Source organism: Malaya genurostris, chromosome 2, assembly GCF_030247185.1.
Source record: "Malaya genurostris strain Urasoe2022 chromosome 2, Malgen_1.1, whole genome shotgun sequence".
Lineage (NCBI taxonomy): Eukaryota > Metazoa > Arthropoda > Insecta > Diptera > Culicidae > Malaya > Malaya genurostris.
In genome coordinates this window covers 252,601,452-253,149,508 of record NC_080571.1, presented here as the reverse complement: position 1 = coordinate 253,149,508, position 548,057 = coordinate 252,601,452, and the positions used below count along the sequence as shown (strand labels likewise).

The following is a 548,057-nucleotide window of genomic DNA, read 5'->3' as shown; positions in this document are numbered from 1 at the left end:
ATCAGTTTAAGAAAAAAATTGCGCTCTCTTTTAGAGCAAGCGTTGAGTTTTCAAACATTGGAGTAAACATAACACTTCAACCGCATTGCGCTGTTCGGTGCAGGGTTACCAGATATACGGATTTTTCAGTATTTTATTGATATTCAAGTACATTGGTAGAATTTACTAAATTTTATACGAATTTCGCTAAAAACACTGGTATTATACAGATTTTCAAGCAAGTTTGGTTTTTCCACAAATATAAGTAATATTACCAAAAGTTTATCTTACTTTATCATACGGTGATTGATACGGGGTTGAACTTTCAGAGAGCATAAAAAGTTTGTAGAACATATACAAACTTTGTGTATTCTTCTCATTCAATACACTCACCCGCCTTATTTATCATCAGTTTGCTCTCTTGTCTCCATAGATTCTTGTCGATTCTATATATCAATTATGTAATTAACACCGAAACTGTATCAAACTTTTTCTACGAACAATGAGAAAAAAAAATTAACAACAAAATTTATGATAATTTTCTATATTTTCTTTGAACATTAATAATAATAAAATTTCCTTTTCCGTCCTGATTGATTTCTCCTGGATGTATTTAGGCACTTCAATGAGTACAATAAAGAAGCTAGAGATAATTTACTCTGGATTAAACTACATTTTTTCGTATGAAGTTAGAAACTTTCGTTTGTACACCAAAAATCACCATACATCAATTACGCAATAATTGATGTATTGTGCTTGCAGAAAAAAATCAGAAGCGACGTTCCTCTTGCCTGGTTATGTTCCTCCAGCGAAGTTCACAGTGCACCATTGTTATGTAGAGTGTCATACGATATATAAATCACTCTAAATTATACGAAATTTCACTACCTTGTACCATTTAGTCTCAAACCCATTGACTCCCAGACATACATTATCAACTTGAAACGTATGCAGAATAAGATATTAATTTGCTATGAACTCCGATAGTGAAAGCAAGAAAATTTATTCATTACTGTAAGTGCACGTGGCTCATGATCAAAACAACTAAATATGTCTGATGTAACATGTGTCTATCAATTGATGAATAGGAAATGACTATTCATCTGACGTCGCTCGGAATTATCGCTGCACTGGACTGTCCAGCGAACTGCAGGTTAGTGCTACAGCGACAATAATCAATCATAAATAAACTCCTACACGGATTTATACTGATTTTTTCTCTATCACCACCCCGATACTACATGGAATACGGAAATTCAGTGCGAACGATCTGGCATCGCTGGTTCGGTGCGATTTCTTTTTTTTTTTTTTAATTTAAGATCTGCAGCATATAGTATTTCGTTTTTCATTGCCGTTTCTAGATTCGTTGATGATTTTGAAAGAAACTTTGTCACTACTATATGTGTCAAGTGAGGAATCCAACACAAATGTATTCAAAATTCGAAGTTCAATTTTGACCCTAGACTGTTTAACGATTTTAATCACTTTCTTACACTTCTCACTCGGGAGAAAACGAACTCAAACTAGGTATTTCATGTATTAAAAACAAGTGAAAATGAGATTGCAAATTTTGATTGCAAAAATCCTAAATTTAAGTAAAATTGACTTAACTGGAGAAAAAATGTTACTTCCAAATTACTTAAATGTTGACTGCTTCGTTCCTTAACTTAAAAATTACTAGATGGATAGAAACCTTTATTTTGACTGTGAAAATTTTTTATTGAAATTGAGTGACCTGTCATTTTTGAGTTACGTCCAGTTATGATAGTGTAGAACATTATTTGACATCGGGTAGCTGTACGGCTTTGTTTTTTCAGACAAACGTCCGAAATACCATTATTTTTAGGCCGCAGTTTTCACAGATTCAAGTCGATATTGTAGAATCTAATCATTTGATAAATTGTGTTTTCATCATTAGGGAGGTTAATTTCCTGTAAAATTAAAAATTTATTGCTGAGTATTGAGTGTTATTAAAGTAAATGGAATTCAATATGAGCTTTTACCTATTCAGACTAATACAAGAATATTACATATGTAAATTTTCTTCAAATTTCAAATTGGGGTCAGCGATATAAAAAGGTTGGGAACCATTGCTTTATATGAGAAAAATGCTTGCACAAAACAATAGATCCCAATTGGCAAGCTAACTCCGACGAGCATAAAACAGTTTGACTTTGACAGATTTACTTTTGAATTACTTTTTATCCTAATTTTCACAGTGAATCAACAATATTGAAATCATCCCAGTGTGTATACATTTTGTTATTGCACACAAGACCAGCAAGGTGTCCATTTAACACAACGAAGGAGCACAGATACACGTGCGGCAAATGCAACATTAAACGATGAACATAGAAAACATTTATACAAACCATAAACGCGACATGTACGATGAAAAGTTGAGCAGTTTGTCAATGATTATGTCGCATTAAATTCGATAAAAAGGTGAATTCAATTTTTTGTATTTTTCACCGTTATTTGCGATTCATTTTATAAAATGTTAACACGTGCTGTTGATTCCATATTCTCATAGAATAAGTAATTTTCTCTCTGCCTTATCTAAAAATTTCACTTTTCCACATTCTTCCTTGACATTACCTAATAAATGGTAGATCGTTTCCTCTGGGTTTCTTGTTGAGTATTGATTTATTCTTGGTGGGATCACATTTTATACATTCTTAATTTTTGTTTTGTTTTTTGTTTTTGTTTTGTTTTGTAAGAATTTGATTCGTGTTTCGATCGCTAGAACAAACAGATACATAGAAATCGCAACGTGGGCTGCCTGTTCTTCGCTCTTATCACCTACCTATAGTTCGTATGCTATTTGCTGCTAAATTCACTGCATTTTTGGCGGTTCGACATAGAGTTAAGTTTAGTCTCGGTCTCGGAAGGAAGGGATGAGGGAGCACCAAGCCTGAACCGAACTAAGCTCGGTAAACTACATGCATTAGTTCAGTAGGTGTTTGTTGTTTGCGTTTTTTTTTTCGCTTGTACCCTTATGGAAAGATTTTAAAATGTTTTTGTTTTGCTTTTCGTTAATAGACGTTGATAAATCTGAATACAACTGTTCGGAACAACATCAAATTATTACTGAATATTTTCGTGAAGGACAAGTAATTAGTGTTCTGTTCTTATTAAATGTTTGTTTTCTATCTGCATGTAAATAGTCGATTTTGTTAAATTTTATGTTTCATGTCAATGGATAAGTCATACTCAATCTAATATTTTATTTACTATATAGATCTACTCAAAGACTAATCCAAGTATCGTTTGAATATGCTGAAGCATTGTGTTTTATTATGGATAATTCTTCTTTTCATCATGATTGTTGTTGATGTTGTTTTTTCTCTTTTGTTCTGTTTCTTTTACGTCGCGAAAAGTGTGATAATTGCTATGGTAAGAACTACTATGGCTTTCTTCTTCGACTTTCGCGTCTATTTCCGGTATTTCTGCTACAGCACATGGATCACTACGGTAGTTCATAAACTAGCACAACCTCTATGTTTATTGGTATATATGTATGTGTAGCTTGTGATTTAGGTATCGATTTGTTATTGTTTCCGTCGTTGGCGTCTACTACTTGCTCGGATTACGTACGACACTGGCAAAGGTATCGATCCTCAGGAATGGTAAGAAAAATCATACAAACTTAGCTGCAGTCTAATAAACTAACTTGATAAATTTCAACATGTGCTATGTATCGAATATTGTACAATGTGATAAATGTAAGCTTTTTCATTGATTATTGTTAAAATAAGTTCTAAGTTGTTCATATTTTATAAGCTGATAGAGCTATACGAATATCATTGAGCCTCCTAGAGCTACATCTGTCAGCTTATGTTTGAATGACATGAAAAAAATTTTGTTAACAGAAAGGTTGGTAGTATGTAAATTCACTATTAGGATGTGGTCCCGATGAATTACATTATAGGACGTATTTGACAGTCGACCTTCATTCCATACAGAAGTAATTTTGGTTTATTGAATAAACTGACAAAAAATATAATTAATAAAAAAAACTTCAATAACCCCGATCTAACACTTTGAATTCTAGCTAAGTTGTGTACAATATTGAAACCAAAAGTTTCTATGAGAATATAATAAAATAGATAGCGAAGCAATAAAATCACACAAAAAACGAAACGCATTCATAAAATAACGACTACGGGCTTGTTCGAACTGTTGACGGAGAGATACAAAACTACTATCAAAACAACTGTTCATTTTAGCTTTGAATACGGAGGCAGCCACATCTTTGTGTTCCACGTATACTTATTGAAAAATTATTCATTGAATTTTGAATGGAATCTAAAAAGGACCGTTAAATCCTTTAGTGATGCCGATGAGAGGTGCTGATCAAGCATGACAAAAGTCGTCCACCCTTATCCTCAAATGCAAAAGGATCAGCAGTATTCCGATAGAAATAATTGCGTCTCATGCTAGGTGAACGGGACAAACAATAAATCTACATATGGTTCCCTTGTTGACGTGTACGGAAGCCTTCTCCACGGCGTTAACGAACAACATAGAGTGCAAATCGGTTCAACATGAATTCTTGTTGTGTAAAGGGACTCTGTTTACATAATAACATCAATGCTATGCGAAATGCAAAGTGAGCTTAATTATACAGAATTTTCGTCTCTGTTAGGGAAAGTCATGGTAATGGTTTGAAAAACAGAGTAAATTAGACAACCACTCTAATTTGAAATATATGATATAATCTATCAGGTGTACAACTTTGTTTCCGCCGCTTTCCGATAGGTGCCTGTACCTGCTGAGGCTGGTCAAAATACATAGATGATAATGCCTTTAAAGTGAGTGTGTACAGTGCCTAATGAATTGTCATCGCCGTTTCAGTGACAGTTGTTCTTGTTTTCGTGCTATTCACGCTCGAAAATGTCTGTTTATGTGCCCAATTCTCGCCATTTGCGGGAAGTTTTACTTTTCTGTTACAATTCGAAAAAAATGCAGCTGAAGCGCATCGAATGCCCTCAGAAACTTACGGTGATGCTGCTCTAAAAAAAAGAACGTTTCGGGAATGGTTTCAACGTTTCAAGAATGGTGATTTGGATGTCGGTGGTGGAAGAGGAAAAAACCTTCAAAGATGAACAACTAGAAGCACATCTTGATGAAGATTCGTGCCAAACCCAAGAAGAGCTTGCCAAATCGTTGGGAATGAGTCAGCAAGTCATTTCAAAACGTCTCAAGGCCCTGGGCATGATTCAGAAATAAGGAAACTGGGTGCCGTACGAGTTGAAACCGAGGGACATCGAGCGCCGTCTATCCATCCACAATATCAAGAGCGACATAACAAAGTCATCCTCCAGCACGACAATGTTCGGCCTCACGTCGCAAAAGTGGTCAAAAAGTACCTGGAAACGCTGAAATGGGAAGTGTTGCCCCACCCGCCGTATTCCCCAGATGTCGCCCCTTTTGATTTCCACCTATTCCGTTCGATGGCACACGGCCTGGCAGATCCACATTTTCAATCCTTCGAAGAGTTGGAAAAATGGATTGCTTCAAGGATAGCGTCAAAAGAGGACTCCTTTTTTCGAGCCGGGATCCGAAAATTGCCGGAAAGATGTGAAAAAATTGTCGCTAGCGACAGACAATACTTTGAATAATACATCTGTAAGCACTTTTTTGTAATACTTTTGGAAAAAAATGACGGAAGCAAAGTTGATACTTTGAGTGATGCGTAGTAATATTCCCGAGTGGCAGGTGTAATGATATCGAAAATCTGTCTAAAACAGCTTCGGAGAACGACCCAAAGAGATAAACCCGTGGCCAGATAAGCGACAACTAACTGTTTAAAGTTTGACGATCGGCTGAAGATATTCAAATCCTGATCACTGTTAATTACCTGAAAGGTTTTATTTTTCGGCAGCCGGATTGTACGAATATATTACGTTCGGCAACCGACCGCTTTATTGTATATACAATATCTACACACTCAAATTTGATTTCTAAATCCTAAATTTGGAGACTGTCAATTATTGCCGAGCCTGGTAGCAATAATTTCTCTATCATGAATCATGAGCTACCGAATCATGAGTTAGCGTGAAAGGAATGTTCCTTTATTAATGTAATAAAAGGATATCACAAAAGTTAAGGTTGTCGAAAAGGGAGTATTTTAATGAATACTAACTTTAATAAAAAAAAAACTCGTCCTAATCCACCTAGTGCTGTGATGATGCCTTTCTCTTGTCGTTCAAACAATCTCATCAAAACACACTTTTTCAATGATTTGTTTTAGTCTTGTTACAATGTAGAGCCGTTTTGAGCTAGTTTTAAATTTGATCAGTATTTAACAGGAAAACAAATTGGAAAAATGACATGTGAATACAACTATGGAATGAAAACCACGAAAATGTTACCGCAGAGACGGGACTTAAACCCATAGCTAGTTTCTAACCGGGGAATCATTGAAAGTCAATCGAAGGTTTGATTTATCTTCAATATATCGTATTCGAGATCATAATCGTCACTACTGCTACCATATATCAGCTGAGATTATCATTTCTGTCGGATGTGTTCCCATAGAGATAGGACTGTAATTGAATGCTGTGGCGACTAAGACCTTGTCTTTCGTTAGGATAATTTATTACACGAATTGGGCTGATTTTCAACACAACTTCATTCAGATTGTTTTGATTAGTTCATAGAAGCATGACTCAACGCATACGTCACATATTCGATAACATTCTCGAAACCAAAAGTATCAGCAATAATTCCTTTGAACTTGATCATTGGTAACTTTCTGAAATAAGAGCGGAAAGAGAGTCCTTTTGTCGGTTACGTCACTTATACCATTATATCTCCGGAACCGGAAGTGACTGTCAATTGATCTTCGAAGTTGATTCACAACGCAATAGTAGCAGTCAAGCGAGCCTAAATTTACAGAAATCGGTTAGGCTATTTTCGAGAAAATTCAACGAAGAAAGAAAATTAGTTTTATCGGATACTTCACTTAAACCATTATATCTCCAGAATCAGAAGTGACAGCCAATTGATCTTCGAGCTTGATTCACAACTCAGTAGTAGCTTTCAAAAGCTTGGTAAAATCAGATAAGCCGTACCCAAGAAAATCAAGCGGAGAAAAAATGCGTTTTGTCGTTTACGTCACTGATACCAATGTATCTCCGAAACCGGAAGTGACAGTCACAGGATCTTCGAATTTGATTCGCTTCCCAATAGTAGCTTTGAAACGCGGCTGAGCTTATTAAGGTCGATAAGTCACATGTAAGAAAATTGAAATGTGTTTTGTCGGTTACGCCTTTTATGTCTTTATATCTCGGGAACCCGAAGTGACAGCCACTTGATCCTTCGAACTTGATTCACAACCCAATAGTAGTTTTCAAACCAGCCTAAACTTGTTGAAATCAATTCAGCCATCTCCGATAAAATTCAGCGTATGTATAAAAAGTGCGGTTTGTCAATTACGTCACTTCTGCGGTAATATCTCCAGAAATTAAAGTGGCAGCGTGTTGATCTTTGAAGTTGATTCACAACTCAATAGTAGCTTTCAAACTAGCCTAAGCTTGTTGAAATCGGTTAAGCCATTTTCGAGAAGAGTTAGCGTATAGAAATGACGACGTGGTGCTATGCAAAATCGGATTACAAGTATCTTGCCGAATTTCAGTAAAAGCTAACACTTTGTTCAAAATATCGGCAGATGAATCTGCTGGTTTCAGTATACTTGCGTTTTACTACCAAGTTATGCAATAATATTATGCTAAACTTTGGCAAAAAAGTGCGCTTTAGCAAGTTATCTACTTCAACCTAAACTTTACTTTCACGAATGTCTCAAAAGAGCACAGAGATGCCAGGTGAAAATTTCAAATATCTGCAGACAGGGTTTAAAAAGTCTGTAAATAATGTGAAAAAAATCTGCAGTTAGCAAGCATGCCTTGCTGGCAGCAATTTCTCTATTAAGTATGACACGCAAAACTGATTTGGCGTGCAAAAAAAAGGTCGCGGCAATTTCAAAAGTCTGTAAATTTGGACGAAAGTCTGCGAAAAACTCTATTTTCAAAAGTCTGCAAACAAAAAATGTCTGCAGCACTATGTCCCACATCTGCAGATCTGGCTTCTCTGAAAGAGCATATGGAACCACGTTGGTAAATGGGCAGGTGGCGAGATTTTTCTATGTGAGAATGCGATTGTTATTTTTTTGTTGGAAAACAAGAAGATATGGGGAAGAAAAGTATAAGCATCGAGCGATTCAGGATCATCCGTCGAATCACGTCCAGTTGCTACAACCAAAAACAAAGTTTACACCATATGTATCACGGGAATACTTGAAAACACCACATATTAGCTCGGAAATAGAATTTTGACCCATGTTTTGTTCCGATGTTTACTTGCGTGGATCCTGATGCCATACCTATTTTCATGAAAAAATTACGAACACAGCCAAATCCGCCCTATCTCGCCACCAGTGTAATTCTACATCGTGATAGGGAACAATCAACAAAATTACGTGTTGCCAATCTAATTTGACATTTTATTAAGGAGTGTATCGATAAGTAGTTAGCAACATTCAAACAGTTATTACTCTGAAATGGCTTAATTTTTTGCAGCGTGTTTTGCGGTGACATGTTTGTTTACATGTCAATAAAAGCTGCACAATCGATTGGTTTCGGTACGGTTTATCGTTTCAATGATGAGTCGAATTGATCCGGAAACACGAAAGAAAATTATGCACACTTGGACACGATCCGGTAGGAAAACGGGTCCCAGCCAGTCCGGCCGGAACTTAAAAGTGGTTGAGTACATCAGGAAAAACCCATCGGCGTCGACGCGGGATTTGGCCAAGTAGTTCAACACCAATATCGGGATGATTCAACGGATCAAAGTTAGGAACTCCCTGAAAACGTACAAGAAACAGAAGGTGCCGAAAAAGTCCCTGGTACAGCATGTTCAGGCCAAAACAAGAGCGCGAAAACTGTATAACCGGATTCTACAGAATAAAGACGGATGCATCCTGATCGACGACGAAACCTACGCCAAGGAAGACTCTGGAGCGCTGCCCGGGCCGCAATATTATACGAAATCGGTGTACCAGGACCTGGACGACGCTGACATTACGGTGACGATGGAAAAGTTTGGACAGAAGGTGTTGGTCTGGCAAGCAATTTGTACCTGTGGTTTGCGGTCGTCGATTTTCTTCATGAATGGCGGCACTTTCGGAAGGAAGGTACAGTGTCCCGAAACATGCAGGAGTTAAAAAAAACTGGACAGCTGCCACCAGGAAAGTCACAAAAGTAACTGTGCAGAATGATGAATGTCAAGTCCCAAGTTTCACAGAAACTAGGATTTTCTTCAATATAATCAATGAAATGCATAAAAATGTAACTTTTCTACAATATATCGAAAACTTATGTCAAAATATGTTTTTTCGCTTTTTTATTCAATAATCAATGTTGCTAACTACTTTTCGATACATTCCTTAGGCCGAACTCGAGAATCGGTTTTAAGTGTGTACGCTTTATTCGAAACGTTAACGACTGTTTCATTACTGAAATAGAATAAATAATTTATCCTTATTAGTAAGATCACACGACTGACTATTCGGTTGGTTCACGATCATACAACGACTTAGAACTTGGCATAGTGCGATTTGAGTTTAATGAGAAATGATTTCGTTACAAATCAAAAAATAGAAATATCCGCCACATGATCCATTTTTGATAAGCTCATATATACCACTCGAAAACACTTTCAAAAAATGACGCATTCGTCGCTTTCACTATAAAAAATGAAAAATTAAGTATAGGAATTCCTGTTTCTTGCATACAATCAATTCATGGTTCAATTATTCTTCCAACAAGCTCTATTTCCATTGCCGTGAAAAGCGGGCAGACCAATCCAAGAACGGCATTCGATCGCATAGACTGCCGAATTCTATTCCGTAAACTGTCGCGACTTGGTACATCACGTAAACATGGTTGAATGGTTGAGTTTCTACTTGTGAGGTAGAGTCTTAAGAGTACAGTTAGGCTACATAGAATCTACTCCGGTTACGACAAATTATGAGTTTTATAAGGTAGCAATATGAGTCCCCCTTTGCTAGCACTGTTGCTCAACTATGTCACCTTCGTGCTTGGGTATGGATGCAAACTAGTTAACTCCGCCTATTTGAAACTGTATTCGTTAGCTCAGAATTATGAGGATTGCATTCATCTTCAAAAACGAAACCATCTCGTGATCGGCTTTGTCAAATGTCAAGTAAAGTGAAGTACTCCATACCCTTCGAGTACAAAATTGTTAGGCAAACGCTTACAACAGTTTATCTTGTTAGCTACGTTTGTGTTTTATTGGATTTTTTTGGATGTAAAACTTACCTTCAATCTTCATTGTTCTAGTTCAATGTCTAGAGCAACGCGAAAACTCGGATTAGTAGCCGAATCGGAAAGGATTTCTGCATAGTGATAGTGCTCTTGCTCGTTCGAAGGAGTTTTGATGGCATAAAATGTTTCAGAAGGGGTGTTAAAGCATAGAATACAAGGCGCGATGCGGGATTTCAGTTGACTGACTGACTGACTCTCGAGGCAACTGTAAATCACAGTACTCGAAAAAAGACGGAAACGAAAACAGGGTGCGCTCAAATCGTTTGTAACTGGATCCTTCATCACGACAACATCAGCGTGTCCCAGTATTCGGTATCTAAAGGGATCACCGTATCGCAACAACCACCTCGCCATCGCCCAATATGTCCTCCTGTGACTTTTTTCGTTCCCTGGTACAAAATCGGTGGACTAAGAAACTTATTTTGAGTCGATAATCGTCGTCGATAGGGTACTCGCTGACATCTCAGTCAAAGCGTTTCAGAAATGTTACGAAGCATGGACAAACGCGCTGGAATCGTTGCATAACTGCTCAAAGAGACTACTTCGAGGGGTATGGTAGAGATGTGAAACAATTTTAAAATGTGCGGTTTTTATGAAATCAGTCTCATTACTTAATTGTCACACCTCCTAATTTGTGGACCCGTTGACGTGGTTCGATTTCATATGGTTTCAAAATGTGGAAAACTTCAAATTTTTAATAACATTAAACTCTCCATTAGAGTTCTGTGAGATGAAAACTCATGATGCATAACTACTAGAACTAAGCACCTTACGTTTCCTTCTAATAGATTATCGTCCACATTTTTTTAAAATATGAAACCTTTGAGCGCATTCAAAAAATATTTTTATACTACTAAAAAAAATCTTAATTGATATTAAAATCGGAAGTTGGAAAAAAATTGGTTTCAAATCTTTTGAGTATTTTTTACTGCAAGAAATACATCTCCAAAACATATTGAAAAACTACAAGGATCAGCCCCATGGGGTTGTTCGAGCCATTGATGTGGAACAAAGCAATCATTATTTCTAATGATCTACAATCAAAAAGTTCAACCAATCCGAACCAACACCGAACATCATTTGTTTTGATTTGCATTTGTTTTATAGCCGACGAAATTACACCAATATCCCAAATGTATGAAATTATATCTTTGTACATACTTGCGATTTCGATAGTTAAGCTTCTCTTCGTCAAGCTTGTGTTCAAGTTTTTTATGCAAGCAGTTTTTCAAGCGTTAAGTTTCTCTACCATTCTGCGATTTCGGTTGAAGCGATAAACTATTTCTCATTATCAATCGAGTTCATCTAATATAAATTAGAAATTAATCTTAAGCACTCAAAATTTATCCAGAGGTAGTTGTCAATTTTTCATGGGGAAACGACATAACAAAAAATTTCATCCGAGCTTGCATGACACAAGATCAGATCATACCAATTAAAGCTTCAAATCGTTTTATGGCACGTTTTTGTCGTGCTGTCTAGCAACAACCTACCTCTAGCATGCTACGAGTAGGACTGAAACGTTAGCTATAATTCCGCTTCTATTTATAGATTCGCGTGCTTCCAACAGCTTCGCTTTTGCATCGATTGACCAATCAGAGCGATGCTCTCTCTCTTTGATACATCGCTTACTCCTTCAAAACCGACGTCTATGGCAGGAAAATCCGGTATGCCAAAGATTTGTAAGTGTTTAAAACCTGACCTCATTTCTACGTGTAGTTTTTCTTGAGTTTCTGATTTGCACTCCTATATAGAAAATAAAGATGTGTTCCACATCAAAATAATGTAGACCTTTTTAACAAGCACCAGTATTTAGCATCGATCTTTTGCCGAAATGTGTACTAATAAGAAATTTATGCAATATTCTCGAGTAAGTTTGCATGCGTTTCTCTGAAATCAAACTTCAGATAGCCTTCCACGCAACCCACCTGGGTTCGATTCCCGAACCCTACACATAGGGTAGGAAAGTGTTTCTGGCCCGAAGAGGCGAATGACCTTAAGGTTAAAACCTCTTTAAAAAAAACTTCATATACAGCATAGTAATCGCTCATTTATCTCTAAAGTATTGAGTCGCATCATATATCAAGTAAACCTAGATTTCGCACTATGACAGCTGACTGACAGCTTTTCTAGTGAGAAACGGGTGTACTTTTTTCCATTAGCTACTGTGGTTGTGTTAAATGCGCTGGTAAATTCATACATACATTTTAGGAGCATTTACGAACCCATTTTTCACCAGACGGCGCTTTTGGTGTCACGGGCTGCTCAACTGCATAACTATTGCACTGGATAATCTACATGTATTTTATTTATGGTAAAATACAAATAATGTCACTATTTTTTACCTGGAGCTGTTAGTGGAATGTATTCAACAGTTTCACTTTTTCTGTACCATTTAATTCCACTATTTCACTGTCACGTTATTACACTTTCACAAAGACACTATACTTTAATGAAGCATAACAAACGTTACAATACAGATACGCGTATTTCGGAATGTTACTTACATCCTTCTTCAGTGTAAACCGATACACTGAAGAAGGATGTAAGTAACATTCCGAAATACGCGTATCTGTATTGTAACGTTTGTTATGCTTCATTAAAGTATAGTGACTTTGTGAAAGTGTAATAACGTGACAGTGAAATAGTGGAATTAAATGGTACAGAAAAAGTGAAACTGTTGACAAATAATGTTTGTTTCGTTTGAGAAAACTTAAACCGACCCAGGGCAGTTTCATCAAACAAATACTTACGGAACCATAAAATTAATGTTTTGAATCTAAACGTGTAACAAATGATTAAGCATTCCATGAGATGACGAAATAAACTCAACTTTATAGTTTTTGGTCATTATTCAATTCAGAAACCAGCATAACCCAAAACGGTTGACATGACCATGAATTAACATGATAAATAAATTGGAATAGTTTTGAGCCTAAATTTGAAGATTTTTTAAGATTTTTGGTATCGTCATCTTCTATGACGGTTTGACTTTTAACCCTGCTATTACAGAATCGGAAGCCGGAATCGGATAAAACTTATCCATTTTGTATGGGACTTTGAAGTCTTTAATTTGAATTTTTGTTTATAAAATTCGTTTTTGTCTTCTTTGGGGAAACGATTGAGTTCCTCTATTCTCGATACTTTCGAAACCGGAATTTGGAAATCGATGTGGCCGTAGTAAGTTAAATTCATTTAAGGGATTGTAAACCATTTCATTTGATTCGAATATTTTTGAAAATCGGTGTAGCCTTCTTTCAGAAATCGTAGTTCATTCCAAATCAAATTTTTTGGCACCTTCCGGAATCGAAAATCGAATACCGCTAAAACTGAAATAAGTCTATCGACTATCGAAATCTGCAAACCCGATAAACCATTTCTACGCTAATCACCTTGTATCTCCTGAACCGGAGGTCGGATCTGATTGAAAACCAAAAAGTTATTATAGGGTTTTAAAATCTTTCATTTGAATCTTAGATGGGGAAATCAATTAGGCCATTAGGAAACCGTGAAAAAGTATTCCAAATCGTTTTTGAAAACCGTAAATCAGAACAGAGTTAAATAGCTGACAGATTAAAGCTATGTGTATACTGGTTTCCGTAAACATTTGTCTACGAAGAAGCTGTTGTCAAAGTGAGTGCCGCATTTGTTCACGATGGATCAAAAACGACAAGCATGGCTAGACTGCGTGAATTGAACTTTGAATTGCTACCACTCCCACCACATTCACCGAATATGGCCCCCAAATACTATTACCTGTGTGTAGGTATACTCCATCGACGACTGAATAAAATGCTTATTTCGATATAAAAGATAAATCTTTCTACGAGAAAGATAATGAAGTATTAGAGAAGCCCTGGACTGCTTGTGTTGCTTTTGCAATAGACTATGGTGATGAATAAATATGTTTTTTTTGTTGTTTCGAGTTAGTTTCGGGACTTATTGATCCACGTATTATCTTGTAATCGAGTGGTTTGCCTAGCTCACCGTCATTGACATGATTGTGTCCCAAATAAGCAAACATGCTGATATCGGAAGACCGATTAAACACAGCAGATTACAGAGAGCTAGATGTGCAACACGAATGCCGAAAGCCCGTTTTATTACCCTCTAGACTTTTTCCATAATTGCGAATACACTCGGGCGACGTGCGAATTAAAATTCATAGCTGAGAGATCTGCAGGACGCCCCAAAACCAGTTGTTAGTTGTGTGTAGTCGTTTCTTCGTCAGTTAAAACTCTATCAGATGTCGAAGCAATACTGTACGAATTGGAAGTAGACGGCAACTTTTATGTCCATTCAGCAGAATTGCGTGTCCGACATCTCGCTTACTCCTTCGACACTGTCGGCTCAGATAGGCAAAAGCAGTATGACAGGTATAATAGTACGTTTCACTCGCGATGAATGTGAAGTAAGGTACAAGTTTTTCTCAAATAAAAAATATAAAACCTAGTAATAATAATAATAATTATAGTTTTGCATAGTGTATTTTACTCCTTGTCATTATCATTCCAACATAAAGTGCACGAAATCAAAGCAGTTGACCAGCCAAAGGTTTAACTTAATCGAATGAATAAGTCGTTGTAGTGTGTTTCGAACATGTAAAAAGATATTGAACGTACATAAATAAATTAACACAAACTATAAACTACAACTCAAACACTACACATCTCAGCGACAGTTTATAATAAAATACATACGAATTCGATAAATAATATTAAACATATTAAATATACTAATTATAATAGTGTAATAGGTTCGTAATCGAAAAGACTAGAATAAACTCTGGTTCGGCGACGGCTGTCCCGATTATGTGGTGACTTAGATTGAATCAGGTGTAGTTTGCCGCTCGAAACTTGAACGGTGTGTTTTCTTGTTATTTTATTACGTTCAACATAAACAAATACAAATATAACTCATATGTGGTTAGCAGACGAACGCATCAAGTACAAAGAAAGTAGATAATGGTAACCAGTGAGACATTTTAAAATAACCTTTCAGATAATCAAACGAAACAATCTAACTCGAAATCAATCCAGAAGAACCTTCCATAACTGAAAAGCCATTACTAATCTAACCAAAAAATCCAACAAATAATTAAGAACTAACGCAAAAAAACAGTACTATCCGGCAAGTTGTTCACTTTTCTTTCACTTCCACCGATTGCTCCTTTCCGTCATCACGTTTCTTCGCTACACTGTGTGTATAAAAAATTGCCCTAAATAGCTAAATCCATGCATACCGGTTTGTTCCGATAAATTGATCTAAAAATCTACTAGATGAAAACGTTGTCCTAATGGATTTGGAAAAAATGGAGCCTCTGAATGGAGCAAAAATGCCCCACCTGCTTTATAATCGCCCCCACATGGACGGAAGATGTCACATGCGAGAGGCCCTACCGTGTAACTTGTTCGATTAAAAAATCTTGGAATTATTTCTGTGTTTCGATTGCAGCCTTGCTGCAATCATCATCGCGTATTCGTTGGCCAGTTTTTTTTGTTTGTTTTGTCACAATCACTACTTCCTTTTTTCTCTCGTGTATTCGCAATCTCCCTTTTCTTTGTCCTACGGTATTTTTATAATGAATGTTCTAGGGAAAATGGTATCGAGCCCTTCTTCCACGTTTCGAGATCGAATACTGACATGTTCGTTCGTCTAACTTGTGTGTTGTTTGTTGTTTCAGTAAATTTCCCATATTTCGGATAACTTAAAATAACGAACGCAAATAAATCTGCTTTCCTTCGCTCGGATCATTTTTTGAATGGGATCTCCCGCTGTCCTTCGTCTCACTTTTTTTACGCGTTCTTAGATTTGTTGGTTTTAAAGCTAACCTGCAGAACACGATTTCCGAGGGTATAACCGTTCAACGATTGAATGGCGACAACGGCCTCATCGTAGTTTGTCATGGTGACAAAGCCAAAACCTTTGCATTTGTTGGTTTGCAGGTCTTTGATAACCTGAAAACATACGTCAAACATTTGGTAAGTCTTTCATAGTCACCAATTTTACGTATCTCACCTTGACGGACTGAACCGCTCCAAATGGTCCGAACAACTGCCACAGAACATTTTCCTCCGTCTCCGGAGCCAGGTTGTACACGAAGATACACCAACCGGACCCGTTGGCGATAGCATTCGTTGGGATCATGGTGTTGGCCAGCAGGTCCCCGGCCAGTGGCGAGTATCTGTAATTCGGAATAGCACTACCCCATATGAAAAGCGTTAGAACGTTCACTACGGTTTTTTTACGATCACGTTAAACTATATCTATATAGTAACCAAAAAGAAAAACGTTTTCACAAAACTCAAGATCACCTGAATCGCCCCGTCGCGTGATGAATCGGTCCGGGAAAACGTCGAGCCGCCTGAGGACCCAGGTAAGCTGCTAGTGCAGGGACGGTTTTCGTATTGCTTGGATTGTTGGCAAATTTTACGGTTATCGGTTCGGTGGATCCCTTCGGTACTGTACCGTTCAGCTCCTTGATGGCCTTCTCAGCTTCCATGCGTTGATCAAAGCGGATAAAGCCCACACCTTTGGAAAGACCTGAAAGTAGAAAATTGCTCGCTTATACAGATTTGACATTTTTTGCGCATTTTCGATGTTCATGAAGTTCTATTTTCAACATCTTACTAATAAGTGCAGTTTCGATTGGTTTATCAGTATATTTTATCGTGTGAACAGACTCTTGAAACTATTGATTAAAGCAACAAAAAAATTTAATTTTGTACTTATTTTATAGATACCCCTTTTAAAATTATTCCAGGAATTATAGAGGTTGCGTAAATAGTCACTTAAATACCCGTTTCAAACAATTGCGCTTACTCAAAGAGTTTTAAACCATCCTTTCTACTCCGCGTAATCGATAGTTTAAAAGAGTTTTAATAAACATGATTGCATTTAATTATGTCAAATTGAAGAACTTGCTAATAGAAATCGTAGCTACTATTCCTGAAAGCCTGTCAATGAAGTTTCACCATCCCTCCAGTGGATAATTAAATATGCATACACAAAAACCGAAAGTGTAAAACAAAGGTTTGCGTTAAAGGTGCCAAACCGCAAACCGGAACCTAACACCAATGTCGGGATTCCTATTATTATCAAATTTCGCGTGAATCTGTTTCCGTTTCGATCCTTTTTGTATATACATATAAATGACTGAATCAAAATTCGGACAGGTGCAAATTAATTTGGAAAATCCGTTTAAGTATTTTGGAATAGAAAATCCGGATAAGAACTTTGAGTGCAAAAACCGGACACGGATGCAAAACAAAAATGGTTGGTATTTTTTTGCAAAAAGATGAAAAACAAAAGTTTTTATATTAAATTATTTTTATTTATCTTGCATTCTTCTCTGCACCAATAACAAACAAGCAAAACATACTGCGTCCGCAGTGGCTGCCGGAGAAAAAACAAACTTTAAATGCAAGAACCAGATAAAAAGACGGGTGGGTAATGTCACAGATAAAACTGGAGGGCGTGAATACGAATAAAACTGGCATGCTTCTTTCACACTTCGGAATATAGATAATCGTTCGCATCAGGTGGTTTTGCCATTTTACTGATTTGCTTCCAGAATTGTAATGGTGCATTTGTACTAAGGTACGACTTATTGACGACATACACAATCTACCTTACAACTAAATAACACGGAACAAATATAGTTTGGTTTTACTTTACTATGGGGTACCTTTTCAAAATTTACCCTGTATAAGAATAAGTAGATCTTGATCAAGAAAATCTTTTGTTGTATTTAACGGTCAGCTATATGTGATAAAATTTTCAGTAGTCTGAGATAACCACAACTAACTCAAAATTGAAATTTTCTCAAATTTTTGGTATGACCGAGGTGAAGGTGAAATTCAGTGCCAAAATAAGGCGCGTAAGTTTTCAACATGATTTGAACAAATCATCAATCAAAAAAGCATGTAAAAAGCATGTCAGTTTTATTCGCATTTACATCATCCCGTTACGACTCTAACGTTACCTCCCCCACATTTTTTCTGTAGATTTAGACACTCAGTAGAGGTAAACTTCGCATACTTCTTTGGGAATGTTTAAATTTTTTTACATAAATATCTGTTTATTAATCTTATTTTTGTGTATTACATCAACGTTTTACAGTACAAGTGTTTTGACCCTTTGGCCTTTTATCTTTGTTGTCCATACGATTCGTTATTAATAATAGGTGTTTTAGTTACTCTTGTTTTACATACTAAAGTTAAATTTTAATATTTATTTTAATTTTTAATAAAATATCTACCTACTTATAACTACCCCTAACCTAATACGTACAAATTTTGAATTATTTGTAATCTTTAAATTTCGTTCAGTATTGTTCGAATTTTTGTTCTAGTAAATCCAAAGAGTACTTCACTAGTCCTTATCCAAGGGCGTAGATTTAGAATCATCTGAATGCGATGAAGCCTAAGTTTGTGCGTTCGTGCACAACCCCGCCAAACAGGGACTGCGTATTCAATTGCGGGGTAGATGATTTGTTTATAGACAGCCATGTGATTCTTCAGGCACAGTTTAGATGTTCTACAAATCAGCGAATACAGAGACCTAATGAGTATGCTGCATTTTTGAACGATTTTGTCAACATGTGATCTGAATATCAGATGTCTGTCAAAGTTGAGTCCTAGATAGATAACTTCGTCGGACCATTGGATGACCTCATCACCGAATCGTATTCGGCATTCGTCTGATGGAACAAGTTTTGGAGATCTTGAATGTGGAAACAAGATGACCTGAGTTTTTGCTGCATTGATCACAATTTTCCAGCTTGTAAAATCCGTTAAAGCGTCCAGACATGTCCGTAGTTTATTCTTCGGAGCATTATTAACACAACCTTTGTAAAGAATGGCAGTATCATCAGCAAATTGTGACAGAACACCACCAGCCGGAAGAGGTGGGATATCTGATGTAAAAATGTTGTATAGGATGGGACCTAAGATACTTCCTTAGCGTACACCTGCAGGAATAGTAAATCTTTCTGAAAGTGCATTATTCAGAGAAACTTGGAATGCTCAATTTGCAAGATATTTTTGATAATTTTAATAAGATACATCGAAAATTCTACCGATGTAGTTTAAACACCAGGCCATCGTACCACACATTGTCGGAGAATGTTTTAATGGTTCTAAAATGCAGTAGACTTACGAAATATTTTGTTCGTTAGTAAAACAGACACTAACTATGCATGCTTATAAACCATGAGTATTTTTAATTGAGAATATATGGATATAATATTGTGGGCAGAACCACGGTACGCGAAAGCGGACAAATAGACCGAAAAAGGAACCGAGAAACAAGTCAAACACATTCGATATAACAAAAGGTTTAATCCACGTGTTTACCGTACAAAGTACTTCAGGATAATAAAAAAGGAAAAACGTGGCATGTCTATGCGCTCTTGTTTTGTGTCGTTGAGGTTGCAATCGTCTGCTGTTGGTAACGGTCGAGATGATTAAACGTGAAGGTGCCGGGTTGTTATCTCCTACAAATATAAGAGACGCGTACGTTTTAACAGCTCAATTACTTCCAGTGACAATTCTTTTCCAGCTTCGACAGGTTTGTTAACAAAAAAGTCAGACGTTACTAGGAGTCTACAAAGAACATTCGTCATCGTTTTTGCGTGGCTGTTTTTTCTTGAAAAATCACGTCGAAATTTTTTTACAGATTCGTTACAGGACTTTGGCGCCTCCTCGGACATTTATCCGATGGGCAGGAGAGAATATTTCAATTATTTTTCCACCATGAACCAAACTGTTGCGATTTACTTTTTGTCGTGAATACGACTTACTTTACTATGGGGCGCCTTTTCAAAATTTACCCTCTGAGAGAGTGATAAGTTTTTGATCGTGAATATCTCATGTTATAACTAATGAATCAACATAATTCTTGCTACACGCCATCGGAAATATGATCACAATTTTATAATAAAATTTTCAGTTCTGTGACATATTCTCAAATAGTTCAAAATTAAACTTTTCTGAAATGTTTGGTATAAACGAGTATCAAAGAAGATAATTCATAAGGCGCGTTTGCCTTTCTCGTATTTTGAAAGCTCATAGCTCAGTGATCTGTAGAAGGATTTATATAATCTAACTACCAATAGAATCGAACATTTTTTTAATTTGAACGTGTATTGCAACAACATTGAAGTTTTTCAATAGTACACTATTGAAAAACCTATTTGATTTAACCCATGAAAGCACCAGCCAATCAGAACGCGAGATGTCTGAATCTATACAAGAGCATTCATATAAAAGTTGAGTGGTTCATTTTTCCTACCATTTTCAGAGCAACTATTCCCGAAACAAGACACACGAGAGCAACATCGAGGACCTGTCGTCTCACTGTTTCCCGATCTGAATGCACGAGACACCGTCAGAACAATGACAACGAAAATCGGTAGAAAGGCAGCCAAAAAGTCCAGCAAGGCCCATTGCTGAAACAAGACACACACGAGAACCATATCAGATCTCAATATTTACTACCAAAAGATTCATCAAGTTGGAAGCTAAATTAATTTGCACCGTCACTAACACATTCAATTACGAACGGCAATGCGAAAGCGAAAGTGATGATTTTGAACACATCTTTATACTAGTATACAAATATGCCGTACGAAACAGAGTTGAACAAATTGAACAAATGAAAGAGATGAACAAATGTTTCCACTTGATTTGCGCATTCTACTTTCCAGGCGTATCAGAACTGGCTAAACTTAAAGCAATCCTAAATATTTCTTTATCACAGTGATGTTGTCGTCCTGAAAACGACGGGGTTTTCAACTCCTCATCGTTACGGATGGCAAGCTGCAGATGGCGAGGGATGATTTTCGTTATCTTGTTGTCACGGGCAGCATTACCGGCCAATTCCAACACTTCGGCAGCCAAGTACTCCATCACTGCCGCCAGATAGACCGATGCACCGGTACCGACACGCTCTGCGTAGTTTCCCTTCCGGAGCAGACGATGGATTTTGTCAACTGGGAACTGCAAACCAGCACGGTTCGAGCGGGACTTTGCCTTGCCTTTAACTCTTCCTCCTGTGTGCGTGTTTCTGCGTAAAAATTCCACAAGATGCTGTTAACAGCTCGACAACCAATTCAGTATTACTGGCTGCTGCTATACTAACTCTCTCTTTCATATCGTCTCACTGTTTCCCGTTCTGCGAAGGGGAGGTCCGTACACCGCTACCAGTAGCAGGTATAAAATGAAATGTGATGTGAGAAATAGCGTCATTTAAGTTAAAGCAGCTACTCTGAACGTACGAGACACCGTCAGCACGATGGCACCGAAAACCGGTAGAAAGGCAGATTTGTACCGTCACTAACACATTCAATTACGAACGGCAATGCGAAAGCGAATGTTGAACACATCTTCATACTAGTATGGGGTCGTGTGAAAATATGCCATGCGAAACAGGGTTGCCATATATACAGGTTAATCTGTATTATTATTATTATTATTATTATTATTATTATTATTATTATTATTATTATTATTATTATTATTATTATTATTATTATTATTATTATTATTATTATTATTATTATTATTATTATTATTATTACTAATTATAATTATATAATTATTAGAATGACTCTTGCATACCGAAGATCGTCGATACATTTCAGACCAGGCCATTGCAATTGTCTCGTACTGAAATTTTGAGAAGAATCAGATATCTTCGAAGTTCATAGCTTCGATAAAAATAAACTACAAAATTGTTGTACCTAGCCTCCTATATTAGCAAATTAAAAAGGAATTGTTTCAAGTTTGGAATATATAGTTGTAGAATAGTAGCTGTTTAATGTAACTAATCTGTACTTTAATGTAGGTGCATCGCTTCAAACTCTATTAGTGAAAAAGAGGAAAGCTTTTTTCGTATTCACGGCATCTAGTTATGTCTCTGACATTACCCACCCACCTTTTTTTTACTTTTGACAATGACCAATACTAAAAAAAAAATCTAAGTGGAACTCAATGGAACTTTTTTTAGGCCTCAGTTAGTTTTAACTATTGAAAATCTGGAAAATTATCAAAAATTCAACACATATTTTAAAAACAGCAAAATTTCAATAACCAATATATGATAAAATATTCTAAAAGTACATACCTTTACGAAAAGATTCCATGTTTAAACGTGTAAATCAATTGAGTTTCTCAACCATGCATTGTTTCACCATGGCCATAATGAAAACGAATGCCACGAATAGTACTCAAGATATTATCATTGGAAAATTAAGTTTTTGTCACTTTCCGCCAGATTTTTGAGGTGATTTTGTGAGGACACTTCATTCTATACTGGTTATTGAAATTTTTCCGTTTTTTTTATGTGTGTTGAGCTTTTGATAATTTTCCGGATTTTCAATAATTAAAACTAACTTTAAAAAGGCATAAAAAAGTTCCATCGAGTACCACTTAGATGTTTTTCTAGTATTAGGAATATCTTTTCCTATAAGTATTGTTAAAGTCAGCTGCATTAAGTTACATACTTCACTCGAAACAAGTTTTGATAAAAAAAGTGGTTTTAAAGGGGTTGCCTTAATTCAACTCATTGTGTAAAAATTACAACAAAAATTGTTTCATCATTTTTCTATACAATTTTTAATAACAATTAATTTTTTTTTTGTGTTCTGGACTTTTTTAAACGAGAAAATACATCAAAATGCAGTAGAACATCGTAAACTTTAATGAGCGTTTAAAAATGCAAGTATGAGTGAGTTTCTCATTCATTTGGCTTATCAAATATATGTTTCCACTCAGTCATTGAAAGTTGCATTGTTTCTGATAAAAATTATCCATTAAGGAAAGCCATCATCAAAAGATCGAGAATGAGATTACTGGATACAAAATTATACATACCGGGCGAAGTATCTCCAGAAGCCGAAGCGTACTGTCGTGCTACAAAAATATAGGGAAAAAAACATAATAACAAAATACTGTAATAAAAACTAAACAACAAATAATTATAATATTTTGTATGGTTGCAAAATAAACAATTCAATAATACTTGCGCTTTACGAAAACGATATCGTTGAATATAAACAGAATTACCAAAACCAAAATTATGTAATGAATTATACAAAATCGAAATTGTAATGAGCTACGAGTACAGCGGAAATTTCACAATTAATTTGTATCAAGTTTCATCATGTTTCCTGATGAACATGAACTTAGCGAAGAACCTATCTCCAATAATAACGCGAATAGGTGAGTAATTTGTTACTAATTATTTATGGTGGTTTGTTGCTTAATTTTTATTTATTTATACGAGTGCTTCCCTAGATTTAATAAAGTTAACGAAGCACTCCTTCTAAATAAGCCCGAAACCATATTGAAACCCAGTGCACAATTTGTTTCTAATCGGTGGCTAATTGGTTGCGATGGCTTTGAATTTGTTGCTTATTTTTTATGAGTGCTTTACTGAGTTCATACGAAGTTAATGAAGCATCCCTCCTAAATAGACTTGAAAACAAATTAAAACCCAGTGAATAGTTTGTTTTTAATAAGTTGCCAATTAGTCACGGTAGTTTCGAATTTGTTGCGAAGCCCCCCTCTCAAATAAGCTTTTGCGACTGCTTCGCTAAATTCATATGAAGTTAATGAAAAAAAAATTGGACAACAAATCCAAAACCACCAAAATAAATTAGTAACAAATTATTCACATTTTCGCGTTGCAACAGGGGATAGGTGCTTCGCCAAGCTCATGTTCATTGTTTCCTTCTCAACAGATAATGAGAGGAGAATGGCATTTTGAGATTTTCCATTAAAATCTCAAAACTGAACAGCTTGACAGTCACTATTACTGGGTGTCATTTGGTGCAAAGAAAAAGGTTAATACTTCACCTACTTTGCAGAAAGACAACACCTCGTCAGATCCTTTTATATGCAACGAAATTTCACATTGATGTCAAGTACTTATTCGTCCAAGTCGAAGGGGTTATTTGAAAAAGAACATGATAGTTTTAGTTATTGTGCATTAAACTCGTGGAAACTGGCTGCCGAGAGTGACATCACATCACATCACGATCACATTGCATGTTTTCAGCAAAATGTACAATTGATTTGTTCATTACATACGTTTCCACGAATACGAAAATTACAAGAATGATAATCTCCAAAAGCCCCTCCTCTACTTATTAAAATCACACGGAAGCTGGTTTGGCGTATTCTACTAAGCGCTATTGCTTGCAGCTTGTGTTAAACTGTTACAAAAAAATAATGATGTTTTTGCTGCTGAATATCTAACTATCAGAACATGCTGGATTTTCATCCAATCGAGTAATATTGAGCTGAGCGATTCGAGAAATTATCAGCAGAAAAAGTGGCAAAATAAATATCAATTTGCTTCTATTTAGATGAAACTTTGTACACATATCCGGTATCGCAAACAATTAATTTTACACGGATAAAAAAGATTGATTCGATACAAGACTGTTTTTTTATTAAAAGGGCGAATGTTTGTTTTGCTTGTACTATCTTCGAATCGTTGTCCAAGAAACAGTTGTTAAAAATCAGATAGACACTCTAATCGAATTACGCACTGAAAAAAAACAGTTGAATATCTGTTCAAGAATTAGAAACTTAATCGAAAAAATAAACTAAAATAACACGCTTCTCTATTGTTCTTCTGGTAATATTTCAAACTTGTTATAATAACAAACATTCGGTTCATTGTTTGTTTTTCTTTTCGGTTTAAAAAAGTGCTCTGCAAACAGCATAAACTTTTGGCTTTGTTTGAACACTGCTTGCTATGTTCCCTTAATATTTGGCATGTTCTGACGCTGCCTGAATCGAGCTAGAAGAATGTTCTGGAATCAATACCACTGGTCACTGTTAGTTATCAATCAATATCAATTAGTTAGCAATCGTTAAATAAGTGTTTTGTAAAGCTTCCTAACTGTCCGAGTAGAAATAAATTCCATAATTTGCCACAGAAACCTTTAAGGGAATCTATAGATATATGCAAAATGATTTCTAAAGCTTCAGTCTCACATGAAACATGTCAAATGCAGGTTTATGCTAGACAGCAAACATTACACAAAATACTATCAAACGATTTAAAGCTCTAGCTGGTTTGCTTTGATCAATTGTAATTAACTCTCAATTTCGTAACTTAGCTTAAGAGTCATGAAAGTTTGGATGGAACGCTACGGTATGTCGTTTTCGCCAGAGAAACCTGAAACCAGGGTGAATCTTGAGCGCTTAAGATTAATTTCTAATTTGAATAAGATAAACTCGGCTGATTCGTGTAGTTTTTTTAAAATAGAAAACAGGAATGAGCATTTATAACAAATTACAAACATGATCAGGGTTGCCATGTTTATTATTTTTATTGCAGTAATCTGTGAAATCAATTATGACTTCTCTCAGTTGGCTTTGAAATAATAATTGTTTTAGTCGTTTCCTTGCACTAGATACTTGATTCAGTTTCAGTCCAATAATCTTTATATTCTTTTATTTGCTTTGTAGGGGTAGGGGGTGCAGAGCGGGGACATTTTAGTTTAATGACTATTTTTACTAATGTTTGGGGTTTATTTGTACTATTTAAATGAAATCTTTATTGCTTATAAAAATTTACATTGTCTTTAGTAACTAATTACATGAATAAAAACTATTTTTATCTTAAATATTCGTTACTTTAATTGTTGATAACGATCCAAAAAAATTTTTCTTGCCGTTCGATTTTATATAATGTCTCCTTCAATATCATTTTAGTAAAATTATGTTTTTGGATTACATTGCTTCGAAGGAAATGCATTTAAAAAAAATACGCCCCTTTTAAAAATCAATTTCAAGTCGAATATCTATCTCCATCCGTGAAAAATAAACACTCAATACTGAACCTGCGTGCAAAGTTTCATCCAAATTGCAGTACGTGAAATAGGATAATGTAGTATCCATTTCTGAAATTGCTCAACTCTTATTATTATAAAAGGGTGCCCAACCTCTCAATGTTTTGGTAAATAAGTTGAATTTAAAGATAATTTGGTTGAAAACACCAAAAAAATAATAGGTTTTAGTCTTGTTAAGACTTAGAGCCGCCTTGAGCTAGTTATAAATTTGAACAGTTCCCTAACATGGAAAACAAATTGGAAAAATGACATGCAAATACAACTATGCAATGAAAACCACGCAAAAGCTACCACAGAGAAGGGACGCGAACCCGTAGTAAGCGCCTATCCGGGGAAATTTCATTTCTAATTAAACTATCCTGCATGTGAAAACTCACAGCAGGGTAGTTTAATTGGCAAAACAATTTCCCCGGATAGAGGCTAGCTACGGGTTCGCGTCCTATTTCAACGGTAGCTTTTTCGGGTTTTTATTACATAGTTGTATTCGCATGTCACTTTTTAATCCGTTTATCCGTTTTCCTCGTTAGATACTGATCAAATTTAAAACCAAACAAATGCTGACTTATTCTTGAAAAGTTTGAATACGACCAGTTTTGAGTCACATTTTTTCCTAATGAAGTTTTAATCACATTTCAAGGCTAATGTTTGCCCCGAAATTTCCTTTTGTTATAGTTATTACGAGAGTACATTGCTTAAGTTTAACCCATTTCACAATCTACTCCCAAACACTCACCAGTTATATTGTCACACAGTATGCGAGAGGTGATGATGCGTCCGTATGGGCTGAACAGCGCTTCCAGATCCGCTTGAAGCATATTCTTCGGCAGCCCGGATACATACAGATTAGCTCCCTTGATTGCTTCGGAACTTGGCCGTGCAAATGATACCTACACGGAAAGGGTGAAACCCAGAGAAATTTTTACGAAGCACGAATGAATAACAAAATTTACCGAAACTTACCTTAATCTGCTTGTTCTGCAGTCTTAGGCCGTTCAATGTGCTGATTGCTTTGCTGGCATCCTCCGCTCGTTGATAGTTCACGAAACCGTAGCCTAAACTTTGACCTATTGGTAAAACGACGGAAGAACGGAAAAAGAAAGTAATTGAATCCATCTGTTATTGAACGAAACTTTTCCTCGTTCGGCCTTTCCCGAGTCCCTGACTTACCCGTAACTTTATCTCTAATCAGTTTGCAGCTTTCTACTTCACCGATGCTGGAGAAAAGTGACCGGATCTCCTCCTGGGTCATTTGCTGTGGCAGATAATTGACAATGAGATTGGTTTTGGAGTCCTCCTGGCCTCCGCCACCATTCTGTTGGTTATCCGCAATTCCGTTCGTCATCATGTCAACCTTTTGGTGGGCGGAGATGGTATGCTTCGAAACTACTTCCTCAATCGTTACAAGTGAAAAGCTCCGAGTGGGATGAGAACGAGGATGACGGGGATCAGGATGCCGTGTATATGTAAAAGTTCTAATGCAGTCGTCGGTTATACGCTCCGAAATAGTTCTCTGGGTTCGATAAAAACGTATACGCTGAAGCTTCCCCGTACAGTCAGTTAAAATTTTTTGGATTTCTCTGTCAGTTTTGCCGCTTATTTTCGTTAAGACTTATATTATGTAGTAATACTGATGATAATCGTTCTGTTTGTTCTTCTTGACTTGACTAGCGAAAAGCGTCATACAGTTTGCGTGATAAATTCAGTGCTTGTCGTTTCTACAGTCGCTTCGGTTTCCTCGTATTGTTTCATCAATGTTTGAAAACAGTTCTCCTCTGGGAAAAAAAGTGAAGAAAAAACAACATAAATTACAATAATGGTTAGAGACGTTGTTCAAAATGATTCAACAAATGAAGGGAGACTATGCAATGATTTCAACCCAGATAGCATACCTCTATTAAATTCAGTTTACATACATTGGATCAATTATATAAAGCTATTTTTGGGGTTTGTGCTATAAAGAATTCTTGAACTCAATTTTATAGATTGATAACGAGTAACAAACGGAGATAGATGATGAAAATGCATGAAACAGTAAAAAATGAAAATTTGGGAAAAAGTATCCCTCAGACTCGAACCTTCACCATTCTCCTCACCGTAGGAACGCTCTACCAACTACGCTACTTTGGAATGGAATGTATAGATCTCGCACACTCGGCTTGTGTGCAGTCACGCACAAGTTCATCACTATTTCATCTGTTGCGATCTGAAGCGGTGAGGAGAAGGGTGAAAGTTCGAATCCTTCCTCTGGGTGATACATTTTCGCAAAATTTTCATTGTTCACTGTTCCATTCATTTTCATCTTTTTCTCCGTTTGTTGCTTGCTAGTATAGATATATTGAAAACTGTTTGATAAAAGTCTCTACACTTTCAGTTCACACAGTCCATACGAGCTTGTACAGTCGTATCTTGGGCCGTTTTAGCAATTTTAATCCACTTTCTAAGCATTTTATTTACCTCCTATTCATAAGATTTTCTAAGTCATCATCATGGCCAAAAATGCACCGAAAAAGCCTCATACCATTCTGGAAAGGTCTTTAGAATGGTGCCATGAAACCATATTCTACTCGTATCTTTGTGAAACGTCTCGTGTTATAATGATTGTATTTCGAATCGAATTACCGATCCTTGAACCTCCTTGGTACTCTACGTGTGACGGTTGAATTGGAAATTTGCAGTATTGTTCCCAAAACCTGATGAGACTGCAATCCAATGCAACGCCATTTCAGTCGATCCAATGAAGAAGTCAAATTTATTTCCGAAATCCATGGATGCATTCGAGGAAAATTCCATCCACGTTGTGAAACATCAGAATGATTCAATTATTCGGTTCTTTTTAGAACTAGCGAATTTATCCCAAAGCATAATGCGCCAATGATTTTACCATTGGAATGAGCAAATCCAAATTTTTGTTCTCAAAAATTTCGTCTTTTCGATTGAATTCACACCGAAGCTGTGTGCCATCCGGCGGTATTAATTCAACCAAAAATTGATCCACTGGTTTCCTGTTCCATGTCGTAAAACTCCACTAAAACGGGAGCTCGCAAGTCAAGGTGTATTTCCGTGCCGATGAGTGAATGACTGCAGGAGCCTAAAAAAAGGCAGTCGAAAACGGAACATTTGTGGGCTTTGCCCTTGCGAAGCTCTAAATTCCGTGTCACAGTTAGACTGACTAATTGGAGGTATAAACAGAAAAATAGGTCTATTTTTGGCATATTTGCCGTATAACCAGTCTTCGCCGAGCGATGACTGCATATTATTCTTATTATATGAATTCCATTGGAGCTAAAGCCATCAATAGTAAATTCATTTCTATTTATTTGCTCGCAGACAATACTTAGTTGTTTATAGTGTTAGTTCATCAAGCTGCCAAGAGAAGTGTGATATCCTACATAATCTTTCTTATCTCTTTAGAACACTGACGATTGTGGGTGGTTTGTTGGTTCTTTAAAGCAAAAGGCTTTTGGTAAGGCTTATTGAGATGGTTACGTAATTCACTAAAGTATTTGAGTTTCAAATGCGGGATGATGTAACTATCGCATATTCATCCTAAGAGACAAGACCTCATAAGAAGCGCCGCTGAAAATTCGGATACTTGAAATCTTCGGACGAGTTGGTTAGAGCTGATAAAGACTGTCCCAGAAAGTATAGACGCAACCAAAAACCGCTGCCATTTCGCAATGGTTCAGAATCTGTCAATTTTTTTGAGTGCGTCCTGTTGTTCTCTTCTCTAACCACTTGTGCAGTTGTTTATTCGTTTTCATTAGTTTGTTTCGAAATGCGTGGACTTTCAGCAGAACAACGTCGAAAAATTGTGTACAAATGGTGCACAGAACGCGGACTGTCACTGAGAAAGATAACAAAAATGGAAGGAGTAAGTGAAAAAGCCGTGTGAAATGCAATCAGGAAGTTCGGCGAAGATAACACCTTTGAGGATAAACCGAAAACGGATCGAAAAAAGGTCCTGCTAACCCTCAGTTGGATAAACGTATACTGAAGGCATTCGAGCAAAAGGTTTCAGTTCGAGATGTGGTCAAAAAAGTGGGCACTTCAAAATCAAATGTTCTTCGTGCTAAAGAACGTTTGAATCTTCGAACCTATAAGAAGTAGAAACAACCAAGCAGGCCGAGGGTTCGAAAGCTGTACAATACGATTATTTCTGGAAATTTGAACTGCATAATCATGGACGACGAAACCTACGTGAAACTCGATTACAAATTCTTGCCGGGACCACAATATTATACGGTGCGAGAAGGGCAAGTGTTAGAAAGTGATCTTGCTTCTTGCTACTACTCGAAATCAACAGTAGAATGGTATACTACCAAAAATTTCACTTTTGTCCCAAAAAACATGAATCCATCAAATTGCCCACAACTTCGACCAATTGAGGAATTTTGGGCATTAACGAAGGCACATCTTAGGAAACATGTCTCGGTAGCCGAACAACCTTTCAACAGTTCGAAAAAGAATAACAAAAAGTGTCAAAACTTGTCGCCAAGAAGTCTGTACGGAATTTACTGAGGAACGTTCGCAAGAATGTGTGCCAGCTACAATGGCTAAGTAGCATATGTTGAGAATAATATTCTGTTGTTGTAGTCTAATATTATCAGTATTTCGAATGAAATTTGAATATCTAACACTTGTGAATTATTTACAGCGAAATCAAAGTGCGTCCATACTTTCTGGAACAGTCTTTATTGCGAATGAAAGATCCAGCTGTCAACTAGTAGAATCAAGCACAGGATTCGTTCTTGGGCCTGCATCCAAACATGCCAGCTACTGGCAAAATATTTTTAGCAAATTCTAATCTGAATATGTCAAAATGTCTATTGCATTTTTCAAAGCATCATTGCCGGATTCTCGTCAGAGCTCTGACTGGTCATTGCAAAACCAACCGTCACATGGCTACTATTCAACGAGCTGAGTATTATTTTTCGTGAGTTGCGTAAGTGCAATTGTCACATGTCCCTTCCATGTTCCTTTTATCCTTTTCTTCACATTAGGAAAATTATGAGAAGTTACGACAAGGCATAAATCTCCAAATAACTAGGGAAACGTGCCACTTGAACAAAGTAGTTCTGATTCCTGATTTCTGAAATCAGTTCTGCTGCCAAACAGTTTAGTTTCTCTCGTCCAGGGTTGCGAACGGTACTGGAGAATGACACGAAACAGCAAACATTCAAACCGCGCAAATGACAGCAGTCGCCGATTGTACTTCGCCACGACTGCAGGAGATGAAAAATATCATAGGTCTCATGACATTTTTTATCGTGAATGTTGCCGTTTGCTCTCATCGATAGCTGTTCTAATCTTTTCAATCTGAGAATGGCTAGCCACAATAAACAGTAGCTCCTTCCAATTTCAACAACTTTCGAGAGACAGTCGCCAACAAGGCTTAACTTTGAAATTCGTTTTATGTCGATTCTCATGAGGTGTAGGGGGACATGCACAAGAAAGTCTTGCTTCCCAATGCAGACGGTTTTTCCTTACGTGTTTTGTTGCTCTACACTCCCGTTGGAAGGAAGAGGTTCAGTGAGAAAAGCAAAATAAATGCTTTGACTTCCAGAATTTGGATGCACTTTTTCGATCAAACAATTAAACCCCGTTTAGCAAGAACCAGAATTGTAGAAGTAATAGGAGCGCAAAACTTATTGTCTCTGCTGTAAGATTTCTTGCCTTTGCGTCATATTAGAAAGGCAAAAGCTGCGCTCCTGATACTTCGTGTATTAAATTTATGTAAATAATTGTAATATTTTTGAAACATCTGCATGAACAAGCATTGTGATTGATTTTTTTCAAAACTGAAATTGAACCGGTAATAAAAACACCGCCGTTCGCATTAAATTTATAGCCACAGATCAATCACAGCGGATATAACAGTCCCGTTATGAAAATGTCATGACATTTTGAGCTCGTGACATTCTCGAAAGCCGTGACCAAAAATAAACAAAGCAGCTACTTATCCAGTATGTACCTACACTACCACAAAGCGAACGCTGTGGCTTTGACTGCTGTGAGAGAGTGCGACAAAATTAACTGCTCTCAATATTGCTGTCGTGTGTCGTGGCTCTCATGATTGCGCCAAGCTCTCGTGTCATTGCGAGTTGGCTACTGTTGAACGTAGCAGCTGCGCATATTGTTGGCAGTAACTGTCTTATACTTGGCAACAGTATAAAAAAATGTCAAATTTTCGCACCCCTGCTCTCGTCAGGCGCGGCAACTATGGGGAGGCAAATTTGCAAGAAATATCTTATTATATAACCCTTTTTTCTGTTATCTCCGTAGTTCGTCTTCGTAATCTTTCATATTTCTTAACTAAGTTACTAAAATTTTTGAACTAATTTTCTACAATGTGAAATGTGCTATACTTTCCCGCTTTCGAATATTGGTTATTACTGGAATGATAGGGAAAATATTTGTGATTTTTACATTGTTGCTTTGTTCTAACCTCTCCTTTCCTTTATAAAAATGCTTTATATATAGCAAAGTTCAATGATCTGTAGTAATAATTTTTTGTGCCCCCCCAATATTTCATGGAACTTGCCGCCCCTGGCTCTCGTTATCTCCACCATATTGACTGTAACCTTGTAATGACGCAATATTTATAGAGAACCTATTATTTTAGTTAGTGTAAATGTTTAATTCGCACCATGTGCAATTCAGCAATCATGCAATTCCATGGATGCATAGAAAAAAATCCACACAGTTAAATAAAATGATAAAGTCAATATTTATTAAATCGGCACCGTATGCTGATCTGATGCCGGGAAATATATTTACTCTATTTCTTCCTGCCTTATTTAATTGCATGTTAAAAAAAGATTGTCGTGAATCAGACGTACTATAGAATAGGTACATTGTTACAGTTCTGGAAGCTGAGAAGAGAAAACTTGCGCAATTCTGTGTGAATCTAATCTAAGAACCGCCATCCACACCTGCAATTTTTTATTTGCTTCAACAATATCATTAAAATGACAGCTTTTCAGTTTTTGATCACTATTTCCGATACTATCGGACCCAAGAGCCAGAAATCGATGTACCAAAGATCGGTTCGTTTGGTAACCAGCCTAAACAAACTACCTTTTGAAACAGTTTCGTCAATATACGGGTTTGAAGTTTTAAACACACTTCATACTGTAAGTTAAATGTTGAGACAAAAAAAAACAAAATGTAGCGATTAGTTTCTATTCTAAGATTTGAAAACAAAACTAGCTGAAAAGAAATTTGCATCTAATCATGAGATCATAGCTAAGAATAAAACTCTTTTTAAGTCTAGGGAGAAATCGTGATAGAAAAGTGATTTAGAAAGGTTGGAACGCCGTTGGAGCAATTGTATTGCTTTTCAAGAAAAATACATTGATGAATAAAATAGAAGTTCGACAAAACACACAATGTTCTCTTCGTTAGACCGAGAACATTTTGGCCGACGTGTTAAATTCTAGATAAAATTTTTCATTTGGCAAGCTATTTGCCACAGTGAAAAATAAAACTTAAGTTTTCATTACAAATGAGTCTCGAGTAGAAGCTAGAATACCCGATAAAATACGTTTTATTATTCATCAAAGCATACGAGAGCACGATTTATTAATTTTAGTTGTTTGACGTAAAGCTGCCATAACTAAGTTCAGTTTTTGCAATGACTGAGCGGAAACATATATTGGAGAAGCCAAATGAAAGAAAAACTAACAGAAAAGATGAATTTTTGAATCAGAGACAGGACTCGAACCTGCGTTCTTATGCATTCCGTGCATACGCGCTACCATTTCGCCACTCTGAATCTTGTTTTAGTCACTGAGCGTATCTTGTTTTAGTCACTGAGCGTATCTTTTTCCAAAAATTCAACTTTTCTGTTAGTGTTTCTTTCATTTGGCTTCTCCAATATATGTTTCCGCTCAGTCATTGCAAAAACTGATACGAAAGCAGTCTAGTAAACCTTTTTGAGATTTCGGTGAAAAATAAGTTGAGGTGGCATTATAAGTCCACCATAATTTGCTAATGCACGGATGAGCCGAAGGCGAACCGTTAAACACTTAGTCCTGTAAATTTTTGGCTGGATTTGGCAAACTACACTCGAAAGACACGTCAATCAAACGGCGACAATAGAGTGTGTTTCATCAAAACTGATCTCTACTCACCTAAATGTCCTCAATTTTGCATGATAAAGATACTGAAAACGCCAGAAAAAGTAGCTTAGGATGTATCTATGATAAATAGTGCAGAAAATGACCATCAAAAGAACAGCCTAGGTATTACGTTGCTTTATGTGGTCAGATCCCCATAAATCCCGCTATTCAACTGGACGAGTATAAGAGGAAAACCTTCGTAGAACTTCAATCATTTCTTGTGCGTTAGATAGAAAAGAACTAGAGGTTTTACTCAATTCGTCACTTGCAATAAAAATTTGCATTGTTATTCACATTGGACTGCTGACCTTCGTGATCAAGGCGTATCTAAAAGTCGCCATTCACGACAAGTGACTGAAAACTGTATCCAGCAGTATTAAATAATTTCGTATCAACGGAAAACGCATTCGAATCTGTTCAATAGCAACTGTGACTTTTCTACTTTGAATATCGCTCGAACCGAAAAAGTGGAAAATATTTTCGACATTATTTAGTGACTGAAGCTTTGCATTCAAGGAAAATACTCTTCGAATTTGTTTATTATGGAAACAATACCACAATTCGGTTCTTCTAAGATCCAAAAATCGATACCAAAAAAGTATTTGATTGCTTTGATTCCATAGAAATTCTAGTGCCGGTATTAACGAAAGTCGCACTTGAGTAAATGTACACCGTTACAATTATGAAAGCAAAGAAGTAAAGCTTGCACAAACCAATATTCGATATTAAGAAATGTGAAGTGAGCGAGACAGTTTTCTTCGTTTTCACGTCATCCAGTTATGTCTCCGACATTACCCACCCGGCTTTTTCGGAAAGTGATTTTAAACACCTTCATTTTTGTATTATTTCTTTAAAATAATTCCGAGATACAGTAATTATCTCATTACAGATATTCAGTGTAACAATCTTTACAAGCTCATAGATTTTCAATTGAACAATCTTCTTTATCAGTAGTCTAAAGTCTGGAGACGTAGTTTTTCACATAAGAATTGAAATAATAATAACATGTTATCAAAAAATATTTTATGTATCCTGCAAATGCTGCATATTAGCCAATTTTTTAGAAACTATGTCGGAGAAATCAAATCAACGACTGAAATCAACAAGAACACAATCGAAAATTGCATATTCCTAAACAAAACAGAATGGAATTAGTTCAAGTCTGTATCTGCAACTATTCGGAAAACCACGTACAACTCAACATAATGATAACCTCATATCTTTCAACAACTCAAATCCACGATGATAACAGCCTACCCACTATCCGTGGGGTGGATCCAACAGAGCTATGTGCGGGCTTGACGACACTAACGACGATCAGACGACAGACAACAGGTACGCAGTTTTCCTCTTTGTCGGCTTTGAAAAATATCGATTTACGTACGTAGAATACTGTGGAAAAAAGAGAATCGACACATAATGTATGGCGTTACTAATATTATTAACGCGAGCAACTGCCGGCAATTGTTTAAAAACGTGCAGCTGGCCGGGGTGGAAGACAATTACAATAATCGTTATATCCACATGATTGACTTGTTAGGTTGGTTGTGTTGTGTGGCTGTGCCAGGTTATTACCGGTAGTCATTGGGCTTCCTTCCGGTTTGGATATTCCTTGTTGTTGAATTTGTAATTTCCGGAACAACAACTACAACGAATTGCAAAGCATATTTCGGAATTTAAATGATGTGGAACCTTTGATCGATTACCTTGCCGCTGTCAGACCAAATCGCTGAAACATATCTTTAAGCTGGGTCTTTCCGATTCTTTTGGGTGACAGGCAGTTGTTTTTCAGGGATGAGAGTTGGGACTATTGCTTCGCTAATCTCGGCTTCATTCATTGATTCGTTGTAGCTGTTACTACTTTCAATGTTGTAGGAAGTATTATTATGATTTGTAGGATTTTCGTCTTTACGTCTTATTTTATTAGTTCCTTTGGCATATTATTAAGGGGGTAGGGTCTAACAAAGGTGAATGTCCATAACTTGCAGCTTCCTGCACCTTTTGATGATAGACAAGTTGAAATTTTGTAAAAAAAAACATGAAAAATTTCTATTTCATTAAACTGAAATTATAGCAGCATAGTATGTTTGAGAAAGTTGTGTAGTTTTTAATGATGAAATATATGAAAATATATATACAAAAACTGGTTTTAGGACACCCTTTTCAGAAAATACATTATATCATGAATTACACTCAAGTTATGGGAATAGTAGCTTCAGCAAATTTTGTTTGAAATAACATTCTGAACAACTTTGTCGAAGTAACTTAGCCCCTATGTTGACCATGAACTGAAATAATATTTTCATCTCACTTTTAGGGGGATTAATCAGATAAATAAAAATTGCCAAAAGATGGCGTCTATCATTTCGAGCAACTTTACTAAAGACACTGTACCTCAAAAACCACGTTCCTATCAGTTATCAATTAAGATCGTGAATTTGCGCTTTTGAACCACTGTGCACTGTTTTGAACGTTTATCAACGTATTTTGAAACCAAAAAAGTCACCGTTCTTGACTGGCCGGGAGATTCTCCAAACATGTCCCATAGAGTCATTGCTCTGTACAACATTGAGGAGTAATATTGCGACGAAACTTTTGCTAACTTTTCTTCGTGACTGGACAAGTACTGTGCGCATATGGTATTATCTAACTAGTTCAGCTGCAACTCTTGTACCTTTTCTATGTCGAATCGAAGAAAGATTTCAATCCAACAAGATTTCAATTTCGCTTCTGAGCAATTCCACCACAAATGGCAGATTTTCTTTGAAATTTTTCTTTGTATTTTTTATTTGACTCAAATTCGTAATTTCCGAATCATCAGCCATGTTAACTTTAGCCTCACTTTCTAGAAGGGGCTGAGAAAACATTCCTTGAAAATATTGAACAATCTATTCCAGAAACGGTGGGTCCGATCAATTTGATATTTATGTGCAATGTTTTAGGTAATTATAAGCACTATGTACAAAAAATTAAGCGCTGTTTGAATTTTTTTTTTTTTTGTTATTTTTCAAAAATCTTTTTTATTTTGAAAATAACACTTGATACTCAAATATCTCAAAACACGTATTTTTATATTTTTTGATATGTTGTAGCTGAAGTCCAAAATAAGATATTGTACAATTTTTAGCATGGAGAAATAATATTTGAAAAAGTTACATTTTTTTAAACAATAATTTTTTTTGAAAATCATGAAAATTTATTTTTTATTTTTCAATCAAATTTTATGAAAGAATGTTAGATTTCCAATAAAGAAGATGTTAATCAAAATGTTCCTATAAGCTACCGTTCTCGAGATACAGCGGTTTAAAAAAAATCGGGAAATTTTTATTATTATAACTATTTTGAATGATCTTTGAGTCTTGTTTACATAGAAATAAATTTTCTTGGAACAGTAGATCAATTGTAAGGCAAAAGCTAGTATTCATTCTATGACACGGTATTTTTCTAATAGTAGAATGTAAATTATATACTACCTTGATCAAAAAGTTTCCGGAATTTGTTCAGATAATTAAAAATACTAGATTATCCATCAACATCGATATTGTCCCCTTTAAAGTGGACAGTGGCCATCAGAGCCATCTGCGATTTTTCTATAATCTTATCTCGGATGTTGAAACGCGTTCCACGGAGTGGTTTCTTGAGTCGACCGAATAGGAAATAAGTCGCAGGAAGCCAAATCAGGTGAATTCGGTGGTTGCTGAATGGTATTCGTTTCGTTTTTAGCCAAACGAATATCGATGGTATTGTGTGACGGTGCGTTATCGTGGTGCAAGATCCACGAGCTGTTTGCCACAAATCTGGTCATTTTTGGCGAATTCCTTCACGCAAACGTCTCATAATGCCCTAATAATACTCTTTGTTGGCGATCTGGCCTTGTGGAAGGAATTCATGATACACAACACCCTTGTAATCAATGAAAACTGTTGTTATGTATAGTGACATGAATATAGTAGAAATAAATGGTGTTAAAAAATTCTTCTAGTGAAACATTTCTACTCAACGTTCAAGTGACATATTGGTGAAAGAAGAAAGTTTTGATGAAGGAAGAACAAACGAGCTGTATGCAGAAATTAAACAGCTGGCAAGCAATTTGTAGCTGCGGTAAGATTTCGAAACCCTTTATCACCACTGCTTCAATGAACAGCGAAATATACATCAAGGAATGTTTACAAAAACGACTTCTACCCATGATTCGAAGCCACAAGGATCCTGTTGTCTTCTGGCCAGATCTTGCTTCTTGCCACTACTCGAAATCAACGGTAGAATGGTATACTACCAAAAATGTCACTTTCGTCCAAAAAGACATGAATCCACCAAATTGCTCACAACTTCGACCAATTGAGGAATTTTGGGCATCAACGAAGGCACATCTTAGGAAACATGTCTCGGCTGCCGAAACCATTCAACAGTTCGAAAATGATTGGAAAAAAGTGTCAAAACTTGTCGCCAAGAAGTCTGTACGAAATTTAATGAGAAACGTTCGCAAGAAGGTGCGCCAGCTAGTCTACAATGGCTAAGTAACAAATGTTGAGAATAATAATCTGTTGTTGTAGTCTAATAATATCAATAAATCGAATAAAATTAGAATATCTAACATTTGTGAATTATTTACAGCGAAATCAAAGTGCGTCCATACTTTCTGGGACAGTCTTTATGACGATATATACGGTAACGGAAGCAAAAAGATTACTGAATGAGAGCGGTGTGGATTCTACTTTTCGATTGAGGGCAGTCAGTAGACTAGATAATAATATAAAGGACACTGTTTTGCAATTTTACGAGGATGATGCAGGCATTTGATCAATTCTTAGGAATGGATGGATGGATGGAAAACAAAGCTGTTCTAAAAAAGCTAATGAGCACTGCATTGCGAGAAGCCTACAATCGATTTATGGAATTGAACACTGATATACAATTTGGATTTTCATCCTTTGTTCAACTCCGGCCTAAGAATTACAAACTATTAACAGACTCAGGATTCACAACGTGTGTGTATTTACCATTCACAAAAATGTGAATCTCCTCATCCATAGTTTAAAAAAATATGGCTTATCCAATTAATTGAAAGCGTTTACAAATAGTTTGACATGTCAAAACGTTACAGTAGAATGTTTTTTACGTTAACGCGAAAATTTTATAGATTCAGCCTGATTGGAAAAAAGAAATTATTTGAAGAAATGGATGAAAAATGTATTGATGAAATTATTGTTGAACATTGGGTCATAACTAACAGATGTAATCTAGAAACATGCATAAAACAGAAGAAAGAGCTTTTTTTCCTATTTTGTTCAAAAGTTAGAGAAAATGATACCACTACTTTTTTGAAAAATACCAAAAATAACTTGCAGGAAGGAGGATTTTTAGCTACATGGGATTATCCAGAAAACTACACTTTTTTACTGCAAGATGAAATTCAAATTCACCACTGGAATGCGCAACAAATCACTATTCATCCGTTTGCGATTTATTTTAAGCGAAACGACATGCTCAATCATTTAAGTGCTGTAGTAAATTCCGAAGATTTGCGTCACGATCCTATATCCGTTAACTTTTTTTCTCAAAATTGATTGATTTTATACATTTTATACGACAAGAAAAAATTACACGTGAATAAAAGGAAGAAAATATTTAACTTTTTTAAATATCATTCATCCATTCTAGAAATTAGACAGTGTTTTACTCTGGACTTCAGCTACAACATATCAAAAAATCAAAAATACATATTTTTAGATATTAGAGTTTTAAGTGTACAATACTAAATTATTTGCAGAATTGAAGAAGATACCAAATCGATCGGACCCACCGTTTCTGAAATATATATTATTGAAAAATTTCAAGGAATGTTTGCTTAGTCCATTCTCAAAAGCAAGGCTAGAGTAAAAAAGGCATTACTCTATTATGCGAATTGTATATTTTGGCCATTAAGAATGCATATGCAAAATTTGAGAGAAATAAAAAAATATAACAAAAAATCGACCTCCAATTTCGTATGTTCGTTTTAAAGTCAAAATGGCTAATCGTCTTTATTCACTAGACTGTATTGTATCTTTATGCCTTTCTCATATAGAAAGACTATGCAATCGCTGTGAAAACCTACTTAACAACCGAGCCGAGTTTCATATACCATTCGACTCAGTTCGTCGAGATCATAAAACGTCTATCTGTGTGTATGTGTGTGTATGTGTGGGTATATGTGTGTATGTATGTATGTATGTATGTATGTATGTATGTGTGTATGTTACAAATAATGCCACTCAATTTTCTCAGAGATGACTGAACCGTTTTTTACAAACTAAGATTCAAATGAAAGGTCTTAAGTTCCCATATAAAGTTTCTGAGTTTCATTTGGACCCGACTTCTGGTTCCGGAATTACAGGATAAAGACTGTCCCAGAAAGTATAGACGCAACCAAAAACCGCTGCCATTTCGCAATGGTTCAGAATCTGTCAATTTTTATGGCTGCGTCCTGTTGTTTACACTCTTCTCTAACCACTTGTGCAGTTGTTTATTCGTTTTCATTAGTTTGTTTCTAAATGCGTGGACTTTCAGCACAACAACGTCAAAAAATTGTGTACAAAAGGTGCACAGAACGCGGACTGTCACTGAGAAAGATAGCAAAAATGGAAGGAGTAAGTGAAAAAGCCGTGTGAAATGCAACCAGGAAGATCGGTGAGGATAACCTTTGAGGATAAACCGAAAACGGGTCGAAAAATAGGTCCTGATAACCCTCAGTTGGATAAACGAATACTGAAGGCGTTCGAGCAAAAGAAGAAGGTTTCAGTTCGGGATGTGGCCAAAAAAGTGGGTACTTCGAAGTCAAATGTTTTTCGTGCTGAAGAACTGAAGAATCTTCGAACCTATAAGAAGCAGAAACAACCATAACGTAGTCCGAAACAAGAAGCATCGATCAGGCCGAGGGTTCGAAAGCTGTACAATACGATTCTTGCTGGAAATTTGAACTGCATAATCATGGACGACGAAACCTACGTGAAACTCGATTACAAATCCTTGCCGGGACCACAATATTATACGGTGCGAGAAAGGCAAGTGTTGAACCAGTCCGAGACATCGATTGAAGTCGAAAAATTTAGTGAGAAAGCTATGGTCTGGCAAGCAATTTGTAGCTGCGGTAAGATTTCGAAACCCTTCAACACCACTACTTCAATGAACAGCGTAATAAACATCAAGGAATGTTTACAAAAACGACTTCTACCCATGATTCGAAGCCACCGAAAACATGAACTATGCTTTCCAGAAACAAAGCAACTATTTCGTGAAAAATTATAATTACTTTCGTTTTTTTTCGGTTTATGTTGTTGGTTGAGACGTCAGTTCGCCTTGAGCCTAGATTAACTTTCATAAGCACCCAACGGTAAAAGAGATTGGAAAAGCAATGACGTAACAATTACCAGAAATGAAAATTTACGAAAAGCAGAAAGTCATTCTGTGTATTAAATAACCCTGCATGTGGAACACCAATTGAATAAAACATTTTCTTCGCGATTTGTCTTCGACGAAAAGGTATATTTTTCGTCTGCTTCGCGATTCAGGTTACATTCATAAGTGGCATGCAGAGATGAATTTGAACTGCTATTTCACTGATGGATGGAAGACGAAATAAAAAGAAAAGGATTTACTAGGGGTGGGAAGGGTGATGCTTACTTTGAGCGATAAATCCGGCTCGTTAGAAATCTGAACCTAGATTGTTTTAGCTATTTTTACATTTTTTTATTATGTTGAACGAATATGACGGATCTCGCTCCAACTGTTGAGTTTGGTGATCAGAGATGAGAATGCTTACCATATATGTAAAGATGATTAGTATAAAAAAAAAGAAAACACCAATATTCGATAAGCTATGAAAAAATTTTAAGTCAATTTGTTTGAAACAAAACCGAAATATTTACTGAAAAAAATTAAATTAAATATTAAATATACCTGTAATGTCTGGTCGTTCGTTAATCCCACTACTCAGTTTCACTCGACACACCATCAAACCATAATCGAACGGCGTAAAAATTAACCGCAATAAACAACAATTCCGTTGCCTATCGCGCGTCATTCGAAACTGAATTTGTATACACATAACTGAGCGCTCCGAAAATAGACGCATTCATATTTTCGGCAGTCTGCGCTCGAGTAGTCTATTTTTAAGAACACTTATTTTCTCATGTTTTACGTTCTGTCGTGTCAGGCCCTCGGGATCAGATGTTCGAAGGGATTTTTTGTTTGTTCTACTCGAAGCCCCTAATATTGAGAGTGCAGTTTTGATGCTGCTACTGAAGAAGATGTTCGGAGAAATCGAAACTATGCTAACATTCACAATGAATTGTGTAATCAGACGCTAAAAATTTTTGCCTCATTAGCAATCATGAAACTGTGAATAAGGTTTGGTTTTTCGTTTTGTTTGAGAGGCCCGATTTTGAACAAAAAAAAACACAAGGCACAAGGTTTGGCATCACCAGTAGATGAAATACATGTTAATATGCTAACGCGAGTGTTTCAAACCGACATTAATCCAACGGGAGCGAACTAATAATGCTTTGCGGTAGACTCATCAGCACGTACCCGGAAACAAATTGAGCATGAACGAAATGAAACTATCTTTATAACACAATCTCAGCTCAGCACCACGTTCCTGAGATGTTAATTTAACGAATAGAGGCTTCACTGGTATTGGAAAACGTAGTTGATGGAAAGAAATCATTTAAGATTCAAGATTCACGAACCGTGCAGGTGACCGTGCCCTTGATCATCTAAGATTCACTATTCATGTCATATATAAAAAACATTTGGGTGAAGTGAGATCTGCCCTCTCTGTCCAATGTTGTTACATTCGCTACGAATTTTCGTGTCGCTTCAACAGATATTTTGCCCTTGAACAGTAAGTGAACAGTTTGCTGGAGATATTACTTCTTAGAGTAATCAGAAAAATAAATTGGTTACTCGACTAATCAGATGATTATTGGTACAACCACTCTTATTTGAATAATCCAATAGAGGTGCGTGTAAAGCATGATGGGAAAGTCGATAACTTCACACAACCAACCTTGGTTGAATTCCCATCCCCACAGTGCAAGTTTCTCTGACTCGAGAGGCAAATAACGTTAAAAGCTCTGCAATCGAAATAGAATAAAAATAAATCGAAAAACCACCCTCGTTTAATTTATATTTTCGACTTCAACTTGTCAGTACTCAATATCTGCTCACCGGTTCAAGTGGAACTACGAAATAGCACTAGCAGTTCAATTTGAAAGAGAGAAACCGACATAAAGTAAATTAATTCTGTGCTAACCGCTAAACAACATCCTGGGTTCGATTACTCAATAGGATAAAACAACTTCTCTGGAAAGGGGAAAACTAATCGATTTTTTCTTATCAGAGAAAAACATCCCAATCCATATATATTCGATACTATAAGCGCTCGTCGCTCCCATCACCCAGGTGTGACTTATCTAATCAGGACAAGTTGAACAAACAACATATGGTTTCATCTAGGATACGATATATTATAGCTCATATCCGAGGTACAATTTTGCAGGTTTGAACATCGATAGCCGTTATCTTTCTTAGAGAGCAGAGCATTGGTTTGATCACTTCACCGAAAATCGTTGAGAACACCGTGTTATGTTATCTGTGGAAATAATAATTCTTCACGGATTTGATAAATCTGTCTTAGCACTCGTATTTCATCGATTGCAGAATGGTTCCATTTTATTCTGAACTAACTGTTATCATATATTTCAGAATGTACGTACTAGTCAAGGACCAAATTTACATGAATTTATCGACTATCATGAGTTCAATTCTAATCAAAAAGCCATTATATACTTAACAGATCGGCTGAAAAGTTCGTATCGTTTCTATGAGAGGGCGCCACTAGAATTAAAACCATACCATTTTCAGTTAGTACCAACCTTCAAAAGATACATGTATAAATTTGACAGCTGTCTGATTATTAGTTTGTGAGATATTGCATTTTGAGTGAAGCTACTTTTGTTATTGTGAAAAAAATGGAAAAAAAGGAATTTCGTGTGTTGATGAAACACTACTTTTTGATGAAAAAAAGTGCCGGCGATACCAAAAAATGGCTTGATGAGTGTTATCCAGACTATGCACCGGGCGATGCAACAATTCGTAAGTGGTTTGCAAAATTTCGTACTGGTCATATGAGCACCGAAGACGATGAACGCAGTGGACGTCCAAAAGAGGCTGTTACCGATGAAAACGTGAAAAAAATCCACAAAATGATTTTCAATGACCGTAAAGTGAAGTTGATCGAGATAGCTGACACCCTAAAGATATCAAAGGAGCGTGTTGGACATATTATTCACGAATATTTGGATATGAGAAAGCTTTGTGCAAAATGGGTGCCGCGTGAGCTCACAATCGATCAGTTTTGTTTCATCAAGACAATGCACCGTGTCACACCGTGGAAGATCGCTATAATCGCTGTATCGCCTCTGATGGCAATTATATTGAATAATAAAAACGAATTTTGGCAAAAAAATGTGTCACCCTTCATCCAACACCCTCGAACATCGCTTACGATCGAGACGACAGAAACAAAGACAATACCGTATAGTGAACAATAGAGTATACGAAATGGGCAAATACGATTTACAAAAACCTGAAACATGGCCCTCAAGACCACATTCAATTTGTATTGATTCCAAGCGCTGCAAAGTTGGACCAGCAGCAAACGAAATTGAAATCTTGCTAAAAGAGCGGATGAATTTAGACGTACAAGATGTTCATGAAATAAAGGGTGATTTTTTAAGAGCTTGAGAACTTTTTTAAACAATAAAACGCATAAAATTTGCAAAATCTCATCGGTTCTTTATTTTAAACGTTAGATTGGTACATGACATTTACTTTTTGAAGATAATTTCATTTAAATGTTGACCGCGGCTGCGTCTTAGGTGGTCCATTCGGAAAGTCCAATTTTGGGCAACTTTTTCGAGCATTTCGGCCGGAATAGCCCGAATTTCTTCGGAAATGTTGTCTTCCAAAGCTGGAATAGTTACTGGCTTATTTCTGTAGACTTTAGACTTGACGTAGCCCCACAAAAAATAGTCTAAAGGCGTCAAATCGCATGATCTTGGTGGCCAACTTACCGGTCCATTTCTTGAGATGAATTGTTCTCCGAAGTTTTCCCTCAAAATGGCCATAGAATCGCGAGCTGTGTGGCATGTAGCGCCATCTTGTTGAAACCACATGTCAACCAAGTTCAGTTCTTCCATTTTTGGCAACAAAAAGTTTGTTAGCATCGAACGATAGCGATCGCCATTCACTGTAACGTTGCGTCCAACAGCATCTTTGAAAAAATACGGTCCAATGATTCCACCAGCGTACAAACCACACCAAACAGTGCATTTTTCGGGATGCATGGGCAGTTCTTGAACGGCTTCTGGTTGCTCTTCACTCCAAATGCGGCAATTTTGCTTATTTACGTAGCCATTCAACCAGAAATGAGCCTCATCGCTGAACAAAATTTGTCGATAAAAAAGCGGATTTTCCGAATGGACCACCTAAGACGCAGCCGCGGTCAACATTTAAATGAAATTATCTTCAAAAAGTAAATGTCATGTACCAATCTAACGTTTAAAATAAAGAACCGATGAGATTTTGCAAATTTTATGCGTTTTATTGTTTAAAAAAGTTCTCAAGCTCTTAAAAAATCACCCTTTACAATTCAACAACATGACCTTCCCCCGCAGAACAATGAACATTACGTTAGAGAAAACATGTCGCTGTACGGAGGAATTGTTTCCAACGGAAGGGAAGTGTGACGGATTTTTTCCCCGGTATCCGGCATGGCGTGCAAGTATGACGCAACTACATAAGGCGATTCCATTTTACAACATTTTGGACAGGGCGGGAGACATCCTTGTAAATCGCTAGTGACCAACCAGAACTACGTGGTAACATGTCATTTTTGTGAATAGCCTACTCTCAACAGTAAACCTTGTACGGAAACTGCGAAAAAGACAAGTTCAACCGAAGACGAGGAAACTCGTTCAGCAACGGTAACTGGTGAACCCAGTACTCTTGTTTCAGAAATACTTTCATCATCAAACCAACTAACACATGGATCAATAAGTCCCGAGACTAAAGCAGAGATGACGCTCGTAGTAAACCAGTAACCACGTCTTTCTAGAGTACTAACCTTTGCTTGAAACGGGTCAAAATTTTAAGTCGATCCGACCAGAAACAGCTGAGTTATCGAGTTTGGAGTAAAGTCGTTTAGTAGTTTGTTTAAAAAATGGAGTAAACCGAGTTTCGTGTTTTGATAAAACATTGTTTTTTAATGGGTAAAAAAACCGTGCAAGCGAAACAAATGAAAGTTCTTTTGATTTCATATGGAACTTTGGAATTTCATTGTTTATGTGTGAAATGATTTTACGTTTCGTCTTTGACTCAACAGAGCGTAGCAGTTTATGTTGAACTACTAGCGCGACCTGACGGCTTAACATAAACCACTAGGCAGACGTAAAGTTAATCCTATTTGCAAAACTCTTTTGATACCCCTATTTAGCTAGAATTTTTCATATACAAAAGTAGCAAAAATCCTCGATTTCACTTAGTTCGTTTGTTTTCGAATAATTGGTCTAATAGAAATAGGGCATGAGAGGTAAACCAAACAATTGGAATTACAGCAAAAACTTTGTCTCTATAATCAATATCCAGAATGGAATAATTTTCAAGTTTATTCTTATATCAGGTGTACAACTTTGCTGCCGCCGTTTTCCGATAGGTGGCTGTACCGGCTGAGGCTGGTTAAAATACATAGATGATAATGCCTTTAAAGTGAGTGTGTACAGTGCCTAACGAATTGTCATCGCCGTTTCAGTGACAGTTGTTCTTGTTATCGTATTATTCACGCTCGAAAACGTCTGTTTATGTGCCCAATTCTCGCCATTTGCGGGAAGTTTTACTTTTCTGTTCCAATTCGAAAAAAATGCAACTGAAGCGTATCGAATGCTTTCAGAAATTTACGGTGATGCTGCTCTGAGTAAAAGAACGTGTTGGGAGTGGTTTCAATGTTTTAAAAATGGTGATTTCGATGTCGAAAACAAACATGATGGTGGAAGAGAAAAAAAACTTCAAAAATGAATAACAATTTACTACGAGCTCTTAAAACCGGGTGAAACCATCACAGGAGATCGCTACCGAACGCAACTGATGCGCCTTAGTCGTGCGCTAAAAGAAAAGCGGCCACAGTATCAAGAGCGACATGGCAAAGTCATCCTCCAACACGACAATGCTCGGCCTCACGTCGCAAAAGTGGTCAAAAAGTACCTGGAAACGCTGAAATGGGAAGTCTTGCCCCACCCGCCGTATTGCCCAGATGTCTCCCATTCTGACTTCCACCTATTCCGTTCGATGGCACACGGCCTGGCAGTTCAACATTTTCAATCCTTCGAAGAGTTGGAAAAATGGATTGCTTCATGGATAGCGTCAAAAAAGCCGGGATCCGAAAATTTCCGGAAGGATGGGAGAAAGTTGTCGCTAGACAATACTTTGAATAATACATCTGTAAGCACTTTTTCGCAATAAAGCTTTAAATTTTGGAAAAAAGGGCGAAGGCAAAGTTGTACACCTAATAGTATTCAGGTCTTATAAGCTCATAACTACACAAACTGTCTATGATTGAACCGATCGAATATCGATTTGAATAAATATTTTGTTATCCCTGTTGTTAAAAATGTCTAACCTTCATGTAGTTGACGACACAAAAACGTACGAAATTTTCAAAACAGATTATGAAACTATTCGAGCTTGAAGGCCTGGTTATTCAACGGCCCTAAAAAATTACTGCAAGTGCGACAGTCTCCGGATTCCAGTTTCGGAAACAGTTATTCAAAATGTCCAATATAAAACTTGCATCGATTTCTCGTGAAATGTTAATATGAAAGGCCCATTACACAACTGGGTGGTTTAAAACAGGTTTTTTATTCTTTTATCCCCACTGTGTATTAACTGTAATTCTAAATATTATAATTAAAATATACTATAAACCGAAATCGAAGCAATGTGCTAGGATTCACTCTCTCTCTCTCTCTCTCTCTCTCTTTCTATATATATATATATATATATAGATTTAATGAAGTTCACAAATACAGGTTTGAATAGACTAGCATAGAAAACACAGTAACAAGCCCTTTACTTGCGACTCTTTATGAAGCTGACATTTCGAAGAATGCATTTGCCAGACGCGTCCCCGAACACAAGAACGGCTTCCAACGAAAAAAATATCACCTGTTCATTTTGATTCGGCAATAAGTCGTAAAGAAAACCAAATCGCGGCATGTGCGTGTTTTTTTTGCGTTTTGAAAACTGCTACTATAAGCGTAGAAACGAATGTCTGACCCAAATAAAGGTCATTAACGCGAACGCCATCATCGCACATTAGAATGAGATTTAAATAACTTCTTTACATTATATCGTGAACATCTCCCCTTTTTATTCAGCGATCTTTAATTTTTACGTAAGCTACAAACAGCTTCGAGCAGTTTTGCCAGCTGCTGATATTTATAATACTCAAGTTGTACGTTTTTTCACTAAACTCTAAACTATTATTAACGACATTGCGCTGCAATTTAGAATGGATCTAAGATGTCAATTCAATGCGTTGGACGCAATTTCACATCGATGAACCCTGCTCCATAGCGGTATTGTTATAATTCACGGGCAGAATTTTGATGCTGTAAATGAGCAAAATGTCATGATTTCAGAAAAAGGAGTGTATTTTCATGTTACGATTATATGTCATGATCAAAAGTTATCGGATCGTGAACGTCTTTTTTGACTGAATCTGAACGTAACGCATATTACATTGGTGGATATAACCTCAGGGGTATAAATGTTACCACGGTCTTCCTTGCAGTATAAACTTAGACGTCATGTCTAAAAATAAATCATCAAATAAACGACTGAATGCCAAAACCGCATGAGTGAATCTAAGTTTGGAAAACCCCGTTAATTATTTTTGAATGCAAAACAGGTATAAAAATATTGAGTGCAATATCTGAATACGGATTTAGCAATTCCAAAATTATTTGAAAACATATTTTTTGCAGGAAACGGACAAAAACATTGACTGTAAACACCGTTTTTTTACTTTTGCTTCGATTTCTGACCTTATGTGCGGGGTTGGAAATCGCACACATGTAGGCAGCGTGAAAGGCATCGAGTTAGCCATCACGTTTTATACCCGTCCCCAAAACCTAATAAAAATTAAGGCGGTTTTTTCAAAATCAAATGTTTTTATCCGGTTTTTGTTTTGCGATACCAGTTTGTGCATTAGAAAACACTTAAACGGGATTTCCAAACTAACACATGGATCAATAAGTCCCGAGACTAAAGCAGAGATGAAGCTCGTAGTAAACCAGTAACCACGTCTTTCTAGAGTACTAACCTTTGCTTGAAACGGGTCAAAATTTTAAGTCGATCCGACCAGAAACAGCTGAGTTATCGAGGTTGGAGAAAAGTCGTTTTGTAGTTTGTTTAAAAAATGAAAAAAAAACGAGTTCCGTGTTTTGATAAAACATTGTTTTTTAATGGGTAAAAACACCGTGCAAGCGAAACAATGGATTGAAAATTGTTATCCGGACTCTTGTCCATCAAAAGCAACGATTTGTCGGTGGTTCGCCGAGTTCAAACGTGGTCGTACCGACACAAATGACGCGGAACGTTCGGGTAGACCTGTGGAAGCCGTTACACCGGAAAATGTGAGTGAAGTGACAAAAATTATAATGAAAGATCGTAAAGTGAAGCTCCGTGAGATTGCTGAGATGACACAGATATCATAAGGAAGTGTATTTACTATCCTTCATGAAAAATTGAGCATGAAAAAGGTTTTTTCCAAGTGGGTGCCGGATTGCTTTCGATGGAACAAAAACAGCCTGCCACAAGTCGATGAAAACAACGGCGAAATTGAACGAATTGGGCTTTGGTCTGCTTCCCCACCCCCATACTCGCCAGATTTAGCCCCCAGTGACTACTGGCTCTTTGCTGATCTTAAAAAAATGCTCCAGGGAAAAAGATTTGGCTCAAATGAGGAGGTCATCGCTGAAACTGAAACTTATTTTGAAGCGAAAGATAAATTTTTTTTATAAACATGGTATTGAAAAATTGGAAAAACGTTGGAACCATTGTATCACTCTAAAAGGTGATTATGTTGATGAATAAAAAAAAAATTTGCAAAAAATGTTGTTTCCATTGTTAGTCTCGGGACTTATTGATCCATGTATTATGTTGTACTTATCCGTTTTTGCCATTCTCATATAGAAAGGTTATGCAATCACTGTGAAAACCGACTTTTGAACCGAGGCCCGGAAAGCCGAGTGTCATATACTATTCGGCTCAGTTCATCGAGTACGCAAAATATTTGTTTGTGTATGTGTGTATGTAGCGTTCTTTTGCACAAACTTTTCTCGGAGATGGCTGAACCAATTTTCACAAACTTAGATTCAAATGAAAGGGCTTGTGGCCTGTTCCAGAGTTATGGGGTAAAATGCGGCCTGTTCCAGAGTTATGGGGTAAAATGTGCAAAAAAATGAAAAAATGTTCTAACTTTTCTCATAGATGGCGCGACCGATTTTCACAAACTTAGATTCAAATGAAAGGTCCTGTTGTCCCATACGTCCCTGAATTTCATCTGGATCCGACTTCCCGATTCGGAAATATAGGGTAAAGTGTGTTTAAAATTTTATACCATCACTGAAAAGGGCGAAAAAGCATAAAAAATTCTAAATCGATCTCTGAAATTGGTATTTTTTATCAGTTGACGGTCAAACAAACCGATTTCGGTTATTCTTTTAAGAATTGAATAGAATTATTTTGAAGAATACCACAGTATTATATACCTATCATAGTATGATTGATATGAGAAAGGCATCATTACACAACTAGGTGGATTAAAACAGGTTTTTTTTCATTCAGCCGTTCAAATATGAAATGATATCGTATTTTGAACGCATTTGCTACGTATGATTTCAACATTTTTCCCGAAATCTTGGTCTTAAGGTGCAATGTAGCGTCATAAAATGCGCGCAAAATTTTATCAAGAAAAAAAAATGCGCGCAAAATTTTATCAAGAAACAAGAACTTTTTTCAATGGGTAAGCGCAGTGGGCTTACCTCTCGTTATATTGGCTTGTAAAATAGACTAGAAGTAATTGATTTTTGATTCCTTTACACTTTGAATATATGCTAATTTAATCGTTATTGTTAGTGATTACTCTTACACTAGAGCTATAAATCATGAGTAATTATGAATGACTAACATGATGTTATATGTATATGTATTGACCAACTTGTTAACCATGTATATGTCTGTTGTTTTTCAATGTTTATCACATTGTTTTTGTATCACGAGAATACTTGGTTTGTATTTAATTCAGTAGCTTGTCAATGATGAAGTTATAGTTTTGCTATAAAAATTGCTACAATCTAAAATAATACCTGTTATACGATATCACACAGCCAGGCTTTATTGCTTCAGCTACATCAATGCATTGAACTCAACAGAATTGGACATTGTTAGCATTATAAATGACAGTAACTTAGAAAATAAAGAATTTCTTACAATACCCATTTTATTGTATTCAACTCGTTTTTATTTCAACACAAAACCCAATGCTGCATAAATTCGCGTCATAATTTTATATGTAGTTTTTGCTCACGATATAATGCCACCGTGCCCACCGTGCATTTCTCACACCACCTCAATACGAAACAGCAGCGCGCAAGCAATATAAAAAATGCGGAAAAGTTTATGTAAACTTTTTCAAATTTCGGTTGTTTTAGCTAATATTTTATAATTTTGAGTTGCATTTTCAGATTCTTTGTGAAATTCTGCTACAACCACTACTTTTCAGTTCTAAAATCATCCCCGTAGAACGGAACAGTTACCGTTTATACATTTCAAAAATCAATTAGGGCTCGGCAAAGCAAAATTTCAAAATTCTAAGAATACTTAGTTATGATAGATTTAATTTCGAAAAGTGTTTTTGGTTTTTCGAAAATCGGTCTAGTTTTTGAATAATTGATCAAAAACGCGATTTTCGCATTCCGCTACATTTAACCTTAACTAATGTTTTAAATACTATGCTTTCAAATAGCCAAGTAGCGATTTTATTTTCATTTTCATTTGAGTTCATATATTTTGAATCATTTTCAGTATTAAAATATTGTGGACAACGACGTAAAAACACGGTGTTCTATAAACAGTTTTGTAAATTTGTTTATTACTTCGGGTATACTTTTATACTTTTTTGCAGTTATTAGAGAATCCAGTCAAAAGATTGAACATATTTCATATTGAATTATGCAAATATTTCTGTTGGATACTGCGGTATAGATTTTTTTCCGCAAAATTGTTTGGAACTAAATAAACTAATTAATATAGTTATAAGCATTTCTATGAACATTAAACCAAGTAGTTAGTCGAGAACATAATGTCTTTTATTATATGCTGTTCTAGATTCATAAATCAAATATATTCTACGGTTTTTGATAGTAATCGAAATGTTGTTTTAACAGTAACAAACATATCAAAAATACAAAAAAATCAGTTTCAATAATTCAAAACATTACTTTAGTGTGTGCCAACCGTACTTAGTCAATTCTTGTTATTATATGATGTCAATTGTCTATAAGTCAGTTTATTTCTCAGAATCAAGTACACAACTTTAGTTGTGCTTTTACTCCCATGTCTACATTTTACCCACCAATCTATCACATTGTCACTTTATTCGGAAGGTTCAATGTGAAACCCGGTTTCAAAAGTGAAGTTACGATTTTCGAATAAAATGCATTCCACATGTAACGCAAATAACGACTAAGATGAATTTTCATGAGAGGAAAGGATGATTGATTTTTTAATCATGACAACGATTACGGATTTCTTTCCGTGTTTTGTCTAAGAACCATAATGGCAAAATATTTAATTAAAGTCATTCAATCGATTATTCGTAAAGCATCATTGATTCCTTTGTGAATAGCGTTCCGTAAAAGTTGTTCCGAGTCCTGATTCCTAAGAGCGTTCAACAAGCATGCAATAACCGGTGGGTTTGCGTTCACGAATGTCCACATTCTCTCAACCATTCAGGTCCTGGTTCCATTCTATTCGTTCGCCACAGGGACACTGCTCATGAATGGATTATGCATCGACTATCAATTATGTGTGTTATCGCTCCGATAGACACGGCCGATATCCGCACCACGTAATTCATGGAAAGTATTTCCGGTGCAAGTTGAAACGTTCGCTGCAGCATGCTTTAAAAATCGATCGAGGAAAATTCATCATCGCCATCATCACCACCGTATGCCTCACGGTCTTCCAAACATCGTCAAAAATTATAAATAAAAACTTCGAACTCGCAAAGCAGCGCTTTCGAATGGATTTCGCCGAACATCTCAAAGCGAGAGCATACTGATGAAAATAAAACTCACCTACAATAATAAACAAGTTTTCAAACAAAAGTCATAAATAATCCTATTTTTAGTCGACAGCAATATTCTGCTCTTCTAAATTACATTTGCACTATCCTTCGCGCCTCGATTGCACGTAGCTTCTGCGTTTTATCACTTTACGTAACACAGTACTTCATACCACCGGTTGGAAAGATTTATAAAAAAAAATACTTTCCCCGACGTTTCTTCGTTTGATTGTACAGCAAAACTCAAGCGTAAATCAATCACACTTCGGAAATTATTCCCTGCTGTTGAGGCCTACCACTAACTCGTTCATCGACACGGCGACATAAACGAAATCACAATCAATCGCACTAAATAAAGGGGTCTCTTCTCAATAAAGGTCCAAGAGTGCTCCAATCAATGTCACGGACTTAAGCCACGCATCCCGTGGTTTAGGCTTTCACGTGCCGAAGATTTTTTTTTTATTTTTTCGAGTTTTAAAGAAACGAATTTTGCCAAAAACCAAAAAACTTAAACAGAACGTAAAAAACGGAAAAACAAAAACGAAACGGAAAGGAAAATAAATCGAACGACCGAGAAAACGCGACTTGTTCACTTGGCGGAGGGCGAAACAAAATTGAGCCAAAATGTAAATTTTTCTCCCCATAGAACCAGCCAGTAGTCGGTGGATTGGTGCAGTAGGCAGCCGGTGCCAATGTGCGTAGGGAAAACTGAAGGAAATGAGTCGCTGGGTAGACATGTGTGAGTGTGTTTAATAGAGCATTCCTGCTTTACCTTCTCTATGACGGATGTCTGGGTGGAAAGCAGTCGAATCAAGCAGGCTGCGGCTGGACTGCACTCGACTCAACTTGAAATGAGCACTAGGGTAGGACAAAATGTTGATTTCAACTTCACCAAACTTTCCGTGTTCGGTTTAGATCCCAGAAGAACTACGCTAAATTTTAGCTCGATCGGTGTAACGTTTGTATGGGATTTAGTATTGGGAAACAGACTTTTGACAAAAAAATTCGGTTGGATATTACCCTATAGGCTCTAAAAATCACTGCACGTGTTATTTTCATAGAAAATTTAACGAAATAAAAATCCTTCCAGGATCGCAAAACAACCCGACATTTGTAGAAAAAGTATAATATAGTTTCACCGATCGAGCTTAAAATTTGTATAGTTCTTATGGGACCCAGAAGGAACACGAAAAGTTTGGTGGAGCGAGAAGATAAACACTTTCATCCTTCTGTAAGATGAAACGAGAAATAGCAATGCAGAGAGTTTTCCCGGTACCAAAATTCGTCACTTATTTTTCGAAAAAAAATATAAAATTGAATTCTAAAGAAAAGCCTTTGGTATTACATTCCTGTAGCGGAATTTGACCTTCTGTTTCAACAGACTTCGCAACCGATTCAGAGTGTACAGAACCATTGCATGGCTGGTGCTACGATTCTACTGACACTACGAATCCTTCCAGGTCGGGGCTCGAACATACGACAACTGGTTTGTAAGACCAGCGCCCTATGCATTGAACCGCCAGCCCGAGACGCAATGAATTCTAAAATCATCTTGGAATCACTTATCAGTGAGATCTCTATAAACAAATCATTTCAACTACAATTGAGATACTTGCATCAATTTAGTAGCTTACACATGAGCAATGCCATAAATTCATAGTAGGAAAAGATTATTACTGCAGATCATTAAATTTTGCAAAATATAAAACATTTTTATAATGGGAACGGAGAGGTTAGAGCAAATAAAAAATAACCAAGTTTAGTTTCTTTTCCGAATGTTGTGACATTATCACAAACATTTTCCTTACTATTATAGTAATAACAAATATTCGAAAGTGATAAAGTGTAGCACATTTCATATTGTAGTAAATTAGTATAAAAAATTTAGTACCTTAGTCAATGAATATGAACGAGTACGGAGACGAATTACGGGGATAACAGAAAAAAGTGTTATACACTGAGGTCTCTTTTTACGCGGGGGATACGTACCGCGTACAAAAAACCGCACTAAAAAAACCGCGTAACTTCGGAAATCCGCGTAACTTCGGAAATTCGCGTAAAAAAACCGCGTTACTTCGGAAAACCGCGTAAAAGAAACCTACAAACTAAAAACAAAATTTTTAATGCCAAATATCTTAGAAATGCATGAGACGTCCAGATCTGGTGTAATCTAAAAAAGCCCCTCCTAGTTGTCGATATAATTGAGCATAATATAATATAATATAATATAATATAATATAATACAATGTAATACAATATAATATGATATAATACCATACAACATAATATAACATAACAAAACATAATATAAGACGATAATATATGAAGTAATATACTATGATACAATATATAACAGTTGATGGCGCAGTGTAAGTTATGCTCTTCTTTCGTCGCAGTACTGCAGAAAATATAATATTTCTTTTTTAATAATTATAATAATTATAATAACAATACTAATAATAATAATAATAATAATAATAATAATAATAATAATAATAATAATAATAATAATAATAATAATAATTATAATAATAATAATAATAATAATAATAATAATTATAATAATAATTATAATAATAATAATAATAATAATAATAATAATAATAATGATAATAATAATAATAATAAAAATAATAATGATAATAATAATAATAATAATAATAATAGAAATAATACTTACAACAATATAAAATACAATGTAATATAATTCAATTCAATATATAACAAATAATGCAACAAACAACAGAACCACATGTTGTAATATACTGTGATAAATATTGCACTTTAGGATGGGCTTCAACCTACAAGCCATTTCGCACCCTCTCATTCTGCTACTAACGCAGAAGGTGATAGCACCCAGTCGACGCCGTTCTATTGACCAAATGTCGGGGAGGCATGAGATAGGAACTTGTGAGGACTTTGTTATCTCACCATTTGACGACCTGTTCAGTTTAATTAACGAAGTGCATATAAAAGAAATTTTAGATCGATTCAATGCGTTCTTCATGAATCATATTATATGGATTTCATATTAGGCTGCATTATTCCAAAATGGGTCTGACATATGTACTATATAAGGAGTGTATCGATAAGTAGTTAGCAACATTCAAACAGTTATTACTCTGAAATGGCTTAATTTTTTGCAGCGTGTTTTGCGGTGACATGTTTGTTTACATGTTAATAACAGCTGCGCAATCGATTGGTTTCGGTACGGTTTATCGTTTCAATGATGAGTCGAATTGATCCGGAAACGCGAAAGAAAATTCTGCACACTTGGTGCTCAGAAAGTGGTGTCACGTACAACGGAATTGCAAAACGGGTGAAAGTTCACCACACCAGTGTCAAAAATATTATCGAGATGTTCGGTAAGACCCTTTCCATGAAGGATTTGCCCAGCCGGGACTTAAAAGTGGTTGAGTACATCAGAAAAAACCCATCGGGGTCGACGTGGGATTTGGCCAAACAGTTCAACACCAACATCGGGATGATTCAACGGATCAAAGTTCGGAACTCCCTGAAAACATACAAGGTGCCGAAAAAGTCCCTGGTACAGCAAGTTCAGGCCAAAACAAGAGCGCGAAAACTGTATAACCGAATTCTACAGAATAAATACGGATGCATCCTGATCGACGACGAAACCTACGCCAAGGAAGAATCTCGAGCGCTGCCCGGACCCCAATATTATACGAAATCGGTGTACCAGGACCTGGACGATGCTGACACCACGGTGGCGATGGAAAAGTTTGGGCAGAAGGTGTGGGTCTGGCAAGCAATTTGTACCTGTGGTTTGCGGTCGTCGATTTTCTTCACAATTAACGCCAAGGTGTACGAGGAGAATGTTTAAAGAAGAGAATGTTGCCACTGTACAGAAAGCATAAGGCTCCTCCTCATTTCTGGCTGGATTTGGCTTCAGCCCACTACGCCAACTCCGTTCTACAGTGGTTGTCAAAAAATAATGTACAATTCGTGGAAAAGGACATCAACCCACCGAACTGCCCGGATCTTCGGCGATTGAAAGGTATTGGGCAATTGTCAAGCTGCACTTTCGGAAGGAAGGTACAGTGTCCCAAAACATACAGGAGTTAAAAAAACTGGACAGCTGCCACCAGGAAAGTCAGAAACTGTGTAACTGTGCAGAATTCAATGAAGAATGTCAAGTCCAAAGTGCGAGCGTTTCACAGAAACTAGGATTTTCTTCAATATAATCAGTGAAATGCATAAAAATGTAATTTTTCTACAATATATCGAAAACTGATGTCAAAATATGTTTTTTTTTCGCTTTTTTATTCAATAATCAATGTTGCTAGCTGCTTTTCGATACACTCCTTAGCAATTTGAATTTATATGGGTCTTGAAAGTTATGACGGAATCGTTTAATAGAACCCAGCTTACTATTTGCTATATTAATTATAGTATTGAAATATTCGACAAATGTGAGTTTGTAGTCTAAAATTACGCCTAAATCTAGTAGAATTTAACGTTTTTCTACCTTTTGATTTCTTAAATATACGTCCACAGATTGAGTTTCATTTTTCCTACTGAAAGTTATTGAGTTACATTTTTTTACATTGAGCTTGAGTAGATTTTTGCTGCCCTAAATATGGGACAGATTGACTTCGTTCTGAAATATTGCCGCGTCGGTGATATTTCTAGTTTTTCTAGTATTTTTACACACTTGAGTAAAGAAAACGTCGTTTAAATGTAAAATGAAAAGAAGAGGCCCTAGGTGAGAGCCCTGAGGTACGCTAGATGTTACATTAATTGGTTCAGAGCTTGTATTTTGGAAGCGAACTACTTGTACACGATTCGTTAAGTATGTTTTGAGCCATTTCAGAAGCCTATGCCATACTTTTGAAGTTTGTTATATGTCAAAACGGCCGAAAGCTTTGCTAAAATCAGTATAAAGAGTTTCTACGTGGTCGCCAGCGTCCATAGCATTCAGAGTGAATGTCACAAATTCTAGGAGATCGTTGTAGTTGAGCGTTTTTTGCGCCAGATTTAAATATTGGTACAATAAAAGAAGATTTCTATGTTTTAGGAAAATTATTTTTATTAGGTGACAAGCTAAAGGGTATTTTTTATAAGCTTGCTGATTTGAAATTTAAATAAAACACATGCCAAATTATGAAATGGTAATTTTTTTTCATTTGGTAGATAATTTCAAAGCATTTCACGTTTAAATACGATTTCAGACATACGGTCGCCACGACTATTTTTCACAAAACACATTCTGGAGGTACAATTTTCGTTGTTGGTTTATCCACATAAAAATCCCGTATCCCCACAAAAAAATCACGTATCCCCACAAAAAAATTGAGTGGCGTCAAATCACACGAACGTTAAGGCCAATTCACCGGTCCATTTCTCGAAATAATGTTGTCGTTAAAATGTTCTTTCAATAAGTCAATAGTTTCGGCCGCCGTATGACAAGTGGCATCATCCCGTTGAAAACACATTTCGTTCACATTAATATTTTGAAGATTTGGCAACAAAAATTCATTGATTATGGTTCTGTATCAATTTCCAATCACGGTAACGAGTCGTTCTTCCTCGTTTTTGAATAAATTAGAACCGTTGATTCCACCAGCCCATAGACCGCACCAAACAGCGCATTTATCGGGATGCATCGGTAATTCTTAAACGGCGTCGTGTTGATGGGCCTCATAACTGAAGAGAATTTTGCACTATAAACAGTTTTAAATTAACACTGATTTAAAAAATAAATTTCCATTATTTGAAAGCGTTATTCTGGAGTGATTTACCGAACAATACTGAGTAGAGATGTCACTTTACACTGTCAAAACAATTTTCAGACAATAGAGTAATACCTATTGAAAAAACAAACTCTCTACAAAAACACAGTAGAGGTAGTATAAATTCTTCACCATTTTCTTTTTTGTAAATATTGGTTCGCCCACTCATTTTGAGATTCTGGATTTCGAGGTTGGTGAACTCCACGCCAAATTGTGCCCGTATAAATTTCCCCGTTTGCGTTTTGTAGCTGATAGCTACAAGATGATGGTTATAGTTTTCGGAAAGTATATAACATTCTGTGTGAAAATATTGTTTTCTCTACTATTTTCGCGTATAACCAGAAGTGGCCATTTTCACCTCAGATTGCTCTAATGCAGAAATTGTGGAATTCTCATGAAATATATTCTGTTATTCACAGTATTCCCAAGCTAACAGTTTTTCATGCAAAATAGCTAAAAATCCCCTACAAGTTCAGAGGGTGTTGTAACACTATTTCTGATAAGTGATTTATATCGTATTCCACTTCATGATAACGTCCCAACTCTGAAGGAAATTCATTTTACACTGTTCCAGCTGCACCGTTGATTACACATTTTCACGGGCAAGTACCATATCGGCTGTAGCAATTGGTGTCTTTCGAAGGAAACACGTTGCAGGAACGCGTGTTCCTGCTTGCATTTGACAGTATGGCAATATATAATAGATACATGTGTATATGCCTGGCTGCATTGACGGTTGTTCATTTAACGCTACCAATAGTTTTTATATGGCTTCAACCGTTCGATCGCGGTGGGTGTCAATTTCGGCTCTAGTCGGTGCTAGACTCATGTACACTTAGAAAAAATCGTGTAAATTTACGTCATTTAAGACCGACATATCCGAGCATCAGAAATAACTCATTTTCATTTTTGACAGTTTATCTAATAATACATATTACTTGCATATTTTAAAGTGTAAAATCTTTTAAGTTTACACGCTTGCTTGAAAGGTTGGGTAAGTTTGACCAATATTTAAATCATCTAATTTGCGTCGCTAGTAAATCAAATAATTTCTTGCTGTGTATGTGTAGACACCGCTGCCATACCCCTGAAAAGGCAATCATTCGGAGACATAGCTGATGACTGATGCATGTGTAGTTAGAATGATTCAGCAGTGAGTTTTAGATTTAGATACTAACTTAAAACTGACGAAACTTCATCATAATGAAGAAATGAAGATGGGATCAAGTGGGCTTCTTTATACAAAACGGTCAAGTTTCTACTTTGGCGGGGCACGGCTCTCCATCCAATGGTTGGAAAAATTAGAAATGTCTTCGAACTGACTGGATGGTCTCATATACTTTTATAAGGCCATAAACTGGATTGTATTTGAGTGCTCTGTAGGCCGGGTTGACGGTTCACTGCGTAGGGTGCTGATTTTACAAGCCAGCTGTCATATGCTCTAGCCTCGACCTGTGTGATTGGTACCGATAGACTCGCTTGTGTTTTCAAACCCGAGCATCGGTGTCCGTTTTCTTTTTCTATACCGCGTGTACGAACTCGAACACCGCATGCTTCATTCGTAGAGGCGGTGTTGTGTTTTCTTCTTCCGTACCATGCACGTATCGGAGCCTTCATATGAAGGTTTGAAATTGTTGACACTCAAAACCCTGTAATTTCGGAACCGATAGTCGTATCGGCGGCTTTTTATGCGGATTTCCGAAGTTACGCCGTATTTTTTATACGCGGACTTCCCAGTTACGCGGTTATTTTAAGCGAATTTTAAGCCATCCGGTTTTCTTGTTTTATCTTAGAAATGCATGAAACGTCGAGATGTGGTATTATACCTAGTTTTGCCTTTCTCATATAGAAAGGCTATGCAATCACTGTGAAAGCTGACTTTTTAACTTTTTAACTTGTTTCATATACCATTCAGCTCGACGAACTGAGCAAATGTAAGTGTGTGTGTGTGTGTCCGTTCGTGTGCGTGTATGTGTATGTGTGTATGTATGTAACAACAATATGCACTCACTTTTCTAGCAGATGGCTGAACCGATTTTCACAAATTAAGATTCAAATGAAAGGTCTTATAGTTTTCTAAAAAATTCTAGAACATTTTATCCAGATCCGACTTCCGGTTCCGGAACTAAAGCGTGATAAGTGGAAAATTACCAATTTCATTAGTATTTTTTCAAAAACGAATCTCAAAAACAGGTACAAATCCCATAAAACTGTCTGATAATATTTTTCTAGTTTGCAAAGCTTGTCAGTTTGTGAGCATAAAACCTTAATCCGGCACTACTGGTCCCCCCCTTTTCCTGTTCCAGAAGCACCGAAAGTTGTGCAGAAAAACTTCGATTTCTCTGCGATGCTTGAACTGATTTTCACATATCTTGATTTGAATTGAATATCATTTTATCTTTAAAGCTACTGTGAAATTTCATCCGGATCCGACTTCCGGTTCCGCAGTTACTGGGCGACGAGTGTCAAAGTTTTCAGATCGCCATATAGAATGACAATATGTACCACACCGAAAGAAGAAGAAAACACAAAACAAACAATGCGTGCTTTGTTCTATTTCGTACACGCTATGAAAATATCGAAACGGTTACGGATGTCTGCTACTAGATGCTGTTAGATTTCGTTTAATTGATTTAATCGGAATAGAGCATGAGATAGTAAGTTCAGGTTCAAAACTGTTCCAATTTTAGGTCATATTTGTTGCTGGCAAACAAACCAACTTCGGCTATATCGGTCATCTGAATCCGGTTTCGGTAGAATTGGAAATGGTGATTTAAAACTACAAAAGGGTCTCACTCACTTTCCACTTTCATAAAATTATAGGTTCAAAAGAAAAGACTTACAGTTTCATATGGAATTCCTAAATTTGTTGTGGATATGTGGATTTGTAGAGTTGGTCAGATTAAGTCTGAACAAACTTTTCTTATTTCTGTTCAAAGAACAGTTGTTTTTGCTAATTCCACAGTAATATATTTGATGTTATGAGTAATATGAGAAAGGCAGCATTACACGACTAGGTGGATAAAAACAGGTTTTTTTTCAAGTCAACTCTCTGACACAATTTCCGGTTTTATTAAAAAAAAATTAATTGCGCCAGATCTCCATGTTTCATGCAAATTCTAAGACGCATTTTTCCAAAAAAAAATTTGAGATTACACCATATCTCAACGTTTCTTGCATTTCTGAGACATTTAGCATCGAACAAATTTTTTCGATTCGGAAATGTAATAAATTTTCTAAATCCGATTTGTTTAAATTTTTTTTTTTCAGATTACACCTGATCTGGACGTTTCATACATTTCTAAAACTAAAAAAAATTTCGACTCGGAAATCTCAAAATCCCAAAGTCGATTTTTTTTTTCAAAAGAAATTTTCAGATTATACCAGATCTGAACATTTCATGCATTTTAAAGACATTTGGCATAAAAAAAGTTCTTAACTTTTGCTTTTTTTTTTCTCCGCAGATTTTCGAATTTTTTATTTGTTTTTACTCGAATTTCCGAAGTTACGCAGTTATTTTTTACGCGGATTTCCCAAGTTACGCGGCTTCTTGCGCGGCTTTTTTAAGCGGTACGTATCCCCTACGTAAAAAGATACCTCAGAGTAATAGGTCAAGCCATCGCGAAGAAATGTGAGTTCGATTTTAGAGTTTGTGAATAATATTCTCGGTGCTCCCGGAAGCGGAAGTTTGTGAATAATATTTCCGGTGCTCTCGGAATATTTTCTCGGCGCTCCCGGAAGGCCAGTTTTAAAATACATTTTTGTGCTTTGCATCGCCGCTCTGTATAACTGTTTGACATTTTCAGCACTCTTCATCTTGTAATTCTGGAACCAACAGTCGGATTCGAATAAAATTCCTTTCATTTGAATCTAAGTTTGGTAAAACCAGAACAGATATCCCCGAGAAAAGTGACGAAATAACAAAATAATGACAAATTTTACCATCATATCTTGTCTTAATGTTTCTGTGCTGTCAGAGCGATACTTGATATTTAATCAAAGGATAAATCAAATAGTACACCATCTGTTAAGCATCAAAATTTATCTTATTTATAAGTTTTTTTTTTAATTTTTTTATTCAGGCCAATTTGCGTACAAGCTTTACGTGGCCGAATGAGCCATGTTTTTATTAGATAAAATAATTTATTTACCGTTGGATCTCGTTGTCACCCTTTTTCTAGGGGGAGGGGAGCTTCCATTTTTATCTTGCGATGAGTGAGGGGCACTTTGTTCGTGGCTCGTCTCGTCCTCCATTGCCGCATCGGTGGTATCGTTGTTGGTTTCCGTTTTTTCTTCGTTTTCCTTGTAATTCGCATTCTTGGGTTGGTTGTTAGTTGCTGTAGACGCGCCTTGTTGTGCATTAATTGCAGTTGCTGGTGGGTTTGATGGTACAACAGGAGTACTGCGCTCACTAGTTTCCGTTGTTGGGCGGTTGTCCTTATTTTTGTTTGAAGATGTCCTTTTTGCAGTTTCAGTGCAAGGTTTGCCGTAGTGTGCAGGTTGTTCACAAAACTGACATGTAACCAGTTGATTTTCATACGTAATCAGCGTTTTACACGGATGTATCCCGTCTTGATCACAAATGATGTAAGATGGGATTGCTTTACGTAGTTCCATACGTACCACTCGCACGCCATTCCGGATACCAGGGAAAAAATTCCGCCATACTTCCCTTTCGATGGAAAGAACTTCACCGTACTGCGACATACTCTTCCGAACATACTCATCACTGGTCTGCGGGGGAAAGTCATGCACGCGTACTTCTATGGCATTGTCCACCATGTACACAGGGATTTTATATTCAACATTGTCATGATCAATACTGTGCATCCCGTTATTAACCGAAGCAAATGCAATTGCATCTTTTTCACGTTTGAACATAATGTACACACAGTTAGACGCCTTGTTGAATTGAATCTCACTTACATCATTAGCGTTTAGATGCATTCGTTCCTTAAGCAAGGTTTCAATTTCGGTTGCTGCTGGTCTAACTTTGCAGCGCTTGAAATCAATACAAATTGAATTTGGCCTTGTAGGCCAACTTTCAGGCTTTGTTAAATCGTATTTGCCCATTTCGTATACTCTATTGTTCACTACACTGTATTGTCTTTGTTTTTATCGTCTCGACCGTAAGCAATTGTCGACTGCGTCTTATGGGATGCGAGCACGAACTGATTTATAAGTTTATCTTATTAGTAATTAATAAGATATTTCAACTTAATAAAGTACAATTTATCCCGTAGTTCTATATTAATATAAAATACAATTTAATAAACTAGATTAGAAACAGATAAGAGAAATGATTATGACATTATTCTTTTCGGACTGCTAGAATATCCAATAACTGAAAAATAAGTCTTATATAAATATTTTGTTTTTGATATTACAATGACATAATTTGATATTCTACTGTTATTTTCTCATACAGACTTTGTTATAATTTTTGATATTTTAACTCATATATAATAACACCCTGTGATTCCGGAACCCGAAATCGGATTCGAATAAAATTCAGGAACTTCGTATGGGACTACAAGACCTTCCAAATTGGATCAGCCATGTCTGAGAAAATTGAGTGCTTAGAAATATTACATACTTACATACACACACATTCAGACACGCGTACTCGAAGAACTGAGTCGAATGGTATACGACACTCAGCCCTCTGGACCTTGGTCCAGAGATCAGTTTTCACAGTGATTGCATAACCTTTCTATATGAGAAAGACAAAAAAGATTGAACTTTCTTTTATCAGAAAATTTTCCAGATAGAAACACTACATTTTTGTCGTGAATACGACTAACTTTACTATGGGGCGCCTTTTCAAAATTTGCTCAGTACAAGAATGAGTAGAACTTTAACGCAAATATCTCTTGATGTACTTTACCCAACAACATAACATAACAACATAATTTTTTCTACAAGCTATCGGAAGTATGATCAGGAATTTGTGATTAAATTTTCAACAGCGTGAGATAACCATAAATAACTGAAAAACAATTTTTTTAAAACTTTTGGAAATAATGAGGGAAATTCATCACGCTTGCTTGCCTTTTTCGCACCCGGACGATGGTTTTGAGGTAGTAGGGCACATATAAGCTCCGATTATCTACTAGACAAGTATAAAAGGTAAACTTTGATTGAACATCGTTTTTCTAGTGGATGTCGAGGTGAGTCTTCCACCAACATCAGTAAGAACAAACCAAGTATAAAGCGTGAAACGCTCAAGTCGTGCTCTCATTTAGACTTCAGTGCTCAAGAGGAGCAGTCGTCGGCAATGAATTCAGATCTTTTGCGTGGCACAAAACCTCAAACGCTCAGATCGAAGAGCCAGTTATCCTTCAAAGAAGATCGATTGAAGCATCTTGCTGCTGGTCTTTAGCATTTAAGAAAAATACAATGGAAAATAGAAAACATTGGGGAATATTATGCAAAATCAGCCCTTCTAATGGCTCCAAATGTTATATAAAGAACTATAAAAATTGCTCCTTTGTAAATCGAAAATTAAAACCACCAGTGTAGTGCAAATCTAAGATAATTTGACTAGCTTTGTGCAATTTTTGCAGAGCAAAATTAGCAACAGTGTTTAATATCGTAGAGAGTTACACAATTTGGTCCTTCTGAATGCCAAAAATTAATCCCATACAGCATTTTGATAGTTTCTTTCACTGAAATATTCAAATCCAAAATGAAATAATCGACATAAAAATTTTGTATGTTGCTATTGTTTGTTCTGTCATTTGTTCCGCGTTATTTAATTGTGTGTTTGTCACCAATAAATCAATCTAGTCTAAATGCACCGTTATAATTCTGGAAGCAAAGCAGTAAAAGTTGAAATTCACACAATCATCTAATACGAACGATTATCATTTTCATTCGTATTCACGTCGGCCAGTTATGTCTGTGACATTACTCACCAGCTTTTTTATCAAAGTGTATCCTGTGATTAGTTACCTAGTTACCTAAAACATTGCCGTAAGGTAATGGCAATTGGTAATCTTACCAATCTTACAAACCGTTTATGTGATAAGGGTTTTTGCAAATTTACAATTTTCGTTTGTTTTGCTTAGGCCCTTCTCAAATGTAACGCTAGAGTTAAAACGGCAAACTGATGAAGCAAATTGTTTTCTTTTTGGTCATGAAGAATACTTATGTAAAGTTTGAACCAAATCAAGAAATACAAAACTTAAACGACCTTCGATTTTATATAGAGTTGACTTTCGGTGAAATTGACTATCTAATGCCATTTTTCATTACCATTTCTGCTCGAAAATGCAAAACCAGAGCAATCCACGCCCCAGTGTTTTACAATGAAAAAACGTCGTAAAAATCTACAACGAATGTCAGAAGTGATTATTAAAATGATTGAAAATTATGCCAATGAAAACTTGATTTCCGTAGAAAACTTCGAACTTCATCATATTTCTCGGAATCCGTATATCTAAGAAGTTTTCCGTATATCTGATATCGCTGTTGAACGACAGGCACGACAGGAATCATGTTATTGCATTAGTTTTCTAAAAGTTCGCTTGACACATTACTACTTAACTAACATGACTGAACATCTGTCGATTATGTAGAAACGGATTGAACAAACTGATATAATATTATTAAATTTTTAATTTTCGAAACATGTCCAGTGGGAGCGTCCGGCTCGATACCATCGACTGAAATAAAGGGTGATTTTTTAAGAGCTTGAGAACTTTTTTAAACAATAAAACGCATAAAATTTGCAAAATCTCATCGGTTCTTTATTTTAAACGTTAGATTGGTACATGACATTTACATGACATGACATGGTCCATTCGGAAAGTCCAATTTTGGGCAACTTTTTCGAGCATTTCGGCCGGAATAGCCCGAATTTCTTCGGAAATGTTGTCTTCCAAAGCTGGAATAGTTACTGGCTTATTTCTGTAGACTTTAGACTTGACGTAGCCCCACAAAAAATAGTCTAAAGGCGTCAAATCACATGATCTTGGTGGCCAACTTACCGGTCCATTTCTTGAGATGAATTGTTCTCCGAAGTTTTCCCTCAAAATGGCCATAGAATCGCGAGCTGTGTGGCATGTAGCGCCATCTTGTTGAAACCACATGTCAACCAAGTTCAGTTCTTCCATTTTTGGCAACAAAAAGTTTGTTAGCATCGAACAATAGCGATCGCCATTCACTGTAACGTTGCGTCCAACAGCATCTTTGAAAAAATACGGTCCAATGATTCCACCAGCGTACAAACCACACCAAACAGTGCATTTTTCGGGATGCATGGGCAGTTCTTGAACGGCTTCTGGTTGCTCTTCACTCCAAATGCGGCAATTTTGCTTATTTACGTAGCCATTCAACCAGAAATGAGCCTCATCGCTGAACAAAATTTGTCGATAAAAAAGCGGATTTTCCGAATGGACCACCTAAGACGCAGCCGCGGTCAACATTTAAATGAAATTATCTTCAAAAAGTAAATGTCATGTACCAATCTAACGTTTAAAATAAAGAACCGATGAGATTTTGCAAATTTTATGCGTTTTATTATTTAAAAAAGTTCTCAAGCTCTTAAAAAATCACCCTTTACAACACTAAACGGCACAGCACGGAGAGCCCAAATCCTTCTCTAACGAGTAACTTTGGCTTGCTTACGGCTATGAAACGACAAACTTCAAATGCGGAACAATGTGGTGTTTCTATTTCGACACATAAAACTTCTAACCTATGATCTTTATGGTAGAAAGGATTTGACGGGAAAGCAACGTTTCAGTACTACAAAGAAACTTATTCCCAACTCTATTAACTACATGTATAGCCGGAGGTCACTCGGTTCGGCTGAACAGCACTACAGTCTGTGCTACAAATAAATTCCCCACCGGCAGTCGGTGATGTTACCACGAAAGCCTGAAAATTGGACCCAGCCCAAAATTGAAATGACAGCACGAATGCACTGCTGACGGCAGACCCGAGAGACTATGTGCCTTCACATGCCTGGCAGTCCTACTATTATTGAACAATGGATCGCAATTTCGAATCTGTCATAAGTCGATCACAAAATAAAAACGAAACGAACGTCTGTATTTATGTAATGAATTTCTATTGTTTTATCGGATTTCAAATTTTTAACTTGTATCCACTTCGAAACCAAGAACCAAAAGCGTTATAAGTGTAGAATTAAAAAAAAACTAGAACATGTTCTTGATAGTATCTTAAATTTTTCTGCTCATCACAATCACACCGTCCAACTTCGGTGACAGTAACATATCTCTGTGTAATATCATCACATTCCTCCACCGGTACAATACCGAAACCTCGGGCGGAACGAGAATATCAACCGAATCAACTCCCTTCAAACACCTTCCGCAGCCCAGAAGCCCCAGCTGGAAGCAACTGTGGCAAAACTGATCTAGTAAATAGCTGCAAGGGATCAGCATAAGAATACCTATCGGGAAGGACGGCTCTCAATTGTCGCTGGAAATATAGGAAAATGTAAGTAACATAGATTGGAGGCATCATTGCATTCTACATCACGTGTAAAATTGTGCCAGAGGATGAACACAATGGAATGACTACAACGGAAATGGTACATTTTACTGTTGGCTTATTTTCGTATCGTTGTTACCTACATGTGAAAGAGAGCAAAAAAAGAAGAAGAAAAAACATATTCCACATACGGGGAAATTCCAACAGTTTGAAAACTACAATGCAATGAGGAATTTATGGAATAGATAGGAATGACCATAACCACAATCATTTAAATTAATTCAATCAAACAAATTCTTTCGTAACATTGAAATTAGAAGGTAAGGGAGAGTTGGGCAAAATGGTAAATTGTCTTTATAAATTGTAATTTGCATTATCCATCGATCTAACACAATTACCGACGCAAAATTTGTATTCTAGGTGGCTTTTGGTACCAAGAACAGTTGACGAAAGTTATGAACGATTCCCTTGAAAATTGAGTGGTACATAACCGAAAGTGTATTTTGACTGTTGTGTCGCACATATTTTCGCTGCCGATTGTTTCACTTGTAGACTACATTTTGCAAACGGATTTCACAAATATAATGGAATTATCAATGCATTTGTAGGCATATTGTATGTATTTGCCAGAGTTGAGAAATTCCAGGAATGAGTAGACGAAAAAGTGACAAAATCAGAATCGACCTTCTCCGATTCGGATGAAACTTTGCACATGGCTTCAGTATGGCAAACCATAAGTTTTGAACCGAAGGAGAGATCAATCCGACTCACGACTGATTTTTAAAAAGGGCGTATGTATTTTTGCATTAAACAAAAATTGTCTTTTTCAAATCGTTGTAACTCGGAAACCATTAATTGTACAAAAATGGTGTTCAGGAAGAAGTTACTGGGAATCGATTGGGTACTCTAAAAAAATATAAACTGAAACAAATTTTTGATTTTTTTCTCAATAATTACCAATTAATCCGAAAAAGTTAAATAAAAAAATCAGGGTTTTAATTTTTTTTGATAATTTTTATTTTAAAGATGTTATTAAAACCTACAGATTGATGGCTATACCATCCGTGCCTTTTCAAAAATGAAGAAGTTACAGCTAAAACAATTTACAGATATAATCGAAATTTCAAATTCTCGTTGAAAGATAATCATTTAAACAGTATAACTAACGTAACTACGTCAAAACGAATAAACACATGTAGAATCAAAGAGGTGTGCCAGTTTTTATTTACCTTTTTCGGATTATTTTGTAATTATTGAGAAAAAAAAATCAGAAATTTTTTTCAGTGTATATTTTTTAGAGTGCCCAATCGATTCCCTACAACTTCTTCCTGAACACCATTTTTGTACAATTTACGGTTTCCGAGTTACAACGATTTGAAAAAGGCAATTTTTGTTAAATTCGAAAATACATATGCCCTTTTTAAAAATCAGTCGTGAGTCGGATTGACCTCTTCATCGGTTCAAAACTTATGGTTTGCCATACTGAAGCCATGTGCAATGTTTCATCCAAATCGGAGAAGGTCGAGTCTGATGATCTGCTAAGCATTTCTGGAATTGCTCAGTTGTAAAAAAGTGACATGGAGCAGATTGGTTGAAAATTGGTGGGGCAAATTGGTACACTAGCATTTATTTTTACATGTCATGATTTTTTTCGAAAATTTCATCGATTTAATCAGAGAGATAATAAGAGTATTAGGAAACGAAGAAATTAGAAATTTTAGTTATTCAACTTATAGAAAAATCCTGAATGTGTCTAAAATAATATTTTATCAAATCTTTCATAAAAATAATCCGCAAAAATATATGCAAAAAAGATTTCATCATCTAGGATCCTTTTTTATTTGTACTGAAAAAATTGCTTTGGAGAGCTGCTTGATTTTCCATTGTAAATACTTATACCTCGGAAAAAAGCTCACACCCCAGTTAGAGATGGTCAGAGAAGTATTTTTTCAAACTCGTACCCGATCGAAAAAAAAACTTTTACCCGTACCCGACAAATACAATAAAAATCTGTACCCGTACTCAACCCGAACTTGGAAAAAGTCCCGAGACCCAAAAAAAAAACCTGAAACCCGACCATACTTTTTCGCCCGAACCCGACCCGTAGACGTTGAAAATGAAAAAATCGACACACGAAACCGACAAACATATTCTTTTCTGTACCCGAACCCGACCAACACCCATGGGTTTCGGGTTCAGATCGGGCTTCGGGTGCAAATACATGAAACCCGATTACCTCTAACCCCGATTGTCACTAAGTACTAATAATAGCAGTAAAATAGCCCTTTACGAACACCAAAAATTCTTACAGCCTTATAGTCTGCAATCTGAAAGCTCATCTGTTGTAAATCAATCAGAATTCAGCATTCTAAATGCTCACCTGACATAAATAAACATTATCTAAGAATAGCCGTATATTTTGTCAAAGTCGGCCCTAATTCACCTACAAGAAGCGATTTGAGTGCCAATTAGCGATTATTTGCTGTCATAATGCGGCATTTGTATTTGCTTATCGGTTATCTGGCAAACATAATTGATTCGATATGTAATCACAAAATATTGTTAACAATCACAGAGAAGATATTATGCTTAAAAATGAATTAAATTTTATGTATGTGTATTTCTGTTTCAACTTTTGATATAAAAATGTATGAAAATGGCTGTATTTCCGGAATTCTGATGCACAATGCACCTTAAATTTTTTAATTGTTTTTCGTCAAATTTTCTATTGGGCTATGATTTAAATTTACATTGTAGACAGGCCCGTACCCACGAATTCGTTTCGGGAAGGGACAGATAAAAAAATAAACATTTAACTAACAGTCTTATGGTAGAGCCGTGTCTACCACAGCTCATGGTGGCTAAAATCGTAACGCGTATGAACGGATTGCAAAAGAACGCAGGTTCGAGTCCTGTCTCTGAGCGTTTCTTTTTCCAAAAAATCATCTTCTCTGTGAGTTTGGCTTCTCCGATATATATTTTTTCATTTGGCTTCTCCAATATATGTTTTCATTCAGTCATTGCAAAAACTATCAAACAGTCTTCATCAGTTCGCACGTACATCTCATCCAAGTCAGTCGATATAACAAAACCGCTTACATTCGGGACAGAAGAAACAAAGCACAGTATTGTGTAGTGAACAATAGAACGACCTCGACATGAGTGAGCCAAACGAACAAAAGCTACCGCCGACACGAAAGAATACAATTGTTGTTGACTTCAGGCAGTGCAAAATTTGACCTTCGATACGAGAACTTGAAGGTTTGTTTAAGGAGCAAATGCATCTTGACATTAAACGTGTGCATTTACTTCAATGCGATAAGACGAATAATGTTGTTTACATCCAGTTTTATAAAGAGTTGTGATTTTCGGTCAAGAAACAGGAATTCCGTGCAAATCACTTGTTACCTATGACAATCAGATGGCCACATGTCAATATTGCCAAAAAGCTGTTCACTACGGTAAGCCATGTGATAAAATGGACAGGGAGACAACTACACCAAAGAACAACGGTGCTTCCTTCACACCAACCCCAAGCAACCCCAGTACATCTGTGACAGCCACCAACAATGAAGCATCCCCTTCAACGACACCATCAGTATCCGCTATAGAACAAAGTACACCGGCTGCAGTTAACAACTTACCCTCCAACCAACCAGCAATTGCAACCAATATACAATAAGGTGCATCTACAGCAACTAACAACGAAAAGAAGACGGAAATCGACAACAATACCATCGATGCGGCAATGGATGACGAGACGAACCACGAACGAAGTGCCTCTCAATCCTCGCAGAAGGGAAATGGAAGCTCCTCTCCCCCTAGAAAAGGGTGACAACGAGATCCAATGGCAAAAAAAATTAAGTAACAAAAATGTAAGCCGATCGGCCACGTAAAGCTTTTACGCAAAAAGGCCAGATTAAAAATTTTATTATATAAAAAAAACAGTCTTCATAGGGTATGTCGCTGACGACAACCAGGCAGCGACTGGCACAGTAGAGAAGGTAACAAGTGATTGTAAATATACCCTCCTACCCAGTTTTTGAGCGAAAGAATAGGTATAGAGCGAGAAGACTAGTGTTTGTTGTCTGATGAACAGAGAAAATGTTAGGATATATGATACCGGTCGTGAGGCGGCTAGGATTTAGACCATGTTCGATGTACGATTATGCTTATGCTTATGACAGACATGTGATATCGGAATCACTGTACACCGTGAAATCACATATCTGTCACCCTAAATCACGGTGGTATCACGCGAACATCATGATACAACGGTGATCTCCGCACTACGGTCATTTATCGTTGTACTGTGTTTTCAAATTTGTACACTACTGAGTCATTGTTTCCTATTCAATGACAAGTAAATTTATTGTTGAAATGGATGTAGAACACATAATGATTCATATTTTGAATGCACATGTGGTAATAATTAACAATATAAATCCAATACATCAATAAACCAATTGTGTAGTCACAACTTTAAACTCCTCAAAATCCTAATAAAACCATTATATTCCAGCCTAGTAGACCGTTTTCCATAAACGTTGTGAAGTAAAACAAAGCATCAAACCTATGTCAAATCTATTTCGGAATGATTTCAAATTCAAGAAGGTTTTAGAATCAGCTCTATGATAAACATAATCCTTTTTATGAAAATTTCGCAATGAATAAACTGTTTCGTTGAAAGCATTTTTTTTAAATAAGTGTGTGCCATTCCGTTTTTATTGGTTACATAATAAGAATACCTTAGAATTATTTACTATTTTGAGGCTTAATGTTAAAAGTTTATGCGCTCTTATTTTTATTGTGAATATGCGGGTAAAAAAGGAATTATTACTAAACAACTTGAAATTTTTGCGGATTTTGCAAAAGTCGGCATGATTTACAAACAAAATTTGGTGATTAATCACCTTTTTGGTACAAATCAGCTTCGTTGCATAAAAAATAGTGCTAGTGTTCCAAAAATTAGTTCTAAAAGCCTTTCATACTTCCTCCATTTTCTATTTTTATTTGATTTTACGGTAGAACATCAAAATTGTGGACATCAAATTTTCCCTAAGGCTCGACATTTAAATAATGAAGGTAAAAATCATGTATCCCAGAACAAACGTGTCATAAATGTACCTTAAAACATTAAAATTTGATATGAGTGAAATTTTCATCCGAAGAACACTCACACACAAAATTAGTTTTAATTCAGAGAGGCATTGATTATATCTATCATAAATTAGTTACTTGGAATACACTTCAAACAGCAAAAATTTTTGGTTTCTATATTATCGATCATCGAAGCTGGGAAATTAAGCAAAGTTTTGAGTTTTTTCGTTTCACTGTATATTCTATCTGTGCGCAAATCATTGTACGGAAATCACATGTCTGTCAGTGGTATTGGGGGCAGCAAAATGGTCTTGCATAAGAACGCAGGTTCGCATCCTGTCTCTGAGTGAATCTTTTCCAAAAAATCATCTTATATGTGAGTTTCTTATTCATTTGCCTTCTCCAATATATGTTTCCACTCAGTCATTGCAAAAACTGATAATTGTGTATGTGTCTAGTTCTAGATGCGCCTTAAGTACCTTTTGTTTTTGAAAGCACGAGTGTAGATTCAAAAGTACAAATAAATTAAAAAGAATTTCCGGATTCGCATGGAAAGTAATTAGCAATTTAGGTGAAGAGTCGCACGTTTTGGAAGGGATTATTAAAGATTGAATAAAAAAAATCTACGCGTTAAAGGGAAGAGATCGATATTCACATTTCTCAAATTATTTAGCCCCATAGTCCGAATTCGATCTCCGATTCCGAAATAACAGAGTGATGAGAATTCGCGTCAAATCGTATTCGCATCTACTTAGATTGCCATGAAACTTACTGAACATGTAAACTGAAGAATGGGTAGAGCTTAAACGTGAACAATTTTTTACTCTATTTTGCCTGCCTTATTAATTTGTGTGTTAGAATAAGCGTGTCGTGAATTCATCGTACTTCAGTGTAGGTACACCGTTACAATAAAGAAAGTAACGAAGTGAAACCTTGCGCAATTCATACAATTTATCAACTCATGAGAACTATTTTAGATATTCAGTATGAAGTTTTATTCGTATTCACGTCATCCAGTTATGTCTCTGACATTACTAACCCTCTTTTTTTCGCCAATTTTTTAAAGTGGTTATTTTCGAAAAATGAAAAATCCTATAAAAATGTGTTGTACAAGCGATTTTCTTAAAATCAGTCGAATTATTGAATCGAATACTAAACTGAAAAAAATCAGCTTTAAAAATTTAAAGTCGATTTATAGAAAAAAATAACTAGAAGTTAGAAAACCGTTTTTCCATTACAATTCTCATCTTGCAACATACGAATGATTGGTGGGAAACATAATTACCTATCTTGAGACAAAATTCCATCAAAATCAAAAATGAAGTTTTTTAGTAAATTTGTCTTAGGATTTTTATGTCATTGGTAGTAAATTCATGATTGTCGGAAAAAGTCTGCTACTTTTTCAATGGCAGCATTTAACCGTATGATTCATAAAATACTAATCTTTCCCCACAGAGAAGATAGAGATGCAATTAAAGAGAAAATGTGTATCTTCAAAATTGGATATCCGGAACGCTCAATACGAACAATCCTCGATAAAAAATTAAGATTGTTGAAAAAACAATAACTTACAACTGGTGGACTTCAATGCAAACATGGTACATCCACTTGAATTAAAATTGAAACTTTTTGGTTTAAGTGTAGTATTTAGTAGTACGAGTAACCAATGGAAACCTTTACTAAGATCTACAAAAGATCCCACTGATTAATGGATATAATCTGGGATATACAACATTTCGTGTTCACATTGCGATAAAATATACATTGGACAAAGAAAGAGAACTCTAGTTATTCGGTTCAGGCAGCACATCACAGAAATAGGGAAAGCATCGAATGAATTGGAAAAGGCATTACCGCACCATTTCAAGTCAAAAGTAGCAAAGCATGCATTTTCCGAAAAGCATAAATTATCTATAAATGACATAAAAATCTTTGGACAAATGTCCATCCCATGGAAATTAGATACAGTTAAGAAATTTTCAAAAATACAATTCTAGTAAATTTATTCTACTAAAGCTTGCTTCAGATAGAATTGGGACAAAGACAATTGCCTATCTATCAGTTATCTATTATTGAATTCAAAATTTTTTTGTATACAAATGTAGCGTTTTCTTCATACTATTAAGGAAAAATACGGATAAAATAATTCGTCACGGTTTTGAAGGAATTCTCGAATTTTTCCTGTAACACGGCTCATTAGGCGGCGCACACCTTCTTCGTCCATCGTTTTAGCTATCTTATTCCACCAGGGCGTCATCTGACTGATGTCTTTGACAACCTTTCCCTTTGCCTTGAGTCTCCTCTTCATGATTGCCCAGTATTTCTCAATAGGGCGGAACTGGGGGCAGTTGGGAACAAACTGGACCCCTTTCTCTGCATACCATTGTTGAACGATTGTGCTGTAATGACAGCTTGCCAAATCTGGCCAAAACTTTACTATGGTCGTGGGATCGAATGAACGGAAAAATTCGGTTTTGGAGACACTCTTCTTGGTATAGTTCCGATTTCATTGCCTTATTTGTAACGAAAACTTTCGTATTTTTTGCCACAGATGCAAATGCCCTGCCAAATCATAAATTTTCTTGCAAATTTGTCGGCAAAAACAAATTTAAATTTGGCTGGAACATCCCCCCGAGCCGTTGCCAAGTAAAACTTTTAACCTGGGATTTGCCCGAAATCAGCCTTGACATAGGTCGAACTTGATCAGCACCTGGTCATATAGTTTCCGAGCACGAATTTTGACCACACAATTCTGTTTTATGGTCCGATTTGGCTGTTTGCTAGCTCGATACGACTTGATTCCTTCCCGGAGTCAAGTTCTCCTCACGGTACTATGGACAGCACCGAATTTTCTGACCAAATCACGGTCCGACAGATTAGGATTCCTCTTAATCGTCTTCAAAATCTTACCACGCAGTTTGCGGTCGACAGTTCCACCCCGACAATTGGCTTGAGGCTTCCGAATCGTCGTCAATGTTTTCTTATACCGTTTGATAACGCGCCATACGGTATTTCTGGGCAATTTCAGCTGTTTAGCTAGCCTAGATGCATACCACAATGGATTTTCCAAATAACAGTGCACAATTTTTTCCCTTTTTTCGGCTTCCATGTTGATTGTTTACAAAGTACAGTCGATTTGCGGAATGTCAAAAATCATACGTGAAGCTGACAAAATTCCCGACACGTGGGTGCCAAGAACTTCCAAATCCGTCCACCAGTAGCGCCACAATATGAGCAAAAGTTTGTTCCAATTCTAAATGAAGCAAGCTTTAAACGCTCAATTCACAAATTCCTGAAAATTAGTTTTCAATTCGAATCTATTTATTTTATCAAACCAATATTATTGCATCCCAAACATACCCGGAAATGTGGGAATTGAGAACTACGTGATTTCACATAAAAAAAAATGATATATACTTTTAGCGCACTATCAACCCGTTCGATAAAAGCTTGCAAAGAGCAAACAAGATTGACGTGTTCTCCCTACCTTCCATTCACAAGCACGTGACATTGAAGAGGGAGAAAAAGAAATTGAATTCAGAAGCTCAAGCTCACAGGAAAACTGAAAAGCAATATCTTTCAAACCCGTTTGCTCGATTTTCCACGGTGGAATGAAATCCAAGATTTAGGAGCATCAATTTGTCTTTTGGTGATGGTATTATCGACACTTCCTAAATTCCATTTGAATCATAGTCAAGAGTGCATGTGCATCTGAACGTTTGTGAGTAATTGAACAAGTCAACAGTTGAGATGTTATTTTTTATCAGGCCGACAATTTCTACAGCAACTCCATTACCTTTTTATAGACAAAGGCTAAAGCATTTGATCTATAAATCAAAACGGTTTGATATTTGAAATACAAATCCTCCTGTAATTGCGGTTCCAAAATTATGAAACAACACGGCAGAAAATCGTGAAATTAGGTGGTGACACAAATCTACGTATGAATAAATTCATACGAAGTAATTAGTAAATGGGCTGAATTTCTATGCATGATTTAAATATCTGTCGAACATACCCTGTCTTTCAAGCTGTTGTGTAAACATACATGTTTCAACACGCAAAAATGTGTCCGATTATTAAATATGTGTTAGATCATCTGTAAAAATTAGTCATTTTTAACTCTTGTATATGTCAGTTTCAAATGACAATAAGAGCTTTGATTCCAACCTCATTTTGTGAAAATCGGTCCTGACCAAAAAAATAGCATAACCCACAAATTTGAGTAATTCGAGCCCGATTTTTTTAATTCTCGCTGTATGCGATTTTAAACATTTATTCTTCTTTATTTCCGGAACTGGAAGCCGTATTCGGATAAAATTTCCGAAAGTCCGTATAGAACTGTGAGAAATCAACAGAAAATTTAAGCAAATCGCTTCCGCCATTTCTGGGAAATGTGAGTAAGTTCTATTTTCAAGTTTTTGACAACTATTTCCGGTACTTCCGGAACCACAATCCAGAGACCTGTATTGACACATTGATGTTGAAATGAAATGCACCGACGCTGCTCGTGTAGAGATGATATTTCCATCAAGAGCTGTTAAATCAGCAGGAAAATTTTAAATTAGTTCATGTTTTTTACTATTTTTGATAAAAAACAGGAGAATTCATTTAAAAATTCATTGTAAAAGTTGAAGAAACACCTTTTGCTCTGAGGTGGTAATATCGATCTTAAACCATTGTGCGAAAACTAAAATTTATTTAGAAAGAAATTTAAATATCATATAAACCATCAATTATTTCGATTTCGTAAACTTTGTAAATGCACTTCCATGGGACGTCGTGGCAGCCATCGGTTAGTTGGATGATACTGAGTCTGTTCAATTTGGCGTCAATCGTGATCATGCCAAAACGTGCACCTTTTTTACTGAAATTTTTGTCTTGAAATTTCTGACTGTAACGACGGTTTGGTTATTGATTATTGAATGTTTTCGATTATGTGGAAAATAAAATTATTATTTCATCTTGAAAATATATTGGCAAATTCAAACATCAGTCAATTCAACCCAATTTATTGAAAGTACTTCAGTGTTGGGAAGAAATTTAAATTACGAAAATTTATCACAAGTGATATTCAGACAAAAAAATCATCGATCAGAAAATTCACTGAAGAAAAGTTCACTACTGATTTTGACGTGAATACGTCTTACTATACTGTGGGCGCCTTGTCAAAATTTATCTTCTGAAAGAGTGATAAGTTTTTAATCCTGAATATCTCTTTTTTTTTTATAAAAAAATTTTTGGTCAGGCCTATTCGCGTACAAGCTTTACATGGCCGAATGGTCCATGTTTTTATTAGATAAAATATTTTTTTTTTACCGTTGGATCTCGTTGTCACCCTTTTTCTAAGGGAAGAAGAGCTTCCATTTTTATCTTGCGATGATTGAAGTGCACTTTTTCGTCTCGTCCTCCATTGCCGCATCGGTGGTATCGTTGTTGGTTTCCGTTTTTTCTTCGTTTTTCTTGTAATTCACAGTCTTGGGTTCGTTGTTAGTTGCTGTAGACGCGCCTTGTTGTGCATTAATTGCTGTTGCTGGTTGGTTTGATGGTGCAACGGGAGTACTGCGTTCACTAGTTTCCGTTGTTGGACGGTTGTCCTTGTTTTTGTTTAAAGATGTCCTCTTCGTAGTTACAGTGCAAGGTTTGCCGTAGTGTGCAGGTTGTTAACAAAACTGACATGTAACCAGTTGATTTTTATACGTAATCAGCGTTTTACACGGATGTATCCCGTCTTGATCACAAATGATGTAAGATGGGATTGCTTTACGTAGTTCCATACGTACCACTCGCACGCCATTCCGGATACCCGGGAAAAAATTCCGCCATGCTTCCCTTTCGATGGAAAGAACTTCACCGTACTGCGACATACTTTCCCGAACAAACTGATCGCTGGTCTGTGGGGGAAGGTCATGCACGAGTACTTCTATGGCATTGTCCACAGGGATTTTATATTTAACATTATCATGATCAACACTGTGCACCCCGTTATTAACCGAAGCAAATTCAATTGCCTCTCTGTCACGTTTGAACATAATGTACACACAGTTAGACGCCTTGTTGAATTGATTAGATGCATTCGTTCCTTAAGCAAGATTTCGATTTCGGTTGCTGCTGGTCTAACTTTGCAGCGCTTGAAATCCATACAAATTGAATTTGATCTTGTAGGCCAAGTTTCAGGCTTTGTTAAATCGTATTTGCCCATTTCGTACACTCTATTGTTCACTGCACTGTATTGTCTTTGTTTCTATCGTCTCGACCGTAAGCAATTTTCGACTGTATCGGATGAGATGCGAGCACGAACTGTGAATATTTTTTATTGTATCTAACGTATCAACATACTTTTAGCTATATGCCATCGGAAATATGATCAGCATTCTATGATAAGCTTTCCAGTTGTAAAGCTTGCTTCAGATAGAATTGGAACAAAGACAATTGCCTGTATTTCAGTTATTTATTATTGTATTCAAGATCTTTTTTTATACAAATGTAGCGTTTTCTTCATACTTTTAAGAAAAAATACGGATAAAATTATTCGTCACGGTTTTGAAGGAATTCTCGAATTTTTCCTGTAACACGGCTCAGTAGGCGGCGCACACCTTCTTCGTCCATCGTTTTAGCTATCTTATTCCACCAGGTCGTCATCTGATTGATGTCTTTGACAACCTTTCCCTTTGCCTTGAGTCTCCTCTTCATGATTGCCCAGTATTTCTCAATAGAGCGGAACTGGGGGCAGTTGAGTGGTTTAAGGTTTTTCGGAACAAACTGGACCACTTTCTCTGCATACCATTCTTAAACGGCTTTGCTGTAATGACAGCTTGCCAAATCTGGCCAAAACATTACAGGATGGTCGTGGGATCGAATGAACGGAAAAATTCGGTTTTGGAGACACTCTTCTTGGTATAGTTCCGATTTCATTGCCTTATTTGTAACGAAAACTTTCGTATTTTTTGCCACAGATGCAAATGCCCTGCCAAATCATAAATTTTCTTGCAAATTTGTCGGCAAAAACAAATTTAAATTTGGCTGGAACATCCCCCCGAGCCGTTGCCAAGTAAACTTTTGACCTGGGATTTGCCCGAAGTCAGCCTTGACATAGGTTTCATCGTCCATCAGAAGACACCCGTCGAACTTGGTCAGCACCTGGTCATATAGTTTCCGAGCACGAATTTTGACCACACTATTCTGTTTTATGGTCCGATTTGGCTGTTTGCTAGCTCGATACGACTTGATTCCTTCCCGAATTTTCTGGCCAAATCACGGTCCAACAGATTAGGATTCCTCTTAATCGTCTTCAAAATCTTACCACGCAGATTCCGGTCGACAGTTCCACTCCGACGATTGGCTTGAGGCTTCCGAATCGTCGTCAATGTTTCCGTATACCGTTTGATAACGCGCCATACGGTATTTCTGGGCAATTTCAGCTGTTTAGCTAGCCTAGATGCAGACCACAATGGATTTTCCAAATAACTGTGCACAATTTTTTTCCTTCTTTCGGCTTCCATGTTGATTGTTTACAAAGTACAGTCGATTTTCGGAATGTCAAAAATCATACGTGAAGCTGACAAAATTCCCGACACGTGGGCGCCAAGAGCTTCCAAATCCGTCCACCAGGAGCGCCACAATATGAGCAAAAGTTTGTTCCAATTCTAAATGAAGCAAGCTTTATGACATAACCACAAATATTTCAAAAATAAAGTTTTCTAAAATGTATGGTATCATCGAGTATCAAAGAGAGCACATCATGACGCATGTATACCTTTTTCGTACCTGGGACGACGGTTTTGAGGTAGTAAGCGACATTTCATTTCTGCCTTATCACGTGCCGGAAGAATTCAATTCAGTCACGTAAATAAAATAAACCATTGTGGTTGATTCAGGTCCAGAGCTCAGTTCCAGTATCAAAAATTTAGTTTCTGAGTATAGTTTCAGGTTCAGATACAGAATCAAGCATTCAGCTCTGTTGCAAGACGAATTGGTTTTGTTCGCCGCCTGCAGTGTGAGTTTCGCTTCAAACAAGAGCAATTACATCAGTATTCAGCTACTGGTTGTTTGCATTGGAGCAAAACATACCGAGAAGTGTACAACGACCGTGAAAATTTTACAAATCAGCCCTTTCAAGGGCTATGAATGTTTACAAAAGTACTATCAGAATTACTTATCTGTTGAAATATGCAATTTTATTGAATCAGCTTAGTTACAGTCCGATAGATTCCAATTTGAAAATATTCGCATGATTTTGTTGGTTTTTTTAATTAGATGTTTTGTGTATTAGTCTGAATGCGTATTGGTGACTTCAGGATATGCAAATGGTATCAAATACATTATTATTTATTACATCTGCTTTAAATTGAAGGAAATTATTCGCATTCACGTCATTCCGGTTATGTCTCTGACATTACCCACCCGCTTGTTTTACAAACACGATTCTCGCTGAAACTGATCTCTCATGGCATAAAATCAGTTGTGAAAAGTTCACTTGCGAACATTCTCCTCGATGAAAATTAAGAACCAAGTTCGCATATTTAATATATCTGATATGATTCTCGAACCGATGATTTTTTGGAAATAAATTTTTATAACCCTTATATCGCAATCCTTCGCAGAATACATGATAAATAAATTCGTAGATAATCAAAAACTGAACCTTTATGAAAATGTCCATTGCGCGTAGGGAGGGTTGAAATGAAAAACAATGATAAATTTTTAGCTCTTGTAATTTTATGCTCTGTTGATAAATGGATCAATAGTTGGGATGTATTCGGCAATACTGTCGTAGTGGAGAAATATCATCAATAAAAGCAGCCAGTGCTGTGATGAATAATAGTTTCAATGATAGTAAAAACTTTAATAAAAAACCAAATACAAAGCATGTTATGCAGCTGATTGAAAAATATTATCAAACGCAGCAGTAAAAAAAGCACAGGTTATCGCTACACCAATTCAAACGCTGCGCCTGCTGTGTGTTCGAGACATGTAAGATGCTGCGCTCCTGTTACTTCTTCAAATCAAAATCTTAATGAATAGTGTTTTATTGGGATTGATCTAAATAGTGCAGTGTAATAAACAGCCATTCATCGCTAAAATTACTATTTGGAGTGTGGAAAAATATATTGTTGGTCATATTGACCACCCTACGTGCATCGAAAATATCCCTGTCATTATTTCTTAGTTGCAAATTTATTTAATAGAAATTTTTTTAGTGGTGAAAATATAATAATTAAATCTTGCACGAATCACTTCGGTGTCGAACTGAAGCGTAGTGGGAATTCAGCATCGGAATATCGTCGGAGACTTTTCTCTGTTTTCGATTATATCGCGATATTTCTGCGGGTGAAAATTCGTCATGAAGTTTTGCTAACACAATTACTTATGAACTACGAAGTTTAGAGTTTTGTGAATGCTTGTTTCATGAATGAAAATCTCGGAAGTCACTGAGTTTTTTATAAAGAAAATCACTTGAACTGACTTTTTCACGAGTGATAATGAAATGAACTTTTTGCTGATCATGATTATATATTATTATATCGTTTTATTATTATTATTATTATTATTATTATTATTATATCGTTTGATCATGATTCTCACAACACTGGTACTTATCACAAACAACAAATACTTTTGCCATGCTCGTTTGAGTTAAATATTTTCGAGCCTACTGGTTGTTAAACAATGTGAATATATTTCAAATTACCTTACTAGAAACGTTAAAAATTGCGGTAATTCTTCTACTCTGTTATTTTGTTTTCGCTTGATACCAAACCTTATCCGATTTCCGGGAACGGGTAATTTCGCCATAAGTCGTTTCGCCGAAAGAGTCATTTCGCCGAAAGTGTCATTTCGCCGAAAGGGTCATGCCTCCTGTATGTTGTCTCCTGTATAATTGATGTGGCGCAGCCACGTAACCGAAACCAAGATGGCTCGGCGGTACAAAGCCGCCGAACCGACGCCAGCTGAGTCGGCCACCAACCCGCCATCGGAAGCGGTGGTCTCTTGCCTTGTTTGCCCGGTCTACTCAAAACTAGGTTTCTTCGTTTTAGTTAGGTACAGTACATGAATCAAAACGATGTGGGGTAGCCGCATTAGATATTTTTTCATTTTCACTTAATAAACGGAAAATACCACATACATTTACCTTAATAAACGGAAAATACCACATACACCTATGCAATTGTTTTGATGCTTAGTAGCTAATAGTCAACAAGTTCTCCGTTCTGAGGTTCATGAATCAATCTTTATTCAAGAAGTACAATTGTAGGTCAACAAAACGGGCGTTAACACTATCATCTGACGATTTCAGGATTCGGCGAAGTGAATTTCGGCGAAAAGACCCTGATCCCAATCTTCACCCTAATCGCTGGCAAACTGTTTGTTTGAAGCTTTGAGACTAGTTTTAACGTCATTGAAATGAAAATCGAGCCAGTTTCGATCCTGATTCTTGTATCGGGTCTGCTCACACCTCCGTTGCTAAGTGCGAACCCAGCACAGTTTCGTAAAAGTGTTTGTTTGATGAAACTACCCTGAGTCAGTTCAGTTTTCTCAAGCAAAAAAGACATTAGCACAGCTTTATCTGCAATGCTCATCGGTAAACCAAAATAATAACAAACTGCAGTGCAATGGACCGAACACCGCGTACAGCAAACAAGATCAGCGCCGCACTACACACCGACCAGTTGACTACTAGTCGCGCGTATTTCAACCATCCGCTCCGAACGAAGGCAGCCACCGACTAAACTGGAAAATGTGACAGAGCATAGATTTATAGATTCCGTTTTGTGCGAAAGTTCGGATGACATCATTATGGCATGCTGTGATTGACCCGTGGAAACATAAGTCAATTAAAAAAAAGATTTTTTTATGACATACTATTGAAATATCAAAACGACGTTTAAGTTAAGTGTATCCAAACCGATTGGTTGTTAAACTATATTAATCTATCAACAAATGACTTAAGTTGAGTTATAAGCGTTTAAAATTATGACAGAAAAAGGCTACGCGGCTAGTTTTGAAATTTTTATTTGACACCCCCCGCTCCATATAGTGAAGAACAAGACATTTTTATGGTAAAAATTCCTGTGTAGATACAGTGCTTTTCTTTTGAGCCTAAGTTTATGAAAATTGAATCAACCATCTCGGAGAAAAGTGAGCATACACACAATAACCCTCGCTTTGTCAAGTTCTACAAAAGCATAAATTTACCATCCAGAAATGTCGGCCCCATAAATGTTCCACCGGATGATGTTACCATTGAATATCTATGCTGGAGCACGGCCAAAGAGTGTCAACGGTAGAGGTGACAACAGCCATAATGAAAAAATAAATAATGAACTAGAAGTCGATATGCAAGAGCGGCTCCCGAAACCGAACCTGGCCCGTTGATGATTAAATTCGGTGTCTGACTCATGCTTTTGCTTCTGGGTCAATGGGGGATGGCTTTATTTATCAGGTTTCTATTAGGGCTGATTGATCCCGGCGGTTTTATTAGGTGTTGTCTAGAAAATCGACACTGCACTTACGACAGCACTCAGAGGAGGACTTTTGAAGCTGAATTATAAACTAACTGAACAAACGAGAATGCAACGCGGTACCAGCCGGATCCATTAGAACATTAGATTTCGAAATTAGGTTGAGTGCCGAGGTCGGACACAAGTTGCTTCGAAGAACGATGATTGTTGCATCCGTGTTCGGAGATAGAATATTTAAACTAGATTTGCTGAAAGTTAAATTTAGTGAAGGTTCTTTTCGTTTTATTATAATTTCATCAAGATTGAAGCGAGTCCTGTTCTAGTCCTGTGATTTTCTGATTTAATATTTTATGGCTAACAAGCCATAGAACTGAGTTTGAGCTTCAGCAACAACTTCTGGAAAATTCAACTAAGGTAACAGTGTAGTATGCACACTGTTGCTTCCTTAGTACAGAACAGAAGCAACACAGATACAGTTCTGAAAGTAATAATATGCGTATTAGCAAACAGAAAAAACACTATGTACAAAATTCCAGAGCAAGTAAAAGACCACGTATACATGGCTTTATTCTGCACATTTAAGAAGGTTAGGTTCGTAGAGCCATACGACAAGCTACTTTCCGTCGTGGAAGATTTTTCCAGAGATGCATATTCTTTCTTACGTGGTCTTCGTGTTCTTACGATTGATGATACCGATGGAAATCGTTTGGGACCTACGAAAATCAGTTAGTTTTATGTGAATACTGTCAGCAATCAGCTCGCTACAGTATTTCGGTAAGGAAAAAAACAAACAACATCTGAATAGTTTCATGTGAATACGAGGATCGATTTTGAATTCTACGTATTTTATAGGTTAAGCTATTTTTTAATTATTTTTCAACAATTTAAAAAAAATCCACCTTTTAAATACTGTGCAACCTTTATTAAAACTGTGGCATTTCTTTAATTCTCATTTATTAATTTAATTCTCATTATATCATGAAATAAAAAAATAATAAAAATACCCTTTTGAATCGAATCGGATCAACATTTTTTGTGATATATGTTTTAGAAAATGTCCAAAGAATTTTCGCTTAGGCCATTCTAAAAACTAAAGCTTGTAAAAATTTTGTACTTATCTATGGCGTAAATTTTATGACGATTAGACATTTTGGTATAAGCTCAGCGAAAAAACTATTTCATTCAAATGTTGATTATCGAAACAAAGACTTAGTTTGAATTAAAGCTGATTGATTCACCTCTCATGCAATCTTTCGATTGAGTCAACTAAACGAAAATGAGACCAAACCAAAACCTGTGCTCATGTTACTGCTGTATAAGAAATTCAAGTTTAATAGATACTAATCCTTTTCAAGCAGCATAATGAAACATGCTTTGTGGTTGGATTTTTATGTTTGTTATTATTGTCAATATAATCATTTGAAAGCACGGCGTTGTAAGTGTTCGTTCTCTTTTTGTTCTCACGTACACGCTATACGAGAATCGAGGCGATGGCATTTTTTTCTTCCTTACCAGCACGAACCGATGCGTACTGGTTTTGCATCGTCATTTTGTATGACGTTTTGAAATTTTTGACACTCACACTAATGGTGTTTTTCATTGAAAAAAAAACTGGTGGTGTGGATTGCTCTGGTTTTGCCCTTTCGAGCAGAAATGGCAATGAAACACCGTCAGAATATTGCACACTTTGAGACACTGAGAGCTTCAATTTGATTCAAAATTTGTGAAAATTGGTAACCGTTGCTGATAAGTGAAAGAAAAACTAACAGAAAAGATGAATTTTGGAAAAAGATACGCTCAGAGACAGGACTTGAACCTGCGTTCTTATGCATTCCGTGCATACGCGCTACCATTTCGCCACTCTGATCTTGTTTTAGTCACTCTAAAACGCGAAACAGACATAGTAGCAACGTACATCGAACATGGTCTACATCCTGGCCGTCACCCGACCGATACCTTACATCCAAACATCTTCTCTGTCCATCAAACACCTTGTAATTCCCAAACCGGAAGTAGGATAAAAATAAAATTCAATAGCAATCTATGAGACAATAAGAAGTTTGAAGTTTGTGAAAATCGGTTCAGCTATCTCGGAGAAAATTGAGTGACATTATTTTTACATACACACATTCATACATACACAGACATTTCGTGATGCATGTATATATGTATGTATGTAAATATGTGTGAAGCCACCATCAGTTCAAGGCATTATCAATGTATGCGGGTAGACTTGCAGTAGATCCGAATTTGATTATTAGATATCTTTCATATAACTGCTGTTAAGAAAGCCAAAATGGGTTTTGAGGATCCGGCGCCTTCCAGCAAGAACATCCGGCTATATAATAAAGAATTTCGCTGTACCAGCTTAAACCCGCCTGATGGTTTGTTTGTTAGAAGGGTGCGTCTTACTCATTTCAAACCTTCAGGGAGAAACACAAAACTACCCCCGCGTGACTCAGGTTGGCAATCCACTCCATCATCCAGTCATTCACTTGTAAGATACCCTGATGCACGCCCTGCCCCTCCTCGTTGTCGATATACTTTAGCATAAAACAATAAAATATAATGTAATATAATATAATACAATATAATATAATATAATATAATATAATATAATATAATATAATATAATATAATATAATATAATATAATATAATATAATATAATATAATATAATATAATATAATATAATATAATATAATATAATATAATATAATATAATATAATATAATATAAATAAATATACAATACTACATATATCACATCCTAATGCAATACAAACTACATAATATAACTACAGAGAACAGACATCCAAACTAGTACAAACTTTTTTAAAAAGCTGTATAAAGCACACAAGTGAGATCCATTAAAAATCACCGTTGCATACGACTTTGCACGTATGAATGTCTGTTGGATATCTGTTCTCTGTGATGTAACATAATATAAAATAACATAATATAATATAACATGATATAATATAATATAATATAATATAATATAATATAATATAATATAATATAATATAATATAATATAATATAATATAATATAATATAATATAATATAATATAATATAATATAATATAATATAATATAATATAATATATGAAATAATATGCTATGATACAATGTATAACAGTTGATGTCGCAGTGTAAGTTATGCTCTTCTTTCGTCGCAGTACTGCAGGAAATGTAATATTTCTTTTTTTAATAATAATTATAATAATAATAGTAATAATAATATTAATAATAATAACAATAATAATAATAATAATAATAATAATAATAATAATAATAATAATAATAATAATAATAATAATAATAATATTAATAACAATAACAACAATATATATAATTTTATTCAATATATAACAAATAATGCAACAAACAACAGAACCACATGTTGCAAAATACTATGATAAATACTGCACTTTAGGATGGGCTTCAAACTACAAGCCATTTCGCACCCTCTCATTCTCCTACGTACGCAGAAGGTGATAGCACCCACTCGACGCCGTTCTATTGACCAAATGTCATCATAGACGCTCGGGGAGGCATGAGATAGGAACTTGTGTGGACTCAGTTATCTCACCATTTGACGACCTACATACACAGACATTTCGTGATCTCGACGAACTCGAATGGTATATGACACTCGGCCCTCCGGGCTTTCTTGTAAGGTGGGTTTTCATAGTGTTTGCATAGCCTTTCTAACACATGGATCAAAAAGTCCCGAGACTAAAGCAGACATGGCGCTCGTAGTAAACCAGTAACCACGTCTTTCTAGAGTACTAACCTTTGCTTGAAACGGGTCAAAATTTTAAGTCGATCCAACGAGAAACAGCTGAGTTATCGAGGTTGGAGTAAAGTCGTTTTGTAGTTTGTTTAAAAAAATGGAAAAAACCGAGTTTCGTGTTTTGATAAAACATTGTTTTTTAATGGGTAAAAACACCGTGCAAGCGAAACAATGGATTGAAAAATGTTATCCGGACTCTTGTCCATCAAAAGCAACGATTTGTCGATGATTCGCCGAGTTTAAACGTGGTCGTACCGACACAAATTACGCGGAACGCTCGGGTAGACCTGTGGAAGCCGTTACACCGGAAAATGTGAGTGAAAGATCGTAAAGTGAAGCTCCGTGAGATTGCTGAGATGACACAGATATCATATGGAAGTGTATTTACTATCCTTAATGAAAAATTGAGCATGAAAAAGGTTTTTTCCAAGTGGGTGCCGCGATTGCTTTCGATGGAACAAAAACAGCAACGAGTCGATGAAAAAAAAATTGGAAAAACGTTGGAACCATTGTATCACCCTAAAAGGTGATTATGTTGATGAATAAAAAAAATTTTTGCAAAACAAAATGTTTCCATTGTTAGTCTCGGTACTTATTGATCCATGTGTTATATGAGAAAGGCATACGACTGAGATCCTTAACGCACACTGCTGATTCAGTAGTTGCACCTAATTTTAATCTCTTTTGGGACAGTGAACGTGATGATCGACCATTTGTCAATATTCAAATTAATTCGATACATCTGACAAAATTTTGCAAAAATTTTGAAGTTTAAGCATCCTAAATATTTTAATATATCATGAGCATCACACGGATAATCTCATGTCACGTATTTGCATTTCTCCTACCCTGAAAATGATTTTTAATTAGCGATTAATCAGTCCCTTTTACAACTGAAAAAAAGACGGATAGGTAACGACAGAGACATACCTGGATGACGTGAAAATTTTTCTTAGTTAGAGCGAATTTAATACCCATTTTAAAAAGGTAAACAAGAATAATAGAAAATCAAGTCGATTCTTATCAAAAATTCGAAATAATTGCACTTTTCATGATACTGTAAGATGATAGCGAAAAACGACGTATAACATGTAGAAAAATCAAATCGAATTTAAACTACCAGTAAATTTCATAAATTTTCTTCTGTAGTTTCGCCACTTCCAATTAAATTTGTAGATAAAATAGAGACCTTCATGATATTCTATTCATGACTTCGGTATAACGGCCTTTTCTATGCACTGATGAGAAAACTAATTTACCAAAGTTAATCCGGAATGGTTCGGATTTTTCCATAATGGAATATTTTGAAGCTAAGCATAGAATTCAAGATAGCACGCAAAGCTATTCCATCATTAAAAGAATATTGAAGCTATGGCGTTACACGTGATTGGATTGAACAGATTGATATCATCAGATCTCTTTCTACTTCAATATCAATAGGCCTAGTCGTTAAAGGTGCAATAACACGAAATTAAATTTGCTCAAATCCAAATTCAATCGATGAAAAAAAGTATTCTGATCTACCCTTAAAACATGCAGGTAAACCAGAATTGACTCCAGTTTTCCGTAACAGTTTTTAAAGAATCCCTGCTCCACTTGACATAAAAATTGCTTCTATTGAAGGAGCTCATTAGTAGCACAATTTCGTTCCACATACCAAAAAAAACAGGTGAAAATATAGGTAGTCTTACTCTATGTAGAACATTCAAGCCCCTTCGGAACACTCCACTTCTTCCTTCCGCCGTTAATCTTTCAATCTTTCGAAACGCTAAACTAAACCTCACTGGTCGACAGTAGATCCGGTTGAGGATTTCTTTTCCTTAGTCGGTCGTCCTAATTTCCCACTCACCAGGACCGGTGTTACAAGCGTCAGTTTAATTTATTCTGCTATCTTTCAGCCTTATTCTTTGACTGTCTTTTTTATTCTTGTACCACCCGAGACTTGTTAATACTGCATAGATTTAAATTAATCCTTGTGGCGTTTCGGTATGTGCTGCTTTTTCTTATACTTAAAAGTGTGAGCGAAAATAAGGAAAAAAGAACTATGGATCCAGGCTATGAATTTTTACTAAACGAACGTCTATAAAATGTACATGGCCCTGCGGCATTGCAAATCCCGACACAATAGTTGCTGGCGCTGTTGTTAGCTGGACATCGGAGAAAATAGTTTGCCTTGGACGTTGGAAAACTATTTTGCAAAATATTGTTATTTATTCGACAAGCAAAATTTTCTATAGTATCTTCAACAACCTGTGCCCTGGAAAAACTCTTTTAAAAGCATTTCTTTGTAAATGTGGTTCAAAAAATTCCTTTACAAAAACAGCTTAGGCGTTTTTAAACGAATTTAATTTTTAATTCTATATTCCTTATCATACTGTTCTCTACAACTCAATGTGACATTGTCCTCTCCACTTGGTTGATCCACCCAGAGTTTGGATATTTTAGATTCATGGGTAACAGCTGGGCGCAGCTTCAAGCATTCTCCCCAACGTAAACATAAGCTGTTATTCTATCATTGTATTGTTACAAATGGATTTGAAAACATTCAACATTCACAAATTGCTTGCCAAACCATTGCTTTTTCACTGTTTTTTCGCTGTTAAGTCTTGGTGAGTCGGAAATATCTTTCGCATAGCCCCGTGGTAGAAAAGTTTATCTGGTTTTTGGTCCAGGGTTTGGTTCACAGAGTCCACTTTTCGTTTCGATTTTTGTTATACCGGGATGGAACCCAACTCACCAAGCTTTCGAAGCTCACACCATTTATTTTCGACAACTGACTCAGTGAAACATTGGAAATAGTGAAAGATGCACGCGCAACCGAACGAGAACGTGTTGATGATTCTGAGCAGTGTTTGACCATGTTTAAACGAAACAAATCGAAATTTTTGCGTCGATATGTGACAATGGATGAAACGTGGATTCATCACTTCACTCCGAAATCAAAACGATCGTCATCTGAGTGGATAGTAACTGGCAATTCTCGTCAAAAGCGCTCGAAACCACAACAATCGGCGTGAAAAATTATGGCCTCGGTATTTTTGGATGTGCGAGGTGTAATATTTATCGACTATCTTGAAACATGGAAATTCGTACATTGTGAGAATGGAAATACTATTAACAGTAAATAATTTATAGTGTTATTTGAGCGTTTGAAGGCTAAAATGGCAAAGAAACGACCGCATATAGCAAAATTGTTTCATCTAGACCACGCACCGTGTCACAGACCAATCAAATCAATGGTAAAACTACATGAATTGAACTTCGAATTGCTCCCACATCCACCGTATTCGCCAGATTTGGCTCCCAGCGAGTAATGGCTGTTCGCAGACCTGAAAAATGCTCACCGGTAAGAAATTTTGCACGAATGAATAGGTTATCGCTGAAACTGAAGTCTATTTTGAGACAAAAACATGAACCGTTCTAATAAAAGTGGTATTGAAATATTAGAGCGGCACTGGAATGATTGCGTTGCTCTTGATGGAGATTGTGTGGATGAATAAAGTTAATTTTGAACAAAAAAAATCGTGCTCTCTTTGTTAGTCATGTGTTATATTAGAAAAAAAATCACTGAGAAGTGCAGGGCAGTCTATTTTGTTATTCAATATTGCGGCGATCAACTTAGCATGGGACAAATCACTAAGGAATGCCAATAGTGTTGAGTCCAATCAATAATCTACGGCTTTCATTAGTGTGGTCACTAGGCCGCTCGTAAGTATTATTCCAAGATAGCCGTCGAAGAACAAATTGAACAAATCTGCGCAGTACTGATTCTATTCGGTGGGTGCCGTTTAGACAATATGGGTTCCATATCGTAGAGCAGTACTGTATCATCATTACGAGAGATTAAGCAATATAGAGTCTTTAAACTGGAAATATCTGCCAACTGTTTTACTATTCTCATTTCAAACCCTAAACAACGTGATGGCTTTACTACAATAAAGCTGATATACTGCTTGGAAGACAATTGATCGTCTGAAATTACACCGAGATACTTAACACATGTGGTTCTGTTGATTACTGCTTCCCCAAGGCAGTATCTTTTTGGAACTTATTGTCATTTGTTAATATTCAAAGGCATTCGATTTACCTAACACCAAATTGAAAAGAAATTAAGTTGGTGTTGGAGAAAAACGGCATCTTCGTTGCTTCGAACTATTTGATATAGTTTGAGATCATCAGCGAAAGATAAGCGTGGACATTCCAAAGAAAGATTCACTTCGATGTAGTAACGGGTGTTTTTTTAGGAGGGATTACTCTATTATCTGAAACTTGTTTTGATAATGTAAAATGACGTTTCTACTCGATATTGTTTGGCAAATCATCATGAATAGGTTAACTCCAGAATAACGATTCCAAATCATGGAAATTGATTTTCAAAATCGGTGTTCATTTAAAACTGTTTATAGTGCAAAATTTTCTTTAGTGATGAGGCGCATTTTTGGTTGAATGGATACGTCAACAAGCAAAATTGTCGTATTTGGAGCAAAGAAATCCACACGCCGCACAGTGGTCCAAAACTGGAAAAAGACGGTCAAAAGTCTGTACTGACTTTCAATGATTTTTAAAAGCTAACGTGTCTTCGCAGAAGTTTTACAAGATTATATTATGCTTCTTTTGAAAGTGGCACCTTAATTTTTGTTGTTGTTTTTTTCACAAAAAAAAATCATTCTATCTCATTTTGAAGAAAAAAACATTTGAAGTATTTTTGCTGAAGATATAAATAGTGTAAAAAAAATTTTTTTGAGACATATTCACTTTATTTTAAAAACAATTTTTTTGGATTTATCTACGTAGAATCTACCTCTATTACCTAAAACTCTACTACAAAGTGCACGTAAACACGCATAAACATGCTTATGCTTGCACGCGCAACTTAAGCAAATTGTTGGGATTTTTATATTGATTACGTTTAGACAATTAATAATATTATAAAAAATCTAAGTGGAACTCGATGCAATTTTATGCCTTTTCAAAGTTAGTTTTAAATATTATAAATCCGAAAAATTGTCGAAAGTTAAACACATATTAAAAAAATGGAAAAAATGTTTTCCAAAAAATATATGAAAAAGTATTGTAGAAGTACAAACCTTTATGAAGAGATTTCATTTTAAACGTGTAAATAAATTGAGTTATCGCGAAGCAACACGTTTCTTAAGACGATATGTTGATCGTGCGACACCCACTTAGAGATGTGCGAAACAGCTCATACCGGTGAACAGCTCCGAATCGATCAGCTCACTAAAGAAAATCGATTCAATGTATCAGCTCATCAGCTCATTTAAAATGAACTGAAGGTTTGTTTTGAGCGCCGTTTTTTGGGGGCCGTTTTTCTTTCATATGCATGATCGAAATCATTGATGCACATAGAACAATGCTATGCGAGCTAACTTGTTCGCGAATTATTATTATGTCATATTTTAGAATATCTGCAAAAGTGGCATCCCTGAAAGTTCCTTAGCCTACTGAGTGAGAGGTAAGATTTCTTATTGACAACGGCTCATTCAATCTGTTAAAGAAGGATAAATACACATTTGGAAAAACGAACAAAAGTTCATGAACACATTTCTTCTCATTTATAACTCGCTCTTCAAGAGCCGAAAATCCATTCAGCTTGTAGCTTGTTTCCACCTTACCAGCATGCGAGGTCATTTTTTCAAAAATCTGTGATCAAGCCAACAACCTGTCTGTGCAAAATCTGTGCACGTTTCCCCGTTTCCATAATAACTAATCGGAATCATTTTGGTAAGCAAAAATAAAGGTCTCACTATTTCCTAACGCTCTGTAATTTTTGGTGCTGTGATCAATTTCAAAAATGTACTGTTTGATGCGGTCTGTGGGCTGGTGGAATCATCGGTCCTTATTTCTTTAAAGATGAAGAAGGACGACGCGTTACCGTGAATGGAAATCGATACAGAATCATGATCAATGAATTTTAGTTGTCAAATCTTCAAAAAATGGGTATGGACGAAATGTGGTTTCAACAGGACGGTACCACTTGTCATACTGCGGCCGAAACAATCGACTCATTGAAAGAACATTTCAACGACAACATTATTTCGAGAAATGGACCGGTGAATTGGCTTCCGCGATCGTGTGATTTGACGCCACTCGATTTTTTTTGTAAGGATACGTGAAATCATTGGTTTATGCAAATAAACCAGCAACGATTGATGCTTTGGAAACCAATATTAAACGTGTCATTATTTCAGCCCTCAAATACTGAAAAAGTAATCGAAAATTGGACCTCCGGTCATTCTGGAGGTTTGTGGAAAATAGTCGTGGAGGCCATATGCAAAAAATCATATTTAAATTATCTACCAAATAAAAAAATTTGCATGTGCTTTATTTGAATTTCAAATTAGCAAAATCTCAAAAAACACCCTTTACCAGTATGTCTCCGCAACCAGAAATCACAACCAGAAATGTTGACAGGTGCGCACACCAGTGTTGCTAAGCTCGCCCATATTCTGCACATAATTCTCACTCGTGTGCCATCATCACATCTAAAACTTCCGTGTGAGTGCGCTCCCCGTGGTTATTTCCATCCTTTATTTTGTTATCGCAGTGCTCTTCTGTGAGTGACGGTGAAACACCGAGCACTCCTATCGTGCAATTTCCGCCGCTCATTCTTTTGTTGGCCAATTCGTCGGCGTGCACACTGCCGCTGTTCCATATAAATATTCGCACTCTTGCTCCCACTCGTACTGTTATACCGTTTTTGGTTTAGGTCCCATGCGCGGAGCATTAATATGCAATCTGATCAAGCTCGATCATGCTGTGATGAAAAACAATTATAATGACAAAAAACAATAACAAAGCATATTTCATGCAGCAGTTTCAAAAATATCAACACTATTTACTTGAATTTCATACAAAGAAGTAACAGGAGCGCAGTACTTGGCTAGAGAAAACACAAACAAGCTTTCAAGCCAGCCCGGTGGCAAGAATAGAGCGTCCTACCAAGTGCTATAGTAGCCAACATCTCGGACGTTCGGCGAGCGATCAGACATAATCTGAAATAGAGCGAGCTGACTCGCATCCGTAAGCTAATTAAGCGCAATTAAGCTGAAACTGAAATAATTTTTCTCGAGCAGTTTTAAGGAAAACGGAAGAATTTTAGACTAAGATTTTCGCTTTTCTTGAAATGCAATTTAAGGCAGAATGAACTGATTGGTTTATTTTTCAACTATATGGAAGATTTATTGATTAAAATCAGGAAAAGAAGCGCCGTAATTTTTTTTTCACGCACACATTGTTGACATTACTCATACGCTTGCAAGGAGTCTTGCTCCTTAAAATGTACCTTTTTGTGAGTGACTCATAAGCGTGCGCGGAGAAGTGCGAGTAAGATATAATACACCTCGCACTCACTCGAGAATGTGCTGCATTCACTGGGTCTCGCTCTATTAGCAACACTGGTGCACACATACATACACACACACATTTTCCTCATCGAGCTGATTCGAATGATATATAATCACTATGGGTCTCCGAGGCTTAGTTCGAAAGTTGGTTTTTCCAGCAATCCTAATACAAAATGCATCTTGGATTGAACTGAAGCATAACATAAGTATTGTCAAAAGGCCAACAAAAAAGTAATCGAAGCAAGTAATCAAGAAGTGTCTCCACCAATTCGCTTTTGGATGGAGACGCAGGGTATTTATCACTTAACGTTTGCATTTAAAACAAATGGACAAAAATTTTCGATTTTTTATGGGTTTACTTTCACCCGCACTGACGAAACTACCCATGCAGCATCAATCTCTATCAGTCGAACTCAAAAACAAAAAAAAAGCAAAAACAGTGAAAGCAAAAACAGTGAAGCAACTCCTTGCAGAAGCGTGTGCGTTCTAAAAAGCAGCATCCCGCCGCATCGAAAACGAGCATCATGCGGCACTTTGTGAACGCCCGATATGCTCGCTCGCCGGCATTTACAACATCTTGGTACTATTAGACAACAATCAGAGCATCGAAAGAAAGTCCGGTTCCGGACCACCGATGACCCTGAGTGACAAGAAGCTCAAAAGGAAGCTGAAGATGCAGAGCAAGGGAAAAGTAGCTACATCGATGCGGGCGCTTGGCCGGGAGGTCGGTGCAACCGGCCAAATAGTGAAAAAGTACCTGGTGAACCTGAACATACAGAGGGGCCTCGAATGACGCGGTTCACCCGGGGCGTGGAAAGCGAATCTACGATAAACGAGACGCAGAGCATATGGGATTTAGATTGATAGATAGAGCTATACAATCTTCGGCAAACTTGTTGTAGATACTTAGACCAACAATTTAATATAGTTTGACAGAAAATTAGTTGCAAACTGCTCCGTCAGGGGCGCTTAGAAGAGAGCATGAAATAATTCATATGTTTACAGTAGGAAAAAAAACAGAACATGAAATATCGCGAATATTTTAGCATCTGGAATCTTCAAACAACTTTTCGAGAGACTTTGAGTTTATCGACAAGTTAAAAGTATATTTTGTAATCATTCCATCAGATGGAATTAGTGTGCTTGCTATGGTACAACTTTCAATATCAAAATTAGGCTCTAGCGCGAAAACTAAAAGATTTGGAGCGACTTTGCCTTCTACAAAAGTACTCGGAATGTAGCGGTCTACATTATGAAAATCATATTAGTTAGAAACTCACCCTCACGTTCCGGAGCTCTAAACAGATCAAATAGTGTAAATGTGTATCTGAAAATTCTCCAATTGGTGGCGCTAGTGTGCAATTCAGGGTTGAAAATTCATGTTGACTCATTCAGATGGTTTCTTAGAGAAGGTGTTCTATGGTTTCAATACATATTAAATGATCGACTAAACATCTACATTGTATCTACAAGGTGGTCTTCTGTAACTAAAACTGTAACTGAGTCTACCACTTAAGAACTAAGAAGGCAGATTAAAAATAATTGGGAACAATGAATAAATAGACGATACATTTAAAAAAAGTCGTAATCAGTTAATGCTGATTGAATTCTCAGGAATGGATAAGATCGCAAAAAACGAGAGTGTCTAAATTCAGTGTTTGTCAACAAGTCAGGATAATCAGCTCGAGATTGTAACCAAATCTGCTATGCAAACGGCCTAAGATACATTTAGTCGAATTGGTTAAGAAGTGCAAATCGATAAATTTATAACGCTTCTGATGGCTGGGAAAATTGTAAGGATCCCTCCAAAGAAGACTACAAAGAATGAACCGGAGAAATTTATTCTGAATGACTTCGACGCGTTGGATATCGAGTTAACAATATGAAGCTTAAACTAAAGCACCTTTTTCAAGAATTGCGCGAATCACCTTACAATCTATAGCTCCTCCTCCTCCACATTTAAGATACGTAGTAATCTACGTTCTATTGAACACTAGCGCATATGATATGCGGAGAGGACAAATTTTATGCTAAAACACCATCCATTATGCAGTTAAAGGTCTTCCGAACAACTTTTATGTAAACGAAACGAGTATTCTGATAGATACTGTAAACATTACGGTACACGAGCTCCACCTGGTAGAGTAATTACTTTTAAATACATTGCGAAAAAGTTCTTACAGATGTAGATGAAAAAGTTCTTACAGATGTATTATTCAATGTATTGTCCATCGCTAGCGACAACTTTCTCCCATCTTTCCGGCAATTTTTGGATCCCGGCTCGAAAAAAGGAGTCCTCTTTTGACGCTATCCGTGAAGCAATCCATTTTTCCAAATCTTCGAAGGATTGAAAATGTTGATCTGCCAGGCCGTGTGCCATCGAACGGAACATGTGGAAGTCAGAAGGGGCGACATCTGGGGAATACGGCGGGTGGGGCAACACTTCCCATTTCAGCGTTTCCAGGTACTTTTTGACCACTTTTGCGACGTGAGGCAGAGCATTGTCGTGTTGGAGGATGACTTTGTCTTGTCGCTCTTGATATTGTGGCCGCTTTTCTTTTAGCGCACGACTAAGGCGCATCAGTTGCGTTCGATAGCGATCTCTTGTGATGGTTTCACCCGGTTTTAAGAGCTCGTAGTAAATCACACCGAGCTGATCCCACCAAATACTAATCATAACCTTGGCGCCGTGAATATTCGAAGTAGCATGCCCGGGCTTTCCCCATGATTTTCTACGTTTAGGATTATCGTATCGAACCCACTTTTCATCACCGGGGTCGATTCGATCTAAAAACCCCTTACGATTTTGTCTTTGAAGCAGTTGCTCTAATACAAAAAGACGGCCCCCGATGTCCTTCGGTTTCAACTCGTACGGCACCCAGTTTCCTTCTTTCTGAATCATGCCCAGGCCCTTGAGACGTTTTGAAATGGCTTGCTGACTCACTCCCAACGATACGGCAAGCTCTTCTTGGGTTTGGCACGAATCTTCATCAAGCTATGCTTCTAGTTGTTCATCTTTGAAAGTTTTTTCTCTTCCACCATCATGTTTGTCTTCGACATCGAAATCACCATTTTTAAAATGTTGAAACCACTCCCGACACGTTCTTTTACTCAGAGCAGCATTACCGCAAATTTCTGAGAGCATTCGAGGCGCTTCAGCTGCATTTTTTTTTAATTGTAACAGAAACGTAAAACTTTCCGCAAATGGCGAGAATTGGGCACATAAACAGACATTTTCGAGCGTGAATAATACGCAAACAAGAACAACTGTCACTGAAACGGCGATGACAATTCGTTAGGCACTGTACACCCTCACTTCAAATGCATTATCATCTATGTATTTTGACCAGCCTCAGCCGGTACAGCCACCTATCGGAAAACGGCGGGAGCAAAGTTGTACACCTGATAATATAATATAATTTTAAAGGAAACAGTGTCCGCTCTTGTATTGACATTTGTCAGTAGGTGAACTACACAAATAGCACACGCTCATGAGTCTGGTTTGAAAAGCACAGCACACGAGTTTAATAGTCAGACACTGCAGGTATAGAGCAGCTCGTGTGTTGTGAGCTCGGACATCACTGGTTCAGAATGCTCAAAATTAATCCAAGTAGAGTGATTTCTTATTATTTTAAATTCATATATCATGATAATTATAATATCACAATCGATGGTTAATCCCTATATTGTTTTCTTCGAGTTTATAATAGTGCATGGACAAAAATGCCTTCCATTATTTTCACCAAAAAGTAGTTTTGAGAAAAGTAATATCCTGGTTTTATTTATGTTTTATACACTTCTTGCGACTCCATGGTGTGATCGCCATATTCAAGCCAACAAAAGTTTTTTAGGTTGCATTTCCGTTATCATTACGTTGGGAAAACCTACCAATAGCTATCTGAATCAATGCAGATTTTGTATGTTAAAATCTTATAATATCTAAGTTATCGCTACATCAATTCACCGTAACGATTTACATATACGCTTACGTATTTATAATGGTTTCACACCTTTTTTTCAACTAGTAGCTTAAATCATAGCTGTAATTAAAGTTATTTTAGAATCAAGTAACGATAACTTACAAAAGATAGCTAGTTCAATGTTTATGTTATAAAGAAACACTGCCGTCACCTTGTTTTAACCAGCATAACATAAAAAACATGTTCGTGCTCTCGTTGCAACATAGTTGAGCTAAGTGGTATCAAAACTAGTTGCGGATTGCTACTTGGAACGGATGCTATTTACACGGATCTTTTCGTAGCTTTTGATAAAATCAATCACGATCGCCAAACTGGATGGGCTGGGTTTCGGTTCCAGTATTCTTCGATGGACAGCTGGCGGTTAAAATCAATGACAGTCAATCGCAGGAGCTCTTAGCTTTTTCCAGAATACCTCAAGGAAGCCATCTCGGTCCACTGATTTTTCTCCTATATTTCAACGATGTAAATTATTCACTGGAAGGCTCACGACTATCTTTTGCTGATGACTTGAAGTTATACCGAATAATCAAGAGTGCAGAGGATGCTGCATCCATTCAGCGTCAACTGACAAATTTTTCAAGGTGGTTAATAGAATCACGTTCACTCGTAAGAAAGACCCTGTGCGGTTTGATTATTGTCTCCATGATGCAGCGATTGAAAGAGTCACTTGTGTCAAGGATCTTGGAGTTTATCTAGACGAACAAATGAATTACAAGCAGCATATTGGTTACACAGTTACGAAGGCTTCTCGTTGTTTGGGATTTGTTACGAGAACTGCCAAGCGCTTCACAGATATATCCTGTTTGAAGTCGCTCTACTTATCACCTGTTCGCTCAACACTCGAATACTACTCGGTGATATGGAACCCTCACTATGTCAATGTGTTTTCAGAATCGAGTCAATCCAACGACGTTTCGTTCGTTTCGCTTTTCGCCGAATGCCCTAGAACAACCCTCACTATCTGCCGAGCTACGAAAACCGTGGAATACTTATCGGTCTCGACACTTTGCCGTGATCTGTTCCGTGCAATATCGATTGCCCAGCACTTCTTAGTCGAATCAACATCAATGTTCGTTCCAGAGCTCTTCGCAACAACAACCTCCTCAGATTGCCTCTACGTCGTACTAACTACGGAATCAACGGTGCCGTTTTTGGATTTCAACGAACCTTCAATGGTGTTTCTACGGAATTCGATTTCCATTTTTCCCGTAGCCGAATAAGAGATTTTTTTTTAATATTCTTAGAAACAATCATTAGGACTTAAGTTTGTCTGTTGTTAAATAAATAAATAAAATAAAATAAATTATACTTCCCCAAGAAGATGCTGCTGTGGCTGACAATCAACGAAGAGGGGATGTCTTTCGCTCCGGACTGGCAGTGCACGGGGGAGTTTATAGTACGAAATGCCAGCCGGAAGTTGCATCGTTGATCAACAAATACCATAAAGACGAATACACCTAGTTCTGGCCGGATCTGGCGTCGGCCTACTACTCGAAGCGATCGTTGGAGGAGATGGATCGACTGAATATCGAAGTCGGTGAGGCCGTCCCCCAGCTGCGTCCTCTAGAGAATTTCTGGGCTAACCTCAAACGTAAGATCTACTCCAACAATTTTGTCGCGAAAACTAAAGTGGAATTGATAAACAAACCGAATAAAGAACTCAAAAAACATACCTACACGCATGTTTTCGTTCGCCATACCGAATGTTCCGGTTAACTGCCAACGCAAGGGCGTAGAATTGTTCGCAAGTAAGCTTAAACAATTATCTTCCTTGTGAAGTTGATCGAAAGCAATTATCTGTCCTAGCTTTTTTTATCACCATCCGAAAGAAACCTGTTTTTCAATGCAAACGTTATATAGTCATATATTCAGTTCGAGTTCACAGACTGAAGCTTCCAATATTATAATTAACTTACTATTGAAGGATGGGGAATAACTCTGAAACGCAATCACAATGTGCAGTAAACTCATTTTCAATATGCTCGAATTAGTTCAAAGCAGAAGCAGAACAACAGAAATAACTGCATAATAAACTGCCGATGCATCCCGATCCATGGCGGTGTGACCTCGTGTTACACAATCGAACATCGACCACAGAGCAAAATGTAGGCAAGCCTAGCGTAGGCAACTGGTTTGCCCTGTGTAAGCCATTAACCGACCAACCGAGGAAAATATCTAATTTGCAGCTGTTATCTTCATGCTCCTACGCCGCCTTTGACACACATATTCGATCGTACGAATGCAGCAGCCCAAGCTTTCGAAACATCACGCGGAAGGAACAAGTTGAACGAACAGCACAAAGCATACCGATCTCCACAGTTATGAGAGAACAGGACCAACCATAGACAAACACACACACAAACATACACGCTCGTTTCAGCACAGATGTATACTAAATGGGCGTTTTCCTCCTTCCACCCAAATGTTGAAGAAGATATAAAAAAACCTAGTTAAACCACACAAAGGCCGGCAATCGAGAGCCCCAGTAATGATGTGATTGGAAGATAAAATTACTTTCGAAGGTGTGTGTATTGTGATAACGTTGCAGAATTCTTTCGTTTCGATGTCGGTTGTTGAAAGACGAAATAGAGCATTGAGAAAATGATTACGAATTATATAAGGCTCTACTTAGGTCATTTTATTACTTACACTTTGTTCACAATTATTCCAACTGAAGTAGCTACAGCATACCAGAGAATAACAATATAACCAGGGATACGAGATATACTCTATTATTCCTCCAGCATTCGCAAAAAAAAACTGAACGTTATTGCAACATCGTAATAATGGGTGGGTTAACTACTATCAAAAGCGTCTGTGGCGAGGCCCAGACAAAAAAAAACCACTTGCAGTCCCCGTTTTCACACCTCACAACTTAAATGGGACACTTTTCGCTTCGTCGATAATAACACTCATTTGCAGAGCACCCTTTCCCGTCACTTTTGAACCTCCAGCTGACACCGAAAAGCGACAAAAACAAACAAAACCACCCAGGTTGTGTCGATTGCTTCCTATTATTACTGGCTCCGTGGAAAAAAATGATACAGAGAACACACTTGGAGACTTTTAGACCGAGATTAAAAATACACACAACTTTATTCCGTGGAGTGCGGCAACTAAATGACGACCGGATCACGAGAACCTACCAGGAGAACGAGCGATTCTGTTCGGCGAATCGTGACCGAGAAAGCCCACGAACTCGCTCTGGTCCAGCGACGATACGGACCTGTCACCCTGAAAGGACCCCAGCCACGCCAAGCCCACACACACACGAGATCTCTAGATAACATCTCGCCGTTGTCTCCGTCGCATGCCCAGACCCCATGCAATCGGGCACAAACGGCATGGTGAGTTCTCACCACACACACAGAGGAGGAAACACCGGAAGAGAGAATTGTTTGTTCCTCTGCTGAGGGGAAGATGAGTGAAACACTCGCGTAAGGACCAACATCCTTGCCAGAATAGAGTGATGCCAGTATTGCTGTGAGTGGTTCAACCCCGGAAGGAACAGGAACTACCCATGTTGAAAATAATCTAGAATTCAATTTTAATCTTACGTCAGTTTCTAGTTGGAACATTTTTTTTTATTTCGATTATAGAGGTTTTAACTTTAAGGTCATTCGCCTCTTCGGGCCAGAAAAACTTTCTGACCCTATGTGCGGGGTTGGGAATCGAACCCAGGTGGGCTGCGTGAAAGGCATCGACTTACCCATTACGCTACACCCATCCCCAGTTGGAACATTTGAACATTCTTTTTTACCTTTTAAGTTCATTTTCGTGTCTCCTTCGCTACAGCCATTAACCATTCAGGACCACAGAAACAAAGAATATGGTAGTGTTGAGTGCAATCAAATGATTGGTGTGATGATGCCTTCCTAACATTCCTAATATTTCCTCTTTTGCATCATCGCTCTAAATGACGGATTGAAGTTTAAAACACACTTCACCCTGCAATTTCGAAACTGGTAGTCGGATCCGGAGAAATCTCAATAGCAGCTATCTTTTTATTTGGTCCTAAGGTCGTGAAAATCGGTTGCGTCATCCCTTTTGAAGTTCTTGACCTATCTTTCTGGATTCTGGAGATCGGTATAGGTAACAGTTTTGAGCCCAATTTAGAAGAATTTTTCTCTCTTTCGCATCGTCGCTTCAAGCGATGGCCTTAAACTTCTAACACTCATTACTCCGTTATTCCGGAACCGGAGGTCTCATAAATTCGGGAATCTTGTAGAAGACATTTCATTTGAATCTAAGTATGAGAAAATTGAATTGGCCGTCTCGTAGAAATGCCATCTCGTTCCATTTTGGAGTTTTTTTTATCACTATTTCTGATACTTCCGGAACCCAGTACATCCGATGAGAACGTGTGTAGCCATCAAATTACAAAACCTGTTAACTAAAGAAGATTCTTTACTACTCTTGAGAAATTAATTAATTTTTACCTTTCTTCTATAAAAGTAAACTATAGAATTCGCAGCATTTTCTCACTCATCATCTTGTAATACCGGAACCGGAGGTCAGATCCATATGAAATCCAAAATATTTTCATTGGGCATTACTACGTTTCATTTGAGCCTAAAGTTCTGTCCAGTTAGAACCCGGAATTACTAATTGTGTTGCGGAAAAGACCGCTGTCAGAATTCTTTTACAGCGGTTTGTTTCCCTAGGCTTCCTCTTTCTGTGATCTGAGTTTCACGGTGTTTCGTTCAGTGAGTCAAAAATTATTCCATATGGAGATAAAAATATAGACGAGATAAAAAATTCTGTACCTCTATATTTTTTTTTTTTTGATAAATATTTATTGAAATATGAGTTAAACTTGAATTTTTAAGATTTAAATTGGGTGTCAGCCACAAGTGGTGACTTTTCAGCCCTATTATACACATGATTTGGTTATTACCATTAAGACATCATTTGCTTCCGCAATTCTGAGAGACTATATACCAACTTACTAACTAATACAGGGAGGACGCTTCAAAATCATTTTCAGAATTTTATTCTGCATCCTTTGAAGCGTTTTCTTTCTGGTGAAACAACAACTGCCTAAAGCATGGCTGGTCGGAAAATTTGTTTATAAATTAATAATTTGTTCTTTAGACAGAGCTTAGAATTTCCTTTTGTAAGAGGATAAAAACATTTAATATATTTATTACACGTTGCCTGGATTCCTTCAATGTGATCCTTGAAAGTGAGTTTTTGTCATACGTTAAACGTAAGTATTTTGCATTCAATTTCATACTGCACACCTACTTTGATAATCCAACGAGGCCCGCAAACGTTTCAGGGAACGAAAGAGCATGAACCGAGTGCCTCAAAGTAAGCGTCGTACTGGGACATATGACCGCAAGCTGAACCAGAAAGTGTTGAGAACCGTCAGAGCAAACCATGGACTAGCAGATAATGAAAACGTACGAAAATACGCTGCTGATCGCAGTATCGTTCGAAGAATTCTTTTGCGAGCAGGATATCAATCTTATCGAGCCAGCAAGCAACCAAACAGAATGCTTCGTCACCAAAACTCATGCTCGGAAATTGTACCAGCAGGTTTTGACGAAGTACCAAAGATGCCTTCTTATCGACGATGAAACCTACGTCAAAATGGATTTCGGACAGCTTCCTGGCCAAAAAAATCTGCATGGCGACGGAACGAGATGTTCCTGCGAAGTTGAAGTTTGCTTTTATGGACAAATTTCATCAAAAAAAAACCTGTTTTAATCCACCTAGTTGTGTAATGATGCCTTTCTCATATCAATCATACTAACATATATGTGGTATTCTTCAAAATCATTTTCTTCGATTCTTAAAAGAATAACCGAAATCGGTTTGTTTGACCGTCTACTGATAAAAACTATCAATTGGAAAACATTTGAGGTCGATTTAGAAATTTTTTTAAGGTTTTTCCTAATTTTCAGTGATGGTATACAATTTTCAATCCACTTTACCCTATATTTCCGGATACGGAAGTCGGATCCGCATGAAATTCAGGAATTACGTATGGGACCACATGACCTTTCATTTGAACCTAAGTTTGTGAAAATCGATCGCGCCATCTATGAGAAAAGTTAGAACACATATTTTCTTTTTTTTTTTTTGCACATTTTACCCCAGAACTCCCGAACCGGAAGTCGGATCCAAATAATATTCAGGAATTTTTTATGGGACCTCAAGGCCTTTCATTTGAACCTAAGTTTGTAAAAATCGGTTCAGCCATCTCTGAGAAAAGTTAGTGCACTTATTTTCACAATTGTTTGCACATTTTACCCCATAATTCCGGAACCGGAAGTCGGATCCAAATGATATTCAGGAATTTTGTATGGGACTACAACACCTTTCATTTGAATCTAAGTTTGTAAAAATCGGTTCAGCCATCTCCGAGAAAAGTTAGTGCAAAAAAACGTTACATACACACATACGCACATACACACACACATACACACAGACATTTTGCGTACTCGACTAACTGAGTCGAATGGTATATGACACTCGGCCCTCCGGGCCTCGGTTCAAAAGTCGGTTTTCACATTGATTGCATAACCTTCCTATATGAGAAAGGCAAAAATGATGATTTGTCAAGGGATATGTAGCTGCGGAACAAATACCAAAGTGTTCGTGACGAATAAGACGATGGACTTGAAGCTGTACAAGAAAGAATGTCTCATAAACCGCGTACTACTTTTCATTAAAGCCCATAACGGTCTCGTGAAGTTTTTATCAGATTTGGCGAGTTGCCACTACAGCCGGGAAGTCGTCCCGTGGTATCGCGATAATAACGTAGATTCCACCGATAAAAATATAAATCCAACCAACTGCCCGCAGTTCCGGCCCATCGAGATTTTGGGAAATGTTGAAGCGAAAGCCTAAAAAAAGTGGAAAAAGGCTGTATTGATATTTTTCTAGAGCACAGTGAATTACCTTTGTTTTGATGTATTTACTTCATTTGTGCGTCAATTCGTTACCGAAATACAGCTGATTTTATTATTCCGGATTCTAAATGGACATAGCTTTAGGTTTTCGAAAATCGATCACAGCTAAAATTGGACGACTACGATGGGCTGGACATGTCATTAGAATACCGGATGACAGTCCAGTGAAAATAGTTCTTGAATTTGAACCGAAAGGATAAGAAAAAGAGGAGCGCAGCGAGAAAGATGGATCGATCAAGTGGAGTGCGACTTACAAACGATCCTTTATCAGTAGGCAACTAAACAAACCGATTCAGGCTATCCTGGCTTTCGATAAACGACGGAAGATAATAATCATATGTTCAAAACTGGATCTTACTCGCTTTTCTCAGAGATTGCAGAACCGACATTGTCAATGTTAGGGTCAAATGAAAGGTCTTATGGTCCTACCAAAAATTACTGCATATTTTCAGATTTACCAGAAATTTGAACCGTCGTTTAGAGTACAATGACAAAATCGTATAAAATTTTCAAAATTTGAATAAAAACTAGTAGAGTTTGTACGTCATGTTAGTTGGTGGCCGTACGAACCGACCTCGTTGATACGAGTTCTTGGATCCCGGTGCTGGAAGTACATATAATAGTGAATACACTTCGTTTTCTTTACCTAAGCGATCAAAACACTTTTTTTATTCTGTAGGTCATACTAGTTAATGCACAAACAATCCCTTGGTTTCTTTAAAAAATCGAAGAGAAACATTTTGAAAAGAATACCACTGTACTATATATGAGAAAGGCAAAAGACAAATCAAAAATAATTACTCCCATTTTGTTGGCCTACAATCGTACTTCTAAAATAATCCAGAGACTTGAATAATTTTTGTTGGTTGTGATCTTCAGAACGGAATTCCCAAAACAAACTTGTTGACTTTATTGTACCTGTAAGGCAATTGTTTGCGGTATTTTCCGATAACTAAGTGCAGATGAACAAATATCTAATTCGGGTTCGCCACATCGTTTTGTTCGTATGCTATCCGACCTCGCTACCGCTCGTTCGGACCTAATTGAAACAAAGAAACCTCGGTTTTGTGTCACCGAGCCATCTTGGCTTCGGTTATGTGGCTGCGCCACATCAATTCAATTAAATTAAATTATTATGTTATGTGTTCAAAATTACCCTTCCGTAAAAAATGATTCTTTCGACGAAATGGCCCTTTCGGCGAAATAACCCTTTCGGCGAAATAACCCTTTCGGCGGAATGACCCACTCCCTTTTCAAATGGTTATAGTCGAAAAACTTAAAATCCTATAACAATGTGTTGTACTACTATTTTCCCAAGATGAATCAAACTTTCGAATGAAAATACTGAAAAAAAAGTCCAAATTGTATACTACTGATTTATTTCTCAATGTCTTGTTATAGAACACTAAACTAAACTGATAAGTCCAAGTTTGTGGATATTGAGTCTATGTTAGATTAATGAAGTCTATTAATATGAAAGTGATCATCATTCAGGGTCGTTTCGCCGAATGACATTTCGCCGAATAGGCCGCTTCGCCGAGTGTCATTTCGCCGAAAGCCATTTCGCCGAAATCACCTATTCGGTGAAATGGCATTCGGCGAAATGACTTTCAGCGAAATGACTATCGGTGAAATATAAAAAACTAAAAATTAGTCCTGAGCACTTTCCACAAAAACCACAAAATATCAAAAACCTCTAAATGACATTCTACGTGTTTTATTCTTCCCTCTTAATAATAGTTTCAAATCCAGTTTAGTAGAAATAAAATTCAAAGTAGAGCAAACGATCTTATTTCATAATGTTCGAATGAAACACTCCTGTGTACGTCATTCGATCCTCTAACGGATAATTTTTTTGTTTCTCATATACCAGAAGCATGCTAGTTGAATTCGGAGTCGAAGCTTTTGTCTCCGGTTGCAAACTGAGTTCCGCCATGTAGAAGCGCAACGGACGGTTTACCACGTGGTCAGAGCATCTATCGGACCGATGAATGGGTGAACGTGAGAGCGAAATTGAGAATCTTCAGTGAGATCGTAATGCAAAGCAGCTGAGAAATCGAATATGATAATAGGAAAATTTGTAAAAAGTGCACTATACACTCACCCAAAAGCAGATGCAGTGAGTTCCACTCCTGGCTCCTGCTAGGGGGGTGCATGCGTATTAGCGAACTAATCCGTACAGCATCCGTTAGACGTCATTCGTCTGGATATAGGATATTGCAATGGCATTTCAATTTCTCTTTTCCCGTACTTCTTCTGTGTTAATGGATCTGCTATGCTATGATGTGCTCCATGGAACACATGGTGTCCATATAGTGTAAAATATATATTGTTCAATTGCCCCTGAAAACATGTTGGAACTTTATTGCCAACTTTCCGATAAGTAGTTTGTTTTGTTTTCAGTTCACGATGGCTAGTGAGTTTTGTTCACGATAAAGAATCGGTTACTCAATCTAGTTATTTCATAATCGGTATAACCCTATGCGATGAAAACAACGAACGTTAAATGATTTTACTATACACAGGGTGTGTATGGTATTAGATGACAAAATATTAAAATTTATTGTTTCCCATAAACGGCAATAACAGACTGAATCCGAGATAAAAAAACAGACTGAATCCGAGATAAAGGCAACAAATGTTTTTGAGATGCATTGGTCATTGCTGCTGTAATTAGGTTTTGCACGAACATGCCATAACCTCACAAAATGAACAGAATGAACTTTTTTTGACAGTCGACGTGTACTTGTTTACATTTTAAAAGTTCATCAGCAGTTCATCGTTCGAATGTAAAAATTGCAAGTCGCCTCACACTAAACAGATTTATACAAATATCGCTCCTTGATGCTGGAAACGCATACGAGGCAAACTTTTTAGTTCTTTTCACTGTGGAACACGTTTTAAACAGGCACTTTTTCGGCATTTCTCAATTTTTAAGTTGCAGTCGCAAAACAAACACACGGTAGCTGTCAAAGATGAACTTGAGTCATCGACAGTTCATTTGTGTCGTCATCGTGCAAAACCTAATTAGGTTTTGCACGAACATGACATAACCTCACAAAAATGAACAGAATGAACTTTTTTTGACAGTCGACGTGTACTTGTTTACAGTTTAAAAGTTCATCAGAAGTTCATCGTTCGAATGTAAAAATTGCTCACACTCAACAGATGCATACATATATCGCTCCTTGATGCTGGAAACACATGCAGGGCAATCTTTTTAGTTATTTTCACTGTGAAATACGTTTTTAACAGGCACTTTTTCGTCATTTTTTTCAATTTTAACTTGCAGTTGCAAAACAAAACAAGTACACGGCAACTGTCAAAGATGAACTTCATTCATTCATCAGTTCATTTGTGTCGTCATCGTGCAAAACCTAATATCTCCCGTTCATTGCGATAGTGTGAAAATGTGAAAGGAGATCGTTTCTGGCAACGCTTTACGCTAGTTGCCAGGGCCGGTGAAAGAAGTGGGTACGGTGGGTAGTACTACCCACCTGAGAATTCCAAAGGTAGGTAATTAACCACCTGAAATTTCTAACGAAAAACAAGGGTAATATAAATATTATTCATGAATATCGAAGGTTTAAGAATAAGTGTTATTTATAACAATAAGAATGTTTTTAATGTAACTCGGAATAATACATGAAATCAAAGCATCTGCATCTGATCAATGAATCACTCGTGTATTGGAAAGTACCGATAAAAAAATAAAATTATTCAAAATCTTTTGACGTAGGGCTTCGTCCTTGTTTGCTATACCGAGGTGCAAGTTCAAAATACAGGAAATAAATTTCTAAATTTCCAAGAAAAAACTTGCGAAACTAAAAATTGTTCAAGTGACGTATACTGTGAATTTATCTCCCAAAATTAAACTATGTCAACCGATCGTAGCGCCACCTGCATCTCATTGTCGGTGTTATCAGATTTATATGGAATGTGTGAAAATTCAAATGTCAATCAAATGTGTCCAGCTGCAAATCCAAAACTGGGCTGCAGCAAACCCATCCGCGATTGTTTATTTTATTTCATTTTTTCAGCAGTTATGTGTCATCTCGGATTGTTTACAGTAATGCGAATAAGAGAAGCAGGATACTGGTGGAATCGTTCCCTAGAGATATTTAACATTTTTCCTATTTACAATGTCTTATTGCATTATTCTCCTGACTAAAAATCGGGCTAAACTAAACTCCGTCGATTATTCGGGGAACGTTTGATCAATGGATCTATTTCTCTACGGGTTAAATGCTAAGTTTAGGACGCGCGCGTTACGTTTATAACCGTGCAGATAATTTTTGATGATCGAGTGATATCTTGTCAGTATTACGGCTGTCTATTGAAAAAAAAACAGATCGCAATTATAGAGGTTGTAACCTTGAGGTCATTCGCCTTTTCGGACCAGAAAAACTTTCTGACTCTATGTGCGGAGTTGGGAATCGAACCCGGGTGGGCTGCATGAACGGCACCGACTTACCCATCACGCTATTCCCGTTCCCAACAGTGCTAAACTTTGTTTTACATAATTGTCCTTATAATTTTCTAAAACATTGCAGAAGAAACCAAATCGATCGAACCCACCGTTTGTGAAATATTGTCTCTTTTGATCATAGTGAAACATGCACGTTTTGAGTTAAACAAAAAAAAATTCTAGAAAAAATCGACCTTCGATTTCGGATGGACCTTTCTTGACCGAAAATTTGGCTATATGCAGCTTCTAATTTCGGGGAAATCGGCAGACTTTGGTGCTTCTTGGTTCATTTATAAAAAAAAATAGGGAAGTTTCTATTCTTTACGTGATAGTATTGCAAATTTTTCTTCAGTTTCCTCGAATAGGAGCTGTGAATAAAGACTTCCCGGTACTTCAATATAGGATATTGTTGAAACGTTCACTCGGGAAGTCAGTGATTTTAGTGGTGCATCCGAGCATCTTGAAACCGGAACATACTGAGTCGCGCGCGAATAATACCAATACTGAAATTTTTACTAACAAATATCCTTCTCCTGTGACACTCATGGAGTGCGCAGTAGTATATACGGCCTCTAGTAACAACAAGTGTTGGACTAACACCCCTTCCCATTCCTTAGACGATCACGTTTCAAGCCTGGCCGGCGCCGGTACTGATCAATGAATTCTGAGATTACCAGAAGATGTACATTGAAGGATGATTTACCAGTCCCAGATCGGATCATCTAGAAACTCCCTGTACAATTTCAGCTAATCCCGATCAGTAACGCAGTAGCAACCAGGGGTGGTCGCTCAAGCTCAAGCTCAAGCTCATTCATCGCGATTATCAAAACGTGCTTGACTTCTTCTGACGATTGCATCATTTGGTCCCGTTTGGAATCATAATACACACAAATCATTATTTTCAATGGATCCGAGTGCGGGTAACACCTCTCAAACCGTTGCTTTATCAGCGTACAGTGCTTCCTGCGGAAAACAAACAACAACATGAAGATGCCCACGATTGTGAATTTCCGAATGTAAAAATTTGTATTCTCTAATTCGATCGAGTGATGCTTTTGTATGGATAACTCGAATCGATCGAGCTATAGAATGCCAAATTTCGAATTCGATCGAAACAATCCGATTCGAACGAAATACAGAATCGGGGTGATTATTTAAATTAGCCATACATGCGACCTAGGAAATCTCGTTAATTGTTTGTATTGTAAAAGACACAGTGGAAGCGATTGAGTTGTCCTACAATAAATTTATTTAAAGTGAATCGAGGATCTGAAGAACGAACGACTTATAATTGTTCGCGGTTCTTAGATATTGTTTTGCTTTACTTTGATTACAAATTTGTTGGATTCAGTATCTGCAAACAATAATGTTTTTATTATAAAATAATAAAAAATCTTATAATTAACAATTCCAATTTACATACTACTATTTTGAACAAAACCATACACTTATAGTTATTTCCTACAGTATTTAGAGCTTTTTTGAAAGTTATACTTTGTTTTCTTTGAAATTTGTATATGGATATATTTTATTAAATCGCTTACCACAAAAGCCCTATTCACTTCGATTGCATCTTCCTCTAGAAACTATACTTATCGACTGTATCGAATCTGTTTTGAAGCTAATTATAAATAATTAAATAATTAAACAGTCAAACACACAAACATATATATATATATATATATATATATATATATATATATATATATATATATATATATATATATATATATATATATTATATATATATATATATATATATATATATATATATATATATATATATATATATATATATATATATATATATATATATATATATATATATATATATATATATATATATATATATATATATATATATATATATGTTTGTGTGTTTGACTGTTTAATTATTTAATTATTTATAATTAGCTTCAAAACAGATTCGATACAGTCGATAAGTATAGTTTCTAGAGGAAGATGCAATCGAAGTGAATAGGGCTTTTGTGGTAAGCGATTTAATAAAATATATCCATATACAAATTTCAAAGAAAACAAAGTATAACTTTCAAAAAAGCTCTAAATACTGTAGGAAATAACTATAAGTGTATGGTTTTGTTCAAAATAGTAGTATGTAAATTGGAATTGTTAATTATAAGATTTTTTATTATTTTATAATAAAAACATTATTGTTTGCAGATACTGAATCCAACAAATTTGTAATCAAAGTAAAGCAAAACAATATCTAAGAACCGCGAACAATTATAAGTCGTTCGTTCTTCAGATCCTCGATTCACTTTAAATAAATTTATTGTAGGACAACTCAATCGCTTCCACTGTGTCTTTTACAATACAAACAATTAACGAGATTTCCTAGGTCGCATGTATGGCTAATTTAAATAATCACCCCGATTCTGTATTTCGTTCGAATCGGATTGTTTCGATCGAATTCGAAATTTGGCATTCTATAGCTCGATCGATTCGAGTTATCCATACAAAAGCATCACTCGATCGAATTAGAGAATACAAATTTTTACATTCGTTCGACAAAATCCGATTCGAAAGAACTTATCCTTGTTTTATGAGTTGCTGTAAGCATTAGAATGATCAAATTTGATAGTTTTATAACACTCTTTTCTTTATTTTTCAAACCTAGAAGATTAACAATAACCTAACACATTCCATACATTTTCGCGTTGTACGAAAATGTCATCGTAAACGTAATCTCTACAATACTTTGAAACGCAACGCAATTCACATTGAGGGCAATTTAAATTTTCGTGGTACCGAAGCACCACGCCTCTCCTGACGTGCCGAACGAAAACGTTGTTTTCGGCCTATTCTGGCCGATGCAGTTATGGTCATTTAGGGGTTAGTCTATGTTTGTGCTTAGGGCACATAATCGTTTTCACTGTTTTTTTTACGTTTCGTCTTAGACTTGTCAGTGCAGAATAGGCCGAAAACAACGTTTTCGTTCGGCACGTCAAGAAAGACGTGGTTCTTCGGTACCAAATTCGGTTTTGAAAATAGCATTAACTTTACGTCTGCTTAGCGGTTCAAGTTGAACTGTTTAAGTTTGCAATAAGCAGTTCAATTTGAACTGCTCTGCACTGACGAGTCTAAGACGAAACGTAAGGAACAGTAAAAACGGTTATGTGCCCTAATCACAAACATAGGCTAACCCCTAAATAAAATCTCATAATTATTAGATTCAATGTGCGAACGTTTTTCGAGAGGAATGTTCGCTACTACAGTTTTTGAGACATGTGAGAGCAGTTTCAGTGAGAATCGCGTTTGCAAAAATTCAGTAGTAAACTTTTCTTTAGTGAGTTCACAATTCGCTGATTGAAAGTCAAGTTATTCCACACACTAATTAGATTACTACTGTTACAATAACACTATTCATATGTAATAAAACTGATTGAACTGATTGAACATTCTTCTCGTAGCAAGGAGAAATGGATAATTCAAGTGTTTTTGCACTATCTAAGCCCTAAAATTATTTCTTAATATTCGTTCCCTTCTTCTATATTTACTAATTGAAAATACAAACAAACAGCAGGAACTTTATTGGAATGACTCTGATGATTTCAGAGATAATAATAACATAACACTTTTTTTCTACGATATAAGTGCAACTAAAAACTTTCGTTACAACCTACACAAGACAATAACATAATATAACCGAACGGTTGCCGAGAAAAATAACTCTTCAACTTTTGATTCCTCTGCTCCGGATTGAAAATTTTGAGATTTTCAGTATAGGTCCGAATTTCTATAACTATATTCTGTGCGCATCAAAATGGTATGAACGTAGCTTAACCTATTGTTGACAACAACGCCACCAAAGCAAAATACGGAGATGGTTTGCTCACAACTCCTAGAATTATGACAGATGCAAAAGAACTTCGTGTTACGCTTGTTTGTTACGTTACTAATGGCTTTCAAACGAGCCTAAGATTGTAGAAATTTATAGTCATTTTGGAGGAAATTGAAAGCGCAGAAAATGCACTTTGTCGTTTGCGTTACTTACACTTTATGTCTACGGCACTAGATATGTCCAACTTGATCCTAGTAGCTTCAAAACGTGTTTAAGATTGTCCAAATCGGTAGCCTCCGAGAAAATCTTGCGGAAAGTAAAAAACTACAAGGATCAGCCCCATGGGGTTGTTCGAGCCGTTGATGTTTAACCACCGTTCACTTTGATAACGCGTGAAAATGAAGACACTTTTAATAAGTGCTCTTTTTAGAGAATCGCATCAGTACTTAATTCAATCCCGTTGTGTGCGGAACTGCTGCTGACCAATTCGACATTAAGCTGCACTTTACCAAAATGAACCGAACAGTGGGAAACTTTGGAGAAATTCAACAAATCGGCCTTTCTTAGGGCTAGAAATATATCCCGAAAAAGCTTTACGTTATACGAACTTCAACTGCAACTGACCTAAGGTACTTTCATCAAACAAACACTTTTCACGAAACTGTGTTGGTTTTTCACTTAGCAACCAGGTTTGAGCACACCTCATATAAAAACCAGGTTCGAAACTGACTCGACTTTCATTTCAACAACGTTGAAACTAGGTTCGAAACTAGCTTCAAACAATAGATTTGACAGCAGTTAGGATGGAAACTGGGTTAGGTTAGACATCAAGCGAAAACGACATTAGATGCAAACTGACAGGACTTATGATCGCATAACCTGCTATTGAATTTCATCTTCATCCGACTTCAGGTTCCGGAATTACAAGCTAATACACCCAAACCTTCGTTTACGTAAACTTTTTTTACGTTACCTCTTTTTACGTAACTCTTTTTACGACAAAAATCCCAAATAACGTAATCTTTTTTTACGTTGAAAATACTTCGTAAAAAGAGGTTTTTGCATACAAGGAAAATCGTTTCCGGCTCATTTATATTCCATGGAAATTAGTACAATATGGGTATTTACGGAACGGGTTAGATGAGTAGATGTCGGAAAATGATGTTTAAGGTGGTCCTGAATTCCAAGATGGCGACTTCCAGTTTATTGGTATTCCTTGAAAACCCTAACAATATGGGTATGTTCGGAACGGGTTTGATGAGTAGATGTCGGAAAATGATATTTGAGGTGGTTCTGGATACCAAGATGGCTACTTCCGGTTTATTGATATTCCTTGAAAACCCTTACAATATGGGTATTTTCGGAACGGGATTGATAAGTAGATGTCGGAAAACAATGTTTGAGGTGGTTCTGAATTTCAAGATGGCGACTTCTGGTTTATTGATATTCCTTGAAACCCCTTACAATATGGGTATTTTCGGAACGGGTTTGATGAGTAGATGTCGAAAAATGATGTTTGAAGGGGTTCTGGATATCAAGATGGCTACTTCCGGTTTATTGATATTCCTTGAAAACTCTTACAATATGGATATTTTCGGAACGGGTTTGATGACTAGATGTCGGAAAACGATGTTTGAGGTGGTTCTGAATTCCAAGATGGCGACTTCCGGTTTATTGATATTCCTTGAAAGCCCTTACAATATGGGTATTTTCGAAACGGGTTTGATGAGTAGATGTCGAAAAATGCTGTTTGAAGGGGTTCTGAATATCAAGATGGCTACTTCCGGTTTATTGATATTCCTTGAAAACTCTTACAATATGGATATTTTCGGAACGGGTTTGATGACTAGATGTCGGAAAACGATGTTTGAGGTGGTTCTGAATTCCAAGATGGCGACTTCCGGTTTATTGATATTCCTTGAAAGCCCTTACAATATGGGTATTTTCGGAACGAAATTGATGAGTAGATGTCGGAAAACGATGTTTGAGGTGGTTGTGGATACCAAGATGGCGACTTCCGGTTTATTGATATTCCTTGAAAACTCTTACAATATGGATATTTTCGGAACGGGTTTGATGACTAGATGTCGGAAAACGATGTTTGAGGTGGTTCTGAATTCCAAGATGGCGACTTCCGGTTTATTGATATTCCTTGAAAGCCCTTACAATATGGGTATTTTCGAAACGGGTTTGATGAGTAGATGTCGAAAAATGCTGTCTGAAGGGGTTCTGAATATCAAGATGGCTACTTCCGGTTTATTGATATTCCTTGAAAACTCTTACAATATGGATATTTTCGGAACGGGTTTGATGACTAGATGTCGGAAAACGATGTTTGAGGTGGTTCTGAATTCCAAGATGGCGACTTCCGGTTTATTGATATTCCTTGAAAGCCCTTACAATATGGGTATTTTCGGAACGAAATTGATGAGTAGATGTCGGAAAACGATGTTTGAGGTGGTTGTGGATACCAAGATGGCGACTTCCGGTTTATTGATATTCTTTGAATATGGATATTTTCGGAGCTGGTTTAGTGTATATTGCGTTGAAAATAATGTTTGAATATTAGTGGATTGCTGATCGTATCCTATATTGAATTAATATATTCGCCAGTGTCATATGCCATTCGACTGAGTTCGTCGAGTAAGCAAAATGTCTGTGTGTGTATGTGCGCATGTGTATGTAACGTTTTATTACACTAAATTTTATAGGAGATGGCTGCACTGATTTTCACACTCTTAGATTCAAATGAAAGGTCTTGAGGTCTCATACAAAATGTGAAAATAAGTACACCAACTTTTTCCGGAGTTGAATAAACCGATTTTAACACACTTATATCAGTTAAGAAAGCTCTTCAGGTCTTATACAAATTCTTGAATTTTGTTTGGATCTGACTACTGGTTCCAAAGTTATGAGTTGAATGTGCAAAAAAAAAAGTTTTTGTACTAACTTTTCTCAGAGATGGCGCGACCGATTTCCACAAACTGATTCAAATTTTCTAATAGTCCATTACAAACTTTCTCAATTTCATCTGGATCCTACTTCCAAAATAATTGGGTAAAGTGTGTCTAAAAAATGTGCACACTATTTTTATTTCAAATGTTACACGTATGAAAGTGCGTCGCCATATGCCATTTGCGAGTGTCATTATATTTGAATCTTAAGCGTGGCCATGCTGATATGGACCGATTTGTGCATGAGAATGAATAACAGTTCAGGTATTGAAATCAGTCAACGAAAACGAAAACAACAGTTTTAACAGTAGTTCAAAACTTGAATCTATTCAAATAAATCATATTTACTATAATACTGAAAAATAAATATTAACATTTCTTCCACCAAAAAATGAACCTTAAAATATTTACATCGAAGCATTTTCATCAATTTATGTATTTGTTTGACAATTCGATTGTAAGTGTCAAGCTAATATTATGTTGAATTTGGAGTAAAGTTCCTGAAGTTTATTTGAAACAACTTTCTTCCTAATATTGACTCGTAAAATCCATTCCAAAAGTAACAATATTATAAAATATTCGACAGTAAGTCATAATTACTCAAACAACGTTGACTTAGAACTGCTCTTTAAACTCGTTCCGAAAACATTCGTTTTGCTACAGGTTTCGAGAAACACCATCTTGGATTTTGAAATGACTTTAAACATCATTTTCCGACATCTACTCATCAAACTCGTACCGAAAATACCCATATTGTAAGGGTTTCCAAGGAATATCAATAAACCGAAAGATGCCATCTTGGAATTCAGAACAACCTCAAACATCGTTTTCCGACATCTACTCATCAATTCCATTCCGAAAATACCCATATTGTAAGGATTTTCAGGGAATATCAATAAACCGGAAGTCGCCATCTTGGAATTCAGAACCACCTCAAATATCATTTTACGACATCTATTCATCAAACCCGTTCCCAAAATACCCATATTGTAACAATTTTCAAGGAATATCAATAAACCGGAAGTCGCCATCTTGGAAATTGATGTTGCTTATAACATCCTTTTCCTGTAAATACTCATAATTTTCGTTCCATAACTATCCAATATATTATACATATCTAATAAGGAAAACTTTTTTTACGTCGAAAATTCCAAATAAAGTAAACTTTTTTTACGTCATAATTCGATTTACGTAGTCCCGATTACACCCAAACCTCCGTTTACGTAAACTTTTTTTACGTTACCTCTTTTTACGTAACTCTTTTTACGACATAAATTCCAAATAACGTAATCTTTTTTTTACGTTGAAAATACTTCGTAAAAAGAGGTTTTTGCATACAATGAAAATCGTTTCCGGCTCATTTATATTCCATGGAAATTAGTACAATATAGGTATTTTCGGAACGGGTTTGATGAGTAGTTGTCGGAAACGATGTTTGAGGTGGTTCTGGATATCAAGATGGCGACTTCCGGTTCATTGATATTCCCTGAAAACCCTTACAATATGGGTATTTTCGGAACGGGTTTGATAAGTAGATGTCGGAAAACGATGTTTGAGGTGGTTCTGAATTCCAAGATGGCGACTTCCGGTTTATTGATATTCCTTGAAAACCCTTACAATATGGGTATTTTCGGAACGGGTTTGATGAGTAGATGTCGGAAAACGATGTTTGAGGTGATTTGGATTCCAAGATGGCGACTTCCGGTTTATTGATATTCCTTGATATATGGGTATCGGTTTATTGATATTCCTTACAATATGGGTATTTTCGGAACGGGTTTGATGAGTAGATGGCGGAAAACGATGTTTGAGGTGGTTCTGAATTCCAAGATGGCGACTTCCGGTTTATTGATATTCCTTGAAAACCCTTACAATATGGGTATTTTCGGAACGAGTTTGATGAGTAGATGACGGAAAACGATGTTTGAGGTGGTTCTGAATTCCAAGATGGCGACTCCCTGTTTATTTATATTTCTTGAAAACCCTTACAATATGGGTATTTTCGGAACGGGTTTGATAAGTAGATGTCGGAAAACGATGTTTGAGGTGGTTCTGAATTCCAAGATGGCGACTTCCGGTTTATTGATATTTCTTGAAACCCCTTACAATATGGGTATTTTTGGAGCTGGTTTAGTGCATATTACGTAGAAAATAATGTTTGAATATTAGTGGATTGCAGATCGTATCCTATATTGTTATAATACTTTCGAAATGGGAAGAGTCGCTTAAAACAAACTATGTTGTGCCTCTAAAAATCACGTGATATACTGTGAGTCCAAGTGTTTCACTCTGTACTCCAGTACTTTCACACTTGATGAATAAAAAATTTATTGTAATCCGTCCAATGTAATGTAAAATTATATTGGCTATATTTTGCAAATATTATTTAATTTAATTCTCAATTTATTGAATAGCTAAGGTTTTTCATTGCTTAAGTCATAGTCCTCCATTGATACCTTCCACTATCTATATATGTAAGACATGGTGACTGGTAATAGGTGTTACACCCGAAAAGAGGTCATAGTAAACCTTTTATATAGCCAAAATTTGTACAGAAAGGTAGGTCCGAAAATCATCCTCAATGAGTTTTTGCCAAAATCAATTTGATTATTGTGTTTACTCTCTAATACGGTCGTCGACGTTTCAAATATATACCGAACGCTTTTGGATGGAAAACTGTGGTTATTTAAAAATAGAACTAAAATGTCTTAGTTCTTCATTCATCGAGCTGAGTTGATAACGATAAGTGTCTCCGAGCTTTAAACAAATTTTTATTTTCATTCAAATCTTTATTCTTTCTATAGAGAAATGCAAAAATAATGGAATGTACACGACTCAACAGTGATCAAAATTGAAATAGATGTTGAATATGGTTGACAGTGCCAAACCATATGATGTACGTTTTCTTTAATCGGTCAGTCTAAACCGGAGCTTTATTGTTTAAGTGTAGTAAATGTACTTGTGAGATTTCCGACGTCTACTCATCAAACCCGTACCGAAAACACCCATATTGTAAGGGTTTTCAAGGAATATCAATAAACCAGAAGTCGCCATCTTGGAATTTAGAACCACCTCAAACATCATTTTCCGACACCTATTCATCAAATCCGTTCCGAAAATACTCATATTGTAAGGGTTTTCAAGGAATATCAATAAACCGGAAGTCGCCATCTTGGAATTCAGAACCACCTCAATCATCATTTCCGACACCTATTCATCAAATCCGTTCCGAAAATACTCATATTGTAAAGGTTTTCAAGGAATATCAATAAACCGGAAGTCGCCATCTTGGAATTCAGAACCACCTCAATCATCATTTTCTGACAACTACTCATCAAACCCGCACCGAAAATACCCATATTGTAAGGGTTTTCAAGGAATATCAATAAACCGGAAGTCGCCATCTTGGAATTCAGAACCACCTCAATCATCATTTCCGACATCTACTCATTAAACCCGTACCGAAAATACCCATATTGTAAGGGTTTTCAAGGAATATCAATAAACCAGAAGTCGCCATCTTGGAATTTAGAACCACCTCAAACATCATTTTTCGACACCTATTCATCAAATCCGTTCCGAAAATACTCATATTGTAAAGGTTTTCAAGGAATATCAATAAACCGGAAGTCGCCATCTTGGAATTCAGAACCACCTCAATCATCATTTCCGACATCTACTCATCAAACCCGTACCGAAAATACCCATATTGTAAGGGTTTTCAAGGAATATCAATAAACCAGAAGTCGCCATCTTGGAATTCAGAACCACCTTAAACATCATTTTTCGACAACTACTCATCAAACCCGCACCGAAAACTCCCATATTGTAAGGGTTTTCAAGAAATATCAATAAACCGAAAGTCGCCATCTTGGAATTCAGAACCACCTTAAACATCATTTTTCGACATCTACTCATCAAACCCGTACCGAAAATACCCATATTGTAAGGGTTTTCAAGGAATATCAATAAACCGGAAGTAGCCATCTTGGAAATTTATGCTGCTTAGAACATCCTTTTCCTGTAAATACTCGTAATTTTTGTTCCATAACTATCCAATATATTATCTAATAATACATATACATAAGGAAAACTGTTTTTACGTTGAAAATTCCAAATAACGTAAACTTTTTTTACGCCATAATTCGATTTACGTAGTCCCAATTATTACGTAAATGGAGGTTCGGGTGTATTACGTAAATGGAGGTTCGGGTGTATTACGTAAATGGAGGTTCGGGTGTACGTGCAAAATTATGAGGAAACCGGCACTCAGTTTTCTCGGATATTTCTCAACCGATTTCCACAAACTGAGACGCAGACGGTCTTCAAACTCTATAAAAAAAAGCCCTGAAAAGTCGATCCGGATCCGACTTTCGGTATTACAGTTTCATGAGTATTTTTCCACAAGTGATGACGGAACGAGATGCAAGTTTGTATAAAACTTACTGGCAAATTGACTTAGTTGGTGGATATATAAAACGTACTTTAGGACTAGTAGTCCCCGGCTTCCGGTTCCGAGAGCACCGATAATAGTGAAGAAAAAATCAAATGGTCGAAAGAGTAAGTGACATTTTCTCTTTGTTCACTTTCTCTATCGATTATTGTGACTAGATTATATAGTATTTCGAGGATTTTACAATCCTGTTTCGAGTATCATTTCATACAAAGAGTTAAGTGATAAACGTTAAAACCGCTTGGTATTTAATCGAAGAGAAAGTAAATAAAGAGAAACTTTTACTTGCTCTTACGGCCTTTTGAAAAATCAACCGAGAATTTACAATCTCCGGAAACAGCCATAGTTGCTAAACGTAGAAGCAGTTTTCTTCGCTATCGTTGAGTGGTAATATCAGTTTTATTGATATATTTTCCAAAATAAACATATATTTTCTTGAAAATTCAGTATCGGAGAAAACTGCCTTTGCGTCTTTTAACTATGGTTCTTTTCCTGGGATTGTAAGTAGGACCTTAAGAAACTTGACGGAAGAGGGTTTACAATTACATTATAGGGTAACGGTACCCTAATTCATTTCATATACGATGCTAAAACGAAAATTTTGCACATTTGCCAACTATTTTTCTGTTTTATTGCTTCTTAGATCTGAACGAAAGATTTTGTATACGATGTTATCACAATCCATTGATTGGAAGTCGAGTAATTCGGAAAATAAACCTTAAAAGGGCAGAGTGGTGAATTAAGCATACATATCGACAGTCCCACGACAAAAGGGCCTAACTGCAAATGAGAGCCTCTCTCTGTTTACTTTCTCTTCTGATCATTACGGAGCCATTACTGCAAATTCTTGAAAGTTTCCAATATAAATCGAAAGCTTGTAGTTTTAACTTGAAAGTTTTGCGAAAAGTAAATCGTCAAATATAAAATCAATGAAAAAAATTGTTCGAAGATTGTACATTACTGCTGTTATTGTGACGCTAAAACTCGAAGTGAATGCACCTATTTTCATCTCACTCTTAAAGTTAATCTATTGATCAGAGAAAATAGATCTCACTCTGACTAATACTGTTTGTATATGAGATGACTCAGATGGAGCTGAGATGAATTAGGATACCGTCACCCTAGAATAGTTTAAATTTAAATATCAGAACACACTTTATTCTAAAGATAGATTTAAAAATGTGGTCATTCGCTTTTTCTGCTGCTCTTACACTAAGCGCTGTGTTGGGAGTTGATCCAAGATAGGCAGCGTGGAAGACGATTGCCTTGCCCATCGCGCTATAGGCAAGGCAATCGCCTTTCATAGCCCAGCTACACTTTTTTCCAGAGTCAAATAACCTCCCTATCTCACTACAGTAAAAAAAAATCAATTTCAACGATCGTTTATTTGATACCAATAAAAAGTTCAAATAAACATTCACTTAGTACATTTAATCCAAAACTTCCAATTTTCATGCATACTGCTAATTTTGGAAATCTATCGAACAAACAGAACAAACTCCGTACGCATAAGCATTTCGCCCAAAATCAATAGGATATTCGGCTCGAGCTTCCAGATATTGTAGCATAACATACCTGTCCGTAGATTTTAATTAATATAAATCAGTCAACAAAATTTAATACTGATATCCTTTATCATGTAACAACACTCAACGTCACGCACTTGAATTTACTCGCTCACATTTCACGAATTTCTCTATCTAAATATCCACAATCGAACCACAGAATTACCATTCACTTTAAAAACGAAGCGTTATTTTCACCTCAGAATATACTTTCAAATAAAATAAAACAACTTTAAAATTTGCGTACAAAACAAAACAAACGTCCTAAAACAATGCAAATCGTGCATCGAAATCCCGTTACTTCCGAACACCATAAGCACTTACCGTTATGTCACAGCAACAACACTATGAATGCAACAAGACACATCCAGATCGGGTCACTGCATTGGTTAGAAAAGGCAAGGAACTAGGATTTCGCGTACTGTTGTCCGATATGTTGCCGACATGGAACTGTTGTGTGGTTCCGCGCGACAAAATTTGCTGTGTGCGACATGTTAGACCAGGGTATCGACAACAATTTGTCGTATCGATCGGTATCGGAAATCGATATTGGAACAGCAAAAGCAGTTTTTTTTTTCGTTCTCATGATTTATCGGCATTTTCAAGACTGCACACTTCACACAGTATCTTTGATAAAATGCCAATAAACCGTGTATCGACGAATAAACAATCCGTCGAAGTGAATTTGCAGGCAAACGTTGACCAATTGAGTATTGAATTTGATATTAAAACCTGTTTTAATTCACCTAGTGATGTAATGATGCCTTTCTCATATCAATCATACTATCATATATAATACTATGGTATTCTTCAAAATAATTTTCTTCGATTCTTAAAAGAATAACCGAAATCGGTTTGTTTGACCGTCTACTGGTAAAAACTATCAAAAGGAGAAGATTTGAGGTCGATTTAGAAAACTTTTTACGGTTTTTCGCCCTTTTCAGTGATGGACCACCACAGGACCTTTCATTTGAAGTTTGTGAAAATCGGTCGCGCCATCTATGAGAAAAGTTAGTCCAAAAAAACGTTACATACACACATACACACATACACACACACACACACGCGCGCGCGCGCGCACACGTACACACAAACATTTTGCGTACTCGACGAACTGAGTCGAAGAACTAAGGATACATTTGAACTGCTTTAAGTGGTAATTCCGAAGATTTAGGGAAACAGCCGTCGTCTCAAAACACAAAGCAAAGCAGAACCTTAAGTTTTATCTAAGAGTTATTACTTAAACTCTTAAATAACCACAATTTACCACAATAAACCATGCTCCGATGAGATAAGGACAAATCTTAAGAATCGATTCCGGGTAGAGAGACCAATTAGACTCTAATTTTCGATAAGAGCGAATGTTTTTTTTTTTTTGTATACACTTTCCTTAAAGAATTGCAACAGACGAAAACAGTTAATTGCACAAAGAGGTGGAATGGAAAAGTTTCAGCTAAAATAGTTTGAAGGCATTCTCGAAAATTCAATTGAACACTGAAAGGCAATTTTACAAATTAAGGGGACACTATATGAAATGGTGAATAAAATGGTCCCTTTTCTTTTTTTACAGTACAGAAACAGAAAACGATAGAAAAATTCAGACAATTTTTATAAATAAAAATATCAAAATGGCGGATATATTGAAAGCCTGAAAGTGGATTCATAAAAAGTCGTCATCTCGTACAGACGATATCGTCCGAAGTTGAACTTCCAAACAATATATTAAATTGCTCAGAAGCCTTGTGTCAAGTGTGTGAACCTTTGATACTGTGAGAATATCAAATATTTAGCGACATATAAACATATAAATATATACACGAGAAAGTCGCCAAAGAAAAATGTAAAAATTGCTTTCAATAAAATGAACTTATTCCTTGATGTATTCTCATTTTTTAACACATTTTGAAAGTGTATCCAAACTGATTGAACACGTTGGATTCTTCAGCAAATAGAAATAAATATAATGTGAAAAAAAGTTTTATTATAATTCTGTCTATTGTTGGTAAAGTATGCACATTTTAGGAGTACATTATTTTAGTGCGCAATTGATCTCCCACGACTTCTTTCCAGGCATTATTTTTATAGGGGAAAGTAGGACATATCAAGCCATACTATGATTGGTTCATTTCTGGCTGACAACTTACTTAAAAATCGCAGATGGAGAGGTCAATCCGACTCACGACTGATTTTTAAAAAGGGCGTATGTATTTTTGCATATCACGAAAATTGCCTTTTTTCAAATCGTTGTAACTCGGAAACCGTTAATTGTACAAAAATGGCGTTCAGGTTGCCTTTAACCTTTAATATTCTACTGTTTAAATGATTATCTTTCAACAAGAACTTGAAATTTCGAATGTATTTGTTTTAGCTGTAACTTCTTCATTTTTCAAAAGGCACGAATGGGATAGCCATCAATCTGTAGGTTTTAATAAGAGCTTTAAAATAAAAATTATTAAAAAAAATCGAAACCGTGATTTTTTTTTTATTTAATTTTTTTGGTTCATTTTGACATTATCGAGAAAAAAAATCAATTTTTTTTCAGTGTATATTTTTTTAGAGTGCCCAATCGATTCCCTACAACTTCTTCCTAAGCGCCATTTTTGTACAATTAACGGTTTCCGAGTTACAACGATTTGAAAAAGGCAATTTTTGTGAAATTCAAAAATACATGCGCCCTTTTAAAAAATCGGTCGACAGTCGGATTGACCTCTCAATCGGTTCCAAACTTATGGTTTGCCATACTGAAGCCATGTGCAAAGTTTCATCCAAATCGTAGAAGGTCGACTCTGATTTTGTCTACTCATTCCTGAAATTGCTCAGTCCGGACTTGAATCTAACACCAAACGAGATCTCAATAACCGACGGAAACTATTTTCTCTAAAAATTTTAACGGAAGCGAAAACTTTTCACTTGATATCATTTTTCGTTTTACAACGTAACGCCAATGTGCAATTAATAGTCAAACATTTTTTTAATGGTTTGAACAGTCAACTAACAAATTTTTTGACAATAAGTTATCATTATTTTGCATGAAAAAGGCGGGTGGGTAATGTCAGAGTCCGAATATTAATTAGTTGATCAATTGTATGAATTATGCAAGCATTCCCCTTTTTCACATTTTTTCGCAAAAACAAAGAAGGCTTCACTTGATCTCGATTACTGTGAATTTCACACAGCGAAAAGTGCACAAATCTAACCAAACTGTTCTTGATTTGCACTAAACTGAGTATAATTACCTTCGATTTGCGAACAACAAACCCAAATAGTTCTTTAGAAAACTTTTAGAGTCATTAGAACGGCTGATGTTGTGTAATGCTCTCAACCGTTGTTTTTTCACCAATGCTAATGACTGGAAGCTGTGACGTAATCGCTCTTGTCGAAAGCGAAACTAGCTGTGCAAACGACACAAAACACATCTGCTCGCAGTGGCGATAGAATCCAAACTGATTCAATTTTTGTTAAGGGGTTGCTTTTTATGTGATTTCGCTTGTAGCTTTTTCACTAATGGGCGGTCCTAACGGCTATAAAAATAGCCGCATACAGAATTTTAATGTCGATTATTTCATTTCGGATTTGCATTTCATTGAAAGAAACTATCAGGGTGCTGTACGGGATTCATTTCTGTCTTTCAGAAGGACCAAATTGTGGAACTCACTACGATACTAAACACTGTTCGGAACATTTTCCTCGAACAATTTGTTGTACAGTAGCAGATATTTTGTTCTCTTCCTCAGAACGCGTTCTAATTGGCTGGTGTTGACATGGGTCAAATGAGACAGTTTTTTCAATAGTGTACTATTGAAATACTTCAATGCTTTTGCTATACACGTTTAAGTTGAAAAATTTCGATTCTATTGGTAGTTAGATCACTGAACCATGAGCTTTAAAAATACGAGAAAGGCAAACGCGCCTTATGAGTTATCCTCTTCGATACTCGTTTATACCAAACATTTCAGAAAAGTTTAATTTTGAATTATTTGAGATTATATCACAAAACTGAAAATTTTATCATAAAATTATGATCATATTTCCGATGGCATGTAGCAAAAATTATGTTGATTCGTTAGATACAACAATAGATATTCACGATCAAAAACTTATCACTCTCTTAGAAGGTAAATTTTGAAAAGGCACCCCATAGTAAAGTAAGTCGTATTCACGACAAAATAATTCAGGGGTAATGCCATTGCATTAGAGAGTATAAATCTACATAATGATTCGAGATTGCTCTCATACTATGTTATACAAAATAGCTGCCTATGAGACAAAGAATCAAATTTCATGTACAATCTTTTTTGTGTGATTTTAGATATATTTATCTGCTGATTTCACGTTCACGGCTTTAACCTGGTTACGGTCGTTGACCGGAATTTTTTTAAAAATTACTTTCCTTTTTTTAACAATCTTGAGTGGAATCAGCAACACGAGATTCCCTTTTTCAGGAAGCCCGCTAAATTCGAAGATTCATAATAATATAATATTGAGAGTGAAAGCACAATTTGCATACGAACTTTCTTGTTAAGTCAATGTATTAAAAAAAACTCTTAAGTCGACGATATTCGCATTCCCACAAATTTTTAAGAATTTCCCTAAAATCCATAATATTGCCAGCGGGCCCGAACTTCCTCTCGATGGCCCTGTTTGTCATGCTGAAGACACACGTGTAAAGTTTTTTCGGAGCGAAGAATGTGAAGCATGGGATTGCTTTCTTTCAAGTTACGGTAGGAAACGTAAGTAATTATACTGATTTTTCAATCTTTTTATTCTAAAATTTCTACATTATTGTAATAATATAATAGCAATAATAATAATAATAATATTAATAATAATAATAATAATAATAGTAGTATATAATGTTGTATATATAACTATGTACAAATTATTCTGATTTCTTTTTTTTCCTTCTGCTCAAATTGCATTTTTTCGCATAGTTTTATTAGTCATTCGCTGAAACATGTTTTGTTTAGTAGCATGTTCAGCCGTAGTGCCTCACGACCAGCACTACTAGTAGGATCAATTCAACACGCTTCCTTCCAATTGCATTTTGTTTACTGTCTGCCACCGCAGTTCAATAAATTTTCTTTTTATTTCGTGTTTGTCTTAATGCGATCAATGTTCTTAGTAACTCAGAAATGATCAATTTCGTCGAACGATATTGCTGTAGTTCTGCTGCAGAGTTTGATTCGTTTCATGATCAACACAGTTTTGCATGCATCGACCAAAAACCGATTCCGCTTTCGTTACTATACCTGTGTTTTTCTTATCAAGAGAGTACCCTATCGTCACTAAAATCGACGGTGTATATATATATTCAATATTATATAGTATTCATTCTGTTTACAGTTTCCTGCTCTGCTCTACTCTGTCGTTAGGATTATAAGTTGTTGTTGTTGCTGCTTTGTTTTGCTATATAGTTTAGAACTTTTTACTTCAATTATTACTGTTTGTTCTAGTTCCAGTGGGCTGTGACGCGACACGACGATTTTAGTTTCCCTTACTTTAGACTTCGTGTTCCGATTCGATGTGATGAAAAAAATCACATACGATAGGTATAATAATATTGACTTGTCTTAACTGTTCTAGTAAACCTAAAATAGTACATTGGTTGCAAGTTTGCTTTTCTTTTTCATTGTTTACATTTTCTTCATTTGTTATTCCATTTACTTGGTATTGTATTGTTGCTGTAGTTGTTAAACTTTGAATCCCTTTCCGATTTGTTAAATCGCCGTAAAAAGTTTGATTGATTTATAGTCCCGTTTGGTCACTAACTGTTTTAGCGTTTACTTGATTCTATGTCTTTCCTAGAAAATTACCACATCACACGCTTGTTTTCGGTCAGAGTCGATTGCGGAAGATTGCTCTTAAAGAGTATTATGTACTATGTTTGGTTGCTATACTTCATTGTAACTATAGGGAATCGAATGCATATCTTTTTTTCGTAATCATGACTGCCGCAAAACGAGTTTTAATTGATGTTGTTTTTCAATGTACCCACGTTGTAGAATTGCACTTTTTGTTACTCAATGGTACCTGGAAATGTGTACAAACTAAGTCCGAAGCAGTGGAATATTTTATGCAAAAAGCGATCAATCAAAAACTTGACTCTATGCTCCTGATATCTTTTTACTGTCAGGATCTCGTGAATAAATTTTTAAAAATGCTAGAGCAAACTAAAGTTTAGCAATCATGAACACACATCAAAATTGTAGGACATATTCGAAAAAAAGATTCCCACGCTACTTAAGAGTTTTTTTCTGACGAAACAATCGACCAAACAAAGCGGAGATCAAATAAAGAATTGCGCCGTTCATGGACTGCCTTGCATTATTAATAAGAACCTTTTGTATTCGTTTTAAGACAGCGAAACACCACATAGAGGAAACATGAAACAGAACCTTTCAACTAAACTAAAATTAATAATAAAAGAGCAACGAATATAAATAAAATGAATGTCAAACGGAATCTACACAAAAATAACAATTAAATCTACACTACTAGCGAAAACAGAAACGAACAGACTACGCTTGTCTTTTCAGTTTAAGGTATATTTTAATAAAAAGCAAATTTCGCTACCCATTCGCTAAATCACGACCAGACAAAGCGATATTTCAACGGTTCGCAATCATCTTGTTTCATCATTGCTTACAATTTACTTGGAATACGTTGGTAAGCGCGCTCTTTCGTCGTATCAGTATTCTGGTCTGTTGCATTCTAACTAGCACACACGGTTCACTGCTCGCCATCTAATACAAAGCATTTAAATTAGCTACATCTAGAACAAATTAAAATAAAAAAAGCATTTAAATAGAGGAATTTCGTATAACAAATAGGCTGTCCAGTTGGCTGCCATTGGCTGACGGCACACTTGTCGCTAGTTGAGTAACTAAGATTTAACTAATCTTTGATGTGAGTTTCATGTTAGATGATTTTTGTTTTCAAATAATTTAATTGTAATCCTCACTAAGTAACTTGATTATACTATGCTGCAGCACGGAGTTTTACATGGTGATTGATGTTTAGTACTACCGCCATCAGCAAACATGCGGTGCTTCTAATGAGGCTGTGTTGGGATCCGTCGATTTCTGATTGATTGAAGTATGGTGAACATGTTTTTTTTTTGTTCTAATCAGGATCACTGATCACGTTCGAATCTCTGACGCCAAAAGTATCAGTTGATTGTGTTCGTTGTTGAATTGATATTTTAACAAGAAATACTAACCAATGCGTTTCAACATATTCCCAAATGTCACACACAAATTCATCAATATTAGAATAGAAAATTTATTCTCGGTCATTTCCTTCATTTTCGCTCTTTTTCAGAAAACTAGCGGTGGAGTTCGCTTGCTTTCTAACTGCACTAAAGAATTGAAATCATTTCCGGCATTTCTTAACTCGTTTGAAACCTTTAATCACAACTTACTGACAACCAGAAAATTTTCATTTGTTTTGTTGTTAACCGATCAGCAAAAATGTTTTTCATCTTTTTACATTCATATTGTACTAAGACGATCGAGTTCATTTAAACAAATCATTTACTTACTATTCCGTAGAAAGTCATTCCAGAGAATTAATTTCCCAAATATAGCATTCTCCAGATCTTTTATCAGAAAAACCTCTGCCAGACCGAGACCGGACGAACTAAAGCATGAAGTATTTCCCTAGAACGGCTAGGTATTAGTCAGGAAGAAAATTACCAGAATGCTCATTAACTGTACTTCTTGAGTTAACTCGTCAGTCAATAAGTCCCTGGACTATCAGATAGGTGGTGTCACTAACTGAAAATTCCGCTAGCGCTCAATAGAGACATTTTGGAGATTACATCTGTCAAAATTTCTTGACACTCGGTTCATAAAATGTATTAGATGTTGTACTAGCAGTGGTTCTTCTTTTGAAAAATTAGTAACAATTGAGATCGCAAGATTGCATGTGTTGATAAAACACTGTTGAATGAGCACTTGGTTCACAAAATGGGTTCCACGTTTTCTCACGGCTGTCTGAAGTCCATGTATTGAAATTCGAATTGCACCATTGTGGTGCATCCACCACATTCGTCGAATTTAGCCCCCAGCGATAATTTGCAGATCTCAGATTAAAAAAGACGCTTGCTTGAGAAAGATTGAAGCGATTTCCAGACCAAGGAGAAATCGTGGTATAAAAGTGGTGTAGAAACGTTGGAACGCTATTAAAACAATTGCTCTTCAAGGAGCAATACAATTTTTTTTGGAATAAAAAACGTGTTGTTTTATATGTCTGACCGGGATCTTTTGTATCGACATTCAACAAGATAATGATTACCAAATCATTTAGCTATAATTGTTCATACTCAGTTGTAGCTTCCTAGAGTTAGTTCGGTCTATTGTGCTTGGCCAAACAAAAGTTTGTTAGGATACGTTGTTTCAGTTACAATATAGCATAAATTTAAATCTTCTTGTTAAAATAATTCGAATGATGTAGCCAAAAAAAGGGCTTAGTTTTGTGGAATATACTTCCGTTCTACGCCCGATTATCCCATATTCCAAAATAGACAACTGAGAGAAATGCGAGTAAAGAGTCAAACTAAGATTTCTATTTGGAGAAAAACGGTGCAATGAAAAAAAAACCTCTTCTGTCAGAAACTATACTTAGAACCAACTTATTTTTACCTGCCGATGTTTTCGTTTGTAAATTGAATTATAGCTATTTTTCATGATGCGACAGTTATGCCTAGAAATGTACCAAAATAGGCGAAATTCTACGCAAATCAGACCCATTGTGATTTCACTACGCTACAGAAATCTACAGAAATGCCAGATCTGCAGATTTCTTATAAAGTGCTGCAGACGTTGTTGTTGCAGATTTTTTGCAAAATTTTGAAAATCGAATTTTTCGCAGACTTTTTTCAAAATTTACAGACTTTTCAGTTGGCTGCGCTGTTTTTATTCTTCTCTCTGAATCAATTTTGTGTATCATACTTTACAGAGAAATGAAAGCCCGCAGACAGACAGAAGAGAGTAGATGGGCTCAAGATGCTGTCCTACGATTTCTTTCAAACGAAGCTGACGGTTAGCCAATACAACTTTAATCAAATTAATCCACGTTCGAGAAGGGACGATTCAAGATCGGCTATACGGATTCCGTTGATGGCAGAAATTTAAATTATTGCTTTTACTGATAAAAAAAATTGAATTAATGCTCCGGCTCATACTTTGAAAACCGATCCTGAAGTAGATATAGAAATTCGGATGGGGAGTGCTATCGCATGCGGCTTACTCACCAAATGTAGCCCCTTCTGATTATTAGTTTTTTACTTCGATGTAGATTTCTTTTTATGTAGCTGGGAATGCCCAACACTTTGAATAAATATATTTTTTTTTATTTTCCTTCTCGAATAATCTTTATATAGCGGTGTTTGAAACTTAAATACCGGTATTTCGATAGATTATTATATAAAATGTATATTTTTTTCTTTACGTGCTACTCTGGCCGAGGGTGGATAGATTATCATACTAAATTCGCGATTTTAAAAAACTAACATTTGTTCTCATATTCTGCAAATTTAAAAACATTTGATTGTGGTTTTTCTGGAATTTTTCAATTTTTCTGGAATTGGCCTTTGCATGTTGGATCAAGAGGAAAGAGATTTTACATCTGTTTTAAGGAGAGGAAAACCTTCATCTCAGCCATAGACGGCAAAGATTGCCTCACGTTTGATATAACGTCAGATGGCATAGCGATCGTTTGAAAAAATCAGAAAGTCGTATACTACGCCGACATGAACCGACTACCAGGAGACTGCGTCACCTAGACGGTTTTGACATATATTTCGCACACATAAAATTAGATATACATATGTTGGCACCTTTAGGTCGAATCTTCCTTCCTAAACGATAATACCAGGTGTATTTCTAATAATTTCTGTTTTTTCGGTAACTAAAAAACACTAATTGCAAGGGAATCGTTACAATTATTTCATTCGAAATATTTTCCATCGCTTTTTACACCTTTCTGCCTTTGGTCTTAAAAAACAGTCGTATGTTCGAATCCCGACCTGGAATGATTCGTACTGTCAGTAGAATCGTAGCACCAGCCATGCAATGGTTCTGTACACTCTGAATCGGCTGCGAAGTCTGTTGAAACAGAAGGTCAAATTCCACTACAGGAATGTAATACCAAGGCTTTTTTGCCTTTGGTATTGAACCGCTGGGAGAATTTTTATCGCCAATTTTCATAAGAATCCGTAAGCCGTAAGCAGCATGGTCAAGCACTTCCCAGTGAGTCGCAAACTTCTATCGTTCTTTGGATTTTGGTCGATTTTTCGCAATGGTTCAGTTCAAATCGTTCATTTGTAGTTGATAACGAACGCCGTGGATAGTTTCAGCAATTCGACCGTCTCCGATTTACATACAATTTTCGCTTATATAATTCCCAACTTAACTTGCGAGTAGTTCGGAATTTCGCAAAACGCGTGCTAAATTTTGACGCATTGCTTCACTTGCTTCGATGCCATATTCAAAACTGAAGAGCGAATTTCCCTAATCGAACAGTAGAGATGACGCTACACACACACGTTTTTAAAATGAAGGGTGAGCAGGTTTCATTTATTAGAATTTTAGAAACCGCGTGTTATTGTGATAGTGTTAGAACACGATCGTCATAAACTTCCACAAGCGCTCGGATACTTTTTTCCTTGATAGAACATGAGAAGCAATACAAAGCGATGAAAACTGATTCCAAGAACTTTTTCAACGCAAAACACTTAACGTAACGTAAAATTTCATCTATCGGAAGAAAACGGATATTAATTTGGGGTACACCTGGTACACTGATAAACTACTGTTACTTCTCCGATGTCATCTACTGAATGACACCTCCCGCGAGTCGAACATCAATTTTGTAACACTTTCTTATGATGATATTCAAGGTACAGGTAAGATTGTCCGGCCATGAAAGAATTACGGGCGTGGCAGTATCATTCGATTGATCATACGCAAGATAGTCAACCCGAATACAGTTGAGTACGTTTGGAATTCCACAGAGGAATTATCTCATCCCTTCGGTTTTCTTACTGTACTCATCGGTACTAATTTTTCACTGGATGGACCGTGGATATATTCGATTTTTTTTTCTGAAATGTTGTTCAGTAGTTTAGGAATGTCCAACTGATTTGCTGTTTGCAGTTCAGTCAATCAATTGACACTGAACGATTCTCGGTTGCGCGTCCAGCTGCTAACGGGGCAAATCTAGAGCATTTATAAAACCACATATAACAAAGTAGCAAACATTATTTTGGATTTATTAACATAACTGTGCAAAAAGAAAAGAAATTTCAAACCTCGAATAAAAAATTGTCAAATAGAAATAACTACATCAGCAAAGTACGTTGCAATACGTTTAACAAAAGTAGTGAATAAGCTATTATTTCTGTAAATAATATAAATCGATGTAATGAGGACTCGTCACCATACTTAAGCCGTGTGTGACGATCGTTGAACGAAACCGAATGCGTCTATTTCATGAAATCTCTCCGGAAAAAACAACAACCTGGGTTCAAATTATGCTAGATATCACCACCAACTCTTCAGTTGCACCAATGCACAGCCGAGAAGCACCGACAACAGAAGCACAAGAAAAGAAAAAATAGATTCCCAGTAACTGAAGAAAAATAAAATACCGCCAAATGATGAGCGCGGTTTTTCCTCCAATGATCAACTAGCGTCGTACGGAATCTGATCACCTACTACTACCTATACTCAATCACTAAACACATACAAAATCACAGCTGTTCCCCTTCTTGTCGCCCTATGGGCTGTTGGCTCATCTTCCGTTCCTTCTACGTTCGATCGTCTACCACTGATAACGTGATCCAGCTAGTCTCGGGTTGTAATTTGTTGGGTGGATTATTGTCAGTCATTGTCGGCACGTGTCGCGAAATCTTAATTACCATCATTCACGAACTTTCTGTTCGCTGGCACCCAAATTTCCACACGTCTTTCATAGTTTGTCGGTACCATTTTCCTCAGGCTGGTTCTGTAATAGGCTAGCTTATGGTCGATCGGTTTGTGGTGTTAAAAATCTATTCAGACTGTCTGTAAATGTGTTTGCTGCTAGTTGGCTAGGGTGTACACACGATTTCCTTGTAGGATTGGACCCGCATAATTCACTGATTAATTGCTATATGCTTACATCCTCCGCAACTTTTGGATGCCAGCCTGTACGTACTTGACCACATTATATAGCGAGCTGTGTAACGTCATCGGTCCGTTCTCGTGGTCCAGCTCGATGAAAAAATCTAAAATAATTTGTCAGATTAAATATGATGTGGAAACAACCTACGGAAGCGTTTACCTGTATGATAACCCCGAATCACCAGATTGTCCGCTTGTTCCCATAAGTCCTGACAGTTGAGCAGATGGTTGAAAAGTGTCGCTTGCTTTTGAAATGCCATATGCACCTTTGAAAATAAAAATAGGATAATGACCGGTTAGGATGTATTTCTGTGTGTATTGAAAATTTTATCATTACTTGAACAGGCATCAGCAAGCACGGTGACGGGGATGAACTGATCGACGAGCACTGGATTGGATTGGTTTGGCCGGTTTGCCCGGAGCAGTAGCCGGAACTCTGAAACAAGAAAAAAAACAATACTTTAGCTAGCGAACTACTATTTCGACTGTTGTTTAGGACGGATGCGTTCATAAACCACGTAAGACCGATATTTGACACTTTTGAACCTCCCCGTCATTACTCGTTTTGTTAAATATCTCCTCCGTAGACTTTCTACGTAGACTTTTAAATTGTACTAAAAATAGGAAAAAACATTATTTTTATACCAAAAAACCAAAGTCCCTCTTCAAAAATCGCCGTAGACTTTCAGTTGTAATAAAAAAATGGATTTAAAACGAAGAATTTTTAGCTTATCAGGTGTACAACTTTGCTTCCGCCGTTTTTTTTCAAAGTTAAAAACTTCATTGCGAAAAAGTGCTTACAGATGTATTATTCAAAGTATTGTCCGTCGCTAGCGACAACTTTCTCCCATCTTTCCGGAAATTTTCGGATCCCGGCTCAAAAAAAGAAGTCCTTTTTTGACGCTATCCATGAAGCAATCCATTTTTCCAACTCTTCGAAGGATTGAAAATGTTGATCTGCCAGGCCGTGTGCCATCGAACGGAATAGGTGGAAGTCAGAAGGGCCGACATCTGGGGAATACGGCGGGTGGGGCAAGACTTCCCATTTCAGCGTTTCCAGGTACTTTTTGACCACTTTTGCGACGTAAGGCCGAGCATTGTCGTGTTGAAGGATAACTTTGCCATGTCGCTCTTGATATTGTGGCCGCTTTTCTTTTAGCGCGCGACTAAGGCGCATCAGTTGCGTTCGGTAGCGATCTCCTGTGATGGTTTCAACCGGTTTTAAGAGCTCGTAGTAAATCACACCGAGCTGATCCCACCAAAATACAAATTAACACCTTAGCGCCGTGAATATTCGGGTTTGCCTTCTACGAAGTAGCATGCCCGGGCTTTCCCCATGATTTTCTGCGTTTAGGATTATTGTATCGAACCACCGGTTACGATTCGATGTAAAAACCCTTACGATTTTGTCTTTGAAGCAGTTGCTCACATACAAATAGACGGCGCTCGATGTCCCTCGGTTTCAACTCGTACGGCACCCAGTTTCCTTCTTTCTGAATCATACCCAGGGCCTTGAGACGTTTTGAAATGGCTTGCTGACTCACTCCCAACGATTCGGCAAGCTCTTTCTGGGTTTGGCACGAATCTTTATCAAGTAATGCTTCTAGTTGTTCATCTTTGAAGGTTTTTTCTCTTCCACCACCATGTTTGTATTCGACATCGAAATCACCATTTTTAAACCCTTGAAACCACTCCCGACACGTTCTTTTACTCAGAGCAGCATCACCGAAAGCTTCTGAGAGCATTCGATGCGCTTCAGCTGCATTTTTTTCGAATTGTAACAGAAAAGTAAAACTTCCCGCACATGACGAGAATTGGGCACATAAACAGACATTTTCGAGCGTGAATAATACGAAAACAAGAACAACTATCACTGAAACGGCGATGACAATTCGTTAGGCACTGTACACACTCACTTTAAAGGCATTATCATCTATGTATTTTGACCAGCCTCAGCCGGTACAGCCACCTATCGGAAAACGGTGGAAGCAAAGTTGTACATCTGATAATAAAACAAACCCTATGTCAAGAAATGCGACAACAGCTAGTTATTGAGTTTTAAACATTTGCTCAACTTCAGAAAGATTTAAAATCTTGCCATCCGGTGATGATCTCGCTGAAATGTTAGTATGAGCCAAGATATGAGCTCTCTTTTATTGAACTACCAAATGCAACATTCAAGCTAGATCGGTAAAATGTATGGGAAAACTGATTTTGTACAGAAAAATCGTATGAAGGTCACTGTATAGACTCTAACATTGGTAATTTGTATTTGGATTATATCGAAATAAATGAGATGGTAAAATTTCTAGCTCCACTAAACTATTCGTGTTCCATCTTAATACTGTGCGATGGCGAAGACTGATTTTGCTCTAACATGGTAGGGTCTGCTTGGCGGTTTATGTTAAAACGTTAAGTGGCGTTAACAGTTCAACAAAACCTGTTATTGCAATGACGAGTCGAAGACGAAACGTAAACAAATATTCTAGTGTTTAAATGAAAGTATTCATCAGAAACTTGCAAATGCTTTTAAATTATTTCAGTTTCAACTTCAAATATTCAAATGTCAAATGGTAGTTGTATTTACAAGTTTATAATAAAAACATATAACTTTTTGTTCAATTTCTATTTTTGAATAAATTCTCTAATTTTTGAAAAAAGCATCAAAGTTTTTTTTACCTTTCTCTATAATAAGGTAATAAAATTGCCAGAAAACCCGACTTTCGATAGGAGCCTCGAAGACCACTAGTGTTGCATACCTTTCGACTCAACTCGACGAGATCGGAAAATGGCTGTTTTTGTGTTAGGGTATGTGCACAGTTCGTAGATTTAATCTTTACGCTCGGGTATGGTTGAACCGATTTCAATAAGCTTAGGCTCGTCAAAAAGCTACTATTATGTTGTGGATCAAGTTCGAAGATCAAATGGTTGACACTTCCGGCTCCGGAGATATAATGGCATAAGTGACGTAACTGACAAAACGCATATTTTTTCTCTGCTCAATTTTCTCGGATATGGCTTAACCGATTTTAACAAGCTTAAGTTTGGAAGCTACTGTTGGATTGTGAGTTCGAAGATCAATTGGCTGTCAATTCCGGTTCCTGAGATATGAGTGGTATAAGTGTCGTAACCGACAAAATGCATTTTTATCTCTCCGATTTTTTTTCTCAGAAACTAGCTAATGATCAAGTTCAAATGTATTATTTCTGATACTTTTGATTCCGAGTATGTAGTCGAATCTGCGACGTAAGCGTTTTTCCTAGATGGCCGAATCGATTACTACATGTTTGAGCTTGTTTGAACGCTACTATTGTGATGTGAATTTAGTTCAAAAATCGATTGGTTGTGACTTCTGGTTACAGAGATATATTGGTATAAGTGTCGTAATCGACAAAACGCGTTTTTTCCATCCGATTTTTTCTCAGAAACTAGCTAATGATCAAGTTCAAATGTATTATTTCTGATCTTTTTGATTCCGAGTATGTAGTCGAATCTGCGACGTGAGCGTTAAGTCATGCTTTTCTGAACTAACCGAAACAAACTTATACCGTTCTCGTTTATTGATCAGCCCGAGAGCTGACCCAGAGTCGCCCAAACAACATTTTAGATGTTTGTTTTAGCAACCTGAGGTCGCTCTAGATCGGACTCCAATCGCGTAGTTTCGCTCTGAAAATTTTCTCGGGTCGCACACGACATCCATGCGAGTTTATTTTTTCTTTTTATGAGTTGTTGTTTAGGGCGCGTACCACGTGTTCGTTTTACTCGGAGTCAGAGTCGCCCGCGTGTAGGTTCAAAAACGAAAACGGTATTAATGAATGTGTTTTAAAAATCAGCCCAAATTAGGGTCAAAAATTATTCTAACGATGTTTTAATGAGACTATTTTAATTACAAGAGACAGTCATTATCAGGCCACTAGACGGATCAAGAAAAGATTTTTCATCCAAGAAGTGCATTCGCCATTTTTAGAAATTAGCCGATTCGGTGATTTCCGTAAAACAAATTATAGTTTGCCACACGAAAAACGTATGCTAAGTTTCATCCAAATCGGAACAAGTCACCATTTCTGGTGTTAATTTCTAGATTCGTGAACTTTCACTCCCCGATGAATCTACGTGTTTTATGAATGTGTGCTTGGTAGAACTCGAAAACCACACTAACCTGCGATCCCACGGAGGTGGGTGACAGCGGCGACGGTGTATTGCCATTCACCATATCGGCTGATACGGTTGTGTTTGGTTTCTGGTTGTACTCTGCGATAATCCTCTGCACTTCCTTTATGTCATGACGTCGCATTTTGTACAGCTTCAGATAGATTAGCGACTGACACCGTAAACTGGATTGAAACAGATTGGTTAGGATTACACTGAATCAAGGCTTGCTACAGAATAATTACCTTAATATCGCCACTTTGCTATGGATGCTACCCTGTACCGTGAGATGCTGCTGTTGACTACGAAATTTCGATGAAATGTACCTACGAACAAAGATAAACGTTAGACGGCAACCATGGTAAAAACGATCCAAATGGCACTCACTTGATCAAACTGAGCGTATCTTTATACATGGTGAAAGCGGCCTTCTCGGTGATCGGATCCCTCTCCATGGTGTCACCGGTAAGAAGAAAGAATAGCACCGCTTCCAGGTAGAGCATGGCTTGCGCCAGATGATCACCCTCTCGGTCAGCGGCATGCTTCAGTCGTTTCGCTTCTGACAGATACCGGTTTTGGTCCCGAATTTCCAGTTCGTCGTCGTTGGAACGCTCGAAATACGATACGTATATCATTTTGACCGGAGCCGTACTAACTCCGGTCCCAATTGAGCTGCCCAGTGCTGGTTCTACGGCCGTCGAAGCCGGAGCTACCTGTTGTTTTGTGTTGGAGATTGCGGTATTTGGGGCACATGTGACAGGAGCAGGTGGTACAGGAAGCTGTTGTTGTTGGTCCGCTTCTAACCGATCGTGATTGGTTGGAGGCATTTGGTCAAGTGCTTCGGTCTGAAATGGTTTACAGTGTAAGATACTTGTAGGACTAGAACGAATAATTACACTTTCGTAAGTGGCTATCGCTAACTCGCACCATGTTTAAATGATTGGAAAATGGTAAAGCTCACAACTCAGATGAATGATCGATCGCACCGCCGGTTGCGGTTGATTGTGGTAGAGAAGGCCCTCGTGAGTATGGTTGTTGGATGAGCGTTTTGCGCAAAAGTGTATCAAATTGAAAATACCTATAGTAGATCAGAGCAGCAAGTTTGCGGACAGCGATAACAAGAATCAAAACAAAACTTCATCATTGGACTAACTAGTTGAGATCATCGGTTTCAATAATAGTGTAGCATAGTTGGCGTTCAGTAACGTCGCTCATAGGAAGCGTGCCCGTTCCAGGAACTTGATTCCCGCTTATCAAGCAAATTTTTGAAATACTCTGCTTTCTGCTTGTAAACGCGCAGAAGTTCTCTTGCCTGCTGGAGCTCTCTTCGAAGCTGCCGAACTTCGTCCCATGTTTCCGTTTGGACTGATACGTCTTCCGTCGTTGCCACCGGCCGCACCACCGAACGGTGCCTGTGCCGGCGATGATAATGATGGTGATGATGATGACCCATGGTAACCGTGCTCACTTGCTGCTGCTGCTGCTCACAGCGAGATAGAACGATCTAGAATACAGAAATAAATGCGAGTGCAATTCCGATGTGCTGGAAAATTCAGTACCGATACCCGCTCGTAGTTTTCGAATGCGTATGTGATGCGATGTTTTGTTAGTTACGATGTATCCTGAACTTCGCAAACGGCGAATTGTTGGTTGCACATGAGAGGAATTCACTTAAGACTAGTTTTACGACCAAGCACATAATATTCCGGTATTATCAGACCCTTGTTTTTAGTTAGCAAATGAATTATTCCGCAGTTAATGTTAATTGAACGATACATTATTATCTAACCGAACAGTGTGATTATGTACAGTCGAATGATAGAAAGATTCCTAAAATGAAACGGAATCGTTTTATAGCTTTATCGTTTTATAGCTTTATTTATTTTATAGTTTTATCAATTATTAAATTTCAATTTCTTTCACGATTGTAGTAGTCTAATTTTAACTGTCATTCCCACTTAGCAGTTTAATTTAAACAGGCTGTTTTTGTTTTTTTTCGGACGAAAACGAGTTTAGACTTCTATGTGGGAATGGCAGTTTAATTCGAGGAATGAAATCAATTGTGTGCATTTCGCACAAACCAGTTACATGCGTAACTAAAAGCCCTAAATATTATTCAAAATGTTCGTTGCCCCAGAAAAGCCACATAGGATTTTCGTATATAATTTCAAATATGTTAAGGTTAAACTGATGGTATGACGAACGTCGATCGCTTGCTACAGAATAAACAGTAAAGAGAATATACGTTTAAAGTGACATAGTAGAGATTGTTTATCTAGTCAAACAGAACACAAAATCGCGATCGAATTGATTGTTACATCCTAAACATCATTATCTATGATTAAAAAACCGTTTTCGGAAATTTTTTTGGTAATTGAAAATTGCTACACGAGACTTTTTCAACCGATTTCCAATTTTTTCGGAGTGGTCAAATAGTTTTGTACTGTAGCTTTCGTAAAAAAAATGAAACATTGATTGTCTCGAACGAGAAATACAAAAAAATACGAAAAAAAACCGGAAAAATTTGTTTTTTTTTTCGTGTTTTTCAACTTTGACGCCAATTTTGCCTTTCTCATATAGAAACTCTGTGCAATCACTGTGAAAACCGACTTTTGAACCGAGGCCCGGATGGCCAAGTGAGGTATATGACTCTTCGACTTAGTTCGTCGAGTATGAAAAATGTCTGTGTGTTTCGATTTTCTCAGAGACCACTTAACCGATTTTCTTCAACTAAGATTCAAATGAAAGGCCCTTTAGGCTGATTTAAAACAGATTTTTTTTAAAACACTTAAACAATGCCTTGATGCCGAACCCTTATCGATCAATTTTGACTAAAACTAGATAAATTTTCACTAAAAATAATGAAAATTATACGGCATTTTCCTCAAAAAAGAAATTCATTTACTGGTTTTACGTTTCGCCTCAGTCTCGTCAGTGCGCAGCAGTTTCATTTGAACTGCTATCGCGACCTGATGGTTCAACATAAACTGCTAGGCGGACGTAATTTGAATACTAGGTTAAAGGCGGATATAAATAAATGATATATAAAAAAAAATAATGCTTTTTGTGAAACACTTTTTGTTACGCACTGGTGAATCTAACACGAAACGTAAAAAAAGTACAAATAATTTCGTGCGCCTAGCATAAATTTGGAGGTTTAAAAAATAAACCATTTTTCCCCTCCAAGTTACCATAGAAATTCAATATTGGGGACACTCCGGATAACGGTATATAAAGGAAAGGCATATGCGCAATGGAAGGGCAATTCAGAGATGAAATGCCAATGACAGTTCTCAATTATAGATATAATTTAGAAATGTTTGCTTGATCTTCTGCGTTTATAAAATAGTTTCATCGGTTTCACGTTTTGGTGACCAGCCGCAGTTAGGTTTCTTGTAAATTGTTTTTCTACAGTTGATATTTCTTGATGAAATGCTAAAAATGAATGTCTATAGATATGTTGCCTCCCATTTCTCCATAAGCTTCCAAAACTTCATGGACCACAATGACATAATTTGAGTTTCTTTCGTTCCCAAGAAAGTTTTGGCACAAATAAATCAGCTGTTTTACAAAAAAGGGTGAATCTTACAAACGTACACAAATCAAATTTCTCTCACCTACTAATAAATGCATCGAAATCCTACAGTTTTACCTTAAAATTCGAATTCTACAAAAATCTCCATCTTAGAAATACAAAGAACTAAAGGGTGATTTTTTAAGAGCTTGAGAACTTTTTTAAACAATAAAACGCATAAAATTTGCAAAATCTCATCGGTTCTTTATTTTAAACGTTAGATTGGTACATGACATTTACTTTTTGAAGATAATTTCATTTAAATGTTGACCGCGGCTGCGTCTTAGGTGGTCCATTCGGAAAGTCCAATTTTGGGCAACTTTTTCGAGCATTTCGGCCGGAATAGCCCGAATTTCTTCGGAAATGTTGTCTTCCAAAGCTGGAATAGTTACTGGCTTATTTCTGTAGACTTTAGACTTGACGTAGCCCCACAAAAAATAGTCTAAAGGCGTCAAATCGCATGATCTTGGTGGCCAACTTACCGGTCCATTTCTTGAGATGAATTGTTCTCCGAAGTTTTCCCTCAAAATGGCCATAGAATCGCGAGCTGTGTGGCATGTAGCGCCATCTTGTTGAAACCACATGTCAACCAAGTTCAGTTCTTCCATTTTTGGCAACAAAAAGTTTGTTAGCATCGAACGATAGCGATCGCCATTCACTGTAACGTTGCGTCCAACAGCATCTTTGAAAAAATACGGTCCAATGATTCCACCAGCGTACAAACCACACCAAACAGTGCATTTTTCGGGATGCATGGGCAGTTCTTGAACGGCTTCTGGTTGCTCTTCACTCCAAATGCGGCAATTTTGCTTATTTACGTAGCCATTCAACCAGAAATGAGCCTCATCGCTGAACAAAATTTGTCGATAAAAAAGCGGATTTTCCGAATGGACCACCTAAGACGCAGCCGCGGTCAACATTTAAATTAAAATATCTTCAAAAAGTAAATGTCATGTACCAATCTAACGTTTAAAATAAAGAACCGATGAGATTTTGCAAATTTTATGCGTTTTATTGTTTAAAAAAGTTCTCAAGCTCTTAAAAAATCACCCTTTATAAAGGGCGAAATTATTCCATCTGTTGATGTAAGGTTCGCCCACCGTGTTCCATGCCAACAAACAGGGCGATACTGTAATTGCTAGTAAGGAAGGGCGAAACTATTTATTTTCTTTATTTTAGATGGTTTCCGGACCGTTTACTACTGAAAATAGTGAATAAGACGATAAAATTGCCCGCAGATTTGTCTTAGTCGCGAAAACGAACTAATTTTATGAAAAATGCGCAAGAGCATAACTTCATAACTTACACAGGAAGTATAAAAGTAAACAAATCGAGTGAAACTCTTTTTATGTTGATTTATTCAGTTGATATACAAGGATAGTGGTAAAATTTGCACGCCTTTTGAAGGCAAACCGACAGTTCATCGACTAATCAAAAATTGAGCTGTGAATATACGATAATTTCTAAATAGGATTTGAAAGTCGAAACATTCATCGACGTTTTCCTCCATTTGCTGTCAATGTTAGATTTCCTTTTTTGAAAAACAGCTGATACTAAACCAAGCTGAAATGATACTAAACCAAGCTCTTTTCTCTAAATGGTTCAATTTTTCCATTATCCGGGAGCAGCGGGAGCACGAATGAAAAATGCCTACTTTGATGCATGTGCATTTCAAATTTCGTTGCACCTATTCACTGCTGCAAACCGTTTGTGTAAAGCTAGTTTCAACGTTGTTGAACTGAAAATCGAATCAGTCTCGAACCTGTTTTTATATCAGGTTTGCTCAAATCCCCGTTGTTAAGTGCGAAACCAACACAGTTTCGTGACAAGTATTTGTTTGATGAAACTACCCTGGGTCAGTTTCAGTTTTCTCAAGCGAAAACGACATTAGTAAGTCAAATATAAATGTCTAATAAACACAGATGATCAAGTAAACATTTTTAACTGATATATATGTTGAATATAGCCATTTTATCAATTTTTTTCACTGATATCCGAATAGTCACTGTCTTTCTGCTTTGAGTGTGAATTTTTACAGATCAAATTGAAAAAAAAATACGAGAAACAGTGTGTAAAGAACTATATCAGCAATAAAAATATAATCTTTAATGTAAATTTTTCGTTCCGTTTCTGAATTGCCCTTCAATTAAGCATATCCCTTTATTATACATTGCTATTCCACAGCGTCCTCAACGGTGAATTTCGTCTTTTGGTCCTAGCTATGACAGTTTTCAATATTTTTAGAAAACATTAAAGAAAACGTTTGCAAATTTTGTCTGGTTTCATTCAGAATTAATTGAACAACAACGGTATGGGTCCTACATCAAGAAATTTTTAGTAAGTTGTGCCAAAGAATGGTGTATAAGTTAAAAAAAACTCAGATATATAAGTTAAAAAGTTTTGTTCCTCGCTTCAAAAAATCCATTTTGCTGAGACACCACAGTACGGAATTTTTCAAAAAGAAAATTTTGAAATTGATTGAAAAATTCCCGTATAGAATTGTTTAATCTAAAAAAATAGTTCCGAAAAACGTTGTTTAACAATAATGATTTTTAAAGTTTGCCAACTTTTCAAGCAAATATTTTACGTGATGTTCGACCAGATAAACAATATCTGCTATATAATTTCAAAAGTATATAATCACAGTTGCACTGTGTAATTCGAACTATTAGGTGATCTGAAATCTTCGTTGAACTGATCTGCTGCAAATAACTGATCACATTTTTCTTCGCATGTCGTGCTAAAAACATTCTTCTCGAACACTACGAACCAATTTTTACGGGTGTACGTTATTTGGCCGAATTTTGTTTGGCATAACTTTGTTTGGCATAAATTTGTTTGGCATAACTTTTGTTTGGCATAAATCTTTTTGGCATAATGTCGTTTGGCATAAAATAAAAAATATATACTGTTTCATTTGGCATAATTGTTGTTTGGCATAATTTTCCGATGAGATTTTGCAAATTTTATGCGTTTTATTGTTTAAAAAAGTTCTCAAGCTCTTAAAAAATCACCCTTTATAAAGGGCGAAATTATTCCATCTGTTGATGTAAGGTTCGCCCACCGTGTTCCATGCCAACAAACAGGGCGATACTGTAATTGCTAGTAAGGAAGGGCGAAACTATTTATTTTCTTTATTTTAGATGGTTTCCGGACCGTTTACTACTGAAAATAGTGAATAAGACGATAAAATTGCCCGCAGATTTGTCTTAGTCGCGAAAACGAACTAATTTTATGAAAAATGCGCAAGAGCATAACTTCATAACTTACACAGGAAGTATAAAAGTAAACAAATCGAGTGAAACTCTTTTTATGTTGATTTATCCAGTTGATATACAAGGATAGTGGTAAAATTTGCACGCCTTTTGAAGGCAAACCGACAGTTCATCGACTAATCAAAAATTGAGCTGTGAATATACGATAATTTCTAAACAGGATTTGAAAGTCGAAACATTCATCGACGTTTTCCTCCATTTGCTGTCAATGTTAGATTTCCTTTTTTGAAAAACAGCTGATACTAAACCAAGCTGAAATGATACTAAACCAAGCTCTTTTCTCTAAATGGTTCAATTTTTCCATTATCCGGGAGCAGCGGGAGCACGAATGAAAAATGCCTACTTTGATGCATGTGCATTTCAAATTTCGTTGCACCTATTCACTGCTGCAAACCGTTTGTGTAAAGCTAGTTTCAACGTTGTTGAACTGAAAATCGAATCAGTCTCGAACCTGTTTTTATATCAGGTTTGCTCAAATCCCCGTTGTTAAGTGCGAAACCAACACAGTTTCGTGACAAGTATTTGTTTGATGAAACTACCCTGGGTCAGTTTCAGTTTTCTCAAGCGAAAACGACATTAGTAAGTCAAATATAAATGTCTAATAAACACAGATGATCAAGTAAACATTTTTAACTGATATATATGTTGAATATAGCCATTTTATCAATTTTTTTCACTGATATCCGAATAGTCACTGTCTTTCTGCTTTGAGTGTGAATTTTTACAGATCAAATTGAAAAAAAAATACGAGAAACAGTGTGTAAAGAACTATATCAGCAATAAAAATATAATCTTTAATGTAAATTTTTCGTTCCGTTTCTGAATTGCCCTTCAATTAAGCATATCCCTTTATTATACATTGCTATTCCACAGCGTTCTCAACGGTGAATTTCGTCTTTTGGTCCTAGCTATGACAGTTTTCAATATTTTTAGAAAACATTAAAGAAAACGTTTGCAAATTTTGTCTGGTTTCATTCAGAATTAATTGAACAACAACGGTATGGGTCCTACATCAAGAAATTTTTAGTAAGTTGTGCCAAAGAATGGTGTATAAGTTAAAAAAAACTCAGATATATAAGTTAAAAAGTTTTGTTCCTCGCTTCAAAAAATCCATTTTGCTGAGACACCACAGTACGGAATTTTTCAAAAAGAAAATTTTGAAATTGATTGAAAAATTCCCGTATAGAATTGTTTAATCTAAAAAAATAGTTCCGAAAAACGTTGTTTAACAATAATGATTTTTAAAGTTTGCCAACTTTTCAAGCAAATATTTTACGTGATGTTCGACCAGATAAACAATATCTGCTATATAATTTCAAAAGTATATAATCACAGTTGCACTGTGTAATTCGAACTATTAGGTGATCTGAAATCTTCGTTGAACTGATCTGCTGCAAATAACTGATCACATTTTTCTTCGCATGCCGTGCTAAAAACATTCTTCTCGAACACTACGAACCAATTTTTACGGGTGTACGTTATTTGGCCGAATTTTGTTTGGCATAACTTTGTTTGGCATAAATTTGTTTGGCATAACTTTTGTTTGGCATAAATCTTTTTGGCATAATGTCGTTTGGCATAAAATAAAAAATATATACTGTTTCATTTGGCATAATTGTTGTTTGGCATAATTTTCATTTGGAATGATGAAATCATGCATATTTTCTTTTGATTCGTTTTATTCTGGGAGTAATTTAAAAGGTTGGAATACATAACGGCCTGAAACACTTGGATTATAGGTTTTCCGATTAGCGATTGGACGACTCGGACTGCGTTACCTCGGCGGCTTGGCGCCGCCGAGGTTGCCTTGTCCTCGTTATGGTCTAAAACTAGAAAATAAATTCTAAAGCTAGGATAGCTCCTAGCTTTGAATAGACCGGGCAAACGAGTGGATTACAGGTTTGTGTGCGGGGGCCGCCGCTTCCGACGGCGGGTCGGCGGCCGACTCAGCCGGCATCGCCTCGGTGGCTGAGTGCCACCGAGTCTCCTTGGCTTCGTTTATGTGGCTTCGCCACATTGATAGACACATAACAAAAATATTCACTTAAAAATCGAGAGTAATAATCGAGCACTAATCGGAAATACTCCCAGAATAAATAGTATATCTAAAGAAAATATGCACAATTGAAATTATGCCAGATGAAAATTATGCCAAACAACAGTTATGCCAAATGAAACAGAATGTCTTTTTATTTTATGTCAAAAGACATTATGCCAAACAATTTTATGCCAATCAAAAGTTATGCCAGTCAAATTTATGCCAAACAAATTTATGCTAAACAAAATTCGGCCAAATAACGTACACCCAATTTTTACCTAGGTGGTAAAATATTATACCTAAATAACTGATACATCTGAAAGTCGAAAGATTTCTAGCTTGCTGGTTTCCGACCATAAAAGAACCTTATGCATACAAACAAGTTGGGTCAAAAATCTTGAATTGGACACCATGCGCTCCCTAATGTAACCTAATCCGTTCTCTGGATATTTTGGGAACGGTTTCCTCTCTAACAACCTTACACAATGAAGCAACCGAGATGTTCAATACCTCATGAGAATGAGTGAACCGTTGATAAAAAAATATCGAAGCACCCAAGCGAAAGCCACCCACAATAAATAATAAAAAAAAACAAGCAAAATCACCACCGAAACGTACCTGTGCAATGGTACTAGATTTGTCCCTTTTTCGTCGTTTTTCCTTGTAGGAATTGCTGCTTGAACTAGAAGTGCGTTTTCGCCGACTGACGCCCTCTGGCGGAGGCTGCTGCGGTTGTTGCTGTTGCTGCGCGGGAGGTTGCACTACATGCTGTGCGGCCACTGCCAGTTTCGATAGAGCTACGGTGGACATTTTGCTATCCTCAGCTTCCGGATATTCCTGCTTGATAAGATTTTCGTGCTTGATATTGAATGGTTTGGTGTTTGCACCGCCGGGGCCACTGAAAACTAGCGCTGACTTATCCTCCTTAATCGGATAGTTAGTGCTGGTGGCACCACCGCTGCTGTTATGACCGTACAGCAGTTTTTCGCTTTTGGTTGGTAACTTCTCGTCGTAGGTCAGCTGCTGTTTGGCGGTGGACGCTGATTTTTGTGCCGAACCAGATCCTGATGAAACTGACGAAGCTGAGGTATTATTGTGATTGTTGTTGTGGTGATGGTGTTGGGGTGGAAACAGTGGAGAGGCGTTTTCTTCGCGATACTCACGCGAACGCTCTCGCGATTGGTGTTCGCTAGCATTGCTATTGCTCCGGTGGCGTCCATTCTCCAGTAGCACCGGATCGTTTGCCACCAGCTTAGGATCGATCCCATCGGTCAGTCTGTAGTTATTGGATGAAGATTTGTCGTCATTCATCCGTTGCGGGGCACTCGTTTCGAAATAATTGCCGGCTATCGAGTTTCGCCGCTTCTTCATTTCGTATGGGCTTTTGCTCTTGTGTCGAGCGGAGGCACTGCGCTGGGCACTGTAGCTTTCATTCGTTTTCGCCAACTGTTGTTTGGCTGGCGGTGGCGGTGGTATCTTGAGCAGACGATTCAAATCGATGCGGCAGATAAGGGAGATGTTGTTGAGTAAGGCAGTTCTGGCGGGTGATAAAAGCACTTTTTCTACGATCGACGACGACGATGCTGATGCAGAGGTACCACGACTTTCCGCGCCGACCGAGACAGGAGGTGGTGTAGTAATACGGGACAAGTCCGTTTGAGGCACACTAAGTAGGTGCATTTTGGAGTTGGGAGTTGTATTGATGGTAGTCTGAATGGACGAAGCCTTCGTGTGATGTACCTCTTCTATCACGACCTGACCTTTACCTTTACCTCCTTTACCTCCCTTAGCTCCACCTTCTTTGTTGATGGAAAATAGTTTCCGTAAAGTGTCCTTTTTGTTTTTGTCACTCTTGATTTTGTTGATTTTCTAGAACATAACAAAAACATTATGTTTACTGAATAACAATTAATTCAATGGCTTACCTTATCCCGTTTAACTCCTCCATCGCTGGCACTACCAGAATCACTGAGAGACCGGCCCAAATTGTCCTCATCATCGTCATCATCATCGTCGTCATCAATAGAAGCTGACGTGGAAGTCGATGGTTTTCTCGGTACTACTTTGGAAACCGATGAAGGCTGACCAACCGTTGTCATTGGTGGGAAAGGAGGTGAGATGATTGAAGTTCTTCGAGGTGATGACATGCTGGAAAAAAATATTAATACAAGTTACATTTTGAGACACAAAAACAGCATCAAACCATGCACTTACTCATCATTACTATCCGATGTAAACTGATCAACTCCTAGAGGCTTCGGTGGCAACATGTTCACACTCTTGATGGGGCTCGATTTGGTACTCTTGGATTTTTCAGGCAGCCTCTTCTTTTCGTCCATTTCGCTGTTGCCCACGTTACTGTCTCTGGCCGGTTCCGAATCTGAATCGTCAGTTGTGGTGAGAACTTCTCGGCTGGTTATTTTTTGATTCGCTCTGGAGGAACGTCTTCGGGCTGCAGTCTTTTTGGCGGGTGTGTTTGAAGTATCCTTTTTAGTAGGTGTTGAAGATATCGTTTTAGTGGAAGAAATCGATAATCGTCGTTTGCTGTTAGTACTGGCCACTGAATCCGCATCCGACTGTCTGGTACTAGAAGAACCAACAATGGAAGATGCACTCGTTGTAGCTGGGTTCTTCTTTGGTCTGCCTCGACCTTTTTTCTCCTTCTCGAAGGATTGCGATCGACTTCGCCGAGAACTCGAGAACCCGTCGTCGTCACTACTACTGGACCCATCTCGTTCCCGTTCTTGAAATGTTTTCGTTGGCTTTCGCTTTCGTTTTACCTTCTGCCCTGCCCTTGGTACAGCATTGCTTATCGCCGTGTTGCCCAACGCAGTCGCACCCGTTTCCATATTATTGTCCTCAATATCGGATATTCCCGATAATGGTTGAATGTTTTGGAGTTCTTTGACCGTCCTTAAAGCACTACTTACTTCATCCGATTCTATGCTATCCACCTGATCGTTCGAATCTTTCTCGGGACTTTTGGCAGGGCTCGACAGGTCCATATCGTCTTTTATCTCAGTCAACTTATTGAAATCTTGCAAGCCAGCACCACCTAAGCCCCCATTCAGACCGGGCAGGGCCGAGCTGGATGTTGCGGTCGGAACTCCACCCGCACTCGGTGATGATGTACTGTTCTCACTTGGAAAAGGTTCCTGTTTTACAAAAACACCCTCGGGATTACTACTTCCGTTCGAAAGATGATCATCTTCTATCGGTGGCGGCTCGTTTTTAATGATTGTAAGCGGGGATCCGGGCAATCGCGGCGAATTAGAGTTTTCGTTCATGTTCAAATTTTGAATGGATCCCATCGAGCCTGAGTTGCTCGACCCAATCATCTGCGAATTATTGCTGGCTTCGTTTGGCACCTGCGGCGGAAGAAAGTTTTTCAGTGACCATCGATCGCTGGTCGAGATCGATCGCTGAGGACTGCTGGCACTACCGCCATGTGCGTTGGTCCCACCAGAAGAGGTGCTCCCCGGCAAGCCACCAGAACCGATACTGCCCGGCATACTTCCTGCACCACCTCCATTGTTGGCTTTGTTTCCAATATTAGAGTCCTCACTGGATGATTCATCTCCGCTTTCGTTCGATGACGTATCACTGGAGTTACGCTTTTTCTTGTAGGCACCGTCGTCACTGTCCGAACCGTTCGCGTCATCATCACGAGCACTACAAGCAGAAAGATTGCATTAGCTAGGAAAGTGACAGTAAATTCACTCACAATATTTCTTACCCTATCGGTTTCAGCATAGCTGGTAGTGCATCCACTTTTCGCGCAAATGTCCATTCCAATATGGTAGAGGCGTGAAGATAAACGAATTACAATTTATTAGCTTAAAATGTCTAATGCATGATTTATTCAAATAAATGACAACCCATGTGTTGGCTCACGACTAGTTCAATGGCGCTTTCTCATACTATTGGCGGTCATGCTTCTCCCATTAGTAGTTCAATCTTCTTTATTTAAACATAAACTTTTAATAATCAGTCGTGAATTATGTCTGAAGGCATTCCAACAAAAACAGAAAAAGAACGAATGGAAAAATTGATTTTATTCAGTTCAATTATTGAGCTTTCTGCGTATTACAGAAAACAGTGTCACTAAGAAGATTTTGCATAGGAATGTCAGATACAAGATAGGGCAATCATAGTAATTCGATTTGATTTCGAATATCGATTTTTTTTTATAAATTTTTCATTGAAACAATTTGCATTTTTATGACCAAGAAAGACTATCCGAATCATACAGTCACAATTTCAACTCCAACTTTTCAAAAAGACCTGATGAGAGATTCCATGGAAATTTTCAATAACTTATAACTCAAAAACAGTTGGTCCGATCGATTTGAATCGATTCGGAGAAGTTGAAGCTAATTACAAGGGCTACATAAGGAGAAAGTAGACACGAAAAATCGGCTTTTTTGACGTAAGACTACGTCTTTATTTTCTATATAGGGTTGCAAATTCAAAATATGGAAAATAAAACAATACAAATAGTGATCAGGTTTTGAACACCTACTGATCTGCTAAATTTGAACAGATTTTTGATTCATATATACTGCTTGGAAATATTTCTACTCATCGATACAAGCAGATATATCTTATATATTAGAAGATAAGTGACCAGGAATTCCATCATTAACAAACAGTGTCTAATTTCCCCTGATTTCCAAGCCACATTCATGGACTTCATGAATGTGACTTGGACGACAATTCCGTAGTTATAAGATTTACAATTGCATGCCACAGGCGGTAATATTTAAGCAAAGCCCATAAAAGATTAGTATTGAACCGAATTGCACAATTCGTTACTTCTAAGAGTCAGAAACAGATACCAAAAAGCGTTTTGATATTTTCTTCTACTGAAATATTTTGCGTAGAGATAATTTTTACATCGACTTTCAGTTTCTGATCATTTGCATTTGTGGGAAATGCACTGATATAATAAAAGGCTATTTATTACTCAGATCTCTCAAGTCTCAAATGATCCTTTTCAGGAATCGCAAAATCTCAGCTGCAAGGACTTGAGTAATATTTAGATACAGAATTTGTATTTAGCACGACTAAACTACCCGTACTTTCATATTAGTCCTATATGGAAAATCGACAAATTGAGAAGAAGACAATTTAAATTGAATTTCAGATTTTTTTTTGATTTTATGTGTTTTAAAACGCCAAGTCTTGGTAATTTTGCATGAAATATTAGTAATACAACATTAATATTCCAATATTTCAATGCACTAAATTTATGAAATTCACACTAAATGGGACTGATATTCAGGGAATTCCCTATGGGACTCAAAAGAGTAGATATTATTATATTGAACAAACCCATAATTCAGTTCGCTTCCACATCTCATCCAAGTCATTCGATAAAACAACACCGCTTACGTTCGGGACAGAAGAAACAAAGCACAGTATTGTGTAGTGAACAATAGAACGACCTCGAAATGAGTGAACCAAACGAACAAAAGCTACCGCCGACACGAAAGAATACAATTGTTGTTGACTTCAGGCAGTGTGAAATTCGACCTCCGATACGAGAACTTGAAGGTTTGCTTAAGGAGCAAATGCATCTTCACATTAAACGTGTGCATTTACTTCAATGCAATAAGACAAATAATGTTATTTACATCCAGTTTTATAAAGAGTTGGATGCAATTCAATTCGCAAAAGACAATAACAATGTGCACTATGTGGAGCACGAAAACATTAAGTACAACATTCCAGTATATATGGAAGATAGTGCTATAGAAGTGCGTGTACATGATCTTCCCTCAAGCGTCACCGATTCTTATATTCGCAAAACTATGTCCCAATACGAAGAGATTTTCTCTATCGAAAAAGAAAAGTGGAAGAATTTTTTCCCCGGTATTCTAAATGGCGTACGTTTATTACGCATACACTTGAAGGGGCCTATACCTTCTTATGTGATTTTCGGTCAAGATACAAGAATTCCGTGCAAATCACTTGTTACCTATGACAATCAGATGACCACATGTCAATATTGCCAAAAAGCTGTTCACTACGGTAAGCCATATGATAAACTGGACAAAGAGACAACTACACCAAAGGACAACGGTGCTTCCTTCACACCAACCCCAAGCAACCTCAGTACACCTGTGACAGTCACCAACAACAGTGAAGTATCCCCTTCAACGAAACCATCCAACGTATCCCCTAAAGAACAAAGTACACCAGCTGCAGTTAACAGCTTACCATCCAACCAACCAGCAACTGCAAACAATGTACAACAAGGTGCATCTACAGCAACTAGCAATGAAAATAAGACGGAAATCGACAACAATACCATCGATGCGGCAATGGATGACGAGACGAACCACGAACGAAGTGCCCCTCAATCCTCGCAGGAGGGAAATGGAAGCTCCTCTCCCCCTAGAAAAAGGGTGACAACGAGATCCAACTCATAAAAAAAATTATTTAAAAAATCGGCTCAATCGGCCACGTAAAGTTTGTACGCAATTAGGCCTGAATAAAAAAAATATCTTTTAAATAAAAAAAAATTTATTGCAATTTCCGAAAGTATATTAAGGATAAACTTCATCCATCAAGCTAACTCAAAAATGACGTAAATCTATACGGGACTGATATGCAAGTATGAACAGTGCATTAATACGTCAGTCTAGCGGTTATGTCCCTGACATTAAGAATGTGTTATTTCATAAAAAGAAATTCATATAATTCATATATGATTTTTTTTGCTGATAATTGAAGAATTTGGTCTAGATGGAGAGACATTAAACAAAACAAAGTTACAGTCTTTTGAACTTAAGTGAATTTTCGAAAATCGTTCAAATATTATTTATTAATAATTTGCAATTCAGTTTAATGAACATTCAAAATTTTAAATTTAAAACGTGCTTATTAAGTTTTGACTACAATTCCCGCGATACTGCGATACATTGCCATTCTACGCATAAATGTCCCATATACATTGGAAATCCTATAGAATATACTGCCCATACTCGCATATCAGTCCCAAATGGATTTTCGCCAATTTTGAATTAGCTTGAGGAATGAAATCTATCTTCAATATACTCTCAGAAATTGCAATAAAAATTAAGGGTTTGTTCAGTAAAATGTGAAAAAATATAAACTCATGTCTGTCCCATATGCAAAGTACCCGCATGTCAGTCCCATTCAGTGCAAATTTCAATAAATTCATTTGGAATAGCAAAATTGTATTACCGATATTTCATGTAATAATACCATGATTTAGCATTAGGTAGCACAATAAATCAAAAAATTTGGAAACAAAAGTTTGATCGTTTTTTCTTGACATGCCAATTTTTCCATACGGGACTGATATGAAAGTATGGGCAGTAAAGGACCATTATGCATAGAGACAATTATGGGACAATGACGTATGCATAATGTAAAAATGAGAAATCTGTACCAAATGTGAAAATCTCCAAAATCGTATAAAAACTTAAAATAAAGTAAACATTGTATAACAACTTGAAATAAAGAAGTAAAAAAGCGTCTTATTTGAATAAACTCAATAAATAAGACATCCGAATAAACTCAATAAATAAGACATCCGAAGTTAGCATTTAGCACAAATTCGATTGGAAATTGCAATCGATTTAAAATTTTTCAAACTTTCATAAAATTTAAATTTTAAAATAAAATATTTTCCAAAGGCTGCGACTATTTTGGTCATTTTTCGACCATCTAGACCTAAACTAAACATCTTAAATTATCAACCATAACATATGAAAAATGAGGCCTCTTCTTCTTCGCCTCTTCGGACCAGAAAAACCTGCTGACCCTTTTTGCGGGGTTGGGAATCGAACCCAGGCGGGCTGTATGAAAATTGCCAAATCCTACAAGAATGTGCGGTACTAGTGATTTTTCCGAAATCAGTCACATTTTCGGAAAATAACAATAACGGCGAAGAAAAACTAATGCCTTATGAAATACACATATTTATGAAAAAAATTAAAGAAAAAAAATCGTGATTTCCGGTTCCGATAATTTGTCCAAAACATTGCATCATTATGTTCGTGCATTTCTAGCGGTGCTGTATATTTCTTCTAATGAATTCAAAGTAAATTTCGAACCAAGGAAGCATCATTTTGGGTGAAACGATTCTTAAATATCAAGAAAAGTGTAGCTGAGAGCTTTTTTGGAATCGATGCAGTCACGTACAGAGAGGGAAAATCAAAAACATATAATTATTTAGAATGTCTCAGACATGTGTTACAGAAATAACAAGTCAGTAAACGTAATGAAATGTAATACAATATCAGTTCCAGTGGAAAAGTTTAAAGTGTATATTAAAAACAGCCGTAAAAGGCACACCGAGAATTAAATACATAAGCAATCTTCAGTAACATTATTTTTTAATCTTTGGGCTCCTCCCGAAATGAAATCCTGGGTACGGGCCTGAATCGATGTGTCATGCAAAATTTAAACGGTTCAGAAGTTGATATTTTGACATTGAAAACAATTCCAAAGAGGAAATTTTACTGCATAAGAATCCGTGCCAAACGTGTGGCGTGACACAAAATTCAAACTTTACCTCCGAGCAAAAACTTTGAATTTTATTCAAAAGATTGGATGTTTCGTGCCAATTCTCAGGAGTGAAATTCGTGAATAGAGAATTCATCTAAACCGTTTGAATCGAGCATAGAAGGAAAATCGGACAGCGTATAAGACCAGTTACGCATCCGTAATTGATCATCACGACAACGTTCGGTCACATATTGTGACTATAGTCAAAAACTGTTCACATAATAGTAGAGGGAAATTGCCGTCATTTGAAATATTTCGAAAATGGTGAAAGTATTTATTTCTGTTATTCTTTGTACTTACTAGTGTAGTTGTCGGGTTTTCATCATCTTAGCTGGTAGGATTGATTTCTACAAGATAGTATCTAAATTAAAGGTTATCCGACTTCTGATTCCGGAGTTACAGAGCGGTAAAAATTATAATTTCATAAAACTTTTTCGAAAGAGACGTTGTAAAAGTAAATTCTTTCAAACTTATAAGTAAATTTCTCTACTTTGCCGATCTTGTTAGCTGGTGGCAACACGAACTTAATTCAATACATCCGGTCCCCTGTTTCCAGTTCAGAATGCACCGGAATTTGATTATTTAGCGCCGGCTGAACCGATTTTCAGAAAATCGGATGCAAATGAAAAGTCTTATAAGCTGTTTAGTAATTTTAGTTAGATTCGACTTTTCGAAAGTAAGTCCTAAAACAGATCCAATTTAGAGGTCTGGTTGGTACCCGGTTTCGGAAATATCGGAACAACAGGTTGAATAATCCTACATGGAACTCATACTGATATCTCAAAGGTGGCCGGACCGACTTTTACGAACCTAGATTCAATTGAAGGGTTTTACGTTTTCAAAGGTTCTGATGAAATTTATTCGGATCTGACATCCGATTTCGGAAGTATAGGATAGCACGTGTGAATAAAATTAAAATAATGTCAGACATTTTTCAAGCTTAATCAATTCAAACAAAAATAAATGCGAATGAAAACTTAGTATGACACCAACAATAATCCTCGAGTTCCATTCGGATTCAACTTCCGATTCCAGAATTACAGAAATGCATGTGGTAAAAATTTTAGTATAAAGAGTACGAAAAAAACAGCAGCAAATGCTCTAAAACTGGCCAAACAAACTCACTGTTGCTATGCCGATGTCTGGTACACGATTCTAGAAGCATCAGAAGTAGGGTTCAAAAGACTTTGAAATGGAACTCTTACATATGGCTAAACAGATTTACGCAAATTTAGATTCTAGTGAAAGGTCCTATAGAGGACTGCAATAGAATTTCATTCAGGATCATTAGTAAAAAGACCGGAATGAAGCTCACAATTAGCACCTGGAGGGCAAATTTAGTGGATATGGTGGATGCGGTAACATTTCAATATTCAATTTTGTTATCTTAACGGTAAGTTGTTTTTGATCAGCTGTGAGAAAATGCGGCACTTTGCAAACAATTTTTCCATATTCTAGAGCTCATGCAGAATTGTGAATACTCTTTCTTTTGATTTCTCTACGATGTTAGCTAACTCCTGTGAATTCGTGTCTGAATTTTCCATAAAGATGGAAGACTATTTCTTGAGTAACAGCCTCATTTAGACGATCAGGGCGTGGTTCATCATCGGTATTTGCACGACCACGTTTAAATTCAACTTACCAGTCAATATTGGGTGATTTTCTTGAACCAGAACCCAAATAATTCTTATCAAGCCAGCATTTCTGTTTTCATTAAAAACAGTGTTTTATCAACTCATGATGCCTTTTTTCTATTGCTTTTAATTTTCTTAAAGTGGCGTTACAGAGAGCATGTCAACATGAAATATTGACAGACGACATTTGACGAATGTCTCTATTGAACGCTAGAGGGATTTTTAATTAGTGATGCCATCTATCTGTCAGCAAGGAACTTATTGACCGACTAAATGCACAGGCAGTATCATATTGGCACATATCATATCACTAGTCGAGAGCACAACAAAGAGCAAGGATAGAAAAAAAACATAAAACCCAACCAACGATACTCACGTGGCGTCTTGAACGAAGGAGGCTTCATTAGCACCGGTTTCGGTGCGTACTTATGTTTTGGCATGTTTGGATTGTTAAAGCTAAACTTGCTGTCCAGTTCCTTCCGGGGTGTAGCACCGATCTCCGTCAGCGGTGTCCCTACGTTAAAGGTTTTGATTTCGCTCAGGATTTTCTCCACGTTGCCGCCGGGCGTTTTGAGCGGTGTCGAGAAATCACTCTGCAAATTGAATAACAGTAAAAAATAAGGATCGAAAAAACAATTCCGCATCGGTACGGTGTGACTAGAAAACATGGCATTCCAAATCATCAAACGCTAGAGTTTCTTCGAAACATGCTTTCCGAATGCACTCAGTATTGAACGGATCATAGGAAAAAACGAACGAAATAAACACATAAATCCTGGAGGTTGCCATGCAGAATCGGGATGCAGCGTCGGGATGCGTTTGTGACAAAATAAACAAAAAAATACTGAATAAAATAAAAACAAACAAGAACTAACTACTCTAGGAGGCATCTTTGCGTTCGAAACCTGAGGAAGTAGACGTCCGTTCGGCATTTGCGAGGGTAACTTATCACCAATGGATCCGGGACCGGGTGCCGTGCGGCCGTTCATCAGCAACGTGGGCACCGTGGATGGTCCTTTCGAATGCACCTGAAATAGAATGTAGCGAAGAGAAAAAAAAATGAGAACGTTGAATACAATTTGCAGTTTTATTTTACGGTTGTTTAACTCTACAGACATGTTCAGACTACGCACACCATACCACAACGTTTTGAACTCTTTCAAAAATTCAAAGATAAGCTTGAAAAAAAGTTCTCAAATTAATAGTTTTAAAAGTATATTTTGCCACATCAAATTCGCTCTCCAGTTTCCGTTGTACGGTAGATCAATCAAAAACAAAATTGCGACGAAGTGTAATTTAATTTTCTTTTTACTACTGTTGGTATTTCGGTATAGTCTAAAAAACAAACCTACCAAACTGATGCACACATTCAGGAGCGTAGCCAAGGGGAAGTGTGACAATTTAAAAATAATCAGTAGAACACTCAAAGTTACAACTTAGACTGTGAACCAGTATCCAACAATTGTACTCTCGCTAAACGTTAGATTATCTGTCTCGAAAAAGAAAGATTTCACACTCACACCGGAGAAATTATTTTGCCATTTCACCCGTCTGTGATTGCTTTTGTCTTGCTACTGACGCGGTCGAAATCGACATGCTGTCAACGACCTTGACATGAACAGTGCTTCCAAATTCAATTATAGCCTTTTGAAATCTATCGCCATTCGCCAAGCTAGAAGAGTTGAACACAGCTTTCGATCGACACAATCCAATTCCGAGTGGGTGCCATCAATGCCACAAGGATCTTCCATTAAACTTCTTAATTTATCGATAAGAAAAGAGAACTTGGGACGCTAACACAGGGCTGAAATTTATATTTGGGTCGCATTTGTGGTTGATGTGATCCGTGCTGGAGGGTGGAAGATGGTGTGTGTCATCTCTGTGAGCCGAGAGCCAAGATTCGCTTGGGTTGGAGGACCTCGCGGTGTCCAATTTACACCGCTTTCTCATCCGATGTTGAATGAATACAGGCCAAAGCTGCGTACGTGAGAAAAATTCTTAGTAGAGCTTAGAGTCAATGGAAAAGTATATAAAAACAGTGATGTCTTAGAAAGACTTGCGATTGATGGAACGTTTTGAAGTTTGATGATTATGTCCTTTGTCTTTCCGTTTTGTTATTCAGAAATCATCGTGGCTTTATTTTACACTTGACAAATTACAGCTCAAATGTCATGGAATAGTTTCTAATTCTATCACCAACAAAGAACCATATGAAGAGGAACCTACAATGTCGACCATTGGAAGAATCATCATTTCTCGATGATCATTACAAATAGTCCTATTTGCAGGTGAGCAATTCCAGCAAATTAACAGCAGAAAAGGTGGCAAATTCAGAATCAACCTACTCCGAGGCCAATTTAACTCAAAACTGATTTTCGGAAAAAGGCGAATGAATTTTTGCACGTGTTTTTCGTTCTAACTTAGAAATTATTATTCGTACAAAAATAGTGTCTAGAAAGAAGTTGTAGGAAACCGATTGATATGCATATGATTTTCAATTTTGCCCGGAGAACCAAGTATCATAATACTTATGGAAACAGATCGTCGCTGAGTTCACTGATCTTATTTTCATGTATGGTTGAACAGATTTGCAAGAAGTTAGATTCAAATTAAGGGCATTGCGATCCTATACGGAATTCATGAAATTTGTCCTGATCCGACTATCGGTTCCGGAATTAGGAGGGGGTTAGGAATGTTCAATATAATGTACTGCTATACAAGGTAAAGTAACAAAACCTGTTTTAATACACTTATGGATGCAATGATGCTAATGATAATATAACTCATGTTTTCAAAAATGTCACTGAGAGATTGTTCAAAAAACTTTTATTTGTATCTTGGACAAAAACAAAAAAAAGTTTGTTAGAGCATACACTAGTACACTAAGGTCTTTTTTTTTATGCGGTTTTTTATGCGACTTTTTTTATGCGAATTTTCAGAGTTATGCGTTTTTTTTTATGCGAAGTTTCAGAGTTATGCCGTTTTTTTATGCAAATTTTCAGAGTTATGTGGTTTCCTTTCTGCGATTTTTTTATGCAAAGTTTCAGAGTTATGCGAAGTTTCAGAGTAATGCGGTACGTAAACTCGTATAAAAAAAAGACTTCAGTGTATAACCTTCCCAATTTATAAAAAGTTTTGAGTCAAGCTTATAAATATTCTTCGTTTTTATTTGCTCTACATGACGGTATAAATTTTAAACACACTTCACCCTGTTGTTCCAGAACCGGAAATCACATACGAACAAAAGTCAATAACAGTCTATGAATCCATAAAACCTTTCATTTGAGTTTAAATTTGTGAAAATTGACTCAGTCGTCTCGGAGAAAATGAAGAGAGTTTCGCTATTGAGTTTTTGACCATTATTTCCGAGAATCTCGGTCGTCAAATGGTGAGATAACTAAGTCCTCACAAGTTCTTATCTCATGCCTCCCCGTGTGTCTATGGTGACATTTGGTCAATAGAACGGCGTCGACTGGGTGCTATCGCTTTCTGCGTTAGTAGCAGAATGAGAGGGTGCGAAATGGCTCATAAGTTAAAGCTCATCCTAAAGTGCAATATTTATCATAGTATTTTGCAACATATTGTTGTTTATTCCATTATTTAATATATATTGAATTGAGGTATATTACATTTTATTGTATATTATTATTATTATTATTATTATTATTGTTATTATTATTATTATTATTATAATTATTATTATTATTATTATTATTATTATTATTAAATGCTATCAAATGGTTTTGAGATCGGATGTTTACTTTTTGAGTTATACAATGTTTTATGTCAAAATTTTTTTTACAGTATCTGTCACATTTGACCTTGAAAACAGAATATGTTTTCAGACTTAGATTCCGCACGGTAATAGCTATCCAACAAGCCATAGATTGTTAAAATCCGTCCATTATTAACGGAGATATCGAAATTTTTGTGTAAGCCACCTTTTTCCCTATTCCAGCAGTATAAGTTTGCTTGGGAGCAACATAAAACACGATTTTTATACTGTTACATACATTTGTTTCTAAGTACGAAAAAGACTGTGTACAGCATCCTCTTTCATGACATTTTGTCTCGACTGATTTTAGCACGGTTCGTTTTTGGCAACATAATCGTTCGAATATGACATATGTAAACCAGATGATGGCAGAATTTTCGAGTTGAAAGCAATTCCATAATTATATTGTTTTAAACTATTTAGAGCAATAAATGCTGGAAGAACATAACACCCAGATACCACTCGAATCAGTTCATCGAGATCAGCTAATGCGTGTGTGATAATAATTTCAAATAAAAATTTTATTTGATTATTTTCGGAGATGACTAAACCGTTTTCTACAAACTCAGATCCATATGAAAAGTCGTATGCTTCCAAACAAGGTTCCTGAATTATGTTTGGTTCCAACCTCTGGTTCCGGAGCTACATGATGATATTTGAAACGAAATTAAAATTGTGTAACTCATTTTTCTCGTAGATGGCTGAACCGATCTAAGATTCAAATGAAACCTAACCGATAACCAAATAAACTTATTTCAGTTTTAGTGATATTCAGTTTTCGATCCGAAAGGCACCTAAATCAAAGATGTTTACACTGATTTTCAAACATTTTGAAACAAATGTTAACTATACAACTACTCATGTGAATTTATCTGACTTCGGCTACACCGATTTTCAAATTCCGGTTTCAGTATCGAATCGTTTCTCAAAGTTCAATCGTTTTCTCAAAAAAGCCAAATCGAATTTCAGAAACAAAAATTAAATATTAAATAAACTTATAGTCCCATACAACATTAATTAATTTTATCCAATTCTGACTTCCGATTACAGGATGATGAATTTTTAAAATTCAAACCAATATAGAAGGTGACAATCTCGAAAAGTTTTACAGTTGGACTCAAAACTATTGCAATTTATTCGTCATATGACCATACGAATCGGTTTGAGTGATGCTGGTTTCTTAATACCGGCTCTGAAAGTACCTTAAATTACCGTTAACTCTGAAGTGGATTTTACTTCGACATATCATGGAATGTTTAATGGATTGTCACACCTTTAGATTCAAATTCGATCCGATTTGCAGTTTCCGCATTACAGAGTAATAAGTGATTAGAATCTCGAATTGCCGATTAAAACGACATCAAATTGTACCAATTGAAACTATTTAATTCTCATACATTTTTTAATTGGAAAACAATGAATGTACAGTTTGTGAATTTACATCAATTTTCATGCACATATTTAGAGCAGACAATTGAATGGAAAGTTACTTTGCAGTTCTTTACCTATACATAAGTCGTTGGTCGTTTACAACGATCAGCTAACCATGTGTGTGTGTGTGTGTGTGTGTGTGTGTGTGTGTGTGTGTGTGTGTGTGTGTGTGTGTGTGTGTGTGTGTGTGTGTGTGTGTGTGTGTGTGTGTGTGTGTGTGTGTGTGTGTGTGTGTGTGTGTGTGTGTGTGTGTGTGTGTGTGTGTGTGTGTGTGTGTGTGTGTGTGTGTGTGTGTGTGTGTGTGTGTGTGTGTGTGTGTGTGTGTGTGTGTGTGTGTGTGTGTGTGTGTGTGTGTGTGTGTGTGTGTGTGTGTGTGTGTGTGTGTGTGTGTGTGTGTGTGTGTGTGTGTGTGTGTGTGTGTGTGTGTCTGTGTGTGTGTGTGTGTCTGTGTGTGTGTGTCTGTGTGTGTATGAGTGTGTCTGTGTGTATGTGTGTCTGTGTGTATGTGTGTCTGTGTGTGTATGTGTGTGTGTATGTGTGTGTATGTGTGTGTGTGTGTATGTGTGTGTGTGTGTCTGTGTGTGTATGTGTGTGTGTGTCTGTGTGTGTATGTGTGTATGTGTGTCTGTGTATGTGTGTGTGTCCTAAATGCTATCTATTGTGCATTTTTCTTGTCTATTGTTTTTTTTTGTATATATCGTGTATTTAACCCCGGCTTTAACCTTGTCTATCGTTATATGTTTTCAACAGATAAGCTTTCGATCTCTGATTTACATCTAGAAGCATCTACCATATCAATGCAAAACGATACTGTAGCAAATTGTGTAGTCTTTTTTGTGTTCAGATGCCGACATTATTGCATCCATTCATAAGTTATTGGTATATATGTATAATATAATAATATAAAGAATAAATAGGTATATAAGTATAATATGTATAATATAAGGAATAAATAAGCCCCATTAACCCAAGATCAACTCGCATACCTCATGCTTGGAAAACGCCCCTGCTCCGGTCCCGGACGACGTTTGGCTGTAGTGCCGGCCGCTAGCCGAGGAGGAACGTCCGTTGTAGACCGGTCGGTTGTCCGTGGGCTTGACGAAGCTTCCGCTGCCACTGCCACCGGTGCTGGAATTGTTACTGCTACTATTACTACTGCTACTGTTATTGGTGCTACTATTGCTACTGGTTTTTGGCGGAAGCGTTCGTTGGTACTGCGAGGACGTCGACGTGCCCGAGGCCGACGACTGTGACATGAATATCGCACTGCCGGCCAGCGGACTAATGGTGTTGGTGAGGCTGTTTGGCATTTGTGACGAGGGTGCATTGGAACGCGGCGTACACGAGGCCGGACTGGTGGCGATCCCGATCACGTGATGTGCCGTCGAATCCAACAGGATATGTCGGCGGGCCATTTCAAAGTTGCCCAGCTTCGACTGGATCTGGATGTCCATGTCCGATGGGCTAAGCTGAAATGGAGAAAGGGAGATTGGAAAAACTATTAGTTGATTATGGTAGACTTAGTAAGATATATATTTGAATGAGATGATGACTGAATAGAAACTAAACATTATTTCGTATGTAAGAGTAATTATAAGCACTCTTTCAGTTTTTTAAGTTTTAGGTTCCATTTTTTCACAGAATTCGATGTTGTGTATTTTATTTGCAGCTTCTATACATTCGAAAAAAAAATTCCTTTCCATTTTTTTACACAATCATTCTTGTTACTATAGCTTACTAAATAGTTATTATGATAATTTTTATTTTGTAAATTTGCCAGTGTATTCGACTAATAGCATGATTAAACATCAAATAAAACATTCGTTACAGAAAAACTCATTAAGCAACCTTTAGGTAGTCGCATGAATTTTTATGTATGCAAGGTCTCATACAAATTAGAACAACTCCAACCAGATTTCGCCACCATTTCTGCTTTAAATATCTGGAATTTCCCAGCTGAAGATGCTTTTGCATATCCGAATTTTACTACATCGAACTTTACTTCTCAACTGGTGGAAGCAATTATTATCGCGGACGTTGTTTATTGTACGCACAGATAGGCAAATCTCTAATGAATCAGAACAACTCTTCAAATAGTTGCACGGGAAGTGCATGAATAGATAGGCCCAAGTTTAAATATGTTACAGCTAGTCAATTTCAATATATAAGCAAACAGGCCTCGTAAATACTCAAATTTTTATTTCAACTATCGAAACTATCGAAATCGAAACAGTATGTAGTTAAAATCGCTGTTTTAATCCACCTATTTGTGTAATGATAGTACTCATCACATCACAAAAACTGTGGAATTCGCTGAAACAACTGTTCATTGAATAGAAATAGGAAAGTTTGCTCGGACCTAATCTAACAAACTCTACAAATCCTGTTTACCCTGTAGTTCCGGAACCGGAAGTAGTATCCACAACAAATTTAGGAATGCCGTATGAAACTGTAAGACTTTTCCTTTGAACCTATAAGTATGTGAATATCGTTTTGGCCGACTAGAAGGAAAGCGTATGGGATCCTTTTTGCAGTTTTTAATCACCATTTCCAATTCTTCCGAAACCGGATTCAGATGACCGGAATAGCCGAAGTTGGTTTGTTTGCCAGCAATAAATATGACCTACGAATTGGAACAGTTTTTAAACTAGTTAAACCTAGACTTACTATCTCATGCTCTATTTCGATTAAATCAATTGAACGCAATCTAACAAACGAAGCGAACCTACGTTTCTGTTACTTCTGCATATGAAAAGTTGAACAGCATGAATTAGCAACATAATTAGGATTATTATTATTATTATTATTATTATTATTATTATTATTATTATTATAATAATTATTATATTACTATTATTGTTATTATTATTGACATCACTACACAACTGGAACGGTATTACTGCACTACCGGCTGTGAAAATTGCATATTTTTTCAAATAAAATTTAATTCAATAACATTCGTTTATTACTTCGATCTCTCTTATCATAGAATAGCTAAAATTTTTATGAACCACAGTACCGTCTTTCAACAATATCACACACCAGTAGAAAACATCCGTAACCGTTTCGATTTCTTTATACACCCAAATCTCCATTTACGTACCTTATATATGTATATACGTACACATGCGTGCAAATATTTGTATTTCTTAATACATATAAATATTGGTGAAATAAAAGCGATCATTTATATGTTTATATATTTATACGTATATATTGTCAATCTACATGGTGATTTGAAAACGTTGACACTCATCGCCCTGTAGCTGCAGAACCGAAAGCCGGATCCGGTTGAAATTTCACAGTAGCTTTAAAGATAATATGAGCTTCGATTCAAATCAAGATTTGTGAAAATCGGTTCAAGCATCGCAGAGAAATCGAAGTCAGTTCTATTTTTGGAGTTTTTCTTCACCACTTTCGAAGCTTCCGGAACAGGAAAAGGGGGAACCAGTAGGGCCGAATTAAGTTTTTATGTCCACAAACTAACAAGCTCTGCAAACTAGAAGAATTTATCAAACAGTTTTACGGGATTTGTTCCTGTTTTTGATCATCGTTCGTGAAAAAATACTAATGATATTGGTAATTATCCACGCTTTAGTTCCGGAACCGGAAGTCAGATCCGGATAAAATGTTCTAAAATTTTTTAGGAAACTATAAGACCTTTCATTTTAATCTTAGTTTGTGAAAATCGGTTAAGCCGTTTCCGAGAAAATTAAGTGCACATTTTTTCTCTAATTTTTATATATTACTCTGTAACTCCGGAACCGGAAGTCGGATTCAAATGAAATTCAATAGCAGACTATGGCACCATTAGATCTTTCATTTGAATCTAAGTTTGTGAAAATCGGTTCAACCATCTCTGGAAAAAGTGAGTGCATATTTTTTCCATTTTTTGGTGCATATCATCCTTCATCTCCGGAACCGGAATGAAATTTAATGGCAGGCTATGGGACCATGAGACCTTTCATTTGAATCTTAGTTAGTGAAAATCGATTCAGCCATCTCAGAGAAAAGAGAGAGAGAGATTTGCTCAGTTCGTCGAGCTGAGACGAATGGTATATGACATTCGGCCCTCCGGGCCTCGGTTAAAATATCGGTTTTCACAGTGATTGCATAGCCTTTCTATATGAGAAAGGTAAAACCGGTTTTAATCCACCATGAATAGAATATAAGGCTGAAGTCGGTACCGTGGAGTGGAGTTTCTGACCACTATTTCCGATACTTTCGGAACCGAGAACTAGAAACCGATATAGTCGAAATCGATTCGTTTGGCCAGCAAGTGAATAAAATACATTTTGTAGCCTGTTTTGAGACAAATTAAGAAGAATTTATCCGTTTTGCTTTTTCCTATGAAAAGGTAATAGAATCGCTGGACAAACCGACTTTTGATCGGAACTTCGGAGACGCCTTATATACCATTCGACTCAACTCGACGAATTCGGAAAATGATTAGATTTTCTCTCCGCACATTTTTTTCGGAGGTGGCTGAACCGTTTTTAACAAACTTAGGCTCGTTGGAAAGCTAATAATGGGTTGTGAATCAAGTTCGAAGATCAAATAGCTGTCACTTCTGATTCCGTAGATATACTAGTATAAGCACCGTAACCGACAAAACGCATTCGTTTTTTCCGCTTAATTTTTTCCGAGATGGCTTAGCCGATTACAACAAGCTTAGACGAGCTTGAAAGTTATTAATGGGTTGTAAATCAAGTTCGAAGATCAGTTGGCTTTTACTTTCGGTTCCGGAGATATATTGGTATAAATGACGTAAACGACAAAACGCGTTTTTTTTCTATCCGCACTTTTTTCCACAAACTAACTATTGATCAAGTTGAAAAGTTTTCTTGCTGATACTTTTGGTTACGAAAATGTTGTCGAATATGCGACGTAAGCGTTGCGTCCCGCTTTTCTGAACTAACTGAAACAATCTGAGTTGTGAATTTGTGTTTGAAATCTGCACTAATTCATGTTAGAAACCATACTAAAAATTATGTTTTTATAAGACTATTCGAATTTGAAGCGAAAGGAACTAGCATCCACCAGGTGAATTGAGAAGAAGTTTTTTTTTGCATTGTCGCTCTAAATGATGGCTTCTAATTTTAAACACACATCACACTGTAATTCCAGAAGCAGAAGTCGGATCCGGATACCTATTTAAATAGCAGTTTATTGGAAGGTAAGACCTTATTTACCCAATTTTGTGAAAATAGATTTAGGCGTTTTTGAGCAAATGAAGTCAGCTCCGACAGTTTTAAACAAAATTTAGAAGACTTTTTTTCGTATTTTGCATCGTCGATACGAATGACGATTTGAAATTAGAAACACACTTCACACTGTAATTTCGGAATCGGAAGACGGATCCGGATGAAATTGAACAGGAATTTATGATACCGTAAGGTCATTAATTTAAGCTTAAGTTTGAGAAAATCGGTTGAGGAATCACTGAGAAAATGAAGAAAGTTCAGTTTTAGAGTTTTTGATCGCTATTTCCGGTACTTCAAAAATCGAGAACTGCGAACCGAGATATCGAAAATCAAAACACTATAAGAACTATATGCCTAGTTCAAAGGACTTTATTCGTTTTTACGTCGCATGTATGTAAAAATACCCGTGAAATTGGAACTTTTTGCTTATCAACCCATCATTCCGAAATCGAAATCACGATAAAATTCGTATCAATTCGATAAAATTCAATAGCGTTCTATGGGATTCTAAGACCTTCTATTTGAATCTAAATTTATTAAAATCGATTCAGCCATATCCGAGAAAATAGAGCGAATATATTTTTTTTGCTTGAATATTTCACTCTGTAATTCAGGAACTGAAATTCGGATCCGGTTAAAATTCAATAGCGTTCTATGGAATTGTAAGACCTTCCCTTTGAATCTAATATCGTTTTCGTTTATTGATCAGAGTAGCCCGAGAGCTGACCCGGAGTCACCCAAACAACATTTAAGATGTTTGTTTTAGCAACCTGGGGTCGCTCTAGATCGGACTTCAATCGCGTAGTTTCGCTCTGAAATTTTTTTCGGGTCGCACACGACATCCATGCGAGTTTGTTTATTTTTTCTTTTTTTTATGAGTTGTTGTTTAGGGCGCGTACCATGTGTTCGTTTTACCCGTAGTCAGAGTTGCCCGCGTGTATCTTCAAAAACGAAAACGGTATAAGTATGTTAAAATCGGTTCAGCCATCTCCGAGAAAATCAAGTGCAAATTTTTTGCACGCACACACAGACATTTTGCGATCTTGACGAACTGATTCAAATGCTGCATGGCACTCGATTCCTCGGGCCTCGGTTCAAAAGTCGGTATTCACCAGAGATGCTCTCTGAGGTCGATCTTCTTTTTTGCAAACCTGTCTGAAAATATTTGAAATTTTTACATGTTATCTCTGCACGGAACGACCGAAATTAGCTATGCGCCTAATTCGAATTACTGTTTTCGAATTAGTTGATTTAAACAACAAAATTTCCAAAATAACTATAAAACTAGTTAAAATTGAGAATTTACTTTGCTGAAAAAAACTTTTATTTTTAGATATGTTTAGTTGGCGAATATTCTGGACACAAACCAGCAATATTTCAATCCAACACGAAATTCTCATTGACAACTAATTTCTCTATTAGAATCAGAAAATTTGTTTCTATTTATCTATCACCGTCATTACTGAAGGATAGCACAAAGAAAACAAAAATTAAATTGGTTTTATTAACAAGTTTATTAGCCAAAAACTCATGAGAAGTGTCAAAGCAAAACAATCCATTAAAAAGCTAAAAAGGACAGTCTTGTTGAAACTGCTTGCAAATTGTTTAGATGTTTTTCGCATGTGTTACGATATATCCATATATAAATTTCTAAACCGATATGTAAAAATGGCGTGTATTTATTCAGAATTTGTGCGCATTTGAAGCGAAATAATGTTTTTACGCGGAACAGTAAAGTGAGTTTCGAATGTTGCACTCTAATTGTATATGTCAAATGATGTTTTTTGTATCTTCTAACATTCCGGGCTACGCCGCCCGGTGTACTACATGTATTCGGTTTTTGTTTTCCGAGTGCTCAAAGTATTCAGTGAGAGAGTCGATTTCACGAAGTCGAATGAAGAAAACAGCGATTTAGAAGTAAAATTTCCAAAAAGAAGTTTATCTTTTGCTTATGTCTTTTTCTCCAATATAACATCGTATTTATACCTGCCAATATAGAAAACATAACCGCGACTGACATTTTTTTCGGTAGTAGTGTGCCATCTAGTGGCTAGTAGTCATTACGGTATTAACGTTTTCTCGGTGACAGAGCGCCATATAGCTGCAAATTGCAGAAACCAATTCAACCATTTATGTTGGTTGAAAACAACGTTTTATTTCTCTAATTCAACTAAAAAATTAGTTGAATGGATATGAAGCGTGCCTTAGCTAAGAAATGACAGCACATTTAATTGGTGAATTTAACTAAAAAAAATAGCCATTTCAACAAATATTTTATTATTATTAACGGAACTAGAATTAAAAAATCAAAATTAGCAAAAGTAAGATTTTTTTAGTTGTCTCGAAAAATAACTAACTAAAATCAGAAAATCAAATAATTTTTTCGCCAAAATGCTGATTCCGGTCTTTCCGTGTGGGATTCACAGTGATTGCTCATCCTTTCTATATGAGAAAGGCAAAACGTAATTTTTGAATAATTATTGACTGTACCAAAATGAGAAAGTTCCTATGAATCCCAACCGGGAATCGAATTCGGGCTAAATCCGTGCATCTAATTTGGTGACGTAATATGGCATTGGGCTTTTATGCGCTAAATAGCAAATAGTTCGATAGAGTAATCCTAATCGGACAATGAAATGCGATGACAACCACCGATCCATCGCCTCCAGGCACTGTCGGTTGTGTGCTATGTTAAACAAAAACGGTAAATTAGACAAATCACGGTTTCATCCTTGTTTAGTCACTGCCTCGGACCGTCATTTTTTCCCCTCTTGGAAGATTTATAACATTTATAACAGAAGATCAGCAGTCCGCGATTCACTTTACAATTCGTGCTCCACTGGTTCTTCGGTATCTTCTCACTCGCCGATGAGCGGATGAAAAACCATTGCAATGGCGTTTCGTTTCTTCTTCCTCTATAGTACCGATAGCTCTCTGCGCGAAAAAAAGCCCCACAAACAACCTCGGGATAATAAAATTAATCAAAATGTTTCACAGACAATAAATTTCATTCATTGCGCAAAGGGTGGAAAAGCCACTGCCAGTGGATGTTATGGAAACCACAGAAAAACGAGAAGTGAATGTCAGCAAAAAAAACGTCTGAGGGCAATTGTAGAAGAAGTTGCGCGGTTTGTAGTTAGGTTCTAATCTACTAGATTTTCCTTTTCAACAGTTCATTGCATGAAAGAGATATGAGGAAGATTCACGATGGAACCTTCTTAATAACTCCAACCTACCTACCTACCGATCCGGCAGTTAACTTTAAAGGGTAACCTAAGCGTATTTCATCTTCCAAGGTTAATAGCAGTAAATTAAACCGGAAAATACGATACTGCATGACACCCGGTACGACTACCGTTACAAGCGAATCGAGTATATTCGGTACTAGGAAAAACACTTGGTAAAGTGAGCATTTCGCTCACTGGAGCCATCTCCTATGCAATCTCACCACTCGAGGATGTCGGCGTGTGTATGTTTTCGTTGGCTTCCCCTGATAGTAAGACTGTAGATAACTCTACGGTCGATGCCATCCAACCCACACAAAATAGAAAGACATTTCCTTCCCGTTCCCGTTTGCTGTTAGGTTTAAAATAAGAATCCATCCAACACCGTCTTTCTTTCTTTCTTTCTCGCCCACAGTCTCCCTATGTTTGTCTGTTTCTCTACTGTTAGCAGGACTATCCCTGGGGGGAATGGAAAACTCTCGTTACACTTCCTTCTCGACAGGACGTCTTAGGTTGCCTGTTGTGCTCGAATGCACATCACTGCAGTGCAAAGTGCAGCATCCTCCAACAGCCTTACGTCGCACAACCCCCTCGATAACCACGCTGGAACCATATTGTCGTTTTCATTAGGTATGATGGAAATCGAATTTCAATTAATTAGAGAACTAATTAGGTCCAAACTGTGACACAAATGTCGTCTGCCAGCGGGAAATTACGGTACTGGCGGGAAAATCTCCGGTGCAACTTCACTCGATGAACCTAACGGTTTAGTGGTTAGCACGCACACAACCCACCCCTAAACTTTGTGCTATGGCAAACTAAATCAATTCTTGAAATCGTTTAATTTACTTCGCAAGATTCAATTCCGTGCTTTATCCCGTTCGAAACAGTCAAGCAAGAACATGGCAAAGTTCATATCTGTTGCTTTCCTCCTTTCAATGAACGATGCCTATTCGGCAATCTCCTAAGAGAGCCATGGATATAGGATCCCATCGAGTGAATGCCAAGAAAGTCTATTGCAGAAGAAAAGGGATTCAATTTTGAGCATTTATTGCCTTCCGGGTACTGTTCGCTCGTCGGTATCCACAAAAGTCCTCATTGTGCTATTGCCATCCAGGCGTAACAGTTCCAATTTAGTCACCACATGTCAAAGCCCTTCTGATATATGGACGACGGATGGTGGCTGGAAGGCGTTTCCCGAAAAAGCCTTTTCTTACTGTGTTTGCCGCCTCCCATTGGGTTCGCCTTTTACAAACTTCCCAAAACTCGTACTACACACACACAGGAGCACTAGAGCAATCCAGTAGCAATCGAACGAATACGAACTCGAGTCCTGTCTAGTCGCCACCCTTCACACAGGTCCTTGTCAATAAAGCAACCGGCTAGGATTGCCACTGAAGGAGCAGCACTTCACCGTATAATGACTGTGTGATGCATGTATGCGAAAGGTACTACACATTTCCGCAGAATTGTCCGCCCAACAAGACACAAAAAGATGCCCGTAAGGAGCTGTCGACAAAAGAGTGAACAAAAATTGCCGACGTCGTCTTCGTGACCTATAAGCTTCTCTCTTCCCGATGAGGTGGTCGGTACGAGTCAACAATCTAACCGGTTGATATCTATCGGTGTGGAAAGACGACTGCCCACCGGAACTTTTCCTCGTTTTTGGGTAGGTACTCAGAACCGTCCGGATACTGCGGGGTGATGGACTTCTTCCGTAAAATTTCTGAACTGAAAGCATCAGGTTGAAAACTATGATATAAACTCGAACCTAGTCGAATCGAGCTTGAAGAAAGAAGGTTTTTTTTCCAAGAGAAGAGGAACTGGTTCTAAAGCCGAGAAAGGTCAAATTTCATGTGGGAAACAGAGCGCAAAAAGTGATTGATAGATATCTACTGTTTTGAACCTTTTCAAAGAATAAACGGTGTAGCCATTTATCAAGCTTTATTTGGAAACATCTTCAGAGAAGCGCAGAGTTGCAATCAAGTTTGAATGTCTTTACTGAGCAAACGATAGAGAAAAAACAGACCGATGATTTGTTAAGACTTGTGAATACTTGCTTGCGATATGATAAGATCCACATCTTCAGTTGGGTTTCTATTCAATCTGTTTTAATCGCCTTTCCAGGAATGCTCGATTGGTAAAGCAGTTTCGCGAACTAACGGAATTTTATAAGATCGAATCTTACATTTAGAATTTATTTATTTTTCAATATTTGTCGCATTTGCAATAATCTAACCTTCCCCAATCTGTCTTTTGTTATATTTAAAATCGTATTCTGACAGTACATGGAGACACTGATCTCATAAACTAATCGCTTTGGCTTCGATAATTTTTTTTAACATGGCGATAAAGAATCTATCTCCGTTTTGGACTCAGAACAGAGGGGCTCAAATAGCACGTACTCTGGGGTCTTTTTTTTACGCGTTTTATTATTGCGGTTTCTTTTTACGCGGATTTTCGAGGTTACGCGGATTTTCCAAGCTACGCGGTTTTCATATTTTGTCTTAGAAACGTCGAGATCTGGTGTAATTTTCTAAGACATTTGGTTTCAAATTTTTTTTTATTTTGCGATTTTTTTTTAGATTTCACTAGATCTGGACGTTTCATGCATTTCTGAGAAACTCGGCATCAAAATTTTTTTTTTCTCTAGTTTTGCGGTTTTCTTTAGTTTTGCGGTTTTTTTGCGCGGATTTCCGAAATTACGCGGTTTTTGTTTACGCGGTACGTATCCCCCGTGTAAAAAGAGACCTTAGTGTACTCCATTTTTGAGGGGATTTGTGCCTGTTGTTGAGATCTGTTCAATCTACTTTTTTATTTTAATCTCAGAGGAATCTCACTAAAAAAATATGTTCACCAGTTATTGTTTAACAAATTTATAAGCAACATTGAATGAATCACAAAGAGAACCACAACTTTTACGCGCATGTATCGCATGTATCGAAAATAGGCTATCCACAAATTTTTCTTTCGAAATATGATAAAAAACGATATTTTATTCAAACTTAAAATTGATCCCTAATTGTACAAGGTTAAACTTGAGCATAAAGAAAACCGGATGAAATTTAAGTTATTCCTTCACGAGTTTTCGAACTTTTGATCGAACGCTCTTCATCAAGTTCCGGACAAGTGTTGCATCGCATTTTTTGGACGCTTAAGCCCAAATTTTTTTGAACTCCTGCATGTTCCCAGCTGCCTAACCAGTCTTCTTGAAGACCCTCTTCACGATTGCCCAGTAACGTTCGATGGGTCGAAGCTGAGGCCAATTTGGTGGATTCAGATTTTTCTCAACGAAATGTATATATACCCTTTTCCGCAAGCCAATTGAGAGTGGTTTTGGCATAGTGAGCCGACGCTAAATCCAGCCAAAACAGTGGAGGTGTACTATGCTTTTTATATAAAGACAGCAATCACTTCTGGAGACACTCAGATCGATAGATTTCTGCATATATAGTTCCGGTAGTGTACAAAATGGTTAACTTTAAACCACAGGAACATATTGCTTGCCATACCAGTATCTTTAGATAGAGTTTCTCCACTTGAATCGACTTGTCCGCATCGCTCACATCCTCCCCAACGACGACAGTAAAGTATTATGGACCTGGAAGGGTTTTTGAGTCCTCTTTGACATAAGTTTCATCATCCATCAAAACGCATGCATCCGGACCCTGCAAAAGACGCGAATACAATTTCCGGACCATTGTTGCTGCTGCTTCTTCTGTTTTACACTTTGTTCCGAGATTTTCTGCTTCTTGTAGGTCTTTAGGTAATTTCGCCTCTTGATACGCTGAACCATTCCGACACTCGTTCCTGCTTTTTTGGCCAAATCACGAATTGACATTGATTTGTTCTTCATGATTAGAGATACAACTTTCTGGTCCAGTTTCGGGTTGGAAAAACCGGGTTTTCTGCCTCTTCCTGGTAGCTCATCCTAAGAATAATGTTCCCCAAATTTATTAATTATGTTTTTAACACTGGCATGATGAATTCCTAACCGCTTCGCCAATTTTCGCATAGTAATACCCTTCTCACTTAGCCATGTGTCCAGAACTTTAATTTCCACTTCCTTTTCAATACGCGACATTTTGAAAACGCAGAATCTCAACCGCACAAACAAGTGAAGAATCGGAAGCTGACAGCCAAACGCACAGCATGCTATATGTGGATAGCTTATTTTCGATACACTCCTTATTACAGAGCTGTACATTTGATAGATCATTCAAGAGCTTTATAATGTCATTCTGCGAGGTATATTCAAAAAGAACAATCCATTCACTCATATTTCAAAATCGAAAAGTCATCGCACGATTAAGCTTGTGCATATCGGTGCATGCACGACTCGTTCATTCGATCTGAATTACTGAATCGTTTGCCTATCTATGTCTACAGTAAACAATATCCGCGATCATCGATGCTCTCGTCAGATGAGAATTTTGAGATTTTTTTTTGAGCAAAAGGATCATCAGTCGCTCTCATTCAGCGGAAGTTTTGCCTAGTCTATGGACCTACAGTAATGAGCCAAGAAGCAACTATATTGCAACAATAGCATGTTTTATATGTTACACTAGTTAAAACAAGGTGACAGCAATGTTTCTTCATTAGAATAATCAGTTACCAAATAGTTGATTTGGTCTCCAAGCACATCTTTTTGTCATGTTAAACTAATTATAATTCATAAATTATCGTTACTTATTTCAAACATATGTTTAATCACAGCCATGCATTCAGTTACTAGTTGAAAATAAGTTTCTATATTCAGAATAGTTCTTTTTCTTCTCATGTTTATGATAGATAAACACGTATGGATTTAGCATCGATCGCGACCATTTAAAAATTTTATTATAGAAGATTTGAAATAAAAAATAATAATAATTTAGTGTATATGGATCACTTTTGAGCGTTAGGAATATCATAGTTTGTTTGTTTTTTCATATCTTTATAAATAGATTTTCGTTAGACGCGCATAATAGATTTTCATTCGGCAGTTTAAAAATCGTTGCAAAATTTGTTTATTTGTTCGTAGTTTCAAATACTATACTGTTTACTTATTTTTTAGATAAAAACATTCTGGATTCACGTAATGTTTACAATGTCGTTGATGAGTAAGTTTTAACTAGTCTACTTTTGAACAAGTTATTTTCATTTTATGAAAAATTAAGTTTTCAACGTGACATTGCAACGTAACAACTTATTTTAACTGATCTCCAATATGTCACTAGTCAAAACTGCGCTTTTTGAGTCACCGAAGTGGTTAGAAAAACTATTACTTGGGTAGGTTAATCAATGGTGTTGTATTTGTTTAAATCAATTTTCACATGTTTATGGCGAAAAGCGAAGTGGTAGACCCAATATGCAAACCGATAAAATTGTTTATCTACAGGACTGTGATCTGATTGTTGTTTGACGACAATAAAGACTGTCCCAGAAAGTATGGACGAAACCAAAAACCGCTGCCATTTCGCAATGGTCTGTCAATTTTTATGGCTGCATCCTGTTGTTTACACTCTTCTCTAACCACCTGTACAGATGTTTATTCGTTTCCATTGGTTTGTCTCGAAATGCGTGGACTTTCAGCAGAACAACGTCGAAAAATTGTGTATAAATGGTGCACATAAGGCGGACTGTCACTGATAAATATAGCAAAAATGGAAGGAGTAAGTGAAAAAGCCGTGCGAAATGCAATCAGGAAGTTCGGTGTGGATAACACCGTTGAGAATAAACCGAAAACGGGTCGAAAAAAAAGGTCCTGCTAACCCTCAGTTGGATAAACGTATACTGAAGGCGTTCGAGCAAAAGAAGGAGGTTTCAGTTCGGGAAGTGGCCAAAAAAGTGGGTACTTCGAAGTCAAATGTTCTTCGTGCTAAAGAACGTTTGAATCTTCGAACCTATAAGAAGCAGAAACAACCAAAACGTAGTCCGAAACAAGAAGCATCGATCAGGCCGAAGGTTCGAAAGCTGTACAATACGATTTTTGCTGGAAATTTGAACTGAATAATCATGGACGACGAAACCTACGTGAAACTCGATTACAAATCCTTGCCGGGACCACAATATTATACGGTGCGAGAAGGGCAAGTGTTAAACCAGCCCGAGACATCGATTGAAGTCGAAAAATTTTGTAAGAAAGCTATGGTCTGGCAAGCAATTTCTAGCTGCGGTAAGATTTCGAAACCCTTCATCACCATTGATTCAATGAACAGCGAAATATTCATCAAGGAATGTTTACAAAAACGACTTCTACTCATGATTCGAAGCCACAAGGATCCTGTTGTCTTCTGGCCAGATCTTGCTTCTTGCTACTACTCAAAATCAACGGTAGAATGGTATACTACCAAAAATGTCACTTTCATCCCAAGAGACATGAATCCACCAAATTGCCCACAACTTCGACCAATTGAGGAATTTTGGGCATTAACGAAGGCACATCTTAGGAAACATGTCTCGGCAGCCGAAACCATTCAACAGTTCGAAAAAGATTGGAAAAAAGTGTCAAAACTTGTCGCCAAGAAATCTGTACGGAATTTAATGAGGAACGTTCGCAAGAAGGTGCGCCAGCTAGTCTACAATGGCTAAGTAGCAAATTTTGAGAATAATATTCTGTTGCTGTTGTCTAATATTATCAGTTTATCGAATAAAATTTGAATATCTAACACTTGTGAATTATTCACAGCGAAATCAAAGTTCGCTAGTGAGGAAATAAAATGCATCAATTTTTAAATTTCACTTTCCATTGTATGTCTCCGATTACAATAGTAAAGGGTGATTTTTTAAGAGCTTGAGAACTTTTTTAAACAATAAAACGCATAAAATTTGCAAAATCTCATCGGTTCTTTATTTTAAACGTTAGATTGGTACATGACATTTACTTTTTGAAGATAATTTCATTTAAATGTTGACCGCGGCTGCGTCTTAGGTGGTCCATTCGGAAAGTCCAATTTTGGGCAACTTTTTCGAGCATTTCGGCCGGAATAGCCCGAATTTCTTCGGAAATGTTGTCTTCCAAAGCTGGAATAGTTACTGGCTTATTTCTGTAGACTTTAGACTTGACGTAGCCCCACAAAAAATAGTCTAAAGGCGTCAAATCGCATGATCTTGGTGGCCAACTTACCGGTCCATTTCTTGAGATGAATTGTTCTCCGAAGTTTTCCCTCAAAATGGCCATAGAATCGCGAGCTGTGTGGCATGTAGCGCCATCTTGTTGAAACCACATGTCTACCAAGTTCAGTTCTTCCATTTTTGGCAACAAAAAGTTTGTTAGCATCGAACGATAGCGATCGCCATTCACTGTAACGTTGCGTCCAACAGCATCTTTGAAAAAATACGGTCCAATGATTCCACCAGCGTACAAACCACACCAAACAGTGCATTTTTCGGGATGCATGGGCAGTTCTTGAACGGCTTCTGGTTGCTCTTCACTCCAAATGCGGCGATTTTGCTTATTTACGTAGCCATTCAACCAGAAATGAGCCTCATCGCTGAACAAAATTTGTCGATAAAAAAGCGGATTTTCCGAATGGACCACCTAAGACGCAGCCGCGGTCAACATTTAAATGAAATTATCTTCAAAAAGTAAATGTCATGTACCAATCTAACGTTTAAAATAAAGAACCGATGAGATTTTGCAAATTTTATGCGTTTTATTGTTCAAAAAAGTTCTCAAGCTCTTAAAAAATCACCCTTTATTAACAAAACGAAAGTCAAAGCAAAGTCAAAGTCCTGGCATTACATTCCTCAGGATAAGATTTGACGTATTCAAACAAAAAAAAAATTGAATTTGATGCAAGAAATGTTTCTATTCAGAAATTCAAGCAAGATTGGTTTTTTTCGGTTGCATATTCATTTCATGTTTCCAGAACAAAGAATATCAGTGTTGAATGGATTTCAAGAAATGTCTGGTCACTTTTATTACATTCTTTATATTCTAAAATTTCATATATTTTTGTGGTAGGTTTTGACAACCATTTCTGAATTGGAATGATGTTTTGACAACGTTTTCTGAATTGGAATGATGTACTCGTTAATTACAATACCATTCGAACTGCTGCTGTATTTCTCTATGCCATTGATCAATTTGTACCGAAAGTTATAAAGTCTCACACACTTCAGCCTAAATGGTCATGCGAGAGACTCAAACAATTGAAAACTGCAAAAAGATCCGCTTTAAGGAAATATTCGAAAAATAGAACTGATTACCTTCATTCACGATATGTGTCGATAAAAAGCACATACAAACGTCTGAATAAACAGTTAGTTGAAGCTTACCAACAGAAAACACAGGATATTTTAAAAAACAACCCGAAAGCTTTTTGGAAATATGTAAACGAACAGAGAAATAAAGTGGGCTGCCGAAAACTATGGTAAACGACGATATTGAAGCAAAATCGACTGATAGTATTTGTAGTCTTTTCCGTGATCACTTCAGCAGCGTTTTCTGCGACGAGAAACTCGACATCGATTCCATTGCTGAAGCCGCTAATAATGTACCTTGCTTTCCATCTGTCGGCTCTAAACACTATATCGATTGATGATGTGATCGAAGCGTGCAAGCGTCTTAAATGCGTCAATTGTGCTAAAAAAATCTGCCGCCAGTATCGCAACTCCATTGGCCAAAGTTTTCAATAGCTCGCTGTCATCAGGCATATTTCCAGACATCTGGAAAACTTCGCTATTATTCCCCGTTCACAAGAAAGGCGATAAACATATAATCTCCAACTTTCGTGGTATTGCGTCATTAAGTGCACCTTCTAAGTTGTTTGAGCTGATTGTCATGGATTTCTTGCACCGTTGTAGCTCACAGTACATATCTACCGACCAACATGGTTTCGTTCCTAAGCGTTCTACAAACACAAATCTCATTTGTTACACATCGCACATCATTTCTGAGATGGAGAAGGGTCATCAAACTGACTCTATCTATACCGATTTATCAGCTGCTTTCGACAAGATCAATCATGATATAGCGAAACTCAACCGCATTGGATTCCATGGTAGATTTTTAGACTGGATAAAGTCCTATCTCGTTGACCGCAAAATGTCGGTAAAAATTGGTGACACTATTTCTAATTCGTTTTCCATTACCTCGAGTGTGCCACAAGGTAGTCACCTTGGACCTCTCCTGTTCCTGCCTTACATCAACGACGTTAATCTCTCCTTGAAGTGCTTGAAGCTCTCGTACGCAGACGACTTCAAACTGTTTTTAAAAATTGATAGCCAAAGCAACGCTAAATTTCTTCAACAACAACTTGATATTTTCGGAAATTGGTGTCAGGTCAACAGGATGGTACTAAATGCTTCGAAGTGTTGTATAATAACGTTCAGTCGCAAAAGAAAACCAATAATTTTCAACTATTCGCTTCTTGGGACCGAATTAAATAGAGTAAGCTGCATTAAAGATCTAGGAGTCCTACTTGATAGCAAATTAACTTTTTGCGATCATGTATTATATATCGTTTCTAAGGCATCCAAACAACTCGGATTCATCTTCCGAATGACGAAATCATTCAGTAATATACACTGCTTGAAAGCATTATATATTGCTCTGGTTCGCTCTGTTCTTGAGTTTTCTGCAGTTGTGTGGTCACCTTATTACCATAACGGGGTACAATTACCATAACGGGGCATTGAAGCTGTGCAGCATAAATTCGTCCGTTTTGCCCTACGTCGGCTACCTTGGAGAGACCCCCATAACCTTCCCGGATACGAACTTAGATGTAATTTACTTGGACTTGAATTGCTTAGTGATCGACGCAATGTTTCGAAAGCAATGTTTGTTTCCGATTTAATTCTGGGAAAATCGACTGCTCCAGCCTTCTCGGGCAACTCGATATAAATATTAGACGCAGAACTCTTCGGAATAACCTATTTCTTGTTTAATGTTTCATTAAATTCAGCACAGTTACTTTTGTGACTTTCCTGGTGGCAGCTGTCCAGTTTTTTTAACTCCTGCATGTTTTGGGACACTGTACCTTTCTTCCGAAAGTGCCGCTTGACAATTGCCAAATACCTTTCAATTGGCCGAAGATCCGGGCAGTTCGGTGGGTTGATGTCCTTTCCCACGAATTGTACATTATTTTTTGACAACCACTGTAGAACGGAGTTGGCGTAGTGGGCTGAAGCCAAATCCGGCCAGAAGAGAGGAGAAGCCTTATGTTTTCTGTACAGTGGCAGCATTCTCTTCTTCAGACATTCTTCCTCGTACACCTTGGCGTTAATTGTGCCCTGATTGTGAAGAAAATCGACGACCAACCACAGGTACAAATTGCTTGCCAGACCAACACCCTATGCCCAAACTTTTCCATTGCCACCGTGGTGTCAGCGTCATCCAGGTCCTGGTACATCGATTTCGTATAATATTGCGGTCCGGGCAGCGCTCGAGAGTCTTCCTTGCAGGCCCGTACCCAGAGTTTCCTTTCGGGAGGGGCCCAGATCAAAAATAAATTCCCAATTTCAGGTTCCGGAAGAAGCGGTCGAACATTCCAAAATGAAACTCACATCGATTTCTTGATAGTTTGAAACAAATAAGCGCAAGGAAATCGTGATAGTTCGAGGAAGCCAAATTGGGTGAATAATGTGAATGGGGAGGCCATTGGAACCCTAAATCGTTGATGATGACGTTGCTCTTATGTACAGGCACTCTGTTTGTTTTTTCGTTATTCAATCGCTCCCATAATGCATGCATATTGATTCACTGTCGATGGTTTATTTTTCCTTTTTCAAGGCAGTTCATGAAAAGTATGCCATGTCATTCCCAGATAACCGACGTAATAACCCATTGAGCCTCTCTAGACTGCCTCGGAATATTCATTCCGGTTTTAGTTCATTGTCGGATAATCATTACATTTCTTGGCGGGTAACAATGAATCCAGGTTTCGTGATGGATCCAGGTTGAACTGTTAGGCGGAGATGGCGGTTCAATTTGGATCCAGGTTGAACTGTTAGGCGGAGATGGCGGTTCAATTTGAACTGCTTTAAGCACTGATGAGCCGAAGGCGAAACGCGAAGAAATCGAATGGATCCAGGTTTCGTGAACAGTTACCTAAAAGTCCAACCTAATTTGCTGCAGCATAGTGTAACACGTTTCGGAAGTGCACTCGCGTTCGTTTTTTTTCAGTTTTGAGTATGTATCAGCGGCATCCAGTGGATATCTTTCTCATCTGCAAAATCTTACTCAAACTATGGTAAGAGCGCTATGTACTAATCCTTGTTGCATCTGTGGGCTCGCGCACCTTCTATTTCCAGTCATCCAGCACCATCTCGTGTAGTTTTGACATTGTCCTTTATAAGCGCATCGAAGTACCTGCCGCTACGGGCTTCATCGGTAGTGGAGTCTCGATCACCGCGAAATTCTCGAAAATACAATTTCACAGTGCAATCTAAAGGAGCACTAGACTCATGATATTATATCATAAATTTTGTTCGGCTTCCTCCGCCGTTTTGCCTCCCAAAGATTATTTTTTAAACCAAAATCTTTAACCAAAAAGTTTTCTAAATGGGTGATTAGTATGTAAAAAGCAATCTATAATTTCCGATTTCGGGAGGGGCCAGGGCCCCTTGGGCCCCCCCTCTGGGTACGTGCCTGCTTCCTTGGCGTAGGTTTCGTCGTCGATCAGGATGCATCCGTATTTATTCTGTAGAATCCGGTTATACAGTTTTCGCGCTCTTGTTTTGGCCTGAACTTGCTGTACCAGGGACTTTTTCGGCACCTTCTGTTTCTTGTACGTTTTCAGGGAGTTCCGAACTTTGATCCGTTTAATCATCCCGATGCTGGTGTTGAACTGCTTGGCCAAATCCCGCCTCGACGCCGATGGGTTTTTCCTGATGTACTCAACCACTTTTAAGTCCCGGCCGGGCTGGCTGGGACCCGTTTTCCTACCGGATCGGGGCCTTCATGGAAAGGGTCTTACCGAACTTCTCGATAATATTTTTGACACTGGTGTGGTGCACTTTCACCCGTTTTGCAATTTCGTTGTACGTGACACCACTTTCTAAGCGCCAAGTGTGCAGAATTTTCTTTCGCGTTTCCGGATCAATTCGACTCATCATTGAAACGATAAACCGTACCGAAACCAATCGATTGCGCAGCTGCTATTGACATGTAAACAAACATGTAAACGGCAAAACACGCTGCAAAAAATTAAGCCATTTCAGAGTAATAACTGTTTGAATGTTGCTAACTACTTATCGATACACTCCTTACTACCATATCCTACTTGAGGAAAAAGATCGATACCGGCTGTCAACAACTAAATGTCTATCCGCACTAGGCCGATCGGAGCTCTCCGGCATCAACTATCTTTTCTGCTTCGGCTATGACTGAGTTACACATGCCAAAGCCGAAGCTGAAAAAAAATCGGTGCCGGAGAACTTGGATCGGTCGGATCGGCCTAGTGCGGATAGACCTTAAGTTGTATCGCGAGCACTCTGTATAAAGAATCAATAGCGATTTTTTACAGGTAAATCTCTACATTTAGAGTAAATACCCGTAGTAATACAGCTATTGCAGAAAGCAAAGTAGGCAACTTGTACTGCCCGCTTGTTGGTTTATCGCCGTACTACCACAAAATAGAGTCTTTTTGTTGCGGAACAAATTCTTTCCGTCCATTCGTTCGTTCTCTCACTGGTCCTTGTGCTTGTGCTGGAGTAGTTAAGCATCCGGAAAGTTTACACGAAACGACCAGCAAACCCTCCATCAATTATTCCCGCTCGTTGTGCGGATGTGAATATCCCCTAGATTCCCGTACGACTTTCGAGTGCACACCAGCGATGTCAGATCTACGGAAATCTCCGTAGATCTACGGATTCGACCATTTTCTACGGATCTACGGATCCGTAGACAAAATCTACGGAAATGGGATTTTTTCTACGGAAATCTACGGAAATCTAAATTTATCAACGGAGAACTACGGGAACTAGTTTGGTCTGAAGAGCAAACAAAAAAAAAAAGGTTTTCACCGCGAGAGTTTCCGAGAAAAATGCCAATCTACGGAAATGACACTACTACTATCTGGCATCGCTGGTGCACACATAAACAGGCATCGGAACGGAGACACGGCATAACACATGAAGTATGGCGGGTAAAAGGATGACTTTTGTGCTAAATGGTTGCAGGAATGTAAAATTTACTACCGTCCCATTGTGTGGCGTGAATGCTCAAACATTCTTTTCTTTTCTCATTTTTTTGTTGTTGTTGCCCCGGTTGGTTCCCTTGAACGGTGACGACGGTGTGCGGAGAAACGGGGAGAAAGAGAGAGAGAGAGAGAGAGTCATCAGGATAGGAGAAAAAGCACGTCGTTTCGTTACGACACACAGAGAACGGTTGTCGTCCTGAGAGCAACAGCAGCAACCAGTTGGAAGGTAATTCACTATGTGACTAACGGGAAGGACATTGACCACTGTTGCACTAGGGAGGTAACAATGGGCTGAAGGTAGACCACAGCACCGCGTAGTCCATGGTGACAGCGGAAGGATACTTGTCAATTGTGATGGTGCTTTAAGCTCCCCTGTGTTGATGAATAGTAATTCTTGAATGTGAAATTCTAATTACTCCGGCCAGTATAAGGCATCTAGAGCTATTGTACTGAATTTATATTGTAGTGCAGTATATTTTTCCAAAGGATATGATGATTCACTGTTGGTTTCGAGACTTTGTAAGGATCATTAACGCCGGATACATGAAACGAGTCAAATAATGTCACAAATACATCGAAGGAAACATTTTTTTTCTTACAAAATGTTACACTTCGCTTCAATTATAATTCATTTATCGACATCATTACTAATCGCTACGTTCTACTGAAAACACAGCATTAGTATTTATGGAAAAAATAATTCAATAACAAATCGATCCACGGATGTCTATTATCGCGGCCACTCAAATTGCTTACCCAATCAAACAAGCAGACCGATAATCCACCACACCAAAGCCGGAAACGTGAATCGTGTTTATAATTCAATCGCTTCTACTAACGAACGAACACAATTCCAAGCTGTACACACACACACACAACTCTGAACACACCGATACCTGTGCGTACAACCACCTCGCGCCATCAGCCGAAAACCGTACAGCCTCTGTCGACATGGTGATACTAATTTTGCAAAACAAAAAAAAAATACGGTCATAAAAAACGTGAAGTGTAATGTTGCATATCGGCGACGACCTCGCGATTCAAACCGCTAAACCGTAGAACATAAACTCACTCAACAGTCACCGAAACACGGGGAAAGAAGTGTTAGTGCCGGACGACGGGGGCACTGGCTAGTACCTGAATGGTACACTCCGCCACAACATTGTAAAATATTGTGCTCGAACAGCTGTTCCACGTTCTACGAACCGTACAACCGCCGCTGTGCGAATGTGGATGTAAAGTACGCGCTTATACGCTTCACGGTTAGATTGACCATCGAGCTGCCTCGTTTACAGTGGTGGTCGATAGTTTGTAAGCACCACCAATCAAAGTGAACGAGAAAACGGCGATAATATTGTTGTTAGATATTGCCGCTAGGGTGAATGACCTCCGAATGGCGAGGACAGTGATTTAACTGATCAGCCGATTATGAGTCAGCGTTACTTCTTTGATGTAAATCACGAACGACCATCATCATTCGTATAGTTGACTTTTACAATCAATCCGTCCGATGACACTTATTTAGTAGGAAAAATTAAACCAAACTGAGCAACGCCATCTCTGTAAGTGACAGCGAGTTTTAAAATCTACTGTATTACACTGTTATATCATCTGTTACACCACCACCCATCACTGTAGTTTGTAACACCGACTGGATGCGTGCTTTAGTATGCGGAACTAGATTGAACCAATACCAGGAAAACCAAAAAAAAAAATAACACATAGTAGCTACTAGCGAGCCGTGCGTGGAGTATCGGTGGCAGTGATGATAATGATGCAAATAAACGCCAGCTAACTGACATTGAGTGAGGTGTTTGCTGTTGATACTGTGACGGCCTTTGTTTAACCGTGTAATTGATTTATTTGTTTCACGCTCATACGGACCGGGTGTGGAAGGGTTTCGATTTGAGTGGCCGCCGCGATCTAGCAGCTCTTGTGCAATTACCCACATAGGGCAAAGTGTTACGGTTCTGGTATGTGAGATGGAATATAATATTGCACATTGAACGGCAGGGAATTGACATACTAATATTGTTACACCAGTTGAATTTTCCTATTGTTTGAATTATTATTGTTATTTAATTTTTCAGTCATTTAGGTTTGTGCTAGGGCACATAACCGTTTTTAATATTTTTACGATTCGTCTTTGACTCATCAGTGCAGAGCAGTTCAAATTGACGTTCTGCTACTTACAGAACACATTTTGTTTTGCAACGGAGTGCAATATCTTTTCTGACGTGCCGAACGAAAACGTGTTTTCGACTATTTCTGGCCGATGCAAGTTTGGTCATTTAGGGGTTTTGCCAAATTTCGTGCGTTTTGTGTTGAATCAGAAAGGCCAAATTCCACAATAGGAATGTAATGCCAAGACTTTGCTTTGCTAATAGTGAAAAAGATTGAAAAAAAACTGCGAAATGAAAATGGTCGCAAAAGAGCAATTCTAGAAATGAGTAGATGAAAAAGTGACAAAATCAGAATCGACCTTCTCCGATTTAAATGAAACTTTGCACATGGCTTCAGTATGGCAAACCATAAGTTTTGAACCGATGGAGAGGTCAATGCGACTCACGACTGATATTTTAAAAGGGTGTATGTATTTGTAACTCTAAAAAAAATATACACAAAAAATGATTTTTTTCTCAATAATTTCAAAATGAACCAAAAAAATTAAATTAAAAAAAAATCAGTGTTTCGATTTTTTTTGATAATTTTTAATTGAGCAAAGCAAAGTCCTGGAATTACATTCCTTTTGTGGAATTTGACCTTTCTGTTTCAACAGACTTCGCAGCCGATTCTTAGTGTACAGAATCATTGCATGGCTAGTACTATGGATCCTACTGACACCAAGAATCCTTCCAGATCGGGGCTCGAACATACGACAACTGGCTTGTAAGACCAGCGCCCTATGCATTGAATCACCAACCCGGGCGATTTTTGATTGAGGCTGTTATTAGAACCTACATATTGATGGCTATCCCATCTGTGCCTTTTGAAAAATAAAGAAGTTATAGCTAAAACAATTTACAGATATATTAGAAACTTCAAGTTCTCGTTGAAAGATAATCATTAAAACAAAAGAATATTATTCTACAGGTTAAAGGCAATAAATTTGTTCATGATATCCTTTCTTCTAAAAGTAGCTGTTCTTGAGATACTTGGATATTTAATTATAACACCATTTTTTATATTTCCATGAATTGTTTATTTGTTTGCTATATCTACAATTATTACATGAACATGAATAATTTTTAATTATATTTAAGGTTTCAAGTTTTTGTAAATTGTATGAGTACTACGTGCATCATCATTCGAATACAGTCTTGTGACGATTGTGGTTTCTGAAATCGGAACGAAAGAATGGTATTTCTGTGTGCCTGGAATCATTTTGGTATCCTTATAAAAACTTAAAACTTAGACTTAAAAACTTAAAACCTTAAATATAATTAAGAATTATTCATGTACATGTAATAATTGTAGATATAGCAAGCAAATAAACAATTCATGGAAATATAAAAAATGGTGTTATAATTAAATATCCAAGTATCTCAAGAACAGCTACATTTAGAAGAAAGGATATCATGAACAAATTTATTGCCTTTAACCTGTAGAATAATATTCTACTATTTAAATGATTATCTTTCAACGAGAACTTGAAATTTTTAATATATCTGTAAATTGTTTTAGCTGTAACTTCTTTATTTTTCAAAAGACACGGATGGGATAGCCATCAATCTGTAGGTTAACTAAGAGCTTCAAAATAAAAATTATCAAAAAAAAAATCGAAACCCTTATTTTCTTTTGGTTAAATTTCTTTGGTTCATTTTGAAATTATTGAGAAAAAAACTTTTTTTTTCAGTGTATATTTTTTTTAGAGTGCCCTATTGATTCTCTACAACTTCTTCCTGGACTCAATTTTTTAACGATGAACGACTTCCGAATTACAACGAGAAGAACAAACTGTTTTGGCTGTAGCTTCTTCATTTTTCAAAAGGCACGGATGGGATAGCCATCAATCTGTAGGTTTTAATAACAGCTTTAAAACAAAAATTATCAAAAAAATTAAAGCCCTGATATTTTTATAATTTAACTTTTTCAGATTATTTTGTAATTATTGAGAAAAAAATCAAAAATATTTTTCATTGTATATTTTTTTAGAGTGCCCAATCGATTCCCTACAACTTCTTCCTGAACGCCATTTTTGTACAATTAACGGTTTCCGAGTTACAACGATTTGAAAAAGGCAATTTTTGTGCAATGAAAAAATACATACGCCCTTTTTAAATATCAGTCGTGAGTCGGATTGACCTCTCCATCGGTTCAAAACATATGGTTTGCCATACTGAAGCCATGTGCAAAGTTTCATCCAAATCGGAGAAGGTCGAGTCTGATGATCTGCTAAGCATTTCTGGAATTGCTCAAAATGTGAGATAACTAAGTGCTCACGAGTTCTTATCCCATTCCTCCCCGTGTGTCTATGATGACATTTGGTCAATAGAACGCCATTGATCAGTAGCGTTAGTAGCAGAATGAGAGGGTGCGATTTGGTTTGTATGTAATAATTCACTTGAAACGCAAAATTTATTAAAAATCCTTCAAATAGGTCAAGTGTTTCGCCTTGACGTCCTATTGCTGATGTGTATTTGAACCCTTAATGTGACTTTCAATAGTCAATCTGTTTTCTTGAAAACTGTTTGCAGCATTTCTTGCAATTCATAAATTAGCATTTTGCATATCATCCTTACATAATTTGACGCATAAAGCAAAATTAAGACGTAAGAATACCTTTTTGTGTATAACTAATTCTTCTATTTATTTAGGGGTTTTGGTACCGCATGGGTACCGGTTTTGTCCTAAGTGCACATAACTATTTTCTATTTCTACGTTACCGTTATCCATGCGATACCAAAACCCCTAAATAACTACAATCTGCTGACGGCCAGAACGCCGTCACGTAGTTTCGTTTCTTTCGGCACGTTAGTAAAGACATAGTACTTCAGTGCAAAGAGCATTAACTTTACATTTGCTCAGCGGTTTACGTTGAATCGTTAGGTGGCGTTGGCAGTTCAACATAAACTACTGACGCACTTATGAGTCGAAGGAGAAACGTAGTAATTCTATTCTTATTACAAGTATTTTATGCAGGAGCGTCTATAGAAAAACTATTCAGAAGTGTGCCATCTCATACTATGTTCCAAGGTTGTAATTGGCTAATTCAGAAAACTGAAGGTTTGGAAGGTTTCGTTACGGTAAAATATTAAACATTGAACGCAAACTCGAATATTGGTAAGATCAGATCTTTTTCCCATAAACCGCAGCCAGACAGTGGGGTCTGGGATAGGTTAAACGCACACCCATACATACACACGAGTGCAACTGCGAAATTAAAATTTAAAAATTTACCGCATATACGGGACTCGAACCCGTGGCTTTCTCGTATCCAAAGAAATCTCTTTACCGATTAAACTGTTCTCAGTCGCCTTAAATGGTAAGGTAGTTTTATGTGGTTTTTCATTGAGCCCACTCGTGGCGTGTTCTGTTCGTTTTGGGCACATTTCATGCAATCGATAATTCAAACAGATACACTGTGTTTCATTGATTTGCACCACCCGAAAAAAAAAAAATGCGGGTTTGGGGTAATTCGCGGGACAAAACTGTTTTTTGCACCCGTTTTCTTTTCCGAGCAGCAATCGTGCAAACCAGTACCAACATAAATGAACATATAGCAGTACAAACGTGAATATTATCAATCACTACCGCCATGGATATTGAAAATTTGACTTTTGGAAACTAGTAGGTCCGACGAAACTTCATCAAGTTCTGTTGCATTTACTTCGTCTCAAAAGATTTTATTTCCAATATTGATGAGTACTTTACAAAATCGTTTCATTGATCAAATTTCAGCGCAAAACACTGGCACCGAGCGAGGGAATCGAAGAAAAACGACATAAGTAACAAAAAAATTCTCCGGATATGAGAAATCTACGAGTTCGAGTCCCGTCTCTGCGATAACTTATTCGTAGATTTTCATTCCGCAATTGTCGTCACTCTTTTTTCAATCTGTTCGTTTCGTTAGATACTGATCAAAATCTAAATAACTTCTTGCTACATTTCAGTTAGGAGGTACGTAAACGTATAATTCAAATTGAATTAATGATCACTTCCTACTATTTCAGTGTCTCCTTTCTCATACAGAAAGACTTTGCAATCACTGTGAAAAAACCATTTTTGGAACGGAGGACCAAGTATCATATTATTCGATTCAATTCGTCGAGAACACTAAATGTCGTGGATTTTCACCAGCTTCGACTCAAATGAAAGGTTTCGTGATCCCATAGCTATTGAATTTTATACGGATCCGACTTCCAGTTCCAGAGTGATGGTGTAAATTGTGCAAGATTTATGAAAAAATGAGCACTTGATTTTTTTAATTCGATTTACACAAGGTTAAATTATAGGCTCTACAGACCGGACTTTTTCAGAAAGCGCTCAGCTAATTTCCACAATCTAGTGTTTAAATGGAAAGTCTTTCGATTTCATAGAAAGTCATTTATCCAGATACGTTTGCCGGTTCCGGAATCACAGGCTGACGAGCATAAAAAATCAATTTCAAAAAACTGTTTTTTTAATACAAAACAAGGCGAGAAAAATTCTTTCAACTAATAATACCCAATTTCTTTTCTCAAAGATGAATTAACCTATTTTCGCTCACTTATGCTTATTATTGGATGGTTTTATGATCCCACAGTAAACATTTCATCCGACTTCCAGTTTCGGAACTACCGGGTTAAATGTGTTGGAAATTTAAAACCGACATTTTGAGCGACGATGCAAAACTTCACTTTTTTTTTAAGAATTGCCGCAAGTAACGATTTAATCCAAAAATTCCTTTTCGTAAGATAAAATTTAGACCACTCAAAAAAAACATTTATCTTATTTGTAATTTGAAACGCTCATACGTCAGGTGAACCAGAAAAAGGTACATTTTAAAGTATCAAATTCCACTCTTTTTGGACTGAGTCATGCATACTGCCGAGCAAAATTAATTCCTTTTTCAACCAGTTCCTAGAAAAGTTGTAAAAAAGCCGGAGGTGCAATGTGACGAAATTGTTCTCGCGCATCAAGAAAATCCAAACAACTCGCACGTCAAGTGGGTGCAATTGTTGAACGTTGAAAAATAAATAACTTAATAAAAGTGTGCGAACATCATTTGCCGACGGCAAAAAAGAATGTTAACCGCACCTCGCCGGAAACAGTAACTAGCTCTTTCAAGTGGAAACCCCCTCCGGAAATTCCGTTCGAGATATCGCAAGCATGTTGGTAGTGTCATCTAATATCGTACATCGAGCTAAAAAACGTGTCACGGAAACTGTACATGGAGATGCTGACGTAATTTGATTGTTCCGTTCTATTTTGGATGTCACGGAAACTGTACATGCAGATGCTGACGTAATTTGATTGTTCCGTTCTATTTTGGATGGATTTAGCATCATGCCATTACGGAAAAGTCTATGTAATCATATGCCACGAACAACGTCCAAGTGAAGCCCAAGGACATAAGCTCTCCAAACACGCCAGAGCTCCACCTAATCAAATGATATGGAACCCCAAACAAGACGCGAAAGACAATTGTCAGCGAGATGCAGATCAAGACAAACTGGCGTTCTGCTGCGACGAGAATGAGTAAGGATTCTGTGCAAAATATGATTAAAGGAGTCAAACGAAAAACCCGGCATTTCGCACACGCTAAAAAGAAAGTTAGGGTGAATATTTTTGTGATGTTTGGGTAAACGGAAGGCCCCTAATTTCAGCACCTTATCGCTTCGCATTCAAGGAGAATTTTCGCGACATATCGTATTCGCAGTTGGCAACACTCTCTCGGATTTGAGTGAAACTTTCTGGGCATGTAGAATTTGTAACAAAAAGCCACTCTACGCTGTCTTTTGAAAAGGGCTATTTTTTTTCAAACAGTTACTGTCAAAAAATGACAAATCCTACAAAAAAGGGTTCCACTAGTGATTTTCACAAAATCAGTCGAAGTTTCGATAAAAAATACTAAAAAAAATCATTATCGAGTTTAACACTGAAAAAATTGACTTTAAAAATTTCAAATCGATTCACAAAAAAAACAGCTTAGTTTTCGATCTAAAGACACTGAATAAAAAATCAGTTTGGACAAGAAATAGTGTTAGTGACATTTTTCCTTAAAAGTGCAATGTATGAACGGTTGGTAGGAAATATAATCACCTTCGGATGAAATTTGTTTTTTTTTTGTAAACCGATTTTAAAATTTTAAATTAATTTTTTTCAGTGTTGGACTCGATATAGATTTCTTTTTCAGTATTTTTACTCGAAAATTTGATTAGAAAAACGTTTTTTTGTAGGATTTGTCGATTTTTCGCTATAAATATTTGAAATAACAGATTTAAACTGGTTGGATTTTTTAAAAGACAGCCCAGATCAATTTAAAAAAAACAAAGCACGCAATGTTTTTTTTGTGTCAAAGTCTACATGTTCAGAAAGTTTCATTCAAATCTGAGACGGTGCTGCCAACTGTTGTTCGAGTTGGCGCGAGATTCGTTGTAGCTCGGAATCTATTATTTGCACAACATTGGTGTCGAAAAAAAGGTTGAACAAAAAAGTATACACTGGAAAAAAGCCGAATGTTATTTCAAGCATAATAATGTTAGCTGAAAGAATCAAATTGAAAAAAAACGTCTCAGTTGTTTTCTTTTAAATTTAATTGTAAACCTAAAAAAATATTTCGATCACTACAACGGAACTAACAATATATTATCAGTTATAAATATTAGCAGATAAAATATTTTTTTTTTTTATTCAATATTATAATATAATTTTAAGGCACACTGCTTAAGCTCTAAGATGCCAAGGATATTTACTAATCTTAATTACGACTATATTAAAACTAGAATAGTATCATTATGTAATGCCGGTGAATTGGATATTGCATGAGGGTCTTCCATATGGCGTTTGCAAATATCCATGTTGGCCGCATCCTTCGGTCCGTGTGGGTCCGCGGGAAACACCCCCAGGCTACGAAGGCCTGGCGGGTGGCCCGCATGCTGGTTTTCGACTGGAGCGGTCTTCCCTGGACGATGATGGTGATGTTACGGAAGAGATGAAGAAAAAAAAAGTAAATATTGTGGAAACGGGGTAAAACAGGGGATGTGGGGACAAAATGTCTGAAAACGATAGAGATCTAATTAGTTGCCATCGAGATGGTGAAGAGACAGGGAAGGGGGAACGAAAAAGTTAGTGACAAAAAAAAGATCTTGTTAGTTCCAATGAAGATGGTGGACAGGGACGGGGATCGAGAGAATCGGGCGGATGTTAGTGTCGAACCTGTAGGTGGAGTTTATACTTTCTGAACGAGGATAAACACATTACACTTGTATATCAATGTGTTTAAGGTACTGGTATATGAGAAGCATATATGAACTATCCCGACTCGCCAACACATCCCGAACCGGAACCTCAGGCGGTCTACCTCGGGCCCTAAGGGATTCCAGTAGCTTCGACCTGGCGTCACGATACTCTACGCACGACCACACGACATGCTCGATGTCCTGATAACCGTCGCCACAGGTGCAGAGACCGCTCTCCGCAAGCCCAACACGCCGGAGATGTGCATTGAAGGTGTAGTGATTTGACATGAGCCGCGACATAACACGAATGAAATCGCGACTCACGTTTATCCCCCTGAACCAAGGTTTCGTCGATACCCTAGGGATAATGGAATGCAGCCATCGTCCCAGTTCGCCATTGCTCCATGAAGTTTGCCAACTTTCGAGAGTTTTCTGACGAGAGATACTGAAAAATTCATTGAAGCAGATTGGTCTTTCATAAATATCACCTTCCAATGCGCCCACTTTAGCCAATGAGTCTGCCTTTTCATTGCCCGGAATGGAGCAATGCGAAGGGACCCAGACTAACGATATTAAATAAGACCGTTCAGATAAAGTTCTCAAATGTTCCCGTATTTTCCCCAGGAAATATGGGGGATACTTTCCTGGCTTCATTGCCCGGAGAGCTTCTATTGAGCTTAGACTGTCCGTGACAATGAAGTAATGGTCTTTGGGCAAGGTTTCAATGATCTCGAGGGTGTACTGAATAGCAGCTAATTCTGCGACGTAAACTGAAGCCGGATCACTGAGTTTGTAAGAAGCGGTGATGTTTTGATTGAAGATGCCGAAGCCTGTGGACCTGTCGATGTTTGATCCGTCAGTATAAAACACCTTTTCACAGTTGACTGTTCTAAATTTATTATAGAAAATATTTGGGGCCACTTGAGGGCGCACGTGATCCGGAATTCCATGAATTTCTTCTCTCATGGATGTGTCGAAAAACACAGTAGAATCAGAAGTATCCAAGAAATGAGCACGGTTGGAAACAAACGAAGAAGGATTAATATTCTGAGCCATGTAATCAAAATACAAGGACATAAAACGGGTCTGAGAATTGAGCTCGACAAGCCTTTCGAAGTTTTCAATCACCATCGGATTCAAGATATCGCATCGGATAAGCAATCGATATGAGAGATCCCAGAATCGATTTTTCAACGGTAATACGCCCGCGAGCACTTCGAGACTCATCGTATGAGTCGACTGCATGCAACCTAAGGCAATACGCAAACAACGATACTGAATTCTTTCCAGTTTAATGAAATGGGTGTTCGCGGCGGATCGGAAGCAGAAGCATCCATATTCCATTACGGACAATATCGTTGTTTGGTAAAGCCTGATCAGGTCTCCTGGGTGGGCACCCCACCAAGTTCCGGTTATTGTGCGAAGAAAATTGATTCTCTGCTGGCATTTTTGTTTCAGATACCTAATGTGACATCCCCAGTTGCCTTTGGAATCGAACCAGACCCCGAGATATTTAAATGTGAAGACCTGAGCTATGGTTTCACCCCCTAGTTGAAGCTGTAGTTGTGCTGGTTCTCGCTTCCTTGAAAATACAACCAGCTCAGTTTTCTCCGTAGAGAACTCGATACCCATTTGAAGAGCCCATGTCGACAAGTTGTCGAGGGTATCTTGCAATGGTCCTTGGAGATCGGCAGCTTTGGGTCCTATAATAGACACAACGCTGTCGTCGGCAAGTTGTCTTAGCGTGCAAGATGTGTTGATACATTCATCAATGTTGTTTACGTAAAAGTTGTATAAAAGGGGGCTTAAGCATGAGCCCTGAGGAAGACCCATGTAACTGAATCGTATTGTCGACAAATCACCATGCGCGAAATACATGTATTTCTCGGACAACAGATTATACAAAAAGTTATTCAAAATTGGTGAAAGACCTTGCTGATGCAGCTTCTCAGATAGGATGTTTATGGAAACTGAATCAAAAGCCCCCTTGATGTCTAGGAAAACTGACGCCATTTGTTCTTTACGAGCAAATGCCATTTGAATTTCGGTTGAGAGCAACGCAAGACAATCGTTCGTTCCTTTGCCCCTGCGGAAGCCGAATTGTGTATCTGAAAGTAAGCCATTAGTCTCGACCCAATTGTCTAGACGAAACAGAATCATTTTTTCGAACAATTTCCGGATACAGGAAAGCATAGCAATCGGCCGATACGAATTGTGATCGGAGGCTGGTTTCCCTGGTTTTTGAATGGCGATAACTCTTACTTGTCTCCAGTCATGTGGGACAATATTATCCTCAAGAAGCCTATTGAATAAATTCAATAAGCGCCTTTTGGCAGAGTCAGGCAAATTTTTCAACAAGTTGAATTTGATTTTGTCTAACCCCGGAGCTTTATTGTTACACGATAAAAGCGCAAGTGAGAACTCGACCATCGAAAAAGGTGTTTCGTTTCTGTTAGATGAGGCGACGCGCATGATCGTCTGTTCCGGAGCAGAGTCAGGACATACTTTTTTAGCGAAATCGAATATCCAGCGGTTAGAATATTCCTCGCTTTCGTTCGTGGTGTTTTTGTTGCGCATTCGTCGGGCTGTGTTCCAAAGAGTACTCATTGATGTTTCTCTCGATAATCCGTCTACGAATCGACGCCAATAACCGCTTTTCTTCGCTTTAATCAAGCTTTTCATCTTAGCGTCTAATGCCGCGTAGTTTCTAAAATTATCAGGTGTTCCGTTTTTCCTAAACTCGATAAATGATGAAGTTCTCTCCGCGTTTAATTCCGAGCACTCTTTGTCCCACCACGGGTTGGGAGGACGGATGTTAGTTTTCGCGCCGGGTACACGTTTCGTCTGAGCTTGAATCGCGGTGTCGAGAATCAAGCCAGCCAAAAACGTGTACTCTTCCTCCGGAGGAAGTTCTTGTGTTGTTTCTAGTTTCTCAGATATCGAATTTGTGTAGCATTTCCAATCAATATTTCGTGTGAGGTCATACGAAACATTGATTGTCTCCGATGGTCTTAATCCATAGGCGATTGAAATCACGATAGGCAGATGATCGCTACCGTGGGGATCAGGGATCACCTTCCACGTGCAGTCCAACCGTAGCGATGTCGAGCAAAGGGATAAATCCAGCGCACTTGGTCTTGCTGGTGGTGCAGGAATTCGTGTCATTTCTCCCGTATTCAAGATTGTCATATTGAAGTTGTCGCAGATATCAAGGATCATAGCTGATCTGTTATCGTCGTGAAGACAACCCCATCCCGTACCATGAGAGTTAAAGTCTCCTAAAACCAACTTCGGTGCGGGAAGGAGCTCAATGATATCACTGAGCCGCTGATGCCCAACCGAGGCTCTTGGTGGAATATATATGGAAGCAATGCAAAGGTCCTTGCCTTTGATTGTAACATGACATGCGACAACTTCAATACCTGGTATCGATGGGAGGTTAATGCGATAGAAAGAATAGCACTTTTTGATCCCTAAAAGTACTCCTCCATAGGGATCATCTCGATCCAGACGAATAATGTTAAAATCGTGGAAGTTTAAGGGTATTTCAGAAGTTAACCAAGTTTCGCACAATGCAAATGCGTCACATTTCAGATTATTTACTAGAAATTTGAAAGGATCTATTTTTGGGATGATACTTCTTCAATTCCACTGTATAACAGTGATTGTATCCGTGACCTCGGTGGGTGACTTAGCCATCGAAGGATACGATCGCTGAAAGAAGGGGCCATTTTGCAGTCAACTGCGTCAAGAATGTTTTAACTGTAGGAATAAAAGCCATTATCAGGCTTTTAAGTGGTTCAGAAATATTGAAAGTAGACATGATCCAGTCCACAATATCAGAGAATTTAACAAACCCAGTATTTGGTAAATTCTCTGACTGATCTTTAGGGACTTTCGGGGGTTTTGAAGTCCCAGGAAGTGATGGAAATTCTTGCTCGGAATTTAATTTTCCAAGGCCTGGAGCTTTTTTCTCTGGTTTTTTGCCATCACTACCAGTTGTTGTAATTTTTCGAGACCCATCAGAGGACATCTTCGAACCCTTACTAGGGAGCTTTTGAGAGGATTTATTTCTTCTCTTTCTAATTGATGAGCTATGAGGGACAGCCGAAGATGTACCTTCGAGGGGGTCATCATATTCGCTCTCGTCAGTTGACAAGTAAGCGTAAGGATTTTCGGTAGGTGGCGTAGCACATTTCAACATTTCCGCAAATGAGCGTTTGGAATGTTGCTTGAGTGAACGCTTCATTTTATCCTTACGCAATTTATACACGGGACAATCAGAGAGGTCATGCGGCCCTTCCTTACAGTAGAGACACTTTTCATTGTCTCCACTGCAGGAGTTATCCGCATGACTCCCTCCACACTTTATACACCGGGATTTATTGCAACAATGGGATGCTGTATGTCCCAATTGTTTGCAATTGGTGCAGTTCATGACCCGCGGTACATAAAGACGAACAGGTAAACGAACTCGGTCCAGGAGGACGTAATTAGGCAAAGCCGAGCCAGCGAAAGTCACCCGATACGAGTCTGATGGGATATAGGACTTAGTCCCATCCTCAGCGGTCGATACTGAACGCAATTGCTTGCAGTCCAGTATCTTAACGTTCTTGAGTAGGGGGTTTTTAAATCCGCCTGCCCCATGCTTAAGAACGTCCTCGCAAGTCAGACTCGGATCGGTGATCACGCCGTCTATCTCGACTTCGCGAGCTGGTACGTATACGCGATACTCCCGCGTGAAATTCTCACTTTGAACGATCTCATTAGCCTGTTTTGCACTGGCTAACAAGACCCTAAGCTTGTCCGGGCGTACTTTTTCAATTTTTTGTACAGTATTGTATCGCGAGGACAGGTCATTAGAAAGTTTTAGAAGGTTCAATTTTTTACCATTCGCTTTGGTCCGGATGTAAACCGCATACGGTCCGGCCGAGAGTGCAAGCCCATCGGGATAGCTTCTAATGCGCGATTTATTGCCATCTGAAGCATCCATCTGATCATCAAGGGGAAGGTCAGGCAATTTGATATCGCCTGTCATGTCACGGACTTGTGTCCGTGCGGTCAGATTCGGGGTGCAATTGAAGTGGTATTAAACAACAGAGAAAATAAAGTTTTACTTAGCTTAAGCTCCAAAACGGTGAACGGCTGCCAATACCCAGTCCGAGGCAATGGGTAAATATTCCTCCCAGTAGAGTGGAAAAAACCTCTTTCAGGAAAAAGCACTTTTTTTTGTCTCTCACTACACTGTCCAATGAAACGTTTCTCTTTTTATCACTATATATATTTATCACTGTTTCTAATGTACAACGATATATACGCAGCGCCCAGCGCTGGCGCTGGCTAACGGTACCGCACGCAGTGCTGCTTCACACAAGCTCACAGTCGGCCTTGAGAACGGATTAATTCGAATTATCACTGATGCAAACAATAGAATACGGAATGATCTTGATAACGGAATAAAACAATTCACCACGCGATTGGAGAAAGCCGAATTTACGTCCGATCGATCCGATAGTCACGGCACGAATGGCAGATAAAATATGTTTCGCTATTATTAAATAACTTTTTATTGTCGTCTCATGAGGTGATTTAACACAGACGCTCACAACTATAGAGTACTACCATAACTACAAATTCGAAAATGCGACCACTCTTCCAGAGTGGTATCTCGCCCCACTTTACCCTATGTGTAGGATTGTTGAAACGGCGTAATTCATTTGAAGTCTGAGTTTTGCGAATTTTATGTCCAAATATCTTGAAAACGACTACTTCTAAGACGAAGGTTACCATATGTAAATTTATTGATTTTTGATATTCTATTTTTATATTTTTATCAAGTGCTTAGAACTGGAAAGATGTCAAAAATTTAATTCAGCTGTAACATCTTCATTTTTTATCTGCCACTAATCAAATTTCGTTGAATGAGGATTTAAAATTTTAGTTAAAAAAAATTAAAAAGATTTAGACATTTATTTTTTAATTTGATTTTTTCGAATAATTCTAAAATTATTGAAGAAAACATTCGAGTTTTATTTTCATTGGATATATTTTTAGAGTACGAGATCGATTTCCTACAACTTCATCGATACCATGTTTGTACAGTCAACAGTTTCCGAGCTACAATGATATGTAAAAAGTGCATACAAAAAAATCAATCACCCGTTTAAAAAGTTAGTCTTAAGCCGGATGGATCTCTCCATCCGTGAAAAATAAATGGTTCGTTAAATTGCAAACGTGTGCGAAGTTTCTTCCAGATCGCTGATGACCTGCTACATATTTCCTTGCAATGTTCATCTTTCAATGAAAAAAAAAAGATTACTGAAACAATTTACCAGCGCCGCAAAGCTAAACTTGATAAAATTATTTACAGCATTTAATCTCTTATTATCTCAGCAACAAAAATTCATGGGAGACAGAATGCCAGAAAATCAAAACTGCTGCCTATCACCAGAGAACCCTTATCGTGGATCGTTCTGTCATTAACATTAACGGATGATAATATCGCCAACATTCAAGTCGGGTTGAAAATAAATACAAATATTATGACGCGCATAAATCACTCCACTTTCGCTTTAATCAGATTTCCGAAGCATCAACAGGTTGCATTCGCTACTGATATATATTATTTAATAAATTTTAATTCCATTTACCGTCCCCGTGTCCCTTCCGTAGTGCCACCCGTGAGACATAGCCGGTCGATGAAAGGTTGGAAAAACAGTCTAAAAGCAACGGGAGCAGCAAGTCGGCCCCATACGACGCACGCACACTCCTACATGGCTATACGTATGTATTCGACGGTTGAATTTGAGGCTGAGAACGACACTTGAATTCGTTTGCCGAAAGGTCTTGCCTCTTACCGTAATGATGCATCCGTCTGCTGCCGGTGACGGCGCTGGTAGTCGTCGGTGACGTATATAACGCCGGTACAAGCTATACACAACTGCGGAGGACGACTTCGAAGGTATTTATAGTAGAACCACCCACATTTCGCTCCGCACGGTTCGATGTATATGAGACCCGAAACGCTGTTTCTGAGTTTGATTCACGCGATATCAACCAGCTTTTCACAGAAATTCCGGTGCTTCCGTGAAACCCTACCAACTCGAATGAAGAACTGGGATCGATTTGAAGAGAAGTTAGCCTCGGTGCTTTTGAATTGTTGTGGAAACGAACCGAATAAAAAATTCTCACACAAACTTCTCCGGGACCCAGTCCCACCCGATTAGGAAACGTGCACGAACTGTGTTAGAATGGCCGGTCCGAAAGGTTAGCATTTATTACTACGAACTTCCTCCAGTGGTCAGCGAACAGAGACTTCTACTTCCCGCATGGGTGGACAGTTAATTAACGATGAATGTTATCCGTAATTAAATGTACACGTGAAAACTGACGCCGCAAGCAACGGTATTGTTGTGCCCGTTTTGCCACCGACATTATTCCGATACACGGGCTTCAGCGGAATTTTAATCATTTAACTTTATTCGAGCTGATTCGCCGTGCTAGGCTCGGTGCTGTTGTGGAATAGACTTCGTAGCACGATAAAATGATGATTATCAAAATCGATAACGACTGGGCGAAATTATACGTATGGCTGTGTTTCGCTTTCAGCGGTCGGTTTTCAATGCCGGCATTTTCAGGGTTTATGAAATTCAACAGAAATAACGACCAATCACCATAAAAGCACTTATCCCGTACAATCGTCGATTGTGTGCTAAATGATTTTATTATTTAATTATGTCGTCATTCTATGTTTTCATAATTGATCTCGAAAAGTTCTTTTTTTTTTTTTTTTTTCATAAATACGTTTATTTCATAGGCAATATACATAAGTTTTTCTTCGCCGTGGCATCCACAATACATAGTAGTTTAAACCTAATACATTTCGAATATCATATTAGTATGTTGGTACTCATTAGTTAATCTAAACACTGTTTTTATCAAGCGAGTTGCTATTTTAATTACATTAAATAAAATACATTTATTTTGTACATGATCTTATAACTATTTCAGGATTGTTTGTATCAGTTCACCACTTATATTCAATATCCTATAGTTGGCTATTGGTTGAACTCATGGAAGAGAAAACAGTTTAACATAAAATAAAATTTAAATTGGAACTCCAATGGATTTAATGAAATGATAAAGAAGTTTCATGTATGGAAGGTCACGACAAGCAAGAATGTCGCGAACTGGGACATTGGATAGTCTACCTTGGGTACGCAAGGAATTTATTAGTTGAGATCTGACATCACGAAACTCCACGCATGTCCAAACAACATGGTCAATATCGCGGTAACCTTCGCCGCAAGCACAATGATTAGTCTCGGAAAGTCCAATTCGAAGGAGATGTGCATCTAACGTGTAGTGATTGGACATGAGTCTGGACATCACACGAATGAAATCTCTACTCACATCCAGTCCCCTGAACCATGCCTTTGTCGATATTTTAGGAATAATTGAGTGCATCCACCATCGAAAAGTTCTGTCTGATTTCATTTATCACGAAAAATGCTTCCGTAAAGTCACAGCTTATGGCATTTTCGATTGCTCAACTAAATACCTGAAACTAAGTTTCTAAATGAATTTATATCATTCAATTCATTATTTATAGGAGACATCTGCGAGAAGGATCTCGCTCTTTACGGGTCAGTAAGCGATCAAACAAAACACTGATATATAGCATAATGGTCAAAAGACGCGCCCGGAAGAGGTACAGTGAGTTTATTGTGAAATACGAAGGATGCATTGTCATGGTTGACGAATCGTATGTGAAGATGGATTATGGACAGCTTCCCGGATAAAAATTAAAAGCAACTTTAAATTCTAGCAGGTTCAAACTTATATTCGCCGATAAATTTGCAAGAGAACTTATGAACTGGCAAGATATTTGCAGCTGCGGACAAGTAAAAAACTAAGAATTTCGTGATAAACAATACGATGGTTTCGCAAACGATCGAGGCAAGAATGTCCGATAAAGCGTAGTCTTCCGTATATTAAAGCGCACAATTGATTGATCTCTAAAAGTGCTGTCTGATTTCATTTATCGTGAAAAATGCTTCCTTGAAGTCACAGATTATGACATTTTTGATTACTTTACTAAATACCTGAAACTAAGTTTCTTAATGAATTTATTCATCATTTATAGGAGTCATCTGCGAGAAGGATCTAGCTCTTCACGAAAGATGCATTGTCATGGTTCACGAAACATATGTGAAGATAAATTCCCTTCCAGCTTCCCTGACAAATATTCTATAGGGTTATGTCCCTAGCAGGTTCAAACTCATGTTTGCCGATAAATTGAACTGGCAAGATATTTGCAGCTGCGGACAAAAAACTGAGAATTTCGTGACAAACAATACTATGGTTTGGGAAACGATCAAGCAAGAATGTCTGATAAAGCGAAATCTTCCGTACATTAAAGCACACAATGTACCTTTAAATCTTTGGCTTGATCTGGAAAGTTGTTACCACAGCGGAGAAAGACTCCAGTGGTATCGTGCCAACGGGATGAATTTCTTCGAAAATAACATCAAACAGAGTGTCCCAAATGCGAAAGATGATCGGATAAATGTTCGAGATTTCATTAAAACCACATCGGATAATTGTCTTTTAAAGTCCTATAAAATTATCTCCATTTTGAGTACTCAAAATTGTTTTTTTTTTTGTTCCGAAATAAACCAGTTTCATTATGTCCAGATATTAAATGGATCAAGTTTTAGTATACTATTCATCTGCATCCGTGGAGCTAAGGTACTCTTCTCGTATATCTGGTGTTGTATGTTTTAAGGTGAAATGTAATCCCAAAAAATGCGCGCAAAATTTTAATCGCTTGAGTTGAACGAATCGTCGCACAAAGCATAACAGGCAAAACCGACACCTAGAAACCAGTAATATTTTCAGTGATTCAGCACAGTGGGCTTACCACACGTTTTGTTGACTTGTGAAAAAGAGACTCTTATTAATTCTTAATTTATTTTTTATTTTTTATTTTATAGATCTATGAACCATTAGTATTTACAATTAACTAAAATGAGGTTATATACATTAACTAGCATGCTGACAAAATACATGCCTGAAATTAGTAGCAAACAGAGATTCTCCTTCTAAAAAACGATTGAAAACAAGAAGTATACATCGTTGTACATCGAAGAATGACTGGTCAATCCCACAACTAATCAACTGTAAACTTTGTATACAATTTCTCTATCATAAAACAGAGTAGCAACCATAAGTGATCACTTGTTCTCAAAGTTCATTATTCATTGATTAACTTCATTCATTATTTTATCACTTTCAGATCGTTAAATTTTTTATTAATCTAGTAGTATATGTATAAAACTCTTCAATTTTGATAAATGGTATCACTTCGTATTGAATACGCTGTATAAACAAAAGATAAATGCCTTTTCTAATCAGAAAATTTTACTAAAGTTCAATATATTGCCAGCACAGCACATTGAATTGATGGCACCTTAAATCTAGTAACTAAGACTAATTAGACAACAATCAGAGATCAATTTCCTGATAACATTAAGTGATGAATAAAAGTCTAATGCATTTAAACAGTGTTAAAGAAAGTAGCATATGCTAGAAAATGTCTGAAAATAGTCTATAAAAAATTATTAAGACTACAGATCTAAAGCTTACTTCGTATAGAATTGGAACAAAGACAATTGCCTGTATTTCAGTTATTGATTATTGAATTCAAGATCTTTTTTATACAAATGTAGCGTTTCCTTAATACTTTTAAGAAAAAATACGGATAAAATTATTCGTCACGGTTTCGAAGGAATTATCGAATTTTTCCGGCGCACACCTTCTTCGTCCATCGTTTTAGCTATCTTATTCCACCAGGTCGTCATCTGATTGATGTCTTTGACAACCTTTCTCTTTGCCTTGAGTCTCCTCTTCATAATTGTACAGTATTTCTCAATAGAGCGGAACAGGGAGCAGTTGGGTGGGTTAAGGTTTTTCGGAACAAACTGGACCCCTTTCTTTGCATACCATTCTTGAACGACTTTGCTGTAATGACAGCTTGCCAAATCTGGACAAAACATTACGGGCTGGTCGTGGGATCGAATGAACGGCAAAATTCAGTTTTGGAGACACTCTTTTTGGTATAGTTCCGATGTCATTGTCTTATATGTAACGAAAACTTTCTTTTTTTTTTGCCACAACTGCAAATGCCCTGCCAAATCATTAATTTTCTTGCAAATTTGTCGGCAAAAACAAAATTAAATTTGGCTGGAACATCCTCCCGAGCCGTTGCCAAGTAAAATTTTTGACCTGGGATTTGCCCGAAGTCAGCCTTGACATAGGTTTCATCGTCCATCAGAAGACACCCGTCGAACTTGGTCAGCACCTGGTTATATAGTTTCCGAGCACGAATTTTGACCACACTATTCTGTTCTATGGTCTGATTTGGCTGTTTGCCAGCTCGATACGACTTGATTCCTTCCCAGAGTCGGATTCTCCTAACGGTACTATGGACAGCACTGAATCTTCTGGCCAAATCACGATCCGACAGATTAGGATTCCTCTTAATCGTCTTCAAAATCTTACCACGTAGTTTCTGGTCGACAGTTCCACTCCGACGATTGACTTGAGGCTTCCGAATCGTCGTCAATGTTTCCTTATACCGTTTGATAACGCGTCATACGGTATTTCTGGGCAATTTCAGCTGTTTTGCTAGCCTAGCTGCAGACCACAATGGATTTTCCAAATAACAGACCACAATGGATTTTCCAAAAAAAATTCCCTTCTTTCGGCTTCCATGTTGATTGTTTACAAAGTACAGTCGATTTGCGGAACGTCAAAAATCATACGTGAAGCTGACAACAATCCCGACACTTGGACGCCAAGAACTTCCAGTTCCGTCCACCAGCAGCGCCACAATATGAGCAGAAGTTTGTTCCAATTCTAAATGAAGCAAGCTTTACTAAGAGGTGAAGTAGCTTTTGGAGACATTTAAAAACATTTTGTCGACACTACACTAATTTGCTAAATTATTTAACTGTTCTTGTGAGAACTCCATGTCAGCTGTGAATTCGATGATACAAAGTAGTATAAAGCCACCAGCAAACGATAGTTTTATATACTTGACCGAAAGCTTAGAATCGTTGAGATAGAGTAAAAATACAATCAGTTCAAGGTGACGTCCTTGATGAACCCCAGAGGTAACAGTAAATGGAGAAGCTGTACAGTCATTTATTTTCACTTTGATTTCGTGACTAGTTAGATATAAATAAACCAGAATAAAAAAAAATAAAGCTAAAAAAATTGTTCTGCTATTATTCCGAAATTTAGAGGTAATATAATTTATTTAGGTATAATACCAACGTATTTAAAAAAAATGTTAGAAAATTTCGATAACTTCTAGAGAAGTGTAGACAATTTTCAGTAAATTAAGTATAACTGCAATAAAAACTCAAATATTGTGTTATATTCATTAAAATTATGGATTATAAAATGTACAAACTTATCAAAATAGTTAATCATTGTTCTATTTCAGTGTGTCATTCATGTGGTATTCATCAACAATAGATAAATACTTTTCGAAACCGTCAATCGTGTTCCATCAAAGATAATTCAAATACATTTCAAGCTGTATTCTACATTTTAATGTTACTGTGCTATTCTGGATTCATAGCAGGGTGGCAAGTGAATGGTCAAATGGTCACTAGTACTGATACAATAAACTCCAGCGAGCTCACTATGAATTATCAATTAGTTTTTAGGTTTCTCAAAGACATCGACAGCAAAACTGTTATTATTAGAATGCAAATACATATTCTTGCTCACGCCGGACAAGCCGCTAACGGCCGTCATATCGATTAAGCAGTTGATTGTTTCTTGTTTCCACAGCGTTTCTCTAGCCTTCAGAAATTGTGCTTCAGTCGACGCTATCAGTTCTTGCTCCACTCGATTCCACCTGTCCCCTCCACAACGGGTCCGTCACTGTGTTCGAGAATCGCAGAAATCACAAGGCTGCTCGCCAAGTACTAGTGCCCAGTAAACAATCATATGTCTGCCGGACCGTTCTCGTTCCAACAAACACACACACACGAACAATAAAGGGTGGCGCATTCAATGGTGTGTTTATTTATCTGTTCGCATCGTGATGCGAGAGCAATGATAGAAAAATCTATTTATAATTATTGGTAGGAAAAAAATCAACAACATTCCGTGGATACTTCGAAGTGTCTCCGGCGTCACGTGGGGCAGGCTACAGGTTAACACACTCACAATAAAAAAAAACTAAATACACAACCGAAGCGGTGTGATTGTGATGGTTCGTTTTATTTTATTTTTTTCATTTTTCACACTTGAATTGAATTTTATGAGTGAAACTCGTTTATCGGATGCGTTTGCTTTTCCTCTTCGTTGCACACTGGCCAATAATAGACGCTTTAAGTGACGTTTTCGTGCACCGAAGCCGGCAGAAAATTGTTGATGAAATTTAATCTTTTTCAAATGGTTAAATTTTGGTTTTCGGAAGTTTTTTGAAGAATGACGAAATAATCATGTTGTTACAAGAAATGTCGATATGTATCCGGAATATCGAGAAAAAAAATATATCTGATGATTTTTATTCCCTAAATTTAATTGTACCAACCAGGGTATAAACGATCGTCTTTAATTATTGACAAGACCAAAATCACCCCTACAAAGAAGACGTGAGCTACTCAACAACAAAGAAAACCAAATTAATCTCAACTGTCTTAATCCGGCGAATGTTCGAAAAAGACAAATCGATCAGTGTTTATTGGGATGCCAAAAAAAACGGTCATCATTAGATTTCTTCTAGTTTCGACTTCGACTCGTCAGGGCATAACAGTTTATGTTGAACTGCAATGCCACCTATCCGTCCAGCAAAAACCGCCAAGCAGACGTAAAGTTTCTGCTATTCGCAGAACACTTTTATGTTTTGCACCGAAGTGCAATGTCTATATTACGACTTTTTCTGGTCGATTCAGGTTTGGTGATATAGGGCCTACCCTTTATTTTGTGCTTAGACCACATAACCGATTTTATACTATGTTCACACTATGAGTTAAAACATGTTATAACTCCGATTTCATGTTTTAAGCGAAATAATATGTTTTACTTTTGCGTTATTTCATATTCATAAACGTCACATTAAAACATGTTTTCCCGAAATAACATTATATAATTGTCAGTAAAGCACAACCCTGCTAGCATTTTCCTTCACTTTTCGACTATGTCAATTGACAAGCTGTTCAACAACAGCAGTTTTCCATCGAAGTAGCCATGTAATCATAATAAAACAAAACTGAAAACTGGTACCAACGTTGCCAGGTATACCGATTTCTCGGTATTTATACAGATTTTTGACCTCTATATCACAATACAGATATGTTCTCCTGAAATACCGATAATTCACGGATCACACAGATAAGTACCGATTTTGGTTTTTAGCTTGAATAGACATGAGAAAAGGTTGTCGTGGGACCTTTTTTTCGCTCACTTTTCTACTACTTATGTAGAAGAGATATTGATACCGATATGATACAGATTAGAGTGCCTTAAACCAGAGTGACGACAACTGTTCGTTTGGAATGACAGCTTTGTTCCAAACGAGCAAACGACCTGTCAAATACAATACAAAGCGAACGAAACTGTCAACATTTCGGATTATACGTTTTGAGTTATTGCCAGCATTACGGATGAGATGTCGTCACTCTGGTTATAGGCACTCTAATACAGATAGATTTTTGCGCAGACTACATATTTTTGAAAAAAAAAACCTGGCAACGCAGATAGGTACAACCATTTTTCTTAGTGTGAACAGTGCGGTTTTAACTTTATATTACTATCGTTAAAACATGTTATTTTCGGCCAGTGTGAACATAGTATTAGATTTCTTTACGTTTCGTCTTAGACTCGTCATTGCGTAACAGTTTATACTGACCTAGTTTTTATCACTTCCTAAAGTTTCGTAAATCAAATGCATAAATTCTTTAACACGAAAAATTTCTTTTCAAAATTGGAGCTAAATCGGAAACGGTTGAAACTTTCTGTGAAACTTTCGAAATTGAATTTTTTATGCCACAAATGAAATTTATGATCATGAAACGACGCATATTTCTCTCCGCACAATTTTTGCAAAGTTGTAAACTACTCCTGGGAAGTGAATAATGTTCGAAGATGTATTGGCTGTCATTTCCGGTTCCGGAGCTATAACGGTAATTTTTTTCTCGAAGATGACTGAACTGATTCTAACAGACTATTAAGTTGTGAATCAATTCTAATATCAATTATCGGTCAGTTCCGGAGATATATTCGCAAAAGGGACGTAACCGAAAAAATGCATTTATTCTCTGCGCTCAATTTTCTCAGAGACGGTTGAACCGATTTCAACAAACTGAAGCTCATTTGAAAACTACTTTTAGGTTTTAAATCAAATTCAAAGATCAAGTGCCAGTCACATCCGGTTCCAGAGATATACTGATATAAGTGACGTAACCGAAAAACGCGTTTTTTATCCGCACCTTTTTTTCAGAAAGTAACCAACGATCAAGTTCAAATGTTTTATTGCTGATACTTTTGGTTTCGAGAATGTTGTCGAATGTATGATTTTAGCGTTGAGTTACACTTACCTGCACTAACCGAAACCATCTAAAGGAATTTGGGTAAAAAATCAGCCCAAATTTGTACCCGAAAATATCCTAACGAAAAGAATATGTTTAAATAAGACTGTTTGAATGACAAGAGAATGGCATTATCACATTATCAATCCACCTAATGGGATTAAGGAACAGATTTTTTTTCAAATATCAACTCTTTCACATACCAAATGAGAAATTCCAGAAACGGGTGGATGAAACTTTGTGTAGGTCTTCAGTATGACAAACCATTCATTTTGCACGAATGGCGAGACCAGCCAAACTCGAAGCCTAATGAAAAATGCGGTTATATTTTTTGCATACACTTTCTTCGAATCGAAAAGTTTACGATACAATTCTCGAACCAGAAATTCACGCTGCTATTGTTACGCACAGAACTGTTATTGTTAAAGTTCGTGTTATTTGGAAAAGAACTTAAGTTTAAGGATAGGTATCAAAAATATATTATCATACGTTTTCTCACAGTAGTAGATAAACGATGATTTCAACGAAATGTTCATAGTTTATGTTCATAGTTGAATGCAAGAAGAGAAGTTAAATTTTCATTTACTAGAGAATGCTTCAGATATTTGATTTTCATACTTAAATTAAGTTAATGAGAATGATAAGTGTAGCTTATCTGTAATGGACCTCAATACGAATAGTTTGTATAATTTTTTTTAAATACCAATTCACGACCACGTCTAATTCCGCGATTTCTATGTGACATACGTCAGGTACAGTTCAAATTCTTAGGACGATAGTCAATCGATTTGAAACCAATCAATTTCCCAATCGTACCTCGAATCGCGATAACAAGGAGAATTATTTTATAAAAACAATCCACAAAAATGGAAATGACGGCATATTTATAATAGTAAATTTGAAATAGTCCAAATGCATTGCTAAATTTTTAACAAAATATTAGTATTAAAAATTTATAGTTTTTGTTCCTCAATCTCTAGACAGCCAGTTACTGAGAGAGAAATATACAGTTATTTTAATTTAAGGTCAATTAGTCATAAACTGAAGTGCTATGAAACGATAAAAAAGTCGACAGTTAGTTTATTTGAATTTATATTTCCCTATTTTGGCATTAATTATTCATAGATTCTACTCTCACCCTAACTGGCCCAAGACAAATTTTGAACTTGTCTTAATCTCGTATCCATATCTGGGACCTAGTCAAGAAGAATTCAAACCTCGGCATTTGAAGGATCCGAGACCTATATAGAATTTCTTCTGGACAGATTCCTAGTTGATCATACATACACTAAACTAAAAATTAAAACAGCATATTTAGTAAGAACATATGTGTGCTAGATTAATAAAATTATGCATATTGTTCTAGTGGACGTTGCTGACAAATCGCAATATTCGAAAGAGATAAAGAACGCGGACAAATTTGGCACACCACTATCGAGACGACTTTGCAGTAGAAAACTACACTCAAAGATAAAGTTTGTAAAAGAAGTGTGTAAAATAAAGAAAACTACAAGTAGCTAGGCGAAACACTTTTAATAAAAGCTTCGCTTACGAATTACCACATAAGAATAAGCGATGAGAAACACGTATGAATTGAGCTCACCACAACCTATAGTTTTGAAGAAATAACACGAAAGAAGCTTACTTCTCCCAGATTAGACTATTCTTAAAAGCTCGAAGGAATAGAAATATAGAAATCGAGGCACTTCGTTGAACCAAAGTGCTAGCAAAGTAAACAATTGTAATGGTAACTGAAAGAAGGAAAATAGAAACTCCTGCAATTGTGGCCTTTTACGGCATGGAAGCAGGAACACAGTGGATCTACGAATTCCACACTATACTGTACTATACTATACTTGTTTTGCGTTGAAAATTGCAGAACATGCGGAAAATAACTTTTCTAAGTAAGAATCAACCAACTATTTCAAGTGAAAGACGGGAAAATAATTAGAGTACGCATTAAATACAAAAACATTGCACGATATTGTTTTACCATTTGTAAAAGCGAGTTCCGTCTTTTGTTAAGAAACTATGCTTAAAAATTATTATACTGATCAATAAAACTCTGGAGCTTCTCGATTTGCAGGACCATCGACACCATTTGGACATTATGACCCTTATAATCTGTGTAAAGAACTGAACGAAAATCGAAACGCAAAAAATTCACAAGCTCAAAAATTGGCACACAATTATCTTGAATCGATGTATCTTCTTTGACATTCGACGATGTGTACACTTTCAATTGGAAACAATGTATGTCCGTTGATCTGTTCTGTCTACACCTCATCCGGTCCAAACTCCGGAAAACCAACATCCTGTCATGCTCTGCCCTCGAGCAATGGCTAATTCTCTCGGATTAGGTTGCCTGTCCCGAAGATTGAGCGGAATCCATACAGGAACACAGTTTATACGATGCATTCTTCTTGCTTTTTTACCGGACCAGTTCTACCCGAACTGACAATCGCACGATAAAAACGTGCACCAACTGAACGGTAACAATGTCGTTAAATGGCAGAACAAAGGCGACCGGCTCAAACACAAATCTCCCGTGCAGTTCCGACAGCCTAATTCCAAACAGCTTTTAAGTATGGGAGCCTTGAACTACTATGCTGGCAAAACAGTAGCAACCCGCAGCAAGCGACAAGGTTTTGCAATGGCGTCAGAAATCTTTCGCTCACTCACACACTGTTCATCGGAGAACCCGCTGTTAGCTTTATGATCGTCGTGCTGTACTGGAAGAGGAAAGTAAACTTTCGTTTAATTAGCGATGTTTTGCTACCTCAATCCCCGTCAAAGAGCATGAAATCGTATTATTTTATATTGCTTTTGACATTTTCGACTTGCATCTGTGTCAAGGCCAAAGTCACACGACACAGTCCAAAGATGGTTCGCTCACACAGAGATCCACTTTCACATTGAAACTATGCTCGCTGATTCAACTCACACTCATTTTGGGTCTTGTACTTCATTAGCAAAAAAAAACGCACTCTCGGGGTTTTTTTTTTATTCAATAATATAATTATTTTTAAGGCACACTGCTTTAGCTCTAAGGTGCCAAGGACTTTTTCTAATTTTATTAACGACTAATTTAAAACTAGGATAGTATGATTGGATAATGTTGTATTGGGGTCGCAGTGGTCGACTTTGGCAGATCCAACCTTCAGCTGGCGATCGGCACCGGCCGGTGGATGGAATATATCATGAGTCTTCCAGATGACGTTGGCCGCATCCCTCGGTCCGTGTGGGTCCGCGGGAAACACCCCCAGGCTACGAATACCCGGCGGGTGGCCCGTCACTCTCGGGGTTTGCAATATAGTAGTTCGAGCTCATATCAATCTAATATCGCTTAGGTGGATTCGAAAACATTCTTTTTCTCGTGGTAATAGTTAAATATAAAGCAGCTCCTAATTATTGTTTGGTTTGGAAAAAAACATCACAGTAGAATTAGCATTAGCATGGTTACTCTTTATATGTGCGTTTTAGAAAATCAAGATTTTAATTTCAAAACCGAGAAGGAAATCGAAAAAATACATTCATTGCTTCACTTAACCATAGAATTTGCAAAAATCTTGTAATTTACTTACGTGTATTTCTTCTGAGACGACAACGAGCGTCAAAAATGACACATTTAAAGAACGTACTCCAAAAAAAATGCAACACTTTCTTTTGTGTATAATATTCTATGGTTCCCCATGGATGTTCGGAAGAAATTTCGAAAGAAGATGGTCGAATAACTTTCCTAGAAGTACTTGATGTGGCAGGCGATTTGTGGGTGCGGCAAATTAAACAAACCGTACATAACGACTGGCACCATCAACTCCCAAATATATGAAGAAGAATGCCTCCGAAAACCCGTCTGTTGCCCTTCCTCCGATCCCAAAATGTATCTGGCAATTACACGAAACCGGTGATGGTGTGGTACGAAGTAGAGAGGTTTTTGAGTATTTGTACCCGAAACCCGACCTGAACCCGAACCCGACAAATATTGGTCAGATTCGGGTATAGAAAAAGATATGTTTATCTGGTTTTATTTTCAACGGGTACGGGTCGGGTTCGAATTTGCAAGAAATATCGGGTACGAGTTTAATAGTTTTTATTTTCGATCTAGTACGGGTCGGGTTCGGGTTTAAAAAATGCTTTCACGACCATCTCTAGTACGAAACTAATGTTGTTGTTTTTTGTATCTTAGGAGACAAATCCGACAAATTCATCAGAACTTCGCCCCATGGAAAAGAAATTTCAAAAAGAACAAGGATTTGATGAAATAATGGATGAAAGTGTGTAAGAAAGATGGCGCAAGTGTTGCACAGAATTTGAGGAGTAGTAGCAGCAGTAGCCTTAGGTGCAGGCATTTACTGTACGAGACGAGGTTGAATAAACCTACTTTGCAAAACCATTGCAACTTGGTAATACTTGACACCGATTTAAGTTATTCTTGCACGGGCAAAATGCCGATTCTAGAAATAAGGAAAACGATTCATGAATTAGGGGCAAAGTGTATTTTCATGTTATGATAATAAACCATAATTGAAAGATCTCGGATGAACCATTTGGATTATTTTGATGAAATTAAAGCGTAACGAACATTGCATTGATGGGTATAACTTTAGGCGTTATTGTACCAAGAGGATGATTTGCAACATAAATTCAGGTTTTATATTTCTATATATGAAAATTTGAAACATAAATGAAATAAAATGATTTGAACATTTTTATACGCGATTCATAAGGTTTCAATTTAATCAATCTGGATCATAAAAACAAACTTTATATTGAAATCTTCTTTCAAATACTTATGTTATCGCGGAATAATTTTTCATTTTTTCTCGAGAAACTCGTTTGAAAAAATCATTTTATTTAAATATTTAGGTGGATCAATACAGCCTGTATTGTTATATCTATGAAACAAATTCGAAAGTGTTTAAACAAGGCAATTTTTCTGATTCTCATTAGATGGTGTTCCATATTAGTAATCGAATTTAAAAACTCATTTTCCGTTTTTTGAAAGGTGCTGTACTTAGTAGGTTAATTATGATTCAAGATGTCAATTCTGTGTCAGCCGGTGGATGACAAAACAAAGTTTATAATTCTCAGAATCAAGTCAACATTTTAAGTACACTTAGGTTTCTTTTTACGCGGGAGATACGTACCGCCTAAAAAAACCGTGTAACGCGTTACTTCGGAAATCCAAAAATTTTTTTTTTCAAATCGAGAGTTTGCAACCGTAACTTCGGAAATCCGCGTAGAATTTTTTTTCTATGCCAAATGTCTTAGAAATGCATGTAACGTAAATGTAAATCTTATGTTATCACAAAAAAATTGTTTTAAGGCAAATCGGCTTAGGAACAGAAAATTGGAGTCACGCGTTTTGAATGAAATACATTCCTCGAGTAACGCATTTTCTGACCAAGAATAATTGTCATAGAAGAAAGTTTATTGCTCATAATTTGATTTTTTTTTCATAAAATCATGAACAATTATCAAGATTCCATGAGAAGATAAAATGATCGTTTTCATGATTTTTTAGTCATGACAACAGTAACGGATTTCTTTCCGTGTATAAAGTTATTGAATTTTATGAATTGCGTTATATGTGGATTTGCTTCATTACATTATACTAAAAATCGTTGAAAAATTTCATTTTTTCGGTGTATCTGTGAAGTTGAACTTGATTTTAAAATTTCAACCTAATGATTCATTTCCCCACATCCACATATCGCTTGCTAGACATGAATTTTTTTGACAAATGACAAAATTCCATTAATATTTTCCGGACGACTATTGCTTACTCCAAGTTTTCGTTCGGCATGTCAGTATAGACATTGCACTACGATGCAAAACAAAAATAATCTGCAAATAGCAGATTTTTTTGGTCTGCTTTACGGTTGAAATTGAACTGCCGCGTTTCGCATTAAGCAGTTCAATTTGAACTGCTGTGCACTGATGAATGCAAACATAATTAATATTGCTAACTGATTTAAGCCCAATTCTAGCAAGTTCCACTTCCTCTCTAAAAATTACAACCAAATGAGTGTTTCTGTAGTTTTTTTTCGGGAAAATAGTCTCCAAGTTGAATATTTTAGGAACAATATTCGAAATAAATGAAAATCCTGCAATACCTTCGATAATGCAATCAAGTATTTACTTAGAAGAGGCGTATATCTAATGAAATTATGAAGAAGGCAATTATGTTTTTCTCGATTTCAAAACTAAATTTTACCATAACAACCCTAATGTTATTTCAAAGCTACTCTTAACTATTCATTAACAATAACAACAACAAAACTTTCAATTGCCAGCAATCCTTTCTCTATTGCGAATCAAAGTACTATCGAAATCAGTTGATCACGAAACCCATTGAAATTGGCTTAGTGTTCAACGGATCGATTCACTTTCACAACGTTGCTATCGGATGTCTAGCCACCGATAGTGCTACTGCAGCCATCGATAGTAAAAAGCATCCCCATCTCGGCCCAGCGATTGACAATCACGGTGCTACATAATCTAATTGGAAAGTAGAGTTCCGTCACGTTGGCAGCGTTGGTGTTGTACAATTGAAACGTGCAGGATGCACAAGTAATGCTAGCAGTTTACGTTTCGGAGAAGTTGATTCAGTTTCATTTGGAACACGTTAAATCTTGTCTTTTGCTATAGAAATCATTTAGAATTACTTAAAAAAAAACAATTTGACCGATTTAAACAATGTTAGGGTGGTTTAAAAACTACTATTGAACAATTGCTCAAGTTCCTAGAACAAATGGTGGGCACTTCCGGGTCCGAAGATATAAAAGTGTTAGTGGCGTAACCGACAAACCGTCCTTTTTTGCATTTGTTCGAATTTCTCAGAGGCCCGATTTCAACAATCGCAGGCTTATTTGAAAACTACTATTGAGGCAAAACAATGTACGCAATCCTTTCATACACTACCATCAATTCACTCCATCTATCCATCGTTTGTCGGGTAGAGACACTCGACAATTATTTTGACCTCTTAGCCAATCTCTTCTGAATCTTTTTCGTAGTATGGTTTCCTCATGCTTAAAAGATTTGACATGTTTCTCGTTAAGTCAGCGAAAAGTTAATCTACTTTTGTTTAATTTTAATTTTCCACAAAGTCTTCGTGTACTTGTCTAACGGAGCACCATCACCCGCAATCTAATGCAGCATTCTGACACCGATTATAGCATCGTTTAGAGATGAAAAGCGCAATAACATACCGGAAACGTCCTACGCTTTGCATTCACCCATTTCACGAGAGGTCATTCCGAAACAAAAACCACAAAAAATGATCTAGCGCCAAATTGCTGTTTAATACCACATACAAAATATCGAATTCGCTACACTGCACTCGTCCATTATTGATTGATTCGAACCTGAAAATCGGGAAGCGGCATATATTTGGTTGCATCGAACAGTTCACGTTTTATTTTTTTTTTTTTGTATGCAAACCAAAGGGTGCGGTGCCACGACTCCTACCCGTTTAGCGTGTGAGTCATGGTTTGGGGATGGTGAAAATATGTTTTCGCTCTTTGTTCAGAAGGGAGAGGAGAAGAGGGCGAACCATGTCTACCTCGCAGCGTCAGTCACTTTCGACATGAGCGATGTCGGGGTTGATATGACAGAGGAAGATTTGACGATTTTCGCAGAAGAGACATTTGGCCATAAGAAATAACCAATTTATTGTAAACATTTTCGAGCGATTTGTTTGCTCCCATATGTTCTTAACCTTCAAATTTGCCGGTGCAGTATTGAAAATGAAATGATATTTTTTTCCAACAGAACAAATTGTCACGACACCCATCAGTATTCAATGCAGACGGACATCAACCTCATTTGCATATTGTTTAATCATTCTTATTTCTAAAATAAGATACATCTTCTGGTAACAAGTTTCTCGGTGAGAGATGATTCATGTAAGAATTCGTGATCAAAATGAGTAGAGCGGATATTGCATGAAACTGTAATGATTATCCATTTAGTCACAACAAATCGGAAAATGGATGATTCATAGTTAATCAAGGATTCAAGAAAGAGACATTCTCAAACACCGAAACGATTCTAGTGCAAATAATAAGTGATAAGAATTTTTAATATCATAGTTCTCACCACTGAAATTCTCGTATACTATGAAGTCTGTTAAAACAAAAGAACATGTTCAGCATCAGAAATTCTAACATAAATAATTGGAAAAATGATGCTGACTGTGTGACATAAACACTGAAGCATGCTTTTGTGAACTACTCGAATCAATCTGAATCATTGGTGTCAAAATTAGTATCCGAAATTATTTAATAAAAGTTTGAAATATATTTTCATGAGACTGTTATGAAAGAAGAGTAAGGCATTATCACACCACTAGGTGGATTAAGAAGGGTTATATATATATATATATATATATATATATATATATATATATATATATATATATATATATATATATATATATATATATATATATATATATATATATATATATATATATATATATATATATATAACCCTTCGCTGGGCAGAACCTCTTACCCACGTCCGATTTAGCTCAAATTTTGCATGGAGACTTTTTTCGAGATGCTTAAACTTCTGAACAATAGTGCTTTACGAAATTAGAGGTGATCTCAAAATATTGGCACCCTTATATACATTAGAGCGGTAAAAAACAACGTGTTTTGTCGGTTACGTCACTTATATCATTATATCTCCGGAACCAAAAGTCACAGCCATTTGGTATTCGAACTAGATCAATGGTCCGATAGTACCTTTCAAACAAGTATAGGTTTGTTAAAATCGGTTCAGCCATCTCTGAGAAAATTGAGCGCGTAAAAATACAACGCGTTTTGTCGGTTGCGTCACTTATACAATCATATCTCCGGAACCAAAAGTCACAGCCATTTGATCTTTGAACTTGATCAATGGCCCGATAGCAGCTTTCAAGCGAGCATAAGTTTGTTAAAATCGGTTCAGCCATCTCTGAGATAATTGAGTGCGTATAAATATCTTCGAAAAGTACACACACACAGTTGTCTAATTTGACGAGAATCGTTACTTTTTTAAAACCATAGAAACATTTCGCATATTTTAGATATGATTATATGGGAGGTGGATGTAGCAAGAGCCTTTAAAAAGGGGGGTGTAATGTTGGTAATGGCATAACTCCGGAACTACTGAACGGATTGCTATCAAACTTGGCACATGTACTTCTTGCTCTTCAAAGGGATATTGTTAATGGGGGAGTAGTGTAGCAAGTGTCATTAACGGGGGGGGGGGGGGGGGTGGGGGTCATGAAAAAAATTAATTTGACAAGAATGGATACTTTTTGAAGAATATAGAAACATTTTGCATACCTCAGATACGACTATACCCCATATAGTCACCCCCCAGGTGGATGTAGCAAGTGCCTCTAAAAAGGGGCTGTAATGTTTGTAACGGCATAACTACGGAACTACTGAACGGATTGCTATCAAACTGGGCACAGATACTTCTTGCTTTTCAGAGATCATCATTTCCATTTCCATACTTTTTGAAAAACTGAAATATGGTATTTAGGGTATTTGTGGATATAATGAGTGCCTCTAAAAAAGGAAGTTTAATGTAAAGTTGATAGATTTTTCCAAAATACGATAATTATTGCAGAGTACAGATATTATTTGCACATCAGAAGATCCTATCCAAACGAATCGCCACCAAGTTTGGCACATATACAAAAGGTGGAAATCGATACTTTTTGAAGAGCACAGATACCTCCTACCAGATTACCAGTTATTTTAAGGAAGAGGGAGACTAGCAAGTGCCCCAAACATGGAAAATGTAAGCTAAAATTGATCGAATTTTACAAAAAACATAAAAACAAAAAACTGACTCGATATGACGAGAATACGGTGAAAATTATGCTTATTGTGAGATCTGAGAAGAGACACTGGCCGTAAGGAATCTGGACATGTACAGAGTATTGTTCAATCGGGTAGCCCTCTAAGTTGTGCTTCATTACAATCTGAGTATTTCACTGGGCAGGGCAATTTCGAGAACATTTTTTGCTACATTACCATCCCGAAACATTTCCGAGCAACGCCGGGTAATTCAGCTAGTCTGAACTATAAAAGAGAATCAGCTAAGTAATTTTTCAAGTAAATTTATTATTAACAAAAAAGCACCTATTTCAAGACTATCTATAGACACATATTGAACGGAGAAAAGCCGAGTTTGTTTGACCATCGTATTGCAGTAGATGAGTCACTAGCCACTGCCACACAGCAACTCATCTCATTAAGTTGACGAGAAAGCTGGTGTGACAGAGAGACACAATGAAATCTCAAACATCTTCATTCAGTGAACGAGAGAAGAGAGCAGTTGAAGTACGATGCTTTGTTCAAACTAGTTTTCTTCTTAAGTTGAGTATCATCACATCTACTTCGGTCGGCTCTGAATGATTTCCTCGGATTGGAGAAGATTGTGGGTTCGAGTAATATCTCTGGAATAATTTTTTCGCCAGTTTTAATTTTTGCTATTCCATAAGTTCATCGTTTTCTACTACCATGTTATTAGTCAAAAAGACACACAATAATGCTATTACAGTGTGAACCTGACGGAAACAATTATTCACGTGGACATTGCTTACTGTACGCACAGATGGGAAAAAGACTACTGGAAACAACATGCAAAAATAACTGATGCACAAATTTTGTGTTACGACTTGTCGATATTGATATAAGAGTGGGGCTCTTTCTTTTTGAATAAAATAGGAAAGATAGATTACGTATATTAGGAAAAATAGCTTACTGAAAAATAGCTCACTGAGAACAATCAACAATAAAGACATCGTAGTCTGAAATTGAGTCTCATTTCGATTGTAGTGGTCGTTCCGGAGTTGTGGTTTTGTGAGATTACTCACCCACGAAATTCGTATGTGAAGCAGCTCTAATATGATACCAATAATCTTTTTTCTATCGCTTCACACAAAAATTCAACATAAATCGTTTCCTTGTGACAAGAAGAAGCAGAGCTATCGTTTGTTACTCAATTTCGATTTAACCTTTTTATCTAACGAAAATAGTAAAGAAACACTTGGTAGAATATCGATACTGCACAGTATACGCACTTTCGCTCAAAACGAAAATGAATGAGTAAAGTGTTGTCGACAGGATATGGATTTCGTTTTCACAATTTGCGAGCGGACCTGGGAATAACAGTTTTTTATTTTTGTTTACGTCTATCATTCGTCAGTGCGTTAGTATTTCAAATTGAGCTACTGCTGCACTCAACAGTTTTACATGAATCGCTAAGCAGACGTAATAGTTCAATGTACTATATTCTAAATTCCAGTATTTTAAAAATTGCACTGAAGCAATATTTTCTTCCTGATCCTTTTCCCCGAGTGTTGCGGAATAAAGGCGATAGGCCCTTTTGATCGAGCAAATTATATCGACGTGAAAAGATATCGACGCAATGCGTCATATCCAGTTATGGTGACAGGTCATATAAGATAAAGAAGAAAAAAGTTAGAAACTAGTTAAGCCGTCTGTTCTGATTTAATCTAAAGGTTAATTGTATTTCCAATTCAAAGCAGTTCTTTGATTTAAAGATTATTCTACGTAATTAACTGTAGACGATTACAGTTCAAGGTTGTTTATTTTATTCGATGAATTGATTAATAATACTAACTGAATTTATGTATTTCTATTAAATAACCTAAAATCACAGACAGTTATCACAGCTAATTGGAAAAGCCTAAAGAAAATGTATACTTAAATCTAAATAGTACGGATACGTAAGTACGTTTATTAAATGAAAAGGATGTTTGCTAACGGAATAATTCTATGAGCAGTATATAGATATTCATTGTATAAACACGTGGTTCTCTTTGGATTTATTTGATGGTTAGGAAACTAATTTGTAAGTTGATTTCATTTCATTATTAATTAGATACAATAAAAGTATATTTGCAGTCGAGTTGCGGAAAACCGAACTACGGAAAAGTTTACAACATTCTCGAAAATTATAATCTGAAGAGATCCCTTTCGTTATGAGTACGTCCGGAGACCATCCTACAGGCAGCTGCAAGGTCTGCAACCGACCGGATCATGCCGAAGATATGGTCGCTTGTGACTGTTGTGAAAAGTGGTTTCACTTCACGTGTGCAGGAGTACAGGCTTCCATCTGCAACAAACCATGGCGTTGTGGTTATTGTTCAAGTCGAGATGACGACCGTAATTCAACAGTGTCAATCTGCTCGACTACCTCAAGTGCTCGTTTACGATTGAGGCAGCTCAAAGAAGCGAAAACACTCGATGATCGTCTGTTATTACAACAAGCGGAAAGGGAACGAGCTTATTTAGCTGAGAAGCACCAACTGGAAGCCGAGATTCATACAGAAATGCGACTAAGAACCAGTACATCAAGCCGAATCAGCTGTAAAAGTAGTCACAGTCACAGAACTAAAATAAAAACCTGGATTGATCAGTCTGGAAGCACAATGGCAGTAAATCCAAACGCGGATGCAAAAGCATCGACACCCGTTATTTCTATAGGGAATATAGTACAAGCAGATAAAAACAAAAGTGTAATAACGCCAGTCCAGTCGATATCCACAGGTATTCGTTGTAGTGTAGTTCCGTCCACGTCAACCAAGAAAGCCGTGGTTGAATTCAATAGAATGTCAACAAAAACGCACGTTCCACCGATTCCCATTTCTGGTTCAGCATACAGTAAATTTCCATCGCAAGTAATCAACACTGTTAATTCAAACTCGTCTACACGACTGTTTCCAGCATCGCAGCATAATGCCGTCCGTCTAGATCAACAGAAACAACATCCATCAGGTCCGTCTAAGCAGCACATCCCACCGACGAGTCAGTCAGGTCCACGAGAAGGCTCGCAGTTAGGCGCGGAACCTATAATGGAAAGTCAAGTTCCTGTTCGGACTGATTCCGGTGAGCGGAATCAATTGGATATATTATGTAAACAGCGAACAGTACAACAGCAATTTGGAAATCGAAACAGCAGTTATTTTACGCAACCTAGAGGAAACCAATCGGGAACATCGTTTATGCCGTCATTACCACCAGAAGGCACGCAATTAGGCGCGGAACCTATAATGGAAAGTCAAGTTCCTGTTCAGAATGATTCCGGCGAACGAAGTCAATTCGATGCATTTGGTAAACAGCAAACAGTGACGCCACAACTATTTGACTTGCGACGAGGAAATATTATTTCGCATCCTAAAGGAAACCAAGCGGGAGCATCGTTTGTACCGCCATTCTATTCTACACATTGGCCCGTGAATGAAAACTTGAGTTTTGGTAACAGTCAACAGCAAACTCCTTTCATGGCTTCAATTCCCGTGCACCCATATACACCGTCGAACTATTTGAGATGGTTCGCAAGTGGAGCACCGAATATGGAAGAATCAAATGCATCACGTCCTCGGACAAGTGCGACAGCAAGCGCTGAACCGCTTCAGAGCGAACAAGGACGCCCTGATAGGCAATCAAATATGGGACAATCATCTAATAATCACTGTACATCGGCGACTGAAGGAGTTCTGAATGCACAGCAATGGGCAGCACGTCAAGTAGTGTCGCGTGACTTACCAAAGTTCTCGGGTGACCCGCTTGAGTGGCCACTGTTTATTAATGCGTTTGAGTCTACTACAATGATGTGTGGAATTCAGCAAGACGAGAATCTAGCTAGATTACAAAAATCCTTAGTGGGAAGTGCAAGAGAAAAGGTTCAGAGCATTTTAACTCTACCAGCAGCGATCCCCGAAATAATTCAAACATTGCGAGATGAATGCGGGCGGCCTGAACAATTGGTTCATTGCCTCCTAGTAAAGATTCGTCATGCTCCTCCTCCAAATATCAACAAACTTGATACACTTATAAATTTCGGAAGGGAGGTAAAAAACCTGGTGATTTACATCGAAGGTGCCAAACTACACGACCATTTGGCAAACCCCATGTTACTATCGGAATTAGTAGGAAAACTACCACCAAATTTACGGTTGGAATGGGGGCTACATACCCAGAAAATACCGGAAGTATCGCTGAAGGCATTTAGTGAATACGTTACGGCTATCAGAACTGCTGCTTGTAAGGTCTTGCTGCCAGACTGCAGTCATGACGAAGGTCGTCGGAGCAAGAAGGAAAAAGGTGGTTTCGTGAGCGCACATTCTTTCGGACAGAATGATGAAATTGAGATACATTCGAGAAAAGAACACCAAACTAAAACTAAAAACGCCACCTCGAAATCATGTGCAGCGTGTAATGAGAATGATCACAAACTGCGGAACTGCGATAAATTTAAGAATTTAAGCCTAGATCAAAGAAGACAACTGGTGGAACGTTTGAAGCTTTGTCAACATTGTTTGGGAAGTCACGGTAAGTGGCCGTGTAGATCCAAACAGTTGTGTGAAATCGATGGTTGTAAAGAGTATCATAATAGTCTGTTACATACAAAGCCAATTCGCTCAGTTCAACGAACAGTTTCCACTGGTGTTATTTCCGCTCACTGCTCTAATCAGGAAAGTATTCTCTTTAAAGTAATTCCTGTCATTCTGTCACATAAAGGAAAGTCTATTTCAACCTTCGCATTTTTGGACGACGGATCTAATCTTACGTTGATGGAAGAAGAAATCGCTGAAGAGCTGGAGTTGAATGGAAATGTCACTCCACTATGCATCCAGTGGACAGGAAGTGTGACAAGAAAGGAGTCGACCTCACGTGAGGTTCAAGTGAGCATTTCGGGCACTCGTTCTCAGCAATACACTATTTCAGGTGTTCGCACGGTTCCTCGCCTTGACCTTCCTCATCAAAGTTTGGATTACGATTATCTAGCCAACAGATTTGCTCACCTGAAGAGGCTTCCAGTTAGTAGTTATTCGAATGCAATACCTCGGATTCTTATTGGTTTGGATAATGCGAAACTGATCATGACTTTAGACAAACGTGAAAGGCATTATCGTGAACCTGTTGCAGCTAAAACACGCCTTGGTTGGACGATTTTTGGTGGCGAACAAAAAGAAACACAGCAAACCCATCATGTATCGCTTCATATGTGCGATGGCACTACAGATTTTTTGCTCCATAATCTTGTCAACCAATATTTTGATGTTGAAACCGTGGGTGTAAAACCTCTGATTTCGCTGGAATCGCCAGAAGAACGACGTGCCAAGCAGATCTTGTTCGATACTACTAAGCGTACTGAATCAGGAAGATTCGAATGTGGGTTGCTATGGAAGAGTGATACTATTGACCTACCAGATAGTTACGCAATGGCCACGCGTCGTTTAGTTTGCTTGGAGAAAAAAATCTGTAAAGATCAAAGCCTGAAATCGAAAATCTTAGAGCAAATTGACGAGTATCTGCAGCGAGGTTATGCCCACAAAGCAACAGAGAACGAGTTGCGTAATTCGGAAAATTATCTCGTTTGGTATTTACCACTTGGTATTGTTTCTAATCCTCGCAAGCCGGAAAAATTGCGTATCGTGTGGGACGCTGCAGCACGAGTGGGAGATGTATCTCTGAACTCAGTATTGTTAGCTGGACCAGATTTGTTGACTCCGCTGCTAAAGGTTATGTTTCAATTCCGCCAACGGCAGTACGCTGCAGTAGGAGATGTTCGGCAAATGTTTCACCAGTTATTGGTTAGGAAAGAAGACCGACAGGCGCAAAGGTTTCTCTTCCGCCCAAAGCCGGATCAAGCACCAACAGTTTATGTCATGGACGTTGTTATCTTTGGTGCATCGTGTTCGCCATGTCTGGCGCAACATGTAAAAAACACTAACGCGAAAGAGTTCGAAAAGCTGTACCCTGAAGCCTCATCGGCTATCATTAATAACACTTACGTTGATGACTTTCTGGATAGCCGAGATACGGTAGATGAAATAGTGCGAATCATAAAAGATGTGCGATACGTTTTCGATAAAGCGGGATTTGAGATACGGAACTGGCAGTCAAATTCTCAGGAAGTTCTCCGACGGGTCGGGGTTGACGTCTTAGAAACAGCGAAACGTTTTTCAATAGAGAAGTCAACGTTAGCAGAGCGAGTGCTTGGAATGTCATGGAAACCAAAGGAGGATTTATTCGTATTCGCCACACAGTTCCGCGAAGATCTTCTACCGTTATTATCTGGTAACGTCGTACCCACCAAGAGGCAGGTTCTCAGGGTTGTGTTGAGCCATTTTGATCCGCTCGGCATCGTAGCTAACTACACAGTACACGGAAAAATATTAATACAGGACGTTTGGAGATCCGGTGTAGATTGGGATGACCCAATAAAAATGGAAAATTTCGAAAGTTGGCAGCGCTGGGTGAGTTTGAATCAAAATCTGTCGAAAGTTCAAATTCCCAGATGCTACTTTCCGAACTACAAGTTAAGCAGCTACGAAACACTGGAGCTGCACTTTTTGTTGATGCGAGCTTGTTAGCCTATTGTGCCGCAGCTTACTTCAGGATTGTTGACGACGGTGTACCCCGCTGCGCTCTAGTAGCTGCCAAGACGAAAGTGACTCCTTTGAAACCTCAGTCTATACCACGCAACGAATTATGCGCCGGTGTGCTTGGTGTAAGACTTGCCAAAAGTATTCAAGAGCATCATTCGATACCAATCCAGAAACGTTACCTGTGGACTGATTCAACAACAGTTCTCTCTTGGCTAAGAGCAGACCCACGGAAATACCGGCAATTTGTAGCCTTCCGAGTGGCAGAAATTCAGACGGAAACCAGTATAAAAGAATGGAAGTATATCCCATCGAACCTGAATCCTGCAGACAAAGGTACCAAATGGGGAAACGGGCCTTGTTTCGACCCGAGAGACCCGTGGTTCTGTGGGCCAGCATTTCAACTTCGACCGGAGTGTGAGTGGCCACGTCAACCGTCCAGATTTTCAGACCCACCGCAAGAAGTCAGAGTGATGCATCACCATGCAGCAGTTTGTGATTCAGTCATACAATTTTCAAAGTTTTCGCGATGGGATGACTTGTTAAAAAAACTTGCCTATATTTACCATTTTATACATTGTTGTCAAATAAAACAAAAACGATTGACAAGTAATGGATTCGTCACCTTAAATCAAACAGATTTTGTTGCCGCTGAAGCAAGCTTGTGGCGAATAATTCAAAAGCAAGAGTATTTCGAAGAAATCAAAATTCTTCACAAGAACGTTGATAGACCCAATAGCGAGAAGCAGCCCTTGAAAATAAGTAGTCCAATCGGAAAGCTGTCACCATTTCTAGACGAAAAAGGTGTAGTTCGTATGCAAAGTCGGATCAATATTACTGCGGCTTACTATTCCTTCGATTTTAAGAATCCGGTAATCGTTCCTAAAGAATCCCACGTCACGAATCTGCTGATCCTTAAATACCATCAACGTTATGGACACGCTAACGAAGCTATCGTCGTAAACGAGCTGCGTCAACGGTATTACATACCCAAGCTTCGATTCGTAGTGAAAAAGGTCGTAAAACAGTGCATGTGGTGCAAAGTCTATCGGGTGAGGCCGACAGAACCTAAGATGGCTGCATTGCCGCACACGAGAATTACCCCGTACGTTCGCCCGTTCACATTTACGGGCTTGGATTATTTTGGACCGCTGATCATAAAGCGTGGACGCATTAATGAAAAACGATGGGTGGCACTCTTTACGTGTTTAACTATTCGCGCCGTGCATGTGGAAGTAGTACATACTTTGTCAGCTGATTCCTGTAAAATGGCAATTCGTCGTTTCGTGGCTCTCAGAGGAGCTCCGCAGCAAATTTATAGCGACAATGGAACAAATTTTCGGGGAGCTTCTCGCGAACTTGCAGACGAAATCAAAGCTATCAATAGGAAACTAGCCCCAGTGTTTACCAACGCGGAAACTGAGTGGTTATTTAACCCTCCTTCCTCCCCTCACATGGGCGGTGTGTGGGAGAGAAAGGTACGTTCGATCAAAGATGCGTTGAAATCTCTTCATCATAAACATCACTTGAACGACGAAGAATTGATGACCTTTTTATCGGAAGCTGAGATGATAGTCAACTCGCACCCTCTGACTTTTGTACCAATAGAAGATCCATCTGATGAAACCGTGACACCAAATCACTTTTTACTCATGAGTTCGAGTGGTGCCAACGTATCTACAAGAATATCCATAAAGGAAGAAGTACCGCTGCGAGTCAACTGGAGACTGATGCAACATCTGCTCAACCAGTTTTGGAAGGGTTGGATTAAGGGTTACCTGCCCACCATAGCGCGCAGAACAAAGTGGTTCAATGACGTGCGTCCGCTTCAGGAAGGGGATCCGGTGGTCATTGTAGACGAAGCAGTACGTAATGGTTGGTTGCGAGGTCGCGTTGTCAAGGTTTATCCCGGAAAGGATGGACAAGTAAGAAAAGTGGACGTCCAGACTTCTTCAGGCGTATATCAACGACCAGCGATCAAAGTAGCCCTGCTTGACATCATAGAAGGAAGTAAGACCATTACAGAATAAGGTATTACGGGTCGGGGTGTTGCGGAATAAAGGCGATAGGCCCTTTTGATCGAGCAAATTATATCGACGTGAAAAGATATCGACGCAATGCGTCATATCCAGTTATGGTGACAGGTCATATAAGATAAAGAAGAAGAAAGTTAGAAACTAGTTAAGCCGTCTGTTCTGATTTAATCTAAAGGTTAATTGTATTTCCAATTCAAAGCAGTTCTTTGATTTAAAGATTATTCTACGTAATTAACTGTAGACGATTACAGTTCAAGGTTGTTTATTTTATTCGATGAATTGATTAATAATACTAACTGAATTTATGTATTTCTATTAAATAACCTAAAATCACAGACAGTTATCACAGCTAATTGGAAAAGCCTAAAGAAAATGTATACTTAAATCTAAATAGTACGGATACGTAAGTACGTTTATTAAATGAAAAGGATGTTTGCTAACGGAATAATTCTATGAGCAGTATATAGATATTCATTGTATAAACACGTGGTTCTCTTTGGATTTATTTGATGGTTAGGAAACTAATTTGTAAGTTGATTTCATTTCATTATTAATTAGATACAATAAAAGTATATTTGCAGTCGAGTTGCGGAAAACCGAACTACGGAAAAGTTTACAACACCGAGAGTTTCTGACCCAATTTACCAGGTTTAGAGCAGTATCAATCTGATAAGTCTCAGTTTGTTAGGTATAAATTTATTTGATTTTCTTGGTTACGGTAACATTCACAGTAACAGGACACAAGACAACTTTTGAATTAGAATATATAGTGATAATTAGATTTATATTTATTTACAACCTTCTAAATCATTTCAATATAAATATTTTTTTTCATTAATTATTACAGACTCAAGAACCAGTTATCAAGTATTAGTCGACATTCTTTCAACTTGCTTAATAGTACATTACAATCGCAGATCAGGTCTAGTTTCATTGAATTCCCTCCGACCATGATGCAACAGTTTGGATCAGACACCATCCCATCAGTCGAAGGCATTCTTTGCGATTAGAAATGTACATATCACAAACTAGGAAGACAACTTGCAATGTAATTAAAATCACCTTTCGGAAGCAACTCTGCACAACGTCCTGCTCGATTCCAGAGAACAACGAGATACACACTTTAACAGGCCGGGAAATTCTGCACCGACAGTCAGTCGAGCGTTACTGTAAATGCTGCCGATGATGTTTTTCGCTTAACAACCAGCACAGTAGAGTCGATAATGATGCAAAGGTTGTAGCAAATCAGTACACCACAACGACAAGCACCACGGTATCAAGACCTGCTGAACGGCTACAGCTTGGGAAACATTGACTGTCGAAACGGTTCCGTGCGTCATGATATTGCTCTTGGTTGGTCCTCGTTAGGCTTCCATCCTCCAGAGGTAGTGGTTGTCGGTCGTTCCATGGTAGGTCGTCGGTTGGACTCATTCGATCCAACTGAAAAGTTGTTCGTAGAAATTTCCAGTTCACTACAGAAGCGTAATCAAAATGAGCACTGGTGTTGGCGCCAATAATGACATTACACACCCATAAAACTCAATCAAATTCGTCGATACGTCAACTTAAAGCCCACCCTTAAGACGAGCCGGACAATAATAACTTTTTCTAGTTACGGTCTAAAATTTTCTACGCTACCAATGAAAGCATAAATAATTTAGTGTCAGTGCCTTAAATTTTGTTTTTTCAAAAAAAAAATGTTATATTGACCAGCATAAAAAAGCACACGATTGATTTTCGGTTATTATAGAGGATAGTTTTTCGAAAATTTTGTGCTTTTTCATTATGCATTGAGGAAAATTTATGCTAAGTTGATGATGAATTCAACGAAATTAATCAGTCGTACTCCATCTATTGTCTGCTTACCCTTGGAGGCGCGAAGTAATTTTTAGTGACCGCGAATCGAAGTAAGTTTTACACAAAAGAATTGGGTTTTTGTGACTCAATGTCGTTATTTATCAAGCATAACATTCATTTAGGGGTTTTCCTTTTTTAGTACGCAAGGCATTTAACCAAATTAGTTTATTTTCTCCCATTTTTCGTCTCCGACTCGTCAGTGCGTAACAGTTTATGTTGAATTATTATGCCACCTAGCAGTACTAGATAAACCACTCAAACTCTTCTTCAGGAACATCTTCATTAGATTAAACTAATGCGCAATGTCTTTGCTGATGTGCTCAAAAAAAAATAATTTGTTTTGTGCCACAAGCACAAAATAGACTAGTCCCTAAAGTACCATCGGCCAATATAAGCCGAAAACATGTTTTCGTTCGGCACGTCAGCAAACACTTTGCGCATCGGTGCAATATATTAAAATTTGAACTAGAGTTTGACCTTTACGTCTGCTTAGCGGTTTATGTTGAGCTGTTAGGTGGCATAACATAAACTGTTATACCCTGACAAGTCTGAAACGAAATGTAATGAAAAAATAAGCATAACATTGTAAATGTCATCGAATTTGTTCTATTCTTTGTATATCTATGAGACATGATCGGAAAGTGAGGGCTGTTCACTTCTATCTATAGCTTCACTTCTTCTATAGCTGTACTTCCTCGTAACAGCTGTGTCGAGTGTTGTTGTTGTGATTCAGTAATCATTTGCCTATCTGTGCGCACAGTAACCAATTTCCGCAAAAATCAATGCTTCCACCAAATGTAAAGCTAGCCCTGTAATAGTATTTTTATGTGAAAAATTATTTTCAGCTGCTATAATTCACCGAGAGCTAGGTCTAGTTTATGGACCTACTATAATGACAACGGCGTTTAAAAAAATGGACGAACGTGGAGTTGTAGGCCCAGTATGCAAACCGATGAATTTGTAATCTGGCCAACCAAAAACAATGATCTGATTGTAGTTTGACGATAGGGTTCCCTGGTTGATTAATTTTCTCACCTTAGTAGCACTACTGCCTATGCAATTATCACGGAAAAACTTGGATACCCCAGGCAATGGCGGAAAGCTGTTATGGAGAGGTATAAAATAGTTCAACGGTACGAAAAATTCTTAGAAGCAAACAACGATTAGAAAAGTGCAGTAGATTTATAAGAAACTAAATATGATTAAAAAAAACTATTACACACGATTATTAATTTTTTTATGTGATGTGTTTGACAAATGATTAAATCTGTAAAAATGTGTATTCTGGAATTTAGCTCTTAGCCCGTCGTCTTTTCTTACGCATACTAGATTATGATAACCATTAAGCACGGACTAATGATATACATGATGACAACATATAATCGCTTATAAGCATTTTAGTCGCTCTTGAGACTACTTTAATACCGTTTTTAGCAAAATATACATCCCAACATTGAATATTTATTGGCAGTTCTTGCACAATGAGAATTCTAAATACTAATCGATTTTCAACACATCAGTTTTCAGATTGCTGATTTGTAGTTAGAAGAATAGTTGGCTTTTATAAGAGGTTACTTTTCTAGCCAATATAAATGCACATTGGCTGTCTGTGTATGCTTCGTTGAGATTTTCGAAATCGAGTTGCTCGGTCAACAACACAAGCGGGACAGAAACTATAAAATCGTATTCTTTTTTTCGTTTAGTTGCTCATTCCTTTCCAGATTTTTGCGAAAAGCGTATATTGTGCAGTATCAAAACTCAACCAAAACTTTTTTTCCTAATCTGACTAACTGAAACTATGACAATCTCCTAAAAAAACTTCAAGAATCGATAATGATAAAAATCGATTCACAATTATGTTACCTGGTGTTGTTTGTATCTAATACGTTTAGCATTCAAAGGGGTTCATCTCGATGCAACTAATTGGATCTCTGTTGTTTTCAGACATTTTGTTCCCACATCCCCTTTTTACCCAGTTTCCACAATATTGACTTTCTTTTTCATTCTCTTCCGTAACATCGCCATCCCCGCCCACGGAAGACCGCTCCAGTCGAAAACCAGTATGCGGGCCACCCGCCGGGCCTTCGTAGCCTGGGGGTGTTTCCCGTGGACCCACACGGACCGAAGGATGCGGCCAGCATAGATATTTACCAACGCCATCTGGAAGACTCATGCAACATTCAATTCATCGACCACTGCCGATCGCCAGCTGAAAGCTGGATTTACGAGAAACCGAGATGACATAGTCTAATGATACTATTCTAGTATTAAGTTAGTCGTTAATTAAGATTAGAAAATACCCTTGGCATCTTAGAGCTTAAGCAGTGTGCCTAAAATTATATTACATTATTGAATAAAAAAAATCCAAAGGGGTTCTGGAAAGTAGCACCTTATTGAAGTCTCAGGAAAACCGTCTTTGTTGAAATATGCAAAAACTGTTTCCTTCCCTATCGCTAAATGTTCGAGAAAAAACATCCGTATATTTAAAAAAATGCATTGAATAAACTTATATTTCATATTGGAATTTCCGCTCAACAACAGCAAAAAAAACTGCACTTGTGTTTCGCAACAATTGCGCTGTTTTCCTAAGAATGTGAATTCCCTTTGAACGGACCGATAATGCGATAAAGGGTACATGTCCGTAATTTTCCTTCACCACAGCATTCGGCCACTTGTTGCGACTCCTGTCAAAAACTGCTTACAAAGCCTTATTAGTTATTCACACAAATTCACTGTGGCTAAATCGATCGAACTTCGATTCTATTCAGTGCGGTTGAATTTTATCCGAATCCGACTTCCAGTTTCGAAAATACAAGGTGATGAAAGTTGAAAATGTCTAGCCTTCCAGACTAACAGATGAAATAATGAAAGTAGGGAATTTTAAAACTGGTTCAACTTGTAGGCCTGGTTATTTGATGCCCATGAAAACTTACTGAAACAATGACAATCTCGTGATGATTCTGGTTCCGAAAACAGTTAGCCAGAATTTCCAATATGAAACTCACATCGATTTCTCGTGAAATGTTATGTCTTACAATTAGGTACAATTACACCACTAGGTGGTTTAAAACAGAGGCCTTTTTTATCCTGCGTACCGCTCTTTTCTAAGATGTGTGTATCATCATGTGTACTGTTTGGTTTCGATATTTGCTCTTCAGTTGTAGAAATGACAACAAAGCAATAGGAATAGTTTCAAAATATTGCTCGTGCATTGCGAAAATTCGAGCTACTCGCAAACCATGTTGGCGAAATTGTTGAATTTGGTTAAATTAATGTGATGAAAGCGATGGAAGTGTTGGAAGACTGAATCGGGAGGAAATCGAAAGTTAGAGGTCGCAAAAAAGTACAAAATAGAAAACAGCTGTTTCAAACTCTATCAACTACACCCATGACATGTCGCATGCAAACTGGGAGTGTCATCTACAATTGCGTCTACTTATAAAATTGTGGTAACTTCAAATCAAGAAGATAAGCAAAACCAGTCGGCTAGAATACGATCTAGGAAGCTATACACGTAGAAGATGATTAAGTTCAATTAAAAGTTATTGAAATCTACTTCAAAACACACTTTAAACAGTTTCCTGGACAGACATATTAAAAGACAAATGGAAGAGGAAAAATGACAGAGATAATTGTACACAGTAAGCTGTCGAAATTCGCAAACAAATATCTCACGTGTCAAGCTATCTGTTCCTGTGGCTTGAAGAGTGACATTTATACTGCGACCGCCACCACCAACCAAGGAATTTATGTGCAGGAGTCGTCCCTCTATCTGTCCTCAAGCAACACAATTATTCCGTTCTGTATTGGCCGGATTTGGCATCTTGCCGTTAAGTGAAAAAACAATGCCGAGAATAACATTCAAGTGATGCTCCAGAACATGAAATTTCTCAACACACTAGAGTTTCACCGAATAGATAAGTAATGTACTATCAAGAAGAATGTTGTCAGTGAGCTGCCATTCAAGGCGTTTTGCAGCGAGGAAAGTGATTAAGAAGACTGTGCAATACTTGATGGAAAAATTCAAACCAAATGCTCGGAAATTTGCATTCACTAAAAAGGAAGCTAGAGTGACTAATTATCTTTTTATTCTGTATGATTTGAACTTGAAAGAGAAACATGATCTCATTTATTAAAAAGTATGATCGATTAAAAACATTATTGTTTGAACAATGTTCGATCGTAACACCGTTTATGTTTTGGAAATGAACTGACAGATGACAATTTTTTTGTTCTCTACAGCTTGCTTCAGATAGAATTGGAACCTGTATTTCAGTTATTTATTATTGAATTCAAGATATTTTTTTATACAAATGTAGCGTTTTCATCATACTTTTAAGAAAAAATACAGATAAAATTATTCGTCACGGTTTCGAAGGATTTCTCGAATTTTTCCTGTAACACGGCTCATTAGGCGGCACACACCTTCTTCGTCCATCGTTTTAGCTATCTTATTCCACCAGGTCGTCATCTGATTGATGTCTTTGACAACCTTCCTCTTTGCCTTGAGTCTCCTCTTCATGATTGCACAGTATTTCTCAATAGGGCGGAACTGGGGGCAGTTGGGTGGGTTAAGGTATTTCGGAACAAACTGGACCCCTTTCTCTGCATACCATTCTTGAACGACTTTGCTGTAATGACAGCTTGCCGAATTTGGCCAAAACATTACGGGCTGGTCGTGGGATCGAATGAACGGCAAAATTCAGTTTTGGAGACACTCTTTTTGGTATAGTTCCGATATCATTGTCTTATATGTAACGAAAACTTTCGTTTTTTTTTTTGCCACAACTGCAAATGCCCTGCCAAATCATAAATTTTCTTGCAAATTTGTCGGCAAAAACAAATTTAAATTTGGCTGGAACATCCCCCCGAGCCGTTGCCAAGTAAAATTTTTGACCTGGGATTTGCCCGAAGTCAGCCTTGACATAGGTTTCATCGTCCATCAGAAGACACCCGTCGAACTTGGTCAGCACCAGGTCATATAGTTTCCGAGCACGAATTTTGACCACACTATTCTGTTTTATGGTCCGATTCGGCTGTTTGCAAGCTCGATACGACTTGATTCCTTCCCGGAGTCGAGTTCTCCTCACGGTACTATGGGCAGCACCGAATTTTCTGTCCAAATCACGGTCCGACAGATTAGGATTCCTCTTAATCGTCTTCAAAATCTTACCACGCAGTTTCCGGTCGACAGTTTCCTTTCCGACGATTGGCTTGAGGCTTCGGAATCGTCGTCAATGTTTCCTTATACCGTTCGATAACGCGCCATACGGTATTTCTGGGCAATTTCAGCTAGCTAGCCTCGATGCAGGCCACAATGGATTTTCCAAATAAGAGTGCACATTATGAGCAAAGGTTTGCTTTATTTTTAAACAAAAATAAGCGCAAAAATGTCATATTTGATTATGAAACATTCAACATAAGTTCTATGTTTACTTTTGTAGTTGTTACAAATGTGAACGTAGAACTTATGCACTTGTTGAAATCCAAGCATCAGATAATCTAATCCACACTTCGAAACAAATTTTGCTTCCTAAGTTATTCAGTGAAGACAGAACTAGTATGATTTCCACTTCACACTCGATTGCATTCTTCATTTTCCCATCGGTGCATCTGGAAGCGCACCGAAGAACTTCCCTGTTAAACGAATCGATGTTGGCCGAGTTAACTTTTGCATAACGGCAAGGCGGACCAAACGCAAAAATCTACTTTTATTTTATTAAACTTTTTATTGCGATAATTTACGAGCGACGATGCCAAAGGTGATACTGCTGACCGTTGCCTGAGTTCGCTTCCACAACCGTTGCTACTGCTGCTGTTGCTGATGCTACTGCTGTTTCTGCAATAATTTCTTGGTGGCAGAGTGGCAACTTCTTCCTGCACGGGATTTCGAGCTACCACCGCAACCCCGCTTATGAACAGGCAGTTGGTAAAGTTGCCCTTTCCTGTCTTTGCGAAAAATAACCTCGAGCATTCGAGTGCTGGTAACAAAGTTGCGCTGGTTAGGTGCATTCGAGCGCATCCCAGCTAGGAGCTTGGATACGAATAGAACAAGCAGATAAGGTGCAGTGGCAGCGGGGCTGGTACATGCCAGCTTGGATGTGCATTATGAAAACATTTATGCTCTATGTACCGTTGCGGGGATGTAGCGAGAAATATTGGCCCAAGCCGGAACATAAAGAACACTGCTTAGGTGCCGATGGGGTGGATCTCGATTTGTTTGATGTTTAGGTGACAAAAAAACCCCTATGTGATGTCAAACTTGTGTCAATGTATACTTGTGGCAATGGAATGCGATTTCAAAACCAAAATATCGTAAGGACATTTCTATAGATATTATTACACAAAAACCACCACATTGCAAAGCCAGCAGCTTACCGGCTGTGCTCGAAACTATTAGTGCCATCAACTGCGGTGGATTACATTGTTGACGTTTCTCTATAGAAAGGATAAAGAATTGCTGAAAAAACGATCGGAACATCGGAGATGCCTTTTATTATATACCATTCGACTCAACTAGTTGTAACGTACGACTAATTCTTCAAGAACGAGTTACGAATAAAAACGCGGTGAGCGACACTCCAGTGCTCCATGATGGAAAACTACTAGAGGAAAATAAACCTTCTCGATCTCAATAGTAAGTACAATGGACGAAGCGAAAAACTTCCGGAATTCGAAAAACTACAGACAATTGGCTGGCAGGAGGTCCGTCACATTATCAATTCGTCTTCGCGATGCACTGCACTGCACTGAGGTTTTTTTACGCGTTTTTTTCGCTGGTTTTTTTTTGGGCGGATTTCCGAAGTTAAAGCGATTGGGTTACTAGGGTTACCACATGTTAAATTCTTTCGGTCGGCAATTAGGCTGCGATTGCGCTGGTCGTGAACAGAAATTTTTATTTATGAACGGAAGCCGAAATTCGCAAAAAAAAACAAAGAATGCTATTATAAACACTTTTTGGACGCAGTTGACGATGATGTATTAGTAACGTTAGTGTTTCACAACTATTTACCTATTTTCAAACCAAATCTGTTGATGAGAGGGTTTTAGAATTGCATTTTTACGGTTATTATGATCGGTCGTGTCTCGTATACAACCCTGTAATTTTTTTACGCGGATTTCAGAAGTTACGCAGTTTTTTAACGCTGATTTTCGAAGCTGCGCGGTTATTTTTAGGCGAGTTTTCAAAGTTATCCTGTCTTCTTGCTTTGTCTTAAAAATGCATGAAACGTCGAGATCTGGTATTATCCCGAAATTTATGTTAAGTCAACTCACTGACGCTTAGAAAATTTTCAATTTTTTCAAAACATTTTTGCCTTTCTCATATAGAAAGGTTATACAATCACTGTGAAAACCGACTTTTTAACCGTGGCCGAATGTCAAATACCATTCGATTCAGCTCGATGAACTGAGCAAACGTCTGTGTGAGTCTGTATGTGTGTATGTAACCGATTTTCACAAACTTAGATTCAAATGAAAGGTCTCTTAATCCCATAGGTTGCTATGGAATTTTACCCGAATCGGACTTCCGGTTCGGGAGTCCGGGGTAAAATGTGCAAAAAAAAAAGAAGAAAAAGTGCACTCGATTTTCTCAGAGACCGCTCAACCGATTTTCTTCATCTAAGATTTAAATTAAAGGCCTTGTAGTTCCATAGGTTACTACTGAATTTCATCTGGATCCGAAATGATGAAATTCAATATCGGGAGTTACGCGGTAAAATGTGCAAAATGAACTAAAAACGTTTCATCGATTTTTGCAAAGACCGCTCATCTAATTTTCACAAACGTAAGTTCAAATGAAAGGTCTTACAATCCTACCAAATCTCATCCGGACATGACTTCCGGTTCCGGAATTACAAACTGATAGGTATGAAAATTTTATTTTCAGGGGCGTGTTTTTATACATGACAAGGAAAATGTCCATCAAATACATTCAAATAGTCGTATAATTCTTGAATTAGACAGATTCGGTTAGTGGATGACCAAATACATTGATTTTGGGTATACCGGATCTTCGTTTCAGATTCCGGAAGTATAAAAAAAAGTGATCGTGTACTCCAAACCGGAAATTACTTCAATTTCTTAGAAGTGGATGAACCGACTTTCACAAACTCAGATTCAAATGAAAGGTCTTGTAGTACAATACCGAATTTCTGAATATTATTTGGATCCGACATACGGTTCCGGAAATATGGGGTAAAATGTGCAAAAAATTGTTAAAATAAGTGCATCAGCTTTTCTCATATTGCTAAACTGATTTTCACAAGCTTATATTAAAATGAAAGGTCTTGTGATTCCATGTGTTGATTACATTACGCTCCAACATCCATGGTTGGAGAGTCCGGTAGGGCTTAAACGAAGCTCTTTTTTATGTTTCATTTTCATACTACCGGCCCTTATTACCAGTGGAAATTGAGTGGTGTGAACGTATTGGGTTTCACACGATGACAGCAGATGAACGGTAAATCAAGTTCATCTTTGCCGTTAATTGGTGGTTTGTATACCATGAACACTGTGGAATGAGATAGAATATTGTAGAATAGAATAAAATAATATAGTCTGAACATGTGAGCAAACCACTGATAGCCACGATGTTAATCCAGTTTATTCTGTAAAGATGTCTGATGGGTGAGTTTATGTGTGAGTGAAATGTAAGAGGAAGTGCATGCAAGAACGGTAATAAAGGCCACCGTTTCAGCTTAGAACTAACGATCGACCAATAGTAGAGATAAAAGTAGGGTAACGGTACCCCCATTTATCTCAGCTCCAGTAGTCATCTCGTATACGGAAACCATTAGTTAGAGTGAGATCTGTTGTCTCTGTTCGATAGATTAACTTCAAAAATAAGATGAAATTATGAGCATCCGCTTTGAGTTTTCGCGTCGCTATAACAACAGTATTGAACAATTTTCGAACTACTTTTTCTGCGGTATGGCTTCACAAATCCGAAGCAAATATATTGTATTCGATTTTATCACAATGTGTGTATGAATGTTTGTATGTATGTATGTATGTATGTATGTATGTATGTATGTATGTATGTATGTATGTATGTATGTATGTATGTATGTGAACATGTTCGCGTGCATATGTATGTGTAAATTACATATGTAAACAATTACTAACTCGATATTTCTTTCCCATATGAAATTAATGCACACTGAGAAAACTAGAAAATCGAACGAAGAGAAAATTTTAAACTTGGAATAGAAGAATGGAACGAATGAATAAGGCAGGAAAAATACAAAAAAGATAAGTATACAAAAAAATCCCAAAATCAGAAAATGCCCGGTTGAGATTTTATGCGTCTCAAGTACCCAACAAGTAAACACATTTTAAAGATTATTATTATTGTTATTACTATTACCATTATAAAATTGTTACATTACTATTAGAATTATTACCATTGCATTCCATACAGACATACATTACAAAAACTGCTAAGACACACGAGCACACAATTTACATTATCACAAAACAAAACGACCATTGTAATTACAAAAAACAACAACTATAAACCACAACCACACATTATAAGGACAATTTTATATAATCTATTTGAATCAGCACAAACAAAACAGTGACCAAGTGGGCACCATAGCCTAGGAACGTCTGTGTGTTGATTTAAAACAGAAGCTCATAGAAGCAAATCTTATCAAGGGTCCAGTGTAGAACTGAAGCAAGGGACTGCTGCCACTGTGACTACTTACAAAAAAAATATGACTTCCGGTTCCGGAGTTATGGGGTAAAATGTACAAAAAATGAAAATAAGCGTATTAATTTTTCTTAAAGATGGCATGACCAATTTTTACAAACTAAAATTTAAACGAATGGTCTTATGATCCTATACACAACTTCTGAATTTCATCTGGATCCGACTTCCGGTTTCGAAATTATAGGGTAAAGTGTATTAAAAATGTTATACCATCACTTAAAGGGGCGAAACAAATTACTTAAAAAAGGAATTCTAAATCGACATCAAAACTGCTCCAATCGGCATAGTCATTATCAATAGACGGCCAAACAAAGCGATTCCGGTTATTCCTTCAAGATTCGAAGAAAATTATTTTGAAGAATACCACGGTATTATATATAATAGAATGATTGATATGAGAAAGGCATAATTAAACCACAGGTTTTTTTAGATTCCACACGGCATGTATCCCGCGCGTAAAAAAAGACCTCAGTGATCTTATATCAACCGATTAAACCGTTACATAAAAAAAAAACAATAAACCTGTAGCGCGATAAAAAACTATTTCGAAATATGCTTTCAAGCTAATATATTGAAACAAGATTATCAGGGCAGCCGGCTACCGAGCAAAAAATCATTAGTTTATTCTTGGAATTGTACGACGCGTAATCTAACTAAAATATCTTCTATCGGTTATCAGGACTGAGATGATCAATTATATCAAGTATTATCCTTTCATTTATTCAACATACCACAAAAGCAGTGAGATAGATCCACATGCATTATTATTGTAATTCTATTAATATTTGTAAGTTTGACAGAGTCGGTTCTCACAATATTAGATTCAAAAGAAAGGTATCTATTGAATTCTATCCGGATCTAACTTCCGGTTCTGGATTATGGAAGATTTATATTGATGTATTAAAAAACTACAATGGACAGCTCAATGAGGTTATTCAAAGTTGTTCAAACTAATGTAGGAGTACGTAACTGTTGTAAAACTCTCTGTTAAATTTTGTTTTGAATATTCAGGCAGCAGTTTTTAATATATATACTTCTTTGTATCTACGCGAGAATTTTTTTATCAAAATAATGCTGTGAGAATTTGAGAAGTTTTGAAAACGGTCGTTTATTTTGTTTGTGCTGGTCAAAACCATCAAGCACTCGTTAGTGCAGCTGATGACACTGTAGACAACTCTGTTTTTGACAGATCACGCGTGTCTTGTGTCATTATCAAACTTGTTCAGTTTGGTTTGTAATTTAATCATGAATCGACTTACGAAATTATTGAATTTTACTAGGCTCGGATAAGAGAGTGTTTATCGAAAAATTGTGTTCAGTGACGAAGCTCATTCCTGGTTGTATGGCTACGTCAACAAGCAAAATTGATGCATCTGGAGTGAAGACCAGCAAGAAGCATTGCAAGAGCTATCAATGCATAAAAAAAAATCACTGTTTGGCGTGCATCATGGGTCGGTGGCATGGTATCGGGCCGTACTTCTTCAATGGCGACGATGGGCGAAGCGTTACTGTGATTGGCGAGCGCTACCGTGTGATGATTGACGATTTTGTGTGCCCAAAGTGGAACAATTAGACATGCCTGACATGTGGTTTCAACAAGACGGTGCCACATCCCACACGGTATGCGAAACAATGACCAAATTGAGAGCTCTAGGCGGCTCATGTGATTTAACGCATTTGGACTATTTCTTGTGGGGCCATTTGTTGGTCACTTAATTCTTGTTTTTATTTCAGAATCGAGAAGTATTTTTTTAATCCCACAGTAATATGAGAAATGTATCATTACTCCACTAGGTGGATTGAAACAAATTTTTCTTTGTATTGTATCTATCTATCTATCCCGAAATGCACTAAGCGACGGAGAACAGAGATAAAAAATAAAATTTTCAATGCATGCAACAAGGCAAAAACAAACGGAACTTTGCGCTTTGTAGTGATGTAGCAGCGGCGAACGTTTGGGACGGGTCAAGTTATTCCTATTATGCACCAACAAGTGCGGCAAACAGAAAATCCTTAACCATCCCTCCGACACACCCACACTGGGAGATAGATAAAAAACAACGGATGTTCAAACCGGTTTACGACAGCGACACCTTCTCCCGGTTTTATTTTTTAGTTCCGACAAAAAAAACGCCCTGGACACTTTGGTAGCGCACCGAAGGTGGACGGACTTCAATAATTCGCATAATGGATACACACTGTTTTTTTCCACGATTGCGGAGAAAGTGCCGGCACTTCGGGTAACAACGACAAACTTTACCAACTGTGTGACCACAGCGTAGTTGGATCCTCACTACCTACATACCGACGCAAAACACCGCCGTCGTCGACACGTTCGTTCCACCCTGGTGGAATAGAGACCGCAGCGCTCTGGTCAAACAGTGACCATTCCGGGGATGCCACTGTCCATTGCTGCACCGCCGTCGCTCTTGTTGTTGTTGTTGTTGTTCTCCTTTATAACACACAACAACGGTCAACTCATTTCAACTTTACCTTCGGAGACAACAGAGAAACGAGGCTGCAGCGGGGAGTGTGTCAGCAAGTTTAGAACTCTCTCTCTTTCACTCTGGCTGTTAACTTTGTTACGTTCCTAGTTGTTGGCACTGACTTTATTCCCCCATACATCAAGCTCCTCACTGTGAAGCGACCGGTCGGACTTGGGAAACACTACTCAGCCATTGCCGAGATGTGCTTTTGTAAGTTTTAAAATTAAATAAATATTATTTTGCCTCTGCCAGCCAGGAGCTTGTCGGTGATGGTATAAGCTGCCTTGTACTGCTGTTACACAAAAGTTACATTTAATGGCTGTTGTGTTATTATTTTCATTCACGCTGCGATGATTCACGAGGCAGGCGCACGAGTTGAGCTGCTGCTCTAGAGACGATTGGAACCTACGGTGGAATAGTTTACAACTTGAAGAAAGAAAGAAAAATGAACGTGTTCAAGGTAAAACGTGCATCAAGTTCTAAGTTTGATTTGGTTTGGTGGTTCGATGCAGTTCTCGTACGTCTCAATCGGAGGTTATTTATTAGTAAGATAAAATGCCAAGTGCTCAGGTTTCGAACGATTTGAATAAAGTTTTCTCTGTCTTTGTGAAGCCAATCAAGTAGATATTCATGGTTCCTTATAGTATCAAACTGTCACTATTAAAATTTCAGTTTTTGAAAAAATATTTGCTACTAGATTGCTTCGTGCAATCAATCTCCGAGAAAAACCTCCCACAAACATAGCCCAGAAAGGTCATTCGCGGTTCGAAAACTGTATCGTCATCTGGCAAGCACAATATCAATCAGGGTTTTCGTTTACCATACTACCATTGCGGGTTTTATGTGGGCGAATGATGACCAACAGCAAATTTAGTTCAGGTACGGATTGTGCGCTAGGATGGTGATTGATTGAAGGTAGCCCTGGATTATACACACGTGGAATAATACCCAGTTGTTGATTGTGACTGTTGGCAAGTCATTCGAAGAGACTTTACTTTCACAAAATAACTGATTACATGACAAAGTGACGGACTACAATAAAGTTGCAGATGCAGTTTGACGTTAGTATAGCAAGTTGGTCAATAAGTCCCTCGTCTGACAGACAGATGCCGTCATTGATTAAAAATCCATCCGGCGTTCAATAGAAACATTTTTCAAATTTAAATTTGATCAGTATTTAAAAATGAGTATAAAAAATCGAAAATTGGGATACGACGTGTAAGTGATTGCTGGTGCTGGGGTTGCCGTATATAGATAGGACTATAATTGAATGCTGTGGCGCCCGAGTTCAGCGAAGCATGCTCGGCTCTTCTAGTCAATTAGGCTGTTTTTGACTTTCTCACATAGAAAGGTTATACAATCACTGTGAAAATCGACTTTTGAACCGAGGCCCGGAAGGTCGAATGTCATACGAGGTCTGTTCAAAAAGTTCCCGGAATTTTTTAATTACGCGCGTCTGGAGAGTCCGGTGATCAAATTTTTTTTTTATTGTGTTGGTACATATGTCCCTAATGTATGGTGAAATAAAGTGTAACCAAGTGTGCGAAATGTTACAGAGAGCCTACGGTGAGTCTGCTATGAAAAAAAACAAGTGTTTACGAGTGGTATAAGCGTTTCCAAGATGGCCGCGAAGACGTTGAAGACGACGAACGCTCCGGTCGACCCAGCACGCCAATAATCGATGAAAATGTGGGAAAAGTGGAAAAAATGATTATGGATGATCGCCGAATCACTATTAGAGAAGTTGCTGATGAAGTTGGCATATCAGGTGGCTCATGCCATCATATTTTTTCAAATGTTTTGGGCATGAAACGAGTGGCAGCAAAATTCGTTCCAGAACTGCTGAATTTTGATCAAAAAAACAAACGCATTACCATCGTAAAAACAAGACTTTAATCATGCCCCAACCTCCTTATTCACCAGATATCGCTCCGTGTGATTTTTTCCTGTTCCCAAAGTTGAAGAGACCCATGAAAGGACAGCGTTTTTCATCGATTGAAGAGATAAAGGTAGAATCGCTGAGAGTGCTACAGAGCATTACAAAAAGTGACTATCAGGGGTGTTTCGAAGACTGGAAAAACGCTGGCATAAGTGTATTATAACTAGGGGGGATTACTTTGAAGGGGACCATATAGATGTAGACGAATAAATAAATATTTTTTTAGAAAAATGAGAATTCCGGGTACTTTTTGAACAGACCTCGTATACTATTCGATTCAACTCGACGAACTGAACAAATGATCCAATATATGTGACAAATAATGTTACTCGATTTTCTCAGAGTTGGCTCAACCGATCTTCACAATCTCAGATTCAAATGAAAGGTCTTACGGTCCCGTAGATCGCTTTTAAATTTTATCCCGCTGCGACTTCCAATTCCGGAATTACAGGGTGATATGCACCAAAAAAATGAAAAAAAAAATTGCCACTCGCTTTTCTTCCTGTTCCGGAATTACAAGGCAATATGTACAAATCTATGAGAAAATGCGCATATAATTTGCTCGGAAATTTTTCAACCAATTTTTACACACTAAGATGCAAATGAAAGGTTATAAACTTATTTAGAAAGTCCCCGCAAAATTGATCGAATTCCGGTTCCGGCATTACAGTGCGATTAGCAAAATTTTTAAATTGCATGAGTATTTTTTCACAAGCAATGGCGAAACGAGGTGCACATTTTAATCAAATTTACTGGTAAATTCATCCATTCAGCAGACCTTGGTGGATATATAAATCTACTTTGGGACTACTAATGCACTGTTTCCGCTTCCGAACGCACCGGTAATAGTGAAAAAACACTCCGAAACCGGAACTCACTTCGATTTCGAGGCAACCGTCAAAACGATTTTCACAAATCATGATTCATATTAAAGCTCCCAATGTCGTAAAAGATACTGTCCAGTTTCACCCTGATCCGAAATTATGGGGCAATGAGTTTAAAAACTTTCAAATTATCACAAAATGATCCAAAATCGGTATGCATCGGTACGTGGTTATACGGAAGAAGAAGAAAACGAACCCGCCTAGCACACAGCGTGCTTTGTTCAATTTTGTATAGCGTGCAGGGTGGCCACATTAAACTCTATATTAACTTGACATAATTGATTACAAATTAAAAAGGTGATGGTAGTTTATACCAAAGAAAATTTTTGATTTTATTCAAGTTTGAAAGGTAAAATCTTGACAAAATCTTCTAGTGATGTTTTTGAAAACATAAGTAACATGAGAAAAGCATCATTACACCAATAGGTGGATTAAAAAAGGTTATTTCACACATTTTCACATGCAGGGTAGTTCAATTGGCAGAACAATTTCCCCGCATAGGAGCTACGGGTTCGAGTCCCGTCTCTGGGGTAACCTTTTCACGGTTTTTATCTGTCATCTGTCAAAGTTTCATGATCTTTTTCCAATGACTCTACTTTTTAAAAATTTGAAATAATGAAGAATAAATAATATCGTGTTATTACAAACAGTAAAAATATGACTTGATATGCATCAAGCAAACCATCCATTATTGACTGGTATGCTGAATTTAAATATGGTCGTGCAAACACTGATGATGCACTACCCTGTGGTTGGAAAAATGAGTCTGTCGTTTAGGGAATCATTTCAAAAATTTCAATCTATCGTTGAAAAAAGTCGAAAAGTAAAGTTACCGGAAATAGCTCACGTTGTTTGCAAAGTGAGTGCCGCGTTTTCGCACAATTGATCAAAACCACCTTATCATTACGAAGGCTAAATTGCATGAATTGAAATTTGAATTACTACCGCATCCATCATATGCGCCGGATTCAACCTTTTGCGACTGTTTTCTATTCATAGATTTAAAAAAAAGCTTGTTGGAAAGTGATTTGCATAGAATTACGAAGTCAATGGAGCACTTTTTGAACCTTAGGAGAAATCGAGGCATGAAAGTTGTATAGGAATGTGCTTACAGTGCTTTTCTAGAAAAATAACGAGTGTTCAAAATAAAATGAAAATGATTCCAGGAATCAGAACTAATTGGCTCAAGTGGCACGTTTCCCTAGTTATTTGGAGGTTTGTGCTTTGCCGTGTCTTCTCATCAATTTCCTGATGGAAGGGGAAGGATAAAAGCAACATGGAAGGGAATTGCACAAAACATAGAGAAACAAATCGTTCTGCATCCCCGAAAGGATGCTGAACGATCTGCAGGTGTCAAAATGCACAGTTAATAAAACCTCTAATCCCCGAGAGGATTTGGAGATTTTACAAAAGCGACACCGTTCTGCATTCCCGGAAGAATGCAGAACGATTCGCAGTGTGTATGAACAGAAGTAAATTCGGCACCCCCTAAAGGATGCCAAACAATCTGCTAAACCCGATTTAAAGTGAATACAGAAAGGATTCATTCACTCCAGGAAGAACGATGAACTCCTCTGACTATAGCTCCTTGCCACATTGGATGAGAGACGATAGAATATCCTTTAGTTTTAGCTCCGCATACACAGACTCAACCATGTATGGAGAACCAAAAACCCGGATATGTAGTTGCTTTAATGCGGGACAGTTACATATCAGATGATATGAAGTTTCATTCACACAAATCACGCGAATAACACTCAGCACGCGGAATAGTAGCCATATGATAATTGAGTTTGCAATGTCTAGACAGAATTTTGACCAGTAATGATGCTTGAAAAAATGCAGTAGACATTTTGACATATTCAGATTCAAATCTGGTAAAAATGCTTTTGTCTGAGCGCAAGTTTACAAGCTGCCACAGTAGCAGGCATGTTCGGATGCAATCCAAGAACGAATCTTGTGCTTTATCCAACTAGTTGAAGCGAAATCATTCGTTGCACCAGCTCTAGCCAACTCACCAGTCCATGCATTTCTAGTAATACCAGAATGGCCGGGTACCCATAAGAAGTAAACAACATTTGAAATGCTGAGGTCTTCAATTTGAGTTTGACATGCGATCACTAAATTTGACCGTTAATCATTCGACCTGAGTGCCTTTGAAGCTGCTCGACTGTTGAAAAAAAAAAAGAATTCGTTTACCACAGATTCTCTGCTGAAGTGCCAATTGTATTCCACACAGAATCGCGTAGATTTCTACTTGGAACGCAGAACTGTATCTACCAAGTGAATGAGACTGCTCTAGCCTCATTTCACGTCAGTAGACACCAGCTTCAGCACGACCATAGATTTCTACTAGAAACGCAGAACAGTATCTACCAAGTGAATGAGACTGCTCTAGCCTCATTTCACGTCAGTAGGCACCAGCTTCAGCACGACCATCCAACAGAGAACCGTAGTCCGTATAACAAATTATGCGTTTAATGTGAGAATAACGGGTGTTCAAGAAAAAATGAGAATGATTTCATTATCTTTCTGTAATTAAAGAGCGTAAATATTTTTCTCTCCAAAAGAATTTCTCTCTAGAAGATGAACGTCAATGCCGTCCGGTGCTCTTGTAACGACTAAGTTGCGTCGTACGGCTGACCAAGGCCCCTTCACCAGTATTCATTGACGTTTTTTTTGTGTTTTTTTTAAAATAAACTTTATGTATCCGATAAAAAAACATGATACATGACTGAGAAAATTCTCATATTTTATTGAACACTCGTTACATTGATGAAAAAATCAAAATTTGAAGAAAAAAGTGTTGTTTTCTATGTCAGATCGGTGACATTCCAACCAATGTGTTACTCCTGACGAATTTTGCGCCAACTCGAACAAATGTTGGCAGCACCCATTCCAGATTTTAATGAAACTTTTCGGACCTGTAGACTTGTGGGCTGTTTTTCAAAATTGAACAAGACTGTCTTCTGAAAAGGGCCAAAGTTTGTTTACCATTATTTTTCAAATGGTCCCAGTGTGTCATACTAGTTATTTTCCAAAATCAGCTCAATTTTCGATTAAAAATACTAAAAAAATAATCAAATCTAGTCCTACACCGAAAAAATCGATTCTAAAATTTAAAAGTCGATTTTTTTGACTTTGGAGAATTTTTGTCGCAAAATGGGTAATTATGTTCTATAGTAACCGTTCATCGACAATTGCAAGATCGACACTTCCAAGAAAAAAAAAGCTTCTCTCACAAAAACTTGTTCTTGTCCAAACTGAATTAGTTTTCGAATGTGTTAGTACTGGACTAGATAAAATTTCACTTAAGAAAAATAGTTTTCCTACACTATAAAAGAAATGAATTTTGCAGGTGACTTAATCCCTCGTACGATGTAATTCATAAAGACCTAATTTGTCAAAAGACTGAAATTTGTTTTTTGTAATGACTTAATGTTAGATGAGCTTGAATTTTATTGGTTTCGACTGAAACTTGCGTTCTACTAGCAGGTGCGACTGTATGAATTTAAATGCACCTTTTACCGGCCAAGCAGATGCATGCTTTTGTGGCTCAGTCGATTATCAGACGAACTTGCGATCCAATGATTCTCGGTTGAAGTCGCGGAGGGATGCTATCAGCATTCTTTTTTTATTTCAATGAATTTCATGTTATGGAGTTTTAGACACAATATTAAATGTTCTTCCACGTAAATTTGCGTGAACTGCGACGCTCCATTTATGTGTATCTAATAAAATGTAAAATTTTTTAAGTGTGTAGAAAGTTGCTGTCTTGCAATATATGGACATTTGATAGGGGACATAATACCAATTTCCCTCAAATCCACTATGGTGTTTTACGTAAATCGATTTTAAATTCTAGGAATTGATTTTTATCAGTGTAGAGAGTTGAGTGGTGTATTGTAGAGTGTAGTTTCAAATAGACGAATTTCGCTCCAAACCGTAGTCGCAGTTGGCAGCACCCTCTCACATTTGAATGAAACATACTGTACATGTAGACAAAAAGTTACTTCGCATAATTGTTTATTCCAAATTTATCTAGACTGTCTTTTGAAAGCGACCTAACTTTTTTAACCAATTTTTTTTCAAACGGTTCTAATCCAAAAATAACAAAAGTTATATAACAATTTGTTGTACTAGTGCTGTTCACAAAATTAGTCACATTTTTGAACAAAAATATTGGGAAAATTACCCATCTCATCCTACACCGAAAAAAAAATCGGATTTAAAATTGTTTAGTCAATGTACAAAAAAAACACTTATTTTGATGAAGTTTTGTCCAAAAGTAAAGTTCGTTATGCTCCCTACCAAACGTCTATTTATTGCAAGACAACATATAAAGAAAAACATTTTGCCTAAATGAAACTTTATCGAGGGTAACGGCTCCAGTAGTCATCTCTCAGCTCCAGTAGAAATCTCATATACGAAAACCATTAGTTAGAGTGAAATCTGCTGTCTCTGTTCGATACATTGAGCTTAAGGGTGAAATGAAGAGAGATTTGGGGACGGATATAGCATGATGGGATAGTCGATGCCTTTCACGCAGCCCGCCTGGGTTCGATTCCCAACCCCGCACATAGGGTCAGAAAGATTTTCTGGTCCGAAGAGGTGAATGACCTAAGATGTTAAAGCCTCTATAATTGAAACAAAAAAAAGATAGATTTTGCTTCGAATTTTCGCGTCGCTATAACAGTAGCATTGAACAATTTGCGAACTATTTTTTCTATGGTATTGCTTCTTAGAGCGCAAGCAAGATATTGTACCCGATTTTATCACAAATCGTTGCTTGAAAGTCGAACAATCAGTAATATAATATGACGACTTTACCAATGTAATGACTGTTGGTACAACAACCCTAGTCCAGTACTGATACTTTTTGTAAACTTAGTTTCATTGGATTCTTGTATGATTATAACTTTCAGTTTAGTTTAGCTTTCAATAAAGACACTGGGAAAAATCAGCTTGGACAAGAAAAAATTTCTATTAGAAAAACATTGTTTCTTAAAAGTGCCCATTTTACAATGTATGAACGGTGGGTGGAAAACATAATTACTTTTTTCAGACCAAATATTATCAAAATTTCAAACTGTTTTCGGTGTATCAATTTTAAATTTTTAAAATCGATTTTTTTCAGTGTATGTTCAATTTAGAGTTTTTCAGTATTTTTATTCGAAAATTTAGGAAAATCATTTTTGTAGAGTTTGTCATTTCTCGATTTTAACCATTTGAAATAAAATGGTAAAACTAGTTTGGCTCTTTACAAAAGATAACTAGATCAATTTTGGAAAAAGAAGTTATTCAAAATGGCTTTTTGGGGACAAAGTCTACATATTCAGCTTGTTTCATCAAAATCTGAGAGGGTACTGTCGGCTTCGAATACGATTTGGCGCGAAATTGGTATATCTTGTTTATACAAAATACCAAAATAGTACAACATTTGAAATCGATCACAATCATTTCTGTTTTCCTCCGACATCGTCCACTACAACTTGATCTAATTTGAACAGAACCAGCTTGCCAATTGAGCATTAAACTGCAATCAACGTTAGGAAACTTTTTACATGAACCTCTTCTTCTCTAACTGCGCTTCATAGATTTGGAAGTTACGAAAAAAATGAGGGTAGGGAATGTCCGAGACATTACCGAATAACGCGAATACGAATAAAATTGCTCGTTCAGTTTCTTTGATGTTAAACCAAATTTTTAGCCTAGAACTCCAAGTTCTGTAACTCAATTTTGATGCTAGATACTGGTACTGAATTCTGAACCTAATTTCCGCTACTACATTCCCAAACTGAATTCTCAAAATGAAACCTGAATCTGGATTGTTGAACAGATCTCTAAACCTGTATTTTGGAGCTGAATTCGAGACCAGGATTATGGTTCGGCTCTGAATTTTGAATTTGAATCCTAGCATTGAACTCTGGAACTGGTTTCTGATCCACAGTTGAATTTTAGTTACAAAATTTCGGTCCAGGATTTATTTTTCATATTCAGTTTCCAGAATTCAGCTCAGAAATTCAGTTCTAGAATTCAGATCCTGAAGCTTCAGAAATTAGTTCCAGTAACTGAATGTTACTCTTCTAGAATTGTGGAACTGAGTTTTGGAACCAAATTCAAGACCTGAATTCTGGTATATAATTCTTAGCCTAGACTCTGGAATAAAGTTAAGAACTTAATTGTGGAAATACAACTTAATTTTTCATCTGAGTTGTGTTCCTGGATTTCGGTTTGAAATTTCAGAACTTCAGTTTCAGAACTCTGAATCTGAATTCTGAACTTGACTTCCGCAACTGTATTCCCAAACTGAAACCTGAACCTGGATTGTTAATCTGATCCCTGAACCTGTGTTTTGGAGCTGAATTCTAGGCCAGGATTTTGGTTTGGTAATGAATTTTGAAGCTAGATTTTGATCCGCAGCTGAGCTTTACTGAATTCCAGGATTTAGTTCTCAAATTCAGATTCAGTTTCTAGAATTCATCTCAGAAATTCAGTTCTAGAATTCAGATCCAGAAGCTTCAGAAACTAGTTCCAGAATGCGGTTACACTTCTAGAATTGTGAAACTGAATTTAGGAAAAGAATTTCGGAACTGAATTCTTGTCTGTGCCTCAATTCAAGTTCCAGAATTTAGTTTCAATATTTAGATTCTAGCCCTAAATTCAAAGTTTAGTTCCAAAGTCTAGGTCTAGAATCTAGATCCTGATCTCAGATCCAGATTTTGGCTTCAGCTTCAGAATTCCGGTACTCGATACAGGGCTTGGATTCTGGACGGGAGCTGAAACACAGATTTTGAAAACGAAAAAAAAAATCTTGGATTCTGAAACTGAGTTTCAGAACTGAACTCTTAACTGAACGACTCAACTACGAAGAAAACGTTAATTACGTGTTATTTGAGGTAATTATACTACTGAAAACTCTATCACAAATTGCTGATCATATCGCCGATGACGTGAAGGAAAAGTTATGTTGATACGTTAAATAAAACAAGAGATATTTACGATCAAAAAATTATCACTTTACCAGAGGGCAACTTTTGAAAAGGCACCCCATAGTAAAGTAAGACGTATTCACGTCAAAAAACTTTTATGACTGCCGCTACAAATTTCTTGCCTAACGAGGGATTTTTGAGATTCTTGTCCAGTAAGCAACCTTGCAGTATATTTTATCACAATTATCGATGTTATAATGTTTCGTCCGGAATGAGAAATCAGAACAAACTGGTATTAGTGACTCGTTTTTTTGGTTATTCGAAGAATTGTACCTTGATCAATTTTAGAAAAAAAATCCTTCTAAAATTGATTGGTAATTTGTATCTAGACTTTTATGTGTTCAACTCTAATCGCTAATATCGTTAGAAAATGTGTGAGCACTACAGCAGAAACATAGTGAAATTTAAAGACTCCAGAATCAATCACTTGAACCGGAATTTCGAACGTAAAATTAAATTTAGAAGCTTTGATTTTTTTACTTGACAAAATCGGAACTTTAAATAGTAGCATCACGATTCACATAAAATTTCTTACTCGAGAGGGGTACAATGAGAAAAAGTGTAAACTTGGATTCCAATAAACGGATTTTTGTTAGTTTTCACTTCGTTATTTTATCATGTTCATTCGAATCATATAACTTACTTACGTATTTTGGTTTTTCTAACAATCAAACTATTTCCAAATTTGCTTACCTGTAAAGAGAAGAAGAAAAAAAGACGATATCAGTACTAAAATCCAAATCCAACAAATAACGAATGGCAAACGTTGATCCTAACGCTCACAGTCACAGGCTTATTACGACAAGGGATCTGGGATATGCGTAACGTAACTCAACCGAAAACATTCCGGTCGATACTCGCCGGGAATATTTCCAACACGTGTCACCGGTTTGCTGTGCCAGCCACACATCGATACTTTGCGAATGACAACAAACCGGGAAACGGTTTTCAAGCGTCTATTCCAAACAAAATTAGTCGGCTCACAGTAACTACGTGCCCCGTGTGCCGCCGGTACCGGCAGAGTTCATCGGTTCGCATGTGTTTCAATTCCACCGATTATCGATGCCAATCAACCGACCTTCGACAGCCAACGAATGAATGGAATGACGCTTCGTACGGAAACAATTCGAAGTGGTGTTCTGGTTTGAGGCTAGGGTACTGAGGATATTTTGAGCTTATTGGGTTGGCTGTTCACACATATGGTAAGTGGTATTTCTTATGTATATCGCTATGTTTATGAACGAAGAAATAACTTACTATCAAAGTAAGTGCCTAAAAATATGTTAAGATTTTTGGTCTGCTTCTAGCCACTCCTAAGCTTTGATTTTGGCCGTTGTCTTCCATAACATTTATATACAATCAGTGTAACTATCTTTGGTTGCTCACATTTTCCTTCATATTTTTTTCAATCCTTTATTATGATTTTTTTCTTCTTCGGAACTTATTGAACCCTTTTCAAGGGTTCGACAATCAATGATGTTCTTTTGTCTGTTACTTTACACTGAACGTATATTGGTCATAATGTATCTAAAGTTTAATTTTTCAACTTTGAATCGGTTTATCAGATACACTTCTAACGTTTGTTTAAAACAGACACTATCGGCATCACTGCACAACTTAAAACTTTATTATAATTTTTCATTTTTTGTTTTACTTTTCAAGAGTTGGGAATTCCGTTGAAGGTCACAACTAAACTATGGATGAATTTTAAAAGATTCAAAAAAATTGAACATAAAAAATATTTCAATTTTCAGAGTTCGTAAAATCGCCCATAAAAATGACCGTTCTATTTTTTGTTCTATTTGATCATTAAAATGACTTTTCAAAAGAAACATCGAAAAACATTTCTTAAGAGTAATTGTAGAATGAAATTATTCATCACATACTTGAACAAAACTTCTGTATATCTCAGATAACACAATAAACTTAAATTTATTGCATGAAAATAACAAAAAAAAGTTGTATAAAATTTTTGAAAATAATTTTTTCTATGTTCTGGATCTTTGAAAAATCGGAGAAAAATATCATAATACAGAAAAATCTCGTAGAATCTCAATTAGTTGAAAAATTTGTATGCTAGCAATTAAACGATAATAAGCGTTTACGTAACTTAGGCCATTATATTTCCGGAATCGTGAGTGACAGCCATTCGAACTTCAAACTTGTTCAATGAACCAACAGGAGTTTCCAAACGAGTCTAAGTTCGTTTAAATCGGTTCAGCCATCACGAAAAAATTGAACGGAGAGAAAAAAAACGAATTTAGTTGCTTACATAACTTATACCATTATATCTCCAGAACCAGACGTCACAGCCATTTGAACTTCCAGCTTGGTCGATGTCCCAACAGCTTTTAAATAAGCTTAAGTTTGTTGAATTTGGTTCAGCCATCTTCGAGAAAATTGAGCTCGAAAAAAACAATGCGTTTTGTCGGTTAAGTGACTTATATCATTATATCTCCTGAGCTCGAAGTCACAGCAATTTGAACTTCGAACTTGATCAATGGCCCAGTAGTGGTAAACGAACCTAAATTTGTCGAAATCAGTTCAGTTATCTTCGGGAAAACTAAGCGGTAAAAATACAACGCTTCGAACTTGTTCAATGGCCTAATAGTAGCTTTCAAACGAGTCCAAGTTGCTCTAGGCTTCCTTCGAAAGTCGGTTTTTCCTGCAATTCTATAAAGAAAGGCTCAAGTGCAACATTCTTCAAGTGATAAATAACACAAAACACGTCTGCTCTGCGCTTTGTTTTGAAATGCAGAGTGGTTCAACACAAACTGCTGATGCACTGGTAAATCGGAGACGAAATAAAAAAACAATGGAACTGACTACCATCTGAGGATGACCAGAACATTTTTTGTTCGGCACTCAAATAGCATTGAGTGTAGGTCTTGTAATTGGTTTATGTTGAACCACGAGGTGGCATTTGCAGTTCAACATAAACTGCTCATGCACTGATAGGTCGAGGACGAAATGAAAAAATTTAATATCTTTTGTAGTTTTTGGCGCTGCGATAAGCTATAAATCCGAGACCCGGTTGTCATATACCATTCGAATCAGTTCGTAGAGATCGCAAGCTGTCTGTATACACTCACTTTCCTCCGAAATGGCTGAACCGATTCTAACAGTTTTATGCTTAATTTAAAAGCACTATTACTCCAGAGGGCTTTTTTTTCAATTTATATGGATCTGACTCCCGCTTCTGGAATTACAAGGAAATGAGTGAAAAACTGTAAATTCAATAGTTTGCTTTTATAGAAGAAAATGTAAGAATGAGCTAATTTTTCAAAAATAGTAACAAAAAACATCTCTAGTTCACAGGTTTTGCAAGTGAATGGTCACACAAATTCACATCGGATATACTGCCGTTCTACGCGTAATATAAGGGACAATTATGCGTAGAACGGCAGTAAACTGGTGGCATTTGCAAATACTCTAAAACGGAATTCATTTCCTTTTTTACGCGATAGTATTGTCAGATGGTGCCTTTTTACCGTGATATTTTTTCCGATCTGCACGTTGAGTTAGCACAATGGAGCGACTGTTTTCGATGTAAAGTGTCACTATTTCAGCGCATTGTTTCGGTGTGAAGCGATCCATGACAAAAATGTACTGAATTGACGTTTGTAAAACATATCTGATGCAATCGCTCGGTTGGTAAATGTGGAAGTTATACAGTGTTTACATACCGACATAAACGATGGAGCATCCTGTATAGAATTCCTGAAAATTTGTCCGGATTTGACTTTTGGCTCAGGTTTGAATTTCAAGTCGTTGTATGAAGTAACCATGCAAGAAGTAAAAAAAATGTTCCGAATTATATGTCATGTTAGATTCTGGTCATACGAACCGATTTCGACTTTACCGTTCCCCGGAACTCCAAAAAGGATTTCATTTCTGTTTCGCAGAGAAGACACAACCGATTCTCACAAATTTAGGTCCAAATAAAAGGTATTCCGGAGCTACAGGGTGAAGCGTGTTAAAAACTTCGAATCGTCGCATAGACCAACGCTGCAAGAATTTTTTTTCAATTTGTAGGTTATGTTGATATATGCCCAAGCAAACATTCCTGTTGTTTGTTTCATTGAACAGTATTATAAAGAATACCACAGTTATACTCAATCGAATATGAATAAAATGAGAAAAGGATCATAACACCATTAGATGGATTAAAATCAGGGTTTTGATTGCCTTTTGAAATTAGCCAATTTTTGTACTGCATACGAAGCTTTAAATTACGAGTTCCGAATAGGTTTGAAGTTTAAAAGATCCCACAACCCCAGCATTTTGTTTAAAATTTTTACACTTAACTCATTGTTATTAGCACTTTTTAGAAACAGTTTATGTTGGCTCGTTTGAATTGGCTTGAAATGCGTTTAGGACTCACTCATCGTCGACAAGTAGCGAAAACAGGCAAAACGGATGTTTGATGCATTTCTAGCGAATCCAAATTCAGTTAGACGAACTTTCTAACGGTCAATTTCATAAACGATAGCTGATGTTGCAAATTACTTTAGTAACGTAGCTAGACCTCGTTCTTCAATTTTTTTCCTATTTAAAAATTCATCATTTCAAATCTATCCAAGTCATAGATTTCCTCGGCACACAAGCATTTGATATAATAACATTTTGCTCACATGAACGCTAAGAATGATTTTAAAGAGGGAGCTGAATATTACTTGTCGCCTAGAATGGATTCTATTCAAGTATATTGACTCGAACACTCGAAGCGTTTTTGGAACACTTATAGTGAAAATGAAAAGGCTGAGTAGACTTGAAGTGAATGATCGTGGGAAAGGTGATTTTAATTAGAAATACCGAATTTCGATCAACGTGGTTTGAGACAGACAAATTTTCAAATATATGAACAAAACATGTAATATTCTTATATTATTTGAGCAAATTTCGGATAAGATCATCGTTAATTTATTATATTCCTAAGCGGGGGAAGGCGCCGTTACAATTTAGCTTACGGAAAACCCACACAAGCATCAATGGATGGGAATTCATCGCAATTTTAAATACACAGAACCTCTCCTTTTGTTGTTTCCTGCAAACACCCTGAATCTATTCATAAACGTCCTTTTCACGCATTGTTTGCATCTTCCGAATTTCCCGCAAAAAAACCAAACCTACAACAGCTCACACGGGTGGCCGAATAGACGGTCAATCACTCGCATGGTTGGTTAATTACTTTGAGTGTGATTGTTATTTATATATTGGCGAACCACCCACCCTCCCGTCCGCGGTGACATGTTACGTTAAACTTACAGATGGTGGCATCATCGGAATAGACATACCGCGTGCGCGTGTAATGGCGGCGCGTGGACAGCGATTTTCCGCCCCATGATGGGTTATTTTACAGAAACACAACACACAAACGATAGTCACACATCGCTACAGGCTATTTTATCACTACCGCATAGATTTGCTGGCATGACTGTTGATGTGGTTACAAAATTTTAAATAGTAAATAATGGCATCGGCGGGATGTTTTACGAGGGGCCTGAGCTGCTGCTGTCAATTGAGGAGTAGGAGTAACGTTAGGTAAGCTTCTCTCGGACGGAGTCAAGAAAAACTTCTCGCTTTGTTCCATAAAATCCGGTAATTAACAATTAGCATTGGAACAATCTTTTTATGGCAATGAAAAAACAATAGCCGTAAATCAAAAGAACCAACCATTTCTTTTTCTGTATTTCTTCGATTCTGCTACGAAATGCGTTCGAATGGCACTCAAACGGCACAGGTGGAATGCTTTTCCTTCGCGTGATAATCGACAGTTGCAAGCATATTATTTCGTCAAATATTTGAAGGGATAAATCGGTGCTCGCAACTAGAAATATATGGGTTGGGGATCGCGTGTAGGGCACCAGTGTATGACACACAGAAAAAAAAAACTACCATGTTTTCACAGTGTCCGAAAAGAAATATTCGCGTTCAACACGAATACTTTCCACGACATCGATCCAACTAAACGGTTTGATTGGAAGACCAAGCCCAGTTCGTTTTAATCTTCACAAGAACGCAGTTCAATCTTTAACGCCCTATTGGTTTGATAGTGTTTTTGGAACAGTTTATCATTTGTGTATTGTTCAAAAGAGGCTCTTTACTCAATTGCATACATTTTATTTATTTAAATCCACATAAAGTATTACGCGAAGAAACAGAAAAAAATCACATTTAATAATCCTCTCAAAAAGAAAATCTCTCATAACTTCAATCAAGTTTATTCATATTGGACTTCCAGAACTGAACTGAATATGGTATGATATCAGATGTAACAGTTCGTTGTAACTTCATTTATAAAACCGCTTCGACGTTGCAACTGAGACAGCAATTTATTTTCAACTGCCATAACCAAAAACCACCGAATCCTCTCTCCTGAAGGTCTGCATACAAGTTCTTACAGAACCAAACGTGACAGAGAGAATAACATTTCTCAAAACTGAGCTGAGATTATTTCTTCTTTTCTTGAATCTGTGCAGTAACTCATGTGCACGGAAAAAATACTAACAAAGCGACAAGAGATAGTTAAATTTTTTAGTTGGATTTATATGAGATGTGTGTAAATACACGCAATTTCGTCACGGCAATGCGATATGAACAGATCGTTTGGCTTTCATTGACCAGCAAGCGCAAGCAGCTTAGGGTGAATTTGTGCATATTGTGCTCCAGACAACGTCGCTTATAATTTTTAATTGGTACCATACCACCTGCTTTTCATAAATAAATATAGAATCTAATAATAATAGAATGCGGCTGACGATTCTTCAATTTGACCGGTTGTACAGTGCACGAGGTGCAAATGAGGACGAGACGCCACTGGTCAAATCAATGAAAAATTCACAAAAAAAGATAATTTTTGTATCATGTTCGTTATCCTTTCTTTTTAGAAACAATCATAAGCCACCTTCAGTAGAAACGGTTTCTTTTTGAACGCCATGTTTTATACAATCAACAGTTTCCTTTCCAAACACCAGTCAGTCTTGAGTCGAACTGGTCGAATGGTTTGCCACACTGCCAAGAAGCGTGCAAAGTTTCACCAAATTTGAAGCAAGCTAAACATGATGTTACACGACATTGTTAGCCTACAAAAAACTTTATCGAAATTCGTTGTACCATATTTGAAATTATTCAGCCTATGGAAAATGTGCGGTTAGTCAGTTAAACCATTATATCAACGAAACAGGAAGTGACACCCATTTGATTTTCAAACTTCATACAAAAAAATCAATAGTAGTTTTCAAACGAGCCTAGACTTGAATAAATCGGCTGAGCCATCTCTGAGAAAATAGAGCGGTAAACAAAGCGTTCTGTCGCTTACGTCAATTATACCATTATATCTCCAGAACCAGAAGTGACAGGTTTTTTATCTTCATATTTGATCGATGATTCAATAGAATCCTGCAAACGAGCCTAAGCTTGTTAGAATCGATTCAGCCATCACCGAGAAAATTAAGCATTAAGAAAACAACGCGTTTTGTTGCTTACGTCACTTATACCATTATATCTCCGGAACCGGAAGTACCAGCCATTTGATATTCGAACTTGATCCACAATTCAATAGTAGCTGTTCAAACGACCCTAGACTTGTTAGACCCAGCTCAGCCATCTCTGAGGAAAATGCAACGGTAGAAAAACAACGCATTTTGTCAGTTACGTCACTTATGCCAGCTTATCTTCTGAACCAGAAGTGACAGCTATTTGAGCTTCGAACTTGATCAATGGTCTAATAATAGCTTTCGAACGAGCCTAAGCTTGTTGAAACCGGTTCAGCCGATTCCGAAAAAAATAAGCGGTAAAATATTTTTTTGAAAAGTACACACTCATGAAACACATACATACTACACACATATTTTTCAATCTCGTCGAACTAAGTCGAATGGTATTTAACACTATGTGTCTCTCAGGCTTCGGTCGAAAGTCGTTTTTTGCAGTAATTCTATCACCATTCTATGGAAAATAGCAAAAAGATTGAAAAAACTCATCTCCACTTTATCCAGCAATGTTTTGATTTTCACTAGTTATTTAAACCAAAATTTGGCGAAAAATTTTGAAATTACTTCCAACGCAATTTAAAGGCATTTGCAAAACTTCACGTTTTTGACGGAAAATAGCCAATTGAAAAATGTAAATGAAAATTTTTTGAAAAAATATCGAGTTGTTCCTGAAATATGGTTACTCAAAGTGGGACCTGTTATTTTCGCAGAGATAAACGGTGTGCATTTTAGAACCTCAAGTGTTGATTCTGGAACAAAAAATATATGTATTTTTGTTTGTTTTTGAGTTCTCTATGGCAAGCCGATCATTTTGTTTTTATATTATCTATACGAAAACTACAACAAAATTTTCATTTTTTGTCGTCTAATTTGTTTTAAAAAAATGGGATAATTTTTTTTAAATTTTCTCGATGATGCTCCTTATAAAGTTTATTATGCTTTAATCCGATATATTTGTTTTAACAGCTCAAGTTGTTTTTCAGTTATCGTGCACAACAGTTTGACAGTTTGTCCCACTTTGAACGACCATATCTCAGGAACAACTCGATATTTTTACACAAAATTTACTCTGTAGCTGTCTCTGATACCGAATAATAACTACATCAAAATTGAAGATCATGTAACCAATAGTATTTTAAACCCACGCTCGAAAAGAAGAAATGAAAAACTACAACTCTGCAGATTAAAAGCAATTAATTTACTCATAAAGATTTTTCTCCCAGACGTGGCCGTTCTCGACACATTTAAACGTGAAATTCGAAAAACTCGAATATTTGTTGAGCTGTGTCGGTTTCCCTTAAGTTGCAACTCGAAAATTATCATTTGTACAAAGAAGAAGTTGTAGAAAATATAAACTTGAAAATAATTTTCTTGAGAATTGGAAATTTATCCGAAGAAATTAATTAAAATCAGTTCATTCTAACTTTTTACTATATTTATATGATGATATTAACTCCAACACTTGTTAATTTTATTAGTGTCTATATAAAAACGAAGAAGTTGCATCTGAAGCAGCTTCAAGGTATTTTTAAAAAATATTATAGAAATAATCATTTACATTTAAACAGCAGGGAACTAGCTCAGGAGTAATAAATTTAACGAGTTTCAAATAAAAACATTGAGCTCAAACTTCTTTCAAATTGTTTTTTTTCTAACTTTTTACAAAGTGTATTTTTTAGAATATTCCATTGATTTTCCACAACTTCTTCTAAGGCACCATTCGTGTACAAGTCACAAGTTTTTAACTACAACGATTCGAAAAAAGTCTTCGACTTTACCAATGAAATGACTATTAGAATAACAGATACTACCTATTTTAGAAGAGAATTATAACTGGTGGTGAAAAATAAGTGCAACAAAAACAATGATGGAGCAAGAGAGATAAATCACCAGAAGCCTTGTCAAAAGTGGATATTCACGAAAGAAAGGTAATGAAATCTGTTCAGAAGAATTTCAAAAATATCGTCTTTTTGTAGCTACTAACCAGCAATTTGGAAATGTAGTATCACAAGCCTGATTTTATAGAAAAGAAATAAAAACCAGCTCTCAGACTGGTGAATCAAAAAGGTGTCGTTTTCCATCATGACAACGCACGGCCGTATACATGTTTGGACGCTCCATAATATTGTTGAAGGTGAATTTGCGGAGTTTTGCTACATCCACCGTGTAACCATGACTTCGCACCTTCAGATTATCATCTTCCGATCTTTCCACAATTTCAAACATTTATTCAATTCTTCAATTTATAGAATACATAAAGTACAACACTGTATAACTACGTATTCCGTAACATATTTACTTCAAATAAACATTTAATTTACTAATCAAGAATGCAAAACCCTGTCAAGCCGGGGGGAATTGATACCGAGTAAAGTAAAGAACATTACGCCAGATGAAGTTTAACAAAACGAAAAAGCACTACCATATCCGGCAGCTCTCGAATTCCGAGTACAGGAACCGGAAACATTATTTTCCCTATTTTTCTGCTTTTGAGAACATGGAAGGACTGAACATGGAGCGGGGAGGAGACCGCCGGTAGGCTTTCGCAGAACCGAGAACTGATCGAGAAAGCAGCAGGATGTTCTTATCGAAAGCTTTTAGCGTGGTTAGCAAAATTGAATTCCTCAGTGTGAGACCGCTGCTCGCTTCGGAACGGCATACTTAATGATATTACATTTCGCTGACTCTTCCGGTGATTTTCTCTCAGGTCACATATTCTATGGCTCTTAGCTGCCATTCCTCCGACGGATCGACTCTACCACATAAAGCTACTAACTGACAAAGGTCACACAGGCGCTAGAAACAGAGACGAATTAATATTCCACAGGGTTCCAATTGTAAACTCCCGGGTCTGACCGGAGATCCCTGCCGCGGGTTCAATCATAATAGCAATAATTCAGGAAAGGAATTAGCGTTTTTTTCTGCTTGCTTCCTTTGTAGTCCTTCGCTCGTTGAAATTCACTAACAGAATTTCTATTGTTTTTTCTCCTATCTGGAAATCCACCGGTTACCAACCGTTGAAATCTACCAGAGATTGAGGAGATGGTTCAGTTTCTACAGTCCACATGTATGCGAGCGAATGTGGATAATTTACGTGTTCTCCAGGCATCGCAGGGTGTCTGTGTGTATGGGAAAGAGAGGTTGGAAACCTTTTTTTTTCTACCCTGATATTCGTTTTCCCTTTTCTCTATTGCATCAGCGTCAGTTGGTTAAATCCCACAAAGCTGAAGCCAAGGTAGGAATGCTAGCGTGAGATGACTTTCCATCGTTCGCTTACACGGGGATGCGGAATTTTAGGCGATCAGATTTACAATGCTTATTTTGCCAACTGACGTGTGTGTGCGGTGCGGTGGCGTACGTGCATGCACGTAATTTTATATGCATTTTTTTGTCTACGATTCAAAACTGCACACATTCGAGTAACCAAAGCACAACTCTTGTGCTCAGTTTGATACCGGCACGGAATGGGTTCGTTGTAAAAATGGAAACGAGTCCAAAATCTGTCGTTCGACAATTTTGTCACGAAGAATTACGTGTTCTCGCGTAAGAAGCTCTTGACGCAGTCAAATGCGAACTCTGAGTGAAAGTTTTATAGTTTATTCAAGGTGGAGTTACTCAAAAAATTTTCGGGAAAAACAGGGTTATCAAAAGTTTCATTTTGTAATATGCCGATTTTTCTTGACGAACGGCATCGAATAGTACAAGACACTCAGTCCCCCGAGCCTTGGTTCATAAGTCGGTTTTCGCAGTTATCACATAGCCTTTCTATATGCGGAAAGCTATGCAATGACTGACCGTAATGACTATTATTAGAGATAGATCACAAACCCCGTAAACCGAAATTCGCCTTTTTATGCTAATATTACGTTCCTTTTCAAATAAAAGGTTCTCTATGTTCCTGTAGACTTTCAATTTCTAATGAAACTGATGAAATGTAATAATCATACGATCGTACATAGCGTACATGTACGGTGCTCTACTGCTCAATCGGGTCACCTACCGATTTTCTTTTTGGAGTAGAACCAAACTTTTACACATCTTTTGTTTATTTTCTACTAATACTATACTGTATTGGGTATGATTGAAAATGACTTTTATTTGTCTTTATTTTCAATCAATTACAATTAAGATCTCAAAACAGTTGAAGGATTCGGCGAAATGATCCTTTCGGCAAAACGGGTTTTCGGCGAAATGATCCTGATCCTCTCGAAACCTACTCCATTTCGGAGTTTTTGTTTTTGACTACTGTTTCCGGAGTTTTCGGAACCGTAAACCACGAGCCGGTAATGCTTAAATTGGTTCGTATGGTCATCAACTAACAAAACCTTCGAATTGTAATAATTTCCCAGTTTTCAATACGTGGTACCTGTTTATTTTCATATGCTCTTCATCCTATAATTCTAGACCGGAAAGTCTAGGATGCAGACCAAATTCATTAGCAACTTAAGATATCTTAAGACCTTTCATTCAAATCTAAGTTTGAAAACCTTGGTTTAACCATCTCTGAGAAATCGATATTAGTTCCAATTTGTAATTTTCCAAATATTAATTTTGCGTTAAAAACCGACGTTCCGAAGGAGTATTTATCACTTCTGGGAAAAACGACAGCATATATATTTTCGTCAAGTAGTTTGAAACATTGAAATATTTGTGTCGTTTTGCCCTGTGGATCGGAACGTCGACCTTTAACGCAACACTTTACCAATAAAGCCAAGTATTTAAATAACCTATAACAAAGGTTGTGTTCCAATTTGAAGTGTGTGACCATAATTTTATGTACTTCCGGAACTGGTAATTGCAAAGTAGATTTTAGGGCCGTTAACCAGCGAATCCTGCGAACTTGGAGATCGTTGCGTTAAAAAACACTCTCTTGGATTTGACATTTTTTTCACGCATTACCCTACAATTTCAGAATCGAGGGACGGATTTGTATGAAATGCAATAGCAATTTATGGAACTAGGGCTATTGTACCAATAGTTATTTCATTAGTAGAATCGCCATGTTATTTTATCGATTACTCGCCTTTCAATCAACGAATTGTGATAAAATCGGATACAATATCTTTGCTTCGGCTCTATGAAGCAATACCGAAAAAATAGCTCAAAAATAGTACATTACTGCTGTTACAGCGACGTGAAAACTCTAAGCGTAGGCACCTATTTTAATCTTACCATCGAAGTAAATCTATCGAACAAAGACAGCAGATCTCACTATAACAAAAGATTTTCGTAAATGGGATGACTACTGGAGCTGAGATGACTACTAATACCGTTACCTTATTAGACTATTTTGATTCAAGATTGTGAAAATCGACTCACATCTCATCCAAGTCCGTCGATAAAACAAAACCGCTTACGTTCGGGACAGAAGAAACCAAGTACAGTATTGTGTAGTGAACAATAGAACGATCTCGAAATGAGTGAACCAAACGAACAAAAGCTACCGCCGACACGAAAGAATACAATTGTTGTTGACTTCAGGTAGTACAAAATTCGACTTCCGATACGAGAACTTGAAGGTGCATCTTAACATTAAACGTGTGCATTTACTTAAATGCAACAAGACAAATAATGTTGTTTACATCCAGTTTTATACAGATGCAATTCAATTCGCAAAAGACAATAATATTGTGCATTATGTGGAGCACGAGAACATTAAGTACAACATTCCAGTATATATGGAAGATAGTGCTATAGAAGTGCGTGTGCATGATCTTCCCTCAAGCGTCACCGATTCATATATTCGCAAAACTATGTCCCAATACGGAGAGATTCTCTCTACAGAAAAAGAAAAGTGGAAGAATTTTTCCCCCGGTATTCTAAATGGCGTACGTTTATTACACATACACTTGAAGAAAGCTATACCTTCTTATGTGATTTTCGGTCAAGATACAAGAATTCCGTTCAAATAACTTGTTACCTATGACAATCAGATGGCCACATGTCAATATTGTCAAAAAGCTGTTCACTGCGGTAAGCCATGTGATAAACTGGACAAGGAGACAACCACACCAAAGGACAACGGTGCTTCCTTCACACCAACCCCAAACAACCCCAGTACACCTGTGACAGCCACCAACAACAATGAAGCATCCCCTTCAACGAATCCATCATCATCCCCTATAGAACAAAGTACACCAGCTGCAGTTAACAACTTACCCTCCAACCAACCAGCAATTGCAACCAATGTACAACAAGGTGCATCTACAGCAACTAGCAACGAAAAGAAGACGGAAATCGACAACAATACCATCGATGCGGCAATGGATGACGAGACGAACCACGAACGAAGTGCCCCTCAATCCTCGCAAGAGGGAAATGGAAGCTCCTCTCCCCCTAGAAAAAGGGTGACAACGAGATCCAACTCAAAAAAAAATTATTTAAAAAATCGGCTCAATCGGCCACGTAAAGCTTGTACGCAAATAGGCCTGAATAAAAATATCTTTGAAAAAAAATCGATTTCGCAGAAAATGGAGTGCACATTCGGTTTTGCGCATATCATCTTGTAGCTCCAGAACCGCATTCTGGATCTAGATCAATTTTACTAGCAGCTTATTCATTCGAATCTAATTTTGTGACAATCGGTAAATCCATCGCTGAGAAAATTGAGCACACATTTTTTATCATTTCCTGCACATTTCATTCTGTAACTCTGAAATCAAAAGTCGGATCCCGATAAAATTTAATAGCAGACTAAGAAACTACAACTTTTTTTCGAATCTAAGTTTGTGGAAAACGATTAAGAGACATTTACTGATTTCGACAAACTGAGTCAAATGGAAAAAGGCACCCGACTCTCCGAACCTCAGTTGCAAAATTGGTTTTCACAGGCAAAAAATTTTAAAGATTGAAATGGGAAACTTGCTAGCTCTGACTGTCACTATCGACCAAATTTCAAATTGGTACTCTCAATAACACATAAAATTTAAATTTACAAAAAAAAACGCCATCTACCCATAAACCATGAAAGCCGTCAAATAGTAAAACAATCAACGTTCTCAAGCAAAAATATCCAATTTTTCATGTTTTTATAATTTTTTATCAACACCAACATGGATTTTTTTGTTCCAACTAATAGTCTATCTAACGCGTATGTATGCACATATTCAGCAATGCCATGAGAAAATGTACGATCTTTAGAAATTCGGAATATTTGATACAATTGTTCTCCATCGGAAAATTTTAGACTAGTATTTTTGCATGTTACTATTAGGACGACCATTTCCATGTTGGGGTGGACAAAAAAATGAAAATATAAAAAATTGAATATTTGTGTCCGAAAACTCTGATTGTTTCACTTTTTAACGGCTTGCATGAGTTGTGGGTAGATGACGTTTTTCTTTAAATTTAGACTAAAAAGTAATTTCAATTTGAAATTTGGTCGACAAATGAAAGACTTGAAATTTTCTAAATATTATAACTCAAAAAAGAAAAATTTCACTTCGCTAACTTCTCAATATGCTATGCAAAAAAACAAAATTTTCATAAAAAAAAATTTTGTTTGAAGATTAAAATTAAAAAAAACTTTTTGTTCCACCTTAACATGGAAATGGTTACTCTAATGGCAAAATGAAAATATTCGGGTCATATATTCTTCAATGGAAAACGATTGAAAGAAATATTACGAACTTCTGAGAAAACGTATATTTCTTTCTTATGGAATTGCTTTATTATACGGATTTTTTTAATTGCCCATTATCACCGCGGATATAATTACTTCAATCGTTCTTTCGAGGATAATTTATGTACATATGAAGAAATCAAAAGTGGGGAAAGGATATAACGTGATGGGAAAGTCGATGCCCTTCACGCAGCCCACCTAGGTTCGATCCCCAACCCCATACACAGTGTCGGAAAGCTTTTTTACGGAAAGCTCTGAGTCGTACATCAATATCAACTTCATTAGACAACACGAGACAGTCAATCCTATCGCTGAAGATATCTGCCATTATTAAGGCGCGTGATAATTCTCCTTGCACTTGTAGTGTGTCGTGACCAATTAGTAACCCGCTCTTTTCAAAGACTCGGTAGTTGAAGAACATCGTTCCACGATAATCGGCGAAGAGCGAAGCAAATCCGCATTGAATCGACTCGAGTCTATTGGCACTGTACAGATAGCAGATGTTCCAAACTGCCGACCATCGTACGAAAGTTGAACGAACAAGCGAATAGTCAAGAGATTTTAAACACTCAGTCATCTTCATTAGGAATCCTAGACTACGGGAAGCTTTAGCTACAATGCAATTCATGTATTACTACTGTACTACCGCCAAAATCATTAACGCCAGTCGATCTGGCTATCAACTATTCATTCAGATAATATTCGACATGAAATGGCCTTTTTGATGTGGAACACATCTTCATTAGGGGTGCAAATCACAAACTACACGTAGAAATGTGGTCAGGTTTTAAACACTTACAGCTCAGTCTGTTCTGTATCAATTATTAATATTATTTCATCATTTGATAGGAAATATTTCTACGTATTGATTTGAATGTTCATAGCCATGTATTTTGAATTGTATATCATTGAAATGTTGATTAATAGCTAGCAGTGTCCTATTTTGTCTGCAAAAAATCTCCAGCATACCGGATTTCCCTGCCATAGTCGACGGTTTTGAAGGAGTAAGCGATGTATCAAAGAGAGAGCATCGCTCTGATTGGTCAATCGATGCAAAAGCGAAGCTGTTGGAAGCACGCGAATCTATGAATAGAAGCGAAATTGAAGCTAACGTGTCAGTCCTATTCCTAGCATGCTAGAGGTAGGTTGTTGCTTGACAGCAAGACAAAAACGTGCCATAAAACGATTTCAAGCTTCAAGGGCTGATGCCAGTTGTTAGCGTAAAACCGTGTCGCTCGCTGTGCGTATTACATTTCTCTTCATGCTCTCTCGTAAATTTGTAAAATGAGTCTCGATGTGGCCGGGTGGCCAAGAAAGTTTTGATATTTTCGGTTACAAGTTTGACTACATCACATAAAATCCAATAAAGCTACCGCTTGTTTGGCAGCCTTGATGAGCCGATTTTATTTCTCTCTCATGTTTCGTTACGTTACCAGGGAACTAAAATGGCGCCGACATATAAATCGACTTACCTCCACAAAAATAACTTTTACTTAATTTTCATCGTGGCAACATATATGTTTTTATGCACTAATCGTATCTAAACTAAATTATCTAGACATTGTCAGGATAGATTTTTGATCCATGCTTTTGAAGGCGAGATTTTCAATGAACAAGATGAAAGTTGCCGTTTTCAGCTATGCAACTCTTCCTTCAGAAAATAGACTTTCCCGACCGCTAAAATCAAACAATCATTCTGAAATTTTCACAGAATAATCTAAACTAAATTTCTTAGAGATTGTCTGTTGGTTATTTTGATATTCGTCACCGTTTCTGAGAAAATCAGATTTAAAGCGTGAAAATAGCCCTTTGAAACGCCCTAGAACACACTTGCCTCAGCCCTTAATTGGTATACTCTGATCTTATGTCATGCAAGCTCGGAATTCCATGTTATGTCGTTTCCCCATGAGAAATTGACAACTACCCCTGGATAAATTTTGAGTGCTTAAGATTAATTTCTAATTTATATTAGATAAACTCGATTGATAATGAGAAATAGTTTATCGCTTCAACCGAAATCGCAGAATGGTAGAGAAATTTAACGCTGAAAAAACTGCTTGCATAAAAAACACAAGCTTGGCGAAGAGAAGCTTAATTATCGAAATCGCAAGTATGTACAAAGATATAATTGCATGCATTTGGGATAATGGTGTAATTTCGTCGGTCATAAAACAAATGCAAATCAAGACAAATGATGTTCGGTGTTGGTTCGGATTGATTGAACTTTTTGATTGTAGATCATTAGAAATTTTGGTTGCGTTGTTCCACATCAACGGCTCGAACAACCCCATGGGGCTGATACTTGTAGTTTTTTCTTCGTGAACGTGATTTACTCACTTTACACCACTCTGCGAAGATTAACGAGTGCCGCTGGAGAAAGGGTACATCTTCTCAGTTGCCGATTATAGTAGATATTAACATCAAACGATATGCAAGAACATCAAATGTCACGATAAACCAAACTGTATGAATCAAATTTATGAAAGGCCCAGACCACGTTAAATTCTGGACACTTTTCTTTCAGAGTAGATTTTGGATATCACAGTTGAAACTCTTCACTTTATTTAGTGGTGTTTAAATTCTTGTTACATTTAGTAAAATGGCGTCGAATCAAGTGAAAGTGCGCAAATGCATTTCGTACGAACGGTAGCAAAGTCCGATTTTATCAGTAAGTGACCTTGCCATTAATTATCCACTAAAATTATGCGAAGAAACGCCGTTACCGGGCAATTCCGAATAAATATGGTGCCAAAAGAAATATTTGATTTGGCAGGCCCTATGTAGTTGTGGTAGAAAAGTTAAGTTTCGTTTCTATCGTCACTATCAATATCGGTGTTTCTTCGGAAGCAGTTGGTACTATTTATCAGAAGGCACAACTCTCCAGATCTGTGTTGGTATGCATTGGCTTCTAGCCGCTATGTGAAATACGTCCTGGAATGCTATAATGTATAAGAATTTACAAATACGTGCCAAGAACAGCCAATACACTGAAAAGTTTTAGCTTTACATTCTTTTTGTGGGCCATTGACCATTCTGTTTCAACAGGCTTCGCTGCCGATTCTTAGCGTATTGCATGGCTAGTGCTACGATCCTACTGACGCTAAGAATGCTTCCAGATCGGTGCTCGAAAACACGACAACTGGCTTGTTAGCCCATATGACGTACTGCTATTGGGAATACAAATTAATCAGTCTGTTTTTTGGGGTAAAAAAAAAACATATATTTCAGAAAAAAAAAATTTAATCAAAGATTGATCAAAGTATCGTCCATCGTTAGTGTTTACTTTTTCCAATTACAAGCAATTTTCGAGTTTAAATCCAATTTTCGATTTCTGTGAAAGAAGGTGGTGATGAACTCACTTCGTCCGCGTTCCTTGTCACTAGTTTTTTTTCAAATAGTCGTTTTCGTCAGCAATGCTATAATTTTTTCCACCGATTCATATACTTAAATTTCGGGTTAACGGTTCAATGCATAAGACATTGGTCTTACAAACCAGTTGTCGTATGTTCGAGCTCCGACCTGGAAGGATTCGTAGTGTCAGTAGAATCGTAGCACCAGCCACGCAACGGTCCTGTACACTCTGAATCGGCTGCGAAGTCTGTTGACACAGAATGTCAAATTCCACTACAGGAATGTAATACCAAGGCTTTGCTTTTTATCAACTTAAATTGTATTGTAATTTGATCATCAGTTGCTTATGTACGTGAAAGTGATGGCATTGTAAGGGAGTACGTAATCACCGGGTAACCAAACGAGCACACACATTTTCTCAATAAAGTTACAATGCTAAATCAATTGGAGCAGAAGCCTCAGGACATCAGAGCATCTGAGGAACTTATGGAATGAAATGAAACTTAAGAAGTAAACCGATGATTTTCCAGATCGTGATGAATCCGTCGGAACAATCAGTAATCAGAAGGAGCAAAGTCAGGAGAGTACGGCGGGTGTGGAAAAATGTCCCAATTGAGCGGTTCCAAATATTTTTTCACGACTTTTGCGACTTGAGGCCGAGCGTTGTCATGCAGGAGAATAGCATTTTAATCGCTTGATTATAGCAGGTCATAGTAAACAACACCCTTTTGGTCCTACCAGATGCACAACATGACCTTCGAATCATGAATATTCGGCTTAGGTGTTGTTGTTGAGGCCGATGGCAACAGTTGACCGGGCATAGCGTAGTATTTTTACTTCTTGGGTTTATCACAGAATATTTATTATTCATCCCCAGTAACAACCGGCTGTTCGGCCATCCATGGAAGTTGACCATCAATGTTAACTTCCCTCTCTGAGCAGCCTAGATAGCCGTGTAGTGTCGGTAGCGGTTTCCCAACTGCTAAGAATAACGCTACGGTCCACCTGTACCGGTGGTATAAGTCCACCAAACAGGTAAGCCGTGTGGCATCCGGCGGAATTATTTTTTACCAAGAATTGATCCACTGGTTTCCTATTCCATGTCGTAAAAGGCCACAAAAATAGGAACTCCTAAGTCAAGGTGTATTTCCGTGCCGATGGCTGAATGGCTGCAGGAGGTTAAACATTGCAGTCGTGAACGGAATATCTTGGGTTTTTCCCTTACTGGATACACGCAATGCTTAGCAATCAACTTCTTTGATCATCGATTTGGCAGGCCAGAGATTAGAAAGCTGAGTGTCTGTGGGTGTCCTCAAGGTGGTATAAGCATTAACACTCTCTTTGATTTAATGCAGCAAGCCCTGCGATCTGTTGAACAATGGTGTTGTCAGGTTTGGATTATCTGTAAATCCGGGCAAAACATCAATGGTGCTTTTCACTCATCGTAGGATAATTACAGGAGCTCGTCCGTTGCAGTTCTTTGGTTCAGGAGTCACTGTGGTCGATCAAGTTAAATACGTCGGGGTTATTCTTGACTCAAAACTGAGTTGGTCTGCTCACATTGATTTCAGGATTAAAAGAGCTTGCATGGCTTTCGGCCAATGCAGACGAGCTTTTGGAAAATCATGGGGACTCAAACCCAGATATATTCATTGGATCTACACAACTATCGTTAGACCAATTTTAGCATATGGATGTCTTGTATGGTGGCAGAAAGGAGAAGTCGCGACAGTTCAGTCAAAGCTAAATCATCTCCAAAGGATGGTCCTAATGGCGATGACAGGAGCATTCACGACAACTCCTACTGCTGCTCTAGAGGCGCTACTGTGCATTAAACCACTACATGTGTTCCTAAAACAAGAAGCATTATCTTGTGCATACCGTCTTAGGGTTACAGGGCTTTGGAACAGTAACCCATTAGAATATGCTACCAGTCACACTCGCTTGTGGTCTCAAATGGTTCCGTGGGATGAGTATTTACTCGCTCCTAGTGACCTAACTCTCACATGCAGTTTTCCTTTTAAAACATTCAATGTGAGCTATCCTCTTCGTTAGGAATGATTGACTGGTTGTCTGGAACGACAACTTGATGAACACATAGTTTGTTTTACGGACGGTTCTCTGTTGAATGGTCGTGCTGGTGCTGGTATCTACTGTCGTGAAATAGGCTGGAGCAGTCTCATTCACTTGGTAGATACTGTACTGTGTTCCAAGCAGAAATCTACGCAATTCTGTGTGGAGTACAATCGGCACTTCAGCAGAGGATCTGTGGTAAACGTATTTATTTTTGTTCCGACAGTCAGGCAGCCTTAAAAGCACTCAGTTCGAATGACTCACGGTCGAATCTAGTGATCGCATGTCGAACTCAAATTGAAGACCTCAGCATTTCAAATGCTGTTTACTTCTTATGGGTACCCGGCCATTCTGGTATTACTGGAAATGAATGGGCTGATGAGTTGGCTAGAGTGAAGTGTTCTGGTCAGAGCTCTGACTGGACATTGCAAACTCAATTATCACATGGCTACTATTCAACGTGCTGAGTATTATTCGTGTGATTTGTGTGAATGCGATTATGGTACTTCATATCATCTGATATGTAACTGTCCCGCATTGAGGCAGCTACGTATCCGGGTTTTTGGTTCTCCATACATGGTTGAGTCTGTGTATGCGGAGCTAAAATTGAAGGATATTCTCTCGTTTCTCACCCAATGTGGTAAGGAGCTATAGTCAGAAGGGTTCATCGTTCTTCCTGGAGTGAATGAATCCCTTCTGTATTAACCTTAAATAGGGTTTGGCAGATTGTTTGGCATCCTCTGGGGGGTACCGAATTTACTTCTGCTCGTACATACTGCGAGTCGTTCTGCATTCTTCCGGGAGTGCAGAATGGTGTCGCTTTTGTAAGATCTCTAAATCCTCTCGGGGGTTGGAGGTTTTATTAACAGCAGACTGTTCGGGACCTCGTAGAGGTTCAGAATTTCCTTCTGCTTCCACTAAATGTGATCCTCAGCAGATTGTTCAGCATCCCTTAGGGGTGCAGAATTTACTTTTGCTTTTATGTGTTTTTGTGTCGTCAATTTTTCCCATCCTCCTAGTCCAACCCTTACCATTTCCTTTCAATCCTTCCCTCTTATATATCGGGAAAATGATGCTAAAAACAAATTGATGGCAAGGCACAAATCTCCAAATATCAAGGGGAACGTGCCATTTGAGCCAATTTGTTCTGATTCCTGATTCCTGAACAACTCGATGTAAAAAACCCTTTCTTTGTTGCCTTTGAATCAACTTGCAAGGGAAAATCGTCGTTCAATGTCTCTCGGTTTCAGTTCATAAGGCACCCAACTGTCTTGCTTTTGAATCATTCCAATGGATTTTAATCGTATAGAAACTACTGGTTCACTCATTTGATACACTTCAGCTGCACTTTTCTTCAATTAAATCAGAAAACTAAAACTTTCCGCAAATACTGTTAACACAAAATTGCTCATAATCAACACAGTGAAAAACATTTTTTTCTAAAACTCAAAGCAATATGAACTGAATATTAACGACAAGGGATGGTAAATATTAAGGACATAAAATTTAGCTCTTCTTAAATGACTACTAAAATTTGTTCTTGAACTCATATATTTTACTTGCTTAATGTATCGTAGCTGAAATAAATTCATACTTTATATTTTAGGGTAGGCATGACGCTATATTGAATAAAAAAAAGCACCTGATTTTGCTTTTCTACTTCAGCTCAGTAAAACAGCACAAAATATTAGCATAAAATTTGTATCAATAAACGTTGATTAACTCTCTCATCGGAAATTCAAAACACAAACTAAGTTTGCTCTATTTCGAATTCAGTCAGTCCATTTGATTTGATGGTCAAATAGAGGAGAGGAAAAACGAATTACTTGTTTCGTAATTCAAAACAGCAATTCCAGAGATAGTCCGTATTAGCATGCCACAAAACAATTGATAGGTTATAATAAGATGGTACATATGCATGCAAAGTACTTATTCAGCGAATCCAACCTGGCAAAGGTTTCACCAGCGGGTTGCACCACACACACACAACCTGTTCGAGAGGGACCTTGCCTTTATGGCTCAATATAATTTACGACTCACGTACCGAAAGTGCAAGTAGAAACAACCGGCGGATGAAAAATCAATATCCCATGCTGTGAGCGGGCCATTTGCCATACTTCCTCTTGGGCGAACACCATTTCCTCCCTGGACGCCAACCAGCCAGGATAAAACTTGCGGCACAAAATTGATTAGCTAATTTACTCAATTTAAATCGCCTCCACGGCAAGTTTTATGGACTTCGCACCGCTCGCCGCATCGCTCGTCGCTCTACTGTCCCATTCTACTTAGCGATTCTAATTCATTGGTGATGCGTGGTTCATTTTGGGGTAGGTCTGCAGGGCAGGGACCGGCAGTGTTCCGTTATATATTTATGAGTCCACTAAGCTGTAACTTCTGCTGCCCCGGCCAGAGAGGCAAGTTCAAATGACGACCATAAAACATTGAAGGGTAGCTTTGGTTGGTAGGAAAATAATTTCTGTCCTATTTGCGACTCCTCCTCCCTACTCTGCTTCTGCTTCTTCTTCTACTACTAATACTACTTCCCGTCCCCAATCGGGTATGTAAGACTATTTGTGGTTGGCTAAAACGATGCGATTCGACCCGGTCCGGCGATATTTGTTTGGTTCACGGTTGTGTAAATGTATAATTCCACTCACCAGCACATCGACACGGCACGAGCAGTGAGTGCTGGCATTTTCGGTTCCTAGAGGCTGATAAGAAGAACTGTTCGAGCACGGGAAGCTTGAATCAACACGCGGACGGCCGCTAGGATACACCGAGCTAGAGATGAGGACTACGATCGAATGCGATGGTATTTTTACGGATAGAAGCGTATATCGCTATAAAACATAAATTTGTTCACAACACCGCTTCGACCCCACCAGAACCGGAAAGCAGAGATATACCCTACCCATTGTTATATCATCCCCGAGTGGATTGTGGGGCGAGGCGGGGAAATTGGTGGCAGTTTTACTGGAGCCACATCAAGCTTAATGTCCGTGAAGTCACGTCGTACAAAAAGTTGGTTCGCCCACTTCCTGCTGGTAGCCACTACTTTCGCCGTTAGTCCTGGCGAGTTTCGATGCTACATTGTGTTTAGAGCGATCATCGGCAGAGAACGATGTTCTTGTCCGGTTTTACATTGGATTATTTTCGGTGTTCCAACAGTTCCTAATTAGATTAGCACTGTACAGTAATCAAGCATTACGGTGAGTTGTTTTGCGAGTTGACTGTACGTTCAACTTCGGTCACTTGTTTTGTTGGTCGTTGGATTGGTGGCCTGTCGATACGGATTACTGACTTCCGTTGACCTTGGCTGTGGTGATGATTACCAGTGGTTCATATATTTCACAGTTTAATTGGTATAAATCGTGTACTTTTGATGGTTTTTCTAACACCCGAATGCTCTTCGAAACAATTCAACTAATACTAATTGTGGTCGAATTGAAGAGAGTACTTAAACTTTTAATAGATTATACTTTTAGAAGATTTTAGATCCTATGCAATTCAATTTGAACGCTGCTTCACAGAGCAATACAATACGTGCTGCTTCACAGAGCAATGCAATGCGATGGATGACGAAACTTAATGTCAAGACCGACTTCCGTCAACTTACTGAGCAGTGTTCGATGTTTCGTAGTAAGAAAATCTCCTGAACTGGCAAGGGATTGGTGTATGTGGTGGAAAAAGCGCTTCACTCAATCAATGATGCGATTCACACGGAAGAAAGGTTTAACACATGGACTGAAAAGTCCCGGACCTAACACATAGATGGAGCTAGTTTTATTGCAGTCACCTTTTTTTTGGTAATATTAACCTTTAAAAGTCAGCTGTTTAAATTTCAGGATATTCTATTCATTAGTTTGTGAGTTATTGTGCTAAGAGTGACGCTACTTTAGTTATTTTTAGAACAACGGCTCAAAAACAATTTCGTGTTTCAATTTTACACTGCTTCTTGATGGGAAAAACGTGCTTAATCCACCTAGCAGTGAGATGATACCTTTTATTATCAATCCGCATGTGTTTTTTGCAGGAATATTCGTCGGTGTTTTAGTTTCTCAGACATTATTTTAATGACCGTCGTTTTAAGCGGCAATTTGAGATTTTAATCACTCATTACTCTGTAATGTCTAAACTGCAAATCGGATCAAATTTGAATCTAAAAGTGTGACAATCAATTAAACATTCCATGGTATGTCGAAGTAAGTTCCACTTTAGAGTTTACAGAGTCGGTTTTCAGGACCAGCATAACCCAAACCGATTCGTATAGCCATATGACAAATAAATTGCAATAGTTTTGAGTCCAACTTTAAAGCTTTTCGTGATTGTCATCTTCTATATCGGTTTGAATTATAAAAATTCATCATCCTATAATTCCAGAATCGAAAGTCAGAATTGGATAAAATTATTTTTGCCTTGTCGATTTGACTTTTTTTGTGAAAACGATTGAGAAACGATACTGGAACCGGAATTTCAAAATCGGTGTTGCCGAAGTCAGACAAATTCACCTGAGTAGCTGTATAGTTTACATTTGTTTCAAAATGTTTGAAATGTTTCAAATGTTGGAAAACTGAATAACACTAAAACTGAAATAAGTTTATTTGGTTATCGACTATCCAAATCTGCAAACCCGATAAACCTGATTAATTTATGTAAAATAGACATTTTTATACTAATCACCCTGTATCTCCGAAACCGGCAGTTGGATCTGACTGAAAAACAAGATGTTTAATAGAATCTTAAAACTTTTCTTTTGAATCTTAGATGATTTTTAGATTTCATTTAAATCTTAGATCGGTTCAGCCATCTACGAGAAAAATGAGCCCCACAATTTTAATTTCGTTTCACATATCATCCTATAGTTCCGGAACCAGAAGTCGGATCCAAACATAATTCAGGAACCTTGTTTGGGAGCATATGACTTTTCATATGAATCTTAGTTTGTAGAAAAGAAATTTTCCGTGAAAATTGAGTGAAATTTTTTTGTCACACATGCATTTGCTGATCTCGACGAACTGATTCGAATGGTATATGGGTATTATGTTCTTCCAGCATTTATTGTTGGAATCAATATAATTATGGAATTGCTATCAACTATATAATTATGGAATTGCTATCAACTCGAAAATACTGCCATCATCTAGTTTACATATATCATATTCGAACGATTATGTTGCCAAAAACGAACCGTGCTAAAATTGGTCCGAGGCAAAATGTCATGAAAAAGGATGCTGTACACAGTCTTTTTGGTACTTAGAAAAAAATTATATAATAAATCGTGTTTCACGTTGCTCCCAAGCATTTATTTGTCAGTCATACAATGCTCAAAATTCCTATTGCTGGAATAGGGGGAAAAGTCGCTAACACAAAAATGTCGATATCTCCGTTAAAAATCGACGGATTTCCACAATCTATGGCTTGTTGGATAGCTATTACCGTGCGGAATCTAAGTCTGAAAACATATTCTGTTTTCAAGATCAAGTGTGACAGATGCTGTAAAAAAATGAAAAATTTGACCTAAATCGAGAACGTTGCGTCGATATGTGACAATAGATGAAACATGGATTCATCACTTCACTCCGGTATCAAAACGATCGTCATCTGAGTGGACAGCAACCGGTAAACCTCGTCTAAAGCACCCGAAAGCACAAAAAACGATTATGGCCTCGGTATTTTGGGATGTGCGTAGTGTAATATTTATCGACTATCTTGAGAAAAGTAATACCATTAACAGTGAATATTATATAGGAGCGCTTGAAGGCTGAAATTGCGAAGAAACGACCGCATATGGCAAAAAAATTATTTTGTCACAAGTCAATCAAAACAATGGCAAAACTACATGAATTGAACTTCGAATTGCTCCCACATCCACCGTATACGCCAGATTTGGCTCCCAGCGACTACGGGCTGTTCGCAGACCTGAAAAAATACTCGCCGGTAAGAAATTTTGCATGTTAGAGTGGCACTGGAATGATTGCGTTGCTCTTGATGAACATTACGTTGATGAATAAAGTTAATTTTGAACAAAAAAAATCGTGTTCTCATTGTTAGGCCCGCGACTTTTCAGACCATGTGTTAAGTAGCATATCTAGCTATTCACAAGGAAAAACTAAATGATCAACTTTGTTTTGACCTGGTCTAGCATCCTTCCACTACGCACATGTGGGAGTTGTTTAGAATCTCTTAATTTACAGTCTGCCTTACAAGCAAAAAGGTGAGGCCCCTTTCAAAATGACCTGGCCGATTTCATTTTTCTACTTCGGACGTTCATATTATTATTTTTCAAACAGGTATGCTTCACTCGAACCCAAACCCCCAAGCAACTTTCCATATGGGTTACGCTACACAATTTTATAGAGCTATGTGCTACCATTTTGTGGTTTCGCTTGTTTTTTCACTTCCATATATATCCGAAAAAATGGAGTGTCGTTTACATCACTTTTACCATAATATTCCCGGAACCGAGAGTGACAGTCATTTTATCTTCGAGCTTGATCTACAAACCGAAAATAACTTTCAAATAAGCCTAAGTTTGCAGAAAATTGATCGGAAATAAATTGAGTTTTGTCATTTACATGACCATTATATCTCTGGAACAAGAAATGAAAGCCAAAAGTAGTTTCCAAAAGAGCGTTAGTATGTTAAATTCGGTTCTCCGAGAAAATCGAACGGAGAAAAAGACGCTTTTCGTCGGTTACGTCACTTATACCATCATATCTCCGGAACCGGAAGTGACAGCTAATTGATCTTCGAACTTGATTCACGGCCATTGAGTAGCTTTCAAATAAGCCTGAGTTTGGTTCAACCCTCTCCGAGGAAATTGAGCTGAGATAAAAATCTTTGAAAGGTGCACACTCAGACATTTTACGATCTTGTTGAGTTGATCCTATAAAGAAATGCAAAAACAATTTCGATTTCAAAGTACAGGGTTGTTACGAAAAATTTCGAAATCAAAACGCGCGAGATTCGCGCGAAGTCGACTACTAAAACGCGCGAAATCTGCGCAAAGTTGTAAACTAAAACGCGCGATATTCGAGCGACGCGTTTACACCATAAAAATACAGTTGTTATGTTCCGCAGAACTTAAAAATCCACTTGAATATAATCTAAAATTCTGCATAAGTTTTTTTTAAAGAAGTGAATCCGATTTTAATAAGGACATTTTTTTCGTTTCAAGATCTTCTTGCCCGGAAAACTATTAGTGAATATTAAGTGAAATAGCATTATTTTTTTATTTTTAAAATTCAGTATAGAATAGCACACTATCATTTTATATGAACTTATTGCTAGCACAATATTCTGTTCGTCATAGATGATTCAGGTCGAGGTGCGCCGGCGACCCGCCGTCGGAATCACCTCTGTCTAGTTGCGGGCGTTTGTCCGGATTACCCAAAGCTAGGAGCTATCCCTCAGTTAAGTCCGAACGAGCATTAGACCTTTCAAAATTGCAGTAAACTAGAATAATTTCTATTGAACAGCTTGTTCATCTGTTATGCCAAATGACCATTATGCCAAATAACCATCATGCCAAATAACCATTATACCAAACGGTATTATGCCAAACGTGGTAACCTCTTCAAAACCATGTTGCAGATGTTACACCAATTAGTTAAATTATCCAACTGTTCTTATAGGAACTCTGAGTCACTAGAACAATTGATAGAAAAATTTTGATCGTTGAGATAAAATAAATATATAAACGGTCCAAGGTGACTTCCTCGAGGAACTTCAGAGGTAACAGCAAATGGTTTTTTACGATGCTTTTTCGCGCGGATTTCCAAAGTTACGCGTTTTTTAAGCGGATTTCCGAAGTAACGCGCTTTTCTTACTTTGCCTTAGAAATGAATGAAACGTCGAGATCTGGTGTTATCTCGACACTTAGAAAAGTGCACAAAAAAAATATTTTTCAGATTACACCAGATCTCGACTTTTCATGCATTTCTAAGACAATTGGTTTAAAAAAATGTTCGATAACGGAAATCTCAAATTTTTTCTAAGTTCCTAAATCGGTTTTGACAAAAAAAGTTTTTTTGAAATTACAACAGATCTGGACGTTTCATGCATTCCTAAGACATTTGGCATCAAACAAAAAATTCTTCCATTCTGAGGTTTTTTTACGCGGATCTACGAAGTTACGCGGTACGTATCCCCCGCGTAAAAAGAGATCTCAGTATATATAGAATCTACTTGTAGTCGTGCTTGTAAAGAACGTATGATGAAGACAGTGTAGGTTAATAAATTTGTTGAAGTTGAATATTTTGGCATGAGACCATGCTAAGATATGTAGTCAGAGAACCTAAGTGTTATAAAACCCAGAACTATAATTCCAAACAACTTCGATAAAGCGCACAAAGCAGCACGGTAGTTGGATACTTTTGTAAAATTGAAGCACATAGGATTTCTTCCATATTTCACGAAAAATTCCAGAACGCAAAGAGGAAATGAAAATGTTGGATAGTGGAACTACCAAACTATTATGAGCAATTTATCACTACGGATGCAATTTTGTCGGGTCCAGTATTAGATAAACGTTTTAACCTTTTCTTCCTCGTTTCTTTTCTTGCCCAACTCGAGATCGGAGAGTATAAAATCGAAGTTTTGTCCACTGAACTATTTGCTTTCTCGTAAATTTTATCAAGGTTTTCACGGCTAACTCTACCAATTGCTGAAACGTTCGCCCACCTTTAATTTTTTGGAATTTCATAAAACTGCACTTTTTAACAAATGATTCACAAATGTGAAATAATGTTTCTTGAAATTCGCGCGAAATCCGCGCCATCGTATCAAAATCTGAGCAGAAACCGCGCGAAAACCGCGAAATCAGCGCGACCGTAACAACCCTGAAAGTACCTAATTAATCTCGAGCAACTTTCTCTTGGACATCATTTTTTACAATTGACAGTTTTCGAGTTACGAAATCCTGAGCCTAGAGTGTAATGTCTCAAGTATATCGGAAATTTTCATTTAAAGATTAGAAAAAACTTAGGCAAATCTTTTTTTATTTATTGAAAAACCATTAATCCTAATTTTTCAGTGTATATTTTTAGCGTGTCAAATCGATTTTCTACAACTTGGATCTTGGACACTGTTTGAATATAATTAACAATTTTTGAGTTACAATGATTTGAAGAAAATGCACCAATTTTCACGAATAGTGAAAATCGATAACGAAAATCGTTGACAAATTTGCACCACTGTGCGTCATCATTTAGGCACTGCATTTTACTACTGAAATTACTAGGAAAGTTTAAACGTTAGCATTAGGAAAGTGAACGAAACGATTAGGACGAACAGGAATTTAGCGATGATTTGCTGAGGTTTGTGTAGCTCAAGCAAATAACTTGCAGTTGCAGTATTATTGAAGAACTAATGTTTAATTTATGATATATACTGAAGACGAAGTCAGTCGAAATATATGTAGATGAAACGAGGCAAACGCTATTCATCATCGTAATGTTCCGAATACTTCTGGTTATTTCGTATATTCTAGTATCTATTTCGGTATGAATGCTCTGAAATATTGCATCCATAGCAAAGCTAGGCAATATCAAACCGGCCCAAAGGCTTAGTCCGAGTACGAGTAGTTCCTTATTGTACGGTTACGTGTTTGAATCCGAGTCAGAACGTCTCCACCAACACATTCGAACTTACTGCAACTGAACCGTTCCCAGCAAAACTCTTTCAATGGCACACAAAGTACCCGAGCAGGCAAATGAACCACTTGCTATATATCACCGGTTAGAAATTATATTGTACAACTCTTTCGTTCACCATTCAAGCATCGGACTGTCGAGGCAGGATATGCATAAGGATGCTAAATTCCTTGCCCTCGGCGATAAGAAGAGAAATTGAAAGTAAATGAGATGACACCGGTTTGCCCCTAACCATCCTACGCGATTCCTTTTGGATATACAAAGGATTAAAGCTGAACGTTGCTAATGCGAAATCCTGGACTGTTTTTAATCCGTGTCTGATAATGAAACTGGATACAGTTTTCCGCTGACGCATGATGTCCTGCTCAACCAGGCAGGGAAACCTGACGAAGGAACAAACTCCCAACAAGTCTGAAACTCGCTAACGGAACAACCGGCAAGAGCTTTCACCCGGATAACGGCGTGCAATACCGGCAAAAATTGAACGATGAAGCACACAACTCAAGCATCTGTGTTCCGACGAGTTTGAAGGAACGGGTATTAAACTGGTATAAACTATGTGTACATAGCAAAACCTCATCGGGCAGTTGCTGATGGAAAACAATAGAACTCGACGCTATCAACCCCCGGTCGCCGTCGACATGTCTGTGCACACTTCGGGCACCGAGCGTTTGAGGAGAAACTTCCAAGCACGAATTCTACGGAGGGCCGGGTCGGATCGGGCCGTCTGTTCGCATTGGCACTGCCACACAACAATCAAAGCCAAAATAGCAATATATGCTTCCAATATATGTCGTTCCAGGGCTACGGGATTTGACGTGGGAGAGGCTGAACTCCGTCTGGATGGGGCGAGGCGAAGAAAAATGACGGCACGAGAACCAAACATATGCATGGGAAAATGTGCTCGGTACCCGTTTGCTGGCGCTTGACGGTGAAAATATAGCTTCAGCTGTTGCTAGTGCTATACGAGAGCATGCACAATTTTTGTTCTGTTTTGTGCTCTGCTGTGTGAAGGGGATTCAGGGGCGTTTTTTTTTTTGCTGTAATCTCTACTGACTGGAAACGATACAACCGTTAGTAAAAATGTCACAAATCGAAATATTATTTTCGTTATTACCATGGTGTTGCACTGTCCTAAATGCTTTCCCGTCGTCTTCGGTACTTCTTTCGAAATCCTGCCTGTTCCCAACAGTATTTTTCTCGTACCAGATCTAAGGGTCTTATTCAGGAAAATGGGATTTTGAGCACATATTACGCTATGTAACTTTGATTATTTGTGCAATTTTAGTTCTAATACTCATTTAAATCATTCCAACTCACAATTCTAGTAACTAACAACGTCTCATAATTACTTTTCTTTTGATATGCTTTATTTACAAATATAAAAACAGGTAACATATTTCAAAACTGTAATTTTGATGCAGTCTATGTCCGTATCGAACATGATGCGAAAGAGAACTGTTCAGGATGTTGTTGTTCTAAATGACAAATGGAATAAAAAGTAGTAGACCGTAAAACATTTTAACAAACTTAGGCTTGTTGGAAAGTTACTATTAGACCATTGATCAAGTTCGAAGATCAAATGACTGTAATTTCTGGTTCTGATGGTATAAGAGACGTGAGCAACAAAAACGCGTTGTTTTTATTGTCGCTCAATTTTCTCAGAGTTGGCTCATGTAGGTCTATGGACTATACTTCGAATAATTTTGAAAATCTTCTAATGTATTTTTGACCCCAAAAAACTGACCGAATTAATTTGTACTCCCAATAAAACTCATCGATTTTTTTTTGTTTTGATTTTAAGGTTTTAACCTTAAAGTCTTTCACCTCTTCGAACCAGAAAAACTTTGTGATCCTGTGTGCCGGGTTGAGAATCGAACCCACGTGGGTTGCGTGAAAGGTATCGACTTAGCCAACATGCCCCTAACGATTTTGAAATATACGCGAATGGTCCTTACATTTCGAATATGCCTCGTATATCAACGATTTACATTTCGAAATGACCAGACACCAGGGAAGAGGAAATAGATTTCTTGAAATGCATACGCAACACACTTATGATGTTCTAGATGTTTTGTAAATTTTCAATACTTTCTATTCGACGGAACATAAGGCTTGTCCGCACCAAAATCTGGACACCCCTAAATTCGTCTGGAAATAGTTCATCAACGTGTGAATTATTTCGCAAACTGATGAACGTATGTCTGTTCATTGCGTAAAATCAATTTCTGGTGATACAAGCTTTTAAATTGAAAATGGCGTCGAAAGAAGAGCAAGTGCAAAAAGCATCTTTGCGGTACCAATGAAAATCCGGATCTGTCAGTAAGAAAAGTTGCAAAAAAGTTTGGTTTTCTTAGAGTTTTCGATACACTTATGTGCTGGAAGATTTTGAGCAGCTTCCCGGAATGTTTTTTTAAACTACCATGCAATGGAACAGCGTAGGGGAGCATTTCAGGACGAAGAAAAAGGACCTTTTCCCAAAAAATATTTGATTTGGCAGGCAATATGCAGCTGTGGTCGAGGAAGCCTTAGCGTCATCACTACTGGAACGGTAAACAAGGAAACATGCCTAAAGAAGCGATGGTTACCGTTTCTACACAGTCCTGACGCTCCCTCGCTATTCTGACATGATTTGTCACTACCTCAAAAATGGTATAAAGCGAATTGAGTCCAAGCTACAACTATAGCAAAATTCCGAGAATCTTGAACAAAAACAGCTAAATCGGTTGTAGAGAAGTCTGCACAGACCCTAATGACTGGAGTAAACTCTGAAGATCGTAGTTTCTTCATGCAGTTTAATTAAGTAATTGTAATTAGCTTTAAGATGACTAATAATGGATAATTAAATGAAGGAAAAATGCATCTTGGATTGAACGAACAGCAATTTTTTTTATACCAAATTTAATCTGCCACGACAAAGAGTAAGCCTTAATCTTCGGTAGCGTTCGAAGGAAGACGATGTACTAACAGCTCTGTAATATAAGCATTACTTTTAAGTGGACTCAGAGTAGTAAAACTTTGTAACAAAATGTAAAACTGAAGGGTGTTTTCTAAGATTATGAATTATGAAATGACAAACTTATTGTTTGTTTGGTAGATAATTGAGTATTGATTCCCAAAGCATCAATCGTTGCTGGTTTATCTACATAAACCAATGACTTCACGTATCCTAACAGAAAATATTCGAGTGAAGCCAAATCACACGAACGCGGAGGCCAGTATGACAAGTGGCACCATCCTGTGTTGAAACCACATTTCTTCCATTTGGCAACAAAAATTCATTAATCAAGGTTCTGTATTGATTTCCATTCACGGTAACGCGTCGTCCTTTTTCATTTTAAAAAAAAATTAGGACCTATTATTCCACCAGCCCATTGGCTGCACCAAACAGTACATTTATCGGGATGCATCGGTAATTCTTGGATGACGGGTGGATTATTTTTACTCCAAATACGGTAATTTTGCTTGTTGAGGTATCCATTCAACCAAAATTGCCTGGAAAAAAAAGTTCGGCAAAGTCTCATCAAAGCTTTGTTGAGGTATGTGGTGATCAGGATCTATCAGAAGCAACATGCAATAGATGAAATAAACGGTAATGGTCTAGGCGTAAGGAATAAAGAACTTAGAAGACCGAATCGCAAGCAATATTGGTTGAATGTTCTAGTCAAAATCGAATGGCAGCAATGTTAAATGTAGCACAACAAACAATTCCTGATCATTTTAAACGAGATGGGAAAAGTCCAAAAGTGTGGAAAATGGGCACCACATGAATTGAATGGAAGACAGATGGAAAATCGAAAAAACACATGTGAAATTTTGCTGCACAGACACGAAAGACGCATCAGTTTTGTATCGAATTGTTACTGGCGATGGAGTAAGGATTTATTTTAAAAATCCTAAAGGTTTAATCCGGGACAACCATCAACATCGACTGCAAAACAATCAAAGCACTTGGCAAGGAGCTACTGTCCCATTCACCGTATTCGCCAGACTTGGGCCCTTCTAACTACCATTTGTTTTCATCAATTGGGCCACGCATTAACTGAGCAGTACGTCGATTGCATCGAAGAAATCGAAAATTAGGTGTTTGATTGGTTTACATCAATAGATGAACATTTCTATTGGCTTGGTGTCCAAAAATTGACAGAAAGGTGATCAAAATGTGTTGCTACAATGGTCAATCATATAAAAAAAATAATTTTCCCATTCAAAATTAGTGTTTAATTTTAACAAAAAATAAAACGCTCGCTTCATACCGGTATATCTGGTAAGTTTGCGAGAACCAGTTTAAGCATCTCTGAGGAAATGCAGTGAGTTCCGGTTTGGAGTTTTTGATCATTATTTTAGGTACTTTCGGAACCAGGAACTGGGAATTGATGTATCGTTGTACTTTTTGGTAACTAACAAAATATGCCTAATATATTAATTATATGACTAATTGAAAGCGCTTTATTCGTTTTTACGTCACCATGTACGTGGGTTGTTCCTTATGTATTTAACCTAGGCAACACTAAGTGTTGCCCGATGGATTTGACGTTTCCATCATAAAGTTTGACATTTTGACCCATTACCATCTACAGAACATTCTGTCATTTGAGCACTACTTGTTTTGTTTACAGTGTGTTGAAAATTTTACCTCATTAAAAAAAATGGAATTGAATCGTGACTTCAATCAACTTAGTTCGACTTTTGGCAGTGTAGCATCATCGTATGCGACTGTGAAAAACTGGTATAACGAATTCAATCGTGGTCGTAGTTCCCTTGCCGATGAATTCAAAGAAGGTCGTCCAAAATCAGTGTCGTTTTGCCAGAAAACATCGATGCTGTGAAAAATCTGATAATGAAAGATCGTCATGTGACGTACTGTGACGGCTTTGGCGGCAGCCTTGGGCATTAGTGTGAAAAGTTTATATGTTATTTTGCATGAACATTGAGTTGTATAAAAAAAATTGTTCACGTTGAATCCCACATAATTTGACAATCGCTCAAAAAAGGCTCGTATCGATTGGTGCAAAGAAATGCTGAAAAAATTCAATCGTGATGCTTCAAATTTGGTGTATAACATCTACCCAGGTGACGAAATATGGATTTACTCATAAGAGCCCGAAACTAAACAACAGACGACTGCATGGGTGTTCCAAGAAGAACTAAATTCAACAAAAGTTTTTCGCGCTCGAAGCACTTTAAAGAAAATAGTGGCGTGTTTTTTTCGGTAAAAACGGGCATATTGCTACCGTTGTTTAAGATTATCATAAGAGTATCAACCCTGATTGGTATACTTCTATTTGTTTGCCAGAAGTTTTTCGTGAAATAAGGATAACAAACGCAAGACGCAATATCATTCTTCATCATTCATTCAAACGTCGAATTGATGGGTCACTCGCCGTATGGTCCTGACTTAGCACTTAACAATTTCTATTTGTTCCCTTCCACGAAGAAAAAAAATGCGTGGAGAGCGATTCAATAATTCTGAAAAAACTGTTGAAGCGTTCAAAAACCAAATTTTGTGGGTATCTCAAGAAGAGTGGAAAAAACACTCGGCCATATGAACCTCGGTTCAAAAGTCGGGTTTCACAGCGATTGCATATCCTTTCTAGAGAGGCAAAAAAACTAAATTTTTCACTACCGTTAAAAGGACAAGTATCTCAGAAGTGACACGAAATGATTGACAAGGGAATCATTTTGCATGACACAACCCCAACTATGGTTGCCAATCCCTGCTCGTTCAAGTGTTTTTTAACACGGAAATGAAAATAATGCCTGACACGATATAGTCTCTCCAATAATTTTTGAACTGAAAAAATAATGAAATAAACTATAGTGGCAAAATTTTGATTCTTTCACCTAATCAGTGCCGAGTTGCAAATTTGTGACGAAAGCCAAAAATATCCTGGGACGAATAGGCGCAAAACGGATACATCTTTTATTGCATTCTTACGCTTGGTTGCTGGTGCCGGTCGAGGTAACGGGACAACGGTAAAGTTCGTGATATGCATCGGAGCTTGGATCCGGGCTGGTTAAATGCTGGGTTATACTCCGGAATGGTGATTGCAGCACGATAACGACACTTGCTGTTCCGTTCAAAGAAAGCGTCCCGGTTACGGAGCTATATTTCATTTTATTTGCGCACAGAGTTTCCTCAATACCACCGGCCAGACCTGTGACAGTACCGATCTCGACGTGCAGGAAGTCTTCTTATCTGAACACGACTCACTGTTGAGCGCCGACGACTTCAAGCACGAAGAGATCAAAGCTTCAGACGGAAACAATTTTCCAACAGTAACAAATCCAACTCCCACCCCCCTGCCTAAGCCAACCGTGCCCTTCGAGTAATTCTGCAGCGAATATTTCAGACATTCGTCATACCGATCCGTGTCCGTCCCTGTGGCTCCGGTGTGTTTACGAAGGTTCAGCCAGGACCAGTGTAAACTACCCGGTAATGCGATGCAACACACGACCGCATGATGTGCGCTGATGGCATGATAAATATTCATCCCCGCAAGTATGATTTCATTTGCATGTGGAAATTATCACTCTCCGGCGGGTGTCCCTTTCGTACTGGCCCCACGCATTGCTTGCTCAGGTTGGCTGGGGTGATTCGAAAACCTGACTACCTCTATTCACACACACACACCGTCGGTCCCAGTGAGCCTATTCAAAGCTCGCCATTCTCGTCGTCAGGTTTTAGGGATACACGACAAGGTGAAGTTATGAATGCAAAATTAGTGTGTATGTGCTCGAGATTGAGAGCCGTTACTCACCGGGAATGTCGTAATTCCGTAACTGAATGGCAGTAGGAGGTAGGTAGGAGACCTTTGCGAAGGATGTAATCAAGAGCTACAGAATTTGCATACGCTCGAGGGGGTGAAAAGTTTTGATTTTTGTTTTGAAATTTTACTGTGTTTCCTTTGATGGGGTGCTGCAGAAGTCGCTGAACTGGCGCGCATTTGGGGCTGTTCAGCGTCAGTCACAATCGGAAACAACATGATTTGTGTGAATGTCTCGCTGCGGTGTCGGAACTGGAACGGAGGCGGGTGGTTAATTAAAACTTTGCTATTTTTCGAAATTGTTGCAAGCTCTGTGACAGTGCGGTGGTGCGTGATAAAACTCTTGACAACAACGTTGGCGTTGGAATGCTATTGAAAAATAATTCCGCACTTGTAGTGGGACGGCATTGGGTAATGTTGTATGAGTTGGTAATGTTCTTACAGTGTTTACAGAGTAGTTCTGATAATGCAATGTTTCGCGCTACACACTAACAAAATATATGTTTTTGTACGATTAGCAGTTGTGTTATGGAGCAGATCGATAAGAACTATCCAAGGAAACATGGATACCAACCCCTAATCCAAGGCGACATTTTACAGTGTGTTTCAAGTTTCTTGTTCTCTATTTTTTTCATAATATTTCTTTTATTCCGTCTCATTTACAAAATATGTTTAACGTGTAATGTAACGCCGTTAGCAATGTAAAATTGCGGGGAGGGGGTTTGGCTTCTTTTTGTATTTGCAGACACGTTAGATTTATTGTTTGGTGTGACAGTCGTACCTCATCATACATTATGATAGTGTTGTATTATTGTTTCATTTTTTTATTCTCGAAGTACTGGAATTGCTTTGGGCCGGTTTAGTAGAAGCTTGGTGCGACTTTTTTTCTTGACCAGCTTTTCACAGGGCTTACCACAATTAACAGTTTCTAACAACATTGACAAATGGCCAGCTGATTGTTGTAAGTGACCAGCAATTTAAATGGGAAATCTGTTTGCTGACCAACAATTACATAAGAAGGTATAAGCCTCTTCAAGCGCATGCGTAGCATTATTATTGTATTATTCCATAGCTCCTTTTCGATGGGAAGAATTTTTCCGTACTGCAACAAGGTTCTACGAATAATATTCTCGTGAGCTGCGGTCATGCACTCGCACTTCGAAAGTGTCATTATCCATGTACGCTGATATGTTGTACTTTATGTTACCGTGTTCCACATAATGCACACTGTTTGTTTGCACGTTATTCGATAAAGAAATGAATACGGACTTAGTCATTCGTCTTGTTGAACTGAAATAAATGCACATTTTTAATATCGAGATGCATCTGCTCTTTAACCAGTTTCAAGTTCCTGTATCGGAATTTTACACTACACAGTTTGAAAGAAACCTGTAAAATTTTATTGAATCAGATGTAACAAAAGACATCCATCAGAAATAACAGAAATGCACATATCTGCTGGCCAGGTGAATGGTTGACGTAAATTCAAGCATATTGTAATTTCTTTGATGATGACACAATATTACATCTATTAACATGTAAAAATAAATTTTGCGTCTCTATCGATGTAAGCTTCAGCCAAATGAACTGTGAAATTAATGATATAACTTTTGTTCACATGCGTTGAATTGTGCGTGTAAGCGAATCGCGACGCTCCTTTTATGTGCATCTACAGGGTGATTTTTTAAGAGCTTGAGAACTTTTTTAAACAATAAAACGCATAAAATTTGCAAAATCTCATCGGTTCTTTATTTTAAACGTTAGATTGGTACATGACATTTACTTTTTGAAGATAATTTCATTTAAATGTTGACCGCGGCTGCGTCTTAGGTGGTCCATTCGGAAAGTCCGCTTTTTTATCGACAAATTTTGTTCAGCGATGAGGCTCATTTCTGGTTGAATGGCTACGTAAATAAGCAAAATTGCCGCATTTGGAGTGAAGAGCAACCAGAAGCCGTTCAAGAACTGCCCATGCATCCCGAAAAATGCACTGTTTGGTGTGGTTTGCACGCTGGTGGAATCATTGGACCGTATTTTTTCAAAGATGCTGTTGGACGCAACGTTACAGTGAATGGCGATCGCTATCGTTCGATGCTAACAAACTTTTTGTTGCCAAAAATAGAAGAACTGAACTTGGTTGACATGTGGTTTCAACAAGATGGCGCTACATGCCACACAGCTCGCGATTCTATGGCCATTTTGAGGGAAAACTTCGGAGAACAATTCATCTCAAGAAATGGACCGGTAAGTTGGCCACCAAGATCATGCGATTTGACGCCTTTAGACTATTTTTTGTGGGGCTACGTCAAGTCTAAAGTCTACAGAAATAAGCCAGTAACTATTCCAGCTTTGGAAGACAACATTTCCGAAGAAATTCGGGCTATTCCGGCCGAAATGCTCGAAAAAGTTGCCCAAAATTGGACTTTCCGAATGGACCACCTAAGACGCAGCCGCGGTCAACATTTAAATGAAATTATCTTCAAAAAGTAAATGTCATGTACCAATCTAACGTTTAAAATAAAGAACCGATGAGATTTTGCAAATTTTATGCGTTTTATTGTTTAAAAAAGTTCTCAAGCTCTTAAAAAATCACCTGTTATAAAGAAGTAAATTTTTCTAAGCTTGTAGTTAGCCATGTTTGAGCGGCAAGTGAAAATTAAGTGCTAAGCATGTAAATCTAAAACAGTCATGACGGAAAACAGAGTTGATAGACAGAAAAATAAGTTTTACTTATTTTATAGTTTACGTTGTATAGAAACTTGATAGAAAGCAAACTTAATATTATTTGTGAAAAAAATTTCGGAAATTTATGTTATATTCAGTGGAAAAGCATGTCTAATGCTGATTTCCGTCATCACTGTTTAAATCAGCATTCCGTTACGTTGAATTTTCAGACATTTTTACTGTGTCATCAACGATTGTATTCTTGCAAACCGAACCGATTTGCCCAAATTTAGGCTCATTTGAAAGCTACTATTAGAGCAGCTAGAAGTTCTATATGGAATATTTATAACAGAGCAGAAACTGGAACAAACGTATCCCCAGCAAGCCGTTCTAGTTTTATTTATTCGACCAGTTCTTCTGTCAAATTTAAAACTGGTCTATGATGCCGTTCTATTTTTTGTATATTTGAAACACGAGTAAAATACTGCTGGGGCTGCCAGTGTTTCTTGTTATAACATTAAGATTTAAATTTTGTAACTGACATAAACTATGCATCCAGAACTAGAACACTACTGAATATGCCCTTAGGTCATTGATCAAGTTTGAAGATCAAATGACTCTCACTTCCGGTTCCGACGATATAATGGTATAAGTGAAGTAACTGACAAAACGCGTTGTTTTTGTCTTTCTCTATAGGAAAGTAAAAGAATTGCTAACGAAACCGACTTTCGAACGAAGCCTCGGAGACCCACAGTGTTACATACCATTCGGCTCAGCTTGACGAGATCGTAAAACGTCTGTATGTATATGTGTGTGCACTTTTCAACGAATTTTTTTATCGCCCAGTTTTCTCGGAGATGGCTTAATCGATTCCACCATGACTATGCTCGTTTGAAAAATACTATTGAACCATTGATCAAATTCGAAGCTCAAATAGCTGGCACTTTTGGTTACGGAGATATAATGGCATACAAGACGTAACCGACAAAACGCGTCATATTTTCTCAAAGATGGCTTAGCTGATTTCTACAAGTCTAGGTTTGTTTGAAAGCTACTATTGAATTTGGATGAACGTCGAAAATCAAATGGGTGTCACTTACGGTTCTGAAGATATAATGGTATAAGTGACGTAACCGACTAACCGCACATTTTTCATCGGCTAAAGTTTCTCGAAGATGACTAAACGAATTTCGATAAGCTTTTTTGAAAGCTAACAGTGTCAATCAAATTTGGAAGGTCCAAAACGGGAAATTAACGAAATATTCAAATTGATTTTGAACAGCTAAAGTTATAACAAAAAATTGATTTTGAAAGAAATTTTTTTCTGTAGAGTGCAATCAATAATAAAATTTGCCAGGTTGCAAAGATGGAAGTTGTGAGCATAGAAATAGTTCGCACACAATTCGGAAGTATGAAGAGTAGCTTACCTTCCAGGACAAGGAAAAATTTGGACGTAATTTTGGCACCGTGGACAAAAACCTGGATCAGGAAATCATGTAAGATTTCATCTTTAAAAAGGGTGCTTCCTTGCGAGATGTAACAAAAAAGCTGGTAGCTTGCATGAATACTGCCGATTTAGCAAAGACACGAAATGGACTGAGCACTTTCAAAAAACAGAAAAGAAAAAAAGAGTTTAGGGGACGGGTACAGCGTGATGGGTAAGTCGATGCCTTTCACGCAGGTTCGATTCCCAACCCCGCACATAGGGTCAGAAAAATTTTCTGGCCCGAAGAGGCGAATGACCTTAAGGTTAAAACCTCTATAATCAAAATAAAAAAAAACAGAAGTGAATAACGAGCCGTATCTTATTTGAGAATTTTGGTACCGCAAGGGTGCCGGTTTTTTGCTAAATGCACATAAAGAATTCCTTTTTACGTTTCACTTTCAGCTCATCAGTGCGTCAGTAGTTTATGTTGAACTGCTAATGCCACCTAACGGTTCAACATAAATCGCTGAGCAGACGTGAAGTTAATGTTATTTACATTTACACTTATAGCACCGAAGTGCGATGTCTATACTAACGTGCCGAAAGAAACGAAACTATGTGAAGGCGTACTGGCGTTAGCAGTTCAACATAAACTGCTGACGCAGTCATGAGCTGAAACCGAAACGTAAAATAACGAAACGTATCTGTCGAACCAAGTTAACCCTTAAGTTAAACGATTAACTACTGGACGGAAAATCAACATGCGTAATCATGGATGTTTAATCCTACGTGGAATTTGATTATAAGTTTTACACGGTCCATACTGTACAAAGTATTGAAGATGACGATAAGTCGATTTAAACAAAAACAACCCTTCTTAATCCACCTAGTGGTGTGATAATTCCTTTCTCTTCTTTCATAACAGTCTCATGAAAATATATTTCATACTTTTATTAAATAATTTCGGACACTAATTTTGACACCAATTGATTCAGATTGAATAGAGTAGTTCACAATAGCATGCTTCAGTGTTTATGTCACACAGTCAGCATCATTTTTCTAAACTAGTGCTTGACATTTGCGTTGCCTATTTGTATGAGAACAGTGATGCTAATCTAAAAAACGAGTGACATTATTTTCACATTTCTGGTATATATCACCCTGTAATTACTGAACCGGAAGTCGTATCCGCATGATAATTCGGAACTTTGTATGGGACCATAAGACCTGTAATTTGAATCTAAGTTTGTTAAAATCGGTTCAACCATCCCAGAGTAATGTGGGTGACATTATTATCACATTTTTTATGGATAACATTCACAGTTTTTATGCATATCACTCTGTATTTCCGGAATCAGAATTTGGATCTAAATGATATTCAGGAACTTCGTATAGGACCGTGAGACCTTTCATTTAAATCTGAGTTTGAGAAAATCGGTTTAGCCATCTCCGAGAAAAGTGAGTGACGTTATTTTCACATTTTTAATGCATTATTTTCCCATTTTTGGTGCATATCATCCTGCAATTCCGGAAGCTGAAGTCGGATCCAAATCATATTCAGGAATTTTGTATGCGACTATGAGACCTTTCATTTAAATTTAAGATTGTGAAAATCGGTTTAGTAATCTCCGAGAAAAGTGAGTGACATTATTTTCACATTTCTGCATATCACCCTGTAATTCCGGAACCGGAAGTCGGATTCAAATGAAATTTAGGAACTATGTATGGGACCATGAGACCTTTAATTAGAATCTAAGTTTGTGAAAATCGGTTAAGCCATCTCCGAGAAAAGTGAGTGACATTTTTTTCACATTTTTAATGTATTATTTCCCCCTTTTTGGTGCATATCACCCTGTAATTCCGGAACCGGAAGTCGGATGCTAATGAAATTCAGGAACTTTGTATGGGGCTATGAGACCTTTAATTTGAATCTAAGTTTGTGAAAATCGGTTTAGCCATCTCCGAGAAAAGTGAGTGACGTTATTTTCACATTTTTAATGCATTATTTTCCCATTTTTGGTGCATATCATCCTGCAATTCCGGAAGCTAAAGTCGGATCCAAATCATATTCAGGAATTTTGTATGCGACTATGAGACCTTTCATTTAAATTTAAGATTGTGAAAATCGGTTTAGTAATCTCCGAGAAAAGTGAGTGACATTATTTTCACATTTCTGCATATCACCCTGTAATTCCGGAACCGGAAGTCGGATTCAAATGAAATTTAGGAACTATGTATGGGACCATGAGACCTTTAATTAGAATCTAAGTTTGTGAAAATCGGTTAAGCCATCTCCGAGAAAAGTGAGTGACATTTTTTTTTTCACATTTTTAATGTATTATTTCCCCCTTTTTGGTGCATATCACCCTGTAATTCCGGAACCGGAAGTCGGATGCTAATGAAATTCAGGAACTTTGTATGGGGCTATGAGACCTTTAATTTGAATCTAAGTTTGTGAAAATCGGTTCAGCCATCTCGGAGAAAAGTGAGTGACATTTTTTTTCACAATTTTTGTATATATCACCCTGTAGCTCCGGAACCGGAAGTCGGATCCAAATGAAATTCAGGAACTTTGTATGGGGCTATGGCTTAACCGATTTTCACAAACTTAGATTCAAATGAAAGCATTTGAATCTAAGTTTGTGAAAATCGATTAAGCCATCTACGAGAAAAGTGAGTGACAATATTTGTCACACACACATACACACAGGTAATTGCTCAAGTTTCCAAATCTGTACTGAAGTTTTCCAAAGTTTTCCAAATCTGTACTGAAGCTGATGAGAAGCGTAAGATCAAAAATCCACTTCTTGCCGTACAATTAAATTGATTTCGAAAATGTCGCGTGCAGTTCGTCGTATACAATTATACTCGACGTAGTATAGTACACTGAGGTCTCTTTTTACGTGGGGGATACGTACCGCGTAAAAAAACCTTCCGTTCCGTTTCCGTTCCGGCACAGCCATAGTCCTTAATACGATATAATACTGTGTTATTCTTCAAAATAATTTTCTCCGATTCTTGAAAAAATAACCGAAATCGGTTTGTTTGACAGTCTACTGATAGAAACTATCAATTGAAGAAGATTTGAGGTCGATTTAGAATTTTTTATGATTCACACTTTACCCTATACTGCCGGATCCGGAAGTCGAGTCCGGATGAAATTCAAGAAATACGTATGGGATCACAGGACCTTACATTTGAATTTAAGTTTGTAAAAATCGGTTCAGCCATCTCCGAAAAAAATCTGGTGCACCTATTTTCACAATTTTTTGCGCATTTTACCCCATAATTCCGGAACCGGTAGTCGGATTCAAATAATATTCAGGAAATTTGTATGGGACCACAAAACCTTTCATTTGAATCTAAGTTAGTGGTTCAGCCATCTTCGAGAAAAGTGCAAAAACCGTTACATACACACATACGCACAAACACATATACACACACATACACATACATTTTGCGTACTCGGCGAACTGAGTCGAATGGTATATGACATTCGGTTCAAAAGTCGGTTTTCACAGTGATTGCATAACCTTTCTATGTGAGAAAGGCAAAACACCGCGTAACTTCGGAAATCATCGAAAAAAAGCCGCGTAAAAAGAAACCGCAAAGAACAACCGCGTAAAAAACGACCCCAGTGTACAATAGAGAACAGAAAAATGAAATGAAAGTTGGCTATGTCAAAAAACTAAGCTCGTATTGTTATTTTCGAATCGTTCTTAGATTTTCTGGGATACCCTATATTCGTTGGTCTGTTTTCCAACCTGGTTTTTTTTGTTGGATACTAATAAATACTTAAAATAAGCTTCTTCAGTGATTGAATCAACTGCTTATTGCTTGTTAAAAATTCATGTTGACGTTAGTTTCATCGTCTCTTAGAACACTTCTCAAAACTTGTTCAGAGTTCCTACATCTTCTGACCTACAGGCAAGCGAATATTGTTGAATTCGTCCAAGAATATTTATTCCGATGCTAAACTTGACCTTGGGTTTCATAAGACTACGATCAGGGTCGATTCACAGAAGTGTTCAAGACAATGGCTGGGCAAGTGCGACAGTAATTAGAAACAATACCAAAATTACTTCAATCATAGTCTAGTACATAGTCGCCTAGCTTTAACCAATATTGTTGCGATAAAGGGTAATTAAAAGAACAAAATTTTAATTTTTTTATTACCTCGGAAGGTCGTCATTATCGGTCATTCAACTTGTGCTGTTCTTTTTTCATTCAAAATCCCGTGCATGAGACATATGCAACTAAATGACTCTGATTTTTAAACCAATTTGAATGAGCCATAATGATTCAACACGTATCGAAAGTTCTCCCCAATCGCATGCATATTACTGAAAAGCCCGTACCATCGTAACCCGGGGGAAGCGGAATACCGCCCGAATGTCCCAAATTAACGGCAAACCGCAGTTCGTCCGGCCGACGCCCAATTGTTTACGGTCAGTCATCGTGAAATCGTAAAACCTTCATCGCAACTCGTTTTTTCCGTTACCCTCGGGCAACCTCGGCTGACTGACAATCTTTATCCTCACCAACTATTAAATCGTAAACAGTGACTTTACATTCTTCCTTCCGCCGTTCCGGTGAACATGCGGTGCGAATCGCCCACCCCGAGCAGCTGCGAGCCACTTTGCCAACCCATTCCACATTCGCATGCCTACTTGCAGGCACTTGGACCCGGTGGTCGCCGATGGTGGCACACACCGGGAGCAGCGAAATTTCCAGCCAACTAATTATGATAATTAGTGTTTGCTTTGTCATGCGAAACTATTTTTCCGCGGCTTTCTGGTACCGCCTATCTTCCCCGCAGCAGACAACAAACACACACACACATACTTAAACTTTGCTGTGTACTGTTCTGGTGGATTTCTAATGTCCAAAGGAGAAGATTTCGTGGGTCCCAACAGATGAATTTACTGTGTTATTCTAACAATCAGAGAAGCTTGAAAAGCGGACCAGCTACGAATCACAAAATCAGTGCATTTTTTTGCCTCGTCTCCTAGTGCATTTTTTGCACGCAAATAACAGACAGTGAGTGTACAGTGAAACGGGTTGGAAGCCAATACACTCATCCAGGCATTGCGAGTAGTTCGTTACGCGCAGCGACACGTGATAAGAACTGTCGGTTGATGGGGGGCTAGCTTTTTTTTCGCGGAATACCGACCATCGTTGCACGTGGCCTTAAAAGAGCCCGTGGTGATGTCTATCTGCTGGTTCATAACAACCGCGATAAGGAGGTGCATCTTCTCGATTGCCATTTTTTGTTGTTGTTGTTGTTAGAAACGAGAGAGTTTGATGAAGAAAAAAAGATGTTACCCCACACACGCACAGTAGTCGATGGCAGTAGGCTAGCATCGAATGGGCGGTTGAATCGACATGGTTCGCAACGTCGGAATCGTTTTGTGGTGATTTGTTGTTGGTGCAACTTGCACCTGAAGCTTTTGTGGGTTAACTTTGAGATGGGCTTTATTTTATAACGATTGTTTAGTGGGCCACACTGTGCCTAAAGCAATCGATTGTTCATGTAACTGTAGTACACGCAAAAGAAAGGGGGTTCAAATATGGGCTTAGTAAATTTTTTTTTATTTATATAATTCTCACATTCCTTTGCATTTTAAACGAATAACATCAAAGCTATTTGAATTAGCTTCACATTTCACTAAAATAACCTGATTTTCACAGTTTTTTTTATCGGCTGCCGTTTTCAGTTAATATCATCCACTATTATAGGAAAAAAATTTAGTTTGAATTACATTTTCACATAAATATGCCTGAATTATAGTCCCAGGCAAAAACACCGAATCCCTACGCTTCACCTCATTGACAGTAGGACAACGACTCATCAGAGACATCAATGGGTTTCCGGATTCATATATTGGACATTCATAAGCTCTGAGATTCGCTCTAGGGAAGCGTAGCGACTATTGACTCATACATACAAGTCTCTCTTTAAGCAGTTTTTTATGAGTTGTTTTGCCTTTCTTATATAGAAAGGTATTCCATTCGACTCAGTTCGTCGAGCTGAACAGTGTCTGTGTGTGTGTGTGTCAAATAATCTCACTAGGTTTTCTCAGGGATGTCTGAATTGATTTTAGGTTCAAATGAAAGGTCTTGTGGTGATGATGATGATGATGGTCCCGCCTCATACTATCCTGGTTTTCTATCCAGGGTGATTCAAGATTTCCTACCCGGGAAGATCCTTGAACAAATCAGCAAAAAATAGTCCATTTTGGAATTCCTTAATTTGATCCGGATCCTACTTCTGGTTTCAGAATTATAGGATAAAGTGTGTTAAAATGTTTGTACTAAACTGACCTCAAAACTACTCCCATCTGTTATTATCAGTAGACAGTCAAACAAAACGATTTAGTAGTCAAATCTCTTTGGTTTCTTTCTGAAATCGAAGAACATCACAGTATGAGAATATGATTGTTATGAGAAAGCCCTCATTACATCGCTAGATGGATTAAAACAGATTTAATGCGAATTGTTTATTTTATGCCTTCTTATACTAGTTTTCAGTTATGCGAATTTTCGAAGTTATGCTCTCTCTATCTCTTTCTCTCTGTATGTGTTGTGTGTGTGTGTGTGTGTGTGTGTGTGTGTGTGTGTGTGTGTGTGTGTGTGTGTGTGTGTGTGTGTGTGTGTGTGTGTGTGTGTGTGTGTGTGTGTGTGTGTGTGTGTGTGGTGTGTGTGTGTGTGTGGGTGTGTGTGTGTGGGTGTGGGTGTGTGTGTGTGTGTGTGTGTGTGTGTGTGTGTGTGTGTGTGTGTGTGTGTGTGTGTGTGTGTGTGTGTGTGTGTGTGTGTGTGTGTGTGTGTGTGTGAGAGTGTGTCAAATAATCTCACTACGTTTTCTCGGAGATGACTGAACCGCTTTTGGCAAACTTAGATGATTGGCAATGAAAGGTCTTACGGCCCCATACGGAATTCCTGAATATCATCCGAATCCGACTTCCGGTTCCGGATTTATAGGGTAAAGTGTGTTCAAAATTGTACACCGTCACTTAAACCGGCGAAACAAAAACTGTAAAAATATTCTAAACTGATCTCAAAACTACACAAATCGATTGCCATTATCGGTAGGCAACTAAACAAACCGATTCCGGGTATCCTGGTTCTCGGTCTCCGGTTCCGGAAGCTCTGGAAATAGTGGTCATATATTCCAGAATTTTGAATAGAATATCACAATATTATATTTGAGAAAGGCACCATTACACCACTAGGTGGATTAAAACAGGTCTTTTTTAATTTGTTGAAAAAGAAGATTCTGGAGATTCTGGCGACAAATTCCAAATGCATAAGAACACCTCTTTACCAACAGTTCGCTTTGTGTAAGCTTAGGCCCACCAAAAAAAAAACGCCACAGGTTTTTTTAGACCTTCACTAAGATCTGATTTGAGGCTCTGTCTACGCAATAACATTATTGTTCAATCTGGAAACCATTTCGATTTTGTTCTCATGCATTTTCTAGGACAGCGGGGCGCTGACAGCATTGACAAATAAACGACTGATTTTCGTAAGTGACCTACGGTTTGCATGGAACCTTTGAGTCCTATCAAATGATCATGTAAGACGGAGTAGAATAAATACTTTACATAGACTTTTAAGAAAATCATTAACACACAGTCTTTCCATACAAAATGTGTGGGGTCCCGCCAGATACCATTAGTCAAACCGAGGGTAGTCTTCTAATATCGGTCAAGAGCTGAGCTGACGATATTCCCTTTGATTCAAGCGTTTGCCCAACTGATACTGTCCATCTTGTTCATAAGTGACAATTTTTACACCCTTCATCTATAAGCAGTGTTTCTATTGATTTAGAATTTGTATAGCAGCAACCCTGACAATATTTTTGTAAATGTTCTAAAAACAATACTCAAGTAAGTTCCTTCGCCGAAATCCTTCCTGTGTGGTCATGCAATTGTTACCTGTGACCAGTCGGAGTAATATGGTTCAAGTTATTTATGTGTTTAAGTCTGGTAACTGTTGTGATGGTAATAAAGAATATCGTCCGTGTTGAAAAAAACATTTTTGAAAAACTCTTGGACTCCAGAAGTACTTGGACATACACAGCCTTCCGACAAGGGTCTGTCACCTATTCCAACAAAAAACAAAGAATGAGAGAGATCAATCGAAAAAATATGATTGGGGCTTTAATTTAGACCATTTAGATTACACAACGTTTTTTTGTCAAACACGATTGCTACAGTATCAGAGGTATCGTTAATTTTATAAACGGTTTGTATTCTACAAAAATACATTTTTCTGTACATAACTTTCCTTTTTTTAAGAAAAAAAATAATTCATTTTGGATGAAACATGTTCAGAGTGTAATGTTTACATGTACCGAATTGGGTCACAATGTGTTAAGTGGACGAGTTAGCTCCCAAGCAAGTAGCGTATTGACAAACAATTATGGGCGCGGTCGTGGAAAATCTGAGAAACAGACCTTGTGGATCGAGAAACTTTTGATAATCGACAATTCGATCGTGTTCCGTGTGGGAAAATCATTCAAGGAGATCCAGTCGACCCAGGGACGAGTCTTCAAGGTGAGGAAGGCACCGATAAACCAAACCGAACCGATAAACAGAACACGGTGTCGTTTAGAGGTTAACCTTTTTGTGCTAGAGCTCAAAACCGTTTTGAAAACTTGTTTATTTTGTTTTCGACTCGTCAGTGCATAACAGTTTACGTTGAACTGTTATGCTACCAAGCAGTTCAACATAAACCACTAAGCAGATATAAAGTTTCTGCTACTTCGGTGTAACACCGCACTGACGAGTCGAAGACGAAACATAGTTTTCAGAATACGGTGGTCGAATTCAGCGCCAGAAAGCGGTAATGCGAGTGGTTGATGCAGTCGAAATGCATCGTAATGAACGACATAGATTAAAGCGAACGTTAATCAGATCCCTGACCAAGCGTTTTGCATTGGCAGCCGTACATAACGAACGGCACCAACAACGGCCAAATATAGAAAGAAAAAAGTTCCAAAAGCGCCTGTTATCCTACCTCCAGTCCCGCGAAAATGACATTCTGTTTTGGTTTGATCCGGCAATGTGTCATTGCGCGAAACCGGCGATAGAGTGGCACAAAGCCAACGATAATGTTTTCGTACCGAATGAGATAAATCAGCCAAACTTGCCAGAACTTTGTCTAATAAAAAAAAATCTAGGCGATTCTGGAGGGCAAGCTCAAAAAAAACAGATGGCAGATATGTTGCACAAGATTTGATGGTAGCGTTATGTACAAGTTGCAGTCGTTTTTCTAGGAAAGTAGGTTGAATAAACCAACTTTCCAAAAAGATTCCTAATATGCGATTATTTATGCGCACATGCGATATTTTGGACGAGAGTCTGCAGTTGAAATAATTATAAGGCCGCAAAACGCGAGCGTACGGCGGAAGCGTATTTGGTCATTTTGATGCGGAGTCGAAAATATATTTATTTTCATTCAACAATATATTTATTAAAGCGATGCCAAAGGCAAGGAGCATGTGGCGAAATCTTCCGGAATTACACTTTTCGTACGAGATCAAAACGTAAAATAATCTGTATAAAAATGTAATTTTCAGTATCGTTTATGTGAGAAATTTATACAAGTTCTATTCTAAAAAGTTTACCACTACTTCCGGTATTTTCTGAACTGAATTCCGAACGGATATAACTTGAAGAAGTTTGTATGGACATCAACTAATAGAACTTATGTATTCAAAAGGTTTTAAAGAATTTACGTAGTTATTATAATCGTAAATTTTCACCATTTATGATCCTATAATGCAAGATCCGAAAACCTGAACCGAATATAATTCAACAGTCACCTATAGGACTATAGGACCTTTTATTAACATCTAATTTTGTTACTGTTCTTTTCGTTTCGTCTTCGACTCGTCAGTGCAGAGCAGTTCAAATTGAACTGTTTAGTGCAAACTTAAACTGTTCCGTTTGAACCGCGAACCCTTTTTTCAATTGCGCCGAAGCGCAATGTCTTTCCTAACGTTCCAATGGAAACGAATAGGCGGCATCACGAGCAGTGCAGAGTTGTTCAAAGTCGAGTCGAAGACGAAACGTAAAGAATAGTGCAAACGGCACATAATGCCTTTAGAACAAAAACGTCTTTTAGCCAAACCCCTAAATAATTAGTTGATAATTCCAGTTTCTGTTTCCGGAAGTACCAGAAATAGTGGCTAAACATTCCAAAGCGGAACTCACCATGATTTCGCAACGATTTTTAAATCGATTTTAGGACGGTTTAGAAGAGTTTTTTTACGTTCCTTGCATCGTAACTCTACACGTCGGTTTGACATTTTTTACATTCATCATCCTATTTTAGATTTTAGGAATTCGCACCTCTTCAAATGGTGCCTTGTGACAAAACACTCTTGAAAATAAAATTATTGCCCTACAGTTCCGGAACCGCAGGTCGGATCCAAATAAATTTCAGGAGTTGCAATGGAATTCTGAATCCGTTCATTTGCGTCTAAGTTTATGAAAATCGGTGCAGCACGCTCTGAGAAAATTGAATGCATATTTTTCTCATATTTTGCACAAGTAATTCCAGAAGTCGGATACGAATGAAATGTAAATAATACTCAGAAATATTACCATACGGTCGTAAAAAGATTTATGTCAACCACGAAAAATACATCGGTGTACGTAATCTGGATCAATATTCAATGATTGACTAACTGTTTGTGTTGTATGAATAATATTGCATAAGAATCGAGCCCCGTTTCAACTGCGATTTAATGTAATGGAAGTTGATTGAAAATCGTACATAGTAGAATGTGTATTCATTTTCCCAGGAACGAATCCGAACTCACTAATCACCTCGTGCCTGCTTCAAATGCTTATCAGTTCAAGCTGTCAGTCCTTAACTACCCACTTTGTTTCACTTGCTTCCAGATACAATATACTAACTTCTCGAACGTGTGTCAAGTTACCATTTCATTCTTTGACAAATCTCATTGTTTATTCAAGAAATGCTCCCACCGCCCGTAAGAGTCTCTGCACTATTTCACTCGTTCTATCTATCAATCGAAACCTCCCGGCATCTTCAAGCCGGCCGTCCACCCTTGTTCAGGTACCCGAAGGCGTACCCCCAGCTTGCGCAACTGCACACACAGCCCAACCGAAGGAAAGCATAGAAAATGAATACACATGCAGACTTTTGCAACAAGCTCTCAAGTTTGCAGCCCACACACCGCACCCGTATCCCCAAAACGTTGCCTTCGCTTACACCCGCACTCACAATAGGAAAAGAAAGGCCGCCAACCAGCGCAGCGTACCACCACCCAACAAGTGGATTACGTTTTCTACGTTCCGTTTGAAGTGCATGCATCAGCGGGGGAGGGATTTGGAAGCCGCAGCGGGACAAAACTCGTACATTTTGTAATTTCCTTCGTTTCGCAAGAAAAGGGCACTGCCACCATTGCATCCGAAAGTACTCAACGACATCATTATGCAGAGGAAAAGTTCAAAACAGTTGCAGGGTTGGTTCGTTGGTTGGCTGGTTATGGAGTTTGCAGGGGGGAGGGGAAGCAAGGAAATATTCCCATTCAGGAAAAGTTTGGAAACTCGACCTGCTGAACATCTCGCCGTGGTTCGGAAAACTATAACCTTATCAGCGGTACAGTGTGAGTTCGAAAATTTATACACGAAATTCATGAGGGACGTTGCGATACCGAGCACCGTTCAAGCGCGCAATTCCCACAATTCGGTTCTCCCGGAGATCATTAGGAAGTCATACTTCGCAGCTCACTTACCACTTTAACCGGAGCGGCAAATATCGGTGCTGCTGGTTCCGCATCACGTTCGGCCTGTAGCACTGCAGCTCGTGCCAGCTTATCGCGTTCTCTGCGCTCCATCCTGCTGTCCTGCTCATCATGCCTGTGGAAAATACAAGGAAAAGTCAACTATGAGAATGTTGCTTCAGATGTACGGCGTTACGAAAGATGTTGAGGGAAGGGGTGAGGATGTATCGTTCGCGAAGGATGGCTACGGTTTCCTTCTTCCTGATGCAATTGAGAACATTAGACATTGGGCCCGGTCGAGCGCCATCGAGGAATAACCGTTGCCAAAATTAAAAACATTCAGATTTATAGCTGAATGTTTTGCAACCATTCGAATAAAGTTCACAGAATTGCTGGTTTTTATTTTTTTGGCCTTTAATTTCTGCTAAAAAAGCTATGAGCGAAAACTCATAAACAAATTAATCATTGACGGCGGAAGCGGTTATCGTTTCTTGGCAGGTTTTTTGCACAATTTTAAACAAGATTATTATTGAATTTGATCAGTATCTAACAAAGAAAACCGATTGAAAAAATGGCATGCGAATGCTACTATGTAATGAAAACTGCGAAAATCTTACCGCAGCAGCGGGACTTGAACCCGTAGCTAGCTCCTATCCGGGGAAATTGTTTTGCCAATTAAACTACCCTGCATATGAAAACACATGAAGAGACAGCCTAATTCACTAGAAGAGCCGAGGGCTTCCAATGAAATAGGACTAAAAATGAATGCTGTGGCGGCTGAGTAAAGCGAAGCATGCTCGGTTCTTCTAGTCAATTAGGCTCTCTCTACATGTGTTTTCATATGAAGAGTAACTTAACGCTTATGACAGACACGTGATATCGGAATCACTGTACACCGTGAAATCACATGTCTGTCACCCTAAATCACGGTGGTATCACGCGAGCATCATGATACAACGGTGATTTCCGTACTACAGTCATTTATCGTTGTACTGTGCGAAATCACATCACTGTTTACTGCTACCAGCGCCATTGATGAGCAATGGTGAACTCACGAAACAATATTTCCTTCTTCAGAGTATCAAATAATGAACAACCTTTGTTTTATTTTGAAAAAAAAATATCTGTAAAAGGCTAACTAGTAGCATAAAACTTATACACTTTATCAACGTTGTAGCTTATTTTCAAAAAGCAGTCAAACCAAGAAATGTTCATAAATTTGGTGAAGTTTTTAAATACAATTAATATATTCATATTTGTACATAAAATCAGCACTATTGAGTTTTTGTTTTCTATTCAATAACATGTAAATTTATTGTTGAAATGGATTTAGAACACATAATGATTCATATTTCGAATGCACATGTCGTAATAATAAACGATAAATATACACAACATCAATAAACCAATTGTGTAGTCACAACTTTAAACTCCTCAAAATCCTAATAAAACCATTATGAGATTATATTCCAGCCTAGTAGACCATTTTTCATAAGCGTTATGAAGAAAAACGAAGCATCAAACCTATGTCAAATCTATTTCGGAATGATTTCAAATTCAAGAAGGTTTTATGGTTATCAGCTTTATGATGAACGTAATCCTTTTTATGAAAATTTCGTAATGAATAAAATGTTTCGCTTTTTTTTTAATATGTGTGTGCCATGCCGTTTTTATTGGTTACATAATAAGAATATCTTAAATTTATTTACTATTTTGAGGCTCAATGTTAAAAGTTTATGCGCTCTTATTTTTATTGTGAATATGCGGGTAAAAAAGGAATTATTACTGAACAACTTGAAATTTTTGCGGATTTTGCAAAAGTCGGCATGATTTACAAACAAAATTCGGTGATTAATCACCTTTTCGGTACAAATCAGCTTCGCTGCATAAAAAATAGTGCTTGTGTTCCGAAAATTAGTTCTGAAAGCCTTTGATACTTCCTCCATTTTCTATTTTTATTTGGTTTTACGGTAGAACATCAAAATTGTGGACATCAAATTTTCCCTAATGCTAATTTCAATTAAATAGTGAAGGTAAAAATCATGTACCACAGAACAATCGTGTCAAAAATGTACCCTAAAATCATAAAATTTGATATGAGTGAAATTGTCATCCGAAGAACGCTCACACACAAAATTAGTTTTAATTCAGAGAGGCATTGATTATATCTGTCATAAATTAATTGCTAGTAATACACTTCAAACCGCAAAAGTTTTTGGTTTCTATATTATCGATCATCGGAGCTGGGAAATTAAGCTAAATTTTGAGTTGTTACGTTTCACAGTACATTCATTCTGTGCGCAAAACATGTCCGTCACCTCATCATTGTACGCGTACAACGTTGTACAGAAATCATTGTACGGAAATCACATGTCTGTCAGCGGTATAATTGGTATAACAATTTCCTCGGATAGAAGCTAGCTCTACGGGTTCGAGTCCCGTCTCTGCGGTAACATTTTCGCGGTTTTCATAAAATATCGGCATTCGCATGTCATTTTTCTAATCTGTTTTCCTTGTTAGATACTAATCTAACGTAAAACTAACTCAAGACGGCTCTACGTCTTAACAAAACTAAACCAAATCATTGAAGATTAATATAATACTAGTACACAGAGGTCTTTTTTTATGCGGTTTTTTACGAGACTTTTTTAATGCGAATTTTCAGAGTTATGCAGTTTTTTTATGCGAAGTTTCAGAGTTATGCGGTTTTTTTTCATGCGAATTTTCAGAGTTATGCGGTTTCCCTTCTGCGGTTTTTTTATGCGAAGTTTTAGAATTATGCGTTTTTTTATGCGAAGTTTCAGAGTTATGCGGTTTTTTTATGCGAATTTGCAGAGTTATGCGGTTTTTTTTATGCGGTACGTAAATTCGCATAAAAAAAGACTTCAGTGTACTAGTTTCGGGAATCTCAAAATCCCCGAGTCAATTTTTTTCAAAAAATTTGTTTTTGAGATGACACTAGATCTGGACGTTTCAGACAATTCTAAGATGTTAGATATAGATTTTTTTTCGATTTCGAAAATTTTAATCAGTAACTGGTAACAGAACAATGTTTCTAATGAAATCATGACATCATTCATCGACACAGTCTCATTAAAATATGTTTTGTCTTTTTATTGAGATAACTTCTGACACTAATTTGTGTTTATTTTTGACATTAATTTATTCAAATTGATTCGAGTAGTTCGCAAAAGCATGCTTCAGTGTTTATGTCACATATTCGGCAACATTTCTCAGACCAAGCGTATCAGCTATAATACATTTGAACTTGATCAGTAGTCAGTATAATTTATACGGATAGAAAAAAAATATTTTGTCAAATACGTCACTTGTAGGGGAGAGTGTTCGGTTAGCGGCACCCTTTTATTTTAAGCTCATAATTTCTGACTTAGTGCACATTATGCGGACATCTATACGTCAATGAAAAGCTAAAGTCTTCAACTAACAACTGATTAAGAAACTAAGTTGCTTCATTTGATTGAAAAAAACTTTATTATCAATTTAGTAAAGTGACATTTCACTAAAAATGGAATAATATAAGTAAAGACTGCAGTTATTCAAAGAAAAATACAGAGTTTTTTTCTTTTTGGGAGCGTTTTGGACAAAAGTCTTCATTGTCTGATGGTGACGTCATCTTGGCTCTCTTGGTCGATGATTTGGATGGTGGAGCCTTTGGTGTTGATTTGGTCGGTCTTCCACGTTTTTCCTTACCCGGAGCATCTGCTGAGCAGCTAGATGTTTGGCCAAAACTTTGGCTTGCTTTTTCTCGACAGCAGCCTGCATATCACTGACAATTTTAAACGATTTGTCGAAAAACATGGGGTGCCGGTAACTGAAATCGGTAGACATTTCGAAAATGACACATAAAATCTTTAGTTGCGAAAATTTTGATAGCATCCGGTATTAAAATCACGGAATAGATCGATTTCACTTCATAAATATTCAATCCACTCACCTTTCTGATTGATGATCTTCAATTTATGATACTATAAAAAGTCAGAAAAAACTTCTGTGTTGATTTTCACGCAATTAAAATTTGTTTTGAACGCAGCAAAAAGAACATGCGTCTGTTTGCTTCGGTATTGGGTACAAAAAGAACGTGCTGCTATAACAAACACATGGCATCTGTCGAAATGACGCTATCTGCTTTCTGTCAAAAGTTACGGTGGGGTGCCTGAAACCGAACACTGCCGGTAACCGAACACCTTCCCTTACAATTATATCTCCAAAACCTGAAATGTCAACCAAATTAACTTCGAAATCGACCCAGATACCAATTTTAGTCTTGAACAAGCCTAAAATTATTGATATCGGGTAATATATATACACAAATATTCAACGGGAATCAGTTTTGATGTTAATGTCACTTATGTCATTATATTACCGGAACCGTAACTTCGAACCTTTTCAACGAACCAACAATTTCAAGTCAGAAAGAAAAAGCGCATATAATTTCATTCATACCATTATATCTCCGTAACCAGCAAACACATTCACTTGATCAAAATCCCAATAGTAGCTTTCAAACGAGCCTAAGCTTGCTGCAATCGGTTCAGCATTCGCTGAGAAAGTTGAGGGATAAAAACAATCAATTTTGTCGGTTACGTTACTTATACCTCCGGAACCGGAAGTGTTAGCCATTTGCTCTTCGAACTTGATCAAAAGCCAAATCGTAGCTTTCGAACGAGCTTGAGACAATCGGTTCAGCCATTTCAGCGCACAGACATTTTCCGATTTCGTCGAGCTGAATCGAAAGGTATATAACACTATGGGTCTCCAAGGCTCCGTCCGAAAGTCGGTTATCCTAGCAATTTTGTGAGATGATACCTTTTTATCAATCGGCATGTGTTTTTGGATGAATATTCTTCGGAATTTTTAGTTTTCACGAAATTATTTTAATGACCGTCGTTTTAAGTGACAGTTTGAGATTTCAATCACTGTAATTGCAGAACTGCAGGTCGGATCGAAAACAGAAATTGTATAATACCATAAAATTATTCCTTTGATCCTAAACGTGTGACAATCGATTAAGCGAATCGAAGATTCCATGGGATGTCGAAGTGAGTTCCACTTCAGATTTTTCAGTCATTATTTACGGTACTCCTGGAACCAGTATACAGGGGCCAGCACAACCCAAAACGATTCGAATGTTCATGAATTGACATTAATGGAACAGTTTTGAGCCCAACCTTGAAGATTGTTTGGTATCGTCATATTGAATTTGAAAAATTTTATAAACTCATTACCTCAATCCCTCTAAATACAGAAATCGGTTTTGGTCTGCGTTGGGAAACGATTGAACTCCTCCATTCCCGATATTTTCGGAACCAGAATACGGAAGCCATTTCATTTGATTTGAAATTTTTGAAAATCAGTGTAGTTTGCAAATCAATGTAGCGTCCCAATTAAAATTTGTGGGTACCTTCCGAAATCGAAAACCGGTTAAAATTTAAATAAGTTTATTTGGTCATCGACTATCAAAATTCGTCAACCCAATAAATCCAATCAATTTATGTGAAATTGACATTTTTACACTAATCACTATGTATCTTCTAAACCGAAAAAAACCTATTTAATCCACATAGTGGTGTAATGATGTCTTTCTCATATTATAAAACATCACTGGAAAATTCCGTCAAGATTTTTTTTCGAACTTTAATAATACCAAAATCTTTCTTTGATATAAGCTAAATAACTAATACTAAACTAATACCTTTTCAATTTGTAAACAGTTGTGTCAAGTTAATATAGATTTTAATGTGGCAATTCTGCACGCTATACAAAATTGGACAAAGCACGCTGTGTGCTAGGCGGTGGCGTTTTTCTTCTTCCGCGCCGATGCGTTCCGATTTTGCATCATTTGTAATTTCGGAACCGGAAGTCGGATCTGGATGAGATGACACAGTATGTTTTAAGACAATGAGAGCTTTTTCAATCATGAATTTGTAAATATCGGTTGAGAAATTTCCGTGAAAATTTAGTGCGCATTTTCTCATACATTTGTACATATTGCCTTGTAACTCCGGAACGGGATGTCGAATAAAGATTAAATTTAATAGCGAGCTATGGGACCATAAGACCTTTCGCTTGAACCTAAGTTTGTGAAAATAGTAGTATAGAACTTTTCATATGAATCCAAGTTTGTAGTGAACGGTTAAGCCATCTCCGAGAAAGTTGAGTGAAATTATATGTCACACAGTCATTTGCTGATCTCGACGAACTGCAAAGGTATATGGGTGTAAGAAGTTATCTTCTTCCAACAATTATTGCTGTAACCAGTTTAAATCAATATAAATATGAAATTGATTTGAATTCGAAAATACGACCATCTTTTTAATACATATGTCATATTCAAAACATTATGTTGCCAAAAACGAACCATGCTAAAATCGAAACGAGGAAAAATATCATGGAAAACGATGCTGTACGCAATTGTATACAATAATATTGAAAATCTTGGTTTACTTTGCTTCCAAGTAAAAAAGTACTACTGCTGGAATAAGGAGAAAGGTCGCATATACAAAAAATATCCATATCTTCGTTGAAAATGGACCGATTTTAACAATCTAAGAGCTTGTTGGAATCTATGTCTCAAAACATATTTTGTTTACAATGATAATTGTGACAGATTTGCTAATTTTGTAAAACCCTACAAAAGTGCAAGTTTGTTCAAATAACAAGTAGTCGAAACAAGTAGACTATAAAAGAGCACATTGAATGCTAAAAGAAAGGCCATTTCACTATTCTCTAGCCATGGCGAAAACAATGGGAACTGAGGACAGTTAATTGTGCTAGGGAAAGAAAGGGAAATGTGCATAGTTTCCGTTCGTCTGGGTACACACGGTCGACACGGTACCCATAGGTAGGCGCACCAGTGAAATAACGAACATGGAATATTCAATAGCTTGATGCTCCCTCTAGTTTAGGTTTGTCCGCACACAGATACAGATGGGAAATCAATTATGCATAAATTTATGACCATCGCCCAGTATGAATTGAAGCATACTCAGGCAGCACCAACCGGTCGGTGTGGAATCAGAGGTCACAAGGTAACTTGTCATGGTGAACAATGGACGGATCGAGAAGCTGTCGAAGTTGGCTTTATCTACCAAATGAGTTCCTCGGTATCTGGAAATATTTTCATGCACCATTTGCGCTCGCTCTCCGTGTTCTCATCATGATTGTCGAAAAAATTAATAGAGCGTGAAAAACGACGGTGCGAGATGTGGGAAACGAAGTGGATATCAATTTGCAATTGTTTTCATTCTTTCGAAAGATTCATCCACTCATCGAATCAAAGGAAACGATAGACGCCTTTTGGGTCAGCATCACTTAGTGAAGTAGGACATCGGGCGACAAAAGCCATTTCAACGCACGCCCAGCCATGTTTTGTGATTATAGGTTAATTAATAGTAATAAATTTATTTTAACACAAATTTAATTCAACTCAAAACTGTTACTGACGGAAGTATCCGAAATGTTCAGACATGTTATCATACAACGTAAACTAAAACTAAAAACATTTATCACGGGTCAGAAAGCATCAAAGCGTCCGGATCCTTTTGGATCCGCCTCGGGCCAGAAGCAAAGATATTCCACACCACACAATCTGCCACTATATCAAAACTGTTAATTTATTTAACATTGCTCTTCTTCCGCTAACAACGCTAGCTCCATGCACTCCTTCTTTTCGGTTTGTTTGGCCAAGGGTAAGCAAGTGTTCACTGCCATGCAACTGGACACCAGTTCGCCATGCATAAACATGTGAGGAACCATAATAGATGTGCGGGTCCGATTGGATTCGTCTGTTCTAGTCTGATTTCAGTACGAAGCTTTTATTTAACAATCTGGATAAAATTTTATACAAAATTTTATTATTACTACAGCACCAAAATCTAATTATCCTTATCGGTAAATTTTATCATTTTATTTTGTTTGAAGAAGTTGGATAAAAAAGACAAACTTCGAGTAACAATATTCATGTACTTTAAATTTTTAAACATGCTTTTTAGTTTAGATTTTACTAATACCTCAATTGAGATTTGAAGCCATATCACCCCACGTTCACCTGCAGTTTATACGTTATGGATTCTGTATTTCGGTCCCACATACTCCCTCGAAAGCGTCCGCATCAGGGTCTCCGTCTATTCGCGCGCGCATGTGTGTGTATGTGAATGTACATCCATACTATATAATTAATTTGAATCTCTTATATTCCCCCCCGGTAGTGCAACAACTTGTGTCAAACGCAATTGGATTGGCTATCCTACTACGGAGGAGACAACCGGTCTATTTTCAGTGTATAGCTCTGCCGGCGAGTTCAGTTCCCAGCGTGACACACCCACACATGTGTCCCTGCGGCCAACCGATTTATAATGGATTAATTGTTTTATTTAAATTTCACGCGTTCGGTTCACGAAGATAACCTGAATATTATTTTGATCACCTGGGTGGGGAATTATTTGGCATGTGGTTTGCGCTAATTAAAGCTGCTTTTCCGAGAATTTTGATACTTTGTGTGATGGAATAATGTCAATATTTGATACGGCCGTACTACCTGAGGGTGGTTCAACAATGCAATCAATATATGTCACAACAAATGGGAATTGAGACGCTAAATACGGAGTTACCATGGGTCCCACCCGGCAGTGTCGGGACAAGAAGAAGAGGCCGGGCTGCAGGAATCACCAAAAATTCTACTGAACCAAACCGTTATTGTATTATATCAATTCGTTCGTATGTAAGGTAACTTAACATTAACTTAGTTCAACTTTAAACAAAACTCAATGGAATATGATAAGATGGGATTGCAAAATAAGAAGAAACTTTTTTTTCAGAGACGGGATCAGAACTTGCAAACCTTTGCCGATCACTGAAACTGTTCTGCAATTGCACGGTGGTCCAGGAAGAAAAATTAGCAGGAAACAATTGTTTACGCTTTTATCATTGGTCTTAGAGATTTGAAGTTTTCAGGACATTAGTTGCACTTAAAAAACTGCGTTTTTTTGGCTACCATAGCTCCTTAAATAAACCATGATTCAAAAAATTATTTCTATCCTTATCCTTATCCTTCCACAAAAAGTTAGGATAACTAATTTTGGGCAACTTTGTTTAAGATATTGAATCTGTATCTCTAATCGTTTTTATATCAGAACGGTTTACATTTCCTAAGTTAGGGTGCTTCTTTGAAAAAAAAAACAGTTTTAATCCACCTAGTGGTGTAATGATGCCTTTCTGATATCAATCATACTATCATATATATAATACTGTGGTATTCTTCAAAATAATTTTCTTCGATTGTTGAAAGAATAACCGAAATCGATTTGTTTGGCCGTCTACTGATAAAAACTATCAATTGGAGAAGATTTGAGGTCGATTTGGAAATTTTTTACGTTTTGCTTTTCTCATATAGAAAGGTTATGCAATCACTGTGAAAACCGACTTTTGAACCGAACCCGGAGGGCCAAGTGTCATGTACCATTCTACTCAGTTCGTTGAGTACGCAAAATGTCTGTGTGTGTATGTGCGTATGTGTGTATGTTACGATTTTTAAACTAACCGCACGGACGGATCCGCATGAAATTCAGGAATTACGTATGGGACCACAGGACCTTTCATTTGAGCCTAAGTTTGTTAAAATCGGTCGCGCCATCTATGAGAAAAGATAGAACACATATTTTCATTTTTTTGCACATTTTACCCCATAACTCCGGAACCGGAAGTCGGATCCAAATAAAATTCAGGAATTTACTATGAGACCTGAAGAGCTTTCATTTGAGTCTAAGTTTATGAAAATCGGTTCAGCCATCGCCGAAAATAGTTGGTGGACTTATTTTCACAATTTTTGCACATTTTACCCCCATAATCCCGGAACTGAAAGTCGGATTCAAATAATATTCAGGAATTTTTGTATGGGACCACAAAAAGTAAAGTCCTGGCATTACATTCCTTTTGTGGAATTTGGCCTTTCTGTTTCAACAGACTTCGCAGCCGATTCTTAGTGTACAGAATCATTGCATGGCTAGTACTATGGATCCTACTGACACTAAGAATCCTTCCAGGTCGGGGCTCGAACATACGACAACTGGCTTGTAAGACCAGCGTACTATGCATTGAACCGCCAACCCGGGCCAGCCTGGGACCACAAGACCTTTCATTTGAATATAAGTTTGTGAAAATCGTTTCAGCCATCCCTGAGAAAAGTTAGTGCAAAAAAACGTTACATACACACACGTTACATACACACATACGCACATATACACACATACACACTGTGAAGTCCGACTTTTGAACCAAGGCCCGAATAGCTGATTGTCATGTGCCACTCGATTCAGCTCGATTAACTGAGCAAATGTCTGTTTGCGTATGTGTGTAAGTGTGCGTATGTATGTGTGTGACAAATATTGTCACTCACTTTTCTCGGATATGGCTGAACCAATTTTCACAAGCTTAGATTCAACTGGTAGATCTTATGGTCCCATACAAAGTTCCTGAATTTTATTTGGATCCGACTTCCGGTTCCGGTATTACAGGGTGATATGCACTAAAAATGTAAAAATAATGTCACTCACTTTCCTAGGAAATGACTGAGCCAATTTTCACAAACTTAGATTCATCTGAAAGGTTTTGAGATGCCATAAGAATATCCCAATTTTCATTCTGATCGAACTTCTGGTTCCGGAGGTAGGGTGCTTAGTGTACAAATGTCAATCTGAAGCGTATTTTATTCATAAGCTATCTCTTTATATAGGCTAATTTCTTTAGCTTGCAGACCATGAGAGTTTGTAATCAAAAAAACCATTGATAGTCCCATAAATCATTTGCTGAATTTTATCCAAGTTCGACTACCAGTCATAGAGAATCGTAAAAAACTATGTAGGTCATATTATTGTATGGTTGAATGAACCGAATGTCACTATACCAACATCCAGCTATCGGTTCCGGAAGTACCGACTATAGTAATAAAATGTGATAAAATGCCACTAATTAACAGGGTCTGAGTGGTTGAATATCACATATGATTAAATAGCTTTTCACTAACTAAAATTCAAATATGTTGCCATAATGCGTATTTCATTAGTATTTAACACGTACTTTCAAGTAATATTCGAAGCTGAAAAAGTTTTATTGGAATATGAATATCAATAATATAATGTCACGGATACCAAAAATATACTTGTTGATGATAATTTGAAGAATTTTTTTTTTGTTAATAACATTATGTGAAAACTTGGCAACCTTGCGATAAGAAATGAGCTAAAAACAAGACACAATCAAGTGAATTAAGTGCAAAATTTCATCTCATTTTTTTTGAAGATTTTCATTGCTTAGTGGGTAATTTTAGAAGTTTTGAATCGTTGATTAGACAAGTGAAAAGTGTACATGACTAATTATAAAGTCATCCAACATTGAATAGTTGTGTAATTATGTGAAATAATGATTATGTTTTGAGACGAATCAATTATTACATATTTAGAGACATGACGAACTATAAAACTTGAGACGAAAATGTTTCCTAAATTGGAAAGCGAATTCATTTTTCAATGCTGAAGGATTTAAAGCTACTTTTGAATGGGAAAGTGTGACAAAAATCTTGAACATTTTAAAACAACGTTTGTTTCAGGTACGTCGAAAGATTTTATGATTTATGTTCAAAGTTATGAGATGGAAATAGAAGTTCAGATGAAATAGGAAGATGATACTTTGTCAAACGTTTTTTCACATAAATAAAATAGACATTTTGGAAGATATACAAGTTTAACTAACTTTATTTCATCTTTTGAATCGTTCAAACTACATGTATATGATGAAAGCTTCTCGTATGCAGTGAAAGGGGACTTTATGGCGTTTTTGATAGTTTCCGTTATATGGCAGTTCTTGTTATATGACTCTTGTTATTTTTCGGAAAAAGATTTTTCTTTCAAATAAACATATTTCACAATTATACATTACACTTCACGTTACATATTGATTGTAAATGACAGTATTCGAAGGCAAGTGGACTTTCTGAAGAAGAACAAGTATTAAATAAGAGAACTTTGAATTTCATTGGAGAAATCATACATGAAAATCAGAGAAAATGTTGACCAACGAAGATATATTTTTGCAATTTCTATTGCCTTCTGAATCCGTTGAAACAAACTGGCGGAAACTGTCAAAAACGCCACCGGATGAAAGAAACTTGTTGAGTTACAATGACAAGTGTGAGCATTCATCATATACTTGTAATTTCAACGATTTAGAAGATGAAATAGAGTTTTTTTACTTATATATCTCTTATTATTATTTTATTTATGTGTAAAAAAAGTGAAATGTGTAAAGTGGTCGTCAAATGGTGAGATAACTAAGTCCTCACAAGTCCCTATCTCATGCCTCCCCGAGCGTCTATAATGACATTTGGTCAATAGAACGGCGTCGACTGGGTGCTATCGCCTTCAGCGTTAGTAGCAGAATGAGAGGGTGCAAAATGGCTTGTAGGTTGAAGCCCATCCTAAAGTGCAGTGTTTATCATAGTATATTACAACATATAATTCTGTTGTTTATTACATCATGTATTATTATTATTATTTTTATTATTATTATTATTATTATTATTATTATTATTATTATTATTGTTATTATTATTATTATTAGAAGAGCGTAACTTACACTGCGACATTAACTGTTATATTGTGACATAGCATATTATTTCACATATTATCGTCTTACACTATTTTATGTTATTATATACTATGTTGTATGGTATTATACTGCATTGCATTATATCATATTATATTGTATTATATTATATTATATTATATTTTATTATATTATATTGTATTCTATTATATTATGTTATATTGTATTGCATTATGTTGTATTATATTATATTATATTATATTATATTATATTATATTATAGGGTTTATTATGAGTAGTACTACGTACCTCTGCGCAAAATATAAATTTGTTTTCCTTATAAGTTATCATTTTTAAATTTTAACTAAATATCAAGGTCGTCACAAGGTGAGCTTGGTCCTCACTGGTTCCTGTTTCATGCCTACACGTGTATCTGTGGTGACAATTGGTCGATGGAATGCGTTGATGGCAGAATGAGAGGATGAGAAATGACATATAAATTGAAGTAATATAATATCATAGCATATCGCAACATATCATTTTATTCATTCTATTATTTATTATATAATTCTATGTACTATATTATGTTGTTTTTTATTATTATTTTCATTATTATATTTATTGTTATAATTATTAATTTGTCATCAATAATAATAACATATATTATTTTTATAGATGTGGATATTATTATTGTTATTAGAAGAGAAATATTCTACTTCCTGCAGTATTGCGAAGATAGAAGAGCATAACTGACACTCTACATTAACTGTTATTTTATATATTGATTTATAATATATTATATTGTATGACATTGTATTATATTATATTAAATTAAAATATATTATACTTTATTATGTTATTATTATTATTATTATTATTATTATTATTATTATTATTATTATTATTATTATTACTATTATTATTATTATTACTATTGTTACCATTATTATAATCTTTATCATTATCAGCTACATTTTCATTTCCATACTACACATTTCACTTTACATATATATTATTAAATGGTATCATATTATATTACGTCATACTTTGTGGTATTATATTATATTACATTGTACTATATTATACTACATTATGGGACAATGTTTGGTATTGTTTTTTATAGTATTGTAAGGTATTTTTTTAATACACAATTATAAGTGTATTATATTGCATTGTGATGTATTACATTTTTGTATTTTATGCATAATAATATTTTATTATATTCAGTGTCGTATAGTGACCAAACTATATTATAATATATTATGGTATGTTTTACTATATTATGTCACATAACATTATGATACTATTATATTCATCATAAAATATTATAGTAGACTATAATACACTTACCATACGATTTTGCACCGTTTTATACTATATTGTGTTTTATTGTATTATACTGCCGGAAATTATATTAAAGTGTATTATGTTACATTATATAATACTATACTCAAGTACATTGTAAGGGAAGAGGGATGGGAGTGCATCAGGGTATCTTACAAGTGAATGACTGGATGAAGGAGTGAAATGTCAACCCGATTCACAGGGGAAAGCTTTGTGTTTTCCCCAGAAGGTCTGAAATGAGTAAGACGCACCCTTCTAACAAACAAACCATCAGGCAGGTTTAAGCTGGTACAGCGAATTCTTTTATTATATGGCCGGATGTTATTGCTGGAAGGCGCCGGGTCCTCAAAGCCCATTTTGGCCTTCTTAACAGCAGTAATATGAAAGTTATCTGATAATCAAATTCGGATCTACTGTAAGTCTACCTGCATCCACTGGTAATGCCTTGAACTGATGGTGGCTTCACACATACATACATACATACATACATACAAAAAAAGTGAAATGTGTAAAGTCGATAAATCTCACATACAACAAATATACATTCGACATTTGATGTAAATTCAAAAGTACTTTCAAACTAGAGTGGCTTGATCTGTATCTTTTCCCAACCTTCTGACATAATTCGGTACGAAATATGTAAATTCCTTTATATATAAAACTATCCATAACTTGTTCAAAAATAGTCATAGAGCTTTAAAGTGTTCTATGATTTCACGTATTTTCAAAAAATCTGAATTTTCGAACCCTTTCAGTAATGCTACCGAATTTCGAGTTAACGGCTATAGTTAGCAAAATGATTTCTTCAACAAAGTTATCAGAAATCACATTGTTTTCTAGGAGATTTTATGAGTTCTGACCCACTAGTGACTTTCCTAAAATTAGTCAAATTTTCGAATTTAAATTCAGAATAAAAAATCCAAATCGAGCTCCACAAAGAGAAAAAAATCGATTTTACTAATTTAAAGTCGATTTACAATATAATGCATCTCCCAAATCTTAATGAAACTTTCTGGACGTGTGGACTTGGACACTTTACATACTTTGTTTTTCCAGAATTGATCCAGACTGCCTTTCGAAAAAGGTCAAACAAACTACTTTTTAGAATGTTTCCTTAGGCAAGTCATTTCAATGATCAAATAGAACTAAATTATCAACATTTTAACCAAAAAATGAAACGATCTTTTTTTCTGGGAGATTTTACGAATTCTGACCCACTAGTGACTTTCTCAGAAGCAATCAAATTTTCGAATTTAAATTGAAAAAAAATTCCAAATCGAGATTTTAAAAATTTAAAGTCGATTTACAAGATAAAACATTAATTTGGATGAAATTTTGTCCCCACATATTGTACATATATTGTTATATGGTAGCTTTTAACAAAAAAATTTTTTTCTGCAATTTTTTCTCATCCACCTTTCTTTCTTCATTTTGCAATGTATGGACGTTTGATGGAGAACGCAATTACCAATCTTGGGACAAAATTTCATTTTGATATTTTGTCAAACGACTTTAAATTCAAATGGATTTTAATCACTTCAGTGTATCAAATGCTTGTGGATGTTTATGGTGATAATTCTCCAACTGATAAATCATCAAAGGAATGGTTTCGACGTTTCAAAAAAGGAGATTTCAGCGACAGGCCTCGCTCTGGACAACCAAAAAAAATTCGAAGACAAACAGTTGGAGGCATTACCCGATGAAGATCCGAAGCAAACGTAAGGGGAGCTTGCAGAATCATTGGAAGTGACTGAACAAGTAATTTATGTAAACGTAATTTTTGGAAACGTTCGAGTGGGACATTTTGCACCGCACCCGCCGTATTCTCCTGGTATTGCTCCTTCTGATTACTGGTCGTTTCGACAGATGCATCACTATTTGGTAGGTCATCGGGTTACTTCTTTCGCAGAAATCCAAAGTTGGCTTTAAACTTGTATTACCTCAAAAGACGAGACATCTGTTGGGGATGGAATTCTAAAATGGCCGGAGTGGTGGGAGAAAGTAGTAACTAGCGATGGACGATACATTCATTAATCTTTAAATTCTTTTTATTTTGAAATAAATGCACTTTTAACCCCCAAAAAATGTATTCGATTAGAGTAGTGAGCAAGGCACTGCATACATTGTTCAACACATACAATTAAATAAAACAAACATTCGTTGTCATTCGTGCGGCGTCTTTTACACAGCATGGAATTTTTCGTATCATAAGTTTCAAAATAAAGTGAATTGTCGTCTTGTTGCCATAAATTTTAATTTTAGTCAGATCATTATTAGTTTGAAATATTTCAATGACCCGTATTATTCACGTTAACGACAGTTCGGTTATGTCCCTGGCATTACTCATCCACCTTTTTTGCCTTTCTCATATAGAAAGGCTATACAATCATTGTGAAAACCAACTTTTGAACGAAGGCCCGGAGGGTCGAATATCATATACCAATCAACTCAGCTCAGCTAACTGAGCAAATGTCTCTGTGTGTGTATGTATGTGTGTATGTGACAAATAATGTCACTTGATTTTCTCAGAGATGGCTAAACCGATTTTCACAAACTCAGATTCAAATGAAAGGTCTTATGGTCCCATAGATCACTATTGAATTTTATCCCGATCCGCAACATGTGCAAATCTAAGAGAAAATATGCATTCAATTTTCTCGGAAATTTCTCAACCAATTTTTACTAACTATGAGGCAAATGAAAGGTCTTGAGATTCTTTAAAAAGTTCTCGAAAAGTTGATCCAGATCCGACTTCCGGTTCCGGTATTACAGTAAGATTAGTAAAAAATTTCAATTTCATGAGGATTTTTCCACAAGCGATGGCGAAACATTTTTATAAAATTTACTGGTAAATTCATCTAGTTGCCAGATCTTGTTAGTTAGTGGATATATAAACCTACTTTGGGACTACTAGTTCCCGGTTTCCGCTTTCGAAAGCACCGGTAATAGTGAAGAAAAGCTACAAAAACGGAATTCACTTCGATTTCTTAGCAACGGTTACACCGATTTTCACAAGTCATGATTCAAATTAAAGCTTTCGTTGTATTAAAAGATACTGTGCAATTTCATCCAGATCCGACTTTCGGTTCCGAAATTATATGGCAATGAGTATCAAAACTTTTAAACTGTCATACAAAATGATGCAAAATCGGTAGGCGCTGGCAGAAGAAAACGCTCCCGCCTAGCACACATCGTGCTTTGTTCAATTTTGTATAGCGCGCTGGGTTGCCACATTTAAATCTTCATTAACTTGACATAACTGAAAAGGTGATGGTAATTTATACCGAAGAAAGTTTTTGATTTTATTTAAGTTTCAAAAAAAGAAACTTGACAGAATGTTCGAGTCATGTTTTGGAAAATATAAGTAATATGAGAAAGGCATCATTACACTCTTGATGGGATCAAATAAATATTTAAATGATTAAGAAATAACGCATCATGTTTGTTATGACACAAACATTCTATGATTAGAATAATTATTTTGCAATCACAAATGAATCACTAGAACAACCGCGTATTAAAATGTTGTCCATGTAATCGATCATCGAGGAACCCCCAAAGATCAACATATATAATGACTGGAAACAAAACTCATCTATCTTTGTAGAGTTTAATTTTATTTCAAGACTAATTAGATTTTGACGTTTTCAACCACATCGTTGTTATTCTTCAAAGTAGATCCCATTAAACCACGTTTGAATATTCTTCCATTCGAGAAGTCCGTCAAGTGCTTCCCCATTCTCCAAGCCCATATATCACAAAAACATCAAAATCAATCAAACTCAGACTCGATTCACCTCACCGGTGCCCCAAGAATCCATGAACCGGAACACAATCTCAGTCAGTTAGCTGTTTAGCTCCTCATAAACGTACGCCCTCCTTCCCTTCCAGATTACTACAGCAGCTCGCTTTGCTCGTCTTGTTAATCCGACCGGGCCAGCCACCCGTTTCGAAACAAAATTCAGTTGCTTGCAAGCTAACAAGCGTAAAACGTTCCGCTACGTATTCACAGTGAGACTGGGTCCCGGGCTGGCCCCGGCTAATGGCAAGGGAAATCAACATGAGCGCACCGTGGAAAAAAAGCCCCTTTCGATTGTGGTGCTCTCGGCCGACGCCTCACCATCAACCGTTCAATCAAGTAAAGTCAGTGCACTTGCTTACCTTTGCTTTGTTTCCGAAATCGTTTTTAGTTACTAACCCGGTGGCAAATTGTAATACACTCATAAGCACCGGATCGGATTTTTTTTTTGTTTCTTTATTCCGACATCCGGTTTTGTGGTTTTTTATCGGAGGTATTCCGATGTGATGATCAGTTCGAATTGCTATCAATTCGAACAATAGAGTATTAATTTCGGAAGCTTGCTGAACAGCAAGACGCTTGACTGGCCGGTATAATTAATTCCTAATTCGGATGTGGCGAAATCTCGTTTGATGCAACACTGAAGCGTTCGATTCGATTTGATTCGATTCTCAAATCCAATCAAGCAGAACTTCAAATACCAATATGGGAGACGGGATGCAATTCGTTGATTCGATGAATTAAACACATAATTATGTTCAGATCAGGTGGTGACTGCTGACGGTTGAAATCTGAATTCAAGAACCAAATAACAGAACGTATCGAAACGATACACTTATGTATTATGTCAGCAACCTGGATAACGCTGCTGATTACTAGTAAGCGGATTTAATGTTGATCCTACACTCAATCGCCATGGAACCATCCGCAATTCAACCAAGCCAAAACCGACGAAGCCCGTCAAATTTCTAATTTCCTTCTGCGACCCACTTATATGCTTACAACACACAATCAAGTGGCACTCAATCATGTTGAAAACGGAACAAAGAAAAAAAAACTGGTGGTTAGTCGAATGAAACAGTATTTACGTAAACATTGACGACAACAAACTGTCCAACTTTGACAATCCATCTGTCGTGTTGGCGGAAGGAAAAAGAGCCGAATGGAGCACTACTAGTAGTCACGCTAGTTTGTCATCAGAACCGCATAAGCCATGGTGGGGGCGATTGGGATGACAGTGATGCGGACGGATGTCGACGACGACGACGACGACGACAACGGCGGCGACGACAACGGCGGCGACGATGACGACGACGGGAACAGCGGGTAGATTAATTTGTGTGACCCCAATCGAAAGCAAGTGACTGTACCGCCGCCACCGAGGTCTATTCGGTGCAACGTGTGCACACTCACGCGCAACCACAGATCACGCGTAATTATGTGTTGTGTACGTATGCGTTGAAGAACTGTGCCATAAAATGCATTTGATCAACCGAAAACAAAAAAAAAGTTCACGAAAATAATGAATGGCGTAAAGTGTTGTATTGAACCAAAATATGCTATGTTTTAATGCGAATAATTCCTCGATTTAAAAAAAATGTAGGGTAACGATACCCCCAGTCATCTCAGCTCCAGTAGTCATCTCATATACGAAAACCATTAGTTAGAGTGAGATCTGTTGTCTCTGTCACGAAGCAATAAAAGCAGTTATGAATAATTATCGAACTATTTTTTATCTGCGGTATAGCCGAAGAAAAGATATTGTATTCGATTTTATCACAATTCGTTGATTGAAAATGGAGTAATTGGTAAATAACATGGTGGAATCAGAACTAATTGGCTCAAGTGGCACGTTTCCCTAGTTATTTGGAGATTTGTGCCTTTGAGAAAAACTACTATATTTCCGAACTACTAGAATTTGGAGAATCGAATTTGATATAGTTCCGTTTCCGTTCCATTGCTTTCCAAATATAATACAATACGAGATTTCGATTGGAGTAAACGTTAACAGATTACAGAATCAAACTTTTAAAGTTGTTTTTTTTTAACAATTTTCGAGAAGTCTTTTACATATTTAGTTTGACGTTTAAGTCCCGGACTGGTGGTTGAATGCGTAGGTCGCAGTTCTCACAAACCAGTTGTCGTATGTTCAAGTCTCGACGCAGAAGGATTCTTGGTGTCAGAAGGATCGCACCAAGTTAAAACTTCTTCAGCGTAATAGCATGATGCCAAGTTTAGCCATACTAGCGAACATAAATTTGATAGAGAGGGAGATTTGACATTACTGGGAATACGATGCGGTGCCTAAATGTTGCTTCTGAAAAAGTCTAACTTCGTTGTGTATCAAACAACTTATAGTCAAGTTATTGAGCGAAACCGTTAGTTTGAGCCATAGGGCAACTGTGACAAGTGTGTGTTGGTTAGTGAAAAGTGTTATTTATTGGATAATGCTCATTCGTGGAACTAAAAAATGTTCAAGCGACGGATACAGTGAATTTACCGCCCAATATCAAACTATGTCAACCGATCAAAGCGCCATCAATCATGTGATCAGATTTATATGAAATCTGTTAAAATTTACATGTCAATCGTGTGATTCAAGCTAAACATTTAGAAGCAGGATACTGTCGAGATCGTTCCTTAAAGATATTTCACATTTTTCTTATTATATTTCTTCTTACTAAAAACCGGGCTAGACTAAACTCCGTCGATTATTCGGGGCAAGTTTGATCAATGAAAAATTTCATTTTCAAAAGCCATGACGAAACGAGGTACATATTTTTATAAAACTTTCTGGTAAATTTATCTAGTTGGCAGATCTTATAAAATATATAATATATAAAACTACTTTCGGACTACTAGTCTCCGGTTTCCGCTTCCGCAAGCACCGATAATAGAGAATAAAAGCTCCAAAAACGGAACTCACTTTGATTTCTCAGCAACGGTTAAAGCTCTTAGTGTCTTAAAATATACTGTGCAATTTCATCCAGATCCGACTTTCGAATCCGAAATTATAGGGCGATGAGTGTCAAAATATTCAAATCGTCGTTCAAAATGACGATGCAAAACAGGTATGCGTCGGTACATGCGGTACGGAAGAACAAAAACACCACCGGCTTTGCTCCGTTCGAAATGTGCTTTGTTCAATTTCGTATAGCAGGGTTATCATTCAAATCTATATTTTCAGAAGAAAAATATATAAATTTGTAAATTTTATTCAATTTGTATCGACTTGTTAGTATAATCACAAAATCATGATAATAATGCCTTTCTCATATAGAAAGTTTATACAATAACTTGAAAGATTGACCGGTGTAAATTGACCCGGAGGGCTAAGTGTCCTATACCATTCGACACAGTTCATCGATCTGAGCAATGTCTGTGTGTGAATATGTGTCAAATAATGTCACTCATAATTAAAATTGCACACTGTCATTTAGAGCGACGATGCAAAAACGGGTAAAATTCTTCTAGATTTGGCTCAAAACGGATTAATGCTTCAGTATCATAATTATTTAAATGTCGACGATGACTACATTATTTCATTTTTTGTACCAAAAATCACAATTTAACTTGAAGCTCTATTAGAAGGAAACGTATGGTACTTATTTCCGAATTCTGTAAAATTTTCGAATAAGTAAAATTGTTGCTACTTTTCGGCATTATTCAATTCAGAAAGGTTTTAGAGTTTCAAACCCTAACCGGTGTCCGGTTTAACCCCGGTCTCCCCTATATTATGAAAACCCCCTCACCACCGAAAATTTTACTGGGTACGCGACTGCAGAGGGGTTATTTTTTTTATTGATAAATATATTCATTTCATTTAAGCACAAAGAAAGACGTTCCAACACCATACTTTTTGAAAAGCTATTGCACTTTATTGCGAAGGAGGAGCTTGGCACGAGGGCTTTCATTATTTTGACCGGACATTGACGGTGGGGTTCGATGAAAAGTCTAATCCTTGTTAATTGATTTATGCCGTTTTTCATTGAAAAACACTGGTTTTTGACGGTGTTTCATTACCATTTCTGCTCGAAAGTGCAAAACCAGAGCAATCCACGCCACCAGTGTTTCTCAATGAAAAACGCCATTAGATTGACTCCTTATAAAATAAAAAATATATTTCTTATGAAATGAATAATTTTTCTCAATGGGATACGTCTGTTACGCTATAGGGCTATACCTTGAATTCCACGTAGATCACTTGTCACCTACGATCATCAGCTGACTACATGTCAATATTGTAAGAAAGTTGCTCACCACGCCAAACCTTGCGAGAAACTGAACAAGAAGTCACCTACACTCAAGGACAACGATACATCTTCCACACCGACCCCAAACAACACCATTTCTTCTAATTTTTAATTCAAATCTGCATTAATATATAATCGCAATACGTCAACTGTATGCATGCAGCTGAATCATTGCTTGTCATTGCTATCAGACACAGGCGCGTATCGAGTTATGCAATGTTGCTGCCCGCTGGAGAGCAAAATATGAATACTAGATTATTAATAAAACCGTTTGGCGCCAAACGAGCCGATTTGTTTTCCTGGGCAAAATAAAACAGTGCCTGAACGACATATTGAACAATAATTATCTAATCACTATAGTCTGGGTCCCGGCTCATTGCTCCATTCCTGGCAATGAAAGAGCCGATATTTTAGCCAAACGTGGTGCTATTGAGGGTGAAATTTATGAGAGACCAATTGCTTTCAACGAATTCTATAGCTCGTCTCGCCAAAGAACACTTGCCAGCTGGCAAGCTTCTTGGGATAAAGATGATCTGGGTCGGTGGATGCACTCAATTATTCCGAAAATATCGACAAAGGCATGGTTCAGGGGACTGGATGTGAGTAGAGATTTCATTCGTGTGATGTCTAGACTCATGTCCAATCACTACACGTTAGATGCACATCTCCTTCGAATTGGGCTCTCCGAGACTAATCATTGTGCTTGTGGCGAAGGTTATCGAGATATTGATCATGTCGTTTGGACATGCGTGGAGTATCGTGATGTCAGATCTCAACTAATAAATTCTTTGCGTACCCAAGGTAGACTATCCAATATCCCAGTTCGAGACATTCTTGCTTGTCGTGACCTTTCATACATGAAACTTATTTATCATTTCATAAAGAAAACTGGAGTTTCAATTTAATAAAGGTCCCTTTCAAGACTTAGTTCTGATCCCAGCTGCGTCCATGAGTTCAACCAATAGCTAAATTAGAATAAAAATAATGTAATGATACAAACAAACTCGAAACAGTTTATGAAATTATTAACAAAATATCTGAAAATAACAGCTTATTTTATAATTTATAGAAGTTAATCGTTTGGTTCAAATAATATTTCCGAGTAGATTTCATAATTAATGACGAGTTACCTAAGATGATATTTAAGTAATAAGATAATATGTTTTAATAAATGCAAAACGTTGTGACTATGTTAGAATTAAATTAGGATAAGAATATTATGTAAAAGTGATGCTACGGCGAAGAAAAACTTATGTAAACTGCCTTAAGAAATAAACGTATTTATGAAAAAAAAAAACGAGCCGATTTGTGCAAAAATTTCACTGAGCCTACCTCCAAATTTCGTCAATTGCTTCAAATTACAAATTCGGTTATATATGTGAGTCCAAACGTTTTCAATTGACGCAAACGCGATTCGAATTATAGCAACCCAGAGTATTCCGAAAATTCAAATTATTTGCATTTGAGTAACTATGAACAGTTTCGTCCAATGAACTCGAACCATCACGTTTGCCTTCTGTTTTTAAATTACATCGATTGAACCGAGATTTGGGAACTCATCGACATGTTTTACCTATTCGAATGATTCACTTTCTTGCTCATACACCGTCAAAAAGATTTTGGTTGTATTTTGCTTGAATCATTTGGGACTTTTCAGAGCAGGAAAAAACTGCTTTAAAGTGCGAAGTGTACGTGTGTACCTGAATTGGGGAGAAATGTTGAGATCAAATCAAAAACAATTGTCAGATGATTTATTTTTACAGAACACTCTACCATTCTACTTCACTCTCATGAGGGTCGTTCGATTATTCTAATTTAAGAGTATTCGAAATAATTCCCATTAAAAGATAATTTTTGAGAAATTGAGGGACAGCTACAGGTACAGAAATAAAAGAAACAAGTACAGAAGCTAATTTCAAGAAAAAAAGAAGGTACAGGAACAAGTGCAGAAAGTACAAAACTAAGTACAGAAATGAGGAAAACAAGTATAGGAAGTACTGGCACAATTGAGTGCAGAAAAAGGTATAGAATGTGCAGATGGTACAGATATAAGTACAGAAGTTACAGGATCTAAAAAGAAAGAAAATACTGGAGCAGATACAGAAAGTACAGGAACAAGTTTTGAAACAAGCACAGAAAGTACAGGAACAAACACAGAAATTACAGAAACAAGCACAAAATAAAGTGCAGACAATAGAGGAACAAGTACAGAAAAAAGTTAAAAGTTCAAAAGTTAATCGCAAATGTTGTAAAGACAACAATTTTGAATGGCAAATTAGAAGAAGAAAAAGTTTTCATTCCACGCATTCCAATTATGCCCATTGCTATGCCATTTCAATTTGAATCTCATTTTCTCATCCGTTTAACTTTTCTATTACCGTCAATAATCGTTATGAGTCTGTAGCGTGAATTTAGAGTTTTTTTTGGTGGTAACTTGAACGCTGCCTGTTTGCGTTTCGGTAATCGGTTTTATACATGTGGTCCATCGGTTTTATATATTTTGTCCTGTTGTTCGCGATATAAAAAGGTTGGGGCCACTATCATAGAGCATTATAATGATATTTTTCTTCAATAATCATTAAAATTGATAAGTAGTTTTGATTTTCTAAATCTAATCTAATATTATTGCGCTAGTAGAATATAATTTCTTTGGATACGAAACGAACTTGTGATCCGGCAAGGAATTATCAGCAATAGGCATTGAAAGAATAAGAAAATTTTCAATGTTGTCATTTCCTTAAGATTTTTTTCTCGTTTATGTGCAACATATTATCGTCCGGAGCGGATATTTGGTAAAAATCTAGTTTGCCGAATTTATTATTTTGCCGAAAATATTTTTTCCAACTATTTTTCACCCACAAACTAGAACTATCAAAAAAAGATTTCTTAAGGACCCAGATAAGACTTTTCATCAACATCCAACGAACGATAGCCCAATTTAAGAAACAATCGTCTGTATAGACACTTATGATCACAAATTACAACAAAAAAAAATCATAAATTTCGTTTATTACTATTTCGAGAATTAAGCAAGATTTCATATACGATTCAATGGTAGAAAAAACTTTTTTCCCAAATCTAAGTAAGATTTCGGACCAACAAAATGTGTTTGAAAGTCTTCTATCGCTCGTGAATTGGTACCAAATTTATAAGTTTGAACAACAAAAGTTCAGATTAAGGTTTTATACTACAATAAATAACTACTTCGTAGAAACAATCTTTAGCGGGAGGGCACTTCGGCAAAAAATCTTTTGGAATGATCTTCAATAATCAAACTAATTGGAACAATTCGCCGCGTTGAACAAACAGACCCCGGATTGGCGGTTTAATACATAGGGCGCTGGTCTTACAAGCCTGTTATGGTATGTTTGAATCCCGATATGGAGGAATTTTTCATGTTAATAGGGGAATCGGTTGCGAAGTCTGTGGAAACAAAACGGCTATATTCGATAAACGGAATGTAATACCAGGACTTTGCTTTTTGAACAAACAGATAACGAATGGTATTCCACACGAAATTTATTTTGAAATCCCAGCTTATAAGTGATATCTCAGTCTCATTTCGAAAAAATAAATCGAGCTCACCAGAAATTCACCCGAACACGACCGGAAACTTCTGTCTTGGTGTCGGGATGCTCGAATCATCCGATCAAGACAGCAAACAAGCGGTGGGAAGTACCGCCTGTATGGGAAATAAACTGGCACTAATTAATTAAAATATAACTCTCGGCACGCAGTGTGTCCTGATAGACTCTATGGCAGTGCGAAATTCCTCTGCTAACCACGGTATGCGCGTTCGTGTGTAGACCAGCGCTGTCAATGTTGATTTAATTTTGTTTGTTTTGTGTCATACCCCTGCTGGTTTCGCTTTCGCTATTGAGAAGCCGATGCCGCCGTCGCCGCCGTGTGCCGGTTCTTTGGCAAATTTGGCATGAGATTCGCGCTTGTTTTTCACGAGTGTCGTGGTAAACATGATAATTTTACCCCAATAACGACGGGTGGGCAACACAACAACGGTGGAAGGGAAAAGGGGCACGTACGCTGCGTGTGTGCGAGAATGCAACGAACTAACGGTGTTTTTTCTCTTCTCCATGGATAAGTCTGAAAGTAATTGCGTGGAATAAACGTATGCTACATCGAAACGAGCAATTGGCCGTTGATTTTTTTTTTGTTCTGCTAAAATCGTCAGTGGTTTTCCCGGTTTATCGGAATGAATGATGTTAGTGTTTTGAGAATCTTGGGTCTGCCCACTGGATCTTATGTGTTGAGTTGATAGTTCAACGATTTATTCAATGAATATTTCTACTAGATGCGTTTCATAATTTGACTAGACAGCATAATGATAGCGGAAATAATTTTCAACTTACGACATAATCAACTTGATTGTTACCTGGAAATAAAGATAAAAAGAATGAATTAGATATTGTTTTCCAGTAGTCTAATTTAAGGTAAAAACATGTATTCTAATTTAAGGTTACTTTGAACAACTTTCATCCAATTGAACAGTTTATAAAAACTTCTCGTACAACAGTTTAAATTTTCTGAAATCGGAACCTATTTTTTCAATATTCGCAGTTTAAAGAGGCCCAATTTGGAGTGAATTTCGAATTTCCGACCAGAACAGGATTTTTAAACTATATAGTATTCTTAATATTATTTGGTTTCACATGAATGGAAATCAAATGTTACTAACGAAAAGCGTAGTATGCATATCGATAAAACTTGCGATTTGATCATCGGTTGACGATCAGTGGCTGATGAATTTCTGTATCTTATACACACTACAGTCTACACACTGTTAAGAACAGATTCATCTTGCACTCGGTGAAGTTATTTGAAGAGAGGATAAGAAAGATGGTCTAGCGGTTTAAAAAACGCATGGAAATTATCGGTGATTGTGAGGAAAATTAGCAAACGAAATGTACTAATGCTTGATTATTTTACAAGATTTTAATTTTCGCCTCTCTAGAATAGAATGCAATCACTGTGGAACCCAACTTTTCAACCGAGGCGGTTTCATAGTCCCATAGGCCGCAATTTAATTTTATCCGGTTCCAACTTCCGGTTTTCGAATTACAGAGTGGTATGTTCATAGAAATTTTTAAAATATATACACAATCAATTTTCTCGAAAACCGACTTCACTCATCTTTGGCTCATTCGACTGCTATTGAGTCATGGATGTTGGAGTTCGAATATCAAATTGTGGACATTCTGGTTTTAACAATATAACGGTATAAGTTACATAACCAACAAATCACACTTTATTTCTATCCGTTCAATTTTCCTGGAGTTGACTGCACAGATTTTGACAATCATAGATTCGTTTGAGCGCTTCTATGAGGTCATTAATCTAATCTGAAAATCAAATGACTGACGCTCCGAAGATATAATGGCGAAAGTGACATAAGCGACAAACTGTACTTTTTCTTTTCTTTTAATTTTCTCAAAGATGATTAAACCGTTTTCGATTTATTCTAAAACCATTATCAGGCACTTTTTTTATTTAAAAGATATTTTTATTCAGGCCTATTTGCGTACAAGCTTTACGTGGCCGGTTGAGCCGATTTTTTAAATATTTTTTTTTGACTTGGATCTCGTTGTCACCCTTTTTCTAGGGGGAGAGGAGCTTCCATTTCCCTCCTGCGATGATTGAGGGGCACTTCGTTCGTGGTTCGTCTCGTCATCCATTGCCGCATCGATGGTATTGTTGTCGATTTCCGTCTTCTTTTCGTTGCTAGTTGCTGTAGATGCACCTTGTTGTACATTGGTAGCAATTGCTGGTTGGTTGGAGGGTATTGACATGTGGCCATCTGATTGTCATAGGTAACAAGTGATTTGCACGGAATTCTTGTATCTTGACCGAAAATCACATAAGAAGGTGTACTAAGAAGGTAATAAACGTACGCCATTTAGAATACCGGGGAAAAAGTTCTTCCACGTTTCTTTTTCGATAGAGAGAATCTCTCCGTATTGGGACATAGTTTTGCGAATATATGAATCGGTGACGCTTGAGGGAAGATCATGCACACGCACTTCTATAGCACTATCATCCATATATACTGGAATGTTGTACTTAATATTCTCGTGCTCAACATAGTGCACATTGTTATTGTCTTTTGCGAATTGAATTGCATCCAACTCTTTATAAAACTGGATGTAAACAACATTATTTGTCTTATTGCATTGAAGTAAATGCACACGTTTAATGTCAAGATGCATTTTCTCTTTAAGCAAACCTTCAAGTTCTCGTATCGAATCGGTCGAATTTTGCACTGCTTGAAGTCAACAACAATTGTATTCTTTCGTGTCGGCGGTAGCTTTTGTTCATTTGGCTCACTCATTTCGAGGTCGTTCTATTGTTCACTACACAATACTGTACTTGGTTTCTTCTGTCCCGAACGTAAACGGTTTTGTTTTATCGACTGACTTGGATGAGATGTGAAAGCGAACTGGATTATCAGGCACTTGATTAAGTTTGAAAAGCTTGTGGCGAACAACTTCTTAGATTAAGCGAGGTAAACAATAAATCATACTTTTTCACGTAGGACCAGAGATGGCATTTCACCAGAGTTATACACGCTAGAGTCAGATTTTTGCCACACCGAGGATGAAAAAAACGAAGCACCGCACAAAGAGGAAAGCGCACTTCTTCTCAGTGTCGAATAGACAGCATTTGAGTGTGTGCTTGTGGTTAAAGCAGCTGGCGCGAGTGAAACACATTCTCTTCGCATGAATCGCTCACACGCGCTCTCGTCTAAATACACCCAAGTGACCACTGGCGCGTGATGGTGAGCGAGCACTTCTGTGAACTTCAATTAATAGAGAGTACATCTGGCCTTGCTATGAAAAATTTGCAAGGAAAACCGAAAAGTTTACGATAAATTGTTTTATTTTGCTGATTTTGCGTATCCACGCTTCATCTACGAAAACCATACAGCAGAGTGCTCACCGGCGTGTACACCTCTGTGAAAGTATCTGCATCCACCTCAGAGAATTTATTAGCTAATGCTCTAGCACTTTGGTGCGATTCAGTGGAAGAGGTAAAAGGAAATAAACAAACGCACTCATGATGCGTGCACACTTACACAACAGTGGTGTATAAATGTGAAAGAGAAGAGCTCTCGTTGAAGTTGTCAGTGCGAGGGGAGAAATTTTGCTTGCTCTTCGTCACACAGAGGAGATAGACATCTCTGCGTAGGACTACGTTTCTGTTTTTCATAAAGGTGTGCGAATTCGCAATACAAAAAATAAAATCGTACAAACAGTGGTCAGGTTTTAAACGTCTACACCTCAACCAATTTTAAACAGACTTCCGATTGTATTACACCTATTGCTTGAAAATATTTCTACGCATCGGTTCGAGTAGATAAAACTATTTATTTTAGATAATTGTTGATCGAAAATTCAATAAATAACGATCCAAGCCATTGTCGTGGTTCCCTCTAGCAGACATGACAATTACGTTCACGGTTTTCATAAGTTTACCGATCATCAATGTGTGCGTTCATTTAAAACCATCGCTCACACGAAACAATAATCAGTATCGAACCGACTTGCACTTTGTGCGATTCGAAACTACCGTAGGGAAGGTTGCTAAGCACATCAGCAAGTGAACCTGCTACGGAATTATTTTATGCGCCGTTCGTCTCGCACGAGAGGTTACCTTTTTTTGTAGTTTAAACAGAGCAATTTCACAAAACAATAACCTATACCGAACCGGTTTTCACTCTGAGCGGTTCCTTAATACCGCAAAGATGGATGCTAAGCACATCAATGGCTGAACCGTTTATGGATTTATTTTTAGCGCCGACATTTTCATCAAAATTCTGCATTTTCCTCGCCGAATGCAAGATGACCGTGATCATGAAGTGTTAGATGAACATGATCAGCACCTTTCGTAATTAACCTCAACAAACTAAACGCTTCTTTTCAGAAAAATCAAAGCTCATATTCTTTTTAAAAAAATGTGTGACTAGTTCTATAGTCCTACGTCAACAGTTCGAGCAGCTCCATATTGCTGCCCTTCGTTTTTTTCTTCTCCGCAATGTTTTACTAGAGATGGCCGAATCGATTTGGACTTGCTTGAGCTTATCTTAAATCTACAGTGTGGTCACAGATCCAGTGAAATACTTTCGGCTCTGGACATATAATCGTATAACTGACACAACTGACAATTAGGTCAAAGGTCATGTTCAAATCTATTATTGCTGACACTCTCAATTTCGGAAATTTTACTGAATATTTGACGTAAGCTTTAAAACATACTTTTATAAAAGAACGGAATCAATCTGTATATATTGGATCTGCCTAAATTTATGTCAAAAATTAGCTCAATGATGGAAAGAAATGTTATGATGAGACTATTTGGATGACAAGAGATGAGCATTAACACATTATTCTGTGAACTAAGAAGCGTTCTTTGGAATTATATACTGTTTTTTTTTAAATATAGCAAGATAAGAAAAACAAATCGCGTTTTTGTCCCAGATGACTGTGTTAAATAAAATTTCCGCCTTTTAGTTCGATTTGCAGAATTCTTGCGGTAATCTATTTTATTTTCTTGACTCGATTACAACTTTTTAAACGAAATAATTCTGTATTTCAATAATATTGCTTCTCAATTGGTATTCAGCAGAAGTGAATATTTTACCGAAGCTCAAATTTTACCAAAATTCCATCGAAAGCTGTTTCGTCGAAGACCAATTCAGCGAGTTCATTATTCTGTTGACAATATCAGGAGCAGCGTATAATTTTTAATTTTTTCTCCTACATAAAACTAAAAAACTTCATCAAAGGTTTTATTTTCGGTTACTCTGGCATTTGTCCTGACCTGACCTGCCAAGATTAGCTCGTTTTTGGATTTGTAGGAAAAGTTTACCCGGTTGATATAGAGCATTATGAACTTGATTGGATTTCTGCGAAAAAATTATTTACACAATCCTTTTCCTTCAATACACACAAACCAATAAGCTCAGTATATAAAAACCCGAGATGCCACGTTTGCAGATTCATCTCTAAATTTAAAGATTTCTGAATAGAGTTGCAGATATTATTTGACTCATTGATTTTTTAAAACTCTTTAGAACTAAAAATCTTTTTAGAACCAGCCAGAAAATAAAACCTGACATCACTGTCTGTGAACGGCATGTTGCATTAACATTAGTGTGGAAGAAACAAGTTCATGTCAAAATTTATGGGACTTGGGTCTTAAAATTCATAGCATTCGCCATACACTGAAAACTTTTTTTGAATATGTATGATTCGATACACTGGCCCTTTCGATGAAAAGGTCGCCCTGGTGGAATAGTGTTAGCTGCAATAAACCTAAATCTTTCTCTATTTCGCACGTTTACGTTCAACTCTCTTGTCTTAGCTTCTCATTTCCGTTCGATTGGAGCTTGCCTGCCATAAGAGAGGCATTTTTTTATCGAACACAAACGCAGAATACACAAAAAAATACGCAAGAAAAAATTTCGTTTCAAAAAGTATTAATTTAAATTCACATATCTCGAGGAATCTGCAGTTAGTACTTAAATTTCATATTTCAAAATAAATTACGAAGAATATAACAAAATGTTTTCTTGAGAGAATAATCTGAGCGAATTTTTCTGTCATTCAAAGGGGAAATTTCAGTTTCAATGAATTTCCTGATTTTCCAGGATACGATACCCTGACGACCTAGTTATCACCATCGCGTGACAGTGTGCGTTTTCTAAATGGTGTAATCGTTCGAATTTTTACTGGGCGTAGATGCATTCTCACATTTGACGCAGAAATGACTACGTGCTTATTTGTTTCGTTATGTCGTAATTCATGAGTGCGTACGACACGTGAGACTGCTTTTCGCTTGGTCGTTGCATGAACGAGTTCAAATGTATGTGTCATGGAACATGTGGAAAATTTTCATAAGCCAAGTATCATCTCTTCAAACCCTGATCTTTACGAATTTTTGGAGTTAGTAGGAGCGTAGTACTAGCCAGGCAATAATATAGTACCAGTTACGCCAACGTTCACAAATAATTTGTTTATTTTTCATGCCTAAAAAATATCGTTCTCGGATAGGTTTTCAAGTGACATCTTTTTTCTCCCCCAACTATGTACTAGTTTAAATGAGTTAATTTGCCGAACTCATTCAATTATAGCAATCAAGAACTAAGTGGGCATTGATTTGCCACAGTGCCAAACTTTATTACACTGTTGAACGCCCAAAAAAAATTAAACAGCTTGAAGCACGTTATGGTAATTTGCATCAGACAACATAAACCATCACTTACACAAAAAAAAAACTCGAAACAAAAACAATCCTCATCGCTCGACCGATTTACAATATAACTCTATAGTGACGCCATGGCACACAAGAAAAAACGCCATCCAGTCGGTGTGACAAAACAGAACACAAACGCGCGCTGTCAAAATACAACCGCAATTTAATCTAGGTTGAAAGCACAAAAGATGCAACTGTTTCCGAGACGAAGTAGTCAGTCTTCACAAAACAGCAGACTTTCGTGTGCAGTATATACTACTCTTCATGGTCAATCCCAAGATGGCAAGGGCCGGACAGAACAGGGTTCCAATGAGAAGGCGAAGGCGGCGAGTGCAGCTGAAGGAGTTGGTTCGTGCTGATACCACACCGACTGGTACACCACTACTACTACTACAACTACTACTACTAAGAAGTAAACAAGGAACACGGCGAGTAATGAAACTACGACAACCAAAACCAAAACAGTTTCAAGAATGAATAGATATCGCTATTTGTGGACTACCCCGTAATGAACTCGTCTGGCTGCCGCGACTGGTGGAAAGAGTAATGTTTAGAAGCTGAAAAAGTAAGATATGATGGCAAAAAACATAAAAAATGCTTATTTTGTTGTTTTTCTTCTTTTTTTTTCGCTCGAGAGTCGAAAGGTATCCGGAACGCTACTGGGTGGCACTGAACGGTCAGATTCAGTGGTTGTGAGAAGTGAGCAGCAGTACACCGTGAAATGAAACTATAAATTTTTAATACTTGTATGCATTTCAAGTAACAACACAAGTCTTTGGAATTGTACATGGAGAACTTGGTTCAGTCAGCGTTTTTTTTTTTTGTAACGTACGCAAAGTTACGTTAAAAGAAAACAATTATAAGATTTACGATTAATAAACAGGTAGCTTTTGAACGCTTAGAAGCCCTGCGCAAAGCTTTAAAAGGTTGCTTGACGGACCAATGACGTAAGATCATATAACTAAAGTTCTACAATCGTCTCAAAGCGATTGAATTCAGAAATTACCAGAATCAGTGGAGTCTGCAAAAGTGTCTAATTTTTCGAATTATTTTATAATGAACATTAGATATGAGTTAAATTTTTAATTTTAATACTATTTATGTATGTTTTAGTGGCACACAAAAGTCTAAGTTTGAGTTCAGTGGTTCCTCAAAATATATTTTCATATTTATGAATTTACAAATTCGTTAACTGTTTTGGTAAATAAAAAAGAAGTATTAGCTATTAACGTAAATTAGAATGTATTTGAAACTACCAATAATTAAAATTAAAGGTAATAAAATCTTACAACCGATTCATTTGATAAACATCAAATGACTAGGAAACAGAAAGGTACAATCTTCGAGCATTGTCGGGTTCGAGCGGCAGTAAATGCAATTCTACAAGAAATGACTTGATTTCGACCCATGGTAAGCTTCCCATAAATTGTGAATTGAAGTTTCTCGAAAAAGGCGGATGGGTAATTTTGGAGACATAACTGGAAAACGTGGAATACGAATATAACTGAAACATGCTTCTTACCCACTTCCAAATATCAATAATTGTTCGCATTAGTTAATTGATTGTGTGAATTTTGTTGATTTTACTGTTTCGCTTCCAGAACTATACCGGTGCACCGGTATGACTTATTAACGACAAACATATTCTACCATACAAATAACACTGAACAAGTGAAAGTGAAACAATTCAACAGATAATGTTATAGTTGTTTTGTTTTTTTCTTGTAGATTTACATACTAAATCTACATTAGAAACTGAACTCATTTTCAGAATTCAGTTCCAAACTCTAGTTGTGGAAATCAATTTTGATAATTGAATTCTGGTTTCAAAAGTTGGTTCAGAAATTCTGGTTAGGAGTTTAGATAGAGAATTTTGTTCCAAAATCCCAAACTAGAATTCATATCTGAAGTTGGATTCCTGAATCAGAATTTCTTTTGGATACGAATTCCGAACTAAAATTGAGCCATTATAAATTCAGTTCCAAAATCTTCGACCAGTCTCGTCTAACACACAAGAAAAAATGGTGGATTTCGACCATGGTTTACCTTTACAACTCGCCCAGTTGAACATCGGGACTGATATGTGCCTGACTACCTCAAACCCGTTGTCCGGGAGCGGAAAAAGCCAAACAAGCGTGATGAGTTTACCTCATAGTTTCCAAAAGTTTTGGAAAACCTAATTTTTGAATTATTTATGGTTATCTCACCCTGATGAAAATTTAATCATAAATTGCTAATCATATCAATGATGGCATGGAGAAAAAAAAATTGTTTTTGCATTTAGTGCAACTCGAGAAATTCACGATTAAGTTCTACCCATTCTTCTACAGAGCAAATTTTGAAAAGGCGCCCCTTCGTAAAGTAAAACTTTCTCGGCGATGGCTAAATCGATTTCTACAACCTTAAATTCGTTTGAAAGTTACTATTGGGTTGTGAAGATCAAATGATTGCCACTTCATATTCCGGATATATAATGATATAAGTGAGGTATTCGACAGCAGAGCTTAAAATTGTCACACATTCTCAATGAAAGAAACCATTTCAGCAGTCTCATTTTCCATGTTTTACTGTCTCATTCGCAAATGACCGACACTAGAACAAACGAAGAGAGACGAAGCATTTTAGTTTCTCATAGAAAAAATGAGAGAGCATAATTGCCAACGTCACTCTTTCCTCTATGACAAGACGAAACCAAACTAACGTCTTCAGGTAGCAACAGCAGAATTGAAATTTTCATTCTTGCATCGGTGTATTGAAAATATGTGACGCTTGGCTATAAAAAGTGACTAAAATATGGCAAATCGAAGTAATTACATCCCAGAACTTCTTTGGAAACCAAAACTACTACAAATTCGAGCACCAACAGTTAAAACTTATTGTGAAACCTTTTTCTGTCGTTTTCAATTCTCACAGCTTTGGTTGAATATCGACACTGAATACTATAGGATTTTCACTGAAAACTGCAAATGACTGAAAGGGCAAATGAAAGAAAAAACACAATTCTGAAACTACTTTCCCGTTTATGTCATTGACTGGACATGGATTTCGTTCTCGTAGTTTGCAAGCGAAACTGAGAGTGACAATAATTTCTTGTCATTTTCGTTTATTTTTCAGTCAATGAAAATGACTTTTATTAGCTCTGTTGGACAGAACTCACTTTTTCACTCTGCTCAGTTGTTTCGAATATTATTGATGCTTTCGGAAGCGGAAGCCGGGGACTAGTAGTCTCAAAGTAGTTTTATATATTCACTAACTAACAAGGTCTGTCAACTAGATGAAACCACATTTCAATAATCGCTCTGCAATAACGGAACCGGAAGTCGGATCTGGATCAACTTTTCGGGGACTTTTAAAAGAATTTCTAGACCTTTTATTTTCTTATTTGCTTGTGAAAATCGGGTAAGAAATTTCCAAGAAAATTGAGTGCGCATTTGTTCATAAATTTTCACATATTTCCTTGTAATTCCGGAACCGGAAGTCGGAAATGAAATTCAGGAACTGTGTGTGACTATTTTTTCCCCTTTTTTACCACATACCACCCTGTACTTCCGGAACCGAAAGTCGTATCGGGATAAAATGTAATAGCAGTATATGGGATTATAAGACCTTTCATTATCTTATGGGTTTGTGAAAATCGGTTCAGACATAGCTGAGAAAATTGAGTGACATTATTTGTCACACACACATACACATATACATAGACATTTTGTGATCTCGACGAACTGAGTCAAATAGTATATGACACTCGGCCGTCCAGAACAATTCGTGAAACTAACAGCAGAAAAGGTGGCAAAAATGTGGTTGATTTTCTCTGATTTCGATTGAGCTTTGTACACGTCTTCGGTATGGCAAACCATTGGGTTTTGCACGAATGGCGATACCGATTCGACTAAAGAATTTTTTTACAAAGGGCGAACACATGCACTTTCTTCAAATCGTTGTAACTCGAAAACTGTTACTATTACAAAAATGATGTTCAAGAAGAAGTTGAGGGAAAGCCGTTAGACATTCTAAAAAGAAATTGAATATATTTTCAATAATTAGAAAATCAATCGTAGAAATAAAATGTAAAAATATCAGTAATCAACGGATCATAAACTTGAAGTTATGAATATTATTTCAAATTGTTTTAATAGTAACTTATTTCATTTTGTAAAGACACGAATCAAATTAATGTCAAATGTTGGTTTCAATAAACATAATTTGAAAAATAAAAGCTTTCAAGTTACTTATCCTAAAATTTGCATTTTTCGAGTTACAATGATTCGAAGAAAGCGCATGCAAAATTATATCCGCACTTTTTGCCATTCTCATATAGAAAGGGTATGCAAACACTGTGAAAATCTACTTTTGAAACGTCTATTCAATTTAAAGGTCTCTTGGTCCCATAGGTTGCTATTGAATTTTACCTAAATCAGACTTCTGGTTCGGGAGTAACGGGGTAAAATGTTAAAAAAATGAAGAAAAAGTGCAGTCAATTTTTGGCAGATACCGCGCAACTGGTTTTCTTCAACTTAGATTCAAATAAAAAGCCTTATAGTTCCATAGGTTGATATTCAATTTTATATAAATCCGACTTCCGGTTCCGGAATTACGGGGTAAAATGTGCGGAATGAACTAACTAAATCCCATATTACCCTACCAAATTTCATCCGAATACGACTTCCGGTCCCGGAATTACAGGCTGATAAGTATAACAATTTTTTTTTCAGGAGCGTGTTTTTATACATGACAAGGAAAAACCAAACCAAATGCATTCAAAAAGCCGTAAAATTATTCAATTAGGCAGGTTCGGATAATTTATGACCAAATACGTTGATTTTAGGTAAACCGGATTATCGTTCCTGGTTCCATAAGTACCGGTAAAGTGCTCGTGTACTCCAAACCGCAAATCACTCCAATTTCTTAGAAACGGCCAGACCATTCTTCGCAAACTCAGATTTAAATGAAAAGTTTTATGTTTCTATAAGTTTATGTAGAATGTTATCAAGATTTGGCTTCCGGTTCCGGCACTACAGGGAAGAAAGCATGAAATTGCAATCGATCATATAGAACGATAATGCAGAAAACGCACAAAAATCTTCTATATTTAGTATAAAATTGTTTCAAATTATAGGTTATGCTAGTTGCTGGTCAAACGAACCGATTGCAGCTGTACTGGATCCTAGCTCACGGTTCCGGAAGTATCTGAAATTGTGTTAGAAAGCTCAAAAACGGAACTGTCTTTATTTCCTCAGAAACAGCTGAGTCGATTTTAAACCGTCATTCACAGCGAAAATGCAAAAAACGAAAAATTCCTATTAGCTTGCGTCAAAACTTTGCCTTTTTTCATGTTTGAAAACATGTGTTATATGAGAAAGATATTCTAGCACTACTAGGTGGATGAAAACAGGTTTTTAAAATCAATTTTGAGTCGAGTGAGTTTCTTTCTACATTCGAGTAAAAATAATATTTTGTTAAACGTATGCAAAATTCCATCTAGATCAAAGTGTGTAAAGTCTGATGACTTGCTACCCCTTTCTAGAATTACTAGAGTTAAATCGTGCCAATGATTCTTATTATTCTAAAACGACCCGTAAGCCTCCTGTTAAATCTCTTTCTTCAGGAGAATTTTGAATTATTCGGTGCTAGTCAAGAACTAATCACTATTATAAACTATAAAAGTAGGTCTTTTTTTGTAAGTAATCACAGTGGCAGCAGTCCCTTGCTTCGGTTCTACACTGGACCCTTGATAAGATTTGCTTCTATGAGCTTCTATTTGAAATCAACACACAGACGTTCCTAGGCTATGGTGCCCACTTGGTCACTATTTTTTTTGTACTGATTCAAATAGATTGTATAAAATTGTCTTTATAATGTGTGGTTGTGTTTTGTAGTTTAGTTGTTGTTTTTGTAATGACAATGGTCGTAGATCTGGTTTTGTGATAACGTAAATTGTGGTATGTGGTTCTTGTAATGGTCTGTATGGAATGTAGTGGTAATTATTGTAATAGTAATGTAATAACGTAATAATGGTTATAGTAATAACAATAATAATAATAATCTTTTAAATGGGTTTACCTGTTGGGTACTTGATGTATTTTTACATACTTATCTATACTCTTGCGTTATTTATTCGTTTCTTTTTTTATATTTCTGGTATTCTGCATCATTCTCCTTCTTTTTTTTTCTTTCTTCTTCTGCCTTCTTTTCCAAGTTTAAGAGCTTTTCTTAGTTCTATTTTCCAGTTTTCTCAGTGTGAAATAATTAATTTCATATGGAATAGAAATGTTGAGCTAGTAATTATCATCTACATCTACATAGTAAGTACATCTACATATGCACGCAAACATACTCACACACATACATACATACATACATACATGTACTCCACAAGCAAACATCGTAACATTGAGCTACTGTTTCTATTCTAATAGATTTTGACTAGGGTTTATGTACCAATAATCATCTCATTAGTAGTGTCACCATGTTATTTTAGCGATTATTCGACTTTCAATTAATGCATTGTGATCAAATCGAATACAATATCTTTGCTTCGAATTTGTGAAGCACTACCGCAGAAAAAGTAGTTCGAAAATTGTTCAATACTGTTGTTATAGCGACGCGAAAACTTGAAGCGAATGCTCCTAATTTCATCTTACTTTTGAAGTCAATCTATCGAACAGATACAACAGATCTCACTCTAACTAATGGTTTTCGTATATGAGATGACTAATGGAGCTAAGATGAATGAGGGAAACGTTACCCTACTTTTATCTCTACTATTGGTCGATCGTTAGTCCTGAGCTGAAACGGTGGCCTGAACATTGTTGAACATGAATGAACATTGTTTGACAGCTGGATGAACATTGTTTGACAGCTATCAGTGGTTTGCTCATTTGTTCAGTCTGTATTATTTTATTCTATTCTACAATATTTTATCTCATTCCACAGTATTCCATGGTACACAAACCACCAATAAACGTCAAAGATGGACTGCATTTACCGTTCGTTTGATGTCGTGTGAAACCCAGTTGGGATACGTTCACTCCATTCAATTTCCACTTCACACTGGTAATAAGGGCCGGTAGTATGAACATGAAACATAAAACAGAGCTCAGTTAAGCCCTACGGCCTCTCTACACCCCGGATGTTTGGAGCGTAATGCAATCAACATCTTATTCAAGTCGTTCCGTATTTCATTCTTTAAATTCAATAATTAAGCTAAAGCTGTAACATATATCTATATTAAATTCTAACTGTAATTGATTGTATCTGATGATGTTTGCAATACAGTCAAGCCAACCAACCACGGGAGGGGTAAACTGTAAAAGCAGAATTATCGTCTATTTAATGTGAAATTCAATTCAGTACTTGATGAGTTTTCATTTATCGGGATTTTTTTTCTTGCAAAGTGAATGTTGACAAAACGAAAAATGACTCAATATCTAGATGGTTTTGGAAATCAATCATAGCTCTGTTGCTCTGGATGGAGTAACAAAAAACAACGATGAGGAAAATGGCACACCTTCCAACAGTTTTATGGTTGGTCGCTTTTCGCTTTACGAGATCCGTGTACACGACTTTTGGCAAATAGCGGTGTAAACCTTTCAAGTGCCGCTACTTTGATGCGCTCCAGCACACGACTTTTCGTTGCTATTTACCTTAAAATAATTGGTGTCATGTAGTTTCGCAAGCGGAAGAAAAGCAGTGCATAAAAAGACACTTCTACCGTTCATCCACAATCGTTGAATTTCGCATAAACAGCAGAATAATGAAAACGAAATTACTTACATTCGGGCTTTAAATCGATTCGAATACTTTCATTGCTCTAGAAAGCGAATTTGTGATTACTTTAAGGGAATTAACTGATTGAAGGTGAGAGTGTAACAATCAATGCATAATATTCAATTGCGATAATCGTGCCGCGCTGGTTAATTGAAGAGAGAAGTGTACTTATTTTAGTTCATGAGCAAAACTTTCAAAAAAAAAAAGAGATAAACAAAAATAACACTTTCATCATACAGCCTTAGGATATTGACAATATCCGATACCGCCCAGCACTGCCAATGAACAGCATAGACGAGCTACACGTTTTAGAAAGGTTTACTCGCCAATGCAACGATGGGGCGTTTCTTAGACTGCCGTATAGAGAGCACCCATCGAATCGCGATTTGGCACTGGTATTGGTGGATATCTGCGACGCAAAGCTTACCGGCATCGAGCTGACCACTTCGCCACCGAGCACTACCATTAATCAAGAAAACGGTACGCTCGCTAGAGTGCCACAGAATGGCGATCGAAACAAAAATGCCACTGAAACGGTTATAGGGTAGCAAACCTAATTGTGGTACGGATTAGGATCACACACAAATCATACCTTCTTTTTTTCCTTCAGAAGATAATTGATAATAGTGATTATTAGAAACTGAAACGCTGATTCATTCATGCATATTCAAAATTGTACTAAAAATATTTAATCATTAAAACTTGTTACAATTCAAAAGTTTATATTATTTAAAATCGAACCATACACAAAAATTTGAGCTATCCTACGGTGGCAAATGCGACTATTAATAAAAATATTAATAAAACAATATATTGAAAATTTCTAGCTAGAAACTATTCAGCGCACATCGACTATCGATACATTTACCTTACATAAACAGGTACACATGAACACAGCCAAACATATACAACGAAAACAGTGAAGTAAAATCCGCAAATGCCTAATTATTGCAAAGTGTTTGGCTTGAAAAAGTTGCGAAAACACGGCCACTTCGATCCAACGGAATTGTATGTATTCGTGAATCTAGTTAAACCGAGATTTATTTGTGTGATTTCCTATAAATGGATGGATATGGCATACAGAAAAAAACAACAACCGTGTCTGACAGTAGTAAATACCGAAAGAGACTAGGACGTCAGACTATTCTTGTTGTTGTTGTTGTTTTTTTTTTCAAATTCATTTTTCATTCAACGCTGCAACACTGGTCTAGTTGTTTACCGTTTATGAGAACGGACTCGTGGACGCCATCAATAACAAGTAAAGTAACAACATCTAGTGCCTTGACTACTCATATGAATATAGAACAAAGCAATACCTTGACCTTGGAAGCCGACGTTGCGTTTTGAAATACGGTGGTTGATTTGAGAAAAATGAACCTACAAATAAATACAATACCAACGTTGGTGAAGTTGGTAGATTCATCGTAGTTTCGTGATAAATTAATGGAGGATAACAGAAACAACATATTTTTCTTCTTTTTCAAGACAATCATAATTACAATTGTTTTGTTTACCTTGCTCGGTGCACCACAGCGAGACCGGAGCTTCTCGTTGAAGATTTTATGTTTGTCTATAAATCTATAATTGGGTCAGTTAGCATCAACACTACTTCAAAATTCAAAAATTGTTTGAATGATGCCCAAACAAAGTCATGCATACTTTTGTCTGTTCTCAGCTAGAACGTGTAGACCAGTGGTTCCCAAACTGTTTTGATCGAATGCCCGTTTGGGATACATTATTCTTCCTACTGTGCCCACCAAGTAAAATAAATGAAAAAATCCAGCGGCAAACGATTCAAAATTTCTGGAGCTAACTTGACATAATGAGAATGAAATGTTTCGAAAAAATAATTTTCTTTCTAATCCTACACGGTAGAAAAAGAAAATCTTAATTCAAGATCCTATCGAGCAAACGTTTGGTAAGCGATATAGAGGACGATAGAGACACAACAAAATCTCACATATCATTTCCTAGCCGGAGAAATAAACAGATATTCAATTGATAGGGAAAACGCTTAATGAGATTTTAGGTCCGGTATTGGATCACAGCCGGAGAATTAAAATTTGGGCCTACCGGCCGTGCACAATTAGATAATAAGGGGTGTTTTTTTTTTTGAAGTTTGTTTTTCCTTTCTCATATAAAGACTGTCCCAAAAAGTATAGACGTAACCAAAAACCGCTGCTATTTCGCAAAGGTTCAGAATCTGTCAATTTTTATGGCTGCGTCCTGTTGTTTACACTCTTCTCTCTAACTACTTGTGCAGTTGTTTATTCGTTTTCATTAGTTTGTTTCGAAATGCGTGGACTTTCAGCAGAACAACGTCGAAATATTGTGTACAAATGGTGCACAGAACGCGGGCTGTCACTGAGAAAGATAGCAAAAATGGAAGGAGTAAGTGAAAAAGCCGTGCGAAATGCAATCAGGAAGTTCGGTGAGGATAATACCATTGAGGATAAACCGAAAACGGGTCGAACAAAGGTCCTCCTAACACTCGGTTGGATAAACGTATACTGAAGGCGTTCGAGCTAAAGAAGGAGGTTTCAGTTCGGGATGTGGCCAAAAAAGTGGGCACTTCGAAGTCAAATGTTTTTCGTGCTAAAGAACGTTTGAATCTTCGAACCTATAAGAAGCAAAAACAACCAAAACGTAGTCCGAAACAAGAAGCATAAATCAGGCCGAGGGTTCGAAAGCTGTACAATACGATTCTTGCTGGAAATTTGAACTGCATAATCATGGACGACGAAACCTACGTGAAGCTCGATTACAAATCCTTGCCGGGACCACAATATTATACGGTGCGAAAAGGGCAAGTGTTAAACCAGTCCGAGACATCGATTGAAGTCGAAAAATTTGGTAAGAAAGCTATGGTCTGGCAAGCAATTTGTAGCTGCGGTAAGATTTCGAAACCCTTCATCACCACTGCTTCAATGAACAGCGAAATATACATCAAGGAATGTTTACAAAAACGACTTCTACCCATGATTCGAAGCCACAAGAATCCTGTTGTGTTCTGGTGAGATCTTGCTTCTTGCCACTACTCGAAATCAACGGTATAATGGTATACTACCAAAAATATCACTTTCGTCCCAAAAGACATGAATCCACCAAATTGCCCACAACTTCGACCAATTAAGGAATTTTGGGCATTGTCGAAGCCAGAAAACATGTCTCGGCGGCCTAAACTATTCAACAGTTCGAAAAAGATTGGAAAAAAGTGTCAAAACTTGTCGCCAAGAAGTCTGTATGGAATTTAATGAGGAACGTTCGCAAAAAGGTGCGCCAGCTAGTTTACAATGGCTAAGTAGCAAATGTTGAGAATAATATTCTGTTTTTTTAGTCTAATATTATCAGTATATCGAAAAAAAAATTGAATATCTAACACTTGTGAATTATTTACAGCGAAATCAAAGTGCGTCCATACTTTCTGGGACAGTCTTTAGAAAGGCTATGCAATCACTGTGAAAATCGACTTTTTAACCGAGGCCCGGAGCTCGATGAACTAAGCAAATATCTGTGTGTGTGTGTGTGTGTGTGTGTGTGTGTGTGTGTGTGTGTGTGTGTGTGTGTGTGTGTGTGTGTGTGTGTGTGTGTGTGTGTGTGTGTGTGTGTGTGAGTGTGTGTGAGTGTGTGTGTGTGTGTGTGTGTGTGTGTGTGTGTGTGTGTGTGTGTGTGTGTGAGTGTGTGTATATGTGTAACAAAAAAAATTCACTCATTTCTTTCAGAGATGGCTGAACCGATTTTCACAAACTAAGAAATAAAAGGTCTTTTGGTCCCATAGCCTGCTATTGAATTTCATTTGGATCCGACTTCCGGTTCCGGAGTTACGTGATGATATGTAAAAATTAGAGTAAAAGTGTGCACTCAATTTTCTCTGAAATGGCTGAACCGATTTTCACAAACTAATATTACAATTAAATTAAATGTTTCCTAAAAAATATTAAAACGTTCTATCCGGACTTCTTGTGTGATAAGTGGAAAATTACCAATTTCATTAGTATTTTTTCACGATCAAAAACAGATTCAAATCCCGTAAAACTTACTGATAAATTTTTCCAGTTTGCATAGCTTGTTAGTTTGTAGGCATAAAAAATTAATTCGGCACTACTGGTCCCCCCCTTTTCCTGTTCCGGAAGCACTGGAAGTGGCTCCAAAAATGCTTAAACCGATTTTTACAAATCTTGATTTAAATTAAAGCTCATATTATCTTTAAAACTACTGTGGAATTTCATCCTGATCCTACCTCCGGTTCCGCAGTTACAGGGCGGTCAAATCGCCATACAGAATGACATTTTTTTTTCTTTGAATTGTCTTGATAGACGGCTAAGACCGATCACGGTCCATCTTGCCCCAGAATGACATTATGTACAACACCGGTACGTGCAACGTAGAAGAAGAAAACACAAAACGAACGATGCGTGCTTTGTTCTATTTCGTACACGCCATAAAGAAAACGAAACGGTTACGGATGTCTGCTACTAGTGTGTGATATTTGTAAAAGACGGTGCTCTGCCCATACTTGCATATCAGTCCCATATGGAAAATCGGCATGAAGAGAAAAAGACGATCAAAATTTTGTTTCCGAATTTTTTGATTTATTGTGCTAACTAATGCTATATCATGGTATTATTACATGAAATATCGGTAATACAACTTTGCTATTCCAATATTGCAACAAATGAATTTATTGAAATTTGAACTGAATGGGACTGACATGCGGGTACTTTGCATATGGGACAGACATGAGTTTATATTTTTTTCACATTTTACTGAACAAACCCTTAATTTTTATTGCAATTTCTGAGAGTATGTGGATGATAGGTTTCAATCCTCAAGCTAATTCAAAATTGGCGAAAATCGGTATGGGACTGATATGCGAGTATGGGCAGTGCTGCGGTTGCTAAAAATTTTAGCTATTTTCTGATAACTGCGACCGCAAGAATAAAAGAATGTCAATGAATTGAAATTTATTTGAAAAAATATGCAATTTTCACAGCCGGTAGTGCAGTAATACCGTGCCGATGGTGTAGTGATGTCAATAATAATAAAAATAATAATAATAGTAATAATAATACCCGTCCCCAGGTCATACTTGTTGCTGGTAAACGAACCAACTTCGGCTATTCCAACTGTTTTTCAATAGGGATTACTAAATTGTCTGAAAGTTGTTTTGACTGTGTAAAGTGACGTTTCTACTCAGTAGTCTTTGGCAAATCATCATGAATAGGTTAACTCCAGAACAGCGCTTCCAAATCGTGGAAATTTATTTTCAAAATCAGAAAAACGATGCGTTATCGTGAATCGACATCGATACAGAATCATGATCAATGATTTGTTTTTACCAAATCTTCAGGATATGGAAGAAATTGTCGTTTCAACAGGATGGTGCCACTTGTCATACTGCGGCCAAATCAATCGACTTATTAAAAAAAAATTTCAACGACAACATTGTTTCGAGACATGGAGCAGTGCATTGACCTCCGCCTTCGTGTGATTTGACGACATTCGATTATTTTTCGTGGGGATACGTGAAGTCATTAGTTTATGTGGACAAACCAGCCACGATTGATGCTTTGGAATCCAATATTAAACGTATCATTGCTGAAGTACGGCCGTAAAATGCTTGAAAAAGAGTTCGAATATTGGACCTCCAGAATGACCTTTATGAAAAATATTCGTGGCGATATAACCGAAATCATATTTAAATGTTAAAATTGGTATATGTTTTATTAAAATTTCAAATCAGCAAGCTCTTGAAAACACCTTTCATCAAGTTCTTTTCAACCGGGAAGTCTTGTGTTTCATCACATCCACAAATGTTCAATTGACAGAACGATTTCCCCTGTTTGGAGAAGTTTGCGAATGTATAACCAGCTTACCATAGTTTCATACAACCAATTTATTTTCGAAACTATTTCCACTTTTATATAATCATCCGAAAAAAAACAGCTCACCATTAGTAATTTGAATTTGCAGATTACCTCACTTGCAAATTCCTTGGTGCGAACATTGAATTACTTTGACATCGTGAATGTAGATTTTTATTAATAACTATCTCTACTTATCGTTTCAATACTTGAAAACACAATAAATTGCATATACACAATACAGGTAGGTTTACAATTTTCCCTACACATAAATCACAAAATTGCGGAAGCTAATGATGTCTTAATGGTAAAAACCAAATCATGTATATAATAGAGCTGAAAAGTCACCACTTGTGGCTGAACACCCAATTTAAATCCTAATAATTTAAGTTTAATATGTATTTAAAAAAAATTGGATGGTGTTAGCTTAAACAAATTGACAAAAAATGCATCCCGTGTTCAAATATTTATGTGGCTCAGTCGGTTATGAGTCTTCGTCAAAAATCTTGTTGTTCGAAACACGTATTTACCGAAATTATTGATCGTGCTCAACTCTCACCCAAAAGTAACTTCGAAATATTTATGGTTTTGGTTTTACTTCTTGTGTGAGAGAAAAACCAAAACATTTGTGATCAAACAGTTACAGTATTTCAGAGGTAAAATCAAGACACAAGTCTTATTGAGAAAAATGTGCATGGTAGTGATTATTTTTCATAGTATTTCGTTCTATGACTCTTAAAACAATTCGCAAGTGCTTCCACTCAGTCATAATCAAGCGAACTCTCAGTGTGGTAACCAAAACTTCACCGAATTTTTTTTCGGCAGGACATGAAAAAGAAATCGCAATTATTTCTACAGATCACCATCTTTATCCTGTCGTTGGGCGAGATGCGGAGAATGTGTAATCTTTCGGTATCTCATATTCTGTTGAAGCTTCAAAAGTTTGCAACCGAAGCTTAAACATTTTGGTCTTAATTAAATTGATCGCGAGGCAACTGCAAGCAGACTTTATTGAAATCAGAGCACAAATTTGCCGAGTACATCATTCTTTTGTTTTGATATTTGCTTCTTGGCTGTGAAAATAGCCGTCCAAATTTTGCTTGTGCATCGTGAAAATTCATTCTATTCGCTCGCGAAGTATCGGAATTGATGAATGTGACCAAATTTACTGTTACTAATGTAATAAAAATCTTGCAGGACTGCCGACTTACAAGAACATGTTGACTCTGAGTCGTGCGATAAACAAATCAAGTCGGTCGTACGCGCAAGAAGCTGATGAAAAATGATACCAGAGTACCGGGTGATCAATCTTAATCAAGACCTTCTAATTTTAAACAACTTCCTGAACAGCAATATTTTACGGTTACTAGAACCTGAGAAACACTGAAGAGATACAAAGGCTCCGATAATAGAAGGACATTGTCAATCGTTAATTCAATAAGAAGCAACAGACTATTGTCAGTGAGATGCAGTTCAAGACAAATAAGCGTTCTCTGACCGGGAGGCTGTACAAAATATGATGGAAGGATGTCCGGCTCTTTATATTCGCATATCAAAAAAATAGCATGCACTCGATTTTCTCGGACACCGCTTTTGCATACTAAGAATGAAATAAAAGTTCTTATGGTTTCATAGACCGTTACTGAGTTTTTTTCGGATCCGATTTCCGGTTCCAGATTAATGGGGTAAAATGTGTAAAAGAATGAAAAACAGTACTCAATTTTCTGAAACACCGCAAAACTTGTAATTTTTAATTAAAATGTAAGATCTTTTGGACACATAAACAGCTGTGAAAATTTTAATGGGGTCTGATTTCCGGTTCCGGAAATATAGGGTATTGATAGTGTTAATAGTTTTCAATATCTTAATAGTTGATGGCCCCAAGAATCGGTTTTTTTTTTGACTATATCGATCTCTGTTTCCGACTCAAGAGCTACCGGAAATAGTACAAAAAAATCGGAACTCACTTTGATTTCTCAGCAAATTTAGGTTCAAATGGCTTCAAAGTTCATGAAACTTATAGGTTACCATAAAAATTTTAAACGGATCCGACTTCCGGTTCCGGCATTATAGGGAGAAGAGTGTTAGAAATTTCAAGCCTCAATTAAAAATGACGATATATAAACGATTGTGAGAAAGGTAGAATGTAGAATCAAACAGGATTGCAGATTTCTGTTTGGTTAACATCCCGAATGGCAAACCTAGTGAGCTTAATGCAGAATTGACATCTGTTCTGATGATTTTCGTAGGTGACCAACGATTTTCACGGATACCGTGAAATCTGACTGATGACCACCGATTTGTGATATGCTTCTTCGATCACATTCCTCGCTAGTGTTCGAAGTAAGCGCACACTCGCGAACTTCAAATTTACAATCTTCGCATGCCGTCTGAAGATATTATACTTATTTTAACGAAATAAGCGATAATATGTCAATTCAAGAGAACCCCAAAAAGTGTCGGCTTGTCTCGTGTAGGGCAATAATGCTGGAGTGAAAACAAAACTGCTTCTGCTCCAGTTTCAATACTACTAGCTAATGTAGCTAAAGACTACAAGACCGCAAAAGATACCCGAAGGCACGTGTGTGAGAGCTCCGCCGCCCATGGTTTCGAACGACCGACCAAAAGCAAGAAAAATTTTGCAATCTCTTTCCATCGACTGACTGGACATGCTTGTCTATCGTTTGATTGAAGCTAAATTTTGTATGTGGAAAGTTCAGATTTCAAACGAGAAACCACAGCTGGTTGGACGGAAAACGGCGATTGTCTGCAGAAGAGGCCTGCGATTGAGTTGTGGCCGGTTTGATTAAAACTGGATAAGTGGAGCAGATTATACGGTGGATGATTCCATTTTTAAGGCTCCCGCTGAACCGGATGGAATAGGTAATGCGGTTTCAGCAGATTTGAGTGCGGACACCAACGATTGCTGGGGGTGTTGTTAATTCAATTGATTGTTTGTTGGTTGGATGTTGATTGCTTGACAGGTGGGTGATTACTGTTGATCCGGTAAACATCATGGAACAACAAAACGGTGACATTTCACAAACTGTTTCATGAGAAATATGTTGCAGTCTGTTTGCTGAAATTGTTGACTCTACCACAGGACACTCTGCAAGTGAGCGTAGAGAGAACTGAACGCAACCAGAACTTTTGCTCTGAGCATAACGTTGGCTTTCAATAGCGGAAGCGAAACGACGCATCGATTTCGCATGCTAATTTATTCATTGCTGCTGAACACAGCATTAATTCCATAAAAGATCCCGGCCTTAAATAGAAAGCCAAACAGTTCCGACACATGCAAAGCGTCGCCTCTTATCTCGGTGACTTCATCCTTTCCATTTCCCAACCAAGCATGTTAGCTAGAAGAACGAGAAAATGCACAGAAATCCTTCCTTTACACCATAGTTTTATACTTACAAGAAAGCTTAAACAGAAGTTCGTCCATCGCCAGGACGACGGTTACGGAGAAAGATGGAGATGTGTATGAAGTTTGGTGCGATGACGACGAAAAACTGAAGAAAGGCCACCCTCAATCGATTAGTGAAACTGCTGCTGAAAGTTCTCCCATCGCATTGGTCTGCAGGAGGAAGGAAATTTATTTGGATCACCGTTTTATTGAATTTTCGTTTTATTCGACGGCTCAAGCCACATCTGTAGCTGAAAGGCAATTTGGGAATGCCGTGCTGTTGCTTACCAAGTTCTTGGTGGGCTTCCAGCGGGTGGAGCACCACTGGCGGGAAGCGTTCCAAAACGGACGAAGTTGCTGAAAAATGTTAAGACCTCGTACGGTTTGATAGATATAAATAAAAGTTTCATGGTTAAGCCCAATCAGCCGATTTATTAGGCGATGTTGTGGTGAGAGGCCGGAAAGAAATGGGTTCAAAATGGATTACTTGAACCGTGCTTTGATGTGTAGTAGAAACCAAGTAGAAGTTTATTAAATAAGAAGCTCACATGAGACTTCATTTCATTGATGATTTACTGTAGGATGTTCGAATCGTTCAACTGTTGAAATTGGTGTAACGACTTGAAACTTACCAAATTTGGAAACCTTACAATCACTTTCAAATTACTGTGTCCTTCCAAAAAAAAAGTGCCTGTTCAATCGACGACATATCGTTGAGTATGTTTGATCCCAAAATCCCAAAACACTCAATTCTGGGCAGTCCCTAGCTACTGTGAAAACTCATTTGCATATGAACAACCAAACGACTGGCATGAGCAAAAAAGTTACAGCACGGCGAAATATGAAGGTCACAAGCAAGCAGGGTAACCACCGAACGGCAGAGGTTAGAGGTATAGAGTAATATTTCGATTCTCTCAGCAAACTGGAATAGCAAAACACAACGAGATGATACACCTACAGAAACCGAATTGGCAACGGTTTTATTTACTTGATGTGTCGTCTTCGACACAGTCAGTGCCAAACAGTTTACGTTGAACTGTTATGCCAATCAACAGTTCCAAATAAACTGCTGAACAGGTGTAAGGATTTAGCACCGCATTTCACTTCAGGTTCCGTTTCCGAAAGTACCGGAAACAGTGATTAAAAATTCTGAACGGGTTAGACTGATTTCCACAACGGTTTGTTTTAATCTTGTTAAGACGTAACATAGAACCGCCTTGTGCAAGTTTTCAAATTTGATCAATTTCTAACGAGGTAAACAGTTTTAAAAAAAGGCAAGCGAATACAAACAATTAAATGAACAAACCGTGAAAAAACTACCGCAGAGACGGAACTCGTAGCTAACTCCTATCCGATTACCCCAGATAGGAGCTAGTTACGGGTTCGAGTCTCGTCTCAGTGGTAACTTTTTCGTGGTGTTCACTTCATAGGTGTACATCATTAGCACGGTATTTTTTCAATCTGCTTTCCTCGTTAGATAGTGAACAAATTTGATTTCCATAAATTTATATTCAAATGAACGGTTTTACAGTACTTCCGGTGTGTATGTGACAAATAAATGTCTCTCGATTTTCTCAGAGATGGCTGAACCGATTTTCACAAGCTCAGATTCAATTGAAAGGTCTTATGGTCCAATAGCTTGCTATTGAATTTTATCTTTATCTAACTTCCGGTTCCGGTATTATAAGAAAATGCGCACTCAATTTCGTCAGAAATTCTTAACAGATTTTTATAAGCTGAGAGGCAAATAAAAGGTCTTGAAATTCTTTAAAAGGTCTCCGAAAAGTTGATCCAGATCCAATTTCCGGTTCCTATATTACAGCGCGATAAGTGAGTATTTTTTCACAAGTGATGGCGAAACAAGGTGCATTTTTTTATAAAACTTACTGGTAAACTGGTTGGCAGACCTAGTTACATTTGGGGGTTTTAGGTTTGCACAAAAAGTAAATTTTTAGATTCGATTTCTTCACGTTTCGCTGATGAGCCGAAAGCGAAATGTGAAGAAATCGAGACCTTGTTAGTTAGTGGATATATAAATCTACTTTGGGACTACTAGTCCCCAGTTTCCGCTTCCGAAAGCACCGGTAACAGTGAAGAAAAGCACCATAAACGGAACTCACCTTGATTTCTCAACAACGGATAAACCAATTTTCACAAAACATTAATCAAATTAAAGCTCTCCTTCTTTAAGAAGATACTGTGCAATTTCATCCAGATCCGAATTCCGATTCCGATATCATAGGGCGATGAGTGTCAAAACTTTCACACTGTCAAACAAAATTATGCAAAACCGGTACGCATCGGTACGTGCTGGGACGGAAGAAGAAAACACCACCGCCTAGCACACAGCTTACTTTGTTCAATTTTGTATAGCGTGCAGGATTGTCACATTTAAATCTATGATAACTTGACATAACCGTTTACAAATTGAAAAGGTTATGGTAGCCTATACCCAAAGAAAGTTTATGATTTTATTCAATTTAAAAAAAACAAGTTCTTGACAGAATCCTCTAGACATCATTTAGGGGTTTTTGGTAAAAGTACATATTTCGTTTCACATTTCGCCTTCGGCTCATCAGTACTTAAAACAGTTCAAATTGAACCGCCATCTCCGCCTAAGAGTAACATAAATTCTGTGAACTTTGCGTTTGTTTAGCGGTTCAAATTGAACTGTTGGGCGGAGAATTAGAGTTATCAATCAAATAAACAATCGCAACCGCAATCAGGCTCTTTTCGGAATGCGAAAGAAAGTTCAACCAATCATACGATTTATGAAATAAATTGGGCTAAAACGGGTTAAAACAAGCTGGTACTGTCATTTCCATGATATGTAAATGGATCACTGAAGTTTTCTACGCAATATCGACCACTATTGATAGGTCGCATTGAATCTGTCTCAGGATTGTAAAGCAGAATTAAACTTAGAATTAAGTTTGAGAGAAAATTTTGAGTAAATCGATGTAGCACGATTCATGGGATCATGGCAACTATCTGGTAATTAATTTATGAGGTTATATGCGTAACATAGAGCTGTCTTGGTTTACCATAATTAACCCAAACACCGATCAATAGAACTTTTTTCGGTTATTCTAATTACCATCAATCGATTCTACGGCAGTTTTTGCATAAGAAATACCTGCTTCGACAATTTTTACAAAGATTTTTATGAAATTGTTGAGTAAAGTCGCGTTTTTAATTCTTTGTTCACCACTGTGCACCGATTAGAGCCATAAACATTATTTTAAATTGGGCTAAGCAAAACCTTGCCATTAAATTGCTTTGGTGGAGCGGTGAAAACAGTTTTTGAAAAATGTACACATACCTTATGATCAAAAAGAACCGGAATTTTCATTTTAAAATTCCTGCGCTTGTCCAAACGGTAAACTTTTATTCTCTCAACGTTGGCAACACTTTTATACACATTCTGTCAAATTTTGACGCATATCGTACGATTAGTTTTTGTTTGGCGTTTATACAAAGAAGTTGAAAATTTTTCGTGTGGCGATTTTTATAATGGATGAAAATTTAGAACAACGTGCGTGCAATTTTGTGTTGCAAATGGATTTAAGTGTTCCGAAACGTTGAAAATGTTAAAAAAGGTCTTTGGTGAATCGTGTCTAGGAAAAACACAGGCATACGAGTGGTATAAACGCTTCAAAGGTGGTCGTACAAGCTTGGATCATGATGAGATCCCTGGCCGCCCAACAACATCTGTTACTGAAGAAAACATTGAATCGGCGAAGCAAATCGTGTTGCAAAATCGTTCTGTACCGATTAGAGAGATTGCTGTGTTGTTGGGCATCTCTTATGGATCAGCCGAACACATTTTAACTGATGTTTTGGGGTTGAAACGCGTCGCTTCTCGGCTGGTGCCAAAAACGTTGGCACAGCGTTGATTGTGTCGCAGTTTTTGGCCAAAAACTCAACCAATATCATCAACCAAGCATCGTACTCTCCAGATATGGCCCCGTGTGACTTTTTCCTCTTCCCCAGACTCAAATTGCCATTGCGGGGAACGCGTTTTTAGACCATAGAGACCATAAAAGAGATTTCTCTGCGTGAACTAAAGGCCATACCTTCAGCGGCCTATAAAACTTGTATGGACAATTGGATCAAGCGTTGGCATGCATGTATTACCGCAGAAGGAGAGTACTTTGAAGGCGATAATAAAAAAACAGACATTTTTCTATCTCATCGAGCTGAGTCGAATGGTATATAGCACTAGGGGTCTCCGGAGCTTCGATCAAAAGTCGGGTTTTCCAGCAATTCTATTACCTTTCTATGTGAGAAAAGCAAAACGATGACTTTTAGACCGAGTACGGTCTTCTTTGCAACCAGATCTGTTATTGAGTTTTTCAATAGCCGTATCATAGTTGAAAATTACTATCCATAGGTCAACATTTAGTACCCTTCAAAGGAACGAAATATCTCATATTACAACATCATATCTCAGCATACCATTTCGCGTGAGCAACACATGGCAGATAGCAAGATGCAGCACTGAGCCAACTACTCAGAAAAACTGCTGTCGGAGCGGATCGCACATAAAATCACTAGTTTGATTAGATCGGCTGAAATGACGTAAGCATCATGGAATTAAGTTTTCGGTTGACCAAGCTGAAAATTGTAACCTGGTTTTTGGTAGAGAAATCAACTCTCTAAGGCATTATTTCACTATTATCAAGCTTTATCGTCTTACTTTTTTAATATTTCTGGATGTGGCTGATTGTAGCGACCACACACACACGAATAATGGGACTAGTGTGCACCGAAGTCGTTCGCATGAGATGCATCGAACACAAGAAGACGCGAACCACGCGTGAAAAGAAAAGCGTCAAGTGCAACACACACTCACAATGGTAGCGATAGCAACTAGTGCTCACTTTCATTTTTCTTTTCTTGTTCCACTCGTCATCGTACCAATAACAACAGCTGCTACTGCAGCAGTAATAACAAAAACAACAACAACACAGTGTTTGACAGACACTACAACGAAACCAACACAAACAATCACGAGTGGAGCAACATAATAAGCCACTGAAAAATAATTTATTACCTGTGAGTTGACGTCAACAGGTTTTGATGAAAGAAAACAGCACTCCTTCTAAATCGAATTCAGACCATCAGTAAAATGCATATCAGTTTACAAAATAACCCTTCTGGGTCAGAACGCTACGTTTCGGATCAGTGAAATCACATTCACTGACGTAGCAGTGTTACGGCCTAACTACTCCATTGTAATTGGAAAATTTCCTATCGCTATCCCGTTCGGGGGTCATTCACGATAATCCCTTTCCGGTTCCATCCGAAACCGGATGAATGGAAGAAAAAAAATCTCATTCCGAATACCAATCACTGCGTTCGAAATGCCGTCCCGTACGTACCTTGGTTTCTGCGATTTTTTCATATCCGAATCACCTCCTCCGCCTCCCGTCGACTGCAGCGACGTAGAGGACAAAGACGACGATAACGACGATCCTGGCAAACTATTTCCTGCTCCTGCTCCCGAAGCGGTACCGGACGCGGCAAACGTACCACCACCACCTGCTACTGAACTGAACGAGTACAGGTTCCTACCGCTTTTCATTGCTCATCTTGCACTATATATTACAACGGAAAGCGAGTCTTTCCGTCCTTGATTATCATACCGTCTGCTTTGGCCAGAACTGAGGCTGGCTTCCGCTGGAAGAGTTTGATTGTTTGTTCTGCAGCTTAACAAGAGTTGAGAAATTTTTGCTTCTTCTTCTTCTTCTTCCTTACAGATAAGGGATTAATGCTTATTTTCCTCCACACTGCCCCTGGTCGATGCCGTAAAGGAACTCAAACCTTAAACTGCTTCCACCAACTAGAAACCGGTAGTTGGTTTGATTTTTCTCGGATATTTTTTCGTTTCACTTGAACTCAAATTCCGTATATCCTGCTAGCACACACACACGGTATGACAAGACCAGTACGGAACACGGGAGACCACCGAACAGGGGGGGATGAGAAAAATCTGCCCCAGTTTCGTGTAAGGTAGGACAGGCGGCGGCACAAAAAAAATATTAAAAGGCAGAACAGAAAACACACAACTGATACACACTCTGCTACTAGTGCGAGCGGTCGCAATTTTGCTGGCACCGCGATGCCACTGCTGCTCCTGACCACAACCGTAGCCGGCTGTTGCCGGTGGACGTCGTTGCCCCTGCTTCAGCTGTCAGTAGTAGTTCGGTCGGTTCGATGATGTCGACGAGTGCATCTGTTCGCATCTTGACGTCGCTCTGGGGATTTCTGAAAAAGGAAGTGAGAGAAAAAAAAACGAAGACCAAATGAATAATTGGGACGAACGGTTTTTATGGTGGTGACTTGATGTGCACCACTCCGGGGTGGGGTCAATGGGTGAGGGAGAGGCGTAGGTGTGACTGGCGATCGAATGTGCCGGGTGCAAAACAATAGTATAGGGCAGTATTCGATGTACAATAGTATTCCTAAAACATGTAAAGAAAGGCGTTTTTTATTCACTTCCGTTATCGTTTATTATAGATGCAGGGTGTGTGAGTTTCGAATGCTACTAGGAATGTCGAAATCTTTCAATAAATCGATTAGTAACAAAGCGATATTTTTTTCGGAATAATATTAAATTTTAGTACTTGGATTGCCAACAAAGTAGTGTTTTTCAAAAATTACCTATCCATCCATAATAATCATGGTGGCTCAGTACTTCTCAATTGGACGGTACATCTTACGAGCAATGTCACAAGGCTAAAGCAGAAAGGCCAGAAATGCGTAGGATCATTGTGTGACCGTAGAAGTAGAATTAGCAGGGTGGCAAATCGATTGCCGATTTCAATTTTCCCGTTTTTTCCAGATTGCGAGAAAAAAATTTCCAGCTTTTAAAATTGGTTCAAATTGCTAATTTGTTTAGGAGTTTTTAAGGTGTTAAGCAAATATCCCATGTCAAAAAGAACATTGAACAAAGCGAACTTAGCGAAGTACTCAAAAATATTTTTTTTAAATGAGCAACAAATTCAAAATTACCGTAACTAATTAGCAACAAATCATTCACTGCGCTTCGACTTGTTTTTAAGCATATTTGAAAGGGGGACTTCGCTAACTTCATATAAATTTAGCGAAGTATTAAAAAAAATTAAAAAAAATGTATCAAAAGTATCGTAACTTATTAACAACAAATTATTCACTGAGCTTCGATTTGTTTTCAAGCATATTTGGGAGGGGGCTTTGCTAACTTCATATGAACTTAGCAAAGTACTAAAACAAACAAAAAAAATTGAGCAACAAATTCAAAATTACCGTAATTAATTAACAACAAATTATTCACTGGGATTCGATTTGTTTTGAAGCATATTTGGAGGGGCAGGGGGCTTCGCTAATTTCATACAAACTTAGCGAACTACTAAAAAAAATTGAGCAACAAATTCAAAATTACCGTAACTAATTAGCAACAAATTATTAACTGCGCTTCGATTTTTTGAAGCATATTTGAAAGGGGGCTTCGTTAACTTCATATAAACTTAGCGAAGAACCCAAAAAAACAAAATTGTGCAACAAATTCAAAATTATCGTAGCTAATTAAAAACATATTAGCAACAAATTATTCACTGAGATTCGATTTGTTTTGAAGCATATTTGAAAGGGGGTCTTCGTGAACTTCAAAAAAAATTACCGAAGTACTCAAAAAAATTAAAAAAAAATTGTGCAACAAATTCAAAATTAAATTCAAAAATCGTAACTAATTAAAAACAAATTAGCAACAAATTATTCACGGAGCTTCGATTTGTTTTGAAGCATATTTGGAGGAGGGCCTTCGCTAACTTCATATGAATTTAGCGAGGAACTTAGAAAAAAATTGAGCAACAAATTCAAAATTACCGCAATTAAATAGCAACAAATTATTCACCTATTTGCGTTATCATCGGCGAGAGTTCATGTTCATCAAAAGAACATTATACTAGGCTGCTAGTTTGAGATTGAAGTACTTTTCGGGAATCTCGGTATATAAATAAGAAAATTAGCCGATAAGGAACAACTCTCCTCCCGTAAAACCGATTCCCGCTAACAACTCAAACGACACTCTTTCAAAATCGAATTTAAGCGACACAAGACAAAATTCTTTTAAAAAAACTAAAATGGACGTTTGTCGCTCTGGAAAACCAATCTGGAAAAAACAATCTATGCCTACAATTTAAAAACATTTTGAACTGAGCTTCCATTGTTCCTTCCGGAAGTGAATGTTGAAATTTCAGTTCGATGGGTAAATTATAAACGGCATTATGGCATTGCGAACCTAACACAATACCGTCCTTGCCAGAGCTTCGGGCATCGTACAACAAATTGTCTCACTATTATTTATCACTGTTTGAATTGTGGTAATTTTCTTGAAACACGTCTGTTCAATGAACGAAGTCCTAAAAAAATTTTTAGGCTCAGATTGCGATGGAAACCATAAATCAAATTATTTTTTTATTTGATAATCTAATTTTGAAGGCACACTGCTTAGGCTCTAAGATAGGCATCATAGGGTATTTCTAATTTTAGTTAAATATTTCAATTCACAATTTACAAACAAGAAAAAAGTGACACATTACATTCAAAATTACATAGACCTCTGCAATCAACTCAAAATAGCCATAAATGCAGCACATGAAAAATAGAAACGCAAAATTGAAAACGAAATAAAGACTTGTCCTAAGAATTTTTTTAACTACACGAAAACTAAACTAAAAGCAACAATTTTCCATCTCAAATGCATCTCGACGAACAAAATAGTACAGAAATCTGCAAACAATTTGCAAACTTTTTTCAAGAAGTATATACATCGTATTCAGAAACTGACGGTGACCGTGAATACTTTTCTTTCATACCTGCATTTTCCAACTCAATCTCTGTAAACTATCTATCAGAACATGACATTTCGACAGCACTGAAAACCCGGACAGTATAGCACTAATATTCTTAAAACATCTAGCTGAAGAACTCACACTACCACTACAACTACTTTTTAACTTATCACTTAATAAATGTACTTTTCTTAGAGCATGTAAATATTCTTTTCTTGTACCAATATTTAAATATGGTGCAAAATCTAACATTCGGAACTACCGTGGAATAGCCTTTATCTCTTGCATTCCAAAATCATTTGAAAAAATTGTTAACGGAAAACTTTTTCAACAACTGAAGAACGTAATAACTAACAAACAGTATGGCTTTTTCAAAGGCCGCCCAACTACAACAAATCTCCTTGAATTTGTGACATTCACTCTGAACGCAATGGACACTGGCAACCACGTAGAAACTCTTTACACCGACTTTAGTAAAGCTTTCGACCGTACTGACACACCATTACTTCTATACAAACTACAAAATTATGGCATAGAACATAGCCTTCTGGAATGGCTTGAATCATACTTAACGAATCGTGTACAAGTAGTTCGCTTCCAAAACATAAACTCTGAGCCAATTAATGTAACATCTGGCGTACCTCAGGGCTCTCACCTAGGGCCTCTTCTTTTCATTTTAAATATAAACGACATTTCTTTCATACTCAAAAATCTAAAAGTGCTTATATATGCAGACGACATGAAACTCTTCATGGAAATTAAAAATATCAACGACACTGTAATATTCCAGAACGAAATCAATCTATTCCACATTTGGTGCTGCAAAAGTCGTACTTCAACTCAATGTAAAAAAATGCAACTCAATAACTTTCAGTAGGAAAAACGAAACCCATTCTGTAGACATATTTTTAGGAAATCAAATAGTAGAAAAAAGTAAAATTGTACGAGATTCATGGACTCCAAACTAACATTTGTGGAGCATTATAGCACAATAATCAATAAAGCAAACAGTATGCTGGGCTTTATCAATGTCAAAAAAAAGGTCCTGCTAACCCTCAGTTGGATAAACGTATACTGAAGGTGTTCGAGCAAAAGAAGGAGGTTTCAGTTCGGGATGTGGCCAAAAAAGTGGGCACTTCGAAGGCAAATGTTCTTCGTGCTAAAGAACGTTTGAATCTTCGAACCTTTAAGAAGCAGAAACAACCAAAACGTAATCTGAAACAAGAAGCATCGATCAGGCCGAGGGTTCGAAAGCTGTACAATACGATTCTTGCTGGAAATTTGAACTGCATAATCATGGACGACGAAACCTACGTGAACCCGATTTCAAATCCTTTCCGGGACCACAATATTATACGGTGCGAGAAGGGCAAGTGTTAAACCAGTCCGAGACATCGATTGAAGTCGAAAAATTTGGTAAGAAAGCTATGGTCCGGCAAGCAATTTGTAGCAGCGGTAAGATTTCGAAACCCTTCATCACCACTGCTTCAATGAACAGCGAAATATACATCAAGGAATGTTTACAAAAACGACTTCTACCCATGATTCGAAGCCACAAGGATCCTGTTGTCTTATGGCAAGATCTTGCTTCTTGCCACTACTCGAAATCAACGGTAGAATGGTATACTACCAAAAATGTCACTTTCGTCCCAAAAGACATGAATACACCAAATTGCCCACAACTTCGACCAATTGAGGAATTTTGGGCATTAACGAAGGCACATCTTAGGAAACATGTCTCGGCAGCCGAAACTATTCAACAGTTCGAAAAAGAATGGAAAAAAGTGTCAAAACTTGTCACCAAGAAGTCTGTACGGAATTCAATGAGGAACGTTCGCAAGAAGGAGTGCCAGCTAGTCTACAATGGCTAAGTAGCTAATGTTGAGAATAGTAATCTGTTGTTGTAGTCTAATATTATCAGTATATCGAATAAAATTTGAATATCTAACACTTGTGAATTATTTACAGCGAAATTAAAGTGCGTCCATACTTTCTGGGACAGTTTTTACAATCATGCGCGCTTAGCACAAACCACTACACGGAAAGACCGAAATCGGCATCTTGGCGAAAAAATTAGTTGATTTTCTAATTTTAGTTAGTTATTTTTTGAGACAACTAAAAAAATCTTACTTTTGCTAATTTAGATTTTTTAATTCTAATTCCCTTAATAATAATAAAATATTTGTTGAAATGACTATTTTTAGTTGCATTCGCCAATTGAACGTCCTCTCATTTCTTAGCTAAGGCACACTTCATATCCATTCAACTAATTTTTTAGTTGAATTAGAGAAATTAAACGTTGTTTTCAACCAACATAAATGGTTGAATTGGTTTCTGCAATTTGCAGCTATATGGCGCTCTGTCACCGAAAAAACGTTATCTAATTAATGACTACTAGCCACTAGATGGCACACTACACTTTCCACTAAGAGTTTATGTCATTTTTACAAATCGATTTTGAAATTTATATATCGTAACACATGCGAAAAACATCTAAACAATTTGCAAGCAGTTTCAACAAGACTGTCCTTTCTAGCTTTTCAATGGCTTGTTTTGCTTTTACATTTCTCATGAGTTTTTGGCTAACAAACTTGTTAATAAAAACCAATTTCATTTTTGTTTTCTTTGTGCTGTCCTTCAGTAATGATGGTGATAGATAAACAGAAATAAATTTTCTGATTTTAATAATAAAATTAGTTGTTAATGAGAATTTCGTGTTGGATTGAAATATTGCTGGTTTGTGTACAGGATATTCGCCAACTAAACTCATTCTCTACAAATAAGAGTTTTTTCAGCAAAGTAAACTCTAATTTTTTAATTATTTTGGAAATTTTGTTGTTAAAATCAACTAATTCAAAAACAGTAATACGAATTAGGGGCAGAGCTAATTTCGGTCGTTCCGTGTAGACAAAAAGTCTTTTACGAATAACAGAAACTTTGCGTCTGCCAAGCGGTTTCTGTTGAACTGCTAGAAGGCATTTTGCGGTCGATTCATAAGCATACAGAACAGTTGCATGACTAGTACTAGGATTCTACGGACACTAAGAATCCTTCCAAGTTGAGGCTCGAACATACGACAACTGGCTTGCGAGACCACTGCCTCATACTCTGAGCCACAGATCTGATATTACAGCATAACACCTTAGTTACTTTTAGCAAAATAAATAAAAAATTCATCCTACAAGACTGAAATCAGCAATTAATTCAATCATTTGGTCGGTTCTTTCAACGGTAGTGGATATTAATCGATTTGACTAGCGAAACGTTCTACGCTGAGGAAGGTTTGGGTCTCACCAACTTTTTTTTGCGAATTATGTTGGTGAGAAATGCCACAACCGAAATTGGAAACATGGCAGGAATGTTTGCCGATTTTCTTCGTATTGCAGAGTACAGCCCACATCAACCCCACGGAAAAGAGTGGCAGAGATTAAAAAATCCCCCCTAATGAATTACATAATCGCTGTTTCAGTTCATTACCCCACATTGAAATCCCTTGAATCTTAATTTCTCTGCTTCAACCTTTCCTAAACCAAGAACCAAGTTGTAGCAGAAACCGAACAATTCGGAATTTCTTTCGCTCTCTCATTGCCTGCCTGCCTGCCTGCCTACCGGACGATCTTAGCAACTTGAAAAAACGACAAATTTTTTTACAAGGTACTCGTGTCGATTGTTGCCACTGGATTTTCCGCCCCCACCATTTCTTCGAAGGCACTACTAAAAGCTTTCGTGATCGTGGCTTGACTTATTGCAAATCCCTACTGGGTCGAAAATGTTCGCATCGGAAACCAGTTCGGCTAACCCCGGCTCTGCTGGTGGTGCGATAAAATTTCGCCATCATCAGTTCACGTTTCACTGCACTTCATTTTCCATTTGTTTCCGCCAACCAGAAAGGATGGCAAACAAAAAAAATATATAAAAGAGTAACCCCTCTCTCCGCACCGTCTGCACAATGCCTTCGTGCCACGTTTGCGCCATCCATGCTCCATGGTTATGTGAGGCGGCTTACGATTTTACCTATTCTTTCGATGGCTGTAAGAATACTGGGAAAACGATTTTTTACTTGTTTTTTTTTTTGCTCTGGAGAACCGCGCAAGGTGATGTTGATTTTCGTTTTCGTTTATTTTCTTCACCACCCAACCCTCCAACCGTGCACTGAAATGTGGTGGAGTTTCCACTTTTCATTTCCCCTCCCGGCGCGCGGTATGCGGTGCAAATTCCGACTTCACAGCTCCGCGAGTGGGCAACCGGGATTTTTATCTATAATTATATGTAGTCAGTTTTCAATTTGCATTTCCCTTCGGGGGCTGCTTCTGCTCATACAGATACGAAGATTTTTTTTTGTCATTCTTTTCGCACAAAAGACGGAAGCGCTGCGTTTGGGAGGAGGTTCCAGAGCGTACTCATTAGACATGTAATGATATCTTCGGTATGGGGTTGGAGTGTATGATTGGTGACTTGAAACCACCACATGACGCTTCTTTATCATCATCATCATCATCATCATCATCTCTATTATCAATTGAATTGTGATGGAAATGCGGTTGGTTGTGTTTGCGTTTCGAAACAAATTGATGAGTCGCTTAGATTTGATCGATTTGAAATTTTGCTTCAGACCCGTCTCTGATGGCATCTTCTGAGCGTACAAAGCTGATCAGAATTGTAACAAAACAATTCTTTATCGGATTTTATCAATTTCTTTCATTACTTGCAAATAAAGTATTTTGTGTAGAAAAATCAATTGAAATATTAATTATAATACAATTAGTAATAAATGAGGACTACAGCCTAATTGGTTTCTTCTAGTTCCAGTTTCAACATTTTCTAACAAAGACTGGCGGAATATTTTTCTTAAATACCACTTTTGAATAAATAATCTCGTGAGTCTCAGGAAAAGCAAGGAATGCAACCCCGTGAACTCAAGATAGATGGAGGAGCGCAGTTTAAACCGTTCGATTCGGGACGTAGCTATGAAGGTTAACTCTTTCGTCTGGTTCGTCCAGCAGACAATTAAGCGTGTTCGGCTTCATGTCTTCGAAGTAACGAAGGGCTCGAACCGAACCAATAAACAGAATACGACGACCAAATCTCGCACCAGGAAACTGAACCTCGAATGGTTGGTGCAGTCGATAATGCTACGTAATGGGCGACAAGTCGTGCATTAAAGCGGGCACCGAACAGATCCCCGACCTGCAGTTTTACTTTGGCAAGTTCCTCCTGGATGCGGTAAGGTACCGGAAGAAAAAGATTGACAAATTTGCCAAGAAGTACTTGATGTGTCAAGTAATCTGTGATGCGACAAATTGGGAAGCCGTACATAGCGACCGGCACTATTAACAACCATATATATATAAAGATGAATGCCTCCAGGAGCGCCTGTTGCTCTTCCTCCGGTCCCACGAAGGTGACAGTTTGTTTTGGTCGAATCTAGCATCGTGCCATTATGTGGAATGTGTGATGAAGTGGTACAAAACTAAAGCCTCTTTTTTACTACCTTGCTCGAAAACTTCCCGGAATCACCACCCTGTGGCGCTCTCAGTCACCCTGACACATCACAGTGGTTTGAATCGACAAAAACGTGAACTTAATTCTCTAGCTGCTAAACCGTTAATCCGATATACATAGTTCCTTTGGAGAACTCATTCACAAAAATATCCCTCGTAATTTGATCCCAATAAAAAATGTGCAGAGCCTACTACGATAAACGTTCATTTCAACAACTTTTTTTCCTTAAGAGATAGAAAAACGATGTCTTCGACAAAGTAGAACTTCCAACGAGAAAAAACTTTGCCGAAGAAGCTATAGGTCTAACGCATAAAGTTTAGGATATATGTAATGAAGCATTTTCGTTTGAAACCACTTAAAATCAATTTTTTGTACATAACTTTTTTCGCAAATATTTTTAGTGTCTACTATGTTCGAGACAATTACTAAAAACATAAAATCATACATTTTTGTTGAAGACTGTGCACGGTTTGGCCTTTTCCCTAAAAAGTTATTTAACATTTAAACTTGTATATACACTAACTTTAACTACTAATAGGAAGCAGGGTCGCAGACCAAACGGCACATACATATACTTTTTGGAAAGCTTAAATCAAGTAATATATACAGTGACGTCTCGTATCCAAATTTACGGATCGTGCACTGCTTATATGATATTATATCAGAACCGTTTCGACGTTGCAACTGAGACAGCAATTTCTTTTCAACTGCCATAAGCATAAGCCACTGAAGCCTCTATTGAATGTGTGCATATAAGTTCTCACAGAGCCTATGTGACCAGTTGTGCAGTGCACGAGGTGCACATGAGGACGAGACGCCACTGAATATATAGTTACGAAGTGTGTAGCGTGGCCTTTTTAAATTGTGTGAATGAGACAACAAAATATAGAGTGCTTTTTTGACCATTTTCTTAGCAAAAATATTTACTAAGACGACTATTTTTGGTTTATTAAAAAGAGCTTTGTAGGAAATGTTCAAAAATTGGAATCGGTCGTTAGTGTAGCTTTGGTGCAATGGTGTAATGATTGGATATAATTTCATGATGCATTCTTGTATGCAATTGATTGAACTAACGAAGCATATTAACGGGCTCATTAAATTTCGACAATTTTTACTTATTCTTTTAATAGAATATTCTTTATCCGTTCTTTTAATTTCAATAAATTCATTTCAAGGATGATATCTTACACCATTACCAGTACGCCTAAAACATCGTTTAAATTTAATGCTTCTGAGAGTGTAAGTGTAGCCTGCTTGAAAGGCTGAATCTATTTTGTAAAATCATGTCATTCTACGAATCATGTCATTCTACGAATCATGTCATTCTACCATACAATTTTTATGTGTTGAAATGTGTAAGTGTAGCCTGCTTGAAAGGCTGAATCCTTTTTGTTAAATTATGTCATTCTACCATACACTGAAAAAAATAATGAAAATCTCACGATTTCTAAATAAGTAGTACTATGAAATGGACATCAGTTGAATAAAAAATTCGATTCAAAACCATCCTCGATGTAAAACTAAATTGAAATACATTAATTTCAATGAATATGACCGTTTATCTATATCGACGATTAGTTTTACTTCTAAAGTATATTGAAAAATGAAGAACAGTGAATTTATTTTTAAGAACACAAAAGAGTTGGTTGATAATACAAATGCTAGAGCATTTGGTCGATGATAATATTACAATAAAATGGGTGAGTGGTTCAACGTTACATACAGGCGTACACGGTAAAGTATCAAATCAAACTATCTAAATTATGAGTCTAGACATTTTTTTTAAAGAGAAATACCTGAACTTGAGTATAAAAACGTGCACAGACTAAGAATGAAGAATAATAACCAACAAACAAGAACAAGGGTTGTTTGGTTTTAGGGAATTTGTAACTAATCTGTTGCCTTACTGCAATTTTATTACATTTTCTACTGAATTCGGTAATTTCTCGCGATTTTTTGTGAACGGTCAATAAGACACCTATCAACATTTACTTTGAAGAGGAATTCCGAAAAACTCGCTGAGAGTAAGTCATAATAGTAAGCTATAGTGAAAAGTCTTCTCTTTCGTATGGTGTTAAAACTAATGCTCTATTTTTTATACCTCGACTGCAATTTCTTGCAAAAGTTGTTGCCTAAATCGCCTTATCGGTATCACCGGTTGCCTTATCGGTATGTTTCACAAAAATCGCGTGATATGAAGATAAACAATTTTATTAATGTACGTTTTTCCTAAGAAAATGGTCAAAAAAACACTCTATATTTTGTTGTCTCATTCACACAATTTAAAAAGACCACGCTACACACTTCGTAACTATATATTACTTGATTTAAGCTTTCCAAAAAGTATATGTATGTGCCTTTTGGTCTGCGACCCTGCTAGTATTAGTAGTTAAAGTTAGTGTATATAAAAGTTTAAATGTTAAATAACTTTTTTAGGGAAAAGGCCAAACCGTGCACAGTTTTTAACAAAAATGTGTGATTTTATGTTTTTAGTAATTGTCTCGAACATAGTAGACACTGAAAATATTTGCGAAAAAAGTTATGTACAAAAAATTGATTTTAAGTGGTTTCAAACGAAAATGCTTCATATATCCTAAACTTTATGCGTTAGACCTATAGCTTCTTCGGCAAAGTTTTTTCTCGTTGGAAGTTCTAAAACTTTGTCGAAGACATCGTTTTTCTATCTCTCAAGGGAAAAAAGTTATTGAAATGAAATTTTATCGTAGTAGGCTCTGCACATTTTTTATTGGAATCAAATCACGAGGTATATTTTTGTGAATGAGTTCTCCAAAGGAACTATGTATATCGGATCAACGGTTTAGCAGCTAGAGAATTAAATTCACGTTTTTGTCGATTCAAACCACTGTGCACATCTGTCATTGATATCCGATCAAATTTTCAGCATGACACCTGAACATTTGTAAAAGTTACGCTCTATTGAGTACATCTGCAACTGTGCGTGTCCTCGATTTGTACAATTTTCAAAATGGAATTGGATTTTGCAACAACGATTTTGCATTGAATTTTGCGTTAAAAACGGTTCCATCGGTGCGACGACATTGCAATATTATAAGAGTGTTTCGGCAACGATACTCTGAAGAAAACAGTCGTCGTTATCCGTGAACAGCATTCAGCGCAACCATCGAATTCACCTGATTTGGCTCCCCGTGACTTTTTCCTATTCGGTCGAATCAAGAAATCGCTCCGTGGAACGCGTTTCAGAACCCGAAATGAGATCATGGAAAAATCGCAGATGGCTCTGATGGCCATACCGAAAACTAAATGAACTGAAAAATGTATCGAGGATTGGAGCAAGCGCTAGAATCCGTGTGCTGCAGTCGATGGGGAGTACTTTGAAGGGGACAATATCGATTATGATGAATAATCTTGTATTTGTAATTTTCTGGATAAATTCCGGAAACTTTTTGATCAAGGTAGTATGTTCCGAAGAAGGTAGATCCGTTAAATTCGTCAGAACATCGCGCTATAAAAAAATTCTGGGCGACTATGAAGTGCAAGTTCCGAAAAGCAGGAAGTTTTAAAAAACAAGGATTTGAATGGAAAGATGGCGCGAATCGTGCACAAAATTTGACGTGTAGTGTTTAATATAAGTCCAACTTTCTTCGAGTACAGTCTTTAAAGTAGTACGCTTGAATCTCATCAGGAATCAGAACTAATTGGCTGAAGTGGAGCATTCCCCTAGTTATTTGTAGATTTGTGCACTTCAATGTGCTGTACATGTACACTGTGTACGGTTGTTATAACGCAATTGATCGATCAATTTATTTCTCCGTGACTCGCACTGTAAATTCCGTCATCTCCAATGTTCCGATATATCGTGGATCTATCGTAAGTAAGCCAAATCCTACATCTGTACCGGATAAGTAATTGAAAACAAAGATGGACAATGATTGGATAAAGTGGGTGATTGATTGCTAGCATAGTAAGGTCACTATGTTAAAATATATCTTACCTTATTCAGTGGCTTTTCGTGACAAAATTTGCGGGTTGCTCACTGATTATGTGGTATAGTGAAAACTAAAAATTGAGGAATAGATTCGCTTGTGTTTTTCAGTACAATGAAATAGCTTTTGGATGAGATTTTTTTATTAAAATTATCTGTCAATAATTTCATCAATACAACCGCTTCGACGTTGCAACTGAGATAGCAATTTATATTCTACTACCATAAGCATAAGCCACTAAAGCCTCTCCTGAAGGTGTGTATACAAGTTCTCACAGAGCCGAACGTGACTGAGAGAACAACAAATGTCAGAACTGAACAGCGACAAAAGATACTTGAAATTTTAAGTTGGATGTGTATGATATGTGTGTAAATACACGCAATTTCGGTGCACAAGGCAAAGTGCTAGAGTTCAGAGCACCACGTATTGGCTACGGTAGTGCGATATGAAAAGATCGTTTCGCACCAACAAGTGTAAGCAAAAAAAAATCGGTCATTTTATATTCGGTACCATCCGACCTGTTTTCATCGCATTAATTTAGAATCTAAAAAATAATTGAATGCGTATGGGGATGCAGTTAATTCCTTCAATTTGATCGGTTGTACAGTGCACGAGGTGTACATGAGAGCGATACATCACTGGGTAAATCAATAGATCGTTTTGAAATCCAGATTCCGTTTACTTCTCCAAGACGGCACAATTGGAAGAACAGTTCTACGAATTGAAAAAGACTATACCAGGTATATTTCTTTTGTTTTTTGCAAATAGGGATAAGTTGACTGTCGAAACTATAGCGTCATTTTATTTGCTGTAACATCATGTTCCAAAAAAAACCATTGCCGTTTTGTAAATAGCAACTAACACACACACACTAACAGTGTCTTGCCAAGTAATGAACATTTGCGGGAAGTGTCGGTTTATGACTTTGTTTCGAAAAAAGTGTAGCTGAGCCCCATCGGATTCTTGTTGAAGCTTACGGGGAACATGCCTGCCGGCGGCGACTTTTGTACATTGGTTTAAACGAATTAAAGGGGGGTTTTCAGTGTGAACAAAAAATAACACATAGGCCAATCCAACAAAAATTATGATGCCGCCTGTTGAACGAAGACAAAAACCAAACTATAAGCTAAATAACGGAGAGAGTAAACGTTAGTTGCCAAACCAATTCTGATCGTCTACACGTCATGGAAAAAATTCAGAAGGTGGAAAACGGGTCCCTCATGAGCTAAATGATAGACAGTGACGGAAGGTTTGATTTTATTTTGAGAATCCAAGGGAGAAAAATTAATGTCCAACCAGCAACATCAACTGAAAAACTTAATCGTTCCGGAAAGAAACCGGCGCTGTGCATTTGGTGGAATATTGAAAAAGTGGGTAGGTAATGTCAGAGACATACCTGGTCAGAAGAGGTAGAAAAATGGCTTCTCGACTAAATTGCGTGAAACGATAAACAGTTCTTTCAACGTGGTGTTCGTGCAAGATAGCAAAAAATGCATAGCATTCGAAGGCAACTACTTTTAATACAGTATTTTGAGTCTATTAATTATGATCAACATATATTTCCATTGATAAAAATGTCGCATAATTGGATAGAGATTTTTTATTTTTATAGAGTACGAGTCAAGTTCAGGTTAAGGGGAAAAATCATCGGGTTCGGGTCGTGCACATGTGGAAATTTTTATTTTTAATTGGATACTGGTCGGGTTCGGGTTCAAGTATTTGCATATTCGATTATTTCTACTGTCCCTATGCTATAAATCCACCAAACAGGTATGGGGAATCGGCGGAATTCTTTCAATCAAAAATCGATGTCGTAAAGTCACAAAAACAGCTGCTTCCGTTCAAGAGTTAACCTAATTTTGTGCTTAGGGCACATAAACAGTTTTTGGTTCCGTTACGTTTCGTCTTCAACTCTCCAGTGCTTAACAGTTTTTGTTGTTTTTGTTATGCCACCTAGCAGTTCAACATTAACCACTAAACAGACGTAAAGTTTCTGCAGTTTTCAGAACACTTTTTGTTTTGCATTCTGGATGGAGTACAATAGATACTTCACCGGAGAATCGGTGGTAAACAATTTCATGAATAGAACGGTTGAGTTTTAAACTATCTGTTTTAGCAATACTTTAGTCTCAAACGAATGTTAAGCCTGCCTTTTTGGATGAAATATCAGTTTTGATAAATTTTTCACCAATGTTTGATGAAAAATTGCTTATATTTTATGAATGTAGATTTAAATTTCCTAATAACAAAGTTAGCAACACTGTTTCAATGCATTTGTATTAGATCGCGCTACACAAAATAAACAAAACTAAATATTTTTTTGTTTAAAAAACAGTTTTCCGGAAAAATAAACAGTTTTACGACAACCTTCCATATCCATTGCCTTTCGAGTGTTAAATTTAAGGTTCCTATTTTGCGGGATTACTAATACAAGCTACGTAAATCTTTATTTCGCAATAATTTCTACAAGAGAAAATTCATATCGGAATGTGTTCGTTGCTAATCAAATTTGTTAGTGGAAGTAAGCTGAAAGTTTTCAGAAAAACGGACGAGGTTTAGACTAAGATTTTCGCTTTTCTTCAATAAAAGCTTGCTTCATTTAGAATTGGAACAATTTTTTTCTTATATTGTGGCGCTCCAAGTGGACGGATTTGGAAGTTCTTGACGCCCACGTGTCGGGAATTTTGTCAGCTTCACGTATGATTTTTGACATTCCGAAAATCGACTGTACTTTGTAAACAATCAGCATGGAAGCCGAAAGAAGGGAAAAAAATGTGCACAGTTATTTGGAAAATCCATTGTGGTCTGCATCTAGGCTAGCTAACTAGCTGAAATTGCCCAGAAATACCCTACGGCGCATTATCAAACAGTATAAGGAAACATTGACGACGATTCGGAAGCCTCAAGCCAATCGTCGGAGTGGAACTGTCGACCGGAAACTGTGTGGGAAGATTTTGAAGACGATTAAGAGAAATCCTAATCGGTCGGACCGTGATTTGGCCATAGTACCGTGAGGAGAACTCGACTCCGGGAAGGAATCAAGTCGTATCGAGCTAGCAAACAGCCAAATCGGACCATAAAACAGAATAGTGTGGTCAAAATTCGTGCTCGGAAACTATATGACCAGGTGCTGACCAAGTTCGACGGGTGTCTTCTGATGGACGATGAAATCTATGTCAAGGCTGACTTTGGGCAAATCCCAGGTTAAAAATTTTACTTGGCAACGGCTCGGGGGGATATTCCAGCCAAATTTAAATTTGTTTTTGCCAACAAATTTGCAAGAAAATTTATGATTTGGCAGAGCATTTGCAGCTGTGGCAAAACCGAAAGTTTTCGTTACAAATAAGACAATGACATCGGAACTATACCAAAAAGAGTGTCCTCAAAAACGAATTCATTCGATCCCACGACCATCCCGTAATGTTTTGGCCAGATTTGGCAAGCTGTCATTACAGCAAAGTCGTTCAAGAATGGTAGGCAGAGAAAGGGGTCCAGTTTGTTCCAAAAAACCTGAACCCACCCAACTGTCCCCAATTCCGTCCTATTGAGAAATACTAGGCAATCATGAAAAGGAGACTTAAGGCAAAGGGAAACGTTGTCAAAGACATCAATCAGATGACGACCTGGTGGAATAAAATAGCTAAAACGATGGACGAAGAAGGTGTGCGCCGCCTAATGAGCCGTGTTACATGAAAAAATCGAGAGTTCCTTCGAAACCGTGACGAATAATTTTATCCGTGTTTTTTCTTAAAAGTATGAAGACAACTTTTTTCTTTTTGACGACTTAAGTCAATATTTCTTTTTTTTTTCTCTTTATGCGATATTCGCCTAACAAGAGACATTTTTGTAGAAACAGAAAATGAAAATTATAGAATGATAGTACTCAAGAGAGAGCAAGGATGTGAATATATAGAACGGAAAATGAGAGACGTGACAGAGGGTCATTTAGGCAAGCAGAAATCTTTTAGTAACTTAACTTTTACCTTCTACCAGAGGAGTCGGGCTTAGGCATCTGAACAATGCGAATCGCCCAAGTCTCTGGTATGTCGGAAAGTAGTGATAAAGGTCTTTTACCATTTACTATCCGGACATTTCATTTTCTGTTTCTACAAAAATGTCTCTGGTTAGGCGAATATCGCATAAAGAGAAAAAAAATATGAAGACAACGCTACATTTGTATAAAAAAGATCTTGAATTCAATAATAAATAACTGAAATACAGGCAATTGTCTTTGTTCCAATTCTATCTGAAGCAAGCTTTACAATTCGAAGCAGAATGAACTGATTTGTTTATTTTTCAACCATACAGAAGGTTTATTGATTAAATTCAGGAAAAAGGAGCAGGAATTTGTTTTTACGCACACATTGGCATATTCAAACATGTCAACTAATGGCGAAACTTGTGAAGCGCTTTTACCAGATCTGAACATGAAAATTCTGGTCAGCGCTGTGACTGGACATTGAAAACTTTACTACTCTACTGTTATTAGTGTGAATGCGATTACGGTACTTCATATCATCTGCTATATAAGTGCCCGCATCGACGCAAGTACGTATCCGGGTTTTAGGATCTCCATACAACATGGTTGAACCTGTGTATGGGGAGCTAAAATTAAAGGATATTATGAGTTAAAATTGAAGGATATTATATCGAACATGAACTTTGCGAAGAACCTCTCGCCAATAATAACGCGAATAGATGAATAATTTGTTGCTAATTAGTTACGGTAATTTTGAATTTGTTACTCAATTTTTTTTAAGTGCTTCATATAAAATTTTTTTTCATATGAAGTTAACGAAGCGTCCCTCCTGAAAATTCAGAAATTCAGTGGGAAATTTGTTGCTTGCTTGCTAATTAATTACGGTAATTTTGAATTTGTTGCTCAATTTTTTAAATTTTTTTTAGTGCTTCGCTAAGTTCATAACGAAGCACCCCTCCTGAATAAACTTGAAAAGAGATCGAAACCTAGTAATTTTGAATTTGCTGTTTATTTCAACTTTTTTAGTTTTTTGTTTTTTCAAATACTTCGCTAAGTTCATGTGAAGTTAAGGACGAAGCACCCCTCCCAAATAAGCTTGAAAACAAATCGAACCCGAGGGGATAGTTTGTTGCTTATTAGTTGCTAATTAGCTGCGGTATGAACCAATTTGTTCTAATTCTTCATACCTAGTAACTTTTCTACTTCTGATTGATAATCGCCTAATTTACTCAATTGTACGGAATTGAGGACAGGTTGGTCCGAGGCCCGAACTTTACAGTTCTATTTTACGGAAGAATACACTTTTTCAGGCGTATCTGCTAGTATGTACATTGGAGATTCCGTAGTCTTGTTAGTTACGAAAACCTGAGTTTTTTATCCGCAACTACAAATATTTTGCCAGATCATGAGTTTTTCTAGCGAGTTTTTCGGTAAAAACTATGAGAATGCATGCTTCGTATTGCGTAAAAAATTCATTGAACAACTTTCGGACACGTCCTTTAGCCACTAGAATCTCTATCAGTGTATTGTTGCTTACTGGCCTGAATAGAATAGAATTCATCCTCGCAGGCGAAAACTTCAATGATGGTGCTTTGGCTGGCATTGAATCTCTTGACGATTTTATAATCCGACAACCCTGGGTTTGCTTTAATCTTTCTTAACACCTTAAAAAGCAGCTTCAGTTTCTCAGTTCCACTACGACGATTACTGGATCTTGTCGATCGATAGTATACCGCTCACGGAAAAGTTTTTTTTTTTTTTTTTTTTTGTTTCAATTATAGAGGCTTTAACATCTTAAGTCATTCGCCTCTTCGGACCAGAAAATCTTTCTGACCCTATGTGCGGGGTTGGGAATCGAACCCAGGCGGGCTGCGTGAAAGGCATCGACTATCCCATCACGCTATACCCTTCCCCCGGAAAAGTTTGAGAATTCTGCACACGATCGATTTAGCCCGTTTCAACCAGGGAGGACGCATTTTCGAAATGGATGTTCAAAATAATATTCGGTTTGCGGCTTCCATCAAGTAGAACTTTGAAACAAAATGAATCGGGACAAAGAACAAAGAACCGTTGACTATCAATTCTACCGGAATAAAGCACATACTAGCTATGAAAGTCGAAAATTTCCGCAACAGGCTAAGAATTCTGTGTTTCAAATAAACTGTTTCGTTTTCATTTTCTGTATGTTGCTCGCATTGCTCGGTTTTTGGAACAACAATGAACCAGTTGATAAAGCGATAGATTGTATAACCTTGAAGTATTATCACCGTTATAATCAACAGAAAACAACCCCAACAACAAACCACGCCGTCACGATTTCCTCACCGCAGTTTTCCCTTCCTCGGGTAGTCAGCACGCACCAATACGCGATGTGTGTTTGCATCCTCCTTTCCTGTGATGATTTTATATTTTGATAAATTATAATAATTGGCCATATTGCTGAATGTCGAGCAGAACGGAGGGCCCCCAATGACCAGTCGCGACTGGCACCGACTATTCTTCCACAGACAAACTTCAACATGGATTCACCTCCCCTTTTCATCCTTCCCATGCTCCCATGCTCAAACAATGACTGTTTCTCACTTCCCCACCGGCACACTCGCAACTCCAGTCCATTCTTGGTTACAGACAACAACAGGCAAAATGGAAGGAAAATTAGTGTTTTATTCTATAGACTTTTTGTTGCTTACATGTTTCTCCACTGTTGCTCTTTTCCTGGCTGTTCCGATAGTAATGTGTGTGACGATTCACGATTCCCCTGTGTGCGCCGCTTGAGGTTGGTTCCTTCTTGACAACACTAGCGCTTGCACACACTCGCACACAAATAGAAATGCTACTTGTGTCTAATATATGAACATAAATCGCTGTGTGTGTGTATCGGTATAGGTAAACAGAAAAAAGCGAGACCCATTCAAGATATTAGTCACGTATCGTGCAAATCGATTGCTGTAAATCTCAAATATTCACTTTCTTCTTCTTTTACTCGCAGCGAAACACCTTACTGAAGCTATTTTCCTCTATTTCCACTACCACTTAAAGCACTATCGGAGAAACTTATTTTGCCTTAGATTGATTACATGAAACTTAACGCTACATCTAATTGCCACTAATCACTTGGCGAGCAGATCGAGCACAATTTAATGCCAAACCTGAATATTACACGAATTTTACCCTAATCAGAAATTTTCCACAACGCTGCTCTATCCGAACACTACCGTTAGTTCTGGGACAAGGACTGCCGTATTTCTTCTTTGCACCGCGTACCCCGTGTTGGTTTTTTGAGTATTTTTTTGCGTTAAACAACGACTATTTTTTTCTTGCTTTCACTCACTACTCATTACCGACTTTGATTAATTCACGGTCACGGTGACGAGAGGTCCTGATGCCGGACGACGATACCCCGACCTGATTGCGCCGGCGAATGCGAGTGCAAAATACGCACACGACTCTGTCCGCTTACTTGCTCTTTCTCGCTCTTTCTTCCACTCTCTCTCTCTTTTTCCCTCTTTCTTTCTCTCGATTTCGGGTCGGCCCGGCAGAATATGTATTGGGAGGAATTGGCAAAGCAATGCGAAAAACAAGCCAACTTAGGATGAATTGTGTACCGATGGCAGCCTGGTTGGTTGGCTGGCTACGCGCGCGCCACTTGCCCAACAACGTAAATGCACCGCTCCTGTTCGTTCGGTTGTTGATTGGTGCTGTTTCGTTACATCTGTCGTGTTTCTACTTCTTCGTGGCTGGCGTTGCCTTCCTTGCCTCATACGGTGATGATACGCAAGGGTTCTGGAGCTGCAGTGCCTGCCTGGTTTTGAAAAAAAAACAAGAAGATGAAAAGAAAAGGGGTCAGTCAGTGTTGTCAGCCGGAGAGGGGCTTTGATCGGGACGTGAGTTTTCACTGTACGGATATCAAATGCGATAATTTTGGTGAGAAACGCATCAACCAGGATAACTTGGAAATAGGGGGTTGAGTTTTTTCATCAGGATTGACTTTTTTTCATAAATACGTTTATTTCATAGGCAATATACATACGTTTTTCTTCGTCGTGGCATCCACAATACATAGTACTTTTAACCTATTACATTTCGAATTTCATCTAGTTAATCTTAAAACTTCGAATTTCATTAGTTAATCTTAAAACTGTACATGATCTTATAACTATTTCAGGTTTGTTTGTATCAGTTCGTTACTTTTATTCAATATAATATTGGTTGAGCTCATGGAAGAGAAAGGAGTCTAACATAAAATAAAATTTAAATTGGAACTACAATGGACTTAATGAAATGAAAAAGAAGTTACATGTAAGGAAGGTCATGATCAATATCGCGATAACCTTCGCCACAATCACAATGATTAGTCTCTGATGGTCCAATTCGAAGGAGATGTGTATCTAACGTGTAGTGATTGGACATGAGTCTGGACATCACACGAATGAAATCCCTGCTCACATACAGTCCCCTGATATTGTCGATATTTTAGGAATAATTGAGTGCATCCACCGACCCAGATTGGGAGCGGGTCATTTCGCCGAAAGGGTCATTTTGCCGAAATGGTCATTCAGCCGAAAGGGTCATGTCTCCTGGATGTTATGTCTCCTGTGTAACTGATGTGGCGCAGCCACATAACCTAAGCCAAGATGGCTCAGCGGCACAAAGCCGCCGAGGTGACGCCAGCTGAGTCGTCGAAGACCCGCCGTCGGAAGCGGCGGCCTCTTGCATACAAACCTTTAACTGCCTCGTTTGCCCGGTCTACTCAAAGCTAGGTTTCTTTGCTTTAGTTAGGTCAGAAGCTGGCAAGTGTTCTTTGGCGAGACGCGCTAAAGAAATTCGTTGAAAGCACTCGGTCTCTCATAAATTTCACCCTCAATAGCACCACGTTTGGCTAAACTATCGGCTCTTTCATTGCCTGGAATGGAGCAATGAGCCGGGACCCGGACTATAATGACTTGATAATTATTAGTCAATATGGCGTTCAGGCACTGTTTTTTTTTGCCCAAGAAAAACGGTTCATTCATGCCAGTCATGTTTGAGCGAATGGCTTCAATTGCACTCAGACTATTTGTGAAGAGAAAATAATGGTTTGGAAATGCTGTGATGATTACACTCAAGCTATAATGAGCTGCTGCTAACTCTGCTATATAATTAGATGCAGGTTCATGTTAGGCTTCCTGAGACCGAAACATTATTGTTGAACATACCATACCTTACTTGAAAATATGTTTGAGATTTCCATCGAGCGTAGATGTTCCGGGAATCCACGCACTTCACGCTGCATGGATGTGTCGAAAAATAGAGTTGAGTCAGGGACATTTAGGGGGGTGTCACGGATAGGAATATATCTTGAAGGGTTGATTTCCTATGGCATATGGTTAAAATATACTGGCATGAATCTTGTTTTAGATTGAAGCTCAACTAGCCTTTCGAAGTTATTAATAACCAGGGGATTCAGTACCTCACATCTTATTAGCAGTCGCGATGAAAGCTCCCAAAAACGATCTTTCAATTGAAGAACTCCCGCCAGAACTTCAAGACTCATTGTATGTGTCGAATGCATGCAGCCTAAGGCAATTCGCAAACAACGGTACTGAATTCGCTCTAATTTGATAATATGGGAGTTTGCAGCGGAACGAAAACGAACTCATCCATATTCCATCACTGAAAGTATCGTTGTCTGATACAATTTTATTAGATCTTCCGGATGAGCACCCAACCAAGATCCTGTTATTGTTCGAAGAAAATGTACTTTTTGTTGGCTTTTTGTTATCAGATACCTAATGTGTCCTCCCCACGTGCATTTGGAATCAAACCACACCCCGCAGTATTTGAAAGTCAAAACCTGCGCGATCATTCTTCCCATCATATGAAGCTGAAGCTGCGCGGGGTCATGCTTTCTTGAAAAGACGACCAGCTCTGTTTTCTCCGCAGAGAATTCGATATCCAGATGAACAGCCCAAACGGACAAGTTATCTAAGGTATCTTGCAATGGTTTTTGCAGTTCAACAGCTTTGGGTCCAGTAACTGAAACCACACCATCATCTGCCAATTGTCTTAGTGTGCAGGGGGTTACTAGACAGCTGTCAATGTCATTCACATAAAAATTATAGAGGGGTGGACTGAGGCATGAGCTTTGCGGGAGACCCATGTAGCTAATTCTGAATGTTAATTATTTAAAACCGCTGGAAGTCCATGTGTGGGGAGTTTGTCGGAAAGAACATCAATGGAATAATATTTTGCTCAAGAAACTTGTTGAACAATTCCAACAAACGTCTTCTTGCAAGGTCGGGCAGATTCTTCGCCAAGTTGAATTTAATTCTGTCCAACCCAGGAGCGTTATTGTTATAAGACATGAGTGCTATTGAAAATTCCATCATTGAAAAGGGGCTATCGATGGAACCATTATTTGTAGAAAATTCCCGAATAATGCTCGCATAGGAACAGAAGCTGGACAAACTTTCCTCCCAAAACCAAATATCCATCGGTTCGAGTATTCCACACTCTCATTTTCTACGTTACCCAAGTAACATTTGTAATATTAATAATAAATCTTGCATTAAAACTTTAAAGTCCACGAAAGCCTACTGAAAACCTTTATAAGAGCATGATCCTGCCAAGTGGACCATTCTTCATAAGCTTTATAAAGCAAAGTGAAGAATCCGCAAAAACCTGCGTTTAAACTCCAAATTCAAGAAAATTTTGAAACCAGATTTACGATCAACATTAAATTTATTCGGATTGAATGGACTCCGCTATGAATAAACTGTCGTTTTGATAATATTTTTCTTGACTATGTGTGTGTCATGTCTGCTTTGAATGCAATCAGTAGGAATATATTAGATTTTATTTACAAGTTTGACGCTTTTTCCGAACGTAAAAAGTTCATGCGCTTTTATTTTTATCGTGGATGTATGGATAAAAATAAGAATTGCGCCTTGGAATAAATGCGGTTTTTGCGAAAGTCTCTACAATTTATGAAAATTATTCTCTGTGATTCATCGTCATTTCTTTTGGAACTTTGAATCCATTCTATCATTTGTAAAAATCGGCCCAGTCATCTCAGGTAAATCTAAATGTGCGTTTTGGAATTTTGGCCGCTACTTCCGGAACTAAAAATCGAAAACCGGTAAACCCAAATAGTTATAAAAACCAACTAACAAAAGCTAAAAATCGACCTTTTTTCGGTGCTTTCGGAACTGATAAAGTCAACTGGCCTCTCCCGAAACGAAATCCTGGGTACGGGCCTGGTGTGGTGCACTCCGAATTCTTTCCGATCGGCTAAACTGTCAACAAAGAATACTATTCAAGTGTTATGCGTCATTTGTACGAAGCTACTCGTAAGCTAGAGGCCGGAATTATGGGATACAAACTGCATTGATTCTTCGTGGTTTTTTCGCCGAAAATTCATCCAATATCGTTCCGCCACCACCATATTCGCCTGATTTAGCTCCGCGTGACTTCTGACTATTCAGAAAATTCAATCGACCGCTTCGGAGAAACCGTTTTAAGTTAATTGAAGACATCCAAGGTGAATTGCAACGCGCATTGAAGGCTATTCCGGATTGGGAAAAATTTTTTGGTAATAGTGTATTGGGGGGACGAAATAGATTTGGAAGAATATATTAATGAATTTTGAAATTTTGAACACAGTCTTACTATTTTTTGCCCACAGTAGTGCATACAATAAACAATTTTCCCTGAAGCGAAACAGTGAAAGTAACCTATCATCGATCGCAACCGTTTGGCGTCGGTTTGCCTTAAGCAAATCGTTCATTGAAAACTTCAAAAATAACAACAATTACATTACAATTTGATTACTTTTATATGGCTTTTTTCTTCAACTACAATTTTATTCATCAGTGTATGCTCCTTGTAGAGCAATACAATTGTTCGAACGGCGTTCCAAACATTTCTACATCACTTTTCTACCTTGCAAGTCTCCTTTGCTGCAAGCTTTTTTTTAAATCTGAGAACAGAAAGTATTCGCTGAGGGCTAAATCTGGTAAATATGATGGTCGCGGTAGCAATTCGGATTTCAATTCACGGATAAATTCAGTAACGATCGACTTGTGAGATGATGCATTTGATCAGCGGCATTCAGTTCGACTCACTTCGTCGAGATCACAAAATGTCTGTGTGTGTATGTATGTTTATGTGAGAAATAAAGTCACTCAATTTTCTCAGAGATGGCTGAACCGATTTTCACGAACTCAGAGTCCAATGAAAGCCCTTTTGGCCCACACAAAATTCCTGAATTTTATTTGGATCCGGCTTCCGGTTTCGAAATTAAAAGAAAATATGTGCATATTTAGTGAAGAAAAGTTCCAAAATCGAAAATCACTTCAATTTCTCAGCAACAGTTAAACCGATTTTTTTGACGAAACATTCAAATCGTCATTCAAAATGACGATGCAAAACTGGTATGAGGTACGGAAGAAAAAAACACCACCGACTTTGATCCGTTTGCAGTGTGCTTTGTTCAATTTCGTATAGCAAGCATGGTCTATATCGATTATAAAAAATTCATTGATTTTCCATTAAAAGCGTGAAAAGCTTTTGAAAAAAATTGTCTGAATGTAATTCTTGTAGCCAGCATAGGGTTTATTTGAAAAAAACTGCAAGGTTCAGCCCCATGAGGTTGTTCGAGCCATTGATGTGGAACAAGGCAGCCAAAATTTCTAATGATTTTCAATTAATCGTGACACTTTTGAATGCGCAAATGCACGAGAGTCTGCTTAGTCTTTATTATGAACCAACACAGAACACGCGAACCCAGAATATAGACTATATTTGTCATGATTTGTATTTGTTTTTTAGCCAACGAAATTACATCTATAGCGAAACCTTTGCAATTATATGTTTATACAAGCTTGCGATACAGATATCGATATTTAAGCATCTTTTCGTCAAGCTTGTGTTCAAGTATTGTATGCAAGTAGTTATTTTTATAGCGTTTCTTTACCATTACTACCAATCTGTGATTTCGGTTGAAGCGATAAACTTTTTCTCATTATGAATCGAGTTCATCTTATATAAATAAGAAATTAATCTTATGCACTCAAAATTTACCCTGGGGTAGTTGTCAATTTCTCAGGCGAAACAACATAACATGGGATTTCATTCAATCTTTCATGACACAAGATCAGAGCATAGCAATTAAAGTTTCAAATCGTTTTATGGCACTTTTTGTCTTGCTGTTTAGCAACAACCTACCTCTAGCAAGCTACGTGTAGGACTGAAACATTAGCTATAATTTTGCTTATATTTATAGCTTCGCGTGCTTCCAACAGCTTCGCTTTTGCATCGATTGACCAATCAGAGCGCTACTTTCCCTTTGATATATCGCTTACTCCTTCAAAACCGTCGACTATGGCAGGGAAATCCGGTATGCTGGAGATTTTTTGCAGACAAAATAGGACACTGCTAGCTATTAATCAACATTTCAATGATATAAAATTAAAAATACATGGCTATGAACATTCAAATCAATACTTATAGTTTCCTTATATTACATTTTGGTGGGGAAAGGGTTCCAATCAGCTTTTTACAGCCCTGTCCGAAATGTATTGCCCTCCCCGTTAATTTGTATCAGGCCGAATTAGCGCATGCGCGCCATATAAACGCCTCTTTCAATATGAGGAAATTACATTGTTACCCAGCAGTTTCTATTATTTCTTCATGTTGGTTTTCTTACCTTTGTTCATAGTTTGTATTCTGTTTTACCTTAATTCCAGTGTTCTATTCAGCTGTGATTCGTGTCTTTTGTTGTCATTTTTCACTCCGTACTTTTGCTGGCATGTTATGTTGCTTCCTTAAATGTAAAAGTTAGTTGTATGCAATGGTGTTTATATTCTTACCAATAATCCTTTCTAATTCTTTCAGCATTTTCGTATTTCTTGTTCCTCATCCAGTCATCCGTTTCCAAAAAAAAAAAAAAAAAATTGTGTTTCATTGATCTTTGTAGAGCAGCTCATCATGGTTTGACGGATAAGAACTGAGGACATGCGTTTTTATTTAAATGATAATAACACTTGGGTTTAATAGTATTGCTACAGCATGTTCACATTTCGTTATCTTCGGTTGATTCTTGACAGTATATTACCATCCGCTCAGGCACTTTTGAACATCTGGTACACTGACTCGCAATCGAAATGTGTCACAACCAATTTGATACAACACACCCGAGGGAACGGTATAATGTATGTTGTACACACAAAAACACATACATACACACAGGCACATACGCATACACACATGCATACATACCTACATGTATTCCACAAGCAAGCATCACAACATTGAGTTACTATTTCTATTCTAATAGATTCTAACTAAAATTTGTGTGCCAATAGTCATCTCATTAGTAGAGTCACCATGTTATTTTACCGATTACTCGACTTTCAATAAATTTATTGAGATAAAATCGAATACAAAATCTTTGCCTCGTCTGTAAGAAGCAATGGAACATAAAAGTAGTTCAGAAATGATTCAATACTGCTGTTTTAACGAACAAAAAAAATGCTCCAGATTTCATGTTATTCTTGAAATTAATCTATCAAACAGAGATAACAGATCTCACTCTAACTAATGGTTTTCGTACATGAAATGACTAATGGATTTGAGATGAATGGGGGTACCGTTACCCAATTTCTATCTCTTCTATTGGTCGATCGTTAGTCCTGAGCTGAAACGGTGGCCTTTATTACCGTTCTTGCATGCACTCACTCTTACATTTCATTCACACATCATCTCACCCATCAGGTCCCAAACGATACATCCTCACAATATAAACTGGATGAACATCGTTTGACAGCTATCAGTGGTTTGCTCATTGGTTCGGTCATTATTATTTTATTATATTCTACAATATTCTATTTCATTCCACAGTATTCCATGGTACACAAACCACCAATAAACGTCAAAGATGGATTCGATTTACCGTTCATTTATTGTCATCGTGTGAAACCCAATTGGGATACGTTTACTCTACTTAATTTTCACTTCACACTGGTAATAAGGGCCGGTAGTATGAAAATAAAACATAAAAAAGAGCTCAGTTAAGCCCTTCCGGCCTCTCCAACCCCGGATGTTGGAGCGTAATGCAATCAACATCTTATTCAAGTCGTTCCATATATTATTCATTTAATTCAATTATGAAACTAAAAACTGTAACGCATATCTTTATCAAATAGTAACGCTAATTGATTGTATGTGATGATGTTTGCAATACCGTCAAGCCCACCAACCAAAGGGAGGGGCTATGAACATTCAAATCAATACGTAGAAATATTTCCAATCAAATGGTGACATGATATTAATAATTGATACAAAATTGACTGAGCTGTAATTATTCAAAACCTGACCACATTTCTACGTGTATTTTTCTTGAGTTTCTAGTTTGCACCACTATATAGAAAACAAAAATGTGTTCCACATTAAAAAAAAACAAATCATATAATCGCATTATTTTTTCAAATAATAGTGATAGATCACAAAAACAATCATTTTTCAGAGCTATTTTTGAAAACACTAGGAAAATCTTCCGAATTTTTCAGGCATTTTTGCCCTGCAAATAGATAAAAGTTTTTCAAAGGGCTGTATGTTTTTGGTATGGCAAATTTTTCAAGATTTTCATCGAGAATTTCCTAAAGCCAACCGCGCACATGGTAATTATGTGATGGCCTTAAGGACTATAAATATTCACAACAGAGTAATAAGAATTGTCACCAACACATTCAGTGATGGGCAACACTCATACACAATGCAGTAATAAAAGTATTGACGTGGAGTACCTTAAAAGAGTAACGCATGTAAGGGCTACAATTTACAAAAATGTACCGCATCTATAACACATATACTTTTCGAAAAAGTAACGCATGGAACACTCATTACAAACAAAAAAGTAATGTATGTAACAATTCGTAACACCTATAACTTGCAAAAACAAACGCATATAACGCTTATAATTTACAACAAAAAAAAAAGGATGTAGCGCCTCATAACATAAAAAAATTAACGCATGTAACGTTTCGTAACACCTATAGCTTACAAAAAAGTAACGCACGTAACGCTTCGTAACACCTATTACTTGCAAAAAAATAAGGCCTATAACTTACGTAACGCCTAGAACTTACTGAAAAGTGACCCATGTAACGCTTATAACTATCGAAAAAGTAACACAAGTAACGGTTCGTAACATCTCTAACTTACATAAAGGAAACGCATGTGCTCATAATTTACAGAAAAGTAACGCATGCAACACCTCATATCTTCGAAATGTAATAATGCCTATAACTTATAAAAAAGTAACACTTCATAATAGCTATGACTTACGAAAAAGTAACGCATGTAATGCTTCGTAACGCCTACAATTTGCGAAAAAGTAACACCTATAACTTACGGAAAAGTGGCGCATGTAATGGCTGGTAACGCCTGTAACTTACAAAAAAGTAACGAATGTAACGCCTTATTCCAAAGATAGTAACGCATGTAACATCTATAACGCACAAAAAGTAACGCTTCGTAAACACTAAGATATACCGAAAAGTAACGCATGTAGCAAATTATAACACATTTAATTAAAAAAATAACGTAAATTACAAAAACAATATGTAACACATGTAACTCCTCATAACTGACAAATAGTAATGCATGTAACGTTCGTAACGCCGACAACTCAGGAAAAAGTAAGACATGTAACGCTTCGGAACACCTATAACTTAAAAAAAAGTAATGCGGGTGTCGATAATAATACTGAATGTTTTCATTTATTGTGAATAAAAAAATTTACTTATTTCCACCCCTGGTTTATAGTATACACTAAGGCCTTTTTATGCGGTTTATTATGCGACTTTTTTATGCGAATTTTCAGAGTTATGCGGTTTTTTTAATGCGAAGTTTTAGAGTTATGCGGTTTTTTTATGCGAAGTTTCAGAGTTATGCGGTTTTTTATGCAAAGTTTCAGAGTTATGCGATTTTTTTATGCGAATTTTCAGGGTTATGCGGTTTTTTTTGTCATGCGTTTTGTCGTGAATACGACCTACTTTACTATGGGGTGCCTTTTCAAAATTTACCCTCTGAGAGAGTGATAAGTTTTTGATCGTTAATATTTCTTGTTGTATCTAACGAATCAACATAATTTTTGCTACACGCCATCGGAAATATGATCACAATTTTATGATAAAATTATCAGTTGTGTGACATAATATCAAATAATTCAAAATTAAACTTTTCTGAAATGTTTGGTATAAACGAGTATCAAAGAGGATAATTGATAAGGCTCGTTTGCCTTTCTCGTATTTTGAAAGCTCATATCTCAGTTATCTGTGAAAGAATTTATATAATCTAACTACCAATAGAATCGAAATTTACTATTGAAATTGAAGTACACTATTGAAAAACCTGTCTCATGTGACCCATGTCAACACCAGCCAATCAGAACACGTTCTGAGGAAGAGAACAAAATATCTGCTGCTGTACAACAAATCGTTAGAGAAAATGTTCCGAACAAAGTTTAATATCGTAGTGAATTCCACAATTTGGTCCTTCTGAATGGCAGGAATGAGTCCCGTACAGCATCCGGATAGTTTCTTTCAATGAAATGCAAATCCGAAATGAAATAATCAACATTAAAATTCTGTATGCGGCTATTTTTATAGCCGTTAGGACCGCCCATTAGTGAAAAAGCTACAAACGAAATCACGTAAAATGAAAGCTCTTAACAAAAATTGGATCAGTTTGGATTCTATCGCCACTGCGAGCAGATGTATTTTGTGTCGTTTGCAAAGCTAGTTTCGTCTCTGACAAGAGCGATTACGTCACAGCTGCCAGTAATTTGCATTGATGAAAAAACAACGGTGGAGAGCATTACACAAAATCAGGCTCAAAAGTTTTCTAAAGAACTATTAGAATTTGTTGTCCGCAAATCAAAGGTAAATATCCTCAGTTTAGTGAAAATCTAGAACAGCTTGGTTAGATTTGTGCACTTTTCGCTGTGTGAAATTCACAGTAATCGAGATCAAGTGAAGCCTTCTTTGTTTTTGCGAAAAATGTCCCAGAGTTTAATGTCGTAGAGAATTACGCAATTTAACCCTTCTGAATGCTTGAAAAGAATCCCTAAAGCATACTGATAGTTTCGTTCAATAAATTAGGCCTATTGTATCATTGATCAACCCAGCGAATTAATGTTTTCTTTATTGGAAGATTATAATCGGTTGTAAACGCTACACCTACACCAACCATATCAGTATCGCACCCACGTACAACAGTTCAACCTGGAATGACGGAAGTCAGCGGCATCCATCGGAATTCGAATTCAACTCATCACTCTCCATCACGAACGCTTTCATAAAAGATTCTTTTCAGAGCCACCATTATTTTATTATAAAGAACTATACTGGTTATTTCATAATATTTGTGTTTCAGAATGTTAAATGTAACTAATCTGTACTTTAGTTTAGGTGCATCGCTTCAAATTCTACATACAATTTCATACAATTGATCAACTAATTGATATTCGAAAATGTTAAGGAACATGTCAGTTGTTTTCATATTCACGACATCCAGTTATGTCTCTAACCTTACCCACCCGCCTTTTTTTATGCGGTACGTAAACTCGCATAAAAAAAGACTTCAGTGTAAATTTTTTGCAGTATTGGTAATGTTCTATCCGAATAAAAATCAATATTTGTATACAATTTTTTTCGGAAAAAACATTGCAAAAGCAATAGGAAAAACGTGTTTAATCCACCTAGCAGTGAGATGATACCTTTTTTTACCAATCTGCATGTGTTTTTTGCATGAATATTCTTCGGTGTTTAAGTTTTCATGACATTATTTTAATGACCGTCGTTTTAAGCGACAATTTGAGATTTTAATCACTCATTACTCTGTAATGTCGAAACTGCAAATCGGATCGAATTTAAATCTAGAAGTGTGATAATCGATTAAAGATGCCATGATATGTAAGTTCCACTTTAGAGTTTATGGTAATTTAAGGTACTTCCAGAGCCGGTATTCAGGAACCAGAATAACCCAAACCGATTCGTATGGCCATAAAACGAATACATTACAACAGTTTTGAGTTCAACTTTGAAGCTCAATTCCATCTTCTATATCGGTTTGAATTTTAAAAATTCATCATGATGTAATTCGAGAACCGGAAGTCATAATTGGATAAAATTAATTAATTTTTGTATGTATGTATAAAATTAGTTAATTTTGTATATAAGTTTATTTTAATTTGAATTTTTGTTTCTGATATTTGATTAGGCTTTTTTGAGAAAACGATTGAGCTTTGAGAAACGATTTTATACTGGAACCGGAATTCTAAAATCGGTATGGCCGAAGTCAGATAAATTCACCTGAATAGCTGTATAGTTTACATTTGTTTCAAAATATTTGAAAATCAGTGAAGACATCTTTGAGAAATCATAGCACGAATTAAATTTTTAGGTGCCTTCTGAATCGACAAAAAGTTAATTTTTTTATCGGCTATCCAAATCTGCTAACCCGATAAACCTGATTAATTTATGTGGAATAGACATTTTTATACCAATCACCCTGTATCTCCGAAACCGGATGTTGGATCTGGCTGAAGAGCAAAATGTTTTATAAAATCTTGAAACTTTTCATTTGAATCTTAGATGATTCTTAGAATTCATTTGAATCTTAGATCGGTTCAGCCATCTACGAGTAGAATGAGTTACACAATTTTGATTTCGTTTCATATATCATCCTGTAGTTCCGGAACCAGAGGTCGGAACCAAACATAATTCAGGAACTTTGTTTGGGAGCATACGACTTTTCGTATGAATCTGAATTTGTAGAAAAGAAATTTTCCGAGAAAATTGAGTGAAATTATTTGTCACACACGCATTTGCTGATCTCGACGAACTGATTCGAATGGTATATGGATGTTATGTTCTTCCAGCATTTATTGCTGTATGTAGTTGAAAACAATATAATTAAAAAAAATCTGCCATCATCTGGTTTATATATGTCATATTCGAACGATTATGTTGCCAAAAACGAGCCGTGCTAAAATCGGTCCGAGGCTAAATGTCATGGAAAAGGATGCTGTACACAGTCTTTTTGGTACTTAGAAACAATTGTATGTAACAGAATAAAAAATCGTGTTTTCCGTTGCTCCCAAGCATTGCTTTGTCATACAGCGCTCAAAACTCCTACTGCTGGAATAGGGGGAGAAGTAGTTTACACAAAAATTTCGTTATCTCCGTTAAAAATGGACGGATTTTAACAATCTATGGCTTGTTGGATAGGTATTATCGTGCGGAATCTAAGTCTGAAAACATATTCTGTTTTCAAGGTCAATTGTGACAGATACTGTCAAAAAACTGAAAATTTTGACATAAAACTTCGTATAACTCAAAAAGTAAACATCCGATCTCAAAACCATTCAATAGCGTTTTGGGTGACGGGGAGACCTTTCATTTGCAACTAGTTTGATCAAAATCGGCCCAGCCATCTCTGAGATCTCGACCTCTTAGTTGACAACACACATACAGACACACACACATACACACACACACACACACACACACACACACACACACACACACACACACACACAGACATTTGCTCAGTTCGTCGAGCTGAATCGATTGGTATATGTCATTCGGCCCTCCGGGCCTCAGAAAAATTTTCGAAAGTTTGAGCGAATTCTATACCTATTTTTTATATATATAAAAAAAGGTAAAAACACCTGAAAATTTGGAATCAATCGATTCTTTAGTTTTTGAGATATCATGTCCACCGCAATTTCGCAGGCGTTTTGCGACAGGGGGCGTAAAATATTCAATCTTCCACATATAACGATAAAAAATGTTTTCAAACATGACAAAACATGTACCATTCGATTCTTTGAATTCATTGAAATAATAACATTTTCCTACTTCCTAGAGTAATCAAAAGATTAAGAATCTTCTCTAGAGCTGGAAGGTATGTAACCCCTTAAGCAACATTATAACTGCACTCAGAGATGGCATTTCACCAGAGATATACACGCTAGAGTCAGAGTTCTGCCACACCGATGATGAAAAAAACGAAGCACCGCACAAAGAGGAAAGCGCACTTCTTCTCAGTGTCGAATAGACAGCATTTGAGTGTGTGCTTGTGGTTAAAGCAGCTGGCGCGAGTGAAACACATTCTCTTCGCATGAATCGCTCACACGCGCTCTCGTCTAAATACACCCAAGTGACCACTGGCGCGTGATGCTGAGCGAACACTTCTGTGAACTTCAATTAATAGAGAGTAGATCTGGCCTTGCTATGAAAAATTTGCAAGGAAAACCGAAAATTTTACGATAAATTGTTTTATTTTGCTGATTTTGCGTGTCCACGCTTCATCTACGAAAACCATACAGCAGAGTGCTCACCGGCGTGTACACCTCTGTGAAAGTATCTGCATCCACCTCAGAGAATTTATTGGCTAATGCTCTAGCACTTTGGTGCGATTCAGTGGAAGAGGTAAAAGGAAATAAACCAACGCACTCATGATGTGTGCACACTCTATACAACAATGGTGTATAAATGTGAAAGAGAAGAGCTCTCGTTGAAGTTGTCAGTGCGAGGGGAGAAATTTTGCTTGCTCTTCGTCACACAGAGGAGATAGATATCTCTGACTGCACTCTGAAGCAATATTTTCAGCCGTAGTAGACGAAAATTGGAAATTGCGCTGCGTTCTTCGAATTTTGATTTATGAGGTTTTGATGGATGCTAACATCAACTAAGCGATAATCTTAATCATATTAGACTATTGAAACAATCACAAGGTTGTGTACAAGACACGATCGAATGAAGTAATTCAAATTATATTAATGGTAGAGGTCACGAATAATATTTCTACTGATTTGTAAAACAACTCTAGATTAAATGTTTATTATTTTGGATATTGTATGCGTTCTTATGAAGAACTATTTATAGTATTCCCTATACTTTCGTTGTGTGTTATCATATTTGATTTTGGACTCATTATTTTCCTTTAGTTAGACCATTTTTTTTGTCTTTCGCCGGAGTTGATGCCGTGCTTTCATATTCACGCCAATCCGGTTATTTCTCTGACATTACCCACCAACCTTTTGAACTCTATTTTTTTATTTTGAATACTCATTTTTATTGCTAATTATTTTATAATTTATGTTTTCATAATGTTGTCTTGCCTCTCTCGTATAGAAAGATCACTCGGAAAACAGACCAGATTTCTGGTCATATGTCATTCAACTCAGTTTATCGAATTGAGCAATGACACTGTATTGTGTGCCAAATAATCATTTAGTTTTCACAGATAGACCTCCCAGAGGTTTCTATTTAGCTTTGTAGAGAGTCAACTTCCGGTTCCGGAATTATAGAGTGATAAGTGGTAAAATTTTAAATCTGCCATTTAAAACGACGAAGCACGATACGGAAAGTCTAGAGGCCAGGACACAAAAACAGTATAATGTGTAGGACTTGTTAGTTGATAACCATTCAAACTTATTTCAGTTATGCCGTTTTCCAGTACTGGAAGCACCAGTAGAAACGATTAAAACCTTCAAAATAGAACTCACATCGATTTCTTAGAAAAGATTGAACAAAGTTACATTCAAATAAAAGGACTTATGGCCCGAATTTCGGTCTGCGATCTCAAAACTATGTTTATGCCTAAACAAAAACAAAATACTCAGTGGCGTCTCGTGACAAAATTTACGGGTTGTGCACTGCTTATGTGGTATCAAGGGTGGCAAAAACTAGCTCATGAGGCTTCAATAACTTCACCAATAAATCCGCTTCGAAGTTGCAACTGAGACACCAATTTGTTTTCAACTACCATAAGCATAAGTCTCCTAACGGTGTGCATACAAATTCTCACAAAGCCAAACGTGACCAGAGCGAACAACAAATCTCAAATCTGAGTTGGAGTAATTCGTCCTCTTCTTGAATCTGTGTAGCAACTCATGTGCACTGAAATATACTAACACAACGACAAGAGATACTTGAAATTTAAAGTTGGATCATATGAAATGTGTGTAAATACATGCTATTTCGGTGCACATGGCAAAGTGCTCGTTCATTATTTTTTATTGGTACCATGCAACCTGCTTTTATCCAATATATAAATTTAAAATCCTTGACTCAATTTGATCGGTTGTGTAGTGCACGAAGTGCACACGAGAACGAGACGCCACTGAAAATACTAAAGATTTCGGCATGAAAGTTGGGTCAATAGCAGCCCTACGCTAGCATGAAGCATTTCACGTGTATTCGTTGTATACCTATTACGGGTTTTTAGCATAGTTTTCATAAGAGATCACAATGATTCGTTATGACTGAAGTTCCATTTTTAACCATTTCAATGATAGATTAAAGCAGGACAGTGAATGACATTCTAGATTAAATGTGGACCGATGCGTGAAACTGATAAGTGGTCATTCCACAAGTTCATCCTCCTTGATGATCGAAAGCAAATTGTTGATTTGAAAAAAAAGAGACCGGAAACTTTAAGAAGTGAGGTCGGTTTTTCCCTGTATAACCATAAAATCGTTATCTTTTTTTTTGCTACGCCTTATCCCATTGCGTATTTTATATGTTCAAATAAATGGCACTCATTTTTCTACTTAAGAAGTCGATGACCGGAGACGCATTTGACTAGCAACAATTACACCAAAGACAAAATAAGTGTATAAAACAATGTAGTTATGAAATTCCGGGTCATGTCATTAAAAAACATTTTCGATCGTCAGAATTTCGTGATCTGTTTCTAAAGAAGTCCAGAACTTTTGCTTATTCAATAATTATTAAATAAAATACTGACGACAAAGTTGTAAAACTTGGCAACACAGTAAACCAACACTTACCAGAAACATCCAAGCTTTTCCTCGCAATGAAAATCCTTTGTTTTTTCTCGGTATTTTTCAGCCGACTCAGGTCCAAGCAAACAATAACCGACCAGGTTTGATTTTCAAGTCCCGAAAAAAATGTTACAAGTTGAAGGTCCAAAACAAAAACCCCCTTTTCGATCAGTCCGTCTCTCCCTCTCACAATTTCCGAACAAGCCGAAAACTAGCCTCACCACTTCACCACTTCTTCTATTACACGAGCGTTCGTACCGTCTACCGTATCCCGTGGCGTATCACGGAGAGCAGTTCCGGTACGGCGACTGCCGCACTGTTAGAGCTATATATCACTGGAGAACGAAAAAAAATCACTTCCTGCGGCCCGAAATCACCCGCACCACAAATCCGCGATTCAATTTTTCCACTCACTCAGTCTGTCGAATGTTTGTGTGTGCCGATTTTTAATCGCGACTATTTTCACTAGCAAAAAAAAGCCCGTCCGCACTCTCAAGGCCCTCCCCCCGTTTGTTGCGTTGCGTACCCACGGCCGCTTGCGCTTACTCCTTCGTGCTCTTGGGGTTCGTTCGTTCGCTCACTATCCGAAAAATTCCTTCTCTCGTCAGCAAAAATCTCGAAAAACTTTCCCACTTACAGAATTACACACAAGAACTACTGTTGAATTTCCACTTCCGGCTGATCCCGTGATGATCAGGGACAAAAACTAACACTGGCCCCGGAGGTACCTGGTTCATATGCACTAGTTAGAATGGTCAAATCGAGGACCTTTGGATTGCTTTCAATTGAAAAATCCGTTCACAGTCGCACCGATCCTAAATGAACAACACGCAAAGATCGCCATTTTATTTTCTTATTTTTTTCTTTCTTTCTTGCTAGGCCCCCTTACCACTGACCGTGACGATTTTTCCGTTTTTCATTACCCCTCATCAAACTTTTCACTCTGTCAAACACTCGCACGCCATGGTTCGAATCGCACGATTGACATTTTGCTAACAGTGTGCGTAACATAGTGACAGCTGTCATACGGCTGTTTGACATTGACATTTAATAACGTTAGACGTATCAGACGTTTCAATCTGAACAATTCCCAGTAAGATGTTCAATACTTCGACAACGAATATATTTGTTCTCATACAGCTCTCGTGTTGATCAATTTATTAAATCAAAGGCCAAGTATAGAGTCTAACAACACATCCAATAAATCACTCACCGCAGATCCTGTGTTTGGTTAAAATATCTAATGATTCAAAAACACTTTTTTTAAACGTGTTACTACACACACAAAAATAAAACTGTGTTGCTTAGAGTAGAAGACTTAACAAACGATTTTCGTTTAAGAAACAATAACCTTTTTTTAAACAATTCGTGTATGTTTTTTTGCATGAATAGGGTAACAGAGGTATTTTGGCCACTTCATATATTTTGGCCCACCTAACAAACTATATGGATTCAATCGATCTTAGGTAACCCATGATGCATCAGTTTGAAGCTAATCACATTAAATTACCTATTGCGGAAGGATTTTTCAAAGATATTAAAACATTTGGTGGATATTTTTACAAAGTGGGCCAAAATAAAATCGATCCAAAAGCGGGCCAAAATACCTCTGTTACCCTATTCTTCGGTATTTAATTCTCATGGCATTATTTTTAGAGGCGTGCAAAACAGCTCATTTTGGTGAACAGCTCCGAACCGATCAGCTCACCAAAGTGAATCGATTCGATGTATCAGCTCATCAGCTCTTTTAGTTTGAACTTAAGGTTAATTTTGTGCGCCGTTTTTTTTCATGCACCGGTTTTCTTTCATATGTATGATCGAAATTGAATCATTGATTTCCAATGATGCAATGAATGCAATGCGAATTAACTTATCTTTAATTGATGTCGACTAAATTGAATCTCTTATACCGTTTTCGTTTTTCAACCTAGACGCGGGCGACTCTGACTCCGATTAAAACGAACACGTGGTACGCGCCCTGAACAACAACTCATGAAAAAAATTAGAGGGTTGTATTCAAGACACGACCGAGCACAATAACATTAAAAATGAATCGTTTCTAGGGTCTTCATAATAAATACAAAAATAAAGATGATAATGATGATGATACACTAAACTTCACTACACTTCAAAGTTACTTGAAAGCTCAATTTTAGATACAAACAACCTAAAGATTTAAACCTGAACAAATGAAATTATTTTATTTTATGATGATAGTTTTCGAGAAACGTACAAACTTATTAATTTGATTTGATTTATATCCTTTATTTACCCCCAGTTTTAACCTAATAATGGTCGTTCACTGGGTGAACTTATTAATTTTATAAACAGTTAATCGATCCAAGAGAATGTTGTACCAGTAATCTCAGTAATGGTGTAATTTTATTAATCCTTCAAAATCGTCGATAATCTTCGGAAAGTGTCGGTAAATAATATGGTAACAATACGAGGAAGAAAACATGTGAAACAGTCCGCATAAAATATTTAGTTACTTACATTGATTTTCGCTTTGGCATATTAGGAATATACGGAACAGATACGCAACAAAATTCCGAAATTTTGTTCATTTTGTAACTTGATGTTATTAACACATGAATGAACATTGTGATAGTTACAACGCGTGTAGCCATCAGACGCTTATTGTTTTGAAGCAAATAATAATTGAACTGAAACTGGCGGTTAACCAAATTCTACGAGGGTTTCTATTCAAACGATACATGTAAAATCGCAGGTAAACTTACCTTGAGTTTATCTTTGATACTATATGATATTGCATCTAATTGTACTGTATATGTGAGCCTGTGGAACTCATTTATACTACTAAACCGAAGGGGCCGCTTTAAGATAAGTTTTAGAATTTAATTTTGAATCTTTTGAAGCGTTCAATTCCTGGTGGGACAGCAACTTGTTCAGTCACATTGTCACGTTTTGTTCGTATGGGAATGGAGATTTAAGTATGCAAATCGATCCGTTGACAAATTAAAACATTTTTAAGCTTACAATATTGAAGTTTTGAAATCATTTAAGTTAGGAAAATCCATTAACAAATCATCGAGGAACAAGCGCTGCAAATTAGACCCGAAAAATCTATCTCCAATAATTCTAAATTGGCCTGATAGTTACCAGAGAACCAAAATAAAATACTCAATTCAAACCAATTTTTCAATGGTATGCAATTGAAGTATTCAAATGACGTTATATCATAAGTTTAAGTTAAATGTTTCCGAATCGATTAGTTGTTGAATTAAATAAATTCATCAACAAATGACTGAGTTATAAGCGTTCAAAATTATGACAGAAAAATGTTACGCGATTAGTTTTGCATGTTTTAAATTGACACCCAGCCTCGGGAAGCGAAGTGTAAGGCATTTTTAATGGCAAAATCGACCAAAAATTTGCTAAATACAAGGGATATTTCAAAAGAATTTGTAACCACGCTGATTCGGTTCCTCAATAGCTAGATGATGAATAAGATACTCAAGCGAACACGGTCTTGCGCAGACAACAAGAAATTTCACCAACACATAATGCAAAAGCGACAATCCAGCAAGTGAACGCATATACAATCCAGTCATCAGCTCACTGGACGAGCTACTTATTTCATTCACAGTCAAACATCAACTAGGCAAAGAAATATTGTGCAGCCTATATTTATAGATTTCTCTTCATACTACGCATAACTATACGGTGTTTGTTATGCATGACGCAAAGCCTCCTATGCCGAACAAGAAGTTGACGTCATTTTGTACAACAGGGATTGGTGGATGAAAACATAGGTCGATTCCAACCATTTTTTCAATAGTATACTATTGAAATACTGAAACGACGTCGTCATACATGTTTAAGTTAAAAGTTTCCGAATCGATTGGTTGTTAAATTATAACAATCCATCAACAAATGACCTCGTTATTAACGTTCAAAATTATGACACAAAAAGGTTACGCGACTATTTTTGAAACTTTAAATTGACACCCGGCCCCATATAGTGAAGAGTAAGGCATTTTTAATGCCAAAAGAAAAAATAAACAAACTTGCATGGATGCGTGGTGCGACCCGAGAAAATTTTCAGAGCGAAACTACGCGATTGGAGTCCGATCTAGAGCGACCGCAGGTTGCTAAAACAAACATATCAAACGTTGTTTGGGCGACTCTGGGTCAGCTTTCGGACTGCTCTGATCAATAAACGAAAACGGTATTAAAGAGCCGAAGATCCGATCAGCTCGTAGCGTGTTCCCTTCGTCATAATGCAGTGAACTGGGTAGCAAATGAGTGAGCTAGTGAGCTGCGGTTCTTTTGAAAAGAGCTGTGAGCTGTCAGCTCACTTCAATGATTCGATTCACTGGAACAGCTCAGGAGCGAATTGCCCATCTCTAATTATTTTAATGACCGTCGTTTTAAGCGGCAGTTTGAGATTCTAATCACTCATTACCCTGTAACTTGGAAACTGAAAATCGGATCGAGTTTGAAGCTAAACGTGTGACAATCGATTGAACGTTTCATGAGATGTAGAAGTAAGTTGCTATTTATAGTTTTTCGTCATTATTTACGGTACTTCTAGAGCCGGTACTCAGGAACCAGCATAACCCAAAACGGTTCATACGACCGTAAATTAATATGGCGAACAAATTGCAATAGTTTTGAGTCTAACTTCTATATCGGTTTGAATTAAAAAAAACTCATCACCCTGTAATTCCAGAATCGGTAAAAATTACTAATTTAGTATGGGACCATAAGTCTTTCAATTTGAATTATTGTTTACGAAATTCGATTTGTTTTTTTTTTTTTTGAAAAAATGATTGAGCTTTGAGAAATCTGCAAACCCGATAAACCTGATTAATTTATGTGAAATGGACATTGTTATACTAATCAACCGGAAGTTGGATCTGACTAAAAAGCAAGACCTTTTATTTGAATCTTAGATGGTTCTTAGATTTCATTTGAATCTTTAATCGGTTCAGCCATCTACGAAAAAAATTAGTTACACTATTTTAATTTCGTTTCACATATCCTATAGTTCCGGAACCAGAAGTCGGATCCAAACATAATACAGGAACCTTAATTGGGAGCGTACGACTTTTCATATGAATTTGAGTTTGTAGAAAAAGGTTGAGTCGACGACACGACCTGCCACTCGTCTATCAAAACTGTATCGTAAATTTAACTACCCCTCAGTAACTGAAAATGTCAAATCGAAAACGCTAGTGAATTTTTTTAAACTGGCAGCACAAGTTAAGATATTTATTGATTTTGAATAACAGTCACCATAACCTTGGTTACTGCATATCGAAGACAAGATGAATGTAAACAAAATAAATTTCAGATCGGTTATTATATTACGGAACATTTTAATGGATTTACCTGACTCGAGCGGAATGTAGAAAATGAGGAGTATAATTATGTCTTTAATAAAGCCAAGTTCAAAATTCAGGTCTTGACTTGAAACCGTTGTGTGAGAAGGAAGACATGGAAATGACCGACAACGAGCTGAAGGAGGCTAGTGCTCTGCGGTACCGGTATAACGTACGGTAAAATGATTTCTTTGTGGAATTCCACTAGTAATCCTCGAATAGTGGCCAACAAGGTGAAATACTGTTTCCACTTCTGCGCAATCAACCGACACAAAACAATTTTGACACCGGTATATTACACCGAATCCTACTCCCCAGAAAAGCTAGCAGTTTAAGTGTACGGATTAGATTAATCGCTGGAAGCAGATCATTGTCCTCGTTCGTTGGTTTCATCCTTAGTTTCGATTAAATTCCGAAAATCGAGTTCATTCAAATGCATTTCTGCTTAATTTGAACAAAGTTTAACACTAATAGAACTATTCCACCGTTTTCAAAACATGTTTATTTGTTTTGGGGTTCCTTGGTAACTAGTCCATAGCAACTTAAACAGTGTTGCTAGAGAAGATTATTTTTATCATTTACAAGGGGTCGCTAGATTTGTGGTAACTGGCGGTGAATCGTTAGCGAACAGTTTTAATGCTGATTTTTCTTTGAAGTGCCTGGTCGTGTCATCGGTTGAGTCACCTCCAAGAAAATTGAGTGAAATATTTGCCACACGCATTTACTGATCTCGACGAACTGATTCGAATGGTATATGGGTGTTATGTTCTTCCAGCATTTATTGCTGTAAGTAGTTTAAACCAACATAATTATGGATTTTCTTTCAACTCGTAAATGCTGCCATCATCTGGTTTACATATGTCATATTCGAACGACTATGTTGTCATAAACGAACCGTGCTAAAAACGGTCCGAAGCAAAATGTCACGAAAAAGGATGCTATACACAGTATTTTTGGTACTTAGAAACAATTGTATGTAACAGTATAAATAATCGTATTTGACGTTGCTCCCAATCATTGCTTTGTCATACAATGCACAAAACTCCTTCTGCTGGAATAGGGGGAAAAGTCGCTTACACAAAAATGTCGATATCTCCGTTAAAAATAGACGGATTTTAACAATCTATGTATTGTTGGATAGCTATTACCGTGCGCAATCTAAGTCTGAAAGCATATTCTCTTTTCAAGGTCAAGTGTTGCAGATACTTTCAAAAAACTGAAAATTTTGACATAAAACTTTGTATAACTCAAAAAGCAAACATCCGATCTCAAAACAATTCAATAGCGTTCAGTGTGACGGGGAGACCTTTCATTTGCGACTAGTTTGATCAAAATCAGTCCAGCCATCTCTGAGATCTCGACCTCTTTGTTGACAACACACATACAGACCCACACACATACACACATTTGCTCAGTTCGTCGAGCTGAATCGATTGGTATAAGACTCAGAAAATTTTTCAAAAGTTTGAGCGAATTCTATACCTATTTTTTATATATATAAAAAAGGTAAAAATTGAAATAAAGTCGTCTGTTTTTTAAAGAAGGGCGAATATTACTAAAGTGAACAAATCGAGTTTCTCTTTCTTATGAATCAACGACAAATTCAATATTTTGTTTATAGAAATTTTGACTACAAAACTTTTAGTCTTTGTAATCCAACGAAGTATAACAGGCGAAACTGTCATTCCCTTTTTTTCGTAAGTTTCGTTCTCCGTGTTCTATACCAACAAACAGGGCGATACTTCAAATACTAGAAAGAAAGGGCGAAACTATTTTCTTGTCGTCATTTGAGATGGTTACCGAACTTTTTACTATTCGAAATAGTAAATGAGACGATAAAATTTCCCGCAGATTTATCTCAGTCGCCAAATTCAACCAATTTCACGAAACATGCGCGAAGGCGTAGTAAACAAATCGAAAAAGGGCGAAACTCTTTTTATGCTGATTTATTCCGTGGATATAGGGGAAAAGTAGACAAAATTACATACATTTTAAAGATAAACCAACAGTTCATCGATTTATCAAAAATTAGTCTGATAATATACGATATGTTAGATTCGCCCTTCTTTAAAAACCTGTTTTAATCCACCTAGTGGTGTAATGATGCCTTTCTCATATCAATCACACTATCAGATATAATACGGTGGTTTGTTTGACCGTCTACTCATAAAAACTATCAATTAAAGAAGTTTTGAGGTCGATTTAGAAAACTTTTTACGAGTTTTCACCCTTTTCAGTGATGGTATAAAATTTTTAACACACTTTACCCTATATTTCCGGATCCGGAAGTCGGATCCAGATGAAATTCAATAATTCCGTATGGGACCACAGGACCTTTCATTTGAACCTGTGATCGTGAAAATCGGTCCCGCCATCTATGAGAAAAGTTAGAACACATATTTTAATTTTTTTGCACATTTTACCCGTTAACTACGGAACTGAAAATCGAATCCAAATAAAATTCAGGAATTTTGTATGTATGACTACAAGACCTTTGAATTTGTTTGTGAGTATCGGTTCAGCCATCTCTGAACAAAAGTTAGTGCATTTATTTTCACAATTTTTTGTACATTTTACCCCATAATTCCGGAACCGGCGGTCGGATCCAAATAATATTCAGGAATTTTGTATGGCACCACAAGACCTTTCTTTTGAATCTAAGTTTGTAAAAATCGGTTCAATCATCTCCGAGAAAAGTTAGTGCAAACAAACGTTACATACACACATACGGACATACACACACAGACATTTTGCGTACTCGACGAACTCAGTCGAATGGTATATGACACTCGGCCCTCCGAGCCTTGGTTCAAAAGTCGGTTTTCACAGTGATTGCATAACCTTTCTATATGAGAAAGGCAAAAACAGCTGAAACGATTTCTGTATGAAAAACATATTCTCAAGTTAAAAAATTAATTTCTGGAAGTAAAAGTTTGCTTGTATAAGAAACATATATTCTCAATTTAAAAATATTTTATTTAATTGTCAGGTTATTTTAAAAATCGACTGTTTTTCAAAGAAAGGCGAATCTTACAAAAGTTAACAAATCGATCCTACAATTTTGCCTAGAAATTTTTATTCTACAAAAAATTCAATCTTAGTAATACAAAGAACTATAAGAGGTGAAACCAAATACAAATTATAACACGGAATGCTCCGATGAATTTTCGCGAACACATTTTTCGCTATGAGGTACACTGTCAGTGGAAACTGTCAGAGTGACGGTGTATCTTATTGAATTTTATATAAAACTGGCACCTCTGATGTCTAAAAAATGATTCACCATAGATACTGTTTATTATGCTTATAAAAAAAAATTTCAGGATCGTGGATAACTTTTAAGATAAAATTTCTTAAAGCTAGATTTAAAAAAGCTATAAAAATATATAAATTGGTTACATGTTTAGTGTTACAGATGTTCCGTTTATACGAATTTCGTGAAAACGTTATTTGTATTTTTTGTCAACGCATTCAAACACATAGACCAGTACATGGCATAACACATGGGCCATGCACAATTCTCTCTGTCTCTATTGTTGTTGGATACTGCTTTCTAATCAAAGTAACGAGCCCGGCAGGTGATATAACGCTCTACCCAAGTAACCATATGCATTATATAACTGTTTATTTACAACTCTATTTTTACATTGTTAATGTTTAATGACACTAATGCTATAAAGTGATGTACAATAATTTGCATTCAAAATGTAACTAAGCATTATCTTACAACAACCTTTCACCGTGCTACATATCGACATCCAGTGCTATATTTTGATGTAATTAAACTTGCATAATTAACTTGTATAGCTGCATTGAATGAATGTCTTGGTAGTGAACAGGGATGCCAGGTCATTTTTTCAAAAATCTGTTATCAAACCCAAAACCTGTCTGTGAAAATCTGTGACCGTTTTCCGGACCACAAAAGCAGTTCAAAATCAATTTGGTGAGCAAAAAAAACAGATCTCGCTACCCATTTTCCGTACCATCATAGCATCGAATCGAATTCAATTCAATGATAAAAAAAAACGGTCTCACTACCAACACGCTCTGTACCTTTTACCTTGCTAAACTGTGCTCTATTTCCAAAATCTGTGATTTATTGAAAAATCTGTGATCAGTTTCAAAAATCTGTGTCATTTTAAAAATCTGTGCAGAAAATTCAAATTCTGTGAAACACAGATTAATCTGTGAACCTGACATCCCTGGTAGTGAAGTAGTTCTATAATTTAAAGCTAGTCTAAATTTACCTTTATTTACCAATATATGTCAGTAGAACAGAAGTAAAATGGATTACCGAGGAAAATTTGGCTTTTTATTTACTTCAATCACACTGTTAACATTTTGCAGCGTTATGCGTTGGTAACATATATAGGGTAACAGAGGTATTTTGGCCCACTTTAAGATTGATTTTATTTTGGCCCACTTTGTAAAAATATCCCCCAAATGTTATAATATCTTTGAAACCCCCTTCCGTAATAGGTAATTTAATGTGATTAGCTTCAAATTGATGCAACATGGGTTACTTAACATCGATAAAATCCGATGAAATTGATAAAGTTTGTTAGGTGGGCCAAAATATATGAAGTGGCCAAAATACCTCTGTTACCCTACATATTATGTGAAATTGTTAAAACACTTTGAAGCTGTTGGGGCAAATGGAATAATCCTCTGGCAACATGGTTGTACTCAACGAATGGCAACACTGGGCTCGTCACTGACATTTCACGCGATGATAGTAACTGATGCCACTTGTGTTTCCGGCGTTATACAGACTGGACAGTCACTCTTTTATTCCTGTTATTATGCGTCTAATATAGTATAGTTTTTATTCGTTTACGACGTGTTTTACTAATAACCGCATGGTCACGGCTACCTCCGAAAACCCGTCGTAACAGTGGCGACGAGATTCGTGAGCGCGAGTTATTTTTTTTTCTCGTCCAAGTTAGCGGTAAAATCCGCCCGGGAAAAAAATCGCGTCATCCACGTGTAATCGGAAAAGTTTTGTGATGTTAATGCCGAACCAAGCTCCAGTCAATATGTCCGGCGTGGATTCTGATCATCCACAGCACTTACCAACGGACATGATCATCGTTCAGATTCTTCAACAGCTTCAGCAACAGTCGCTCGTGACTAATCAGCTCCTGCAAAACCAGCAGCAAACCCACGAACAGCAACGTGTGTTCCTCCAGCAGCAGGATAATATGCTACGTAACATACAGGTGAATGTACCCGCGAACCCTGAAGCAGTCCTCGACTCGCTAGCAGGAAATATTAAAGAGTTCCGATATGACGTCGAAAACAACATAACCTTCAGAGCATGGTTTTCACGTTATAAAGATTTATTCTCGAAAGACGCAGAGAGGTTAGATGAACCTGCAAGAGTGAGGTTATTAATGCGAAAGCTTGGAATTTCGGAACATGAGCGCTATCACAACTTTATTTTGCCGAAAACCTAGTGATTTTACTTTCGATGAAACAATCAGCAAGCTCGGAAATTTATTTGGTACAACGGAATCTACCGTCAGTAAGCGCTATCGTTGCCTACAGCTTGTAAAAGGTCCCACCGAGGATTACGTATCGTATGGTTGCCGAATCAATAAAAGCTGCGTAGAATTCGAGTTAGGCAAAATGACGGAAGAGCAGTTTAAATGTTTAGTCTTTGTTTGCGGTTTGAAAGACGAGGCCGACAGCGAAATCCGTACAAGGTTGCTCACTCGAATCGAAGAAAGGACCGACGTCACGCTAGAACAGTTATCAGCTGAATGTCAACGACTTCTAACTCTTCGGCATGATACTGCCATGATCGAAAATGCTGGAAGCTCGATCAATGCCATACGGAAAAAGCACCAGTTTCAGCAACAATCTCAAGAAATTCCACGGAAAAATCAGGAACAACTATTTCGTTATTCTCATCAGCAGCGATTTCCGAAGCAACGCGATGAAAAGCGAGCATCATTCTACGCAGGTAACAAAGTACCACCAAGCCCTTGTTGGAAGTGCGGTGCTATGCATTATACTCGCTATTGTCAATACCAAACTCATCAATGTTCGGATTGCAATCGCTACGGACATAAAGAAGGCTATTGTCGCACAGCGAAGCCGTCTTCGAAGAAAGAAAGGAGGAAAACAAACAGTGTGGATACCAAAATAGTAAAAGTGAACTCAATAAACGAACGCAGAAAATTTGTGACAGTTGAACTTAATGGTGTATCAGTGAAATTACAGTTCGACACCGCATCAGACATTAGTGTTGTGTCACTTGAGACCTGGAACAGGCTCGGAAAACCATTAACAAGACACCCAACGGTGTGTGCTAAAGCAGCATCAGGTGATCCTCTTAAACTACTGTCAGAGTTTGATTGCATGATCACAGTGAACGGTTTGACCAAAAAGAGTGTTTTATTTGTTGTGAATCAAAACCTACATATTTTGGGACTGGACCTGATCGAATTGTTCCAGTTTGACACGGTTCCGATGAATACGTTTTGCCGTCAGATTGGTGAAAAATCAACAGTCTCAATTGTTAATCGTCTCAAGGCGAAATATCCTTCCGTGTTCAGCTCAACACTTGGCCGCTGTCTTAAGACCAAGGTGAAACTAGACCTCAAGCCGAACCAGATACCAGTGTTTCGTCCAAAGCGACCAGTTGCATATTCAATGTACCGCTCTGTCGACGAAGAGCTCGACCGTCTGGAAAGATTAAATATCATCTCACCTATCGACTACTCGGAGTGGGCTGCTCCGATCGTGGTCGTACGTAAGGCAAATGGTGCTATTAGGATTTGTGGGGACTACTCGACCGGATTGAACAAAGCTTTGCAACCTCATCAGTACCCCCTTCCGCTTCCGCAAGATATATTCGTGAAACTTGCTAATTGTAAATTCTTCAGCATAATTGATATGTCTGATTCATACCTGCAATTGGAAGTAGACGAGGCGTCGAGTTTACTTTTATCGATCAATACTCATCGAGGCATTTATAAAGTGAATCGTCTAGCACCCGGAGTGAAAACAGCACCTGGAGCATTCCAGCAACTAGTGGATACTATGTTGGCTGGTCTCAAGCAAACTTGCGGTTACATTGATGATATCGTAGTTGGCGGAACTACTCAGGAAGAGCATTGGAACAACCTCAACGCACTTTTTCAACGATTACAAGAATTTGGATTCACAGTGCGATTAGAAAAATGCTCGTTTGGCTGTAAACAAATTAAATACTTGGGGCACTTACTGGATCAACATGGAATACGTCCCGATCCTGCTAAAATCGAAGCGATTAAGCAGATGCCAGCTCCTACTGATGTGTCCGGAGTACGTTCGTTTCTCGGAGCTATAAACTATTATGGAAAATTTGTTTCGAATATGCGTTCTCTTCGTTACCCCCTCGACGAACTTCTGAAGACATCTACCTGCTTCAAATGGACATCCGAATGCGATCGTGCATTTAATACATTCAAGCAAATTCTTTCGTCTGACCTGCTTTTAACACATTACAACCCTTCTCTGGAGATCATAGTCTCTGCGGATGCGTCATCGATTGGCCTTGGAGCGACCATCAGTCATCGTTTTCCGGATGGTTCGGTCAAGGTTGTTCAGCATGCTTCTAGAGCGCTAGCACCCGCCGAGCGCAACTACAGCCAGATCGATCGAGAAGGACTTGCCATCATATTTGCGATTACAAAATTCCATCGCATGCTGTTTGGTCGTAAATTTCTGTTGCAAACAGATCACTCACCGCTCCTACGCATCTTTGGCTCAACCAAGGGTATTCCAGTATACACTGCAAGCCGTCTACAGCGCTGGGCCCTCACACTACTTATGTACGAGTTTGAAATAGAGTATGTGGCTACAGACAAGTTCGGGCATGCTGATATACTGTCAAGGCTAATCAACCACCATGTAAAGCCCGATGAAGATTATGTCATAGCAGCAATGACACTTGAAAATGACGTCAGGTCAGTAGTTTCCGAATCCTTCGACGTTTTACCTCTCAGTTTCAGAACAGTACGAGACAGAACTCACAGAGATCCGGTCCTCAGCAAGGTTTACCGATTCATTCAGGAGGGCTGGCCGAAAGCACTACCAGCCAACCTAGATCGCGAGCTTCAACGTTATTTCAATCAACGAGATTCTCTTACAACAGTGCAAGGGTGCATTCTATACAACGATCGTCTGGTAATACCTTCGCTGCTTCGCAAGCAATGTCTCAACCAAATTCATCTAGGCCATCCAGGAATCGGACGGATGAAAGCAGTGGCCCGAAGCTACGTGTTCTGGCCATCACTGGACGTTGAAATTGCAGAATACGTACGAACGTGTGTGCATTGCGCTGCAGCCGCCAAATCACCAGCGCATATTCCACCAGTACCCTGGCCAAAATCATCGTCTCCCTGGCAGCGGGTCCATGTTGACTATGCCGGACCCATCGATGGTGAATATTTTCTCCTAGTCGTCGATTCTTACTCCAAGTGGCCTGAAATTGTACAGACACGGCGAATCACAAGTACAGCAACGATCAACATTCTACGTGGCCTGTTTGCACGCCTGGGAATGCCAGAGAAGCTAGTATCCGACAACGGTACCCAGTTCACCAGTATTGAGTTTAAGCAGTTTTGTGCTGAAAACGGTATTGATCATGTCACTACCGCACCGTTTCACCCTCGATCAAACGGTCAGGTTGAACGGTTCGTCGATATTTTCAAGCGTGCAATTAATAAAATTCAAGAAGGGAGAGGATCAATTAACGCTGCATTCGATACATTTCTGCTGACGTATCGAAGTACACCAAATCAATCAGCACCAAATGGTTTGTCACCATCGGAAGTGATGTTCGGTCGACGCCTAAGAACGTGTTTGGAACTTCTACGTCCTCCACCGAACTGTACGCAAGAATCGCTCCAGCACCAGCAAGTAGCTTCACGGTCCCTGAACAAAGGAGATGCCGTGTTCGTGAAGGTTTATGCTAAAAATACTTGGAAATGGATTCCGGGTACCGTCATCGAGAAAGTTGGTCGAGTGATGTACAACGTTCTGGGAGAAGGTCATCGTCTTGTTCGGTGTCATATCAACCAGCTTCGGAATCGAAGACATTCCGCTAATGCATCCGGAACAAGCCTGCAGACTACGACACGACAGTTACCATTAAGTATCCTGCTCGATGCCTGGGAATTACCAACAACAACAACAACAACGAGTACTCCTCGATCTGAAGTAACACCGAAAGCAGCTTTAACCAGTGACACTGTCAGAACCCCGTCGTTGTCACCGTCGTTCCCTGAGACTTCAGACAGTCAACAGCTATTACCAGATATGTCGTCAACCGCTACAACCACATCTACTTCTGAGACTGTTACGGCAGTTACACCAAGTGTACATCAACCCTGGCGCTCTTCGCGAGTCCGAAGACCACCTAAGCGGTTTACACCGTATCAACGCTACTAGGAGGGAGATGTTGGGGCAAATGGAATAATCCTCTGGCAACATGGTTGTACTCAACGAATGGCAACACTGGGCTCGTCACTGACATTTCACGCGATGATAGTAACTGATGCCACTTGTGTTTCCGGCGTTATACAGACTGGACAGTCACTCTTTTATTCCTGTTATTATGCGTCTAATATAGTATAGTTTTTATTCGTTTACGACGTGTTTTACTAATAACCGCATGGTCACGGCTACCTCCGAAAACCCGTCGTAACAGAAGCTATTAGTGATATGGTAAGATTCTTATCTGCAAACAAGTCATGCCATGTATCCAGTTTAGTTTAGCTTCAGGAGAAGGTGCGAACTACGAGAGCCGCGGTCTTCAAGGGTTCAAATCCAAATAAATATAAAAATAATACGTCATAAACAGCATAATAACTAATATTCATTTATTTATGTTGAACATTAAATATCATTTTCAATATTTGAATTTCATTTGTAACATATTATTTTTGCACTCTTATTGCAAGGTGACATTTATAATCTACAGTTGAAATTGTTATCATCGATAAAGTAGATGTTTGCATTATAGCTACATTATGTGCAATTCCTGCTTCACCTGTTAGATCCTAGAAGAGTCTAATAATCGCCCTTTTCAGCTTTAAAATAGCATTACGGAAGCATATGTAACTCGGCTGCATATAATCAATTTCTTTACACGAGTTTTTAAAGCTGAAATTGGGTTCTTATGCGTCGTGGTTACTTAGGTATTTTCTCCTTCTCGATATTGAGTCGACACAGTTCAGTGAATGAACGCAAATATTATTTCGCAATTTTCAAATACCTAACTTGAGAGAACAATTATCCGGGTCAGTATCGACACGAAACGGTGTTGTACAAGTTTGAATACACGCATTGAAAAATGTTGAAGAATATTAGCGCCAAGAACTGAGATGAACTGAAAATTATAACAATTTAAACGACGACACGACCTGCCACTCGGCTATCGTCACTCGTTTGTAATCGCTCTTGCTGGATTGAACTTTGAAGTGCCGATTGGGCTAGATCTATGTAACCGGTAGGGTAACCAGATTTCAGAGCTGGTTTCAAAGCATTTATGAAGTCTTGTTCCGAGCAACTAGCAGCGTTATTAACAACAGCACACACTCCGTCTAGCGATTGCGTTCCATTTGAACGTCGAATGCACTTCCGAATAATGAAAAATTCATCATCCAACATGCTGGAGCATTGCTGCCCCGTTTCAATGCTGTGCACAATTATCGCTTTCAGGACGCTTTCTTCCATGAAATAACGCTCAAAAAGTAAATATTCCCTAAGAATTTCCAGCAAACTCAATCGGGACTTTTCAATCAACTCATTTAAGGTTTTTAGCTTCCTTCCTAAGTATTTGGTTCCAGAGAACTTTTTTCGAGATCGAACTAAAAACACAAAGCGATTAGAAATTCATTTATACGAATTAGAATATCATTTAAATGAATTATTGTTATTTTTTGCAGTTTTTTGAAAAATATTTTTAATAACCATGAAATGTGAAATTATTCCACAACTGTTTCAAACTGTTTGTTTATTTATTCTGGTGCTCCATGGTAACTAGTTCATAGCAACTCAAACATTGTTGCTCGAATAGTTAGTTTTGGTCATTTTCAAGGGGTCGCTATATTTATGGTAACTGGTGGTAAATCGCTCACGAACACTTTTTATTCCGATTTTCGGAGTGTCTGATCGTGTCGTCGATTTAAATATAGTAAAATGAGTACCCGTAACCATATGCATTATATCACTGCACATTTACAACTCTATTTTTAAATTGTCATTGTATAATTACACTAATCCTACATACTTTAAAGCAATGTGCATTAAATTTGCATTCAAAATGGAACTGAGCATTATTTTACAACAAAAAAAAACAAGTTAATTCAATAGTTTTAAGCTGTAGTGTAGGTCGGGAGAAGTGATAAATTTTATGATGATAATAAGATAGAAAATTTGCAATGAATAGGTTCAAACCGGAAAAAAAATATTTCTGCGTGATTTTTTTATACGAAAAAGATGTGCTGTTATTTTCGAGGGGAACGACACATACGCATTGACCGTTAAAATGAGTCTGGTTAAAACTGTTATTGATATTATAACACAACTTTACAGAAGTATCGCACGTGGTTGAACGAAATATTTTTTTGATATAGTAGTCTGTATCAATATGATACGTATTGTCTCGTATAGATAGACTGGTAGGCACTTATTGAAACGTATTTCAATCATAGCAAACATCGTGATGTGTACTGTGTGTTCTGTCAATCTATACTGAACTCAAAGCATATTTTACCAGTATCTTCATTAGGTCCGGAATTCGAATCAAGTTTCGGTGCATTGTTATTGATCTCCTTTATTAAGGTAAGACTTATCGCTTTTACTATAGATAAGGAAAACTAAGTTTGATTCTTATCAGGATAATTTTTGGAATTACTTACAAAAAGATGTCGGACCAGAAACAGTTAGAGTTTGTTTGGAGTACTCTGAGTACATCACCGCCGCATTAGGTAATATAGACGACAACGAAATACGAGAAATCGAGAACGACATGAGACGTGTTTCTCCTGGATCAGCTAGCGTTGAATTACGTCATTGTTTCCAAAGACTCGACGCAATCCAGCTGATTTCAGTTCTATGGCTGGTGAAAAAGCCATCATTAAATTGGTGTCAAATGCCGTTAAAAAGAAAGGCATTGATTTCTACATTAAGCGAAGCCAGAGAAACCATTCTTTAATTGGGAAAACACAAACGATAGGTGATGAAAATTCTGTGCGCGAGAAAATTATAGCGTTCTACCAGAAAAGGTTAAATGGTCAAAACATCAATACATGTTGAAAATTTTAAATTTTGATGTGATTTCTTAGATTCGATGGATCTACAGCCCAGGAATTGTTTTTAAATTCGCTTGCTTCAATAGACATCCGTATTAGTATAGACGATAATGGAATTCTCGGAGAAATTCAATGTCATTTATGTGACAAAAAAAATTATATTGTTTGCCGTCCCGAGAAAACTGGTCGATGGAGAGTTTCGAACTTCTTTGCACACATCAAAAACGTACACAAAGTACAATTTGTGGTTGATAGTAGTAGCCAGAAGCGAGCATGGTCGGACATATTGAGTTCAGAAAATGCTGAGCTCGAAATAGCTAAACGACGCATGACCGACGAAATACGTACTGAATCCATAATTATTGAAACTATAAATGAAAACTTGCTGGATGATATATCTACTGAATGGACAAATGCACCAAATGAAGTGAATCATGAATTGATAAAAACATCAGATAATGAAGTTAATTGTTCAACTGGAGAGCTTAGTAAAACATACTGCCAATGATGATGAATCCGACGACGTTCTTGAACCCACAGTCGTTTCAAGATCAACTGATGTAGAGACGTTAAACTCGTAGTTCATTTTGTTAAGATTAAAAAACCGTTTGTAAGGTTTACGGATTCAGATATCTCAACAGGAAGAAAAGTTCGTTATCATTAGCTACGATTCCAGTAAAAGCTCCTGAGGGTGCACGATCTAATGGCGTGTAATTACTGGGGAGTCTTTTTGAAATTGTGCAGTTTGATAATGACCTCATTTTAGATTTATTTAGCATTAGTAAATCTGTTGATATACAAAATTATGTATCGTATTTAATACAACCATCGATAAACTCCGCTTTACTACATTATTTAGGAGTAACTGTTTCATATAATCAAAATATTAAAATTAGAAAATATGTTCTGCTGAGTTCTTATTTCTCTTAAAATAATAGATAACCACTGAGCAAAGCCCTATTCAAAATTTTCACTATTAAGCTGTTTGTGAAATGATATATCTGGTTCATTTCGATGTGATATGATTTGTGTCTTGTATATTTTATTTTTGGAATCATTTTCATGTTTCGTTCCAGAGCAGCGAAAAAGATTTTCCGATAACTAATTCGTTCGCCGGGAGCATAGCTCATCTAATTTTATTTGCTATTTTGTTAATCATTCACCTAAATAATAATTTAAAAAAAGACTGATAATCTATGCTAAGTCTTTTCTCATTTGTATTTTGTTATCTTGTAATTGTTGAAACTTTGCGTCATAATTAGTTGTAATGTTATCAGATTGTGAATGAAAATAGTGTTGACATTTGTGTAATTCTAGATTTATTTATTATAGAAACATTGGCTGCTTTGATGTTTATATGTGTATAATGAGAAGTATAGATCGTGAATAGTAGCGTATAAACAATGCATGAACAAGTATTCGAACCTGGTAATTTGTATAGAAGGTGCTTCGATCGTATATATGAATTTTTATGCAATTTTGCATTGATAGCTATGATAATTCAGATGTGTCGTTCCCCTCGGTTATTTTGTGCAAATTTTCAAAGTAATGTAGTTTTATTGTTATTTTTTAAATGCACGGGACGTCGAGATCTGTTGGTGTGTTATCTTGAATTTTTATTTTAAGCCAACTCTATGGGCTTCAAGATAACTTTTTTTTACGATATGACATCGAACCTCGACGTTTTATGCATTTCTGAAACATTTCGTTTCATGCATTTTCTAATACTATTCCGGAAATCTCAAAAATTTTTATATGAAGTTTTAAGGATATGCATTTTCAGGCTAATTTTTACAAAGTTATCCGTTAGTTTTATGTTATGCTTTTTGCGATTTTTTTTGTTATGTAGTAGGTTTCTCGAGCAAAGTATTGTCGCTGCAGCACTAATCTGCAATTCGCTGGACAGTCCAGCGCAGCGACGTTGCCGAGCGACGTCAGTTGAACTGTCATTTCCTATACATCAACTGATAGAATCATGTTACTTTATACATATTTTGTTGTCTTGTTTATTAACCACGTGCTTCAACATAAATGAATACATTGTCTTGCCTTCACTATCGAAGCACATAACGATGGAATATTAATTTCTGAATGCGCTTAAAGTTGATAATGTATGTTTGGGAACCAATGGGTTTGACACTGAATGTTACAAGGGAGTGAATTTTCGTACAATTACGAATGATTAATATATCGCATGACAGTCTACATACCATTGGTGCACAGTGAACTTCGCTGGAGCAGCATAATCAGGCGAGAAAGACGTCGCTTCCGATTTTTATCTGCATGCACAATACATTGTTCAATACCAAATGGATAAGAAAACTTTTTTGTTTGTTTTTTTGCTATTTTGCAATTTTTTTTTAATTTTCTGTGTCACTAACGTGACTAAGTCTAAGGCCGATGATGAGAGCTTCACCGGAAGTGCTTTGTGCAATTTTTCGGAATTCCAAAAACGCGTAATGGTAAATTGTAATGAATAATATACAAGCTAACAAGTTTTTTTATAGGGTTTAATGCATCATAATTCGTCTGAAGTACCCACCGATTTCGGACGTTTCAACTGTCAGCGAGCAAAGACCGTCGGAATTGCACCCACCAGAAGCAATCGCAGCGAAAAATCATAACAACCCAGCAGTCCGCCATTTTTATTATCGCGGTTCTAGCTAGCAGGAGCTTTGCATCCATCCAGAGCGTCGTTTTCTGCGGCTTCTTTTTTCATTTTGAATCAACGCAGTAAATTGATTTTGAAATACGGATCTTTTATCCGGGGAACGACTGCCGGTGGTCAAACTGTTCGCGTGACACCAGTAAACGAAAAAAATCCTAGCTGATCGTGGAGAAAAGTGAGTTCTGCAGGAAAAGTGCGTACAGTTATTTGCTGATCGAAAACGTATCTCATCAATTGCGCGGGTGGATAGAAAGTACAGATAGTTTCGTACGCACATTGCGTAGTGAATTCATATTGGCAGAATAAGAAGTACGGGTCGCCCTGTGATCCCTGACAAAATAAACTGGTGGCGTCACATCCAATTTAGGATTACGGAAAGGGCGAGCTAATCTAGAATGGCAGATGGTAAAGGATATGCCATTAACGATCTCGTTTGGTAAGTATTTCGGTCAATGTTAGCGTGAACCATATCTGTTTCTACTGGGTGAACTAATTTGGTGCTAGTCTAATATTGCTCTGCGGTGAAAGAAGCGGGAGAAGTCATTTCGTAATCATAACCTCACATTTGGTTACTGATAAGAAAGTTAACTATTTGGGAAGTTGAAAATCGAATGTCGGAAGCTTGGATAAACAATAAAGTTGTTGTATCTTACATGGGAGGATCCTCGTTAGAAGCACCGTTGATGTGTTGACGTTACTAACAAAGTTCAACATTCACCATGGTACCAGCAGTTTTGATTTGAATATTCTTTTTGTTTTCTTCTTCCGCTTCTATTATGCTTAGCTAAAATACAGAAAAAGAAACTAATTCTCGTTTTGCACATACAAACAGGGCGAAGATGAAAGGTTTCTCACCGTGGCCGGGTCGTATTTCTCAACCACCGGCGGAACTGCGTCGCATTGCAGTCAAGAAAAATATTCCCGTAAGATGCATCTTCTTTTTTGGTTCGAATAACTAGTAAGTGCTTCCTGGCAGCACTTTGAAAAAACCATCCTTAAACTGTTTTTGTGTTTATTTTAGTGCATGGATCGAGGAAACTCAGATTAAGCCATATCACGAGTTTAAGGAAAAGCTACTGTCGTCGTGCAAATCGGCCGGTTTTAAGGAAGCGGTTCAGAAAATCGAAGAATACATTTCCAGTCCGGAAAAGTTTCAAACATTGTTTTCCTCCGAGCAGGAGAACCGGCCTGATCCGGATGTCGAGTTTAATAAACTTCGAGGAACACCGGATGAAAGCGCATCCGATGATGCGACTTCCATCAACAATACCTCGACACCGGCCGCGCTGGAAACGGGCGATGCAATTCCAAGCACTCCGGTCACCGGGAAAAAATCTGCCGTCAAGAAGAAAGTACGTGCATCATTGCCGATCAAGTTGAACGCTGACAAGGTGGTTTGTTTTTTTTTTAATTTAATGTTGTTGCAATGTTGTAATGGTTATTTAAACTTAAAAATAGGTTATTTCTACTACAAAAGCTCGCTCGATAGGCAACAAGACGAAAGCGACGGTAGTCGAGGCAGATATTACCAGCACACCGTCGCCGAAACGCAAACGGAAGCTGTTGAATGACTCGGGTGACGTTTCGTCATTAGATTTGGATACTTTCTCGCCGGTTCGGCGCAACGTACCTGTTTCGCATCTGCTGAACCGTCCGGTAACGGTGGCACGTCCGGCCACTCCAGAAATTGATATGTCAAGCGTGTCGAATGCCTTGCAATCGCGCAACATTCAGGCTTCATCGTTAAAGTTTGGTTTTCTCGGACTCGGTATCATGGGCTGTGGCATCGTGAAGAACCTCCTCAACTCGGGACATTCAGTAGTCGTTTGGAACCGGACGGCCACCAAGTGCAGGAAATTCCAAGAAGCCGGTGCCGAAGTGGCCGATACTCCCACGGATGTAATAGAAATGACCGACGTGACGTTTTCGTGCGTTTCGGATCCACAGGTGGCAAAAGATGTAAGTATGAACTTAGTGTGATTGCTCCGAATGTTCCGGAAATAGCATTGCTAATCTAATACTTGGCAGATGGTATTCGGTAACTGTGGAGTTATGTCGGCCAATCTTGTCGGGAAGGGTTACGTCGAGATGACGGGAATCGATCCGGAAACATCGCAAGACATTGCAGAGCAGATTATCTCCAAAGGTGGACGGTATTTGGAGGCACAAGTAAGATGATTTGTTTGTTTTTCGTTTTTAATTAGAATAATGAATTATTGAATCATGCCGCTTCTACCACTTGTCACTAGATTCAAGGATCAAAGAACCAGGCCGAGGAGGGTACACTGATAATCCTGGCTGCCGGTGAGCGGTTGCTATTCGAGGAATGTCAAACCTGCTTTGAAGCTATTTCGCGCAATTCATTCTACCTGGGCGACGTTGGCAATGCCACTAAGATGAATCTGGTGTTGCAGATGATTTCCGGCGTGACACTGGCAGGAATTGCCGAAGGGTTGGCGTTAGGTACGGGTTTTATGCTGACCGTATGGTTTTAGATTTGTCAATCGTTTATTTGTTCATTTTGTAGCTGATCGAGCGGGATTACAGCAAAAGGATGTTTTAGAAGTGTTGGAACTTACCAACATGTCGTCAGAGATGCTTCTTCAGAAGGGAAATTGTAAGTAGGACCGGTGCCTTTATTGTCTTTTTTTTTAGTCTGACTTACAAAAAGTATGGTGACTAGTTGGAATTCGTATTTACAACAGTTTGATTCGAGACTTATTCAAACTAGGAGTCTATTCCAAGACTGATTTAGACTAGTTAATTTAAATACATCATAAAAGACTTTGGTTCATTCTGGAAGGGCCTTCTAACAAAGTCAAAGCACAATTTTTCTTAATCCCTGAATGAACGCTTGTTGTTTTGGGAAAAAAACAAGCATTCTGCGCTTTCCAAGTTTTCTCCGTTCCTTTCGGAAGTAAAAGTTTCATAACAAATCGAATGAAGAGGAGAATTTCGAGCCGAGGTGGATGGATTGGAAAATCACGGACGTCTTCGGTATTCGTCTGAGAAGCTTCAATTTTTTTCGTATTGCGTAAAATCCAATAGAGCTTTCAAGGGTGTCTCGAAATATTTAACAAACTATTAAAGTAATGATGAAATTTGGAAGGATCTAGAATAATTTCTTGTTTTTTTCTTTCTTCCCTAAGTGATATTTATGAAAAAGAGCGAATGGCATTAATAGGCTACGCTCAGGTACCTCCCAGGAACTTTATCCAATACACTGAGGCCTTTTTCAAGCGAAGGAAAAATCCACATAAAATGCTTTGGAAATCCACATAAAAAATACTTTAGAAATAAAAAAAAATGTTGATAAATAATGTTTTCAAAAGTTCATGAATCATCCAGATCTAGTGCTATCTCGACAAAAATTTGTTAGTTTCGAATTTTGAGATTTCCGAAATTGAGAAAAAAATTTTTTTGATGTCAAATGAAGACAAACACGAGAAAACGTCCTAAGTGCAAATGAGAGTTTCACTTTGTCTACTTTCTCAAGCAATCCTTCCATCTAACACTTCACATAGGATAATAGCAAAAGCCATCAAATTTCGTTAGGCACTGTAGAATTTGTTGAAAATTACTGGAATTTACCGTAATATTTGAAAGAGAAATTAAACCAAGAGTAACTGTCATTTGCACTTGCGACTTTTTCTAATGTTCATCGAGAAATGTCTTCTGAATGCATGTAACGTACAGATCTGGTGTAATCTCGAAAAACACTTTTTTTTTTGCAAAAATCGAAAATTTTCTAACACCCTAGTTCTGGACGTTTCATGCATTTCTAACGCGGTTTTTGTTTTTAGCACTGCCCCGTGTAATGTAGCACCGACTATATTCGCTCCAATTTGGTAGTAATCGAGGCATCCTTGTCATCCCTACACTGGTGTTGTGCCACCGTTAAAAACTAGAACGCTATAAGACAAAACAAGAAAACGGCATAACTTTGAAAATTCGCGTAACTTTGGAAATCTTTGGAAAGCCGCATGAAAAAACCGCATAAAGGAAACCGTGTGAAAGAAGACGTCAGTGTACACTTCAATCGAAGTGGAGTAAACAATTTGAAAATATTGGAAACGTACTTACGTTTCACGTTTCACATACAAGTTCGGTGGGAACATTACAAACGACATAACGACATTGCAAACCTAACGCAATGTCGTCGTTGCCAAGGCTTCGGTTGTGGTACAAAAATTTGTCATATGGGCTGGAGATGCGCTTTCTTGCTCTAATTGCAATGGATATCATAGGTTGAATTATTTGAAATGTCGCTCGTTGGCTTAGATAACAACGAAGAGATAATCTAAGATATTTCAAACGCTGTTTAGCACCGATTGCTACTTTAATAACACCTCATCTCAATCTGATATTCCAAAACGTTTTGCCAGTTTTTGTAGGCGACATTTCTCCATTGGTTCGGCGAAAATGATCAGCCAGCTGTTCCTCATTCCTCACGTACTCGATTTTCAGCTTTCCACTTGAAAGATGTTTTCGAACAAAATGATGCTTTACATCGATATGCTTTGACCGTTTGGATTTTTGGCCATTTCAATTGAACAATCCAATCAGCGTGGTCACCACGAGATAGCGTTATGGTGATTGTTTTGACATATCCCATGTATTTAGAGACATTTTTGACGAATTTTTCAATTTACTTGAGTTTGAAAGCATGCAGACGGCAAAACCTTACAAATATGGGTGAGAAAAACGATTATTCACGTGTTGTCATCAAACATATAATTTCAAATTGTCCTATACTCTTGACAATCTCGGATGAAATTTGAAATTTTCAATTCACATACAGATTTGATTTAGATGATAAAACATGAGTAAATAGACTAGTCATCAAACTTTTGATCATAGTTTATCAATTAGTCTCAAAATCCCACCCAAAAAAGCAAAGAATATCTCAGATATGAAAACAGTACCCAACCTCACTTCTTCGAATTTGGTATTTCATGTTACGATTTCTCCGTAAATATCCATCAAACATACCACGGAAAGTTACTGAATCATTAATGATCGATTTTTTTACCAAATTTTCACAGGTTTTTGTATGTTAGTATTCGATTCATAAGAAAAAAATAAAAACCCTGCATTTTGTTCGAATCTTCAAGCAAAATCTGAAAATTATCACCATCGCTCAGTTCATAGCTCGCCACTCGGGCAGCGCAGCGATCGCAAAAGAGTTGGTTGGATTCTTCAGTACAGCCCTGATTATCGTCGTAGATAGTAGCTGGGTTACTGGAGTCAAATTATTTCCGAAACGGTTGAGATAAGAGCAATATATTCAGCTTCACTTGACGATGTCGCTACTGTACTTTGGTTCTTGCTTGATCAACTGACAGGATTGCCGAATACGAAGAATATGTATCCACTTACAGACATAACCTATCAATGGTGCTGCTGAAGTATTTCTCTCGTATTCTAAGTATTGAGATCTTGTGCCCTTGATATAATAAACCACACGCTTTAGAGAATTGGCAGTGTTGAGTTGTTGGATTTTGTTGAAAACGTCCTACAAATCCAATCAGGGAGCAGATATCCGGCCTAGTGGACAGCATCAAGTACATCAAACACCCAAGAAGTTCTCTGAATGGATCAGTTGTTGGTTCTCCTTCTTTTGTAGGCTGTATTCCTTTTTGCATAGGATATTTTACTGGATTATAATCTACCATCTCGAAGCGCTTCAGAATTTTATCTATATTCGCCGTCTGCGATAGCCACATGTGTACTTGTTTAGTAGTGTCGTAATCTCTACATCAATACCTAAGAAATGGGCAACTGCTCCACAGTCTGACATCGCAAAAATGGCCCGTCAACTTTTGTTTTAATTCCAGGATGCTTTTCAATTTCCTTCCGCATATCAATAGATCATTCGCATATAGGATTAAGCAGTGGCTTCTCGTGATAAAATTTACTAGTTGTTCACTGATATCAGATGTAACAGTTCATTGTAAGTGAAAACTAAAAATTGAGAAATAGAAATGGCTGGGGTCGCGAATTTTCCAAGTGACGCGGTTTTCTTGTTTTGTCTTAGAAATGCATGAAACTTCGAGATCTGGAGTTATCCCGAATTTTTTTTAAGTCAACGTTTTGACTCAAAAAATATGTACAGATTACACCAGATCTCAACGTTTCATGCATTTCTAAGACATTCGGCATCAAACAAAAATATTCTTCCATATTGCGGTTTTTTTCTACGCGGATTTCCTAACTTACGCAGTCTCAAAGTCCCAAAGGCGATGTTCACAAAAAAAAATTTGAGATCACACCAGAACTGGACGTTTCATGCATTTCTAAGATATTGGGCATAAAAAAATTTCTTTTGTTTTGAGTTTTTTTTAAGCGGATTTTCGAAGTTACGCGGTTTTTTTTGCGCGGTTTTTTTTACGCGGTACGTATCCCCCGCGTAAAAAGAGACCTCAGTGTACAACTAAATAACGATATACTTTCGGATGAAGATTTTTTCATTAAACTTATTTCGTATCATCGATACAATAAAAGAATTTAACGCTCTGCACGTCGAGAAAGTCTGCCAATAACTTCATTAATAAAATCGCTTCGACGTTCCAACTGAGACAGCAATTTGTTTTCAACTGCCATAAGCATAAGCCACTGAAGTCTCTCCTATCGGCGTGCATACAAGTTCTCACAGAGCCAAACGTGATAGAGAGAACAACAAATCTCTGAGCTGAGCGGAGTAACTTCTTCTCTTCTTGAATTTGTGCAGTAACTCATGTGTACGAAAAAGACACTAACACAGCGAGAAGTGATACTGGAAATTTTAAGTTTGATGTATGTGTGTAAATATACGCAATTTCGGTACACAAGACAAAGCGCTCGAGTTCAGAAATGTCATGTATTGGCTACGGTAATGCGATATGAAAAGATCGTTTGGCTGTCATTAACCAGCAAGCGTAAGTATCTTAATGTGAATTTGTGCATATTGTGCTGTGGACAAAATCGCTCATTATTTTATATTTGATACCTAAAATCAAAAAATAATTGAATGCGGATGGGGATGCCGTAATTTTCTTCAATTTGACCGGTTGTGCAGTGCACGAGGTTTACATGAGGACGAGACGCCACTATGATTAAGTATATTTCGTTTCCAGACTGTAGTCGTGTGTAAAGACAATAATGTCTGGAAAGTTTGAAGCCCAAATTAAATAGTTACTCATTTAGCTTTTCATTCCAGCATCTTGGTGACTGTTTCAATCCATAGAGGGATATCAGCAGTTTGCATACAGTATTCAGGGTGGCAAGTGACCGGGAAAAAGTCGGGAATTTGGTTTCATCAAGAAATCCGGGAAAAAGTTGGAATTCAGAATAAGTATTCAACACACTTTAAAAATTTCTAGAATAAGTATTCAACACACTTGCAAAATTGACGGCAAAGTCTCAAGGTAACGTCGGGAATTTTTTTCCCCCTTTATGGGCTACTCTGGCCGAGGGGGGTGGTTACAACGATCCGCACTTTCCATGCCAGACGAACTAGGCTATGGTGCCCAAATGAACACTTGTAACGAAGGAGGAAACCGACCTATAATTGATAGGTTCCCTCCAGCATGTAACCGAAGCGACAGATTCCTTTACGGTTATCAATTTGCAACGAAAGATACGAATATCTTCTGTTGCTTGTTCGCCAGAGAGTTCGTCACTTGGGCAGGAAGTGTGTGCTTCACCCTGTAACCAGTCAATCATTGAGTCGTGCGTCTGTATCGTATTGGTATTTTGTCATCCTATCAACTGCTTCTGCGTCTTAAATGTCCTCGTCGATGAAACTTTGGAAAATTTCGCATTGTATTTGCTTCGGTCTTGGCCCTGCTTTCCTATATAGTCTTTTATGTCTGAAGCGGTACTTACGATTATTACTTTGAAGATCCTAAATCAATGTAGATATGTTTGGTCTACTAACACTATCCAATCTAATCTATTCTGATTTTTTCTATCTTTGTCGATGTTACGTTACGTTTCCTTTTGCCCCATTGCATTGCTATTTTACTATGCCGGAGAAACCTGTTAATATCTCAAACTAATAGATTATCAAGAATAAAGGAATAATAATAATAATAATAATAATAAGAGTGATAGTAAAAATCGTAGTGCATTTTACTTATCAAAAGTTAGATTATTACATAAAATAATTTTTCTTCGTTTTCCTCGTGACATTCTAGGGGTTTTCTTCCTCACACTTCTTTGGTCTTAAATCTTCGATGATAGTTTTTAATTCAACAGTCTCGTTACTCGTTATGAAAATAAAATAAAATCAGGTGTTAATGAGCTTGTTAAATTATATAATGTAAGTATGCGCATTTAACACTAGATTGCCCAGGAAAGTCGCAATATGCACAGTGTTCTAGTGTTGAGCACGCATCTAGGAAACAAGAACTACATGTATTTCGTGAAGAAATACTAGGTGTGATTGTATGAAATGGTCCACGTGAACCGTTCTCTTCCAGAAACACACATCTCATACTCTCAATTAGAAGGTGACATCTGTGTCAATCTAAGTACATTCAAACCTTTCCCGATTTGAGAGTGTATTTACACCTGATCAATCAGTTTCGCCGTCATTGCAATTTGTAAACATTACCGATACCGAACCGGATCGCAAAAGTTTTGAAAGTTCCTAAACGGTTCATAAGATATCAATTTACTCCTATTCCTGATAACAATAGTCCTCCTTTTTGAATTAAATTCACCAGTTCAGGACGACTATTATATATTAATATTCATCCCAACTAGATTAAGATAATTCAAATTGGTGACCAATTCCAGGCATAAGAATGCTCGAAACCACCTAATGATCTATTGTCAATTTCAAGCAGTATTAATCCTGTCCACTCCGTGATCGATCCAGATAACATAATAATTTTCATCTTTTTACATTCATAAGCGAACGATCGATCTCGGTATGGTCCGACTTTGTCAATACGCGAAGTATAAATTGACTCCCACCCCCATCGCGCCCTGTAGCTCATCATCCAAAGCCTAGGGAAGGTAACGTCGGGAAATTTTTTAATTAAAATGTAATTAAATATCATGATTTACATTTGCTTTCGATATGAGATCTGTATCCATATATTTTTTTCCATAACATTTTTTTTATTCAAATTTTGGCTTTCTCTTACATGTTTTACAGTTTTACGGATACAACTTTAAGTTTTTCATCTATGGTTACATTTTTCAACATTTGTTTGCAGTAATTTTAATATTATTTCAAAATATTTATGTTCTAAGTTTACACATATGTGCAGAGATCTGTATCCTAGCCGATTATTAAGCAGATGTAAAGTTAATGCTATTTGCAAAACAATTTTTTATTGGCAACGAAGTGCCATATCTTTGCTGACGTGCCGTACGAAAACGTTATTTTCGGCTAATACTGGCCGATTCAGGTATGGTCATTTAGGGATTAACCTACGTTTGTGCTTAGAAATAATCATTGCTTAATTTGAAACTCTGAATGTGACTAATAGAAGATCCGAATCAAAATCAGTTCACTACATATGTTACATTGATCTACAAGAACAAGATCAATTGTAGAATGATTTCTCATAGAAGAAGAAGTTGGGATATTGAAAACAAAACTGACCATAAACCAGCGAAGATTTCATCATGAAGAACTCGTATTTTCTGATTATTCCACGAGAAATGCCTAGCATTTTAAATCCTATTAGGAAAAAATAGATCGATATCTTGTGCGTTTTTACCGCTATCATTTGATTTATTTGCTCATCAACGCATTGCAACCGTAAACATGCAGCATTTCAAAAATTTGATAACATGACGGACCTATTGATTAACAAACACATTAGAAAAAAAAGTGTTTTAGAAGAGCCAGTCGTGGCAGCCGAACGGTTTTGCTAAATCTATGTACATCTAATGATATTATATTAAATTTTATAACAAGAGACCCTGTTGACAATCCGTTCATTAGACGTGTTTGCAAGCGAATTACTATAATTGAAACAGCGTTTGTCATGTATGACAACTTGTTGTACGATGGCCGAAGCCCTGGCAATGACGATGTTGTTTTAGGTTCGCTGTGCCATCATGCCGTTTATAATTTTACCGCCGTACTGAGATTTTCACTTGCAAGGAACGAAGAAATTTCAGAAACAAAATGCTTTGAAGTTTCTTATTGATTTATATATCAATATGTATACAAAAAAATAATAAACACAGTCATATGCGCTCGGAAGAAATCGGTTACGTGCAACCAAAACCCCTAGATGACCAGAAAAGAAGCTGTATGCTGTAAGGCTATTCCAAAAAGCAAGAATTTGTATCAGGTTATGTTACAAGTGAATGACTTCATGAAGGAGTGGATTGCCAACATTAGAGAAGCAGCTTCATGTTTCTCCCTGAAGGTCTCAAATGAGTAAGACGCACACTGCTAATCAAACAAACAAGCAATCCGGCAGATTCAAGCTAGTATAACGAAATCCTTCATTATATGGCCGGATGTTTTTGACTGAAAGGCTTCTGGTACACAAAACCCTTTCGGCTTTCATAACAGCAATAATATGAAAGCTATCTGATAAACAAATTCGGATCTACTGTAAGTCTAACCGCATCCACTGACTACACACATACATATTTTGCAGTTTGTGTTGTACCACGAGGTGGCATTAGCAGTTCAACATCAACTGCTTACTAATACATTGATGAGTTGAAAACGAAACGTAAAACAAATGGAAATAGTTATGTGCGCTTAGCTACCAATGACTTAACTTTTGAGGTATTCATGACTATCTCATAGTACTCAAAATTTAATCACAATATGGTAAGAATTCTTCCGAATGCTGTGGTAAGAGTTATGTTTCGATACCAATGCAAACAATGTTAAGCCAAGTACTGTTTCGTAATATTTTGGTAAGAATTTTTCTCCCGTAGCCTCTGAATAAATTTCAATAATAAACTAAATAATTCGTCCTCTCTCTGTTTTTTCACAGCCATCATCAAGGGCGAGTTTCCCACGCATCAGCCACTGAAGCACATGCAGAAGGACCTCAAGCTGGCACTGGCAATGGCGGATGGGCTCGAGCAATCGCTTCCGATTACGGCAGCCTCGAACGAGGTGTACAAGCATGCGAAACGTCTTGGGTACGGTTCCCATGACGCGAGTGCCGTTTACGTGCGGGCAAGGTTTTAACAGCGACCGATCGGCGGAGGAGAATCGGTCGTAGTCTGGCCCCGTGGGCAAGGAACTGAACTGGACTTTTGAGCTGGAACAACCGGAATGGATTTGTTTTGACGGAGTGGGATATTTTTTTCATGTGTAGCTTTTTTTTGTTTTATATTAGTAACAAAAAGAGCCCCGTTTCTTGACGCAGAACAAGAAGCGAAACCGATTTTACCGATTGACATAGAAGACCACACACTGTTAGACGTGAGTTTAGACAATCGGTTTGCCTATTACCTATATTTTTCGAGCAGACAAAAAAAAGCAATTCCCCCGCTATTCGTAAATCTTTGCGATCCCCATTCTCCTCCTACAAATCTATATATAAATATGCAAGTACACTAACATTTCAGGAGCTAAGCAAAGCACATATTTTAATGTAGGAACTTTAAACGGTAGGACCAGATCAGGCATGAAATAATTCACTTTCCTTAGAATAAAAAGGAATCAAGTCGTCTCTTTAAAGAAAAAAAAAATGTTGCCTATATATTTTACGCGATAAGTTTTATTAAAAATTCAATCCAATAAACAAAAGAGTCCATCTACTTTCTACGTTGATTTTGCTTCATATATTTTGAGTTTTATTGCAGAAATGAAAGCATACTTTCGAGTAGTTATTAAGTAATTAATTTAGGTAATATTCGTAGTCTGGAGAACCCGAATGTTCATTCATCGATACGGAACAGAGTTAAAGAAGCAAAATGGTGTCATTTCTTGTGTAACTGGTGTAATTTTACAGTGTAAGGGTTAAACAACAACAAAAAAAAACTAGCAGGTATAAGCCAAACAAAAATTAGTTTTCTGCAACTTCAATTCTTCAACACAAAAACCAACCGAAATATGCAACAACGGCATAATGGATTTCTATTTTCGTGAACAATGACCATAATAAAAGTGTTTAAACCAATCGTTAGCAGTTTTATTTAAATGACAGTGGAAGTCCGTATGGGTTCCGATGTATCTATCTAAGCTAGTAACTCGTAAAGGTAGCTTGCACATTCGTTCAGTTTCGTGTAACCGCTCACTTCGGCACTAATGCTTAGCAGAATCTTGTCAATCAGTCCATTGTTCGCTCTGAGATGGTTGGCCACCAGTGTTCCCTGTTGAGTGGACAGCAAGTTTCCGAGGGCCTGATATCCGCGGTAAATCGCTTCATAGTCCGTGGCCCATTCCAGAAATTCCGCAACTGCATCGGAGAAAACTTTACAAAAGTCAAGCGACGGTTTGTCGAGTTGTGTCATCGACAGATTCAAATAAAAACTAGCCAGCGCGACCTGCAGGTTTGCACTACCGGTCTTAATCGGTGACAGTTTATCCACGATCGGACGTATCTGTTCCAGTACAATGTTCCGCCCGATTGAGTGCGAGATCATATTGGCGAAACAACGGGCCCCCATCATCTGATTGGCCGGCAAGTGATTGATATGCTGCAGCAAACTATTCATAAATTCCCCTTCAAACAGCTCCTGACAGCCGCGAGGATCGCGTACAATCAGTCGCGTTATATCCAGCACCGGAAAAATAATCTCCGTCGGCCACGTGTACAGATATTTGAGAGCAGTGATACACGCGGAATTCTGCTCCGAAACTGTTGCTATCTCCCTTACGTATCCTACGATATCATCAAGGGTATCATCGGACATTTGAAGGCTTTTATTTTCGATCTTGCTATTCAGTTCCCTGAAAAACAAAAACATGATCAGTTTTCTACTACCATACCACTATCAACAATTGTATACTTCAATTTCACCAACACTTTAGACAAATCTGCATTTTCGATTGTCACAAAATGCCTATGAGGAAAATGTACGTTGGTCTTTTTCAATTCCGTCGCACCAGTCGTATAGCTTGAACCCCCGGTGAATGGATCTGCATTTCCACTGTTGTTCAATCTGTTGCCGTTTTGTGGAAAACCAGCATTCGGTGTTTGAGTGGTGTAACTGGAGCCACCGGTAAGTGGATCTGTATTGGCAGCTGTTGGCTGATAACTGGTTTCTGTTCCTGGCACATACCGGGAACCACCAGTGAAAGGATCGTAGTAAGTTTTGGATTCAGCTGTGGATTTGATCGGAGCATTTTTAGAGTTTGTGATGATGAAATTGGCAACCTGCTCTAAATAAGCTTGCGGAAGACTATGCTTGTGAATGAATCGTTGAGCCACAAACCAAGGATCTTCACCACGATTATACGGCAACTTAAGATTGGGTGCATCGTCCGATAGATTAACCGAAAATACAAAATCATATTCACGACCTTCGTACAACTGCTTTCCGGTATCTCCTCCGGTAGCGCCCATCACATCACCGACGAGTTCCCATTTATTGTTACTCCACTGGTAGCACATAATTTTACCATCAGCATGACGTACTATCCTTGTTTGACCATTTTGACCTTCCGACAGTAACGATTCCGGTCCCGGCAGATCACTCACATTTACACCGCCAAGCTGCTTCGTGGATTCTCTAATTCTCACTTCAACAGACAACTTGAATGCCTCCTGTATATCCTGGGAAGCTGTCCGATCCTCGTTAGTAGTAAAAACTCTAACCATAGCATCGCTGGAGCCAGCCACTATATCTCCATTCCGCAACCCGGCGACGGACCAGATGGATTGAGCAGGTAATTGCAATTCGTTTCCCAAAGCCCCCTGCGTTAAACTCCACATTCGAATGGTACTGTCTTCACCACTGGTTATGAAAACATCATCACCCCAGAAGTCACTTCGAGAAATGCTGTAAATATAGTTAGTATGACCATGGAACTCCTTCACACATTCGTATGTATCATTCCAGTGACGAATGACCGCATCATTGGAACAACTGAGAAACCCATTTTTCGGCAAGGCACACAAACCACGAACACAGTCTTTGTGACCTTTGAGGACAACCAATTTTTCTCCTGCTTCATTCCAGACGAAAATTGACTTATCGGCAGATCCTGGAAGGAAAAATAAATCCATTGCTGATTACGAATACATTCAACATGAATCTCTACCTACCCGTAACATACTTCCCCGTGGATAGTCGTGCTACAGCCCAAACAGCTGCTTCATGACCCACAAGCGTTACGCTAGCCTGCGTCGAGCCGACGTTAGTCCAAATTTTAGCACTTTTATCCCAGCTACCGGAAATAAGCACATTTGCCGAATTTCCCTTTGCTAGTGCACAGACTGTCGAGGTATGACCTTTTAGCACCACAAATGGTTCGATCGAGTTCGGATACTTGTATACGCAGATGGTGGCATCATTGCTAGCAGTGCAGATCCAGTCATTTTCCTCGATTACCAAAACTGCACCGACATAATTCGTATGACGAACCAGGGTTTCCGTTTCGGTATAATGTTTATCTTGTAAAGTCCATACTTTCGCTGTTTTATCGCGCGACCCAGACACAATGTAACCTTTACCCTCGGCTACTGCTCGTACGTCCAACTTGTGACCAGCAAGCTCACAAGAGAGTTTGAAATCATCGATCTTAACCATAGCACGGCTTAGGTTTATTGTCAGTTGTTTAGTTTTATATTTCGTAGTGTTTTAGAGAAAATATGTGCAAAAATAACGCCGAATCACTGCACTTGATTCGAGAACAGGACAGCTCAAAAATAATCAGAGATGACAGGCAGGGATGCCAGGTCATTTTTTCAAAAATTTGTGATCAAGCCAAAAACCTGTCTGTGAAAATCTGTGCCCGTTTTCCGTACCATAATAGCAGATCAAAATCAATTTGGTGAGCAAAACAAAAAAAATCTTACTACCAACACGCTCTGTACCTTTTCCCTCAACCGCTCGATTTCAAAAATCTGTGAAAATCTGTGATTTATTCCAGAATCTGTGAAAATCTGTGATCATTTTCAGAAATCTGTCATTTTTTAAATCTTAAGCAGAAAATTTAAAATCTGTGAACCTGACATCTCTGATGACAGGTAAAAATTTCTAATATCTTCAGGCAGTGTTGCAAAAGTCTGTGAATCCTAAAAAAGGCTTTCATATCTCTATAAAGTACAACACAGAAAACTGGCTTGCCGAGCAAAAATAACGGCGCGGTCGTTTCAAAAGTCTGTAAATTTTGACGAAAGTCTGCGATAAACTCGATTTTAATAAGTCTGCAGCACTTTAAACGAAATCTGAAGATTTGCAAACAGATCTGCAGACCTGGCATCTCTGACAATAATCGGAGTGAAAGCAGACCCTGTTAGCTTGGAGCGAAATCAATCTTCAGTTCAGCAACGCCATCACATGGCAATATGGCATCACATTCAACATATCATGTCAATTGTATGGGTGCGCAGTGCTGCTATGGCGCGCACGAATTTGACATTTCTCTCCCCTACATCTATGTACGAGATTCGATGCTGACTCGCCTGAGGTCGCCATGTTCGCAAAAAAGATGTTGCCAATGATTTGTTCGGGAAATGTGAGAGCTGGATATCTTGTTAATATGATATCTTTGGTGAAAGTAAAAAGCAGATGCCAGGTAGAAATGCAAAATATTTCCAAATATGGTCTAAAAAGTCTTGGAACTCAAAAAAAAGTTTTACGTAATCAAGTTCTCTATAAAAAATAGAGCACGAAATTTGTTTAGCGAGCAAAAAAAAAAAGACCGCTGCGATTCTAAAAGTTTGTAAATTTAGACGAATGTCTGCAAAAATCATGATTTTTACAAGTCTGCATTTTTAGGAACTATGTGCGAAATTTCTATGACAAACATGTAACTTCTCTCGGAAGCGGGTCATTTCACTGAATGCTTTTCGTCGAAAGTCGTTTCACCGAATAGGTAATTTCGCCGAAAGTCGTTGAGTATAAAAACCATAAAAACAGTGGTTAGTAGAAATGATTCTATATTTATTTGAAATGCACATCAAAACGATAAGATATATCGTTACTTTTAGATTTCGTATGCATTCCTTATGAATGTCACGTTGTTCTCCATAGAGATTTCAATTAAAACACGGTTGACCGAACATAGTATTTTGCCCATACATTTGTGCTGTACTTATTTCCACTTTTTTTCTAGTGTTCAAACAAAATATGCTTGTTTCAAACTAGAACATGGTTATTACCAACACATGTTGGTTGTTTCAAACCAGAATTGTTTTTGTCACTATATCAAAAATAAAACTCATTAGAACTACCCGGAATTCATATATTTTGACAATTTTTTTCTTCGTATAAGTCTAGGGTGGCTTTTATCGGCCCTTATTACCGTTCTCACTTTCACTTTCACAATCACTTCACATACATATCACTTCACTTGATTTTGCCTATTACCAGTGTCACGCACAATTTAGCGATCACCATAGTCAGGCGCGTACACAGGGGGGGGTTTTAGGGGTTCAAACCCCCCCCCGAAACAAAAAATTATAACCCATGGGAAACATTGTGATATAAATTGTACATGTGTTGATTTATCACCATGTTCTAAAACCCCCCCCCCCCCCCCGAAAATTTTCTCTGGCTACGCGCCTGACCATAGTGAAAAAAAAATTTGTCCAATATAATTTTGGTGACGTGATGATCATTATAACGGCTAGCTTATTCAAGTAACTACTTTTTTCTCTGAAGTGACTTTCGTAATAAGAACCTACACTAAGAAAAGAACCATAGTAACCGTAACCTGTTTTTCATTGTCATTTCAACTATACGCTTAAAAAGTGTCAACAATCATGATATATGACTATTCACCATTTGTATTGTATAAATTACTAGACCACAAAGACTACGACTTGACTAAACTATTTGTATTTATGACTTTTCTGGCATGGTCATCCTGACAATGGTAGTCATCTCAAATATAAGAACAAATAGTTAAAAGCACAATTTCTAATAAGGTGAAATTGCTCTCGAGCCTTGATATATATGAGAAGCGAAATAGTTATTGCTACCATGTAAACATGTTCACAATATAATAATGTTACCATAAATAGATACATGGTTTAAAAGACGATTATGAAGTTTGAAAACATTATTCATGTAGTCCATATAAACAGAATTTATGTAGTAAGCACATTATCGTGTAGTGTTTTTCAACCTACTATGTATTACATTTGTGCTGACTATACAAATTGTCAATGAACGGGTGTACTGTTATTGTCACATAAAGTTACAATTTAGCAGAAAATTTCGTACATGGGTAACACATCAGTGATGGATTTGAAAAAAATATTCTATATTGTGACTGTGTACTTTGGTAGGTCTTGCAGGTAAGTAAAGTTTGTAGCCTTACTAGTTTCCGTCATTGAAATTCAATTTTTCAACAATTTTGCCGGCAACGGTTATGTTTTCCAGTGAAATCAACATCTCGTATACGGTTTATTATTTATTATCGGTCGCTGTAGAAACAACATCAAGCGATTGATGAAAAGGAAGATTATCATTTGATTCCCGGATTCAATTCGCTCGAATCCGACGGAAAATCGCAGGTGGGTATCGAGGTTTGCATCTGGACTTGGCTAATAATTTCTTTCCTGCTGCCAATTCCTGCTTCAGGAAAAACTCCACCGGACAGAGCCTTGGATCAACTGATGCTATCAAGCAATGCTAAGCAATATTTCACCATTATCATTTGATTTGATGCGAAAATAAAATAGATTTTTATGAAATTATTTTGTTGTTCTTATTTTAGAATTTAAATTCATAAAACTTTTTAACATTAGCTCATGTTTTGCTGATCTTCAGCATTGTTGAATCAACCACTGCTTTTAGTTTCAAAATAACTAGAAGTGTAATGTCAAAAATACCATGACTCTGGTTATAGCAAAAACTACAATGTAAAAAAAAAATATTCGGTCATGGTTAGGCTAACCATCTCAATCGTATTAGTTATTCATACAATACACTGTTCAATATTACTATTCTAGACCCGATACCATTCATAGTAAACATGAACTTGACTATTGTTGAAATCATCTGATTTCATAGTCGGCTGAAAACCACTATACGCTCATGGTCAAGTTGGCCCTCTATATAGTAACAGTTACCATACTATTTTTCTGAGTGTACTATGTATTACATTTGTGCTAACTATACAAATTGTCAATGAACGGGTGTACTGTTATTGTCACATAAAGTTACAATTTAGCAGAAAATTTCGTACATGGGTAACACATCAGTGATGGATTTGAACAAAATATTCTATATTGTGACTGTGTACTTTGGTAGGTCTTGCAGGTAGGTAAAGTTAGTAGCCTTACTAGTATCCGTCGTTGAAATTCAATTTTCAACAATTTTTCCGCAACGGTTATGTTTTCCAGTGAAATCAACATCTCGTATACGGTTTATTATCGGTCGCTGTAGAAACAACATCAAGCGATTGATGAAAAGGAAGATTATCATTTGATTCCCGGATTCAATTCGCTCGAATCCGACGGAAAATCGCAGGTGGGTATCGAGGTTTGCATCTGGACTTGGCTAATAATTTCTTTCCTGCTGCCAATTCCTGCTTCAGGAAAAACTCCACAGGACAGAGCCTTGGATCAACTGATGCTATCAAGCAATGCTAAGCAATATTTCACCAGGTATCATTTGATTTGATGCGAAAATAAAATAGAGTTTAATAAAACTATTTTGTTGTTCTTATTTTAGAATTTAAATTCATAAAACTTTTTAACATTAGCTCATGTTTTGCTGATCTTCAGCATTGTTGAATCAACCACTGCTTTTAGTTTCAAAATAACTATAAGTGAAATGTCAAAAATACCCTGACTCTGGTTATAGCAAAAACTACAGTGTAAAAAAAATATTCGGTCATGGTTAGGCTAACCATCTCAATCGTATTAGTTATTCATACAATACACTGTTCAATATTACGATTCTAGAGCCGATACCATTCATAGTAAACATAAACTTGACTATTGTTGAAATCATCTGATTTCATAGTCGGCTTAAAACCACTATACGCTCATGGTCAAGTTGGCCCTCTATATAGTAACAGTTACCATACTATTTTTCTGAGTGTACATTCACTTTACTTGATTTCCATCATGAAGAGATACCGATAATAAGGGTCCCAATCACTTCACTTCGTTTTCACCGTGTAGTGATACCGGTAATAAGGGTCATCGTATCAAAGAACGCTCTCTAACAACTCTTCACACGATTCATTGAGTGCCATCAAAGAGAGACGGATATCATCTCAGCAACAAAAAAACTGGCATGGTTAATTTAACAAATGGACACCAGTACGAGAGCGAATTTCTCTCGATGACTCGTCTGGGCATCACAGGTTAGCATACTGCTGTGGGGATTCTCTCTAAAGCAACAAACGGTCCCTCATTCTCGTTTTGCGATCCGATTCTATACGGGCTGTGAATAATTGCGATAGAATCATTTGACTATTGCCGCTTATTCTAGCTATGTGCATATAACCTTTGTATAAGTTGTGTCTATGAAAATGTCTGTGAATGCTAAATGTGCCGTCAAATGGTTTAATCATATCTCAGCAAATTTTGATCTTGAGTGTGGACATGTTGTTGTCGAATGCTTCGAACTTAGGACTAAAGTGTCTTTTTGGAAACACGTGAACGAGCAAAGGAAGGAGTCTGAGTTACCTTCTATAATGAAGTTTGGAGAGTTTACTGGTTCGTGTAAGCGGGAAATCTGCCAGCTTTTTTCGGAAAAAATTTCTCGTGCCTTTGCAAACGCAACCTTAAGCCCGCAACAAATTACACTCGCCGCGCTCAACGTTCCAGAATCTAATAATTCTTTGAATCTCATTCATATTGACGAGGATTCGATTCGGACGGCTATCGCTTGCATGAAGTCGTCTACCTCCTCTGGCCCTGACGGCTTACCGGCAGTTATATTGAAAAATTGCTCGACTGGTGTAATTGCTCCCCTTTGTCGACTATTTCGGATGTCACTCTCTAAAGAAGTTTTTCCCAACTTATGGAAATCTTCTTTTATGTTCCCAGTGTATAAGAAAGGTGACAAAAAAGACGTGAACAATTACCGTGGCATCACATCGCTTAGTGCAGTTCCTAAACTGTTTGAAAAGGTTATTCTGGAACCGATTTTCAACCACTGCAAGCAATATATTGTTGATACTCAACATGGTTTTATGCACAAGCGCTCCACAACCACGAACCTATTGTCATTCATGTGCTACGTGACTGATGGTATGTCAAAAGGCTTACAAACAGACGCTATTTACACCGATCTCTCTGCTGCCTTTGATATAATAAATCACAATATAACAATTGCTAAATTGGAAAGACTTGGATTCGGCTCTAACATCCTTCGGTGGCTGCAGTCATATCTTGTAGATCGTCGTTTAGCAGTGAAAATCGGCGATCACGTTTCCAATGAGTTTATCGCTTCGTCCGGAATTCCGCAGGGTAGTCATCTCGGGCCTTTAATATTTTTACTTTACTCTAGAGGGCCCTCGTTTATCGTTTGCCGATGACGTTAAGATCTACTATTACATTCGAAGCCCAGAAGATGCAGGTTTTCTTCAACGACAGTTGTTGAGCTTCGCCGAGTGGTGTAAAGTAAACCGTATGAAATTGAATCCTGACAAATGCTCGACCATTACGTTCTCGAAGAAGAAAGAGCCATTTCATTTTGATTACTTTCTGGAAGGATCGCCGATAGTCAGAACGACGTGTGTTAAAGACCTTGGTGTCTTTCTCGATGAGCAACTGACATTCAAGCAACACATTAGCTATATCGTGTCCAAAGCTTCTCGCAACCTAGGATTTGTAATGAGGATGGCTAAACATTTTACAGACGTGCGCTGTTTAAAATCTCTGTTTTGCTCGCTTGTTCGTTCATCCTTGGAGTACTGTTCTGTCGTTTGGAATCACTACATAAACGGAGAATCGAATCGATACAACGCAGATTCATTCGCTTCGCCCTACGGCGCTTACCGTGGAACAATCCTCACCAACTACCAAGCTACGTAAGTCGCGGGTTATTAATCGGTCTCGATACACTACAAGTTCGTCGAGATGTTGCACGTGCTTTATTGATGTTCTGACCGATAGGATTGACTACCCTGCTTTGCTCCGCGAAATTAATATCAACGTCCGACCCCGGGCTCTTCGCAACAGTGCATTTCTTCGACTTCCTTTACGACGAACTAACTACACACTTAGAAAATTTCGCAGAATTCGGTAATTTTTTACCGAATTTTCAACAGCTGAACGTTCGGTAATCAGTTCGGTAATTGAATTGATTACCGATCGTTCGGTAATTGCTGAACTGTCAAACAACTACCGTAAACTGTAAACCAAATGGATCTAACTGATTGTTCGGTAATTTTTTGTTTTTTTTTTTATTTTCCTTAGGTTAAAATTCTTTTATTTTCGGATTTTAGAAAACTACACATATTCACAAAAACGAATGAAGAAAATTCCAACCTGCTATGGTTTTATTCCACGAAAAAAGGGTCAAATGTTCTGGCTGACCGGAATTGTGAGCACCTTCCAAAACACTGCACAATCCGTCGAGTCCACCAGAAATTACCCTTGAACGATTTGTGTAGGCAGCAAGTGGATAAGTGATACAAAATTATTTTTTGCCTATAAGGAAACAAAAAGTTTTTAGTGGTTCTAATGTTTTAAAAACTTTAGGACCTGTACTTCAACCCATTTGATAAACTCTACAAGATTTTGATTTGATTAATAAAAACACACTTACTGAAAATTTGATCAACAGTTTGACAGGTAGTTTTCACGATAATCAGTAATTGACTTCAATCTATCACGCAGTAGGATACTTGGAAATTTTTTATATATTACTAGAAATTATCATTAGGACCATATTGTGTTTGTTGATTATACCTAAATAAATAAATAAATAAATAAAACAAGTGTGTAGCTTTATTATTGTCATAACATGTCAGTTTAAGGTATCGCTGTATTGATTTATATATGTTTTCTCAATAATCCTTATATTCCCCGACAATTGCGGCAATGCTAAATGTCAAGCATATAATAAAGCAGTTTCGAATAAAATGGCTGCTAGAATCATCATGGAAGTGATTGAATCTGGTTTTCTATCACATGTCTTAGAAAGTCTACACAGTAATGTCGTAAACGAATTTAATTAATTTGGTGAAATTTATTCGGAATTCATTATGATTTCCACATGGAATTCCGAATGAAAACTTCTCGCCAATTCAGAATTGATTCGGAATTCCTTCGGATCTGATAATGTGGGTTCCGGCATTCTCTTCCGCTAGCGGTTACGGTTTTGTTTCTGAGCCGTTTTAATTTGATTCTACAGTGTTAGTTTCAATAAAAAGTACATATCAGCTGTTTTTTAAAGAAGGGAGAATCTTACAAAAGTAAAAAAATCGAGTTCCTCTCACCTACCAATAAATGCTTCAAAATCCTACAATTTTGCCTAAAAATTCGGATTCTATAAAAATCTTAATTTTAGTAATACAAAGAACTATAAAGGGCGAAACTGTCATTCCATTTGTTCACGTAAGTTTCACCCTCCGTGTTCCAAGCCAACAAACAGGGCGATAGTTCAATTGCTAGTAAGAAAGGGACGAAACTATTTTTTTTTTATTTTAGATTTTACTAGAAATAGTAAATGAGACGATATAATTACCCGCAGATTAATCTTAGGCTGCAGACAGAGTGGAGGCCAGAAGCTGAGCCGAGCTTGGCGCTGACTAAAGTGGCAAATGTACTTACAGCAAATCAGAGTGAAATCTGAGCAAATTTCTCGCTTGTACTCTGACAGGATTCCTCGATTTGCTGCTAGTATGTTTCCCGCTTTTGACCAACTAATGTTAGTCACCAGCTCAACTCAGCTTCTCGCCCTCACTCTGTCTGCAGCCTTAGTCGCGAAAAACAACCAACATCAATCTTACTAAATTACAAAGGAGTGAGATTCGTTCGACGGACAAAATTACTGGGAATAAACTGTGACAGTTCTCGGTTGATTTTTCAAAAGGCCGTGATAGCAAGTGACAGTTTCCCTTTGTTTACTTTCTGTTCTATTAATTACCAAGCGGTTTTCACGTTTAAACTCAACTTTTTGTATAAACAGAATTGTAAAATCCAAAAACAACTTTTTAATCACGTCACAATTATCTAAAGAGAAACTGTCACGGCCATTTGAAAAATCAACCGAGAGTTTTCTTATTAGCTGCGGGGTGGCCGGGTGGGTTTTATTTTGAAATGTAATATAAAATTAGTATTGAGGACGCCCTAACAGTGTGATGAAGTTTCATGCGATGAAATTGTTTGTTTTGATGTGTTTAGTTATACGCTGGCAAATACTTATATGAACTCTTTTAAGATTTTAAAGTTCGTAATTTTCCAGTTTGTTGATCCCGTTGAACTATGGTTATACTAAAATATCTGATATCAAAACTTTGTCGTACGGTGTAGATATCTGTTATCGAAAACCACCAATTTAACTATGTTAAATGAACGAACCTCGAACTAGGCTAGATAAATATCGAACGCAAGTTATCCTATGTAATTTACTCAATTTTATCTGATCTTGCTATTAGTTATTGATATAGAAATACGTTCAAAAAATATCACAATGACGAATCCTCGAATAAATTGGGGAGAATTGTTCCCAAGCAAGAAGAGTGTCTTCATCTTCATCGGTTATATGTCACTTTTCGTAAGCCAAGGTAAGTTCTTCAGCAGCAGTTGTAAACATTTTCTTCACGCTCAAGCTGAACGAATACAAAATTAGTACCAATTTCATACGTTTGGTTCTACAGGAATTCTAGTGACAGCATCGCAACGTGCCGATAACAGTTACAGCTACAACACAGTACTTGTTGTATTATTGACGGAGGTATTGAAATTAGTCATATCTACCACTTTGTATTGCAGGGAGTAAGTAGTTTCATGTTTGGTTCAAATTTGTGATAACATTTTATGTTCTTTTTTTTTCTTCTAGGAACTCTTTCAAATCCCTCGTTATCAAAGTCGTCGAAGAAAGCGAAGTTTTGTTGCTATATTTTGTTCCTGCGTTTCTGTATTGTTTGTACAACAATCTTGCATTCGTTAATCTGTCTACGTTTGATCCGACTACTTATTACTTGCTGCTACAGCTACGGGTCGTAATCACTGGAGTTCTCTTCCAGGTAATATTTTCAACTCATTACTTACAATGAAGAGGAATGATCATCGTAAGATTATTTTCAGGTGATATTCAAAAAATATCTCAGTAGAAAGCAATGGTTCTCGTTGTGCCTACTTACCTTAGGATGTATGTTGAAACAATGGAACTTCTCTCTGTCGACTTCGGATGAATCAAGGGAAACAACTGCGGGCGGCGATAGAAGCACCTTTCATGGGAAAAATATCTCCGGTTTCGATCTCAGTTTTAGTGCCGTGTTGATTTTGGTGCAAACAATATGCTCCTGTCTGGCCGGTGTTTACAACGAATACTTGTTGAAACGCAAAGGTTCCGATATCAATATCTACGTTCAGAATGTATTTATGTACGTTGATTCGATCGTATGTAATCTGCTGATATTGATGTTTCGAGGGGAACTTTCTGCTGTCGTCACCCAGGAACATCTGGTTGAGGTGTTCCGCTTCGAGGTCCTCGTGATACTGATCAACAACGCCGCTATCGGCATCATAACAAGTTTTTTCTTGAAGTATCTGAACTCGATCCTGAAGACCTTCGCCAGTGCGTTGGAACTGATGTTCACTGCAATATTGTGCTATCTACTGTTTGCCATACCGGTGTACTTGAATACTGTACTTGCGATCGGGGTTGTGTCGTACGCAATCTATCTCTACTCTCTCAACCCTGTAGTTAATCTTGCCAACAAGCCTGGTACTAGCAGTTCCAGCGGGAAAGACGAATCGCGGAAGGCTTTGATGCGTAACAATAGTGATGAAGACGACATAGATCTTCAGATGGAAGAAGTTTAGTTGTTAGTACGAGTGAGGGGAATTTTGTCGAGTAGGAGTTAGTAACCAAAAAAACAGCCTCTAAATTGATGCTTGACTGTGCAAGACAAGAGCAGTCTGTAGTTTGCGTCTCAGTACTATTAAGAATATCCGGTTAGCTCGATTCACTAGAATTATAATCAAAGTGTTTTGAGCTTACAAAAGATTTATTTAATCAAAAACGGTGAAAACGTTTACCAATTATGTTGTGATTAAGACAGTATAACAAAATGAAACTAGTTGAAATATATATAGAGAGAGCAAAGGATCGCTTCTAATGTACAGATTTTGACACGTGAATTAAACTATCACACATCCTTATTGGAACGCTTTGTGTGACATTTTTGTGTGACATCAAACTCCTTTCCTGAATATTCCTCTTTTCAATTTCCTGCCAATCGGAAAAATGATTAGAAAACGCGTAAGGCAAGAGATGAATCTCCGATAAACATGGGAACCAGCCACCTGAGCCATTATGATTTCACGCGTTTTTTTAGAACGGTCAATAAGCCACCTGTTCGAAAGAAATTGCAAGCGAGCTATGAAAGATAGAGTATTAAATTTAACACCAGACGAAAGAAAAAAGCGAGTGCTGAGTCATTAGAAATTACTCTTCAAAGTGAATGTTGATGGATGGTTTATTGGCCGTTATCGAAAAAACGCGTGATTTGGTTCCTGATTCGACCACAATTAATAAGGTTATTTAAATAAACGATATAATAATATTGGGCCTCTAACTGTGAAGCCGTGTGTGAAAAATTTTGAAGAAACAGGTTATTCAAGAAGTCCAATTGTAGGTCAACAAAACGGGCATTACGCTGTCATCTTTTATTTGTCTTTATTTTAAATGAATTCCAATTACGATTTTAGGACGATTTCAGGATTCGGCGAAGTGGCCCATTCGACGAAATATCATTCGGCGAAATAACCCTTTCGGTGAAATGGTTTTCGGCGGAACGGCTTTCGATTAAATGGCTATCGGTGAAATGACCCTGATCCTGAGCAAACAATATTATATTTTTACATCGTGTAAAAAATGTCGAAGTTCGTACCAAATAGTGATGATTTGTGGAAAGCATCAATTAATTACAAACGATATTGGATGAAAAGGATACGACCCTTATTACCGGTATTACTACACCGTGAAAATCAAGTGAAGTGATTGGCCCTTATTACCGGTATCATTTCACGGTGAAAGTCGAGTGAAGTAAATTTAGGTCCTTAGCACAGAAGTCGCTTCAAAGACAAAAGTAATTATTTGGATGAACTTGATGTCATTATGACCATCACGCCACCAACATTTCGTTGAAATGAGTTTTTACCACTACAGTGATCACTTCACTATGCGTGATACTGGTAATACAGAAAATCAAGTGAAGTGAATGTGAAAGTGGAAGTGAGAACGGTAATAATGGCCTAATTCTAGTCAAAAGCGAATGGCAGCAATGTTAAATGTTTCAACAATAAACAATTTGTGACCGTTCAAAAGCTATGGGTTAAGTCTGAAAGAGTAAAAAATGGATGTCACATGAATTCACATTGAAAGACAGATGGAAAACAGACGTAGCACTTGTGAAATTCTACTTCAAAGACACGAAAGAAAACCAGTTTTTTATCGAATTGTTACTGATGATGAGAAATGGAATTATTTTAAGAATCCTAAACTATAGAAATCATGGCGGGAGAACCAGAAACATTGACTGCAAAACCAGATCGCCATAGACAATAAATGATCAATGCAAATCATGAATTGATTTGAAAACGACCAGAATGGGCCAGAAAAATATTTTTGTAACATAATGCACCTGCATACATAACAAAACCGATTCAGGATATACTCAAAGCATTTGACTGGGAGCTGCTACCGTACCCGTCTTATTCACCACACTAGGCCCCTTTCGGTTACCATTAGATTTCATCATTTTTAGCTGAGCAGCTTTTCGATTCCTACGAAGTCGAAAATTGGGCGACTGATTAGTTTGCCTCAAACGAATAACATTTCTATTAGAGTGGTATCCATAAATGCCCAGAAAATTGAAGTATTCTTCAAATAATTCTGTTTGATTGTTAAGAAAAAAATGTTTTTTCGTGTATCAACTACACTCAAAACAAAAATCACTTAGCAGTCAAATGCAAAACCATGTGATTATTTTCCATAATACTTTACACGTAAGAGTTACTTTTTGCATATAATAAAAATCACTCTAGGCAACATGTATGTTTCATGTGATTTTCACTTACCTTTTATTGGAATATCACATGTGTCTTATTTGAAATTAACACATTAATTATATAAATTTCACTCAAATTCTGTGTTTTTCAATGATAATCAAATGATTTTACTTTGATATAATATTAGTATGACTGGAATATAATAAATTAAAATTATTTTATCTTTTCTTCATGTGAAACATATATTCCAAATGAGAGCAGTTTTCTTATTTTTATAAGAACAATTAAATCGCTTGTAGTTTTTGAATAACAATTATGTACGCTAAATTGATTGTTATTATGACTGGCACACTCATCCATATGAAAGCTAAATTCCGTTGCCCATGTATAATTATACTTGGAAACGTAAATGTCGCACCAAACTGTTGGCAGTTGAGACTATTTTGCGGTTGAGAAATCAAAGTGAGTTCCACTATTCTAGATTGAATCAGTTATAAATATAGAACGGAACAGCTAGACTAGGCAGAGCCTGATCAGAAAAAAATTGATTTTTACTTTTACCTTCTACTTGAGAGGGTCAAACCGGTTTTGCTTCGTCGCTTTAAGTGACGGTGGCCCTTATTACCGATGTCACTACACGGTGAAAACCAAGTGAAGTGACTGTGACCTTAAATAAAATAAACCTAGATTCCCCAGTGTAATAGTACTGTAGTTGAGAAACCCGTGACACCAAAAGCGCCGTCTGGTGCAGAATGGGTGCGTAAATGCTCCTAAAATGCATGCATAAAGTTGCCTGCGCATTTAACACAACCACAGTAGCATAAATCAAATAAACATAGATTTCTCACTGTACGGTGACACTAACAGCACCTCTAGTGAGAAACGGGTGTACTATTTTCCATTAGCTTCTGTGGTTGTGTTAAATGCGCAGGCAACTTTATGCATGCATTTTAGGAGCATTTACGCACCCATACTCCACCAGACGGCGCTTTTGGTGTCACGGGTTGCTCGCCTATATTACTATTACACTGGGGAATCTATGTTTATTTGATTTATGACAGTAGCTAATGGAAAAAAGTGCACCCGTTTCTCACTAGAGGTGCTGTTAGTGTCACCGTACAGTGAGAAATCTATGTTTACTTAATTTATGCTGTGACCCTTATTATGGGTATCATTTCACGGTGGAAATCAAGTGAAGTGAATGTAGGTCCTTATTACGAAAGTCGCTTTAGAGTCAAAAGTAAATACTTGGATGAACTTGATGTCATTATTACCATCACGCCACCAACATTTTGTTGAAAAAAATAGTTTTTTCCACCACAGTGATCACTTCACTATGCGTGATATTGGTAATAGGTAAAATAAAGTGAAGTGACATGTAAGTGAAGTGAATGTGAAAGTGGAAGTGAGATCGGTAATATGGGCCGATATAAAATTTTTACTTCCGGAATCCCATCTTACAATTATGCCAAATGACGTACACCCGATCGGAACCATTTCCTCTCCAAAGTGTACTATAAGGGATAGTCATAACACTCCCGCCGTTCAGGACAATTGAATTTCAATATAAATTTCGCATCGAAATGATTTTTAACGGTTCATGGACAGTGGTCTCGCTGTATTTAAAGCAGGAACACGTGAATTACAAAAACAAATTTATTTTCCTTCTTCTTGTTAATAATTATTCAATGGCGTACATATGGATTCGTTTTAGGCTCAAAAAATGAAAAAAAAGGTCAACTTACTAAAGAATAAGGGCTCAATTTCGACATAGTTCTATGATAAGTGAACCCTTCTATATCCTGTTATGCATACATATATAGTGTATGGCTGAAATAGGACTCATACCTGTTATTACTCTTGTAAAATAAAATGAGTAATGAAATAATTCATTAGACGATGCTTTACTTTTTCAAATATCGCACGAAACGGTTGACAGCTTTGCGATCAGCTTCCGATAACTTTTCGAATTCAGAATGTCTCGTGAGCAAATTCTCCCTGTAAAAGATATCATACATCTCAATGATTAACAACAAAGATCAAAGAAAAATCAAACGTACATCGAAAGTCGCTCATCGATCGAAATTTGGGGCAATAGTGGTTCAATCAATTTAAACATACACGTAGCAACTTTATCGTCTGCTTCATTGTTCACTATGTTCATCAGGTGATTTAATATTTTTTCTACTACTTTTCCTATTACATTCGCACATTCTTCCTTCTCGGTAACGGTGAGTTTTGCCAATGCAAACGATTGAAATTTTTTGAGAAATTGCTGAAATTAAAATCGTTACAATCTTTATTGAAAATTACTATCCGTCATACGCACCTTGACGCTGGATTCCGATTTGTACACTATCAGCAGTTGAAATGCTGCCTGGCAAATAATTTCGCAGAACTGTGACGTGTCAACCTGATGCAAAACTACCATCAATTGAATGATTTGCTTTTCCAGTTGCGTATCGATCGAAAAATTGGCTACAATATAATGGGTGTCGGTGATTCGAGGCAAGGATTTGTGAAGCTTGTATAGATCGATGTATTTCGTTAGGACTTGTTTTTGTTTAGCAATCGGAGTCTCATGCCAATCTGAAAATAGGTTATATAACATTATTTATAATTGAAAGTCGAGAGAAAAGTTTCTGGATTTATGGTAAAAACATCAATGAAAGAAACAAAGGTACTTTGAAGAAAACCAAATTCTATTCAAGCGCATAACAATACGATTATTTGCCACTAACATTACAAAACTAACGAACAATTTCAGTTATTTTACTCATCGCCACCCTCTTCTTCTTCGTCAAATTCTCCTTCTTCGTCGGCGGTCGCTTCCTGATACTGCTGGTACTCGGAGACCAAATCGTTCATGTTGCTTTCCGCTTCCGTAAATTCCATCTCGTCCATTCCTTCGCCAGTGTACCAGTGCAGGAAGGCCTTCCTCCGGAACATAGCAGTGAACTGCTCTGCGATTCGTTTGAAAATCTCCTGAATCGCGGTCGAGTTGCCGATAAACGTAGAGGACATCTTCAGACCCCGTGGCGGGATGTCACATACGGCTGTTTTAACATTGTTAGGTATCCATTCCACAAAATAACTGCTGTTTTTGCTTTGAACGTTAAGCATTTGCTCGTCGACTTCCTTCATCGACATACGCCCGCGGAATATTGCCGCAACGGTCAGATAACGTCCGTGCCGTGGATCACATGCGGCCATCATGTTCTTGGCATCGAACATTTGTTGAGTTAGCTCTGGTACGGTTAGAGCGCGATATTGTTGCGACCCGCGGGATGTTAGTGGCGCAAAACCAGTCATAAAGAAATGCAATCGAGGAAATGGAACCATATTCACAGCCAACTTGCGCAGATCCGCATTTAATTGACCGGGAAAGCGCAAACAGGTGGTAACGCCAGACATCGTGGCTGACACCAAATGGTTTAAATCCCCGTAGGTTGGGGTCGTGAGCTTTAGTGTTCGAAAACAGATATCGTATAACGCTTCGTTATCTATGCAGTAAGACTCGTCTGTGTTTTCCACCAGCTGGTGCACGCTAAGCGTAGCGTTATATGGTTCTACAACTGTATCGGAAACCTTTGGTGATGGAACGACCGAGAATGTATTCATAATGCGATCTGGATACTCTTCGCGAATTTTTGAAATCAAAAGTGTTCCCATACCTACGAAAGCAACATTTTCAAAATAACGTGAGGAAACATATTAAAAATAGAGTACCTGAACCAGTTCCACCACCGAGTGAGTGTGTGAGCTGGAAACCTTGGAGACAATCGCAACCTTCAGACTCTTTGCGGACCACGTCCAAAACGGAATCTACCAGCTCAGCACCTTCCGTGTAGTGACCCTTTGCCCAATTGTTTCCGGCTCCGGATTGACCAAACACGAAATTGTCCGGTCGGAATAGCTGGCCAAAAGGACCAGCCCTCACCGAGTCCATAGTTCCTGGTTCTAGATCGACCAGCACAGCACGTGGAACATACTTGCCACCAGTAGCTTCGTTGTAGTACACGTTGATACGTTCTAGTTGCAGATCGCTGTCTCCGCAATAGGCACCGGTGGCATCTATTCCGTGTTCATCGGAAATAACTTCCCAGAACTTGGCTCCTATTTGATTACCACATTGGCCGGCTTGAATGTGAACAATTTCACGCATTTTACGATATTCTGCTCCAAGAAAAAACACTCGCTACCCGTTCAATTTTCGATGTGAGGAGAAGATTCCAATTGTGTCCGTTTAGGTCGGCGATGAAAATCGATGTGAAAATTTTCATCTATCCATCGGCAGTCAAGGTTACTATTTCTTTTCATGACACACTATGATTGATTCCGTTTTTTTTTGCGCCACGTGTAACTAGCATGCAAAAACATACTATCGCGCAAATATGGAGGAATATTGCATAAAAGAATTCTGCGTCATCTGTTATGGGTTCGTACCATAATATCGACGAATGATATGATCTTGATACCTTAGTTTGTGTAAACATTTTCAAAATAATTGAGGTCATTGCACTATAATTTACAACAAATTCGTCAGTCATCAGATCAGTACAATAGTCATTTATTTTTTTTCGTTAATTTGCTATCTGTAGTCATAGCCGCTCTGGCCGATTTTTGGCTTTACATTACTCCTACTAACTTTCTAATATTCAGAGAAATCTAGATATAAAAGATTCCTAGAGTTGTAGAAAACAATAAGGACAATAGCCTTACGTATTGCACATAACTACGGTAGATACTTTTTCCGTGGTGGTGCGGTTCGCTAGACGATTATTAGAGTTTGGTGTTCTGGAATGAGGCTCCACTTGGGCTCCACTCACAGTATAAACAAAAAGGACGTGAAGAGACTCCATCGAGGTTTCAACAGCATAGAACTTTTTTCGCGTGTCTAATAGTAATTATATCAGTATGAAAATACTATGGGTTCAATAAAAAATGTTGATTGGATGCATTTTTTATTGTACATATAGGAGTTGAGAGAAGCTATTGTAACAATTATTCGGGAAATATCCGAACCTACATTCAAAATTCGCGAGTATAAAACATCACCGCAACTAAATTTTGGTAACAATGTTAAATGTAATTTTTTCTGGAAATGCACGTGTGGCTGTAGTTTCTGATAAAGGAATATTATGCAATCACTGTCAAAGCCGACTTTTGAACCGACTGCCATAAAATATTCGACTCAGTTTGCTGGAATCAGATAATGTATGTGTGTATGTAACAAAAATAAGCACCCGAATTTCTCGTAGATCGCTCAACCGATTTTCTTAAACTTATATGGAAGACCCCATAGCCTCTTAGAGCAAATTCAGCAGCTGCAAGATTCATACACTGTAAAACACTGCTGGGACTGCCAGTTTTTCTTGTTTTAAAATCCAGATTTAAATTTTGTAACTGGCATAAATTATGCATCTAGAACTAAAACACTACTGAATATGCCCTTAGTCTGCTATTGAATTTTCTTCGAATCCTACTTCTGGTTCCAGAATAACGTTGAAAAATTTGCAAAAGAATGAATAAAAGTGTACTTGATTATCTCAGAGACCGCTTGGCTAATTTTCACTAGCTTAGGATCGAATGAACAATCTTACAAACTCAAAAAACCATGTCGAATTTTAGCCGGAGGTGACATCCGGTTACGGAATAAGGGCATGTTCAGGAGTGTTCTTGTTCTAGATGTATACTGCCCAAACTTTCATATCAGTCCCATATGGAAAGTCGGTATGTCGAGAAAAAGACGATTAAAATTTTATTTTCGAATTTTTTGATTTATTGCGCTACCTAATGCTAAATCATGGTATCATTACATGAAATATCGATAATACACCGTTGCTATTCCAATATTGCTACAAATGAAATTATTGAAATTTGCACTGAATGGGACTGATATGCGGGTACTTTGCATATGGGACAGGAATAAGTTGATATTTTTTCCACATTTTAATGAACAAACCATAAACTTTCATTGCAATTTCTGAGAGTATATTAAGGATAGATTGCATTCCTGAAGCTAACTCAATATCGGCGAAAATTGATATGGGACTGATATGCGAGTATGGGCAGTATAATTCATGTCAGTTTTAAAATTTAAGTCTAGGAATTATAAGGGCATATTCAGGAGTGTTCTAGTTCTAGATGCATAATTTATGATAGTTTTAAAATTTTCTTCAAGAATTTATAACAAAATAAACTGGCAGCCCCAGCAGCGTTTTATCCGTGTTTCAAATATAGAAAAAATAGAACGGCAGCGTATACCAGTTTTAAATTTGACAGTAGAACTGTTCGAATAAATAAAACTAAAACGGTTTGCTGGGGATACGTTTGTTTCAGTTTCAGTTTCATTATAGACCACCCATGTAAATCTTGCAGCTGTTGAATTTGCTCTAACAGGCTGATAAGTTTAAAAATTTTAATTTCAAGAACGTGTTTCTTTACAAGACACAAAAAACCGAGCAAAATAGCCGTGTTTTTTCAGTAATCAGTTAATGACCAAATACATTGATTTAAGGAATGTCGGATTGACTGTATATTCCGAACCGGAAATCACTCCGATTTCCACAAACACAGATTCAAACGGAAGCTGTCATGGTCTCTTAAGTTGATGTAGTCCGGATCCAGTTTTACAGGGTGAAATGTGTTTGAAATTGCAACCCGTGACTTAGAGCGACAATGCAAAAAAACGGAATAAATCGGAAAAGTTTAGCTCAAATCTGAGTTAATTTATAGGTTTGTTGCTAACCAAACAAACCGATTCAAACTATACTAGTTCTCAGGTCCGGAAGTACCACCCTTCGTTGTGAAGATGTGTGAGTCTTTAGGGTAGGACAAAATTTTGATTTCAGCTTCACCGAACTTCTCGTAGCCCTTTTAGATCCCATTAGAGCTATGCAAAATTTTTGCTCGATCAGTGAAACTTAATTTACGCGCCCGCGGTTTAAAGTTTTTAAGGGATTTAGTATGGGGAAATTTACTTTTTGCAAAAAGATTCTTTTTAGTAACAAACCATGTTTCAAAGTCATGTAAATTGATATGTTTGCGTTTCGATTTTGACTCATAGTGGATAGTAATTCAAATTGAACTACTTAAAGTAAAACTCTGCAGTTCGATTTGAACCGCTAAGAAGATGTAAAGTTTCTGCTATTTGCAGAACACGTTTTTTCTTTGCATCAAAATACAATGTCTATACTGACGTGCCGAACGAAAACGTGTTTTCGTCTCTTTCTGGCCGATGCAGATTTGGTCATCCAGGGGTTAGCCAAATTTTGTGCTAGAGCACATAACCGATTATGATACTACCTTGATCAAAACGATCCCAGAATTTATTCAGAAAATGAAAAATACAAGATTATTTATCAAAATCGACATTATCCCCCATCGATTGCAACACACTTATGCCAGCACTTGATCCGATCCTTGAAACATTTTTTATATTCAGTTTTCGGTATGGCTATCAAAGCCATCTGCGATTTTTACATAATCTCATCTCGGGTGCTGAAACGCGTTTCACGGAGCGGTTTCTTGAGTCGACCAAATAGGAAAAAGTCGCAGGGAGTCAAAGCAGGTGAATCCGGTGGTTGCTGAATGGTATTCGTTTCACCAAATGTTCACGGATAACGATGATATTGTGTGACGGTGCGTTATCGTGGTGCAAGATCCACAAGTTTTCGGCCCACAAATCTGGTCTTTTTCAGCGAACTGCTCCACGCAAACATCTCAAAGCCCAAAGAATACTCCAAATAGTCGATTTGCGGTCTACGGTCATCCATTCTTTGATTTTGTTGATGTTTTCGTCGGTTTTCGATGTCGATTTCGTGAAGGCACCGAAGAGCACCCATGCGTTGGTTATATTGTGGAAGAATTGATTTCAATCAAACGCGTATTAATGAAAAAAGAATTAATCATTCAAACGTATTTTTCGTCATACGGTGGCGCAATAGACGCTTACAGTACAAGCAACGTATAAGGCGAAATCGGAAACACTCGGCTTTGGTGTTGCCGAAGTCAGGAACACTCGACTTCAGTACTGCCCGAAAATCCAAGCACCGTTGCTTGGTAAATACACGACCACCGCTACGGGTGCTTTTACTGCTGCGCAGGGTGTTTGTTATTCAACACGGGCACGAAGCGTAGTATTCAATACTCCTGGTGGTGTGCTCACGATTGAAGGTGAGTACCGTGCAGAACGGATCCGTGTTTTTGCCATGCCTATTTTCTTCCGAGTATCGTTGCCGAAACACTCATAACATTTGCAATGTCGTCGCATCATTGAAACCGTTTTTAATTTAATGAAAACTCGTTCAATTCCATTTTGAAAATTATGCAAAATCGAGGACACGCACAATCGCAGATGTACTCAATACAGCGTAATTTTTACAAATGTCCAGATATCAAACTGAAAATTTGATAGAAAATCAATGACAGATGTGGCAACCTAAAAAAATCTGTTCGGATGACTGAGAGCGCAACACGGTTGGGATTCCGGGAACTGTTTTGATCAAGGTAGTATGTTTACCTTTCGTCTTTGACTCATCAGTGCAAAGCAGTTCAAATTGAACTGCTTAATGCAAAACTCGGCAGTTCAATTCGAACCGCTAAGCAGACATAAAGTTTCTGCTATTTGCAGAACACTTTTTTGTTTGCATCGAAATGAAATGTCTATATTGACGTGCCGAGCGAAAACGTGTTTTCGACTCAAATAGCAGAAACTTTACGTCTGCTTAGCGGTGCATTTTCCTTTTTGTGTGATGTTCTTCGGCCTCCCCAGTGTTGAAATAAAACTTACTCGATGGTGTATCACTCTAGTGAAATGCCATCACTGCCATGCAATGATTCTGAAAGCTAAGAATCGACTGCGAAGTCTGTTGAAACAGAAAGTTCGAATTCCACAACAGGAATGTTATGCCAATACTTTGCTTTGTGAGGCAAGTTTGATAAGGATTTATGGGACAAGAGTGAGATTTTTTTTTGCTATAATTTTTTATTTCTAATTTTTGCACTACTGTATAAAATTATCTATTCTACACTTACACTTGATATGTAAACAGTCTAATTATTTTTTAGAGTATACAATTTTATTCACAGACTGGAATATTTTATCCTTATCCAAACTAACTCATATGAATAATATTAAATGTTATTCTTCAAAATAATCTTAGCTCTGTTTGTATGTTGATCGAACATACCCCACAAGCTACCTCGACAAAACGAGACGTTAGAGTAGATGTAAGTATAATTTATTATTATGTTTATCGATTATGTATAGTGTAGAGCAGGAGTTTCCAAACTATTGTGGGTCATGGACCCCGTTACTAAAATTAGCTTAGGCCTTAGACCCCCATCAACAAATTCCTTTGAAAATTCTATTTCTTGCATTTGTAATATTGATGTATAATACTTACCAATTTCGGTGGATGGTCAAATAAAAACAACTTTTTTAGCATGAATATTTCAAATAACAACTTATATCAAACAATAGGGGGTCGATTTCTAGACCTCGTCAACCCCCATGGTCAGTTTTCGTTTACGTCGACCGTCGTACGTAGAGTGATATTAATTCTTTCATATGTGATGTGATGTGATGTGAAGTGAAGCCACCATCAGTTCAAGGACTTGCCAGTGGATGCGGGTAGACTTACAGTAGCCCCGATATGACTCATCCATTCACCTTCTTACTATAGCTGTTACCGAAAAGCGAACAAAAAGGGTTGGGCGGATATGTAAGTAGAGTCACTTACTCGTATTCCGCGGGAAAAAAGATGCTTTTCCAACCATAATATCCAGTGCGTGGATGAAGCATATCGCTATACATGCTTGAACCCGCCTGATGGTTTGTTTGAGAAGGGCGCGTCAGACTCATGTCTAACCTTCAGAAGGAAACAAGTTTCCTTCAAGTGACTTGGGCTGGCTATCCACAATCCCTCGTCCAGTCATCGATTCGCCCGATGCCCTGATGCTCCCTCCCTTTACGCCCACATGATAAATGGTTTATATTAATAAATACAATGAAACATAGTGTGATGAAATTAATATAACATAAAATCATATAATATAATGCGGTATAATATAATAAAATGTAATATAGTATAATATAATATTTGATAAAATAATATACAAATAATATATAACAGTTAATGTAGAGTGTCAGTTATGCTCTTCTATCTTCGCAACACTGCAGGAAGTAAAGTATTTCTTTTCTAATAATGATAATATCCACATCAATAAAAATAATATATAATATTATTAATCATAGCAAAATGATAGTAATAACTATGAATGTAATAGTGAAAATAATGTTATAAATAATAATATATAATACAATGAAAAAATGACATGTTGCGATATGCTATGATATATATTATTATGTATAATGGGCTTGAGTTTATAAGCCATTTCGTCCCCTCTCCTACTGCCACCAACACCTTCCATCGACCAATTGTCACCACATACACACGTGTAGGCATGAGTCAGGAACCTGTGAGTAGCAAGCTCACCTTGTGACGACCTTGATGTTTAGTTGAAGGATTACTTTAAAAGTGATGACTTATAAGGAAAACAATTGTATATGTTGAGCAGTGGTACATGGTACTACTCATAATGAATTTCACAAATGACTCGTCGTGAGTGAAACTTCAATTCGATTCGACCTGAGTATATGATAACAGCAAATATCCTTCTACCTAAAAGCATCGAGCAGAGCTCAGTACGAACAAAAAAGTATAGAAATTCCCTAATCCATTCATCAATTCGTCTGATGTCCTGATGCTTCCTCCCCTTACGTACCCACAACAAATGTTTTTAAAATAATTCAATAGAAGTATATGGTATAATACAACACAATATAATATAATACAATATAATATAACATAATATAATGTAATATAATATAACACAATTCAATATACGATAACATAATTGCTTACAGTGTCACACACACCAGATGGTCTGTCTAGTTGCTCTCGCTCCAATTAATTTAATCTTGCAAAATTTTCATATAATATAATAGTCATGTATATAATATAAACTAGTATACTTAGAAATCTCTTGAAAAGATTCCTAGTTGGTCATATAGGGAAAGCTTGTTTAGTTAGAAAACGTGTGTAGTTGATTTGCCAAAAATTTCCATAAAATATCGAATGGCTAAAACACTATCTTAGAAATGCGAATCCACATTTGCTATATTAAATGTGAAAATGTTTAATTTTCAATTTTCAGATGAACCATTGATTTCACGAGAAAATGAAAAGATAATACAGTCTAATGAAAACAAATAAAAATACATCGGTTAAACATATTTCGAATAGACGGCGGTGTTTAGTCTAGTGTGTTATGTTTTGATTTCGCGATACGTAAGCATCGTTGATTCAACGAAATATGAAAATTTGGAATGATCTCACCGGTATTCACACTCGCAGTTCGTCCGACAACGTAATTATAACACTGTGATCGAACGTCGATTCTGCTGCCTACATTGGAAGATGTCACCGAAAATTCGTTATAGCCACAACTTCAGCTATTTACCGCGAGACGGCGCATCACTACCAAAAAAGCAAAAAGTTTAGCGCTCGCGCTTTTGATGGTCAGAAACACGATGGTTATTGTCCCGTATTAAATTTTCGAAATTACGCTAACAAATAAGTAACCTTTGGGACTCCTGACATCTGTCATTAGCACAACACTTTTTTTATTACAATAAGGCCTACCACACTCACTTATTCCTCGGTCAAAAGATTCATCAATCGATTTTGCCAATCGAATAAAACTATAAATAGCACCTGCTTCAATATATCGTACAACTGGTATATTTTTTAGACATTTCCTCCTTTAAAATACAAGTAGTTGGCAGCTACATTCCAAGGAATTAAAAGCATCAACACTCGTAAAGTGATTCGGAAGTCGAAAATCTAACGCAACAATAATCCGGATGGCGCAGCCCGAGCGAAGCAAAGCGCAAGAATACAGAGCAATAGAAAAATGCGACCGTACGCGACGAGTGGTCTACACGAACTCTGTGATATTAATTCTTTCATATGACCACAAACGTATAAACTAGACTGAAATTCTGCCCTCGCGAGCCCCCAACACAAACCACCTCTATATAGTTGAGGTCGTTTGCTCGGATTACCCAAAGCTGACGGGCTATCTCCCAGTTAAGTCCAAACGAGCGACAGCAAGGTCGGACAGCAGGTTGGTTTGAGGTATAGGTGTTACTATACGAGGCTGCATTCAAAACATGTTTGACAATAGCTTCGCGTAGAACTGAGTATTCACTAAGAAATGTTAGTTTGATCAGAAATATATCTCAAGAACATTCGACATGCTAAGAACAGATTTGGGTAAAATGCTCGACATTTTACTTAAACAAAACATATAGCTATTTTTTTAATTAAGCGAATATTGGTGCAGTCTAGAGATGGGCAAAACAACTCATTTCAAAGAACCGTTCAGTGATGCAGAGTTCTATTGAAAGAACTAGTTCTCGAGAGTCGTTCGTTCGTTATTTTCATACTTAGTTAGCCTGTAGAATGACAAACCGAGATCACAATTAGAACGGAGGCTACGTAGTTTTCACTACCGTTCTCGAAAAAGATTGAGCGAGCAAAAAAGGTCTACGACTTTGAACTGAAGAACTATTGGCCATTCATTCTTTCAAAAGAACTAGTTCTTTTGAACCGATCGCGAACGAATTGTCCATCTCTAGTGCAGTCCAAATAATTTTAATTTGGTTTTCTAGATGCGTACTATTACTTCAAAGACGTTAATTTTATGCCAAATGATCGTTTCGCCAAATGCCAATCATGTCAATTAGCCGTTTGCCAAATAACCATTATGCCAAATGGGTTTATGACAAACAGCGTTGTGTCAAACGGTATTATGCCAAACGACCTTATGCCAAATGGGATAGCGCTGTACGTTTCAAACATAAAACTATATAATAAAATAAAAATTGGGAAGCACTTTTTTTAGTTTTAGTCACACTGGTTTAATCGTCTTGTTTGACCAATTTTCGATCGTAACACCCTTTATAAAACCTATTTTAGCAGATGAACGTGCGTATTTTGAATCCCTTCGATCGAGGCAAGTAAACGCCACCATCTACAAACCGCCCCGGTTTTTCTCCATGACCACGAGTGAACTATGTTAGCTGAGAATCAAACGCACCCTTAGTGTTTTCGAGAGAAAGGGACGGCGAACCATCTATTGATACAGGTGGAAGACGGAACTATGAATTGTTCGAAGATGCTTGGGGAACTACGCACAGGTATGTTATTGGGACGTTGGTACAAGAAATAGAGGAACACAGAGCCAGGTCGATCATAAGGAGGATGTCTTAAAAAGTATTGGTGCCTTGGCTAGTGGCTAGACCGGGTTCTTTGATGATGTTTGCTATACAGAAATATAATCACAAAACTAGACTGAAGAGAAAATTTACGTTGTCGGATTTTACTAGTTCTATTACAACAATTTCATTTGAGTACTTACCATACTGCTTAGAAAAAAGGTAATTTAACAGATACTTTGCCATCATTTCTAGGTCGACCGGTTTAACTTCATAATCAATTTGCTGTAGTTCATCAATGTCGAAATGAATCCCGCTCTGTGTCATCAACAACAAATCGCACAACGTAGTAAATACATGCACGCTAGTATCGAGGGATTCGTCAAACTTGGCCAATTTTCTCATCATTAGACGTAGCAACTCCAATACACGTTTTTTGAATCGATGGCCTGTATACGCATACTGACTGGAGTTATCCAAAATTCCAACGATTGTACCAGACTGATACGCATTAATTACGGCAAAGAACGCACATTTATACAAGCGACAAAATATGCTCACTTGATTACTATCCAAGTTAAACTCGTTTAACAGACGAAAATCGTTGACGAGGATTCTCATTGTAGTTGGAAGATGGGTGTCTAGATTTTGATCAAGCTCTAGAAATGCGGTCAGTCTGATCTGACCAGTGACATACTTTGCTGTAAGAGACTTGTCCTTTCCCTGTTAGAATAAGAAAAAAATACAATTAGGCTCCTAAGATACGATTTACAATAACTGTTTTCTCTAGAAGCCTATTATCGAAATCGATTAAGTAAACTCGCACTACTTACAATATTTCGACTTGTGAATAGAGCTCTCGTTTCAATGAAGTCGTTTGCATATTTATTTAGAATTTCGGACCATATTTGTTCAACGTCTATAATGATTCGCCAGTAGCTACGAATCGCCGACAGCGTTCGTATCAATGCATAAAAACACGACGCACTGTAAGCCACCGTTGTAAGAACAGCGAACAGGGCTTCGTAAAATTGCTCTATGTTTACGTTACATATTTGCAATATCCCATGATATGTCGCATATGCTGGCTTCAATAGTTCGATATAAGCGTTCTGACATGGAATACATTTGCGAAGTATTGACGGGTAATTGATTAGGAAGTCCTTCAAAAGCCCGCGTAAACGCCGACTGTCTACGGTTTTGTTGTTCGGTTGTTGCGCTTTCTCTAATCCACGCATCATAAGCGTGTAACATTGGTTTATGACATGTACAATAGAGATAACCATAAACAGATTGTCCTTCTGAGCCAGTTCTCCTTCAAGTAGCTTGAAAAGTGTTTTCCAATCGTCAAAAAATTCCAAATGCCATAAATCGGCTACTAAATCATTTAAGGCGTTCGAAGCATGTTCGTAGCGCTCGTATAATTTTAAGATGCCTAACAAAATAATATTATTGTTGTCTTGATCATCAGGGTGACACAGTGAACTGACATGAAAGTCAATAGCGCATCCTCGAATAGCTTCATCGTTATGGAACATATATTGACGAACTTTAGCGCTGATATCTTCATCAAAAATTGGTTGACCACAGTGTCGTCTGTTTGAAATTGAAGGGAATTAACATATCTACTACTATTCTTAATATTCAAACATCAAACCTCTGAACGCTTACAATAATTTCCAAAGCCATTTTTTCACTTGACTTGAATGTTATCATGGATTGGACAAATCGTTTTCCGGCCGATTGCACGAAGAAGTTCGCAACTAGTTCGATGATTTCAGGGGTTTGTGCATCTTCGTTCAACAAATTTTTAAAACAGTTTGCAATTGTCGAAAACATCTTACAATGACGATGTTGCAAAAGTGATAATACCACTTCCAGAAGACTTCCTTCCAACACGTAAAGTGCAGGGTAAACTTCCAGCAGCTTGCAGAGCCACTCGGCAATGTATGGTAATGTTAAAGAATATCCGCAGCAAGACACAATGTTTTTTTCTAAAAGTTGGCTGACTTTAAATACATATTGCTGCCGTTTTTCTGCATCTTGTAACTGCTCACAATCATCTTCGTTTTTAGTCTTTTCCAACTCTTGTCGGGCATGTTCATGGACCACAGATAAATGAACTAGAACGATTGTGCTCAAGTAACCAGCTGCCATTTTACACTCATCATCATTCGATTCGCAGAAAGCTATCAACAGTCGGATGGTTTTGTTCAACCAGATATTGTTTTCCAGGAGTTCCTGGCGATCATGTGCTATCATCAATTCGAGTAGTTGGAATAAGTGCTTCAGCACATTCGGCTTACTAAATATTTCTAAGTCGCGATAGTTCTATATAAAATTGGAAAATATACATTATATAGTCAGACGTTTGACATTAAGAAACTTACCGAATCAATTACATGTTTTCTTACAAAATCGCGCAGATTTATATGTTCTATATCCTCAGGTTTAATAGAGTACCCATAACCGGTAAAATCAATGCAAAGTTGAAGAATTTCTAATGTTCCAATAGCGATATCTTCACGATAGCGATTCCGCCAACCGTGGTAAATTTGCTGTTGAAATTATATACATATTATTTAAAAATGCTTTTTGAAAAATATTATACCTTTACTGTTTGATCAGATTGCAACAAACAGTATAAAATGCCAGAGGACATCCTTTATGTTTCGTGAACAATTGCCCTACAACAAATGAGCTGGTTGATCTTTCTAAATATTTATTGCAGAAAAGAAAATTACGATAGTGCCACAACTAGGGATGCCAGGTCATTTTTTTTAAATCTGTGATCAAGCCAAAAACCTGTCTGTGAAAATTTGTGCACGCTTCCCTTAACATAATAGCAGATCGGAATCATTTTGGTGAGTAAAAATAAGGTCTCTCAACCAACACCGCTATGTACTTTTTGGTGCTAAACTGTGATCGATTTCAAAAATCTGTAATAAATTTCAGAATCTGTCAAAATCTGGGATCATTTCCAGAAATCTGTGCCATTTTTAGAATCTGTGCAGAAAGTTGAAAATCTGTGAATCATAGATTAATGTGTGAACCTGGCATCCCTGGCCACTACAGTCAGAGATCCCTCTCAGCAGGCGGTTCTATTTTGTTGGTCGTTGAGCGCTTGTTGAACAACATACTGCACGAAATATTCGTCCAGTTTGCTGGAACGGTTTGCTGTTGTTCTTTCTATTGAAAAAATACTGTGAAAATTCGGTGTTACCTTCATATAGAAAGAAGATTTGTTGTTATTCTACGTGAAGTAGAAGTATTGTACAGGTATGTAGTGTTAGTTTAAAAAAATAAGTGGAAAAAACTTTGGAAATTGTCCAGTAAAACTAGTCCAACGAGGCTCCAACTCCTCATATTAAAAATGGCTCAACAATGGACCTCTGTCTGCCGGGTTTGTTGAACGAAAAAAATGGCATTCGGTTCAACGGTCTGTTTCAAAATCGGCAAATGAAGGTCCCATGTTGGCATCCCGTTGAACGATTGATCCAATGATCCCCCGTTTTGGACCAACGAACGACCACCGTTGAACGGTTTTTTCTAAGAGGGATGCCAGATAAAAATTTCAAATGTATATGGCAAAGATATTTCCTCCGATTTTTTGCACCGTACACCCCACATTAACAGATCTGAATGGATTCCGAATCAATTCCGAATCGGCGAGAAATTTTCATTCGGAATTCCATGTGGAAATCATGTGGAATTCCAAATCAATTCCAACTCCAGTGCAACAACCGCCCACATTATCAGATCCGAATGGATTCCGAATCAATTCCGAATCGGCGAGAAATTTTCATTCGGAATTTCATGTGGAAATCATAATGAATTCCGAATCAATTCCAACTCCAGTGCAACAACCGATTCCGAATGAACCGGTTCGCCTACAACCGGTTGATTCGGAAATCATTCGGAATTGAGTGAGAAGATGCGGACTGAATTGTCACACGATGTAAAATACCCTGGTGATCACGTTTTTCTATGTGTTAGTGCGGTTGTCATTTCATTTTGGAATAACATAGAGACGTGAAGAAGAAAAAACATAAACAAATGACGTTCCGGGAGTTGCTTTTATGAAAATTTTTAGAGTTGGTTCTGTTTGCGAAAATATTTACAGTGAAATGCGGTGTTTTGTTCCGGGATGTTTCAATCGTTTCCATCACCTGCATTTGAAATGCCACTCACAGCACAATCACTCCATTACCCATAATAACTGTAATAGATACCACAGTGCGATCCGCCAAATGCTTCCTCCAACGAAATGAACAGAATCGGATGTGTGTAAAATTTTCTATATTTCGACGTTACCTTGCAAGCCCTTAAAGAAAAAATGTCCAGATTTTCAATTAGTGCCAAAGATTTGCCAGGCTGTGCGACAACTGGAGTAACTTAGAAGTGAAATCCCGATCTGAAATGGTCGTTTGTTTATGTTTACTTGCTTGAATCCCGGCGCGCCATACTTAATTTCGTGAGAAAATTACCAACACAACCAAAACTGTCTTATCACGCCACCAGTGTATTTTACGTCGTGGAATTGTCAATTCGTCTTCTTCTTCTTCTTTCCTGATTTTGCACGTTTTCGTGCTGATTTTCAGTTTATTTTTAAACGAAAACATTATATAACTGAATATACAAATTTAAAACTTCATGTTTTTCGGATATACAGAACTAGTAAATAAACAGTTCTTCTTAGAATCCCAATATAAACTATTGAAATTCGCTGGAAATTAACAAAACGGCCTACCTTAGTCAGCATCATCCATTCCTCTAGCTGGAGTGTAGTGAAATGGATTAAGTCGCCTAAATGTCACACTAACACATTCATAAAATGAGCGAATATTCAATGACATTTATAATGTCACTGTCAATCAGGTTGATCGAGCTGCCAACTCAGGCGAAAATTCTAGCACTGAACCGATCGAGCACTGAAAAATCATGCAGTCGAGTAAGAATTCATTACGCATTCCGTCATTTCGATAATGTGGGATATCATGCCAAACTTCGGCAATAAAATGCGCTTTACCGAGATATCAGAACTTTATAATAACGATTTTCGGCAATGAGCGTGTGAATTACTGAACAATAGTAAAATTTCGTGTTGCCGATCTGTAATTCGGAATTTCAATATACCCCACATTATCAGATCCGAATGGATTCCGAATCGGCGAGAAATTTTCATTCGGAATTCCATGTGGAATTCCGAATCAATTCCAACTCCAGTGCAACAACCGATTCCGAATGAATTTCGCCTACAACCGGTTGATCCGGAAATCTGTCGGAATTGAGTGAGAATTGTGGACTGAATTGTCAATTCGTCTCCTTCTTCTTCTTTCTCGATTTCGCACGTTTTCGTGCTGATTTTCAGTTTATTTTTAAACGAAAACATTATATAACTTAATATACAAATTTAAATCTTCTTGTTTTTCGGATATACAGAACTAGTAAACAACCAGTTCTTCTTAGAATTCCAACATAAACTGTTGAAATTCGCTGGAAATTAATAAAACGGCCTACCTTAGTCAGCATCATCCATTCTTCTAGCTGGAGTGTAGTGAAATGGCTTAAGGCGCCTAAATTTTACATTAACTCATTCATAAAATGAGCGAATATGCAATGACATTTATAATGTCACTGTCAATCGGGTTGATCGAGCAGTTAACTCAGGCGAAAATTCTTGCACTGAACCGATCGAACATTCATTACGCATTCCGTCATTTCGATAATGTGGGACTGAGCTAAATCTTCACTTTTACATTGTATAATATTCTAATATATTTGCACTATTGCCCACTTGTACGCGGCGGGTAGATTTCCCCCCAGACGGCTGGCTATGTCTCTCAGCCATTTTTGCCGGAATTCCCGCAAAAGTCTGGTAACAATGCAACAACCGTTTCCGGCAGAGAATTTCGCCTAGCGGTTTTTAGCGGATCTTTTTCTGTCGGATTCTTGCCATACGAAATTGGCAGAACCGTTTTGAATCGGGTCTACATTTTTAGCGTCTTGGTTTTATTTTTTTAATAAAAAAGTACATATGAAAGGCAATAAGTTATTGCCCTTCACATATACTAATTATGGAAAATGTTATTGACAATAACATTGCTTTCTCACTACCAAACATACCCATATTTAAATATTAATAACTTCGTCTCAAGATTCGTTTTTTGTATGAACATGCGGAATTGACGAACATCAAATGAAGTCGAATAAAAAAAAAAGAAAAAAAGAATACGGAGGGAAATAAACAAGACACTTACGGCGAGATAATGACGCAATTTCGCCTGGGCTATTTTGACAGCAGCCGGAATGCAGCCAGCCGAAACATACCTAATTACTATTTTATGATCCGTAAAAGCATATCCTCTCTTGTAGTTGAATGCACTGACATGCCAGCGATTAAAAATAGCTTTGTGATGCGGGAATTCCACGAGAGCAACCGGAAGCAACTGATGAATATCGAGAATACACAACCACAAGCACTACGATTCGCGACCATTCTTATGTTAAAACAAACCCCATAATTTATCCAAGATAATATTTTTCTTAATAACATTTATAAATTTCCTCAGCAAAAGAAAAAAGCATTACTTTTTCTACCGATTTAATGTACGCTCCCAATGAGGTTATGTTTTCACATTGGTCTATGAAATACAATCAGTATGCTATCCACATAACAAACCTGATGAATATTAATATTATATTGGTATAAGTTTCGACTTTTCACTTAACTTGTATATTATATTCTTATAAAATTCAAAATGATTATGACGATTAAAAATTTATTGAACATCTAGCTTTTAATTGCACTTCCATAAAAGTTTTTAAGTTTTCATATGTATCAAATGAATATTACTGTGGACTGCACAAATCAATATTATTGTCAATCCAAATGATTAGTGGCTTTCACATAAGGTGATATTATAGGTGATCACAATACTCGACATTTTGACAATGCTATTGATGATGAATAATCGTGTGCATTCAAATGGGAATGACGTATTGACGAAGGATTTACAATACTGAATACTGACTTTTCATGAATAATTCCCGGTTATAAGTTGATAAGACTTTTCTTGTTCCAAATGAGGACACTATAAAATAAATTCGGAGAACGAAGTATGAATTGTCAAGCTATTTGCACTTTTATATAATAAGTACTCTATTGTTCACGGAACCTAATACTGAATAGTCCTCCATGGGTGGAGGTGTATTGGGTGTTTTGGGTAAAAACCCCCAAAACCCCTCACAGCGCGGTGCATATGTCTTTTTACAGCAGTACCATTATGGTTGGTAATAAAAACCGCAAATACTATTTTCATTCAATGATAAACTTATGATGACAATAATTGCGATTGTAAAAATCCAATCACAAAGCATGTATCATGCAGCATTTTCAAAATATATCACTGTGTATATAGAATTTCATACACAGAAGTAACAGGAGCGTAGAGCGAAGTCAACAAATACAGCAAATACACAAATAAGTGCTCAAACGCTTCGCAGCTAATTATTGCACTCCTGTTATTTCTATTTATCAAATTCATGATAAATAGCGTTTAATAGGGTTTAATCGAAGCAGTGCACGAAAGTTAATCAACCTTGTAATTAAAACAGTCTTTTATTTCTATAATCAGTATTAAAAATGTTTTGTCGTGAATACGACTTACTTTACTATGGGGCGCCTTTTCAAAATTTCTATATGGAAGAATGGGCAGAACTTAATCGCGAATATCTCGACTTGTATTAATGGTAGCAACATAATTCTTTCACCATTTCATCAAAAATATGATCAGGAATTCAGGATCATATTTTGAACAGTGTGCGATAACCACAAACAACTCAAAAATTAAGTTTTCTTAAAATTTGAAAACAACGCGGAAAACTTTTTACTTTCGCTTGGGTTTTTCGCGCAAGGACGACGATTTTGAGGTAGTCAGGCACATATCTTCAACTGAATGCGTATAAAAGGGGAACCGTGGTCGAAAATCGATCATTTCTTTTCGTGCGTTCGATGGAAGCAGACGTCGTTAGAGGTGTGCGAAACAGCTCATATTGGTGAGCAGCTCCGAACCGATCAGCTCACCAAAATGAATCGATTCGATGTATCAGCTCATCAGCTCATTTAGATTGAACTGATGGTTAATTTTGTGACCCGTTCTTGCTTCGTGAGAGGTAAGATTTCTTACTGGTAATGTCTCATTTAATCCGTTAAAGAAGGATAGATGCAGCAGGCATGATAGAAATAACGAAATTGGGTGCAAACATTTTTTCTCGTTTAGAGCTCGCTCTTCAAGAGCCGAAGATCTGTTCAGCTCGTAGCTTATTCCCCTCTTCACAATGCGACGAACTGGGTAGCAAATGAGTGAGCTGGTGAGCTGCGGTTCTTTTAAAAAGAGCTGTGAGCTGTCAGCTCACTTTTATGATTCGATTCATTGGAACAGCTCAGGAGCGAATTGCCCATCTCTAGACGTCGTGGGAGTGGAATCATCAACCAGCAGCGACAGAGAATGCACCTTCTGCGTGGTTAATAAAAACCTCAAACGCTCAGGTCGCATCTCTCATTCGCTTGCTGGCCATCGAGGCGAGAGGACCAGCCAGCAGCAGCAGCGGGAGTTAAACTTTCCACCAGCAGCGAGAGAGAATGCACCTTCTGCGTGGTTAATAAAAACCTCAAACGCTCAGGTCGCATCTCTCATTCGCTTGCTGGCCATCGAGGCGAGAGGACCTTAACCAGCAGCAGCAGCGAGAGTTAACCAGCAGCGACGGAGAATGCACCTTCTGCGTGGTTAATAAAAACCTCAAACGCTCAGGTCGCATCTCTCATTCGCTTGCTGGCCATCGAGACGAGAGGACCTTAACCAGCAGCAGCAGCGAGAGTTAACCAGCAGCGACGGAGAATGCACCTTCTGCGTGGTTAATAAATCTCAAACGCTCAGGTCGCATCTCTCATTCGCTTGCTGGCCATCGAGGCGAGAGGACCAGCCAGCAGCAGCAGCGGGAGTTAAACTTTCCACCAGCAGCGAGAGAGAATGCACCTTCTGCGTGGTTAATAAAAACCTCAAACGCTCAGGTCGCATCTCTCATTCGCTTGCTGGCCATCGAGGCGAGAGGACCAGCCAGCAGCAGCAGCGGGAGTTAAACTTTCCACCAGCAGCGAGAGAGAATGCACCTTCTGCGTGGTTAATAAAAATCTCAAACGCTCAGGTCGCATCTCTCATTCGCTTGCTGGCCATCGAGGCGAGAGGACCTTAACCAGCAGCAGCAGCGAGAGTTAACCAGCAGCGACGGAGAATGCACCTTCTGCGTGGTTAATAAAAACCTCAAACGCTCAGGTCGCATCTCTCATTCGCTTGCTGGCCATCGAGGCGAGAGGACCAGCCAGCAGCAGCAGCGGGAGTTAAACTTTCCACCAGCAGCGAGAGAGAATGCACCTTCTGCGTGGTTAATAAAAACCTCAAACGCTCAGGTCGCATCTCTCATTCGCTTGCTGGCCATCGAAACGAGAGGACCTTAACCAGCAGCAGCAGCGAGAGTTAACCAGCAGCGACGGAGAATGCACCTTCTGCGTGGTTAGTAAAAACCTCAAACGCTCAGGTCGCATCTCTTATTCGCTTGCTGGCCACCAAGGCGAGAACCAGCGACTGAAACTGGATTCTAAGTCTGTTATTGGATCTAAATTTAGGTCTTGAACTCAGGGTCCAGTTCTCTATTCCAGACTTCTATTCGGTTCTTCTTAAAACCATAATAATACTCCTAAAGGATTATGCGGAATTTACTTTACTGTACCTCTATACAACCCATTTTTTATTCATGGCGAAAAATCGTCTTCAAATTTCAGAGCTTAGTTCCGGAATATGAGTTTAGAATTCAGAGTCTGCGTGCTGAATTGGATTCTGGAAAATGATTGTAGTTCTAGAACTAAAATCCAATTGAGTTCTGAGTCTGTTCTATGTTCTAAATTTAATTCTTGAACTCAGTTCCAGTTATTAATTTCAGAATTCTTCAAATCGTTTTTTTTTAGAACCATAATAATACTCCCAAAGAATTAAGCGAAATTTTACTTTTCTGTACTCTATACAGTCCATTTTTAAATTAGTTGCAGTTTGTAGAACTTCCTTTTGATTTGCTATATAAAATGCATAGCACCGACTCGGAAGCCATTCATTTCGAATTTGGCTGTCGTTGTCAACGTATCGATTATTTTATTATAAAGAACTATACTGCTTATTTCATAATATTTAATTGCGTTTCAGAATGATTAATGTAACTAATCTGTAATCTAGTCTAGGCGCATCGTTTAAAATTCTAGTAATGAAAGAGGGGGAAGTTGCACAATTCAAACAATCGATCAACTACCAATTCGAATTCGGAAGTATAAATAAAGCGTGTCATATTCGTATTCACGACATCCAGTTATGTCTCTGACATTACACACCCGTACTTTTTTTTGTTATATTTCCATAGCTTATTGCTATTGCGTATTGAACTTCCGACATCTAAATATCATCATGTTTTAGTAAAAATCACTGCATGGCTGTTAATCGTGAAAATGACCATGCATAATCAGGTGTGAGTTTATTCAACATCGCTATAGTAATATTGAAAGGAAAGATAATTTTTCCATTTCCCATATATGCGAATTGGTTGAAACGTGGTTGTTGACAATTCTTTTGATAGTGTAGTGGAAACAAGAGACAAGACAAGAGCGGACACTGTGTGCCTAAAAATGATATATTATTGAATGAAAAAAGAACCCTCAAGTCAGGAAATAAGCCAGCACATGAGTCAGCTCGCGAGCTAGAACCCAATCCAGAAGAATGAGCCAGAAGAAGGACCAGCACACCAGTTGAATTGCGAGCCGGTTCTATAAAGCACACGACTCTCGATCTAGTAGCAACATGGCACACTAGCGTGTACTTCAGACTTTGTGTGCGTGTTTTCTACTAGCTCGCGTGTTTCGTATTTCAACGAGCCATGATCTCTATCGATATAGCTCCCTTTTCTTGCTAGCACACGCTCAATGAGTCTGGTTTGAAAAAGCACAGCACATGAGCTTCATAGGCTCACACAGCAGGCATAGAGCAGCTCGTGTGCTGAGCTAGGACATCACTGCTTCCTAGCCCCATGAAGATAGTTTGCTTTCTATAAATTATGGGGCTAGACATTCTCTCTTACCGAGAGAAGGGGAAACAGTAGTAGTGATGAATAATGTTCGCTCTCTTCCATTCTCGTACAGCCATTCCAATAAAACAACAAGGTTCACGCATCCTCAAAAGCGACATGGTTCATAAAGCAGGTATATTCATGAAATCATACTCCGTGAAGCATGTATATTCATCTTCACTGCTTCGTTCATCCAAACCCTGATGCGACCCTAGTGAAAAATGGGTGGCCAATATATTTTCGGATGAAAACAAAACAATATGTAAGAACGATTCACACGTGGCATCATGCAACTATCACCGGCATAAAACGGTCATATGAAGGGACACAACGTCAAATTCACGGAACATTTTGACGCCGGGTACGTGAGTAATATTCGGCTAAAAGCATTGTTAAAGTAATCTTGACGATGTTGATTGATTGTCTGAATCGTGTTTAATTCAGGCGTTTCCTGAATAAAACAATCCAATCTCATATGTATTTCGGTAGTAACATGTGATTAGGGCCCTTGCGAATGTTACAAAATATAATGCTCATTGCTCGGCTATACAACCTTCATTTACACAATAATCGATATAATCTCGTAGATAGAAGCCCAATCTACGAAATTGTGCGCAATGTGCTTGAATTTCATGTTTAAAACTTGAGTAATGAGCATTATTTTTCGTAACTTTCAAAAGGGCATATCGCACGATCACATGTTAGTACCGATTTGTGGTTGTAAGCAGAGATGCCATTTATACAGATTTATCTGTATTATACAGATATTTACATGCGCATACAGATTTTATACAGAGTACAGATTTCTTAAATTTAATACAGATTTATACAGATTTCTCCAAAAGTATTAAGTAAAAAATTAAACTATCTATTAGTATTTGAGCTATCCATTAGTATTTCATTGCAATGACAAGATAAACGTTTAGGAATCAACGTACAAATCACTTTTTAAAATATATATTTTTTGTGCAGATATTTAATGAAGAACACTGAAATCCATTTATATTAAAATTTGTAACTAAATTGAACTTAAAGGTTAGACAAGTCTTGGCATCATGAAACACTATTGCCAGACTGACAGTTGTATTACCTGATTTGACGTTGCATATTGGGTTTTGGAAATCCATCTCAACTTATGAAGTGAACATTTTCAAATTAGACAAGTATATGGCACCATAATTCAATTGTTGTTGATAGGAAAAAACTATAAAATTTCGTCGATGAATATAATATAAGATATGAAATTTAATCTACCACTCTATAATCATAATCTATTGGAATAACACCTTTTAACATAATTGTATTGTAGAAATTTCATTTTATTAGCGAATACAGATAAATACAGATATTTTATACGAATCAATACAGATTTTCTATGAAAATATCTGGCATCTCTGGTTGTAAGTGAGCTATCAGAAAAGTCAATACCAAATATTGTTCATTTGATACTTGATTAGACTCCTGCGAAAAAATATTTGAACAGTCCGTTTCCCGCTGTACACACATACAAACAAGCCTAATATACGGGAAGTAGTGATGCCACGTATGTAGATTTATCTCTGAATTTACAGATTTCTGATTAACGCTGCAGATATTGAGGGATTTTACTTAAAATCAATTTGAATTTTACATCTTTAGAGCATTTGACTTTTTTTTTACATGCTAAAAAGCGATACCCGTAAAAAAATATACCATTAATTTTACAACATAAACAATTAATTCACATTTAGATCTATTGGTTACAATACATTTTATTGTATCTTGACAAGATTTTTTTCATTTCCAACGATTCAATATATTGTTTCTTCGATTCCACAGTTGAATTTATTGTACACGTGGTGTTTCAAACGATATGCAAACTGTACATTTAATTGTTTTACAAGAAAACATGCATGAAAAATTTGTATGATTTGAATTGTTACGATACTTAACAACCTATACATTCGATTGTAAAAAGCATGTTCACAATTAATTGAATAGTGTATAACAATTCATTAAAATATTTTTCAATGGTCAAAGCAAAATTGTGGAGGGTTTTGTAACAGCTAATCGTATTGTTTTTCTACAATATTTTTTATTCGGGTATTCTTTCCACTCTCACTGCAACAGTTTGATTGCATAATCTTTTTAAAACCTGCTTGAAAATTTCACCTGGCATCCCTGATGTGAACGGCATACACTGAAAATCATTTTTAACTTTTTTTAAGGAGAAACCACTCATTGTCGAGCTCGTTTATAAGCTACCCAAAATTAGGTCGTTATCTAATCAAACTTTGACTTGATCGTAAAAAACGGGTAGCGTGCTTTGTTATGGCATAACACTTTGGGTAAGCATAAATTTGCCTAAATATTGAGTCATAAAACTTATATTTGCTTAAATTTCATCACAAGTTACCTAAAATTGGAAAGATGTTCTTTAGTTGATTTTGGGTTGGCTATGACCCAAAATTAGATAGCGGCTTGAAAGAGTATGGCATTTATACTAACATTAGTGTGTGAGAAACAAGTTTCTGTCAAAATTTTAACTATGGAGTCCAAAAATTCATAATATTGGCAACCATAACCATGGATACGATTTGATCTTGTTGTGGATACTGTTTACTTTCCGTTTCAACATGAGTGCCTGATTTTACATCCGATGTTCTCATCATTGAAAATTAACTGTAAGTACACTGAGGTCTTTTTTTATGCGGTTTTTTTTACGCGAGTTTTTTATGCGAATTTTCAGAGTTATGCGGTTTTTTTTATGCGAAGTTTCAGAGTTATGCGGTTTTTTTTATGCGAATTTTCAGAGTTATGCGGTTTACCCTACTGCGGTCTTTTTTTATGCGAAGTTTCAGAGTTATGCGGTTTTTTTATGCAAAGTTTCAGAGTTATGCGGTTTTTTTATGCGAATTTTCAGAGTTATGCGTTTTTTTTTATGCGGTACGTAAATTCGCATAAAAAAAGACTTCAGTGTATTTATAAAAACATATTTTATGTGTACGATACTAATCAAATTTTCTTCATAGTTTTACTAAATCAGTTCCAGTATGGCAATCTTTGGGATCTTACCAAAAGAAAGAGAAGATTTACTTTTCAAGAAAACAACAGAAAAGAAAATTTACCGTAGCGATGGAAATCGGTCAAATAGCCAGTGATTCTGTTGACACCTTTTTTCTGTTGATCGGTTTATCTCCGAAAATATTCTACGTAATGACTCCAAAATATTCTAAATATTGTTTAAATATATTCATAAAAGATATAAAATAGAATTATTTTTAAAACGATTTTTCGAAAAAAAATAGGCTTAAAAAACGAGCGTGAGACGATGAAATATTTGATGTAAATTGTAGTGTCATCTGAAAACAAATTCGAAAGATAAACGTGAATATTTATTCATTAATTGCAAATTCTCCTTTGATTTTTTAGGAACTGTTGTATCCCTGGCTGGGGAACTAGAAGTTAGGAAATGGTGAGAGCCTTCGGAGAGAGTGATCACCAAGGTAGTTCAGCAGAATGAATCCTTATAGAGGATTTAAACTATTTTAAAAATGGTATTTCGGGACGATTATAAAAAACACTTTCAACTATGCCAATACTCAGAACTAAACTGACCAACTCTCCTTCGCCAAGTTGCCAGTTATTTTATTTCCTTCACAAATATGTTGTACTCTTAATCTATAATGTGCAATATAAAGTATTCGATGGCACTGTACATAACAGTCCTTCCCACTTGAGAAGGAAATATACAAATTCAAAAATATATCAATTGAAATAAATTCAACCGTATTTACTTAATTCGAAAGAAAATATTCCTTTACATTTAATAACTATACAAAATCTTCGAAACGTTTTGCTTTTCTATTGCGTTTTGATCTACGTGGACACTCGAAAGCCGTATTATCGGCTTTTCTTTTCCTTAGCGTTCTTCTTTCCATGCTTTCTTCCGGGAAACCCCAAAAATCTTCTTGGTCGCTCGATAAACAGTTATCTGCGGAATTGCCCAATACAGACTCCTCAATTCTATTAGGGTTCATGCTTTCATCGTACGTTTGTGTTGTTCCTAGATCCCTCTCAGCTGGTGTCGAATTCATGTAAGTGTTTTTCTCCTGTTGGTTGCTGACATTGATCAGAACATTCGGGCGAACCATTGAGTTCGAGTATTTATTGGTCCTCAGCTGAGTGCGATGTGCGAGGACGGGAACGCTTCCAATTTGAATCTGGAATGTATTTAAAGAAAATCTCTTTAGAAAAATTGCCTTAATCCATCTAGCATGAATATGGCTTTGGAAATACATCATGTAGAGGAGTTTGAGAGGTTAATTTAATATTTTGTTGTTTATTTCTAGGGTTAATCAAATCAATTAACAATTTAGGTTTATATGAGAACACTTTTTCGGATGGAAATTTACCATCCGTAGTCATACAATTCCTATAATTAATTAAAAATAAATTAATTTGATCCTCCATATGCAAATTCACAATTTCCGGATCAAGTAAAATTTTTTTTAATACCTCCTTAGTCGTTTTAACGAGTCTCTCCGCCTGGCCATCACTGGCCGGATTGTATGGAGGACTTTTAAAAACTTTTATTCCTTGTTTTTCCAAAAAATTAGTAAAAGAAAAGGAATTGAAAGGAGGGCCACCGTCAGAAACTAAAACTTCAGGTAAACCAAATCTGGCCATGAAACTTACTAAACATCTTAGAACTTTGTTACAATCCGTACCATTTTTCATCCATTCTATTTCTACCCATTTAGAAAAGCTGTCCACCATAAGCAAAAAGGTATGACGCTCAAGGTGAAAAAAGTCTATGTGAACTCTACTGAAGGGTCTAGTTGTTTCCATCCATTTAGAGGTAATTTTTTTGTTGGGTATAATCATCATACTATTACAAATACTACAGTTAGCAACAAATTTTTCTATGTCATTGTTTATCCCATACCAATAAACAAAACGTCTTGCAAATTGTTTCATTTTTACAACCCCGCCATGGTTGGCATGTAAAAGTTTGAGAATCCCACCTTGTAAAGATTGCGGTATTACTACTCTGTCTTGGAATAGTAAGCACTCGTCTACAATTTCCAAATCTTGCTGGTTAGAAAAAACGTTGACAAAGTGTTTGTCAATTTTGTTTGGCAAACCATTTCGTATAAATTTTATAATATGCTGTAAAAAATTGTCCTGTTTTGTTTCTTTAGCCAAAAGCTTGAAATCCATTGGGAAATCATTGCTAAAATTTAAACTATGTAATACATCGTACTCTTTGGCAACAGTATCACTTAATGGGAATCTGAAACAGAAATCTGCATTTCCCATTTTAGATGATTGTCTATAAACTATATCAAAATCATATATAGATAGTTCTAAAATGTATCTTTGAATTCTCGTAACGTAAATAGAATGTTTTCCAGATTTGCCAAATATAGCAACTAAAGGTTTATGGTCTGTGTAAACTAAAAATTTTTTTCCCATACAAGTATTTGTGACATTTTTTTATAGTGCAGACCAGCGCCAGAGCTTCCAGATGAAGAATAGGATATTTCTTTTGGGCTTCATTTAAAGAGAAAGAAGTAAAACTGATTGGTTTCTCAGTTTCGTTTACTATATGAGAAATCACTCCTCCTAAACCATAGCCCGAAGCGTCCGACGATACTATTAAAGGTTTCTTAGGATCAAAAAATTCAAGAAATTTACTTGAAACCAACGATTCTTTACTTTTCTGAAAAGCTTGTTCACAATCCTTGTCCCATGTGTACTTCACATCTTTCTTTAATAATTTGTATAAATGAACCAATTTAGAGGAAAGATTAGGTATAAATTTATGATAATAATTTATCAAACCGAGAAATGATTTTAATTCTGTTACATTTGATGGTTTTTTTGCATCATGGATGGTTTGAATTTTGTTTTGACATGGCGCCAAACCTTTTTCGCTTATCAAATGACCTAAATATTCCAATTCGGTAACAAAAAATTTGCATTTTTCAAAGTTAACTTTAATGTTTGCTTCCGAAAGCCTCTCCAGAACCACAAACAATCTTTTCCTGCACTCCTCTATATCTTTGCCCGCAATAAGAACATCATCGAGGTAACAACTAACAAACGGTAAATTCTTCAATACCTGATCCATCACCTGCTGAAAGATGGACGCACTTGAAGACGCCCCTTGCGGCAACCTGTTGTAGGTATATAAACCTTTTATAGTATTAATAACCATAAATTTCCTTGAACGACTGGATAACGAGAGCTGAGTATATGCTCCCTCCAGATCTAGAGTGCAGAAGACTTTACAACCAGAAAGATTTGCAAAAAGGTCTTGCACCAAAGGTAAAGGGTAAGTGTTTTGTATCAGCAGTTTATTTATTGACACCTTACAGTCAATAACTAATCGTATATCCTTATTTTTCTTAATTACTGCCACCACTGGAGAAGCCCACTCACTAGTTTTAATGGGGGTAATAACTTTCTCATTTTCTAACTTCTCCAAATAGTCTAAAACTTTTTCTCTTAATCTATATGGTACATCGTACGCTTTCCTAAAAATTGGTGTGTCCGTTTTAATAATAAGTTCAGCCTCGTATCCTTTTATTGGCATTGAGAAATCTTTTTTAAAAGTGTTTAGGAACTTTTGTTTAATTTCCTGAATAAAATCGTTTTTATGCACAATATTGTTTACTGAAACAGTTCCAGCAAAAAACTTTCTCCAGTTAGGAATTAAAACATCTAACCACGTTCTACCAAACAGCGGATAGAAATTGTTTTCGGAATTTATCACTAAAAGTTTTAAATTCACGATTTTTTCTTTGTATTCCACTACAACCTTTGTCTCCCCTAATATTTGCAGTTGTGATCCATTCACCACAATAAGTTTCGTCAAAGTTTTTGATAAAGGTTTAGAAAATTTTGAAAAATAATAGTTTTTATTCATTACTGTTACAGAAGCACCACAGTCGACTTCCATTTGCGTTTGTATTCCTTCAATTTTCACATTTATAAAACAAGGACTATTAACTTTATTCAAAAAGGAAACATGCATGCAAGACAATTCACCTGTATCCGAATCTCCATCTACATCGTCATCCGAGTCCCTGGTATTCATGCGCCCGAGCAGATCAGATATGCTCTAATTACTGCTACCCGGAATGCCCATTCTATTCACTGAATATTTGTGCTGGTTCTTTTTCTTATAACATTTTCTCGCCACATGTCCTCTCAGTCCGCAAAAATCACATATACGCTGGTCCCACTTCGGCTGTTCACTTCTGTACCCCGCTGGTCTAAAATTCTCATATTTTCTAGCATCGTCAAATCGGACTCGTTTATTATAGTTCGAATCAAAATGTTTGTATCCTAGTCGGTTTTTTATTGGAATACGGTTTCGTTCTTCGAAACGACGTTGTTTAGATTCATGCAAATCTTTAAATCTTTGTAAAATTTGACCTCTTCCCATTCCCGGGAGAGATTTCAATGCAAAAATTTCATCTTCTTTTTCAAAAAATGGTTTAGAGTTAGTCGTGGCCATTTCCCACGTTTCAAGGATTTTTTCCGCCAAAGCGAGTGTCAATTTATCCTCGCTAAGTAATTTTTTCCTCAAATCATTATCTTGTACCCCTGCAACGATTCTGTCTAATATAGCTAAATCTTTGTGGTCCCCGAAACCACAAAATTCTGCCTGTAGTCGTAGAGATAATGCATAATCCTTCAACGATTCGTTTGGTTGCTGGTTACGGGTATTGAATCGCAGACGTTGTATCATGTCTGATTCATTTTTGTCCAATTTAACACTTAATTTAGTAATTAGTTCCTCATACGGAACATTGTCAAAATTCCCGGTGGGATAAAGCAGTTTTCATTGCGAGAATATTACTGGGCCACCCATTGTTATGAAATGGGCTTTTTTATCCGCACCGTCTTCAATTTTGTTTATAATAAAAAAATATTTTAGCCTTGCAGCCCAGTCTGCGAAACTCGTACCGGTACGATACGGTTCGATTGTAGCAAAAACGTTTGCCATGATTTATAAATATGCGTAATATATATAGCAATATTATTAAAAAAAATCACTAATCGTCCTGATTGTAAAATATATTATTAAAATTTTCCAAAGTAAAGAAAAAAAATTGACTCACCGCAGTAAATATTCCTACCAACTCGCCGAAACTTTGTCAGCGCTCAGGCCTTCCAAAATGCGGAGAATTTTTGTTAATAATTATATCCGTTCGCCAAGCTCTGCGAAAAAAAAATCGTTTCTATCCTTCCGCGAAATTTAGTGAAAATCTGTCGTTCAGGTTGCACTGCCGTTCTACTCACAAAATAGAGAAAGAAAATTATATCAATAATAAGAAAACAAAAATGGCAGCACTAGCGTGGGTTTTTTCTCAACATGGTATTTCGGGACGATTATAAAAAACACTTTCAACTATGCCAATACTCAGAACTAAACTGACCAACTCTCCTTCGCCAAGTTGCCAGTTATTTTATTTCCTTCACAAATATGTTGTACTCTTAATCTATAATGTGCAATATAAAGTATTCGATGGCACTGTACATAACAGGAACTTCCTCAGGCTCTCCGTCCAATTCCGTGAGGTTTCACAATCATCATTACAACAAGTACTGGCATCAACGCTTCGTGGAACAATTTCTTGATCTCTAACGTGTTGACGTCCGGCGTCAGATCGGCCAACTCTACTAAGTAATCCACTAGGACTCTACCTATGCTGAAACTGTCGATTCGCACCTTTGTGTACTACTTTCTGCTAAGATTCTGTGCGTTGCTGTAGACCTCGTTTAGCTGGGCTTCCACTTCCTTGGCAAGCTGCTTTCATTTAGAGGTGTTATGTTCCAACATTTCCGGCACGCAATTAACTCTGTCTACAATACGAACCGTACGGATCAATATATCGGGAGCTGAATTATCATTCATGTCGATAATCTCACATTCAAATTACTTACCAAGGCCATGACGAAGCGAGCAGTAGTTGAATTCTACAGCAACGGTAAACATAAACATGCTTGTTGTTCGTCGTAGTAACGAACTTAAATCGTTGCCAGAAAAGATATTTTTCAACAGTCCATAACTGTAACTATGAAACAGAGGAATGGACTAAGCAAACTTGTTCGATTGGTGAACCAAACAATGGTGATACGTTTGTATGGGACTTGTATTGTTTTATTTGTATTTGATTAGGGCATATCGTGCGATATGCTCTTTTGAAAGTTAAGAAAAATAATGCTCATTACTTAAGTTTTAAACATGAAATTCAATCATATTGCGCACAATTTCGTAGATTGGACTTCTATCTACGAGATTATATCGATTATTGTGTTAATGGAGGTTGTAGAGCCGAGCAATGAGCATTATATTTTGTAACATTCGTAAGGGCCTATCGTGAGATATGCCCTAATCACATGTTACTGTCGAATTATTTGTATTTGTATATACTGTGGTATTGAAACTATTCGAAAACTTTTTTTCTCAGTGTAGACGAATTTCGTTTTTCTGTTCAAAAACGACTTGGCATCCCTGTTCGGGTTGTCATTGTAAGTTAAAAGTTAAAGCCACATGTATGTTTGCAAACAAAATTGAATCGAATTATTGTGGTACCCGATTTTATATGAGTTTGATTATTAATCATTGTTTTCAGATTGGTCAGCGATCTGCCTTTCATACATTTATTGACACTGTCTTTTACAGTCGTACTCTAAAGTAATTTTCATCAGAACAATTTGTTTATGTGAGTGAATATAATTTGTCAAGTAATTCCAAAATACAATACAATGTGTAATATTACAGGTTATAAATCGTCTAAATGGATGAAGAATTGATCAGCTGTCCCTACAACAAAGATCACCGAATTATACGCTACCGGCTACCATACCACATCATTAAGTGCAAAAAACAACATATCGACAAAAAACTGGATCCGTGCCCTTTCAATGCAACGCATCTTGTAGAAAAGAAAGATATGACCGCTCATATCAAGGAGTGTCCCGATTATCTGATAACGGTTGAAAGTGAGATGGTGAAAGCATATGCTCCCTCTAGAGCTGGATCAAGAGCAAGCTCAAAAATAACTACTAACTCAACTATGTAGTGATTGGACCCGGGAACTACAGCAGTAAGCTGTAGGAACGTATGACAAAAATAAATACACCTAAGATACATATAATAATGTTCCATTTGAAATGTAAGAATACTATTTTTGAACTCATGTTTGCCTAATACATTTGTTGCAATTTGACTATTAACATGAGAACACTGCAGATATAAAGTCCCGACTGTGTACTATACCTTGACGTATTTTATATAAATAAACGCAAGAAACATAAACAAATATTTACTCGAATACCTTCCGAATGTTAAAAAGATCAAATTGGAACACATACAGGTGAATGCAATAGTTTCTCATAATCACATGGTACATACCACGAATTACATTCCTTTTATTTTTCGCTTACTGAATGGAAATTTAGTTCGTGTTTTATTGACTTTCTAATAATAATTTAATTTTTCTTTCTGCACAGGTTTTGCTATAACGAAAAAGCGTTGGCTGAAATAAGCTTAGGGCCGGATTCATTTTTGGTGTAGACAAATTTTGTTGTAAAACAATCTATACCTAATTGATCGTCCCGCAAAGGCTCATAAATCATCTTTGTGGTTTGAATCCTTCACGTCCATGCGTTAGAAATTCGCACATTTCACTTTCTACTTTCAAAAAATAAAAAAAATTGTTTTCCGAATTATTAAAGTTTACGTTTCGTCTTTGACTCATTAGTGCATAGTAGTTTATGTTGAACTGCTAGTGCGACCTGATGTCTAAAAATAAACCGCTAGGCAGACGGCAAAAAACTTAGATTTATTCTCAAGCGGAATATTAAAAATATTGGTTGAAATTCCAATTGATAGAAATAAATGTTTTTTTCCCTAATTACAACAGAATGTTCTTTGATCAGTCATGTACACAGAGGGGGGGCCCGGGCCCCTCCCGAAATCAAAAACAGATATATAATTATTTAGAAGGTCTCAGACAATAATGTAATACAATAACAGTTCCAGTGGAAAAGTTTAAAGTGTGTGTTAAAAACACCCGTAAAAGGCACACCGAGAATTAGCTACATAAGCAATCTTCAGTAACGTTATTTTTTTATCCTTGGGCCCCTCCCGAAGCGAAATTCTGGGTACGGGCCTGTCTTTGATTATTCGAATTTTAACTAAAAATAAATAAAAATTCACTTATTCTTTTTCTTCTTCATCTCTGTTTGCCGACATAGATGTCAGTCGTATTTGAGGGCGCAGTTACCATGACTATATTGCCCTTAAAATTTCACTGGAGAATAAATATTGACAGCTTCATTTGGAAACATCATCGTTTGTACATTCTACATGTCGAACTGTCGTTAGAAGGCCAATTACAGCGCAGTTTAATGTGTAAACTCATTTCATCTCATTTTCATAGCGTCAACCCCTTTGTTTTATATACTAATTTATCTAGAGACTAAATTATCTAGACATTGTCAATGTAGATTTTTGATTTATGCTTTTGAAGTAGAGATATTCGATGAAAAAGTTGAACAATGCCGTTTTCAGCTATTCAATTCTTCCTTCAGAAAAAAAAGACTTTCCCGACCGAAGCAGTCAGTAAATCATTCTTAGATGTTGACATAATAATAAAAACTAATTTTTTAAGACATTCGTCGGCGCTTCTGACTTCAGACCTCGGTTGCATAGTCGGTCAATTGTACCGACCAAACTCTACTTAATCTGTGGGATAATCGAGGAGATTTTCTATGGGGATACTATTCACTTTCAAACAGAGATGCCAGATATTTTCATAGGAAATCTGTATTACTCTCTATAAAAAATCTAAATTTCAACAATAAAATAATGTTAAAAGATATTTTTCCTACACATTATGGCTGTAGAATGGTTAATTCAATGAGACCAAGACTTTGCTTCTCGTCAGTGCAATCAAATACTAATAGATTGCTCATACGAAAATGTTTTTATTTTACTTTTTGGGTAATTCGTATAAAATTTAGAAAATCTCTATCAAATCTGTATTCTGTATGTGTATGTAAAAATCTGTATAATACAGATAAATCTGTATAAATGGCATCTCTGCTTTCAAATGAACGTCAATTTTGATGTGAAGCAGAATCCGTCTCAACCTCATTGATGTCGCATTTTTTTTATTTATCGTGATGCGTTTTTCTTTTTAGTAGCTGTTTTCCCCCGAAAAGTGTGCATGGGTGGTCTTTTAATTGATGTTTGTCGTTTCGTTGGCTAAGAAAACTTAATCATGCTCTTTATTAATTGTTTTGTGGTAATTTGATTAATTTTGCTTCAATTTTACTCGTACTGGTCGATCGGAACTAGTGTTAGTCAGAGATTCATCCTGCGAGAAGTGAAGGAATGTAGCCGTTTTAGTTTTTATTTGCTAACGATAGGTAAATTCTGCTAACACGAAACAAGAAAATGGCAAGAGAATAAGATTCTATTGTTGATACGTTTATTCGCAACTGCACGAACTATGCGTGGGTGTACGTGACAATAAGTTGAAAGTATATAAATGCTCGTATTTTACTCACCCGGGGCACCCAGTAATTAGTCAATTGATATGCACATCAGGAGTCGCCTCTGCGAAATTGTGCTTGCCTGTTCATTTGATTTGTGAGTGATCGGTGTTATTGGGTTGGACTAAACGAATGTTCAAATCAAACTTGAGAATATCATCGAAGATACAAGGCTGGACCAAAGCAAACCGAGAAGTCTATAAAATTGATTTACAGGACAGCTTTGGCAGGTAAGATTATATACTAATGCTTTGGGAATCATTACTCGATTTGTTGTAAATTGTTAAGCTTCTAAGAACGCTAGGAAGAATTGTTACATATACTTTGTATGATATTGCATACGAACAAATAAGAAGCATCAGCGTAACAACTGTGATGCTATTGCATTTAAAACTGGCAAACGTTCATGCCAGAAAGTTGTATGCGAAACGGTTGAAAATTGAACTTATTACTAAAACTACGTGTTTTATATAACTTTCCTTTGTTTTTCAATACAGTTGCACTGAAATATGACTACAGTCGTTTGCGTTGCTCTGATGTTAATGGTTCTCAGTTACCTGGATGCACAATCAAATGCCAAAGAATTCACCCCATCGACGAACCTAATAACACCCGTAGACTCGCCGCGATTGGAACCTATTAATGGAACGCAAAATTTTCGCATGCATGGCAAAAAAGGCAAAGATGATAAAACGTGGTTCGACGGTCGTGAGATGCGATACATCTACTGTGTTCGCCCGGCTAAGTGTGAACCCATCCGGCACAAATCCTGCCTTGGCTCATCTTTGCCATATTCATCAATCAGTTTGGATCTAACTGATTCCTTCAGTCAAGAGCAGACCCACGACAAGTTATACCAGTACAATGCTTTGCGTAATGTTCCCAAATGTTGGGCTGTCATTCAACCATTTCTGTGTGCGGTGTTCACTCCGAAATGTGAGAAAATCAACGGCAATGACATGGTGTATTTGCCGTCACTGGAAATGTGTAAAATCACGTTAGAACCGTGTCGACTTCTGTACAACACTAGCTACTTTCCGGAGTTCCTCAAGTGCAACGAAACGCTCTATCCGTCCAAGTGTAACAATGACGTCCGGGAGGAGATGAAGTTCAACGCTACAGGGCAGTGTTTAAAACCACTGGTTCAGGCTGATTCTCCTGCAAATTATTACAAAGGTTTGTTTTTTTTTGTTATTTTGCTCTACTACTAAAACTATTGCTTACATTCTGTTACTGTTTACAGATGTTGAAGGTTGTGGTCTGCAGTGCAAAGATCCACTGTTCACCGACGATGAGCATCGACAGATTCACAAACTGATTGCTTGGGGAGCTGGTGTATGTCTCACATTCAATCTATTTACTATCGCTACTTTTGTGATTGACTGGCGCAACACGAAGAAGTATCCATACGCACTTGTAATCTTCTACATTAACTTCTGTTTTATGGTGTCATGTCTAGGGTAAGTGTCATCATCGGACGAACTGTATTTTTTATTGTCATTTGGCAATCGAAACCGATTGATTCATTGTAATATTTCTCGTTTCTACTGATTTTCATTCCAGATGGCTTGCGCAGTTTACGCCGGGTGGTTGGGAAGATATTGTGTGTCGCAAGGACGGAACCCTGCGCAGTTCGGAACCTAGTGCTGGTGAGAATTTGTCCTGCATAATCGTGTTCATTTTGGTGTACTATTTTCTGATAGCGTCGATGGTTTGGTTCGTGATATTTACGTATGTGTGGCATCGTTACTTTAAAGCCATCGGAAAAATTCAGGATCGGTCAATACGAAAAAATGGTTCGTATTTTCACCTGATAGCGTGGTCCCTTCCACTGGTGCTAACGATCACAATCATGGCACTGAGTGAAATAGACGGAAACAGTACGGTGGGCATTTGCTTTGTCGGGTACTTGAATCACTCGATCCGAGGAGGATTCCTGCTTGGGCCAGTGATTTGTGTACTATTTGTCGGCGGTTATTTCCTCAGCAGAGGACTGATAACTTTGATAAAACTGAAAATTTCAAGTAAGGAGATTATACCGGCTCACTTTAGCAAAAAAATAAGACAAACAATCGTTCGAATGGGTATCTGCACGGTTTTCACTTTTGTATTCATCATTGCCACTATATGCTGCCATATTCACGAATTTAGAAACACTGAGAGCTGGGCTAACGCTTTGAGGAATTACATAATTTGCCAAATTTCTTCCACTTATACGGATATTACCGGTTCGTGCAAAATACAGCATCGTCCAAGTGTAGCGATCATGCAGATTCATTTAATTTGTTTGTTTGCATCCGGAATCGTCATGTCATCGTGGGTGTGGACTAATTCGACACTGAAGACGTGGGGTCGGTATTTTCGGAGGCGCTTCGGATCCGACATAGAGGAACCGGTGAAACTGCAGAAGCATAAAGTGATAGCTCAGGCATTTGCCAAACGAAAGGAGTTTCAAGATCAAGGAAGGCTTTCGATTTCGTTTCATAACTCGTACACCGATCCGGTTGGATTAAAATTCGATATGAATTCAGCTATGGGCAGCCATGATCTCAGTTCGACATGGGCAAATTATCTGCCACGTTTTGTCAACCGACGGTATGCATTGACTGGAGCAGCTACCAGTTCTAGTCATGATCCGAGGAAGAACTCTGTCGACTCGGAAATTAGTTTCAGTGTTCGGCATGTATCAGTCGAATCTCGAAGAAACTCGATAGATTCACAAGTGTCCGTCAAAATTGCAGAAATGAAAACCAAGGTTGCAAGTCGGAGCCGAAGCGGAGTGAGCAGCAGCAAGCATCATCAGAAGCACAGACACCAACGTAGGCGCGATTTCACTGCTTCCGGTAGACGCTATAGTAGAAAGGAAAGTAGCACTTCAATGGAATCGCAAATTATTACCGCAATTCAAAAAGGCAGACATTCTTCAAGCGGCAATAGTCAGTTTTTTGGAGCAACGAACATGCAACGAAGAACCGGTATAGGCGGAATGGATGCCGACCAATTGAATGATTTTATTTCCAATGGAAAATTATTACTTCCTTTCTTACATCAATCGGGTCTGACATCGTCGGAAGATGACAATGGATCGAATACATCGTTCAAAGTACAAGACTCAAAGTTCGATGTAATATTAAAACAGATTGGTGGAGCCGGAACCTCTCACAGCAGAATCGACACCCACGACGCTGGATGCCAGATTGAAGAATATCGCTCTAGCGATGACGAACATTTGGACCAAAAGCATTCCGCGCGGGATGATTTCATCGCTATGAAAGACGGACTCCGTAGCAGCAAAGAAGGTGGACGCACTAGCAAAAATAGTTCCAAAAGTGTACGCAGTAAAAAATCTTCGTCGCGCCAAGGCACGATTCGGAAATCTCAAAAACATACAAGAGCTAGTCAGAAAAGTCAGCGCAATGAGAAGAAAGAAAAGACGCGTGAGCGAGAGCGTGAAAAAGAACGCGAGAAGGAATTAGAGCTGATAGAACGTAATAACATTGCGGATTATTATGATACTTCGTTCACTTCATACTGTTCGGAACTATCGCCGCTGAACGTTAATAGTTCCTATTCAGGAATTTCGATTGCCAAAACGAACTCACGAAATTCGAAGCGTAGTTGCGATGTTGGCATCCAAGCAAACGCCGATGAAATCGCAACTCAGACCATGTCTTCGTTCGAGTTTAGTGAAAAAGCCATCAAGAACGAGGAGAACGAAGATATTTATACCGAGAACCACTCGCTGCTGAGCCACAAACTGATGCCGCAGGTCGTCAATGCGGCGAGAAAACGCGAATACGTTGATGTCAGTTTGACCGAAGCCGAAAAACTCAAACTTCTGTTGCTTCCATCCAAGTAAAGCAATTACGGATAGTTTACATAAACTCACTGTAACGAAAATACTCGTTCTAATGCATCATTTTAGCGATTATATCTAAGAATGTCATTGTATACAAATGAACGGATCAAATTAGCACCTAGGTCGTAGTTGTAGGATAGTAACTAATCGAATAGTAGCTGAAACAGTCTCACTATTACTATGCTAGCTCGATGCATATATATTTACCTCGTGAAGGTAGTTGAACCTCATTAAGATTCACTTTTGTGAACAAAAATTAATAGGTGCCTTTTTGGATGACAACGTGTTTCGAAACATCGAACAACACACTGGTTTCTTTATAGAATTAAATCAGACACTAGCATTTACATCGTTTCCGCCAGATCTGGATACGTATATATGTATGTATAGACACCACGCAGTAGAAATTAGACTAACATTTACATTTAACTTGTTCAAAGGTCTTATTTTATATTAAAATAATTATGAATCTGAATTTAGTCAGTAATATGAGGTCCAAAAAAAATGAAAGGTAATGTTAGGGGATTAGGTTGATTTGAGCTTTTCACACAAAACTTCGATGCCCATAATTTACAAACTTATAATGTAGGCCGAGAAGATTTTTGAATCTGATAACAGAAATTGCTTCTTTCAATAAGATAATTACCCGAAGCATCGAAGCTGCCTCCGTCGCGCTTCGAAAGAGAAAAATGCTTGTAGCAAGCTTGAACTGATGCTGGCAATTTCCTGCGGAAAACATCGAAAACATCTTGACTATCGACGAGAAAAATTGCAGGAAAGCTGTTATCTCTGAAAATTAGAAAAACTGCGTTTAAAACTATGTCGGAAGCTGATTTCAAGATGCCAAGATACTCTCATTATAGATTGTGGCTAAACTATTTAGTAATCAATTGCATTGAGCTTTAAGGCCCGGTTTCTCAGAAAACGTGTTTTTTTAATCAAACGCGTTTCCTGCTTTAATGATATTTCAAAATTTTACTTTTTACAGATAAAAGTAATTTAAAGTTATTTCAATATTGGAGCTCTGAAAACAGCTGCTCACACTCGTCCGATTTGTGGTTGGGTGTCACCATTTCTTGAAAACGAATCATCGTTAATCAAATCGCACAACTGTTTCAGAATATTTTCGAATTGGCTATGAGGAAAAGACTATGCTGTTTAGAAAGAAAAAAAGAGAAACGCGATCGATCACAAATAGAGTCCGTCTTCACGAATAGGTATCTAGCCCAGCCAGCATACGTCGCAATTGCCAGAAACGTTTACGACAGATTTGCTACAGAATAAATCGTTATAATTCTTAACTCTTAAATTTGCAAGAGCTTAGATGATTATATAAACTGGTTGTGTCAGTTTCCTACATTGGTCTCATGTAGTCAAGAAAATCTTCATTCTCAAGACAACTACTCAAAACATCGAATTACTCTCATTGTACGCTGATGTACGTACGATGTGATTGGTTTGAAATCGATCTTCTAATCGGAAAAATTATTTCGATCTTCCTATAATTTGGCCTTGTGATGTCTTCCATATTGTTCATATCTGTTTAAAGTTTATACTAGCTGTGTCGATCAGGTTTTAAGAAAAAAGAACATCATTGCGTGAAACAATCGTCTTTCTCACAGTCAATTGATCTCAATGCCCGAATCATCGAATGTTCCGTTGAACCGAGTTGCTAAAGGTAACAATCAACTCCTTCGGTTTCAACTATTGTTTTTTTTCTCGGTTCGTACACTGATAAAAATTTTCTTGTTGACATCATGTACAAAGCATATGTAAACTATCAGTACATCTTTTTCGTCGCATTTTGCCTCATCAGTGCTAAAAGCAGTTCAAATGGGACTGTTTCTAAACCACATAGATCCAAATTTGGAACGTTTTTAAATTTTCAATAATTAACGATTTTCCAAATCAAGTTTTTCTCAATGTCACATTCATTTGACATATAAGTATCTACGTTGTCTATCGTAGACTTTCCAATTCAAGTGTTTCTCTTATACTTTCGTGCTGTACCAATTTCCATTTCCACATGACAAGGATGTTCCAAACACGTGAAAGAAAATGTATCTAAGTAAGTCCACATGAAATTAAAAAAAAATAATCGATCGTATCTGTTTTGATTTGTATAGTGTTATCAAGTTAATTATTGGTTATTTTTTTAAAAAGGCCCGTGACAGTTTCTCTTCGTTTATTATCTTAAGTGTTTAACTAAATAACCTTCACCAACTAAGTTAACAGCACACATTATTCTTATATTTCGTATTTTGAACACAAATTGGACTCACTAGAAGGTTTTAAATGTCAAGTAAAAAAAACAAGCATCGCCACGAAAAAAAAACGGTTGTTACTTTTCTGAGTATAACTTTAAAGCGTATAGCACTAAAGTAATAATTGATTCCCGTTTCAAACCATCTGGAACATTTGCCTATTCTATTTTCCGAAAATAGGATTTCAAAAATGGTTTGAACGAAAACGAGTTAGTGATAAATTTTGCATCGTTAGTTAGAGTAAGCCCGCTAGGGTGTTTTACTTATTTGATGGTCCTGATAAAGACTGGATCCTTTCAACAGATGGCATGAAACTACAGAAGAAAAACTACCCGTGTGAGTTGGATCCAACAACAGTGAAACCTTACCAAGGATGCAGTAGTCTGTGAAATTCGCTTCCAAGGTGCATATTTTTTTGCTTTTAATTGTGAGCCAAAACACTCGAAATAAACCAGCTGCAAGAAACAGAAATGAATAACATCGTTAACTCAGTCCTAAATTTGGTGTCTACAGAAACTCTGAGGTTGTTTGGGTTGAATGTGGGTCTAACTTCGAAAGATATCGGTCTTAGAAGAACTGTTAAAAATAAACCGGATGCGTAGTGTCACTCCCAATTCCCCTACTGACCGGAAGTCGAAGGTTTCTAGCCTCGTATATACAAAACGTTGCGCGGCAAACGTGGAAACTACTTAATAATCAATAGAAGTAATGATGTAATCGAAAAGAAACTGTCACTTGCTTGTAAGGCTGTTTAAAAAATTAACCGAGATTTTTGTGTGTCATATCACCTTCGGAGGTGATTTGCATCATACAAATTTACTTGGAATTTTTATATAGATCTATGACAGTACCGATAACGATGTGTCAATTCGCTATTTCATATTTACAATGAAGACTTCTCATCCATGAATATATAGAATAGAGATTAGTTCTCCGAACAATTATTTTTATAAATTATTTCTTACTAAAAGTCACTTGTAGATAAGATATTATTCCCGTCAGATTGGATTCGTTCTGTATTGGCAGACTAAAAATAACTCATGATATATTGAATCATTTCTGGTTATAATTCTGAACGATCTGAAAAACTTCAGAGGATTTGAATAACTCGAAGAAATAATATGCCTGGCACTCCCTCGGCTCGATTTTTTGGATTTGTTCGACTACCCTAATCTATCCACTTGAACAGTGATAAGAACTTCTGGCGAAACGACTGCATCTTGTCGAACCCAACATCTATGAGATTAATCAGCAAGTGACATTCGACCCAAGACTGATTTATTGAACAGGAGCAAATCAAATAATAAATGCTTAGGAAAACATTTATACACAAATTTTTAGGAAGAGTCGATACACTCAAATGTGCTATAACAGTCTCATAAAAAGTGAAAAATAACAGTTTCTAGCATAGCGAAAACAAACGGATACTATTTTTTATATATACTATTTTTCGGTAGGTGTAGAACACGGTCGAAAAGCAATGAAACTCAAACGCATTTAACCGAACGAAATGGAACCAATATTTTTCTGTAAATTTTATGTTAGACTTATTAGGAATAACATTTTTAAGCAGACATATTGTTGTGCGTTATTGTGATGATGACATTCCCTCATAATTTTGCTCAACTCAAATCGAGAAATTACCTAACCAAAAAAAAAAAACAAGTTAAGGTCTACTCAAACATTACGGTCCGGTTCAGTGCCGGCACAGTTCCGATATTCTTCCACGTGTTTCAATGCGTCTGTTCACACTCTTCCGGCACCGTTTCGTGTCGGTACTGAGCCGGATATGTATGAATACACGTATAGAATACAGTTTCGAGTAAATTGTTCGTTTGAGAAAACTACCCTGGGTCAGTTTCAGTTCTCTCAAGCTAAAACGACAATAATGACGCTAGAAATCCTTCCACGTGAGGACCCGAACATACGATAGCTAGTTTGCAAGCGCCCTATGCATCAAACCGCAAACCCAGGTTAAGAATTGATTATAAGGGTTCAATAAAAGCTGTCAGCATTGGTTTTTTGGCTGATTGTGAATTCGATATTGAGAGGTTATATATCTTCCGGCAGGAGAAAAGAAAACTTTCGATATCTCTTGGTAAAGTGAAAATGATTTTATTTCAATGAATAAAAAAATAATCACTCAACAAGAAAAAAATATATTGGCCTAAGTTGAAAACAGTAAAATGGGTGATGGTGAGCTAAATTCGTCCGCGTACCTTACCCAAGTAGCATGTTAAGTTGCTGTCCTGTATTTTCCTACTGATTGTGCAATTTATCAAGTAAGTTTATATCACTATTCAAGTAACTGTTGTGTTATGGAAAAAGCGCAGTTTTTCTATGTTGTGAAACATACTTTCAAGTTTATACTGTGTTGTGCAAAATACTTTCAAGATCAAGCGTCGATCCCATCACAAAGACAGTAATAAAATCAGCGAAAAAACAATTGTTAAACTCGTGTGAACTACTACGTAATGTAAACAAGAAATGGAATGACGTTTACAAAAGCATGCAAACTTAATTTCTAATGAATAAGTTTCACATTTGATTTTCAATACAACGGCTCTAAACACAAACATGGATCTTGTTAAATAATCTGTTCATGAAAAATTATAATGCAACATATTGTAGAATTGATCTTTTGTGTTTTTGTAAATTAAAAATCGACAACGAACTGCATTTTTATGGTGAAACATGTATTCGTACGCCCGAAATTTTCAAGCGCTTTTGAATTAACGTGTTTGGACGATTCTACACCAATTTCTGCGAAAATAACAGTCGATTATTTTTAATGAATATCACCGGAATGGTGTTTAAAATACGTGTATTCAAACATTCTTTCAAATGCTCAGACGATTTTTTTCTTGAATATTTTCCAATATGGCATCGATGGTAACAGTGAGTTGAATAGAAAATGGTTCACCCAACGTAATGACATATATTATCTAAATAACAGGAAACATTAACATGTTAATATTTCGAAAAGAAATGCTCTACGTTTTGTTTTTTTATCAGTTTCAATCTTCTAGTTGAATTAAAATTTTGTGACAAGCACTGTAGGTATTATTTTGGTAAGTCCGTGTGCTGGAGTTGCACAAGCGGTAACACATGGATCAATAAGTCCCGAGACAAACAATAGAAACAACATTTTTTTTTGCAAATTTTTTTTTATTCATCAACATAATCACCTTTTAGGGTGATGCAATGGTTCCCACGTTTTTCCAATTTTTCAATACCATGTTTTTTAAAAAATGTATCTTTCGCTTCAAAATAAGCTTCAGTTTCAGCGATGACCTCCTCATTTGAGCCAAATCTTTTTCCCTGGAGCATTTTTTTAAGATCAGCAAAGAGCCAGTAGTCACTGGGGGCTAAATCTAACGAGTATGGGGGGTGGGGAAGCAGATCAAAGCTCAATTCGTTAAATTTCGTCATTGTTTTCATCGACTTCTGAATCATCGACTCGTTGCTGTTTTTGTTCCATCGAAAGCAATCCACTTGGAAAAAACCTTTTTCATGCTCAATTTTTCATGAAGGATAGTAATACACTTCCATATGATATCTGTGTCATCTCAGCAATCTCACGGAGCTTCACTTTACGATCTTTCATTGTAATTCTTGTCACTTCACTAATATTTTCCGGTGTAACGGCTTCCACAGGTCTACCCGAGCGTTCCGCGTCATTTGTGTCGGTACGACCACGTTTAAACTCGGCGAACCACAGACAAATCGTTGCTTTTGATGGACAAGAGTCCATATAACATTTTTCAATCCATTGTTTCGCTTGCACGGTGTTTTTACCCATTAAAAACAATGTTTTATCAAAACACGAAACTCGGTTTTTTCCATTTTTTTAAAAAAACTACGAAACGACTCCAACCTCGATAACTCAGCTCTCTCTGGTCGGATCGACTTAAAATTTTGACCCGTTTCAAGCAAAAGTTAGTACTCTAGAAAGACGTGGTTACTGGTTTACTACGAGCGCCATCTCTGCTTTAGTCTCGGGACTTATTGATCCATGTGTTAATATATAACCATGGGAGTAACTTTTCGTTTAATATCTTTAAAAAATGATGTCAGGTCTGCTTTTTTTTCGCGAGATGAAAAACGAATACAAATTATCTGATTGATTTTTGTTTTCATTGCGTATATAACGCTGTATTCCTGTAACTTTTAAGATATCAATCTCATGTCTACAAGATTTGCATTCAATTCAAACAGATAAATCTTGCACAACTTTTTGTCAGTTATGAATTTTATATCAATGTTATTCTAAAACTGAAGAAAACTGCACACACTGATCTAAAAATTCACGAGGCATCTGACTCTGCAGAAACATATTTTTTACAACAACGTTATCAATACGGCTTAGCCTTTTTGCTTTGCGAAGAGCATCAATCATTTCACTAATTTTTCTTCCACAAGAGATTTATAGCAATTTCGACGTATATTGTGTCCGGTACAATTATGACAGCCGTTTGGAAAGTTTTTGATAAGTTGTACAATTGTTATAGTTACTCCCTTTGTACATGACGATGTGAAATTTTTTGTAGAGCTTTTAGTGAAACATTAACAAGTTGATTATTTACTGCACAATTGTTTTAGATGTACTTAAAGTTGTTCTACAGTGATTTTTTCGATAGTATTGTGAAACTTAACAGTGATCAGTTGTGTTGTCAATTGTAAAACATCTTGAAAGTTCAATAAGTTATAACATTTGCTACTTGGGTATTGTCACTTTTAATATGGCGATTCAATGGCTTTGCTATCATTTTATATTCAATTTTAAAATTTAGCAACGCTTCAACAGTATTACTTCACATGCATATTGTATATCATAGGTGACATCATATCTTCTTACTAACTAAGCTTTGTTGATGCTGTGGCGTATCTAAGAGGGTGAAGGGAATATACAGAATCGAGGTACAGTATCTGAAGTTGTTTCGTTTTTTCTATCTAAATTAGTCTTAATGTAACTCAATTTGGCCTAGATGATAACAAAATTGTTGTGAACGTTGATATGTAAATAACAATACTATCACCCCTATTCTGTACGCCGATTAATTCGAAATATTCCGATCGAATGTGCAATTTCCATTCTGCATTCCGTTCGAGTTGGGTATGAACTCGAATATCATTCGTTCGAGTTGTTAAATTTTCGAACATTACTCGCTCGACTTGCGTACGTATTACTTCTGTTCGGTTTAGAATCGTTCTAATTTGTTTCTACAAGTGCGACGGTTTCGTTTACTAAGAAATGAATAATATAAATAATATAGAACGTGTAAGTAGTGTTGACAGCTTTGATGTTAGTGTTCGAAATTTCAAGTGTTCCCGAACGAAAGTCGATCGAATCATACAAGTCGAAAGGAATAAAGAATGCAAAATTCGAACTCGAACGAAAGTGTAGATTCGTTCGTGTCACTGCAAATCTTAAAACAGTTTTCGTGAACATAATTTCTGAGGAAACATTGCACTTTTTCCTTCCGGGCCAATTTTTATTAGTCGAGTTTTAAAGTTATTGCATAAGTGCAAAATCATCTTGAAAGATATTCATTTTCAGTTAAAAAGAATTTTCTTTTCTTTGAATAAAAATAAAAGTAGGAAAGACGGTTCAATATAAACCGCTAGGCAGATGAAAAGTTAATGCTATTTGCGAAACACTTTTTTTGATATTACACCTAAGTCAAAGACATCATATTAACAAGATATCCAGCTCTCACATTTCCCGAACAACTCATTGGCAACATCCCTTTCTGCGAGCATGGCGCCCTCAGGCGAGTCCGCATCGAATCTCGCACATAGAAGTAGGGGAGAGAAATGTCAAATTCGTTCGCGCCAAAATAGCAACACTATGTACCCATACAATTGACGTGATATGTTGAATGTGATGCCGTGCGATGGCGTTGCTGAACTGAAGATTGATTTCGCTCAAAGCTGACAGGGTCTGCCTAAGTGTAATATTACATGTCTAGGACGAAACAAGAATTTTATTTTTTCACCAGAGCAGTTTGGATTTCGTCATGAACATTATGCGTTCATTATATCTAATTATATTTATTATATATCATTATATCTAGCTAAACAATCCAATAGTCTTCAATAAAGACTCATAACACAACAGTATATATAATCTGGGTAAAAACCTATAGTTGTAAGGTTAAATCCAGCGAGAAAACGACACACGACGTTAAGCGAAGCGATGTGAAACGTGAAAGATCGCAAGGAGTCGCGCGACAGAGCTCCGTTAAGTTAAGTTCAACAGAAAAATGACATGAATGTCAGAGAGAATTTTATGCGATTGGTCACTAGTCACTTCGCAACGCATCGAGTTCACTCTGACATACATGTCATTTTGCTGCAAGAATCAAACGAACAGGCAATTGTGCGACCGCACACAATGAAAATCCGGATCAGTCAGTAAGAAAACTTGCAAAATGTTTGGTCTTTCGGCAAGCACTGTCCATAACGTTCTTAAATTTTTCGATACACGTTCGACAACAGCCAGGAAGGCTGATAGTGAAACAAAACACATATTTACGTGATAATGGACGATGAAACTTATGTGCTGGAAGCTTCCCGGAATGTATTTTTATACTGCCATGCAACGGAACGGCGTATAGCAGCATTTCAGGACGAAGCAAGAGGCCAAGTTTCCAGAAAAATATTTGGTATGACAGGTAATATCCACCTGTGGTCGAGCAAGGCAAAGCTTCATCACTACCGGAACGGTAAACAAGGAAACGTGCCTAAAGAAGCGTTGGTTACCATTTCTACGCAGCCATGACGCTCCCTCGCTCCTCGCAAGATTTGGCATCTTATCACTACGCCAAAGGAATTTTGAAATGGTATAACAGCGAATGCTGAATGCAGATAGTCTGTAAAATACTACTTTAATCCAAGGGTGCCAAATCGAAAATATAAAAGATGCAATTGGAGCCCTAAATCGTTTATTCTAGCCATAGACTTATACAAATAAGCGATTTCGGTCTTAATTTGCTTTAATAAATCGCTGTTGGTGATTTTTTTCTTTTTCGATGTAACTTAGTAAATTTGATTCGAATCCATGTTTTAGATCCATAATACTCTTATTACTCCATACTCTTTTCGGTGTCTTAAGGGGAGCGATTCCTGAAAACGGGTTTTTTTTAATCCTTTCCACAAGCGTGGATAAAAACAGCTACAGAGGTGGCATAATTTTGAAACTTTATGTAGGTATTGTTCTTTATTAGAGACTGCTACAGTGTTAATTTTATGTAAAAATATTGAGTCATTCCTGAGATATGATATGATCAAAGTGCGACTTCCCGCAGAGGTAAACGGCGTTCATTGTAGAGCCTCATGCGTTGATTCTGTAACGCACAATGTTTGTTCTCTATGGATTGACGGTTTTGTCGAAAAAAGGGGGGTAAAATATTTTTTTTCGAATTTTTCTCATCTGTTTAATTCTATTAAAAATTTATTATAGTTTAATCAGATAAAAAACCTTCGAAATGTATCAAGCTGTTCTTTAGTTGTCGTGTGCACGAGTCACCAGTTGGAAGGAATGACTTGAGTTAGGAGGAATACCTTGATTTTTTGCACATGAAATTTACATAGTGGCAGTTTTTAATAAAAAAAAAAACTACTTAATGTTTCTAAATTAGGCAACGTATAATTTTTTTTAATCCACACTCGAAATCGAGTAGCGAAAACCCTCGTTTATAGAAGAAGCTCCCTTTAAGCAATACTGAAACTGATGGATAATCGTTCTTTTTGCTTTTTACTAGAATGTATGTCACAGTATACAGGAATCTATCTGCTAAAAATTTGGATCATTTATTTCGATTTCTTAGTAGAGGATCGCAGTGTTCAATACTCCCGGATCCAAATTCCTTTGTTTAGCAGCTCTCCGAAAAGATACAATCCAACTGCAAGTCCTAAAATAATGGCAAAGAACACAATTCGCAACGGTAGGTTAAGTACTTCCACCACTCCATAGACCCAAACACCACCGTAATGACGTATGACGTGTAGCCATACAAGATAACTGACACCGAACAAAAGTATTCCGGTAAGACCAGCTTTACGAGATGGATATTGCCGGAAACTAGTATATATTTCCAACAGCATGAATAGGACAATTCGTATGTAATGCGTGGCTAAGCCAACTAAAATGTAGAGTTGTAGAATGTTAACGGTTTTCAACATTATGCGAATATATTAGCATACCTTGGAAAGATTGGATCCAGTGCTTTAGGCATCATAAGCTCATGGTCTATGTACATCACAGCCCAAAACGTTATGGCTACGACCAGAGACACTGGGAACAGAAATGCCGCGAAGAGGTAAGGTTGATTCTGTAACGCACAATGTTTGTTCTCTATGGATTGACGGTTTTGTCGAAAAAAGGGGGGTAAAATATTTTTTTTCGAATTTTTTTTCATCTGTTTAATTCTATTAAAAATTTATTATAGTTTAATCAGATAAAAAACCTTCGAAATGTATCAAGCTGTTCTTTAGTTGTCGTGTGCACGAGTCACCAGTTGGAAGGAATGACTTGAGTTAGGAGGAATACCTTGATTTTTTGCACATGAAATTTACATAGTGGCAGTTTTTAATAAAAAAAAACTACTTAACGTTTCTAAATTAGGCAACGTATAATTTTTTTTAATCCACACTCGAAATCGAGTAGCGAAAACCCTCGTTTATAGAAGAAGCTCCCTTTAAGCAATACTGAAACTGATGGATAATCGTTCTTTTTGCTTTTTACTAGAATGTATGTCACAGTATACAGGAATCTATCTGCTAAAAATTTGGATCATTTATTTCGATTTCTTAGTAGAGGATCGCAGTGTCCAATACTCCCGGATCCAAATTCCTTTGTTTAGCAGCTCTCCGAAAAGATACAATCCAACTGCAAGTCCTAAAATAATGGCAAAGAACACAATTCGCAACGGTAGGTTAAGTACTTCCACCACTCCATAGACCCAAACACCACCGTACTGACGTATGACGTGCAGCCATACAAGATAACTGACACCGAACAAAAGTATTCCGGTAAGACCAGCTTTACGAGATGGATATTGCCGGAAACTAGTATATATTTCCAACAGCATGAATAGGACAATTCGTATGTAATGCGTGGCTAAGCCAACTAAAATGTAGAGTTGTAGAATGTTAACGGTTTTCAACATTATGCGAATATATTAGCATACCTTGGAAAGATTGGATCCAGTGCTTTAGGCATCATAAGCTCATGGTCTATGTACATCACAGCCCAAAACGTTATGGCTACGACCAGAGACACTGGGAACAGAAATGCCGCGAAGAGGTAAGGTTGATTCTGTAACGCACAATGTTTGTTCTCTATGGATTGACGGTTTTGTCGAAAAAAGGGGGGTAAAATATTTTTTTTCGAATTTTTTTTCATCTGTTTAATTCTATTAAAAATTTATTATAGTTTAATCAGATAAAAAACCTTCGAAATGTATCAAGCTGTTCTTTAGTTGTCGTGTGCACGAGTCACCAGTTGGAAGGAATGACTTGAGTTAGGAGGAATACCTTGATTTTTTGCACATGAAATTTACATAGTGGCAGTTTTTAATAAAAAAAATCTACTTAACGTTTCTAAATTAGGCAACGTATAATTTTTTTTAATCCACACTCGAAATCGAGTAGCGAAAACCCTCGTTTATAGAAGAAGCTCCCTTTAAGCAATACTGAAACTGATGGATAATCGTTCTTTTTGCTTTTTACTAGAATGTATGTCACAGTATACAGGAATCTATCTGCTAAAAATTTGGATCATTTATTTCGATTTCTTAGTAGAGGATCGCAGTGTCCAATACTCCCGGATCCAAATTCCTTTGTTTAGCAGCTCTCCGAAAAGATACAATCCAACTGCAAGTCCTAAAATAATGGCAAAGAACACAATTCGCAACGGTAGGTTAAGTACTTCCACCACTCCATAGACCCAAACACCACCGTACTGACGTATGACGTGCAGCCATACAAGATAACTGACACCGAACAAAAGTATTCCGGTAAGACCAGCTTTACGAGATGGATATTGCCGGAAACTAGTATATATTTCCAACAGCATGAATAGGACAATATTCGTATGTAATGCGTGACTGAGCCAACTAAAATGTAGAGTTGTAGAATGTTAACGGTTTTCAACATTATGCGAATATATTAGCATACCTTGGAAAGATTGGATCCAGTGCTTTAGGCATCATAAGCTCACGGTCTATGTACATCACAGCCCAAAACGTTATGGCTACGACCAGAGACCCTGGAAACAGAAATGCCGCGAAGAGGTAATCTTTCAACTTTCTGCTGGTTGGTTTCACTCGTGGCATAATCTCATTAGTGCCTATAAAATCATTCATTAATGCAACGGTGAAATAGACAGCCTGAAGAGCCTGTAATGAATATAAGTGTGAACAGTTTAAATACTTTCATTATTTTAGCATTTACCGCATTCCAAATAGTTAGATATTTCCATATTCCACCGAAGTTCACCCCGAACGGTAACATATCCGGCGGAAATTTGATACAAGTGAAACTATAGATGCTATAGTAAAAATGGAGAGCTGCTACAAGATGCAGCAAAGCACGGAGATCTGCCATTTCTGTTGAATGACGTTGTAACTCGGTTGTCGACAGTACCTAAATCTTCAAGGCTAAATAAACTAACGTTAAGTAAGAGTGAACTTGTGAACTGGTACACAGACAGATAAGTAATGATTGCTTAAAAGAGACTTTGTTCCTCACTTCACACTCAACGTAATCTGTGCTTATTTTGAACTACCACTAAGGAATCGGTTTACCGATAAGATACAACAGAAAAAAAGGTAAAAAGCACAGACCAGCTCAGGGAGGCGGTGTAACAAACATGCATATGATCCTATAGATTGATATCCAGAAGATAAGAAGTATTATTGATTTGCCTGATGATTTGACAAATATAGAAACAATTTAAACTTCGCTTGCATTCGATACGTTAGGGGAGAGGTATCCATTGGTTGGCATCGTATGTTGTATTTTTTTACCGATGATTCGGTTAAAATCATTACTCATACAAAGGTGTTAAGTTCAAGGTTCACCAGATGACTTTCTTTGAAGGCTTTTCGATTGACAACCAATATTTAAGCGTATTCATTACTGATACCCAATTCCGAATTTCTCAGATTTTTTGGCTCTGACATGCATTTGCTTATTATTTGGATCAGTGTTGAGAAAAAATGTAAAATTCGAAAATCGTAACTGAAATGTTTCCAAAGTGATTTTCAGACATTAGAATCATCGATCAGAAAACTCACTGCAGAAAAGTTCTGTACTGATTTTCTTTGCAAACGCGATTCTCACTGACACTGATTCCACATGACAAAAAATCAGTTGTCAAAAGTTCACTAGCGTAGATATTTGAGGAAAACAGTTCGAACATTGAATATATCTGATATGATTCTCGAACAGAAGATTTTAGGGAATTAAATTTTCATAGCTGTTATATCTCAACCCAACAAAAGTGCGTAATACATGATGAATAAACTCGCCTATGAACAAAAACTGAACCTTTCTGAAAATGATCAGTGCGCTTAAGTGGATCAATAGTGATGATGTATATGAAATGTATTCGATAGTACCTTAGTGGTGGAGTAATATCATTAATAAAAGTAGCAAGTGCTGTGATTAATACTACTTATAATGATAATAAAAACCTTTTTCATTCCACCTAGTCGTGTAATGATGCCCTTTTCTCATATAACGTATATTTTCAAAAATATCACTAGAAGATTCTGTGAAGAAATTTTTTTAAGCCTGAATAAAATAACAAACTTTCTTTAGGTATAAACTAACATAATCTTTTCAATTTGTAAACAGTTATTTTTTTTCAAATAAAATTTTATTTGGCTCATTTGCTTTAGCCTAACGTGGTGGATTGTCTTGTTGTTATAGAAGAAGAATGTTTGCCGTATTAAGGGGCGGCATACTTCCCAAAAGATAGTAAAGGAATGTAAGGAGGGTGGGAAATATAAATATATCATTCGTTTGTGGCACAAATCTTTTAGATGCACTTTGAATTTCCTGGATCTTCACGTTCTTAAGATTGTAACGAGAGAGATTATCCTTGGCTGAGATGCTTTGTTGGTGTGCTCTGACGTTGGTGTGGCGTTTTTGGGTAGTTTCCAGCAACTCATTCAGTTCAAGGCAGGTGCATGCTCCGAAGCATCGTTTACATAGGCCATACTTCCAGCAACGTAAAGAAGAGTGCGATAGAGCTGTAGACGAGAAAGAGATAGGGAGAGGACTAAATTTGAGCATTGATAGTTTTTAAGAAGTTGTAGATGAGAGTCATATAAGGAAGATTTCGAGTTGCCAAGACGTCACACACATACATTGCTCAGCTCGATGAACTGTGTCGAATGATATAGAACACTTAGCCCTCTGGGCCAATTTTTTACTAGGTAATTTTTCAAGTGATTGCATTAACTTTCTTTAAAAAAAGCAATAAGTGTAGTTTTATAGAAAAGCATCGTTATCATGATCTTGTAATAACACTAACAAGTAGGTACAAATTAAATAAAAGAATTAGAAAGATACATTTTTTCCACCTGAAAAATATAAATTTAAATGTGGCAACCCAGCACACTATGCTAATTTGAACAAAGCACTTTGCGAACGGAGGAAAGCCGCACGTACCGTCGCGTACTAGTTTTGCATCGTCATTTTGAATGACGATTAGAATGTTTTGACACTCGTCGCCCTATAATTTCAGAACCGGAAGTCAGATCAGGATGAAATTGCACAGTATATTTTAAGACAATGAGAGCTTTAATTTGAATCATCATTCGTGAAAATCGGTTTAATCGTTGCTGAGAAATCGAAGTAAATTCCGTTTTCGAAGATTTTCTTCACTATTATCGCTGTTTTCGAAAGCGGAAACCGGGGACTAGTAGTCCCAAACGAGTTTTATATATTCACTAACTAACAAGATCTGCCAACTAGATGAATTTAGCAGTAAGTTTTATAAAAATGTGCCCCTCGTTTCGCCATCGCTTGTGAAAAAATACTCATGAAATTGAAAATTTTCACTAATCGTACTTTAATACGGGAACGGATAGTCGGATCTGGATGAACTTTTCGGGGACTTCTTAAAAAATGTTAAGACCTTTTATTTGCTTCTTAGTTTGTGAAAATCGGTCAAGAAATTTCCGAGAAAATCGAGTGCGCATTTTTTGATAAATTTTATATTTCCATGTACTTCCGGAACCAGAAGTTAGATCCAAATGAAATTCAAGAAAATTGTATGAAGCCATAAGACCTTTCATTTGAATCTAAGTTTGTGAAAATCGGTTTAGTCATCTCTGAGAAAATTGAGTGACATTATTTGTCACATACACACATACATACACAAAGACATTTTGTGATCTCGTCGAACTGAGTCGAATGGTACATGACCCTAGGCCCTACTGGCCTCGGTTGTAAAGTCGGTTTTCACATCGATTGCATAGTCTTTCTATTTGAGAACTTTGCGCTATCAATTTCCACGGTTTGGAAACGTTGTTCTGGAGTTAACCTATTCATGATGATTTGCCAAACAATACTGAGTAGAGACGTCACTTTACACTGTCAAAACAACTTTCAGACAAACGAGTAATTCCTATTGAAAAATCAAACCTTCTAAAATAACACCTTTTACTATCATATCTCCGGAAGTGACAGCCATTTGAGCGTTGTAAAATGCACACAGGTATTTTCCAATCTCGTCGAGCTGAGCGAATGGGGTTCAGATCAAGAGTCGGTTTTTTCAGCAAATCTAAATCTTTTACATAGAGAAAAGCAAAATTCATGATGGTGAATTTTGATAATTCAAATAGTTTCTGGGGTTCCCGCTTCCTGATAAGTTTGTCATATCATTTGTGTGTATCAGACTTTAACGAGTGAACAGCAAAGCGATTTCCTTACAACCAGCTTCTGAAGATGCTATTATTTCAATTAATATGATAGTAGGGAAAAAGAAAATATTTTTTTATTTTATGTAATTTTATTAAATTTAATATTTTCACAGTAAGAATATTCGATTTACCTGCTATTATCAGTGACATTTCTATAAATATGACTGACTATCCTTCAACAACATGAGGATGTTATTCTTGAAATGCCGGAGGATGAGAGACATGCTACCTTAAATTCTATAATAGATTGGCTAATTGACGAAAAACAATACAAATGGTTCAATCTGACAATGCCTTTTTTATTTTGATTATAGTGATTTTAGCCTTCGCATTTCTGATCCTATTTTTGAAGTTGTGAATCGAATCCGATTGTCTTACCCATCACACGAAGCTCGCTCCTACTAATAACTGTTTATCTTTGTTTATTTTCTCTTTTATTTTTTTTTTGTGTATCCAATTTGTTCTATACTTTCCTCTCATCGAAAGATTATGATGGAGTTAGTTGAACAAATTTGAAAGAAAACAGTAAATAAAGAGATTAGACGATTTCTAATGTTCCTCGTCAATTCGACTACAAACCGACACCTAAAAATGTTTTGTGTTTTCCGAAAAAAAATATTGGTTTCATATCCAATATAGTTGTACTTGTACATTACCAAGCAAATCAATTTTTGAGATATAGCTTTACTTACACCAGCTGAGCCTTCAAAATATTTCAATCAAGAGAAGAATTAATTAGTTCTCTTGTTATTGCTTAGACAAAATAAATGTGTTTGGAAAATGTAGTAAGTGCAAATAGCTAAACATGTCGTTTCGGCGGTGCAGAATTTTGTTTAGATTCACAATTTTTCGATTGTATGTACTATAAAAGGTATGACATAAATGCTTCCTGAATGCATGAAGATACTACATGTAATGTAAAAGTAAATGACACATTTTGCACTCGATCTATTAACATCTTGAACATCATTGTACTATTATCGCTAAATTTGGTCGCATGTTGTTATTTTTTGGTGTATTTTAGATAAATTGGCTTTGGACTTCAATACACCTCAGAACAAGATCAGCAATCGCAATAAACTATTTATTTTAGAATTGTTTTCAATTTTGATTTTATATTCAGACAAACATGGCAAATAACAAATCCGACAATATTGTTCAATGTAATCACTCGGTTTGTACGATTGGGATTAAGCCTCTAGAGGGCATATCTCTAGTAAATCAAACAAATGTGAAATTCCTAAACAAACGTATGTACACACGCTAAAAGATCTACGACTGTTTTGATTGCGTTTTGTGACCTTTAGAGACTACAATCTTTTATGTTTGTTCTGATAATTATAACTATATTGTCTGATCTATCGCACTCATATTATATGCAAATATTGTAAGAACAAAGAAAAAACGAAATAAATTAACTTTTTTAGATAGACTGATTACACCAGTTCATGTGATCGATTTGGCGTGGGAAATTGAATAAAAATATTTATTGCTTGGTTGAATGAGTGAGGAATGACAAATCAGAAGTTTTAATGTTGGTATGTTCATTTCAGATGCTCAATTATACATTCGTAGAGAGGAATCATAAAGTATTATTTTTTAGATGCTTCACTCAGTAGTCACACATATACTAGTAAATAAACCCTGCAAAACCTTGTCCTCGGCAGATATTGTTTAAAACAAATAATGGTTATTAAGTGGTCGATTCTGCTGGCCGGACGTGTTCAAAATTTTCTGAATGAAAAAAAATGTTTATTATTGCACTTAATCACAATATTAAAGAAGTTCTAGTACATGCTTTCAGAATACATGTGTTTGTTACACTGTACAATTCACAAAAAATGAATATTAGTACTTTTTTTTCTAAAACATGCTCAAATCAATTGGGGTCGCCGCTGAACATGTTATGCGTACATTTATTAGTTTGAACAATAACAACTGAACACGAAAAAACGAGAACGCGTCACTTTTAGTTTGCTTTCATGCTTGAATAAATGGAATGACTACTTTATTTCGACTTCTTACTCGTAGCACCGGTTTTCAATTGCTTTATCTCCTTGGTCCAGATCAAATTATTGAAAAATTCTCCTACCAAGTAGAGTCCAACCGAAAAGCCTAAACTAATCACAAAAAATATAATGCGCTGTGGAAGATTCAGCACGTCCAACACTGGGTAAACCCAGATTCCTCCGAAGTGACGAATCACGTGTAGCCATACAAGATAACAAGCCATAAAGAAACCTAATCCAGTAAGGCCGTTCCTTCTGGAAGGATACTGCCGGAAGCTTGTGCAGATTTCCAATATCATAAAAATCATAATGTTAGTGTGCATCACATGGTTTAGCCAGCTAAAAAGATGAAAATTAAAATAATATTATAGTTTTCTCGTGTAAAATTGCTTTACTCACCCCGGAAACACTGCATCCAATGCCTTTGGAAAAACCAATTCTCGGTCAATGGCCATTAACGTCCAGAAAGTTACACCAACATTAAGTGCCACAGGGAAAGCAAACGCTGCTAGCATATAATCTTTAAGTTTCCTAATCAGTGGTGTTTTCTGTGGAGCTACCTCATTAGTACCGATAAAATCGTTTATCAGACATATGGTAAAATAAGCTGCTTGTAAAATCTGAAATATACAATATTATTATTTCCGTAAAAAATCTTATATTAGTTTTAAATCTAGAAACTGATATTTCAAATATTTTAATAAGAACGAAGATGTTTACGGATCGCAATATGTGAACTGTTCCTCGTCTACGTGGCGAATTTTGTCGTCATCTACAAGATAATTCTACAGTCAAGAAAAAAAATCAAATGAATTCATTGTTACCAGTAACAACTCACTTCCGTTTTTAATAAGAAAATAAATCCTCACTGTTATAGTTTGTCTCACGCTTGTTTAACGAAGAATTAATGTCGTTTTATTTTCGATCGATTAGATATCGCGAACATTCGCAATCAAACATTGGTCCTTCGAACCGGATACTAAAGAACCGTCATCATGGATGTACTGTTAAATAAAAGAAACATCACTTTCGAGAGGCTTCGAAGAGAACACGCTAGCGCGAAACAACTTTGTGAACAGGAACCACCCGGGTTTGAAATTCATGATCGGCTTCGGAAATTATCAGACCTGGAGGAACATTTCGAAAGGATCCAAACAGAAATCGAAGAAGAATCATTGCCAGACGATTTGTCATCGGCTTTGAATATTAGGACAGATTTCGAAAGGCTATTTTATGCAACAAAAAATTTGTACAATGCATTATTGACGACGGGAAGAGATGACGTAGCCAGTGACGTAACAATTGCTGATCCCGGTAATGATTTAAAACAAGCAATCCGTGTACTTCTTGAAACGCAAACAGCTTTGCTCACCAGACAAGCTGCAGCTTCAACGTCCATAGAGGAGTTAGCTGTCCAGCTCCGAGGAAACGCAACCGAACCAATGGATACTCAATTGCCGTCATATACTCTACCGATATTTAGAGGTGATAGGAAGCAATGGGCTTCATTCAAAGATTTGTTTTCCACCAGTGTCGACCGTAAAAATCTTACAAACGCGCTAAAACTGCAAATTTTAATTACACACTTGGAAGGTGAAGCGAAGAGCCTTGTAAGTAACTACGCTATTACTGATGCAAATTACAAGCAAGTTTGGGATACTCTAGTTGAAAACTACGACAAGCCTAAATTCGCCGTATCGTCACTTGTGCAAGAATTCTGCGATCAACCTTTGATCAAAACTCCAACCCTTGCTAACCTTCGAAGACTCGTATCTACATCAGACGAGGTAATACGCCAGTTACACGCAATGGGGGAACAATACGAAACACGAGACCCTTGGCTCATCCATCTATTACTCAAGAAACTTGACGATAGCCTGCGATCCCAGTGGGCTCAGCACATTGTAGACAATGATTATCCGACGTTCAACGAATTGTTGCGGTTCCTCAAGCGAAAATGTGATGCATTGGAGACTTGCGCTGCTTTTGGTACAAAGAGTATTGATTACATGAAGCGTGATATATGGAAAGACGAGCGGGTAAGTCAGATTCCAAAGAAGGAAGTTCGAAGCTTAACAGTGGTTCAAAATGTTCCATGCCCGATGTGTACTGAGGATCACACAATTTATCAGTGCAATAACTTCAAGGAAGCAAGTGTTCAAGAACGACGAGATTTAGTTCAAAAGGCAAAATTGTGCTTCAATTGTTTAAGATCGAATCATTTTGCAAAAACGTGTCAATCAAAGTCAGTGTGTCGAAATCCGGACTGTAAACAAAGGCACCACACACTACTGTGTCAAATGGAATCGAACGCAACATCCAATCAAAGTGAAAAGTCCCTGATGGAAATAAAAACAGAAGATAATAATATTCAGCAAATGCACTCATACTCGACCAGTCTTAAAACCAATAGTCCAAAGTATGTTGTAGGAACATTACCCACAGCTATTGTACGAATTAAAGGAAAGGATAAATACTACGAGATGCGCGCCATGATCGATTGCGGTTCGCAAGCTTCGTTAATTACAGAAAGTTGTGTTACACGTCTTGGATTACATCGAGCCAATGGCAACATTTTAATCACTGGCGTTACTAACTGTGCATCGGAAACCACAAGAGGTGTGGTGAACTTAGAAATCTCTTCGCGTTTCAACTTCAACCCTATTATCAACACAAGAGCTTACGTATTGAACAAGCTCACTCGTAATTTACCACAGCAGAAAATCGATACTACCAGTTTGAAGTGCTTGGAATCATTGCCGTTAGCTGATCCTGGATATGATACACCAAGTAAAATCGATCTTATTCTTGGCGTTGATGTGTTTCTTTCAATTTTAGACGAAGGAAAGGTTAAAGATGATTTCGGAATGCCAGTAGCGGTAAACTCACTGTTCGGCTGGTTGGTTGCCGGTCAAATCGGTAATTCGTTTACTATTCAATGCAGTACTGCTGTCATGAATCTTTACACCGACATCGATGTTGACCGCACTTTACGTCAGTTTTGGGAGATCGAAGAAATCGTGAAACCTAAGCATCTCACTGTGGAAGAAAAAAAGGCTGTCGAAATATTTCAATCAACACATCAACGTGATGATGCAGGAAGGTTTACAGTTCGCTTACCAATGAATGATTCTTCATTAACGCTTGGAGAGTCATTGCCAGCGGCAATTCAACGCTTGAAGGCAATGGAGAGAAGGTTTAGTTCGGATCCAAACTTCAAAAACCTATATAGTGAATTTATGACCGAATACCTGAGGCTCGGTCATATGGAACGTGTACCGACAGATGAAATCAATATCGCGCCAGACAAACGATACTATCTCCCCCATCATGCCGTTTTAAAGGAGGATAGCTCCACATCTAAACTACGCGTTGTTTTCGACGGCTCATGTAGGACCTCAACGGGTGTTTCCCTAAATGAGAAGCTGCTGGTCGGACCTAACGTAAACGAAGAACTTTTTGTCGTACTCACTCGGTTTCGGAGTTATGCCGTCGCATTCACCGCAGATGCAGAAAAAATGTATCGTCAAGTGAACGTACATAAAGACGATACTGATTTCCAGCGAATCGTATGGAGATTCGATCCAACTCAACCAATCGAGCATTATCGACTATTAACCGTCACCTACGGGACTTCCTGTGCTGCGTACCTTGCTATGGAATCATTACGACAAGCAGCTAAAGACAGTCAGAATGAATCGCCCATCGCGTCAGAGAGAATAAGGAAAAACTTCTATGTTGATGACCTTTTGTCAGGGGCTAATACACTCGAGGAGGCGATTAGGTTACAAAATGAAATCATTAAAATCACATCGGCTTCAGGTTTTAACCTCCGGAAATGGTCATCAAACATTTCACAACCGAAAACAATTCCAGAACAGTCCATACCTCTTAAATTGTCACCAGAAACAGAATATGTTAAAGCACTGGGTATTCATTGGTCTCCATTGGACGATTCATTTAGTTACCGTTTAAAACTAAACATCCATAACCAAAATACCAAGCGTAAGTTGTTATCGGACTCAGCCCGATTATTTGATCCTCTAGGATGGATATCACCCGTCATCGTTCGAATCAAAATATTATTCCAATCACTATGGCGGACACCCAGTTAATACGTTGTGCACAACATGACCAATTCAATGGTGACCTCGATCGTATACATAAGGGATTGGAACCCTTAGACAAGCAACTAAAATCAATTAACCCATTTTTAGATGGCAACGGCATAGCCCGAGTTCTGGGACGGTTGCAGAATTCGCAATTATCTTACGATAGGCGTCATCCAATAATTTTACCCAAGTCCCACCGATATACACATTTGTTGATTTCATATTTACATGTGCAAAATCTTCACGCAGGCCCTACATTGTTAACCGCATCCCTTAATCAACGATTTTGGATTTTGGGCTGTCACGCAGCAGTTACTACTGTAGTTAATAATTGCGTTAAATGTATTCGGTGGAAAGCTAAAACAGCTAAACAACTCATGGGAAGCTTGCCCTCGGTCCGAACGTGTGAAGGAAGAGCATTTCAACATGTTGGAATTGACTACGCCGGGCCACTTATTCTTCGTGCCAGCTCCTTGAGGTCGTCTAAAACTATTAAAGGTTATATTGCAGTTTTCATATGTTTAGCTTCTAAAGCTATCCATTTAGAGGCTGTTACGGAGCTCTCAACAAATGCATTTATTTGTGCCTTGAAGCGTTTTTGTGCTCGTCGTGGTGTGCCATGTCAAATATATTCTGACAACGGTACTAATTTTGTTGGTGCAGATCGGCAACTTCGTGAGAGTTTGAAATCTGAGAGTTTTGACGCTAGTGTTAGCCAGTATCTCAACAACTTAGGAATCAAATGGACATTTATCACACCCAATGCACCTCACATGGGAGGGCTGTGGGAAGCAGCTGTAAAAAGTATGAAGAAACATCTTCGAGTCGTCCTTGGAAATGAGATACTCACGTACGAAGCTTTATCAACTATTCTGGCTCAAATCGAAGCATGCCTCAATTCACGTCCGCTTTGCGCCCTATCAACATCGGTTGATGCTTGTGAAGCATTAACTCCTGGGCATTTCACCATTGGTCAGGCCCTGAATCTAATACCTGAACCTTCCGTATTGAATATAACTGAAAATCGTCTTGATCGTTATCAAAGGCTTTGTCGATATGTCGAAGAATTTTGGGATCGATGGAAAGGCGAGTTTCTAGCGACACTTCAACCAAGAAGTAAATGGAGAGGTGTGCAAGCAAACTTGAAGATTGGTGATTTGGTTATAGTTAAAAATGACAACACTCCTCCAGCGTATTGGGAGCTCGCCAGAGTTATAGCAGTCCATCCCGATCGAAATGGCATCGTTCGCAATGTCACTCTCAGCAAAGGCCAAACGGAGTACCAGCGACCCATACACAAGCTAGTGGTTTTGCCAAGAAATTGAGGCTAGCGCCTCAAGGTCGGGAGCGTGTTTACGGATCGTAATATGTGAACTGTTCCTCGTCTACGTGGCGAATTTTGTCGTCATCTACAAGATAATTCTACAGTCAAGAAAAAAAATCAAATGAATTCATTGTTACCAGTAACAACTCACTTCCGTTTTTAATAAGAAAATAAATCCTCACTGTTATAGTTTGTCTCACGCTTGTTTAACGAAGAATTAATGTCGTTTTATTTTCGATCGATTAGATATCGCGAACATTCGCAATCAAACAGAAGAATTGTAACATCGCCATATTCAAAGAATTATAACGGCTAATAATTTCCCAACAATTTTCATTCAAATCAATTTGTTTGCAAACTATTCAAAAACAATAGTTTTTCTTTGGTGTTTGTTGAGTATCACATAGTCCAACCAAATGCAAATAATTGTATTTGGTCCAGCTCTCAACTCTTTTACTGATCCGAAAACTCATGAGCAAAACTCGAAAACCCCCAATATCAAAATTTAGAGCAAAGCTCTTCAATTGTTTGGTGAATTTCATAATTGATGGCACAGTAACCAAACATCAGAACGAAAAATGATTCTCAATGTACATGTGAACACATATTCTAAAGATTAATTTCCGGCGAATCATCATGCAAGTACTTGACCTGCATATCTATCCACAAATCTGATTGTATATGTTATCTTATTTGCCACTTTGGCCAGGATAATTCTGGAACTCAAAATATGAATGAATCGATTGACATATACCTACTGTTGATAAAATTCAGCATGAAAAATAATTAGTAATTTCCACGTAGCGCTGCGATTATGCAACGCATTAAAAGTATGATATACCCTTATATTCCGATGTTCACCGATACCCCAAATACCTCACCAGTTTCTTAGACGTACCGCATCCCAAACTGTTAGATATTTCAGCTTTCCACCAAAGTCACCACCCGACCGTCGCAAATTAGGAGGAAAGTGTACATAACTGAAATCATAATACACTCCATATGAAAACTGGACTGCTGCAATAAAGTGCAACAATGTTCGCAGGCTACAATAAATTCCTCGATTGTATCCGTCATCGGTCTTCTGTTTAGCCATTTTATTTTAAAGCTGTGCCTCAGACTATATCCGGTTTCTACACTTGTTAAACTGTGTCGGGCTGCTTTCCTGAAATTATCGCACGAACTGACCGACGATTAATGCGTTCTCAATTGGTTTTCGTTTGATTACATACACTGGTAGTTCCATTGATTGAGAACAAGTATAAAATATAGTACACAAGCACTGCAATAAACATTAACCCATAAGTATGCGAAGATTCAAAACAAAACTTCGCAAAATTGACGTTTGACGTTGTAGTATTCACCGAGTGTCATGAATGAACATTCGAAATACAGAGCTGTAATGAGGGGACTTCGACTGAGATAATATTATATTATATTATACTAGTTACGAGCAACATAAATTTACGAATACGCACACGAAATTCGTTGCGCTTAAATTAATCATTAGATTGAAATGATTTGAGGCAGTCATGAAATAAGAATTGGCATATGGCTTACGTTGTTTGAATTTTACTCACAATTTATTATATTTATCATTTGAAGACTTTACTTTTTGAACTCCAAACCTTGTTTGGGTCAATTTAATGTCGTTTTCGTTCGAGAAAACTGAAACTGAGTAGTTTCATCAATCCTACACTTTTCACGAAACTGAATCGGGTGAGCAAACCCGAAATCAGAATAACTTGATTTTCGATTTTCAATGTCGACGGAACTAGATTCGAAACTGGCTTCAAACAAACGGTTTGACAGTATTTAGGTGGAAATTGGGTTAGGCTTGTTATCAAGCGACAACTAGTAATCAAATTTTTTTGCCTTTCTACTTCCATGTAGCCATAAATAATAACCGGAATAACCGATAGTTTCGCAGCAAACGACGGAAGACTTTGTCATCAGGTATGCGGAAATTTTTATTTTAAAAATTTCGCTTTCTTGTATGTGTTATATATCAGATTTATCAAGTCAAATAGAACTTACATGCAAAAGAATTAGTATTACTATTGACACACTTAATTTGTGGGGAGATTTCACATAATATTCTACTAATATCTGTCTAATATTTGCAAACAGTATCAGCACTAAACAAGAAAGAGTTTTTGCTGCAAATTGAACTGCTTATTGCAAACTTAAACAGTTCAACTTGAACCGCTAAGTAGACATAAAGTTAATGCTACTTGCAAAATACTTATTCATTTGGTACCGAAGTACCACGTCTTTCCTGACGTGCCTAACGAAAACGTTGTTTTCGGCATATACTGGTCGATTCAGGTATGGACATTTAGGGGTTAGCCTATGTTTGTGCTTAGGGCACATAACCGTTTTTACTTTTCTTTACGTTTCGTCTTAGACTCGTCAGTGCAGAGCAGTTCAAATTGAACTGCTTATTGCAAACTTAAACAGTTCAACTTGAACCGCTAAGCAGACGTAAATTTGGTACCGAAGTACCACGTCTTTCCTTCGGTACCAAATGAATAAGTGTTTTGCAAGTAGCATTAACCTTACGTCTGCTTAGCGGTTCAAGTTGAACTGTTTAAGTTTGCAATAAGCAGTTCAATTTGAACTTCTCTGCACTGACGAGACTAAGACGAAACGTAAAGAAAAGTATATAAGATTGTTGAAATCCGTTTAGCCATCTCCGAAAAAATTTAACGAATAGTGAAGACTGCGATTTGTCAGTTACGCTTTTCAAATGGGCTGATAATGGCTTTTATACGAGCCTAAGATTGTTGAAATCTATTCAGCCATCTCTGAGAAAATTGAGCGTACTGAAAAAAGCAGGTTTTCGTTTACGCCACTTATATTATTGTAACTCCAGAAACGATAGCGTTAGTCGTTTGATAATCGAATGTGATCCACATTGTTTGGAATATCCAAGAAAACAGAACGGATAGAGAAAAAAGAATAATATCCGATCGAGAGTTGGTTATTCTAACGATCATATATCTTTTCTATAGAGAAGGGTAAACTGTGACACCAAATGGATTCTAAGTCTCAATAACTATTCTATACACTAAAAATCGGCTGCGAAACTGTCGACACTGAATAATCAAATTCCATAAAAGGAATGAAAGTTTTTCAAGTTTCTTCTTGCATCGACTGAATTTTTCATTGGTGGTTTTCTCAAGCCAAAGCCTTGTTATTACATTCCTGTAGTGGAATTGGCCTTCTGTTTCAACAGACTTCGCAGCCGATTCAGAGTGTACAGAACCAGTGAACGGCTGGTGCTACGATTCTACTGACACTACGAATCCTTCCAGGTCGGGGCTCGAACATACGACAACTGGTTTGTAAGACCAGCGCCCTATGCATTGAACCGCCAACCCGGGACAAATGGTGGTTTTCTCAATGATATGTTAATAGCCTCTACTGTACTTTCGGGATGGCATAAACAAACCATAATTTTCTTGATAGTAACCACATGCATAATTTTGGCGTCGCTTTCAATAGGAGCGTTATATGTTTATGCTTTTTTGTTGATTTTTTTTCTGTGTTTCGTTAAATGTAATACAAATTATCATCATGTATCAGTCTCAAAAAATGATTTAAATTGAGTTACTAATCATGGCAATTGAATCTATATTCATCTAATCATCATCATGTCACCCAGACTTTTCAATTTCAGTTATGTAATTCGTGTAATTGTAAATTTTGTTAACTCAATTTATCTACATTTATCCAGATTGAGCCTCGAAGTTAAACGTTTCACTCTTTCGGAGATGGCTGAACCGATGTTTAAAATCCTAGATTCAAATGATAGGTCTTGTAATCCCATAGATCTTTGTTCAGTTCAGGAACTACAGGCTGATTGAAAAATAAATTTCGAAAGTATGTATTTATAAGCGAAAATCTAAAACGAAGCAAATTTCTTAAAGTAGATCTGACAATCCTTTTGGTTTGCCGAACTTAGTTGATGATCAGTTGATTAGGTAATAGAAACACCGCAAGTAGTTTTCAAGACACCGAATTTTTCGAAAATGGAAAAACCAATTCTAATAAACTCATCTTCAAATAAGAGGACCTATGCTCTTATCTACTGTTATTCAACCTTCAATTTCAACTGTCACATAAATGACACCATTTTACATTATCGTTAATATGTTCTGTTCTGGAACTGGAGCCCGGAACTGGTATGGTCTTATTTGTTATCGAGCACTCACTTCGACATAACTGATCCTTGGTTTGTTGTTACGAATGCATCGGAAGTTGACACCGGCTTGAAGAGCACATTGATTTGTCAATAATGGTTAAACCGACCCTCTCAGCAGACCGTGCAATTTTGTTGGTCTTTGAGCGCTTGTTGAACGACATATTGCACGAAATATTCGTTCAATTTGCTGGAACGGTTTGTTGTTGTTTTTTCTCTTGCAAAAATACTGTGAAAATTAAGTGTTACCTTTACGTTCTACGTGAAATAGAAGTATTGTGCAGGTATGTAGTGTTAGTTTAAACAAATAAGTGGAAAAAACTTCAGAAATTCTGCAGTAAAACTAGTCCAACGGGGCTCCAACTCCTCATGTTAAAAATGGCTCAACAATGGACCTCTGTCTGCCCGGTTTGTTAAACGAAAAAATTACAATCGGTTCAACGGTCTGTTTCAAAATCGGCAAACGAAGGTCTCCTAAGGCCTCCCGTTGAACGATTGATTGGACTTTCATTTGACCAATGATCCAACGTATTGGACCAATAAAGGACCACCGTTGAACGTTTTTTTCTAAGTGGGGATTTACGCAAGCTCGAACCAAATGAGAGGTCTTATTGTACTATCGACTGTTTTCAATTTCACTCGAATCCGACTTATGTTACCGGAATCACAGGGCACTAAGTGTAAAACATTTCAAACCATAATTCAAGTTACGAAGAAAAATATGAATGAAATAGTTAAACTGGTCTCAAAATACCACTGTGGGCAAAAAGTAGCAATACTTTCGAATTATATTTCCCGCAGAAAACTTATTCGTCGAAATTTTCAAAATATTCATTAAAGTTTAGTATACATCTGTCTTTCTGAAGTTTTAAAGTGTAATCGGCGATTTTTACAATGAGTGAAATTATTCACTAAAGAAGAACATTTAATTTGGTGTGCGGAATCAAATTTCTGATGCCGAAACGTTCAGAATGTTGCAAAAGGCTTTCGGTGATAATTGTATATCGCGAGCAAGTGTTCTTGGTTGGTACAAGTTGTTCAAAGAGGGTCGAGAACGCGTTAACGACGAACCACGTCCAGCACGGCCATCAACATCAACTGATGATGAACACGTCAATGGAATCAAGGAATTGGTGCTCGATGATTAACAGTCAGAGACCTTACTGCGATCGATGGAATATCGACAGGATCAGTAAAACACAATTTTGAAAGATTATTTAGGCCTAAGAAAAGTGCAAGTGATCATTTGGACCTAAGAATAGTGAAAGCACGATTGGCTCCAAAATCACTCATTGATTCTTCGTGATTTTTTCGCCAAAAATTTAATCAATATCGTTCCTCAACCACCGTATTCGCCTGATTTAGCTCCGTGTGATTTCTGGCTATTTATAGTAAACTCAAACGACCGCTTGGGGGAAACCGTTTGAGCCAATTAAAGACATTAAACGTGAATCGCCAGTCGATTTTCACAGTGATAGCACAACCTTTCTTTATGAGACAGATAAAAATTTTGGAAAAAAGAATTACATCGATTTTTCTTATAAACGGTGATGAGAAAGACTTCTTTACACCACTACGTGGATTAAAACTAATAGGTAAAATGTTCGGTGTTTTATTTTAAAAGGTGTGTTCCAACTATCCCAAATATTGACATTGTTCCCATTTTTATCCTCACCAAATAATACCGAATTAATGACTTATAGCTTAAATCGATTTTTGATGATCAGTTTGTAGCTATGAAATCGTCTGAGCGTCTATAGTTTCTATATGGGTCAGGGTTACGAAGTGTCTCTCTTGTTAGTTATACGACTTGTTCCATTACACGAGGTAATATGTCCACAATAGATGGAACGTACTTCAACACAGAAAGCATAAAAAATCATGTGGTAGCAGTATAAGGGTACAATATCTAACCAACTACGTTCATGTAGAGTAAACGTTGTCATAGTTATTTCAGCTCGGCTATTTCTTCCATCTGTTATAAGTTATAATTGGGCAGAATAATATCTGCTCTCTTTGCTGAATGCATTTTTGAAAAGGTTAAAGTTGAAGCCAAAAACAACAAAATATGTCAGCTGTAGGCTAATGAAATTATAAAATAGTGTGGGTCCTCGACTGTCCAGATGAACATAGGTACAATTGCCCTAAATAGAAAACATGATATTGGAACACAAACAGTGTAGTGTCCAAATAATCCGGTCGTTCTGACTCTTGGTCGTACTGTTGTGTCACTTTTCGCCATTCATGTTATGTATGTTTATTGAATAATATTGGAAGAAGCATTAGTCACCACGAAATATTAGTGTTCATAGCATGCAACCCATACGCATGTTTTTTTTAGCCGTTTGATGGAGTCACCCGTTCTGTGTTGAAGCAAGCCAAATCACTCCGCTCAGAGGGAAACCTTGTTTACAAACCAAGCCGTTAAAATACATTCAACTTCTTCCATCGATGATCGATCGAATTTATTGCACTTAGTGCCATCGATATAAAAAGAAATCTAGCAATATATTGCTCTCACAGATCGTAAACGCAACCGGACAAAAATATAGCAAAGACTGTAACGCAACTTTTCTTGAAGTTTTTTTTTTGCGTTGGTATGCTGATTGCGTTAAACAGTTATGATGAGTATCGCTAGCACTTTATGTGTTGTTAGCAAGAAGCCATTTACTCATTATCAAATCTTCGGAAATTTATCTTGCATTCAAAAAGCTGTTGGTTGTGCAATAGTTGGCAAATTTAAATATGAAATGAACAGAAAAAGAAACTGCTTAGAACTAGAACAGAACTTCATCGTTGAAAAGAAACACTGGTTGAAAATGTCGATAATGTCTGGGACGATGTGCGACTGGATATGTCATACTAACCATGCACCAATATGTCAGAAACTTCGACCTTCCTCCGTATTCGCTAGGGCGCATCATTTTCGGGATGTTCAAATTGTCTGGTATTATAACAAAGTATCTATCGAAGTAAATGGCATAATAGTATTGACCAACGGCAATCAGATGCCAAATAAGCACAAACGCTCGAGATTTGTACAGTTGTACACTAGACATTGTCACGATTTATTTTGTTTTGTTATAACAAAATCTTCCTTTTCAATAATATTGCACTTCGAAAGAACTTCCGAACAATATTCAACAGTATTCAAACCTAGCAAATAACTTTATCAGCTTCATTAATACGTATAGGCGTATCAAGAGTTCGGATATAAGCACAATCACAAATACGTCATATGCTCTTTGTTAATAAGTAAACAAAACACTGTTCGATTTAACCTTTAACATCACAATCATTGGCTTCTTAATGATCCAATTGCTCTCAAAAGGAATTTGATTACTGTTATCACGGACGAAGGTCAGATGTATATTTTTTATTGGCAATTTTTTGCTTCGTATCCTGTGGAAAATCACTAACACTCAAACACACTGCAGTACTATACGCAATTTCCGAGCATAGTGGCAACTTGTGGTATGACACGAAACATATCCAAACGAAGACTGACGGAACAAAGATTCATTCTACAGTTTGCACCCGAATACTCCTGCGCTCAGTGGGCAGAAGAAACAACAAGGATTCACCAAAAAGCCACTCATACAGAGAAACGCAGCGGAAAACGCACCCGAGTGTCTGTTTACACGATACCAATCAACATAAACACTCGACAGGTCAGCAGAAAGGTAGAACACACAAGCCGAATGGGGATGAAATAATGAAACATTAATTCTCTACTATCTGTTATTACGGAACGCATGCACAGATACACTCACCTGTTCTATGGTTCATTGGGGGCAAGCCTCCCGAAAAATAATAACATCTCTGGGAACGATTTTTGTGTGCGTGAGTGGGAAGAAGTGGGTGAAAGGTTGGCGGAAAATTGCTTTCGTCGAGGCTGATTGACGCTGCGTCTCCATTAGATTAGCGCGCCTGTCTGGGGCAGAGTTTTTTTTATTAAATTGTTTTTCTAGCAGTAGATTTTATTTTACGATGAATGTTATATTGGTCGGAATGACCTTTATCTATCCACATTTTATGCATAGTTTAGTGTACCGAATAAAAATATTTTCTACTTTCTAAACATATTTTTGCATGGCACATTGCTTTTGCTCTGCGTCTGATTCATATTTTGGTTCTGTATTAATTTCACTGAAAATGTTTCTTGAACAGAAACCATAAATATTTAAATTCAAAACAAAGTTCTCAAAAGTCAATTTAAAATAAGAATAAAATAAAATTTGTGCTGACGAAAGACAGCATAAAGAAAACTAGGTAATGTTAAACATTGTTTACCGATCATATTAAAGTCGCTTGTGCATTATTTTGGTGCTTATCTCAATTTATTTATTGATCATGATTTATAGGTGTATCTTACTTCTAATGGAAAGCCAATGGGCTGAAACTTGGCCTTCGCGACCAAATTCAATTTGTTTTAATTTTAGCACTGCATAGTTAGCCCAGTAGCAAACGAATTTGAATTGTTGCGGGTGCATCTAGACGTAAATAAACACAATTTAACAAGTCTCTAGCTCAGTGTGTATCATGTTTAAACATAAACGAGATTGAACCGCATTCACTTCAGTTAACAACGAAGTACACAGTGTCGAGTATGACAAAGTTAACTACAAAATCCCTGTGTAAGTGTTTCACGGTTCCATAGACGTACATGACTTTCTCTCGCAGGTCAATAATCATTACAATCGAGAAAATATGTCGTAGTACGGATCTTGTTAATCTTATTGTCACTATCTTGTTAATCTTATTTACAAAGCAAAAAAAAAACATGGAATTTACAGGTGACGAAAATCCACATATGACTCAATTCATAAGGACGTAATTAGTAATTTCGTAAAATTACTGAGTTTTACAAGAATGATTTGAATATGTGTCAAACACACTCCGTCTTTCAAGGAGGCGTGTAATTTTACATGTTTCAGCACTCAAAAGTATCTCCTAATGCATTAAATATGTTTTATATCTAATGTAAAAATGAGTCATTTTTGACGCTTGTATACGTCGGTCTCAGAGAGACGTAAATTTACACGTTTTTTGGTGCGTACCTAATAACTGGTTAACACGTATCTGAATTATTTACATAAATTCGGAGTTTTTGCACTATTATTTGATCCTGAGTGCATTCTAGAATCCAAAAAAACTGCACAAACTCAGAGTCTAGGTAAATTATTGAGTTGCTTTTTGACCGAAGATAAGTAGAAGAGATTAACAAGATTTGCTCTTTTTTCCACCACCAATTTTTAGATAATTTTCCTACTAACTTTCTGACTACTACAGAAATATTTATTTTTAGGTGCTTCTAGTCTACCGTGCAAATAAAACTAGACAGATGTTCATTTGAAATGGTATGTCTCATTACCTTTTTTTGTTCATAGCTCAAAGGATTTCACTAACTAACAATGACTTCAGCGCTCTAGTGCTTAGCGAAAATACGTACTCAAAAATTAAGTTCCTCACCGAAAGAGAAACACGCATGGTGAGTGAAAGTGACGAGTGAATGTCAATCATCGATGCCTAAGTTCATTTTCATTTTCAAACTTTCCACAGAGATGCTTGCAACATCACCAGATTTCGACATTTTAGGCGTTCCTAAGACATGTGATTTGGCATAAAAAAATCAATTTCGGAAATTTTAAGTTCATGACCTCTCATTAGAACCGGTTTTTGCTGGTTTCGTCTTAGACTCATCAGTACATTTGCAGTTTATGTTGAACTGTTAATGCCACCTAAAGGCTCAACAAAAACTGATAAGTGAACCAGTTTGTGTAAGGAGCACATATCTGTTTTCTATAGGCAATCTAACGCAAAACTATTTTTTCCTAACGCGCCATCTAAGTTTTATTATTTAAACTATTCTTAGGATGATGATTGAATTTTATACGAGCTCTGATGGGGAACTCATATAATTTCAATTATATTGTAAACTTTTAGGATCTGTTGCAAGAACTGTTCATTTGAAAATGTAAGAAAACTTATTTTCTTTTATTTCGTGTAATCATTTTTGATGTATATGTATACAAATTTTGAGATCCGGAATTTGTTTCGGCTCGGTTGAGGTTATTTTGAACGCAAGAGGAATAAATCAAAAGGCTGTAAAACACTATTTCTTATCATAATATAACATATTTGGTACGGCTTGCGCATCTGTAAGGTCCTTTAAGTAACATTTCATGATGTACGCGACGAATAAAATCATTTGAAAATGATCAGCTTGGGTGCTGCAAAAGTAACAGTGGTGAAAAATTAATTTTCTCGTACTTAAATTAACTTTTCACTTGAACAAATGACGTTGTAAATAAGTTATATATGGTTTTACAAGTGGAAATTGGACTTCCCTTGTATTTTGACAGATAATCTTGTAATTATCATCTTCGCACACGTACGCCTCTAGTTGTGAAACATAAGATCGCCCATTATTTACGTTTCGTTTTTGACTCATCAATGCATTTTATATTTTGATGTGAATTTTCATAAAGAGTTCAATAGAAGACAGTGTTTGTTTAAGAAAACTAACTATGAACATTGGGCGTTCCGAAATTCAATAAGCAATGATCTCATTTTTATGTTTCATTAAATTAGGGAAATCTATGGATTTGAACCCTTTTTAACTATGGAGGTTTTAACCTCGTTATGGTCTTTTCAGGTCAGAAGAACATTCTGACCCTTATTACGAAGTTAAGAATCGAACCCAGGTTGATTTCGTGAAAGGCATCAACTTACCCATTATGCTATACCTGCAGGAACAGTAAGTTCCATGAAATACTGAGGGCCAAAAAAAATTATTACTATAGATCATTAATATGAACGATTACGGAGACGAACTACGGGGATAACAGAAAAAAGTTTTATATCATAAGGTATTTCTAGCAAATTTTCAAATATTTATTCCAGTAGCCAAAATATTGGGAGGGCTTTCTTTTGGAGGGGCAAAAAGTGCTTTGCCCACCCCCATAGTTGCCGCGCCTGTATACCTGTCCCCATTTTAAACCTTTTCAAGTGACAGCATAAACTGGCGGTTTGTGCAAAAACCGAACAAAGATTCATGGAGATCCAACGCTGTTTTGACAAGATTTTATGTCATGACAGACTAGCCAGTATGTTATTACTTATGATAAAAGACATGAATATCGCTTAGATTTACAATGAAGGATTACATTAAATCAATTCGTTAAACAAAATTTCTTAAATTCTCACTATAAATTATATCCGATTGAAATTGACGGATGAGCCCCTATTTCGAACCACTATTTTGTTTTCCTTCTAATTCTTCATCTTACTTTTCGTACTTCGATTTCAAACGATCTCCGGAAACGGAAATGATGTTTTAAGAAAACAACGGCAATAATAAAATGTGGTATTCCACTTTATACATGTATCATTCATGTTCGTTGTAATCACACTCTGTGCAATACGGATGGAAAGAATCGTACACATCACCTATCGATTGTACTGTATTTTTATACACATTGCATTAACTTCATTTCAAGCTTCAGAAGGGAGGTACTCACCAAATCCCAGTACGTCAGGAAAACCTCTCGGCCCTTCAGGGGCAGCTGATACTTTTCGTTGTATGGTGTTCCACCAAATATTTCTCTAATTTCTTTCGGATATTCCCCAATTACATACAGGTCGTAGTAAATGGAATACATGTAGTGAAAAGCTGTCAGTCCGTGGTATATTATACGGACACGCGACATTTTACTTGTGATTCAAGCTATGAGGTCACCGAGCTGAGAGCTACTATCGACCTTCGCACCGCGTTTGTGATACTGTTAAACTTGAGCCGCCTATGCACTGTAGGAACTAATTTGCATAATGAAGTTTGTTTCGGTAAATAATTCGAGTTTTGTTCGTTTAAAAACGGCGCGGTCGAGAAAGCAACGAGATTGTGATGTTTCACATTCGCGTGTTCTAACAGAACTAACGAAAGTTCTTGGTGCACTGGGAAAGGTTTTGCATCTACCGGCAACACGAACTCATATTCACGTATGCATGGATTGTGCATTTTAACTTGGAAGGCAGGCTTTTTTTGCCTCAGATTATAGTTTACCTTTTATAGGCTATTATATAAAACGGAGTTTTCGTTTATATGAAAACCGTTTCAAAATTTAATATTGCGGGTGATTTCGAAGTTCAAAAGCTACGCAGATTTGTTTGTTATAAAAGAACCACAATTTGACAAATCTCCGATAAACTTGCATGATTGCGTGATAAATTACTGGGAATATTGACGTGCATGATAAGTTGTTATTAACTTGCACTAGTTGATGATTACTTCTGAATGTGTGTTGCGTTTCTGAATTCATCTGAATTCGTAATGCGAGTGCACTTGATTGTTTAAACGAAAGGTGATTTGTTTCAGAAGATATAACATGCAAGCATCAATACCGTTGTATAGGTGAGCTTCGTGAAAAAATGCCTTTCTGTTCGATTTTTGTCCGTAATTTGATATGCATAGTTGTAAATTTCTTAAAGGAAAAACATTCTATATGGAAATTTGTGTGAAGTTCGATAAAGAATCTTAAAGAGAGTAACATAGAAACATCACATGTTATTTGTTGACTAATTAACACGTAGAAAGATTAAAATATTTAAATTTTTGCATGAGAACCCGGGTAGAAGTGATTCCCAAACCAATAACAAATTCTATTATTAAAACCTGAAATTTCAAAGGTAGAAATTAACATTATTTAGGTTGAATCAACAGTTAAAATATTAAAAATCATAAAATTTCAAACCAAGAACAAAATATTTATAGAAGAAGAATTTTTCGTATTTTTATGCAAGAGCATTCAGAATAATATCATACATATTTCTCTTATCCGATTCTGATGCAGTTTATTAGTATTGCTCACTTGTACGCTCTATATTTGAGTCAAACGCTGTGGTATGGTGTCCTTACCATGCTCTCTGGAATACTAGGATTGAAGCTGTTCAACGAAAATTTGTGCACGAAAAATTGTACGATACGCTCTGCGCCTACTACCGTGGCGTGACCCCATGAATTTACCTCCATATACCGATCGATGTCGTCAATTGAATCTTGAGCCATTGGAAACACGATGAATCATTGCTCAAGCTACATTTGCTGCCAAACTGCTTTTGGGGGATATTGACAGCCCGTCTTTGCTAATGCGGTTGAGTCTCTACGCACCGGAAAGATCACTTCGTTAACGCAACTTTCTGCTCCTGGAATAAAGGAATACGGTTTATGGACAGCACGAACCTTTTCGCTCAGTCTGTACAACATTCAACGAGTTTTTCCAATATTTCGATTTTAATATGTGTTTCACCAACGCCTACTTGATCTTTTTCATATTGGATATCGTGATAATTATTTTTAGTGTACTTAGTTCATTAATTTTTATTCATTAAGACAAACTATGTCAGATGAATCATAAGAAACAAATAAACAAATAAACAAAATGTATTAGTATTTTATTTGAAGATAAAACTATTAGATCATTTGTACTTAAATACATTGGAGTAACTAATCAACAACGAAACAAGATATAATAACTAATTTTGATGCTTAACAGATATTGTACTATTTCTTAATATCTTTGATGAAATATCAAGAAAACATCAAGTATCGCTATGACAACACAGAAACATCAAGTCAATATATGATGGTCAAATTTGTTATTATTTTGATCTTTTTTTTGTTATTCACACCTATCCGGGAAGTCGTAATTTGTCAGCACAATCCGTTAGAAAGCCGAGTGGTCTTGGGCCCGAGGGGAATCTCCTAGTTGAGACCTGGTTTCACGATATTCGACAAGCTCGATAACCGTTGCCATAAATGCTGAAACGCTACGCTATCCACGGGCCCAATATACCGGAGATAGGGTAACAGAGGTATTTTGGCCACTTCATATATTTTGGCCCACCTAACAAACTGTATGGATTCAATCGATCTTAGGTAACCCATGTTGCATCAGTTTGAAGCTAATCACATTAAATTACCTATTGCGGAAGGATTTTTCAAAGATATTAAAACATTTGGTGGATATTTTTACAAAGTGGGTCAAAATAAAATCGATCCTAAAGCGGGCCAAAATACCTCTGTTACCCTATGTGTTGAACGTAAAGTTAATAGACAAAATTCAACAGAATCCGATTGTTTAATTCAGAACAATATACACCAAATCCTAGATTTACGCGCGTTTTATATATGTTGTAACCAAACGTTACAGGAATCAAACTTATTTTTTTATTTGTGCTATAAAAATGTGGAAACCAATGCACTCACGTCGCTTTAATTTTACACAAAAACGCCTAAAGTAACATACACTACATTCAATTCAATTACACTTAACATCACCACTGGGTCAAAACTGTTATACTGATAAGCAGCCATTTTCCGATGATTAATCGCGGGAAATTGGAAAACCCCGCCAAGAAGGCAACCGCAGATCAAGCCGTTCACTTTGAAACAGGCGAGTGAGTGCGTAAGACGTGTCGTTTAAATAGTGCAAAGAAATAGAAGGTTAAGTGAATTCTAAATTAACCATTCAGGTAAATAGGGTGAAAACCATTTTGGTAGTATCCCTGATTGGGAAATCAAGCATAGCTAACGGAGGAATGCTTCTTTTCACTTCACCGCAGGACCTTTTGGTTACTATTTTAACAGCAGTAATTGGCATACCGGCAGTTGTGAACTCCGGTAGACACCCGCACACGCTTCGGCCTAGACGATTTAACGGTCGTCTACGTCTAACCGTAAAAGACCAGCGATTGGTCCTCTGGTCAACCGCGACCATAACCGCTAAGGAGGACAGAAAACTCTCGGGCAAAGGCCCTAATCACCAAGGAGAGTATCCCTTCTCGGTCTGGCAAGAACGGTACCGTCCGTCGCCAACCGATCTCGCCAACGAAGGAAGCGCCTGTGAACGATCCGCTCAGAACGCCTTTCTGAGCCCGCCAACTCATCACCCACGCCAAATCAGCTATTCTGCGCCCAGCCACAACCATCTTTCACCGAGGTTCATCGGTGCCATTTACAGCGAGTCTCGCCAGTCCAGTCAACCGTTTGGTATGTACCAGTGAAACAGTGAACCCACCATAGACACAAAAACACCGTACATTTACACCAAAAACAAATATAACGAATGTTAAAGAAACTTGAGTGTTTTAATAAAGCAATAGATCCGCGAAATCCCTCTAGTTTGCCCAGTAGCGCGCCGACCCTGCGACCAAGTCCGAGTCACGTGTTGCTGAAGCTTGTCGGGTAAGTCAAGAAGTTACAATGTATTTTACATTTACTTTACCAATCTATTAATGTATATAGATATATACATATCTGCACAAGTACGTGCATATATGAATACATATATACATATATAAAGCGAGTAAATCGAGGGTTGTTTGTAGTTTATGTACATTAGAAACAGTTGACTAAGAGCAAATTCAGCAGCTGCGAGATTTATATGGGTGGTCTATAATATAACTGAAACTGAAACAAACGTATCCCCAGCAAGCCGTTCTAGTTTTATTTATTCGACCAGTTCTTCTGTCAAATTTAAAACTGGTCTACGATGCCGTTTTATTTTTTGTATATTTGAAACACGAGTACAACACTGCTGGGGCTTCCAGTTTTTCTTGTTATAAAATACAGATTTGAATTTTGTAACTGACATAAATTATGCATCTAGAACTAAAACACTCCTGAATATGCCCTAAGATGTTAATCCTTGTGAAATTTTTAACGTTATCCACCTTATAATTCCGGAACAAGAAGACGGATTCATATGAAATTTCATTACAATTTCTGGGAATACAAGATATTTTTCTTGAATTTTAGTTTGTGAAAATCGGTTTCCGATAAATCGAATTAAGTACCATTTTGAAGTTTTTATCACTGTCTTCGGTACTCCCGAAAATGGAATCCAATATTGACGATATGAATTTGTTTGGACCATCAACTAACAATATCATTAATTTGGAATATTTTGCCAATCAATTTTAAAGAACTCGTTTCTTTTTGCATGATATACAAAAACACATTTGAAATTGATTTTTTTTTAACTTGTCACACTGTATCCACTTAATTCAGGGATTTTACTCGGAATCCTAAACTATTCTAAACTAAATTTGTGAAAATCGGTCCAGCCATCTCCACGAAAAATTAGTGCACATAATTTTATTGTTCTGAATTAATAATCCTGTAATTCCGAAACTGGATAATATTTAGAAATTTTATTTGAATCTAAGTTCGAGAAAAGTAAATGAAAAAAAATGGTAAATACACATACAGACATTTTGCTATCTCGATGAACTGATTCGAATGGTATATGACTTTGAAAACCGACTCTGCTCAAAAGTAGGTTTCAATAAAGATGGATGGGTAATGTCAGAGACATAACTGGATGACGTTAGGGGCTGTCCATAAAAGACGTCACGCCGCAGGGGGAGGGGGGTGTTTCATAAAACGTGACCTTTTGTGACAGGGGGAAGGGGGGGAGGTTTTTGGAATGTGACGTCCAATATTTTCAATTAGCGCATTTTTGAAATACCTAATTATATTACTGCTTTGCCCTATTTCCTGAAAAAATCTCCACAATAAACGTTTACATTCTATAGGAAAACGTGTATTTGTTGATGTAAAAGCTTCTTCTTGTAAATTCGGAAATGAATGATGCAGGAAATCACTTCTGTTGTGATCAGCAAAAGTGCACGGAGGAGCGAGTAAATTAGCGAAATTAATAAATTTTGCCTAATATGAGTAAAAAAGAAAAAGATGCCTCCAAACGGTTTAACTTAAGTTATGCACTGACAATTTCCTCAGTAATTTGATTTTCTAGCATTGATAATAGTATATCATAAGAATTTCTCTTATCTGATTCTGATGCAGTTTATTCAATTGTACTCCATTTGAAAAAGGGCGGGAGATCAACGATTTCAGACATAGATCATGTCATGTCTTATCTTGATCATATGTGATTTTCCTCCACCAACATCAAAGCTTATCGAATCATTCAATCACAACCCATTGTGTGACGGAAGATCAGTACCGATATTGATCGCTATTGATCACTGATCAACTGATCATGAAAAGTTCTCCGGCAGTGATCTCGTTTTGATGAGGTTTTGGTCTTTATTTTCTCAGCCCTGTATGCTACACTAAGGAAATATTATTCTTTACCTAAAACAATAATATATTTGTGTACCCCTAGGAGAAATAAACCAGATAATTTAAATGTTTCATCAATTCCAACCAAATACTTTTGTTAATTTATATAATTGATATTAATAAAATAATTCCGATTAATCTAATGACAGCATGTAATAAGTCGATTTTTCCCTCATATTTGTATGGTTTGTCATACATATTGAGAATGTATTGAGATGAATTTTATTTATTTTGAATTCGTGACATGTGACATAGAAGATGTGGGGGGTCTTTGCTTCTGTGACAATTTGTGACAAAGGGGGGATGGGGAGTCAAAAAACGTCAAAAAAGCGTGACGTCTTTTATGGACAGCCCCTAAATACAAACAATGGTATACACATATGTTGATGAAAAATAAAGCGCCTCCCGAGCAAAATGAAATCGCAAGAAAATAACATGTTTTGTTACTTTGTTTCAGTAATACAGTTTGTTTTGATTAAGGATCCGCTAGTTGTTTAAATTAAAAAAGTGGTAACGAAAATCGCATAAATCTAATCAAGAAAATAACAAAAGTTAATAAGTTCTTAAAAAAACAACTCTTTCAGATTTCCGTATGCTAACTAATTTGTCTAGTAACTTGTTAAGTAATAATATCGTCAGAAACAGAAAAATAACTCTTATTTATGATTCGATCGTTTTAATCTACATATGATACTTGTATTTAAATCTACTCATTGAAGGAGTATTTCAATACATATTATTTGTAATAATTCAAGTTTAAAAATATTACATTACAATATTTCACGCTATGTATGAAAAACGTTTAAATTGTTGACTTTTTCTTTCTCTTCCGGAGTTTTCGTTTGACAATTACATTCAAACTGATAAATTATTCTTCGACCTGAAGAATTGTTACGTGTTCTGTCAGTTACAGACCTACCGTAAAATCCTTGCGGCTAGAGTTCTTTCAAGCATTATGAATATACTCAGCAACTACAAAGTATTTCATAACAAAATCTGTGAGCTACCACTCTAATTATTGATAATAATTTGATATCAAAATTTTGTTATTTTCGATTTTTTTCAGTTATTTCTTATTCTGTTTCAAGTTATAGAATAAGGTATTTTTCTGTATCCTTGGTTTGGTTTCTATATCGTGCTCAGATTTGTTTCCTTTATTTGGTTTTTATTTTATTCCGTGTATTCACCACGTGTAATTTAAACGACAAAGAACTGAAGTTGTCTCTCACACTTATGGATATTCTGTGAGAAGAATTCAAATTGCTGTAGTTGGAATATTTCTATAATAGATGCATGAACTTTGTTCTTGTTACAGATCGTAGTGAACGTTTTGAACACGGTAGAATGTGAGCTTCTTGTTTCCAACGTGTAGCAAATTCAAAATTTACTCAGGTTTTTGAAAAAAAAAATTTTCGAGCCTGTACATCTGTTACCTGTGGCAATATTAAGACTTTGTTGTTGATACCCCCCGCATACGCATGGCTGCCAGATGGCTGACTAAACGCTGCCAGCTGGAAAAATATGGCTGGCAGACATTCTGGTGACCGACTGCCTCACCGCTGCCAGATATACAACTCAAACGATACAACCGTATCCACCAGGGTTTTTCCACATTGAAATCTTTGACATTTTCAGCGAAGGTGAGAAGATGAAAACGCTCGGTTAACTTAGATACAGGCGACTTTGTTTTGTCAAAATGGATTTGACAACCGTCACTGAATCAATTTTGGTAGCCGTCTGGTGGCCATGGCTGCCCAGGTAGCCAAAACGCTTTGCGGGCCGATATGCACGCTAGTCATAAATTCACCCAAGTATGCTCTGGATTTTACATCACTTGTTATCGCCCAATCTGGTTTTAGTGCTATCTGAAGTAAACCAAAACAGATGTCGAGACTGTCAACCAGGTGCGGCAACTAGAGGGGAGGGGGGGGGGGAGGCAATTCATGCCCCTGAATCCTCCCCCCCCCCCAATATTTTGGCATCTGAAATAAATATTAGAAAATTTGCTAGAAATAACTTATGATATAACACTTTTTCTGTTATCCCCGTAGTTCGTCGTCGTAATCCTTCATATTTCTTAACTGAGTTACTAAAAATTTTAAACTAATTTACTGCAATGTGAAATGTGCTATACTTTACCACTTTCGAATATTGGGAAAATGTTTGTGATTTTTACTTGGTTACTTTTTATTTGCTCTAACTTCTTCGTTTTCTTCATAAAAATGCTTTATATATTGCAAAGTTCAATGATCTGTAGTAATATTTTTTTGTCCCCCCCAATATTTCATGGAACTTGCCGCCCCATCTGTCAACCTAGGCTGATAAAATAGCGATAAAAATCTGCCGTGTCATAGTAGATTGATGTTCACACACATCTCTGTAATAAGACCACGAAGCGAATGTAACACAATAATTTCTCATTTTTATTATCATTAAATTTTTAAATTTTTAATTTGAGTTGAATAATGCGTTAATCGACAATCGTCCGGAATGGGTCCTGACATATGACTAAATTATCTAAACTAAACTGGTGACACATTGAAAGAACTTGATTGGGAAAAACTCACTTGCGGAGTAGCGTTTCGTAAATTTAAAAATTAATTAATGGTGTGCCTCAAGGGAAAACCAAAAAAAATCTATGCACCCTTAATTTGGGCTAAATGTTTGGAATCTAAAGGATAATATTCTGAATTTAATAACAAATCAGATTCCACTAATAATTGTTTTTTTTAATAGAAAATATGACTTATAGCTATGTGAAAATCGTATTGATATGTGTTTAGATGTTTGGAAATTTGTGTTACATTTAGAGTTACAGTGAGTTTAGACGTTTTAATGATATAATTAATAAAAGTTTCAAATATTTTTACTATTCATCGTTGAATTACTAACGATTATAGAAAAACTTCACTGTTTCCTTTTGTTCGCATGACAATTTTGTAATCTACTTTGCTCGCGAGTGTTCCGAGTTTACATAATTTTGATCTCAGCTCTTTGCACTATCACCCCAAAATTTGTTATCAATCAACACTTGAAGATTACCGTGGTTTAATCAGATTTCATTTAAACGTTAGATATCTTGCACCATTGCTCACGATAAGTGGATTATTAAATCTATATTGCTTAATTGAAGAGAGTAGCTCGACACTACAAGCAGCTCCTAGTGGAGTGACTCATTATTCCGTTGTCACATATGTCATTTTTTTCGGTAATGGATCTCGTTTAGGTCATTATCATGGGCCCGTCTCGTTTCTAACGTTTGATTGCTGAATCATTGGCTGAGTGAATGCCGTTTGTATATAGTTTCTTTGTCGGTATTCTTTACTCTATTCGCTCTCACCCGTCCACCAAACATGCTTGCGTGATGTAATGATGGTAATGGCTCTGTTTATCCGCTCTACATCCTCAATTGCTCACCCGAAGAGTGTACTATATCTCTCTCCGTGGTGGGCACCAGGTTCATCGGCAGTCAGTTCGATAGTTAACATGATACGATGAGCAACATCGATTTGCTGACGGTGATACAGCCACAAGATTGGCCTCAACTACGTGATTTATATCGTGATAATTGGCCCTCAAATCAAGTGGCTTATCACACAGTGGATAATTTCATTCAGTGGCACCAGAAGGACCCCCACATCAAGAATCTTATTTTCTACAGCCTCAACAACAACTGGCGGACGGATGGAACTTACGTGATAGTGGTAAGTGTGAAATAGAGCGCAACTGTGTCTAATGCTAATACTTGATGCTGGTGAAATCGATGCATTGCAATTGCAGGATCGCTATCAGTTGTTTCTGTACACTCTTGCTCCCAGCAGCAGTGACGTACTGGAGCGTGCGATGCACTTGCTCGATTGGAGCCGTGGGTTCAAAGTGAGTGCATTCCTCGCACGGCATCGGAACGCAGTGATTAATGTGGTGGAAGCCAAAGGTCTTCGGAAGGAGTACGACAGCTGCACTTATCTCTACTATATGCCCAAGGAAGAAGCAGCCAAGCTAAAAAACGATGTGCCAGAAAATTTTCGATTGGCTAGTCTGACGGAGGATGACGCTGCTAAAGCGGATGCAGTTTGGCCCAACAAACACGTGGGCTCTTTATTTCTTCTGAAGAGATTAGCTGCTTGGAACCCTAGTGTTGGTTTATACAACTCTAGAGATGAACTGTTAGCGTGGTGTTTCAGGTATTTTTATCAACTGAGAAATGGTCGATTGATTTTCGTTGAGTTGAACGTTATCAAGGAATTATGATACCGAAAACAAGTAAACAAAGCTGAACAATTCAAGAATAGCAGATTGATTGATGTTATTGAAGGGGATGTTTTAAGAGTGAGTGCTGAATGTGATAAACGAAATGTAAGATTGTAACATAGTAATCTTCATTGACCACTTTTAGCTTCAATTATCAGTCGTTTTTTTTAAACACATTCTCATTTAGTTTTCATATCACCATTGACGCATATTTTGCTTGCATATATACAAAAGTAAATGTGCACAACACCTTTTTTTTTGGATTGGTAATTTGTTTTAAATCGTGTTTTTTTTTCATAAATACATTCATTTCCACGGACAACATGAATGTGTTACTTTACCGAAGCATATATGTTACATATTCTAATAATAATTAAATTTTCTTATTGATTCCATTATCAAACTATAAAGCTCATTTAAAATTTGCATTTCGTAGTGTATATTTCATCAAACTTTTTCTTGAATAACATATATTTTATTTTAGTATACAGTATTCAAGGAAAACAGAATATGATAGAAAAATCTTGGTGCCAGTTTTAATCGAACAATAAGCTGCTGTTAATTACATAAAAGCATTTTATTTGTACAAATATTCTATTGATGATCTAACACATTCTTCTAGGTTTGTTTGTTTCGCAACATCTCAGTATTGGAAGTTCTATTTTCGAAATATTGGCTGATCTGATGAAAAATTGCAACTCCAGTTGTCTTTATGTAATGAAGGTCACAGCAAGCAAAAATATCGCTAGCTGAGACATTGGATAGGCTTCCTAGGGCACGCAAAGTGTTCAACAGTTGAAGTCTAACATCCCGATACTCGACACATGTCCAAACGACTTGAACAAAATTGCGATAGCATTCACCACAAAAATAATGATTACTCTAAGCAAGACCAACACGGTGAAGACGTGCGTCTTACGTGTAATTATTGAACATGAATCTAGACATCCCACGGATTAAAATTCCTGCTCACATCTTATTCTCCTGAACCATGCTCTTGGCGATTAGGATTAGTTCACTGTAATTATCTAGTCATAACATCTGTACTTCAAGCAGCTTACCAGCTGACAAAAGTTCTTTTGTGAGACGCGCTGCAGAATCAGTTAAAGGCCGTTGAAGGGTCGTTCATAAATTTCATCATCAAGAGTACCACACTGGGAAAATTGTGCGCTTTTTCATTGCCTGGAATAGAGCAAAGTGTTTGGTCCCCGAATATTGAGATTTAATAATAATTATTCACTGAATGGTTCAGATACTGTTGTAGCTTGCTCAGGAAAAACGGGTCATTTCTATCAAACCTATTCGAACGAATAACTTCAATTGTGCTCAGACTATATGTGAGAATGAAATAATGGCTCGGAGAAAATATTTCGTTGACACTCACGCTATATGAACAGATAAAGGTTCTTCAAGGTTGAAGTGAGTCGAAACATTGTTGTTGAATATACAAAAGCCAGTAGCCTCATCACTTCGTGATCCATCCGTATAGAACATGTTCTCTGAGTCAACATGTCTGAACTAACTTGAAAATATTTTTATACGTTCCAACATGCGTAGGTGATCCTGGATTCTACGTACTTCATACTGCATAGACGTGTCGAAATATAAGGTTGAGTCAGAGACATTTAGGATACTGACACCGATTGGGTTTTCTTGTGATATGCGGTTTCAATATACTGTCATGAATCTTGTTTGGAATTCCAGCTTGACAAGCGTTCAGAAGTTATAAATAATCAATGGATTCAGATTCTCACACCGTATTAGCAGCTCCCGAAAGTGATCTTTCAATTCAAGAACTCCTCAAGACTCATTAAATGTGTCGAATGCATGCAGCCTAAGTCGTTCCAATTTGATAATACGAGTGTTTCCAGTGGGACGAAAGCAAACCAATCCATTTTCCATCTATATCTGATTTTATATCTGAAAATACAGATGCTAGTAATTGACAAGGCAGCATTTTGACTCTCTATTTTTACGGAAACCATAACCTATTGTTCGTTTTACCTCCAGTCAGGAGTGACCATTTTTTGATTGAGAAACTTGTTGTAAGTTTTCAATAAACTTATTTTTTCAAGACTTAGGAAATTTTTCAGCTGGTTAATTTCTGTTTCAACCACGAGTATTTGCGTAACAAGATTTTGAAAAGCGGATACAGATGCAATGCAATCATTATCTGGAAGAGACAGGTGATGAACTTCAAAATTTTCAAATAATGTTGCGACAACTTAGTTTGAACTAGTTTGCAACAAAAAATGTTCCTAATTACTACAACACAATTTGTTGCTACGGTTGAACATACAGGAGATCTTCGTATCCGATTCATACCATCCATTTTTTAAAGTGTTATGTTGAAATTATAGCTGTGATACTGATGCTGTTCCGTGTAAATCAAATTCCTGAAAGCAGTCTACCATAAGGACCAAAGATTCGTAGTCTGTTTACTCGACGGTATAAATTTTTGAAGTCATGTGAAGGACCGATGATCGGCGCTACGCTGCTGGGACGATTCCAATGTTGAGTAGTAAAGGAGGAACTTTATATAAACTTTAACTGAAAGCAACAATCGGAAAAGTGCAACTTAGTTTATGCCGTTTTCGCTTGAGAAAACTGAAACTGACCCAGGGTAGTTCCCTCAAACAAACACTTTTCACGAAACTGTGTTGGTTTCGCACTTAGCAACGGCGATTTAAGCAAATCTGATATAAAAACCAGGTTCGAAACTGACTCGATTTTCAGTTCAACAACGTTGAAACTAGGCTCGAAACTAGCTTAAAAAAACGGTTTGACAGCAGTTAGAGTGAAAACTGGGTTAGGTTTGGCATCAAGCGAAAACGACATTAGAATACCCTCTACAAGAAGAACATTGAGTGCAAAAAACGATCACGGATTTTGTAATACAAAAATCGTATAAAAACATCTTTTTTTGCAAGAACCGGGCTAGAAAACTTTGAATGCAAAAACCTGATAACAACTTAACGGATTCTTGCAAATCAAATGTTTTTATCCGGTTTTTACCTTCGAAGCTAGCTGTCGACTGTCGCTGTGGAATGCAGCATGGATCAGACTGTGCGTAACAAATAAGCAAACCATGCCTCAACCGCAGTGGCGGCCGTCTAAAAAAAAATTGGATGCAAAAAACGGATAATAACATTAAATGTTATTTTCCGTTTTGTTTTACAAGGACCGGTTAAGTTTCTATCCAGTTTTTTGTCGGATTTCGGATGTTTTGTAAACAATTTTTGCATTACAAAGTCCGAATCAGGTTTTTGCGCTTAGTTTTCTTATCTGGGTTTCCCAAACTAAATTGATTTTATCTGATTTTAGCATTCAGCTGTTCATATGACAGGCTCATGGAAAACAGTGAAGCAGTGCATTAATCTTATCATCGAAGTTCAGCGTTTATTCAAAGTAATAAAAATTATCCGCAGAACTGTATATTAGTGAGAAATAACATTGACATTGACAATTCAAATCATAACTTAGGTCGTTTGTGTTCTTGGTAATTATACTACCATCTATCAGTCATTATTTCTACTATATACTTCCATACAAATGATAGTCAGCGAAAATCAATATCACGATCTTCTGTGAAATGATATCAGAATAAATGATTGCCTGTAAGTTTAGTAATTTTCATCAAATTTTCAGACTACAAGCAGGACCACTTGGGGCACTTCAAGTGGATGAAAGGCACTTGAAGAAAGGTTACGGGTCAATTGTCACAGTGGCCATGGCCAACAAACTAGCAGCAATGGAGCAGGATTGTTTCGCACTGGTTGGTAGTGGTAACATACCATCCAAAAGAATGTTTGAGAAAATAGGTTTTCGGCATACAGACTTCGCCTATTGGTTGCGGACTTATCCAACGGAACCCTTTCAGTGGATTGACGAGTAAATATTTAGCTTTGTGGATTACTGTTTGTAGTCATAAAATAGTCAAAATTGTTAGCTTCAAGTAGTTATCTTTATTATATCACTACCCTTACTATTGTTTTTATTTGTTTGTCATATTACTATTTGAATTTATAACACCACATATTATCGTCCATAAATTTCAACCAGGTAATCGTACCCTATTCCGGTCCGGTAGCCTCCCACAAGAATCGTTGCGTTCAATCGACCAAGGCCTCCGCTTTGTAAGGCAGAAACGCCAGTTCTGTTAACCGATCGGTCGTATGCTCGAATCGCTGTGATGTTCACTTGACCGGTGTAAACAACTAACCGACTCGTTGTTTGATTCACAACACCTGGAGCTGTATATCCTTGGGAATGCAATACTCTGTCACCTGAATTGATAGTTCCCAGAATCAAATCGGATGCATGGATAACTCCGAATATGGCAACCGCAAGAAAAACACTGACAACGAATGATTTCTGCATTTTAGTAGCTTGCTGAACGAAAGGAAACTACTCTTCTCGAATGTTGATTGGTTGTGATGGTAGGTTTCTGGACACATCTTTTATAGAGGCCAAATCATGTTATCTATTAGAAGTTAATGAGTCACCATGAACGGAAATGGTCGATAAGATGAGTGATTGTGATGTGAAAATTTACAGCTGAGCTCGATAATAAAGTATAAAGATTGTTGTTAATACATAAGCTGATATTAGTTATCTTTTGTTTCGTTAAACAGTAGTTAAAACTCTGTACTTTCCTATGAGGTTTCACGTCATATATAGACAAAGATACCAAATACAAAAAAGTTTTTGAAATGTTTTCATCACCTAAAAAAATTAGTTATTGTATCACTACATTGAATTACTACATTGGATTAAACTTGAGCGATTTGTCTAAGTTTTGAACTGGTGGCGGGTTTTCCTACAAATTCGTATAGCTTCTTGACTGATTGAATGGTTTGCATCAAACTGGTACAAAATGGTTTGTCCCGCAATGCAAATACGACGAACTTACACTGTACACTTTGGACCCTCAAGTTACATGTCGATTGAAAGTAAAGACTCCAACAATTTAACAATTTTTGATATATTTAACGATACGACTTTCTGTTCCAGAATCAGAAAAAGGGCTGGATCGGGTTTCATAAACTCAGTTTTAATTTGGAAGCCCTAACGATCTCATAGAACGCTATTGAATTTATCCCAATGCGACTTCCTGTTCCGGAATTACAAGCTTTCCATGCAATTGTCAATTTTTTATGCGAATTCTTACACATGGTGATGTAAAACCGAACGAAATTCTTTTGACCAGTAATACAATCGAACGACTGAATGCAAAGATCGGATAAGTGAATAGCTTAAAAACTCGTTAAACTTTATTGGAAAGCAGTTCACTCTTACACGTTCATTGAACATTGAACCTTTAACTCGTGATTTGATTATCGATTACTCAAACTCATAAACTGATGAATTTGAGTATCAGTTGGAGTGAAATTTACTCCAACAAGGAGATCTCTTGTATTTAATCATACGTTAACTCAATATTTACCCAGTTTTTGAACGATTGAGGGAAAATAACTGCGTTGTGTTCGGTGCTTTCTCATTACGAAAAAGAATATATCAAAATTAAGACCCGTATTTGATTCAATCCATCATTGATGATTTCGATAAGATTTTTTGGTTCTAAGCTAAGTGAAAAATCCAGTATGACTGATTCTAAAACCAAAATTCTACTTTACTCCCTCCCTCAAAAATGAGTAGATGAAGGGAAACTCAAATTTTCTATGAAATTGAGTTACGTGTCACTCATTTTTAAGTGATTTTCGAATAGAGTGTCCCGGGTTGGTGGTTCAACGCATAGGACGCTGGTCTTACAAGCCAGTTGTCGTATGTTCGAGCTCCGACCTGGAAGGATTCTTAGTGTCAGTAGGATCCATAGTACTAGCCATGCAATGATTCTGTACACTAAGAATCGGCTGCGAAGTCTGTTGAAACAGAAAGGCCAAATTCCACCAAAGGAATGTAATGCCAAGACTTTGCTTTTTCGAATAGAGTGCCTAAACTTGTAGACTCTGTCACAATAAGCTACTCTGCATACTTTGTTTTCCAAAATTGATCAAGACTGTCTCATGAAACCATTTAATTGATTCAATTGAAATGGATATAATAGACAAAACCTACAGAAGTGTTATTGGGCCAATTTTAAAATAAAAATATTGAAAAGAATCCAAATCTAGTCCGGCACCAAACAAACTTTTAATTCATTTCATATTTTTCGCTTCTCCCAGTTGATGTTTGCCGATAAGAACCAATTAAAATCGATACAATAGTAACTCACTTCCAATTCTGAATTTCATCAATAATTTGCAAATTTAAATTACTGATCCTAATGTATTTTCATTTAAATTAGATTTTGTTCCTTATGAGGTCAACTGTATGTATGTATGTGTGAAGTCACCGTCAGTTCAAGGCATTATCAGTGTATGCGGGTAGACTTACAGTAGATCCGAATTTTATTATCAGAAAGCTTTCAAATAACTGCTGTTAAGAAGGCCAAAATGGGGTTTGAGGACCCGGCGCCTTTCAGCAAGAAAATCCAGCCATATAATAAAGAATTTCGCTGTACCAGCTTAAACCCGCCTGATGGTTTGTTTGTTAGAATGGTGCGTATAACTCATTTCAGATCTTCAGGGAGAAACACAAAGCTTCCCCCACATGACCCAGGTTGGCAATCCACTCCATCATCCAGTCATTCACTTGTAAGATACCCTGGTGCACTCCCTGCCCCTCTCGTTGTCGATATAATTGAGCATAATACAATATAATATAATATAATATAATATAATATAATATAATATAATATAATATAATATAATATAATATAATATAATATAATATAATATAATATAATATAATATAATATAATATAATATAATATAATATAATATAATATAATATATTATAATATAATATAATATAATATAATATAATATAATATCATACAATACAATGTAACATAATTTATTATAATACAATACAATATAACAAAATGTAATATAATATAACATCAGTTCGTGCTCGCATCTCACCCGACACAGTCGAAACAACAGAAACAAAGACAATACAGGGCAGTGAACAATAGAGCGTACGGAATGGTCAAATACGATTTAACAAAGCCTGAAACTTGTCCTACAAGACCAAATTCAATTTGTATAGATTTCAAGCGTTGCAAAGTTAGACCAGCAGCAAATGAAATTGAAATCTTACTTAAAGAACGAATACATCTAGACGCTAATAATGTAAGTGAGATTCAATTCAACAAGGCGTCTAGCTGTGTGTACATTATGTTTAAACGTGAAAGCGATGCAATTGCATTCGCTTCGGTTAACAACGAGGTGCACAGCGTTGACTGTGACAACATTAAATACAAAATCCCTGTGCACATGGTGGACAATGCCATAGGAGTACGCGTGCATGACCTTCCCTCGCAGGCCAGTGATAAGTTCTTTAGGGAGAATATGTCGCAGTTCCATCGGAAGGGAAGTATGGCGGTTTTTTCCCTGGCATCCCGGCGTGCGAGTGATATGTATGCAACTACGTAAGGCAATTCCATCTTACATCATTTGTGGTCAAGGTGGAACACATCCGTGTAAAACGCTGATTACCTATGACAATCAGCTGGTTACATGTCAGTTTTGTGAACAACCTGCACACTACGGTAAACCTTGCACTGAAATTTCGAAAAGAACATCTTCAATCAAAGACAAGGTCAACCGTTCAACAACGATAACTAGTGAGCGCAGTACTTCTGTTTCACCATCAAACCAACCAGCAACTGCAACCAATGTACAACAAGGCGCATCTACAGCAACTAGCAACGAGCTCAAGACGGCGAACAACAAGGAAAACGAAAAGAAGACGGAAATCAACAACAAAACCACCGATGCGGCAATTGATGACGAGACGAGCCACGAACAAAGTGCCCCTCAACCCTCGCAGGAGGGAAATGGAAACTCTTCTCCTCCTAGAAAAAGAGTGACAACGAGATCCACTTCAAAAATTCTTTATTTAAAAATCGGCTAATTCGGCTACGTAAAGCTTGTACGCAAATAGGCCTGAAAAAAACTACCTTTAAATAGAAAAAAATATAATATAACATAATATTATTCAATATAACATGATACAATATAATATAACTACAGAGAACAGATATCCAAGCTAGTACAACCTTTTTAAAAAGCTGTGTAAATCATACAAGTGAAAATCCGTTAAAAATCACCGTTGCACACGACTTTGCATGCATGAATGTCTGCTGGATATCTGTTCTCTGTGATATAACATAATATAAAATTATATAATATAATATAATATAATATAATATAATATAATATAATATAATATAATATAATATAATATAATATAATAAAATATAATATAATATAAACATTACATACATAATACATATAATACAATATAATACAATATATTCTAACAATATACAATAGAATATATAACAGTTGATGTCGCAGTGTAAGTTATGCTCTTCTTTCATCTCAGTTCTGCAGAAAATATAATATCTCTTTTTTAAAAATAATAATAATGATAATAATAACAATAACAACAATATATAATACAATGTAATATAATTCAATTCAATATATAAATAACAAATAATGCAACAAACAAGAGAACCACATGTTGCAATATACTGTGATAAATATTGCATTTTAGGGTGGGCTTCAACCTACCAGCCATTTCGCACCTTCTTATTCTGTTACTAACGCAGAAGATGATAGCACCCAGTCGACGTTCTATTGACCAAATGTCATCATAGACGCTCGGGGAGGCATGAGATAGGAACTTGTGAGGACTTAGTTATCTCACCATTTGACGACCCAACTCGTCATAAACTTCATATCACTTTTTTCAGTATCCAACAAAAGACAAATCTAAAAATTATGATAGATAGATCCGAAAAAATGACAACTTGCGAAAAAGTGTATATTAGAAACGGTCAAGGCCATGGAGAGGGAAGGTGGAATGGAAGGTATCCCCCCGGGCCCGTACTTTTTCACGGGGCCCGGAAATTCGAAGATTCAAAATTGGTTTTACATCAGAACAAAAAAAAAATCAAAAACCGAACCAAATTTAGCTATTATTATAAATTATAAATACATCATAAAAATCTCTTGATTCGATGATATTTCCTTGCTCCCAATGTTTTTTAATTCTCATGTTTAGGGGCTCGTAATATTGCAATTCTCCCGGGCCCAAATTTTCTCTCGGCGTCCCTGGAGAAGGTACTTAAACCTGCAAACCTTCTCCAATCCGTGAATCCGTGACGCTCTGCCTTATAAACCACTCTGGGTATGATGAAAAATATCTCAGAAGGTCACTCGATGTAACAGGTGTGCACTATTTAGGTCGGAGTGATTTAATATTTAGTCACACTTACATGACTTTACATCTATTTCTGACTCGATAGACGAATGACCATAAAATTAAAACCTCTATAATGAACAAACTTTTTACACAATTTCATTTAAATATACGATAGGCACGTTAATGTTTTCAAACATGAAGACAGGCCAAGATGTTGGAAAATAATAACGAAAGAAAAACATAATCGATCATGACTTTTAATAATTTTGTATTATCAATTGCACATGTTCTTCATAACATTGCAATACTACCACCGCACCGAGACCGTTTGCTGATAATTTCGTGGAAACTGAATAAAAATATCACACTTGCATATAGAATGCATAGCACTTCACTCGTATACATTATGCAGTATGCGCATTGCTGACAAAATAGAATATAATGTATCCAATAATGTTGTAGATACATTTGTTTGGCATCTTGTCTTATTAATGCCATTCAATAATAGGTTAAGTAGAGATATCGTTTCTCGATCAGCGCCAAAAAATATATTGTATAATTTCTGAACGATGCCAAGTCAGTAGATAGTTATGCACTAGTTTAAAATAATGCTAGATTTGCGAAATCTCCATTCATTTGCTCATCTAATCTGTACGCAAACTTACTGTTTATATGACGAGACGTTTCAATACTAGTAAACAGGTATTTATTTAACTCAAGATATGGACACTTGCGAGTTTAGTTGGTAACTATTCAGTAGTGCAGTTATAGTGAAAGCAATATCAACTATGGAAAATTTTCTCGTCGAAATTCCCTCGGAAGATTGGATAGAATTGCGCAACCTGTACCGAAAGAATTGGCCAGAACATGTATTGGCATACGGTATCGTGAGTAATTACATTCAGTGGAACCTGTCTGGGCATAGTGATCAGCAGAGTGCGAAATTCTTCTCGTTAAATGGAAAGTGGAAGGAAAATGCTACATTCCTGTTATTTGTAAGTTTTGCTGTGACATAACAGTTGCATTTTGTTAGTTAGCAGACAATGTTATGAATTCGTCAGACTTTCGACTTGATTTTATCGGTTTTTTGATCAATCTGAATGTTCATGACAACTTCGATTGCTCAAATCAATCTCAATCTATGCGTAACTTATATTAGAAACCTTTAAGCAAGTATTATAGACAAAAATATGGTTAGTTATGAATTGGAGCTCGCCAAATTAATACTACTTCAAAACTCATTTTTTGTCAATGCGGCGAGGAGACATGTCTTCAAAATTTTGTATGTTTCCTGCATAGTTCTAAAAATTTCTCAAATGTACAGAGCTGTACAACTATATGCCACTTACTTTTAGGATGACTTTGAAATATTTTTCTACTCGTTTGATGTAGAAAATAACTATCAATCCTTAGTGGATGCCCTGCGTCTAGTACCATGGGAATCATACTCCGAACTTAGTACGGAGTTCTTGGAGCAACATCGCATTGCCTGGGATAAAGCTATCTCTGCGAGAAACATAATCGTAGTGGAAGACTGTGGCTGTAATTTCTACCACATGCCTAAGGAAAAAGCAATCACCATACCAGTTCAGTATCCTAGTGGGTTACAATTTGATCGAATTTCAGTTAAACATTTGAACTACATCTACGAACAATGGCCTCTGAAAAAGTACTTTACTCAACCAGCAGGATACAGTCTTCTACAACGACTTATTTCACGAAACGAAAGTGTGGGACTCTTCGATGATGCAGGAAATTTGATAGCTTGGTGTTTACGGTAATATTTAAACATTCTCTTGTTGAAAACAAATCAATTGTATTATTTAACATTTTAGTGATCAACTGGGAGCTATTGCTGATTTGCAGACGAATAAAGCGTATCTTCGCAAAGGCTATGGACGTGTGATTGTTTCCGAAATGGCGCGGCACCTGGCAGACTTGGGAGATGATTCGTATGCGTTTGTAGTGAGTGACAATTTCAAATCTCAAAAGTTATTCGAGGCATTAGGGTTCCGTAAAGCATTTGAAGCTCATTGGATAGTGATCAAACGGGAGAACAACAAAAATTTTTGAAAGATCGGTGAAAATAATCAACTCGCTCAATCATCATGTTAATAGTTTACAGTTAAAAAGTAGGGAATTATAATCGTTGGACGTTATAATTAAAGTTAAATGTGATAGATTGACTCAAACATACTTTAATGACTTCAATATAGTAGTCTAAAATAAATGGAAATGTAATGCACTCGTTGAAACTTGTAATAGGCTAGAAAGTCGAGAATGAACCATTTATCTTTACTGTTCTAGATACGCACAAAATAAAGCTTGTTTTAATGATTATTCATTGCTTATCTTAATCAGTCTTTTTCAAGGCAACCACAACAGTTTCTATCCTTACCTTTAATCTATCTGGAAAATCAGTCCTTCTCAAAATTTACTCAATCTTGGAGTCTATCTGCTTAACGGATTATGTTAAACTGCTAGATGACATAACAGTTCAACATACACTGTTACGCACTGGTAAGTCGAAGGCGCAACATTAACAAAATTAAAAACGGCTATGTGCCCTGAGCAAAAAAAAGACTAACCCCGGAATGCGTGAACAGTATTCTGTTGCCACGTCCGGGTTTTCTAAGGCACCATTTTTTTATAAAGTATTTGTTAGCCAACAAACCACAGGTACATCCACCAAGTAATCTTCTTTAATTGGTGTAACATGTGCTAGTATTAATAGCTGACTAAAAGCACGAATAACAGATATACGGACTCGAACATTTTTTTTTTAATCCTATGTAAATTTCAAATTTTTTATACTTTAGAAACAATGAGTTCAAAACTGCCACCTACTCGACTGTTCGCCGCGATCTTTTCAAACGGTCCACTACGGTCCGGAACGATAACAAAATTCTCCTGTCTGTTATAGAGTGACACTGACACAAGGCGATGGACCGGCTGAATCGTTCTTTAAACAACTTCTCGGTCAAAATTTATACACAAAGACTGGACGTGGGGATTGTGGAAAGGATTCAAATTTGTGTTTGCCGACAATTTTGTGAAAAATGTCATGAATTGGTAAGCGATTTACAGCTGTGGTAGCTAACGATATCCTTTACATTTACGCTCACTATGTTTTTATAATTTGCTCATAAAAATACAGTTATAATCAAATTTCCATATTTTTCGCTTTTAACAAAACACTAACGTAAGCGCTCTCGTGGGGGTACATTTTGCCATAGGCCAACTTTACTCTAGCAAAAGTGAACAAAATGGATGAACGAGTAGTAATGCAAAAACATCATATTAACAAGATATCCAGCTCTCACATTTCCCAAACAAATCATTGGCAACATCCTTTTTTGCGAGCAGCACTGGAAGCACCAGGCGAGTCCGCATCGCTTCTTGTACATACAAATAAAAGAAAGAAATGTCAAATACGTGCGCGCCAAAAGAGCAGCACTGCGCCCATATACAATTGACATGATATGTTGAATTTGATGCCGTGCGATGGCGTTGTTGAACTGAAGATGGATTTCGCTCCAAGCTGGTAGGGTCTGAGTAGGTCTGAGTAATGTTCCGAAAAAAAAATTCAAATCAATACAACTCCGTCTCAAATTGAGTGGTATTCTGCTAACAATATTATAATGAATTTAAAATCAAACATTGAACGTGGCTATCTACCAATACTAAAGTTATAGAAATTTTAGAAGTCGAAACAGAAACCTTCAAAGGAATCTGTTTTCATTGCTGTAGCATATTTAGCATTCCAATGTGTTGATGAGTAAACAAATCCATTTTTTCGTAATAGGGGATCTAAATTCTAAGCGTAGAATAACCGGTCAAGTAACCGGAATGGCTGAGCACTTCATAATCAGTTCTCTACTGGTTTCCATTCAGTTTTATTCCCAAACAGCTCAACTTTTTTTATCCTGTAGGAATTTTTTCTACTGTCGACTGGTTCTAGCCGATCAAAGTCAAAAATAATTGGTTTGGATACAGATCTCTCATTCAAAACAATGTTAATCTTGAAATTGTCCTGATTCTCATGATGTCGATCATTTACCGATAGTAATTTTTTTTTTTGCTCGTCAAATCAGTTTAGCGTACTGCAGATTTTTTTTCGGATTTACAGACTTTTCCAACCCTGTCTGAAGATATTTGAAATTTTCACCTGGCATCTCTGAACTTTACCCACCCGTCTTTTTTATTTCTCTGCTACAAAATTACCCACCATCGCTAATCGAGGGCTACTTCTGCGGTCCTACATGTACAGATGGATGCGGTCTCCATCGATACGTACCAATGTCACCTAGATAATTCACCACTGCCGACCACTAGTTGTAGACAGGATCCCCCAGAGTTGATGACCGCGACCACACACATACGACAATATAAAGAAATGATCCTGTTTTAGGTGACTCAGACATTCGTTCGTTCGGCTCAGGTGATACAGAATATTTTTTAGAATAAATTTGGAGCAATCGACTTTGAAAACATGATTTACATTGACGGACAAACCACAAAGAGGCCACATGCTTCAGTATCTTCAATCAGAACATCATTACTTCATTGTCAGTCTGTTCTTTCAAACTATCCTTACTAACCATCCTGACGAACTCTGGAGTAAGGTACACGAACATTAGCTATGTATTCTCTTTCTGATTTTTTCGTTAAATAAAGTACAATTTGTCAAACATTCAAATAAATAGCTACTAATATTGGGTATTTTTCCTGAAATATAATGTTATATGGGAGTCTACCTTGTAGGTGACTTTTAGTAACGTTGGCAATAGCCCTTTTAGTAGATGAAGCACTTGACCTTTCCCATCAAATACCGTTTGTCACATAGAAATCACCCAGTCCAGTGCCCTAGTCGTTACCTCAGCTTCTTGAGCAGAATATCTGACACTCAATAAATTTCAGCGCGTTTGGTAGTTTCTCAGCTTACTGATCCCCACACTCTTCTCTAAAACATTTATATACCTACTGGAGATCTGTCGTCTGCTGAAAGTTGTTCTAGACTCATTCCTGTGTCATACTATATGACTCTATGGATATGCCATTCAGAGGCATATTGGCATATGTTATGGTTCAGTGATGTCCAAGACGTCCAAGAAGTTGCTCTGAAAAGTTTAAAATTGTATTTTCCATCTATGATTCTTCGCTTGGGATATAACTAAAAATACGATCGTTAGCAGATTTACCATTTATTTCAACCTTTTGTGCAAACGAACAAGATCATGAAACAGAATGTAGAGGCTAGCATGCCCCCGAAAGCTCTATAACCGGGCTACGACGAATTTCAGTAAATCACATCTCATGGACGACAAAATTTTGGTTAGGTTTCATTACAACAAATTTAGCAGTTTTTACCACGGGGAGATATTTCTAGTAAGCTAAGTATGTTTTGAAAATTTGTAGTTGACAATAAAACAAATAATCGAAATCCTTTATAGGGGAAGAGGGGGTATTGGTATGGTCATTACAGATTAAGATTTTTTTTTGTAATAAAATTTTTATTCTGCTCTTTTTGCGTAAAAGCTTTACGTGGCCAATTGGCTTACATTTTTGTTACTTAAATTTTTTTTTGTTGCTATTGGATCTCGTTGTCACTCTTTTTCTGGGGGGAGATGGGTTTTTTTATTTCCATCCAACGAGGATCGGGGGTCACTTCGTCCGCGGCTTATCTCATCATCCATTGCTTCATCGTCGGTGTTGTGTGTGATTTCCGTTTTCTTTTCGTTGTCCTTGTTGATCGTAGTCTTGGGCTCGTTGAGAGTTGCTGTAGATGCGCCTTGTTGTACATTGTTTGCAGTTGCTGGTTGGTTGGAGGGTAAGTTGTTAACTGCAGCGGGTGTACTTTGTTCTATAGGGGATGATGATGGATTCGTTGAAGGAGATGCTTCATTGTTGTTGGTGGCTGTCACAGGTGTACTGGTTTTGCTTGGGGTTGGTGTGAAGGAAGCACCGTTGTCCTTTGGTGTAGTTGTCTCCTTGTCCAGTTTATCACATGGCTTACCGTAGTGAACAGCTTTTTGGCAATATTGGCATGTGGCCATCTGATTGTCATAGGTAATTTGCACGGAATTCTTGTATCCTGACGGAGAATCACATAAGAAGGTATACGCCTCTTCAAGTGTATGCGTAACAAACGTACGCCATTTAGAATACCGGGGAAAAAGTTCTACCACTTATCTTTTTCGATAGAGAGAATCTCTCCGTATTGGGACATAGTTTTGCGAATATAAGCATCGTTGACGCTTGAGGGAAGATAATGCACACGCACTTCTATAGCACTATCTTCCATATATACTGGAATGTTGTACTTAATGTTCTCGTGCTCCACATAGTGCACATTGTTATTGTCTTTTACGAATTGAATTGCATCCAACTCTTTATAAAACTGGATCTAAACAACATTATTCGTCTTATTGCATTGAAGTAAATGCACACGTTTAATGTCAAGATGCATTTGCTCCTTAAACAAACCTTCAGGTTCTCGTATCGAAGGTCGAATTTTGCACTGC

General features: G+C 37.2%; 12 protein-coding genes and 1 long non-coding RNA gene across 23 annotated transcripts; 6 read left to right on the top strand and 7 right to left on the bottom strand.

Moving 5' to 3' along the window:
• Positions 1-14,799: 14,799 nt before the first annotated feature.
• LOC131429524 (ELAV-like protein 3) lies at positions 14,800-103,778 on the bottom strand. Of its 6 annotated transcripts, none has more exons than XM_058593698.1 (8): positions 103,335-103,778; positions 27,367-27,971; positions 27,160-27,263; positions 26,933-27,086; positions 23,207-23,245; positions 16,646-16,874; positions 16,350-16,533; positions 14,800-16,288 (listed from the first exon to the last, which is right to left on the bottom strand). In XM_058593698.1, the coding sequence occupies exons 2-8, from the start codon at positions 27,542-27,544 to the stop codon at positions 16,127-16,129; spliced, it is 1,050 nt and encodes a 349-aa protein (XP_058449681.1). In that variant the 5' UTR covers positions 27,545-27,971; positions 103,335-103,778; the 3' UTR covers positions 14,800-16,126. The 6 variants fall into 6 exon arrangements, with proteins under 6 accessions (XP_058449681.1, XP_058449682.1, XP_058449679.1 ...); XM_058593699.1 differs by lacking the exon at positions 103,335-103,778 and adding an exon at positions 53,780-54,388 and having other exon boundaries at positions 16,350-16,515; XM_058593696.1 differs by lacking the exon at positions 103,335-103,778 and adding an exon at positions 53,780-54,387.
• A 26,323-nt stretch (positions 103,779-130,101) lies between these two features.
• Positions 130,102-399,460, bottom strand: LOC131429523 (AF4/FMR2 family member lilli). 3 transcript variants are annotated; one of them, XM_058593693.1, is made up of 17 exons: positions 398,570-399,460; positions 381,417-382,528; positions 361,828-362,713; positions 307,140-307,263; positions 166,415-166,897; positions 161,098-161,250; positions 160,599-160,815; positions 153,784-153,817; positions 152,262-153,719; positions 151,973-152,195; positions 150,666-151,916; positions 141,548-142,005; positions 141,406-141,486; positions 141,171-141,345; positions 137,349-137,447; positions 137,172-137,277; positions 130,102-137,115 (listed from the first exon to the last, which is right to left on the bottom strand). In XM_058593693.1, the coding sequence occupies exons 3-17, from the start codon at positions 362,028-362,030 to the stop codon at positions 137,006-137,008; spliced, it is 5,175 nt and encodes a 1,724-aa protein (XP_058449676.1). In that variant the 5' UTR covers positions 362,031-362,713; positions 381,417-382,528; positions 398,570-399,460; the 3' UTR covers positions 130,102-137,005. The 3 variants fall into 3 exon arrangements, with proteins under 3 accessions (XP_058449676.1, XP_058449677.1, XP_058449678.1); XM_058593694.1 differs by having other exon boundaries at positions 161,128-161,250; positions 398,570-399,459; XM_058593695.1 differs by lacking the exons at positions 361,828-362,713; positions 381,417-382,528; positions 398,570-399,460 and adding an exon at positions 333,508-333,527.
• Positions 399,461-408,947: 9,487 nt separating this feature from the next.
• Positions 408,948-413,352, top strand: LOC131429185 (uncharacterized protein K02A2.6-like). The gene is made up of 2 exons (XM_058593235.1): positions 408,948-409,273; positions 409,368-413,352. The coding sequence occupies exons 1-2, from the start codon at positions 408,948-408,950 to the stop codon at positions 413,350-413,352; spliced, it is 4,311 nt and encodes a 1,436-aa protein (XP_058449218.1).
• A 5,501-nt stretch (positions 413,353-418,853) lies between these two features.
• On the top strand, positions 418,854-430,985 carry LOC131429519 (cytokine-like nuclear factor N-PAC). The gene is made up of 8 exons (XM_058593688.1): positions 418,854-419,323; positions 419,720-419,845; positions 419,909-420,278; positions 420,346-420,846; positions 420,916-421,056; positions 421,137-421,350; positions 421,415-421,504; positions 429,849-430,985. The coding sequence occupies exons 1-8, from the start codon at positions 419,283-419,285 to the stop codon at positions 430,046-430,048; spliced, it is 1,683 nt and encodes a 560-aa protein (XP_058449671.1). The 5' UTR covers positions 418,854-419,282; the 3' UTR covers positions 430,049-430,985.
• Positions 430,976-433,684, bottom strand: LOC131429518 (phospholipase A-2-activating protein). The gene is made up of 3 exons (XM_058593687.1): positions 433,077-433,684; positions 431,818-433,015; positions 430,976-431,758 (listed from the first exon to the last, which is right to left on the bottom strand). The coding sequence occupies exons 1-3, from the start codon at positions 433,558-433,560 to the stop codon at positions 431,044-431,046; spliced, it is 2,397 nt and encodes a 798-aa protein (XP_058449670.1). The 5' UTR covers positions 433,561-433,684; the 3' UTR covers positions 430,976-431,043.
• A 2,427-nt stretch (positions 433,685-436,111) lies between these two features.
• LOC131432933 (uncharacterized) lies at positions 436,112-436,632 on the top strand. The gene is made up of 3 exons (XR_009229996.1): positions 436,112-436,277; positions 436,363-436,496; positions 436,564-436,632. It is a non-coding gene; the product is annotated as an uncharacterized LOC131432933 (long non-coding RNA).
• A 5,410-nt stretch (positions 436,633-442,042) lies between these two features.
• Positions 442,043-444,239, top strand: LOC131429516 (UDP-galactose transporter senju). Its single transcript, XM_058593686.1, has 4 exons — positions 442,043-442,675; positions 442,769-442,886; positions 442,951-443,137; positions 443,199-444,239. The coding sequence occupies exons 1-4, from the start codon at positions 442,582-442,584 to the stop codon at positions 443,937-443,939; spliced, it is 1,140 nt and encodes a 379-aa protein (XP_058449669.1). The 5' UTR covers positions 442,043-442,581; the 3' UTR covers positions 443,940-444,239.
• Positions 444,240-447,799: 3,560 nt separating this feature from the next.
• LOC131429514 (uncharacterized) lies at positions 447,800-462,136 on the bottom strand. The gene is made up of 8 exons (XM_058593684.1): positions 462,029-462,136; positions 461,808-461,975; positions 461,075-461,748; positions 460,251-461,013; positions 459,621-460,140; positions 448,459-448,718; positions 448,190-448,404; positions 447,800-448,127 (listed from the first exon to the last, which is right to left on the bottom strand). Exons 1-8 carry the CDS (start codon positions 462,077-462,079, stop codon positions 448,034-448,036), a joined length of 2,745 nt encoding a protein of 914 aa, XP_058449667.1. The 5' UTR covers positions 462,080-462,136; the 3' UTR covers positions 447,800-448,033.
• Positions 448,811-450,431, bottom strand: LOC131429515 (tubulin beta chain-like). The gene is made up of 2 exons (XM_058593685.1): positions 449,859-450,431; positions 448,811-449,803 (listed from the first exon to the last, which is right to left on the bottom strand). The coding sequence occupies exons 1-2, from the start codon at positions 450,292-450,294 to the stop codon at positions 448,902-448,904; spliced, it is 1,338 nt and encodes a 445-aa protein (XP_058449668.1). The 5' UTR covers positions 450,295-450,431; the 3' UTR covers positions 448,811-448,901.
• A 20,639-nt stretch (positions 462,137-482,775) lies between the features above and the next one.
• LOC131429512 (protein smoothened) lies at positions 482,776-490,822 on the top strand. The gene is made up of 4 exons (XM_058593682.1): positions 482,776-483,374; positions 483,642-484,320; positions 484,388-484,604; positions 484,708-490,822. The coding sequence occupies exons 2-4, from the start codon at positions 483,654-483,656 to the stop codon at positions 487,001-487,003; spliced, it is 3,180 nt and encodes a 1,059-aa protein (XP_058449665.1). The 5' UTR covers positions 482,776-483,374; positions 483,642-483,653; the 3' UTR covers positions 487,004-490,822.
• A 7,887-nt stretch (positions 490,823-498,709) lies between these two features.
• On the bottom strand, positions 498,710-500,022 carry LOC131429510 (androgen-induced gene 1 protein-like). Its single transcript, XM_058593680.1, has 3 exons — positions 499,726-500,022; positions 499,450-499,670; positions 498,710-499,388 (listed from the first exon to the last, which is right to left on the bottom strand). The coding sequence occupies exons 1-3, from the start codon at positions 499,876-499,878 to the stop codon at positions 499,055-499,057; spliced, it is 708 nt and encodes a 235-aa protein (XP_058449663.1). The 5' UTR covers positions 499,879-500,022; the 3' UTR covers positions 498,710-499,054.
• A 3,254-nt stretch (positions 500,023-503,276) lies between these two features.
• On the bottom strand, positions 503,277-522,788 carry LOC131429509 (androgen-induced gene 1 protein-like). Of its 4 annotated transcripts, XM_058593677.1 has the most exons (4): positions 518,138-518,375; positions 517,724-518,012; positions 505,616-505,836; positions 503,277-505,555 (listed from the first exon to the last, which is right to left on the bottom strand). In XM_058593677.1, exons 2-4 carry the CDS (start codon positions 517,913-517,915, stop codon positions 505,216-505,218), a joined length of 753 nt encoding a protein of 250 aa, XP_058449660.1. In that variant the 5' UTR covers positions 517,916-518,012; positions 518,138-518,375; the 3' UTR covers positions 503,277-505,215. The 4 variants fall into 4 exon arrangements, with proteins under 4 accessions (XP_058449660.1, XP_058449661.1, XP_058449659.1 ...); XM_058593678.1 differs by lacking the exons at positions 517,724-518,012; positions 518,138-518,375 and adding an exon at positions 522,380-522,788; XM_058593676.1 differs by having other exon boundaries at positions 517,724-518,375.
• An 8,678-nt stretch (positions 522,789-531,466) lies between these two features.
• On the top strand, positions 531,467-543,873 carry LOC131429184 (uncharacterized). Its single transcript, XM_058593234.1, has 6 exons — positions 531,467-531,707; positions 531,784-532,187; positions 535,903-536,146; positions 542,283-542,528; positions 542,889-543,310; positions 543,369-543,873. The coding sequence occupies exons 1-6, from the start codon at positions 531,498-531,500 to the stop codon at positions 543,604-543,606; spliced, it is 1,764 nt and encodes a 587-aa protein (XP_058449217.1). The 5' UTR covers positions 531,467-531,497; the 3' UTR covers positions 543,607-543,873.
• Positions 543,874-548,057: the final 4,184 nt, after the last annotated feature.

Coding starts and splice junctions, on each gene's coding strand:
- LOC131429524 (XM_058593698.1), bottom strand. CDS start 27,544: ATGATGACGAACGGAATTGCGGATAACCAACAGAATGGTGGCGGAGGC. Junction 27,087..27,159: donor TGCAGAACAAGCAGATTAAG/GTAAGTTTCGGT, acceptor CTTTCCGTGTAG/GTATCATTTGCACGGCCAAG. Junction 23,246..26,932: donor ACTGTGTGACAATATAACTG/GTGAGTGTTTGG, acceptor ATATTTTTGTAG/CACGACAGTACGCTTCGGCT.
- LOC131429523 (XM_058593693.1), bottom strand. CDS start 362,030: ATGAAAAGCGGTAGGAACCTGTACTCGTTCAGTTCAGTAGCAGGTGGT. Junction 152,196..152,261: donor ACATCGGATAGTAATGATGA/GTAAGTGCATGG, acceptor ATTTTTTTCCAG/CATGTCATCACCTCGAAGAA. Junction 137,116..137,171: donor GATTCGGGGTTATCATACAG/GTAAACGCTTCC, acceptor AAATTATTTTAG/ATTTTTTCATCGAGCTGGAC.
- LOC131429185 (XM_058593235.1), top strand. CDS start 408,948: ATGTCCGGCGTGGATTCTGATCATCCACAGCACTTACCAACGGACATG. Junction 409,274..409,367: donor TTCTCGAAAGACGCAGAGAG/GTTAGATGAACC, acceptor CCGAAAACCTAG/TGATTTTACTTTCGATGAAA.
- LOC131429519 (XM_058593688.1), top strand. CDS start 419,283: ATGGCAGATGGTAAAGGATATGCCATTAACGATCTCGTTTG. Junction 420,279..420,345: donor TCAAGTTGAACGCTGACAAG/GTGGTTTGTTTT, acceptor ACTTAAAAATAG/GTTATTTCTACTACAAAAGC. Junction 421,057..421,136: donor GACGGTATTTGGAGGCACAA/GTAAGATGATTT, acceptor ACTTGTCACTAG/ATTCAAGGATCAAAGAACCA.
- LOC131429518 (XM_058593687.1), bottom strand. CDS start 433,560: ATGGTTAAGATCGATGATTTCAAACTCTCTTGTGAGCTTGCTGGTCAC. Junction 433,016..433,076: donor CACGGGGAAGTATGTTACGG/GTAGGTAGAGAT, acceptor TTTTCCTTCCAG/GATCTGCCGATAAGTCAATT. Junction 431,759..431,817: donor AAAGTGTTGGTGAAATTGAA/GTATACAATTGT, acceptor TTTGTTTTTCAG/GGAACTGAATAGCAAGATCG.
- LOC131429516 (XM_058593686.1), top strand. CDS start 442,582: ATGACGAATCCTCGAATAAATTGGGGAGAATTGTTCCCAAGCAAGAAG. Junction 442,887..442,950: donor ACCACTTTGTATTGCAGGGA/GTAAGTAGTTTC, acceptor TTTTTCTTCTAG/GAACTCTTTCAAATCCCTCG. Junction 443,138..443,198: donor TCACTGGAGTTCTCTTCCAG/GTAATATTTTCA, acceptor GATTATTTTCAG/GTGATATTCAAAAAATATCT.
- LOC131429515 (XM_058593685.1), bottom strand. CDS start 450,294: ATGCGTGAAATTGTTCACATTCAAGCCGGCCAATGTGGTAATCAAATA. Junction 449,804..449,858: donor CGGTGGTGGAACTGGTTCAG/GTACTCTATTTT, acceptor TTGCTTTCGTAG/GTATGGGAACACTTTTGATT.
- LOC131429514 (XM_058593684.1), bottom strand. CDS start 462,079: ATGTCCTCTGGCATTTTATACTGTTTGTTGCAATCTGATCAAACAGTA. Junction 461,749..461,807: donor GAAAACATGTAATTGATTCG/GTAAGTTTCTTA, acceptor AATTTTATATAG/AACTATCGCGACTTAGAAAT. Junction 448,128..448,189: donor ATCGATGAGCGACTTTCGAT/GTACGTTTGATT, acceptor TATCTTTTACAG/GGAGAATTTGCTCACGAGAC.
- LOC131429512 (XM_058593682.1), top strand. CDS start 483,654: ATGACTACAGTCGTTTGCGTTGCTCTGATGTTAATGGTTCTCAGTTAC. Junction 484,321..484,387: donor TCCTGCAAATTATTACAAAG/GTTTGTTTTTTT, acceptor TACTGTTTACAG/ATGTTGAAGGTTGTGGTCTG. Junction 484,605..484,707: donor TTTATGGTGTCATGTCTAGG/GTAAGTGTCATC, acceptor TTTTCATTCCAG/ATGGCTTGCGCAGTTTACGC.
- LOC131429510 (XM_058593680.1), bottom strand. CDS start 499,878: ATGGCAGATCTCCGTGCTTTGCTGCATCTTGTAGCAGCTCTCCATTTT. Junction 499,671..499,725: donor ATCTAACTATTTGGAATGCG/GTAAATGCTAAA, acceptor TATTCATTACAG/GCTCTTCAGGCTGTCTATTT. Junction 499,389..499,449: donor CTGGATCCAATCTTTCCAAG/GTATGCTAATAT, acceptor TCTACATTTTAG/TTGGCTCAGTCACGCATTAC.
- LOC131429509 (XM_058593675.1), bottom strand. CDS start 511,748: ATGGCTAAACAGAAGACCGATGACGGATACAATCGAGGAATTTATTGT. Junction 505,837..511,550: donor ATCTAACAGTTTGGGATGCG/GTACGTCTAAGA, acceptor TGTATATTTCAG/ATTTTACAAGCAGCTTATTT. Junction 505,556..505,615: donor TTGGATGCAGTGTTTCCGGG/GTGAGTAAAGCA, acceptor TCATCTTTTTAG/CTGGCTAAACCATGTGATGC.
- LOC131429184 (XM_058593234.1), top strand. CDS start 531,498: ATGAGCAACATCGATTTGCTGACGGTGATACAGCCACAAGATTGGCCT. Junction 532,188..535,902: donor CTGTTAGCGTGGTGTTTCAG/GTATTTTTATCA, acceptor TCAAATTTTCAG/ACTACAAGCAGGACCACTTG. Junction 536,147..542,282: donor CCTTTCAGTGGATTGACGAG/TAAATATTTAGC, acceptor TTTAGTTGGTAA/CTATTCAGTAGTGCAGTTAT.